We start from the raw sequence: 576,716 nt of genomic DNA on the forward strand, positions 1-576,716 counted from the left end.
ACAAAATCTGTGTAGTACTCTTTGGGAGACTTTCCAACCATTTTCCTTCATTAACTAGTTCTAACTCCCAGTCTTCTCCAGTCTCTGAACATACTGGGTTAGACCAGGGATACCTTACTCTGTTTGGTCCGCCAGGGAGATCAGTCACTTTAATTAGCCCGAGGGAGAGCTGAGTTTGGGTGGGCAAACTGGGATTCCTTCCCTAAGGGATCCTAGGAAAAGCCAAAAAGGAATTTCTCAAGATTGGAGTTTTTATGGGCTTCTTTGTTTTTCTGTAATGATTGTGATTTTATTACTTTTATCTTTTAAAGGTGTATACTCCTTATAAAACATTTATTGATGGAGAAGACCAAAGATGAAAATAGAGAATCATAAATCACCCAACACCTGGTCTCTGCTCTCCTGTCTGAGATGTTCTCACTCAGTCGGGATTCTGTGCCAAGGTTCACTCCACCCAGGCGTGGATGTAGCTAGCCACGTTCATGGAAGTTCCCGCAGTCTTGGCTCAGCCCCACAGTTCAGTGATGAGCCCTGGAAAAATGAGAAAGCCTGGTATATCCTTTGCTCACTGGATAATTCCGAGGTGGTAAGAGGAGGCCTTGGCTCCTGCTACTTTTCCTTCATCTTTTCCCTGGACTTAACCCTCCATCCCCATCTCTCTGCACTGGGGAAGATTGGTGAGCGTTTTTAGAAATGGAGCAAAACCACACCAGAATCTTCCATTCCCCTTCTCCGCAGCCTACCCCTTTGTGATGGCAGTGGCAGGAAGCGATACCTCTTTCTTTGTTTGGGTCTTGCTGATGATTTTTTTCCCTGGTTTTTATTATGTTTTATCCATTCTTTGAGGGAATAGAGAAGAGAGATATTCTATTTATTGAATTACTCAACCATCAAAAAAAAAAAAAAAAAGAAATCTTGGGGCACCCGGATGGCTCAGTCGAGTAAGCATCTGCCTCTGTCTGAAGGCGAGCACCGCCCGCAGCTACGTGGGAGTGACGCTGCTCTTCACGTTTTCAGCCTTGGGCGGCCTCCTGTCCGTCAGTGCCGTGGGAACATCCTCTTCGCCCTTCTGCTGGTTTCCATCTCCTGTCTCTGCCCTTTCTACCTATTCGCCTGCAGCTTTTCAAAGAAAACATTCATGGGCCTTGGGATGAGGCTGAAATCAAAGAAGACTTGTCCCGGTTTCTCAGCTAAGTTAGACTCCCATTCCGTTAGGAAGGCAGGCTGCTAGACTGGCCTCTCAGCTAGTGTAGGATTTGAAGGCAGAGTCCCATTCTGGAAGCAACGTACCGATGCGGGTCGGGGAGCGGAGATCAAAAGAAAAACCTGTCACCAAAGGCATGGGTGGTGAAGGTGCTTGTCCTTCTGTTATTTGGTGGATGACGAAGCTTCCTGGGTCATGATCCCGGGGTCCTGGAAACAAGCCCCACATCAGGCCCCTGCTCAGCAGGGAGCCTGCTTCTCCCTCTCTCTCTGCCTGCTGCTCCCCTGGCTTGTGTTCTCTTTCTCTATCAAATAAATAATTAAATAACTTAAAAAAAGAGAGATCTTGCCATTTGCAACAATGTGGATGGAAGGAGAGAATATTATCCTAAGCAAAATAAGTCAATCAGAGAAAGACAATTATCATATGATTTCACTCATATGTGGAATTTAAGAAACAAAACAAAGGAGTATAGGGCAAGAGAGGGAAATATAAAACAACATGAAATCAGAGAGGGAGACAGACCATAAAAGACTCTTAACCGGGAGCCTGGGTGGCTCAGTGGGTTAAGCCGCTGTCTTCGGCTCAGGTCATGATCTCAGGGTCCTGGGATCGAGTCCCACATGGGGCTCTCTGCTCGGCAGGGAGCCTGCTTCCCTCTCTCTCTCTCTCTCTGCCTGCCTCTCTGCCTACTTGTGATCTCTCTCTCTCGCTGTCAAATAAATAAATAAAATCTTTAAAAAAAAAAAAAAAGACTCTTAACCGTAAGAAACAAACTGAGGGTTGCTGAAGGAGAGGGGGATGAAGGGATGGGGTATCTGGATGACAGGCATTAAGAAGGCCCCATGATGTAACGAGCACTGGGTTTTATATACAGTTAATTAGTCACTGAACTCTACCTCTGAAATTAATAACTTACTATATGTTAATTGATTGAATTTAAATAAAATTAAATTTAATTTTAAAAAAAGAGAGATTCCTTGCACTGAATTCACTATTTTGAATTCCATATTTTGCAAGTTCAGGTTTTTAAGTCCCTGATGGACTGGTGGTGGCTCTCCAAAGTTCCAAGCAGGGAATCTCTTTCGTTGACTTCAGTCAACAGTCATGACCTCCCAATGCACACAGGGACAGGCATGAAGGAATGAAGTGCAAATTCCAGGAAGGACCTTTCAGAAGAGGGAGAGAGCCTTGGCGGTTGCATCCCCCATGGAAAACTGGTAGCCTTAATTCATACTGAATGTAGTTATATTTAATTGTTGAATATAATGCATTTCCTCCATTGCAATAAGTCATAGCTTGTCCTATTATTGCTATATTAAACTCTCTCTAAGAAGAAGACTTCAGAAGATTCTCTCATGGGGGTTGGAGCAATATTCAGATATAGAAAGTTCTAATAAAGGTTAAATCTTCAAATAAGATTTTTTAAAAATCACCTAATGATTTTCATCTATCCAAGTGTGAAGGGAGAGATAGAATAGAGTTATAATTCCAAGACCTCAGGAAGACTATCCAAAGGCAACCTCACTTGTCACTGGTGTCAGGTGGTCTCTGTGATGCCCTCCAAAATAGAACCATTCTAGGAACGTCCCTGACATCAGCTCTGATATTGATGAATCCTGAAACAAACGTTTATTTAGCAGCTACTATCTAACAGCTTCTATGTCAGGCAATGGAAATGCAAAGATGGAAAACACACGGCCTCTTTTCTTAGAAGATCATAGTCTTCTGGGGGAGGAAGTTGATACATAGCTAATTTCTAGTCACTGCAATACTGTAATATAATAGAGACATGAACGGATGCTGAGGGTATTATAAGCCTATGGATAAGTATGCATATCTTCACTTAAAAAATTATTCAAGAGAGATGTGATGTGAACTGTTCTCAGAGTGCCAGGCAGAGAAGAAGATGGGCAATTAAGACAAAGGACCTAGTGTGTTTGAAGGCATACAGGTGTCAAAAGCTGGCTTGGCCCCGAACTATGACAGGTTGAATGTAACTGGGCCATAAGGTTCATGTGTGATTAGGGGAACAGAGAGGAAGACAAGATTAGAATAAGCCTGGAAACAAACTAAAGAGTTTTGCCCACCATCCTCGAGAATCCGGAAGTCATCCTACCAAAAAGGAGAGGGAGTGGATGGGATCAAGCTTCCTTTTAGGACCTGACTTCTTGTGGCAGGGATAAAAAATGGCTGCAGTGGGGAGAGACCAGCAGTTAAAGGGTTAATTATGAGGCTCTTGCAGTTTTCCTGGCAACAGGAACACCAATTTGAGCTAGAGTAACTACAGTGGGGAGCGAAGGTTAAGGGACAGAATCAGAAGATGTTGCAATAAAAAAGTTTGGGTTTGATGAATATCCCAATGGGAATGGGGTTGAGTAAAGTAAGTTTTCCTTTTTTTTCCCCTTAAAACACAGGGTAGGAGGTGGCCATAGCTAAGGAAAGCTGAAGAAACTTGCAAGGGAGAAGCAGGCTCTAGAGAAAAGACAGTGAGCTCCATTCTGCAAAATGTTGGTAAACTTGGAGTATCTGTTGAATGATGCACAGTCGGGAGTTTGGTCTGTCTCAGGAGAGATGTGGCCTAGAGATCTGATTCTAGGAATCCTCATCCAACATACCGGGAAGAGTTGAAGACCTTTGGGTGACACCCTTCATTCGTTTCACAAATATTTTATCTATTTCCTAGGTGATGGGATGGCAAGAACATAAAAGAAGGAGGAAGAGATTACAAGGGTAAGATTTCAGAGTGTTCGTATTTAAGACACTGGATATTAAACTTCAACAAGTAAGAGAAATCAGCTAGGAGCTGGCTAAGCATCGAGGTTCTCAAGCCCCACCTTGGCGATCCTGGCGTTCTTAACTAGCACCCGGGTGATGAGGACGCAGGCAGTGCTCAGAGAAACACCATCTCAAAGGCTGGCCGGAGGAGTCACTCATGGAGACTGAGCACAGACAGAGGGAAGAGGAAAGCCAAATCATGAGGTCCCTTTAGGATCCAACCCAGACCCTTAAGCTACACAGTTGACATGGTGAGTCTAAAATATATGAAAATATTCACAGGGTTCATTTCCAGAACTCTCTGTCTTTTCCTTTTTACCCATTTGAACCTCAGCTTACCGAAGGATGAAGCCTTTTTCACACTCCCCTTTCCCTAGGTCTTCTGACTAGTTGTTCCTTTGAGGTTCTCTCCCTGGGCACCTTCCTGCCTCCGGACGTGTGGCCTGACTTCTAATCTGAGTTACATCTCTCCCCCTTGACCAGCACCTTTATTGACTGCTGGGCCGATAATGTCCCCTCTTAGGACAGCCCCGCCCCCTGCCACACTTGCAAAACACCCTGTGGGGTTCGTGTCAAGGATACGGTCAGGATCAGATACAGGAGGGGAAAAATCAGAGAAGGGACTTGAGAAGTTATTTTTCTAAATTTCCTACCAAAGTCAGGATTCTTTTTGACAATATCCCCCACCAGCGGTCATGCAGCATCTTCACGCCCATATCCAGTGGCACAGTCCGCCTATCCTGATGTTGACGGGGCTGCTTTCTTGTCGTGAGCCGATCGCTGTAACAACACCACTCACTGATCCAGTTCTGGCTTCTGTGTCCACACAGCAGACCTCACCCAAACCTATCAGACAGCCCTTAGATGTGAAAGCCTCCATTGTCTCTATTTCTGCTCCAGCTTGAACTTCCCTCGCAGCTTCAGCCGCTCTGTCGGTGATGTGCTACTGTCCAGCCTCTTGATGGTTCTGCTTGTTTTGTCTGGGAACAAAAGAACTCTTGATTTAGACGCTGTAGTAGTTTCCTAGCACTCCTATAACAAATGACCAAAAAAGCGGTGACTTAACACAAGATAAATTAGGGGCACCTGGGTGGCTCAGTCGGTTGAGTGTCTGCCTTCGGCTCAGGACATGATCCCAGGGTCCTAGGATCGAGCCCCGCATCGAGCCCCTTGCTCAGTGGGGGAGCCCGCTTCTCCCTCTGCCTGCCACTCCCCCCTGCTTGTGCTCTCTTTTTCTCTCTTTTCCCACCACCCCGACAAATAAATAAATAAAATCTTTAAAAAAGAAAAGATAAATTAGCTATCCTACATTTCTGGAGTTTAGGAGTGTAACCTGAATCCGGCAGGACTGAAATCAAGATGTCTGCACGTTCCTGCCTTTCTCCATCTTCAAAGTCTATCTTGTCTCCCTCTTTTACATGGACATTTGCAAGTATATTTAAGGCCCAACTGCATAATCCAGGATAATCTTCCCATCTCAAAATCCTTAGTGTAATCAGGGATACAAGGTCCGTTTTGCCAGAGAGGGCAACATTCTCAGGTTCTGGACATTAGCGCTGAGGTATCTTTGGGAGCCATTACTCAGCCAACCGCAGATACTTCAACCAACGCACTCTTAAGTCTGCTTTAATTTTGCATCAACCGAATTTTGCCATCAACCAACACACTCCCACTCTTCCTCACATCAACTGCTGTCATGCTGGGTCTCACTGGGTGGTCCTGAGGACTCTCCTCTCCCTGCAGGCACATGGTAGGGCTGCACTGCTCTCTCCCTCTAGCCCCAGGAGTAGTCACGTCTCTTTCTTGGTCAAGGTGATGTGAGATGACATGATGCTTCACTGCGAGCTTTAAGGGCTAATTGGATTTTTCTCTGTCACTGTGACCAGTGATGTTCTGATGATAACTTCTCCACCTGCCTGGATCCCAGAGTGAGGAAAATGCAAAGCAAAGTCCCCAGATGACCCACTGTGGACATATAAGGTGAATGAGAAATAAAACCTTATTGTCAAGTCCCTGGAATTCTGAGGGTGTGACTTGTTACGACCGCATAATCTAGCCTATCCTGACTAATACAAACTCTTCCTATAGATAAGTCTGTTTTCAAAATCTAAACAGGGAATTTCTTATTTTTTCCCCACTAAATTTCATCTTTTCTGTAGTAGCCAAGCCTTTGAGGCTTACATGATGCCTAGGAATCTTTCATATATTTTTATATATAAAAATATATAAATATATATATTTATTATTATATATTATATTAGTATATATGTATATGTGTGTATATATATACAAAGAAGAGCTTTTATGTCCATATTATATATATAATATATGGCTATATATGATATATAAAATATATGTCATATACGCATATGATTTCTAGGCATCATGAAAGTCTTGAAGGCTTGGCCACTACAAAAAAGATGAAATTTATATGTTAAATTATATTTAATTATTATTAAAATATGAAATATAATATATAATATATATAACATAGATATATGTGAGAGAGAGAGCCCAATCCCAGGGCCCTGGGATCATACCTTGAGCTGAAATCAAGAGTCAGCTGCTCAACCGACTGAACAACCCAGGTAGCCCTCAATGCCTAGGAATCATTTTTTCCCTAAGATTTATTTATTTATTTATTTAAGAGAGAGGGAGAGAGGGAGCCCCTAAGCAGGGGAAGCGGCAGGCAGAGGGAGAGGGAGAATCGGGCTTCCCAGTGACTGGGGAGCTTGATGCCAATGCCTAAGAATCTTGAAGCAATCATGCTTTACAGTGGATACTTGATTACTCTGAAATATGATCAACATTTCTGCTGTGTTTTTATCCAAATTACTGATTTGGGAAAAGTCTATGAGGACAAAGTCACGTGTATCAACCTGCAGAAAATGGCGTCATTTGAAAAGTCTCCCCAGATTCATGCTGATCGAAAGAAACTGATAATATAATCAATGCAGATGTGTTACCCTTCAGCCTGAGTCACAGGCCACAGACTTCTCAAAGTACTTAGGGTTGGCAGGATATTTCCATTATAAAATTCTGGTAACCTTTTAAAAAGTTAGTTTAGCGTGTCAGCTTTGCTCTTAGGGAATCCAAGCCAGCTTGTAGTGAACGACACATTCCTCACCAAGTGCTCCTGGACCATCTGATTAAATAAAGTCTCTAAAATTGTCCCGGGGTTCATGTAAATATCACTGGTTTGTATTTTCTTACAAGTATTGTAAGACCATTTCTTACTGTTTTGGGCAGCAAAGGGAAATTCTGTTCCATTCTGGTTCTTTCCATTGGCTTTAGTTTCCACTGGTTTAAGAATACAAAATCCTGGACAGGAACAAATGACACTGGGCTTGTCTTGCCTTATCATGTTTCCCTTCTGCTATCTTACCTTTAAGAGTTCAAATGTAGTGGGTATCCAAGCAGGAAATCAACCGTCCTTGTGAGGAGAAGGAGGAGCGGTTCACTCATGCTGAATCTTAATTCCCTATATTAGCTAACAAATTTTGGTATTTTTGTAGACACCCAAGGAGCAAGTGTGGCATACTTTGATGGGCTCTAGAATCAAAGTACCAGGGTTTCAATCCTGTCTTCACTGCTTACAGGTTTCCTGAGTTTGGCCAAATCGCTCATTCTCAAATCCTCGATTTCCTCATCTGAAAAATGATTTAATAATAAGACCTGCTTATAGTGTTATTGGAGGTGGAAGTTAGATATTCCAGGTAAATTACACAGAATAAGGTAAGTAAGTGCTTAATAAATGTGTTTCACACCGTGTAAGATATCCCCTGTACTAATGAGCATAGAGATAAATAATCAATACACTAATTTGCAATAGTACACAAGAAGGGAGCACCTGTTTCTTGCTAGACTATTATGTGATAAGAGAAATCATGACACATTAAGTAGTCCAGATGTTGCCTAGTGCTGGGGGAGACTGGCTGCAACCTTTTCTTCTTTTTGTAATTTGTGGTTGTATGCCTTTGTGATTCTTTGTCCCCGACAGATGGCATCGAGTCAGCATAACAGGTTTCAAAGACTAGACACATCTTGATTACATCCTGTAGTATCGCTTGGCTAGTTAACAGATAAGATATTAAACGTAGCAAATCATCAGAGAAATAGGGGAAATATCTCTGTTTTGTATCGTTTTCTCTCTCTAGGGAAAACAAGCTTTCTTTATTTTTTTTTAAAGATTTTATTTATTTATTTGACAGAGAGAGAGAGAGATCACAAGTAGGCAGAGAGACAGGCAGAGAGCAGGGGTAAGGGGGAAGCAGGCTCCCTGCTGAGCAGAGAGCCTGATGCGGGGCTCGATCCAACACCCTGAGATCATGACGTGAGCTGAAGGCAGAGGCTTAACCCACTGAGCCACCCAGACACCCCTATTTTTTTTTTTTAAGTTGTATTTATTTATCTGAGAGAAAGAGAACAGGGGCGGGGGAAGGAGTCTTAAGCAGACTCCGGACTGAGCACAGAACAGACTGGGGCTCCAACAGGGGCTCGAACTCACTACCCTGAGATCAGGACATAAGTGGGAACCAAGAGTCAGATGCTTAATGGATTGCACCACCCAGGCACCCCAGTAAGTTTTCCAAGTAAGGACTGATTTAGGATTTCAAAAAGAAGGGGGAGGGGAGAAAAAGGCAATAGTCGTTAATCCAAAATGTTTTATGTTATTTTCAGAGTAGCTTTTTTTTTTTTTTTTAAAGATTTTTATTTGTTTTTCAGAGAGAGCGAGAGAGCACAAGCAGGGAGAGAAGCAGGCAGAGGGAGAGGGAGAAGCAGGCTTCCTACTGAGCAAGGAGCCTGATGCAGGGCTGGATCCCAGGACCCGAGATCATGACCTGAGCAGAAGGCAGACGTTTAACTGAGCCCCGCCCCAACACCCCCCCCCCCCCCCGGCATCCCTCAGAGTAGCTTTTAAAGAAAACAAAGTTTTAAAATTTGCCAGAGGAGAGCAGGACTATTATTTCTAAGATCGCTATTACTTCAGACATTCGTTGGCTTACTCGAATTTCCATAAAATATTTATGTTAAAAAAATCTAAAAGGATGAGGCATGATAATTGAGTTTATTTTCATTTTATGGGTCAGTCAAAATAAAGCCTTCTTAAGCCTACATCAGACCATAAGACTGAAGTTTTACTGATTTTGGATGAAAAAAATTTTTTTTGCCTTTCATAACAACATCGATGACATAAAGCCTATCATTAATTCTTACTTTATTTCTATTAACTTGATTTGTGTGATGTGTGATATTGACTGACCCAGCCTTCGTCTGCCTCCCTCTCTCTCTGTCTCTCTAAGACAGGCTCTCTGTCATTCATTTGAGAACGGCGATGCTGAGACAGTGTATAATGAGAGCCTGAGTCTGCAGACTCTTTCCTCTGCGTACTTGTTTTCTGAAGTGCATTCCTTCACGGAATCATGGTCAGCTCCACCCTTCCTAAAATAATACCACGGCACGTCAAGATCTACCTCATCCCTCTCCCACTACCCTAATTGCACATGAACCCACTGTTGTAGAAGCTGAGAACAGGGGTCTTTCCGGGCTGGCGACGCCATTTATGGGGCCCGGTGCAAAATGGAAATGCATGACCCTTTGTTCAAAAATCCAGGAAAAAAGTGCCATTATAAGCACTGACTTGAAAAACTTTTTCCTGCTTCTGTGTTCTCTCTTAACCAATCATGGTAGTTTGGTTTGTTTTTTTTTTTAAGATTTTATTTATTTATTTGACAGAAATAGATCACAAATAGGCAGAGAGGCAGGCAGAGAGAGAGGGAATTTCATTGTCCATTCTTAGGTTGTGCAATGCCAGTTTTGAACGAAAAGATCAGTGTTTGAGTCATGCGACATCACTGAAATTCCACAATTCATATTTTATTGTTTGTGCACGTGTCATATGTATTTTGTTCTTACAAGAACGGTGGAAATGCTGCCTAAGACCACGTTGTTTTCCTTTCCCTTCTGGCTGCACACACGTTTTGTCCCCACCCTCTACCTTTGGTTTACTTATGAGTAAGGAAGGACAGAATGAAAAAGCAACAATGTATTGCACCATCTTTCCCTTTCCTTTTCGCTAGTCACTTTCAGCATGGATAGTTGGTGAATACCGGGAAGTAACATGACCAGGAAGGAATAGGATAGGGTTCCTTGGTGCTTTGTGTTTCTTAAAACCCCATCACTTTCATTCTGCATTCAAAGGAAGTTGACATTTGAGTGGAAGGGAGGCCACCTGGGGCTGTCAGCAACCCCCACACCCATTGGACTCAGTCATAGACGTGACACAATTACTCTGCACTTGCTTTGAGTCTCACTGGACACCTGAGGATCCCAGGTCCTCCAGGATTTTGTGCTCATAGGGCATTATGAACACTATATGCAAACAGGGCAGCAAGGAATGGCTGAGAACGCTCATACTGTGCATTCTTCCTCTGCTCAAATGCTCCATTGTCCAATCAGACTTCTCTCATAAAACCCAAGTTCAAAGATAAGGTTGCTAAGAACGTCAACTTGGTGGCAGCAGAGAATTAAACCAAGCATGGGGCCCTTCTGAGCATGGGACCCTTTCTAATGTGGGCTCTTCTGAGTATGGGGCCCTCTGTAATAGCATGGGTATCATGGCCAAGAAGCTGACCCAATATCTTATTATGTTGGAGCTCAGAGGCTGTTCATGTGTGACAGGTAGGCTGCAAACAGTAAGTGGGAAATATGGCAGATGCTGAAGGCTAACTACAGAATAACCATATAATATAGCAATTCCAATTAGAAGTCTATATCCAAAAGAATTGAAAGCAGAGACTCAAACAGATGTACACCAATGTTCATTGCAACATTACTCACAGTCGTCAAAAGGTAGAAACAACCCAAAGGTCCATTGACATATGAATGGATAAACAGAGGTGGTATATCCATACAATGAAATATTATTCGCTCATAAAAAGGAATAGATTTCTGGTATGTGCTGTAGCACAGAAAAAACTTTGAAAACATTATGTTAAATGAAGAAAAAAAAGAAAGGAGAAAGATAGAAGACAAACCAAGAAATGGACTAAGTGTAGAGAAGAGACTGTATGTGGGTGGAAATGGGTGGGGGATGGGTGAAATAGAGGATAAGGATGAAGGAGGGTGCTTGTCATAATGAGCACTGGGTGATACATGGAAGTGTCGAATCACTATATTGTAACTTGAAACTAATATAACACTGTGTGTTAACTAATAGAGTTTAAATAGAAACTTAAAGAAAAAAATTGTCTTACGACAAATAACATGGGATTTCATTCACATGAAACATGTAGAACAAGCAAATTCACAGACAGAAAACAGAATAGACGTTGTCAGGGGTTGGGGAATGGTGATTCGAGTTACTGCACAGTGGTTACAGAGTTTCTGTTCGGAGGGATGATAATATTTGGAAGTAGGTAATGGTGATGATCGTACAATGTTGGGAATGTACTTCATGGCATTGAATTATATACTTAAAATGGTTAAAATGGCAAATGTCACATGATATATATATTTTGCCAAATAAAACTTGTTTAAATAAATGAGTAGAAACAAAAAACAATCTGATTAAAAGATGGGCAAAGGGTGGCTCGCTGGGTGGCTCAGCTGGTTGGGCGGCCGACTCTTGATCTCAGCTCGAGTCTTGATCTCTGGGTTGTAGGTTGGGGCCCTGTGTTGGGCTCTGGGCTGGGCATGGAGCCCACTTAAAAAAGGGGGGGGCGCCTGGGTGGCTCAGTGTGTTAAGGCCTCTGCCTTCAGCTCAGGTCATGATCCCAGTGTCCTGGGATCGAGCCCCGCATCGGGCTTTCTGTTCTGCAGGGAGCCTGCTTCCTTTCCCCTCTCTCTGCCTGTCTCTCTGCCTTCCTGTGATCTCTGTCAAATAAATAAATAAAATCTTTAAAAAGGGGGGGGGGCAGAGGACCTGAATTGACACTTTTCCAAAGAAGACATACAAATGGCCAATGGATATATGAAAAGGTGCTAAGTCACTAACAATCAGGGAAATGCAAATCGAAACCACAAGATCTCCCCATATGCTTGTGAGAATGGCTATTATCGAAAAGGCAAGAGATGACAAGTCTTGGTGAGGAAATGGAGAAAAGGGAGTCCTGTGTATTGTTGGTGGGAATAAAAATCGGTGTAGCTGCTGTGAGCAGCAGTATGGAGCTTCCTCAAAAAGTTAAAAACAGAGCTGCCCTATGATCCAGCAATCCCACTTCTGAGTATTTATCCAAAGGAAATGAAATCACTATGAGGAAGGGATATCTGCACCCCCATGTTCATTATACCAATTATACCTAATTGTCCATCAATAGATGAATGGATGGAGAAGACGTCTCTCTCTCTCTCTCTCTCTCACACATACACACAATGGTATAAAAAACATGATGGCTATAGTTGCTAAGACTGTTTTATATAATTGAAATTTGCTAAAGTGTAGAACTTTAAATATCTCACCCAAAAAAAAAAAAATAGATAAATGTGAGGTGATGGATGTATTAATTAACCAAATGATGGGAATCTTTCACAGTGTGTTGAGTAAAGTAGATTACCCTTTCCATAATATAGGTGGGCTGTATCTAATTAGTTGAAGGCTTTCATAGAACAGAGCTTGACCTCCCTGAGAAATAAGGAATTCTGACAGCAGACCGCATTTAAATTCAGACAGCAGCTCTTTCCTGGTCCCGGCCTATCAGCTCACCCCGCAGATTTTGGAGTGGCCAAAATCATGTGAGATAATTTTAAAAAATAAGTCCGTGGGGGACACCTGGGTGTCCAGTCAATTAAGCCCCCAAGTCTTGATTTTGGCTCAAGTCATGATCTCAGGGTTGTGAGATGGGGCCCCAGGTTGGGCTCCATGCTCAGCGAGGACTCTGCTTGAGATTCTCTCTCTGGCTCTTCCTCTGCCCCTCCCCCCGCTCATGCCCCCTCTCCTTCTCTCTCTCTCAAATAAATATTTAAAATTTAAAAAGTAAAAAATTAATAAATAAAAATAACGCATGTGTCTGAACAGTGTGTTAGAGCATGTGCCTATCTATCCCAGAATGTAGAGAATGTACTCTAACGCCCCAGAATATACAGAAATGTGACACAGTAGACTTGGGCTGGAAAGCCTTAAGTGAATCCATTACATGGAAAATATCTCACAAAAGATGTACAAAGACTTATGACCATAGGAATACATTATCGCAATCCGTCCTGGGCCCCAGAAGACGCGGCAGCAGGAGAGGCCCTTGAGCGTCAGTTGGGTGAGCTCCTTGTTCAGCTCCCATGTGGTCCCATCTCCAAATCTGGAGGCTCTTTCTTCTTTGAAGCCCTCCTTCCTAGTCAGCCACCGTTCCTGTACGGTCCAGATACTGTGCATCTTCCCCTCTGAGCGCTGCAAAGACATCTCCCCAGTGGTGCTCCCCTCCTCCCTTTCTGCCCTCTTTCCCCTTCAACTGTGCCATTCCCATGAGCATCCAAACATAGGTGCCTTCTCCATCTTAAAATAAACCTCTTTTGTCTTTGCTCCCATCCCCAAGTACCTCTCCATTTCCCTGCTTCCCTTGATAATAAGACTCCCAGCAAGTCTGTGCTTGATGCTCTCCCGTCGTCTTCCACTGTCTCTTAGACCCATTCCAATCAGCCTGCTAGAAAATACAAGACATGGAGGACCCCAAGGGCCTTGGAGCCCCCACACCAGCCCCACACAGCTAACTTCCTTATTTCAACGAAAAGGAAAATAAGCTACGGATCAGATTTTCTGTTTTATTGTGAGTTCATATGCGGCCGATCTTCATCACTGGGAAGCCCGGGGATGTTGAGAAGAGAGTGAATTTTTACCCAGATTGGCCTTAAAAGGGCTTTGCCAATGCGTTTGCTTAAAATTAAATTTTCCCCTGGGTTTTCCTGAGCCACTCGCTAAGGCTGTCATAACAAAGTTCCTCAAGTTGGGTGGCTTAAACAATGGAAACTTCTTTTCTCATAATTCTGGAGGCTCAAAGTCGAAGATTGAGGTGTTGGAAAGGTTGGTTTCTCCCGAGGTCTCTCTCCTTGCCTCGCAGATGGCCACCTTCTGGCTGTGTCCTCGTGGGATGCTCTGAGCACACACACACTCCTGGTTTCTCTTTGCATGTCCCCATTTCTTCTTCTAATAGGACGCCAAGTCATCTTGAATTGGGGCCCACCTTAATGGCCTCATTTTAACTTAATAAGCCCTCTAAAGACTTACCTCCAGGTATGGTCACATTCCAAGGTACTGGAGGTTAGGATTTCAACATGGGATTTTCAGGGCTCACAATTCCACCTGCAACAGGTAGTACAAATTGAAAGTTTAAACCAGAATAAGAGCCGCTTGTGTTTATGAGTTCTCGGGAGAGTTTCCTTTTTTTTGCCCCACATCGAGGCCTAAATGGACACATTTTCTGGTCAGCGTCTTTGGCAACGGCTGGGGATTCTCAGTGCTGTGCGTTCCTGAGGGTGTCGCCCTTTGAGGATCCCTGCTTTTCACAAGAGCCTCTGCTGTGACTCACCAAGTTTCATCCTGCATTCCTCCTTGACATGGGGAATCACTTGGCTTTGCGGTTTTGCCTTTTCTTCCTCTGGGCCTTTGTGGATTCCCCTTACTTTGTTGTGGACAGATTTATGGATTTTTAAGAAGATACACTTTTGAGGGGGAATAATTTTAGGTTTACAGAAAAGTTGTAAAGGTAGTATGGAGAATCCCTTTCATTCTGTTGACATCTTAACCTTGGCACATTTGTCAAAATGAAGAAACCAACGTTGGTCCATTCCTGTTAACTAAACTTCAGACTTCATGCAAATTTTGCTGGCTTTTCCACAAATATCGCTTTTCTGTTCCAGGATCCCACAGTCTGCTTCCTTGGTTTGCAACACTTCTCAGTCTTTGCTTGTTTCTGATGACTTTGACAGTTGAAGGAATACTGGTCAAGCATTTTTATAGACTGTCCCTCAATTAGAATAGGCATGACTTTTTTTTTTTTAAGATTTTATTTATTTATTTGACAGAGAGAGATCACAAGTAGGCAGAGAGGCAGGCAGAGAGAGAGGAGGAAGCAGGCTCCCCATGGAGCAGAGAGCCTGATGCGGGGCTCGATCCCAGGACCCTGAGATCATGACCTGAGCCGAAGGCAGACGCTTAATCCACTGAGCCACCCAGGCGCCCCTAGACATGACTTTTAAAGGATGCCTAGTGTATCACACCCAGCATGATCCAAGTGTTTGTGGTGATACACGCTACTATTTTTTTTTAAAGATTTTATTTATTTGAGAGCAAGAGTGAGAGAGAAAGCATAAGTGGAATGGAAGGGGCAGAGGCAGAGGGAGAAGCTGAGCAGGGAGCCGGACAGGGAGTGCGATCCCAGAACCCTGGGATCTGGGATCATGACCTGAGTTGAAGGCAGTTGCTTAACCGACTGAGCCATCATGCTCTCCAATATGTGCTACTATTCAACACGTGCCAGAGGAGCAAGTCTCTACCCTCTGACTCTACAATCTATCTGCCCAATCAATGCACATATTATTTTTCCTCCTAACATTTGCCAGGGTTGGTTTTTCTTGCTTAATTCAGAGTGTCCTGTGACTAATTCACAAACCGTAATATATTTCCATGCCTCTTTCCCCACCACCCCCCAAAATGTTCTTTTCTGGCAACACTAAAGTCATTATAGTCTTCGTATATTGAGATTCCTGCAAAACCCCTCATGACCTTCCCCGTTTGCACCGTTCCCTGCATCCACTCAGTGCTGCAACCACGGATAATTTCATCTCCTGCCAGGTATTGTTTTCCGTCTCAGTTTCTCTTTGTTCTGGGCAGGGGTCAGGGCAGGGGGTTGGATGTGAGAAAGCAGAGGCAGAAGGTGTGGGAAAGCAGCTGAAGGGGTAGGATGGCTTCCAGTCAAAGGGAGTGGCGAGAGTCACCCCGGAGAAAACTGCGGCCGGCGTCCCACCCCAGGTGAGTGCCGTCCCTACTGTGAAAACACACACACATGGTAGCCAAGCTGGAGAGCTGGCCCTCCACCCTCTGCCCACTCCCTTCTAGGGGTGAGGGAAACTACAGATGAAAGGAATCTTGTCCTATTCATAGTCTAAAGAAACAGAAGGGGGGCGCCTGGGTGGCTCAGTGAGTTAAAGCTTCTGCCTTCCGCTCAGGTCATGATCTCGGGGTCCTGCATGGGCTCTCTGCTCAGCAGGGAGCCTGCTTCTCCCTCACCCCCTCTGCCTGTCTCTCTGCCTACTTTTGATCTGCCTACTTTTGGTCTGTCAAATAAATAAATAAAAATCTTAAAAAAAAAAAAAAAGGAAGAAACAGAAGGAAGATAACAGTTTCGAGTACCCCTGTGTATCAGGGGCTACATTATGGGTTTCTTATCTTACTCAGTCCTTAACAATCCTCATAAACAGGTGGCAGTTCCCCAGCTGCACACTAACCAGATGCAAGCACAAGTCGTAAAGCTTGCGAAGTCCGATGGTGGAACTGAGTTCTTTCTCTTTCTCTGAAGTCCACCGTCTTTCTAGGGCAGGACAGAAGAAGGAACATCCGTTTGAGAGATCTCCCGTTCCTGTGTGCCTCCGATCAACACTGAGAAGATGGGCATTCTCGCACTGAGCCTGGATTTCTTTCCGTATAAAACAAGTAGAACGAAACCTCCCTTGCAGAGTTGCTGGGAGCATCAAACAAAATGCAAGCAACGCACTGAAAGCAGCGCCCAGCACAGTAGCTCTTGTTAATACGCCTTGGTCCTTACTCTTTGCAGCAGGGCTAGCCGTACCGCAATTATCATCAGGCTTAGCCCGTTGACACACAAGTGTCTTCCCTAGCAATACCGTCACTCCTTCATTATCACCCCTTCAGTGACAGACGCGCTTCTGAGTGTTTGAGATACAGTAGGAAACAGACAAATCCCCCGTTGTCAGGGATCTGGTGTTCTAGACAGTCAACGGGTCGACCAGGGATCAGCAAATCTTTCCTGAAAGGGACAGCTCCGTGGGCCATAAGGTTTCAAAACCAGGCTCTGGGTCAGATCTGGCCCGTGGCTGGTGTCTGCAGACCGAATGTGTCAGTTCTTTTCCAAGAGTGATGGAGACTCTGAAGAAATCAGGGAGAGCAACGTCATACAGTACGACAGGTGGGTTGGCATTGAATTCTACGGGCAGATCCGATCCCACCTCGAGCTGAACCCTAAGTGAGGAGAGGGGGCAGCCTGGCAGAGGGAATGGCGGAGTGGAAGGTGAAGAGACATTGCTGGTAAAGGAAACACATGTGCAAAGGCCCGGGGCAGGTTCAAGCTCTGTGGCCGGCGTGCTGCAGGTGGCCGGCGTGCTGGTTAGGTAGGGCAGAGAGGCCAGAAGGCAGGACCTTGCAAGGCTAAAATTAAAACTAATAGATAAGTAAAATAAACAGAAAGAAGTCCCTTGCAGCTTTGAAGGGCAACAGTAAAGTGTTGATTTACACCTTAAGCGATCACTTTCCCTGCTGTGGAGCAGAGCAGTCATTTGTGACCCTGACTGTGCGGAGCGGGAAAGGGTTTGAAGAAGAAGGAGAGCAGTGGAGACCCCAGAAGACAGAACACCTGGGGTTTGCTTTGCTGTGAGGACCGTGGGGGAGTGACTGGAGGATGGTGTGCCTTCCTTGAGAGACTGAAAGGGGAGTTACTAGAACAGGTTGTCCGCTGGCCAGGAAGGTCTGCTAGGGGAGAAGGGAAGGAAAGATGGTCAGAGAGAACAAGGAGATGCTACGGCCTGGGGGGTGAGGGCAGTAAAGCTGAAAGTAGGACGGTGGCTTTCAGAGGGAAGCTGCCGGAGCCCCCATCTGTCTGTGCCTGTGATCTTAGTGAGAGTAGCTTCCCCAGTCTAGTTTTTCTGTATTTTCTTCTCTTGATGCCTTCCCTCTGGTACCCAACCTCCCGCTCACCCTGCGTTACCATGGATACACTGCCTCTCTTCACCCTGGCCCTTGCACCTGGTGGTGGGTAGTGGCCAGAATCCCTTCCCCACTTAGAGCTGCAATACTCTGGCTTTCCGATAACCACGAGTCACCCTAGTACAGTCAGCAGAGCAAGCGTGCACATTGCCCGATCTCCTGGTTACTAAGGAGCTCAGCCCGTAGGGGGTATTGACTTTGAAAATGCCCTCGTCCATCTTCCTATTCAGCTCAGGATCTCCTCTCTCCCGTACATCTTCCTTTATCTTCCTCCCGCATTCCAAAAACGATCTCACTCTCTTCTCGAGGGCTTCAGTTAATCTCATCTCTTGCGTGATGGTTTAACTACTGCTCGAGTCACCAGGATTCTTTCTCCTGCCTCCCACAAGCCTCTGCTTCCTCAGTACATCTCCCATGTTCACTGCTCAGCCAGACCCCAAAAGTTGCAATGTATGGCTTACAGAGTCCTGATCGCCGCCCCCCCAAAGCGGCAAGTGCAATAATTTATGAAATAGTAGATGTAAACAGGGGTGTGCTCATACTGGGTTGTGACAACAGAAGGGTAAATTGTAAAGAATTTTCTGGGCTGGTGGTTAAACACAGGCATTATTCACAATGAAGTCACATAAACTTGCAATTAAATGATATGAAAACCGTGAATGTAAATAAAATTAAAAATAATAAATTATATGAAAGCCCAAAATAGTAAATACTCAACACTTGTTGTTTCCAAATTATTCCAGCGCATTTTAACTATTACCCATGCCCTCGAGGTGGTTATGTCTCTTGTGTCCGCATGGTGGAAACACCAGCTGAGAAGGGGTCTCTTCTCAACTCCATGTTCCGTGAATCGTGGTGAGAGCTTGAAATCAGCCATGGTGGGAGCATTCACACCGTAGAAACTGACAAATGCCATGGTGTGATTCAGGGCCGTCTGCTGCCCTCCCCAGTCAGCTGTCAAACACTTGCTAGCATACCGCTGATTGTAAACCGGCTTAATACAAAGTGGTAGCAAACTCTCTGGGTCTGTCTCCTAGAACCACACGCACACACGCACACACGCATGCACGCATGCACGCATGCACGCACGCACACACTCTCTGCCCCAACCATTAGGGGCTCCCTTCACTGAAAATGCTCTTCATGCCTCTGGCTCCTTCCACGTGCCCTTGGCCGGGGATGTGCTTTCTGCTCTGCTTCCCCTAGAAGACTCCTGCTCATCCACTGAGCCCTGGGTCAAGTGCAGCTCTCTGCGAACTTTTTCCTGACTCCCTGTCTTAGTCGGCTAGCGCTGACATAACAAAATACCACAGACTGGGTGGCTTAAACAACAAAAACTGATTTGCTCACAATTCTAGAAGGTGTAAGTTCAAGATCAAGGTGTTGGCAGGTTTGGTTTCCCCTGAGGCCCCCGTCCTCGGCTTGCTGTGTCTTCTCCTGGATTTCCTCTGTGAATACATCCCTTGTGTCTCCTTGTGCTTCCAAATTTCCTCTTCTTATAAGGACACTGGTCCTATTGGATTAGGGCCCACTTTAAAGACCTCATTTTAATTTAATCATCTTTTGAAAGTCTTCATCTCCAAATACAGTCACACTGTAGGGTACTAGGAGCTAGGACAGCAGCATAGGAATTTTGGGGGACACAATTCAGCCATAATGTTCCTCAGGCTTTACTCTTTTTTTTTTAAGGTTTCCATTAAAATTTTGTGTATGCTTCTTACTATAAAAATTTTCGTAGTCATTTCAAGATTATCTTTTAGTGTCTCTCTGCAACTGGTCTACTGATTTCTTTAGAGATCCTGTCTTACTCATCTTTATATCTCCTAACACCTGACATCACAGATACACGATAAACATTTTTTTAATAATCAAAGAAAAAAAAGGAGTAAATGAAGTTCGGCTCTTACAGAGGAAAAGTGTATTTTATTTTTAAAATAAGGATAAATTTATGATCCTGGAGGTGTCACCAAAAAGTCAGAAAATATAGAACAGGGTCAAGAATAATTTTTTAATTGTCCATGTCCTTGTTATCTAGGGATAACATCTGTGAAGCGTATTTGTTTTTTTCTTGCAAAGCTCTCTGCACCATTAATTTTATCAGATGAGAAGAGCCAGGCAGCTGTTCCCTAGCATCTAATCTTTCCTACTTCCAAGTAATAGTTTGTCGCTGGGTCAAAAAACCCAGAATAAATATTATATTTCTCAGTATTCCCTGCAGCTGATGACTAAGTTCTGGCCAGTAGAATACACATAGGCGCGCAGGCAAACGTCGCGGAACCTGCCCTAAGGAACAGCGGACGAGCTCTGTGTTCCATCTATCTGCCAGTCACTGTCCCTCTCTGCTTCCTGCTGTCTGGAAAGCTCACGCTTTCTCACTGCAAGCCCGAGAGCCCACAGTGGACACTGCAGAGAGAGCTGGAAGGAGTCCGTGTCCCTGAAGACTTTATGGAACATCGCAGCCCTCCCGGCTTTGTTTATGAAAGAAAAGTAAACTTGTCTGCCTTAAACCACGGTCTGTTTTAAACTGTTGCACCATGCAGATAAAACGTGTTCTTGTGTTTCTTATTCATATTTCCACATCAATAAATATGGGTAGTGTGGTGGATTAAAAATGGCCCCAGGGGAGTATAGTCTGGTGGTCCCTCAAGAAAGTCAAACATGGGGTTACCATATGACCCAACAATCGCACTCTTAGATTAACTGAATTCTCCCAAAGAATTGAAAACAGACACACAGACTCACAGCAGCACCACTCACCTCAGCGAGAAAGTAGAAACAATGAAGACATCCATCCACTGGCAAATGAATCGACAAGAGGAGGTCGATCCTACAATGAAATATTATTCAGTCAGGAAAAGGAAAGAAGTCCCAGTAGTCATGTTACTGTGGACCGTCGTTGAAAACATGCTGATGAAAGAAGCCAGTCACAAAAGCTGTGTATGATGCCATTTATAGGAAATACCCAAGACAGGCAAAGCCATAGACACAGAAAGCGAATTGGTGGTTGCCGGTGGTTGGGGTAGACAGGAATCTGAGCAACCGATTAATGGGTATGAGGTTTCTTTTGGGGGTGATGAGAATATTCTGGCTAGGGAGATGGCCACACAACATTGTGACTGTGTTCAACGCCTCCAAGCACACTGTGAATGTATGAAATGCTATTGTGCACTTTACTTTTTTTTTTAAAGGATTTTATTTATTTACTTGAGAGAGACAGAGATATGAGAGAGAGCATGAGCGGGGAGGAGAAGGAGAAGTAGGCGGCCCCCTGCTAAGCAGGGAGCCTGATGCAGGGCTCGATTCCAGGATCCTGGGATCAGGACCTGAGCCCAAGGCAGGTGCTTAACAGACTGAGACATCCAGGCTCAGTCTATCGTGCAATTTGGCGCTATATAACTTCAACACACACACACACACACACACATACACACACACACACACACTCTCCTCCCCCAAAATGGCCACAAATTCTATGTTGCTTCTTCCACCCGGACTGATCTTAAGTCAGGTTCTGACCAATTGAACGTGGCTAAAGCAATGCCGTCTAACTTTTGTGCAAGTTGTCCAAAGGTCTTGCGAATTCTGCCCTCTCCACCACGGAATGCAGAGACCGCCACAGTGTGAAGAACGACCACGTGCAGAGAGCAGCCCAGCTGTTCAACCACCAGCCGCGCCCGCCCGGCCGCCAGCAGCCGCCAGAGAGCGCGCCGTTGACCGCCCTGGAAAGCAAGCCCAGGCCAGCCAAAGTCAAGCCCCAGCCTTGTGAGGAGGCTGAAGCCACTTGGGTCTAGGTAGCCGACAGAAGCCGACAGCTAACCCAGAGTGAGCTGCTCCGCACACTCGCCATAATTTACTCCACCAGTCTCCTGTGGCGAGGCACGATCGGGTGTCCGGGTGGCTAACTGCCGTAAACAACTCTGTCCTAGACATTCTTACACAATCCGTGCTCGGCGCTTATCTGATTTGTTTTCTAATACTCTCAGCAGCACTTGCCTTTACTAGAAACATTAGGGAAAAAAACATTCCAAACATATTCTTCGCTCATTAAAGAAGCAAGAGCAATAGGGGCCGTTTCAGGTGGGAAAACAGAGCTTTGCCACGTTGCCCAAAAGATGTGCATCAGATTGGCCTTGATGTAGCCCGTGAATCATACCCCCCACGTTTCTCACCGGAACGCCAGCCTTAGGGTGGTTTTTTGTGCCGTTCTTCAGGCCTGCCCTTAAGGTATATGAACCCCCGTGCATATATAAATAATCTGATTAAAGTCTGTATTACACAATTCATGAGCCCACGTGAGGTATAGTGAGTGATTCCCCCAAGAAGATCTAGAATACTGAGCCCTTCAGTATTGGTTTACTGCTGGGAATGTACACTGGGTCTTCTTAGGGTCCACGCACCAGCTCTCCTGCTGGGGGCCAGGGGTACGGCTGTCCTGTGTCTGAGGGGAGGGAAAGTCACTCAAGAATAGCTCATTAGTCTCACTCAGGAGGCCAATCCCTCACAGTCCTGTGAAAAACACATCGCATGGGCCAGCAGGAGAACCCAAGTGGCCGTCCTCCCTGCTACTGAAGTCCCGCCAGGGGCTCTGGAGGGACCCCGATAAATGCCTGGATGTCTGGATGACACCACGTGCATGGCAGAGGGTCAGAGAGTGCCCCAAAGGGGAGAAATGAGGACCAACCCCACATGGGACTGATCCGGGGCCACGGAGGCTCCTCTGGATGGCACAGCTGGCCCCAGACAGTGGCAGGCCCCAAAGGAGCACTTAGACCACCTGGAGAAAAGCACCCCCCACACAAGGCCCGACTCTCCTAGACGTGACACCCCTCCGAAGGCATTGGCACCTTGCAGATAACAAAACCCACTTGAGAGAATTTAAGCAAGAGGTTACTGAAGGCTCTTATAGAGCTGGCTGTACCATTGGAAGGGCAGGAGGCGTGGCCTTGAGATTTCCAGAAACGATTCTCAGACCCACGGCCTGGAATGGGCCTGCCGAGTCGGTCACCTACCCACCTCAGAAACGTGACGCTGCTCGGGCTAGGCTAGGCGGGCAATCCCTGCCCCATGCCCCCACCTGACCACCCAGACCCTCTGCCCTGGCTGTCCCCCACCCCCACCCCGGGTCGCCCACATAGACGCACCTCCCTGCTTCCCCAGGTGAGACCCTGAAGGGCTGCATCCACCTGGCGGAACCGCAGTCACCTGTGTGGGGCCGAAGAAGCTTGAAGACTGTGCACGGGGTGAGAGGGGTCGACAACGTGAACTCTCACCCTCGGCAGACCGATCGTCCTCAGGAAGATGGGGGGCAGCTCTGAGTGACAGAGACCTACTCAGGGAGGCCACTGGATTCTGGATTCCGTGAACAAAGAGAGGCGGGTCGGGGGAAGGAAGGGAGTGAGGAGAGTGAGGAAGGTTTGGTTCGGGCGCGGGAAGGAGGAGGAGCACCTGCCGGCAAGCAGGCGACACGTGTGTGGACATCCGTGGCTGGGACTTCTCAGAGCATGAGCCACGGACGCATTTCTGAAGAGGCTGTCACCGAAGATGGGCGCAGGGTGACGATGTGAGCAGGAGGGAGGGACATGTGCCGAGGATGGACCCTATTTCGGGATGGGGGGGCGGTGATTGGAGAAAAAGAGCCTGCCAAAGGGGCAGAGAAAGAAGCCAATGAGTTGGGGAAATTGGACAAAGGCAGTGTTATCAAAGCTAGGTGGGACGGGTTAGGTGGGACAGAATTTTCAGGGCCCACGGAAAAAGAGAAAAACAAAAGTCATTAAAGATTTTAAGACAACACAGCAGAGAATTAAATCAAGCCTGGGGCCCCCTTCTGAGCCGAGGGTCCTGGGCGCCCCACTCTACAGACCGCACACTCAGGACGCTGGCCCCAAAGCCGAGAAGTGGAAGAATTCCAGAGGAGGGGCTGTGTCCGGGGGGCGGGGGGTGACGTTTGAGAACAAGCTGTAGAATTTGATGATGTCAAGGTCACGGTGCTCTTCGAGAGCGTGGAATTGTGCGCACATCTATCGGACCATAAGGGGCTGTGGCGCTGATGGCTTGGAGACGAAGCGGAGACTGTGACAAGGTAGGGGTTTGAAGAGATGGCCCGTTTTCAAGGAGGATAGACACAGTCACATTCACTGGCTCGATTCACAGGAACAGGGAAAACTGCAAGAAGGGGGAGTTCATGAGGGCATGAGGTTTGGAAGTGGTAAACATGTGATTAACAGAGCGGGAGACAGGGGCAGCTCTGCAAAGTCAGCCTCCACATCCCTCTGTAACAATGAAAGACAGGGAGCAGGAAGATACCAAGAGATCAAGGAGAAAGGGCGCCGGCACAATCTCTAAATGAGCAGACTCTGCATCATCCCGGAGGGTTTCAAGGATTTGATTACATTTATCCCATTCAATAGAACCATGACCAAGCGCTTTAAATGGAAATGGATGGATTTTAGGAAAACCACTCTGAGTGTTTGCGTGGGACATCAATTTAGAAAGCGTTCCTGCTCTAGTCTGAGGAGATGGGATCTAGTTAGAATCCACTGTCCGTGGACTGTCCTGCTTCTGAGGAGGTAAATTATAGCTTAGCCCTTGTTTGTGGTGTGTAAGAAAAAAATGACTGCCAGCAGCTTAGATTTTTCTGAGTGTCTTATCCCTTGTGTTTTATTTCTGTTTATTCTTCTGTACTTGTTCAATTCTATCACAATGGAAAACATTTCACATATTTTTGCCGCAGATTTTATTCTTTCTACAGAAATCTTGCACAATCATTTTCCATTTCATATGAGAAAAAAAAAATTCCCTTCAGGATTTTTGAATCGCAAGTTATCAGAAGTAAACAAACCAACAAAACTCTTGTCTAAAAGTTTAAAGAACATTTAAAAAATGCCCTTCTGTTTTTTGTTGTTGTTGTTGTTCAAAAAGGAACACATTTGAATTTTTAAACACCCAAGACCACAAATCAACCGAAAGGACCACCACTGGTTAGTGGAGCATGAAAAACGGGATTTTAGAGTTGTGTCAGTTCTCAACTTCTAATTTGTGTGAAAGGACCTTCCTGAACTTTCCCTTTCCATACCTAGTAATTAAACCATTACTCTGACTGGAGCAATTAGAGGTGAGTTTTTTATAAGAACAGAAGTGATGGAAAAGATTCTACACGTGAAGACACAACCAGATTAGGAAGTGATATCAGCAACAGAACAACTACAAAAAGGACTCCATTGGAAATGACGAAGGAGCTTCAGACAACACACTTCAACTAAAAACAAACAAAAACACAGTGGAAAATAAAAACAGGAAGATTGTATTACCTCACTCACGCAGATACCTACATAATTCTCCCTTAGAGTGGAGACCTGCTCCCATCTGTCTTGGAGTTGTTTATCGTGGGCTACTCAGGTCATGATCTCAGGGTCCTGGGATCGAGCCCCGCATGGGGCTCTCTGCTCCGCGGGGAGCCTTCTTCCTCCTCTCTCTCTGCCTGCCTCTCTGCCTACTTGTGATCTCTCTCTCTCTCTGTCAAATAAATAAATAAAATCTTTAAAAAAAAAAAAAAAAAAAAAAAAAAAAAAAAAAAATAAGAGAACGTAACCTGAGGTGGGTTTTTCGGTTTGTTTGTTTGTTTGTTTGTTTTTGGTGTTTTATTTTGAAAACGAAAAGTTAGCATGGAGTCTTCGAGAAATAAGGATAATTGAGAAGGAACTTGGCTTCTGAGAAATGTGTCCATTCTGGCATTAACATTCCGTTGAGCCTCTGCCTGTCACTTCTTAGAGGGAGGAATTTACCCATTTTAGCCCAAAGGGCTTTGCCCAATGGGTAAGGCAGCTTCTTGAAAGGAAGCACATAACTTTTAAAAAATGGTAACGGGTTAGATATTCTTAGAAATCTATTGATTTAAAATGTTTCCCTTTCTCTGTCCAACTTTGTCTAAGCCCTTGTAAATTGAAGATCATCTTTTGAAACAAAGGATTCCACCACAAAGACTTGAAAGTTAGATCTATTGATAGATAAATCTAGACTAACTATAAAGTTAGTCCTATCCGGAACGGTTAAAATAACAGGCACTTGGTTGTTCAGCACAGTCTTACTGCTACAGTTCATCTTTGCACCTTTTGGAGAATGTGTGTTTATACAGAAAATCTGATGAATTCTGACAACGGAAAGCAGTGATTCTCAAACTCAGAATTGCCTACTTGGGTGCTTACTAAAATGTCGATGTATTTAGGCATCCAGTCCCCCCGCTCCCCCAGACTGAGTCGTACTTTTTTGTGTTTTTCTTTTTCTTAAACAACTGTTTCAGGAGATATTGATAAGGTGGTGTAAACTTTTTCAAGAAGTATAATTCAGGGGCGCCTAGGTGGCTCAGTTGGTTAAGCAACTGCCTTTGGCTCAGGTCATGATCCTGGAGTCCTGGGATCGAGTCCCACATCGGGCTCCCTGCTCAGCAGGAAGTTTGCTTCTCCCGATGATCTCTCTCTTCTCATGCTCTCTCTCTTTCATTGTCTCTCTCTACCTCTCAAATAAAGAAAATATTTTAAAAAAAGAAATATAATTCAATAAAATTCAACTTTTATGTATTGGACCTGGCTCACAATTCTTTACATGAGTCAAGGTGGGGGGTAATTATTAACTAAATCTTCTTAATCAACAGTGAAGTGACTTTAAAAAATTCATGGACTTTGTTTTTGAGCAGTTTTAGGATTACAGAAGGATTGAAGGGGAAGCATCCCCTCTCTGTCCCCCTCTCCCCAGTCGCCTCTAATATTCACATGTTATATTAGTGTGGTCCATTCGTGACGATGGATGAGCCAGTATTGGAAAGTGACTTTGAAATGACACGGCCAAGGACATACAGTACATTACTGACTGGGTGGTTGCTGGGAACCAAGCCACACCTGCACCCTCCTCGCCTGAACAAGCGGCCTGGTAATTTCTCCTGAGAGATGTTCTGTACAGATGAACACCATAATGACTGTAATTGTTTTGCCCCCCTCCACCTCCCACATCTGAGCACAGGTGGCTGCTTCGCTCATTTGACTAAGCACTTTGGCTGGTGCCTGTGTCCTGGCTCCATCTTCATTTTCCTTGCCACCGGGGACGCAAGCTTTAAGGGCTTCAGTATGTCCACCTGTGAACCAGGGCACACAAACACTAATTTATACTTTGACTCTTTCCAAAGGCAAGGGGGGGGGGGGTGGGTCTCAGGACATTTATGCCTGAGCACTGCTCTGAGGTTCAGGTTTCAAACATGCTTGGATTTTCCCAGAAGGATTAAAAAAGGATGCTTCATCCACTCATTCTGCAAGGCAGGCGGGGGATACACATTTTAAAGCTCAGTGTCCCCCTGTTGAGGAGCTTCTAGTCTCCCAACCAAAGAGAGGCAGGACACCAATAAAAAGATCCTTAAAACATACAGTTTCCTCAACAGTGTTAGGAATAAGGCACACCAGGTGGTTAGGTAGGGCTGGAAGCTGGATGAGTGGCCTGGCGTTTTGGGGAAAGCTTCCCCTAGAGGATGTGACTTTCTGATTTAAGCTTTAAGGATGAGTAGCAGTTGGCGAATCCCCTGGAGAGAGCCTCTCACAACACTTGGGGTGAAGAACCAGTCGTTTTTGTTTCCAATTTGCCGATACCAATAGTAGAACCCTGCTGTGCCGGGTATGACTCACTACCGAGTCTGACAACACCAAAACTGGTTTATACCCGGTTCAAAGAGTCCACCGATCATTCGCTTGGTGGTTGTGGCATTTTTTAAAACTGCTACGAAAGTTCCTGGACCTTTGCTCGCAGGTTTTCTACCTGTTACAGACAGGATCCAGTTTGCAGGCCAGCACAGGGCCACCCTTTGAGGGCACCTGGAGGTTTGTTGGAAACGTCCCCACTGAATTCCAGTCTGCATTTTAACAAGATCCCCGCGTGATTCCTGGGCACGCTCAAGTCTGAGGGCCTGCCCTAGAGGAAACTGTATCACGTGGGGCTGACCCTTCACCCATCTCACTCGCCTTTGCCTGCTTCCTTTAGATCGAGGAAAAGGGTTACATTTTTTACGGCAAAATTGGTCTTTCCTCTTCCAGGTTACAAAACTGCATTCTCCCGCTGCTAGGAAAACGTCTTTTAACCTGACTGCAAGAGAGAAACTCAACACGGGAAGGCAGCTTCCAGAAATTCTGAGGAGCCTCGGTTCCCCGCTTTGATCTGGCCCAACAGACGGGGCAGCTCGGCCGACCGCGCTTCCTTCCCCGGGGTCGCTCATCTGCCGATCTGCATTAATGAGATCCGTGTTGAGTCTGTTCCAGGGGCCGCTGAAGATCAAAGGCACAAAAGAATCCCCCAACCCCTCCTCCCCGGTGACTATTTAGTCTCAATCACCAGAGGGTAGAGTCTACTCCCCCGCCCACTCCTGGGTGGGGAGGCGGGGACCCGGGGAGGTGCAGCCCCAGCCTCGCCTTCCCCTCCCGCAACCCAGGCCGCGTTTGCCCCAGGCGGAGTGGGCGGGGCCGGCCCTGCGGAAGCGCGGGGCGGGGTTGGCTTTGGGCTGGGCTCCTGGAGGGGAGGGGCGAGGCGGCCGAGGTGGGAGGGCCGGCTGAGTGGGCGGGGCTCGGCTCCTGGCGGGGCGGGGCGGGGAGCGTGGGCGGGGCGAGCGCTCCTGTCTGCGAGTCTCGGAGCGGCGGTGAGCCGGCAGAGCCCAGGCGTCCGAAGCCTTACCGCGGTGGTGCTCGCGCGGGGAGAGCCACTCCGGGCTCGCTTTGTGGCCGCTGTCCCCCTGTCGCGGCCAGCGCCTCCGGCAGGAGCGCAGAGGGAGGGGGGCGCGCTCCCAAGACCCCCGCCGCCCTCCAGCCCGGGGGAAGAATGTGTCACCAGCTGTTCTCCGCTCGCGAAGTAAAGAAGTAAGAACTTGGAGGCAGGGAGACAAAGGCTGCAGTTGGGACGGATGAGTTAGAGACTTGGGTTTGGGCAAACAAAAGGTGCGAAAGACGAGAAGGGGGTAAGGCAATGGCAGCGGGGGAGCCCCGCGGGCTCGGGTTCCTGGGAGTCGCGCCGTGACACGCATGGTTTCCCCGGACCGTCTGCTGGGCTGACTTCCGCGAGCCGGACGCGGGACTCGGGCAAGTCGGGGAGCGCCCTGGAACAATGGACAACTTCTTCCCCGAGGTGAGTGCGCTCGCGCCGGCCACCCTGCCGGGACCTGGCCCCGGCGCCCCGGGAGGGATCTGCCCACCGCGCCGCGCGCTCGCCGGGGACCCTGCCCAAAGCCCGAGAGGGCGAAACTTTGCGGGAGTCGCCTGAAATCACCCCCCCCCCCCCGGGAGTCTCGGGATGAGTAAGCCGGGCAGGTTTTGTTTGGTCCCGCGCTCCGGGACGTAGCGAAGGTGAGCCTCCTTCCGCGTGGGTGGCTGGCTCGAGGGTGTCACCGCGGCGCCGCGGGCGAGGTGAGGCGCCGGGGCCCCACTGCCTGGGTGCGGGAAGCCCAGTAGCATGTTCAACGGGGACGTGCCTTTCTCCAAGAAAGTTCTGGTCTGGAATTTCCTTTGCAAAGCGTGCCGGCTTCCTGTGAGAGGGGCGCAAACCCTTGCAGAGGAGACGGCTGAGAAGTGCGAGAAGGCAGGCGAGGGTTTAATCATTCACTGCGTTCTCCGCCTGCGGGACCTTTGGAGTCCGGGTTGCAGCTCTCACCGAGATGTACTCGTTCGGGGTTTGAGATCGGTCCAGAGGGGGAGACCAAAAGATCATGTACTTGTGCTGACGGTCCTGGCCGGATTTTGAATTCGAATTTAAAGAAAGTCGTTTAGGGCAAACCATGATTATTTTTAAAGTTTAAACTGATGCCCCGTACAGGGTCATTGAGGGAGGAGGGGACACCACGGTTACGTGAAAACCCTTAACTTGAGAACCCCTTGTCCCCTCCTCCCTGGGATCCGGAGTTACAGTGGTTTCTTGGCGGCTTCTCCTTTCTTGGTTGTGTTTATTTAATAGATTCTGTTTAAGTTTGAGGTTTGAAGTGGCTCAGAGTAAACTTAGTTGACCTAAGGGAGCCTGATGTGACTTTCATTGAAAGCCAGGGGATGTTTTGTGAATCCAGGACCGTTTGGAATCTTCCAGCAAATTACACTGGTTAAGGTTTGCCTCTGTTGGTCAACTTGCTTTATCAGACTTAACTGGGTATAATCAAGTCATTCAAGTCATTCAGCCTACTGGATGCTTACTTACTGTATTCTCAGACAACTTTTTTTTTTTTTAAAGATTTTGTTTATTTGACAGACAGAAATCACAAGTAGGCAGAGAGGCAGGCACAGAGAGAGGGGGAGGTAGGCTCCCTGCCGAGCAGAGAGCTGGATGCAGGGCTCAATCCCAGGACCCTGGGATCATGACCTGAGCGGAAGGCAGAGGCTTTAACCCACTGAGCCACCCAGGTGCCCCTCAGACAACTGTTTTTAATGGCCAAAGTGATATATTCTTGGTCATAGTAATGTCCAATTTTTTTCAAGTTGTATCTCATATGTGATGCCCACATTTGCTGTGAGAGGAAGGGTGGAAAGGCATGAGTCATCGTATTTTTACTTTTAAAGAAATCTGTGGTTAAGACTATAGCTTTTTTTTTTTTTTTAACCTATAGACTTTTGTTTTCATGATTGAAAGAAAGCACCAGAACTTTTTCAGGAGTTGCAGGTTAACCAACTATGAGGGGCCAATGGGCTGTTTTAATTGCCTTCATCTGTGAGGAAACCTAGGCTCTGCCTGCTCGACACTAATTCATAACTTTTGTTTTGTTTTGTCTTATGGTTCCTTTGGGAAAGCTCTTAAGATATAGGATTTGTGTTCTGTTTGTTGGGGTTTCACTCCCGTTGAAGCCTGGCTGTGGACCTCGAAGGGAGTGGGGGTTGTGGCCTCCCCTTGGGGAGAACTCTGCCCCCTAGTGCAAGTTGGGGGAACTGCAGGATAACGTGCGTCCACTGTAACCTGCCCTCACCTTCTTAGCTTGGCATACTTTTTCCTTATACCATATTTTGTTCGGTGTAAGGAGACCTGGTTGTTGTATATTATTTCAGCGATTCGTATATAACATTGAAGTTGGGCTTTGGCGATCATCTACACCCCCTTCATTTCCTGGATGATGAATCTTAACCTAAAGACTTTCTGTCATTTGTCTAACCTTGGGGAGCTTATTACAGAATCCAGAGCCTTTTTTCTCTGTTGTTGGTGACTTGAGTACTTTTGGGAAATTTGCATTTATTTAAAGTTACGCTTTTAATCTTAAGTAGTATTTGTATTAGAATATTTCTAATCAATCTTCAAAGTTCCATTCCTGATTTTGAGTGGGAGGCCATCAAGGCCAGAGAGGCAACATTGTGCTGTGTTAATTGGAGACAAACTCTTAACCTAGGTCCTGTCTCTCTCTGTTAGTGTCTTGCAACAGACCATCCTTTTGTTAAATTTGGATAAATTATCCAGTAAGAAAATCATGGGATGGGGCGCCTGGGTGGCTCAGTGGGTTAAAGCCTCTGCCTTCGGCTCAGGTCACGATCCCGGGATGCTGGGATTGAGCCCCGCATCAGGCTCTCTGCTCTGCGGGGAGCCTGCTTCCTCCTCTCTCTCTGCCTGCGTCTCTGCCTAGTTGTGATTTCTCTCTGTCAAATAAATAAAATATAAAAGAAAAAAAAAAAAGAAAATCATGGGATGTCCTTAGAATAGAGACAGTAAGTGTGGCAGTGATATGTTTCCAAGGACAGCCAAACTGTAGGGACTCAGCAGAGTAGTGTCCTGGTAACTGGCGTCTTTGCTAACTTTTTTGTCCTTGTGATCTAGGCATAATGACTGGCTGCTTGTTGGACAACAGCTTGAAGCTAACACTAGCAATTGAAAAAAATAAAATAAACAAGATGTGGCGTGTCTTATCTTTATGTGCGTATGACCAGATAACAGAATGGGGACTTCTTGTGACTAGCAGCTGCTGTTTAGGGCTGGGCCAGGGTTTCTCAAACTGGGTGCCATTGACATTTTGGGTCACTTAATTCTTTGTTGGTGGGAGGCTGTCCTTTGCCATCCCGGGCCTCTGCCCACCAGGTGCAAGTAACGCCCCCAAGCTGTGACAACCAGAATGTCTGGCGACGTTGCCAAATGAGCCACAGGGAGCAGAATCACTCCCAGTTGAGAACCCCTGAGCTAGCTCGTGGAGCGTTGCCTCGTGGAATTAATTCCTCTGTGTGTTGTAAGCAGAGACGTCTTGCCTGCACTTGCCTGCTTTAAATAGCATCAGGCCTTTTCCTGCTGACCACTAAGATGCGTGGGAGGCTTGTGCCATCCGCTGATGGCTACTAACTTCCAGACGATCCCCAGGTTTGGAGAAGCTGAGTGCCCCACATCCCCCCCAACAGAGTTGCACTTCCTTCGCGACCTTACATTTTTATGGCTTCTCTCAATTAAATTGTGTGCATGCTTCTGGGAACACTTGTTTTTTTAGCCTTTGGAAGTAAGTTGTTAAATTTACTGTAGGCAGAAACGAAGTTGAGGTATGTCTATAACCAGCAGCAATTTTTTTTTTCTTTTTAAAGCAAACAGAAAGCCTCAACCAAGTGGCAAGACTGTTTTGCAAACATGTTGTTGTTATTTTGAAGTGGATGCTGTTTCCATGTCCCCGGGGCCAAGTACAGCACCCAGGGTCCTAGAGGGGCCAGTAAGCACCAGTTGAACACATAAATGAGCCTGACTTTTCTGTTTTCTATTTTAGGAATAGGTGTGGCCTACTGGCTGTTCAAACAAAAGATCTTTTGAGGATTATTAATGGAACTTACATGAATGCTTTGATTTTTCAGAATATGTAAAATGTACACCAGTATGAACCCAAATACAAATATAGAAACCAGGTTATTACCATCTTAAGATTTAAATTGCTCCTGAAGACATTTCAGCTGCACCTATTTCTCACGACCTGGTTCACCCTCCAGATGTTAGGTGGAATCCCCTGCCTTGTTTCCACTTAATTTGCCAAGGTGTCTTGGTTTAGGTGGTTAACCTGGAACTGTTCAAATATCTTTTTAAGCTGGAAGGAGTTCTGGAGCCTATGTTTCCTCCCCTTTCCATAGTACTTTCATTTTGTTTTATATCTTATTCCTTGTCTTGATTAAAAAAAGAAATAAGACTTATTTGGGGGTGCTCTTTCCCTCCTCCCCACATCATCTCTCAAGGACTTCCTTGTTCCACCAGTTCCTGAAGGTGACCCCTTTGACTGCTATGAAGTAGAATCAGACCGTTTGTTGGTATCTTCTGTTCTCACAGTGGCGTTACGGTGCCTTCCTTGCCTTTTCTGCACACTCTCTACAAATTTCTATTGTCAAATATTCATTTTTAGGCCCCTGCCTGTTTGGGGACAGCAGAGCCCCAAGGAGCAGCTGCAAGCAGGACACTTGTTGCCAGCAGGGAGCCCTGATCCCCCTGGCCTGGCAGGGAAGGGCTGCGCTCCCCAGATCATGTGGCCTGCTGTTCTCACCTCTCAAATCAGGCATAGACCAGCGCGGAGGGAGGAGAGAGCAGTGTTTGCTTCTCCAGCGCTGCTGGCTTTGAGGGGCGTCCCCTCTAAGGACCTGAGCCTTGAATGTACTCTTCTGTTAAAATTGGTAGGAAATAGGGTACGTTATTTTTTTTCCTTTTTTAAGTTTATTTTTTATTGAAGTAAAATTAACATATGGTGTTATTAGTTTCCGGTGCACAGTATAATTCAGCAATCTCCGTGCTCATTGTGATTAAGTGTACTCTGTATTCCCTTCTGTCTGTTAGGGATATCTTATTAATGGGTTTCAAAATTTTGCATTCAGAGTAACTATTACATAACATTTTCATGTCCTCGGCAGGGAACATTCAAGAATGAGCAACCAGTGACCTCTATGTTAAGCTTGACAATACTTCCCTGTGCCTGAATGCCCCTAGTTGGAGTGAAAAGGGTCTCATCCTTAAAAGTAGAAAAGATGTGGTTTTTGAAAACCTGGCTGTACCCCTCTCCCCTGCGGGATCTTGGCTTTTCTGACCTTCCTGGGCTTTATTTCTGTGGGCATAATCATATCAACCTTGCATGATTATTAGAATTTGAGATGAGATTTACTTGACACATGGAGCTTAGTTATAGAAACTAAGTAAGAGTGAGTGGCTCTTGATGGTGAATGGAATTCCAGTATTCAGTGGTGCCGAGAAACCTTGGCCTTCCAGCTGTTCCCCAGTATCATTTCTTTTCCTAGATTGCATTTATTTTCTCGCTTTCAACCTGTATACTTCTGGCACATTTTCCCTTTCCAGAGTTCTGTGTGCAGCATGTCCGTATTGCTAGTAAAATCAGGCTCACATTCCTTTGTCCGATTTTCCAGGCCCTCTGATCTTACAACTCTTTATTCTTTTTTCCCATGTGAGTTCTGCTCCTGAGGATCTCTTACTGGTCCTGCTCCACGCTTTTGTGTGCCCGTCCTCTCCGCTGATCGGATGTCCTGCCTGGCTACCTCCTTGCTTGAAACCATCCCTGACGGGTCTAGTTTACGATGACCCCTGCCTCTCTTTCTTCCCTCTGAACGTGGCTCCTCCTCTTTCTGTCCTGGTCTTGTTAGGAATTTACCCTGGTTAGCCAGAGCTTTACATATCTTTTTCTTTTTCCCCCTTCTCAAATGAATAAACAGAGTCTCAAGAGGTTGACTATCCCATTTACAAGTTTTCTCACCTCCTTTGCACAGAGAGGTCCTTAAGGAAGGGATCTTCTCCTTCTATAGCCTTTATTTTCCCCTGAAGTACAGATCTTTTTATGGTGGGAGGGGCGATGCTTTTAATGTTTTTTTCCTTGATTGTAGAGCATTTTATAATTCCTCGAGGTCAATAATCAATACCACTAAAGTTTACGGAGAGCTCTGTGTGCCAGGCACGTTCCTAAATACTTGATACTCAGTAGCTCCTTGGATGCATTTGACAGCTCTTGGATTAAGTTCTCATGAATGGAGAAAGTGAGACACGGAGAGGTTAAGAAAGTAGCCCAGTGCCCCGCAGTTAGAAAGTGATCATCAGGATTTGAGCGCACACTTGTGTCCCCAGATTCTCTGAACTCCTCACTGCCATTCTTGTCTGTCCTGTTGGTGTCATTTGCCTTACGCTTTTATCATTGCTTCTGGGCTCTTTGAAGTGCTGTATACAGTAGGTAGTTCATAAATGATCTTTGAGCTAAACTGCCTGAGAGCTTGGGGAAACACACACACTCCGGAAGCATTGAAACCTGGCGGGAAAATGTTCATCCTGCCATTCATTTTTATCTGGTTTGCTTTTTACTTTAGAAAGACCCACCTGCTGTGTCCTTGTGCAGTGTGGTTGGGAAAGCTGCTGGCCCGACGTCAGGACGATGGTAGGAAAGTTTGTGTAAGAAGATACTTAAAAAAAAAAAGAAGATACTTAAAAGACTCTCTTTTTGAGTTTCATTAGGACTCCTTCGTCTACCCAGTTCTGGCTCTCTCTTATTGCGGGGTTTCTCTTTGAGGTTTTCTGATGGAATGTTCGCTCTCAGTTCAAGATTCTGGCAGCCTCTCAGGGTTTCTCCTCGTTGGTTGTGTTTTACTTGTTAGCAGTTTGGTGCTCGTGGCATGATCACCCATAGCAGAGCTGAACATTTCTCAAAGAGCATTTCTAGATTAAAACATCTTGCTGCCTGACTGAGAGCTTTTTGGAAAATGTGTCCACCGGGTCTGGAGTATGAAACTTGAGTCCCCAGTTTAAATCTAGCGTCTCCTGTCATGTGACATCCTGTCACCTGACTCTGCCAGTTATGGGGGGGCGGTGGATGTAGGGTTGGGGAGGGAGGTGTTAGGGCTCTCTGTTGAAATTCAGCCTGAGTAAGCGGGGAACCCCTGGGCGTTGTAAATTTAATAACTCTACCTTCAGTATCTGTTCTTCAGGATTAAAATCGTCTCAGTATGGGATGCCTAGGTGGCTCAGTCGTTAAACATCTGCCTTTGGTTCAGGTCATGATCCTTGGGTCCTGGGATCGGCCCTACATCAGACTCTGCTCTGTGGGGCGCCTGCTTCTCCCTCTCCCAGTCCTCCTGCTTGTGTTCTCTGTCTCCGGTCTCTCTCTGTTGATTAAATAAATAAATACAATTAAAAAATATATATATATTTAAAAAACCGTCTCTATAAAAATATTTTCCATGCAGAATTTTTTTTAATGAGTTATTAGCAAAGAAAAGGTAGGCGAGGTTCAATTTTTGCATTTTGGGGTTGGCTTATCTTTACCGCTTGTTGGACATTTAGAGGTGAAGATAAAAGATTTAGAGGATGTTGCAGTAAAATATTAGCTTTTTTACTTGGCCTGTTACCCAACATAAGGTCTGAAAATAATTCCATAATTGTTTTAAATGTCTCTTTTCTTTTTTCTGGTCCATTAGTAACATATAAGCAGTGCTCGTTGACAGTGGTATGTGTTATGGAGAGAGGTGGTCTTATCTCCAAAAGCCTGTGTTTGTGAGGTCTGCTTTTTCTGTGTTTAAATTTAAAAGAAGTTTATCCGGAGCCCACATGCTCACGTGTGCAGCAACCATTCATCTTTGGTTTCACTGTCTTCTTAGATATTTAAATTGTGCTTTAAAAACTTTTGTTACACATAAATTTACTATGTCGTTACAGACCTAACTATGTCAAAGTAATGTACTATTTGCCACGTCATTCTTAAATCCATTTCTTCTTTCCTTAATCCTGCAAAGAATATGTACTAAATTTAGAAAATGACAGAAGCAAGAGACAAAAACTGCCTGGGTCTTACTTTTAATGTTTTGTTCTTTCCGTACCTCTGTATATATGTTTCTAGAAAAGCACACCTATACTATTTTCCTCTTAAGAGTTGATTGCGAAAAGCTCTAAGTGTCAAGAAACTTGCGTGTGTCATTTTCAAGGTCAGGGGCAAGACTACAAAGGCAGACCCTGTATCACATATCTAAATATTCAAAAGTTATAAATCAAGCTTACAGACTAGTACATAAAACGGCTTTGCCTACCTTGACACATAGACCTTTATTAGGACACAGTCAAAAACATTTGTGTAAGGCTATGGTTTTTATTGCTGAAAGTCAGCAGAATATCAAAGGTAAATGAAGATAATTATAGTTGCACATGTCTGGCCGTTCGTTTGATAGGCCAGTGATGTTTGCATGAGTAATAGACATATAGTCCATAATATATTTTCCATAAATCCATTTCTCTTGCCCGTATTTCAGCAAAATCACTAAATTATATGGTTATAGTCAAGATTTTCACGATTTATGTTTTATGGGCAGTGACACCAACGTAAAAGACCTTTCTTAAGTCCTAGTGGTTCTTTGATTTTTAATGAACTTCAGTTTGGAGAAGGCCTGCTCTGTAAGTCAAGACTGTAGTTACTGTCATTATCAATAAGAATCCGTATCGTAATGTTTTCCTTTTTTAAAAATACAGTATAATTAACATAGTGCTATTAATTTCAGGTATACAGTTTAATGATTCACCAACTATACATTACTCACTGCTCATCAAGATAAGTATACTCTTAATCCCCTTTATGCCACTCATATAGCAATATTTAAAGAAGAAGATTGCATATGATCATTGATTTTTTTTGCAGAAAGTACTAAATATTTTAATTATATAAATCATATTAATACTGTGAATTTTCAGTGTTGTTCCTAAAACTTTTCAATGCTGTGTACGTTATAAAGAAAACAATTCATTAAAAATCTGTTTTCAAATGGAACTATTCTTTAATGCATCTTGGCCACAAAATAATCTGTAGAAAAATGTGTTTGGGGTTAATGTGTGTGTGCGTGTGAGTCTTTTCCTTCCTAGTCTTACAATTTTTTTTTTTTTAAAGATTTATTTATTCGACAGAGAGAGACAGCGAGAGAGGGAACACAAACAGAGGAGCAGGAGAGGGAGAAGCAGGCTTCCCGCTGAGCAGAGAGCCCCACGCAGGGCTACATCCCAGGACCTGGGGTCAGGACCTGAGCAGAAGGCAGATGCGTAACAACAGCCACTCAGGCACCCCCATACAAATGTTTTTATTTCCTTAACTTGTATTACATATTTTCTTGAAATTTCAGGGTTTTTGTTTGTTTTTGTGTTTTGTGGTTTTTTTTTGTAAGGTTTTAGTTTTTTTGAGAGTGTGCACAAGGTAGGGGAGAGGCAGAAGGAGAGGGAGAAGCAGGCTCCCTAGTGAGCAGGGATCCCTATGCGGGGCTTTATCCTAGGACACTGGGATCATGACCTAAGCTGAAGGCAGATGCTTAACCGACTGAGACACCCAGGCACTCCTGAAAATAACATTTTCCACCAAAGTCCATGATTCATTCTTTGAGATAACTTTTTTTTTTTTTTTTTTTAATGGTCTTTGTGACGCACAGGCACACTCTGGAGTCTACAGCCCAAGGTAGGAGTCCTAGGTGTCTGAGTCCTCCTGACATATATCATCATTTATATGACCATTTTAGGTTGTTTCTAGTTGTTTGCTTTTCTAGAAAACAGCACACCAGTGTTCTTATACCTAGATCATGGTACGCTTGTCTGATTGTTTCTTGAGGATAAACTTGCCCGGGAGTAGAGATGTTTGATCAAAGAATTGGCACATTTTTAATTAGATGATTTAGCAGTGAAAGTTTTATGAGAGTTGTCCCTGCAGCTTAAGTACAACAGGCACAGCTGAGATGCGCCATCCTGATGTGTTTAGGACAGTAGGGATTTTGTGACTTCTAATTAGAATCTTAATGACACACATTATTTCACAAAGGAAGTTATCACATAATACTAGACTTGTGTCCACTGTCAGGTTCTCCTCTGAGCTGCAGAGGGGAGAGATGATCTCAGATGATTACAAGCAGGGCTGGTGATTCACATCAGGCCTCAGAAGATCCCTGTGTGGGTGCTGATGTTCATTTAAGTCACCAAAGTGCACAGGAGGGACCTGGCTTGACCTTGGGCTTTACATTCTGGGGGTGGGGGCGGTGGGGGGTGGGGTGGGGGTTAGCACTGGTCATTTGTTTAGGGAACTGGTCATGGATTTTTTCTTATAATTCTCATTCTTTTGTATTGTAAATATCCTTGTGTGTTAACCCCAGGCCATAACAGCGACAAGACAGAGGCGGTTCTAACTGTAGGGATTTAGGGAACCTACAAAACTGTGTGTGTGTGTTTTACTTGAAAGCTTTTTCTTATTTTTCACCCCCATGAAATCTTTTCCGTGGACTTTGAAGTGAGTGTTGAGTACAAGGTGAAATAACTACCCCTTTTAGAGTATATGCTGTTGTCATTTAATACAAGTTTGCATCTGCTTATTCCCACCCCCATTTCGTTCTTTAAATGATGGCAGCTAAGCCTTCTTGGGACGCTGAAAAATGCAACAGGATATTCCTGTCATCCCCCAGGATCTCAGCAGGACGGAATGGAAAGGGGATTTTTTTGATGTAAGCCAAGATGGCTAAGGCCATCGAGAGTGTCCTGAGTGGTGAGTTTGAGTCAGGCCTATGGTGGTGGCCACAGGGAGACAGTCTTCCAGGTGAAGGGTGTGGCGGGAGAAGCCAGGCCAGGCAGCGGTGGGCAGCTGTCACCCAAAGGCTTGTGACTCCACGAGGAGCTGTGCACTCAGGTCCTGAGACTCTGAATTCCACCGGACCGTCGGAGCGCAGAGATGGAAAAGCATCTCTGGGATTCTTGCCCTCGGCTGTCCTGGGTGTTTGGGAGGGAAGCCCAGTGAAGACAGCCCAGTGTGGAAGCAAGGGGAGTGTTTTCCCCAGTCATTTCTTATGGGTCAGGGGCTCCTTCTTCCTACTTCTTACTGCTTCTGGTCCCGTGCTTTGAAAACACAGTTTATTGGGCACAGGGGAAATGAAGAAAAGAGACCAATCCTCTGAAAAGGAACTCTTTAACTTTGTTAACCCCCAGGTGAGGGGCTCTTGATCCCGAGGGACTGGGCCATCTCTAGCTCTCCCAGCCCCAGCTGCCTTCGCAGCTCCCGCCGCTGTCCCTGCCAGCCCTCTGTGCCCTGCCTGTCCCCACCTTGGGTCCCTGACTTTGCTGCCTCTTTCCTTGTGTAGTTAAAATACGAGCGGAGAGTGCTTCCTGAGCCCTAGGGAGATGGTATTCTCCTCACCACCCGGCTTGGAGAGCAAAGAATTTCTTCACGTACAAATTTTCTTTATACCTCTGTTTTGTTTTGTTTTTGGAAAAATGCCCACTTGTTCTTGTTTTCTCCACGATGAATGTGTGTAGAGTATGACGAGTGTTTCCGCAACAAGTCGGTGAGCTGTGCTTATAAGTGTAAGAGACTTTTTTTGTTTAAACTGCTTTATATATTATATATGTGTAAGATAAATCTATGCGTATGCGTGCGCAGGTGCTTGTCTGTGTCACGTGCACACATGCGCACAAGGCTCGCTAGTGTAACGTGTGCACACAGGCACAGGGCACCTGCACACCGGTGACATGTGTGATCACACAGTGCACTCGTGTGTAACATGCATGTACACACATGTACACGATGCATGCCCATACACGAGTGCACAGTATGCATTCACCCATATATCTAACACACGTGTGTGCACACACGTGTGCATGTAAATGCAATCAAATACATACATGTGTTAGGTTTAGCATCGCAGTTCCAGACGGTGGGTCTGTCATGGCCATGCGTACGGGAAACAAAGTATCTCCCCATGGCTGTGCTGCCTAAGGGTTTGGTCTACATCAGGTAGGTGAATTGTTTGCTATTGAGAAGTTTTCAGTAGGCAGCATTTCTGAACTGCTTACAGTTTTCTATGAAGATAAAGTTTAGAAAAGCAGCCTGTGTACCTTTTCACATGTTACTTTCTCTGTTAGGATAGGGTCCTCAGAATACAGCTTCTTAACCAGAGGTCCTGGATTTCCTTAAGATTTTCACTGATCAGGGATTTTCTCAAAGCTGCCAAGTTCAAGGACACGAATTCTGGTGCATACTGTAAATTCTAGCACTAAGGTTTTCAGACCTTGAGAACCACTGAAATTTCGGGGTTTTTTTTGGTAACATAGCTTTTTTGGCTGTAACAAGTTCCTTCTTGCCTTTGGGCAGATCTGTTAGGTTGCTGTAGTTTAGGTTCTCAAACTATATTCACTTAAGATTCTCATTGAGAAGGCCAGTGCATCTTTTTTATAAATATTGACGGAATATATAAGTATGTGAATACATAATAAATAATAAAGATGTAATAAATAGAATAGAAAATGGAATCTCCTGTTGTTTTTCGAAATCTGTATCAGAAGAAAAACGTCTGCTAAAATGAACTCCTGGTTATATGTTCAGGACGAGATGCTTCCGTGTAATATCTTGGAGATGAAGCAAGCAAGTCAGGGCCTCCTGGTCCAAATTGTGGAGGGCAACTTGTGCATCTGTTTGTTCACCATAGGTTTTATTTTCCTGTATTGTATAATCATAAAAAAAAAAACTAAAGCACGAGTCATCAGTTCTAAAAGTGAAAATGGAGAGCAGACCTAGTTCTAGGTCGGCGGCTGATGGCGGACTGTAGGCAGTGTTAACAAAACGTGCCTCTGACATTGCAAAATCCCGGGGAGGTGGGAGGGCTCTCCATGGGAATGTAGCTCTGTCCTTATTCGCCTGTTATCTTTGTGAGATCAAGTAGATTCCTTTTCAGCTGGGGCACAGAGAACTAGGTGATTGTACCCAAGACCTACCACCAAACCATGGGTCAGAAATACAACTCAGGTTATGTCCTTCGAGTTTCTTAAAATCCTCCTGGACCCTTCAACCTCCCCCAGGTCCCTAAATGTGACTCTTTATAGTTGGCATGTGCACGAGAGCTCGGAAATAGGATTCCTTCAGAACAACAAGATGTTACTGTAAAACATTTGATGAAGTTGTTAGTGATTCCCTCTAGGAAAGCAGAATTGTGGCAACTTCTTTTAAAAGATGATACATCCTGTCTTTAGCACAGCCCAGTTTAGGACAAAATTTTCTTTAAAAAAAAAGAAAAAAAAAAGATGCCCTAACAGTGTTCTCTAACTCAAGTAAATAGTGTATTTGTCTAAGGAAGAAATATGATGTATACTTAGGATTTGACATAATGTGGGATTTTGGTAACGATTTGAATAAATGGAGCTTGGGGTGTGGCTAAGCCACAATACAATCTTTTCAGCCTCCGAGCCATCTGCTCTTTCTGTTATTCAGCTTAACTTGTGAAAATGTATTGATCACTTGATAGGGACTGTGCTAAATTCTTTACCTGGATTAATTCGTATAATCTGCCCAATACTCCTTTTTTTTTTGGGGGGGGGGAGCATGAGAGAGAGATCAAGCCTGAGGGTTGGGGGGGTTGCAGAGGGAGAGAGAGAGAGAAACTCAAGCAGGCTCCATGTTCAGCACGGAGCCTGATGCGGGACTCAATCTTATGACCCTGAGATCACAACCTGAGCTGAAATCAAGAGTCAGATGCTTAGCAGACTGAGTCCCCCAGGTGCCTCAAATCTGCCCAGAAATCCTATGCAGTTGGTATTGTCTCCTCTCTTATGTATAAGAACAGAGCCCCAGGCTCTCTGCTCAGCGGGGAGCCTGTTTCCCTTCCTCTCTCTCTGCCTGCCTCTCTGTCTACTTGTGATCTCTGTCTGTCAAATAAATAAATAAATAAATAAAAATCTTAAAAAAAAAAAAAGAACAGAGCCCCAGGGGCGCCTGGGTGGCTCAATGGGTTCCACCTCTGCTCAGGTCATGATCTCAGGATCCTGGGATAGAGCCCTGCATGGGGCTCTCTGCTCAGCAAGGAGCCTGCTTCCCCCTCTCTCTCTACCTGCCTCTCTGCCTACTTGTGATTTCTGTTTGTCAAATAAATAAATAAAATCTTTTTTAAAAAGAAAAAGAATAGAGCCCCAGAGAAGCCAAGTAATTTGCCCAAGTTCACACAGCTGGGAGTGATAGAGCTAGAATTTGGACCCCAAATACCGAGCTCTTTGGAAGTTGAATTCGTTTGGAGGTGACCTCAGTAGTTTATGTAGAAGGTGAAGATAGATATGCGTCAAAATCATGAGGGATGTGTATTTGCATCTCCCTAGAGAGCAGACCAGAGTCCTAAGATACAAGACCAAGAAGTACGTACTTTTGCCAGCGATTAGAATAAGGAATGGAAGCTCTCCTGTAAACGAAGCAGAAACACGGCCTTGGTCGTTCTCGGGATGGTACCCACTGAACGTTCCTCCCGAACGAGAGGTATTGCGGGCATTCTGTTGGGGAGAACGTTCAAGGACGAGTTCCTGTGCAATTTGTAGATTTCTGGGGAGATTTCCTACTGAAGACGGAGGTCATGCTGAATTTTCTGTCATTTTTCTTGGCTTTTGTGTGTTTCTGATAAACTCCAGATTCCCATGAAGTGATGTTGTGAGAAGGCTTGTTTGCTTTGGAATCGGCATGCGCTTTGCAGCTCTTGCTTGTCATGTGCTTTGCTGATGGCTTCTGTCTGCCCTGCAGCTCTGGCATTCAGCTGTCCCATCATGCTTTGGCATCTTCCTCCGCAGAGACGGATAAAAGTCCCATTTCATTTAAGTTTAGGGCTTAATCTTTTTATTTTCTTTTTATACTCTTTTTTTTAATCTTTTATTTTTTATTTTTTATAAACATATAATGTATTTTTATCCCCAGGGGTACAGGTCTGTGAATCGCCAGGTTTATACACTTCACAGCACTCACCATAGCACATACCCTCCCCAAATGTCCATAAGGGCTTAATTTTTTTTTATAAAGACATTTTTAGGTTCACAGCAAGTGATAAAAATGTTGTTTTTTTTTTTATTTTTAAAGATTTATTTATTTGACAGCACAAACAGGGGGAGTGGCAGGCAGAGGGAGAGGGAGAAGCAGTCTTCCCACGGAACAGGGAGCCCGATGTGGGGCTCGATCCTAGGTCCATGGGAACATGACCTGAGGGGAAGGCAGGCGCTTAACCGACTGAGCCACCCAGGCACCCCTCAAGTGATAATAATTTTAAGAAACCAGCATTTTGGAGAAAGGCCCTCCTCCTACTGATGTGACATGTTTACAGATAATTAATGGTTTACATTTAAGTGAACTGTGCAAAGCTGTAATTCAGTTAAGATGGTGATAGTTTGACTGCAAATGTTTTGTATTCCTAATAAATGTGGATTTTATAGTTTAAAAAGTGCTAGCACGAAAAAGAAAAAGCTAGCGCAGTGTAGCCAGAATGTTGCTAAGGGTTTGGTGGATCATTACCGGTGGGATTTGAATTTTATGTAGGGGAGTGGCTCTCAACTGGACAATTTTTCCTACCTAGAGACATTTTTCATTGTTACCACTGATCCACTGATGTGGGAAGGGTACTGCTGGACCTAGTGAGTGGAAGAGAGGGATCCTGCTGAATGTCCTGGGATGCTCAGGACAGCGCCCCACAACCTAGACTGATTCAGGCCCAATGTCAGTAGAGCAAAGACTGAGAAAACGTGATACAGAAGACTGACTTGATTCTGTAAAATTCCACCCTTTAGTATTTCAGTTTACTATTTTCTAAGTAAAATGATTACCGCTAACATAATTTTCTGTAAAATATTTTTTAGGGGTATGTGTGTGTGGCTGTGAATGAGGCCTTCATCTGATTTTTAAATTTAATATCCAAATTTATTAGAGTGAATTTATTGATGTTGTTAAATTTACTATAGTAAATTTGTTTAGTCATGTTAGACATCTAGATTTATGGTTATATTTATTCCACAATTGATTTTTCTGGCATTCATGAAAATAAAACATATTTATTATATGTCTGTACATTTATACAGTAGGCTATAAAGTTATTTTTTTCTAGGCTTTCTTAGCTGTGATATAATGTATTTTGTCCTAAAAGGCAAAGGGATAGACAGTAGGACAAGCTCCATGACAGAACACCAGGAGACCAACATGTACATTTGAGATGGAAGAGAGCCGGAGGGGCAGCATTAACGCTCTGCCCTCTGGACCTCTACCCACTTGATTCTTTTCGTTCATTACCAAGCACTTGCGTCACCGACGCTGTTAATACACGAGGCAGCCTCTTGCGAGGGGTAAGTGAACCTTTACCAACAAACTCCACACCCTCCTTTTCTGCTTCTCCCTATTTTGATGAGTAAGTACGTGATTTTTTCTTTTGGTTTAATTTTCACCTGGCATGTTGTTTTTTTCAGGCCAGGGCAATGAATTACTGAATGCTTGTTAAGGGCAGTTGAGTCAGCAGCCTAACCTTTAAAATAAATGGAAGAATACTTCTAAGTTCACACTGGACCTTCAGGCAGGACGGAAATTAAGTTGGGTTCATCTTAAAGTTCCTGGATTTAGGGGCACCTGGCTGGTTCAGTCAGGAGAACATGCAACCCTGGATCTCAGGGTCATGAGTTCAAGCCCCATGTGGCGTGGAACCTACTTTAAAAAAAAAAAAAACAAGTTGGTGCAGCCACTTTGGAGAACAGTGTGGAGATTCCTCAAGAAATTAAAAATAGAGCTTCCCTATGACCCTGCAATTGCACTGCTGGGTATTTACCCCAAAGATACAGATGTAGTGGGGTGCCTGGGTGGCTCAGTGGGTTAAAGCCTCTGCCTTCGGCTCAGGTCATGATCTCAGGGTCCTGGGATCGAGCCCCACATCGGGCTCTCTGCTCCGCGGGGAGCCTGCTTCCTTCTCTCTCTCTGCCTGCCTCTCTGCCTAGTTGTGATTTCTCTCTGTCAAATAAATAAAATTAAAAAAAAAAAAGATACATATGTAGTGAAAAGAAGAGCCATCTGTACCCCAATGTTTATAGCAGCAATGGCCACGGTTGCCAAACTGTGGAAAGAACCAAGATGCCCTTCAATGGACGAATGGATAAGGAAGATGTGGTACATATACACGATGGAGTATTATGCCTCCATCAGAAAGGATGAATACCCAACTTTTGTAGCAACATGGACGGACTGGAAGAGATTATGCTGAGCGAAATAAGTCAAGCAGAGAGAGTCAGGTATCATATGGTTTCACTTATTTGTGGAGCATAACAAATAACATGGAGGACATGGGGAGATGGAGAGGAGAGGGAGTTGAGGGAAACTGGAAGGGGAGATGAACCATGAGAGACTATGGACTCTGAAAAACAACCAGAGGGTTTTGAAGGGGCGAGGGGTGGGAGGTTGAGGAACCAGGTGGTGGGTAATAGGGAGGGCACGAACTGCATGGAGCGCTGGGTGTGGTGCAAAAACAATGAATACTGTTACGCTGGAAAAAAAAAAAAAGTAGTTCCTGGATTTAATCTGTGATATAGGCGTGAGTTGTTTTCTTAGGTTCTGCTTTGTTGAGGTGTGATTGGCATATAAAATTGTAAGTTATTTAAAGTGTACATCGGGTAGGCGTTCTTCCTATGGTCCTCCTCACCTTTTCTGCCCCACTAGGACCAAACAGAAAAATAATCTGGCTTTCTGTTGACTTTGCTTTTTAATGCGGAAAACACCATAAACAAGACCTCTTCTTCCATGAACTTTTAGTGTCCTGCATGTTTTTGTTTGTTGATTGGGGGCCATTTAAATAAAGAGACTCTCAGGAGTCCACGTGGGATAATTTAGTAGAACAAAAGTCTGTACCACTGTCCACGGATGCAAAGTTCATTTACTAAGTGGATCATTTGTTGGGCATTGACTGACCCTGATGTGGGATTAAGGACCCTGGACATACAGTTCATGACAGAAATCTGGGCTGAATAGGTTGGTAATGAGGCTTCAGTGATGACATTGTCATCAAGCCTTGGACCTACTCCTCAGGGGACAGGGCCATTCAGCTGGTGAGAGGAGTGTGCCAAGTACTTACTCCCCAGCTTGGTTTTTTCAGATGAATGATAAGAAACTTGAGTATGGTAGGGATTACTTTGCTTCAGAGATCACGGCTTGTTAGAGACCCACGTTGATGGAATTCCGCATGAGTCAGTTGTGGTCCCGGCATGCTGTGAGGCTGAGGCTGCTAAAGTTGGCCTCTGGCTGCCAGTGGGGTTCCCACTGCTGCCTTACCGTAGCCGTGATGTCAGGGTGGGGGGGTCATCAGAGGACACCGGCGAAGGACCGCTGATGCACCGATGCCCCTGAAAGCTACCTTGGATGTATCTGGAAGCTATAAACCCAGTAATAGGACATTTATGAGAGCTTATTGGGTGTCCTTTACAGTGCTAATCCCTTTACGTACATCATCTCATTGAATTTTCCGCTTGTTAGGAGCTATTGTGAGTCCGGACTACCATCGAACAACCTGTTGCTTAGAGAAGTGCGGTAACTCGTTAAGGCATGGGGTGAGTGCGTGGGGTTACCTCGTGTCTGGCTCCAGACACCGGTGCGCATTTCTTCCGAGTTGGCGTCCCCAGCTGACCACTGCCCTCCCGGCCAGGTGCATCACCAGTCTGGAAGGGCGGCTGTGGGCTTATCAGATGTTTGGGCTTTTCCTCGTGCCACGTGATCCCACCCTAGGCAGTGAGTATATTTCAAGGTTGTTCCCATGGTTTGTGGGTGCACTTGAGGGTGTGTTTTGTCTATTTGCCCTCGAATATAGGGCACATCTGGGCTACCCCCTCAATATTCACAAGTGAAACAAAGAGTGACCTGGCAGAGGTCGCAGGTCTACAGAATGAGCAGTGGCAGGATTAACAGTGATGGGCCACATAGCTTCCTTAGACGTCACAGGTGCCGGTGAGGAGATCCTCATGAGACATTATGATTTTGCTGGCCCCTCTCGAGTACCATAGATTTACTGATGTTGGATATCAGGTTCCCTCATGAGTGGGCGCTGTGTGTCTCAGGGCGGGGTTGTCTTCCAGAAGCAGTTCATGAAGCTTCCTGGGGAAGGTTGTCACAGGTCAGGATCCCAGGGAGCGGCTGCGTGGCCAGCAGCGGGGACCGCCAGAGCCCACATTGGCCGTCTCAGCCTGGCTGCCTTCTCTCTGGAATGTTAAGGTCCTCATCATCCTGTCGGGAGCACACAGAAGTTGTTGGTGTGCCTTAGTCTTTCCTGACCTTCTTCATTGCCCAAGTTCATGTTCCCCGGTGCCTGCTTCCCATGAGGAGCCCAGGCTAGCGCAGTGTGGGGTATTATTTCTCGCCTGAACTAACTGGAATGAGACAAGTCGTTGGCACTGAACTATAGAGAGTAAGCCACGTTATGGAGATGCTTTCTGGTGTTGTGTCCCACAGCTGCGCCCCCCCCCCCACCCGCCCCCACCCAGCATAGGTCAAAGCTTTGCTTTCCCTGATGAATCTGGAGCTCGGATTTTTGCTGGCTTCAGATTTGAACTTTAATACATTTGTCTCCTAGCTCTCATTTGTCTCATTCTGAGTCCAGATCTTGTGGTCCCCGGCCACACCTAAACTCCACGCTGCACACCTGCTCCTGCTTTGGCCGCTGGCGACTGCCCAGGGTGGCTCTTGCTTCTGTCCCTCGCTGGCCGCCTCCCCAGTCTCCGACCTGGTGCTCTCCTACGCTCTCGGCGATGACAGGTCTCCTTTTCCTCCTTCAGTATAAATTCAGTGCAATTCCTTAAAAGATAACTCCATGCACAGACCTTTGAAGAAGACAGTCTGATACGAGGGGTGAAACGTGCAGTTGATCGTGCAGTTTGGGGTTTCAGGTGGACATGCCGGGAGAAGCAAAAATCGCACCAGCAATTCATGGCCCAAAGGCCTGGGTTCCTGTCCACATTACCAAGTGTGCAGCTCCCTGCTTTATTGCTAGTCAGAGGGAAGTTGATTATTACTCAAGGTTTGGGTTTTTTAAATTAAGAAGCAAGAGTTTTAAGAGCATATTGATGGCTGCTTGATGGTTTTGTTTTTGTTTTTGTTTTTGAATTTTTAGCACCTTTCAGTTCTGAGTATGGAAACTTTTTTAATCGGGGAAAAAGCAACAGTTCTTGGTATTTGTGTTAGGATAGCAAAATAGAATGGAAGCACAGTGAGACATGTAGGCTCCTCCTTGGTGAACTTTATGAAAACCAGGGAGAAGACAGAATCAGTGTCATCTTTTTATTTTTTAAGAAATAAACAGAATTTTGCATTCTGGTGTTCAGTTGGCTGCTGTCCAGGAAGCGTGCCTATAGCTCAGGAATCATCCCAAACCAAACTAATGGAAAAAGTCTGACTTGCTGGCTGCTGAAATTCCGTACTGAGGCAGTGACATGGGTGTGTGCCTGTGTCTGTGTGCGTGTGCGCTCGCTCACTAGTGCTGGGGCGGGATGGAAGCCGAAATCCCCGGCAGCTAGAAATAGAACACTGACTTGGGTGGCTATAATTCATGCTTTTAAAACAAGGCTTTATTCTGCCATTTGGTCAGAATTAAGATATGATTCAATATGTTATGGCCAAGACTGGCCTAAAAATGAATGGATTTTCCTTTCGATTTGAGCCAAGTTTAATTAAAGAGCACTGCTTGACACCCATTAAATAATTGAAACGCTTCCCTTCAAGTTTACTTTGAAAATAATGCATTTTTAAAAAGCTAGATCGAGGTGCAGACTGACAGTTGCAAGTTCCGGTCCATAGGGATCAGCAGGTGAACAAGATGAGTGAAATGAGCCGTGTTGTGTGCATTAGGGAGTGGTGGGGACTGGTTAACCAGAGCTTACAAACCTGGGACAATCTAAGATTCCGTGTTGCTGGGCTTCCTAGTTTTATTTTCTTGTCTTTTGTTTTGTTTTGTTTTAAGATTTTACTCATTTATTTGTCAGAGAGAGCGAGAGGGAACACAAGCAGGGGGAGTGTGAGAGGGAGACGCAGGCTTCCCGCTGAGCAGGAAGCCCAATGTGGGGCTCTATCCCAGCACTCTGGGATCATGACCTGAGCCAGAGGCAGACGCTTAATGACTGAGCCACCCAGGCGCTCCTGGGCTTTCTCATTTTTAAAGAGAGGCCACATACGTAGATTCCTGTGAATTGTCCCAATTTGTAGAATGTTGGCAAGGAATGCAGAACATTTTGGTTTTACTGAGTAGGCCAAACAAAACTTGACTGGGGTTTCTACCCTCTAAGCAGTGAAGAAATGATGCTTCTTCACTTTGGAGCAGAGGAAGGGAACGGAATGGGCTATTTTCCTTCAGGCTAGTTTTAGCCTGCTTCCCCGAAATACGATGTTGTAAAACTGTTTTTGCATGGGTGGTATGTAGGTTAAATTTCTGCCTTGCCAGAATGGACCCCCATTTTATTCAGTCTTTTTGGCCCATTCTCTATGTTTTACTTGGCTAATCTAGGGGTGGAAGCTGGATAATCTTGTCTTTTAAAGGGGAGGAGGGTGGAGAAAAGTTTTACTTTGCAATTTTAGAAACCTACTTTGTTTTGCAGAGCTGTGAGGTGTGAAAGGTTGGATGCCATACTGGGATTCTGTCCTGTTTCTCTTGGTCACTTAATGTTCATTCAGCAAGACCGAATGCCTCCCTGTGAGTGTGACTTAGGGGGGAGGTCGTGGAAGCAGGCTGCTTGAGTCTAAATGCTGTGTCCTCCTGCTTGCGGGGTGGATGGCCTTGGGCAAGCTGCCAGACTCTTCCGTGTCTCACGCCTCCCATTTGTGAAATGAATTTGATGAGAACTCTGCGGTCTTAGCTTGGGCTGCTGAAGTCGAGTCCTGCAGACGGGCGGGGCTTAAGCAACACAGGTTTACTTTCTCGTAGTCTCGGAGGCTGGAAGTCCAAGGCGAGGGTGCCGGCCGATTGGGTTCCTGGCGGGGGCTCTTCTCTTGTCTTGCGGAGGGCGGCCTCCCAGTTGTGTCCGCACTCAGGGAAAGAGATCTCTGGTGTCTCTTCGTATAAGGACACTACTTCTGTTGGGTTAGAGCTGTACCCTTATCACTTAATTGAGCCCCCAAACGAAACCTGAACATTCTCCACTCCCCCCTTCCCCCGCCCTGGCAGTCTCCAGTGATCCATAGCAGTACGCACTCTGGGTGTTTCGTGTACACGGAAATGTGCCCTTCTGTGTCTGACGGCTTTCACTTGGCACGTTTTTGAGTTTGGTTGCATATGTCAGTCCTTCATTCTTCTTTATGGCTGAATAATATTTCAGTGTTGGCTCTGGTTTTATATACATGTGTGTCAAACATGTGGTATAAAAATGTCTCTTGATATATTTTACCTGTATAATGTCTATATTTGTATATGTTGATTTCTGTCCATCAAGAGGCTCTCATTTAGAGAGACTGGAATGGAGGTGTGTGTGTGTGTGTGTGTGTGTGTGTGTTTAAGATCTTATCTTTTTGAGTAACAGCTAGCAAATGCAGCAAGAGGGAGAGGGACAAGCAGACTCCCCACTGAGCAGGGAGCCCGATGCAGGGCTGATCCCAGGACCCTGAGATCGTGAGCTGAGCTGAAGGCAGACGTTTAAGGGACTGAGCCCCCCAGGCGGCCCTGGATGTATCCTGTTCTTAAATACAGAGTCACGGTAGCTTTAACAACTGTTCCTACTTCGTGCCCTCTGTTTTCAGTTTGTTGAACCAATGAACTTATTTCAAATGCTTTATCCATACCTTACTAGCCAGAGGTTAAAGCGTCTTTAGAAAACCTGTTGTTTCATTTCCAGGCGCCTGCAGTTCATCTCCCAATGGTCGGCTTGGTTTGCTCACTGTATTTTATATCGATTTTTATATTTTATATAAATGTTATATTGATTTCGTCATTTGCCTTAAATGTCTGCCAAGTGATGTGTATGTACAGATTTTCCACTTACAGCCACAAAAGAAGACCTTCAGAGGTGATTTTTTTTTTTGCTTTACTTTTAGGTGATTCATCAAGGATTTTTTGGTTCTTTTTCTAACGGGGGTAAAAATAAGGCTTATATTACATTTTTTAAGGAATATTTAAAGCTCAGAAAAGGGAGGTCATGTGGAGGTAGCTATATGCGTCCTCTTCTTGGCAGCTCACATGTGGAAATTCGAAAGCATTATTTCCCGTATTTTGTTTATAATAGTTATATTAAAAAACCAAACCTTGGATTTTTAGGTAGCCCAGTGTGGTGCCTACTTAAAAAAAAAAAAAAAAAAAAAAAAAAGCAAGCCTTACATATACTTTGCTCTTTTCCACACTGAAGTTTTCTATTCCGGGGAAATGTTTTTTAGAAGAGGGAGAGTAGATCTCCTTACATAAATGTTGTAACACAAAAGATCTTTTAATGTTGCCCGTGTAATCCTTTCAGGTGTGGTGGCAGCCATTGGGCCTTATCTGGGGACTGGTGAAATTGTCCTCTAGTTTTTCTTTTTCTTTTTTTTTTTTAATTTTTAAAAAGATTTTATTTATTTATTAGACAGAGATCACAAGTAGGCAGAGAGGCAGGCAGAGAGGGAGGAGGAAGCAGGTTCCCTGCCCAGCAGAGAGCCCAATGTGGGGCTCGATCCCGGGAACCTGGGATCATGACCTGAGCCGAAGGCAGAGGCTCTAACCCACTGAGCCACCCAGGCTCCCCTAGTTTTTCTTTTTTTAATAAAGCACTCTACAGGTGCCTGGGTGGCTCAGTGGGTTAAGCCTCTACCTTTGGCTCTGCTCATGATCCCAGAGTCCCGTGTTCGAGTCCCTGCTCAGGGAGTCTGCTGCTACCTCTGCCCCTCACCCCGTTTCTGCATGAGGCCTCTCTCTGACTCTCTCTCAAATAAATAATCTTCTTTTAAAAAAAAGCACTCTAAACGAAATGCCGTCACCAACGATCTGTCAACGACTGAGTGATGGGAAGTGGTTTGTTCGGCCCTCTGTCGCGTTTGATACTCTCTCCTCGGTTTCCCCACTTTTTGTTGTGCTCCCTGGGACCCCCACTCTTCTTCTGTTTCCTCTCTGGCCTTGTTCTGTCCCACACTCAAGAGAGTGTGGCATGACCATAGGAGCCTGCGCCCTGTGTGGACCTGTTTCCATTCTTGGCTCCACCATTGAGTGAGATACAGAGAGGCAAGCAAAGGGAAGCACAGCAAGTAACTTCTGTCAAGGGTCAGTCAGAGGTCCTGGGTTCTTGCACGTGGGTAGGATTTCTGTGCTTCTGCATGGTAGTCAAGGGGTGGGGAGGAGGAGGAGGGGGGCAGGGGTGGGGCAGCAGATGGCCCCGAGGAAGGACTGGCAGGATCCACAGTGGCGTGGCACCCCTTGGGTATGGGTGATGCGATTGTCAGATGTCAGCTTTCCACCCAGGGAGGGCAGAGACCCTTCAAGATCCGCGTCGGGGAGGAGGAAGTTTGGAGAGATGATGCTAAGGTTTTGACCATGCTGGCTTCTGTCATCCGTGCCTTGGAAGTGAATGATTTACAACTTCTCCCGGGTGGGATGCCAGTGGGCGGGTAACAGTGTTCTCTTCAGACCAGCGGCTCTCAGTGGGGATGGTTTCATATCCCAGGGGACTTTGGGTGAGGATTCCAGATCATTTGGGTTGTCGCAACGATAACCCCATGGGTGGGGGTTTGCAAGTGAGTAGAAGTTGGGGATGCTTCTAAATCCTGAGGTGTCCGGGACAGCCTTCACAACCAAGAATTACCTGGCCCCAGATGTTACCGTTGCTGATGTTGGAGTCCTTCCTGGAGTCAAGGAGGCACATTCCTTTAGTCCCGGGAGTGGCCCGCTAGTGCCAGGTTCCAGGCTGTAGTTGCTGGCGGGGCAGGGGGAGGACCGTTCTGGATCCTACCCTTAGTTGGTGGCCCTGGGGATGGAGAGCAGCTGCTCTGTCCTGCAGCAGGTGCTTTTGGGGCCCGTAACAGATACGAGACACAGGCTGGGTGTGTGAGACACACTATCGCTTTTGTGAAAATGCCAAGTAGAAAGGATTTCTGCGGCTTCTGATGGGGTCTGCAGCTGAGGAGGTGTCTGTCGTCATCTGTGGGTGCTTTCTTGCTTAATTTGCTCTGGAGGCTATGGAACAGGAAACTGGACTCCACAATGGTGGGCTTGTGCTGCTCCTTGGATATCACTCTGTTAACAAGCTGCCTTGACTCCGCACAGCACTCGCGCCGGACCCATCACTGTCCGTGTGTGGGTCAGGGCGCAGGATGGTATGTGTGGGAAGGCTCTCGCTGGCCCATGAGCACCTCTGAAATCTAAAATTAAATTTCTTCGTTCTACCCGTAGCAGGGAGTTTATTCTTTAAAGCAAACAAAAGATGATGGTTGGTGTCATTGGACTCCAGGGGGCCGTCACATATATTTGAAAGTGGGTTACTTCGAAGGTGACACTGTCTTTTGCTTTGGCAGCCCCTAGAAGCAGGACTTCCACTTTGTGACAGTTGTCTATCAACACATCTGCAGTGGGCTGCTTGCCCCGGGGGTGGTTAGGCTGTTCCTGCAACTCCGGGAAGGCTCTGAGTTAGGAGGGGCTCTCTGGGCTCTGGTTGCGGAGAGCCACTGGCCTTGGAGTGGGAGAACATTCCTTTATTGCCCTCCTGCCCGCTCTCCTATGGAGAGCAGTGGGACTCTGGCTCCGTGGGTAGCAACAGTTTGGTAGAAGACGGTTTCAAGGTCAGTAGCATGATGATTTATCCTCAGAAGACAGCAGTAAGCTTTGCAGAATGAGACCAGACAGATGTATGAGGTTGAGTCCACTGAATTCATTCTGGGAAGCATTTCCTTCAGAGCGTTTGGAAGCTGAGTTGTGTGTTGATTTGCTTAAAGACAGTCCTACCCATCTCTGGAAAAAGGGACTTAGGCTGCTGTCCACGGCCAGTGTGATTCATGGCCTCCTGTTTATCTGTGTCAGATATGGAAGCCTCCTCTGATAGAGTCTGGACTGTTCTCACGGATTTTGTGATTTGGTGCGGAATGAAACTCGACATTCTCAGCGCAGGCTCTGTGTTGCAAATACTTGGGCTCAAAGAACACTGGTCCTCCCTCCCCCTTCAGCACACAATTCCTTTTTGTATTTTTATCTCTTTTTGGGTAGTTCCTCTCTCTGCATTTGTTGATGGCTGTTTTCTGTATTTACTAGTTTCGTCTCTGATTAGATTAGACTCTTTGCAAGAAGGCGGTCTCTTTTTCAATTTCAGGCTGCCCCACGGTCCTCGCTGCCAGGCCCGGATTGGGCTGACTGGGCTACTTTACTAATGTTTATTCCCTTGGGGTCATCCCTTAACTGCTCTGTGGATCCGTGTTTATGGTTTGCATTTTGGAAAGTAGGAAACTGGGGCTCAGGAAAGGAGAGTGGGTAAGGCAGAAGTAGGTGGGTTCTGTGAGGATGCACTTGCCTGGGAGCCAATAATTTTATCATATAAATTACACATCAGCACTGGTTAAAAAAAGAAAGAAAAGAGAGGGGCCCCTGGGTGGCTCAGCCAGTTAAGTGTCTGCGTTTGGCTCAGGTCATGATCCCAGGGTTCTGGGGTTGAGTCCTGCACTGGGATCCTTGCTCAGCAGGGAGCCTGCTTCGTCCTCTGCCTACTGCTCTCTCTGCTTGTGCTCTCTCTCTCTCTTTCTCTCTGATAAATAAAATAAAATAAAATTTTAAAAACCTTTAAAAGAAAAAAGAGAAAAACCCCACCTGTTGTCCCACCTCTTAGCTCTGGAACTTAGGGCAAGTTCTTCACGCTGTGGCTGCTCTCACATCTGTTAAATGGGGCAGTATTGGTTGCTTGCTCACGGGGCTTAGAATTACACAAGTCGGTGCGCGTGAATAGCTTGGCGCTGTCATGCGTGTCTGCTGTTACTGTCCTTCTCCAGGCTTCCGTGGTGGGGGGCATCGGAGGCTGGTCTCCTGGATTCTGAAGCTCATGTCCTCATCACTGAGTTCTGTGTCCTTTTTGGCCCTGGCACCCTGCCTTGTCTGCCAACAGGGCTAAGTCAATATTTGTGGAATGAATGAATGCTTTTGGAATTTGGAGGGGGGGGTTGGGGTGGTGGTTCTCCGGGTAAAATGAATTTGCTAAGAGATGAGAACATACCTTGGATTTATGAAAGAAGTAGAACACCAGGTCACAGATGTGGAAAATCCTTTGGCTTTCCTTTGCCACCGCCAGAAGAGCAAACGACTTTTCAGATCAGTCGTTTTAAATGTGGAAAATACGGCTTCATGACACTCTGGCTCTGGAAGCTGCCTGGTGGTGGGAATTTCTAGTGTCCTTCCCGCTGTCTAGAAAACGAGTCTGGCCAGCACTGGGGGGTGGCATAGTAGGGCTGGAAAAAGAGCAGATCGGGTGCTGGGGTTCTGAGATAAGTAGCTCCTGAATGCTTATTGTAAGAAATTCCAGAAGGCCTGCGGTTTTGGTGCATGACCCAGGATGTGTGTGTTCAGGGTATAGCTACCACTTATAATATTGCTTTTCACAAATGTGAACCCCAAAATCTGTAATAGTCTTCATGCCTATTTAAATGCAGTAGAGGTAATCTTAGGGAAGGGAGTTGGGCACAAAAGGTCAAGGTCATTGTTAATAGGGCAGGGCTGAGAAAAGGTATATATTCTCTGGCAGAGCTTCAAGGTGAATGGAGTTGATGCTGAAGTCTGCCACGTTCTTGGGTCTTTGTTGGAAGGAGCCCTTCTGTCCTTCACCCTGCCTAGCAGAGGTGAGCCTCCTGCTAAGCAGCGAGGCCTGGCATTGCAACAGCTGCTTACCTATGAGCATACCTCGCTTTATTGAACTTTGCAGATACTGCATTTTTATTTTTATTTCTATTTTAACAGATTGAAGGTTTCTGGCAACCCTGTGTGGAGCAAATCTGTTTGCACCATTTTTCTAACAGCATTTGCTCACTCTGTCTCTGTGTCCCGTTTTGTAATTCTCATAGTATTTCAAACTTTTTCCAATATTATGCTTGTTGGGTGATCTGTGACCAGTGATTGTAACTTGCAACAAGTTCAGGTGATGGTTAGCTTTTTTTTTTTTTTTTTTAAGCAATGAAGCATTTTTATTTTATCTTTAAGTAGGCTCCATGACCAGTGTGGGGCTTGTTTTGACCCTGAGATCAAGGGTCATATGCTCTATGGACTGAGCCAGCCAGGCACCCCAGCAATAAAGTATTTTAAAATTAAGTTATATACATTAGTTTTTTTGGGGTTTTTTTAGATACAGTATCTCACACTCAACAGACTAGAGTGTATATAACTTTTATATGCACTGGGAAACCAAAAAAATTCATGTGACTTGTTTTACTAGAGTACTCTTTATTGTGGTGGTCTGGAACGGAACCCACAGTATCTCCTTCTGAGCTACGCCTGCACTGACTTTTTCCACCAGTGGACAGAAGTGCGGGGAGCAGAGGTGGCTGGGTTGGGGAGGCAGGCCAGGCCCTCCCACGGTGGGCCATGTCGATGCCCAGGCTAAAAGTGTGCATTGGTATTATTGGCAGAGCTGCCGGGAAAGACTCAGGACAGGCTGGGTGCGAATGAGCTCAGCCTGGCTGAGATCTGAGAAGAGTGCTGGGGAGGTTGGAGGAGAGGCAGGGGGCCAGGATGCACACGGTCCTTGGGCCTTGGGAGGGATTTTGTCCAAAGGAAACAAAGGCTTTAAGCAGGGAAGTGATAGGCATTTTGCAAGGATCTCTCAGACTTCTTGGTGGCACCTAGATTAAACAGAGACAGGGCTGGCTGTGGGGACTAGGGTAGAGACTGGGGTATGGGAAGGTGGTGAGAACAGATGGCCTCGGTGGGCTTTGTCCCCATATGTTGAAAAGACAGTTTGTTTCTCAGAGCTGCTTACCTCCCTGCTGGGTACTGGGGCAAATTTACAAGTTTTTTTGCAGTCTGTCTTCAGATCTCTACACACCAGGCTCCAGACTAGCTTTTACTGTTAGTCAAGTTCATTACACTTCTAACCTGTCGTCCCTGGGAACCCCTACTAACCACACGCGCCTTATGCAGCACTCATTGCATCTGTAAGACTCTCTTGTCTTTAAAAAAAAAAAAAAAAAGACTCTCTTGTTATATGAAAAATATCGGGTCATGGAAGGAGGAAAGGGCAGGTTTGGGTGAAAGTACATACTTTCTAACTGCTTGATGTAGAATTAATTGTCTAGCTTTATTTGTTTTAACTCCAAACCCCCAATAACTCAGATAATGAGTCGACATGTGCAATGAAGAGGTCAAGAATTTAGAAAACATTGCTTTTGAAATTGCTGTAGAGTTTTGTGTTAACAGTAAACAGATATGTTTTTCTTCCTTCCCTTTGGTTAAAAAAAAAAGTCACAGGGCAATTTATGTACCAAGTTTTCCAGAACTATTTTAATCATATACTGGGCGTGTAGACTTATCATTCTTAGAGCAATTTTATTTTATTACCCTCTTATTCAGAAGTAAAGAGAAAGACCCCTCAGCCTCTCTCCCCGGTAGTGTGTTATGCTGTGGGAGGTTGGGTTGGGACCAGTGACCTGACAGTGATTCCTACATACCTTTGCTGGTCGTCCCCGGGGAACATCTGTATGTTTGCTCCCTAGAATGAAAATAAGCAGAAGACCTTGCTTTCACGTCCGTGTATACACAGCACCGTCTGAGCTCACAAAAGGACGTCGCTAGATTCTAGATCTGTGTTGTGTGGCACTTTATTTTTATTTTTTTAAATTTTTAAGATTTTATTTATTTGAGAGAGCGAGAGTGCAAGCAAGGTGGGAGGCCACACGGAGACAATGGCTGGCTAAATGAGCCAGCAAGGAGCTCCTGACAGTTTTATCTCTGGAGCCCCTCTGAGCTGCTTGTGGTAATTCCTGCTTCTCTTACCCCCAAGGAGAGACGTGCAACTTCCTTGTGCCTTTGCTCTGGCGTCCCCAGGCCTCCTGCCGCCTGCAGGCAAGCTCTGCTTAGAACAATCTGCTTATCTCCCCACCGGTGATTGATGACAGCAAGAGGGCACACAGACTTGTAGGTCAGCTCTTTCTTCGAATAAAAAGAGCTCAAGGAGTTCTTGACACGAGTGGGGTCTGCAGAGTTACAGTGCCACTCTCCAAATGCCTGATAGTGTTGGGTGCGTTGCCCAGAGTGTTCTGACGGCCGTTCTGTCCAGGCTAGTTTTTTGTGATCTGCGGGGATTCTTTTTTTTTCCTGTTTATTTTTTTAAGATTTTATTTATTTATTGGAGAGAGCGCATGCATGTGTGAGAGCACAAGCAGGGGGAGCAGCTGGCAGAGGGAGAAGGAGAAGCAGGCTTCCTTCCCACTGAGCGGAGATCCTGCTGTGGGGCTCGATCCCAGGACCCTGAGATCGTGACCTGAGCCAGAGGCAGAGGCTTAACCCACTGAACCACTCAGGTGCCCTCCACTGGAGTTTTGTTTTCTTTTTCTTTCTTTTTTTTTTTTTTTTTTTTAGATTTTATTTATTTATTTTTGAGAGAGAGAGAGAGAGAATGAATTACTAGCAGGCAGAGGCAAGCAGAGGGAGAGGGAGAGGGAGAAGCAGGCTCCTGGGGCTCGATCCCGGGATGCTGGGATCATGACCAGAGCAGAAGGCTGACGCTTAACTGACTGAGCCACCCAGGTGCCCTCACTGGGATTTTTAAACTAAACTTCTCTTGGGAGCTCTTTCTGTGGCGTGAGGGGGTTTGAACCCGTTTGTGTCTGCCCCTCTAAATGTCACTAGATCTTGTAGCCAATGCCAGGATGTCTCCAGGGACCGCTGGCACTTCTCGCCTGGAAATCGGGGCACTGGAGATGAGTGGTTATTTCTCTAGATTTCCAGGGTCTGTTGACCATCGTCTGTGGCATTTTTCTGGAGAACAAAGCAGTTCGGATTGTACCACCTACGATGCTTTCCATTTGCGTGGTGTTCGCAAGAGAGGGCAGCACCTGGGCGTTCTGTAGAAGTCTGGAAGGAAGAGGAATCATTGCCATGTGAAAAGCTGAGTCGGGCTTAAACACGGATCTGCAGGATGTTTTGAGGGAAGCTGGTTTCACACACAAGTGGGGCACTTCGCCTGTATCTTGGATATGATTGAGGAGTATTTGTAGCGGTATCGCGGACTCCCTAAATAATGCTGATTAAGGACTTCTTTTTTAGGTGATGATCAGCAAGCCAGCCACGTAATAGGTACAGTATTGTGGCGGCTTCTAAAATAACTTTTAAGTGATGGTTTTTTTTTTAAAAAAATGGCTTTCAACTGATTTCAAAACAAACACTTGGATGGCCGAGAGCGTTAATGATTGAGTAAATAATTCCCGCAGGGGAGCAGGCTGGCTTGTGTAGTAAATTACTCAGGAACAACGCATTCAATTCCTGGATGGGATTTTATGTTCATAACTTCCTTCTTTCCTTCGTTCCCTCCGGTCTTCCTTTCTGGCTTGGCTTGGACCTGATGCTTTCCCCTCTAGGGGCAGCTCTTTGGATTATTGGTTTGAAACCCAGAGCTCCTTGAAGCTGATGTTCTTTCTCCTTTGCGTGGGGTTCCAAAGAGAGCCCCAGGGAGTTCAGACCAGATTTGAGGGTCATGGAATTGGTGAATTTGGGAGTGGGGAGGGAAGGAGCCCTCCTCCGCCTGGGTGAGTGTCTGGGTGAGCCTCTGGGAGGTCTCGTCCTCCCGAGGGCTGGCACAGTGAAGGGGCGCTTCCCCACCTCGACCGGGCCCAGAACCGTGGTGGGGCCTCCAAGGATTCCAGTGGTGCACATCCGGAGCTGGTCCTGGGGCGCTGTCCAGATTTACAGGCTCCCCTGGTGTTTGAATCTGCCGCAAAGTCAGGGATGAGAGCCTCGCTTCTACGCTGTTTTCTGTCTCACGAGAGTTTATTGGAAGTTCGCTTGGCCCCTGGCGTTGGTGGCATCTCATTCCACGAGCTGCTTTCCTGCCTGCCTTGCCTTCCTTCACGAGCTGGTGGAGTGGAGAACGGGCTCGCTTCTACAGAGGTGGGCAGCCAGGCCAGGAGGACTGCAGGAGGGGAGGCTGGGAGATGGGCTGGGGAGTCTTGGCGACCCTGCTTAACCCTCTGTCCTGTCCCAATCTCTTTTATGGGAGGACCTCCTCTGCAGGGGGTGGGGGGATGGCGGCGGGGGGGCTCACCGTGGTGGGGGGTTATTTCCTGTATGCCCTTGCTTCCAGCCAGGAGTCAGGCTTTTTACTGAGTGAGGTGAATGGGGAGAGGGCCTTCAGTGGTGGCTGCAGAGGCTTGGGGAAGGATGGAGTAGGATAGCGGGGTGACCGGACTGTGTTCCAGGAGATGTCCTCTGGTCTCCCGCCAGGAAGCTGCTCGTGGTGGTGAGCCTGTTCTCACCACCTGTCAGTGGAATGGAAAGGGGAATAGGGGGCCTTCGTTTTGGATCGGGGCCACTTTGGTCTAGACAGGGCCTGGCATCCAGGATTGGGAGAAAAGCTGACCAATGAAGAGCCAGGAGGAACTGAGAGGAACTTTCCTTTAGCTTCAGGACTGAGAGCTTTGTGTGACCTGCTCTGAGGGGACCCAGCCCCATGACTTTAGCCCACCCAGACCTGGCTTAGTCTACTCCTCCAGCCCGGTGGGGTCCGGCCCCTGTTTCTGCCTGCCCGTGGATTCCACTCAAGGAGATCCTGAGAACATCCAAGTTTTGAATGACCAAGTCTTTTGAACTGAGAGGGGATTAGAAGTAGATACCTCAAAATGACTTGGCCGCTGTCTTGTTTTGTTTCTTGTTTTTATAAGAACATAGCTGGAAAAGAGTCTGTTGCATTGTAAAACAATGTAATTTGGCCTACGTTTTATTGCGAAGCAGGGAGGCAGTTTTAGTCCTTCATGGTTTCTAGAGCTTGGTGGGGAGAGTCTTGAGACCTTATTTTTTTTTTCCTTGGGCCAGACAAAGGTGAATGCCTTCATTGTTCAGTTGCACAGAGCTGTTAATAGTTTATGGCCGGTGACTAAGTAGAGCGGGTTGGCCATTTTCCGTCGTTGCAGCTGGCACTTGGCTAATTTGCAGAAAATTGACCTTTCACCTTGGTTTCCACCTGCCCTAGGGGAGTCTGTCCAGTCCATCCCTTGTGTGAGGCCTGCTCCCTTTGTCAACTGCCCAGGTGCAGGCTCTGTGTATGTCTCCCCAGATGGGTCCTTGTGGCATCAAGCTCCAAGGACCTGCTTCTACTTTGTCGTGCCCCCCCCCCCGCCCCCCGCCCAGGACTACAAGCTTCTGGAAGTTAGGTTTGTCTGTTGCTAATCTTTGGACTGGGTCTCAGTCCCAAGCATAGCATCTTTGTCGCTCCCTCTGTCGGTGGCCGCTTCTGCTCTCCGTGGAGAATTCCTGATGATGTGCTCACCTTCGTTATCACCCAGTTTAAGCCTCGCAGAAACCTGGGGGCAGGTGGTCTTTCAGTAGCTGGGGAAACAGAGACCCATGGAGGTTAATTTGTCCCAAGCCACACGGCTCAGCTGTGGTGAAGCCAGGAGCCCCATTCAAGCAGTTTGCCGCCCTGGACTGCGCCATCCCTGGGAACCACGACACTCCAGTCCAGCCACGAGAGAAACCCCCAACCAGGGAGCATTCCACGACATCCCCGATGTGGACACCTCAAAGCTGTCAAGGCCATTAAACGAGGAAAGTCTGAGAGACGGTCACACACCAGGGAAAAAAACCGAAGAAGGCATGTCAACTAGAGAGACTGTCCTGGTTGGGATTCTGGACGGAAAAAGGACATGAAGGAGAAACTGGTGGAATTAACGAAGTGTGGAGCTTGACTTGAAGTTCCTTAGTTGCGACAGACGTGCCCTCGCGGTGTGAGAGGTCGGCAGTGGGGGGGACCTGGGCGAAGGATGTGTGGGGCCTCCTGTCATCTTTGCAACTTCTCCATAAAATCCGAACGTAGCCTGAAATTAAAAGTTTATTGAAAACAACAGCAGAGGGGCGCCTGGGTGGCTCAGTGGGTTAAAAGACTCTGCCTTTGGCTCAGGTTATGATCCCAGGGTCCTGGGTTCAAGCCCCACATCGGGTGCTCTGCTCTGTGGGGAGCCTGCTTCCTCCTCTCTCTGCCTACTTGTGATCTCTCTCTGTCAAATAAATAAATAAAATCTTTTAAAAAATTAAAAAAAAAAAGAGAAAACAGCAGGAACCACAAGCCCCACTGCTTTGCACAGCTGGTCTGCCGTGTCACGTTCCAGGTGCTTCTGTGTCCTCCCACCTTTTATTTAGATGAAATCTCCTAGATAGAACAAAACCGACATTTAGGTGATTTAGAAATGTTTCCATCCTCTTCAGCACTCCCCGCCATCACGTTCCTGGTGGGTGTAGCTTGTGTTTAGAAGTTACTTTTTAATGCCTCCCAACAGAAAAGCATCCACAGTTGTAGTTCTGGAGAAAAGGTTTGTTCACGTGGTTAGTTAAACTAGGCCTGTACGGTCTTGGATTCTCTAGCAAGGCATTCAGAGGGGAGCTGTCAGAGCCGTGGATGGCTAACAGCCATTCTGGACGTGACCGAGGTTGCCTGCCGCAAGACCCCGGAGGTAGATTTGGCCACGTTGTGTGGGAGAGCCCTGTGGCTCTGGAGACCTTGGCTGAGCCCGATCATGCCATCTCATGTGATCTCTTTGTGCTCCCACAGCAGGCAAGCCACGTGGCCCGTCATTTTGTGCAGAGAGCCCTCAGGTCCTTGACCTAGGAGTCCACACCTTCAAGCGGAGCCTCCGGTGCGGCCTCTAAGACCCCCTGCCGAAACCCTCAGCAGCGGTTCCCTTCTCTGTGAGCAGCCCGGGTCTTGCAGAAACCACTGTGCACTTACTGAGCATGGAGCAGGGCTCGGGGTGGGCTTGGGGATTGAGAGGGAATTAATTAATTCTTAGTCCTCATCTAGGGTGTCTGGCCCTGTTCCAGCTGCTGGAGACTGAACTGCGTAAAACTAATCCATTCCTGCCTTATTGTATCCTACATCAAATAGTCAAAACGCTGAAATAATGATGGTTTGGGGGATCTAAGGAAAGCATATCAAAACAACTGTGGTCATTTGCAGTGGCCTTCTGGCTGTCTTCTGAAAGTCGTGACATTTGTGTTACAAAAATAATAACTGAGACGTCTTTGCTTGGGAACCATGGAGACTCCAGGAAAAGCAGCATATGCTGAAAAGAGGACTTTCTTGATGTATGGAGTAAGGGAGGTCCTGGAAGGTGATAGCCCGTGGGATAGCAGGATCCAGGGAGGGAATGAACTCAGAGGTGAGTCTGTCTCCATTTCTCATTGGTTTCTCTTCCTCTCCTCTTTTGTTATTTGCAGTGTAATTCACATATCCTAAAATCCACCCTTTTGAAATACGCAACTCAGTGTTGTTTTTTTTTTTATATTCACTAATTACTAGTACATCAGTACATATTAATATGAGAATAGACTAATGGTTGCACAACCATCATTATCTGATTCTAGAAGGTTTTCGTCACTCCAAAACAAAACGACACAGAAAGCCCTACATCTACTAGCCGTCACTGCCTACACCCAGCCCTAGGCAGCCATCAGTCAGCTCTCTGTCTCCATGGATTTACCTTCGGGACATATCATAGAAATGGGATCAGACAATACATGGTCCTTTGTGGCTTCTTCTGCTTAGTGTAATGTTTTCAAGTCTCCCGCGTGTTGTAATGTGTATCAGTTCTTCATCCTTGTTATCACTGAGTAATATCCCTTTGCATGAATGTGCCACATTTTAGAAAAATCTGTTCATCAGTTGCTGGACTATGAGGGTTATTTCCACTTTCAGGCTCTTGTCAATACTGCTGCTACGAACATTCATATACAAGTGTTGATGTGCGGACATATATTTTCATCTCGCTTGGGTGGATACTGAAGGACGGAATTCCTGGGTCATCCAGTGACCCTTTTATGTTTACCCTTTTAACGAGCTGCTGGACTGTGTTCCGGGGGAGCTATGTCATTGTACCTTCTGACCAACAGTGTGTTGGCTCCTGGTTTCTCCACATTCTTGCCAACACGCGATCTGTCTTTTTGATTGGAACAGATTGTATTTTAGTGCCTTTTAATCCAGGAAGTATGGTTTTATGAAAAACATCAACTGCTTTTGGAATTTAATAAAATTCTGCAAAGGAATTAGTGTGTATGCCTCAGAAGTGAGAAATACCTGTTTTAAGTGTATTTACTTCCTATCGTGTTCTTGGTTCATTCGTTTTCAGGAAGTGATGACAAACTCCTGTTCCAAGTAAATTTGTGTTTTGTTTTATTTTCCCCTAAAAACAGATAGGATAATCTTAATGAAATCCGGTTCTGGCTACTATCAGTTTTTATTTGTAGGGTTTTTTTTTTTTTTTTTAATTCTGCTCAAGAATAGGAAGGAACAACAAACTCTAGGAGATAGGAGGTGAAAGATATCTGGTATTATATTCCATGAAGAGTACAAACATCTTGAGATGGCCTTCATTGCCCCTTCTGTTCTATATCCTACTGTATGCCCTAAAAAGAAGAAAGGAATGGAGTTTTACGTTCCTTAGGATTTCTCAGTGGTTTTTGAGAGTTCTCACCATCAGAGTTTTACTCATTTGATAAAATCTGTTGTCCTTTCTTCCATTTACCTATTGTCTTTCTTGCCTTGATCTCCTTATGTTAGGTAATTATTTCCTTTGGAAGAGATTGGAGGGGGAGGGTATTAGCAAAGAGGTACTTTATCCTGGATATATTGTAAGCTCTTTAGAGCAGCAACAGTTTTGGATCCTGTTGAATCTTTCATGGTTCCTGGTACCAAATGGGGGGCTCAAAAGATATTTGTAGGAGGAATGGGCTGGTGGGTGGTTGAATGGAGGGATGGTCTCCTGGGTGAAGTGATTTACAGATGAACGGGTGAATTTCATGTGTGTTGACGGATTTCTTAAGCCCTAGGTTGTCCTCTTTTCAACACATAAGTGTTGGCTATGTGATGATTGGTTAACTAATATAGATGGACCAGTTTGATTTTCGTTCCTTGGGTTCTCTGTGTTTGAGGTGATCTCAGCAACTTGGGGATGTCTTTGTTCTTTCAGTATTCCTTCTGGCTTATTTCTAGTCACTGTCGTTTACAAGAGTAACAAATGAGCTGTTTTAAGGAATTGTGAAGAAGGTAGCAAAAAAATTAGAATATAACACCGGGACTGAATTAGTTGGCAAGTTGGACCCCATAGCCAGGGAATAAACTCTTTACAGCAGCACACATCTCACAGCCTAACAAAGTTTGGGTTTGATTTTTGGATCAGGAGTGGGAGATGCCAATGAGTCTTTGTATCTTTACCAGTGAGCAAAGGTTAGTTTCTGGTTGGTGATGCTTTTTCTCATTTTCTTTCTTCTTTTTCTCCTTCTCTACCTTCTACCATTCATATGCTTTTCACGTGTTCCTCTGGAAGCTTTTCCTGTCCTTCCTCCTTGGAAACTGCCCTTCCAGGTAACTGATACGGGTAACAGAGTTTTACCCTCTGGGCAGGACAACAAGAAAAACTGTGAGTGCCTCATGAGGCTTTTTGGTGGCAGCGTTGAGCGAGGGGAGAATGGGGTCCTAACAAGTTCTCCAAAGACATGGGACGAACAGTCTCTGCACTTCATATAATGAATGCAGACAGGCCTCCGTTTGCAGCCAAATTGGTTTTTAGGGGTGTTTGAGTTGTTGGGGATGCTCCATGTCTGCCTGTGGAAATGGTATCATAGATGGTCCTTAAGCCCATAGACGAGGCCCAGAAATGATGTTAGTGAAGATGAGGATGACCGAGCTGAAAGCTACAAATCTATTGTAGCTACAAGTAGCTGGAAAGCATTTCTTATAAAAATATATAGTATTTCGGGGCGCCTGGGTGGCTCAGTGGGTTAAAGCATCTGCCTTCGGCTTGGGTCATGGTCCCGGCGTCCTGGGATCGAGCCCCGCATCGGGCTCTCTGCTCCACGGGGAGCCTGCTTCCTCCTCACTCTCTGCCTGCCTCTCTGCCTAGTTGTGATTTCTCTCTGTCGAATAAATAAAATATTTAAAAAATATATATATATAGTATTTCAGCAATACCATCGAGGATTCTAGAGGCCTGTCTAGGGAGCTATCTAACATGTCCAGCATCATCTTAGGGTGGGGGTGATTATGTCTGTGAGTCTAGAGTAGAATGTCCATAACATATTTTCCTCTGGAATCTAATGATGGCTTCAGCCCTGGTGGGCCAAGGACAGTTGTTGGGGTTTCCTATCCAGAAAACAAAAGGCATTGCTGTTCCACAACCAAAAGTAAAATGGCACAAGTTGCCACAGGTCTCCATCATCAGGGGCTCTAGGCTCATAGTTTCTCTCTTGAACTTCCCTTTTTAACTCCCCCCCCCCCACCCATCCCCCGCCTCGGTGGCTGGTGCAGGGTGGAGCTGTGGCCTTAGCACCTGGTTGAGTTCTGAATCCGTTGAGACCTGAGACTAAAACCACCCAGGGTCCCTTGAGAGTCTAAGGAGCCCCAGGACTGGTTGAAGGGTTCCTCTTTGGAATCTGATACAGTTGGTGAAAAATGAGGTGTCTCAGGTCTAATGCCCTGCCATCATGAGGTCAGGAAACGAGACTGAGATCACTCAGCCTTGTGGACCCCACAGTCTGCAGGCTGTGTGGCCAGGGGATGGAAAGACCACCCATGGGTGGGGGGGATGCTGAGAGTCACTGGTCCCCTGACCCTTCACTCTGTCCCAGGGCCCCTCCTGAGGAGTGGCCATCCCTGGAGGGGAGAAGTCTTGGGTTTCCCCTTCCCTGTTCGTTTTTGGGGAAAAATCTGCTGGGTCTCTCCCCAGCCAGCTGTCCTTCGTCCCACTGCTTGCGATCGTGCTGCAGTTTTCATGCTCACATTTCACATGGGTGTCTGCCTCTCTCTCCGTTCTTGTGCGCACCATTTCCAAATTCCTGACCAGTTTTGTGTTGGGGGTTTGTGAGCACTGGGGGGTTGAAATAGCTCCTGAGGGCCAAGAGCACCGTGGCCAGGTTTTGTCTGTACCATTCAGTCATCTGTGTAAAAACATGAAATGTCTGTTCTGATCCACTTTAAAAACATAGCAGACTGGACAGAGGGGTGGAAAAGGAGAGAGTCCCTCTCGCACCACCATCAGACTGTCTGCCTTCTTGAACTTCTTCCTTGTCAAACATTTTGAGTCCTAGAGCCACCCCCTCCCTTCTGTATGTACCTGGTTTAATGTCCCCAGAAATTAGATCTGCCCCAGGTATGCTTATCTGGGCCAATTCGACTCTGCAAAGTTGTAGAAATTTCTAGAAATTAAGCAATAGCATCTGCTTTTTGTTAACAGGGTCACTGACAGTGATTGGTTTTGGAAACTCTGATTTGGCTGTGACTCTAGAACGTTGTATGGCTCTGGCTCCGTGATTCTCAACTAAGACTGTCCTTTCACCCCCAAGAAATAATTACCTCAACCTAAAGGTCACTAATACCAGGTTGAGAAATCAGCTTTAGGACTTTACGTGTTGTAAAAGCCGTATCTTTTAAGTTGGATTTGAATAATAGGATTAGAAAAAAAAAATATGTTGAAAAGGTGTTTCTACTTCAACAGGGGGAAAAAAAAGACTATAAAAACAGAGATTTCATTTATATGTAGAAGCTAACCCCCACCCCCACCCCCAAAAACTTACACAGAGAACAGATTAGTGGTTTGCGAGGGGTGGGGAAGAGGTGGGAGAAGTAGGTAAAGGGGGTCAAAAGACAACAGATTTCCAGTTATAAATAAGTCCTGGGAATGTAATGTACAGCTCGGTGATCATAGTTAATACTGTAGTGTGTATCTGAAAGTTGTTAAGAGAGGAGATCTTAAAAGTTCTCATCACAAGAAAAAAATTGTAACTGTGTCGTGATGGTTATTAACTAGGCTTAGGTGATCATGTCGCAGTTCTGCAAATATTGAATCATGTGCACCTGACACTAAAATGTTATCTGTCAATTAACATCTCGATTTAAAAAAAAAATGGGGAAAAAGTGCTGTTTAAATCCTTGGTACTATAATATCCACATCCAGTTTCTGGAATTCAATAGGGTCAGGAACAGGGTCCCCCAGACCTTGCCCTGCAGCCCTCTGTATTAGATATTGTAGAAGATGCCAGGTTAAAAGTGATTGCAGGCAAAAGAGGAGAACTTTGCTTTGGCTGCTGAATTTATTACAGATGTAATTAATTTTAATCTTCCTTCTTTCCTTCCTTCCTTTCTTCTTTGAGTGAGCCTTTGTGTAGCTATGATGGGGCTTGAAATCATGACCTTGAGATCAAGAGTCCCATATTTACTGGCTGAGGCATCAAGGTATGCCTACTATAGATTTAAAGAGCCCTATAAATTTAGCCATTACAAACTTATTTGATCCCTTTCTCTTTAAAAAAAAAAAAAAAATCACATTTCCGAACAAATTGTGACATTATCACGTGGGTCATTAGAGACTCCTGAACCATGACTTACTAACACAGGCCAAGTAAGAGAAGTAGGTGTGGTTCTCCGTCTGAGATTGAGTTGTGTGTTTGGGTATAAAAAATGTTCTCCTTTCTGTGAATCTGTAATTAGAACATGCCACACGGAGTGGTATTTAAAGCATAGCATCGTCTCTCTTTAGCATTTTTTCCTTACCTTCTTTTTAAACTTAATTTTTTTTTCTTTCCTTCAAAGTTCAAAAGAGAAAATCATTTTTAAAATCAGAAGGGAAATACAGTACTTTTTAAAAAGTAGATTGAAATCTATGCTGGTGATTTTATCGTCTTTACCTTCAAGTAGGGATCAGCAGGCATTGTGTGGGAAGGGCCGGGAGGTAAAAATTTCAGGCGGTGTTGCTATGGTGGTAGGAAAGAGCCGGATGAAATTCCTGGCCCAGGGAGGAGGCACCACCGGTCCCCAGTGGGCTGGGGATATATGATTATCTCCCAGGGTGATGGGTCTAATAATTAAGCCCTGTGAGACCGTGGTACAATCTGTCACAGTCTCATCTTTCGATTAGTTTGGGCAAGTCTCCTGTGTGGTCTCAGCCCCTCACTGACATGAGTGGAGAGCAGGGACTCGAACTCAGCACAGATCTTCAGAGAAGTCAGCCCTTCCCCCTGAATGCTTGTGGGTGCGTGGGTCTGTGTATGTTTCTTGATTTCTCATCGCCCAGTTATAGAGACACAACTGGGTTTTTCCCATTACAGAATGGTTAAGAACGTGTATGTACAATTGAGAAGTATGTAGGTTTGGAAATCATTTTTTAAAAATGATTTGGAAGCATTCCATTGTATGGATTTATTACGTTTTGTCTCTATACCAGTTAGTGGTCATTTGAATGATTTTTAGTATTTTTTTTTTATAAACATATAATGTATTTTTATCCCCAGGGGTACAGGTCTGTGAATCACCAGATTTACACACTTCACAGCACTCACGATAGCACATACCCTCCCCAATGTCCATAACTCCCTCCCCCTCTCCCAACCCCACCTCCCCCCAGCAACCCCCAGTTTGTTTTGTGAGATTAAGAGTCATTTATGGTTTGTCTCCCTCCCAATCCCATCTTGTTTCATTTATTCTTCTCCTATCCCCCAACCCCCCATGTCGCATCTCCACGTCCTCATATCAGGGAGATCATATGATAGTTGTCTTTCTCCGATTGACTTACTTCACTAAGTATGATACCCTCTAGTTCCATCCACGTCGTCACAAATGGCAAGATTTCATTTCTTTTGATGGCTGCATGGTATTCCATTGTGTATATATACCACATCTTCTTTATCCATTCATCTGTTGATGGACATCTAGGTTCTTTCCATAGTTTGGCTATTGTAGACATTGCTGCTATAAACATTTGGGTACACGTGCCCCTTTGGATCACTACGTTTGTATCTTTAGGGTAAATACCCAGTAGTGCAATTGCTAGGTCATAGGGTAGTTCTATTTTCAACTGATTTTTAGTATTTTGCTACTAATAAGTAGCTCCAAATATTTGCATGCAAGACTTTTTTTTAAGGTTTTATTTATTTATTAGAGAGACAGCATGAGAGAGCTGGGTGTGGTGGCCAGAGGGAGAAGCAGTCTCCCCAGAGAACAGGGAGCCGTACCAAGACCCTGAAATCATGACCAGAACTGAAGGCAGAAGCTTAACGGACTGAGCCCCCCAGGCGTCCCTGCACGCAAGACTTGTTGAAACCTTTCTTCTGAGGAGGTAGATCTCTAGGAGTTGAATTGTGGGAACCCATGGTGAGATTGTGTTTAGCTTTTTAAGAAACTGCCAAACTGTTTTCTAAAGCTGCTGTACCGTTTTACATCCTTACCAACACGTGGTACAGTCAGTATTATTATTATTTTTTTCTACCCAGGAAATCATTTGTTGGTAGTGGAAAGTAGAACCCTATGAACCTCCCTTTCAGAAACAGGGAGGCAAGTAATAACCATCCCATCCTACAGGATTGCTCCAGATCAAAGGAGATGGGGGCTTTGGTGCAAGGACATTGTGGTGTAAAAATGTTACTGGTGATTACGTGCAGGAAAATTTTTAGCTGTTAAATTTCACACATACCCGGCTCAGAGATTAGGATGAAAACTTGCCCAAGTTTTCATAAAATGTGTATGTTATGATCAACCTTAGAAAGACATTTTAAAACTCAAATCGTGATCTTTCTCCATATGCTAGGTTTCCTGGATTGTGCATTAAATTATCAGCCTTATTTAACAATGACAGAATATAATGGCTTGCATATGGTGGGCAAATATTTCTTCCCCACACACACTTGGATGATCTGGTGGGTGTCTGCTTGTGACTTCGTTTTCAAATGCCTTTGGGCAGCCTCTTTTCTGGACCTGGGCACGTGTGTTCTATTCGAATAGAGTAGAGGCACATTTGGGGGCTCAGAGAAACCATCAAGAACAATCTGTAAAAATAGCCACTTCAATTTTACTCTGTAGTTCCGATTTCATGAAAATTGCCATTTAAGCTTTTTCGAGGAACAAAGGGAGTGTTTTGAATGCGTTTCCCTTCCTACCTGTGGAAGACAGTGGCTGTAGGCCTTGTCTTGTGGCCAGTGGGCTTGAAATTTCCAGTCCGGGTGGATCTCCTAGAACTCGCTTATCAGCATCTCTTCACACCTATTGAAAAAGACCTTTGGACGAAGGAAGTTGAATCGCTGTTTGATCCTGTAGGATTGTGTCAACAAAGGGTTTACCCCACCTTCAAGGACAGTAAAAAGTACCACAGCACAACTCAGGTCTGAGAAACTGAACACTGTGTAGCTTCTGGAAGTCGGGAGGTTTATGTTCATCCTCGCGACAATTTATATTAATTCAGCAATGTTTCATAATAAAATATTTGATTCTTACTAAGTAGGTGATTTTAAAAATGGGCAACCCATGAAATCCATTTTGATTACAAAAAAATAGTGCAGGTGATAGTCGTAGCAAACAATGCTTTGGACTTAGGATTTGGAGGACAGGACCACTGTGAGTTATTGTTTCATGATTTTACCCAGTGAGTAAAAGTTCTCACCTTATAGAACTTCGGAAGTTTCCATTTGAGTGTGTGCATACACATGTGTGTACGTGTGTGTGTCTGTAGGTATTTCAGAACTTTAAAATGTTGCAGTCTCTGATGTGTAAATTAAAAAGACGATAGAGGGGCGCCCGGGTGGCTCAGTGGGTTAAAGCCTCTGCCTTCAGCTCGGGTCATGATCCCAGGGTCTGGGGATCGAGCCCCGCATCGGGCTCTCTGCTCAGCAGCGAGCCTGCTTACTCCTCTCTCTCTGCCTGCCTCTCTGCCTACTTGTGATCTCTCTCTCTGTCAAATAAAGAAATAAAATCTTGAAAATAAAATAAAATAGACGATAGAGGGGCACCTGGGTGGCTCAGCGGATTAAAGCGTCTGCCTTCGGCTCAGGTCATGATCCCAGAGTCCTGGGATCGAGCCCCACATCTGGCTCTCTGCTTGGTGGGGAGCCTGCTTCTTCCATACTCTCTCTGCCTACTTGTGATCTCTGTCTGTAAAATAAATAAAATCTTTAAAATAAATAAATAAAAAAGATGATAGAAACAGGGTGTGTCTGGCTGGCTCAGTCCGTAGAGCATGCCAGTCTTGATCTCAGGGTCGTCAGTTCAAGCCCCACATGGGGTGTAGAGATCACTTCAATAAATAAAAATAGTTCAGGCACTTGGAAGTCTTTTTCTAGATCATTGCAATTAATGTAGTTTAGGGTGGAGTGATGTGTGACAGAACAGTGTTAGAGGATGGCGGAAGTGAATGTTCTTTTTGGAAGCAGCTGTGTGCTAAATAAATCCCACTGGCAGGCAGTTGGAGGAGAATTCTTGGTGTTCCCTGTGTCTCAGCCCGAGCTGCCCATCAGAGGGACAGGAGAGACTGCTGCAGGGGTGGGAACTCCCCTCTCTTGATGTTCTGTGTGTTCTTTAAATAAGGCAGGCTTTATAGAGATTTATAGAGAAATAGCTCGTAATCATTTTTGACGCTGTGTATGATTGGGAGGATTTCAACCCCTCTTTGGAGGTAAGGTTGAAGTATGAGTTAATACCTCGAGACTTGCGTAACAAGGAGAAAGGGAATGCCTGTGGGGAGGGCTTCTGTAGGGCTGTGGCAGGCGGTGCTGGGAGGGCCAGTCACAGGGAACAGGAGAGCTGGCCTCAAAGCCCCAAAGACTTGGACCAGACTCTGTTGATTTGGGATTCCGAGTAAGGTTCTAGATCCCGGCTGGCATAAACAAGGTCATCACTGGCAATAAGGGAGTCATTTTTAAGTCAGATTTTTAAAAATAATTTTTAAATAAGTACACCCAGTGTGGGACTCAAACTTAAAACTCCGGCATCAAGTTTCACCTGCTCTACTGACCGAGCCAGCCAAAGGGCCCCAAGTCAGATTTTTGTGTCTTTGAATTTTCCCTCCTGGCGAGGTAGAAGAGAACAGATGGTTGTATGTGTGGTCACTGGCCACTTAAAGTGACTTCTGGGTTATATATTTTTTAAAAGATTTATTTAATTGACAGAGAGCACAAGCAGGGGGAGCAGCAGGCAGAGGGAAAGGGGAAAGCAGGCTTCCCACTGAGCAAGGAGCCCGATGTGGGGCTTGATCCCAGGACCCTAAGACTGTGACCTGAGCTGAAGGCAGATGCTTAACCAACTGAGTCCCCCAGGTGCCCCTGTTGTTATATTTTAATGTGCATTGATTCGTTCATTTATTTTATGAATTACTTCAAGGAGACAAAGAGTATGAAGTGTGGAAAGAGCATGGGGTTAGGAATTGGAGGGAGCAGCTGTGTGATGGAAAGCAAGGACTTGGGCTCTGAGTTTCAGTTTCCTCCTGGAGGCGGGATTCCTAGCTTCCTGAGGGTTGGTATTAAATCCAGTGGCCTTGAGGCTCTTAGCTCGTGACTGTGACACATGGGCACGCCGTTATTGGAAGTTAGCTACTCTTTTTGCTACTGATAAACGTAATTTAAAGTAGCATAATGTGGGGGGAAGGGGCCCAGGTGGCTCAGCGGGTTAAGCATCCAACTCTTGATTTCAGCTTGGGTCTTGATCTCAGGGTTATAAGATTGAGCCCGGCAGTTGACTGGGAACTGGGCGTGGAGCCTGCCTAAGATTCTGTCTCCCTCTCCCTTTCGCCCGTCCTCCCCCAGTCGTCTCTCTCAAAAACAACAACCAAAAAAAAGAAAAAAAAAAACCCCAAAACTAAAATACTCCTATGAAAAATAACATAGCATAAAGTTACTTCTGTATTATTTACTTATGTATTACTTGTATATTTATTTATATTATTATATTATTAGTCTATATTATTTATCCCCCACCAACTCTTTAAGAGACTGGTAGGAGCCCCTTAAATGGCAAGTTAAATATACTCTAATCAATATATTTTATATATTTCGCTTAACATTTGAAATCAAAACAAATTAAGTAGACCAATAAAATGAGGTTGAAAGTTCTAGAAAAAGTTTTTCCATGCAGGTGCCATTTCCGGTGATAACTTAGGTATAGTATTTTCACATGAACACATTGTGTCATAAGGATGTGCCTGTTTGGGGTCCTTTTTGTTGGGGTTGATGAAGTGGACCAAATTAGTAATAACTTGATGAAAAATTAGTGCTTAATGTTGTGTTCCATCACATGGGCATACATCATACCGATAATTTGTTATAATTTCACCAGTAACACCCAGTGATTTCTTCAAACTTTTATCCCTTGTTCTTGGAAATGAGTGGTTTTCATGTTGTGAAATTAAAGAAGGAAGAAATTCATCATCGAAAGATAAATACTATGCTTGTTTCATTTGTCCAGTGGGGATATAAAAAATCGAAATAAAATCAACGCTGAAGACTAGGCTCCAGGTGAAAACAATAGGATCTGGAAGTTTCCGTCTTGGGCTATAGTCCTGAACACTGGCATGTGTTGGATGGTGTGGTGGAATCCTAGTAAAAGTTCTGATCTTTCCTAAAACTTTAGTCCCTCTCTTGGAGTGTTGATTTGACCGCTGGATTTGGTCCCAGTAGGAAGTCAGCAGACTGTTCGAATGCCATCCCGGTGGCCAGGCTCAGGGGGCTTGGAGCTGGCAAGGTGGGAGCCAGCAGATCCCAGTGAGTTTTCAACACTGGTGGAGCAATGTGGCGACCTGGTTAAACTTGTTTCTGGAACCCAACCGCCTGGAGTCAAGTTCTTCCCATCCTGTGATGCTGGGCGAGTTGCTCTGCCTTTAGGCCTTCAGGTTCTCCCTCTGGAAAGCTGAGTGATAGCAGTGCCTGTCTCAAGGGCCTTTCTGAGTGACATGAGATCATCCGCATAAACCACTTGGCATTTCCGCAACACAGGGCCTACTATTTTCCGGCCTCCTTTAACGTGTTCTCTGGTGGGACACTCAGTCACGCTTGTCTCTAGTGAAGGCTGTACCTGATGCTTTCTGAAGAGTCATTCTTGTCTGAGAAAAACATTTGCTTTTTAAAACGTTCTTGTTTTTTCTTAAAGGAATGTAGTAGTCAGTGGTTTTGAGAGTGGTGATTTGCCACGAAATGCAACCCAAGCTCCCAGTGAAATCTCCTTTGTTTTTGTTTACAGGGGACACGGGTCTGGCTGAGAGAAAATGGCCAGCATTTTCCAAGTACTGTCAATTCCTGTGCAGAGGGCGTCGTGGTCTTCCGGACAGACTATGGTCAGGTGAGCACACGTGGGCGGCTTCCCGACATCTGTGTTCTGCTTCCGAAGGTTGTTGTCCTGCAGGAGCACATGGGTGTTCGCTGCCCCCTTTCCCTCTCCCCCCACCCATACCTTCAGTGTTTTTTGCTAAGTGGGAAAAACCAAATCCTGGAAAGAATGTAGAACATACACCTTAAGTGTATGGGGGAGCTGTAATAAAACTCCCCAAACGGAACGTACAATGTGTTCCAACCGGGACAGGCCAGAAGAGCGCTCCACTTGGCTGGTTCCTGGGAATCTCGTTGAAGAAACAGACCTGCAGGGTGCAAGCAATTTGAGAAAAACTTCAGAATTATGGATATTTGTGTATTGGTTTCCTTATCGCTTTCCCTTAAAATTCTTGCATTTCCTACAATGTTGGAAATAGGGGTCTGCCGGTGGGAATGTAGGTGGTGGCGGTTCCTTTAAGAACAAGGTGGGCTACACCTCACCCGAGTTCCTTGTCCACCTTGTTCTTCAAAGGAAGAGGTTCCTTCAGGTGGGGGCATCAATCACTGCTTCGGGTGTCCTGTTCTTTAGTATCAGCGTAAACAAATACATGAATCCAGAAATTAGCTCATCAGTTGTATTTGGGCGATTGTAAAAGAAGGCTGGTGTCTCCATTTTATCAAGGAAACTAATTTTAATATTACCAACGGATCCCTTTTTCAGAGGCACATAGCAAAATTTAAGACCTAAGGAGAGAAGGAGGTCCTTTGCCAGTATTTAAAAACTCAGTATCTGATTCTGGTTTGCCAGTTTCATTGAGAACAAACCCTTCAGGGTCAGTGTCAAGTAATTTAAGGCAGATATGGGCTACGTGGTTATCAAGACCTCTTCACAGAGAGTCCACTTGGTGGTACCTTTCTCGTTTCGTGGCTTAATCAGCAGTGATGTTACTGGGCTGTGTTGCAAGTCCTCAGTTTCTCTGTCATCTGAGAGTCTTGAATAGTTGGTCAGCATTTGTCTGGTGCTGAAGACCTAGCTGGGTTTGGTTGACGGCGATTGCGGGGGATAGGGAGGGGGCAGATAGATCACGAATCTGATGGTCATTGCCAGCGGGGACTCAAACTGCTGCCCAGCCTGGTTTCCTTCTCATCAGATTCTCGGGCTGTACAGTATGATCTGTAAACTAAGGACAGGCTAAGTGACTTCTGTCCGGCTTAAGTGTGTACATTCCCATGCAGGGCTCGTCCATGTTCGTGGTCTTGCCATTATCCTGCCTGTTCTCCCTTCCCACTTGACCCGGATGAGAATCAGTTCCTTTTAGGTTCTGTGCGTACTTTTCAAGATGATGTAAAAAACAGAAAAGTGTGTATTTGATTAGTGCACCTGACTTGATGTAACTTTGTTCCTGGAAGTGGTGTAAAATAGATTGTTGGTGGAATTTTTTCTTCATTGACTTGTTTTTTAATTCCAAAGATAATTCTTTTTTTTTTTTTTAACTTTACCCGTCTACAAAAAAATTGTGGTAAAAACACTAAAACTAAACATAACCATTTATTTTTAAAGTGGTTTTTAAAAAAATTTTTATTTATTTGACAGATGACAAGTAGGCAGAGAGGCAAGCAGGAAGAGAGGGGGAAGCAGGCTCCGCACTGAGCAAGAGCCCAATGAAGGGCTCGATCCCAGGACCCTAAGATCATGATCTGAGCCAAAGGCAGACGCTTAATCCACTGAGCCACCCAGGCGCCCCATAAACGTAACCATTTTTAAGTGTACACTTAAGGGGCGCCTGGGTGGCTCAGTGGGTGAAAGCCTCTGCCTTCGGCTCAGGTCATGATCCTGGGGTCCTAGGATCGAGCCCCGTGTCGGGCTCTCTGCTCCACGGGGAGCCTGCTTCCTCCTCTCTCTCTGCCTGCCTCTCTGCCTACTTGTGATTTCTCTCTGTCAAATAAATAAAATATTTTTAAAAAAAAGTGTACACTTAAGTAGCCTTAGGTATGTTCATACTGTTGTTCAAGAGAGCTCTAGAATTTTGTCATCTTGCGGTACTGAAACTCTGTACCCACCAGCAATTCCCCGTCTTTCCTCCCACCAGTTCTTGGTAACCACCTTTCTACCCTCTGTCTCTGATTTTGATTACTTTAGATACTTCGTGTGAGAGGAGGGATCACACACACACACACACACACACACACACACACACACACACAGAGTATTTTGTCCGTTTTTTGGTGTGGTTGGCTTATGTTGCTCAACATGGTGTCCTTGGGGATCTAAGATGCTTTCTGTTCCCGTCTGAGTACGCTATTCAGCAGAAGCTAACATGGAAACTTTAGCCTTTTGATGCTGCTGTCCATGACACAGGGTCTGAATTCTGTACCATGTGAAGCCATTTTCAGTCCTAGCTAATGAACAGCTCAGTGGAGTGGGGCGGTCAGGCCAGTAGTCCTGTTCACTGCTGACGGTAGTTAGAGATCGTGGGCTTCGGAACAACTAATCCGGAATAGCATGCACTTAAATGTGAAAGCCACTCTCAGCTTTGACTTCTCATCCTCCGTCAGTCACCAAATACTTGGTCTTACGTTGTCCACTCTGTCATTCCCAAGTATAAAGGACTTGGAGATGTGTGTAGAAATTACAGGGTTTAAGCTGGAAGAGTGCGACAGGATGGAAGAATTGCGTTCCGACTTGCATCAAGAGGGGACGGTGGCCAGGGGACTCCAGTGTCTTTCTTTCCTGACGTCCTTCCTTTCCTCCCATCCCAAGTTCACTGTGATGTGGATTTGCAGGTGTATTCGCCCAGGGTTAGGAGAAGTTCATGAATGGGTTCTGGTCCCCAGGACGGGAACAGTGACTCTGTAACTGGGCAGGGACAGATTCTTCAAGGAATTAGGGTCCAAGATACAGAGCATGGCCTTGTCCTCATCACGCCTGTCTAGGGCAACTTTTCAAGGTATTGGCTACTTTTAACTCAGTTTATTAAAAGATGTGAAAAAAATCAGTGTGGGGGGGCGGATGGGGGAGGGAGAATGGAGAGTTATGTTGAATGTGTACAGAGTTTCACTTCAGGAACATTTCTGATGGTGGACAGTGGTGACAGTTGAGGGACAATGTCCTTGTGCTTTAATGCCACTGAATTGAACCCTTAAGTGGTTAAAGTGGCATTTTTTTTGGTTCTTTTGTACATTTTACCACAATAAAAAAAAAATCCATGTTTGAGGTAAAAGCTGTCAAATGGGTATTTTTCTGCATTTTTTAAAAAAACCATTCTGGTGACATTTTTGTTGGGGAAATGTGGCGTCAGAGAAACAAAAGCTAATGGAACTACTAGTCTGCCCTACTTGGGGGACTGTGGTCCCTTAGGTTATGTGACTCTCCTGGGAGTCCTGCTCAGCGGTAGATTCTGATTGGCAGGTCTGAGGTGGGGCCCGAGAGTCTGCATTTCACACAAGCTCCCCATGGCGGTGATGCTGCTGGTTTCCTGAACCACATCTGAGTAGCAAGGATTTAGAGGGCTTTCCTGAGAACCGCCTGGGGGTCGTGGTTGCCTACAGTGAGAGCCGGGAGTACTCTCAAGTCCTCTGTGTGGACCACTGGTCCCAGGGTTAGAGAGGAAGCAGAGAGAAGAGGAGGAGGGCTTTAGGTGAAGCTAGAACCCTTTTCGTTGACCTTCCAAAGCTCTTCCGTTCTCCTTGCTCGATGCCGTTCCTTCCTACAACCATTTGACCTTGAGCATGGCCAGGTTGGGTCTGACGGCAGCAAAATGATTCCCGAGTGAATCAAAAAACCATTTTGAAGTCCTTTTTAGTGTTGGAAGCTGAGCAGAGCCAGGCGTCTCTTAAAATCCTCAAGCGGGACCTCAGGGACCCTGGGTAGGCAGGAGATAATAGTGTGTTTTTTGAGAGAGCACTGAAGGGCACGTTCACTGATTTCATTCAGATGCTGAGAATTTTGCACATGTCCTCAGCTGTTTGGGGGAAGAGTGGGGTTTTTTGTTTGTTTTGTTTTGTTTTTTGGCCAGGGACGTAGCTTCACTGTTAACTTAAAATTCCATTTCACACTAAAAGTAAAACTACTGTGGGTTGGTCCAGGGAATAGAGAGGACCAAAATGTTCCCGTTTGATTTATAACTTACGCCCTACTCGCCGCGAAGTATTTGCAGATGGAGAAAGAAATGTGCAAGAGACGCGCTAGCACACTTGGTTGAAAACTGCGTAGCTGTGGCCTGCGGAGGACACAGCTGCAGGACCGTCCGTGCGTGCCCTGAAAGTCCGTTCGAGGCGCGCGTTGTTTTATCGCGCTTTGCTTTACTGAGCTTAAAGATACTGCCTTTTATTTGTTTTTTGCCTTTTTGCAGAGGGAAGGTTTGTGACAATCCTGCTTGAGCAAGACTGTTGGTGACATTTTTTTGCTTTCTTTGTGTCTCTGTGTCACATTTTGGTAATTCTTGCCATATTTAAAACTGTTGTATTTGTTATGGTGATCTGTGATCAGTGATTATGGCTCATTGAAAACTCAGATGATGGCTAGCATTCTTTTTTAAAGATTTTATTTATTCATTTGAGACAGAGATAGAGAGCATGAGCAGAGCGACAGGGAGAAGTAGGTTCCCTGCTTTGCTGGGAGCCTAACTGTGGGGCTCGATCCCCAGACCCAGAGATCATGACCTGAGCCCAACGGAGATGCTTAACCATCTGAGCCACCCATACCTGCCCTGAAGGCTAGCATTTTTTAGCAGTAAAGTATTTTTTTTAAGATTTTCTTTATTTCTTTATTTATTTGACAGAGAGAGAGAGATCACAAGTAGGCAGAGAGGCAGGCAGAGAGGGGGAAGCAGGCTCCCTGCTGAGCAGAGAGCCCGATATGGGGCTCGATCCCAGGACCCTGAGACCATGACCTGAGCCAAGGGCAGAGGCTTAACCTACTGAGCCATCCAGGTGCCCCAGCAATAAAGTATTTTTAATATATGCACATTGTTTTTTAGGCATTGTTGCACAGTTAGTAGCTAGAGTATAGTATAAACATAACTTCTATATGCACTGGGAAACCAAAACATTCATTCAAATCGCTTTATTGTGAGGGCCTGGAACCAAACCTGCAATTTTTCTGAGGTACGCCCGTCCATGTATTCTTTGACATTGAATGGCAGACAGTTTTAGAGAAGCACCATGGCTTTGCAGCTTGCGGGTACGGCTAGATTAGCTCTTACGGAAGTGTAAGAGTGAAGACAGCCTTGAACATCGATCTTTTCTGGAACACTCACGAGCTACATGGGCCATCACGATAGCACCCTTTAGGAACATTGTAAATTGAGTAATAAGTTCTAAATTAGATTTTTCACTTTGCAAGTGAGCTATTCTTTTCCGAGAAGAGGCTAATTTGATTGCTCTGAAACAGCTCACAGTGGTATCAATTTACCTAATTGTGTTTTAAGGGGTAGTTATTCAGTTTACCCCAGTAAACTTAATCAAGGCAATTACTCTAAGCAGTGATTCTGTGAGGTTTTTTGTTTGCATTGTCTCTGTATGGGGTCTTCAGAAATATTTTCCTGGCTGGGGATTTAATCACCCCAGTCTACAAGTAAATGCCCTCCTCCTTGCCCTTCCATCTTTATTGGCTTGCCACGAGTATGATTAGATTCGGGTTTATAGTTATTGTTCTCATTTGATTAATTCACAAAACGGTGGTTAGATGGCCGGGTTACTCTCAAGTCTACTCCACCCCACGGGAAAGTCAGATTTCCTCCAGCCAGACGGGGGACACACGGCCCGTTACGGAGGATCACTCCTCCCATTTCCAGCCATCCCAACCTTTTCTGTTTGACCTTCTAGGGTTGACTTGTTGGAATTAGTAATGTGGGCCCAATTTTGTGAAACTTAATGATGGATTTGTAGGGATTTTTGTTGTTGTTGCATTTCTTGGTCATTTTCTCATACTCACTATCCTGCCCAGCTGTTTTTTCTTCGCTGTTTTCCCTCCACTTTGCCAGGACGAGTGCGTTTTTGTGTCCCTGGCAGGGAGTATGCAGCCCGTGACGTTCATGGACCACATGCATCCACTCCTGGGTGCCAGGGGCATCTCCCTCAAGCCTGCTGAGGGCTGGGGAAGGGATGGTGGGGCAGCCCAACACCCGTGCCCCACACCTGTCAGGAGGTGGACAGCGGGACCTGCGTGATAGCACTTCCGGGGCCCACAGATTGGATCTGGCTGTTAATGCGAGGGGTGGGTCCGACATATTTTAACGGAATTGCACATTTCATCGGAAAGGAAGCTGACAGCCCAGTTGGCCCCCAAGAGCTCAGGAATGCCCTGGAGTTCAGCATTCCAAGCTTCGCACGCAAAGCCAGCTGTGGGCCCGGCAGCTGCACAGAGAGGTCTCACCGCCAGTCCCTTCTGTGTGCTTGGCGGTTGGTGTGCCCCCCCCCCCGGGGGGGGGGGTCAGCCCGGGACCCCTTGGGGCTGCTCACACGAGTGGTAGGTAGGGGAAGGGGGAGACCTGCGGAGAGACACTTAAATTGAGGAAGATGGGGACAGCATTCGTGTTGCAGAACTAGTGTCCCCAGGGCGCTGTGAGGCTCAGCCAAGCTGTGGGACAGCAGGACAGATGCTTTTCTAGACAGCTGGCCTGGACGTAATTCCACCCTATGTTGTTGTTGTTTAAAGTATATCGCCTTCTCATGTTTTTTTTAACTTTCTCATTAATGCACATATTTTGAGGAAATCTTATTCCTTTTGTGTTCAGAAGGAAGGAAGCATGGGTTAGTTCTATTTTTGCCCCTTGTAACCTCGCAGGACTCAAGTGTCCCTTGTATTGCAAAGGCTGCTTCCAACCCAGTGAACCTGTGGGTCCGTTGGAACCATATGAAATTGCCATCTCTCCCGGCTGAGAGGGTCGAATATCGGCAATTCCAAGTGGTTCGGCTCAAAAACGTGTTCTTCTATTTTAACTTTGATAAGTTTATCACTTCAAGATAGAATGAAAGATCGAGTTTTCCAGGTGGCTAACAGTAAAGTTTAGCAAAATGGGAGTGTTTCTGCAGTCCAGTCGAGGGCACAGCATATCCCTAAAACAATACACAGCCCTGGCTTGGGGAGTCCCACTGCCATCTTGATCCATGGCGCGCGCGCGCGCGTGTGTGTGTGTGTGTGTTAACAGACCCTTATATTTTGGGGTTTCCATTTTCCCCAAGTGTCTAAAGATTTTCTGTGATGGGTCTCTGCTGCGAATATCCAAATTTGAGTTGAAAGAAAAGAAGAATGGATATACATTTTTCTTTTTTGGAGTTTGAGTTTTCCTCTATTGTTGAGTGCGGGTGTTTATTGTAAATATACATAACATAAAATTGACCATTTTAACTATTTTTACATGTATAATTCAGTGGCATTAATTACGTTAGCAATGTGTGAAAACATCACCACTGTTTCCAAAACTTTTTTAATAACCCCCAAAACAGAAACTCCATACCCATTAAGCACTAACTCCCTGTGTAACTTATTTTTACTTTTTTTTTTTAAAGATTTTTTTTTTTAAGATTTTATTTATTTATTTGACAGAGAGAGAGAGCACAAGTAGGCAGAGAGGCCGGCAGAGAGAGAGAGGAGGAAGCAAGCTCCCTGCGGAGCAGAGAGCCCGATGCGGGGCTCGATCCCAGGACCCTGAGATCATGACCTGAGCCACCCAGGCGCCCCTAAAGATTTTTTTTTATTTGACAGGGATGGGGTGGGGGGAGAGAGCATGCACAAGGGGGCAGTCAGAGGGAGAGGGAGAAGCAGACTTCCCGCTGAGCAGGGAGCCCGATGTGGGACTTGATCCCAGGACCCTACGATCGTGGCCTGAGCTGAAGGCAGATGCTTAACAGACTGAGCCCCCCATGTAATTCCTTTTTAAACTACTCTCCTCTTGGGTACATTTTCTTGTGCTGCTTTTAGAAATAGGAGCACAGTAGAAATTCTGGTTTGTGTAACCTTTCTTACAGAATAGACGATGTCAGGAAAGAATGGCTGTAGACCTTGCGTCCAGGTTCCTAGGAGGGAGAATCTGAGGCTGACCACTCCTGAGTGTTGGCTGCAGCCAAGTGACATGTCTGTGAGCGTGAGTGGCGCTGCCTATCCTTTCCCTTCTCAAAGAGGAGGTGTCTGCAGAGCTGTCTACATTAGGGGAAAGAGGGACGCGCTGGTGACAAGTGACAGATAATTGTGAAAATCAGACGCATTGGCTTCTCTTGTTGAAACATCAGTCTGGGTCCATCTGTTATTCTTGGAAGTTGCTTTAATCAGGACAGTGCAGCTGTATTGAAAAGACGGCAGTGAGCTGGGAAACTCTTAAATTCTTTGTGTGTTTCCCACATTTTGCTGTTTCATCCTGGAAATACCCGTCTCTGAGATGGATATTAAACTCCAGCCTGTGGAGTTTCTTAGAAATCTGCGCTCCAGAGATAGAACACCACCGGACTTCCAGTCTTGTGCTGAAGACCAAGTAAAATGCAGTGTGTCCAAAGTACTTGGTTTTGAGTGAGAAAATATTTTTATGCTCTGAGAGCCACGTGAGTTTTACTCTCTAGACCTCTTCCAAGAATTTGGTTTGGCGTCTTGTGGCTCAAAGATGGAAAGTCAAATACTTCCATTAATTTTCACTCTGGGACTACAGGGGAAAAAAAAAGTCTGCTTGTTTATTAGTGCACCTAGCTCCCGTGTGAAAACATGTGTGCCTTTGCAAATCTGCATAGCTCTGTGTATTTTGAAATTTTACCCTTTGTTGTAAATTTAAGCATTTTGAAATCTAAGACTGTTAGCCCCTACATTTCCACATCTGCATTGAGGTGGGGATTTTACAGTAACAAACACGGTAGGACGCGTTGGTGTTCTGAGGAATGTGGGCTGTGTCAGGTGTTACGGGCCCTGCTTACTATGAGTGCAGACTGTTTCTGTGTTGTTACCTGCCATATTCCACCACCACCTGAAAAATCCATTGCTAAGACCTAAGAGATCCAGGCCTCTGGGACCTGCCTTCTTGTAGCTTTACATGAACCCAGCCCAAGTGGATTTAGAATCCAGCTTATTTCGGACTGTTTGAGACCACGGCTTTTCCCTCATCCCTTTGGGCTGAACAGCTGGGCCCTACCCCTGTTCGCCCCCCCCCCCAACCCCCCGGATAGGTAGACAGGTGGCTGGGGGATTGGGTGCTATTAGCAGTATTTATTGGCCCCTGTGAGGCTCTAGCTGAGCACAAATTCTCTCTCTCTCTGTAAAGGCTTTTGCAGGAGAATGTGTATCACCTCTGCCCTAGGTCATGACCTTCTTTGGCTTCCTGTCCTCCTTCCGGGGGCCAAATTGTTCACTTTTGCCTTTTCTCCTTTGCGGGTATCTCCTAGCTTTTGCCTTTTCATTCCTCCGGTTTGAGCCTCTTTTTCCCAACCTTTAGGCTTCGTCTGTTTATTTGTACCCAAGTCTGCCTCTGACCGGCCGGTCTCTCTGCTTGGATTCCAGCCTCCGCATCTCGGTGGCACACTCTGCTTGTGCCTCTGTGAGCCTGCGGTGTTTCCAGACCTTTCCTGCCACGCATGCACAGGCGGAACGAGAAGGGCGGAGGTTAGGTGCCATCGGTCCCATCGTTCCTTTCGATTTTGTGGGTCACTTAGCAAATTAGATGTCTCATCCCTGCAGATAAGCAGGATACTATCTTGCATTCTTGGTGCCCATGAATACTGAACTTAGCTGATTAATCCTGTGTGCTAAGCTCAGATCAGGTCACAATTTATGACCAGGAGAGGTAAATAGAAAACATTGAATCAAGACTAGATTTTTCTTGGGATGCCTCGGTGGCTCAGTTGGTTAAACGTCTGCCTTCAGCTCAGGTCATGATCCAAGCATCCTGGGATCGAGTCCCGTGTCAGGCTCCTTGCTCAGCGGGGAGCCTGCCTCTTCCTCTGCCTGCGGGTCTCCCTGCTTGGGCTCCCACTCTCTCTCTCTCTCTCTCTCTCTCACAAATAAATACATAAAATCTTCTTTAAAAAATAGATTATTTTGGAGGCTTAAAAAATACTATTTCTTTATTACAAGTATCATCTTATAAAAAATGAATGTGAAGATTTTATTTGGAAAGAAAATGATTTACAAATTAGCTACAGGAATTAGACATGGCACCATGTACTGTAATCAGTTAAAAAAAAAGCAGAGGCAATTTGTTAAAACAAATCCAGGTGGTTGTCTGTCTGTGACTGAGTTGCATTCCATTCCGAAAATTCATTTATAGCCCTGTTATTTGGAACGAGTTTTCCCAAGCAGTCCGTGATATACACAGGGAGCTAATCGCCTGTCCATGTACAAAGACCCAGTACCCACAGTACACCAAGACTTGGGGGGGATCCAGAAGCCCTCTGTTGGCGGATCCCGATTTTAAACGTGTTCGTATAGTTCCAACCCGGGATGCTGCTGTGGTGAGATGGGAGAATTGCATATTCCCATCATCGCCTCCCTGGTGAGTGGTGGGGGAAGGAGGCCCCCGTTCTAAACCAGATGCTCCTCATCAGGGTTGGCATATAGAGTGGGTAAAGGGGGGAGGAGGAGGTGTGCCCGGTGACCTCTCTCTACCAGGCGCCGCGCTGGTGCGTTCCCACTGATGCTCCCCTGTAATCCTACAGCTGCATTTGGGAGGCATGGTTAGCCCTACTGCAGTAAGGCAGAAGCCAAGCTGGGGTGGGATAACGAGTCCGCAAGCCCACACTTGATCAGTGATGACCGATGGAGTCGGGGCTTGGGGCCAGAGCAGACCGTCTTCCCACTTCTTGAGGAGGAATGCGAAGTAGGACAGGGGAGTCTTGGGATGGGGGTGTTCCCACCCGCCCCTCCTCGTCCTGGCTGTCTGCGGTGCTCGCTCCTCTCCGTGGGCAAGCCGGGATTGAGCGCACTTGCTGTCCTTATCATGACATTTGTGCTTTCCCTCGAAGTCACTGCTCAAGATCAGCGGGTTCTCCTGCCGCCTCCCCGACTCCCTCCCCCTTGGTGGTGGCCTCTATTTTGTTTTTTTGCTCTGGGGAAATAGAAGGGTTAAAAAAAATCACATTTTTAAATTTCCATGTTTCACTGTCTTGTGTTCACAATCTTGCTTTCCTGTTGCTGCTCCTGACCAGCCCTCCTCAACCCTGGTTGCCTCCGGGGATTCACGGGGAAGCCCATCCCCGGAGCCTAACTCTCTCCTTTTACGGAGCCCCTGTTCTTGATCTTTCCCTCTCTCTTGTCTCCTCCCACCCTCGCACGCTGGACACTCCCTTCGAGTGGGACTTTGGGGTTTAAATGTCCCAAACTCCCATGCAGTGCTTCTCCATGCATGGTTCTCCCATGAGTTGCTTTATAATCTTCAGGGCCCTTGTTAAGATGCAGGTTCCTGGGGACCTGGGTGGCTCAGCGGGTTAAGCCTCTGCCTTCAGCTCAGGTCATGATCCCAGGGTCCTGGGATTGAGCCCCGCATCAGGCTCTCTGCTCAGCAGGGAGCCTGGTTCCCCCTTGCTCTCTCTGTGCTGCTCTGCCTACTTGTGATCTCTCTCTCTGTGTCAAAGAAATAAATAAAATCTTAAAAAAAAAAAAAAAAGAATGCAGCTTCCTTGGCCGCACCCCGGAGCTGCTGAGTCCTCTTCTGGGAAGATGGCCCCGGGAATCTGTGTTTTAACAAGGTTCCCACCCGATCCTGTGGGCCTTGAAACGAGAGCACCGTTGACTCTGGGTGTATCGATCTGAGATAAATCGGAGAGTCCTCCTCCTTGTCTGACCTGGTCTCATTCGCTGCTTGCCCCCAACTGGGCTGCCCCCTGCCCTGTGGGGTTGGGGGCTCCAGCGTGGGGCCGGCCCTTCTGATGGCATGAATGTCAGGCTGGGGTCTTTCATTTTCCCCTTCTCCCTCTTGCACAACCCCTTTGGCTTCTGGGTCTGGAACAGAACCCTGTGTTTGGGGTCCTCTCTCTCGCCCTCAAGATACTGTGAAGGTTCTTTTTGCCCGTGGGGAGATCCCAGTGGTAAAGCAGCTTCCTGAAATCCGCTGATGAAGTTCGTGCACAGGGACCATCAATGATGATCTTAGTTGAACTGTATTTGTTTCTGAGGAAAACTGTACCTGTTTCTCTCTCAGGAGAGAGAGGGCAAGGCCCTGGAATTCAGAGCAAGGCCCTGGTTGGGGATGGGTAAAGGCATCTCCCTGGGAAGGAACTTGTTTCCCCATTTCTCCGGCACTGCGCCTGCCATCTGGAAAGACCCCACCTGGGCTGCATGGGAGCCCTAGAAGAGAAGAGGTCGGTAGATTCCAAGCAGCTGCCCCACATGGGGGAAGAAAGGGGGACTCTGGCCCAGGGGAGACCTATTCTAGTAACTTCCATGTCAGGATTTCCTGTTTCTTAAACCAGCCGTGAAAGCGCGAGCTTCCAGCTTGTATTTCAAACTGACTGCATTGGCCTGTTTAAAGGCAAGAGATCAGACCGAAGGGGCCCTTCTGAGAAATTCTGCCCGGCAGAGGGAGCACCCGTGGACTTTCTCAGGTAGTGGAAATGTTCGGTATGTTCTGTGTGGTTCACCAAGCCGCATGATGTTACTGTAGGCGAAGTAAACTTGAATTCTTAAAAATAACCCTCGTCAGTTTGAAGGCAGCTGTTGGCGTCAAAGGGGCTCGTGTCTCCCACACACCGCGGGCCTCGGAGCTGAGGGAGCGGCCTTCCTTGAGGCCACGGTGGCAAACCGCGCCTGCTGCCCGCACGTAGGAGGGCTTGACGCGTTTTTTTGTTGTTTTTTTTTTAATGTTTAGAAACCTCCAAAGAAGAGTATTTTATGACACCTGAAAAATGACCTGAAATTGAAATCGAGGGAAGTTGTGCTGGAATTTAAGCAGCCGCGCCCCTTCCCGGGCTCCTCATCTCAGACTGCCTTCCAGCTCCTGCGGCACGAGAGAAGGGCAGAGCGGTCTGAAGTCCTCACCCCCTGGCCCTTCACAGAAGTTTGCTGACCCTGATCTAAAGGATCGGTTTCCCCAGTTGCTTCTGATGGGATGTTTAGTGCTCAGCGGCCCTCTGGTGCTTTCCATTGGCTGTGCCCATCCGACTCACTTGGGGAGCTGGTTCCTGAGATTCCAGTCCTTCTTCCCCCCATCTGTCCCCTCCTCCCAACCCCCATGCCCCGGCGGGGCGGTGGTGGGGGCAGGAAGTGCGCCCAGGAATCTGGATTTGCAGCCAGCCAGCGGAAGGCCGTGCCCTGAACCCTGGGATCGATGAGTGGTTAAGCCTCCTCATTTTGTCGTCCCAGCAAGCTGGAAATGCCCTGCCCAGGAGGAATTAAAGTCATCAGTGACAAACCCCTATTTCCTGCTACCGGTAGGGCAGTGGCTCTTGGAACTGAACAGCCTCAGATGATCAGACCCTGCCCGCCCCCCCATCCCTCACAAGGGCTTCTTAAACCGCAGGATCCCGGGCCTCCATTGAGGGGTTCTGATTCCGCAGGGCTCAAGTGGAGCCTGAGAATGGGCATTTCTGACAGGCGCCCGGGTCCTGCTGATGCAGGTCTGGGAGCCACACCTTGAGAACTGGTTTGTAGGGCTTTGCTGGGCTGTGTGTGTGGATTGCTGTCTTTTATTTAAAATCGTGCTCTAAATAAAAGCATCTAACACACAGTCTTCTCCCCAAAATGTTCTTTAGAAACACAGATGGCCACTCACATAGTCCAAGTACTTTTTTTGACTGCTGCCGCCATACAGGACTACTTCTTGAGAGGTGTCTTGTTGGGAAAACAAGGCGTAGTCTGGCGATCTTAGTTTTAATACTAACACCTGTCAGTGGTTTAGTCTGTAACCAGCTAGGAGTGGAGGACCAGGGGGGTGGTTGCTTAATGGAGAGCCACTCCCAAACCACAGCAAAAATAAGAAAGCCTGTGTGTTGTGTGTTAATTATATCCCAAAACATTTCCAAGGAACGTCCACCCTTAGAAGTATTGCAACACATAAATTAGTTGATTGGGCTGAGACACAACTTTCAGAAGTTACTCTGCAAATTGGACATCTAATGCCTATTTTAACATTGAAGAACAGTTAAGTTGTTAACTCGCCCCTGGCTGTGCCAGGCCAGGGCACAGCCCTCCTTTTCTCAGTGAGGAGTCAGAGCCGGGGAAGGAAGGAGACTGGTTCTGTATTTAGCAGCTGTGGTTAGAACTCCTAAGCTTTTGAGAGCTAGCTCTGATTTACTGTGCTATCTTATCCCATTGCCCATGCCACCCTGGCAGAGAGAACTTTGTGCGGTGGACCAGGACTAGGGTAAGGCAAGGCTGGTGTGGAGGGTGCAGAATGTAAGGAAGCGTCCAGCCAGGGTCATGCTGCATTGGTAGGCCCCCCTCCCAACTAGCTGATTCTTAAATTATGTGTCCCGGCCACCTTCCTCTCCTTAGACCTGGCCCTGAACAGAGTCTAGGAGCTTAAGCGAGACTCCCTAGGACAAGAGGCCATCTGTAGACTCAAAGTCCCCTCTTCCTTTGCTTCGCTGAAATGATTCATTGAAGTGACTTCTGTTGAACAGTCCTACTTGGATATTTTTCATTTTCTTTGTCAATACATTTTAGGGAACTTGTTCAAGGTTAAATTGCTTCAGTGCACATTGCCGTGTGTGCGACGGTGGTGTGGAATATTTACATGAGTTTTTGAGGGGAAAAATGTCCCCAAAGGATCTCCTCGACGAAGACTTCATAGCAGGCTTGTGCAATCTCCCATAAAACTCGAGCATTTTATTTGCAAATGCAGCACATGGACTGTATTAGAAGTTCCAAGCACGATGGCTTCATTTCCGAGGTTCAAGCTGGTCTTTCATCTAGCTCTTGCTTGGGTATTCCAAATCGTTCTCCTAATAATTTTTAAATAATTTAGTGGAATTTTTAAGTGTTCCATGATGGGTAACCGAGTAGCCAGCCCTGGAGTATTCAAGTATTTTTGTCTTTTGGAATGACCTTCTGTTCTGAAATGTATCCACCTTCCTGCCGTGTCAGAGTTCACGGTGGCTTGCTCCAGGCATCTGCTTTCGTTCTTGCAAAGGCAGCTAATGACAGATGTTTACAGGGTGATGCTGAGAAACCTCTACTCCTGTGACAATGGGCTGGAACATATGCTGTCCCCAGTGTCAGGAAGCTTTTGTAACAAAGGACTCCAAAAGAGATCAGGCCACTGGGGAATGTTGCCAGCATGCCTTTGTCAAGGGCAAATCCTGTCCGAGTAACCTAATTTCCTTCCCTAAGCAGTGATAAACCAGGGAGATTAAAAAAGCAGATTTTCCAACTTTCGCATTTATTTTTTTCCCCCGATTTAAGAAATGTTCATAATTAAAAACTGGAGGGTTTTCATTTTAAAAATTTATTCTCCCTCCTCAACAACCCCCCCTCCCCACCTTCATTGAAAGGACTTGGTTAGTACATGGGCTTTGTCAGCATTTCCCGGTGGCCGCATGAGTGAGCGGAGATGGCAGCATCCGGATCCCCGTCTTTATTTTGGACATTCCTGTTTGAGACATTCTCTGCCACCGTATGGATATGTAAATGGCGTAGAGGAGCTACTTCCCGCCTTTTTGAGGGCGGTCCTGCTCCGGAAGTATTCATTATCGGCTCGTTGCTATCCTTGATGGAGATTCCAAGATAGTTTGCAGATGTTACTTGTAGCTGAAAGAGCAAAAGAGACTGTAGGCCCCTTTTAGCATTTGGGATAAGACGGGCTTAGTTAATGACTTTCGTAAGTTTGAGCTACAGTCTGAAATGAAAAGGCGTGCTTTCGCTTTTAGCAGCTGTATCGCGGTAAGACCCACATCCCAGACAATCCGCCCAAATCGGTGGCTTTTATGATATTCACAGAATTATGCAACCATCACCGCAGTCCATTTTGGAGCATTTTGGTTACCCTAAAAAGAAACCCTGTACCCCTTAACTGTCTCCCTTCTCCCCAAGCATTCCCACCCCGGGTCCCAACCCTAGGCAGCTGTTCCCCCATCACTATGGATAGGCCTCTTCTGGACGTCTTGTGGGAGGGGAATCCCACAGCATGTCATCTTCCGCGAGCGACTTCGTCCATTTCTCAGCACGGTGTTTTCACGGTCCGTCCGTGTTGTCGCGTGTACCAGCATCCCATTCCTTTTTATTGCTCCGTAATATTCCATCGTATGGCTATGTCACATTTTTACTTGAAAGTAATAGTCTCTTAAAGCGAAGTCGCAGAGAAAAATACAAAAGAGAAAGGACAGCTAGCCATATAAAGCCACTTTTTATGTGGCTTATAATGGGTCACACTTTTAATATTTCCAAACGGATGATATTTTGATGTGTAAGCTTGAGATCAGGATAATTAAGAGCAGTGACCTAGTTCTTATGTGCATTAAAAAAAAACCGGTTTAGACTTTCTCCTAGATTCTATTTCTAGCTATGGTCTCATCTCTGAAAATGTTACTCTTTTGCAAAGTTCTGGGAGGATTGCAAGATCATTAAGGCTTAGAGAAAGGGGTTCTACAGAAGCCGCCTGGGAAGTGGGTTATACAGCACGGAGGAGGCTCGGGGGTTAATTGAAGCAGATGGGATAGTTACATCGATAGTGCGGACTAGCTGTTCTCTCCCACTGGGAAGAAAGGATGTCAGCCCGGATGGGCGAGCTGGTAGCACAGGGAGGGACATCCTGACCTCAAGGACAGCTTGGAATGACAGCAGAGGGGCTGACCGACTTCGCCTTTAAGGATAAGTAGCGGGCCTCCCGTCTATGTGGAAAAGGAGGAGAGCTACAGATTTTAGAATTGAGGATTGCCAGGCATCATTTTCCTCCTGTCACTCTTAAGCAGGTGACAGATTGTTGTGAATATTTCCTTGTACAGGTGAGACTGTTGTCATCCTGACCCAAGGCACAGATGAGACTCACTGCAGATTGCCTTGACATTTGACAAGGTTGGAGAAGTGGAGCAATTTTTAAAGAGAGAAGCTGTAACTTGAAGACGTGACCTTCGATACTGAATGTGTTTTTTTTTCTGCAGTGGACTTTTGAGGTGGCCTCAGTGGTGTCTTGAACCATCTCCGCTTCATTTCGGAAGTCTTGCTCCCCCTACTGGTCCCCCCGGACACAGTTCCTTGGCTACTTTCTGGGACTGCCTGGCAAGGCTTTGGAGGGATTCCTGCAAGAGATGCCAAGGAGGTTCACACGGGGCATTTTACTTCAAGCACTTCTTGAGTGCTTTGGGGAAGGAGAGGACAGAGGGGATCATGTAGTATTGCCGGGTCGTTTTGTATGGGAGTAGACTTGGCCCTGGGTGCTTTGATCAAAGTCATCTGGGAGTGAAAACAGAAGCATGGGAAGCCTCATTTGGTTCTACATGGGAGGGTCCCAAGGGCCAGCTAGGACGGGCCTGGAGACCAACCCAAATGGACCAGAAGTGAGGCCAACTGGCCTGCCCTCTGGTGAGGGACTCCTGGCCACGAGTCACAAAACCTGTTAAAGAGGTTTGATTAATGTTCAGAAGCCAGAGTCATAAAGTGAGTTAATTTTGGGGTACTTGCTGCCCAATAAACCTTTGTGAATGAATGCGCTGAGGGTAGAACTGAAAATAAGACCCAGTGAAGTAGTCAGTGTACACATGCCAGGAGAGGAAAGCGGTTTCTGTACCTCCAGGATTAAGCCGATGTCCGTATCATTCACAGACAGCACGTGTGTGGCCTAGAATCTGTACTGTGTGCTGCTTGGTGACCTTTTTTAAGCCAGGCTTTTTTAATGGGGTTGGTTATTTAAGACATCGTTCTTATAGGGCTTGTTCACTGCATCTGTGTGTATGTCTCTGTCCCTCCGTCCGTCCTAGCCGCTGATAAGCAAATCTTTACTAATTTCGTCAACTGAATGAGCCAGTAATATCGTGTTTGTATATTGATACTTCTTTCTTTTCTACGTTGAGTTTATTTGGTGGGAGCCTCCCAATGCACCCAATTCAGCAAATAAAAGAGAAATCACGAGCACAATTTTGCAAATCTGAAGTCTCAGAAGGTCCCTACCTCCCATCGTCCCTGATGTGGGATGCTGCGCGAGCCTGGCGTTTATAGAATTCTCTGTGGTTTGTATTGGCTTGATCTCATTTTGATCCCACAGCAAGTCTGTAGCCCAGATTTCTGGTTTTTCTTTTTTAAAAAGTCACTTAAAAAGATCTGCTCATGACCACTTCTCTGTTGCAGAGACAGAAACGATTTTGGGGGGGGGGGGGCGCTCAGTACCTGGGTACCTGACTTCCCAGTATAAAAAAAGGTAGGTAGCTGAGGGTGAGATTCTGGGTTTAAGTACAGCTTTTTCTTTAAAAGTGTGAAACCACACCGAGGGGAAGAAAAAGTTCCCAGAAAGTAACAGGTTACGTTTTCATTCTCTCCTTGCAAGACTTCAAATTCAGAAATATAAAATCAACCCCAAGGTAGAAATAGTTTTTTGGCCTTTTTTTTTTTTAAAGATTTTATGTATTTATTTGAGAGACAGAGAATGAAAGAGAGCATGAGACGGGAGAAGGTCAGAGGGAGAAGCGGACTCCCCATAGAGCTGGGAGCCCGATGCAGGACTGGATCCCAGGACTCCGGGATCATGACCTGAACCAAAGGCAGTCACTCAACCAACTGAGCCACCCAGGTGCCCAGAAATAAAGTTTTCATATTGTCTACTGTTTTAGTTAAAAGCTATTTGACATGGCAGGAAAAACCCTGGATGAAGTATTTACTGTCCCCTCCCTCTCCCTGTCCCCCCCCCATGCCCCCTAGTTTTTTAGAGCTCATTTTAACGTATCAGAATTACGATCACATTGTGTTTCTCTGTACATGAGCTTTGCCTCATCTCTTTCTCCTTACCAATGTTCGTTATGGTTTTTATGCTCTTTAATAAACTGAGAATTTTATTTTGCTTTCTCAATTCTTTTTTTTTTTTTTTTTTAAGATTTTAAGTAATCTCTGCACTGAACGTAGGGCTTGAACTTACAACCCTGAGATCAAGAGTCCCCTGCCCTACTGACTGAGCCAGCCCCTCTAAAATTATTTAAAAAAAAAAAAAAAAAGTAAGCAGCTGGGAGTTGGAGTGTCAGATTTAATGTCAGGCCAGCATAAATAAGAAATCACTGAATGAATTGGTAGGGCTCTTGGATGAAAATGTCTTTCCTGTGATTGCTGGGCTCAGCAGAAGGACTAATGCTGCAAGGGATGGCTGTGTAAGACCAATTAATTTCTCACTTGCCTAAAAGCATTCCTCTTTGTCTTACAGAAATTCCAGGCCTAAAATTGCCATGAGGATCAGGCTTACTGAGTAAATAGTTTAGATATTCGTCTTCTCGGTTACTTTGTGTGGAGAAAAGTGTAAGCCATCTGGGCTCTTCGTCCTTTTATCTTGCTGGCTCCGAAAGACAGCAAATAGGGCTTTTGTTTGTAGGTTAAGGCAGATGTACGAGCCTGCTATCTTAATGTCTTTTGTATGGCTGGCATATATTTTAGCTGCTCTGAAATGTTGGGAAGATTTCAAACCAAGCTGGGGAAGAACAAAATAAGTTGGTGGGTTTTTTCCCTGCTAAGTTGACTCGTTCAGAGACTTTGAGAACAAGTGTCTTCTGAAATAAGGACATTTATTTAACAACGTTTGGAAGTTTTTCTAAATTCATTGTTAATTTGGGTTTCTATGTTGTTTCGTGTTGTTTTCTTTGCCAGATGTTTAACTTATGTCTGAATCCTGCAACTACGATTCGGTAGTTTCAGCATACGTGAGAGGAGAATGTCAGATCCTGAAATATTTCGCTGTGAATGTATTATGGAATAGTTTCCCCTTCCAACCACAAAACTGCAACAGTCTGTAAATGTATCCTCCTAATTAGTGTGACCTTTTTTGTTGCTGGTGTTGTTAACTTGTGTTTTTATAGTTTGTACTTTATTCTAGTGGCATAAAGACTATTGCCAGGGCAAATGTAGTCATAATGGACTTTTATGTGAATGATGCCTAAAAGCTGTCTTTTGAGTGTATTTTTGGTTACCTTTGGAAAAGCCATTATGTTTAAAAAAAAAAAAAAGGTGCGGCAGGGGGTACAATCCTGGGTGTCCGGCAGCCGGTTAGGCTCTAGCCATCGATAAATGCATGTAACGTGCAGATGACAGACTGAAGCTATTTTTCACTTATCAAAATGAAAGGAGAAAAATGCTTTTTAAAACAATTAATTCAGGTAGAGACTGTAAGCGCTGCTTGTCTAGGTCCTACTATTTTAATCTTCCTGAGTGATACTCATTTTTCTAAATGTAGTTGAAAAAACGCCTATGCCCAAAGGAATGCTGATGCCTAGGCACCGCTCCTTGGGAGCCCCGACCCGTGGCCTCTAGGACTTCAATTTAAGCAGTGTAACCAAGTGTGCCTGCTGTCTGCTGTAGTGGTGGTGATGATGCCGGTGTAGACACCAGCCTCCTGAGTTGTCGGTGGACAGACTGGTCCTTCTCTCTGTAGCTGGTAGGTATCAACTCCCGGCGTTGCAGTAATGGTAGGATCAGCTGCTAGGGTTTCCCAAAGACTTAACACTAGTCCTAAGTGATGCTGAGAGAAGTGGGGCGGGTAGGGGATTGGCCAAATCCAGTTTGCGAAAGGCTCCATTATTTTTCCAAAATTAAAAGCACACATTTAATCTTAAGCCCCGCAATCTAAAAAAAAAAAAAGTCTGACTACGTCATCATGCTTCCCAGACAGCAAAAGAAGCTGTTGGTCAAATGAACGCCCGTCACGAGGCCTTCATGTTGAGAAATGCTGACCCAAATGTGGGTTCTGTTTTTGTGGTTGCTACTTTCATTTCGGTGCTTATCAGCATTAATCAGCTGATAGCAACATTGTCTTTAGGGTCGGGGAGTCCTATACGAGTACGATTTGAGGGTTTTCCTATTTTTAAAAAAAATACTTTATGAAAAGCATGTTTGATTACTGTATGTCTCTTTCCGTGGCCTCTGATTTCCATGAGGGTGGACGCCGTGTTTCTTATGGTCCTCGGCGGCACCCCAGCACAGCCCAGAATATTGCCCCTAATATTGAGGGGATGAAGGAACGAAGACGGGCTTCTTCTAGGCTGTGTACATTTCAAATTCGACCAGACCTAAAGAGATTCAGTTACGGCTGTGTTGAGGGCAATGATTTACCTGAAGTAGTCTGGAGAGGTGTATCTCAGCGACTAAGTGTGACCCTCGTCACAAAGACAGCAGGGTCCCCCGCTATCACTGCCGCCGTCTGTGTAACTTTGGACAATGACATCGCATTAATCATCTGTTTTCTCACCCGCGACGTGGCGATGGTCCTACTTACCTTTCAGGGTTGGTTTGAGGAAAGGGGGAGGGCGCTCAGGGATGTGCTGACATCGTGTATACTTAGCGCCTGTCCTGTATTAGGAAGTGTATGATCTTCCCCGCCTTTCCATACCAGCTGGCTGATGAGGAAGCTCTTTTTGTCACCTGGCTTCTCTTCGTCCTGTCTTAGCTACTTTGACAGCAAAGAAGTGAGACGATGGAAGCTTTGGAAGATGAGGGTGAAACGTGCTCTTCCGTGATGACCAGAATCTAGAACTTGCTCATGGTAATGGACTCTCTGGAGCCAGGTGTTTGCTTTCATGCTTGGGTGTGGGAGGGAAGGAAGAAAAGGGATCTGGCAGGTTGATTCTAGAACATACAGTCTCACACCCAGGCATGACTGCCACCCTTCCGTGATTTCACGGTGGTTTTCAGTGTTGTGAAAAGCTTGGTGTGAACAAACCTCCATCCAAATCCTCTTTAGTCTTGTGACACTTAAAGATAGTAGTGTTATAATTAGTTCTCCAGTCTTGTGTTTCTGTTTGGCCTCGTTTTACTTCGAAAACACAATCAATGATACAACCACACACATGGCTAGCCGCAGTCATTCTGTTTCTGATGTTTCTCATCACGTGGCTGCTGTACCTGTAGGAGGGTGGTTCCTGACCTTGGGATCCCTGTGTCCCAAGATTCTGGACCAACATAGTTATCCCACCTTTTATATTGTCAGGTAAGGGCATTGGATAATTCTTGCCATTATTTTAATTTTAAAAGACAATTTTTTTAAGTGGGTTCCACCCTGGGTGTGAACACAGACGTGGGGCTCGAACTCATGACCCTGAGATCAAGACTTGAGCTGAAGTCAAGAGTCAGGCCTGACGATGATATCACACAGAGAGTAGGGAAGATGTAGAATAAAGGACAGCTGTTTAAAGGGGAAGAAATGAAGCTTTATGAAAAACTCGTTCCGTTGTCTTTGATTTCTCACTTGGCTACTGAAAATTAACAGCCCCAGTTAAGAATTTGGAAGTCCTGGGGCACCTGGTGGCTCATTCCATTGAACATCCGACTCTTGATCTCAGCTCAGGTCTTGATCTCAGAGTTGTAAGTTCAAGCCCCGCAGTGGGTTCCATACTAGATATGGAGCCTACTTAAAAAAAAAATTAAGAAAATTAAGGGAAAAAAATAAAGCAATTGGAAGTTCCTGCTACAGTTGAATTCAATGAGAGGAATCTTTTCCTGACAGAAAATGCAGTCCCTACTCCAGGCTTATAATTCTGGGACTTTGTCTTAGGGAAGAGGTTAGTACTGTAGTTCACATCTTAAAATTACTCTCATTCCTTTTGTTTAATGATAAGGTTTGATTATTTTTACACATCTAGTTAAGGCTTCAGTTACATGAGTGCCTGTGTGGCTCAGTCATTAAGCATCAGCCTTCAGCTCAGGTCATGATCCCAGGGTCCTGGGATTGACCCCCACATTGGGCTCCCTGCTCTGCAGGGGGCCTGCTTCTCCCTCTCTCATTCCCCCTGCTTGTGTTCCCTCTCTCGCCGTCTCTCTCTGTCAAATAAATAAATAAAATCTTTAAAAAAATTTAAAAAGGCTTCAGTTATATGTTTTGGTTGGATAATTAAGACCATATATTCAAAAAAAGGACTCCCCCTGCTTCAGATAAAATCTTGCTGGAGAGCTTGTAAACTGTGCAGACTACATAAGGAGGGGTAAGAACCCCCTCATTTCGTAACTGGGGTTTCTGTGAAACTCTGAGTTTTGAAGACCTTGATTTAAGAGCCATTGAGAATGATCTAGTTGAGGTAGCGCGTGTTCTTAATGTTGCTATGATTTTCACCTAATTTCACAGTTGCACTGACCTAGTTTTAAGAACAAAAATTAGAATACAAGATGGAACTTAGAATTAGCGGTTGACTGTAGGTTCTTTGGCTCTTCCGAAAAACTAGACATTTGGTTCTGGTAGGTTAATTTAGCAAAAAGATCAACTGAGTAAGTTTTCTTGCTTTGTTATTAAAATATTCCTCTTACATTAATTCCTTTCATAACTACGTATTTGTCCTTTTTGATCGCGAATCTAGAGAAAGTGAAGAGACAATTAGGCAAGTTTCTGGAAAAAGTGTAGTGGACCAGTCTTGGACCGTTGGGTGTCCTCTTTGTCTTCAGGAGTCACTGTTGTCTGTTCCACTTACCTCACTAAGGGGTGCTCTGAGAAACTCCACGGACGTGAAAGATCTGTGTGGGTGTGTGGTGGGGGCCAACAGCCGTGAAATCTGCCCCTTTGGGGAATTTTGTGAGGAACTCAGCGTCCAGCGGATCAACCTTGAGTTGGATGAGGAATTCGTTCAAAGAAGTGAATAAAATTGTTTGGAAGAAAATTTTCTTCTAGTAGTAGGATTTGAAGGACTCATTTGAAGGCTACACGGGGGAAACAGGATGGAAAAGGGAAGGTTTATTGAGGGGAGGAGGCCACGGGAGAAAAGGAGTGGACTCTGTGTGGGGACTAGGTTAGTGGCTGAATGGATGGGTGACTAGGGAAACCCGCTTTTCCTGTTGTGCCCGCTCTTTCCCTCTTGTGAGTCTGGGGTGTGTGTGTGTGTGTGTGTGTGTGTGTGTGTGTGTTTGGGATAAAGTATCATAAAGCACTATGGGTTTGTATTTGAAGCTCTTACGTAACCATGTAATTATTATTTATTGGTGTCCTCATTTAGCCTTCCCAGCCTAACTTGTACCAACCAGTTTTCAAGCTATTAACAGATTCAGAAGACGTATAAGCTTTCTGGTTGAGCATTAATGTCCTGTTTTTCATGTCAGTTTTTACCTTTTTTAAAAAGGAAACCTGTGATTTACCCATCGCTGTAAATTTGATATGTTCTACTAAAGCCCAGGTACTTAGTATGATGCAGTTTTAAAATACTCTTCCGTTTTAATTTTATTTTTAGCAATGGGCTGGCAAAGCTGCCTTAAAAATATTTAAGAAGCTAAAACCAAATTTTAAAACTTAGCTAGGGGAGTTTTAGAACCTTATGCAAAGAAATGCCACAACTTATTTTGAACCCAGAAAGCATCACTCTCCATACCTACTAACAAGGACTCTCTGGGTCCTAGTTTTCTCATTTATAAATTTAGGATTAGAATAGCGCCTTCCCAGAGGAAGGCTGATTGTCAGATAGAACACAGGTATCTTCCAGGTCACAAATAGAGAAGAATTGCCACGATTACGTGTGCATACGTGTGTATAGATATTTATGCACGTGTGTATGTAGATGTGCGTACGCAAGTGAAGAGCGTATTGGAAGGGGGTCATTGCCATAGCAGTTTAAAAGGCAGGGGTGGGGCGTGGAGCATGCTTCTAAGCTGGAGCATGTGGGAGGTTTTAGGACATGGGGAGATCGTGCGGAAACAGGCTGGCTGGGCATGGGTGTCCTGGCTGCCAGGGTGGCAGGGAAGGGCCTCGTGAATGTGGGGTCAAGGGCTCAGAGCTCGGAGCCCAAGGGGATGGGAGGAGGCGGGACAAGCAGAACCAGAATCCATAGCAGAATATTTCAGGGCAACAAGCCTTTGACAGTTTCTCCGATGAGCCAGAGGGCTGACTGCCAAATCGGACGGAGCATCTGTGCTTCTGGGTCGACTACACCTGTGTGTTGTAACTCCCTGTCCGATGCCCGTGACCACCTTGACACTGGGGAGGGTGAGGTGTTCGTGCAGCCCTTGGACAGATCAGGAAGGTTCCAAGAAGCAGACCTCTTTGTGTCTGGTCACATCCCTGAAGTGTCGGGACTGCTGCGAGGAAGGGATTTCCCTGGCGAACTTGACCTTCCGCTGCCTGGAGCCCTGCACCTTTATAGTATGGCATCTCTTAAAGGTGTTTTGAGGACCAGTTGCTCCGTCTGCCCCTTCCCTTGATGGGGTCTCTCCGCTCCTTCCATCAATGGTCTTCATTTCCATGCCAGGCATGGAGTCAGTAGGTGTTGAATAAAAGCTTTTGGCAAGAGTCAGACCAGCAGACATAAGCCCCCAACCCCATCGGAACACATAAGACATTGCATTTATTTAAACTACAATTGGTGTGGGGACATGTTTTCTGGAGCGTGCATGTATTTGTGAAGGCTTTCCCACACGAGGCCGTTTCTGTTTTATGCTGTGAAACCAAGGATATGCCCGCCACCTGACTTGCTGTTGGTTACGGAGTACACCGGTCCTGCTGCCGATGGTCCCCGGAAACGATAGTCCACGGCTACTGTGATTAACTGCCTTTGTGTGGTTACAGATACTGTTCCAGTCTCGGCAGGAAACGTCATGGCTGTGCCTACCCGTGGGCTAATACGTGCCACACCAGAGTAAAAAAACAAAACAACAAAACAAAAAAAACCTCCCCAGGCCCCGAGTATGGAATAATGAGGCCAGGACAAAGAGATCATGGCCTTTATTATTAGACACACTTACAAAAAAGTGTATTAACAAAAAACAGTTCGTAAGAAGAGTTGGCCTAGAAGTCAGCTTCCTCTGAAAAGTGCAAACAGAACGTGGCTTTGTTGAGGGTGGGTCTGAATTCGTGACTGGGGTCTCCGATCACGAGGGCTCCTGGTCTGTGGAGCTCATGAAACGTAGCCATCCTTTCCACCTTGGAGAAAGTGGAAAAAATAAAAATTGCTCAAATGAAGATTGATCTCTAGCCCTGCTGTTTCATGGTTGCCCAGGCATAATTTAAAAGGTACTTGCAGGGCACCTGGGTGCACAGTGTGTGAAGTGTCTACCTTTGACTCAGGTCATGATCCCAGAGTTGGAGATCGAGTCCCGCATCGGGCTCTCTGCTCAGTGGAGAGTCTGCTTCTCCCTCTGCCTTTCACCCCACTTGTGTGCCCTCTCTCGTTCTCGTTCTCCCTCTTGCTCTCTCAAATAAATAAAATCTAAAAAAAATAAAAAGTATTTGCCGAGGCAAATTTTGGTGTTAGTACAAAGTAAAGACATTTTAAGCTGTTTTTCTAAAATCTGAAAAAATCCGTCTGACTATTGAGTTCTAGCCTGCCTAATTAACAGAATCGTTTGTATTGTTAATAATTTGTTCTGATGTTTTGTACAGAAATATTGTCTCCATTTTAATAGGCTTAGCTCAACTCCCAAAATGATTACCTGTAATATCTCAATTCCTCTAATACACAGTGAAAAGACTTAAAACTGAATTCATTTGAAAATGTGCATTGTTCCCAAATAATACTTTTGTGGGGGGTCTGTCTGCAGGGTTACGTAAGCAGCTCCTACACATTTTAAGTCACTTCTTTTCTGTTTCTTAAGTAAAGATACACTACTCTTCCCTTTGTTCAATCTTTCTCCCCCATACATTGGTTTTAACTTACTTTGTAGCAGCCAATTTAAGTAAGGGTTTATATGCCGTTTTGTTGTCGTTGTACTGTGTTGGCAATTATAACATCTCCTCTGAAGATAAGCAGATTCCTGGTAGTAGTAAGTACTAGCCTCTAGCATTTTTCCCAAGGGCTTAGAGGAACATGAAATAATCGAGTGTCGCCAGTGAAACGTGAAGCAAGGCGTGTCCTAGGCCAGGTTGAACTCTCCTGTGTTAGGTTTTCTTTTTAATTGCCGTGTTGCTGTCTGTCCGTCGGAAACCTGGCCAGAGATTGTCAGACCTTGCTGCATTGTGTTCATCTTTTTTTTCACCTGGCCTCCCACACTCCTATTCTTCCTCCCTTATCCACTAAACTTGGAATCGAAATACACAAGAGTCTCTTACAATTGTAACCACATGGTTTGCGGAGTATAGGGCGTGGCAGAACCGTGGCTTTGACCCCTGGTCTTTCAGGTGATGTGGAGTGTGTGCTCTTTGGTGTTTTAACTACCTCAGCACTGAGTTGGTACCCAAGTCTCTCAATTCTTACAACTTTTCTGTTTCCTTGAAATGTACTCCTCAGTCTCCCAAGCACATAAATCCCTTGATTTCCTTCCTTGATGTTCTTCTTGATGTTCCTTGATGATTTCCTTCTTGATGTTCTTGATGTCTTCTTCCTTGATGTTCGTTTGTCGATATCCGGAAGATCCTTCCCTGCGTGCTGAGAGCCGCTCGAACTCAGATCCACATCCGTTCGTGCTGGCTGCCTTATGGACCCGCTTCCTGATTTCTCTTTCCCCACCCCGTCACACGTGGGTATGTAAGTGTCAGGAGTAATAATTGCACCTGTTAAGCGTGGCTGGTATCACACCAGGCTCATTCTAACCATTATCTTACCATCCTGTGAGCCTTCTGCTCCAGTTACCTTCTCTTAATCTCAGGCTCCCAGACTGTGCCTCAGATGCCGTCTGGTGGTTCCCAGTTGTCCTCTACACGGTGGTCATTGTAGCTGATCGCCACAGCCTAGTTTCCTGACTCCACCCAGACCTCTCCCCAGTCACAACCCTTGGGGGGCGGACTCAGGTGCTTCATCCATCCATTCTGCTGGTAGCTCTTCACACTGGGCCCCCACCAGGTCTAGCCTCGGCCTGGGACTTGTCCCGGGTCTTATGCACTGACCCAGGCCCCTTCTTCTGGTGCTGTGCCTGAGGCTCTGCAGATCTGCCTAGGTGTTCAGGGAAATTGCAGAACTCAGTTCAAAAAGCAAGGTAATGGGATGCCTGGCTGGCCTAGTCAGTGAAATGTGTGACTCCAGATCTCAGGGTTGTGAGTTCAAGCCCCATGTTGGGTGTAGAGATTACTTAAAAATCTTCCTTAAAAAAAATTGTTTTGGGGGCACCTGGGTGGTTCAGTGGGTTAAAGCCTCTGCCTTCGGCTCAGGTCATGATCTCAGGGTCCTGGGATTGAGGCCCGCATCGGGCTCTCTGCTCAGTGGGGAGCCTGCTTCCTCCTCTCTCTCTGCCTGCCTCTCTGCCTACTTGTGATCTCTGTCTGTCAAATAAATAAATAAAATATCTAAAAAATTATTTTTTAATTCCTCAACATTTTTTAAAAAGCAAGGTGGACAATTCTGTTTATGTTCGTAAGTCACAAAGACTGTGACACTATAACGCCTTGTGGGGCAATGAAGCAAATGACACTTCTTAGCTTCCTTGGGACACGCTGCAGCCCACCCAGGTACTCATGGGAAAGTAACTGTGTCACTTTTGGTCTAAAGTACTCGCTTATCAGTGTTTGTCTTCACGTTTTGGGGGAAGGATTTTTTTTTGCAAAAACTGCTGAGCACATTGCTGGTGCTATTTGCTCTCACAGTTACTGCTTTGGGCGTAGCGTGTTTTCTTAAAGAAGTCTGAATCCTGAACAGGGATTCTTAGTTTGGGCGTTAATTCAGAATGCTGTAATTCTCTGCAGGGTGTATAAGTTTCTGGAAGTTCTGATTCCGCTTTGTTTTTGCCTGAATCAATACTGTACTTGAGGGAGAAGTTGAACAAAGTGCTACACTGTTTGATTCATTAACATTATGGCCATCCTAGACAGGTGGGAAGGACCTTGCAGTAGAAAGTTCTATAGAAAGATCTATGGGCATATTTAATATTATTAATAAATAAATATATGGACGTATTTCTTCAGTTCTCAGCTAACTCCATTTAAGGACTTTGGAGGGCCTTATCTATTAAGGATTTATTATTAGTAGTGTGTCTACTAATTACAGGAAGATCTTTCTCGGTGTTAAAGAAAATATTCCTGCAGATTAGAGAAAATCTAGTCTCCCGTATCTTGCAAGCAAAGACATCGGATCTCTTGCGTGACAGTCTTTTGCCGGTCTTCACGTGGCAGATTTGTGGAAAGTAAGAAGACTGTTGGGGAGATCAGAAAGGAGGCCCATAGCAATGGGCCTCCCCTTGTGTTGTGAACACCCATTACTCTCTGCCACCTGTCACTTGATGTCAGGGGACTGTGCATTCAGAAGAGGAAGTGGTAGATGGTGCCCTGGCTTCATGCCCAGGCAACATCAGGACAGCGCCAACTTGCACAAATTCACCCTTGTATGAAATGCCGGCCTGAATTGTTATGAAACCTAATGCTCGTGACAGCTTCACTCTGCTAAAACGATTCTACTCTTTGGTTATTGTTCAGGAAATAGAATGTGTTGTTTTGAGACACCCCAACCCTCTGAAATAATGGTTAATAAGCGGATTTCAAGTAGAGACCTCTTGTGTCCGCTTTTTAATCGAAAGCATGGACTCTCCATGGAAGGAGCTCCCGTCGGCCACTTTTGCAGAAGCCCGTTGACCTTGACACCGGGAGTGGCAGATGCCGTTGAGCATTTGCTCTGAGGTGGGGGGCTAGCCAAGCGCTCGGTCTGACTTTGCTCATAGCAACTGCAGGAGGCAGGCCTCTTGTTTTCTGATTTCTGGACGTAGAAACTGAGGCCTTGTTCCCAAGGCCGTGCAGTCCTGGTCATTTGCGGCAAGGATGTGAGCTGGCATTTGAGCCGGGATCAGTGGGATGCCAGAGACGGTGATCCTAATTGTGGTGACGTGTCACAGGGACCGCATGTTGGGCAGGTGAAGCAAAGGATGACTGGTGACTTCTCAAGACTTTGGAGTTTCTCCACTTACACCCCCAGGCGTAGCTTTGTGTATTGGTATTTGCCTGGTTTGACCACATGGGAGATGCCCAGGCTCTGTGTAGCCTGGTGTCTTCCAGCCAGGGGCATTGTGGCATTCAGAAACGTGTGGGGTTCTGTCCTGTTGACACTGAGATTGAACCCAGATGCGTTTAGGGGTGAGGGTCTGGGCACTGAACACCTGCCCGGGAGTGGTACAGATCTGTCCTCTCTGTATGCCGCAAATGCACTTTACCTCGGACGGGGCACTCGGCTGAGGCCCCCGGGTCCATGATGCAGCTTTTTTCCACAAGTGGCATAAAGCCAGGAAGTGTTGGGCTGGTGGCATGATGGTGGACATGTCCCTGGAGAAGAGCAGCAGGGCAACAAGGCGAAGAGGGGAGGCCACACCCAGACTGCAGGGAACATAGGGACCGTGACCAGGCTGGTCCTGTTCGAGGGGGACGTGGGCATCGTCAGCCGGATCCTCTGAGCTCCCCCTCCACCCCTCCCCTGCTCCTGGCCTTCTTCCCCCCAGACTGCCTTGAGCTCAGCTTCACCTCTGTGGTCGGCTCTGGGCTTTGGTTTTTACAGGATGGGTCCACTTCATGGGCAGGCTGACCTTGTTCTAGAAATGCTGGTTTGGCCCCATTTCTGCCCTCGGCTCCACCGTGCCTCCCTGGTCCCTGCCTTTTAATCAGCAGACTGGGGGTCAGCAGGATGGCTGAGGGGACCCCAGTATTTGAGGGGGGCTCAGTGTGCATCCAGGGAGAGGCTCCCGTGCAGTGACTCCCTGGGCCACGAGCCTGGTTCAAGTATTTGTTAATTTAAAAAAAAAATCAGCTTTATTGAAATATAATTCACACCCCATGGAATTTACCCATTTAAAGTGCACAGTTCGGGGTGTTGAGTATATTCACAGAGTTGTGCGGTCATCACCATGGTCTGTTTTAGAACATTTTTATCACCTCAAACGGACACCTCAGACCTGTGAGCATTCGCTTCCCAGCCTCCCCTGTCCCAGAGCCTGGCCACCACTGATCAGCTTTCTGGCTCTGACTTTGCTTCTTCTGGACCTGGGGTATAAGGGGAGTCCTAGGACACGTGCCCTTCTCCGTCTGACCTCTTTGACTCGCTTTCGAGGTTCCCCTGTGTTGTTGCACATCTCAGTACCGTGTTCCTTCTCGTTCTGGAGGCTGTTCTGTGGTATACCGTGGAGGTGTGCCCCATGACCTTCTTCCGTTCCTCTGCTGATGGACATGTGGGTGGCTTCCACTTTGGGACTAACAGAAATCACGCTGCTGTGAACATTCGCACACGACCATTTGCGTGGACACAATTTCATTTCACTTGTATATATGCCCAAGGGTGGAATTACCATTCAAGGAGCGGTCAGGCTGTTTTCCGAAGCAGGTGCATCGTTTCACGTTCCCTCTGGCAGTGGAGGGATTAACTCCCATCCTCTTAATGGCAGCGTATCTAGCTGGCTATCAAGAGATGAAGACAGCATTAACAAATTGTGGGAAAACATGCAGAGTGATGAAAATCGTGTGGATTAAGGCATTCCTAATGCACATCTTGAGACGGAGTCGACAGCTTTGCTTTTGATGCAGCTCTCCGATGTCCACCAGGCGGGAGGTCGTCCCTTGGTTACTTTCCATCATGGTGCTCTTTTTCTTTTTTTTTTAAAGATTTTATTTATTTATTTGACAGAGATCACAAGTAGGGAGAGATGCAGGCAGAGAGAGAGAGAGAGGAGGAAGCAGGCTCCCTGCCAAGCAGAGAGCCCGATGCAGGGCTCCATCCCAGGAGCCTGGGATCATGACCTGAGCGAAAGGCAGAGGCTTTAACCCACTGAGCCCCCATCATGGTGCTCTTGATCCATTTCTGTCTGCTCCTGTCACATGCAGGCAGTTGGGAAGTTTCTGGTTTTGTCCTTCTCCGTGATCTTTGCCCTGGAAGGGAGGTGGAGGCAGAGCCCTGGTGGTGGCTGCTGCCTGAGGGCATGCAGGTGTGAGAGTGAGTGAAGGTAGGAGTGGGTGGGAGGCTTTAGTGTTGGGTCCGCATCCCGGAGGAGGCACTGTTGTCTGGTTGAGTGGTGACCACTTGGTGGTGAGAGAGACACTGTGGGGCCCCCTTGTCCTTTTTATACTGTGTTTTGACTCTCTAACATTCTAAAGTAGAAATTGGAAGAGATGCAAGCTTATTATAAAGATATCGATCTTCAGAAAGGAAGGCTCCCCAAACCCCCCTTTTGGGAAAGCTAAGGGGAGGAGGAGGATATTGACAAAAACATGGCCATGTTTATCCTCATGACCTCGGCTCTCAAGACTGAGATTTCAATCAGATTCCGTTAAGTTTCTAAACCTCAGGTGCTCTGGCTTTTGGATATTCAGTCCAGATTTCCTGTAGAAGATGTGCAGGGATTTTATTTCCTGTGAGTTCATAGGGACTTGCAGAGAAACAATTCCTTGTTGGCACTTTTCAGGGGAAAGACAAGCAGTGTTCTTGGGTTGCTCATGGTCCCCATATTAGCAAGAATATCTCAGTACATGGTATTTTCTCATTAAATATACTTTTTAAAAATGAGATCTTCGCCATCTTCACTTAGTGATCTATTATTTTTTTCCAGTCTGTTCTCTTTCGGGCCTTCTGCCTCTTTTTCATCCTTCCAGTATTTCCAGTAGAGTTTTCTGCCATTTCTAGAGATTTCCTTGGCAGGAGGTGGGGTTGGCATCTGGGGGCAGAGTGGGAGCTCATTATTCCGTGTTCTGATCTGTTGTGCTTTGCCTCTGGCATTTCCTTTCACCTGAGGGGTGTGTTATCTCCTAGTTCTTGTACCACAACTTTGAGTCAAGCAGATCTCTTGTGCCTTTGTGGATATTCAGCCACATTGACTTTTGGTTTCAATCTGGACTCATTCCGATTCTGTTTGTTCACTGAATTAAATAAATGCTTTGAGGTTGTGTCTCTTCTTACTTGACACTTGGAAATGAGTGGCCTGCAAAAATATGGTGCTTACAGCTAGGATCCATAAAAGTATTTTGACTCCGGTTTTCAACTCTGAGATGTACACAGATACTTGGCTCAAATATGCCTTTTTCATTTCACATAAGAGTAGCCAAGGAATTACTGTCATTCAGTTTAAGGCTGTTCCAAAGCAGCCAGTAAGTGCAAAACGTTGATTTATAGCTCAGCCTTGGGAGTTGGGTTGTCGATGACCGACGCGGGTGCTGATGATGTGATCTCAGCAGCGTGGAAGGACAGCTGGTGCTCATCTGTCGGCAAATGATCTGTAAGCAGCTACTGGTGCCAGACGTGAGGACTCAGAGGTTTCCGTGAGATGCAACCGAAGTCCTCGCAGATGAGTCCAGTATGAGGATAACGGCACGCTCCCGACCGCAGTGGTATGGTGATTCGGACCTGCCCTCCTTCCCACCGACCCACATGCAGCCCCAGAGCCTCATCGTGGTGCCCCAGGAAATCAGCACTTCCACTCTGGAGTGGAAAGTTCTGCCAGTCCTGGTTCCTCGGCAGGGATGAGACAGAGGAGATTACAGCCTGGTGTGGAGAGGGACGGGAGAGGTTCTGTCCAAGGTGCTGTGGGAAAGAAGGGTGCCCCGGCCAGGCTGGGCGTGGTGGGGGAGGCTTGGAAGAGGGGTGACGTGGAGGAGTGCAGGATGGACCCCGGGACTGTTCACTGAGTGTGGAACCCAGCGAGGTGGGAGAGGGGATGGGAAACTAGGTCCGCCCAATGTGGTTGGAGTCAGCATGGTGGGAGAAGTAGCCGGGGCCTCTCAGGAAAGCCGTTGCAGGAAAACCACAGTAAGATTATTCTTCATCCTAGAAGTGACCAGGAACAAACAGAATTCCAGTCAGCGCATGGTCTGGTCAGATGATGTCACTGGTAACAGTAACATGGCCAACAGTGAAATATTTGAGTCGCTTGCTCGGTACCAAGAGCTGTGCTAAATCCTTTCGGGGCATTATCTTGCACTGATCTCACCACGACTCTGAGGCGTGGGTATTATCATCCTTATTTTATAGATGATGAAGCTGAGGGCTACAGTGTAGAGTAACCGGAGTCGGGTAAGGTTGTTTGCGTTGGGAAACCAGAGTGGGTTCAAATCCATCAACGTCTACGCTGTTCAGACTTGAGCCGTATCCCCTAAAAGATCCTAGTTGATCCCAGTTTGGGAAACACCAGCCCAAGCAATCAGAATTTCATCTCTGAAAATGTCTTTCAAGGCAAAGTTATGACTGCCAAGAAAATTGACTTTAAAACTGGTGGGGAAAAAAAAATTAATCATTAAAATTAAAACTTGACATTAAAAAATGTTCCTTGGACTCCAATTTGAGAATGATTAGATTCCTGCCATGGGACACTGGGGGCAGACGAACTAATTAAGAGGAAGTTGGGGGAGTCTCGGATGAAAAATGTAGGTTTGGGGGGAGGAGGTGGAGAGCACATGGATTCTAGGCGATATTGCCCATCTAATTTAGGACTTGAAAGAAGATGTGGCCAGCACTGGGCAGGGATCTTAGACTCGAGTTTCAAGCTTGGGGAGCTGGTGATGGTGTCATTCCTGAGAAGGGGGAAGGGGATAGGCACAGGGTAAGATATGCAGGTCCGGTTTTGGTTTTGAGTGCGGAGGTGTGTGCATAAAGACGCTTTTGAAACACCAAGATAGTTTGGAATTACAGGAATCATGGCGATTCTATACCAGAGTTCAAGTTCATGCTGTCAGGGTCTAGGCTTCTGACTCAAAAGGAAGGGATCAGAAAGGAACAAGGATTAGAATTAGAACAAGGACCAGGAATAAGGAACCTCAGAAGGGAAAGCTGGTGAACCAGTTGTCTCACACGCATGGGGGGAGGAATTGAGGCCCCCGGGTATTTATCCCATCCATGCCTCGCTCTGTGGTCTCGCTCAGCTGAAACGTACCATGCTTAAATACAAGTGGATCAGAGGAGAAGCCCTTACTGCTTCTAATAGCTGGGGACTCTTGGGCGGAAGGGGGGTGCACTATGTCATGTTGTGGCCAGCCTCCCTGACTCCTGGCTCTCAGTGACCATGTGTGCCCTTAGGACAAGCCTAGGAGGAAGTGAAAGTGACCTACTTAACTGAAAATCTGCCTTGGCCTGTTGTTTTGGCTGCAGCCTCAGGAGACTGCAGAAAGTCGATGGGCCACAGAAATGTCGAGTCCACTAGATTGTTCCACTGAAATCTCATCAAAAGCCAAATCATACATACCTAGTCTCCCAGGGTGCGGGGGAAATGACAGCAGCGCCTCACTTTCCCTCCCGCCTGGCAGACTGAACATCTCAGTTGCATGGCACAGGGGGTTCAAACCATCTTTATATCAACGTTCTGCTACTTAAGCCTACCTGCTGAGTTTGCTGGATAACAGACACCCGAATACAGATCAAAGATTGATATTTTCTCTTTCGAAGACAAGCTGGTTTGTGGGATTAAGCCATTAAATTGTCTTCAGGTTTTCAGGGCCTCTGGGTACAAAACCAAAATAAGGCAAAGGGCTGGAGAGAGAGACAAGGCGTTAGTAATGGCTGACGGCGTGCGCCGGACACACGGATGATAGTCCCTCATTGGATTCCCAGGCAGGGGATGAAACAGTATGGCTCATTGTTTTGAGGATGAAGTCACAGCGGATCAGAGAGGTTAGGAAACCTGCGCAATGGCACACAGCACAGCTAGCACTGAATTCCTCGGGATTGTGGAAAAGCACACGTGTTAGAGTCAAACCTAAAGGGACCCCAGTTCAGAGATAGCCTTTTGAATTCATTCATTTACCCTCTCCAGTTCCCTCATTTGCCATTGGTGTCAGACTGCAAGCGCGATCCCGGGTATACAACAGTGACTTAAATGGCTCATCCTTCCAAGAGCTTAGCGATCTCCGAGAGATCAGAAACATAAATGGGGAATCTCCACCTGGGTGGCTAGAACAGAGGAAATTCCCTGGGTATGGTGGGCACTAGCCACGTAGAAGGGAAGAACAGATACAAAGGCAAGGCAGTGCAGGGGACCTGCTAAGTGGGGAGTGTCTGGGGCAGGGTGTGTGTACACGAGGGGCCCTGTGCCCTGCAGTGACACTTGGCCTCTGACCCAAAGGAGTTGGGGCCCACAGAAGCAGCTACGGTGGGGGCAGACATTTCTCTTCCTACTCATAAACAGTTCATGTCAAGCATGATACTGCAATTGTTTCTCTAGAGAAACAGAAGAAATCTCAGTACGAAACCCAGTTCAATGAGTCCAGCCTCTTAGAAACCCCATGGGAAAGCAATGCCTGAATCCCTTCTAGGAATCATCTCTACCAACACTGTTGTCCTTCAAATGGAGGGTTTCCTTCTGCCTGCCAGTGCACCAGCAACACCCCACCGAGAGTATCAGCAACGATGCACACAGCCCAGTGAGGATGGGAGGTCCTGGCAGGTTTGCCCCTGAGCAGTAGACCTTAACCACGGAGCACAAATCCGTCTGATGATACTGTGGAGTTTACAGGCCGACTGATGGGATTAAGAGTCTGAGAATCTAAAACACCAGGAAACTAATCTGTGGACAGTACATCTGCCCGTGGAGACGCAGAACCATACCACACAGCGAGCAATGTCAAGAGCAGCCAAGTCACTTGAATGGGCTGCTGCCCGCCCTTGAGGGAGGCCTGGGTGATACACCAGCCCTGACCTCTGCTGGTGGACGTCGGAGAAAAAAGTTACCTCTCAGAGCCGGCTGGTGCAGTCAGAAGGAAAGCCTAACACGCACACAGTAAAGAACATGCTGGTTTTTGCTAGTTAAGGAAATGAAGAGGAAAAGATCTTAAATTGGAATTTACAAGCAACATTCAGGAATTGTGATTTTTATAGAAGAATGATGTACATCTTTTAAATGTTAGACAATGTGACTTTTTTATTCATAAAAGAAGTTTTCGGGGGGCGCCTGGGTGGCTCAGTGGATTAAGCCGCTGCCTTCGGCTCAGGTCATGATCTCAGGGTCCTGGGATCGAGCCCCGCGTCGGGCTCTCTGCTCTGCAGGGAGCCTGCTTCCTCCTCTCTCTCTGCCTGCCTCTCTGCCTACTTGTGATCTCTCTCTCTGTCAAATAAATAAAATAAAATCTTTTAAAAAAAAAAAAAAGAAGTTTTCGGGAAAATCTGACGAAAGTCACACTCGTTGCTTCAGCTGTGCTAGGGGGCATCTTGCAAAGCTCTCCTGCACACATCACAGGATGTTCACGCCCCGTAAGCCAGTCTTTGCACCTTGAAGAGCTGAGTGTCAAGAAAAAGATCACTTGAGGCAAATATTTTTTTTCAAATATACTAAATTACGATAAATTTATACTGTGCATGTAGTAAAATCCTATGTTTTATTTTTGAAATGCGTGCACACAGAAACACACCAGTAACCACGTGCACAGATACACACTGGCAGCCATACTCCTGGGCATTCATTCTATCTAAATGAAAACTTAGGTTTGCACAAAAATGTACACACAAGTGTTCCTAGCCATGCTATGTATTTAAGGCAAAAGCTGGAAAAAGTGACTCCCAAAAGGTTACATGGGGTATGATCCCATTTACATCATATTCTTGAAATGACAAAATTAGAATGGAGGACAGGTTGGTGGTTGCCAGAAGTTAGGAAGGGAGTAGGGCTGAGACAGTATTGGGACTGGCTTTAAACAGGCCACATGCTGAGTCCCAGGGCTGATGGAACGGTTCTTATCTCAACTGTGTCCAGAGCCTCATTGTGCTATTGTGCCTGGTTTTGTGGGATGTTGTCACTGAGAAGAAGCAGATAAAGGGTATCTGGAATCATTCCGTATGACTGCTCACAAATGCATGCAGAGCTGTAATGACCTCAAAACAAAAAGTTTAATTACAAAAAAGTTTAAAAATGCATTCAGAAAATCTGAAAGAAAATATATCAGAACTCCAATAATGGATCACGAGCTTGTAGGTGTTTCGGACCTTCTTTATACTTTTCTATCTTTCCCATTTTCTCAAAGTTCAAAACATTTCTAACCTTAAAAAAAAAAAAAAACAGTCCAATCAAAATCACTATCAGTGAACATATCTGGATACGCTGAACTTACACTGAACTTATTCGATTCACTTTAAAAATGACTATGTAGAGCTACTTTCACAAAATCCCGGAAGCTGGTATTTGGTTTCCATGACTGCTCAGTGCAGCCACAGGGGAGGAAGCAGAAGCCTTCGCCTCGGTCATGGATCATAGTAGCCATCATGAATTCATGAGCCAATGAACGAATGAAGATGGAAATTCAATTGAGAGAGGCACCCCCGGAAATGAAGTTGAATCCAGAGAAAACCCAAACAAGGCCAGCCAGATTTGTGCAAAGGGGTCGAAATAGAAAGTGTACAACAGTTTTTCATCAAGTAACATACAGGTTCAGATGGTCCTAAAAACCATCGAACTAACTCTGCACCCCTCCCTTTTGCTCACTCCCTACTTCATCCATCTGGTCTCTGGGCTCGTGTCTAAAAATTCTGGGCTCATCTGTCTGTGCAAAGACGATTGGTGCATTTCCTTTTGGAGTGTTCTATGTTCTTCCTTGCACGATTCCCCCTTTGTAGGAATAGATACCTTGGCTTCAGCCTTCATTTGTGTCACTCCGACTTTTACCTGCATCATTTTGTTTAGTTTTCATGATGAGTCTGAGTTATTGTTATTAATATTCTTATTTTGCTAGTGGGAGAAAAAACAAATCACGGACCAGAGCAGGTGTAAGTACCTTGCCCATTTCCCCTAAGCTCTTAGAGACGTAGATCTAGGAAAAATGAATTCTGCCAGATCTGCCTCCAGTCCCCCAAGGCCATGTTTTGGTCATTACCCCACTCTACCTGTCCTTACACATTGTCCCCAATTTGAAACCCAGGAACGTTTATTCCATGCTTCTTGAGTCTATATGGTGGGCCAAGACTGGCTCTGGGGAGCAAGGTGGGCAAGCATCCTGCCCTCGACTTTTTGAACCATGGTTCGCAACCCATATTAGGTGTGAAGTCAGTTCAGAGGGTCACAGACAGCGTTTAAAAGAAACGGGATAGAAAATACCGAGATGCATCAGACAAGTATTTTTATGAAACTGTGTGTATGATAGTTGACAGGATAAAACATTTCTCTCTTTTTTTTAAAGATTTTATTTATTTATTTGACAGACAGAGATCACAGGCAGAGAGGCAGGCAGCGAGAGAGGGGAAGTAGGCTCCCTGCTGAGCAGAGAGCCCAACGCGGGGCTTGATTCCAGAACCCTGAGATCATGACCTGAACTGAAGGCAGAGGCTTAACCCACTGAGCCACCCAGGTGTCCGAGGATAAAACATTTCTAACTGTAGGTTGTGGTCAAATGAGATGAAAGAGACTGACCTGGGGTCCCAGAGTGGGGGACCCAGAGATGGTTTTTAAGCAAGAAAGATGACAGATTAGATAAACAATTACAGGCTATCCTAGGATCTAAGAAGACGGTACATGCAGCAAAATAAGGAAGAAACTGGCATGGTATCCTTCTCCGCACTGACATCTCCCGGAGAGTGTCACCTTGGGGCTGAGATCTCAAAGAGAAGCAATGCTTGTGGCCCAGACTTGGGACAGCTGCCCTGGGCAGGGTAGGAACAAAATAGAAAGAACTGGACCATCGTATCTGACCATAATACAGTACAAGTAGAAAATAGTAACACAGATAAAAGCTAACCCCAATGCCTAGACACCGTCCTCATCCTCACCACCATCACCCTCTTAATTCAGGTCAAATAAGGAAGAACAAAAACTAAATTGCAGAATATCATCATGCTGACCTTTCGTTAACCTCTCTTCAATGTTTTTCTTTGTTTCTAAATTTTTTTATATTTTGTGAAAGGTTTTGTTTTTAGGCATTGGCTCGTTCACATCATTTTTTTTTCCTCTAGTGTCTACGTAGACCTCTGGTTCATTGGTCTTTCTAGACCATTCTGTCTCAACATGGCGCTCTTGACATTTGGACTGAATAATTCTGTGATGTGTGCCAGCGTTTCTGGCCCTTCCAGACCTGATGCCAATAGCACCCTCCTCTTTCCCCTGGTTCTGATGACCCCGGGTCCAGGGAGCAGAGCAGGAGCACTGACCTGAGAACGTTCTAGCAGAAATTCTAGGATACAGTGAGAGAAGGTTGCCCAGATTGAGAGCACCCTCCATCCCATCTGTCCATCAGGGGAGGACAGGACACGGTCACTTTCTTTTTTCCTTTCTCTCCAATTGGAAAAGTTAAATGTTAGGACTGGGGCTTCTAACGACTTGTCATAAGAGAAATCTTGTGTTTATCTAAAACTGTTTGTTATAGGAACTCTTGCCTCCACGTGGTGGGAGTTTTCCTTGCAATATATATAGGTGCTGTCCTTTGCTAAGGGTAAACAGAAAAGTGGATTGACAGTGGTTCAGCTATTTTTTATTTAATTAATTGACTCCAAACCTTTTGAGCTCATGTAGAAGTGGACCCAGCATTAGACAGGCCTTCCAAGCCATTTTTCCAATACTGTTGATTGGTTTCCTTCGTTCTGCTCCCATGCTTAATCCAGTCCGTCTTGTGACCACTGGCTTGTATTTCTGTAACAGGAGCTGTTTGTTCGGAGGCTGCGATTTCTCTGAATTGGTTTCCTGTGTATTAATCTTACATATTTTCCTCCACTTCTTAACCTTACCACCTTTCTCCTAGTATATGCTCCGTTAAAGGAACTCCATCTTTTTTTCCTGAGTTGGGTTTTATGGAATATATTTTGTTACTGTATTTTGGCGGCTGTTCCCCCAAAAATTCCTGTAAAAAGAATTCCATTCTTTAAACCTAGAGTTTTCCTGCCATTTGGGATTAATTTTGTGTAACTAATATCGTGTTAATTGTTGCACATACCAATGACTTTTGATGCTTTGGGGGACTCTCCTTAAAGAATTCTTGAATAAGATTGTGGGTCTCTGTAATCCTTTGAAATCTTTCTAAATTAAATCAGGTGCTTATTCAACCACTACACATTAACACATTGAATGCAGGGGGCAGTTCCATCTCTTGCTTCTGTAGGGTCTCTGCTTCCATATGACCCGATCAGTGAGGCTGTCCTCGTATCTGGTATAAAGTAACCCCGCTTGGTACTTAGTCCCTTTACTCTCATTCATGGCTTCATAAACATTCATCAGCATCCGTGCTAGATATTTATTTGTGTATTTGATTGTATTTTCTTCCCCTTGTTGGAATGTGAGCTATATTTCCAATGCTTAGACCATGTCAGTAAATATTGGCGTGAATGAATGGATTTCCTTAGTTTATCAGATACGTACTTAGCACCTGCAGTACGCCATGCACCATTCTAGAGTTTTTACACATATTAACCCATTTCTGAAGGGACGGTTATCCTTACCTTCACAAACACATTTTCTCTACTATTCTACTTTTCTGGAGATGATTGTCTTTTGAACAGCTCCTGTCCTCTGTCTTGGCATAATGTTTCTGTCTTTTCTATTCATGGTCTCTTGCTTATGTAACTATTTCCTTCCATCATGATTCTGTCTCCTTGAGGACGTGGGAAGGATTGGTTCCTGTTCTATGGATTTGCCCACTCCCAGAATGGGCACGTGGCCATGTTTGACACACAGCACGCTCCTGAAAACCTGAAGTCAAGCGTACGAAGCTGGGGAACTCTGCAGTGTGTAGCCGTCCCCTTCGGTGCCGTGTGCCTAGCTCTGGACTTCAGTCCACACGTTGTCTTGTATTCCCAGTGCATTGAAAAAGACCAGTGTTTACATATGACATAAATATTTGTGTGTGTGTGTGTATGTATAATTTTTTAGTCTCTCAGTGTTGTAGGCTGTGCGCGATTATTTCCAAAAGTCAGAATCAATGTAAATACAGAGGACAATTCTAGTATTCTAGATTATGTCTGTCCTCAAATTCTGGAATTCTCCATATACTCAGGGACATTTAGTAGGAAGAGTTGTTTCCACGTTGGGAGGGACTTGATGATGATGAGTCTTGGGGAGGCCCTGAGCAGGAGACAGTCGGGGTGCCTTATCGCCTTTCCTACAAGAACCTTTCCCTGAGAGCCTGGGCAACCATTGCGCCCACTGTGTTGGCTGGAGTTTTGAGCAAGCAGTGTGAGAAGAGCCTCCCACTGTGTGCTAGGAGCAGGGAGGGAACGCAGGACTCGTCCCTGCACTCCTTGGCTGGCTGGGAGTTTGTGGGGCCAAACTTCTGCTTCCCCCCAACCCCCACAGTCACTGCAAATAGAAGATCCAAGTACCAGCCCAGGGCTTAGTGTTTTCAGAAAACCTGCTTGTGGCGCTTGGGTGGCTCAGTCAGTTAGGCATCTGCCCTTGGCTCAGGACGTGGTGTCAGGGTCCTGGGGCCGGGCCCTGCATTGGGCTCTCTGCTCAGCGGGACATCTGCTTCTCCCTCCTTCTCTGCCTTTCTCCTCTGCTCATGCGCTCTCTCTCTCTCTCTCTCAAGTGAATAAATAAAACATAAAAAAAGATAAAAACCTGCCTGGATTGGCATCATTGGCCTATAGCAAGCTGGGGAAGAACAGAGAGTTTTAGCTGCTCACTTCTGGAGATTTCCAGATTGCCCCAAGACAACTTCAATTCTTGGCCTAAATCTGTTTCTTTCATTTTCTTCCCCAGTGTTTGAGTTAGAACAGAATGTCAATGTCTTAAAAGTGCATCCACACTCTTGAATGTTCCTGCGCATTGTTTTCCTTCATTACTTGTTTCTTGACCGTGGTACCCCCCCACCCTGCACTCCCAGGCCTGTCCTACCCTTTGGGTCCTTATGGGGCAGGGTTGGCTGCCTCGCCAGGAGGCGGGGCTGGTGCATCTCCTGGTGGATGTCTGCACCCAGGGAGCAGCTGGGGAGCGTGGCCGGCCTTGAGAAGAGACGGTCCGCTGTCTGCCCTCGGGTTGAGCAGCTTCCCGAGACTGGTTTTGGCCAACTCGTGTGGTTCATGTGGCAGAAATGCCACTGCTGAAGTTTTATTTTTTCTCTAGAAAAATAAAACATGCCATTTTTCATGACTTCTCAAAACCATTGGATTGGTACTTTGGCTTCCCTTAGTGTGTCATTGTCTTTTGCAATAACATACTATTTGTTGCCATGTAGGCAAGTGGTCGATATTTAAAAACAGAATTCCCCAGTCAGGAAGTTCTACAGATACTGTTCCAGAAAGTCGTCGTGTGTATGCGCACATGGGAAGGACGTGTGTGTGTGTGAAGACTGTGCATTTTCCAGGTTCTTCAGGTCCTCGCTATATCTTCGTGTTCTTTAGAGATGAACGTTGGAAAAGTGTAAAATGAGTAATTATGGAGTAAACTCCGTCATCAAATGGTTTTGTTCTGTACATGAATTTGCATGCAAAGCTGGCCAAAATTTGCTTAACAGGTGCAGCTGACTTAGTATGGTGGTTCCTCTACCAAATCAGTAGCGACAAAAAAGCAGAGTAGATTTTAGAAATACATGCAGATTGAGTGATCAGTCTTAGCCGCATCTGAGTTCGTCATGTTCACCCTAACACACGTATGTGGTCCTCATCAGTGGTCTTTGGAACGTTAAGGAAGACAGGTGTCAAGCAAGCAAACTGATTTTATTTTAAATCCAAGAAGGGATTTAAGGATATTTTTAACATATTCCTGTGATGATGTGTTCCAGCCTTTGAACAGAGGCATTTGTGAACAACTAGGACTCTGTGGTGAATGGATGACCTGTTATGAAGAAGCTTTGAAATCTGTTGTATGATCCCGTGTGAGACATGACACAACGAAGCCAAACTGCTTTCTTAAAGTTTGGTTAGCCAGTTTCTAAACTGTTACCAATTTATAGCAATTGGAGAAATACGTGGGGAAGTGAACCGCAAATTTATGATTTTTGCGATTCCCGAGGGATGGCTAGTGCTTGAACTCGTGTCTTTGAGGAGTATTTGATTGCAGTCGTCAAATAATCGCTTCCTTTGAAAGTAGGTAAGTGGCACAGAGAAAATGAAGAAAATGTTCTCTGCAGTAACACTCTTTATTGGCCAGTTCAGGATTTTGTTGCTGAGATTGTACTTTAAGGTGGGAAATGTCTGGGAAGACTGTCCGCTGCTGATCTCTAAACGACTGAATTCATTCTGCCCATCAGGTGTTCACGTACAAGCAGAGCACAATTACACACCAGAAGGTGACCGCTATGCACCCCATGAATGAGGAGGGCGTGGATGACATGGCCACTTTGACGGAGCTCCACGGGGGGTCCATCATGCATAACTTATACCAGCGATATAGGAGAAATCAAATATATGTAAGTTCCACTTGAATTCTCTATAAAAATCCCTCAAGTCTGAGTGAATGTTAATGTTTGTTTTCAAAGGGTATTTCCTGCCTTTTGAGAACCTGTCCAGTTCACCTAAGTAAACCTATGTTTTCGGGAGTTTTGCCAAATTAGAAACGTGGCCCAATAAATCATGTTCGCATGTTTATTGGCTTGATTTTATTAGAGGGGATGACTTTCTATTGAAGGGCGATTTGACCTCTTCTGGTGAGTGCATTCCGTTTTGTTAAGTGTTCTGTTCTACAAAGAAGCCACCAGAACGGTTGTCTTCCTCAGTGAAGGATTGGGGAGAGGTGGTGGGGTGGAGAATGTGGATTTGCAAGTAATATTACCTTGACGTCCAGCTTTTGTCTCCTTCTCTTGATTTTTCTCCTTTTATGGACTTTCACATTTTTTTCTGGCTCTGGAGCCCCTCCAGGGGAATATTTGGATGCAGGGAACCAATCTTTCTTATTTGTAGGATTGCTATTTCGAAGGGAGACACGGCCATAAAAAGCAGGCATGAATATTTTTCTCTCAACTTTTGTGAAATAGGACTGTATCTGTTTTACAAGAGTAATATTTAGATATCACTTCAAAAAAATCATTTCTATAACACATAATTACTCTTTTTAAAAATATTTTATTTATTTGACAGAGAAATCACAAGTAGGCAGAGAGGCAGTCAGAGAGAGAGGAGGAAGCAGGCTCCCTGTGGAGCAGAGAGCCCTGTGCGGGGCTCTATCCCAGGACCCTGAGATCATGACCTGAGCCGAAGGCAGAGGTCTTAACCCACTGAGCCACCCAGGCACCCTATAATTACTTTTTTATATTAAAGTACATATATTAGTTTATCTGTCAAGATTGGCATGGAGATTTTATCTTTTTCATCCGTCTGTTCCTAAGTCCTTATAGTAAAGGGACCAAGTGCTTACGTATTTTTTTTTCTTGTCAAGTTCAAGTTTATAGGTTTGTTTTTTTTTTATTGCATTGGGAACTAATGAAATACTATACGTTGACTAACATAATTAAGAAAACCCAAAATTAAAATGAAAGTTAAAAAACTATTTTAATATTTTAAAAACCTCCTGTTCTGTTCAGTGATTTTTCTTCTTCAACAATGACACTTAATTTTGCCTGTACCTTGCTGATTTTGATGAGTGACGTCAGCCGTTACGGCAAGCTAGTAGGCGCTAACGGAAGCTCAAGGCCCGCTTAGTATTCTCGTCTCTCTGATTTATTTACCCTTGGACTGGAGAGGAGAGCCGGGAAAGGAGGAGGAATGAGTTACTTGCGGGTTTAACGCCTAATTTTCCTGTGCTTCTGATGTTGTAAAAGTGTCACTTTGGCCAGATTGACCTAATGTTTGCCTCATGTTGGTAAGCAACCCTGTGCAGAGAAATACAGTGGGATTCTAGCTCTCTGACTGGCTTAGCCTGCTCACACTGTCTCTAGATCACGGTATTTTCCGTATGTTCTTCAGGAAAGGTAACATTCACACGTGTTTACGAAGACGGGACTTTCTGTTCTGTGTTGTGCGCGTGCTGGGAGAACTCTGCTCAGTTCCAAGGTCAGAAATCTCCAGGGTGACCGTGGCCTCCCGCCTTCCCTAGCCACTACCTGCGCCCAGGTTGCTGTACCTGGGTACTGACTGTGATTTGACGCTGCCGCCGAACTGTGTTTACCTAGCAATTTCCGTGCTCGGTTTGTCAAGGACGGACTTTGTCTGTGCTTTTTCAATTTATTTTTTTATTATTTTTCTAAGATTTTATTTACTGGATGGAGGGAGGGAAACAAGCCAGGGGGAGAAGCAAAGGGAGAGAGAAAGGGAGACACAGACTCTCTGCTGAGCAGAGAGCCCGACGCAGGGCTCGATCCCAGGACCCTGAGATGGTGACCTGAGCTAAAGGAAGACGCCCAACTGACAGCCACCCAGGCACCCCCGACCTTGTCTTCCTTGAGCCAAGGACACGCCCAGGCACTTGGTAGTTGTGTGAGAAATGTTTGTAAAACACACACCATACATATTAGAGATAACATCCTAGTAGATGATGAAATCTGAAGCTAGATTTACAATTTTTTCGTGGGTATGTGTGTCTCATAGGGGGGTATTTCAGAAGTCACCCTCTTCTATCTTTAGGGGCAAGTTCTTATTCTACATTTAATAATCAGGGGAAAGTCAGTCCTTTAGAAGGAGGAAAAAACTATCCAGATGGTTTAAAAAGCAAAACCTTTTTAAAAGTTTTTCTCTCCCTCTTTTTGTGATGATGTTAAACCTGATAGCTAATTTGCCAAATAAAGCCTGTGAATAGGGTCTTAGTTTTTTGTTTTGTTTTTTTTTTCCCTAAAATGAAGATCTGAAAAAACACAGGACTTTTGTACCTCCAATTTGCAGGGCAATTCAGTTAATAATGCCCTTCTATGCCTGCCTTTTGAGACTTGGATAACTGTATTATCATAAAGCAGCCCCGCAATGTTCTTATCCTCGCTGAAGCTGTTGGCAGTGACTTCTAGGACTCCTCAGGCTGTGACCCATCGAGACCAAACCAGCACCTGTCGGAAACACCACGGTGTTCTGCCTTTTATCCTTGCTCTGAGCGATGCACATCTAGAGCTTTAAAAGAGAAGGAAATTACTTGTACCAGAAATGCTGCATTCGATTTCTCTGGCTGGCATAGACAACTGCCGTAACTGTAGCAACTGAAAATACCAGGTCGTGTCCTCTGGTTCTGTAGGTCACAGTCTGGCCTGAGTCTTGCCAGCCTCAAATCAGGGGTTGGGAAGGGCAGCGCTCCTTTCTGGAGGCTCTAGGGGATGATCTGTTTCCTGTTCCCGCTAGTCATAGGTGCAGTTACAGGACTGAGGTCCCCGTTTTCTTGCTGGCTGTCCGCTGAGGGCTATTCTTAGCTTCCACGGGTTCCCTTCCTTCCACCTTCAAAACTAGACCGAGTCTCTCTCATGTTTCCAATCTCTCCTTCCCTCCTTCTCATTTCTGTCTGCAGCCAAGACTTCTCTTGGCTTTTAGGAATCCCTGCGATCGGATAGGGCCCACCTTGACAATCTCCCTGTCTCAGCATTTCCAGCCTTAATCACATCCTCAAGGTGCATTCGGCCCGGACGTCCAGGGGCACGTTCTTCTGCCATAGATGGCCTCCTCTGAGGCGCGTTATGGAGGAGGAGTCCCCGTGGGTCTTCTCCCACACTCCGGATCTTGCATAATTTCCTTTGCTGGCTTTCTGGTCCGAGTTAGCAGGTTACACAGCTTGCTGATGAGAAGACCCATCTCCAGGTAGAAAGGGTCTCTGCCTTGTGCTAAAAGGACCATTAGCTTTTTTTCTGCTTAGGGAACCATCCTTCCTGCCTGAGAACTTTACCAGACTCCAGTAAGATATTTCTCCCAGCCATTACCATGCCCCATTAAAATGGGGGTAGACAGCTATAAAGAGAGAAAATGCTCAGAGTAGGCAAATCCACGTTGAGCATGCTTTTCTCCACTCGCCTCTGCTTGGGCTCTGTGTTCATAATTAAATCTTTGTGTCAGTTTTTTATTTTTCTGAAAGGTCAGATGTCATAACCCCCATATCTGACAGGACTGTTTTAAAGTCAAATGGCAAGTGAAAGCTTCTAGAACCTTTGTACCTTTCCCATATCTTAATCATCTGTATTACCAGGTGTTTGTTTATCAAGCTCCTGCCCAGAACTGGGTCCTTCAGGGCAGAAACTGAATGGACTTCTCTGTCAGTGTGGCGGTCTGCATGATCCTAGCCTTGCCACTGGTCCTTTTGGGATCGGACCCCTGGTTAGAGCAGTTCTACTCTTTACATAGTTGCCTTGCCCGAGTCCCTCCCTGTCTTCTGCCCTAATGCTGGATTCCTTTCCTGGAACTTTGGGTTCTGGAAAGTTCCAGAACTTTCCAGACGAGGCTCCGCCTCATCTTTCCCATCCTCTGGTGACTTCCCGGCACTATAGCTCCCAGCCTGGGACCTCATCCCACACTCCACCCTGAGCCTCTTTTCCATGGGCTTCCTGCCACAGGGGCTGTTCCTCGATGGCCTCTCCTTGGGAGAGGATCTGTTGAGGGTCCCCTGTTCCTCTCTCTCCTCCCACCACCCATGAGAATAGGTGAGGACAAGTACGTGCATCTGTTAAGTTCCTAAAGACTCAGGGAGAGCAGGGGCAGAGCATGTGTTTGTGGGACAAAAGGGAAGAGATAGGGAGAGGTAACCTGTAGGTGGGCTAGAAATCCCAAACTGGCGATGAAAAGCCAGGTGGAGGGGACGGGAGGAGCAATAATGACACTTGAGAGGGGAGATAAGGGTTGGTTAGAACAGAAGCGAAGGACATGGAGAGACACAGTTGGATTTAGTGTGATGGACTCACTGAATTGGGGGCAGTTGCTCTGCTCACGGAACTGCTGTGTGTGTTAGGGAATATTGAGCCAGTTGGACAGGACAGGAAGGCCGGGGTCAGGCGCCACTGCTCTAAGGGTGTCAACCAGGTGATCCTGTCCCCAGGAGACATGTGGTGCTTTCGGGAGGCATTTCTGGTCACCCGGCTAAGGCAGAGGATGCTTATGGTATCTAGTGGGCGGAGACCAAGGGAGGTGGTGACCTCCCACGGTGCCCAGAACAGCCCCCAGCAAAGCATTATGTGGACAGAGATGTCAGTAGTACCAAGGTTCAAAACCTCGTTTCGCTTACAGTCAGTCAGCAGCGTTTGGGCTGGGGCGTGTAGAAAGCACCCCGTCTTCATGAGAGGTTTTTGAAGAGAGAACTTACCCAAGGTAAAAACTTAAAGATGAGTGGATAGGGCAGTGGTGTGGTGTAGACTAGGGAGGGAGGGTTGGCGGAGAGAAACATTGCGAAAACGCCAGAGCGAAGAGGTGGACGCTTTAGCCCAAGGTGCAGGGGTGCGGAGTGAGGGAAGAGGGGGGTAGTATGGGGAGGAAGGGTTGGTTTTCATGACTCCCAGCCTTGTGAAGCTGCTGGCCGTGAAAACGTGGCCCCGGCAGTCCTGGCAGCTCCTCCGGGAGAGGAGAGTGGGGAAGACGAGTCGGTTTTGGACGCCGGTCTTACTGTAGTCTCTGGAGCCTGGATCACTTCAAATTGTTATGTCCCCAGCATCTAAACACAGTGTTGACAAGAGCCGACGAGGTTTCCCTTGTCCGGAACGTAAGCCCCGTGTCCGCCAAGCGGGCTCCGCGGTGTGGCAGTTTGGATTTCCGCCCAGTGGAAGAGAAGCACGGGGTGTCCATTACAGGGTTTGTCGCGCTTCGGGTCAATTGCACGGGGGAACCTCCTGTCCCAGCCTCTGAGGAGCCGTTCCAGACCACATCACGGAGAGAGCCGCAGGGAGCGCCAGAGCTTGTCTGCAATTAGGGCGCCGGGGATGGCTCCAGAGGGCCCCGTGCTCCGGTCCACCCAGCCCGCCGGGTCGTCTGTCGGTCTTCCCGAACCAGCAGTGCAGAGACCAGAATCAGACGAGCCCGTCTGAAGAAGCTGGGGCCGTGACAAAAGATAAAATGCGTGTGTCAGCACAGAAGAGCCCTCACAGTTCGTGTATTTTTAGGTCTTTCCAAAATCCCGTCCCTTTGGTGACGTGGCGGTCCACCCCGACTCCGCAGATGTGTTTGATGATGATCCTGAACTAACTCGGGAGCCTGCCGCTTTCTGTGAAGCGCATTGTGTTCACTGCAGCCGGCCAGAGACCTGTTGGCAGAGCCGGCAGGTGGAGGGGAGACCCTGGGCCGCCGACGGCCATTGGACCGGACGTGGGATGGACTTGACCATCTTAGACATGCGTGTCTAAATCTGCATCTCATTTCCTGGAGCTGAATTCTCCCCAAGCAGACTTGTTTTGGATTCATTTCCGTCCCTTCCCAAAGCTAGTGTCGAGTAACAGCGGCCTCTTACGGGGACCGGGATGGCCTGGAAACGGGATGGCGGGCGGCCTGGGCATGGGTCTCGGACCAGGAACAGCTGAAAGCAGTGCGGTTTGTCAGGGGCCTTTTTTCACATGAGATCGAGACCGGTGTTGCCAAGAGATGATTGTAACCATCTGTCTGACTCTGTGTATTTTTAAACTTCACCAAACATTCATGCTCTTGAGTGGCTACTCCCACTCAAGATCGGCACACGATGGCGGCAATTAGGAATGTTGCTTTTACAATTTCTTTTTTCTTCCTTTCCTGCCTCTCTTTCGGGTCTCCTTCTGGGTCAGATTCCTTCCAGCAAGGGGGGAGTTTTAATCAGAAATGTACCAAATTAAATGGAAATGTCACTTCTAAATTTCAGAGCTTGACTTCAGTAAGAACTTGACTTATCTGTTGTCATCTAGTTTTCGGCCAATGTAAATGCTTAATGTTTTTTTTTTTTTAATTGTTTAAAAATGTTTTAAACTTGTTTAGTTGGATAATGATGGCAAGCAGTTGTGTGTGTGTGTGTGTGTGTGTGTGTGTGTGTGAGTAGTAGTAGTAGTAGGTTTTTATGTAGTAGTAGTTTTTTTATGTAGAACATAGTGGACATAGAGCACTAGAACCCAGTTAAAACATGAATTTATTTGGTGGATTTGTCCTCAAATCACATGTCTCCCCCCCCCCCGCCCCCCAGCTGTCTACATGGATGCAGCCCTGCTTGTGTGCCGGGCTAAGTGCTAAACTCCAAGGATGCAAAATTACTCTTGTTCACAGTAATTGTTCCTTGAAAGATTAGATGAATGAAAGGCACCGCCCCTCCAAGACCTCACAGTTCACTGGGGAAGGACACAAGCAAGCCATTGACAATTGCTCAGGGTGACAGGGACTGTGATGAAAGTACTTGGGACGTAATGAGAAAGAAGGAAGGGGTCAGAGAGTGGTTGCCAGCGGAGGCACTGGTCGTGCTGAGTTGTGATAGGGGAATTTGACCAAGAGGGAGGCTGGCTCATTTCTAGCAGAAGATCAGCGTGTGCGAAGACATGAACTAGTGGGGGGGGGGGGGCATTTGTCCAACTGCAGGACATTCAAGATGCTGAAATGGGATATGCCGCTGTCTGGTAAGATGGTCAGGAGCAGGTGAGGAAGGGCTCGGTATGTAAGGGGATGAGTTTGAATATACTTGTGACGGCTGTATGGGACAGATTTAAACCTGAGTTCTGGGAGAACTCCCTCGGGCTGCAGGGTGATGCGTGAGTGCGGGGGCCATCCCCGTCTAGGACCAGCAAGCTAGATGGGAAATGATGGGGTTCCAAACCAGTCCGGGGAGAGTTTGAGTAGGAAGGCTACTGAGAGGAAGAAGGAAGGTGTTTGATAGGGTTTGGGGGCAAATAGGCGATGTCTACAGGATGACTCCCAGATGTCTGGATTAGCCATTTGGGCTGACCATGATGCTTTGGTCAAGATGCCACGGGAAATTGGAAGGGGAGATGGACCATGAGAGACTATGGACTCTGAAAAACAACCTGAGGGTTTTGAAGGGGTGAGTGGTGGGAGGTTGGGGAACCAGGTGGTGGGTAATAGGGAGGGCACGTATTGCATGGAGCACTGGGTGTGGTGCAAAAACGATGAATACTGTTACGCTGAAAATAAATAAATTTAAAAAAGAAAAGATGCCACAAAGTGAGGGGGGCCTGGGTGTGTCTGTCAGTGAAGCATCTGTTCTTGATTTCGGCTCAGGTTGTGACATTGAGCCCGTGTCAGGCTTTACGCTCCGCACGGAGTCAGCTTGATGTTCTCTCTCTCCCTGTGCCCCTCCCCCAACTCACATATGTGCACTCACTGTCTTTCGCTCTCGCTCTCTCAATAAATAAATAACAGCTTCAAAAAAAGCTTCTCACTAAGTGAGAAGAAATCGGTGCTTTGGGGAGCTCAGCCTTGCCCACGTGAGTCAGAGCTAAGGGCCATCGGAATGAAGGTGTCCATACCCCGCTGGGCGTGTGGATCTGTAATTTAAAACTGAAGCTCCATCCAGGAAAGAGGTATTGCTGTACGGAGCTGAGATGATCCAGAGGGTAGGAAAGGAGGGATTGGTGAATGAGAAATAAATATGGCTGATGATTCCCCCTTCTTAAGTTTTCGCTGGAGGAAAGTATGGCGCGGCCCGGATTTGAGCGGACTTTCCTAGTGCGTGTCAGTTGCACCTGTTTCCACGTCCAGCCACGTTCACGAGCCCGTGATGAAAAGCGGTTGTGGTTTTTATTTTCATTAACAAGAACAATAAATAACCCCTGATTTATGTCATTCTCTCATGCAGCCGTCATGTGGGGTGACGGAGGATGTGTGTTTATGATGGAACAGAATTCCTGATGCAGTGTTTCAGGGAAGGTAGCTCCAGGCTGAGGACCTCTTGGGTTCTGATGACCAGACCTTGTTGCGTAGACCACTCACTCCCGTGGTTGAATAGTGCCTTCCTAACCATGGCACGGAGCCCTCTGTATCTCAAAGCAGAGAGCATCTGAGGCCCCCGGGTCACTTTTAGTTTTCTGAGTTCGACCTGTTCCTTTGGGTTGGGGGGGGATGACCCACTAGGCATTACAGCCTGATGCCTTTTGAAAATCTAGAATTGGTAGACTTTGGATTGAAGAAATGCAGTGAGTGTCTTCCAACATTTTTTTAAGCAACATGTGCGACAGCTGTTTGCGATTATTAAAGCAGGCAAGGAAATGTATTTTTTGGTGAGTTATGTGGAACTTCTCTGACTAGAAAAATTTGTTATGTGCTTCAAAATAGAACATCCTCTCTGTTTCTGAAAAGCCATTCAGATGACCAAGCTCTCTATTCTGGTGGAATTTGAATCCGATATGAAGAGGCCGGTACCTGGTCCCGCCTCGATTTTGAGAACTTCATGTGTCCAGAGTCTGAAACTGCATGACGTCATCATGGCAGTTTCGGGAACAGCAGAAATATCTTTTTGTGGAGGGATAAATGGTACAACACATAACGAATATGTCTCACAGCTCTCGGAATTTCTTACCAAGTGATCTTTGCTTCCCTTGGTACTTAATGTACAACGAAGCTCTTCTTTGACCCCGTTCGCTTGCCAGCCGCCATTTTTACTTCTATTACATTGGAACTTGGCTAATTCAGTGACTCTCTTATCCGTTTGTTTTAACAGTACAGTAACCCATGCAGAGTGATATGTTTTAAGGTAGTGGGGGAAAGATAAGATGTCCTTGGCCATAATTATTTTTGCTAATAGACCTCTCGGATTTCACCCGATTTGCCCTCCGTTGAACAAGCTATATGGGACTTGTCATTGCCATGTCGTTTTACGCTTCTGCTTTATGGAGGTTCAAAAGTGCCACTTGGCATGAACATGGGCACCGACAATGAAAATCAGTAAGTAACTGAACCCCCCCCCCCCACCCCAGCTTCTGTAGGTGTTAGGAGAATAATCCGTTAGGACTCAGGCTGTTCTCTCACCCTTTGGGAGCCACTCAGACTGTCTTCTTAGATATCCCGGTTGAGTGACCCTGAAGACGATGGGACTTGTTGGAGGGCTCTAAGCGGGAGAGTTGTCATCTTTAGAGTCTCATAGGTCAAGCATGGAGCTTGGACTGAACACGCAAGTCCACTTGGGAAATCAGTGAGGAAGGCAGCTTTTATGAAAATCTGAGTGAGGCTGAGGTAGGAGTTGGAGGGGAAGGACATAGAGTCTAGAGTTCATTGTTAGTGGAACGAACATGCAAGACATAGAGTCATTGGCTCCCGGTGATGAGCTGGACAGAGTCTGAGATAATCCCTGTTCCGTTCATGGGTGAGCGGTGGAGAGGGCTACCACAGACCCCCAGTGGGCCTACCAGGAGCCCAGGTTGCGTCCTTGATCTCACTCAGCGGTGCTGTGACTGTAGGGGCAGCACTTAACCATGCCCTTGTCTGTCAGAGGAGGCTGAACAGTGGCCTTTGGCCCCCCCACATCTCAAGGTTGTGTTGGAGCAGGTGAGGGCTGTGAAGGTGTGTCTATGTGGGTGGGATTGTCCTCTGTGCCCTCCAATTATGAAATGTCAGAGAAAGTTGGTTTGGGAATATGCAGGCTTGTCATTTAAGATCTGGTGACAAGCCTTTTAAGTAATGGCTTAGGCCATTAGTGAGAAGGTGAAGTAGTAAAGCTCGTGCATTCATGCTTTAAGAGCCTAATTAACCTCTGGTACAAAATGGAGGTCTTATATTAGACAGGCATTTTTAAAATTAATTGATCATTAAATTTTACTTAAATTCTAGTTATAGAGAGGCATTTTTAATGCTAAATGAGACAAGGTTTCCTGTAATCTTAAAAAATAAAAATAAGGATGCCTGGGTAGTTAAGCATCTGACTCTTGGGTTTGGTTCTGGTCCTGGTCTCAGGGTGGTGAGATTGAGCCCGGTGGTGGGTTCTGCACACAGTGTGGAGTCTGCTTGGGGTTTTGTCTCTGTCTGCCCCTCCCACTCATGCTCTCCCCTTCTCTAAAATAAATAAAACTTTAAAAAATAATAATAAAATAGCTTTAAAAATTTTTAAAAAATGGGTTCTCTGTGTATATCGGACACACATTTTACATATTCTTTACTCTTTTTCTAAATTTTTTTTTTTAGATGTCCAATTATTGAGTTTAGTTCAGATTAAGCCTGGTTGATTGCTGTCCCCATGTTTGGGAGCCCATTTGTTGAATTTATTGTCATGTATTTATTAATATTTGAGCTCTCATTAGATTATTTTGTCCCTGAAAATCTAAATGCCTTTTGCCTTCCCCCTTACTAAACAGTCTATAATTTGTCACTGGAATATTTTTGTTTCTCAGTTTGGGTTAAAATTTGAAGGTACATGTCTGAAAATGGAGTGTGATGCTTCTTGTTATTTACTTTTAATTCTGTGCTTGTTTTCAGGTCTCTCCTTGATATTATAAAAAAGAGATTAATGTACTCTGTCAATACCAAACTTCAAAATATCAGGATCTTTTAAATTTTTTAAATGTGTAATTGTCACCAAATACATGCAAACTTTGTCATGTTAACCATTTTAAAGTGTATAGTTCAGGGGCGCCTGGGTGGCTCAGTGGGTTAAAGCCTCTGCCTTCAGCTTAGGTCATGATCCCAGGGTCCTGGGATCGAGCCCCCGCATCGGGCTCTCTGCTCAGCAGGGAGCCTGCTTCCCTTTCTCTCTCACTGCCTGCCTCTCTGCCTAGTTGTGATTTCTCTCTGTCAAAAAATAAAATATTTAAAAACAAAACCACATTCTGGTTCTTTAAAGTGTATAATTCAGTAGTGTTATGTACGTTCACATTGTTGTGAGCCTTTTAGAATTCTTAAATCTTCCAGAACTGGGTGGCTTATTTAGTTGAGCGTCTGATTCTTGGTTTCCGCCCAGATCATTATCTCATGGGTCATGGGATCGAGCCCCATGTCGGCGCTGAGTTCAGACAGGAGTCTGCTTGAAGAATCCCTCCCTTTGCCCCTTCCCCCACTCATGTGTGCATACTCTTATGTGCACGTGCCCTCGCTTTAAAAAAAAAAAATCTTAGAAAAAAAGAAAAATAAGTCCCCCATCCCCACTCATGGCAGCTGCCATTCCACTTGCTGTTTCTGTGAATTTGACTACTCTAGGTACATGATTTCAGTGGAATCATACAATATTTGTCCTTTGGGACCAATTTATTTCACTTAGCTTAATGTCTTTAAGGTTCATCCATGTGGTATGTGTCAGAATTTCCTTCCTTTTCAAGACTTAATAGTACTCCACAGTTTGTGTATACTGCATGTTATTTAGCCATTCTTCCTTTGATGGATACCTGGGTTGCTAACACCTTTTATCTATTGTGTAACTTTTTTTTTTTTTTTAAACCCTGGAGGGCGCTGGGTGGCTCAGTGGGTTAAGCCGCTGCCTTCTGCTCAGCTCATGATCTCAGGGTCCTGGGATCGAGCCCCGCATTGGGCTCTCTGCTCCGCGGGGAGCCTGCTTCCTCCTCTCTCTCTGCCTGCCTCTCTGCCTAGTTGTGATCTCTCTCTCTGTGTCAATAAAATAAATAAATTAAATCTTTAAATCTTTAAATAAATAAAATCTTTAAAAATAAAATCTTTAAAATCTTTAAAATAAAATCTTTAAAAAAATAAAATAAAATCTTTAAAAAAATAAAAATAAAACCCCTAGAGAGTATGAAGTTTAAAAAACCGTTCTTCACTCAGTAGGAATACAGCAAAGAAAATAAAGTGCTTGGAGAACATGGATTTAAGGAAAACCTTGAATAGATTCAAGACCCGTTATAAATATGTGTAGGTTAGCTCTCTCTGCTTAGAGTATTTAATATGGCCTGAACTGGAGGGATTTTCTCTTTTCTTAGATTATGTGTTTTATATGTTAGAAGCCTCTACCACAAAGTAGGAAGGACCCCAACAGGAATACCTGTATTCTTAGAGCCACGGTAGAATGTCACCATATACCACTAAGTGCTTGATCTTTTAAAATCTGGTGCAGCTATTTTAGGTTTAAGTGGTCTCTCTGCACCTGGCAGGAAGGCTCCTGAACATTACAGAGACAGAGGAATTCAACTCTTCATCTGGCTTAAAAATATGCAAGTGTTCAGGGGGTGTGAACGGTCACATAGTTAATTAAGGACAGGCATCTGCCAAAGTACCCTTTTTTTTTTTTAATATTTTATTTATTTGTTTGACAGACAGAGATCACAAGTAGGCAGACAGGCAGAGAAAGAGGAGGAAGCAGACTTCCTGCCAAGCAGAGAGCCCGACGAGGGGCTTGATACCAGGACCCTGGGATCCTGACCTGAGCTGAAGGCAGAGGCTTTAACCCACTGAGCCACCCAGGCACCCCCAAAGTGCTCTTATCTTAACCTTAAAGGTGAAAGTTTTAAGCAGTTGAAATGCAGATCGTTTTGAGTATAAGTCTTCATTTCATGCATTATGTGGCGTGTGCAATGCAAGGAGAGTAAAAGCCTGGCTTGGTATCTTCCTTTTAACTACACAGCAAAGTGATCTCTTACGTGCAGACTCGGCCAGCACCTTCGGCCATTTCTCCACCACCGCAGTCTCCGAAGGAGAAGCCTTCAGCCTTTTATTCCACGGAGATTTGGAGCCCCTCAAACAGTGCTATCTGGGGTGCGTGGGAAGGCTGAGAAGCTGCAGCATGGAGCCATCGCGAGCTCAGGGTCTGGCTTGGTGTTGGTGGAGACGAGAAGACCATGTCTGCCTCATTCAGTGTGGGCGTCATTGTTACAGGCTGAGAGACTGAATAAGACCAGAAATCCTTTAAAGCTAGATTAGGTACACTCACCTGGTTTTGAAAACACAAAGGCTCATGCTGTATGTTTCCAGAAGTTTTCCATCAAAATGGGGAAAATCAGGCTTTCTTGCATAAAGTGGTGAAAGTCTATTTTTAGTAATATTTACCCAGAACTTGTCATTTCTCAACAATGTATAATGAGGGACCACATGGGCTTCGTGGCAGTGGATGAGATTGAAAGGTGAGGAACGTTATTTTCAACATCTTGTTGGGGAAGTCAGACATGAAGGTCAATATTGTTTTAGGAAAAGCGTCCAACCACCAGAGCCATGGCGGCCCTTTGGCATGAATAGTGTCTTATAACTAAACCAACTTTGGATTTTTGTCTTTCACCGCAAATTATGTGCCTTTCGAGGTTCTTGGTGAAAGCATTCTCTTTCACTGTGTGCATGGTTTTCTTCTGTCTCGAAGTCAGGATGGTAACAATGGAGCAACCTGTCGATGTGTTGGAATGATCTTGAGCCAGAGACACCGTGGGGTCTCAGCCAATAGGCCAGAGACACCGTGGGGTCTCAGCCAACAGGCCAGCTCTGACTGCATGGCAGCGACTGGGCTCAACGGGGAAAAAGACCTCGTGATGCATTAGTGGGTCCACCAGGCACGACAGCCAGTTCTGCAGGGTGCCACTGTGCTGAACGTCTGGCTACCTCTAGAATCCCTGCCTTTGCCCCTTCCCCTACTCATGTGTGCACACTCTCATGGGGTAGGGACTGGGGAGGGGACACGTGCGTGCTGTTGGTAACTGCCACAGCCACCAAACACAATTGTTCTGAACCACTTTACAGCTGTTGCACTGTGTTGCAGAGTGTGATACAATTACTTAGAAAGAAGACCAGGCCTAAGATCATTTTGGATGTACCAGCTTCAACTTTGCTAACAAGCTTTTAATGCCCTTGAATTTCCTACCCCCTTCAAAAACCATGTCCTCCACACTTCCGGGATGAGTGATCTCTTAAGCCACGCTGTATGACCAGTGGGGTTGCCCAACCGGGATGGGGTAGCATGAGGTTTTGACCAAAATAATCACTTTCTAAGTAAAGCTCTTGTGGAAAGGTTATGCCACTCTTTATGAGTAAATCAATACTTTTTTTAAAAGAAAGGCTTATCTCCCCACATTTAAGAACAACCATACAAACATGTTATGACAACGTGTGCAGAATTTTTAAGACACAGGCTGGGCAGATCATTTTTTAAAATTTTGGGTTTTTTTTTTTTTGTTTGTTTTTAAATAAGCTCCATGCCCAATGTGGGGCTTGAACTCACAGCCCAGAGATCAAGAGTTGCAAGCTCTACTGACTGAGCCAACCAGGTGTTCCAAGGTATATCATTTTTTTAATAGTGTGTTAATAATGGGTTAATATCCTAATATAAATGATATTTAATTCTCAGCCCAATACCTTGTGACTTTTAAATTTTATTTGTAACTGAGAAAGAGAATTGCAGTGTGCCCACCTCGCTGTTTTAAGACGGGAGGCATTAAGTGTCCTTATTTCTGCCAAAGTAGGAAAAAAGTAAGACCATATTTCAACAGAAGAAAATGATTTTTTTTTGAGTTTTGATTATTTCCAGAATATAAATAATAGGGCAGCTGGCTGGCTCAGTCAGAAGAGCATGCCACTCTAGATCTTGGGGTCATGAGTTTGAGCCCCACGTTGGGTGTAGAAATTACTTAAAAATAAAAAAACTTTAAAAAAAATCCTTAAAAAAAAATCATACAGCTTCCAAAAGGTAGAAGCAGGTCTGACATTTTAGACAAAGTAGTGGAAGGGGCTAGACAGAGCCTCAGGCACTACCTGCCTGCCTGCTCCACCCCTGCAAAGAGCTGACATGAAGGAAGGCACCAGCACCTGTGGTCAGAGCATTGGTGGAAGATGAGTGTGTTCTCTGGGGAATCAGGTGGTTCTCTGTTTCCTTTAGAAGTAGGACATGCCTTCCCCAGAGGAAAAAGCAGTTTCCATCCTTCTTTATGGCCAGATCTTTCCCACAGTGCCCTGGTTGGCGAAAATGGACTTTCTGGCAAGCTGAGGTTTCCAAAGACCTGAACATTTACCCACTAATGCACTCTATCTTTTTCTTTTTTGAATGGAGGTGAACTTATCATAACAGAAGATTAACCATGTTAAAATATGCAATTCAGTGTATTTAGGACATTGTTATACGTAACATGTATGTAATGTAATGTTATACAGTCAGCCTCTTGTCTCGTTCCGAAGTATTTTCATCACTCCAAGTGGATACCCTATATCCACCCACCCACCCCCCATTTCTGCCTCCTCCCCCTGCCTGTGGTCACTACCCCAGCCTGTCTTTATGGGTTTACCTTTTCTGGATATGTATGGGAACTTAGGTGTCCGACTTCCTCACCTTGGTGTGATGTTGTCAGGCTTCATCCCCACAGTCGCATGCCTAGGTATTTTATTGCTTTGTGGGGCGGAATAATAGTCCATTGTATGGGTGCACCACACCTGGTTGACCCACCCATGGGGTAATTGACATCTGTGTGGTTTGACCTTTAGGCTGGTGTTGTTTTTAGTTCTTTTGGCTAAATATCTAGGAGCGGAGTCATTCGTCATGTGATAATAACTCTTATGTTTTTAACCTTTTTGGTTCAGATATTTCTAAAATGTAAACTTATGTTTGAAGCTTGTTTCACGGAGCATATGATACTTTGCTGGGCGTTCCTGGCCATCCCTGTGACTGTAAATGTGTACAGATTGTCACAATGTGGTACAGATGCTCTTGGGATGTTAGGACTCTTTGCCCTGCGTTGCTTGCTTTTCCTTTCCCTGTGCTGCATTGCTGTGCCTTGCCAAGGGATATGAGAAGCCTCTGCAGTTGGGTTGCTTGGGTTCACATCTCCCCTCTACCACTTCCTGGCCACGTGGGTGAACACGACATGTTCATGCCTGTTTCCGCCTCTGAAAAATCAAGCTAGTAGGATTGTGAAGCTCCTTAGGTTACTATGAATGTGCAAGGGCCAGGCCCCCCATGTCGATCAGCTCGGGGGGTCATAACAAAATATCACTGACTGGGTGGCTTAAACAGACAGTGATTTTCTCATAGTTCTGAAAGCCGGAGGTCCAAGGTCAAGGTATTGGCCAGGTTGACTTCTCCTGAGGGCCTCCTTCCTTGCCTTGCAAATGGCTGCCATCTTACTGTGTCCTCACATGGTTTCTATCTGTGCACACACATCTCTGGTGTTTCTTCCAGCTTCCATGTTTCTTCCTAAAAGGAGGGCAGTCAGATTGGATTAGGGCTTACCGGAAGAGCCTCACTTTAATGTAATCATCTTCTTAGAGGCCTCACCTCCAAATACAGTCCCATTCTGAGGTATTGGGGGTTCAAGCTTCAACACAGGAATTTTGGAGGGCCGAGTACAGCACTTGGCACAGCACGTAGGAATCATCAAAGGTGGTGGTGGTTACGGCAGCCCGCCTCCACCGCTGCAGTCTGCTGCCCCCGCTGTGTCTGAGGCTGGAAACCTGGTCCTCAAACTCTGTTCGCGTTTCCTGCAGAGGGCCAAGAGAACAAGTTTGGTCCCTACGGATGGGGCAGCAGGCGTTGTGTGTTAATAGGTGTAGCCTCTCTGCTTTGCTGCTCTGAAGAGTTTGCTTAATTTTTGGCCCAGATTTTGTTCCGGAAGGGGAAGATCGTCAGGCATCTCAGTTCCAAACCACTTCTGTGGCGTCCAGAATTTTCAAAATGGTCTTGATACTGTTTTAAAAGGTTAAAGATACATAACCTAAAATTTACCATTTTGACTGTTTTTAGGTGAACTGTCTAGTGTATCTGCAAGGTTGTGTAACTGTAACCCCAAATCTACCTCTAGAATCTTCTCACAATCTCTTTTTTTTTATTTGATAGAGAAATCACAAGTAGGCAGAGAGGCAGGCAGAGAAATAGAGGGAGAAGCAGGCTCCCTGCGGAGCAGAGAGCCCGATGTGGGGCTCGATCCCAGGACCCTGAGATCATGACCTGAGGCACAGGCAGAGGCTCAACCCACTGAGCCACCCAGGCGCCCCTGAATCATCTCGCCATCTTAAACAGAAGCTCTGAACCCATTAAACAGTAACTCTCCGTTCCTCCCCACCCCCCCACCCCCCCACCCCCCGCCCCTTGGTGTCGCTCACGTTCTCTCTTTAATCCTGCTCTTTCCTGAGAGCCGCCTGATGAGGAAGGAGCCGGGGCTGTGGATCGTCCTTTGTACCCAGCACGGGATGAGGAGGTCACCACGAACAGGGATTTGGGCCTGGGCTGCTTCCCCATCTTTCTGTGGTTACCTGTCCCTGCGAGTCCTCTTTGAAATGGCTCCATTTAGGGCGCCTGGGTGGCTCAGTGGTTTAGCCTCTGCCTTCGGCTCAGGTCATGATCCCAGGGTCCTGGGATCAAGCCCCACCTCGAGCTCTCTGCTCCGCAGGGAGCCTGCTTCCTCCTTTTTCTCTGTGCCTGCCTCTCTGACTACTTGTGATCTCTGTCAAATAAATAAATAAAATCTTAAAAAAAAAAACTATAAAAAAAAAAGAAATGGCTCCATTTATTTGGATAGAATGACAAGATTCTGTACCAAAAAGGTGGAGGAAAAGCATATGCAGAGGGGAGCCCTGTCTTTCCTCTTCAAGCAGGCCCAGGGGGCTTCTGTTAAAGCGGCGACAGGTGGGGCTGTGGGGAGGTGTGGCAGGCCCCTCCGCTTAGGATCGTGGAACAGCAGGAAGCTGAATCCAGCCTGGCGTGTCTCTGTCCCAGCGAGAGCGGAGATGACACGCCCTCATCCTGCACCTCACCCCCACCCCCGACCCCAGCCACCCACACCGCATGTAACCCGCCTCCTTCTGTGTCCCCGCCCCGTGTGCCTGCAGACGTACATTGGCTCCATCGTTGCCTCGGTGAACCCCTACAAGACCATCGCAGGGCTGTATGAGCGGGCCACCATGGAGCGCTACAGCAGGTGCCACCTGGGGGAGCTGCCCCCCCACGTCTTCGCCGTCGCCAACGAGTGCTACCGGTGCCTGTGGAAGCGCCACGACAACCAGTGTGTCCTCATCAGGTAACCGGGCCACTGCGAGGCCGGCAGAGGGCTGGGCAGGGGGCCACACGGGAAGCTGGGGTCAGGAGCCTACCCACTGCCCGCTGGACCAGCGGCGCCTTCTCAGGCAGCCCCAGGAATCGAAACCTGCTTAGAAGGTGAATGAGAAAAATGTGTAGTAGGTACCTGAGTTCCTCTAATGGGATTTCTGTTTCGAAGAGCTTGATAAGTCCGTCTTTCCAAAGGCCAGGCTCACGTAGACGAGCAAGACATGTCACATTTTTTGGCTCTTGGCCTCAGAATAATTCTTCCATTTTTCTTTTTCTTTTTTTAAATTTCCCTTAATTATTCTTTGGTTTATTGCATTGTGCATCGTCCTTCTATAGATTTAAGAAAATGTGCACCCATTCAGCCGCACATACACTGAAATTGGAAAGAAAATGTGTTGTTCTTTCAAATTTAAAATGTTATATATATATATGTATATATATACAAGTATATATTTATAATCATATATGTATGACTCTAGACTGTATATGGGCTAGAATCAGAAGGCATGTATATTTGAGCGAGAGATCTTTTTTCTCTAATTCAGTCTCTAATTCAGTAAGATTACGTAGAATTTCCCAAATTGGAGCATTTTAATGATTTTGAATTTAATTAAAATAAACTACCAGAAAGGGCACCTGGGTGGCTCAAGTTGGTTAAGCGTCTGACTCCTGATTGCAGATCAGGTCATGATCTCAGGGACCTGAGATGGAGCCCTGCGCCAGACTCCCTGCTCAGTGGAGAGCCTGCTTGGGATTCTCTCATTCTGCTTCTCCCCCAACTTATGTGTGCGTGCCGCCCTCTTCTCTCTCTCTCTCACTCTCTCTCTCTGTTAAAAAAAAGAAACTACCAGAAGACCCTCTATCAAAACATATTACTAGAAACTGTCTAAAGAAAGCAATGGAGTATATTTCTTTAAAGATATTTCTTTCATGGAGCACCTGGGTGGCTCAGTGGTTAAGCATCTGCCTCTCGAGTTTGGCTCAGGTTATGATCTCAGGGTCCTGGGATCGAGCCCCACAATCCGTGCAGAGTCTGTGTGAGAATCTTTCCCCCTCTCTGCCCTTCCCCCAGCTCATGCTCTCTCTTAAAAAAATTCAAAAATTCAAATTGGCCTCATCACTTACATTCTAGTGACACCACCAATTGGATCTTCTTAATTCTTTAGATCAGAATCATGTTCTAGTGGTGCTCAGCACCCATGGCTAGAACCCAGAGCCGATGTGCTGGGCCTCACTTTCCGTGACGTTTCCGTGGAGTGCCCGGACACTCCCCTCATTCCTGCCCACGGGCACGACTATCCCTGAACGCCGGTAGTGTTCTGCGATGGCTGGTGGGAAAGATTTTGACTTCTGTTATAGGTGACTTTCTAGTCCCAACTTGTGGCAAAATAATTACGTTATTTCAAGAGGAAAGGATGAGGCATTTTGGCTTTTGGTGGGATGATGAGTGAAACCCTCCTTTCCCCTCCGAATTTCTGATCCAGTGGATCAGGCGGAGGGCCGTATGTCCGCTTTAGACTGGAAGCCAGCCGACTGGCTAACATCGAAGCCCCCAGTTAGGCCAAAGCCTTTGACCGGGATGCAGCCAGGTCAGTGGTGGCCACGATCACAGCGGGAAACCAGTTCCCAGCTGGTGAGGGGCAGACCAGCCCTCTCCCCCGGTCACCTGTCCGGGAAGCCACCTCAGCTCCTGTGGCGGGGAAGGGACGGGGTGGAGGGACTGGCAGACATGCCAGACGATGGCCCTCACTGAAACCCTGGAGACAAGAGTCCCAGCCCCCCACCCCCCCAGCTGAGGACATTTGGGAAACACATAGTCATTTGAAGATGACTATGCTGATGGTTTCTAAAGGCTTGGTGTGTTTTGGACACGGTGCCAGGAACGTTTCCAACGTCATCTCATTCAGGCATCAACCTTCCGACAGCCCTTTGATGTATATGGCTGCTTGTTAGTATCTGTAGGAGCCATACACAGGAAAGTGACTTAGGGATTATATTCTTCTTACTGGAGGTTTTTGTCCATTACACTAGTGCATGGGTCCTTGCTTTTACAACAAATCAGAATTACATGAATAGAACAGCAGATGCTCGCCTTTTCCATTCTACCTCCCTCTCTGCCCCTCTTAGGGGAGGCGAGCATCTGAGCAGATACACTCTTTTGTTAATCGTTTGGATCGTACTAATGTCCAGAGCTGTGGAAATACCTTGGAGAGAGCAGCCATCCATTTAGTGAAGTAAATGAGTCATTATGACTTGTAATTCTTCAAAATGAACCTATTTAATAAATTTAAAAGGGGGGGGGGAAGTACTTTCAAGGGTCCCATTTCCAGTAAAGAAACTTGGCCTCATGTCTGGAAGCCCTGTGTGTAGACTGTTGCAGGGAATTTAACCAAAGCTCAGAGGTTAGAATGTAAGATCCCCATTTCGGCATACAGAATATAATTAAATAAGATTAACAGAAAGAAAGAAAAAGTGACGTATTTTTAAGAAGATCAGATTGTATTCCATACTTAGGTACCTAAATATTTGCCATTGATAATTGCTTGTGTTGCTTACGTTCAATGGGAAAAATGAGAGGATGTCTCATAGATCGCTCGCTAGACAGCGTAGCTTAGGAAGAAAGAGGAAAATCAAATGAGGTCATTGTGCATATGTGTGTGTGTATGTGTAATAAAACGGAAAGGGGTTGGCATTTTCATGCCAAAGACTGTGGTATTTAAAAATAAGGTGGGAGGTGGAGGGGGAGGGGATCCCAATAGAAAGCCCCCATTGTGTGACGGAGGAACTGTATTTACTGCTATATTTAGCTAAATTTAACTCAGGAAACAGAGTCTTTAAGAATACAGTTCTCATTAAAATGTGTCTTGTTTAATAAATCTCTCTGGCAGTTTTTGTTGTTGTTGTTGTTGTTGTTTTTAGTGGGGGTTGGGCTGTGGGAATTTAGAGAAAATTGAGTCTAAAAACGAACCGCGTAGGGGACTGTAGCTGGATTTCCACGGGCGTAATCTGCCCCCTAGTGGATTCAACGTGTTTTACGCCTGTGAAAACCTCTTAAAACCAGAATAGGCCTGTTTGGAATTAGATACAGAGGACTCCAGAGACCAGTTCCCCCCTCCCTTCACGAGCCTAGGTCACTTGGTCCAAGTCCCCAGCGCCTTGTGTAGCAAGCAGGGCCAGGTCTCTAGGTTTCTAGACCGAGCTTCTTGGGTTGGTCTCACTTTGAAGCTTGTCAGCTCTCCCACGCTCTCATTTTACCGTTTGGTGCACGTTTAAGCAAATGCTTATGCTATTACAGTTTCTAAAACATGCTGAAATCTTGAATTTTTTTTTTTTTCGTCTAACTAGCAAGATCAGCATTTGACCTTGGTTGATCTGGTGCATTTTACATTGACTTGGGCTCCTTGTACATTGATGGGGCAAGTGTGGTTATTACAGTCTGTTGGTACATAGGACCTTTTAAGATCTGTAGTGTGGGGACGCCTGGGTGGCTCAGTTGGTTAAGCAGCTGCCTTCGGCTCAGGTCATGATACCAGCGTCCTGGGATCGAGTCCCACATCAGGCTCCTTGCTCGGCAGGGAGCCTGCTTCTCCCTCTGCCTCTGCCTACCACTCTGTGTCACGTGCGCTCTCTCTCTAACAAATAAATAAATTTTAAAAAAAATCTTAAATAAATAAATAAAAGATCTGTGGTGTGAGTAAGACCTGTGTGGCTAATCCACTATGACATGAGTTGCCCAGGACCGTGTCTGGGAGAGGGCCAGCATTCAACAGCTGCCAGTCCAAGCACAGATACAGATACAGAGCAGCTGTGGATTTGGGACCTTTGCTTTGCTTGGCCTGTTTGGTTTTCCAAATTGGGATCGATTATCCACCTAATGGACAATTAGGTGTTCAGTCTCCTAGTTCTGAGACTGTGTTTATAAATCGAACTGGAAGAGTGGGCTAGACTTCAGCAGTTAAAAAAAATAATAGTAAAATCCAGTCGTTGCCGTTAGGAACTTCTTCTCTGATGGGAAGAAACTGATGTAACTGATTACCGTACAAGCCGTCACATGCTGTCATGGAACTAGGTCCGTGGCTGCTCAGAGGAGGTGGTAGTTGATCTCAGGAAGGAATTCAGACTGTGCTTCATAGAGGACGTGATGTGGGATTGTGAGCCAAAGAATGTGTAGGAATATGGCTGACATAGAGGGGAGGAAGGGCACAGAAGCATTTGCCAAAACATAGACATTTGGAAAAACAAGGGTCATTAGGATATGGAAGGTAGTCCCTGTCCTCTCCATGGAGCACCGTCACGCTGGGTCTCTCCCTGGTTCTCCGGGCCATCCGCATTCCTCCATGGTTCATCTCCCACCCAGCCTTCCCCTCTCAGGTCTGCAGAACTTAGACGCCTCCCCCTGCACCCGTCCCTAAGCCCCATCCCGCCGGTTTCTCCTCCAAGTTCCAAACGTGTGTCCGTGATGTTCCATCAGAGATGTCTCGTGAGCATCTCAAGGGTGACATGTCCTAGATTCATGCTGCGTTTCTCCCGGAAGTGTTTTCCTCCTCCGATGGTCTCATTCTCAGCAAGTAGGACTCTCCCTCCTACCAGCTCATAAGCCTGAGAGCAAGAAGCCCTTCTTGGAGCTAGAAGTCCTTCTCCTCTGTCTGCCGCACCCCACCACCAACCCCTGGCCCCCATGAAGGTAGAGTCCACACGGTAAAGCGTACTGACCTTATGTAGATGGCACAGTGGTTTGGGACAGACGTGCACGCCTGTGTCGTGATGCTCAGATCACCCACTGGGAAGCTCCCGGGCGTACCGGAGGCGTTCCTTCACCCGCCTGTTGTTTACCGCCCTCCTGACCAGGGCCAAGCTCACTCACTCTCTCTCTTCCTCACGCTGTCTTTCCTGCGGCCTCTCACTTCATGTCCCTGCGGTCCCGCCCCGCCCCCCGTCACTACCCTTCTGCCCTCACCTCTGTCCCCCTCCTCTTTCTATGCATTCACTCCATCCCCTACTCCACACAGAGTGATTCTTTAAAACCTTGAACCTGATCATGACACTCTCCTGCTTAAACATGGCCTTGTGACTTGGATTTTGCCTATGAAATCATCTCAGAACTTTTACTATGGGGAGCGTCTGGGTGGCTCAGTCGTTAAGCGTCTGCCTTCAGCTCAGGTCAGGATCCCAGGGTGCTGGGATCGAGCCCCGCATCGGGCTCCCTGCTCCGGAAAAGCCTGCTTCTCCCTCTCCCACTCCCCCTGCTGCATTCCCTCTCTCTCTGTGTCTCTCTGTGTCAAATAAACAAAATCTTAAAAATAAAAACAAAAAAAAAAAACCTTTTAATATGGCCTAGGAGGCCCCCTATCAGTGCGTTGGGTTATTTTCCTTTCTCTTTTTCATTATCATAGTTTGTTTTGTTTTGTTTTAACAGTCTAAGCTCATTTGGGTGCATCTCGGTGCACATGTGTTCTCCGTAGCCCATGTTTGTGTTCGCAGCCCTGTTGGCGCCAAGGTTTGGGACTAATTGCCGTGGGCTAATGAGAAAAATGTAGGACTGGATATGTAAGGGATGTGTTTGCTGCAAGTGAAGGTGAAATAACATCGTAATTGGTGCACGAGTTACTGCTCCACGGCGGCGAGAAGAAAGGAGGGAGGTGGAGTGAATGAGTCACCATGTAGCCCGTGGTGGAGGCCCGGCTCCTCGCACAAGCAGTGAGACCTTCCCAGCACAAAGAGCTCCTCAGCTTGAGCAAAATGACCTTAACCGGTGGGCTAATATCAGCCTTGTTAATTTGGATTTGGGGGTGTAAGTAGTGTGTCGTCTTAAGTTTAGCTTTATAGTTCTGTGGTGAGGATTGGCAAGGACACAGGTGCGTAGTTACACAGATCGTGGCTCTCGGTCAGAAGGGGGCTCTGTCGTAGTCTCCGTATCACCAAGCAGGTAACTCAGCGCTGACATTCTCTGCCGGGAGATGATGTCAGATCCCACGGCAGAAGGGATCCATCCTACAAGACTGCCCCCCAACCCCCACTTCAGACGCCAGTCACACATCCGAGTCGCCTTTGCTTCTGATGGCCATAGATTGGAGGTTCCAACCGACCCCCTTGCCACTTCGATGAATTTGCTAGAACTGAGTTCACAGAACTCAGGAAACCAGTTTACTTACTAGATTACTGGTTGATTGTAAGAGGATATAACTCAGGAAGAGCTGGGAGAGACGTACGGGGCAAGATATAGGGGAAGGGCCCTCAGCTTCCCTCTATGTATTCACCAGCCGGGAAGCTTTCTTAGCGGCACCTCGCACCCCATCCTCTGGATTTCTGTGTGGCTTCATTGCATAGGCATGATTGATTAAATCCTTGACTCTTCCTATGGAATTCAGTTTCCAGCCCCTCCCCACTCCCCCAAGGTCAGTGTGGGGGGAAGGAATTGAAAGTTCCAACCCTCTGATTCTGTGGTCGGTTCCCCCGGCAAGCAGCCCCTCACAGGGGCTTTCCAGAAGTCACTTCCTAACGTAACAAGTGATGTCTTTATTGCTGTCATCATTTAGGAAATAATGAGGGTGTTAGGAGCTCTATGTCAGAAAGGAAGATAAAGACCCAATACGTATTTCTTCTTATAAATAATCCGGATATCACACACCTATAACATGTGTATTATATGTTGCACCTGTCATTATAATGATGGGCAACTTGAAAACGTCTGGGGGTGTGATTCATGATCTTCCTCGCCATCCCACTCCCCTACTTAAAACAACTCATCCGGGGCTCCTGGAGGGTTCCGTCAGTTAAGGCACTGACTCTTGGTTTTGGCTCAGTCACAATCTCAGGGTCATGATCTCAGGGTCGTGAGGCCAATTCCTGCGCCAAGGTCTGCGCTCAGCGTGGAGTCGGCCTGGGATTCTCTCTCCCTCTGCCCCTCCCACTATGCACATGCGCTCTCGTGCATGCTCTCTCGAGAGAGTAAATAAAGATCAGAAATAAATAAAAGAACTAGTCCCATGCTTGGCTGGAGAACAGTGGCCTCTCTGTGAGACCCCAGCGTCCCTGCGTTATCGTGGACTTCTGCCGTGCAAGCTGCTTTTCCTTCCTCCAAGGAAAGAGTGAGGTCCTCCCGCTGAGCCTCCCTCCTCTCCCTTCAATTTTCACCCAGTTAGCTCCTGCGTGGGTTTTCACGTTTTGGTCTAAATGTCAGCCCCTCCCCTTCCCCAAAAAAGGTTTTTACTGAACCTTTACCCTCCATCTAAGTCATGAGTTCTCTTATCCCCCGGGATACCTGTGACTCTGAGATCTTTGTGCTTCTAGATCGCAGACTGTCCGTGCCATTGTACACATGAGTGCTTTTCCAGCCCTTAGAGCAGCCTGACACGTAGTAGGCTTACGGATGTTTAAGGAGGGAGGGGGTATCTGCTCTTTCTCCGATGCTTCCAAGATTACATTGGTTCGACCCTCAGTCAGTGGTTTTCGTGGGGAACATTAAAGACGCGGGCAGGATGTGAGGAGGAGGAGGGTGACAGAAAAGCATGCAGCCTGCAGAGACGTCTGTTACCTTGACATCTGGCAGATGTATGGGTTTTAACAAGGTGTGAGTTATTTAATTATCTTTGTTCTTTGCGTTGTTCGTGGAGCACTTCAACAGCACCATAATATATTAGTCCCCCCTTCTTACCCTCCCGGAGCAGTCCTGTCTGAATTGTGCGGAAACTGCTTTCAAGAGTAGTGGTTCTCGATCCTGGCTTCATAGGAGAATCCTCTGAATTAAATTCTACCCCTGTAGGCTCAGATCAGAGACATATTAGTCGATTTTAATGTGTGGCCAAGTTTGAGAACTGTTGCAGAGCACTATTCAAATCTGCGTCTTGTTTTTGTTTCAAGTTTTAATTCTGTATCAAAAACAGATGGATTTAAAGACTGTGCTTGGGGCTCCTGGGTCGCTCAGTTGATTTAAGCGTCTGCCTTCGGCTCAGGTCATGATCCCAGGGTCCTGGGATCGGCCTGCAGTGGGCTCCCTGCTCAGCAGGAAGCTGGCTTCCCCCTCCCCCACACTCAAACTCTCTCACTCTCTCTCTCTTTCTCAAATAAATAAAATCTTTATAAAAATGTAATCAACAATGAAGACAGGAACCAATTAAATAGCTAAAAACAATACAGCGGAATCTCAATTTAAGTTGATAATGGTTTTGAGCCTGGTACCTCCTTTGTCTGTTTAAAACGCAAAGATAAACTATAGCAGCGTGTCATAGTGACCCGTAATCTCAGAGTAAACAGCAAACCAATCCTATTTCTGAGATCTAGAAATTTTTAAAAACAGGAATTAAATAGGGGCGCCTGGGTGGCTCAGTCAGTTAAGCGTCTGCCTTTGGCTCAGGTCATGATCTCGGGGTGCTGGGATCGAGTCCCGTGGGGGGAGGTCCCTGCTCAGTGGAGAGTCTGCTTCTCCCTTTCCCTCTGTTGCTCCCCCTGCTTGTGCTGCTTCTCTCTCTTTCTCTCTCAAATAAATAAATAAATATTTTTTTAAAAGATGCTCAAAGACTGTATGATACAGCGAGAAAAAATGTAGCTGCAGGTTGCTGGAGATGGGTATCCATAGCTGATTAATGGCAGTGACGGTCCCAGATTTTCTTCTCCTCGACCAAGTCTTGCTGGTTTAGAGTCTGAACGGTATGTGCTCTGTGATCGTATCTTTGCCGTGCTCTGTTCATTAAGGTTGGATAATTGCTGTAACAAGCAGCCACCCAGGATCGCAGGGGCGGAACACAGCAATGCTTCTTGCTCATTTTGCAGCCCCACAGGGAAAGGCGAGAGACTTGACTTTATGCCACATGTCACTTTGCTCAGGGCTGGGCCTGACAGAGGGCGTCTAGCTGGCAGGCTCGGGAGAGACAGCCTAGCAGACCGTGGAGAGGGGGGTTCTACCCACCAGCCATGGAAGCTGTCTCCATCCATCCCTCTCGCTCTGTTGTTCAGCTGGCCGCGTTCAGTCCCCGTTACCGCTGGTGGCTGTCCTCACTGTAAGAGAGGTCAACACGTTTTCCACTTCCTTGTGCTGGAGGATAAAGAAGTGGGTTTGGGAAACGTTACCTTAGTTCTGTTTCACGTGTTTTAACCAGAGAATTTCGCCGTTTTAAGTTGATTGTCTTAACGTAATTGAATCAGTGATGACTGGCTAAGTGTATGTATTTTTTTAAATATCAAGAATTACTTAGGGCGCCTGGGTGCCTCAGTCATTAAGCATCTGCCTTCGTCTCAAGTCATGATCCCGGGCTTCTGGGACCCAGTCCTGTGTTGGGCTCCCCGCTCGGTGGGGAGTCTCCTCCCTCTACCCCCTCCCCTCTGCTTGTTCTCTCTCAAATAAAATAAAATGTTTTTTTTTAAGTTTGTTTAAATCTCTTCTTGTAGTTTTTCTTAGTTTCACTGCATCCTTGGCAAATGCCCCCTGTGCACGGAGCACTGGTGTAGGCAGTGATGTGAGGAAGACGGAGGGACGCGCTAAACCCTGTACTAGGAAGGTTCTGGTTACCGATAATAGAAAACCCAATCGAAGTTGTCCTGACTCGGATAACATCAGGCAGGGCGTTTCAGGTCTGTGGATTCAACCACTCCTGCAACACCTTCTCTGATTTTCTTGGCTTTTGCTTTATCATCTCAAGATAGGTGTCCGCGGCAAGGGGGATGTTTCTGCCTGGGGTCTCTTGTGTGTGCTCAAAGCTCCCCAGGAGCCCTTGGCTTGCTTGACATGAAGACTCGGGCTGTGGTCCTCACCCCTGCCCGTGGCCACTTACACCTTTTTCTTTTCCCTTTAAGTCTTACTTAGAGCACCTAGGTGTGAGCAGGGGGAGGGGCAGAGGAAGAGAGAGAATCTCGGGTGGACTCCTCACTGAGCACGGAGCCTGATGTGAGGCTCGATTTCATGATCCCGAAATCATGACCTGAGCCAAAATCAAGAGTTGGGTTCTTAACCCGCTGAGCCACCCAGGTGCCCCTGTTACTTACACCTTTAGTTAGAAGTTCCCTGCCTCCACAGTACCCAGCACGGTATCTTACACAAAACTGAGTTTCTCTTTCCAAACCTGTGATCTCCGCGCCTTCTTGTCCACGTCCTTGCTTGTCCAGGACAACGCCAGCTCTCCCGCGGGCTCCCGCGCTCCTTCCAGAACATCACCTCCAGAGCCATGTTCTTCCCAGGACACCTTGATGAGCTCAGTCTTCACCTTCGGTCTCCTGTGATTGCCTCTGAGCCATCACATCCCGTCCTCTCCTCTTTCCTTCCCCACCACCTCTGATCTCAGTGCCTCGCCTAACCGGAAGCCCGCCCCCTAGTGGTCTTCCCAAGCTCATCCAGCTCTTGTGCCCAGATCCCTCCCTTTCTCTTCGGGTGGCTCATGGTTGCGGGTTGTTAAGGGGCAACTTGAACCTGGTTTACTTCTCTCACTGGCCTCCCCTCCCCTGCATGGCTTTGTTCACTTTCCCTCAACCATCCCTGAAGTGGGATTGCTGCGGGATGTCAGACTTGGACCTGGTGTTATGTCCTGGACGTGGGTGCTTAGTGCCTCTCTCCAAGGATTAGTGTGGAATCACATGATTCTGTGTGCATCTAGGACCAATGGGGTCGTTCCCTTGTCTCCGCAGCCATGTTTACAAATCATTGCATTTTTAAGCATATTTGCCTGCTTTCAGTTTCCCAGAATGATGCTGTTTGCCGGCTCGTTTGCCTAACAAGTATTTACCAGGTGCCTATCAGCAGCGTGGCACCGTGGGGATGTGTGGATTCTCTAGCAGACAAAACAAGGAGCCCTGCCCATGCGGGCTGACCTCACGTGGAAGGCACAGCCATCCTTACCTTAGCTTAGTGAGGGGGGTTCTGTTGACCTCTGACCTCAGAGAGGCTTTCGTACTAGCAGAAAGGGTGTGGCCAGAAGAACCCGCTTTCACTGCCCTTTAACTTGACTCATGGGACAGGTATTTCGACCTCTGTTGTTCGACCTTTCAACTGTTGTTCTGTGGACCAATTGGAGTCACATTAGCCAAACTGTTTCTGTTTTTGTTTTGTTTTGTTTTGTTTTTAAGAATTTATTTATTTGAGAGCAAGCACAAGCAGGGGGAGTAGCAGAGGGAGAGGGAGAAGCAGGCTCCTCACTGAGCAGAGAGCTGGATGTGGGGCTTGATCCCACGACCCTGGGACCATGACCTGAGCTGAAAGCAGACGCCCAACCGACTGAGCCACCCAGCCGCCCCTCAAACTGGATTTTGTTTCTTTTCTTTTTTTTAATTTGAACAAGCTTGTGCATTTTGTTTTTCAGCGGTGAAAGTGGGGCAGGTAAAACCGAGAGCACCAAACTGATCCTCAAGTTCTTATCAGTCATCAGCCAACAGTCTTTGGAATTGTCCTTAAAGGAGAAGACGTCCTGTGTCGAACAAGCTATTCTCGAAAGCAGGTATTTCTTTCTTTATTGTGCTCCTTGTTTCCAACGAACAGGGTTCACTGTCCTCCCTGTGTGGCTCGTTGAAGGATGAGTTATAATTAGTTGGTCCATTTTCTCTTTTACAATTCCTGGAGGAAAAGTCCCAACATGGACATAGCAATTTCTAACATCCTGAGCGACCGTTCCTGATCCCCTCACCCCCGCCCCTTCCTGGGCCAGGTTTGAATTGGCGAGCGAGCGATTCTGAGGAATGTTCTGCAGCCTCCCCTTGCCGACGAGCCCTTGCCTCACTTTTCGGAGGGCTTGTTCTGAGCGGCAGTTTCAGCTGCTGTGTAGCCGAGGATTCAGCACAGAGATGAGGGGGGCCCCTGCTGGCCTTCTCGCCCTTTGGGGCCACCATGTTGGCAGGATGGCGGTTGTTAAAGCCTGTCACGGGACAGAAGATCAGTAATACGTCTGATGGCAGTGAGCCTCCGAACTTCAAAAGAGGGCTGCGCGGTGTGGTGTCATCCAAGTTTTTATTTTGAGTACGTATTTGCCCGATGTCTGAGTTGTGTCTTATAAGATTTTAGAGCCAGTAAAGTCCTTATAGATCTTGTTACTTAGAGTTTAGTCCAGAAGTCAGCAAACTACCCGTAACCTGTGGCCTGTTTTTGTTTAGGAGTCATACACTTTTTTTCAGTTGTCGTAAAATATGTATTACATGAAATTTATCATTTTTTTAAAATCTTATTTATTTGACAGAGATAACAAGTAGGCAGAGAGGCAGGTAGAGAGAGAAAGGGAAGCAGGCTCCCTGCTGAGCAGAGAGCCTGATGCGATGCGGGGTTTGATTCCAGGACCCTGGGATTATGACCTGAGCTGAAGGCAGAGGCCCAACCCACTGAGCTACCTAGGCGCCTCAAAATTTATAATTTTAAACGTTTTTTCAGCATACAGCTTCGTGGCATTAAGTACATTCACGCTGTTGTGCAACTGTTACAAACCACCCAACTTCAGAAGTTTGTCCTCTTCCTGCAGCCTGTTTTTGTAGATGAAGTTTTATTGGAACACAGATACATTTATTTATGTGTTGTTTACAGCTGCTTTTAAGCTACCATGGCAGAGAGAGCTGAGTGGTTGTAACAGAGACCCCGTGGCTGACAAAGCCTACAATATCTATTATCTGGTTCTTTATAGAAAAGTTTGCCACCCCCTGATCTAGTCTGACCTCGTCTTCCAGGTGGGGAATACCCAGAGAAATTACTTATGAGTTGCCCCAGGACAGACACCAAACGGGTGAAATTCCCAGGACTGGGACTCTTTCAGTTGCTGGAATCTAAGTGGGGTCGTCTTCTGTGCAATCCCTGACTTGTGGATATACGCCCGCGCTAGTTTGCACAAGGACAAGCCCTTGTGATTGCCTGAACTCAGTAGCTTCGTGAGCTGTAAGACCTCTCCTTCAAAATGGACATGCGCTATAGACCCATTTCAGCAAGCGCTTTGAAAATCTGGCTCTTCTGTAAATAAACGTAGTCACCATAGATCCTTTTGACTTCAGATTTTTCTTGCAATTGTATATTTTGACATTTGTGAGGAATGCTCTTGCTGTTTATAGATCTCCCCTAATTAACACTTGTTGCTATGCTCCCTTTTTCTTTTTTTAGTTAATATTTTTATTGAAATGTAATGGCATACAGTATCCGATTAGCTTCAGGTGTATGTCATAGGGATGAGCTATTTTGTGTCTTATGAAACGATCCCCACAGTAAGTGTAGTGACCGTCTATCAGCGTCCATAGTGATCACATTACTGATCACTTTCGCCTCTGCTGAAACTGACATGACGTATTACGTTTTATAACTGGAGGTTGTCTCCACGTCTTTCACAGCCCCATCATGGAAGCTTTCGGCAATGCCAAGACCGTGTACAACAACAACTCCAGTCGCTTTGGGAAGTTCGTTCAGCTGCACATCTGCCAGAAGGGAAATATTCAGGGCGGGAGAATTGTAGATTGTATCCTGTTTCATTCCAGTCTTGTCTTTAGTATTTGACTCTATAAGTACAAACTGCTCTCGGTTATTGTAAGAACAGATAATGGGAAACATTTCGGTTATTGCTTAATGTTACTGTGTTTCACCTAGTAGTTATTCTAGGAGATAACCATTTTTCTTCTGGAGAATTCTATCATGTTCGTCATCTGGAAAATTGGTTTCATCGTTGAGCATCAGGTGTTTGCTGTTTGAGGGCCATTCGGTCAAATAGTCTGGCACGTCCTGGGACACCTTGTGTCCTGTTCGAAGTCTGTGCTTTGTTGGCTCCTCTCGGCACTTGGAACAGGAACTGTCCAAGGAACAGGGATTTGCAATTATTTGGGTGCAAAGAATAGAGAATTAAAGCCTAATTGAGCATGTCATATCTTGGTTTTGTTCCTTGACTGGCCATTGCTTTTCACATGAAGATTTATTAGAAAAAGTAAGTAAACCTGATTTCATTTATATTTTCTTCTACAATAATAATTTTTGGAAATTACTGGTTTGTGTTAATGGAATGGAGGAAACGTCTCTGAGATGAAATCTGATTCACCCCCACAGAACCGAGTAGTAAGGCAAAACCCCGGGGAAAGGAATTATCACATATTCTATGCGCTGCTGGCAGGGCTGGAACATGAACAGAGAGGTAAGTGGGTGGGAAACCAGCAGAGCCATGTGGATTAGCCCCTTGCTTTCCCTTGGAAAGCCGCAGGTAAGACCTCTGCTTGGGCTTTGTTGGTATCGGTCAATTGAAACAAAACGTACGAGAATACCAAAAGATGCTGAGTCCCTGTTAGAGCCAAATGATGTAGAGGGAAAATCATCAGTAGAGAAATACGTTACATTTTTTTTTGGTTTTTAGGATCTTGGTACATTTCTCATTTATAGGATATTCATGAAAAAATGTTTGGAGCATATTGTAACTGTTTTACTTTGAAACCATACCCAAATCTAATTTCTAAGCATTTGATTTTTTTTTTTAAGATTTGATTTATTGGGGTGCCTGGATGGCTCAGTGGGTTAAAGCCTCTGCCTTCAGCTCAGGTCGTGATCCCAGGGTTCTGGGATCGGGCCCCACATCGGGTTCTCTGCTCAGCAGGGAGCCTGCTTCCCCCTCTCTATCTGCCTGCCTCTCTGCCTACTTGAGATCCCTGTCTGTCAAATAAATAAATAAAATCTTTAAAGAAAAAAAAGATTTGATTTATTTATTTGAGAGAGGGAGAAAGTGAGAGAAAGCATGAGAGGGGAGAAGGTCAGAGGGAGAAGCAGACTCCCCATGGAGCTGGGGGCCCGATACAGGACTTGATCCCGGGACTCTTGGATCATGACCTGAGCTGAAGGCAGTTGCTTAACCAACTGAGTCACCCAGGTGCCCATTTAAACATTGGATTTTTAAGGGAAAATAAAATAGGACCCTTATCAGTTAGTTTTTCAGGAACATTTTCTATCATGCCATCTAGTTTAATTAAACCCTTTATTTTTTTATTTATTGATTTTAGAGAGCATAATCAAGAGTTGGACTCTTAACTGACTGAGCCACCCAGGCACTCCTAATTAAATTCTGTTTTCTCTAAATGATGATTAAAAGAGAATTTTTTTTATAGGGGATCTTTATTTATATATTTTATTATTTTTTTTTATTTTTAAAGATTTTATTTATTTATTTGACAGAAAGAGACACAGCTACACAGGGAACTCAAGCAGGGGGAGTGGGAAAGGGAGAAGCAGGCTTCCCACCCTGGAGCAGGGAGCCTGATGCAGGGCTTGATCCCAGGAGCCTGGGATCATGACTTGACCCGAAGGCAGATGCCCAATGACTAAGCCACCCAGGGGCCCCATGCTTTTTGTTTTTGTTTTTAAGTTACAAAGTGGAGATTCTTTTGGAGTCTATCTTATCCTGACCAGTCAAATACTGATTTTGTGTTTTTCTCTGTCTTTTTGTAGAAGAATTTTATTTATCTGCGCCGGAAAACTACCACTACTTGAGTCAATCTGGATGTATAGAAGACAAGACAATCAATGACCAAGAATCCTTTAGGGAAGTGATTGTAAGTTCCTTTCTTCTTTTCCCTTTATTAAGAGTGACAACCCCTTAAAAAAAAAAAAAAGTGACATTTCCTTTCCTGTTTCAAAAAAATGTTTTTAATGAAAATAGAATTACATTTGTACCGCTGTATGAGAATAGGTATGTTTTTCTTGTTCCAAGTCATGATAAAGAATGTTCCAGACTGGAAAAGAATCCTCTTTCTTCAGAAGGCGGATGACTGTGGCATTCAGGAAAAATCAGTTGACTTGCAATAGTGTATTAGAAAAAATACGTCACAGGCTTGGTCCTGGAACATGCCAATCTTTCTTTTTTGAGATGATGATGATGATGATGATTTATAACAGTTTCTACAGCTAAAAACAAATCTGTCAACCATTAGGCCAGGTGACAGGATCTAGTCTGGTTTCCTGGCCTGATTCTGACAACCATTTCTGACCACGAGAACAGTAGTCTCCTTACAGCTCTGAGGTGTGGTTGCGTGTGGTCTCTTAGTTTTCTGATATCACGCAGACTTGGTTATAAGGTGACAACATTTAGGAAGCGTGGTCATCGAGCCTGATTAACTGCCCCACCTGACTGAGAATGGCCGGTAGGTTTTTGCCAGGGCAGTCTTCGCTCCTTCGCTAGAGTCATGAGTACCCCGGTTGGATACAGTGGATCTGGGGTTGATTCGTCACCGTAAATGCGGCGGACGTTGGCGGAGTGCTTGTTACATGGACTCAGATGGGCCCCCTCTCTCGTTGCTCTTAACAACCCTTTGAGGGTAGGAACTCTGGGTAGCTACACTCTACAGCTCAGAGAGATTGGCGTCCAGCCTAACCATTCACAGTACCAGATGGAACTGGTGTGGAAAGAGTCTAACTCCAAATTCCAGACTCTTACCCACTGCTGGTCCAACCCAGACACTTCTGTGAGGTGCTTATTCTCATAGTTGTCAGCAGTGCTCCAGTCCATATCCCCTTCTCTTCTTCCAGATTGTAAAAATGCCTTGTGGAATGAAATCAGGGTCTTTTTTTTTTTTTTTAAATATACGTCATTTTTCCACCTCTTATTGAAATGAAGAACAGGATTGGCTCTAATAGGATCCTCTTCCCCTTTGTCTCCCTTTTATTCTGTCATTTATAATGCAGAGGGGTTTCTCTTGCCACATCTCCTTCCTTGAAACTGTTAACAAAAAACCCCCAGCAGGGGCGCCTGGGTGGCTCAGTGGGTTAAAACCTCTGCCTTTGGCTCAGGTCATGATCTCAGGGTCTTGGGATAGAGCCCCTCATCAGGCTCTCTGCTCAGCAGGGATCCTGCTTCCTTCTCTCTCTGCCTGCCTCTCTGCCTACTTGTGATCTCCTTCTGTCAAATAAATAAATAAAATCTTTAAAAAAGAAAAAAAACCCCTGCTGACAGCACCTTTTGCTGTGTACCCTGGACAGCCTGAGAATTGGCCCAGAGAGTCGGATTTTAGGAAATGTTTAAGTATTTTAAATTACCTTTACCAATCTTGTTTTGCCCCTGGCTTCCTATCACTACACAGACTTTCCCTCTGCTTCAATTCATTTAGTATTATCTTTACTGTGTATTAGAATAAATATGAAAACTCATGTTTGATAAAAAAAGGCAAAGATGGGATTTTTTTTTCCTATTTTTTTTTCCCCCTTCTTTCTTGAAACTGGAGAACAATGCTTTGTGATAGAAGGACATTGTTTGTGACAGGAGACAGACTCCTAATTGTCCAAAAGGAGCAGGTCTCCTACTCATTAGCTCGTTGGCCACTAGGGTGCACTGGGCATTGGGTCCTCCCCTTGTCCTGAGAGCAGTGGTGAAGTTACTCTGTCTGCTTTCCTCTGCTTTCCCCTTGGCCATTTATTTTCTGATTCAGAATTATTTGTTCCTTTTGCTAACCTATGGGTAGACTTTTGGGGCTTGCCCTGCTTTCATTGATAGCTAGCTTTTACTATTAAGTTGAAAGAGTAGGTTTTGGCACTTAAATTCTGATCTTACATTGAAAAGGTATGGAGAGAGGAGGAAAATTTGTACATGAAATTGAGGTACATAAACAAGCTTACAAGTATTCCATTTATAGATTTTTAAATATTTGTGATGACTTTTTAGTGTAAACTTATTAGAAGTGGTAATGAAAACCTGGCTGCTCTGTATTAAAATCAGGAACGTGTAGTTTTTATTATTTAACCTTCTGGAAGTTCTAAGCAACACAGTCAGACAAGAAAAATGTGCACCTTTTCAGAAAGGAGGAAAAATACTTTTTTCTATAAAAAGTAATTTTCTCCCTTCATTTTTTTTTCTCCCTTTACCTTAACCTGCAAGTACCATAAATTGGGGAATGGCTTAAGTAATTTGTTATAGCCATAAAATTAGGTCTATTACTGCAAGCAAAACATATGCTCAAATATACTTAATTATATGGAAAAACTTGGTTATTTTATAATTGAGGGAGATAAGCTGCAACACTTGATAATCCTTTTATTAAAAAAAAGCGTTTTATGTATAACTTCGGATGTATGATGATTGATATAGTAATTATATGCAAAAAAAGGGTGGGACAAAAAATATACCAAAAAATGTTATCTCATGAGGCAGAATTCTAGGATTTTATCATTCTATGTTATATATTTACATCCTGTGTTATATATTACAGCTTTAATGACTATGTAACTATAATTACATTCCTAAAATCGTAATTTCTACAATCATAAGTATCCTATCAATACCAGCCAGCCCATTGTTCTGCCTAATGCGGTACTCTGTAACCAGGAGGGACACAGGAATGGTGAAAAGAGACACTGAACTCTTCAGGCCGAATTTGGTCTTTTGTATTCAACATGTTTGAGCAACGCCTCTGTGCCAGGCACTATTCTAGGCACCAAGGAAACTGTGGTAAATAAGCCACATATAATCCCAGTATTCTGCTGAAGAAGGAGAAAAGATGAACCATATTGTACTGTTGTGTTTTTTGTTTTATACATATATATATATATATATATATATATACACACACACACATATATACATATGTGTGTGTGTGTGTGTGTGTATTTTTTTTTTATTTGCCAGAGATCACAAGTAGGCAGAGAGGCAGACAGGACCCTGGGATCATGACCTGAGCTGTAGGCAGAGGCTTTAGCCCACTGAGCCACCCACGTGCCCCTGTACTGCTGTTTTTAATGTAACTTGTCTCTCGGTATTTTCCTCCAAAATCAAATACCACTTAAATTTGTGTCTTCATATTTCAGGTTTGTACAGCTTCTTTTCCCAGAGGTTTTGGGATCAAAGGAAGGGAAGGGACCACATTCCATTAAGGCTGGAGGGCGTTTGTTTGCAGAATATGTTGAAATGTTCATAGAAATTATTTCTGTGAATTATGTATGAAAATGTCATTTCTAGAGTTCATTTGTAGCTGCTAAAATGATCAACTACAGTGTTAGTATACTCTCATATTCTTCTTTTAAGAATTTGGCTTATTTTATTGAGAATTCACTTTACGCATTCTTAGAGTTCCTCTTTGCTACCACTTGATATTAAATGAGGGCCTGTTAAGTATGCTGGGCAGCTTTAGAGAACCTGTGTCTTCCTGGTGCAGACTCTGAGTTTATGCTGAATTTCATAGCCATGCTTTTATGCAACCTTTCAAGTTGCCCTAGAAATTGTTTGGTCAGGATGCAAGCTATTTCTTTCTTTTCTTTTTTTTTTTAATTTCTTTTCTCTTTATTTATTTATTTATTTTTTGGCCAGCTTTTAGAGATTTTATTTATTTATTTGACAGACAGAGATCACAAGTAGGCAGAGAGGCAGGCAGAGAGAGAGGAGGAAGCAGGCTCCCTGCTGAGCAGAGAGCCCGATGCGGGGCTCGATCCCAGGACCCTGGGATCATGACCTGAGCCGAAGGCAGAGGCTTTAACCCACTGAGCCACCCCGGCACCCCAGGACTCAAGCTATTTCAAGTCAATAGAGTTGCTGCATCTAACCCACCAGAATGGTGGCTGATGAAATGTGTGTGAAGTGACGGGAGTTCTGGGGTGATAATCTTTCAGATTCTCGGAATCCACAAGTGTTGAATGTTTACAGCATGCCTGGCTGTGGACCAGGACTGGGGTTTCTGGACCGTATCGGCCTTACTGGGTATGTCCGTGGGTTTTTAATGGAGTGAGCCCATGTGTATGTATGCATAAATTCATTCCACACGAGTCAGATTTTGTTCAGACTTAAAGGGCCGACTTTAAACTTCAATTTTGCCAAGCATGGAAACATCAGTCTCTTTCAGTGGTGGAGAACTTGGGAGCATAAACAAATTTTACATTATAAAATGACAGAATATTGCCTAATATCACACCGCACAAGGAATTATTATCAGACTGCTTACTTGCAATTCGCAATGCCCAGAATAGCTTCCCCTCCGCTGTTTCGGTGACAACATTTGTTCAAGATTTGTCCGTGGTCCCTTTGCCTTGAATGGCACCTTTACACCTCACAGCCAACTGCCTGAGACCCTAAGCAGATGTACCTTTTTGGAGTAAAGCACCTGAAATTTGCCCCTCTTTTCTACTACTTTCTAGTGCGATGAACCTGGCTTCCTTTGGTCCTTAACGGCTGGGACCAGATCACACATTTGTCATCCTTTTCCTTTCCCCCTGCCCACTCTCACTTTCCCAAACACCTTTTTCTTTCTTTTTTTTTTTTAATGCACCTAGTAAGGACTTTATTGAAAATATTTTAACTTTCTGCCAGTTTTATTATAACGAAATTGCTGTTGAGTGCTTCCGAACTATGGTGAGAATTCCCCACCATGTTTAAGTCTTGGAGCCATATCCTTGAGAAAATAACATAATGATAATAAGCTTTAAAGTGGCTACTCTGGCCGAAGGGGTGGAGATTGCAACTGGAGAGAGAGAGGCTCTTGGGGGCAGTTCCAGCACTCAAGCCCACGCTGCTGGCAACTGGGGCAGCCTTTAAATTACCCGATGTCTGATTAATGCAATTACTGCTTCTCACCACGCTCCTAATTCACTTACAGTTAGATCGACAGCAGTCAAATTTATCAACACAGTAAGCACATTTTATGTTTGCTTTCTTTCTCCATGTATGACTTTGGTGTGCTGTTTTAAGAACTTAGCCAAGAATATTTTCAGCAGGCCTTTTTTGATAGTTTTCATTTGATAGCTTGACATTTTCTGCCACTGCAAACTTCTTTCTTTTTTCTTGTTTTATTTTTCTTGTCTTACTAATTTCTTGTCTAATTTTTTCTTGTCTTATTGCAGTTTAGTGTTATATAAAAGTCCAGGTAGTTGACTTAAACAGTGAAGGATTCCATTTCTGTGATCATTCTGTGGTCTAAGAATTTTTATAAGTTAGTATTGAATACATCTTGTGGAAGGAAAACTTGAATTGTAGAGAGGGAAGGTATGGCCTTTTGCACAGCATAGGTGCTTTATAATTATTTTGCTGTTTGATTTGGTCCTTACTGCCATTTTAAGAATAAGAAATTAATCTGTTTTGTTTTGTGTTTTTAAGATTTTATTTATGGGGGCACCTGGGTGGCTCAGTGGGTTACACGTCTGCCTTCGGCTCAGATCATGATCTCAGGGTCCTGGGATCGAGCCCCACGTCAGTCTCTCTGCTCAGCAGGGAGCCTGCTTCCTCCTTTTTCTCTGTGCCTGCCTCTCTGCCTGCTTGTGATCTCTGTCAAATACATAAATAAAATCTTAAAAAAAAAAAGATTTTATTTATTTATTTGACACAGAGAGACAGAGAGGGAACACAAGCAGGGGGAGTGAGAGAGGGAAAAGCAGGGTCCCCACAGTTCCCACAGCAGGGAACCCGATGCAGGGCTCAATCCCAGGACTCTGGGATCATGACCTGAGCCAAAGGCAGACACTTAATGACTGAGACATCCAGGCACCCCTTATTCTGTATTTCTTAACTATCTTTTACTTTTAACTTTCAGAATAAGTAAATTCAAGGAATTATTTTTCCATGTTTTTTAATGGATAAGCACTTGACTAATAGTTCTTACTCTTTATGTCAATTTCTGTTTGCACCCATGAAATGAGTCTTCTCACCCCTGATTAAATAATTCATGGTGTTTTTATTATTTGTAATCAGATTTATTGAAATGCAGTGTATGTATAATAAAAGGCTACCAGTTGAAGTATATATCTTTTTTTTAATTTTTTTTTTTTAAGATTTTATTTATTTATTTGACAGAGAGAGATCACAAGTAGACAGAGAGGCAGGCAGAGAGGAGGGAGGGAAGCAGGCTCGCTGCTGAGCAGAGAGCCCGATGCGGGACTCGATCCCAGGACCCCGAGATCATGACCTGAGCCGAAGGCAGCAGCTTAACCCACTGAGCCACCCAGGCGCCCATGGATTTTGAATTTACTTACTTGTGTACCCACACCCACAATCAAAATAAAGGATTATTCTTTACTCCCAAAGTTCCTTTGGCCCTTCCCAGCCTCCCTACTCCTGGGAAACCACTGATCTGTTTTCAGGAATAAATCAATAGCTTTGTCTCTTCTAGAGGTTCTTGTGGGTGAAATCATATGGGGTATTCTCCTATCTAGCTCCTTTTACTCACCTACATCACACATAACACAGTTCTTTCCTTTTCTAGTGAGTCGTATTCCATTAGTAGGCAGTGATTTGTTTATCCATTGACCCATTAGTGTTGCAAAAATATTGTCAAAACATTAAAAGACATGAGGGAACATAACGTTTGTAATTTTTTCCAACACTAACAATGCAACTATTTTCAATGCAGTATATTTACTTCCCAGCCTGGTTTTCTTTATGGGGTACCTGGGTGGCTCATTTGGTAGAGCATCCAACTGTTGATCTCCAGGTTGTAAGTTCGAGTCCCACACTGAGTATAGAGATTACTTTAAAAAAAAATTACAAAAATAAAATTTTTAAAAAGTTAACTGATAAAGTGGTTTTATTTTTTTTTACATAATTTCGACACCCACCGTGGGGCTTGAATTCGTGACTCCAAGATTAAGAGTCCCATGCTTTAGCCAGACACCCCAACAATAACATAATTTTAAACTTTTTATATAAAGCTATCATAAATCATGTTTCTGGATGATCATAATTCCCTTTACAAAGTGTACACTATTCTAAGCTATTGAACTATTCTCAACTGTTGCTGTATTTGACTTGTCTGATTAGAATTAGTTAGAATTAGATTAGTTAGATTAGATTAGTTAGTTAGAATTAGATTAGTTAGATTAGTTAGAATTTTTTTCTTGACATGTTAATATAACACTGCAGTGAATATTTCATAGAATTTCCTTTTCTGTTTTTTCCTTGGAATAAATTTCCACCATGGAAGTTATGAAGATGATATAAGATAGCTTTTTTCTTTTTTAGAAAGTAATAACATTGGCTGGATAATAAGTTTGTGAACTTTAGGGTGATTGGGGCTGAATTTGAATCTTGGTTGTGCAGCCCTGTGAAAGTTACTGACCCTCTCTGAACATTGTACGTTTATGTACATACACGACCAACACAATACTGTCATGTAAGCTTGTTTTCCGAAAAGATTATAGTAACTTATGGCACCAATGACCAGTGCATTAATGTCCCAGTTTCTCCAGTTTTAGATTTCTCATTCACAAGTGTTTTGCTAATTTAAAAGAAGCGATCTCTGATTTTCTTTGTTTTACATGTTTGACTTCTAGGAAGGATTTGCATATGCTCCTATAAGAAATGCCCGTTTTATTTCTGTTGTTGGTGAATCTTTTATTATGGCCAAGCTGTTGCGCCTTCCCTTATAATTTTTAAATTATTTTGCTGCCTGTTGTTTCTGTCTTTCATTTCAATTTTGTTTTTTCCTTGTAAAGTTAAACTTTCCACATTTTAAATCCCCAGTTGTTTCCTTTTCCATGCTTCAGAGTGGCGCGCGGTTTCCTTCCTAACCCCCTGAAGTGATTGTCGTTGTTACGATTATTCCATTATGGGCCCACGTGCTCTTGGTAGGTCATTTTCATTGGTATTACCAACAATTCTGTCCTCAGTTGGGGGAAAGGGGTGCTTTTTTTCTTGACAAGGATATGGCTTCTAAATCATAATGGAAGGACACCTACAGAGTTCCTAATAGAGAATTTTATTCCTCTGACTTGGGTCCCTGCTGCGTTTCGTCATTAAGGAAAGGCCCCGAAATTTATACTGGAGCAGTCGCATGAAGCCTTCTCACTCTCATTATTGTGACTCTCTCCGGTAGTTCTCCTGTGGTGTCACTGGCTGGCTTGAACCTAGTACGGCAGGTGTCTCCCTTTATGTCATTGATTGGATGACCGTTCCTCATTCCACAGTTCTTCCGTAATATCGCCTTCTTTTATGGGTGCCTTTGCAAATCTTTATCATTTAGAAGTGACGGGTCATGAATCTGTTTCTTGTTTTCTTGCCTTTAGAACAATACCTAACAATTTGACTCAGTAACGGGTTTTTCGTTTTCTTTAATATGGAAGAAAAACAACAGAACTCAAAACCATCGCTTTTCTTTCAGACGGCAATGGAAGTGATGCAGTTCAGCAAAGAAGAAGTCCGGGAGGTTTTGAGGTTACTGGCTGGTGTGTTGCATCTTGGGAACATAGAATTTATCACCGCTGGTGGGGCCCAAGTGTCCTTCAAAACAGGTAAGATGGCCCTCCCTTCCTCCCTTCCTTGGCTTCTTCCTCATAGGGAACTTAGACCTAAAATATTTACTGTCTGGCCTTTCGCAGCTTTCTGAGCCTAGGCAGAGACCTAGAGAACTTTGTAACTGATGGGAACTGGCAGCTAAGAAAGGGTCCAAGCCTATGACAGATTACGGCAGGGGATGGTAGCCATGTTCTCATTCTGAGCAAGGGAGGAGGAAAATGGACCCAATAAAAGAAATACGAGCAATGAGGATTAGATGTAGAAAAATGTCAGGGGTCAGGGGTGTGGTGTTGTTTTCTTTCGCATAGTTCTTGACCGGTGACGTGGTGGCCTAGGGAAAACCATTCTTGAGCGGAAATGCTGTCCACAGTCCAGCTCTGTCACGGGCTAGTTCCTTGAGTTACGTATCCCCCAACGCTAGTGATTTCTCATCTATAAAGTGCCTCACTCATGTGTTGTCAAGACTAAAAATTCACGCGCACATCACCATGTCCGTTGTCCTTTTCCTGGTGATTTCTGTATTTATTTTTGGAACTTTCCCGATGGAAGCAGTGTGTAGGGCATGAAACCTTGGGGCATGGATACGGTCAAGTTTGAAATGGCTCGAGGCGAGGACAGTGCTGTAGGTCAGCAGTTCTCAGACATTTGGTCCCAGCCTCTGAATCATGTTGAAACCATAGAGAACTCCAAAGAGCTATTGTTTATGTGGGTCATGTCTGTTCATGTTACTGCTTTAGAAATCAACTGAGGTGTTGTTAAAAAAAAAAAAAAAAGCTAATTAATTTTGAAATAACCATAAAAAACCCATTGCATATTAAAATAATCCTGTTTTAGGGGGCTCCTGGGTGGCTCAGTGGGTTTGGCTTCTGCCTTCGGCTCAGGTCATGATTCCAGGGTCCTGGGATCGAGCCCCATATCGGGCTCTCTGCTCAGCAGGGAGTCTCCTTCCTCCTCTCTCTCTGCCTGCCTCTCTGCCTAGTTGTGATCTCTGTTGAATAAATGAATAAAGTCTTTTAAAAAATCCCATATTTTATTTAAAAGACTGTCTTCAAAACAAAAAAAATAATCTGTGAGAAGAGAGACATTGTGGGGCCCCGGGTGGTTCAGTCAGTTAAATGTCTCCCTTCAGCTTAGGTCATGATCTCAGGGTCCTGGGATCGAGCCCCGCATCGGGCTCCCTGCTCAGCGGGAGCCTCCTCTCCCTCTGCTGCTGTTTGTGCTCTCTCTCTTTCTCTCTCTCTCAAATAAATAAATAAAATCTTAAAAAAGGAGTGAGATTGTCTTACATTTTTGCTGACTTATGAAACATGAGATGTTGCGGAGGACAGCCGGATTCTCTTACCTGCTCTGCATTCCGATTGTGGAGAGAGCACATGTCATGTAACCACTAGAAAACTCCTGTGTCATGGTAAGGGAATGAGAGTAAAACAGCCAAGGACACCTTAATGTCACAGAAAACAGTTACGACCTCGCAAGCCCGTGGCAGGTCTTGGGTCGCCCCTGCCTCAGGGTCTCAGGACCACACTTGGTCCAACATCAGGTTCTCTGCTCCGAGCCTGAGACCCATTAAGGGAGGGAATGACTTACAACAGAATGTGGCTCTGTAAATTCTACCTGAGGGGTCGAGGAATGTTCTCTGTTTTACTGTATCGCTGTGCGGAGCTGGCTCTCGGGTCCTGGGGCCCGTTTCTTCTCGGCTCAGTGTCCCTTTGTTTTTTTCTTTCCCCTTGTCCTTTGTTTCCAGCCTTGGGCAGGTCTGCGGAGCTGCTGGGGCTGGACTCCGCGCAGCTCACGGACGCTCTGACACAGCGATCCATGTTCCTGAGAGGGGAGGAGATCCTGACGCCTCTCACCATCCAACAGGTGCGTGCCCTTGGCCTTCAGAGCGTGTTTTAGAGGACAGTCTTCCGTGTTCAGTTTCATGGCTTGGATTCAAATAAGTGCCTCCAGCAAACCACTCAAATGAGTTTGGTTCGTGATCAAGATAGAGCAGATCCCCCTGCCGAAGGGAGAAGACAGTTGTTCGTTTTCTCAGGCGTAGTGCAGCTGAGTTTCCCAGACGACTGGGTCTGGGGCGTGCGAGTCCCGACACGCTACTTTCTGTTCTTGGGGAGTGCGTTCGTTGTGTCTGTTTCCTCCTCCGTAAGACAGGGATGATTTTCATACCTAATTCTTGGATTCTTGTAAGGATAACAGTAAATATACACCAGTTACTTAAGTACTGAATAAATCAGGAGCTATTGTAATTTATTGTTGTTACTTGGGCAGAAGTACGTAGTTTTGCTTCTGCTCCTGCCTTGAACCAGTTCTATGTGCCAGCCCATCTAATGTCAGTGGGTACACATGCTAGCCATCCCGAGAAGAAAATTTTTCTGTGTACAAAGTAGATTATGAGGGATGCCCGGGTGGCACAGTCGGTTAAGCACCTACCTTCAGCTCAGGGCGTGATCCCAGAATCCCGGCATCGAGCCCCGTATCAGGCTCCCTGCTCAGTGGGGAGACGGCCTCTCCCTCTGCTCCTCACCCCGTTCGTGCTCTCTCTCTCTCTGTCCTCTCTCTTTCTCAAATAAATAAATAAATAAATTTTAAATAAATAAAAATATCTTTAAAAGTAGCTTATGCGAAGATGATCCTGAGAAAACTCGGGCCTTAATTGTTGCCTTAAACCTGGTAACATTCATAGCCATATGTATGCTGGTTCAGATGTTTTCCTGTAACTTGACATAAAGACTTGAGTTTGAAAGCCTGGTATTTAAAGGAGGTCCTAGTGGATCCTACTGTAAAGTGAGTGAGTGAGCTCCCTTCTTTAGACACCTGGGCTTTCCTAGACGGCACCGATCGACCCGGTATCAGGTGCACAGGTGTTGCTCATGTTCAGTGTGTGTGTCTTTGAGGGGCGCAGGGATGGACTTGCTGCCTGGTCCCCGGTCTTCTCTCCCACAGGCGGAAGACAGCCGGGACTCCTTGGCCATGGCACTTTACGCACGCTGCTTTGAGTGGGTGATTAAGAAGATTAACAGCAGGATCAAAGGCAAAGATGACTTTAAGTCCATTGGCATTCTTGACATCTTTGGATTCGAAAACTTTGAGGTACGCTTCGGAGGAGTGGGAGGCATGAATTCTTCTCTGTCACTTACTGGCTGATCGGGAATGAGTCTCTTCGAATAAATACTGATATATTTTTCTTCAGATTTTTTTTTTCTTTTCTTCACCTATATATATATTAGTAAGGGCACAAAAGATACTTGTTGAATGGTTTCCCGCTCTCCCCGCCCTTAGGTTAATCACTTCGAGCAGTTCAATATAAACTATGCAAATGAAAAACTTCAGGAATATTTCAACAAGCATATTTTTTCTCTGGAACAACTAGAATATAGCAGGTAAGCACTCATAGAATTCCGCTTCAAAAGTTTGTTTTTTTTTAAAATGAGCCACTGAATTAGATAGTTTTAAAGCTCTATTTTATTATAACTTAGCCCTTTTAAATCTTACTACAGGGAGGGATTGGTGTGGGAAGACATTGACTGGATAGACAATGGTGAATGCTTGGACCTAATTGAGAAGGTAACATTGTTGAAGCATTGTAGCAGTCCCAAGGGTGTCTCGCTGGGCTGATTCATATTTATGGGAACCAAATCGCTTGTGGGAACTTGCACATCAAAGATGTGAATGTTTAGAACACAATGGACCGTTTGGAAATATACATGCAAATGCACAAGGTTGAATTTAAATACTTGGCTTCCTTAAGCCTATTGTTTGGTTGAACTCCCTATTTCTATGGAACTGAAGTCGTTGGATGTCTTCCTAGTATCTTTCTGAATTTTTTTAAACCAAGAAATGCTCTGCCTTTTCCTTTAATGGACATTTGAGAGAGGGGGAAGGGGGCTGTGATATATTTTGGGGCATTCAACTTTTAATTCATTTCACTTCTTTTCTGTCTTCTAGAAACTTGGTCTCCTAGCCCTTATCAATGAAGAAAGCCATTTTCCTCAAGCCACAGACAGCACCTTATTGGAGAAGTTACACAATCAACATGCTGTATGTCTAAACTTGCCAATTCTTGATTATGGCTGAGTAGCAGATCTGTAGATCAGATCACACATAAGATATTTCAGTACTCTTGGCTCCACTGTGCTTCACACATGTAATTTTTTTTTCAGATTTTATTTATTTATTTGATAGACAGCGATCACAAGCAGCGGAGAGGCAGGCGGTGGGGTGGGGGTGGGGGGGAGCAGACTCCCCACCGAGCAGAGAGCCTGATGTAGGGCTCAATCCCAGGATCCTGAGATCATGACCTGAGCCGAGGGCAGGGGCTTAACCCACTGAGCTACCCAGGTGCCCCTGCACACATAATTTTTTCTCAAACCAAAGTCTTCCCCAGTCGCTGGAACTAAGTTGAAATAAGTTAAAGGCATAGACTTGGGGCTACTCGTCAGAACGTGCCCACATTTAGTTGATGAGTATAGAATTTAACCTCACTTCTGGGATGACAGACAAGACCCACATGGTTTTGATAAAGTGTGTCGCATGCTCTGACCTCAACCTCTGATGCGTGGTGGGTTTTTCAAATTGTTTTCACGATCTGCTGTAGTGAGTTCTCTCGGGAAGTCGGTGCAAATCAGTAAGTGAAATTAGGCATTTGTATTTGTTTCTTTATTAGAATAACCACTTTTACGTGAAGCCCAGAGTTGCGGTCAACTACTTCGGAGTGAAACACTATGCTGGAGAGGTAACTTCCTAATTAAGATCCTTAGCGATATTTGCCCGTTTGGTATTTAGAGAAACAGTAATTTCAGAAGCCGATCGTAAATGTGCCAAAATGACTTCTCTTCATGGGGCTGGCTCTTAGAGGAGATGCTATGACCTGAAGTTGTTCTTTTGATCAGTTGTACCATTTCTTGTTTATTTTTTGTAAAAACCAGGTGCAGTATGATGTTCGGGGCATCTTGGAGAAGAACCGAGACACTTTTAGAGATGATCTTCTCAACTTGCTAAGAGAAAGCCGGTACGTCAGTCTCCTCCCCAAGACATCCTTAGCAAGCAAAGTATTATATGTGCAAGTGCTTTTGATTTACAAATATAGAAAAAATTAATGTGGAAGCAACTTGGTTTATTATCTCCTTTCATGGGCAATATTTCATTAATAAAATGACCGAGATAAAGTAACGTGAGTAGCCGTGACGACCGTTCAGTGAGGTGTTCTAAGCACAGCGTGTGGGTCCATGAGTTAGAGAATATTAATCCTGGTGTGGAGATGAACCGATTCTTGGAGCCGTGGAGTGGCTTGCCCAAGAGCCCACAGCTAGTTTTTGATTTGCTCTGCTGGGCTCTAGAACCCAAGATCTTAACCAGGATGACCTCCTTTCTTCACAACAAGCTTAGAGCTCCGTGTCAAATTGGTTTCAGCCTTGGGTCTGTTGGACCCATCTGTCTCTTGTTTAAGGGATGTCAGAAAAAATAAACAAGTATTAACTCCACGAAGATGACAAACTCACACATTCATTCATGAATTGTAAATTCACACCATCACATCAGTAGCTGGTTAGTCTGTTTGTGAGGATTCAAGCAGGAGGCTGTGGGCGAGAGAAAGGAGGGGAATTAATGCTTGGGGTGAAGCTGTGGGTACTTGGTTCAGATCCGGCGTGAATCTGTAACAGAAACGAATTTTTATCATCCAAGGAAGGGAAGTAGCACCGTTACTAAAAACCCTAAGACTGTTAGGAATATAACTGTCGGTGGCGACCTGGTCACACGGACAGCTGTGAACTGGGGTGAAGGAAGCCCATCTCCAATGTCAGTTTAGCAGCTCAGAACTGCATGATAATGGAGATTTGTTTTAAGTCTCCCATAGGAAGATTCCCCATTTACAGAACCGTGAGCTGTTCTTACTTTTAGATGAGTTTTCGGATCTGTGAAAATGACAATATTCAGGGGCACCCCGCTGGCTCAGTTAGTAGAGCATGTGACTCTTGAACTCAGGGTCCTGAGTTCGAGCCCTCCGTTGAGGGTGGAGTTTACTTAAAAAAACAAAAGGTTAAAAAAATAATAACAGTGGTGATGTTTTAAAAATACCATAGCATGTTATCTATCAAAGCAATTTTGTAGTTGTCAGGTTTTAAATAATATATTTTAAAATGACCTTGACATTAAATAGAAGCCTTGGCTGTGGAAGGATCACGGGTGCGGAGGTCAGCAGGGTGGCGTTTGACTGGTCGCTTCTGTCGTCACGTAAAGGGGTTTTGTGCCTGGAGTGAAGAAGTTCCTGTTCCAGTCCAGGTTTCTCCCGGCAAAACCGTGAGAGGCTCGGACTGTTGCTGGCTCTGCTCTCTTTCACCTTTGACACCTGTGACATTTTATAAGAAACCAAGCTTTTCTCCAAAGTGCGCAGAGCACAGTTAGAGAACTTCAGAGGGAGAGCACGACATAGCAGCCTGGAACAAAAGCGAAAAAGCAATGGGGGCCAAGAGAGAAGGGGCAGAGCAACCTTGACCGTGCTGCGTTGGGAGGGAGGGGTGTGCAGATGCTGCCCAGCCTTCCCTGCTCTCGGGGCAGCCACCTGCCCCTCCCCCCGACTTCACAGCCCGTAGCTGGAGCATCTTCTATGCTAGAAAGATAAGAAGTTATCAAGAAGCCTTTTACTTTTTTTTTTTTTTTTTTAAGATTTCATTTATTTATTTGACAGATCACAAGTAGGCAGAGAGGCAGGCGGGAGGGGGGGGCGGGATGCAGGCTCCCTGCCAAGCAGAGAGCCCGATGCGAGGCTCAATCCCAGGACCCTGAGATTGTGACCTGAGCCGAAGGCAGCCGCTTAACCCACTGAGCCACCCAGGCCCCCCAATTTTTTATTAGTAGTGGCCATTTCATAGTACTTTTTAGCAATAACATAAATTCTAAAATTACCCTCATTTCTCAAATGAAAAATGAAGCTACGTCCAGCATCTTCCCAAGTCGCGTAGCTTGGAAGGGTCGGAGGCAGGACGAAAACGCTAGTGTGCTTCACGGCAGGTGAGCACTTTCCCCTTGTGAACCGGGTGGGCCTGCGAGACACTGTGTGAGATGTGCAGAAACATCTCCCTCCTCCAGGCAGAGACATCAAGGCTGCAAGGAACTTAGGTGGCCCTCGGGGAACACAGTGGTCCATCTCCCTGGGTCACTTCCATCCCCATCCGCTTCTCTTCTGCAAGACCCTAGTGGACACTTTTTTTTTTTCCCCCCAGTGTAAAGCTCTTTGGCAGTGGTTGCTTTGAAATTTTTGGAAGCTGCCCAGCTCTTCTTGGACTCCGTGGGTCACTTCCAGTGGGAACAGGCATGATAATGACTGTAATCCAGCACCTAGTAATTGGGCCGCTCACGGCCCTTCTGCTCTCTGCTCACACAGATTCGACTTCATCTATGACCTGTTCGAACACGTCTCAAGCCGCAATAACCAGGATACCTTAAAATGTGGAAGCAAACATCGACGACCCACAGTCAGCTCACAGTTCAAGGTTAGTCTCACTGCCGACTTCCATGAGTCCACGGTTGCTGTGGTGTTAGGAGCTGAAGGCAGGAACTGGGGGGATGTGAGGTCCATGGAAGTGTTTAGTTTTTGTTTTTTTTTCTCTTTTATGGCACCAGACAGTGCTTTCAAAATACACTGTTTCTGAGTCAGATGAAAACATGTAGACTTTTTTTTTTGTCTTGTTAAAAACAAATAACTTATTCTAAAAACAAATACTTATTCTAAGTTGAAGGAATGATTGGCCATGTGGGATCACTTTGATTTGTATTTAAAGGCTCCGATGAATATAGAGCATATTTCTTTCTGTGTCTGGATTTTTGTACTTTTCCCAGATACGTTGACAGTATCGTAGTTAGGAATAAGGACCAAGTGAGTCCTTGAGATCAGTGCCGTTACCTTGTGCAGAGACCCAGAATTCAGGGAAAATAAGGACCGTTCTTTTTGCATTTTAGATATTTGGCCATTTTGGGGTGCCTGAGTGGCTCAGTGGGTTAAGCTACTGCCTTTGGCTCAGGTCATGATCTCAGGGTCCTGGGTTCGAGCCCTGCATCAGGCTCTCTGCTCAGCAGGGAGCCTGCTTCCCCCTCTCTCTCTGCTCGCCTCTGCCTACTTGTGATCTCTCTCTCTCTCTCTCTCTGTGTCAAATAAAGAAATAGAATCTTTATAAATAAAAAATAAAAAAATAAATATTTGTCCATTTTAGAAAGTTTACAGGTAGAGCATACAAAGACCATTTTCCGAACTTAATTGTTCTATTTCAGCCCCAAGTAACAGATCTCAATATGAAGAGAAATGGAGGCTTGTCAGTCTATAGACATTTATTAAATCTGCCTTCAAAGGGTCTTTCATTTAGTTCTTCAGAGCAGGATGGCTCTGGTGGGGTTCTGCGTGACGTCTGCGTGTAGGGCAGCTGGTCAAGAGCCAGGGACACACCAGTGTTGCTGACGGTGCTGCATTGTGTGATATGACGGGCGGGTTTGCCCCAGGTAGATTATAATAAAAAATAGCTGCCACTTGCAGTGTATGTATTATGTGCCAGTCACCGGGCTCATTGCTTCCTTCACGTGGTCTTGTTCGTTTCTCCTGCGATCTTTTAAGTGTGTACTCTGGTCCCCATTTCACAGATGAGGAAACTGAGGTTTAGAGGGATGGAAACCCGTTCAGTCTCTCTGAGAACTGAAGCTAGGATCTGGGCTGAACCTGTCTGACTCTAAAACCTAGACTCTCCGCCTTCCGGTGGCATTGGTACGTCTCCTTCCTCCAGGGCGGCATCGCCTGGAGTTGCCTTGGAAGGCTTCGTGGTTATCTGGTCATACTGCTCTGGGAATCAAGGGAATGGCAGAGAGTGGGCAGGCCTTCCGGGTCGAGAGACCAGGCAGGAGAAAGGAGTCCTGAGACGGGAGCGTTGAGTCCTGTCGCTGGAAGACTGTGGCTAGAGGGGGCTAGCGGACAGGAAGTTCGTGTGGAGTTAAACCGGTACCAGAAGCCATGAAGGGCCATGTGTACGACGCCATTTTGTCATCTGTGAGAAATCCTAAAGCTTTTGAAGCAGAGAAGTAGTACCTCAGTGCAGCGCTGTAGAGACCTAGTGTCATCAGCAAGATCGGGAGAAAAAAAAAGAGCCAGAAATGGAGGGAAGACCAGTGGTTTAAAAGAGACCAAAAGACCCAACAGCTGCAACATGAGAACTTCATTTACATTCGGATTTCAAAGAAGCATTTTTAAAAAAAATTTATTCATTCGAGAGAGACCGAGTGCAGGGAGAGGGGCAGAGGGGGAGAATCCTTAAGCAGACTCTGGGCTGAGTACGGATCCTCACACAGGACTCGATCTCATGACCCTGAGATCAAGACCTGAGCTGAAACCCACGGTGGGATGCTTAACCAGCTGAGCCACCCAGGGGCCCCAGAGAATAGACCATTTAAAAACTATGAAATTTGAGACACTTGAAGATTTAATATGAAATCGGAGATAGTTGCTTCTTTTAATATTGGTATTAAGGAATTCCTGTTAAAGCTTTTTAGGATGATGATACGGTGGTTACATACGTGTTTGACAGTGTGTAGCCTTTGAGAACACATCCTGGTATCTTGAGTGATGAGCTAATATGCTGTCTGGGATTTGTTTTCCTATGAGGGGCATAGCATGCAGACGAGGAAACCAGATTAGCCATGAGCTGAAGCCGGGGAGGGGTGCTCATTACAAGCTCTGTCTGCTTTGGGAACTGTTAAAAATTCTTCACATCCACCACAACAAAAAAAAATCTTTAAAAAAAAAAAAAGGCAGTATTACAGAAGATTGATCTGCCTGGTGATTTGAGGGTCAGAGTTGAGAGATGGTGGAATGTTGGTAGAGACGGCCATTTTGATGGAAATAATGAATTGGGAGAAAACTGGGGGGTGGGGGGAGAGAACAGGTTTTCTGTGTGCAACATCTAAATAGCCTAGGGTTGCTTTTTTGCTGGTTAACATGATGTTTTTATTTTTGTTTTTAATGATACTATTTCAAGGAAGTGACCAATGAGCTGTGTGTACTGTGAAATCACTTCATGTCTACGAGTTGTAGGATCTTGGCTTTATTTTATAGTACAATGACAATGTTAAGAATAAAAATTCTTATTAATCCTGTGGTTTATATTGGGTTTTATTCCTGTTTCTGATCATTGCCTTGAATGATGAGAAATGGAAAGAAGGCATAGTAAGAGACTAAGTCAACATATACTTTTTCCTTTCTACTAGGACTCTCTGCATTCCTTAATGGCAACGCTAAGCTCCTCTAATCCTTTCTTTGTTCGATGTATCAAGCCAAACACGCAGAAGGTAAGATTTACAGCCGCGCTAGACTGAGGCTGGGTCTTTAAAGACACCGCCTCCTGGGGCACTTTCTCTAAAGTCCTTTAATCATTGATGGTTCGAAATGTATATGACAGTATATGACATTATTATAACCTAACATTAAATGGAAAAATTCCCTCTGTCTTTTGGGCCTGTTTGTCTGCTTCTGAAGGATGCTATTATGCTTTAGAGAAATCTAGTTTAAAAGGAAACGTTGTGAAGCTTTCACAATTGGTTTTTTGTTGTTGTTGTTTTTTGATTTTTTTGGTTTTTTTTTTGAGGATTTGGTTGAAATTCTTGGGCAGGCTTCAATTTGGAAGAGATAGTTGGTGTAAGTTTTGTGGTTGATTTCTTTTTTCATGTTACTTTCTTGTTAAACACGATGAAGAGTCTGTATTCTAAGTAGCAGCGCTGATTTTGAAGGGCCCTAACCCGGTGGTCAGGCATTTGAGAACCCCCGAAACGCTGCCATGGTCAGTTTTCATGGGTAGGCTCTGTGAGGTTAGCTTTTTAATGCCATAGCCGGATTAGAAACAATATGAGTGTTATGAGAAGCCATCTAAACAAAGAAAATTTAGTATTCAATGGCTGTAGTTGCTGAATCCAAGACTAAATGGGCACCCCGCCCTAAGATGTTGTTAAAAAGTGGAAATGATCTTGATTTGGGAAATACCAGCTCTTAGTAACCCCCCAAATAGAGAAATCACCCTCCCTTCTACAAGACAGAAAGATCATTGGTCCCTCATGTTGAAAAAGTTAGCACTATCCTCATAAGGCTTGAGCGAAGGAAGCCGACCTGAACTGTTCTCTCGTGAGACTTGCATTCTGATAACTTCTGACAACTTTGCTGATGCTAGATCTGACTTTTTATCTTGTTCACCTGTTGCCTGTGACTTTAATATTAGTGAGTCCTCATTTGTGGTTTAAAAATGTTTCTAAGAACCACAAAATTGAACTCTCTTTCTTTAACCAAGTTTGCTAGCTAACTCTGTTAAGTCTGCTAGCTTGCTGTGAGCCACGATGGTGGGGAATTTGGGATTTGTATGGCGTCAAGCGGCTGAGGCGGGTCCTTTGTGGAAGATCTGTGCCTCTGTTCTGGTAGCTTAAAAGAATAGCTCGTCTTTCCATTACTAATTTATATCCCGATGTCTTTGATAACCACAAACATGGCAGCGTACACAATATGTAGTTTGGGGACCCAATGTAGGAAATTATTAGTCAAAACCTGATAATATACCATGTCAGCTAGTCTATATTTTCCCTTTAGAACCTTAGGGGGCAGTATTTACAATACAAATGGACTTCACGCTTTGGGTCTATACTCATAAGAAAAGTTTGACCGGTTCCTCTTCCTCTCTTTACAGCAGTGTTAATAATACCATATTTCATCCTTCAGGCATGCCATTTTTTCCCAAAATTTAAGGGCCTGGGTATTGGGCTGCATTTTACAACTTCTGGCGAGCCGTAGTTTAACTGGGGCTCTTTTCCCGTCTTACGGATGTGTCACCTGTCATGCAGGTTATAGGCTTTGGTGTCTTCGATTCAGTGAAATGGGGACTCTCCACACCAGCACTACTGTAAGGATAGAAATTTTAATTTGAGAAACTCGGTGTCTCCCGTATTTGTTTTCTTTCTTGGATGACATGGAATTTTTCCTTTAAAGTGTAATCGCTTTTGAAATTAGGCCTGCTTGAAAACCCTTCAGCAGGCAGAATGTTGAAGAAATTACCTCTTTTTTGATGTTTATTTTTTCTGGCTGGGATTCGGCTGTGCCTAATTGCTTTGGTTTTTGCATTTAAAGAAATGAGCCAGCCCAACCTCCTATTTCCTCGGTATTGCTTACAGTCCCTCCGTCACCTGACCTGTGGCAGACGCTAATTACTGCTCACCAAGAGATGGGCCGTAGGAGACTCCGGAAAACCATGTTGGTACCATTTTAAACGCAACCAGAAAAGTAAAGGCTCAGACACTTGAAGCGACTTGTCTGAGGCTCAGATGTAGGTGTGGTATCAAGTGTGAAGATGCTAATTAGAATATGGAAGTAGTTAATTATGACTTGCTTAGCATTCCTTTGGTTCCATTGAAAATATCAGATGTTACTGGTGATGATGGTCTATGAAATGTGTGTAAGCAACCCTCCTTTGGAGGTTATTATGAGTTTTCTTTGGTCCAAAGATTGGTGCTTCTAGAAATTTCATGAGGAAAATCTTAACCTGCTGTCTCCCCGTAGACGGGAAGTATATTTCTGGTGCAAAGGGATGATATTGTCTCTTCTGCCTCAGACCCTTTACCAGTCATTTGTTCATCAGGGAACCTTGAAAGGATGTATTCAAGCTTATATGTATGTAGGTATATTGTGGATCATTCAGGAACATCGGTCATGGGTTTGGGCAGATTCTGGAAGGTTTATTTTTGAAAATTCTATGACCAGAGAGATAAAAACAGTGGCTTTAAAGTCTGTGGCCTGAGGAAGTGTGGCCTTAGAGAAAGTGAAGGAACTGCTTTGTGCTTTTAGGAGCATGTCCAGCATATCCAAGACTTCGGTGGTAGCTTGGCGAGTGTGAGCACACAGCCCAGTGGGCCCTGAGCTTGTAGGACAGACAGGCTGCCTCCCTTCCTTGACAAGTGTGAAGCTTGGAGTGGGTGCTTGGGCCTAAAGCATCTGGAAATCCTTTGTGGGGAATATTACAGGGTTTTTGTTATTTGGGATTTTTGTGTTTTGCTTTGAAAAGCAAGTGCAAGCAGGGAGATATAACTGAAATGCTAGAACATTATGTCAATTCAATTCAAATAATTGTGGACTTTTTTTTTAGGAACAACAGGTAGCTAACCTTAGGTGTTGTATAAAAGATATTCCACTAGTGTTGAAAAGTTCTGGTGCTAAGTTAGGAGGCAAATTTTAAAAAGCCTACTTCTTACTGTGATGGAATATTACTCAGCCATGAAAAAGGAATGGAATCTTGCCATTTGCAAAGACATGGATGGAGCTAGAAGGTATTATGTTAAATGAAATAAGTCAGAGAAAGACAAATACCATATGATTTCACTCATACGTGAAATTTAAGAAACAAAACAAACAAGCAAAGGGAAAAAAGAGAGGCAAACCACAAAACAGGCTCTTGGCTATGAAGAACAGACTGACAGTCACCAGAGGGGGGGGAGTGAGGGTATGGGGATTAAGGAGTTCACTTGTGATGAGCACCAGGGATATACTGTTGAATCACTATATTGTATACCTGAAAACCATTCTTACCCTGTGTGTTAACTGTGCTGGAATTAAAATAAAAACTTAAAAAAAAAAATCCTCCCTCTCCATCGGGGCTTGTGTGCAGTTAATTCTAGTTAATTCTTTGCCTGACACGGCACTACAGGCTGTAATCTTCCACTCGGCTTAGAATTTTGGAGTTTACAAAGGGCAGACTTCTCCATTAGACAATTTTTATTTTTTTTTATTTTTTTAATTTTTTTTTAAAGATTTTATTTATTAATTTTGACAGAGAGAGATCACAAGTAGGCAGAGAGGCAGGCAGAGAGAGTGAGAGGGAAGCAGGCTCCCTTCAGTGCAGAGAGCCCGACGTGGGACTCGATCCCAGGACCCTGAGATCATGACCTGAGCCGAAGGCAGCGGCTTAAACCACTGAGCCACCCAGGCGCCCCATAAGACAATTTTTGGATGGCAGTGTTGCCCGTTAGCTTCTTTCTGCTGTGATTTGTTGGCCCGTACTAGTTTCTGGCTCAAAGTGCCCCAACCAACACCAAGAGATTTCCCTAACAAAGGAAACCTGCTTTGCTTCTTGCAGAATTTCTCCCCAAGGGTGTCCTGTGGCCTGTGATCTCTCCCTTCTGTCCCCGCCTGGTGTTTTAGCAAATAAGTTGTAGTCTGAAAAGCCTGTTATTAACATTCCTCAGAAAAACCCTGAGGAAGTGCAGGACAGAATTAAAGAAGGGAGCGGACAGATAACCATCAGCAAAGCCTTCCGGGCTGTGAGGCCCTGGCTGACGCCAGTTCCCAGCCTCGAATGTGGGGAAGGCGAGGCTGTCCTCACCTGTCAGGAACGTGCCTGCTGACCCTCTTCACGGTACCTTCTGGAGGTTTGATGTGAGGAGCGCTCAGGTTCTAGGGGGAATCATCCTCCATTCCTGCAGCATCCTCTTCACGCGTTGAAGCCAGCAGAACAGTCTCCTCAGAGATTCTGTCAGCTTCCAGAAAGGCAGGACTTGGGTCTCCTGAATCACTTCCAGGCTGAGGGCTGCTGGAGGATGGCTTCTAGTGGAGATGATTGCTTGGGGGGGGGGGGGTTCTCTAAGGGAAGAGGGAAGAGTGAGGAGTGGGATGTGCCCAGGGGAGGCCCCAGAGGACGGAAATGGTGAGGTCTGTGAGGGGCGCTGCGGGCATAGTTGCTGGAAATTGGAATATCAGGCCGAGTACAGGGCTGGGATGGGGTTAGCCCCACCATGGTGGCCTTGCCTTGGAACCCCTTCTGTGAGCCCTGACACGCAGGGACCTATCAACCTTCTCACATGCCTGTCTTTGAAGACTTGAGAGGATGCCCGCGCTTTGCACTTAAATGAATCCTGATGACCTCTATCCCTGTCTGACGTGTTGCCTCCGTTCGTATCAGACGGGAGCCCTCACTTGGACGATACCCGAGGCAGGCTGCCAGCACACAGGAAGTGAGGGTGCTGTGCAGACACTACGACAACCTAAACCTTCTATTTCCAGAGGCCCCGTGATGCCATGAATGAATTAATGAACTGGTTGAATTTGTGTGATCCAGGTGCTGCCTGCCACTTGTTTTCTTGTTTTTTGTTTTTGGGTTTTTGGGGGGGTGGGGTGGGGCTCGAACTCAGGACCCTGAGATCAAGAGTCACATGCTCTACAGACTGAACCAGACAGGCAGTCCCCTCCCCCCATCCTTTTATTCTCTTTTAAAAAAGACCAAACATTACTTTTTTTTTTTTTAATATTTTATTTATTTGACAGAGAGAAATCACAACTAGGCAGAGAGGCAGGCAGAGAGAGAGGAGGAAGCAGGCTCCCTGTGGAGCAGAGAGCCCGATGTGGGGCTCGATCCCAGGACCCTGGGATCATGACCTGAGCCGAAGGCAGAGGCTTTAACCCACTGAGCCACCCAGGCGCCCCAAGACCAAACATTTCTTTAAAAAAGTCTGATGATTGGGGTGCCTAGGTGGCTCAGAGGGTTAAAGCCTCTGCCTTGGGCTCAGGTCATGATCTCAGGGTCCTGGGATCGAGCCCCGCATCGGGCTCTTTGCTCAGCCGGGAGCCTGCTTCCCTTCCTCTCTCTGCCTGCCTCTCTGCCTGCCAGTGACCTTTGTCTGTCAAATAATAAATGAGGTCTTAGAAAAAAAAAAAAAAAGGAAGTTCTTAAAAAGAAAAAAAAAGTTCTGATGATCATGTGGCTTAATTCCTACCTTGAATTTTTGTTCTGTTCTTCCTAAATCTTTTTCTCTTTCATTTTATTCTTCCTACTTGTCCTTAGCCTAACTGATCTTACTTGCGGCAACTTTTTGTTTTTAGTCATTGTTCTCTCTACCCTAATCCTATATTCTGAATAAAGTGTTCCTGAAATAAAGTGTTCCTGAAATAGGGACGATCTTAACCAGGTACAGCTTTGTAGGACCTACCTTGCCGTCTTTGCTGCCTAGCTCAGTGTCCAGGCCACGGTCTGTGCTCAGTAAATGGCGAATTGAATTGCTTATCCAAGTACATTGTGAGCTCACTCGCGGCATAGGAGTGCTTAACTTTACCAAGATAAGACTTAACTTGCTACTTTTTTAAAAAAATATTTATTTATTTATTTATTTGAGAGATGGAGATCAGAAGCAGGCAGAGAGAGGAGGAAGCAGGCTCCCCGTTGAGCAGAGAGCCCCATGGCTCTCTGGGATCATGACCTGAGCCCGTGGCAGCGGCTTTAACCCCCTGAGCCACACAGGTGCCCCTTAACTTGCTACTTTTTTAAAAAAGATTTTATCTTTAATAACCTCTGCACCCAATGTGGGGCTCTGATTTATAACCCCAAGATCAAGAGCCCGGGCCCCACAGACTGAGCCAGCCGGGCACCTGTGGACTTGCTATTTTGAATCCTGACCCCTACAGGTTTCATTCTAGTTAATTTATATGAGGCATGTTATTTGCTTCTGGATCCTCTTTGACTGATGTAGGTGGAAGTCACCCTGGAGATATACCAGGAGGTCAGTATTAGGGTGATATCCTCAATGTGATTCAGCCTTTCAAACATCAGGACACGATGCTAGACTATCTCGGGGCTCCTGTGGGCAATTGGTTTGGGAGAGTTTTGCTCACCTGAATATACGGACCGCCTTGCCTCGTGTTCATGTTTTTACTGTACTTCCGTGGGCGGCTGTTTGCCCAGGACCATGTTTACTAGGGCCTCCCCCACCTCCCACCCCAGGCTGCTCTCCCTCTGTGCACTCCCGGGATTACCTGCAGAACAGGGTCATTCCTTGGTGCCCTACACCAAGGTCACTGGTGGCTGTGCTCCGCTCCTGCCAGACACAGGGCATGAGGTCACTCTGTCCTCACAGATTCCAAGCCGGTTTAGGCTGGATCACAGGAAAAGCTTCCTAAGACTGTTGCCACCCCTTTTCCTTTTTGGGTTTAGTTTTAAATCACCTATCTTTGGCAGATTGTCCTAATTGCTCCTCTGTGTGTGTGTGTGTGTGTGTGTGTGTGTGTGTGTGTGTGTTGTTTTAATTTTCTTTACTCCTTGACACTGTTATGGAATGAACCCTTATTTTAATTTTTACAAAATTGGCTTTATCTTTTACTTCGTTAAAAGTAATCTCTACATCTAGTGTGGGGCTTGAATGCATGACCCCCGAGATCAAGAATGGGATGCTCTCCCGATTGAGCCAGCCAGGTGCCCCTAAAATTGACTTTATATTTTTAGAAAACTTTAAACTTACAGAAAATGTGAGCATATAGCATGGAGTTTCCATATCACTTTCCATCCCACTTAAACACACACACACACACACACACGTTTTCCCTCCTGTTAACCTTCTACATGACTATGTCACGTTTATTATAATTAATGAACCAGTATTCTAAGGTCCAAAATGAACATTAAAGCTAACTGTGTTGTGAGGCTCTGAGTTTTGACATGCACACGGTCAGGAAGTGTCAGAAAGTCCAATATTCCCAGTCTATTCCCAATACCATGAACGTTTTCTCAGGTAATATTCCCAAGAATAGGATTGCTCCTGATTGGCCAAAAGACAAAACACTGAGAATTAGGTCTCTGTTGTACAGGATAAAATGTGAAGGATACTGTTCTATGTGGAAAAAACGTGCAAAAACCACCTAAGAAAATGGGGGAGATGCTTTTTCTGCAGGGAGCAGGGGGGGAGCTCGGACATCTTAGAGCTCTGTCTCCATCATCAGGCCCTTTGACTCCTCTCCGCATTCAGCTGGTCTTACAGCCTTTGGAGATGGTTCCATTTCCGCCACATACTTCCTGGACAATGTGCCCTGGCATTGAGGAACTTTCCAGAATTCTTTCTGTCTTTCTGATTGCCCCACGTGTTACCTGCTCTCCTGTAACTAGAGCACCCATGGCTAACATCTTTGACTTTTGAGAACATCCCCTACAGATGCCTCATAAAAAGGCAGCCTTACCTCTTCAGGACATTTTAGTAAAGGAAGCATTAAAGCAACCATTCTTTGCCCTGAACAAAACAATCCCATTACACCCCTCCGGGGTCACTCGAATCCTGTTTACCATGTTGTCATGGCAACCATTCAGCGGCGCTATGCAAAGTCCGGGATAATAGGCACAAATGAAGCTCTGCTCCAGTAAAGAGTGTTGTTCTCAGGGTCGACTTTCCAAGGTCACCACTAAATTGCTCGATTTTGTCTCCTGGCTTTTTCTTTTTCAGTAATAGGCCCTCTTTGAAAATTGGTGGGAGGGGGGCTTCAAGTGTCTTCATACGTCTGTTGGGGCAGGGGAGGTGGTCAGTTCGCTCCTGCAGTTAAAACCGTCTCCAGCAACTGCTACCTCGCCAGCCTCCCTGGGCTGGCCTTCCTTTCAGTAGAATCAGGAATGAATTAAGCAGGCAGAGCCCAAGACGCCGCATAAAAGCCTGGGAACACCAGCGAGCTAAAGAAAGCCCGTTTTTGTGTCCCGGACTGCTAAAGATGCAGCCATTTACAGTGGACAGACACTGAAGGGGCACGAGGAACCCAAGGTAGGAGTCTTTCTCTTTTTTGAGCCACTTAAGAGTTTCACGGGCCCAGGAGCGATCTCAGTGGGGTAATATTTGGTGGGGAAGCGTTTTAAGCCTGGGAGAAACAGGCTTTCCCATCTCTCTGAGCATCAGAAAGGTTTTAATTTCTAAACAGGCAGTAAGTGTTGATTTGGATTGCACTCAGGAGTTCGAACTGCGAACACTTTGTCCGCACAAGGGACGTTATCAGAGCAGGCATCGATAACGGGGTATGTTCCTGGTAGAGAATTTGCTTTCTAGAGGAAAACTCGTTTTTAATGAGGTTAGAAGGGGACGTCGCTGGCGGTGGTTTCTTTTGTTTGAATGGGTCATCGGGAGGCATTTCGCTTTAAAAGTACACACTACAGACCTGTAGCTTTTCCTCGCTCCTCACTTTGGGTGAACGTTTTAAGAAACGTGTTGTAAACCGGTTTGTACACGAATGTGGGGATGGAGGGGGGTCTGGAGTCTCCTGGTCCTGTTGACTGTCTTATGCTGATTTGGCACAGGCGCACTGGAGCCGGGATTTCGCAGTCTGCCTAGAAACACCTGATGAGGCGCTGTTTGTTGAGATTCTCTTAGTCGCCCCAAAGTGTCCCCAAAGAAGAGTGACTGAAATGCTGATCTCTCCCTCCACCAGGCTCTACTGCGTTCAGTTGATTTCCATTCATTTGCTAAAAGTGCCCTTTAAGGGAGCAAGTTTTAAATGTGAAGGTGGTCTTTCATATGAAATTGACTTACATTTAAAAGAAGTGAATAATAATGCGGCTGACGGCTACTTAGCTAAATCTGCTTTCAGGGAAATAACATTTGCTGTGCTGGGTGAAAACCCTGTGTGTGAGGTTTCACCATCAGGTTTAACAATCTTAACCAGCCATGAATCTGACATGAAATGAATGACCTCCGTGAGGGAACGTGGATTGTTAGGCACCAGTGGGAAAAGTACCACCTACTTCTGCCTCTCTCAGACCGAGTTTCCGTACCCACATCTCAGTACGGAGATCCCCAGGTTCAGAATCCCACTGCCTCCCAGGCTGGCTTGAGTGACAGGAAACACTCCCTCCCCTCTTAAAGGGTACTTTAAGGGAAGACTCTGATTAGAGATCTGCGGGTTCTGCCCTGCTGGCTACGGACCTGGGAGGTACCAAACTGTGGGCAGGGGGTAAACATTGTCCCCTGTGCCCACCGCCACAGACAGTCAGGACCTCCTCTCCTCGGCTCCCCCGCTGTGCATTGCAACTTTGGCTATTGCTCCTGTACTTCTGGAAATAGCCACCAATCAGAGGAGCAGCCCCAGTCTGACATTTGAGCCAATCCCAGTCTCAGACTGTCTCTGTGTTTTATGCAAAGTGTGGGGTGATTGATTGATTGATTGGGGGGGTGGCTAACTTAAATGGCCTTGCCTTGACATTTTCACAAGCAGCCCCCTTAATGTGTGATTTCTGTGAGTGACTCTGTTCTAAAAAGCCAGCACTGCCCACCCAGCAACTTTACAGAGAGCCGGGTTCCCAAAGCGGTGACCCCCCTGGGTGACTCTGGAGCAAAGGGTCCTGGTTTGAACCCAAACCGGAGGGTAGTGGTGCTTGGGCTCAGAGACTAAGTCTCCCTGGGTCTCCTCACAGCCATGGAGGAGGCCCTCTGCCCCTCCTAGTGTCTTCAGCATTTTGCTGTATAGGCCTGTGACTCTGGGGTGTCCCCTTCGTCCTGCCTCAGGCTGGCTCTTTCCCTGATACACAGAAATGCTACAACCCAGTAACAATAATAAAACCACCACCACAGTTGGTAACTGGGTTTTGCCTCCACCCCTCCTCCATATAAAGGCAGGACTTACTGATTATAAAATAATTGGAAAATAAGCAAAATACAAATTCAAACTCTTTACATTCTATTTAGAGGCTGCTCTTAATTTTGTCACTTGTATCTTACAACGTTCCTGTGCTTTTTTTGCACGACTACAGAATTTTGTCGAGGACTATACTTTCAAGTAGGTTCTATTACTGGACTGTTCCCTTATTATAAACAATGATCCTGTATTATTCATGTGTATTTATACCTGAGCACATTCAAGGTTGTTTTATAAAGGGTAATTCATCACAGCACCCACACTGGCCATCCCCACGGCCCTATTGTTCATTAAGGCCAGCAGCGAACAGGAAGAATATTTTGCAACAGGTGTAACAATGGATTTATAGCCTTGAAAAGTAGCCCTTGGAAATCAGGAAGAAAATAACAAATGTGTTGCAGAAAAATGAGTAAAACACAGGAATGAGAAATTCACAAAAGGTGATATAGAAATGGGAAATAACCTGACAGCTTTGGTGGTATCATCAAAGAAATCAAACTTAAAAATCGATAATTTTGCCTGGGTGAAGACTGAACAACTGAATTTCTTAGTTTTGTGTTGCTTTTTAATAACCCTCCCAGGGCAGTCGTGGAAGAAACTCCTATTCATGTACACGGGGAGTTTAAATTGTGGCAGCTTTTCTGAAGAACGGGCTCCTCCTGTCGTCTTGATTGAATGTTTTCTTGCCTCTCCCGGGACTATAAGCCATCCATTTCTCTCCTTCGTGCTGTCAACGGTTCCTTCTCTCTGGATTCCATCTCCTCGCTCACACTTCTTTGGATTAAATATATGTAAATATTCTAATGTTTAATATAGAGATATATCCTTAAAAGGGAGGGGAAGTGGGAGTGACTAGGGCATGCTCCCCCCCTTCCAGCAGTATTTTCACTGCTGAACATTTCCAAGGAGAGCCCTTGCCCATTTTCTTCTAATGCTACGCCGTCCAGCCTGCCCTTGCCTCCCTTCTGCAGAAAGCTCCCAGATAGAGTTTTTCCTGCCCCGCCCTCCTCATCCTCTACCCTCACCCCCTAAGGCCTGTGACCTCGACAGCCACCCCGCCTTCCTGGCACCTGTCTGACTGGGCCTCCTCCCCTCCCCCTTGCTCTTGACTGGTTCCCGAGCTATAGGCACAGCCTTGGGTTCTGCCCTCCTCCTCACCTGCCCGCTCCCGCAGAAATGCTCCCTGTTCCCCTCCGGCTCTCAGCAAGGTGAGTACCTCTGCACTGTACTTTTTCCCAGCCCCAAACCCTCCTCTAAGCTTTGGCCAACTTGGCTAATGTTGTAATGTTATCACCCACGTTTTATTACCCCCCCCCCCCGCCCCCCGCCGGGGTCTCTAAAGTTTCTAGTTCTGGTCTGGTCTGCCTGCCCTGCATCACCTTTCAAATTGGAACGTGTTCAGAATTTCACATTCTTTACCTTCTACCTCCTTGTTTACCGGGTTTTTCTTACTGATCGGGTTCTAGCAGATTACCGCAGTGTTGGCGCCGTTGGCATTTTGAATGGGGTGATCCTTTGCTGTGGGGCCCCGTAGCACTACTGTAACAGCCCCCCTGCCTTCTCCCCGTTAGATGCCAGTAACAGCCCCCACGGGTCTCTCGACATTTCCAAACCTCCCCCAGCAGGCAGTGTTGCCCAGCTTGGCCACCAGTGGGTTATGGTGTCAGTGCCGATCATCTCTTGTTTTTCATCCCATTTTCCCTTTGCTCTCGGTAAAAGTGGCATCTGTGTACAACTTAATTTTTATTACTGCAATTGTTCGGGCTTTGAACCTTGAGTTTTACTATTGAATAGAGGGTGAAAAGAGAAAATGGCTTATCGTTTAACATGTTTCCAGATGTAGCGAGTCACTTGTTAACATGTTTTGTTTCCTAGTAAGTGAGACTAGAAAGTTTTAAGGGGGGGGGGGGCGGGGTGCCCTTAATATCAGTGCGGCTGGCAGGTGACGTCATTGTTCTGTGCTGCTGCCCACTTTCTCAGATGAATGGGTGGCCTAGTTTCAGCCACTCTGGAAGGATAAAACAGCTCATTAAAGTGTGCCCGATGCTTCATTTGTTGCTGTTTCACTTAAAAGGGAATACTGTTTCGCTTTGGAATTATACTGGGTTACACTCAAAATTGGCCTTTATGAAACGCAAGACAAGTGTCCCTGTTAAAAATATTGCGGCATCGCCCACCTTAGCCCCCTCCGCGGTTATAAGGTTATAATGAAATATTCACCCCCCAAACGAATGCTTTAGAAACCTTTAAGTAAAGCTTTTTAAAAAGTCTCTTTAGATACACGAGAAAATGAAGTTTGGAGATGCGTCCTCAAGTCAGGTAACAGACTTCTGCTTTTCGGCCAGAAAGTGTTGAAAGGATGAGGGTTTGGATGTGAAATCTGTTTAGCATACCTTGATACTGTTTCCCCCGGGACAGTTTAATTAAGGTTATTGCAATACAGAAGTAGAAGACTGAAACAAATTTGGGGAAGTCAAATTCCACAAGACTGTAAGGGCCGAGAGTAAAGCATCATTAGTATGTTCATTGCGGCTTGAGAAATTGCAGAAAGAAAATTCTCCTGGCTTCTTTTCCTCTCCTTCGCTGTTTTTCAGGGTTCGTATGCTTTAGTAGTAACTCTGAAACACTGGCCTATATATTTGATTCGTTGATGTCATTACATCAATTCCAGTAAAGCTTGGACTGTTGCATTTTTATCGGACCCCACTTGCAGCTCCTAGGGTTTTTTTCTCCCAGGTGCCATGTAAATTAGGGAACTGAGGTCCGTTGTGGAGGTGGGAGGGCAGTTTGGACCTTGCTGTGACGTTATATGGTTTGTATTTCTAGGATTCTAACACACTCGTCAGTCCTCTGAGCCGGGCATCAGAGGTGCAAAAAGGTACCCCCAAAACTGTAAAACACGATGTACCTGACCATCTCTTAAAGCAGTCATTGTCCATAGCCTGGTGGCATAGCAGATGGGCCACTTCTCCTCGGGAGCGCCTGCTGTCTGGGGCTGAGCTGGGGCTGGTTTACACACACTTGGGGCTCTGCCAGGGTCCGCGAGTGAAAGCCTTTCCCTTCTCATGCTCGATTAGAAAAAATGAACCACCATACAATGGTCACTTGTTCTCCGTGACTCACCTTGCCTACTCCAAGCACATCCACGCTCCTTGTTACAACCTGTTGACGTAGTTCTGTGATTGAGAAGGTGGTTTTGAGCTGTTGGAAGGGCCTTTAGCCCTCTGGCCTGGGTGCACGGGCTTTCGTTCTCTATTCTGGTCATTTGGGTGACCAGTCTCACAGACAGATTTCCCTCTGCCCGGTGCTGGGAGGACTGTAAGCCACAAAGGGGGGCAGTGCTGCGGGGGCATAAAGGGATAGACCCCCTTCCGTTGCATATTAACTCTTGAGGATTGGGCGCTAAAATCTAGGAAGCAGCGAAGACGTGAACGGATTGTGTCTGAATCCTTTCTGTTTCTGTTCATGATCCCTGACCAGCCTCAAATGCCAAAACACTGATGGGGGAACGGGGAGACGGACCCAGGAGCATTTGCGAAACGCTCTCTGGCCTCTATCATCGTCGTGGTTATAGTCCTATGATTTTCTTGCCTAAATCACAGAACTTTAACTCAAAACCTATCCTTTCCAGCCTAGTGACTAGCAGTGAACCAAACCCGGCCCGTTTTTCCACATATTCTGGAGCTAACGCTGCAAGGCTGTCATTGTTCTCAGAGAACAGGTTGATTTTTTTTTTTTTTTTTTTTTCTATTTGCTGGCGAGTAAGGCAGTCTGTCCTTTAGACAGTAAATGAGTGACAGGATGATAAAACGGGTTACTTCTTAAACATTATTGGATTACAGTAATTAATAAAGATGCACCAAGAGGCCGTGTATCTCGGTGGACTGAGTGAGGTTTTACAGAAAATGCTGTACTCGCTGTCACCAGCCACATGTCACTGGTCTTTTAAGTCATCTGTGTTCTCATGGTTGGAATAAGGATAGAAGTCACCCCTCTTTTTTTTTTTTAAGATTTTATTTATTTGCCAGAGACAGCGTGAATGCACAAGCAGGGAGAGTGGCAGGCAGAGGGAGAAGCAGGCTGTTCACTAAAGCAGGGAGCCCAACGCCGGACTCCATCGATTGTGACCAGAGCCAAAGGCAGACGCTTAACCGACAGAGCCACCCAGGTGTCCCAGAAGTCACCCTTTTTTAGGGTGGTTACAGGACTGACTGTGATCATGTCTACAGAACCCCCAGTTCAGACTGGCACTTGGTGGCCACTGATGATAATTATCCTGCTGGTCATTATGGAAGGAGGCGATGTGTATGTGTCTTGGCGGATCCCACCGATGGTGACTGTGTGGTGGTCCCAGCAAATCGAGGCGTTCATTTCCTCTCACTGAAGTTGACATTGTACCCTCAAATAGAATTTAAGGACCTGTGTTCATTTTTAGAATGGGTGTGGTGGTTATGGCCGAATGGATCCCCGAAGGAAGCGGATGGTGAGATCATTCTGAGGACAGGTGAAGAGAAAAAGAACACTTCATTGTCATGCCTGTCTTCTGTTCACTGTGTCTTTCTCGAATTTTGGAACATGTTTGTTCTGTCTCTATACATATTCCTTTTATTTATTTATTTTTTTACCATTTTGCTTAGGCAGTGGAAGAGTCTTCAACGTAAAACTCTTTCGTACTGATTCTCAGGCACCAGGGTCATGGAGAAACGTGCTGGGCTGCACGGCACCCATTGGGCTCTTGAACCGTGTGGGGGGCAGTGTGGCAGCAGGGGCGGCATCCGATGTGAGGCCTGGCTCTGGCTGCTGCAGGGCTCGCCGGGAGCCCTGTCGAGGCCCCAGGGATGGGAAGAACCTGGCCTTCGAGCATTGCCTGACCTCTCGTTTCCTAGCAACACCCAAGCGCTCAGTGGAGTATTTTGTGCTGTTCTTAATTTATACTTAGCAGATATTGGCTGTGTTTAGGGCTGGCTAATTTCCCATTATGACTTGCAGACAACCACTTTAATACATGAATAAGCAAGAGAAAGGACTCCTGGGAGGGAAGCTGTGCTCACCAGCACCCCCTTCTCACCAGGCCTTCATTTTCCTTCTAGAAAGTAGAATTTACCAAGGACTTGCAAAACACATGACCATTTCCCCACAGAGACAGGCTGCCCTGAAGAGTTTTCAAGTAAAATTCTTTTCTTTGACTTTTTTCGTGACATCCCCGCCCATAATCATGAATATTTATTAGTCCACTACAGCCATTATCAGAGCAGCCGCTCCTTCCTTAGCTGTGTTCTCTAGGCGAATGCGGAATGGCCCACTTTCTGTTCCTTCCCTACGGAAGCGAGGCGACGGGATGGGGTAATTCTCACTCCCCTTCCAGCCCTCAGCTAACAGGCATCTGATGAAAATCCTTCTCCTCCTAATAACTGATGTCTCTCCTTGGGGGCTCAGATCTTTCCCAGTCGCCATTTTTATTTTCATGCTTTTTAGAGCTGTTCAGACCCCTCCGTCCTGACTTGCCTTTGTAGCAGGTGTCTCGGAGCCCCCTTTTCCTCCGTATCCTCGCTTGAACTGACGAATGGTGAATGATCTTCATCTCTCAGTGGCTCAGAAGTCTTTTGACCCTGAAGTTCAACACCTGAAAGCAAGAGACCACCGGTCTGTTGTCTGTCCTCCTGATCATTATCTGTTGACCAATTTCTGCTCCCATGACAGTCTATCTTAGTACCAGCGGAGTTAGCACTACACTGTAAAAAAAAAAAAACTCGGGTCAAGCATTAGAGATGTCCGTCTGGCAGATTTTTCCAGGCTGTGGACATCGAAGCATGGAGGGCCACACTGGGCACGTGTCCCATCTGTTTTCGGGCTCAGCATCCTTGTAGCATTGGCATGACCTCGGTGACTGTGTAAGTGAGTCGGTCCGGTCCACGGCTACGTCAGCGGTTTCATGCCTGGCTGGTGCCTCCTTGCCAGCGTCTGCAAAGAGAGACAGCTGCCCTCCTAATGTGTATTTCTCCGCCTGATTTTTCAGAGCGAGTGTGAATAAAAGGGCATCTGACCTATTCAGTATGGTGGACGGAGCATTGGAAATAGAATGGTGATGAACAGTGAGATTGAGGTTTAGTTTAGCAAGATAAAGGGTTTAATTATATTCATTAGATAAAATGGCAGCAGATTATACCCAGGAGGGAGGCTGCTTTATGAGGATTTCCAGATGGATTAATGCTGCAGATCCAACATTCTGTCGTCTTTACTGGGGTCTGTGGATGATTTAGAACAAACCTATGGTCTCCCTCCTGCCCACCAACCCCCACCCATTTCTCTGTTTTTCTGAATCTCTTTTCTGAGTCACGGTAATTGACTCTCCAGATCTGATTTATAGATACAGATATGTCTTGAACTCCCAACCTCTGATTTTAAATTTGTATGACCTGTTTGGAATTTACATGCGCCCTGCCAGCCCACCTTCTTGTCCTTCCCCTGTTACCACTTTCTCTGAGGGGACTTGTTTCTTTCCCTCGCCCAGACCTCAGTCCCCTAGTTTCTCTTAATCTCCCCGTGGATTCACTCTGAAATTTCACCTTTTGTGCCAGTTGGATTCATTGATGGGCCTTAAATTTTTATTTTTTTTTTATTGGAACACAGTGTACATATTTTTAGAAGTGGTCAGATGGCAAGTAACCTGCTTTGAAAGATCTCTGCATGAGCCCAGACGTAAAAACAGCGGCCAGCGGCAGGGGGGAAAGCAGTTTGGTTATGAACTTGGGGCCTCGGTGAGGACCCTGGGCTCATTGACCTTTGTCCAGATTGCCAGCCTTGTCTTAGCTGATGCCCACATCATCCTCTCTGGTCCCATCATGTTGCTGGAGGATATCAAGAAATGTGGCCTGATTGGTTCTAGGACATGTTTGTGTCAGCCCAGGAGGAGGAGAGAGACCTCCCTGCCCTCAAAGCCTTCCCACATTCCTGAAACTGATGTCAGCCTTCCCACTCCAGCATATGGCCTCACCTTTTTTTTTCTTTTTTTTTTTTTTTTTTTAAAGATTTATTTATTTGACAGATAGAGATTACAAGTAGGCAGAGAGGCAGGCAGAGAGAGAGGAGGAAGCAGGCTCCCAGCTAAGCAGAGAGCCCGATGCGGGGCTCGATCCCAGCACCCCGGGATCATGACCTGAGCTGAAGGCAGAGGCTTTAACCCGCTGAGCCACCCAGGCGCCCCTGGCCTCACCTTTTAATCCCCCTGAGGACCAGACCAACAACATCTGTCACTAGCGAACTTGCCCGCCATCCAGCACAATGTCCCCTCCTCCCTTGCTCCCTCTACTGGGTTTTTGCCATGTGTTGAGTACAGTGTTCCCAGAACAACCCTGTCCCAGGCCTCTTGGCTATGTGGCTGCTTCAGATGAAGCCACCAATTCATGGTTCTCATTGTGGCCACAGGGCACTTGGTCCATGCGTTCTGTCTCTGATTCTGACTTCTCTGACCTAAATTTGAACGTGACCACAGCCCTGTCACGTCCCTCTGGCTTTAGCATCATATACCTGCTCACGTTGTTGGTGATGACCTCTGCTCTGCTGTACCTTCTGGATATTTTCGGAGTTTACCGTATTAACCACAGTAGCAGTTTCAGCTATACAGCAACCTTGTGTTTCCACCAGGGATCTGGATGTTTCTGGAGCCTAAGCCCATTCCCCACGGGTGCCCTTTCCTTCCCAGGGGTAATCCTTCCCTTCCTCCACAGGACCTCTTCCATCAAACCGCAGGTGGTACAAGTGGGTCAAACATACTTCGTACCCCTCAGTCTCCTTTGCAAAAAGCCTTGACTCTTAAGTGACGAGACACAGAATAACTTAACCGACAGTGACGTGTATAATTTATACGTATAAGTATCACGTTTAATAAACACGTGCTTAGAGCCCCGCAGTATTGGGTCTTCACATCAGTGTGTCTGCAGTTCTCTTTGTCCTTCCTCAAGGTTGCAAAATGGCTGCCATAGGGACAACCATCACATCTTCACAGAATGTCTTCATTCAATTAACAGCTAGTTTTTGAGTATCTTGTCCCTTTGGGATGCATCTCTGAATCATGCCAACGAAGATGTGGTCCTCTTAGAGTAAATATTAACCCGTGTAAGGAATCAGGGCAGGGCCAAAAGAGCAGCTCTCATTTTATTAGGAAGGAAAAATCTTCCCAGGAGCCCCTCAGTAGGTTTGCCCCATTCCACAGGAAGCTTGGGAGAGTGAATAGCTCTCACTCTCCCATGATGATGTCACCATCCAAGGTGGATGGGTTTGCCCAGTTGGCTTGGAACGATCTCAGTCCCAGGACAGCTGCCCTGAGGACAGTGGGAGTTCTGTTTGCACGGGAGGGTTGATGAGCCCCACCAGCGGATAAAACTTCACATGAGGAGTAGAGAAGATGAAGATGGAAAGATGGAAATAGACAAATATTTGTAACTTGTATACAGTTCATAGAACTTTTTGGGTTGTGATATCAGATTTTCTGAATGAACATTTAATACTTGTAACAGTTTTGAGGAAGGAGTTAGATAAATACACTTACTTTAAATTTTTTTAAAGACTTTATTTGAGGGGCGCCTGGGTGGCTCGGATGTCCTTGTCTGCCTTTGGCTCAGGTCATAATCCCAGGGTCCTGGGATCGAGCCCCACCCACATCGGGCTTATTGCTCCCCAGGAAGCCTGCTCCTCCCTCTCCCACTCCCCTTGCTTGTATTTCCTCTCTTGCTGTGTCTCTCTCTGTCAAATAAATTAAATCTTGGGGAAAAAAAGATTTGAACAAGAGAGAGAGCATGAGCAGGGGGAGGGACAGAGGAAGAAGCAGACTCCCCGCTGAGCAGGGAGCCTAACTCGGGAGAGGGGCTCCATCCCAGGACCTGGGGATCATGACCTGAGCGGAAGGAAGCCCCTTAGCAGACTGAACCACCCAGGCGCCCCGTATTTATTGAGCCTGATTGACGTTTAAACAACAAAAAGGGAATTATGCAAAATTAAAATTGTGTACACATGATTATCAGGAATTTCTTGAAGCATTACCCAACCTTGACTTTGGTATCTTGTAGAACAGCCCTTTTCACACTGTATGTGGCAAGAGAGCAGTCCTTTTTTATTGCCAGTTTGTCGTGGAGTGGGACGTTCAAGGGCGTGTCCGTGTCTTAGTGCTGTTGAAGGTCCCGAGCGCTTTGCTCCCACTTCTGGTGTCTGTCTCATCGTGGAGCGGCACCTGTCACCAGCCACACTTGGATGATGCTCTTCTGGTTCTTCTGTAAGGAAGAAGAGCGTGGAATCTACTTACAGGTCCTAGCGCTGAGCACCTAGGGTTTAGCAGCCACATCACCTTGGGCAAGTCATTCGAGTTGTACTGATTCACTTCTTTCATGTCTATAAGGAAATCCTGTTCCTAGCTTCTCCATTTGCCTTTATTTACACGGCACTGGGAGATTTGATCGAGGTGAAGAAGATCTTTAATGCGGAGTAGCCCGTATTTAAATATTAGACACCATTATTTGCTGTTTGGCATTTAAGTCAAGGAGAAAAGATTAGCTTTTTTCCCCAGTATTATGAATTAAATAGCAACTCTGTTTAAATAGCCCAGGGGTTCCCTTTTGCAGGAACATGCTGCTTTCTGTCTTCCCCACGTGAGGGGTGGAGGGCATCCACAGGAAAGCCCCAGGTACCTCGTCCCCCAGGAAGGCTCTGGCGTGCAGGCCTGAAAGCTGGGAACTTCCTGCGGGGTTTGCTGGGAATTCAGGGCCCAGAGGGAGGCAGGGCTGGGGGCGTCTGTGTCCAGTATGTGCAGGAAAGGAAGGAAGGAAACCCCTCACGCATGGCCGTGGAGGGGAACACAAGTCAGCAGCAGGTGCACGGGCAGGTTGTTAAAAGCAGGAAACCGGAAAGGAATAAGAATGGAAGAAAGAGTCTGTGGAGGAGGGCAGGCTTTTGCATTCTTGTAACGCAAGGAAGCGTTTGACCAAACGTTAAATACGTGTGGCTTTCGGGCCATTGGCGGGGTTTGGAAACAAGCACGTGACGTGAGCACAATGGTCGCTGAGACTCAAATGGGTAAAATGTCCCACGGACACAATTAAAGACAGAGTGCTTGTTCTGAACACCAGGGAGTTGGTCCTTAGCTGTAGCCTTTCCAGGCATCTACTTGCCAGGTTTGGGGAACAAATAGATGGGGGGTGCCCCCTTTCTGGCCTCTCCGGTCTAGCGTTATTACAGATCCCCCGCGGTGGTGCACTTTTCATTGTTTTTATAGATGCTAAAGACGCTGGGTTCAGTGACCTGTTAAAAATAAAGCCAGCTGAATGTCCTAGGAAGCTTCTGGAGTGCTGTTAGAAACTCCATATAAATTTATTAGGAAAAATGGAATCCACATGTTTTGTTTGAGAATTGTGTTGATATTTCGTACATTATTTGGAGTTCATGGAAATTCTTTATGTCTAATTTCTTTAGCAGCATTAGCCCCATGGGAACTACTTGGGGTGTCTTACGTTCTTTGCGTGTTTTTCATCTTTGAATAATGGATCATGTCTTCAGTGAAAAGTAATATGTTTTGATTTGGTCTCTGTGTAAGCTTTGTATTAGAAGAGTCTGACAGTTCATTTTACGTAAAGATGCGCTCCAAGTATCCAAGGCAAATAGAATTATAACGTTGACCTTGCTCCTCCATGTCAGGCTCAGCCTCCTTCGTCAGAGCAATGTTGTCCAGTGGAAATCAAGTAGGAGACCTGTATGTTATTTAAAATTGTTCCCATTGCTATGTGGAAGCGCAAAAAAAAATTTAGTTTCTGTAAAGTTAGTTTTAATAATATACTTTAACCCAATGTATCCGAAACGTTATTTCGACATGAACTAAATTTCAAAATTATTAATGAGGCATTCTACATTTCTTCTTGTATTGATCTTTTCGAAATCTGTTACATAATTCGCTGCAGACTTCAATTTAGTTTGCCCTCTCTGATGGCACGATTTACCTGGCTTTCGTTCCCTCCGGGGTCCGTTGGCATACTTATCCTGCCAACTGGCAAAATAGTCAATATTTCAGGCCTCGCCATTGTCTTCTGAAAGAATTCACCGGACAATGCGTGGCTGTGTTCCAAGAAAACTGTATTTACAAAACCAGGTGGTGAGCCAGATGTGGCTTGCAGGCTGATGTCGGCCAGCCCCTGCCCTAATGAAATGTACTGTCTCCTTGAAGTTTTACTCCTCAGAAGCTGACTTCTCATTTGGTGTGAAGTCTGCTACCAACACAGCTGTTGGGATGACTTTCATTCAAGAATATCCAGGGAAAATGTACCAGGAAACAAAGCCCATGGTTAAAGAATGAAAACTTTGGGACCACAGGAACTCCCCATCCCACCTCCTGAACTTGGCACCTTCTAGGGTAGACGGGGCGAGACAGGGGTTCGTGGTGCTGGCCTGGTCCTCACTGTGCCTGACTGTCTTGGAGCAGCTTTGTGACGCTTAAAAGTTACCCTCAGATTATGCATCTTTAACATGGGGGCGATGATGATTCCTACCTTACAGAGTTCGTAAAATTAAGGTGGGTACCTGGCTGCTCCGTCGGGAGAGCATGCAACTCTTTTTTTAAAGATTTTATTTTGTCAGCGAGAGAGAGCACAAGCAGGGGGAGCAGCTGGCACAAGGAGAAGCAGACTCCTCGCTGAGCAGGGAGCCAGAGGCGGGACTCAGTCCCAGGCCCCTGGGATCATGACCTGAGCCGAAGGCAGATGCTGCACCGACGAGCCCCCCAGGCATCCCAAGCATGCAACTCTTGATCACCGGGTTGTAAGTTGGAGTCCCAAGTTGGGTGTAGAGATTACTTCAAAATAAAAATCTTTAAAGGTTCAGTAAAAGGGGTGGCGCCTGCGTGGCTCAGTTGGTTAAGCCGCTGCCTTTGGCTCAGGTCATGATCCCAAGGTCCTGGGATCGAGCCCCACATCGGGCTCCCTGCTTGGCGGGGAGCCTGCTTCCCCTGCTCTCTCTGCCTGCCTCTCTGCCTACTTGTGATTTCTCTCTCTGCCAAATAAATAAATAAAATCTTTAAAAACAACAACAAAAACTCCTTATAGGAGTTTAAAAAAAAAGTTCAATAAAAGCTAGCTTTATAAAGTTAGTGTAAAGTCTGGCATGTGGCAAGTTCCTGGAATGTTAGCCTTCCTTGTTGCTGCTCCTTATTACGAGTATTACTGCTGAAGACGGTGTTACTACTGCTAATACTACTAGTATTACTGCTAGAAGTGCTTCACCTTGATCGGCTGCCCGCATACGGTCACAGCAGCCGCCCGCACAGGGTCACTTTGGACGTGGACTTGTTGACAAGGAGAGGCGCTCCTGCGCTCTGGGGATACTTGGGCAGAATCTGCAGGGATTCCGGTATTAGAAGTGGGGCCTGTCCTGGTAACTGGCATGCGATGGGGCTTCGGTCACTCATTCTTTGGACCTGTTGCCTGAAAACACCACGAGCTGCCTTGCCAGCCTCCCAGGCGGTTGAAATGAGCACATACCATGGGTTTAGAAGTTGTAAAGTGCTTCGCAAATGTTAGCTAGTAGCATTTCTTGAGTAGCTGGCTGTCTTTGCTTTATATCACACATTTAATTTGATCCTCATGGGCAGTTGGAAGGATTGAGAGGCCTGTAGAATGCTTAATCTGTTGGTGGAAACACAGCCCCGTTCAGTGAGTAGTAGCTGCTATCTTGATTAAATTTAAGACACAGCCTTTTATTATAATCCATCGCGGTAGATTTTATGTGTCCTTTGGTCTAGAAATGCTGTTAAGTGACCTTGTTATGTAGCGTGACACAGAAACTCCCACATTTACATGGTCTGACATGCTAGAAGGTAAAATTATGACACTCAGCATAGAAGACCGACAGAATTAAGTCACCGGAGTCTGATCGGTGATGACTTTCTCATTGATTAAAATGTCGAACTAACAGGGACACCATGTACAGTGGGAGCTGAGGGCATCCCGCGGGGTGATCTTGTCCTAGAACAAAGCCTCTCTCACACGAGGCATCTCTCTAACCCTGTTCCCTTAGAGGTCCAGGTTGGGCAGAGACGTGAGAGCGATCACCTTGCGGGTCTCCGTGCTCCTAACCACGGGCCGTCACAAGGACAGGACTGCATTCACCACAAAACAAAGGCACCCTTACGGGCCAGGATGGAGGTGTGGACAGGAAACGCTCTGGTGTGGGGACTCCGCTGTTCCACTTTTGAAATTTCCTTCCATTCAGTAAAATCTGAATAGAATACAGCCAAGAGTAGGAACCACCGAAACGTCCTCCCTAGGGAGCTGATGAAATGGAAAGAACGTGGGTCACTTGTGTGTCCTAACAGCGGTGCCTTTAGGTGAGAACAAAATGTAGGGCATATTTTCATTTGCCTTTTTTTTTTCTTTCAACAAAGCATGGGTGCATACCTGTGTGTGCTTGTAGGTGTGTGCAGAGGGCACAACAGTCGTGTGTTTGTACGTGCATAGAATATGTCCAGACGGAGACTCAGGAAGCTGGCCAGAGTGGTTTTCTGCAGGAGAGCTGTGCGATTTGCACCGTGTACATTCTCCGTGTTTCTGATTTAAAACAAAACAAAACAACCAACCTTTGGGTGCATTAGTCTGTCATTTAACCATAATTTAATGGAGAAATGAGACAACTTTTATTTCCCAATTTCTTTTAAGTCATCCTCTAACTTGATACAGCAAAGTTATGTCATTGTATTTTGTAGTAGAACCATTTCCTATAGAAACACATTCTGGTTAGGTCCTATAAGTGGTTAAAAAAGGGAATGGGATATTGAGCTATTTTTTGGGCATGTTCTCCAGAAACACGTTTTGAGGAATGCTTGGACCTTGTGGTTGGCATCCTTAAGAGAACCAGTTAAGCCAGCACCAGAACAGAGTTTCTCTGCTCCTGTTTTTTTGTTTGTTTGTTTTTTAAAGATTTTATTTTTTTATTTCACAGAGACATAGTGAGAGAAGGAACACAAGCAGGGAGAGTAGGGGAGGGAGAAGCAAGCTTCCTACAGATCGGAGAGCCCAATGCGGGGCTTGATCCCAGGACCCTGAGATCATGACCTGAGCCCAAGGCAGATGCTTAACGACTGAGCCACCCAGGTGCCCTCTACTCCTGTTTTCATAAAAGTGACCAAATCAGGTTGATCAGGTTGGATAGAATTTGTTAAGGTTTTCTTGCAATATTTGCACTCCGTAGTGAGAAACCTGGCTCCCACCATCCACCATCATTTATTTAATTGTAGAGCAGCGGCGGAATTGTGAACCTGTCATTCCCAGGGAAGAACTCTCTGAGCTGTAACGCAGTGCGCCTGTGCGGCAACCTTTGCCCTCAGTCTTACAAAGCCCATCTCCAAAGGTACTTACAAGGGCCCCGCCCTCAGTCCTTCGATAAGGTCCTTTCACACCTCTGTAATACATTGAGATTCTTTTATTACAATATATATCACTTCCTGGGACACTCCAAGGTTCACTCTTGTGCATTAAAATTCTCCGGATCTGGGCAGATGTATCATGGGGTGTATCCACTATCCCAGGATCCGACAGAACAGCTTCTCCAACCTAACATTTCCCTGTGCTTTACCTACTCATTCCCTCCCCGCCGAGTCCCTGGGAACCACTGCTGCTTCTGCAGTCTCTGCAGAATGCCATCTAATTGGAATCAGGGAGTAGACATATCTGCTCATTTCCGTCTGCTTCACAGTGTTTCAGTTCCCTCCAGGTTTGGGGGAACTTGGTATCTCTTTTTAAAAAGTCTTGACTGCTGTTCCGTTATACTGCTGTCCCACAGTTTCTCTGGCCGTTCACCTGCCGGATGACATCTTGATTGCTTCTGAATTTTGGCAGCTGTGAATGAAGCTATTGCGAACATTCAGCCTGCAGGTGTTTGTGCGTTCAGTTCGGTTGGCTAAATCCTTAGGAGCACGCTTGCTGGATCATAGAAAACGGTGTTTAGCTTTATGAGAAACTGTCTTCCAAGTTGACTCTAATTTTACGTCCAACCGACTACGAATAACCGTTCCTGTTGCTCCGTATCTTCGCCATCACTGGGTATTTTCGGTTTTCCGGGTTTAATCATTCTAGCAGGTGTGTGGTGGTGTCATTGTTTTAATCAGCAATTTCCTAAATGGAGTATCTTTCTATATGCTCGGTAGCCGTCTCTAAATCTTCTTTGGTGAAGTGTCCAGATCTTTTCCCTGCTTTTTACATCGGGTGGTGGTTTTCATATTGTTGTGTAGTAATCATCCCTATATTGGATACGGTATTTTTTCAGATAAATATTTTAAAAATATTTTCCCAGTGTGTTGCTTGTCTTTTATTGTCTTAACAGTGTCTTTCACAGAGAAGTTAATCAATTTTTCCTTTTATGAACGGTCTTTTGGTATTATTTCTAAGTCCTTGCCAAATAAGTACATTGGAAAAGGCTGTAAAGAGAACCACAGTTTTATTTATGCAACACCGTAGATTAAGTGTGTATGTATGTGGTATGTCAAGGAGGCAGTTTAGTGACAAATTCATAAAATTCATACCCTCCCCTGAGGGAATGTGTTGTCTAATGGGGACTTCACACGGGTATGTCTTACAGACACACATGCAAAAATACACGACATGAGAAGATGCAGGGTCGAGGTCACATCCTAAAGCAAGTACCTGTGTGCTACCAAGGGAAGGGGAGGTGACAGATGGCAGCAGTCAGATGCCTCAGCAGCAGATTTATGTATTGAAGAGGGTGTGTATGGGAGACCCCTAAAATGTCCATGAAACTCAACAGAGACAACGGGAGAACATCCAGGTGGTGAGGCTAGCTCCGGCTGAGGAAGACAGGAAGTGACAGCTTTAGTCCAGAAACATCTAGGGTTCTCTAGAATGTGAACAAGATGTCGAGTTGACCTAGCTGTGTGTTGACTGAAGGCAGACTGGAGCCATATGGCGGGGCCTTGAATGGGAAATGGGAGCCTTTGCCTTAGTTTGGTGTGGTGTGTGCTGGGAGCTGGTTAACCGGGGGACTACTCCTCAGAAGGATTCTGTAAGTGTGCATGCGTGCGTGTGTGTGTGTGTGTGTGTGTGTGTGTGTTCTCTGGCCCGGTTCCTCCTTTCCTGTTGAGCAGTGGGGGTTTGTGAGGCTCTGGATGAACGCAGCCGCTTCCCGGTATAATAGTCCAGCGTTTTCTCCTGAGGGTTGGTGACTGCGCTCGGCCGGGAAGGCTGTGGCGTGAAGCCTGTGCCCGGGGAGGGAGAAATTTCCATGCTCTCTGATCTGACCTCCAGGACTGACCACAGCGTTTGGCAGTCAATGTCACGGTGTTGCTTCCTGTTCCTCACCTGGGAAGGGGCGGGGAGTTGCCTCTTCTCTAGGGGAGCTTGGTTTCTGCCTCTGTGCTCAAAAGCGAAGTCAGCGAGCGGCAACAACTGTGTAAAGTGTTTAACTGCCCGGGAGTGAAATGACTGATGTAAGTACAAAGAACTTTTGTCGCTAGTTTAATGGGCTTTTGTTTAGTGCCCGTTCAAGGTCAGGAAAATTATATTGCCGGTTTAGTAACCACGCTTTTGAAAACTCTTCAAAGCACGATAAACTTGTGTTCAATATTTATGGACCGCTTTTGATAGTTTGATGTAGCCAACACAGCAAATAAAGATGGAGAGGTCTTGCATCTTTTTTTTTTTAATTAATTTTTTGGTTAATTAGTAAGGTGAGGACAGGCGTCCCATTGTAAGACTTTCTCAGTCATTTACAGGGCTGGGAATGATAGTTGATTAGTGTAACATAATTGACTTCGGATAAGCCTTTCTGGAACCTTGGATTTTTCTGCAGTCGAGGAAGGGTTATCAGAGGTGAGGTTAATGTTTAAAGGTGAATAGAGTAAAAGTATATCTGGTAATGGTAATACAAATACACCTAAGATAGTAAATCCTCTCTATTTAAGGTTAGTTGGGCCTTTCCCCTACTCTGTAATATTTACTTACCAAAATAAAGAATCATATAAGGGTTCCTTTTACTAAATAGATTGTTTTCTATTCCTTAGGATGGCAGGGACTAATCCAACATAATGTGGGCTATGAGATAAGTCCCTCAGTTGCAAACCTCATATGTGTGTAAATAAAGGCGACGATATTTCACATAGAGAAACTAGGTCAGGATTCATTAAAAAAAAAAGGAAAAAATAGAACTCTTTAATTTTAGAATGTTACACTACTCACTTTGAGAAACAGTCTACCAGAGGGGTGGGAAATTAAGTCTTATAAGATAGAAAATCAATTTTTTTTTTTCTATTAAGCTACTAAGGACAGTAAGGAGGGCACTTGTTGGTATAACGCTCAGATCGCATGTTTGGTTTGGCTTTGCTTTGGTTTGGTCAGGCCTATGCTTTGCTGCCATGTTATTTTCTAAGCAGATTAGAGCCAATCTCCAATCTGGACCCAAATGTTTATTGGGTCCAAATAGGGACAGGTGCATTTCATGCTCTTACCTGGAGGTTGCTCTCAGTCTAAGGAAGGAACTTGGAGTTTCCTGTCTATAAGATGGAATCATCTGTCCTAACCCCCTGCCAGATCAGAGTAGAGAAGTACCTTCTCCCTGAAGTCCTGACTGCCCCCCCCATACCCAGTGGGCCTCTGCATGGCAAGCCAGGTTCCCACTCTTTCTGAGTTCTCAGGGCTCCTCGCCTGGTTCCTGAGACATTTCTCAAATGCTGAGGAGCACGAGAACTTTGAGGTCCATCGATAATGAACTCGCTCTGTTTTCTTCTGTAAGCATGGATTGAATGTCCTCGTACTGTAGACAGGGGGCGATTTCCAGATTCGCTGACATCTTTATTATCTTTATGCAGTATTTATGAAATTATGAAAGGCTAGGTAGCGTTCGGGGTAATCAGATTCATTAATGCATAAATGCATTTATTTCTGTCTCCGGTTGTGAAGAGCCTCCCTTGTCCTCTTGCCCTTTATTTAGATTTGTGTATCGGCACCTCTCTTGCCCTTTATTTAGATTTGAAGCCGCAGAAGGTAGGGCTGGCTTATAACTGGATTTTGGGGTAGGTCTTAGCATGTTCTGTTAATCACTCATTTGTGTCTGGGCATTCTGAAATCTTACTTTTTAAGGTCATAGGGGAAAATAGTTTTCCCAATTATCATCATCATCATCATCATCATTATTTGTAGAATTGACTTTCCTGAAACAAATACATTCAGTCCTCTCTCCAGGAAGACTCTCCCTCACATCCATTGCTGCTTGTCCATTTTATTTTTCAAATTTTTATTTATTTACGTTTTAAGACTTACATATGTATTTTAGAGGGAGCGAGCACGTGCAGGAGGGGCAGAGAGAGGGAGAGAATCTCAAGCAGACTCCGTGCTGAGCACAGAGCCCGACCCAGGGCTGGATCCAACCACCCAAGATAAGACCTGACCTGAAACCAAGAGTGGGACGCTTAACCGACTGCGCCACCCGGGCGCCCTTCTGCTTATCCATTTAAAGCCTCCATGTCTTGTGTGGCTTTTAAAAGACTTTAAAAAACCGGCTTTGTTGAGATAGAATTCACATACCTACAGTTGACCCATCTGAAGTGTACAGTTTGGTGGGTTTTTATATATTCATGGATAATGTGCTCCCATCACTGCTGGCCATTTTAGAACTTTCTCATCAGCTCACAAAGAAACCCCCTCCTGTTGGCCTGCTCCCCGCCCCCCACAAACACACCTACCCCCACTGCTTCCACCAGCCCTAGGTGGCCACGACTCAGTGTCTGCGCATTCCCTTTCTGGACATTTCATGCGGATGGAATTCTATAATATGCACATGATTTTTTGTGACGGGCTTCTTCCACTTAGTGTGATGTTCTAAGGGTTCATGTAGCGTGTTTTAGTGTTTTGTTCCTTTTCAGGACCAAATACTCCATTGTGTGAATAGATAGGCTCGATTTTGTTTATCCATTCCTTTGGGTTTTTTGTTTTGTTTTCTTTTTTTTTTTTAAAGTAATCTACACGGGGGTGCCTGCATGGCTCAGTGAGTTAAAGCCTCTGCCTTCAGCTCAGGTCATGATCCCAGGGTCCTGGGATCGAGCCCCACATCGGGCTCTCTGCTCGGCGGGGAGCTTGCTTCCCCCTCCCTCTCTGCCTGCTTGTGATCTCTGTCTGTCAAATAAGTAAATAAAATCTTTTAAAAAATAAAAAATAAAAAAATAAAGTAATCTACACCCGCTGTGGGACTCAAACTCACGACCCCGAGATCAAGAGTCACATGCTCTACCGACTGAGCCAGCTGGGCACCCCTAAGCCCTCATTTGTTGGTGGCCATTTAGCTAATTTCTACTTTAAAGTATCTTTCTTGTAGCTTCCTCACACTTGATCGTCCTCCTTCTCTTTCCCTTCCCTCTATTCCGTACAGGGCCACTAGAATCCACTCAATATCTGGGTTTTTACCTTGTAAAAAAAAGTCATTTATTAAATATCTTCAAAGACATATAGCCAAGTAGAAGAATAATCGTATTGTATATACGTGATTATTTTCTTCATTCAGTGCAGCTTAATTTTTCATTCCCTTTTATTCCTAGCAACCTTGCTTCCCAGCGTCCACAACAATACCCCATTCCCAGAAAGGACCGAGCATGAGTGCTCCTGTGCTTTTCCGCACATGTGTACCTGGACTTAGACAGGAGGACCTCAGAGGTACTGCGGGTTTGGTTGCAGACCTCTGCAGTGAAGTGAATGTTGCAAAAAGCAAGCCAGATGACGGTTTTGGTTTCCCAGGACCTATAACATCAGACTTCCGTTATTCTGTAGTGCTCAAGTGTGTAGTAGTGTTATGTCTTGAAAAAAGTTTACAGACTTAATTTAATCTGAGCTTACAGCAAGTCACAATCACTGGTCCCAGTGAAGAAGTTGGAAATATTCCAAGAATCATCCAAATGTGACACAGAGACAAAGGGAGCAAATGCTGCTGGGAAGATGGTGTGACAGACTTGACTCAGCTCTGCCGCAAACCTTCAGTCTGTGAGAAACACGGGGTCTGTGAAGCATGATTAAACGACGTATGCCTGTATCTTCATGCACATATAATAAATAGGGCATTGGGGCGCCTGGGTGGCTCAGTGGGTTAAAGCCTCTGCCTTTCGCTCAGGTCATGATCCCAGGGTCCTGGGATCGAGCCCCACATCGGGCTCTCTGCTTGGCAGGGAGCCTGCTTCCTCCTCTATCTCTTTCTGCCTGCCTCTCTCCCTACTTGTGATCTCTATCTGTCAAATAAATAAAATCTTTAATAAATAAATAAATAAATAGGGCAGGGTTTTGGGGGGTTTTGGTGATTTTTTGTTGTTGTTGTTCCTTTGGGGTTTTTTGCCGAGGTCATTGTTTTACAAAATGAGACTGTTTTGCATACTTTCCGGCATCGTTTCTCAGCTTGGCAAAGGCCTGGCAGTCTTCTGGTACGCCTCTCACGTGCTCTTGGTCTTAATGGCTGCATAATATTTCAGGATGTGCCCGATTATCAGAATACCCCTGGCCCTTTGTCGGGTCTTGTTTCCCGTTTCGACGCTGCCAACAAAGGGATCTTTGTACACCTCAGGTCTGGCCGCATTTATCTCTCACCCTAAGCCTCGGTTGGCTCCTTATCTTGAAAACAGTTGCCATCAAAGTTGGACACAGGAAGCACAGCCACCCGGGTCCCCCGCGCCCCATTCTGTCGCACACTAACCACGGGACGCGCCGGGTTCTCGTTCTGCCTCATCGCTGTGTGGCGTTCTCCGGAGAAGGGCCATTCCCCTGCAGCGGTGAACCGGTGCTACAGCCCAGACGCTAGCTCAGACCCGGGTTCAAATTATGTGTCTCCCCTACGTCCTCATACTTGGCTTTCTTCTGCATTCCTGAGGAGCTTAATTTTAGTGTTTGATATGGTTTTATATGCGGCTTTCTGCTATGTAAGGAATGAGGGTTGTTGGTACACCTGCCACCCTTCTTTTTTTTTTATTAATTTTTTTTTAAGATTTTATCTATTTATTCGACAGAGAGAGATCACAAGTAGGCAGAAAGGCAGACAGAGAGAGGAGGAAGCAGGCTCCCCACCAAGGAGAGAGACCGATGTGGGGCTCGATCCCAGGACCCTGGGATCATGACCTGAACCGAAGGCAGAGGCTTTAACCCTCTGAGCCACCCAGGTGCCCCTCACCTGCCACCCTTCTCATGGAAGGGCTCTGGGAAACAGAATGCAGCCCCTGTGGGGCTATGCTTGTGGGGGCAGGGGCCTGACAGAAATCTCTGGATCTTCCTCTCAGTGTCGCTGCGATTCGAACCGCTCTTTAAAAAATTAAATGTTGGGCTCCCTGCTCAGCGGGGAGTCTGCTTCTCTCTCTACCCTGCCTTCCCCCTGCCCTCCGCTCATGCCCTCTCTCTGTCTCTCTCAAATAAATACATTTCAAAATCTTTTAAAAAATAAATAAATAATTAAATGTTAAAAAAGCAATTAAGGGGAGCCTGAAAAGATGAGTGCTTGCCCAGGAGTCGGGGGAGGTAGAAATGAGTAGGCGGAGCCCAGAGGATTTTTAGAGCAGCGGAACTACTCTGTACGATCCTCTAACTAAGGAGGGATGTATGTCCTTGTGCATCAGAACCCTTCGCTGCGCAGCAGGGAGCCCTGTAAAGTGTGAGCTCCGGGTGCTGGTGATGGGCCGGTGTGGGTTCATCAGTTGTAATAAAGGCAGCATCCTGGTGGGGGTCGTTGAGTAAAGGAAAAAAAAATCTAGCTCTCCTTTTTTTAGTCTTCAAGCATGAACCATGAACCCTTGCACATAGTCGGCGTTTAAAGCCCAGACTGTTTTATAGCTGTACTTGCAAAGTCCATGATCCCTGCTGCTATCAGAACTTGAGGCAGCCTCCGTCAGAGCAAACTCCGGCCCTGGAAGACTCGTTCCCAGTGAAGACTTGGGCGCTGGGGAAGTTTGGGCAGGAAAACGCCTGTAAGCTTTGACGTGGCCAGCCCCCACCTGGGTCATCTTTGAACATTAAATTCACCAGGGAAGGAAGTAGAAATTAAAAAGAGAAGCACTGATGGAAATACAGGCTTAGCCCCCTCCCCAACCTCCTGAGTGCTGTGTGGGTTGCCCATGGCGACAATCTGCCTCTAGATCCCCCCTTCCTGGTTAAATTACTAGGAAGGGCCAGAAACACAATCACAGTGTGAGCCTGGAAGGAGGGGCCACTCCTGGTGACTCCCTCCCTCCCTGCCTCCCTCCCCCAGCTGTATGAAATCCTACAACCACACCACCCTAATTAGCCCGAGAATGGAAGGGGTTGTCTTGGCAACCGAGCACTTTTTAAAGCACAGGAATGGTGTTCATTATTGTTCAGTGTCTTTAGCTGTGGCAGAAAGGTCAGTGTGGCAGGCGTTTTCCATATGAATTTTGGCCCCAGAGCCAAGCCGAAGGTGGAATGTTCCTTAGGGAGGCTGAAGATGGTGAGTGCGGCTGAACTTTTTTCGGATGGAGGGGGGGGGTCCCTTTCATAATATTTTTTAGGACATTCTAGGAACTGGTGCCAAAGTAAGGAATCATGGTGACGTTGTTAAATAAGGATTGGAAGAAAAGACGTACGGAAAAACAGGGTGGTTCAGGAATGGGGAGAGATTAAGAAAAGTCTTTGAGCATCCAGTGATGGAATATTAAATTAGCTGGTGTCTGATTATGAAATTAACAAAGTTGAGTAAGCCTGATGCTTTATTCTGTGTGTGTTTTACGTTCGCTCCGTGCTAGTCTTTGTGGATGACTGCTGCCCAGATGATAGTCCAGATAGATAATAGAACAGAAGCATGTTAACCAAATACCTCTAGAACCGTTGCCTCTCTCCATTTTTTTATAACAGAAAGATAAGGCATAAGAGTAACCGAGGCTGATTTTTCATATTTTTATGTTTTTCTTACTTTTCCAGGGATATTTAAATAATCAAGACTAAAAACCGAGAAGCCACACTTTTTTGGACATTTGCCCTAATTTATTGGCTGTACTCGGGTAGAATACTGCTGAGTAAAGACAAGTTGACCACATTGTTTGTAGAAGGAATTAAATTAAATATAAGAGAGGTCAGCCTGCAGGAGATGATGGCAGGCTGTTCCCTCACAAGCTGTAGGAGAGATTGGCAGAACACTCTTCGGATTTATTCTTTGCTAGTTTGGGGAGCCTGCGGGAGAACATGGCTTTAAGCCTAAATTTGTGTTAATGGCCGTGCTTATAAGGACTGCAAATTTAAGCCACTTTTTTTTTTCTTTTTACACTTTTTAACAGTGACCTTCCATTCTCTTGTGCTCCTTTTCAGTCATTTTATTCACAGTTGTGTAGGATAAAGTACAAATTAGTTCAAGGGAATGGAAGTTTGGATTGAAAAACAAATCATTGCCCAAAAAGCCACAAGTGGGAAGCAGCCACTTTTGGGCTTTCCCCCGAAAGACCATTGTCCTGTCCACACTGCCAGATTGTTTGGCAATGGCGTGGATAAGAGAACACGTTTCAGGACATGAAGTTTTGGTTTGGTGTTTTTTGTTTTTTGTTTTGGTCTTTGGTTTGGATTTTCTGGGATTCATTTACCTAGGGATCACCGTGTAGAGCTTTCAACACACAGGGGATTTGACTAGATACTGAGAAAACTAGAACTCTGTATTTTTGTCCCTTTTCCTCCACTGGTGTGCTTTCTCTCCCCCCACTCCCCAGCCCAACCTCACGCACCCCTCCCTCTGTCCCTCCTTGGGTCCCTCTATTCTGTGATCAGAAACATGCCTTTCAGTTCCTGGAAATGGAAGTTCAAAAAGTAAATAAAGTGATATTAGATGACACTTTTTAGGTTCTTTGGAAAACAGTATGTTAAAAATGGCAGTATGTTTATGGTCCTCGTTAAAACAGTCAGAAATGGGAACGTGGAGATTAATACCAGGCATTATTGGTCTCTTTTAAGATCTGACGATGGCGTTGTGGTTATATTAAGAAGTGGTATTGATAGTATTTACCGACGAGGCAATATGAAGTCTGGGACTTCAGGAAAATTTAAGGGCAGGGACGAAGGGCTCGGGGATGGCTGCTGAAGCCCAGTGATGGGTTCCAGGGGGCGAATCGGGGCACGGGGGGTGCGGGGTGTCCTTGTTCCCTTTATCTTTTCACCATTTCTCACGTTCCAGATGCCAGAGCAGTTCGACCAGGCAGTCGTGCTGAATCAGCTGCGGTATTCCGGGATGCTGGAGACGGTGAGGATCCGGAAGGCAGGCTACGCAGTCCGGAGACCCTTCCAGGATTTCTACAAAAGGCAAGGCGGGGCGGCATAGATCCGCTTTCTTTTCACAGCAGCTGGGGAAAGAGGGATTGTAGCAAAAGGTGATGTGGGGCGTCTTTCCGCGGCAGGTATAAGGTGCTGATGCGGAACGCAGCTGTGCCCGAGGACATCAGGGGGAAGTGCACCGCCCTGCTGCAGCTCTACGACGCCTCCCACAGCGAGTGGCAGCTGGGCAAGACCAAGGTAAGATTTCAGACAGAGGGCATTCGTCTGGTGGGGGCACCTGGGGGGCTCAGTCGGTGGAGCGTCTGCCTTCTGCTCAGGTCATGATCCTGGGGTCCTAGGATGGAGCCCCGTGGTGGGCTCCCTGCTCAGTAGGGAGCCTGCTTCCCCCTCTCCCCCTGCCTGCCCCTCCCCACCCACTCATTCTCTCTCTCTCTGTCTCTCAAATAAATAAATAAAATCTTAAAGAAAAAAAAAATTCATCCCATCAAACTCCTGAGAGATGTTGGGGCAGGTGTCCTGTGCGACTGCTAACAAATGATTTTTGAACTTGGGGGCCGATATGGTGCCATGCCCACCGTAGTCTTTTGTCCTCAAGACAGTTAATATTGTATCTGAAGCCCTTGACTTGTCAGGAACTCTGTTTTCTGAAACCTGGGGCCCGGGGTGTGCGTGCATGTGTGTGTCTGTGTGTTTTCCTGCAGACAGTCAGCACATTTGGGCTGATGGGCAGTTCAGTTCCAGGAAGTGCCAGGCAGCCTCTGACTTCAGAGAAGTGAGAGCCCAGACCCTTCTCTGACTGTTGGTAATCTGAATGCTGAATGCTGTCCCTGCCCCGCTGGGAGCTGTCATGCAAGAGACCGGCCAACACTCTGAGATCTCGTAGGCTGACGAAAATCCAGTCTAGAAAACTGAGCGAAGGTCATGTTTGGAACATGCTGGTGTGGCTGAGATGAGGCCTGGATCCCGTTTATTCCAGACAGGAGCTGAGGGGCGGACAGTTTAGCCTCAACAGCAAAAGTTAGCCATCACATTGGTCATGTGAGCTGTCCTCCTTGTATGGAGAACTGCCAGAATCTTCCCTTGCCGTTCGCTCTTGTTTTCTTCCCTCCACTCCGGGCCTCGTCACACAGGAAGACAGAAATTTGACTTGGCACAGAAAGGCAGGCAGCTGAGGGGTTGACTGTTGAGTGTTTGGAGGGACTCGAAAGTAAGAGGCAGTCCTCATGCCTCCTCCTCCCAGTAGCAATGCAGCATCCGAAAAGTATTTTAAAGTTTCCACTCCTATTGCATTGTTTTTAACCAGAGAATTTCTTTCTTAAAAAAACGGGGAAGGGGCGCCTGGGTGGCTCAGTGGGTTGAAGCCTCTGCCTTCAGCTCAGGGCATGATCTCAGGGTCCTGGGGTCGAGGCCCGCATCAGGCTCTCTGCTCAGTGGGGAGCCTGCTTCCCTTCCTCTCTCTCTCTGCCTGCCTCCCTGCCTACTTGTGATCTGTGTCTATCAAATAAATAAAATCTAAAAAAAAAAAAAATTGTTTAAAACATGGGGGCGAAAAGGAGCCCCTGGGTGGCTCAGTCTGTTGACTGTCCAACTCTTGATTTTGGCTCAGGTTATCATCTCAGGGTCATGATTAAGCCCCGTGTTGGGGGGGCTCAACTCAGCCCTGAGTGTGGAGGCTGCTTAATGTCTCCTGATCCTGGGGTCCTGGGATCGAGCCCCACATCGGGCTCCCCGCTCTGTGGGGCGCCTGCTTCTCCCTGTCCCACCCCCCCTGCCATCTTGGTGTTGCCTGTTGACTTTCTACGATCACCCAGGGGATAGTGTAGAGTTCATTGCTCATTCTTCTACATAGTGTACGGAGTAGGAGCTCAGGCAATGCCTGGTGAGCGCTGAACAAACTATAAGGGATGGAACGAGGATATCACTCATTTAGTCCCTCAGGGAAACTTTCTAAAGACAGTTCAAATGGAACTCTTGACAATACAGTGTCACCTGCTCTGACTTTATCATCAAAAAGATACTGCGTTCTCTCTCAGTTGAAACCCTCCTCCTATCCCGCTGCCTTATACAGTAGAGTAACACCAAAGATCGTGACGTCTCAGACAATACTGGTCTCTTCTTCGAGCTGTCAGGAACCAATCCAACTTCACATACAATTACAATTACATTATGGAAATGAGGTCCAAGCAAGGCTTGAACCCAGGCATAGCACAGGGGACACATAATGACATTGCCCTGCAGCTTACCATGTTCCTGGGAGAGAAGACCTCCACATGCCACCACCACGTGTCCGCTCCTCTAGGAATAAAAACGCTGCTTCTCCAAGAGAGACCTCACTGTGGACTGAAATGTCAGGGACGCGTTCAAGATGAGGACATCTTTAAAGAGGAGTTAAACTTTAATCGGTGACCAGCTAGAGGTAGAAGTAGGATGGAAACTTGAGAGTTGACAGAAACATTGGGAAGAAACTGTAAACATCAGAGCATTTGAGTCGTGTCCGCTAAATAGCTCTGACCTTGACCACTGTTGGACTTAGTCATGCACTAGTGTGTTTTTGGGTCAGTGTTGCTGCCAGAAGTTGTTTGCATTTAAAGCCTTGACAACTAATGAACATCTGAATCTTCTGGTAGAGAAATTCCCACCACACACGACAGGGAAACGTGGACAGTGTTGTCGTCGGCGAATTAAACGCGTCTGAATTAGTTGGCTCACATAAAAACACATTGAGTTCTTGGAAGGCAAGAACTCCTATCTTCTGGGGAAGCATTCCTAGAGAAGCCAGAAATCCTGCCTGAACCTCCGGTGAACAGCCCGTCCAGAACATTCCCCTGCGTGTCCCCGCTGTGAGGTTGAGTTGAGGGTGACCTGGTTTTGACTCTTCCCGCTGCTCTGGGACTCTGATACATTTCATTTTTCTGACCAAGTGGACTCTGTTGCCAGACATTTTCCCCTCTGTTCTGTGGCCACAAAGCCTGCAAGAGGTACTGCTTATAAAGACATCTTCCTAGAATAATCCTTGGGCCCTTGAGCTATTGGGATAAGGATGAAAAAAGGTCAGATGAAACTGTTCATACTATATGTTGAGTTGCGTTCCCCGGGGCACTGCCTTGAGTGGGCACTGCCCTTTGTTGAGCTGCTTGATGGCACCCGCTCAGGGCAGCACTTCCCGTCACAGTCGCTGGGCTGTGCTGGCTCCATCTTGGCCACGTCCCAGGAAGATGGGGTTATGGCCGCTGCTCAGTGCTGGACTGGGAGAACTGACGTGGCTTTCCGTGTTTCCTTGCATGAATTCAGGGTGGATGTTCTTAAGCTTGGACGGGTCTCTAAGAGTATTCTGCTCTATTGGTTTGCCCCGTGGGTTAGTGGAAGAGCATCTAGAGAATGATGGGGAAGTAAATTTACTAGGCGGGGCAGAGAGCTCTTTGGGATGGGCATGAAACTTAACACTAAAGCAGGTATTTCTCTGATTCTGATTCAAACGGAGACATTCTGCAGACTTCCAGGAAGGTGAGACACGCTCTTCCCTTCATAAAGCTGTTTGCTCGTGAGAACTGGCATTTTGTTTCGTGAAAGCCCCACCACCATTGTGCTTCCCCAAGACGTGACTTTTGTCCTTTTAAATACTCACCAGAGCTACCACATTAGAATAAGATCTTTAATGCTGATAAAAGCCTCAAAGAAGTTTAAATACTTCTTGAAAGTCTAGTCTTGATGAAAACTGCTTCAGAGATTCCTAGTTCTGAAACTTTATTATTTTCAAATAAATAAGCTTTATACTTGCCTCTTAAAATAAATAAATTTATTTATTTATTTATTTATTTATTTATTTTGGCCAAAGAGGCATCATGCATCAATAGAGCCTGTAATGGCAACTATAGGAAAAGGGTTGTATGAAAAACTTTTCTAGGAGAATTATTTGTGGTAGAGTTTGCAAGTGCTCGTGAACCTGGGGCACAAGGAGGTAAACCTTCTGTGAGTCACCTGGTGGTAGGATTCTTTATTTGCTTTTTTTTGCCCAAATTGTCTTGGAAGAGACAGAGCAGAGTGTTTGGGAAACTGTGCTGCTAAGAAAACATAACGCATCATTATTGGCCAGAATGACTCACACAAGCATAATCAGAGCATCATGAGTGAGCGAGAATGTCAGCCTCCCGCCCACCACCCCCGAAATGCGTCCAGGCTGACCGTTCATAGAAAAGCATGAAAATATTTGGCACTAGTTTTTCTAGGAAATAGTTCAGAATTTCTCATGCAGGCAGTAAATCTGAAATTACAAAATTAAAAGCTGCCTTGATTGAGGGAAGGTCTTAATGTTTTCACATCCTTTCAAATACTGGGAATTCTGATACAGAGTGCCAATTAGCAAAGACAGTTCTCCTTATTTAGTAAGCATAGGATTGAGGTGCCTGGTCCCAGAAATAGGCCAGCAAATAGCTATGATCTGTTTTGCCCCAATTCTGGTATTCTTGTGAGGGTCAAACTGAGATGGAGCAAAAATGGTTCAATTCTCATTTTAAACTCCGTTTTCAGAAATACTTTTTTTTTTTTTTTTAAGATTTTCTTTATCTATTAGAGAGCATGAGCCGGGGAGGGTGTGTGGGGGCTGGGGTGGTGGGAGACAGAGGAAGAGGAAAAAGCCAACTCCCCTCTGAGCAGGAAAGCCTGCCCCATCTGCTGCGCTCCATCCCAGGGATCATGACCTCAGCTGGAGGCAGGCACTTCACTGACTGAGTCACAGGTGCCCTCAGAATTACATTCTGAATGTCAGGTTTTTTTTTTAATGTGCATTAAAGTTTTTGAGACCAAGATACCGTGATCGTAATGACTTCTCAGTCATGCAGAGTTTCCATGCACTATTAAAGTAACATAAAATCCAAAGTTCTTGGATTTTTTTCCTCCTCCCTCCCTTTCCTTCTTTCCTTTCATAATATAGGGCGTCTCTCTGTTCGTTGTGACTTACACTTTATGTGGGACTAGTGCTGGTCCGTAAAGTATTTGTCCCACTTAAGTGACTGTAAACTTTGATGGCAACTTCATGGTCCTCTGTGCCTGTTGGATCTAATAACAACAACAACAAAAAAGGCAGGGGGGACTTGTGTTTTCTATATCTTTGCTTTTTCTTCCTAGCAATATATTTTTACTGTATTTTTCAAATGTCTTAGGACATGACAGATAGAAAGTTTAAAAAACAAAGCGGCGCTCCCCAACAGGGAGCTAGAGAATCACTGTTCTAGAACACATAACTGTGTTTGGATCACATTTGCGGAGAGAGAAGCATGGCCTCCAGAAGCTGTCTCTGACTCAGAGAACCTCCTGTTACCAGCCACGTTCTTGGCTTCTGATGCCTCCCTTTCCCTCGGCCAGGTCTTCCTTCGAGAGTCCCTGGAGCAGAAACTGGAGAAGCAGCGGGAGGAGGAAGTTACGAGGGCGGCCATGGTGATCCGGGCCCACATCTTGGGCTACTTGGCACGGTAAGAAGCACGCCGAGGGACCTCCATCAGACCTGGACGGAGGTCAGGACCAGGCTGTGGAGAGTCTCAGGGCAGCGCTCCTGACTAGCGATGCCAGATGCCCAGTGGGCTTGACCCAGGCAGAACGTAGGCAAGAGGCCTCCTGATGTCTCCATTAGAGCAGTGACAGGACTTAAGTTGTTGACCCAGTTCCTCTGCGTCACGTATTGAAGCCAGGCAGCCTGGCTGTTGACTTGGCTGTTGGCCCGTCGGGTCCACAGAGGGCTCCCGTCTCCCGTGTTTCCCAGTGAGGCGGCTTCTCGCCGTGTGCGCTGGAGCTCTGTCCGTCTCTGTGGACCCGCCTGCTGCGAGAAATCGTTCCATTTTCTGAACTACAGGACTATTGTGCTGTGGCCTTTTTTTCTCCCCCCCTCGTGAGGACGGGAGACTGCAGCAAATCTTTTTTGGTGCTGTTTACAGTCCAGCCCTTCCCAGGACTCTTCCAAGTCAGCATTAAGGGTTATGGGCTTACTTAGTTTCAGCCAAGATAATGATAAGGTTCTTGCTTTAGTTTTGTGTGTTCTTATGCTTTTGTTTTCCTTCCGTTTTGTTTTGTTCACAGCGGCCTCCTGTCCGCTCCCGTCGCTATAATGAGACGTTCAAAACTTGGCCCTTTTCTTTGTCTTGTAGCATTAATGGAAACTCATTGAAGAGCTCAGAGCCTCATTCCCTCAAAAGCTATCCTGCTCTGCTTTTGTTTTCATTTTCAGAAAGCAATACAGAAAGGTCCTGGACTGCGTGGTGATCATACAGAGGAACTACAGAGCATTCCTTCTGAGGAGGAGATTTCTGCACCTGAAGAAAGCCGCCGTGGTTTTCCAGAAGCGACTCCGAGGTCAGATTGCTCGGAGAATTTACAGGCAGCTGCTGGCGGAGAAACGGGAGGAGGAAGAAAAGAGGAAACGGGAGGAAGAGGAGCAGAGGAAACGGGAGGAAGAGGAGAGGTACACTAGCTTTCCTGCTCCGATGAGGCAGAAGGACACCTTGTGAGTTACAAGGTCAATTTCCATTCTTGCAGCAAGAATTCCCAGTGGATGCTGCAGAACCTGCTGTTTGAAACATGACCTCTTGGTGGCTTGGACGTAAAATTCCTTGGATATAAAATTCCGAGTTCTGGGCATTTTAATTCATGCACAGAATACGTAATTGACCGGAAGTAGAGGGGCCACTCTTTAACCTTGTTAAGTTGTATTTAGCAAAGTTTTCTTTAAAAAGGTAGCTCTCCCTTGTAAACGTGCTTCTGGGATAGTGTGTGTATGTGTGTGTGTGTGTGTGTGTGTGTGTGTGTGTGTGTTTCATTGCTTGTGGTTGTTTTCACCTTCTTTTTCCTCTATGTTTTTAGAGAAAGGGAGAGGGTACGAAGAGAGGCTGAGCTCCGCGCCCAACAGGTAAAGGATGCCCTTGACCCCATGCCATCTCATTTTCCCCTTCCCTTCCCACTTCAAACACCCAGGTGGAAGGATTCAAAAGGAAAACAAAGTATAAAGATACAAGAAGAAAGATTTTAAAGGCGATGTCGCTGATGCAGCCTGTTACTGCTGAGTAAAACTGTGAATGTGTAAGGTTTAAATGTGAACCGGGATAGCAGCCTCTCTGTAAAGCCGCGTGACCGCTGTGTTAGTTCACCTGCCCTAACATAGTACCACTCAGCCTGCGGGGATTAAACATGAAAGTGTTGTTTTACGATTCTGGAGGCTAGACCCCCAGGGTGATGGTATTAGCTGATTCACTTTCCTTCCAGGCCTCTCTCCTTAGCTTGGACGTGGCCACTTTCTCACTGTTTCCTCCCATGGTCTTGCCTTTGTGTGCATGCCTCCCTGGTGTGTGTGTGTGTATGTGTGTCCCGATCTCCTCGACCTGCCAGGACTTGGCAGATGGGGTTACAGCCCACCTCGTGGTCTTACTCTAACGTAACCCCTTCTTTAAGAGCCCTGTTTCCAAAGAACACATTCTGTGTTTCCAGAGATGGGGCTTCAGTATCAGTTCCGAGGACGGGGCACACAGTTCAGCCCATAGAGAGCACATCTCCGCGCGGTTCTTCATTGGGAAGAAGCAGCGATGCTCGTCCTGGTGGTGGTTGCTGACCTCTCCCTTCCTCTCCTGCCCAGGAGGAAGCCGCCAGGAAGCAGCGAGAGCTGGACGCCTTGCAGAAGAGTCAGCGGGAAGCGGAACTGCGCCGGGACCTGGAGAAGCAGAAGGAAAACAAGCAGGTGGAGGAGATCCTCCGCCTGGAGAAGGAGATCGAGGACCTGCAGCGCATGAAGGAGCGGCAGGAGCTGTCCCTGACCGAGGCGTCACTGCAGAAGCTGCAGCAGCTGCGGGACGAGGAGCTCAGGAGGCTGGAGGACGAGGCGTGCAGGGCGGCGCAGGAGTTCCTGGAGTCGCTCAACTTCGACGAGATCGACGAGTGCGTCCGCAACATCGAGCGCTCGCTGTCGGTGGGCAGCGAGGTGGCGGCCGAGCTCGGGGAGCCGGCGGAGGGCGCGGGCGCCGAGAAGCCCAGCTTCAACTTCAGCCAACCCTACCCGGAGGAGGAGGTGGACGAGGGCTTCGAGGCCGACGACGACGCCTTCAAGGATTCACCCAACCCCAGCGAGCACGGCCACTCGGACCAGCGAACGAGCGGCATCCGCACGAGCGACGAGTCGTCGGAGGAGGACCCCTACATGAACGACACGGTGGTGCCCACGAGCCCCAGCGCGGACAGCACGGTGCTCCTGGCCCCGTCGGAGCGCGGCTCGTCCCCCGGGGAGCCCACCTACTGCGTGCCCCAGAGCGGCGGCGGCCTCCCCTCCCCGGACGGCGACTACGACTACGACCAGGACGACTATGAGGACGGCGCCATCACCTCGGGCAGCAGCGTGACCTTCTCCAACTCGTACGGCAGCCAGTGGTCCCCGGACTACCGCTGCTCCGTGGGGACCTACAACAGCTCCGGGGCGTACCGCTTCAGCTCCGAAGGGGCGCAGTCCTCCGTGAGTGCGCCCCGCACGGCGGGGGGGACGGGGGAGGGACCTTGTCTGTGATCTGTGCCCCGGGGCAGTCGAGATTTCAGACTCAGGTCTTGAAGAGGATCCTAAACCCCTTTCCTGGCCAAAAGCAATCGGTTAGTAAATGGAGCCTTGGTGTGCACACAGAGCCCAGAATCACCTAAGAAAACGGGCTCTGTATATGGAAACTCAAGCCCTATCTGTCATAGCTTCCCAGCAGGTAGGGAATTAAGGCCCGCCCTAAATTAGAACTAGAAGGGCCAAGGGCACACCGGAGAAGGGAGAACCAACATTCCGGAGGCCTCACCGTCTCCTCCCCAGCGTGTTCTACCTGCGTCTGCCCTCCTTGATGCCTTACCAGACGCGCTCTCCAGCCCATGGGTTTATTTATAGTTGACTTTTATTTTTCCCATTGGCTGTGCATTAAATATCCCCTTGATTTTCTGAGACTTGAAGGTATTTTTATCATAGTGTTTTTTTTTTAAAGATTTTATTTATTTATTTGACAGACAGAGATCACAAGTAGGCAGAGAGGCAGGCAGAGAGAGAGGAGGAAGCAGGCTCCCTGCGGAGCAGAGAGCCCGATGTGGGGCTCGATCCCAGGACCCTGAGATCATGACCCGAGCCGAAGGCAGCGGCTTAATCCACTGAGCCACCCAGGCACCCCTATCATAGTGATTTAAAGGAAATTAACTCTTGGATGGTTTGGTTAAAATTCTACCCTTGAACAGCCGTGTTTTTAGCACAGCCTTTGGAAAAATAAGTGTGTCTCACGGGGTATCCAGTCAATGGATCATTTGACCTCACGGGTCAGTATTTTGTCATTCTTGACCACCCCGTGTTGTGAATGGTATGAATTCTCCTGTTGCTTCTGTCAGATTTATTTTTTTCAGTGTTGACAGATGCTGGGCATTTTTTTGCTTTTCCTGTTTGGCTCACGGTTGGCTCTCTCCCTCTTGTCCAGTTTGAAGACAGCGAAGAGGACTTTGATTCCAGGTTTGATACAGACGACGAGCTTTCCTACCGGCGCGACTCCGTGTACAGCTGTGTCACCCTGCCTTACTTCCACAGCTTTCTCTACATGAAAGGTAGGACCCGTGTCCCCAGGGCCCCTGGCGGGGGGAGGTAGAGTGATGGACTGCCGAGGTTTGGTGTTCACCGAGGCTGATTGAGGGAGACCGGGAAGGACCCTCTCCATGGCTCACGTGGTGTTAGTTCCTCTGAGGTGAATGGGGGACGCCATGGGTGAGGAGATCATACCAGGAAGAACGCTGCTCAGGCTCTCGCAGCGTTAGGACAGGGGACGTAGCCACTGTCACTGTCTTCAGGCCCTGTCTCCTCTCTGGCCACCCCATCTCATTTCTGTGCTCTGTTCCTTCTTCCTACACCTCCTCCTCCCCTCCCCCAAACACACTTTTCCTTTCCTTTCCTTTCCTTTCCTTTCCTTTCCTTTCCTTTCCTTTCTCTCTCTCACACACATGCTTCTGCTGCAGTCGGTGTAGCCTGTTGTGATGGTAAGCTGCACTGTTCCCTCCACGGGAGCGTTAGAGAACCTACAAGGGTTTCCTCCACATCGGAGAAAAGTAACGATCTGAGCCAGGGGTGCACTTGCCTTGGCTGCTTATGACACCTGCTGTCTACCCTGCCTTCCTGACGAGGATTTGGGTTGTGTATTTCGACAGCTATTAAACTTTGACTGTCTTTCATTGGCCCTTAATATTTAAGGGCGTCAAAGCATGCTCCTTTTAGAAAGGAACTTAATTAAGACCTTGTGGTCTTGCCTCATTCGTGTCCTCAATTCCGACTTCTATTTTATTTTTTAAGTTTTTTTATTTGGCTGGGTTGGGGGGGAGTGGAGTGTAAGAATCTGAAGCAGGCTCCATGCTCAGCGCAGAGCCCGATGTGGGGCTCGATCTCACAATCCTGAGATCATGACCTGAGCCGAATCAAGAGTCAGACACTTTAACCGACTGAGCCTCCCAGGCGCTCCTCAACTCTGACTTCTAAATCGGTGACGAGGACCATGAAAAGCCACTGTCGTCACCAGGTTTTGGCAGGAGTTTCCCATGGATCTCTGAAAGAACGGTCTGTCTGGTTTCTCGCACGGCTCCAGGGTACATGAGGGAGCGGGTCCAGATCTGGGGGATGGGCAGGGATAACCAGAACCATCGTCTGCTGCTGATGCCCTCCACTCTGCCCCTTCTGCTTTCCTTCCCCTTCCCCATGGTTCTGTCACAGGTTTGTCTTCCTGACTCTTCCTCGCTTTCTTTTCCGCCGCCATCTCTCCTCATTGGCTTTGCCTTTCCTTCTCTTTCCGTCCATGAAAAAGTTTTCATTCTGTGTTCCCTTTCCCTGTGTCTTCCGTGCTTTGACTTTGCTTCTCTCTCCTACTGGCATATTTATCTTTTCTCATAGCACTTGTCCTCCTTAATTGTTTTCCTATTCTTCTTCACTTACATTCTTACATTTTTCTTTTCATTTTTATTTGATTTCTTTTTTTTTTTTTTTTTTTTTCTTTTTTGACTGTTGCCCCAGCGCCTACCCGCTATGTTCAACATCAGTCTAGCTGCAAGTATCCGGTCACTGGTTTGTCAAGGTCTGCTGTTCTCAAGCCCAGATCCCCAAGGTGCTCAGGGAAACCCCGCCAGGTTTTAGGGGAGACCTTCCTATTACCTGAAGTCACTGGTTGCTGGAAATTCTTATAGGAGTGCTGGAATGAAAAAGATGGAAAAATTCGAACTGAGTAATCAAGGGTTCACTAGACTACTCAGAAAAAGCAAAATTTAGTCACAAATTGGGACTTAACCTAAGAACCATCCAATCAGAGCATTTTAAAATTTTTGTCATGCATGTCTCAGAATAAATATAAGGTTTTTTTTTTCTTTTAAAGATTTTATTTATTTATTTGACAGACAGAGATCACAAGTAGGCAGAGAGGCAGGCAGAGAGAGAGAGGAGGAAGCAGGCTCCCTGCGGAGCAGAGAGCCCGATGTGTGTCTTGATCCCAGGACCCTGGGATCATGACCTAAGCTGAAGGCAGAGGCTTTAACCGACTGAGCCAGGCGCCCCTAAGCTTTTTATTAGTAGTATTTCCCCCACCCCTAACTTAATTCTAGTTCTCTATGTTAGCTTTAGAAGTCCCTATAAGTCACTCTGATAACGTCATTGATTTATTACATAATTATCTGATTAAAACAAATAAGATTACAAAAAATATGTATTCAGAGCATTAAAATCTTAAGATTGAAGCATGCAGAGCCCAAGGAGGTAAACAAGTGAGTTTTCGGCAAACTCCTCTGAATGAAACAAGTGATTGTGTGAATGCATCACCTTCTAATCTTTGACGCATCATCATTTAATCTTTAATAAAGTATTTATAAAGTTGTGACCAAACATGTCGTAGAAACCAATGATAAAATATAACCACCAGATTATATTTTATGAGCATAAATGCATTTTCAGCAGCCCAATAGTCTCCTTAAAGGACTTGCAGTTTGGAAATTAATAGCTTTGATCAGATTCTCTAAATGATGATGTATGAAGGGAGCACCCAGAACTGGAGACGGATAGCGGGGGGTGAGTCCCATTCTTAACCTAAGAGCAACAGAGTGAAAAATCTCCGGATGATGACTGTGGCGATGACGGGTGTAATCTGTATCTTCGAAACAACCGTGAATAACCTTGATCATGTAAAACCGTGTTTTTAATCGACATAGAACTAACATGCAGTGTTATCTTAGTTTCAAGTGTACGACATCATGAATTAGTACTTGCACACGGTGCTCGGTGCCCACCACCAGAAGCCTCATACGATGGCATTAACCTTTATTACCTGAGACAGTAAGATCATAGAATGACTTTGTACTGCAGTTTCCTCTGGGCTTGTTTTGAGAAACCCAGATTACTACGGGTAGCCCTTGGCAAGTTTGTAGTTTGTTAGGAAACCTCCCTGGAGTGTGGCGTGGTCCTGGACTTCTCAGCCAAGAGAGCAGACAGTGCTTTATTTAGGTTTAAGAAGGGGCATGGGGTGGGTGCCGGGGTGGGGACAGCGTCTGGGTGGCTCAGTCAGTTAAGCGTCTGCCTTCCGCTCAGATCATGATCCCAGGTCCTAGGATCTAAGCCCCCATCAGGATCTAAGCCCCCATCCGGCTCCCTGCTCAGTGGGGAATCTGTTTTCTCCCTCGCCCTCTCCCCCTACACTCTCTCTCCCTCCCAGAGAAAGAAGGGGCATCGGTGTGTCCAATGAAAGCAAGTGCCTTTGCACGCCAGACCCCAGATAGTGTTGTCGTTGCCTCATTTGTTTCAGTGTGAGGTTTAGATCTACAGTCACTGAAGCGATCGTTGAAGAAATTAATCTGAGAAGGTCTGTTTTCAAGTTATCTCGAATCTGGAGAAGAGAAGAGAGCGTTTCCTTCTTCCAGGACCCGTGTTCACCTGTGCCTTGTTTTTAGGACTGGCTGATCAAAACAAGTAACTCATCTCGTTACAATAAGTGACTGAAGTAGATGCCTTGTGCCTTAGTGCACTCGTTAAGAGATTTTTTTGCTTGGTGGTGGTTACAATGTCATCTGTGACCGTCCTTGGGAAATCTAGAACCCTAAGATAGTTCTCTGCCAGAAAAATGTTAGAAGAATTTTTAAAGATTTTATTTTGAAGTAATCTGTACATGCAACATGGGACCTGCACACCCAACCCCGAGATCAGGGGTCACATGCTGTACCAACTGAGCCAGCCAGGTGCCCCCTTAGAACTATTTTTTATCTTGTAAAAGATATAGGTATATCCTTGTTTTACTTCTCTTTCTAAAAAAGTTTTCTACTAAATAAATGACAGCTAATTCTCATTTTTAAGGCCCAGTCACAATTCAGTTGCTTCATGTTCTAAATCTTAACACTTTTTACATATAAACGATTTTCAGATATTTCTTTTGAAAAAAAAGTGTTTACCCAAAAAAGCCCAATTTTATCTTCCTATGGAAATTTTAAGCCACTCCTCCCCATTGACCAAATAAGGAAGAAGGAATGTGTATAAACTTTGACACCATTTTATACTAATTTCTCCTCTCTGGGGCGTTTGGAGATAAGCAGGATCCATGCCCTCCGAAATGGTTCAGGCCCCGTGGCTCTCGACTCATCCCAGGGCTACAGGGTCGGCGCATGGTCTGTGTTTCTGTCAGCGCCTCCCCAGGATTGCTCAGCTGAGTAGGAGCTACTTTGGAGACCAGAAAGGGACAGCATTGCTGTGCAATCTGACCAAGCCCGGGTGGCGTCTCCCCGCTGCCCCCTGAACACAAGCCAGCAGGCGTCATGCTTTGTCGAGGGGTGTCTGCGGGGGGGCGGGGGGTGGTGGGACAAAGTAAAGAGGACAGGCTGAACCTTAAGAGCCTCCGGCGCTAGGGTCCCGCAGCGTGACTGACTGTTCTCAAACCCCTTCCTCCCCGATCTTGGGGGACAGGTGGCTTAATGAACTCCTGGAAGCGCCGCTGGTGCGTCCTCAAGGACGAGACCTTCCTGTGGTTCCGCTCCAAGCAGGAGGCCCTCAAGCAAGGCTGGCTGCACAAAAAAGGCGGCGGCTCCTCCACGCTGTCCCGGAGGAACTGGAAGAAGCGCTGGTTCGTCCTCCGCCAGTCCAAGCTCATGTATTTTGAAAACGACAGCGAGGACAAGCTCAAAGGCACCTTGGAAGTCCGGACGGCCAAGTATGTTGACGACCCTGGAGGGGTCCCATTGGGTGGTGCTCTGGGGCTGCTGGGTCGTTCATCTCAATGCCTCCAAAGGCACCTGGCCCGCGGTCTTTGAAGCAGTGGCTCGTAGTAGGTGTCGAGTGCGTCCGGGTCATTCACGCGAGCCGATCAAATTGTTAGGGGGCCTGGGCAAGGCCTTTGTGAACCGTTCACTTCTCGCGGTCGCGTTCAGACCCGTGGCTCTCGGTCAGGTGCCCGCTGGTCCTGGTGGGGGTGCGATTGTTGTATGCAGGGACCGCGAATCTTCAACAGTGAGTCAAGAACCTTTTTCTCCTTTATTGGTCAGCACACCACAGCGGATGGCTAAGGGGAAACCAGACTGCCCATCTGGAGGTGTTGGGGTTTTTTTAGTTTTTGAGGTGTTGTTGACAGACAGCATGTAAGTTTCAGATGGACGGAGGAGTGACTCCGCCTTTGGGTGCCTGGCAAAGTGATCACTGCAGGGAGTCCAGTTAACATCCGGCCCCACAAACGGTTAACAGATGTGTTTTCTGGTGATGAGAGCTTTTAAGATCAACTCTCAGCACTTTCCAAATCGGCGACACTGTATTCTTAACTAATTCTTTCATGCAGTACATGATGGTCCCGGGACTTATTTTGTAACTGGAAGATTATAACTGTTGACTACCTTCATTTTCTTTTAACTTTTTGAATATCCTACACCTTAGAGATGTTTTTCGAAAAGAATCGTTTATTTTTTACCCACGTAGGATATTCCAGCCATCGTTCCCAGCAATGAGAGGAACAGAACCGGGCTTTGAATCCAACACACCCCCTTTTTCTGCCACCCTTTTATAGAACCAAAGCACTGGACTATTGAGGACCTTTATTTGGGTTCAACATTAAGGTTTGCAGGAAATTGTTGGACTTAGCAGCAGCTGGGTATCTTGATGCTACGCATTAAAGGTTTGGGGATAACCTGTGGCCATGACTCCACTCAAAACCAAGCAGTCACCATATTTAGAAAATGGGTAAAATAAGCTTTGAGACAGGAGATGAACTCCTGAAGTCACGAGACCTGAAAATGGCATGTTGTTTCTAATCAGCATCGACAACATCTACTTTTGTAGAACATGATTTATTAGGAAGTGTGGGAGGTTAAACAAGGAGGGTGTTCTAGGCATTTAATTTTAAGGGCAAATAATGAAATCCGGATAGCAGAGTATTGGGCTTCTCCGGGCTGCCCCTCGGGTTTGCCAGGAGCCCCTGCTCCATCCAGCACAGGCATGGGTGTGGGGGGCAGTAAGACTAAATCCTGCAAGAAATCTACAGAGCATGACACAGCTTCTGCCTCTCGCCCCGCAGAAGGCTCACCCACAACTGCCAGGAAGCTGGTAGGAGGAGGGCAGAGAGGGACTTTCCCTGGTGGAAATGAATATATAGTCCTCGTGCACCTTGCTCTGTGCTGCTCTGTGTGCCCTCTTCTCCAGGTGCTTTGAGAAAATTACAGTTTTTAAGGAGACCTTAGCTCTGCCTTGGCCATTTCTGTCTTGTTCCGCAGAGGGAGGGCAAGGAGTTGTAAGGGTTCCACCACATTAAGATTTTTTATTGACATTAATTAAAAGTATCCACTCTATTTTGAAATGTTTTGTTACAGAAAATTTCAGTCCTATGCAGAAGTAGGCGGAAGAATACAACAAAATCACGTATTCATTCCTCGACTTTCCACTTGACTTTCTTGACTCCACTTGACTTTCCACTTGACGCCGCGGCGGGTGTTTCAACGCTAATCCCACCCACACTGCTCCCCCTACAGGCCATATTCTGTAAAGCAAGGTCCTGACATCAGAATTTTACCTCCAAATATTTTAATATACACATAGCGCTTAAGACTCTTAATATAGAATCACATTATAATAAATAAATAACATGAACTTCTCAATCATCCGAACTCCAGTCATTGTTCAAATTTCCCCAGTTGTCTTGTCCATGGAGGTGAAAGTGCTCTTGTTAAGGCTTATAGTTTCTCCTCCAGCAACAGATCTCCCGAGTCTCTCGTAATTTATACAACAATACACAACCCCATCATTTTCTTCACGCACTCGCTGTCATTGAAGATGCTGCCGCATTTATCCTACAGAGTTCCCAGATTCTGTGCATCGTGACCCTGACAATATCATCACTCCCTCTCCAGGGAAGCCGTTTACAAGTGCAAGTCCCTGGGCCCCACCCCGGAGGAAACAGCCCCCACCCGCCACCCTGCTTCCAGCTAGATCACCATCTCCCCTCTCATTTTACACACAAGGTCGCCGAGTTCCAGAGAGGCAGAGTGGCCAGTCCAGGGTAATGTGGTCTAGACAGTTTCCCTGGAGTCCTGCTCAGGGAACACCATGACCCGAAGCTTGGCCCATTCCTGCCCATCTGTCACCTCTTGCTTCCTGCTCAGAAAGGGACTGCTCTAGGAATTCTCACCATCTTGAGGTTTTTTGTTTTTTGTTTTTTTAAGATTTTATTTATTTATTCGACAGAGAGATCACAAGTAGGCAGAGAGGCAGGCAGAGAGAGAGGAAGGGAAGCAGACTCCCCAGTGAGCAGAGAGCCCGATGCGGGGCTCAATCCCAGGATCCTGAGATCATGACCTGAGCCAAAGGCAGAGGCTTTAACCCACTGAGCCACCCAGGTGCCCCTCACCATCTTGAGTTTTAAAAATATTGTATCTCGTCTCAGGGATTCTAGTTCTAAGATACTTATTTTTTCTAACCAGTTAGACTGTGTAGTTGTGCAGCTGTAAAAGGCACATTGAACTGTGAAGAGTCACACTACTTTAGTCGGCAGAGCAAAGCTGGCTTTTCCCCAAGACCCTTCTTCATCAACCATTGGACCCTCTCTGGCTCCATGCCAGCATCTGCTTCTGTTTTCCCCTCATCGTGTTAATCTGGGCCTCCGATTTTACACCTCTAGTGTTGTTTAGGGCATGTTGAGATGAGAGCAAGATGCTGTTGAGATCCAGAGACACCCAAACCCTGCTCTTCACCCCAGCGGAAATAATGTGTCCATACGAGGTGGAGAATGTCACAGGTGTCAACCGAGGCCTTAAGCTGTGGTGGGAGGCCATGAGGAACTGGGGAAGAGCTCAAGCCATGCTCGTCACCTTGTAGGGGTTCTCCCGTTGTAGCGTAATGAGCTGAGGGTGCAGGCCAGGTGGGGGGCGGCTGCCCCAAGCCTTCCAGGGCCCTAGCGGGGGCAGGCATTGGGTGGGCGGAGTGCGGAGAGAGACTCCCTCGAATAGTCTGGAAACACCTATCCGGGCCTGAGCCTTCCTCTCTCTGAAAGCAGAGAGGAGCCCGGCCAGCCTTCCCCCAACGCCGACCCCCAGCCTGAGGCCATAGGGATCTTCATCATTAAAAAAAAAAAAAAAGGCAAGGCCAAAGTGGGTGTTTGATCTTTTGGTTACAGTTTCCAGCTCCGTCATCAGTTCGGTGAAGTGGCTTTTCCTGCTCACTCTTAAGGATTCTGTGGTCCTGATTTGTATTTGCTGCTGTTGCTGCTTTTGCAGAGAGATCATCGATAACACCAGCAAAGAGAATGGGATCGACATCATCATGGCCGATAGGACCTTCCACCTGATCGCCGAGTCCCCAGAAGATGCCAGGTGAGGCACAGCCGTTGGCTGCCCGCAGACGACATCCTCGCTCCCGCCGAGGCCTGGCCGCCACCCAACCGGCTCTGAAGAGACTGCACCTGATTGTCTAGTTGGGCTTTTCTGTTAAGACGGGTGAAGAACCGAGTCATGAGATGGACGTACTCGTCCCCTGGGGAACCTGTCACAGGGCTCAGGTGTCCAAGAACCACACAAGGACCAGGATTTCCAGCTTTGAATGCCACTAGACAGACTCCTTGTTATCTTGGCTCCGGCTTTTGTTGTCCCCAGCACTGTATGTAAATCATGCAACCACACAGAGCCGAAAGCCCACCTTCTGGAAGCTTCTGAGCATAGCTTGTGTTTGCTTCACATAGAGTAGCCCATTTAATTCTCACAGCTGCCCTACAAGGTTAATAGCGTTGTTACCGTTATCACTGTGACCTGCATTTTACAGAGTAGGAGACTCAGACGTGACAAAGAGGAGTATCATTGGTAAAGTCACAAAAGCTCAGTTTCACTGAACGGAGGCATTACGATTCTTACATTTCTTAAGGAGCTTAATTTTTTGACTGAGCTCAAAGGACAGTGGGGTCAGTGTCCATTGGCTCGATCGAGTGGTCTCACATTCCCGGACCCCAGGGTCCCATCCTCGTGCTGGGGAGATGTGGGAAAACAGGGGAGCTGCTGTCTGCCCCCCGGGGTGATAGATCACACAGCCACACACTGGATGAGGCAGGGCAAAGCATCTGTTTCTCCTGCTGCTTTAGGAGCCACAGGGCTGTGTTGGGAGGTATCTGTCTTCTCCTCTGAGCACGGCCGGAGAGCATCTTTGGCCTAGATCCTTTATTTCTGACCTCTGAAGTCATTTAGATCTTGCAATGAATTCTCAGTGCCTTTCAGAGCTACCCCTCTGCCCTTTGGATGTCCGAGTCCATAGAGCGCCATGGGAGCAGCTTTAAGGGCAAAGAAAATAATTCTTCCCATGGGAACAAACTAAAACCATGCTTGCATCCATAAATTATGACGCAGACTGGAAAAACAAGCAAACCTAGAATTACAGCCCTGTCATTCCATCTGGGACTCCTAGAGACTGCCCGTGGTTGTTTGTGGTCTGTGGAATGCCCACGGCTTTCCAGCTGAATTACAGGCCCGGCGTTCCAGAGCCATCCTCTCTGTTTTAGGCCATAATGAACTTGCTAAATTTAACATTGGGGGCTTTTTTTTTTTTTTTTTTTTTTCCCAAGTAGGCTCCACGCTGAGGCCTGTGTGGGGTTTGAACTCCTGACCCTGAGATTAAGACCTGAGCTGATGAGATCAAGTACTGGATGCTTAACCAACTGAACCATCCAGGGGCCCCAACATTTGCAGTAATTTAACTGAGAACTTCTTCCCTTGGCCAGTGACATGTTTTTAAAAACATGTTTTTAAAAATTCCTTTTCAGGTCGGGCTAAATCTGACTCAGGAGGAGAAATTTGTCAATTTAAGGGTGTCACCTGAATAGAATGAGAGCCCAGCAAATTTTATTTGTGTGCGTGTGTGTGTGTGTGTGATCCCATGTGGCCTACGTCTTGAATGTGTGGTTTTCAATGTTGGATTTGGGAAACATTTTTGAGCTTCATAAAGCAGTGGCTTAAGTCTTGACTTTGAGTTAATTAGAATTGATGAAACAAATTTATATTGAGATGTTTCCCGTTTCCCTGGGACTCTGTATACACTGCGTATTTTCTTTTTTTTTTTTATTTTTTTTAAAGATTTTTATTTATTTATTTGACAGAGATCACAAGTAGGCAGAGAGGCAGGCAGAGAGAGAGAGAGGAGGAGGAAGCAGGCTCCCTGCCGAGCAGAGAGCCCGATGCGGGACTCGATCCCAGGACCCCGAGATCATGACCTGAGCCGAAGTTCAGAGGCTTTAACCCACTGAGCCACCCAGGCGCCCTACACTGCGTATTTTCAAGCTCTTGGTCACATTTTTCTCCTTTAGGAATCACGGGAGACAGATTTTAGTGCTTTGCTATAGATACATGACTTGCGCTTCTATATAGGTACACATTTTTGGCTTAAGTATCCCGTCATAGACACCAAGTACTCTTATCGGGAGCGTATCTATATGTCTTGCCAGCCGCTGCAGGAGAGGACTGTCCCTGGCATCTCACGTTTGGCACCTCCTGCCTTTTAGAGTTGTTTGATCAGTGTTGGATTGGATGGATGGACGGATAGACACATGTGGCTATTTGTGGTCATTTTGCTCAAGCCTGTATTGTGTTCCTAGTTCCATGATAACTTTTGTTCAGCTTGACTTTTCTGGGGTTGACCTGTTTTCCTTTGTCGTCTGATTCTAATGAGGCTGCAGATGAGAAAACTCATTTGGGTTGAGAATAGAAGAGTTCTCGGGTCAAAATAGCATTCCACTTTCTACTCAGGCAATCGTTTTCTATTTGCAGCTCTCCTATGGGTTTATTCTTACTTAGGTAGAAATCCTATCAGGTGGTCAGACACCCCATCCTGGAAGTGCGTAGGGAAGACTGACCTCAGTGGACATCCTGAGATGGTACTCCAACATCATTGGCCTTCTTACCTTGGAATTGACTTTTTTTTTTTTTAAGATTTTATTTATTTATTTGAGAGAAAGTAAAAACTAGAGATCACAGAGCTCTGGAGAGGGAGAAGGAGACTCGCCACTGAGCCCAGAGCCAGATGTCGGACTCCACCTCAGAACCCTGGGGTCATGACCCCAGCCAGAGCCAGTCACTTTACCGACTGAGCCATGGAGGCACCCCTATTTTTAAAGAAAGAAAAGGCGCTTGAATATTCCCTAGGTTATAGATAATACCTTCAATAAAGGTCCTTGATATATAAGTGTTTGGGGTGGAACTGAGGATTTCATTATCCTCATTATTCAGTGTCCCGAAGTCTGGGGCAGCTGGAGGAGAGGGTCTCCCGTTGATCTGAAACTGCAACGGCCGTAGCTAAAGGCATTGCCTGTTTCTTCGACCTTTGCCCATCGGTAGCATGAAAACCACATTTACCCCGTGAGGAGTGTCGGCAGATTAAAAACGAAATTGCTAAAGGAAATGTCATTTTCACAGAGAATGCGGAGAAGGGCATCGGTCACCGCGGTGCCCATCCAGCAGCTAGCCCCTCCTTGACAGTCTCTCTGTCCTTCCCACAGCCAGTGGTTCAGTGTGCTGAGTCAGGTCCACGCGTCCACCGACCAGGAGATCCGGGAGATGCACGACGAGCAGGCGAACCCGCAAAACGCTGTGGTGCGTGGGCGTCGTGGGGCGGAGGGAGATGCCCCCAGGGAGGCGAGAGGCCCGGGAATTCCTAGACAACCTTAAGTAAAAGTGTAACAATTAAAGGAATGTTTTAAAAATCATGCAGAAAAACAATTAGTAGAAAACGATCATAAGTAGTAATAGATTCCAGTCCTCCCGCTTTAAACCATTAAAAGGACCAAAAAGAAAATTCCGAGTTACATGAAATCCTGGAAGGACATCCTACCTTCCTTCAAAGGACTTCAGGAATTCCGACTCGTGTTCTTCCGATCTTCATCTATCCTGGACGCATACAGAACCATACGGTCGTATTTTAGAAATCAAGTTTTCTTTTCTTCTAAGAACAACGAAAGATCAAAGTCTCTTAGTGGGGTCTAAGTCTAAATTTAGGGATGGATCCTAGTGTAAGTCAGAAAATTTGTACTGTTGAGAGAAGTTTGAAATACTTTCCAAAGTATTCTAAAAACAGACAAAGATTAATTTATATTTTTTTTTAATGAGAGAGCTGTAGATTCTGCCCTGTCTAGAGGCGGTCCTCACCACCAGAAAGGGGACCTTTCTTAGATAACTATTATTTTACAGTTAACGCAGAAAGGAGAAGTGTGTGTTTGCTTTTTAGCAAACACAAAGGTGTTTATTTGCTTTAGAGAGCCATAACCTGAAGGAGGTCATGGTCATGTGTGTTTTACTGATATGATTCTCTTCCCCCGATTTTTGCTCCTTTCCAGGGCACGTTGGATGTGGGGCTGATTGATTCCGTATGCGCCTCCGACAGCCCCGATCGGTAAGTTGGGATGCGACTCTCAGCAGAAGGAATTAGTAATCTGCAGTCTCCCCCAGCCCTCTCTGCCTCTGGGCCATTGTCTTTCCTGGGCCATGAAATGATTCAGGGCTGCGTGTTGACACCTGCTCAGTCCCAGGCGGCTTTCTTCATGGCCAGTTTTACATTATCCAGAAGTCTTGCTCTCTGGGTGTCTTTGGGATGCTGGGGGAGACCATGGAAGCCCCATTTAAACACTCAGTTACACACACACACACACACACACACACACACACACACACGAGGAATATTCTTCATTTGGATACAGGGGTTGACCCAGGATTCCCAGAGGAAGAAAATGCCTGCTTAGCAAAACAGTATCCCAGCATAGAGAAGGGTGTCTTCCCCTTTCTAAACTTAATACTGAACTCAAGTAGGATTTTGATTGCAGTTTATGTGTAGAGTATTAATAAATTAAACCACAAAGATTTTTCCTTGACATTTCCACCTTATCTGTGCCCTTAAGATGGCATGTTTTGGTTTTGTTTTCTGAAGGCAAATCATCTTTGTGGATGCCCCTGGGAGTCTGTACCATTGACCTTTGTCTGTATTTATCTATTTTTCTTTGCTGCTGTTTGAATCCTGAGTAGGAATCAAAATCGGCTTCTGCGTCCAGGAGCAAAGCTTTAGAAAGTGAACAGAAATGTATTCCATTTGACAACAAAAATGGTGCCCACTGGGCAGCATTCCCTGGAGTCTCCATCTGCCCCTTGACAGAGGCTCTTCTGAACCATAGACCCATGGTTTCTAGGATCACCCTACACCATCCTACACCTGGCTCGGGACCTTACCAAGTGTGTCCTGTCAGTAGCCCAGATTTTATTCTGAGGGTCAAGTTCCCACCTTGTCTACATCTGTCTCCTTCCGAACCCCTTCACTCCAGCAGGCTGGGCACATGAGGATCTGTGCGTAGAACTTTCCATCGCTGCGTAGGCCCTTCTCTCCATCAATTTCCCTCCTTTCTCCCTTACCAACTCTAGAAAAATCTTTTATTTTTAAAGAGCTACTGTAAACATTTGAAAACTTGCAAGAAATTATTTAGTCCCTAGCATAGGTGGTTACATGCAGGGATTAGTAGGAGCAAGTGCCTCGGAGAGACATGGGCCATTGCCAGACAGATGAGGGAGACAGTAAATTTCCATTATTATGTTATCTCTGACTGAGAAGTGAGGCTTTGTTCGATTGCTTTGAACACATGGACCCAGGTGGCTTTTTGTAGCCGGCATAATCGAGTGTGTAAGGTGTCCTGTTTACACCTATTTACTGATCTTCTTTTATTATTGGTGTCTGACATTTCATTACCGACCCACAGAAATATCATCCGAGGCAATACCCGGGACAGAAAGAAATTTACTTTGGAGAAGCATTAAAAAAAAAGAAAAAAAAAAATTCCCCCACCGTCACCTTATTTAGCTTTCCCCGAACCAAGTGTCATCTGGAAAGTTTTGCATGAAGCAATCTTTCCCTTTCCCCGGGCCTTCCGAATGTGTGGCTCCAAGTTTAAAGGTTAATGAGGCATAAAATAAATCCTGCAGAAATGAGCAAGAGTTGCCTTAGCCTAAACTACAAAAGGCACTGCAGTTTCCAATCCCTGTGACCGCCCGCCAGGAAAAAGGCATTTGGTCTTGGTTCAAACAGGTGATGCTGCCGGCGGGGCTAAGTCTCTGCTTCCTTCCTGCCCTGTCGCCCAGACCCAATTCGTTTGTGATCATCACGGCCAACCGGGTGCTCCACTGTAACGCGGATACCCCAGAGGAGATGCATCACTGGATCACGCTGCTGCAGAGATCCAAGGGGGACACCAGAGTGGAGGGCCAGGAGTTCATTGTGAGAGGTGATTGCTACCGCCGCTCGGCTTGGTCGGGGGCGGGGGGGGGGCTCTGTCTCCCTTTGCCTAGGTACTGCCGCGTTTCCCACGGGGGCGGCTTTTCTGAGGAGTTCTGACTCTGGAGTTGCTTTTAAAAAAATCACGTAAGGGGGCACCTGGGTGGCTCAGTCGTTAAGCATCTGCCTTCGGTTCAGACCATGATCCCAGGGTCCTGGGATCGAGTCCCGCATTGGGCTCCCTGCTCGGCAGGAAGCCTGCTTCTCCCTCTCCCACTCCCCCTGCTCGTGTTCCCTCTCTCCCTGTGTCTCTCTCTCTCTCAAATAAATAAGTAAAAATCTTTATAAAGAAAATGATTAAAAAAAAAAACAAAACACGTAAGTCATGGTCGTGACCCTTTCCAGCCCATAAGAAGAAATGGGAGCTATCTGGAAGCATCCTGCAGATGAGAACCCGGTACTGGGGTTTCTCTTGATAGTTTCTAATTGACATTTTCATCTTTCTTTCCAGGGTGGTTGCACAAAGAAGTAAAAAACAGTCCGAAGATGTCTTCACTGAAACTCAAAAAACGGTGGTTTGTGCTCACCCACAATTCCTTGGATTACTACAAGAGCTCCGAGAAGAACGCTCTGAAGTTGGGCACGTTGGTCCTTAATAGCCTCTGCTCAGTGGTACCTCCCGACGAGAAGATCTTCAAAGAGACAGGTAACAGAGCCACCTGCCCGGGCGAGCCTGGCTCTGCTCAGACCCAGGGAATTGATCTGCTAAAGCCAGCTGTGGTTAGCTCTATGGACACCTAGTGTTGAAACCGTAGTAAAGGGATGCCTGGGTGGCTCAGTCAGTAAGCGTCTGCCTTCAGCTCAGGTCATGATCCCAGCGTCCTGGGATTGAGTCCCACATTGGGCTCCCTGCTCAGCGGGAAGTCTGCTTCTCCCTCTCTCACTCCCCCTGCTTGTGTTCCCTCTCTCGCTGCCTCTCTCTCTGTCAAGTGAATTAATAAAATCTTTCAAAAACAAAAAACAAAAAGCCATAGTTAAGAGGTCCTGCTTACGTGAGTTACACAAATGTTCTTAGGACGATCACACAAAAACAAAGATTCCCCTGTGGTGAGCTCGCTTTTCCTGTGCTGTGTTTTTCATCTTTTCTATCTCTGTGCCATGAGACTCCTAACACAGCCCAAGAAGGCTAAGTCCTGACTTAAGCCCTGAGCTTATGAACCTCGTAGATTAAAAAGCAGTCATGTTAGCCTAGTTTTGTTCTCATCGGTATTATGAAAATTTTTCTAGATTGGGTTCTATTGCTGGTTGTGATTTTATGCTTTTTTAAGATTTTTAAAATTTATTTGATAGAGAAAGAGAGCACATAAGCAGGGGGGAGGGACAGAGGGAGAGGGAGAAGCAGGTTTTCCATGGAGCGAGAGCCCAGTGTGGGGCTTGATCCCAGGACCCTGAGATCATGCCTGAGCTCAAGGCAGACACTTAACTGACTAAACCACCCAGGCGCCCGATTTTTGTTTTTAGTACAGATCCTCTGTTCCAAAGGACCTCTTGTTTCTGGACACACAGACGGCTTGCTTGGCAAAAGTGCTTTCTTCTCAAGGCAGAGTCTACGGAAAGGAAACACAGGAAGGGATAAGGAGTGTCAGGGAGGGAGGGAAGCGTTTTCACTCTGGTTCCAGAGCCTTGAAAGCAACTTAGTTTATGCCTGTTTCTTTCAGAACAAACGTTGCCATTTACTTACTTATTTATCTTTTAATTTATTTGAGACTGAGAGCCAGTGCACAAGCAGGCGGGGCGACAGGGAGAGGGAGAAGCAGGCTCCCCGCTGAGCAGGGAGCCCGACATGGGGCTGGATCCCAGGACCCGAGCCCAAGGCAGACGCTTCACCCACTGAGCTGCCCAGACGCTCCTGTTACCACTGATGTATTTAATCCTGGGTTTTATCGTTTTGTGTTTGTCTTCCCCTCTCCACCGTAAGCTCCCCCAGTCAATCGGCAGATACGTGGGTTGCCTGGCACACTTGGGAACTCAGCGAGCGCTGCTGGGTTGACTGGGGGGCTGCTGGCTTGCTGGGCGGTGGGGGCGTGGGCCCTCCGTTGGGGGTAGGGAATGACGCCACTGCGCATGTGCTCCGCTGCAGGCTACTGGAACGTCACCGTGTACGGTCGCAAGCACTGCTACCGGCTCTATACTAAGCTGCTCAACGAGGCCACCAGGTGGTCCAGCGCCATCCAGAATGTGACGGACACCAAGGCCCCGATCGACACGCCCACCCAGCAGCTGATCCAGGACATCAAGGTAAGGGGGGGACCGAGCTTACTGGGGTGGGTCACCGTCGCTCGTAGAACCCCCCTTGGAACATCAAGATGTCCGTCAAGCTCCATTTTTATTCCATCATCAGAACTAACCTGCAGTTAATTTTCTTTTGGAAGATCGTGGCTTTTAGAAATCTAAATGTGAGCACTTAAATGAAATTTGACACTAAAAGTACTTTGTGTCCAGGGGTGTGGCAGGTGTGGCTGCCCAAGCAAACCCAGATGCCGGGCTGTGCACACGCAGGGAGGATGGTCTGTGGTTTGGGGGTGGAGGGTTCCCCATCTGAGGGACCTGGCGTGATCTGTGTGGGGATGACCTGCTGCCACAGGTCACCCCTCAGCCCCGGGGTTGGGACCTTCTAGGAGCAACACAGTAATTCTCTTACTGAGAGTTACTGGAGCACACGGGGGATTCACCAGCAGCCTGGGTTGGTCTAGAAAACTTGGAACCTTTATTAAGCACCTCCAAACTCACAAGAACTTCCAAGTCTCTGGACCAACACTGACCTTATTAAATCGTAATTTCCTTTTTATAAAGATGAACCGCTCAGGGAGGATACACTGAACGAATAATTACATGGTAGCCATGCACAGAGATTGCCACACTCATTTCTCAGGAGTGGAAACAGAGACATGGAATATTCTGGCTGCGTTGGTCACACAGCTGGTCAGTCCCTGATGCAGAACCAGGTCAAGCAGATTGTTTTTACTGCTCTTTCTCTAAGTTATCCACCAGATAGACTCCTGATACCAAGGAAAGGCTGGAACAGTGACAGAAAAGATTTGAGAATGATCACAAGACAGGTGTTTACCGATCTGCATCAAAGGAAATGAGCTCCTCAAACCCAGGAGGCAAGCTCAGACTTCGCAGAGGTGGGAGAGGGTCTGATATGTCTGTAAGATATCATTTCCCACTGAATTCAAGTCTGCCTCTGCATTCTAAAGTAGTATGTGTTTCTGGGTATTTGGAGCTAAATTCCACCAAGTCCATTATTCTCCAAGACTGCAAATTCCATGAAACTCAGGATGCTCAATGGTAGCAATTTCATTTCTGGCATTTAAAAATATATATATATATTTCTGGGGCACCTGGGTGGCTCAGTGGGTTAAGCCTCTGCCTTCGGCTCAGGTCATGATCTCAGGGTCCTGGGATTGAGCCCCATATTGGGCTCTCTGCTCAGCAGGGAGCCTGCTTCCTCCTCTCTCTCTCTGCCTGCCTCTCTGCCTACTTGTGATCTCTGTCTGTCAAATAAATAAATAAAATCTTTAAAATATATATATATATTTCTGAAGCTTTTGTTTTGAGAAAAGAGTGAAAAATCATCAGCTGAACTTTCTCTTCAAAGCTGTGTTTTATCTATTCTTATATCTCTAGTTTGAAAGCTGTCATTAAAAAGAGTAATAGAATTTTCCAAATATGAAACAGCCCTCTTTAAAAAATTAGGTTGCCCTAATTAAGTCCATACAAAGTTGTTGAAATAATTAAAGTTTTTTCCCCCTGGCTTTCAGTTGGGTATTATTAAAAAAGTTTCATAGTGGAAATTACCACGATAGAATGATTCATTGCCTGTCCTCCAACTTTTCTGTTTATCTAATATTCTAAAAGGAACTTTGCCTTTTTCGAATCCCAAATTAACATTTTAGGAGCATAAGTACAGGATGAATTTCTACAAAGAGATCTCTTAAATTTTAGGAAAGAGAAGGCAGGCATGTTGAAGAATAGTCTGTCTAATAACATATCAACATGTGTCATTTTCAGTTAAAATACTAAGGATCAATTAAAGAACAAAACAATGTATTCTTTTTAAAAAAAACATTTTATTAAAAACAATGAATACTGTTACGCTGAAAAAAATAAATAAAATGGGGAAAAAAAAACATTTTATTTATTTATTTGACAGAGATCACAAGTAGTCAGAGAGAGGGAAGCAGGCCCCCCACTGAGCAGAGAGCCCGATGCAGGACTTGATCCAAGTGTCTGATGGCTAAATAGCAAAAGAACTTTACTTTTTTGAAGTATGTATAGTTTCCAGGGAAAATATTTTTAGTAATATGGGAAAATACATACACATGAAATGAAGAGAATGAGTTGTGACAAAAATGCATATTGGTGATTTGTCTTCAAACGCAGATTGTGGGTGTCATCATGCTTGATATCTTTTTTTTTGAGATTTATTTGAGCGAGAGAGTGCAGAGGCAGAGGGAGTAGGAGAAGCGACCTCCCCACTGAATATGGAGCCATACTCTGGGGTCAGGCTCACAACCCTGAGATCACGAACTGAGCTGAAACCAAGAGATGGATGCTTAACCTACTGAGAAATGCAGGCGCCCTGAAACTATTGCTATTTTTTTTAAGTAGGCTCCATGCCCAGCATTTAACCCAATGCGAGGCTTGAACTCACGACCCCGAGATCGAGACCTGAACTGAGATCAAGAGTAGGATGCTTAAGCAACCACCTCGGTGCCCCCATGCTTGAAATTAGTGATGCTAGATTGTCTAGCGTCTCCCGATGCTTTAGACTCTGGAAAACTTTCACGTGTGGGAGAATACAGATTGCTGAGACACCTGGGTGGCTCAGTCGGTTAAGCTCCTACTCTCTTGATCTCAGCTCAGATCATGGTCCTCAGGGCTGTGAGATCGAGCCCCAATGTTGGCTCCTCTCTGGGCATGGAGTCAGCTTGAGAGGCTATCCCTCCGACCCTCCCCACCTGCTCGTGCTCTCTCTAAAAAATACATAATTTAAAAAAGAAAGAATACAGAGGCTTTTGTTCTTGCACACACGTGTGTTTTGGGTAAGCTTGCTTGCTTTAGCGGGTTCTCTGTTTTCAAGGAGAACTGCCTGAACTCCGACGTGGTGGAGCAGATTTACAAGCGGAACCCCATCCTCCGCCACACGCACCACCCCCTGCACTCGCCGCTGCTGCCCCTGCCCTACGGAGACATCAACCTGAACCGTGAGTGCCCCGGTCCCACCCGCGCTCCGCGGCCCGACACTGTTCTGTCCTCCCTGGTCGTTCCTTGGGTCTTCCCCATCAGCACATGGTGTCTGTGGTGACGTAAGCTTCGTTGAACTAAAAGAACAGTTGTCAAGGGGGTCAGGAAATGCCCACCCTCCCTCTGAACTCAGAGTTGCCCGAATTTACTAGAGAACCAGATCCCCAAAGTCTTGCGTGACAAAGCAACAGGCCAACTTTTTAAGCAAGTGTTTTATAGAGGGAAGGAGTTCGGTTATAGAACAAAACAGCATAACTTGCCCACCTCTGTGTTCTGACAGCGTCGTTCGCCTGATTCAAAGGTTTAGGGTTGTGGCGAGCTCCGTGTCACAAAGCCACCGTCTGTCTCCATCCCTTCCCCGTGTGTGTGTGTGTGTGTACGTGTGTACGCGCTGCTCAGATTCTAGCGTGTCCAGACCCCCCGTGTAAAGACGTGTGTGTGTCCTGCTTCTCCTAGTGCTCAAAGACAAAGGCTACACCACCCTTCAGGATGAAGCCATCAAGATCTTCAATTCCCTGCAGCAGCTGGAGTCCATGTCTGACCCCATCCCCATAATCCAGGGCATCCTGCAGACGGGCCACGACCTGCGCCCGCTGCGGGACGAGCTGTACTGCCAGCTCATCAAGCAGACCACCAAAGTGCCCCACCCGGGCAGCGTGGGCAACCTGTGCAGCTGGCAGATCCTGACGTGTCTGAGCTGCACCTTCTTGCCCAGCCGGGGGATCCTCAAGTACCTCCGCTTCCATCTGAGGAGGTAGGCGACGGCTGGGCCGTGCGGTCGCGCAGGGGCTGCGCCAGGTTGCGGCTCGGAGGAGGACATCTGGTGTGGGCCTGCGCGCGGGTCCCTTGAACGAGCCCCACAAGGCTGCGGCAGGGACCAGGTCCCTTTCAGCGTGGTGTCCTAACGTCCGAGATGTGGAGTCCATTTAATTACTGCCACCTGCGTAAATGGAGGGGGGAGGCCTGGGTACTGGGATCTGGATCAAACAAGTAGAGAGATTCTGACTCGGACTCTGATGAGCCACGGAAAAACGGTTTTCATCCCACAGTACAAGAAGGGACTCTGGGCAGCGCGGCAGAGGTGAGCTGGCAAAAGCTGCTCCCCGCCCAGCGCTGGCTCTCTGGGACCTTTTTTTATCATTATTATTTGAATTTAAACAAAACCTGCACAGAAAGTGGCCGGTGTTTGCTCTGCACCACGCGGGGTCCCCTCGGGGGGAGTCCTTTGCCCTCCGAGTGCTGAAAGCAGCCCGGCTCCCAGACGCCAGCCAGCCTCAGTCTAGCAATTAACAGTGAAGTGTTTGTCTCCTAGGATACGGGAACAGTTTCCAGGAACCGAGATGGAAAAATACTCCCTTTTCATTTATGAATCTCTCAAGAAAACCAAATGCAGGGAGTTCGTGCCTTCCCGGGACGAAATCGACGCTCTGATCCATAGGCAGGAAATGACGTCCACGGTGTACTGCCACGGGGGAGGCTCCTGCAAGATCACCATCAACTCCCACACCACGGCCGGGGAGGTGAGGGAGAAGCCCCTGCCTGACGCCTCACTGCCGGGGCCCAGAAGTCAGGAGGGCTGATCACAGTTAGGTGGGCTACCGCGTGGCTGTGTTGTGCATAGCGCAGCAGGTGTGACCTACAACCAAACTCACGTATAAAGAGATAAAAATACGTATCAAAGATGAGTAGCGACACAAAAATTAAGCAGGTGCATATCCAGTAGAGAATGTGTGCCTGACTCAGGGGTGCCCGCCAGGACGTGGGCTGACCGCAGCATCTCTGCCATAAGGGGTCTCTGTTTGGTGTATGAGTATCTACAGTGATGGGTCGATTTTTTTTGAAATTGAAATTTAGCATTCTAAAACCATTGGCTAAAAGAAGTAGGGGGATCCAGAAAAGCTTCTGGCATGGAAAGAAGAAACATCAGTGGAACCCATTGTTTCTTGGAAGTTGATGAATGTATCAGACCAAAGAGAGGGCTTCCGTTTTCGTGGGCCTCTCCTGCTGGTATGGGTTTGCAGGAACTTTGTCCGGCATCTGTCTCTACCAGTGGGCAAAATGCTCTGTGCTCTTTTTTTTTTTTTTTTTTTTTTTTACAAAGGCAAGAGAAACCTGATATGTGGAGAACAGTGGAAAAAGAGCACTCTGGAAATTCTGGGTGACCACACATGACGGTGTTAGTGGGGGAGCTCCCTGGACCCTCACATGCCAGTGGCTTCCTCGGGGCTCTGGTGAAGCCACACTCCAGAACCAGAAGCTGAAGACCTTGGGGTGTCTCTTGCAGGTGGTGGAGAAGCTGATCAGAGGCCTGGCCATGGAGGACAGCAGGAACATGTTTGCCTTGTTTGAGTACAACGGAAGCGTCGATAAAGCCATTGAAAGCCGAACCATTGTAGCAGATGTGTTAGCAAAGTTCGAGAAGTAAGTTCCTTCTCCCTGGGGTGCCAGCAGATGAAATAAATTAAGAGCAAAGCTGAGGATGGCTTTCGGCTTCAGTTTTCAGCTCTCAGTGTGCATTTGAGTTCCTGTTCTTTTACTCGTGTGGAAGCACATTTAATTTCTCCTCTCTCCCTGCTGCCTGTTTTTCTTGATTCCTAGGTAAAGCCCCGGTCTCCGAGAAGGTTCAGCTCACCATTTTTCTTTTACCCCATTTGCTCAGTCCCCTATTCTACGCACTGTCTTGGAATTTCCTGATTCTAGGCCTTTCACTTGTCACTGGCTGCAAAAGAGGCCAGCAGACACATGCAAACTCATACACTCTCAGACTGCATTTATATCTCTCAGACCTGTAATGTTTGATCTAGGACTTTCTTATCCCTTAAGTAGCACAAAAGATACGATGGAGGCTGTGTTTATACTGAACAGGAATATTTGTGCCAATTTTTGTAAATATTGTCCTTTATTTGAGGGGTAGTAAAGGGAATGAAGATAGAGCCTTTGTTTCTTTTCTATGCATGGAGCTTAACGTTGAGCCAGTACTAATTTGGGGTCCGCAGAAAATCCTTGTTAGCACAGTGTAATTGAAGGCTGCCCGTTTGTTGTCTTAAAGTGAAACCAAAATGAAAGCATGATTTTCACTTCTGGCTAAATACAGTTGTTAGGGAATGAGTCATCTAAAGTCAACCCCGTGTGGCACCAAAGGGCCATTTGTCCTTTTGCTTTCTGAACCTCCCTTGCCTTCTGTCTGTAGGCTGGCTGCCACGTCAGAGGTGGGGGACTTGCCCTGGAAATTCTACTTCAAACTTTACTGCTTCCTGGATACAGACAACGTGCCGAAAGACAGCGTGGAATTTGCATTTATGTTTGAACAGGTAGAAGGAACTTTCAGAAACAGGTTCCTCTGCGGGGGAGGGGGGAGCACGCATGAAACCTAGTCACACTCTTCCTGAGTCTGCGGTTGGTCTGGAGGGGCGTGAGGCCTGGTGGTTTCCCAGCATGCCCAGGGCAGCCGCTCCTTCCTGGGGCTCTGGAATGAAACCACGACACATGCTGCGTGAGGTCCTGTGCCAAGACCTGTTCTAGCTGGGAGGAGAGAGATCTTCAGGGATGAAATACGTGTTAGATGCCGCCTGTGCTAGGGAGAGATTTTAAGCAGCAGGAGGGCGTTGGGAGCAGCTGTCCGGGAAGGTAACACTGGAGGGAAATGGTGGCGGATTTCAGGTCGCGCACCCCTAACACTGCCGCCTGCCTCCTTCAGGCGCACGAAGCGGTTCTCCGCGGCCACTACCCAGCCCCCGAAGAGAACCTGCAGGTCCTCGCTGCCCTGCGGCTCCAGTACCTGCAGGGGGACTACTCGCTGCACGCGTCCGTGCCCCCCCTCGAGGACGTGTACTCGCTGCAGAGGCTGAAGGCCCGCATCAGCCAGTCCACCAAAAGCTTCACCCCGTGTGAGCGGCTGGAGAAGAGGCGGACGAGCTTCCTGGAGGGGACGCTGAGGCGCAGCTTCCGGACAGGGTCCGTCGTCCGGCAGAAGGCGGAGGAGGAGCAGATGCTGGACATGTGGGTCAAGGAGGAGGTGTCCTCGGCTCGGGCCAATATCATTGACAAGTGGAAGAAACTGCAGGGAATGGGCCAGGAGCAGGCCATGGCCAAGTACATGGCCTTGATCAAGGAGTGGCCAGGCTACGGGTCCACGCTCTTCGACGTGGAGGTGAGGACTGACGGCTGCTTCTCTGATTGGCCCAAAAGCACACGTGAGTGTGGCTGTGGCCGAGTACACGGGGCTGGGGCCTTTGCTGGCCTCCAGCAAGGCTGGTTGGAGCCTCTGCTCTCTCGCCCCCTTTTGTTAGAGTAACACCCCCCCACACTTCACCATTAACACACCCTCTCATTGACCCGTTCTCCTCCCTTGTAGTAAATGCTTTCACAGTGTGAGCAGGGAATGGAAAATTAAGGGGTCACCTCTTCTTAAGTACCTTATGTTCTTTCATACAGAAGCTACAGCTAGATTAAATCAAATAGGGCTCGTAAAAACCAGCATTTAAAATTTTTAAAAAAATGTTTAGAATTATGTACATGAAATTAGAAACTTTGGATACAGTTGACCCTTGAACAGTGCGGTTGAAAATCCGTGAATGACTTTTGACTTCCTAAAATGTAACTACGAATAGTCTGCTATTGACTGAAAGCTTGACCAGTAACATGTGAGAGTCGACTAACACATATTTTGCACATTAGATAGTACATACGTACATACATACTGTATTCGTACACTAGAGCTAGAGAAAAAAATGTTGAGAAAATCCTAAGGGAAATACATTACAGCCGCTACTGTATTTAAAAAAAAAAAAAAAAAAAATCCACATGTAAGTGGACCCGTGCAGTTCAGACTCGTTTTCAGGGGTCAACTAGGATTTTACATTTGTTTTTTTCCCCATGAATATCTTTGCAGGGAAGAATTTGTTTCACAAATGGAATTTAGCCATCAGCGGTAACCCATACTAATTCATACCTTTTTTTTTTAAGTATACCATTTATTTGTTTATTGTTAAAGATTTTATTTAGTCACCTATCAGAACAGCAGGGGGAGCAACAGGCAGAGGGAGAAACAGACTCCTCACCAAGCAGGCATCCCCATGTGGGACTCGATCCCAGGACCCTAGAACCTGGGACTATGACCTGAACTGAAGGCAGACACTTAACAGACTGAGCTGCCCTGGTGCCCCTTAAGTAACCCATTTACTGAAGGGAAATCCTACCAGTGCTGTAGATCAAGGCCTGGCGATCTGTGTGCCGCTTTTACACAATGTACTGGAACGCGGCAATATTCCTTCCTGCCTCCGCCTCTGGCTGCTTCCGCACTAACGTGGCCACATTGGGTAGCTGTGGCAGAGCCCCTGTGGCTCGCAACACCTAAAATATTGACTCCATGTCCCTTCACGGGTAAGTTTGCCACCCCCTGGTCTAGATAAGCTTTCAGTTTTCTACTCACAATCCCATTCAGCATGTTTGGTATCTGATGACTTCTGAGTGAGGCTCTATAAAAAAGTCTAAGTATTGATTATGTATTCCATCTCCTCATGGCTTTTCATCGCTGTGTCTGGTTGCTTGGTTGGTCCAGTGAGGCTTGTCTTCAAGAGTAAATCAGATGTTTTGTCCGACACCTCCTGCCCCTCTCGGTGTCACTCACGTACATCCCTCCTGTTCCCACCGGCTTCTCATGCCTGACTCGGGGTTCTTGTTCCCCCCACACCAATCGATGCAGGGAAGCCTGTCACTAAGCCAGTGACATTCCTTTTAGCTCCGGGCACACCAGAGGTCACTGCTGCAACCTTCTGTCTAAAATCCAGTTTTTCAAGAGTTGCCCAACTGCTCAGCACAGAGTGATTTGGAGAACTTCCCTCTGATCTTAGATTTTGCGTTGGAGGAAGAGTGATCCGAATAAGGATGGGACGCAGAGATAGGGATAGGAGACTGGCTCCGGGCTGCTGGGTTTGCTGGGGGAGCCGCTGTCGGCTGTTGTCGGGAGCCATCAACAGGTGGGGTCAGAGCACAACGTCAGGATTCAGAGTGGTTTTCCGAACGCCCAGGATGGGTCCTCCAGTCAGAAACCAGTCAGGCCTCCAAGGAGAGACCACACATCCTATTTCAGTTGCCCGGGCACAGGCTGGTCTTGGATGCCTACCGTGGTCTGCCCAAAATGCTTGCCTCAGCCTCTCCCGCGTCCTCGGGTGTTTGCTACTTGATGATCTCTCGTCCACAGTGCAAGGAAGGCGGCTTCCCCCAGGACCTGTGGTTGGGCGTCAGTGCCGATGCCGTGTCGGTCTACAAGCGCGGGGAGGGCAGACCCCTGGAAGTGTTCCAGTACGAGCACATCCTCTCTTTCGGGGCGCCGCTGGCAAACACGTACAAAATCGTGGTCGACGAGAGGGAGCTGCTCTTTGAAACCAGTGAGGTAAGAGGCAAGCCAAGGAAATCATTTGTGACCTTGACGAGAGAGAAACGATGCCCCATTTCCTGATGCCTTTGAGTGATTTTGACTCTTTTGCTTTAAAATATATGAAAACACAGCACGGCCATCCCTCCCCAGCTGTAGGTTCCCCGAGGGCCAAAATCGAACCCTCCCATATTTCTTCTGTACCTTTGCAGCTGAGAGATTTGGTTCCATTCTACTGGCGGGTCTTACCCGTGGAGGAAAGGAAATAATGTAAATGTCCAAAATATATATAGTTCGGCGAGGAAGCCTTGTGCCCATCAGCAGATGATGACGGCAAGAATCACAGCTGGAGGGAGCCAGGGCCATGACTGCCCTGGGCGTAGCTAATTCTGGCTCACAAAATCACCCCCCAAAAAAGCCTCTAAATGTGTGTGCCATCTGCTCCAAAGCTTAAAATGTCATCATCATCATGATAAATGGAGAAGCCTGCTGAGGCCACCCCGTATGACGCTGCTAGCATGCAAGGGTGGAAAGTGGAAATGAGTGACCCACCAGCTTAGCTGTTGGTGTCGTCACGTAGGGGCATCCCAGAGGCCGGGAGCAGCAGGCTCTCGGAGGCTGCGGGGTAGGAGGTGGACTAGGCTCAGGGGAGGGGAGCAGGGACATGGAAGCGGTGGGACCTTTGACCGGAGGGTTCCAGGCCCCCAGCTGCCAGGTTTGGATGACTCCAGTGGATAGAGTGATGGCGCCAACTGATGGGTGGGACGAAGAGGGAGGAGAGACGAGGGTAACAAGGCAGTTGGGACGCCTTGAGAGGGACACATGCCAGCCTGAGGGACAGGCCCAAGGGGGCGGCAGTGCCTGCGACCCGGGAAGGGGCTAATGCAAGGTCACCGCCAGCCACCACGTCTCGCCCCCAGCCCAGCCGCGCTGTGTCCTGCAGCTGCGTCCTGGGGCCGGGACGACACTGTGATGAGCCAGGGTTTACCAGCCGGCTCGTGGGCGCGGTTGTTCGCCAGGATTGTAATCAGGGGAAGTTATCCCAGCCCTCAAGACACCCACAGTGTCCTTGAGTGGTGTTTTTTTGTTTTGAATGTGTAACATCTGCCAAGTGTCCATCAGGCAGAATTGTGGTTTTCGTGCGAAAGAACCACACAGTGCGACCCACCCTATTCGGAGAAGCCAGGCTTCCCCTGCCCACCGGCCGGGAGGAAGAGGGAAAAGCTGCAGAAGGTCGGGCTGGGGACCGAACCCAAGCCGACACCGGCGCGGGGCCCCCTGGGGACTGACCGGGCGGCCCTCCCCGCGCCCCTTGTACCTCCGCCACAGGTGGTGGACGTGGCCAAGCTCATGAAGGCCTACATCAGCATGATCGTGAAGAAACGCTACAGCACGTCGCGCTCCGTGAGCAGCCAGGGCAGCTCCAGGTGAAGGCGCCAGGGACCCGACGTGTCTTCAGCAGCCGCGCGTGACACCCTCTGGCCTCGGCCGTGCCCGCACTGTGCAGAGCCCGGCGGAGCTGCCCCCGCCTTCTGGAAGCCCCTGGCCGGAGGGAGGCGTCTCCGAGGGGCCCTCGCCCTCTCCACTTCCGTGATCCTGTATTAAGCTGTCAACCGTAGCAGTCGGCCCTGTTTGGAAAGCTTTACTACTCTTAGATGACGCATGCCTTAAAAAAGAGAGGACACCCCCCCCGCCCCCACCAAAGCAGCCAGAAGTGCCTTAACGTGTGGACCCAACACTAACTGACCTTAACTGTGCTACTGAAGGGAGCTGCCCCCGCCCCCCGGGGAGACTCCCAGAGCTTGGGGGGGGCGGCGTTCATCCACCCATTCTGCACTAACCTCCCAGCCTGATTGCCCTGCTTCCAGGGAAGGTGAGGGAGCAGGGAGGGGGGACCGAGGGAGCGCAAGGGGACAGGATATTTTAGTCGGAGCGCTGCTGGCAGCCTTCCTCGCGGACGGAGATTAACTTCTTTGTTTCATCTTTCAAGTCTCTGAGCTTGCCCGTGCATGCCTGTGTTCATAAACTCATCACTTTAATCACTGTCTCATGAGCATTAAAAGCAAAGGGAAAAAAGGATGTGCAATGGTGTAAACAGTCTGTGTGTATATTTTAATCGTTCAGAGTTCTCGTCTTCAGTCGTTACTTTATGAGATGGTTTTATTAACAGACCAGAAGCCTGGGCGGTCTGTCTTTGCTGTATTTCAGAAACCATGTTTTGACTCCGTTTTGTTTTATTACTTGTAGCAAAGTCTGCACTCTGTGTCTGCTGTTATAAACAGATATGCGGCCCATCCAGATAATGGTTTCTATAAACCAGTCCGACTCTGATGCTGTTTTTAGAACTATATGAAGGCATTTTGGAGTCTTTAGTTTCTAAAAGATTTAAGTTAAAAAAAATTTTTTTTCTTTGAGGGTGAGTTCGTATCACTGCAGGTAGTGACCACATGACCACGTTGGGTATGGCGGAAAGAAATTTCATTCCCCAGGGGTGTGACGCGAGAGCAAATCTTGAAAGGACCCTGACTGACGCTTTAAGAAAATACACTTTATCCCAGATTATAGTGGTAGTCCGACAAGGTGCCTGTAAATAAATCAGTGTTTATGACCAGAAGAAAAATAATCTGGTCCTGGACTTTTATTTTTATATGGAAAAGTTGTAAAGACTTAGGCCAACTGAGTCTGCCCACAAAGAAAAAAAAAATTGCCTTACCTCTCGGGGACAGCCCTGCGAAACTCTTTGTTGGCTCAAAGAGGGTCTGACAATAAAAGATACTAGCTATCTTGCAGTGTGTTTTCTTGAGCAGGGGGACCTGAAATACATTGTGGGATTGGGGTTTTCTTGTTGGTTTGGTTTTAATGCTTTTGGTCTCAGTGCCTAAGCTGCATGTTTCCTAAGTTGACCAACAGGTCTTAAAGCGGACGTGGAGACCTCTGGACCGCTCTTCTAGACATGCAGCATGACTCCAAGGAAGCAGAGAAGGTAAAAGCAAGGATTCCGTGAAATCCAAAAATCTAAGGCCTCGAAATGCGCATTTATGTCAAGTGGTCTTGTAGCCCCAGAACCTGCCTATTCGTGAAATCACGATGTTACAGCCCACCTGCTTGCAGCCGTGCTCTAGGCTGTCCAGCCACTGACTCACCCAGAGAACCAGCTCGGGACACGGGGTCTCACCTGGTCCCCTCAGCCAGACCTGCGACATGAGCAGCACCAGTCCCCCAGATGTCCCTTTCTCTTCCCACTGAAGCCCCCCGCTGCCTGTGTCCAGAGGGCTGCCCTCCCCCCCTCCACGGGGACTGGAAGTACCCTAAAGGTAGCTGCACACCTGTGGCCAGAGGTGCTCAGAGGGAAGCTGGCAGAAGGGCCTCTTCCACTGCTCACCTCTCGGGATGCCCTCTGTGACTTGCTGTACCCCAGAAGGCCGCCTCTCTCCCCAGTTCCATAAGCAGCAGCAGACCAGGTGAGGCGCAGGGCTTCACCTGAGGCATTACAGCAGCACCAAAGCCAGAACCTCGGTCTCTCTACACATAAGCCCTTACATGCCCACAGCTGTGTTCTCTCTTAATGTTTTACTTGGAAATAATAAAGGTTCAGAGGAAGGAGCAATAGTATGTACAAGGAGATCCCCGATACCCTTCACCTGGTTTCCCCTTCAGTAACATTTTGCAAAACCATAGAACAGCACATACTGTCCATCGCACTGAGGATCTTGCTTCCCCATGTTACAGTCCCCAGTTTCGAGGTCATTGCTTTAAGCATTTTTTTTTTTTAAAGATTTTATTTATTTATTTGACAGAGAGATATCACAAGTAGGTAGAGACGCAGGCAGAGAGAGAGGCAGAGAGAGAGGAGGAAGCAGGCTCCCCGCGGAGCAGAGAGCCCGATGCGGGGCTCGATCCCAGGACCCTGAGATCATGACCCGAGCCGAAGGCAGCGGCTTAATCCACTGAGCCACCCAGGCGCCCCGCTTTAAGCTTTTCTTATCTGCTATTTTGAAATAGCTCTTGGATTTCCTTCCCTCCCCGCATTTCCTCACCAACACAGACTGGCTCAGCGTCACCTCTCACTTCTCTTGACCCATCAGCCTGTTGACGAAAGCCTCTCCAGGTCAGAAACACCGTCTTCCCTTTACACGCCCCCGGCAATCCAGCCTCATGCCTGCCCAGAGCAGGCAGAGATGGGACTGGGATGGCCGGGAGGTGGCGGGGAGGACTCGAGGGGAAGGGGTGATGGATCTTGAGCTGGTCTTGCAACATGGCGGAGGGGAACAGATTTCTCCTAGGGGAGGGTCCTGGAAGTGGCAGGAGCGCGGGTGTGGAGCAGGTGTTAGGGCAAAGGTCAGAGTTCACTCCAAGGCTCCCCTGTCCTAGCCCCTTTGGCCTCTGCGCTTCACCACGTCTGGTGCACCCCCCCGTCCATATGTGCTGTTGACAACCCAGACACATGGAAGGATCTTTATAAAATCTGAATCCAACTGCATCCTTCTACAAAAAGCTCTTCCTCTAACTTTGTCCAACCGAAACATCGACCTCTACCATAGCGCCGTGTCCTGCATCCCGCCCCCCTCTAACCTTGTCTCATGCCACTCTGCCCCAACTCAGCACAGATCTTGGCTGTCGTTCCATCCCCATTTTACCAGCTCCCAACTTAGGGTGTTCTGCGCAGCAGTGAGAAAACAGACTCTGATGTTTTCCCGGGGAGACCTAGTGTCTGTCCTCAAGAAGACTCGAGCTGTAATTCCCAGTACCTGGAGCTCTGGCGGGGATATGCTGATGCGTGTTTATCAGTGGCCTCTCTGGGGGCAGGGGAACAGCCCTGCTGTGTAGTGTTGACTGATTTTCACCGTGTCCGTATTTCCAGCAGGGCTAATTTTGAGCTCCAAGGTGACGTCACTGAATGTGGAGTTGGATGGGAAACATGGTTGGCTCCCGAAAGTTTGGTCCTGCACACCACACAGAAAGGACATAGCGATAAACAATTTCTCAATAAGAAATTTGTATCCTATTCATAAGAAACGTCTGAAGGAAGTAAAAGAGATTCTTAGAAAGCTTTAAGCACGTGTGTGGGGGAAAGTTACTGTGGGAAAAGTAAAGACGTTTGCAAAGTATATAATCTCCTATCTTTAGTTTTCCCAGAGATTTCTTTTCCAAGTAATATCAGGATTACAGCTGATTAAAAGTGAGACACCAACAGGGTCTCCTACTCTTGAGGCATGCAGATATTTGCTTGGTGGGAATTAGCTGGCAGGCCAGGGTTGTCGTCATTCCCTCATGACCTGCCACAAAAAGAAAATGAGTAATTCCGGTAACTGATCTCTTGGGGGAACTGTTCTCCACCATAAGTTTACTTACTGAGTTGACATTGAGGAAATGTAATAGGCCTCTTGATTAGAAATAAGAGAGCCCCAATGATCAATATCAACCATGACATAATTTAGTTGACTTTAATTTACTAAATTCTTGTTTGGATTGAAAACACACACACACATACACACACACACACACACACACACACACTACCTCAGTGGGATCTGCAAATGAAATAGAATCGTCTTAAATTGCTTAGAGCCTACTTGGGGGTAAAAGATAGAAATATATGAAATCAGTTCACTGCAACAGCAATAGGAATTGGGCCATCTGCAAATGTGTTGAAGGGGTCCAGAAAACAAGAGGGCAAGGGCGAGTTTTCAAAGGCGAATGTGGTAGGGTTAGAGGGGAGGTGGGGGGATCACTGGGTGACAGGCATTAAGGAGGGTACTTGATACAATGAGCACGGGTATTACATGCAACTGATGAATCACTTTTCTCCTTGACCATCTCTCTCGGATGTGACCAGTGGTGTTACTTACCACTTGCTCAGAACATGTCAGGCTTGGTGCGAGATGCATTCCCATCACCCTGTCCTTGTGTCCTCCCAGGAGCTAAGGACCCATTTGTACATTAAGGATATAGAGATGTAGAAAACAAATTCTTTAACTTGCTCTAATAGCTTGGCTGTGTAACAAGTAACTCCAGAATTCAGTGGCTAAAACAGCCAAGTATTTACTTAGGTCGTGAGCCTAGAGGTGATCTGTTGGAGCTGGGCATCTCGTTCACGACTAAGTTCAGCTGTATCCAGGTCAGCTTTGTTGATCTTGCGCTGGCTTTCTCATCTGTCTGGAGCCTCAGATGAGACGGCTGAGCTCTGCTCCATGTGATTTCTCGTTCTCCAGTTAACTAGCCTTGGCTGAGTCATAGCATTTGGCAAGGTCTTGCAAAAACTAGTAGGTACAGGCGAGGCCTCTCAAGGCTCAGGTCCAAAATTGTCCCATTGGTAAGTCCGCCATATTCTACAGGCCAAAGCCAGACCAATTCCAGACCAGAGCCAAGAGGTGGGGGAAAAGACTTCATATCTTGATGAAAGTTGCTGCAAAGTGACTCAAGAGGTTGGAGAATTGTGGCCTTTTTGTGATGAACCATGCTTGGCGGAAAATGACAGAACTACAGTGGACAGAGACTTCAGACCCACGTTTGAGTGAAACTGTGCTCTTCTCACAAAGCTGTCCTCAAATCCAACCACTTTCTCTATTTCCTTTTACATGGCCACACCCCCGGCTTACCATCGTTTACCATCGCCCCATTGCACACTCCTAACGCCAACAGACACAGATGCCCACCTTTGTCCCTTTCCCGGTGTCCCCACAGCATCTATCTTTGCCAGAAGTGATCTTTCTCCCCATTCATCTCTCTTCATCTCTGACAACCTGGTTTCGATTTTAATCTCTGCAAAGCTGCCTGCGGCAGAGACTTCGACCCACCCCCTAGCGATCTCTCCTTTTCGCTTCTGTCCTTTCTTCCCTTTTGCCTTTTATCATAGAATTCCCTTCTACCCAAGCTTGTGGTGGGTGCTAAGTTACAGAATCCATTCCCCAGCCTCCCCTGCAACTTTGTGTGGTGATTTTAAAAAATGTTACAACAGGGGCACCTGGGTGGCTCAGTTGGCGAAGCGTCTGCTTTTGGCTCAGGTCATGATCCCAGGATCTGGGGATCAAGCCCCAAGTCAGGCTCCCTACTTGGTGGGGAGCCTGATTCTGCCTCTCCCTCTGCTGCTCCCCCTGCTTGGGCTCTCTCTCAGATAAAATCTTTTTTAAAAGTTACCACTTCTTGATAACCCCTAAGAAGAAGGTGAAGTCTCATCCCCATGAACGGAGCCAGCCATGGTGACTGCACTGCTACGCAATAGAATGTGGTGGAAGGGATACCATAGTTGTAAGGCCGGGTCCTATGACACACACAGGGACACACACCTTCGGAGCTCTGAGCTGTCATGACGCAGATCTCACCAGCCTGAAGCCACCGTGCAGAAAGGGCTAGGTAAAGAAGCCACGCTGAGCTAGCCAAGCCCCACAGGTACAGTCCCCCAACTGGTTTGTCTTCTCAGCCTCAACACGAGGGTGCGTCTTCAGATTACTCCAGCCACTGGCTTGATGCAAAATCCACTCCCTCCCTCTCCAGACCCGTCAAAGCCTTGCTAAGGCATCTTGAAGCCCAGGATCTTGTCACGTAGATTAAGTTCTGGTGTGACTGCGGCTCTTGGGTATGGGTCAGCTCATTAACACGGACTGCAAGTTCTGTGTGCTGGGGAGACAAGTTTCCTGTCCTCCGGAAGCTAACTGCTGCCGAGAAGGTCATTCACAGAGGGGAAAACCAGAGGGGGACGCAGCAGTCACAAGTCTGTGGCATTTGTGGAAAAAGGAGGATGACTCAGGATATCTCCAGGAACCCAGGGGGAAGGATTTCCTGCTAGTGGGACAGAGTCCCAGTCACGGGACGGGCGTCATGGGCTCAGCTGGATTTCAGAACTATGTAAAGGACAGATGTCAATCGTGGGCCAGGGGAACGACTGGGGTGGATTTAAACATATCCACAAATTTCATCGACAGTCCTCCCATGAAAAGGTGGAGTCTGATTCTCCTCCCCTCCGAACAGCTAGAGTGTGATGAGAGGATTACCATGGGGCTCCCCAAGCTAGGTCATGCAGGGGACACCAGAGCATTGGTGAGGCTCTCGGGACATGTGCTTTTGGAGCCCTGTGGCCACCGTGCCCGAGAGAAGGTATGGAGAAGCTAGGTAGAGACAGATGCCAGAAGGGTCTCAGCTGGGCCAACCCCCAGCTCTGAGTCTCTCCAACATCAAGCATGAGCCATCGGAATGGTGAGCGTGCGGATCATTCCAGCCCACCGCCTGCAAGGCGACTCGGCTGACACCAAAGGGACAGAGCTCATGAGCTTCCCGCCCTGCCAGTGAGCCAGAAAAACGAATACCAGTATGAGGAATGGATGAGATTTAAACCTGTCCCTATTGGGGCACCTGGGTGGCTCAGTCACGTACGCATCTGCCTTCGGTTCAGGGGACAGAGGCCCTCATGGCATCGGGCTCCCTGCTGCGCGGGGTCGGCTTCTCCTCCTTCCCCTCCCCCGCCCGTGCTTGCTCTCGCTCATGCCTGCTCTCTCTAAACTAAATAAAATCTTGACGAAGAAAAACCATCCCTATTTCCAGGTCATGTGATGAAGCACTTAGTTTAACAAATGATCATGTTGGATTTCCTATTAGAATTCATCCTATTAGAATTACTTAATTAGAATCAAGGTCACTAGATAAACAGCAAATGCATTTCCATATAGCCACAGCAGCCCAAAAATATGTCCTGCAATGTTACCAGAAACATTTAATATCTAAGAAAAAAGATCAAGAAGTATTGTGTCCTCTGACGCCAAAGCTCGGGACATCTCCTTCATGCTACACTCCGAGCTGATACGTAAATTGATCTGCAAAAGCATCTGAAATAAGGTGAAGCAGAAGGCACGAGAATACAAGTATCAGCTAATCGTTAAAAACAAAACCATGCTGGCCATACAGGGAAATGGTCTTATGACCCAGTTTATTTCTCATACAGGTGAGGAAGCTAAAAGACTCATAACTTTCAGTTTCACGGTCCTTTCTCTTAAACGAAGCTGAACTTAAAACACTGAAGAAATCTACTTCTAAAATAAATACATCCCTCCGCGACAAAGTGAACGCGTTCCATTTCTTGGTTATTGGAGAGCTCCTGCTTGCAAGGTTCGTTCTGTATTTTAAACCATCTGGCCTTTCTGCTGCTTGGGAGAAACATGAATTTTTTAAAAGTAAATTTCTGCAGCCCTTCAACCAGAACATGCTACCTGGAATCACCCATGTGAGAAGCACGGCGACCACAAACTGATGCCTGCCATTAAGGCCACTTCTCCTTCCCCTGGGTCTGCACAAACGACTGTCATCCAGGCCTCAGCTTAAATGTCACCTCTCCAGAAAGGCTTTTCCTCACGACCAAATGCAAAATAGCTGGTCTTCGCTGCATCCCCATGTTCTAAGCAGCGCTCAGTAGTATTTCTTGTCTAGTTTCTTCTTCCTCAATTAGGAGGTAATCTCGGGGGCATCTGGGTAGCTCAGTCAGTTAAACATTTGACTCTTGATTTCAGCTCAGATCATGATCTCAGGGTCATAAGATCGAGCCCCGTGTCAGGCTCCGTGCTGAGCGTGGAGCCTCCTTGGGAATTCTCTCTCTCTGGCACCCCCCCCCCACTCATGTAATAAACAAACAAATAAAATAAAATCTAAAAAAAAAGGTAGTCTCTGTGAGAACAGAAGTCTTTTTGTATTTGTCACTCTTAACCAGACCATGTCTGAATATGGTGGATACACAGTAATTCTTTTTTTTTTTTTTTTAAGATTTATTTTAGAGAGCATGTGCAAGTGTGGGGAGGGGCAGAGGTCAGAGGGGGAGTCCTCAAGCAGACTCCCCACAGAGCACGGAGCCTGATGCCAGACTGGATCCCAGGAACCTGAGATCATGACCTGAACTAAAACCAAGAGTCAGTTGCTTAACCGACTGAGCCACCCGGATGCCCCTCAGCAATTAATTCTTAATCAGGTGGAAGTGTATAAATTGTAACTTTCAATGTGGGGGCCACCCCAGCCGAGACTCCCCAGAAACGAGAGCCCAGGGCAGAGGTTAACCGCCAGTGCTGTGGGAAGTGCAACGCCAGGGCAGAGAGGACAGGGAACGAGGCAGAGAAGGATGGGAAGCGACGCAAAGTCATGTACTGCCATGCGGGCCACAGCTTCCCGTGAGCCATCAGGAGACTCCGCAGCTGCTCAGCAGGAGTGTGGCCATGAGGGATGTCTCTGCACAGGTTGTAGAGGGAAATCCTGCCTCAGAACCTCCTTCCAAGAGAAGGAAGAAAAGGCATTTCCTGGGTTGGTCCTGTCTCTTGTTGCCCCATGTGGGGAGTCCGTCCCCTCCCATTTCCCTGTCATCTGGCACCTTTCAAAGCCACGTGGAAGCCACACCCCATGCTGTGGCAGGCTGAAAGACGGCCACACCCTAATCGCTAGGACCTGTGTCGCCTTGCATGACAAAAGAAACCCTGCAGATGTGATTACACAGAGGATTTTGAGATTATCCCCGTGGGACCAGTGTAATCATAAGTCCTTATAAGATGGAGGCATGAGATCGGAGTCAGTGGTAGAAGATGTGACGGAAGTCAGAGGTTGCAGTGGTGTTGAGAAGGGGCCATAGGCCAAGGCGTGCAGGCCACCTCCAGGAGCCAGGAGATGCATGGACTGGATTCTCCCTTGGAACCTTCGGGAGCAACCAGCCCTGCTGATGCCTTGGTCTTAGCCCTGTGAGTCTCACTTCACACTGCTGGCCTCCTGAACTGTAAAAAAATAAACTTACATTGTTGTAAACTACTGAGTTAGTGGTAACTTGTTACAGCAACAACAGGAAGTGGATACACACACAAACAGATAGACAAGGGGAGCGTTTCCTCCAACTCTGTAGTGGGAGGGTGGAGAGACCGCCAAGATGAGCAAGGCCAGAGAACCTGAGGTACACAAGATGTATCCAATACAAGGATCTCCATGACTACTTATATTAAGAAGCTAAGGACAGAGAAATTGTGTTGTATTAACATTGTCTTTTATTATACTTCATTCTCAGTTGTGAATAACTACCCAGCTCTGAAAAACAGCCTCACAGATGACTTTTTTTTTTAAGATTTTTTTTTAAGATTTTATTTATTTATTTGAGAGAGACACAGCACACGTGGGGAGGGGCAGAAGGAGAGAGAGCCTCTCAAGCAGGCGCCACGCTCAGCACAGAGCCCAACATGGGGCCCAGGCTTACGACCTTGAGATCATGACTGGAGACGAAATCTAGAGTCAGACACTTAACCCACTGAGCCTCAGTTGCTCCTCAATTACCCACCATTATCAAAGATGACTTCGTGCTTCCTGGTGGGTGGAACGTTAGAAGGGTGCTGGATCCGCTCCTGTGGGTATCCTGACAGGGGCTCTGCCTTCTTCAACATTTATCTTCCAAGGTTGCCGTAAGCCCAAACAAAGTGGCAGATAGGGAGCAGCTGACTGGATAAGAATGTTCACCTTTTAATCTCCTCAGCTGGAAGTGATGTCCCATGGCGTCACTTCTATGGGGCGGGGAATGCTGGGAAATGCAGCTCCAGGCTGGACAACTACCTTTCCAGTTACGCTCTGTACTACGAAAGTGGAGAATGAAACTCTAGTGGACCACTGGCTGTCCCTTGGGCCAAGCAGTATTCATGTGGACTCTTTCCCCCCAATATGGAAGGCTCTTCTCCCAGTCAAAAAGGAATATTCAAGGAAAATAACTCAAAACCGTGTTAGTTACTGCACCCCTGGGGGCAAACCAGATCAGTAGCCAACAAGAGAGGGCGCAATCTGTACAACTGAAAGAGGTCAAGGATCGATGACCAGGAGGCTGAGGGCTCACTGCCCCCAAGTCCTTGCCTGGTGTCCAAGTCCACTGGTTGAAGGCAAGACCGTGTCTCCAGCCTCCTGCAACACCACACAAGTATACATGGCCCTGATCTCCCAGTCCTTCACCAAAGGGTAACTGAACTCTGAGGAATACCCAAGCATTTGGTTGACCGTTGAACAAGGTCTCAGTAGACCCCAATACCTAGGGACACGAATCATCATCAGGTCCCTCTTTTAGGGTCCAGGAATATTGGGGCTAGGTCATAAACAGACACTTGGTCCAGATCAACTCACAATGGGCCCACTAGGTCTGTAGCCCCATCTGGAGGTCATTTTCCTGGACCGCAAATGTATACTGGAACTAGACACTCTTGGTAGTTGAACAACCTCACCTTGGTTCCTTGGCTTAGGGTAAGAATACCGTAGTGTAGACATCGAGGAGAATGCTCTGAAATGAATGCCCTCAATAAAAAAGATAGTGAATCAAAACTGGTATGACATCCCGGGAGGAATGGCAAGAATTAGTGTCGGCAAAGTCCACCAGGTAGTGGTCCCAGTTGCAGCTGCCATGCCAAATCCCATCTTGTTACTGGTTCGGAAGAGCTTGGTCTTAGCACACACTCTATACCACATCACATTCATTCTTCCTCAGAATCCAATTTTTTCCAGTAAACGCAAATCAGAATGTTTAATTTTGTCTGAAGATATACAGGATATGTAGGATGAGATTTATTTCTCCAAAGAGAGTTACGTAATTAAAGCTTAATAAATATTACCTATAACAATAGGGCTGTCTGGGTGGCTCAGTTGGTTAAGTGTCTGACTCTTGATTTCAGTGTAAGTCATGATCTCAGGCTCCTGAGATCGAGCCCCACGTTGGGCTCCCCATTCAGCTGGGAGTCTACTTCTTGTCCCGTCTTTTCCCTCTGTCCCTCCTCCTGCCCCTGCTTGTGCTCATGTTCACATGCATGCGTGCTCTCTCTCTCAAATAAATAAATAAATCTTACATAAATATTACCTATAATAAGAAATTATTCATTTAGTACCTATTTGGCAAACTCAGTAACTTGGACCACGGTGAAGCATCTGTAAAGAAGCAATACATGGCTTCGTGTGAGTAAGTAGCAATGGCTAAGTCCATGCAAGCTCTGCCAACTCTGCTTCTGCTCGAAGACGCTCTGAGGAGCTTCCTTTCCCTTTCACCACTGCGACAGGTGCCTTCCTCTCCCCCACCCCCAGCCTGTGCTCTCTGCAGCTCACAATCCGTCATCTGCAAACCACCCATAATTACCGTCTCTTCTTTACGTTCCACCATTCAGCTCTAACTCAGACCTGGAGTGTCCCCTGCAAGTGTCCCCTCTCAAGTGAGGACAGTTTGGTCCCCAGCCCTGTACCACTAGACCTACTACGCAGTAACTGTGCCCTTGGTACTGGTCTAGAAACACCATTTCTCTTCTTTCCTTGATGACATCCCCAAGATCTTTAGCGCAATGCTATCGGACCATACCATCCACACTCCTTCCTCCTCCAAGTATCCCACTGAGTTTCTTGGCACCATCATTCTGCAGACTTCCTCCACATAAACAATCCATCCAGGGCCCTGGCTTCTTGCTTCTTCGACCTCATGTTCTCTTCCCCTTCAATACTCTAACCTCCACTGACTCCTTTCTACCTCTTTTCAGCATTCTCCTGCCAGGAGCACTTCTCACTGGGGCCTCCCAACCATGAGGCCACCATTTCCTTCAATACCATCACTCCACTCGTGCCTTCACTCTCCTTCTCCCCCAGACTAGAATCTCTGGTCCATCACTCAAATCATTCAATTACAGACACCCTCAACTTCTTCCCCATCTCTTCCTCTTCTCCGCTTGTCCTGAAAAACTTCATCCACAATAAACCCAATTCTCTAGGTCTGTATTTGAGCAGCTGAATGTTGCTGGAGAAACTCCCAAACATGCTGACTCTCACTTTACGCTTATGAGCACGATTTTCAGAGGCCAGCCTGTCACATCCTCCCTTCCCTAGCAAACTGTCTCCCATGTTCCAAGGCCACTATCTCAAAATTCCTCTCTTTTGAAACTTCCTATCACTATTCTTCCCATCCCCCAACTTCTTATTTCATTGTGAAAACCCAAGGAGAAGCAGAAAACACTGCAGCTTCTACCATATCTTCCAATTTATCCCATGGATTCTTTTGGTTTTTGTGTCATTTAGATGCTGACCTTCTCTCCCCTGCTCATGGTTTTTATATTTGGTTTCCTACTTGTCTGCACATGGACCTATATTAGGCATATAAAGCACAGTATGTTCAAGAGAGGAGTTTTCTCCCTAGAATTTTCTCTCCCAAAAGCGTCCCTATCTCTACAGGTGTTAGATGTCATCTATAATTCTCCTCTGTCCCAACAGCTTACATCTGATCGATCAGCAATTCCTGTGGGCTGGCTGTCCCAGATGTATTCCAAATCCAATCATTTCTCCTAGCTTCACGCTTGTCTCTTCACCAGTGACCAATCTTTATGAGATGAAAACCGAGTAAATTGTCACACAACATCTTCATTGATTTTCTACCATCTTTTAGAACAAAATCTCGACCTTGCATGGTCTGCTGTGCCCTTTGTGATGCCTCACTGCCTTCCTCTCCTCTCTCACCTGATCTCCCTTCACCCTGCTCTTCTCACTTGAGCCTTCTTATACCTTGGGTGGGTCCAGCTAGTTCTGGCTTCATGGTCCTCACCAACACTTGCCATCCCCTTTGTCTGGCATGCCCTCGCCTCCAGAAATCCACATGAGTGGCAGCCTTCCTTCATTTAAGTCTGCTCAAAAGTCACTTCTCTCACCTCCCTGTCTCTTGCAAAGCACTTCCCCTTATCATTCCGTTCCCTTTTCCTTTGCTGTGCCCTGTGTTAGATTGTTATGTTAACCGTCTTCATTCTCTTGTGCTGTTGCCTCTTCTGTGACTCTGGGCTTAGCCAGGTGACTTGCTTTGGCCACCAGGACATTCGAAAATGTGATCCAAGCAGAGGCTTGTTAAGTGTTTGCATGTTAGGGGACGCCTTCATGGAACTCCAGCTGCCAAGTGAATTCGTGTGAAGCCTGCTTGCCCAAGAGGCCACATGGAGGACAACTGAGACACATCTGCCGACGGCCCCAGCCAGTGGCCATCCAGCATCTTCTAATTGGTGGCAAATGCGTAAGTGAAGCCAGCAACGCCATGTGGATCTGAGACGTGCGGTTCCAGCTGATCTTTCCCCAACTGTCCATCCGTGGAACATGAGCAGATCAAAGTTGTTTTAGGCCAGCAAGCTTGGGGATGGTTTGCTATCTACAGCAGGCAATAACACACATCCTAACCTAGAATGTTATGTATATAAGCCTGTTTGCTCACTGTCTGCCAAGCCTTCCGAAATGAAAGCTCTATGAGGATAGGAGCATTACCTTCAGTACGCTGCGGTCCTCCAGACTAGAACAGTCTAGCCACAGAGACACACAGAGGACAGGTGTTGTTGAAGGAGCAGTCTCTTGAGGAGGGGTTGCATCTGGTCCTCTGGCTTCCACCAACACCTCCAAATACGGCCCATGAAAAAGATCTGTCTCCATGGGGCTTGGGTGGCTCTTCCAGGAGAGCATATGACTCTTGATCTCAGGGTTGTAAGTTCAAACCCCACACTGGGTGTAGAGATTATTAAAAATAACATCTTAAAAAAAAAGAAAGATTGATCTCCTGTCTTCAAATTGACCGCTAGACATCACCAACGGAAATTCAGCACCTTCTAAATCGATGGAGGGTTTTTCCTCTCCAAATTCGTCCTCAGCTTTTCTCTTCTATTTCATATTTTAGTAATGGCACAATGGTGATGACAATTTTAGTGTCAACTTGGCTAGGGCGTGGTGCCCATTTATTTATTTATTTGTCAAACACCTGTCTAGATGTTGCTGTAAAGTTATTTTTTAGATGTGATTCACATTTAATCAGTAGACTGAGAAAAGCACATTACTCTCCATAATGTGGGTGAGCCTCACCCAATCAGTTGAAGGCTTTAACAGAAAAGACCAAAGTCCCTTGAGCATAAAGGAATTCTGTCTCCAGACTGCCTGCAGACTCCAGACTACAACATTAACTCCTGTCAGAATTTCCAGCCTCAAGTCTACTGGGGATGTTTGGGACTTGCCTGTGCACACAATTGTGGGAGCCAATTCTTTAAATCCCTCCTCCCCAGCTACACAACACACATGCGCACCTACACACACACACACACACACACACACACACAAAACCATTGGTTTTATTTCTCTAGAGAACCCTGATACTGGGCTTATCTTTGACCATCTCTTCTCCCTCATTTCCCAACAGCCATTTGGTCACCCAAGCCTGACAGGTACAGTGTATGGAATGCCTCCTGTGGTTACTCTATCTCTGCCCCCATGTCCCTTGTCTTGGTTTAGACTCTCAGCACCTCTCACCCGGACTATTATAAAAGCCTGCTAACCGGTCTGCCTCATCTCCTTCCCATCAGCCTGCTGTTCACCCCCAGAGCTACCTGTCTGAGAATCTGATCATGACTTCACCTCCAGAGCCTCCAATCACCAACAGAATATGGTGCAAACTCAATGTAACACGAAAGCTTTTTATCAACAAGCTCAAATTCTATTCCCAGCTCCATATCTCTCACTCATCTCTAAAGCCACTAAATTCCAGCTATATTTTGCACCTGTGGGTCCCCAAATGTGTCCTGTTCATATTTTCATGCTTTTGCACATTTTAAGATTTCTTTTTATTTAGGGAGAGAGAGAGAGAGAGAGAGAGAGTGTGTGGGTGTGTGTGTGTGAAGGGGCAGAGGGAGGAGAGACAGCATCTTAAGCAGGCCCCCTGCTGAGTGCAGCTTGATCTCATGGGGCTTGTAAGATCTTGTGGGGCTTGATCTCATGACCCTGAGATCACCACCTGAGCTAAAAGCAAGAACTGGATGCTTCACTGACTGAAGCACCCAGGCGCCCTGCATTTGCACACCGAATTCTATCTACTTGGAATGCCTACCGATTTGTCTTGAAAACATCCCAACCTGCTCTTTAAGTTCTAACTCAGATTTACTGTTTATTCTTAAGCTGTCCCTGGATGCTTGTCATAATATTTAGACAATGATAATGATTTTTCATTAGGTCTTATTGTCTTGAAATTAATGTATGTGTTTGTATTTCTCAAAGACAAGAAAGGATGTCTTTGATGGGAGGGACTGTGTATAATAATGGATACTATAGATAGTAATAGTAATAATAATAATTAGAACCTTTGTCCTGGTCTTCCGTTTAGCTCATAAGAGCCACTCAAAAAATGTTTGCTGTGTCGATTATTGTGTTAGATTTTAAGCCCTTTGAAGGCAGAATCCATATTGTTGTTCATCTTTCTATTATTCATGATGCTTCTCATATGATCCTGTACACAGTACAAGGGCCAAGTACACAGTAGTGTGTACATAGTATACAGACTTAGTACCTAGTACATAGGTTCTTGTGCAATATAAGATTGAATTTTAAAAAAAGCTTCAGTTCTCTGGAGACAACAACTATTTCATTTCCTGTTGCTACACTATGTCCCTCACCCCTGGATTCCCACACTTTGGCTCGTCACAGAGATTTTAAGTCAAGCAAGACTTTGTGGAAAGGAGAAATCACTGAAGGTCACAGTCATGGGGAAAAGGAAACAGAAGAGGACTGTCCTTTTTAAAAATAACTTTAAGAACTTTCTCTATTTCTTGTTTTCTCAGTCTTCTAAAAAACATTTTTTTCTTTTGACAATTTTCAAAGCCACAAGTTGAAAGAGCAGTACAATGAACAGCCGGATACCCCTCACACAGACTCACCAACATCTTGCCACACCTGTTTCCCTCCACTCTCTCTATACACACAGAACACTTCCTTTTGCTGAGACCAAATGGCTGCGGTCCTGGCATGTCACCCCTAAACACTGCATGCGGCATCACTCAGAAGGAAGACCTTCTCTTACATCATCCTAACACCAGTATCAGAGCTTAGAAGAGCAGTATTAATCCAACCAATCATCTAGCATAGACTCTGGACTCAAATTTCCCTCATTTTCCCTCCAAATGTCCTTGATAGTGTTTTGTTTTGTTTTGTTTTTTTGATCCAGAATCCCATCAAATTTCACGCATTGCTTTGGCTGTTATACCTCTCTTCCTCAAAGTGTTCCTGTCTTTTTTTTAATTAAGATTTTATTTATTTATTTGACAGACAGAGATCACAAGTAGGCAGAGAGGCAGGCAGAGAGAGAGGAAGGGAAGCAGGCTCCCCACTGAGCAGAGAGCCCGATGCGGGGCTTGATCCCAGGACCCTGGGATCATGACCAGAGCCAAAGGCAGAGGCTTTAACCCACTGAGCCACCCAGGTGCCCCTCCTGTCTTCTTGATATCAAACACTTGAAGATCTAGGTCAACTGACCTATAGAATGTAGGACACAGTTTTGTTAGGATTTGATTCGGGCCAAATGTTTCCAGCAAGTTCTGTTGTGTTCCTCCCACAGCATCAGGTCAGGGACCCATAAGGTCAGACGGTCCCACTGCTGGAGATGCCAAGTATGAGGAGATGCCAATACGGTGGTGATCTCTCCAAGGCAAAGACACACGTTATAATTAATAACTAAGCTGTAGATCATGTAAGTACTTCTCCCTTAGTCTTTTTCCCAGTGGTTCAGTGATGACTATTGCCTGAACCACTGATTGAGAGTTAACAAAATGGTACTTCACTAAATCTAGGGTCTGTACTTCTTAACTCATCTCTTGCAAAGCAGAGCTTCTTACCTACCCCTTTTGAGTATCATTATGGAGTAATGAATTTTTTTTTTTGAACTCAATATAATCATTTAGCAGGATTTAAATTTTTGATCCTCAAAGTTTCCCAGATTTGGTAAGTGGGATCCCATTCAAAGCAGCCTTCTCTGTCCGTTTGACATAGGATTTATTATTTTAAAAAATATTTTATTTATTTGACAGAGAGAAATCACAACTAGACAGAGAGAGAGGAGGAAGCAGGTTCCCTGCTGAGCAGAGAGCCTGTCATGGAGCTCGATCCCAGGACCCTGGGATCATGACCCGAGCCGAAGGCAGAGGCTTTAACCCACTGAGCCACCCAGGCGCCCCTTGACATAGGATTTAAATAGTCTTTGAACATGTCTTCCTTTCTGGCACACAGTGGATCCTAACTCAGACCTAGTATCAGCGCATTCTCCAAGGAGCCTCAGCTCTTTTCTGATAGGAAGTACAAAACAACACCTAGTCTGTAAGTGAGCTCACTGCCATGGGGTGTCATGGATTCTAGGCTCTTTCTGTGGAATAGCTAGAAAATCACATCATCAACTCATATTTCTTGATAGATCCAATTCAGGTCTTCTCCTTCTCTGTTCTTTGACTTTCACTGAAAAGCCTCATTAGTTTCAAGGACGAGTAACACAGTCCTAGGCGATCTGGACTTGAAAGAGAAGGGGGTACAAGGCTGCTCTGGTCCAGACAGGCACCAAGTGATGGAGCCTGAGCAGGCGTGGCAGCGCTGAGACTGGAGAACAAGGTATATGGACATGGGAGCATTGAAGAGGAAGCGTTCTCAGCGACGATTGAAAGACTGGAGATGGATGGGTGAGTCCATATAATTATTCAGCCAAATCAAGACAATTTTGAGAAAGAAAGCAAAGTGGTATTAATACCCTTGCTAGTCAGCAGGCGTAAACCGGACCGGGCATGGGCTAACCTGACATATGGTTATTTCAACAGAGGGAATAAAGGAAAGACCAGAATCAAGACTTACTCTAGTATTTCCTGTCTCGGGGGCTATGGGTGACTGCAGTTAACAAGGCATTTGTAAATGCTATTTCCGGTTCCAGGGTGGTGGTAGGTGGGTGGTGGGCCTGTCTTTGTGAGCTCTACCTGTCCTTCCCAACAAGGCTTATGAGGAATCAGACACAGTGAAGGTATAGGCTTAAATGACAAGGCGTGGGACCAGGTGCTCTCTGGAACCCACTGGGGTGGACATTACTTGTTTTTGTTTTTAATTTGAGAGAGAGAGTGAGCGAGACAGCCAAGCTGGGGGAAGAAGCAGAGGGAGAAGCAGACTCCCCTCTGAACAGAAAGCCCAATCCCAGTATCCTGGGATCACGAGCCTAAGACAGATGCTTAACTGACTGAGCCACCCAGGCACCCCTGGGGTGAACATTCCAGGAAAGGGAGCCTCTCCCCTCCAACTCCATCACCTCCCTTCCTTATAGGGCAAGACCAAGAACCACCTCATCCGTAGGAGAGTGAACAGTCTATAGGTATATTAGATGCTAGCAGGTGGCCGAGGTTCTTTGAGAAATCCAGCTGCCCAGCACCAGGGGAATGTGAGGGTCCATCGGAATCTGGCTTTGGAAGCAGAGGCCAGTGAGCCTGTGGGACCCTGAGTTGACATGTATCTTCTCCCTGGAGAAAGGAGAAAGGCCTTTGGTCCCAGCCAGGCCCTTGTCCAGGCAATTCAGAGTATGCCTCCAAAGCTACTTTGGGGGTAGTTCTGGTTTAGGGCAGGGGAAGGGGGCAGGAGAGTGCAAATGGGGTACAGAGAAACCATCAAGTTTCAATGAACTGGTCTGCAAGCAAATATACTAAACTCCGAACTGTATTAAATATAATTTTAGATTCCTTTGATGGTTCAGAAAGCACATGAGTCTTGTAAAGCTTCAGGGTCCCCAGAAACAGCCCTGGCTGTGCAGTAAACGCCCAGCTGTGCCCACTCCTCCATGGTCTAAAGGATACAGGTGACACGGCCCGCCTGTGTGTTCTCAGTGCAGCCTGGGCCACTGTCCCAGCCTCCAGGTTTTGTGCCTGATTTCTAATGAACTAAAATTAGTAACAGGTGACAAGCCAAAAACACATTTTGAAGGGATGTCTGTAGGATGTGACTCTCCTAGCTCTTTCATTACATTCCACGAATCTAATTTTAGCTTAGAGAATGCCCCCTGGGGACTGCAGGCCTGATTTGCAGCCTGGGTTTAAAGTCAATCACTCCGCAGGTTTGCTTTGATAATGGACGACGTCGAGCTGGTGTGCTGGGACCTCAGGGGACTGGGGTTTTGAGTCTACTATTTTCTTGGTAAGAACAACAGAAAGAAACCCACGATCTTCCAGAACTCTCCATCGCTCACAGGACTTACCCTAAACTTGGAGAACTGGTCCTCAAAACTCCCCTCCATCTGATCTGTTTATGCGAAAGTCTCAACATATGCTCTGTCCCACGCAGGTGACCCGCTCTGGCAGGTGCCTCTGAACTCCTCTTGTACTTTCTTTTCCCGCTGATCATTCTCTCTGCCTGGCTCTACCTCTTGGTCAGGACCCCTGCTGCTCCCTGAGCTACAGACGCTCTACCTGGGCCAGATGAACCTCCTCCTCTTTTTCCTCCTCCTCCTCTGCTCCTCACCTTACTGAATGATAAGGAAGAAGTTTCTTCCAGTGGTTCTGCCAGGATTTATTTAGTCCACTGTCCAGAGACAGCTTTCCAGAACACAAACAGGGGAGGGGGGTTGGAAGCAAGATGGCGGGGGAGCAGGAGACCCAGATATCATCCGGTCCCAGGAGGCCAGCTAGATGGTTATCACACCCTTCTGAACACCTACAAACTCAACAGGAGACAGAAGAAGAGCAGCAATTCTAGGAACAGAAAAGTGACCACTTTCTGGAAGGTAGGACGTGCGGAGAAGTGAATCCGAGGTGAAGGGAAGAAAGACCGCAGGGGAAGAGGCCGGCTCCCGGCAAATGGCAGAGCAGCAGAGCACAAAATCAGAACTTTTAGAAGTCTGCTCCACTGAGGGACGTCGCTCCAGAGGCTAAGTGGGGGATCAAGCCCTCAGCAGGGACAGTGTGGCCTCAGGACCCATGGGGTCACAGGAAGACCGGGATGTCTGAGTGTGGCAGAGTCTCCAGGTATCAGAGAGCGGAGACTGGTTGCAGAGAAGGAACCGAGGAGGGGGAGTCTCAGCTCGGGGTTACTTAAACCATGATCCGAGGCACAGTCGGGCCACTGCTCTTCGGGTAAGGAACTCACAGTGGCAGGTCCAGGGAGACCCCTTCCTTCCTCCTCCAGGAGGAGCGGCATGGGTGTGGACTGCAGGAATCTGCTGGGATTGGAGACTCCAAATGGGCCCATGCGCCAGAGATAGAAACATATGGTCATAGGTGGGGGAGCACGGCCAGAGACCAGGGAGACGGGAGTGACTGACTGCTTTTCTCTGAGGGCGTACTTAGGAGTGGGGCCCTGAGCTCCCAGCTCCTCCAGGCCACAGATTGGGAGTCCGCCATTTTCATTCCCATCCTCTAAAGCTTTACAGAAGGCATTCAGGGAACAAAAGCTCCCAAGAGTGAACCTGAGCAGCTTACTTAGCCCAGCCCCTGGCAAGAGCGGTACAATTCCAACTCATGCAAAACATTTGAGAATCACTACAACAGCATCCCCTGTCCCCACCCCCCCGCAGAAAATCAGCAAGAACATCCAGCCAAGACCAAGTTCACCAATCAATAAGAACTGTGGAACTCCAGAGCTAAGGGAAAGCAACACGTAGAATTCATGGCTTTTCCCCCACAATTCTTGGTCTTCCAAAGTTAAATTTTTTTAATTTTTTTTCTTACTCTATTTTTAAAATTTTTCCTGTGATCAATGTGATACATTGATAAAAGAAAGTACGAGAACCATATGATTCTCTCAATAGATGCTAAAAAGCATTTGACAAAGTACAGCATCCTTTCTTGATCAAAACTCTTCATGGTGTAGGAATAGAGGGCACATACCTCAATATCAAAGCCATCTATGGTCAACTAATCTTTGAGAAAGCAGGAAAGAATGTCCAATGGAAAAAGACAGTCTCTTCAACAAATGGTGTTGGGAAAATTGGACAACCATATGCAGAAGAATGAAACTGGACTGTTTCCTATACCAATAGACTCAAAATGGATGAAAGACCTCAATGTGAGACAGGAATCAATCAAAATCCTTGAGGAGAACATAGACACCAACCTCTTTGACCTCAGCCACAGCAACTTCTTCCTAGAAACATCACCAAAGGCAAGGGAAGCAAGGGCAAAAATGAACTATTGGGGCTTCCTCAAGGTAAAATGCTTTTGCATAGCTAAGGAAACAGTCAACAAAACCAAAAGATAACCGACAGAATGGGAGAAGATATTTGCAAATGACATAACAGAAAAAGAGTTAGTATCTAAAACCTATAAAGAACTTATCAAACTCAATACCCAAAGAACAAATAATCCAATCAAGAAATGGGCAGAAGACATGAACAGACATTTCTGCAAAGAAGACATGCAAATGGCCAACAGACACATGAAAAAGTGTTCCACATCACTCGGCATCAGGGAAATACCAATCAAAACCACAGTGAGATACCACCTCACACCAGTCAGAATGGCTAAAATTAACTGGTCAGGAAACGACAGGTGTTGGCAAGGATGTGGAGAAAGGGGAACCCTCCTACACTGTTGGTAGGAATGCAAGCTGGTGCAGCCACTCTGGGAAACAGCATGGAGGTTCCTCAAAAAGTCAAAAATAGGGGGCGCCTGGGTGGCTCAGTGGGTTAAAGCCTCTGCCTTCGGCTCAGGTCATGATCCCAGGGTCCTGGGATCGAGCCCCACATCGGGCTCTCTGCTCCGCAGGGAGCCTGCTTCCTTCTCTCTCTCTGCCTGCCTCTCTGCCTACTTGTGATCTCTCTCTGTCAAATAAATAAAATCTTTAAAAAAAAAAAAAAAAAAGTCGAAAATAGAGCTACCCTATGACCCAGCAATTGCACTACTGGGTATTTACCCTAAAGATACAAACGTAGTGTTCCAAAGGGGCACGGCACCTGAATGTTTACAGCAACAATGTCCACAATAGCCAAACTATGGAAAGAACTTAGATGTCCAACGACAGATGAATGGATAAAGATGTGGTGTGTATATATACAATGGAATACTATGCAGCCATCATAAAAACCAAGATCTTGACGTTTGCAACAATGTGGATAGAACTAGAATTAGCATAATACTTATGCTAAGCAAAATAAGTCAATCAGAAAAAGACAATTATCATATGATCTCACTGATATAATTTGAAAAGCAGGGTGGGGGGTTGTCGGGGGCAGGGAGGGAAAAAAATGAAACAAAATGGGACCAGAGAGGGAGACAAACCAGGAGAGGCTCTTAATCTCAGGAAACAAACTGAGGGTTGCTGGAGGGGTGGAAGGGAGGGAGAGGGTGCCCAGGTGATGGACACTGGGGAGGTTATGTGCTATGGTGAGTGCTGTGAAGTGTGTAAGCCTGATGATTCACAGACCTGTACCCCCGGGGCAAATAATATATGTTAATAAAAGAAATAAAAATAAATAAAACTACAAAGCAAGCCATTTCACCTTCCTACTGAAAGCCCACCAATGACCCCAAAGCACAGACTCCTTAGCAGCGCCCAGGAGGAGGCCCTTTTGAGCAACCACCAGCTCATCCCACTCTGGGCTCAAGCTCAGAGCAGCTCATGGCTTTCCCCCTGGGCCAGGCTGGCTCCCTGCCTGCCTTCAGGCTGTGCATATACCACAGCCCTCCCCTCCCTTCCCGTGATCACCTTCTTCAGGTTCCCTTGCCCATGACCTAGAGCCAGGAGGGAAATAAGCAGCCTTGTTTGTCTTCTTGTAAGCCCACAACCAGCCTTTAATGAATGTTTAATGATCAATAAATGAAGAAACAAGGAATGCATGATACAAAATTGCAATGAGGTAGAACCAGGACCACGGTGGGTGGGGGAGGGGGGTGGGAGGGATACAAGAAGAGGTTGCAGACCAGGATGGAGGTTCACAACTTTGGCAGCTTCCCAGGTGAAATCTGAACACCTCCCTCCACCATCCCCCCAACAGGGAGGGCAAGGAGAGACTGAAGGAGGAGGCAGGCCACTCCAGAGTGGTAGGTGGCAAGCTGAATAAGCAAGGGAACTTACAGACAGGGCTTGTCTTGGGCAAGATATCCAGACCAGCTCGCCAGAATCTTAAGTTTGTACAGAGGCGATAAGCAACAATACTTGACTCTCTCAAGACTGCATCCTTGAAACAGCTCCCCCTGTGGGAACCACAGCTACAAAACAGACATTCCAAGAACAGGGGAAGCGGTAAGGAGCCTCCAGTTGTCCAGGTCCCTCTTAAGGGTCAACCGGCAGTCATGTGCTCTCGATGATTTCCCCCAACATAGGACCAGAGCTGGCGTGTGGACTTGGGTGTGACCGCTAGCCTAGTAGAAGATAATGTCCTGCTGTCATCCTTGCGGACTGTGTGTCATGCGCATGGGATACATGAATAGTAACTTTTCAGGATATATTATTGTTGTCATATGACCTCAGTTCTCTTTAACCATTCTGAAGCCTTAAAAACCTCTTTTGTGGAATAGCAGGGCTGATCCCTAAACTAGGTGGCCCAACTGGTGTATGGATGGCCACCATCTTGGTGTGCGAGGTTGTTCATCTCAAGAAAGCACCACCCTGACAGGATGCTTGTCAAATGGAGATGATTCTAGTTTGGACATTCCAATTCTTAAAAGCACAACAGTCAGCTCTAAGGAGAGATACCCAATTCCTTCTACAAGTTGGGCCTTGGAAACTGGGTCCGAGCTTCTTTTCCATTTCCTGCATGATGCTATTGTGGTGTGACGTTCCCGTTAATCTGGGCTTGGAGATAATGGTCTAGTTCTCCTGGCTCAGTAGTAAGGAAATGCAAGAAAATTAGAAATAAGGAATAGAGGATATGGTGAGAATGAGAAGGTAAAATGACTTTGACAAAATTATCAACACTAAAACCTCTACGTGCGGGACTAACGTGTGTGCACGGCTCTCTCATGTGGGAGTCACGGATATACTGTAGGCTTTTTTTTTTTAAGATGTTTTATTTATTTATTTGACAGAGAGAGAGATCACAAGTGGGCAGAGAGGCAGGGAGGAAGCAGGCTCCCAGCCGAGGAGAGAGCCCGATGCGGGGCTCCATCCCTGGATTCTGAGATCATGGCCTGAGCCGAAGGCAGAGGCTCAACACACTGAGCCACCCAGGTGCCCCCTACTGTAGGCTTCTAATAGAAAACCTTTTAAGGAAAATAAAAGCACTATTGGGCATTTCCATCTCATTCTAAGGCTTAGCTCAATGTTGTCTATGTGGCCTTCTGGAGTGAGATTTAATTATTCGCCATTTTTCTCTCCTATTACAAGCTTACTAGCGACTGTTGGAAGAGAAAGGTGAGCAGACTCACATAGCTATGGGTAGCGATAAAAGACAAGAGATAATCTCTCTCTTTTTTTTTTTTTTTTTAAAGATTTTATTTATTAATTTTGACAGAGAGAGATCACAAGCAGGCAGAGAGGCAGGCAGAGAGAGTGAGAGGGAAGCAGGCTCCCTCCAGTGCAGAGAGCCCGACGTGGGACTCGATCCCAGGACCCTGAGATCATGACCTGAGCCGAAGGCAGCGGCTCAAACCACTGAGCCACCCAGGCGCCCGATAATCTCTCTTAAGTAGAGATAAAACGTGTTGCAAACCGTATTTGGGAACTGAAGTTTAGCTTTTATGGTTCTTCTTGTCTATACCCCTTCCTACTTCCATAGATCCTGATGACAATAATTAGAATTTGGGGGAGAGAAAGGAACATGAAGAATCTTGCAACCATATTACTGGAAGCACATTCACACTGGTGTGGACAATGGGAATGACCTGGTTCCTCATCTCCTCTGCCCCGCATTCTCCAGTCCAGCTGCAGAATCTAGTGAAAATGGTAGACTTTCGCACCCCTAGGGGCTGTATCCAAACCTAAACCAAGTCCAGATGACACAGTAAAGCCCCTTATAGCTTTCAGAAGCTTCTGCAGTAGGGCCCTACAGAGGGAACCAACATCTGGGAAAAGAGTCTATATTTTACAGAAAAAAAATACCTGAATTGTTTCCACGTGCTTTTCCATTGCCTCCCTGGCCACTTTCTATGCGGTGGTCAGATTCTCCTCAGGGGTATGTCGCACATGCTAGAGACCAGGCCCTGCCTTCAGGAACCCCACCCCCCACCCCCGCAAACCCAGAACTTTCTACCGCTAGTGGATCATTCAAGGCCTTGGGGGTCTGCGGCAAATGCCCACAAGGAACTGCGCATGCCCAAGTGTAAGTCCACACCCATCTCGTTGCTCTCCCAACAGAAATTATTGCCGCTCCTCCAAACCACCACTTTACCTCCCTCCTCACAATTCAGGCCAGATGCCATCCTTACCAAATGCCTCCTGAAACCTGACTCTTCCACTCTCCCTAATTTGGGTGATTTAAATTAAGACTTTTGGCACAGATCAATTATTTCCATGACAGCGATTATCACGTTGTCATTAGCCCCTCCTTGGGCTGTGAGCTTCCTGTGGGTGGAAGCCATATCCACTGGGCTTAGCAAAGCTCTTTGGGCTCATAGTAGGTGTGCAAGAAACCTTCCGGTGAACTCTAGGAATATAGTCCATACGGCCAAGTGCACACGTCTGCAATGCACACATCAATGAATTTTCAAATATGTGTACACTGAGGCATAAACCCTTAATGACCACCCAGGTGAGCATTACAGAGCATTCCCCAGAGGCTCCCTTGAAACAACAGGCTTTAATTGCTCTGGGAATGAGCCCCATCCAGCTCGTGAAAGCCGAAAGCCGGCCCGTTGCCAGTACGAAATCCAAGAGGCTTGCAGGAGCCCGAATTCATTGCAGGTAGAATGCTCGGGGTGGGGGCAGGGGCATTTTGCTCCAGAGGAAAGTTAAGAACGGGATTAAAGGCTACAACGTTTTTTAAAAATGCAAACAATGAAAAGTGAGCACAGCAATTATCCTTCTTCCCTCCCCCTCACGCTCATCCAGAAACACGAGGGCCAGGGAGGCCCGGTGTGGGCGGGCTCAGGATTCCCTGCCACCCCCTCACGGTCGCCTTACCCACGTCCTGATGGCTGTTGGCACTCGGAGACCAGAGTGACTCAGAAGTAACCATGGTCAAGGCTTGCCAACGCTTACTCGCCACACGCAGAGCGTCGGGTCTCCGCAGGGACCGGGCTCCTCGGCTCGCGCTCACCTGCACCTCCCGCAGCCCAGCGCGCACGGGGGAGCTGCCGCCTCTGCCCGCAGGTCGGCGAGGGGAAGCGCCCTCCCCCACCGCAGCGGCCTGACGCTCCTTAATTGACCCAGACGTTTTTTTCCCTTCGTTTCTCAATCCAGCGTTTAGAGCATCACGTTACTCGCAGAGGACGGAAGACCTCTGCTGCGGTGGCCCAGGCGGCCCCCGAAACCCGCTGCCAGCGGGAGGGGCGTCCGCTACCGCCGCACCGGCGAGCGGGGCCCCCGACCGCGGAAAGTGAAGATGCGCGGTTGACCGGGCCCGGGCCCGAGCGAGGCCACCGAGGGGGCGCGCGCTCCCCGGGACGCCGCCCAGCCCCTCGGCGCCCAGCGCCCCGCCCCTGCGCGAACTTGGCCGCACCCACTTCCCCCGGGAGGCGCCCCCGCCGCCGCCGCCGGGGCTGACGTCACAAGGCACCCAGCCGCCAGCGCCCCGCTGTGCGCGCCCCGCGCGAGGACCCGCCGCCCTCTCGGCGCCGACACCCAGGCGCGCCGCGCGCGTGCCCGTCTCCGCCTGCAAGCGCGGCTGAAGATGGCGAGCCCGGCGCCTCCCGAGGACGCCGCCGAGGGATGCCCGGCTCCGGCGGTCGGGGAGCAGGCGCTGCGGCCGCGGCCGCCGCCCAGGACTCCCCCCGAGGAGCAGGGCGAGGAAGCGCAGGAGGAAGGGGCGGTGGCGCCCGGCGCTGCGCGGCAGGTGGAGGAGGAGGCCGCTGGCGGGGTGGCCGCCGCCGTGACCTGGCTGCTGGGGGAGCCCGTGCTGTGGCTGGGCTGCCGCGCGGACGAGCTCCTGAGCTGGAAGAGGCCGCTGCGCAGCCTGCTCGGCTTCGTCGCGGCCAACCTGCTGTTCTGGTGAGAGCTCGGGGTGGGTGGGGACGCCCAGGAGGGCAGGTGACCTTGGGGCGCTCAGGAGCGGGCGGAGGGCGCGCCCCGGGCCCGGTGTGGGGGGTGCATCCCGAACCCCGCAGAGGAAGTGTCTGCCCTGCCCCACTTTCTGGGCCACCTTTCTCGAACAGGTAGACGCACACTTCAACTTTCCTCCAGAAGCACTTCCCAGTAAACGGTTGTCATCCTCCGTGAGCGTCTCCAGCGTGGCGTGGGAGGTGGTCGACTGACCCGCGTGCACCTGTACATACAGGTGTGCCCAGCGCGGTTGGAAACTTCGGCTTTTGCTTTCGAAAACTCACAGGTCTTGTCCTGCTGGCCCAAATCGTGCCAGTACAGGCGTGCTTGTACTTGTGTTCGCTCTTGCACCCTGAGCAGGCATCTGGACCAGCTTAGGTACATGCTTAAGACTGCGCCGCCTTCATCAGCCACCTGAGATGGGCACTGAATGATTTGTTTTTCCATTCCCTGGAGGGTTTGGTTTACAGTCTTTACTCCCTGATGAGAAAACAGGAGGCAAACAGGTGGATAATGTACATGGCCCCGCCGCCCCGCCTCCCCTCCCCCAGGTGTGTGCACAGTGTTGGAAACAGTCACACTTTCAGGTGAAGTACAAAATAGAATCTACAGGAATGTTCTCTGAGAAGCCCCTGATCAACAGGTTCGTCTCTCCAAAAAAAGCCCTTCACCAGTAAGGGCAGGGAAGGTGGCTGGCTCCTTCGCGGAAGGTCCTGTGCCCTGTCTTCTGTTGGAGGGTGGAGAAAAGGCTTTGTTTGCAACTGTGTCCTGGTAATAAGCATGATCAGCACAGTGCAAAATAAGTAGGGGACAGGCAGGAGATACCTTGTTACAGGACATAGACTTAGTAACCTTAAAGTTAGGAAGTAAGAAAGTTAACAAAACATGCACAGATTGCCATTTTCTAGGCTACCTGGAGCAACTTAAAAATTTTTCTGCTGATTTGTGCTTGTCGTGATTTCTCTTAAAGTGAGCTGTATCTTTTCAGGGTCACTGAATGTGAATTTATTTTGGATATTTTAGCTGTACGTGTTTCTCGTGTTTACTCCAAATTTCTTTATCCTGTTCTGAAGTTATATGAGCCCTCAAATAAGGAGGATATATTGCATTGTGCTAGATCAAGCCACAGTCCAATAATTTTAGGACTGTGTTTCCCTCATTTTACTTATGAGGGACATGTTTTTAAGATTCTCTTAATTTTAAATTGTATTTATTTACTTAAACAGTTAATAGCCTCAGAGTTCAAACATTTAAAGGTTAAAAAAAAAAAGGTACACATTTCAGAGATCTACCTCCCATGCCTCTCTCTGGCCACCCAGTTTTCTCCCAGAGGCAACTAATTTTACCAGTTTCTTCTGTATTGTTCCAAACTGTGCATATTTTTTAAAATAGGCAATATTCTGTACAAACTGTGGGATACTGTTTGAGGTATTCCTCTTTTTGTATGTTTTGGCAATCACTTATTTTTCAACTGCATAGAATTCTATCATAAAGATGTCACAAATTATTTAACCTTTCTCCTACTGGTGGATTAAGATAGTTTCCAAACTTCTGGTATTTCAGTGTTCTAGCTGATGGCCTTGGACATGCATTATTTTGCGTATTTGAAAGCATGTCTATAGGACAGTTTCCCAGAAGTGAAATTATTGGGTCCAAAAGAATGTGTATTTTTTTCTAAGAGTTATTTATTTGAGAGAGAGATGGAGCTTGTGGGAGCAGGGGAAAGGGCAGAGGGAGAGGGAGAGAAAGAATCCCCTAGAGACCCCCCGCTGAGCAGGGAGCCTTCATCCCTAGCTCAATCCCAAGACCCCGAGATCATGACCTGAGCTGAAATCAGGAGTTGGATGCTTAACCGACTGAGCCACCCATGTGTCCCTGTGCACATGTAATTTTGATGAATATCATTATAGAATTTCCGTGGAGTTCTATAAGTTTATGCTCCAGCCAGAGCCAGCAATGTGTGTGACTGCCTGTTTCTCTATACCCTTGCCAACAGTGTTTTACCAAACTTTGTGATCTTGCATGTCAGGTAGGTGAAAAAAGGTTTCCCAATTTGGTTTTAATTTGCATTTCTCTAGGTTTGGGCATTTTTTCTTATGTTCAAGAACCATTATAATTATCTTTTCTTTGCATTATCTGTTTATAAATAACTTTGTCCATATTTTTAGTTGTGCCAGTGGGCTTTTTTCCTGTTGATTTGTCAGAACTCTTTATATTAACAATGTTAGCCTGATTTCTATAATGTAAATTACAAATCATTTTTCTATGATGCATATTAAATAGCATCAATTAAAAAGAATGATTTTTGCATAAAGTAATTGAAAGGCATATTTGGTATTATTTTGGAGTGATGTCTTCCATCCATTTTATAAAACTGTTTTCTTTTTATTTTAAGTAAGCTCTGTTCCCAGTGTAGGGCTTGAACTCATGACCCTGAGATCAAGAGTCACACACTCTACTGACTGAGCCAGGAGGGCACCCCCATCCTCTCTCTTTTTTTTTTTTTTTTTTTAGTTTGATGGAGAGGCAAACAATGGTCAGGCATTCAGTCCAGTTATAGCTTTCTGCTTCTCTGTTTTATTTCTTCTCCTCTTTGCAGTATCTACATTCCATGCATGTATTTTCTTTGGCAGAAAGATGAGCCCCAGTTTTAAAATTCTGAAATACTTATTAGTTGTGATTTCTGATCCATTTATTAATTTCATTAAAATGTTGGCGTTCTGTCTCCTTCTCTTGCTTTTGGGGTTAAAATGATTTTCAAGGTCATCATTTTCTTTAAATAGTGTGCTTCTTATCAAGTGATCTTAAATTATGTGACACTCTAGCAATCTATGTCCTAGGGACTCTAAAATTCTGTATTTTTTATGAGAAAAAAAGATCAGTGTCAGAAATATGAGAAACCCAAATCTTGTCTTAGGCAAAAAATGATTTTTTTTCTTTAATTGGCATTATTGCATTTTTGTGGAAATTAATTTTCTAAACCTTTTTTTGAATGATTTAGTACCTGATCCTTGCAGTAGCTTTCAAGATTTTGAGTTGGGGTTCAAAAGCTCTAACATTTTTCAGCTGTCCTTTATCCGCAAGATTTTAGGGCCATGCAAATAGAAGCCCAAAATCTGAGACATGGCCATAACATGGGATAACACAAGGCTGCATGAAGCAGGTGTGGTGGAAGAAACAGAGAAAGCATCATTCGATGATGGAGTCTTGGGGGAGTGACAGCATGGTGGTTGGAAGAGATTGTGGGGTCTTCCTGAGATGACCATGACTGAATAAGACCTGGAGGGACAGGAATGGTTTGGGTAGATCTCATATAAGGTCAACAGCATTCCAGCCCTAAGACATTGTTCTTTTATTTTGATCGATATACTGAACAGGTGCAATTAGGTGATGGTTGGTAGAGAAAAGTGGGGAGGTGAGACTGGCTAGGTATTTTGGACACATCTTTGGGGGCAGTGTGGTCATCTTGAATGTCAGACCGTGTGTTTGGATTTGTTCTTTTAATAGGCAATGGGAACAAAAAAAGTGTCAGTGTCCATGAATCTTTTAATGGATAAGTAAACTGTAATACATGCATTCCTACCTTAAAACACTATATCACAGTGAGGGTACCTGGGTGGCTCAGTCGGTTGAGTTTCTGCCTTTGGCTCAGGTCACAATCTCAGGGTCCTGGGATCGAACCCCTCATGTGGCTGTCTGCTAAGTGGGGAACCTGCTTCTCTCTCTCTCTCCCTCTGCCCATCCCCCAGATGGTGCTCTCTCTCCCTCTATCCCTCTCAAATAAATAAAATTTTTAAAAAAATACTATATCACAGTGAAAATAAACAGCTGTACGCAACAATGAATTTTACAAATGTAGATGAATTTTACAAACATAACTTTGGGCAAAAAAAGCACACAGTATGTGTAGAATTATCCAGTTTTTAAAAAAGTTTTCGCATGCATTAAACTAAACAGTATTGATCAGGGCTATACACATAGGAGATTCGAAACACAGTCTTTTCTTCCTTTCTCTCTCTTTTTTTTTCTTTTTAAAGAGAGGACAAATAGGGCGGGGGGAGGGGTAGAGGGAGAAGGAGAGAGAGAATCCTAAGCAAGCTGCATGTTCAGTATATAGCCACATGGACTTCATTCCCAAGACCCTGAGATCATGACCTGAGCTGAAATCAAGAGTTGGACCCTTAACTACCTGGGTGCCCCTAGAAAGACCTTCTTATCCCTAAAATCAAGGAAGTGTTTATCTCTGGGAGGAGTGAGAAGGTATGACCACAGAGAGGCACATAGAAAGTTCTGGGGTATAGGCAGTGTTCTATTTTTTGGCTCTGGTGGTAGTTACATGACATTCAAGTTCTGATTATTTTAAAACTCTGTGTGTCTGTGTGTGTGTGTGTGTTCTTATCTATGATATATTTTATGAAAAATGCTGGAATACTAAATAATACTTAAAAAAATGGCGTTGACTCACAGGTCCAAAGAGTTTGATAAAACACAGACCACAGATAGTGCCTGTCTCAAACAGCAGGATTTCTACAACATGAAATAGGTTGAGCAACGACCCAACAGTCTTAGGACTGTGTCTTTCTCATCTTACCAACAAAGAACATGTTTTTAAAAATTCTTTTTCTTATTTTTAAGTTTTGCTTATTTTAAGAAATTGCTAATACCGCCTCACAGTTCAAAAGTTTAAAAGTACAAAAGGGTAAACAGCTTGAAGAACTCTTTCCCACGCCTGTCCCTGTTTCCTCTCAGAGGCAATCAGGGACACCACTTTTAAGCACAACATAAACTAGGATGGACCCAATGAAGCAGAAAACACTATTTTTGTTTTTAAGGGATTAACTTGGCGTATACTGTCAACAAAATGCACATACTTCACATGTACTGCCTGATGTACCGGCTCGTGTAACCATACAGCAGTCAAGATCTAGAACATTCCCATCACTCCCAAAGATTTCTCCGAGTCCCTTCCCTGTCAGTCCCCACCCCTGGGGATTGTCTGCCCTACATCTCTATAGATTTGTCTTCCCTAAGTTTCATGTAAATTACAGCATATAGTGTCTTTGGTGTCTGGCTTTGTTTACTCAGGTTGAAGTTGGTGTTTTGTTTTGTTTTTTTAATTTTTAAAATGTATTTGACAGAGAGATCACAAGTAGGCAGAGAGGCAGGCAGAAAGAAGGGGGAAGCAGGCAGCAGGCTCCCCACTGAGCAGAGAGCCTGATTCCGGGCTGGATCCTAGGACCCTGGGATCATGACCTGAGCTGGAGGCGGTAGCTTAACCCACTGAGCCATCCAGGTGCCCCCTGCAGGAAGTTTTGAGATTCTTCCCTGTCGTGTATATCCATTATTTGTTCTTTTTAAAAAATTAACATCTAATGTATGTATTTGTTTCGGGGGTACATGTCTGTGATTCATCAGTCTTACCCATTTCACAGCACTCACCAAAGCACATACCCTCCCCAGTGTCCATCACCCAGCCCTCCCACCCCTCACTCCCCCAGCAACCCTCAGTTTGTTTCCTGAGATTGAGCATTTCTTACGGTTTGTCTCCTCTCTGGTTTCATCTTGTTTCATTTTTCCCTCCCTTCCCCTACGATCCTCTGCCTTGTTTCTCAAATTCCTCATACCCGTGAGATCGTATCTGTTCCTTTTCATTGTTGCCTAGTATGCCATTTAAGGGATATGCCGCAATTTATCCATTTGCTAGGTGATGTCCATTTGGCTTCTTTTCAGGGTTGGCTATCATGAATAAAATCACTAAAAACTTGAGGTGCAGATCTCTGTGTGAAATGTCTGTTTGTGGTGAGAGTAGTGGCAAGCTCTGAGCTGTGTTTCATCTGGCCATGTGGCCATTGCCTCCAATAAGGCAAGCGATGGAGCCAAATGCCGGTCGTCTTGGTCTCCATGCTGGTCAGAGTACTGAGATTGAATGCCTTACAGCGCATCTACCCTCTTGGGTCTGACTGCCCCTGCGGCCTGGAAAGCCACTCCAGCGTGATCCAGTTTTGAACCCACAGTTGGAGACTGCGGCCTACAGAACAGTCTTTGCATGGGCTGTTTCCTTCACGCCATGTGGCATTGCTTGACGGCATTACCAGCCATTTACGTAAATAGGAAAACCACAAGAAAGTGGTTTGCTTGGGGTGAAGACACAAGGGTATACCTGGCAAGAGACCTGTAGGATTTGCCTTCTGTGTATTCCCAGGCGGGGCATCCGTGCGGTCTGCGCTGCCCAGGACCTTCCGGGAGTCCTTGCAGCACTGGGTTTGGAAGGTTGCAAAGTCCAATGCCCATTTGGTTTCAAGAGCCCCTGGTATACGGTCATTGAGGGGTTCTTCCGGTTTGCATTGGAGTAGTGGCCTCCAAAGAGTGGTCTCTAATCAGCATGGTCAAGGGCAGCCCCTGGGAACTTGTTAGAGACAAAGATCATGGGCTCCACTCCACACCTACTGAACCAGGAGCCCTGGAGGTGGGACCAAAGCATGTGAATTTTTTCCAGCTCCCTGGGTGACGCGACCCACAAGTTTGAGAACCACTGTGTTTGATCCCACTTTCTGGGATCACAAGCCCTCTTCTCCATAAGGCAGCATTTCCACCGGTAACAACCAAATAGTAAATATTTTCTTTACAATGGGTTAAGCCCATCTCTTGATTATCTTTGCCGCTGCCCAAGATCCACACCCCCCTTCCTGGACAACCCTTTATTTCAAGATGCATTCTCCTCTTCTCCTGCTGAGTCCTTTTCTCCCAGCTGAGAACTCCTGGGCTTCTTCCCTCACTGTTTTCCAGACTCTTCCGGACATGCTTCAGCTAATCTGTATTCCTCCTGAATGCAGCATTCCTGAGATGATCTGACCGGTGTGTTCTTCCCCCCCTCCCCCTCCTCCTGGACAGCATTCACATAACCTGAGATTTGATAATCACTGTCTTTGATAGCCGCTTTTATTGACAGTTGTTAGACTCTTATTTTATAGATATTTAAAGCTCTCTCTATATGTATATGTGTGTATGTATATATAGGCCTTGGCCCATATATATATATATATATATATATATATATATATATATATATGTATATATATATATATATATATATGTAAAATTATAATTTGGCAAACTATACTAAAATTACCAAGGACATTCATAGTACTGTATATAAATCTTACAGCAACTCAGTAAGGCAGGTATTGTTCCCTTTTTATGCAAGAGGAAACTGAGGCTTGCAGGAGTTTAATTGAATTATCAAAGGGTGACTTTGACATGTACCATTCACCAGAATATTTGCAGTGATGGAAATATTCTACATTTGTACTGCATGGTAGCCTCTGTGACTATTAAGCACATGAAATGTGGTTAGTCTGACTCAGAGACTGTATTTTAAATTTTATTTAAGGTTAAACTTAAATAACCACATGTGGCTAGCAGCTGCCATATTGAGTACCACCGTCCTAGACCATAGTCACAGGGCTGGGTCATGAAACCATGCCCTCTCTCCACAAATTTAGTGTTGTTTTGGTTTTTTTATTTTACTGTGTCATCTAAAGAGAAAATAGATTACAGGAGCCAATGATTAGGGCTTACATTTTGCAGCATTACAGTATTATAGTTAATGATCTGTTGGAAGAATGCTGCTTCTGCATTAGGAGGGATTTTTTTTTTTCTTTAACTTGATAGCCGGTCTAGTCCATGTTCCTCACTTATCTCTGCTCCAGCTCGGCAATCCGCTGTGGTTGAACATCTGCTCCAGACAGACGTGGTACCGGCTTACCGGGTATACCAGAAGTCCCAGTCTGTGTTTGTCTCTGAGGACTTATACTCTGGTTTACGAGGTATGGCTGGTTCGGTGAATTGATTGAAACACTACACCACAATTCCGAATTGTATGCCACAGTCCCCAGAGCCTTACAGTTTTGGAATAGTGGAGATCAGGAGAGTTGAAATAGTTAATGAAAGCTCTGTGTGGATTATCGATCGTACAGACCTAAAAGAGAAGAGATAATTGTAAAAGTAAAGATTAACGAAGAGGGACAAAGCCAGAAATAAATGGGGGGTAAGCACCGGCTGTTGCCAGCATGGGGAGACTCACCTGCCTCACCCTGAGGGTGCGTTCTCGTTCTGGGAAACGTGGAATATAAGTTATTATTCTTGGATCTGAAACATTGTAAGATATTCCAGAGGTTTGGTGAACCGAGGTGGACCCGAGGATATTCCCTCAGTCTGAATAGGGTGGGGTAGTTCAGAAAAGTCTTGCCAAACAGAAAGGCTTTAGTTCATTGGAAATAGTCATGAACTTTTTTGTGCTCAGCATTTAGCAGACATTTCTTGAGCGGTGGTCTCATGTGCCTGTTCTTAGACACAATGGCTCTTTCATGAGTTCCCATGGAAGGCTGGTCTCTGAGACCTCAGTATCTTAGCACCAAGAACTTCTAGTTGAGGACCTCAAAGACAAGGCTGTTTTTACTAGAAGAATGCTCCTCCTCAAAACCATCAGCGTTTCCTCTCTCGTAACTCCAAAGCTCTTCCTTAGTGATTGTGCACAATTTTATGATTATGCTGTTTGGATAACAACTTTACCTCAGCTTCTTTTTCCTACTCCTTTTTTTCCTTTTTATCCTGTTGTGCATGACTGTTTTTAAATTGCTGGATGGATTCAAATGAGTACAAATAAATGAGGTGTATCCTTATTACTAGCTGCTGGGATTACAGTGATGACTAAGACACATTCTGACTCCTGGGGAGAGAAAGGGATTAGTAAGCAAATAATGCTAATGCAAGGTTATGCTGTGCCCACCAAATTATCACACATGGGCCCAGAAGAAGCAACAGAATTTCCTTAGGTAACAAACAAGGGCGTATGGGGACGGGGCAGGAGGCGGGGGATCGGTATGCAAAAAGTCAAAGAGAGCTAATACACGTCGAGTCATGGCTGTGTACTAGATACTCAGTTAATTCGTGGAAGCTTGAACAGTAGTACTCATTCATGCTCACTTCTGCAGACGGATGAAGAGACGGAAAGAAAAGGAGGAGGGGAGAGGATGAGACCAGAAAAGAAGGGAGGGGAAGAGCTGGTTTATGTGCTTTGGGGGATACCCAGAGGTGAGATTGGAGAGAGAAATGCCGGGACCGGTTTATGAAGGGCTTACTATCGGGCCATGCCAAGGAGTTGGGACGACATCAACAAAGCAGTTTCTATCTCTCCCCCTAATATAAATAGCATCATGTAAGACCCTTTCTTCTGAAACCTCCACTCAAAAAATCAACAAATATTTACTGACGCTGTTTAGGCGCTGGAGATAGAATGGTGGACCCGGAACGTGTATGTAGGCTCTCTCTTTTCATGGAGCTCGCATTCCAGTGGTGAAAATGGCCAGAGAAAGACGACAAACAAATACAGAAAAGGCTAGAAGCAGCTGGAGGCTCTGGAGGAAACAAGCAGGGACAGGGGACAGGGAGGGACACGGAGGCGCTGCTTTGCTGAAGTGGTCGTTGCTGGCGTCTCAGGGAGTGACCTTGAACCGACACCTGAAGGACGAGCTGGGGAGCGGTCCAGTCCGCTCCCTCTGTGGTGGAATGTGCCCGAGGAGATGGCGTGTGCGGAGGCCCTGAGTGCGGTGGGCTTGGGTGTGAACAGCATAGCGAGGAGTGTGCGGCTGCAAACTGGGCGAGCAAGGGGCACACCGTGGGTTTCTCCCAGAAGTCCACACAGCAGCCGAGCCATATTCTGCTGTTGGCCTTTCCTCGGCCCCCCTGGATGAAGGAGGTGAGTGAGAGCCTGGGACCAGAGACCAGTTAGAGCCTCACAGGAGCTCGGGGTGGTGAACAGAGGCAGTGGGGGTGGGGAAGAGGCCATGGCTTCGGGGGGAAGGAAAAATCTGGAGGAAAAACCGGGAGGATCGAGTGACTTGGGGGGTGGGAAGAAAGAGGCGGAGGTTCTGCAGGGAGGGGCCGCGACTAACCCGCAGGAGAGTCCCTGAGACTCACCAGGTTGAGGCCGTAGAGAAGAAGGGTGACCTGTCCAGTCTTGGGAGGTTGAACAGGATGTGCCTGTGGGCCACGCAGTGACGTTGTCCGAGTAAATCCCCACAGGCCAAGCCCCACGGGCTGGTGCTCGGGGACAGTTGGCTGCAGTAGGGGGTTGGGTCTTTGGGGGTGCAGGTGTGGGCAGGCGGGAAATCCTGGGGGAGCACTGACTGGGTCACAACAGGAGGACCTGGAGGACAGGGTTGAGGAAACTGCCATCACCAAGATGGGTGCCCCCAAAGAACCCGTTCACAGGAGCGCTGGAGCAAGGTGGGTCCCAGAGGGAGGCCCAGGGAGAGGCCAGGTCAGCCAACTCTCTAGGGCGTCAGCGAGCATTCCCCGTGCAAGGGCTCCTTCCTGGCCCTGGTGGGAGCCGCGTCTGCAGGGGCCTGGCCGTCGAGTCGCAGCAGAAGGGACGGCTTCTCACTTCCGTCCTCCTGGCCACCTCACGATTTGGCCGGCTCCCGACTTGGCCAAGAGAATTTGAGCAGTTTCCAAAATTCATACTCTCTAGCCCATTGAGATAACCTACTTGAATGTCAGAAGGTGCCTTTTAAAGCTGTTGCTGTTCGCCTCCCTGTAGAGTCCTACCCCTGTCCCCTCCGTGCCATTGTCCCGGTGCTGTGAGACCTCCGGGTGGGTCCTCCGGAGGACACTGGGACCTGGGCGGGAGGCTGGTGGCGGTGGGGAGGAAAGGTTGAGGACATGGGGCAGGAGAAGCGACACAGGGATTCTGGGGAGGATGCCGGGGGCTGGCCGGAGAAGGACTCCTCATCCTCAGATACGTGAGGACAAGGTGGGGGGGAGGTGGGCCTGTCCCGGAGGGGGCTGGGAGCCCTGTGTGGCAGTGGAAGGAGGAGGAAGGTCTGTTGAAGGCACTGATGGCCGGTGAGGCTGGCTACAGCCTTCTCGGAGAAGGAGAGCAGGAAATCACAGATAACTGCGGGGAAAACTCTCAGATGCGTTGCTTTCTTGGCATTATTTATGTTTAGCTATTTCTTCAACAAATCCATTTTTATCAAATTCCTGTATTTTCATCTTTGCCCTCATAGACCCATTTTTTTTTTCAAGGTATTAGTTTAACAGTCAGTATTTTGAGGGGCAGTTCCCATTTGTTTAAAGAAGTAAGCTCAGATGTGTCCATGGTATCCATATATCATGACAGACATGCTTTTTAGAAGCATACAATGCTTCACTATTATCAAAGATCCTTCTGGAACATTCTCTGGAGTGCTTTTTGTTCTCTGCAGATTTCCATGCATTTGGAAAGGAAATCTTTCTGTGTGGGAATGATGGGGACAGTGCCTGAGTGGGGCACCATGGGCCCATGGGTGTTGGCCACTTGCCTGGTCTAGATGGAAGGGATCTTAGAACCAGGGAAAGAGCAGGAACCACCCACCGGCCAGCTAGCTGACTGAAGCTTCCCAATGGAAGGTTAAGCAGAAAGCTCACTCTTGCGGTGGCCTCCCAGGTTCACTGGGTTTCTAGATAAACTGATCTGGCTACTGTGTAACAAGGCAGGTTTCACCAGACAGAGCTGGGTGCCCGGCTCTGTGCATGGGTGCATGATTTCACATCATGGTGCCTGCATAGGTCATCAATTTTAACAACCATTTACCGGACGCTGCTGGGCACTTGGTGTACTTACTATCTTACTGAATTCTCCTCTGACCCAGCATGGGATCAGAGGCCCCTGTTGCAAGAGGGATACCAATGCTCAGGGCCTTTACGTGACTTGCCCCAAGGTGAAAGCATGGGGCAGAGCTGCCATTCCAACCAGGCTTCTGGTATGTTCTTCCCTCAATAAGTTAGACTCTTCTGCAAGGGGGGATTACTGTATAAAATGAGACATGATTTTATACAGCTTATTGCGTCTGTTTTCTAGGACAAAGTTAATTCTCCAGTGAAAATATCAGCTGCCTCCCACATAGCTGGGGATGTCTGCTTTAGGGAAAGAAGTGAATTTCTTTTTCCCAGTAAAATTTCAGCACCAACCACCGCCCTCACCCTCCGCTCCACTCTGCCACCTCGGTGTTCCCATTTTAAGCATGAATGACCCAGACTGCATGGGCATTGGTCCAAGATGTCCAATGGTCCAGCGTGGTCCTCTTTCAGGTCCCCTTGGGGTGGGCCCTCCTGACTCGGGTAGCTCTTTCTCCACAGGTCAAATGTCCAGTGGACTCCTGCCTGTTCTCAGACGGCTGCACCCCTGTGTACTCAGGGATGGGCATCTTGTGTCTAGCTTAGTGTTTGGGAAATGACATCTTTAAGGACACTCTGCTGCATCCCGGCTGGGGTTGGGCTCACGCTGGCGGCAGTGCCTTTATTGAAGGGACACAGGAAGAGGTCAGGAGAGCCCAGATCACCCTGCTTCTCCTGTGGCCCATGTGCAAAGCCATCATGCTCTGCAGCTGTTTGGGGCCCCAGGGCCACGCCTTCTGTGGCTTGAGGCTCTCACGTGGAGTACCCCCCCCCCCCCCCCCCCGCCGGCCCAGGGCTTCCTGTTAATTTCAGTTGTCGATCTGCCTCTATCTTCCACCGTGCCTTGTGCCATTTGAAGGTATTTTATTTCTTTGTGTGTGTTCTGATTCTTAGAAACTTAGGAGAACTTTGTTGACTACGACCTGGGTCAAAGAAAAAACCCTACAGTTAGAGAATACGTAGTAAATGATATTGAGAATCCTGCACGTGAAATGCAATCACTGTCTTTCTTTGTGTACACACAAACAGGCTTTCTCTCTCAGGTCAATTCATTCCACCAGACTTTTAATAAAAACAGGGTCTCCCGCCCTGCCTCTTCCCAGGTCCCAGTCTTGGTTCTCAAAGCAACTATTGTTATTTTTCTGATTTTTAGGTTCGTTTTTAGGCTTTTCTAAATAATATCTTTATAATGCCATTCCTTTTTTTTCTTTTTTGAGAATTACAAACAATTTCTTGAAATTTTTTTGAGGTATAATTGGCATATAATGTCAAACAACTAGTTTCAGATAATCAACATGAAGATTTTATATAGGTATATATCTCAAAATAATCACCACAGTATGTCTAATGACCGTCTGTCACCAGACTTAGTTACAAGTTGGTTTTTTTTTTAATGCCATTTCTTGACTTAGCTATCCGAGATACTGTTTTTTCCCTCCCATCCCGACCCACATATACACCTTCCCTCCTCCATCCACTCACTGATGTCATCATTTGGGGTTCAGTCACTGACTGTGTAAGCATGTAAGGACCTATTTAGAAACTGTCCCTGCTCCCCTTCCCCCAGGGGATTTCCTTGGAGACAAGTCCCGGAAACCAGCTCCAGGTAACAAAGCGCAGATACAAGAGTGGGTCAGGCCAGGTGGAGACATCCGATCAGTGGGGGGATGCATACTGTCTCCCTGGTTACCAAGGAGTAGGGACCCCCGCCCTTTGGGAGCCTTTTTGGCACCAATCCTAGTCAAGGTGTCATAAGCTGGTTCTAATGTCTACTAGGGTAAATTGTAATTCAGTTGGTCACCTAGCATCACTGTGGAGTTTCCTGTGTGTGCTACATTTTCATTAGCCACCTGTGCGTGGCCAGGCCCAACCGCATGGCCTTTGCTCTTAAAAGCTAGTCTGTGAAAGAGAGAAGGGTCGCCCTCTCTTTTAAGAGGTGCGGCCCCGAACGTTCGGTTAGATTCTTGGTGCTTGGCGCGAAATAAAGCTTTGCTTGACCTTCGCTTTATATCAGTCTCATTCCTTTAATCACGGACCCATTATTGGGGCATAAGAAGCGTTGGTCATACAGGAGGTAAGGAGAATGCCCCATTTGCAGTTCCTTCCTGGTCTAACTTTATTTTGCTGTCACTCTTAGCATGTTTTTTCTATTTGATCTTTTTAACTCTCCAACATTTCTAGAAAACTCCCTTCAATAAAGGGCAGACATGTTAGGCTGACCCTTCAGTCTCTCTCCTTTTTACCTCTCCCTTGGAGCCATCCCTGCTGGAGCAACACCCCGCTGTTTCCAGTCTACTCTCCTTGTCTCCTGGGTCTCCTGTCCCCATACGACCGCCACACTGTCACCCACTCCTCCCCGCCTATGGTAGAACCTCCGTTGCTGGATCCATGCTGGCAACGGGGTCAGGAGAAATTTAGCAACCTGAATGGGGGAGCTCCCATTTCTCCTTGAGAATTTTCATGGTAACTTAAGATTTTCTTTTTTTTTAAGATTTTATTTATTTATTTGACAGAGAGTGGGAGAAAGAGCATGAGAGCACAAGCAGGGGGAGAGGGCAAGGGAGAAGCAGATTCCCCACTGAGCAGGGAGCCTGATGCAGGGCTCGATCCCAGGACCCTGGGATCATGACCTGAACCGAAGGCAGACGCTTAACCAACTGAGCCTCCCAGGCGCCCCAATGGTAGCTTAAGATTTTCTGATGTTAATTTGAGTTCATTTGTCTTCATTCTGTTAGTAGACTGTTTCTTGGTGAACTCTTCATCATTGAGAGAGCACATTCCCTAGCTTTGAGAACGTACAAGGAAGGCCATGTTTTGAGAACTTGCGTGCAGAAAACATCTTGACCCGCCCTTCCAGCTGATTGCCAGTTTGGCTCGGGTTGAGCTCTGGGTTGGGAATAATTTCCCCTTAAAATTTGAAGCATGGCCCGCACTGTCTGCTTGCTTGTGCCCAGTGTTGCTTTTGAGCAGACGAATGACTTTCCAAAGCCTCATCTCTTATAGATGATCTCGAGTTGGTCTGGCTATTGATTTGTGATTTCTGGTGTTTAGGTAAGCAGGGAACGGATCACGTTACTCATGCTTTAGGTCTTTAGTGCGAGCTTAAAGCAGTTCTGTTGTTGTTGTTGTTTTGGCTTTGGTGCCTTAAGGACCCAGTTTTTTCTTGCAGCATAAAAGCTGTGTGTGACTTTCGTAGTCTGTTCTCGAGGTGGGTGGAGTTGAACACAAGGCTTCTGTGTGCATCCCAGGGGTGTTCACTCAGGAAACAGCTTGAGTGGGGCTCCCCAGAGTTGTTGAGGGAGGCTTTCCTGGCTGGATGCTGTAGGCTTTGCTGAGTCGAACCTGGGGGGCTGGGCGTCAGGCCTGGCACGTGGCCTGGCTTTGCATGAGCACAGGGGATCCTAGAAGGGGTTGTGCTGAAAGCAATCAAAAGGCAGAGCGAATGTGTGCCCTGACCTTGTCAGCACAATGCTCAAAACAAATGCTTTAACTTGTCACGGACAGGATGCGCTGAGTCGAGAGAGCGCCGATGCTATCTGTGTTTTCAATTTGGGTTGGAGCTTAAGGCTATGTAGGTGCCGATGTCTGCTTGCCAGCTTCCCAGAGGCCACCCTGGCACTTTTTGCTTGTGTCTCGCTGGGCTGTGTAGCACCGAAAGCAGCGTGCATTCAGAGCAACAGATTTCAGCCAAAGAATGAGTGGAACAAATCTGTCGGAATCATCCAGGACCCCGAGTTCCCCGGTTCTTTGGAAGTACTAACCCATGCTCAGTATTTAAAAGAAGCTGCTTCCATCTGTGATCATGCTGAGCTATCTCTGACCTAGGAAACCACGTCATTTATTTTGTTAGTTGCTAAATAAAGCCTTTCCAAAGAAGACACCTGTGTGATGACAGGTAGAGGATCTCTGCTCTAATTTAATCACCTGGTCATCCAGATGAAGAAACTGAGTCCCAAGGCTCCCCAGTGAGCTGGTGGGAGCATGACCCGTATGAGAGCCTCCTGACCCCTTTGTCTCAAAACCGCATGCCCCTGACTGCTGAAAGATGAGCATCATGAAACGACGAAGCGAAAATAAAATGCTCCCAACTGCCGGAATCACCGACGGTAGTTTGCAGGGGGAGATTTTACTCTGTTGATCCAACCACATCTTTGGGGGCTTGAGAATGTGGAGTGAGTGAATTGACCGACCTCCCACGATCTGCCAGGACCCTCAAAAGCTCCCAGCAGTCTCCTCGGGCGTTGGCTTCAGACTTCACACTCCTTTCCTCCCCACCATCAAGTGAACCAGAGTTAGTGAAAAGTCACTCTTGGCCAAAGGAGACTTTCTCTCGCTCTCTGTAGTAGTGGCTCGCGTTTGACTACGTCTCCTTGAAACAAGATGCCCAACGTCCAACTCATGCAGTACAGCCTTCTGTCAAATGATGAGGCTAAGTCCATCCTGGAACACCTTTTGTAAGAATTCTTGTCACTTAGAAACTCATTTGCCATTCAAAGGAGAAACATTTTTATGTGCCTGAATTACAAATGGATACTTGTTTTTACTAGAACAATAACAAGACCTGTCAAAATAGACAAGAGTTGCTTTCATAGTTACCACATCATAGTTATCAAACACAACTCAAGGGCTTTTGTTGTTGCTAATAAAATCTCTAAAAGAACTGCTGACCTTTTCTCCTCAAGCTCTTCTCTTCATTCACAGAAAGCAGGCATGCACTCAATGTCTTAAAAAACTGAAGGTTTCTTGGGAAATAAAAGCAAAATGTAAAAGTAAAAACCAATGTTGTCCTTTAGAACAGCATGAAGGGAGGGGCGCCTGGGTGGCTCAGTGGGTTAAGCGGCTGCCTTCGGCTCAGGTCATGATCTCAGGGTCCTGGGATTGAGTCCCTCATGGGGCTCCCTGCTCAGCGGTGAGCCTGCTTCTCCCTTTGCCTCCCCACCAACCCCTGCTCATGCGTGGGCTCTCTCTCTGACAAATAAATAAATAATATCTTTTTTAAAAATCTCGTTAAAGAAAAAAAGAACAGCATGATTTACGGATTGTGGGATTCCACCATGAGCCAGAAAGTGATCATTCATCTGGGGCTCTGTTGCTCATATGTGCATAAAATCCAAATCTATCTTTGTGTGTGGAAGGAGGGACGTTATAAGAAACTGTTTCTGCAGTTGAGTTCCTGTACCTTGAATGGGTATATCCTGGGGTTCTGACTGTAGGATGGAAACCCTATTTCATCTACAAATTCATCTTTTTAGGAATGCATATTTTCTTGGACTGCCTTTTGAATTTAACTTCCAAATGCACTCACAGTAAATTCAAAACAATTTCACTGATGTGTGTAACATCAAAAAGTTTTAGTGGGAGACTTTCAACAGTTTATTACTATAGTTTATGAGAAAATGGTGTGGTAAATTTTCAACTTTCTTAAAAATTATATCTTAATAGTTAAAGATCTTTAACAACAAAGTTCTGTCTTCAGCTCAAATCTTGTTTATTAGGATAGATATTAAAATATAAACCAGTGGAAATGGAAAATATGATTTAAAATTTGCTTTTTTGAAATCCACTAGTATTAGTGAACACCAGCTTTCCTGTATCAAAATGGATATTGATCATTTCCATTAAAATTTTTCACTTTAAATAAAACCACTAAATATAGCTGAAAAGCTGACATGGTTGTATATGTATATTTTTAAAGATTTTATTTATTTATTTGAGAGAGAGCATGAGCAAGGAGAAGGTCAGAGAGAGAAGCAGACTCCCCGTAGAGCTGGGAGCCCGATGCAGGACTCGATCCCGGGACCCAGGATCATGACCTGAGCCGAAGGCAGTCGTCCAACCAACTGAGCCACCCAGGTGTCCCGGTTATATATTTTTTTAAGATTTATTTAATTTAGGGAGAGAGTAAGCACAGTGGGGGGAGAGGTAGAGGGAGAAAATCTCAAGCAGACTCTGCTGAACACAGAACCCAATGTGGGACTTGATCCCAGGACCCTGAGATCATGACCTGCGCTAAAATCAAGAATTGGACGTTTAACCGACTGAGCCACCCAGATGTCCCCACGTTTATATGTTAATGTCATGTATGATCAAGACACTGGATTCCGTATATGTGCCAGCTCTCAGCTCTGTTGCTGCCCATGAATCTCTGCTGTGTCCGGGGTTTACCTGGTGCAGGCAGGTGCGTGTCTTATGAGCCCGTGGTTGACACGTACCTATGGCATTCAAGAGCATGGCTGTTGGCGAAAGAACCATTCTTGGGCTATAGGCCCTGGAATGTCAGTGCTGATCTCTGGCTTCTAGTTGGAACTCCCAGCTGCCTGGTAAGAAGCCCGGACCTATATCGGGCATTGGCATGGCTTTCATTGTAAGTATGTCTGTCTGGGCTCGAGGGAAGCACATCTGCCTCCACCCCCACTGTTCTGGAGGTGAGGATGTTGGCCAGGACACCGTTCTCTTTGTCCTCGTTGACCTGACCGACCACACCGTTGCAACAGGCCTTGGCAGAGTGGCGTGTTAGGACTGCCGTACTGACTTCCAATAGGTTGTGAGAAGCCTGCTTGGTCTTCCCTTAAAGAAATAACAATTGATCTAAGTAGAGATCCAGGGGCCGTCCATATTATTGGTTGCTCCCCCCAAAAGTCTTCAAAAACTGTCCAGAAATTTTGATGCTTCCCATACCATTTTTTTTTTTAGTTGTTACTAGCAGGAGAGTGTGCTCTTGGAAATTTATGATTAATGATTATGTCAATTAAACACCTGATTACTTAATTAGGATAATTGGCTTATTTATTAAGCAAATATTGAATGAGCAACAATGCAAGAAAAATACTGAGTACCTGCTGTCAGCCAGGGAATGATCTCGCGCTGGAGCGTCACCAGTGAGCTGGAGAGGTGAGCCCTTCTCTTATGCGACCTACGGGTTGGTGTCTGGAAGGGCAGACGGTAAACAAATGAACAAGCAAGTAAATACACGAGTAGAAATCAAGATGAGTACTACAAACGGAAAAGGCCACCCTGGAAGAGCCAGGAGTGGACTAACTTGATTGCGGGCTGCCAAGGAGACGACTGACTTTTCAGCACCATTTTGACTGAATGTGACCGCGGTCCACAGGGTGATGTCTTGATTCATTCTTGTGCCCTTGCCAGGCTTCTGAAAACAAACACCTTTTGCTAAAGAACTTCTGTCCTGGGGCGCCTGGGTGGCTCAGTGGGTTAAAGCCTCTGCCTTGGGCTCAGGTCATGATCTCAGGGTCCTGGGATCAAGCCCCGCATCGGGCTCTCTGCTCCGCGGGGAGCCTGCTTCCTCCTCTCTCTCTGCCAGCCTCTCTGCCTAGTTGTGATTTCTCTCTGTCAAATAAATAAAATATTAAAAAAAAAAAAAGAACTTCTGTCCTCCTGGATCAGAATAGCCAGGTCCTCTGGGGGCATGGCCGATTGGAAGTTCTGAGGTCGCCGAGCACACGGTTGAGGGTTGTTTTATGAAGATGGTTATTGACTCACAGAGGGCATCTCTGTCCTTGCAGGCAGTTTCCCCTCCCATTCAGGGCTCCTCCGACTGAAATGCGAGCTCGTGGTTGACACGTAGACTGTGCTCTGCTCCGGGTCGCAGGCTTGCCGACTCTGTTTGTGGTTGGACGACGGTGTTTCCTGTGACTGCTCATGTTTAACATCAAGTGTTACAAACACAGACACTATGTTGCTCACTGGGGGGAGCTTAATGAGAGAATGTCACCTTATCACATATTGTTTTATTTTTTTCCCCCACATTGTTTTTCACAGGGACCAGCAGTCTTGTTTGGAGAGTTGCTGTGGCCCTGGGAATCTCAGGTGGAATTATCAGGAGAGACATATGTTTTCCATTAGAGCTTGGTGAGGGCTGTGCTGAGGGTTTGTCTCTCTTGTTTAATTAGAGAAGGTTGTTAGGGTTGTCTCTACCACTGTGTACTGCCCACGTGTGCACACCGAGGGGCCAAGGAATGGGCACGTCTGCCAAGGGAGCACCTTCTAGGTCACCCGTGTGAGTTTTTAAATGGAATGTGTTGGAGGAGATGGTGCCTTTAACCCCACCCATCACTGTTCCTCTTGTTCTTCCTCTTTTATAGCTCCCTTTTGGTAAAGAGTGAAAAGCATTAAAAACAAAGAGACATACCCAGAAGCTCACTTTTAACCAGTTGGGATGGCTCAGTTCATTATTGCTGTTTGGTTCATTGTGGTGGCATTTGGGCTCTCACAGTGGGCTTGGCGTGGTCATCTGTGATGTCCACTGCCTTGACTCACCTGCTGTGTTGTACTGATGGATTCTTTCCACATTAAGAAGCTATGGAGGGGCGCCTGAGTGGCTCAGTGGGTTAAAGCCTCTGCCTTCAGCTCAGGTCATGATCCCGGGGTCCTGGGATCGGGCTCTCTGCTCGGCGGGAGCCTGCTTCCCCCTCTGTCTCTGCCTGCCTCTCTGCCTACTTGTGATCTCTGTCAAATAAATAAATAAAATCTTTAAAAAAAAAAAGCTATGGAAAGGTTTGCTGTGTTAGTTGTCTTCTCTTACGTGGGTAAAAAGGGGGTGCCCTAATGATGACGTATTAAGTTCTTACAATAGGCTAGTAGGGTCTGATCAAGATTCCTTTGTCTCAAAAGGGATTGGTTGGAACTAGGGAGGCAGAGCCCCGGCAGGGCTTCCTGTGAGGACCGGGAGGAGAGGGTACAAGAGATGGGCTGGAGAATCAGGCCAACCTACAGAACAGAACCATGGCAGGTGGGGGCCACATGGAGGCATAGGGTTGAAGTCCCACTATGTGCGCCCTTGAGTTTTTGGAGTAAAGGAGATGGAGAAATAAAAGGACCGATTGCACCTGTGGTAATGTCATCAGTCTCAGAACTGCAGAGTGCCTGGGTTCCTTCTGGGACTGCGGACAGGTTCATGTACTTTGGGGTGGGCTCTTGAATGGAATGTGGACATGAGCTGATGAGTGGTTGACCATAACTGAATGGACATTTGTGGTTTTTTCTTTTTTTTTAAATGTTATGTTTGTATGTCTGTATGTAATGTCTGTATGTAATCTCTATACCCAACATGGGGTTCAAGCTCGTGACCCCAAGATCAAGAGTCCTGTGTTCTTCCATCTGAGCCAGCCAGATGCCCCTGAATGGTAATTCAAAAAGCAGGAGCTGAAATGAAGATTGTTCTTTCATCTCTTCTCTCTGGAATCTTCTGGTGCTTTAGATCAGTTAATCAAAGTGAGATGCCAAGGGACTTTACCAATAGCATGTAAATAGAATTTGCGAACAGGAGTCAGTAAGACCCAATTCCTTCACTCATAGGCTGCATGGTGTTACACACATTACTCCAGCCTTCTCTACTTACGAATATATAGCCGTGTGTCTTACTTCATCGGGTTGTTGAGGAACATAAAACGATATGCAGAAGTGAAAATATTCAGCACGTGATAGGTTCCCGTTACGTATCTGTTCATTTCTTAGGTGCGCCCATAAAGGTTCACTGAACTGGTTAGTGTGTGTCCCACTCACTTAAGAGCTATTCTTAGAAGCGTCTTCGGCACCTACCTGCCCTATACCTGTACCCAGTATATGCATTTATTTATCTAAGAAGGAGGAAGCCCCAGACTTCAGCGTGAGATTTGGATCAGTATGTGGACAGCCTCTGTGTTTAGAGTTTGTGGATTCAGAGAGTGTTTGAATGGGAAACACCTCCAGAGATCTTCCCTTCTTCCCTCTTAATCCCCCAGACCTACATTGCAGTGCATGACTTCGGTCGGATCTCTTTTCTTCTTCTAGCTCCTTCCTGTGGCTGAATCTGGTAGTTAGTATGTAGCTTGCTGGTAACTCAGCTGGAGTGGGCGGCAGAGACCCACTCACCCACGTGCTTGAGAGCCGGCTTCTACTCAGAGTCACGGACCCCCTGGGGTAGGTGCACAGCCAGATGCATTGGCAGATATTATACACTAGGTGGAGCTAAAGAACCCATTGCGTCTCCCCTCCTTCCCCTGCACCCCGCCCCCTATCCCCACCCCAGGGATGCTCCTTGTTTGATTTGCTCAGGGCCTTTTTCATAATCCCAAAGCCAGAGGAGAGCAGGCCTGATTCCACTTTGCCTTGACCTCACATGAATTTGGTTCCTCTCCAGCCGTGCCTTTGGCTTCTCCCATTCCCTGGGCTCAAGAACACAAACTCCCTGCTGCTCCCTACCACTGCCCTCGTGTTTCATCACCAGGCCTTGCTGACCTGGGCACATTCCTTGAATTCATGGGATTATCACTGCCCTTTTCTACTAGAGGCAGCCTAGCTCCCTCCTCTACTGCCTGTGCTCCTCTGATGGCCAGGAACCAACGTTTCCCCGTCTAATCTCCCCATAGAAAGTCTCTCATGTCTTTTTTTTTTCCTTCATTTTTCTCTCTGCCTTCTAATTCACTTTTTTTGGCCATTACAACTAAAGAAATACTTCTCTAGGAGAAAAGGCTTCTGAGTTTTATTTAGTCTCTGATTTGTTATTAATAGAGTCATTACTTCACTTCATGATTACCCTCTTTCTTTCCAAATTATTTAAAACTATATATTTTATTGACTTTGAAGAAACATCTCTCCCTTTCCTCAGCGTACACGCATCTTTAAACCGATCTGAAGTTGAAATGTATCTTCATCTGACAATTCTGAGAACCATGATTATTTCCCAGCTTTTTCTTTTTTCCTTAATGATGCATAATTTAAGGTCCTAAAGCATCTTCAGACACTGTTTTTCCATGATCTGTATAAAAGGCCAGGAAAAATGAAAGCCAAGTTTCGTTGAGATTCAGAATTTTTATAATATTAGGGAAGACAGTTACCAGCATGCCTAACTCTGGAGAAGAGACAGAATTATCTTCCAGCAAGATGGAATGATCTGGACTTTGAATAATGTTGGGTAAATCATTATGTCTCATGAGGCCCTTCTTGGACGATTTGAGCTACAATAATATTGCATAAAGCCAACACACATAAAGGACTCTCCAGGCAAAGTCTATGGTTATACATATTTCAGTAAAGGAAAACAGAACCAGCCTTTTGGATCTCTAGCTCCAAAGAGTTGTAAAGCAAATATTACTACAGATTAATTCCCACCTTGTCACCTTGGAGAGTTCCAGTGCTTTTATCCCTAGATTTCCTGTCCTTGAAGACAAAAAATTTGTATTTTTGCTGTCGACATCATTCATTTCCTAAGACAAAGTGGGTTTTGCTATACCCGGAAGTGAGGGTTAGAGTTTCACATGAGGGATACACTGAATATTATCCTTTTTGTTCATAACCAGAGAAGTCTATTTTAGAGGCTTATTTGTTTTACAGAGGAGGGGGCAGAGGGCAAGAGAGAGAGAGAATCTCCAGTGAACTCCCCACTGAGCCCAGAGCCCAATGAGTCTCATGACCCCAGGTCAGACCTGAGCTGAAACCGCGAGTCGGACACTTAACCAGTCGCACCACCCAGGTGGCCCCAGAACCAGGGAAGATTTTTGTTTGTTTTGTGAGTTTTCCTTTTATTTGCTTTATGACCAGTTGAGCTCGTTGAGCCTTTTAATTTGGCCTTGAACACTCATGAAGAAATGGAAAATTCAGTTAGCTTTTCCTTGTTGAATGGATACACAACTAGTAAAGCAAAAAAAAAATTTTTTTTTTTTTTTAGGGATTTGTAGTTAGCTATGAGTAGTGCCCACAGAACCACAGAAAGTGGCTCTGATACCTTTGCCTCCTTCGCCATCACACTGTCCACGGAGCCCAGGGCCTGTCCCGCCCTCCACCAGCCTGACCATTGTGCTGGGATTTCCCCCACTGCCGAGGCTGAGCGGGCTCCTGCATGCATGGGGGGGTGCTTCAGGCCATAAAGGGACGAGGGAAAGTGGTGTTCCAGAACAATCTATGCACAGAAAGCTAAAATGATGGGCTGCCTGAGAGTCTTGGATAGCACGATGTCACCTAGCAAAGAGCAGCGAGTGCGCACTAACTGGACGGTAGTCAGAGCCCATCATTTGATAGGAAATATTCTATTTAAAGTTCGTAGGCATAATTTAGATCCCATAGCCTCTTCTGCCTTTTTTTTTTTTTAACCAATAGGCCCTTTACAGTCTTCTAGGTTTTCTCCGGATCTCTAGCTGTTGTCCTTACACTCTCCTTGATCTCCGAACATATGGACTGACTCTTATTTCTGAGCTGACCCAGATAGCTAAGTAGAGACCAGTCCTACAAGTAGAACTGGTAAAACACCCCAAGGTCAAGTGGGCTATGGCAATAGGTTATTTGATAACCAGGTGAAAATTTAAAATAATATTGCCGAATCAGAGAATAAAAGGCAGAAGTGTAGGAAAAATTAGAAAACAGTAAGAAAAATGCACGTAGCAAGAAAACAGCAAGAAAAAACAATCTGGGCAACCAAAAAATGAATCAGAAGTGATGCTGTGTGAGCCTGGCTGGCAATCCCACATGGGTGCCGACAGTCACAAGCTGAACGTGAGTCACGGGGCTGTGTGGGCTTTCTGTAAAGCCGTCATCACACTGAGGTGTAGGAATCGGATACAGTTTGCTGAAGGAAAAATGCACTGTGTAATTTGAAAGTTTACCTTTCCAAAACAGCTAAACCATATAGTATGTCTTTATGAAGAAAATGGGGTATGGGGTGCCTGGGTAGCTTAATTGGTTATGCGTCTGCCTTTGGCCCAAGTCATGGTCCTGGGTCCTGAACCTGCATGGGGTCCCTGCGTCTCCCTCTCCCCCTGGTTCCCACTCCCCTTGCTGGTGCCCTCTCTCTGTCACATGAATAAAATCCTGGGGGCGCCTGGGTGGCTCAGTGGATTAAAGCCTCTGCCTTCGGCTCAGGTCATTATCCTGGGATTCTGGGATCGAGCCCCGCATCGGGCTCTCTGCTCGGTGGGGAGCCTGCTTCCTCCTATCTCTCTGCCTTGTGGTCTGTCAAATAAATGAATAAAATCTTAAAAAAAAAAAGAATAAATAAAATCTTTTAAAAAACCGAATGGGGTTATTATCATATAAATACAATTGTATATATTTATAATATTTACATATATAAATTTATATTTTATAGTATTTATAATTTATATTTATATATATGCACATACACACAGATATATATGTATATATATATAGTATAGAATTGTCATTTGCAATGTTTACTTATCATGATATGTCTATATATATTGTAGTTGTAATATATAATGTTTGCTTGCCTTGGTTTCCAAAATCCAGAATATCCCTTATCAGATAGAAACTATATCCCAGGGGCGCCTGGGTGGCTCAGTGAATTAAGCCGCTGCCTTCTGCTCAGGTCATGATCTCAGGGTCCTGGGATTGAGCCCCGCATCGGGCTCTCTGCTCCGCAGGGAGCCTGCTTCCTCCTCTCTCTCTGCCTGCCTCTCTGCCTACTTGTGATCTCTCTCTCTCTGTCAAATAAATGAATAAAATCTTTAAAAAAAAAAAAAAAAGAAACTATATCCCATGTCAGCTAAAGGAAATACCTGTATCAGGCATGATATTTTAATTTTAATAAGATTAAGGTTTTCCCCCCTGTTTATTAGATATACAAAAGCCCATCAATCTATAGAAAGATGTTTCTGATAGCCAGAGACTTAGAGATCAGTGGTGATTTCTCCATTCTGGGATCCACGGATGTCCTCACAGGTCCTTAGGCTAATTTGGATAAAGGCAAGTATTGGTGGCCTTTTTTATTGAATTAAAATTATTTTAAGGAGTTCCTTTCGGCCGGAACCGCCATCTTCCAGTAATTTGCCAAAATGACTAACACAAAGGGAAAGAGGAGGGGTACCCGTTACATATTCTCTAGGCCTTTTAGAAAACATGGAGTTGTTCCTTTGGCCACATACATGCGAATCTACAAGAAAGGTGATATTGTGGACATCAAGGGAATGGGCACTGTTCAAAAGGAGGGAATGCCCCACAAATGTTACCATGGCAAAACTGGGAGAGTCTACAGTGTTACTCAGCATGCTGTTGGCATTGTTGTAAACAAACAAGTTAAGGGCAAGATTCTTGCCCAGAGAATTAATGTGCGCATTGAGCATATTAAACATTCAAAGAGCCGAGATAGCTTCCTGAAGCGTGTAAAGGAAAATGATCAGAAAAAGAAGGAAGCCAAAGAGAAAGGTGCAAGTGTCAGCCTGCTCCACCCAGAGAAGCACATTTTGTGAGAACCAATGGAAAGGAGCCCGAACTGCTGGAACCCATTCCCTATGAATTCATGGCATGATAAATATAAAGAAAAGACCTCAAAACTGTTAAAAAAATTATTTTAAGGAGAAAAAAGCCTTTATTGGTTGGCTTTGGGGACCCCCCCCAAGATATGGTGAGGTAGAACTGGTTAAATGGGCGAGTGGCCCATATGGTCACACGGAGCCTGGTGTCAGAACGCCCCACACGTGGGGATTGCTGCCTTGCAGTTCTGTATTCTTTGGTCTTTGAATGTGCATTTTGTAAGTGAAGTCCAAACGGAGAGTGGAACAAGCGTTGGGGGTGTGGAGCTTCAGCTCGTGGTGAGGGGTTCTCAGCACCCTCTGCTGCCACTTGTCGGCCATCCTGCCCAGCTTCTCCCCCTTCCCCACCCAGCTGCTCTGCAGAACTGCCCAGGATCCTCTGTCCAGGGAAGTGGACAGGTTGTATCAGTAGCGGGAGGCTTGTGTTCCACTGGGACCATCTGCCCCTTATGCGAAGGCCTGAACACAAGTGTGAAGAGGGTCCTCATCAGGCATGCGCTCCACGGCCTCAAGATAAGGTGGTCACTGCCCTTGCCCCAGCTGGGAATGCCACAGTCTGTTTAGGGGCGACCGGTCATGGGCACTGCACCCACCCTAGATCCAGGTCCCAAATATGCCCTGGAGTAGAGGTTGAAATATCTTGGGGACCCATTTGTCATGGGTCGGGTTTACAGACTCGTGGCAAGGGGGTATTGACTTCTCCATGCCCAGCCTTTTCACCTTGCACTGGACCTGGAAAATGATATACCCCCCGAGTAAGACTCTTCAAAGTCTGTACTCTGTCACTCTGCTTCTCATGATTTCTTGGGCATCCTGCATTTTGACCACAGCCCATCTCTTAATTCTTGCCCCAGAGCACTCAGGAATCCTCTGGTCACCTCTGATCTTTGCCTTAAGACTCCACTACGGGAGATGTGCTTACCACATGTGAATTCTGGAAATGAGCAGAGCAGCGGGGTCACCCTGGGGCTCGGATCGAGCTGTGCCCTGTGATACTCTTTGGCAGGTTCTTATGGTCTTTAGTCCTGCAACTGAGAACCGTTTCATACCTCAAAGTAATTCTCAGCATCGGTCAAGCAGATCGACACTTACAACACCTAGACTTTAGGAATGTGTCAGGTTTCAGCAACATGTTTAAGAAAATCTCTGATTATATCTTTGTGGAAAAGATAGAATAATGTGGACGACAATGTGGGAGCCGACTGCTCTATCATATTCGTAAAGTGCTGATGGATAAATCTAGGTCCCCTTGGGGAGCAGTCACTAACAGGGAGTGACAGGACACCAGCTCTCATGGTAACTTGGATCAGTAGAGTGGATGAGGACCAGTGACCGCAGGTAGCAGACGTGTGCGAGCTCTGAAGCTGGACAAGAAAACAAATGGCATGGATGATACCATTAAGGTCCGTAGTTTTGAATGCTGGGCGGTGTCAGACAAGGACAAATCTAATAGGACATGTTTCGGGTCAAAAGTTGCATCTGAAAAACAGAATCCATGGAGGTTTTAACTGCCTGTAAATCCAAAATAAGCTGGCATGCTGATGGACCTGTTCAAAAAACAAACAAAAAACCCCCCAAAAAACAAAAAAAGAGGCTGTTCTCAAAGAATTGAAAACTTGTGACCACAATAGCAATTTTATCACAATTGTCTTAAGTAGGAAGCCAACGAGATGTCCTTCAGTAGGTGAATGAATCAACAGTGTCCATCAAACAACAGAATATCTTTCAGTCATAAAAAGAAATGAACTGGGGCGCCTGGGTGGCTCCCAGTGGGTTAAGTGTCTGCTTTTGGCTCAGGTCATGATCCCAGGGTTCTGGGCACGAGCCCCGTGTTGGACTCCCTGCTCAGTGTGGAGTCTGCTTCTCCCTCTCCCTCTTACCCTCCCTCTGCTTGTGCTCTCTCTCTCTGTCTCTCTCAAATAAATACATAAAATCTTAAAAAAAAAGAGAGAAAGAAATTTGTACCAAAGGACTCAGGATCCTGCCAAAACAAGCTCCCAGCCAAGACGGCACACTTGAGGGTCGGTAGGGATCACACTGCCGTGCGCTGAAGTCCGTCAAATATGTTCATAATAAGACCAAAGAAAGGAATGAAGAAAACCAACTTAGTTCCCTTTAAAGGATACTAAGGCACTGCTTAGTCATTATGACTTTGACCGCTGGCAAATAGAATCGAGTATTAATCCCGCCCTCTCGCGATGTCCGTCTCTCAGGGTACCAAACATCAGCAGGGGGATTTCCTCTTGATAGATCTTTAAAGATCTCCGCTCTGTTTAGCTCTGATCCAGCTAATACCTGAAGCAGGAATGAAGGGCGCTCACACTTGTTTATCTCCTGAGGAACAGAAAGTCAGGTAGTCCTCAGGGGCTGCTGATGTCACAGAAATAGAGACACCAGACACCCAGACGGTACGTGTCACCTGACAGAAACGCACGCCACCGCCTATCATGTACTTGGAACTTTGAACCTAAATCCGACCAAGTCCCTCGATCTACCTACCAGTTTTTATAGTCTGCTCAAGGCATGGAGGAAAATGTTCAACTAAAGCACCGGATTCCATGACTGATTCTCAACCTCTGGAAAATTTTACTGAACAATGAGTCTGTTTCTTCCACAAAGAACTTCAAGCAAGAGAGAGAGAAAGAGAGAGAGCAGGAGACCTATAAATTACAGGAAGCTCCAAACTCACAGCATCAGTTTCAGTGCATGACTCCTTCCCATCTTGTTTTGGTCCACGTGTGTATGTGCACGTGTGTACCGAAGGTGACTGGGTAATGTGCGTGCTGTTGGGATATCTGATGGCATTAAGGAATTAAAACAATTTTAAATTTTTAAATAAAAATTTATTTTTATTTAAATTTAAATAAAATTTAAAATTTTAAAATTTTAAATTTTATTAAAAATATTTATATTTTTATATATTATATATATAATATATTTATATATTATATTTTATTTATATTAAAAATATTTATATTTTAATATTTTAAATAAAATATTTTTAAAAAATTTTGGAAACTACAAGGTCAGTGTCAGTTGGGGAGAACTGAGCGAGCCTGGCACCCACGGACAACAGCAAACAGTGATCTTAGCCTGATAGGAGGAAGTGAGCAAGAAGAAAACAAACACCACAAAACACCCTTAGTTAATGCAAACCTATATGAGGTCAAAGAATAGAGTGAGCTGCAATCCTGGAGCAGAAGACGAATTATTATTACTAACAGGCATAGATGTTGGCATTAGGGGTTTTCTGGTGTGTCTGCTCCTTCCCTCTGTGCTTCTTATTCACTGTTTATTTCCTTTTGGTAGTGCAGTGCCTGGCCCAATGTAGACACTTTCCAAAGAAGTGGTCATTGAATGTAAATACTAATAATTAGAACACCTTTTCAGAGGATCTGGGGGAGGAACCTGGAGTCTGGAAATTTGCATTTTAACAAGCTTTCCAGGCAGCAGCCTGTGGCTGTGGCCGACCAGGGTTGAAGAAACGTGGTCTTGTTCTACCTGCATTTTCCTGACCCAGGTCACACGCAGCTAATACTAGAACCAGAGCTGGACCTGGGTTGCCACCAGCGTCTCCCATGCACCACTTCTCACCAAACACATCGCACAACCTTCTAATAGGTCCTGACCGCCACGCTTCCTCACTGGCCCACCTCGGCCTCTCAGTTGCCTTCAGGCGTTTTTCTTAACCGTCCGCCATTCCATTTTCCTACCCTATACCTTTGGCTTTCTCTCTATTGCTGGTGACATTGAGAACAAATGCCCTAGCCCATCATTCAGGGCCTGCCACAGTGTGCTCCTGGCCTGTCCCCTCAACACCTTCTCTCTCTGCCAAATCTCTCCTTGACCCACCCCACCTCCTTCTGCTGGGGCACCCCAGAGCACTCCGTGTGCCCCAGGCGCACCTTCCCCTTCTCTAACTCTGATCTTCTGTACATGTTGTATTCTCCACCTGGAACAGCCTCTGTTTTACTCCGAATTACATCCATCCTGCTGGGCCAAGTTAAAGGGCCACGTCCATGAAATCTTCCCTCATTAGTGAGTGAACGATCCCCCTTCTTTGCTTCTCTTTGCTCTTTGCTCATGTTTTATTAGAGTACGTAAGGCTCATTGTCTTGGATTTTGTTAGCTTGGCGGGTGTTCCTCTCTGATGAGGAAATAAGTTCCTGGAAGTCAGGATTCTTTCTTTGTAGTATGTGTTTTTCTCTATAAAGCTTACAGTGCCTTGCAACTAGTTTTAAATGACATATATGTTAAGTCAGTGTTTCTGTGATTATATCGAAATTAATATTAATGGGCAGTTTGGCCAATTAACCTGTATAGAACAGGCTTCACCCTCTGCACGAAGCCTCAGAGCTGGTGACTGAATAGCCGTTCCATTTCTTTATTGGCCCAATTATAAAAGCGAACTGCCGTGTTTGTGTGCTGTTCATGATAAAGAGTTCTTTGTTTCCCTTTGGGGCCAGATAGACCAGTCGTGATCTTAAGGAAGAGGCGAGCACCTTGGATCCTTAATTGCTGCTTTTGAGATCCTGGACGAAGGCGGGTAGTCGTTAAGTAAATGAATGTGGCGTAAAGCAGAACACAGAGGACACAAAGTGAGGGGCATCTGCGGTAGCTTCTCTGCATGTCGGAAAACCCTGCAGCTCTGCCTTTCTGGGGCCTCCTGATTCGGTTGCAAGTCAGTTCCATCCCCGTCTGCTCGCAGAGTGATCACTGGGCCACACCCCGCAGAGCAAATCCTCTGCCCAAATTAGAGGTTAGAGCAGAAAGCCTGGCACAAAAGCGGACGTGGCTCAAGCACTTTTTGTTTTGCTGACTTGGATGCCCGTGAAATCACTTTGATGTGGTCTCATTGGAGTGATTCTGAAAACTGAAATTGGGATTGTTGTTTCTATGGGGAAACTAAACCTAATTGTTTTTTTCTTCATTCGAGAGAGGGCGTGTGAAGGAGAATGGGAGAGTCGGACCAGTGGCAGGGGAGAAGCAGACTCCCTGCTGAGCAGGGAGCCTGACCAGGAGGGAGGGTTGTGGTGGGGCATGGGGCATCGGGCAGGGCTGGGAGCCGTGCAGGGATGATCCCAGGAGTCTGGGATCAGGACCCCAGCCGAAGGCAGATGCATAACCGACTGAGCCACCCAGGCACTCTTGCAGTAAACGTAATTTCTAAAAAAGGATAAAAATCCTCCAATTGAAATAATGATTTGTCTGTTTTGGCTGTTATAGGTTCCTTGCGCTGACGCCGTGGAGAGTGTATCACCTGATTTCTGTCATGATACTTGGGCGTGTTATCATGCAAATAATAAAGGATATGGTTTTGTCTAGAGCTCGAGGTAAGAAAGCTGAGAATTCATTTTTACAGGAAGTAATTTTCTGGACCCTGAACGTCTGATCTTTGTGTAGGCATGTTAACCAAGTAGTTTTAAAAGGGAATGAAGTAACAGGTTATGTAGGCACTGACTTTGATATTATTGTTTATTGAATATTCATTTATTTGGTAAATATTTATTGCTTGTTAATTATTTACCTGATGTTGTCTCTAGTCATGGCTATTGCTCCTGGGCGAAAGGCTTGTGTGTGCTGGTTTCTCTGGCTCTAAGCACTTCTTAAATATCATTTTGATGTGTGAGTAGGCTGCAGCGAGGATAACAATGAAATATTTATTACAACCCACATGACGAAACTTGGACCACTGGAAGATGGCCTCATTTATGTAAAAACTTTCTGTGCCTCAGTGGAGAAAGAACAATTCAGGGCTTACTAGTTGGGGCTCAGTCAGTAGAGGTATGACTCTTGATCTCAGGGTCATGAGTTCAAGCCCAGTGTTGGGGGTAGAAATGACTTAGAAACAAAAGCCAAAGAACAAGTAATAGTTATGTACATTTTAACAAATGAGTTCACAATGGTGAACAATGAACTAATTTTCAACATTGTTTAGAGGTGAGAAATTGAATAACTTTTGAAATCTGCTTCAGGTGTTTTCTGAGTAATTTGTATTATAAATCAGAGTCAAGCTTTTCCGCACTTGGAGAGGCCTCTTCTATCGACGTTTGAGTCAGTTTTCATGAACGAGCAAAATTGCCTCCTTGGAATAATTGAGTGATAAGATAGATTCGATCAAAAACAGGGAAGAGGAGGAAGTTACAGTGAGACATTTGATTTCATTAAGTGTAACCCCCACATGGAACCATAATGTTGTGTGGGGCCCACAGGGGGTCTTCCCCAAGTTCGTGCCCTGGCAGGGACCCCGGGGCCTGTCTCGCCGGAAGCACCTCGTTCTCCCTAAGGCCAGCCCTGAGGCCGCGGACAGAAGCTGTGACTGACTTACCATCCTTGTGTTCTACAGTGAGCTTGAGCTCTGGTTTTTCTTTTAAGTCTTTACAGTTTTTAGAGCAAATCATATGCAAACCATTTTTAAGAAAGATGGTTTTACATCGCTGCGTTTCAAGGTTTGAAGGGAATTTCTTCATTCCAGTGATCTGGGAAGGTGACCAAAAAACTTGTTAATTTGAAGAATTTATGTGAGGAAGTCAGTCTCCTGGAAGGGGGCAGCACGAAACGGGAGGTTTGGTTAGGAGACCAATGCGTTTGTGTGCAGTGACTGCTTTTCATGAATCTCTAGATGAAGATCGTGCTCTTGGACGCGTTGTTCCCTCTGTCCCCTCCCCTGTCCCCCCCCCCCCCCATTTTCTGTTTCAGAGAACGGTCACCCAGCTCCGTAACTTTTATTTTTAAGATTTATTGATTTGAGAGAAAGAGAGACAGAGAGAGAATGCGAGTGGGTTGTGAGGGAGGTAGAGGGAGAGGGGAAAATCCTCCAGTAGCCTCCCCACTGAGCGTGGATCCCAATGCGGGGCTCGATCCCAGGATCCTGAGATCATGACTTGAGCCAAAATCAAGAGTCAGATGCTTAACAGACTGAGCCACCCCGGCACCCCACCCACTCCCCTACTCTTAACCCTATCAGGCACCTGCCCCGCTGTTTTCCATTCACCACAGATGTAGTAAGGCTGCCTGGAGGGGGAGCCTCTCACGCCGTGGGGTTTTGCCCGGGGCCGGTCCAATCCACGCGTGGCGATGCCCTGGTTCCGCCCTGAGTCCTGATGAATAGAGGAGAGCCCGTTTTTCTCCACTAGACTTTGTCACGTTTTCACCCTCCAGGGCCTTCCCCAGGGGAATCCTAGAAGAAAAGGACTGCTCAAAAGTTCTGCCAGCAGCCATTGTCAATGAGCATCTCAGTGGCGTCCGTGCTGCATCAAACTGGGTCCCATCTGGGCACACGTTGCAAGGAGAAGGCAAGCATGGAAAGCGAGGGCAGAGCTGGAAAACTTTGCCGCTGCTCTCTTCTCGCTCCTGGCTGCTCACACAGAGTTCGTTCTCAGCCTTGCCTCGTTGGCTTGATGTTCTTGGGAACATGGGACTTCCATGTTCCTAAAGGGCGGGACCCCTCTGCTTACAAAGGGTCAGTCCTTTACCAGACTAAGCTGGGAGAGTTGGGAGAATACGAGCCCAAAGGGTCTAGTCCTTGAGCTCATTCACGCCACTTCCCAGCCACAGAGGACACCTGTCATGGGCCGTGTCAGTGTCCTGGGGCTACGGTAACAAATCCTCATCAGCGTGTGGCTCAGAACAACAGAAGTCTCGTCTGTCACTCTTCTGGAAGCCCATCGTGCAAAATCAGTGCCATGGGGCCAAAATCAAGGCGCTGGCAGGGCTGTGTCCCTTCCCGAGGCTCTAGGGAAGCTTTCCTTGCCTCTCCCAGCCTCGGGCGGTTGTCGCCTCATCAGTCCACTCCCTGGTTCGGTGCTCACGGCCCCTCTCCTCTCCTGTCCTCACCAGACCTCCCTCCGCCTCCCTCTCGCAGGGATACTTGTGATCGCATTTGGGGCCTACCTGGATGACCCAGGACAGTCCTCCCATCTCCTGATCCTTGACTGAATCCCACATGGTACCTCACTTTTTCCATAGAAAACAGGATTTTGCAGGGTTCCGGGCAGAAAGGCCCACAAGTCACTCAGTCACCTTATCCCGTGAAATGGCAGAGACCGACAACCCACAACCACACAGTTGTGTGAGGGCCGCCCTTAGAGCATGGAACGGAAGTGACTCAGGCGCTGTGACCGTCTGCGCGGTTCAGCGCTGGTGCAGAGCCTGAACGGCGGGGGTAATGCGGGTTTGCTCGCTCCTCGGGCAGTCCGTGTGGGGCGCCTTTCTGTGCGCAGCCCGCCTCAGTGCAGAGCTTCTAGTGCCTTCCGGACACACCCCCCGCCTCCCTGGCCCAGGGAGCGCTCACGCCCCATCCTGCAGGGCCGTCCTGTGGCCTGGCCAAGCTTTCCGTCAGGGTTTTAATGGGGTGGCCTTGCTCTGAGGACAGCATTGCTCCTGCCCCAAGAGACCAGGAGAACCGGGATTTGGGGCCGTGCTTTCCCGGCGCCTGGGGCTGAAGGAACAGGGGCTGCCCAGGCCTCCTTCGGTGGAGTCGTTGCAGACAAAGGCCCATTTGAGCCCCGCGCGGAGCTGGCGGTAGCCGCCTCTGCAGACTTGCCAGCCCAGGACCCCGCTGTGCGGAATCCTAGGACCCCGAGATCACAACCTGAGCCAAAGGCAGGCACTTCACCGACTGAGCCCCCGAGGCGCCCCCCGCATCGTAATCGTTAATGCCATCTCAGATGCTTCCTAGGACGTAGGTGAGCCCAAGAGTGGCGATCCCTTCAGGTGCATTAGTCTTTGTGGAACCTACCAGAAGCAGGGTGAGCAGCCTTCAGCTGCGGTGGCTTTCTTGCTCCGTCTTCCTGGTGCCTGCCTTGAGGGCTTGCTTCCTCTTCCTCCAGGCCCTGGGGAACTTCTCTGCAGCCCTAGGCTGGTCCTCAATCGCCTCCCCCTTCTCTCTCATTACGGAAGAGCCCGGAACTTCCGCCACTGGCTCCCTTTAATATCCTATTCGGGTACCACCCTGTGCGGCGGGAGGAGGGCTCAGCGGGTCCCCACGCGGCCACCTGTGGAGCGTTTCCATCTCTGTCTCTTCATCCCTTCCTCCCGTGAAACCTGCACTGCCCGTTTAAGCCCTGTCCTGCCAGCCCCATGCTCCCAGGGAACCTGCTCGCAGCTTTCAGTGCAGACACCCCACAGTGTTATCTGCTTTCTCACTCTTGGAGCCAGTGTTCGCTGAGAAATGTCCTATGACATGGGGTGGGTTGTTCATGCTTGACTTTATCCCACTCTCCAACGTCAGCTCGAGGCCTCACGATTCTTTTGAATTGTTTAGTGCTTTGTTTGACATGTCATCTAACCCCAAATATATGCCATCTAACCCCAAAAGCTTACAGGGATCGTAAAAAATGAGACTCTTTTAAAAAGGTGTCATAGAGGAACATGATTCTAATTGGGTGACTGTAACTGAGCGACAGATTCACCCCTGGGCTTACTGGCAGCCAAGGCAAAAAGGGAAGCTAGACCAACTGAACAATTCTTCTAATAGTCTGATGAAAGAACACAAACAATTTTGAAAAACACTTTTTTTTTGGTCCTGGGACTCAATTTTAGGAATTTATTGCATAGATCTTTGCTAGGGGATGGTGCAGAACAAAATGGACACCATCGTGGGCCTTCATTTCGTGGGAAAATGCGGAAACCACCTGGAGGCCATTTCTAGTACTGCACCTCATTAAGGCAGACAGCTGGGGCTGTGATACTAAGATACAGCGCGATGAAGAAAGCAAGCCAGCCAAGAAAGCAGATGCTTTACCTAAGTATACATTTTTTTTTCTCTTGATTTCATTTGAGCCTAGATGTAAGCTCGAAATCCCTAAAGAATGAATAGATAAAAATCTCCTGTCTCAGGTAGCAGTTGTCTTAGTTCTTTTGTCTGTACCGTTTTAAAGCCCACCTGAAATGCTGCCTTGGTTATTGGTGCTTCCCTGAGCAGCGTGATTTTCTGTCTTCCCTGAACTCTCATGGTTTGGGCTCTTTGGGTAGTTCCTACACCACCTGCCCCAGTTCACGTGGACCTGAGAGTTTGCCAGGAGTGCCCTGCTGACCAGTTGAGTCCCCGAGGCAGGACCATGTGTGATGTAGGGCCCTGTCTTTGACGGCACCTCTCCGGGTGTTTTGCATGTAACAGGATCTCAAATATTCATGGACTAATCACTTGCATTATCTATGGTGCCAAAGGTATCCACTGAATGGTCTGATAGTTCCTAGCATTTAAATAGCTCAGCTTTTTTTTTTTTTTAGATTTTATTTATGAGAGAGAGCGAGCGCACAAACACGAGCGTGGGGGAGAGGCAGAAGGAAAGGGAAAGGAGACCCATGCAGGACTCGATCCCAGGACCCTGGGATCATGACCTGAGATGAAGGCAGATGTTTAACCGACTGAGCCACCCAGCCACCCCTAAGCATTTCATGTTAAATAGCTCGGAATATTTCTAAGTTGAGAAATGCCTCAAGAGAAAAACACCTCCGTTAATGTCTTGCTTTTGGTCTGTCCTTGTTACAGGTGCACAGTTGTGGAGAAGCCTCAGCGAAAGGTAAGGAACTTGTTTTTTTTCTCAGTGTTATCACCTAAGAGGAAGGTAGGTGACTGAGCTTCCAAGACGTCCAATGGATTCAAATCCATCAATTCGTTCTCTCCTTTAAAATTGACTTTATGTTTTAGAACAGTTGAGATTTATAGAGAAATCGAGAGTACAGAGTTTCCATATACAGAGACTACATCCCCTACCTTTCTTCTCTTCATGTAGTAATGTTACATTACCACCGTACGTTGTCGTCATTAATGAGCCCGTAATCAATATCTTCTTATTAGCTGAAATCCATGCTATGTACAGATTTCCCTAGTTTTCGCCTCATGTCCTTTTTGGTTCTAGGATCCCATCCAGGATTCCACAGTGCATTTCATAGACTTACCTTCTTGGGCTCCTTGAGTTTTCTTATTTTTGTTGACGTTGACAGTTTGGAGGAGTACTGGTCAGACATACTGTAGGGCCCTTTGAGAATCGCGTGCGGTGGTGGGTTTGGGTAAAGTGCGCTGTCATCACACCGCATCCAGGGTACTTCCCATTGATGCGATTTATCACTTACGGTGTTCACCTTGACCACCCGGCCAGAGTAATGTTTGTCGCGTTTCACCAAGTTGGTTCTTTTAAGCAGGGGAATCTGCTTGGCAAATCAAATTAAGACCAGAAGGCTGTGGATAAGTACAGGATCAGAAAAGTTAAAAATAGAGCTATCCTATGACCCAGCGATTGCACTACTGGGGATTTACCCCAAAGACATAGATGTAGTGAAAAGAAGGGCCATGTGCACCCCAGTGTTCATAGCAGCAATGGCCACAATAGCCGAACTGTGGAAGGAGCTGAGATGTCCTTCAACAGACGAATGGATACAGAAGATATGGTCCATATACACAATGGAATATTGTGCCTCCATCAGAAAGGACGAACACCCAACTTTTGTATCAACAGGAATGGGACTGGAGGAGATTATGCTGAGTGAAATAAGTCCAACAGGGAAAGACAAATAGCATATGGTTTCACTTATATGTGGAGCATAAGGAATAGCACAGAGGACTTTAGGAGAAGGGAGGGGAAAATGAAGCGGGCGGGAATCAGAGTGGGAGATGAACCATGAAAGACTGTGGACTCTGGGAATCAAACTGAGGGTTTAGAGGGAGGGTGGTGGGGGGATGGATGAGCCCGGTGGTGGGTATTGAGGACATGTATTACATGGTGCACTTGGTGTTATATGCCAACAATGAGTCATGGAACACAACATCAATAACTAATGATGTACTGTATGGTGACTAATGTAACATAATAATAAAAGAACAGAATTAGAGAGAATGATTTGAAATTGGCTAATGATGATGCCCCTGTGGCATGTAGCCTCCTCTAGGCACAAACCACCCCTGGCTGGCCTGGCTGGCAGTACGGGGTTTGGGTTCGAGTCCTGCCCACCGCAGACACACCAGATCTCCTTGGGTGTGTGTCTAAGCCTCCTGGGCAAATGAAGAAATTGAGCTTGCTCCTTAATTTTGGTTAGGGGGACGATGTGACCCAGGGATCTAGTATAATTTCAAGGGAATTTTAAAAGGCACTTTGTGATTTACTGGTACTTATTTTGACTGGTGAAGGAAGCAACTGCCTGCTTTTTCCAGAGTCCTTGCTGCCCAAGCCCTTCTAACACAAGTTGCCTGTTTAGAAGCTGTTTGGGTGTTTGATAATCATTTGGAAAAAATAAAATAGTGAGCAGGACCTAGCAGCTCACTTTGCCAACACTGGGTTTGGTCAGGGAGTGAGTAGCTCTGTATAATAAGGCTTTTTTAAGATTATAATATTTCACCACTTTGGTAAAGTGCTCATGTGCCTCCGGAGAAGGCATTATAATGGAAATAACCTTTTTTTTTTTTTTTTTTTAAGATGTATTTATCTCAGTGAGAGAGAGAGGGGCAGAGAGTGTGCGCAGGACGGCGGGGGAGGGGCAGGCAGAAGGCAGGGAGAGAAAACTCCAGCAGACTCCTGCTGAGTGAGGAGCCTAGTGCAGGGCTCAGTTTCACAACCCTAAGATTACAACCTGAGCCAACACCAAGAGTCAGTCACATAACCAACTGCGCCACACAGGTGCTCTGGAAGTAACCTGTCATTTTAAGGGAGGGTCTCATTCACTTCACAATTACCTAGATATGTATTCAGGTTCATCCTGGTCCCTGTCCCATAGGGTACCTTTCACTCTTGGCCTCAGTTCTTCTCATCTGCTGAGGAGGTGAGAGAGAGAATCATTTCAAATATCCTCTCCAGCCCTTAAAAAGTCTGTAATGCAATTTGAGGTATTAGTGTGTTTGAGGTATTGTGATTCATAATAAGAATATAGATTTGGCCTTTGTTCCCAAGTTTGAGAGTCACTAAAACTGTTGCAATTTCCTAATTGTCGAGAGAAAGTTGTCTTTTGTTGTGTTAATGAGGTGGCCTTTCTACTGCACCAAAGGACAGGAGCTGGCTGGCAGGGAAACCAACCTTGTGGTTGGAGAGTTGGAACTTTCAGTCCTGCTCCCCTTCTCTGGGGAAGGGAGAGGGGCTGGAGGTTGAATCAATCACCAATGGCCAATAATTTAATCGAGTGTGCCTGTGGAATGAAGCTTCCATAAAAACCCAAAAGGACAGAGTTTGGAGAGCTTCCAGGTGGTTGGACATGCGATCTGTGTGGGAGCAGCATGCTGAGGGAGGGCACAGAAGCTCCCCACTCTGTCCCTTCACCTTGTCCTATGCTTCTCTTCTTGCTGGGTGTTTCTGATGTAGGAAACATCTTTTGTAAAAAACCTGTAATCTAGTAAGTACAATGTTTGAGTTCTGGGAGCTGCTGGAGCCAATGAATGGAACACAAGGGAGGGGATTATTGGAACCTCCAATCCAGCAGCAGGTTGGTCAGAAGCACAGGTGATACAAGACCAGTGCTCTAACCCCTGAGCTATGGAGCCAGAAGCACAGGTGATAGCTGGGTTGCACTTGGCATCTGAAGTGGGGGAGGGGACACTCTTGTGTGCCAGAACCTTAACCTGTGGGCTCTGACACTATCTTCGTCCAGATAGATAATGTCAAAATCAAGTTGAGTTGTAGAACGCTCAGCTGGTGACCTAGAAGATCTAGGTGGTGTGGAGAAAGTCCCCCTCCTGCCTGCCGCCCCCACCCACCCATGTCGGAATTGGGATCAGAACCTAGCTGGTGATTAAAAGTGGGATCAAAGAATCATTCCTGTTTCTTTCCTTTAATTGTCTCATTACATTTTTGTTTGATCAGTGACTGTTTAAAAGGGATTTAATCTGCTGTAGAAAGGATACTTTCTGGTATTTTTCTCACTGCTTTTTTTTTCCTCCCAGATTTTTATTTAAATTCTAGCTAGTTAACATTTAGTGTGATATTGGTTTCAGGAGTAGAATGTAGGGATTTTTCACTTGAATATAAGTGCTCATCAATGGGCGCCTGGGTGGCTCAGTGGGTTAAGCCGCTGCCTTCGGCTCAGGTCATGATCTCGGGATCCTGGGATCGAGTCCCGCATAGGGCTCTCTGCTCAGCAGGGAGCCTGCTTCCCTCTCTCTCTGCCTGCCTATCTACTTGTGATCTCTCTCTGTCAAATAAATAAATAAAATCTTTAAAAAAAAAAAACAAAAAACTAGTGCCCTGGGGCGCCTGGGTGGCTCAGTGGGTTAAAGCCTCTGCCTTCGGCTCAGGTCATGATCCCAGGGTCCTGGGATCAAGCCCCATATCAGGATCTCTGCTCCGCAGGGAGCCTGCTTCCTCCTCTCTCTCTGCATGCCTCTCCGCCTAGTTGTGATTTCTCTCTGTCAAATAAATAAAATATTAAAAAAAAAACAAAAAACAACTAGTGCCCTAGAGACCCATCATCCATCTAGCCCATCCCCCACCCACCTCCCTTAACTCCATAGTTAGGAGTCTCTTATGGTTTGCCTCCCTTTCTTTTTTTATTCCCCCTCCCATGTTCATCTATTTTATTCCTTAAATCCCACATTTGAGTGAGATCAGGATACCTGTCTTTCTCTGATTGCCTTATTTCACTTAACATAATACTCTCTAGCTCCATCCATGTCATTGCCAATGGCAAATTTTCATTCTTTCTGATGGCTGAGTTCCCGCAGTTTCTCCTGTGTAATTGTATTCTGTTCTCTCTTCATCACAGAGTTGTGAAATGACAATAGTTATTCCTCTAATTTCTTTGATTCGGTGTGTTGCTTACGGTGATTCTTGGTGTCTGGTACGGGGCAGTGCTTGTGTTTTTCATACTGACAAGTTCAAAACCACTTTATTTGAAGGACAAAATACAGTGTTGTCAGAGAGGAGCTTCTGAGGCAGAAAGGTGCTGTCTTGCTCATGTGAGCGTTGTCGGATTTGGGTCTATCCGCTTCCATGGCTGGTTTGCCCTGTCTCAATCTCAGAATGAGCCAGGCCTTCTCTCTGTGGGGCTTTAATTGCCTCATTTAAAGATCATTATGTTCACTGTAAAAAGGTGAAGCAAATAATGGACCACTCTGTCTTCGTAATGCCATTGGAAAGCTTTTAAATTAAAAAGGAGCTCCTTGCCAAGAGAACCCTGTGCGCTTTTGGTGGGAATGTAAATTGGTGTGGTCACTATGCAAAACAGGATGGAGGTTCCTAAAAACTTAAAAATAGAACTGCCCCATGATCCAGCCATCCCACTGCTGGGTATGCAGCCGAAGGAAAGGACATCACGGCCCCAAACAGATGCCTGCCCCAGATATCCTGCAGCATTATTCACAACAGCCAAGACATGGAAGGAGTTTCCGAAGGTTGGACAAATGGATACATAGGTATTTCCCTCAACATTTAGCACGAAGACGGTGCTGTACATTATGTGTGTAGTTTCTCCGGGCATTTAAAGGCTATTTGTAAAGTTCACGTGGGTTTTACTGGCAAATAACAATAAAGCCAGCATCTAATTTGTGATGTCGTTAGTAATAGAAGTTGGGTAATTTTTTTTTAAGATTTTATTTATTTATTTGACAGAGATCACAAGTAGGCAGAGAGGCAGGCAGAGAGAGAGAAAGGGAAGCAGGATCCCTGCTGAGCAGAGAGCCCAATGCAGGGCTGGATCCCAGGATCCTGAGACCATGACCTGAGCCGAAGGCAGAGGCTTTAACCTACTGAGCCACCCAGGTGCCCCAAAGTTGGGTAATTTTAACCAAACGCTACTCATATATCTGTTTTTGTATGTGGAAAGTTGATTTTGTGAAACTGTGGTTCACAGTGGGTAAGTTCTGAGAAGGGCTTATGCTCGACCTATTTCTTTAATAAACAATAAGTCACTAACTCTACGACCTGGACAGGGTGTATCCAGAGCAGGCTATCAGCTGAGCCAAATTACCATCTCTTAGGGCTCATTCCGATTATTGAAATGCAATCTGACCCTTAGTGTCCTAAGAGCTTTTTATTTCTGCACGTGACTGTGGCAGCTGAGTAAAATCCTGTGTTAACAAAGGAGACATTGTGCACACTGCCTTTTAAAAACAGAAAATTGTTTTCATTTTGACCAGGTTTTCCTAAATAAATTAGACAGAAATAACTTCACTTGCATCTATCCTGATCATTCAAAATTTCTTTACAGACCTCTTTAATAGTTGGGTACGTTATAGCCTGATGAGCTAGTCTCCTCAAAATTCTCATCAAAAATCTTGTTTTATCGTTCAGTGCCAATTTATAGAAAACATTGGTGTTTTTTTCATGGCAGTGAAAGAGTTTGGAAATTATGGCTGAGATCACTGGGGTTTTCTTTTTTTTTTTTTTTTTTTAAATATTTTATTTATTTGACAGAGAGAAATTACAACTAGGCAGAGAGGCAGGCAGAGAGAGAGGAGGAAGCAGGCTCCCTGAAGAGCAGAGAGCCCGATGTGAGGCTCGATCCCAGGACCCTGGGATCACGACCTGAGCCGAAGGCAGAGGCTTTAACCCACTGAGCCACCCAGGCGCCCCCACTGGGGTTTTCGAACCGGTATCCATCCCTGGGATCTCGACGCCTCTAGCAGAGGGCCCTTCACGGGAATCGGGAGTGGCTTTCCAGTGATTCGGGAGGACGTTACATCTATTTTGCCTTACCTGGAGTTGACTTCGGAGACATAGCAGAGAATTAACAGTCAGCGTTTCTGGTTTGAACAGAAAGCCAGCAGGGATTAGCAAGAGTTGTGAGCTTTTTGCCTCTATTTTGGTCCAATGGTGGGGGGTGTTCACCTGCTCTCAGGAGAAATAGCTGTGTGATCCCACTTTGTGGGACAAAATGCCCTTCTGCCTTGCCAGCTTCCTGATAACTGCCAGTCAGAGCATTCTAGCTGGTTCTATTTTTTTTTTTTTTTCCAGGGGAAAAGGAGCCAAGAATCTCTGGTTGTAAAACCCGAGTCCTGAGCTTGCCCTGGCTTGTATGCCCAGAACAAACGGAACATTTAAGTAGGGGCTGTGTAATTAATTAAATCCTTGAGCATGACATTATGTCTCTGTTCAAAGCGAAAAGTCATCTAGCATTTGCTAAATTGTCTCCTCTGAGGAATAGAATTTGGTGCAAAAACTGCGCTTTCAGTATTTATGAATCATCCTTACTCATCAAAATTACATTGACCCGGTGAATTACTAAGTAAAAAGCCTTGCATTGTCACATGGTATCTTAAAAAAGTATTTTCTCTGCTGCTAGGCACAGCAATGATTTTTGACTTGTGCAATGAAACAAGTCCATTTTACAGTTTGAGCATTTTTGAATGTGTGCTAAAGTCATCTTGTGACGTGTGTTTCGTAACCTTGCCCTTGTCCCTTTCTCGTAAGGCATTATATTTGAAACCTGGATTTTTTTTTTCAATTTAATTTCAGGCAGAACTTATAGACAGGGGGATCCACATCTCCCTGAGTTTTAAAAGAAAATTTTGCTGTGAAGGATACTTTTGTTTGAATTAAGTGGGGAAAAAATTGATTTATTTCTAGAAAAAAATATTCCCTTAAAATCAGAATTTGCTGAATTTTAGGATAAGTGTATCTGAACTTGAGTAAGTCTTTGGCTGAAGATGTCTGCGCTGGCCTGGGAGCGAAACACTATTGAGATATCTGCCCTGCCAAAATAAAAATCCAAACAGGCTTTTATTCCTTTTTTTCCCCCCCAAAATAATAATTGAGCATTATTCTGCAGTCCTGTATTGCACAATGGAGAGTCAAAGCCCCTTTCTTCCCCTCTGTCGGGAAAGAACAGCCCCATTCAGTGACTGATGGATGGCCAGCTCTCAGCCAGAGCTGCTGAGACTTGGTCTGAAAGTTTCTCTGAGTTCTTCATCCAGATTCCAATCTGTTGTTTTCATTTTTTAAAGTTGTGTTTTGAAAATCAGACCAGTTTTAAGACCAGAATGGAGCAAAGGACTCTAAGCAGTTTTTAAAGCTAGTGTGGACAATGATGCAGAGAAACCTACGGCTTCTATTTTTGCCATGAGTGGTGCACCTACACAGAAAATTATTGACGGGTTTTTGAAAATGCCTCCTGCTAGACATTTAGGGGCTGTCTTTGTGTCTTGGGAGTCTGTCAAACTGAAGCGCAGCCCATGTCCAGAATGTGAATTCAAGAGAAAAATCTTGTCTTGAAATTGACGTGGATCCTTCAACCCAAGGATACATTTCCTGAAGCATTAAAAATCAAACCAAACAGGAAATGCATTTCATGGCCCACTGGCTTCATTGACAAGGGCAATCAATGGTTAGACCTGTTTCTGGCTGCATATTCCTTTCATGAGTAACATAGTCTCCTTATACCCAAGCAGATTTATTGAGTCAAAACATGGACTGAAAACCAGGGGTCAAGCTGTCTGGGTTTGGGAACAGTAGCCCTTAGGTGAGCCCTACATGACTTAAAACTCAATGCTCTTTAAGTGAAAAGCCCTCAGTATTATGTTTTACTATAATGTATTATTTTTTGCATTTGATAGTTTTTGACAATCCTTTAAATTAATGTGACTCCATAACAGTCTCATTTAATGTGAGTTCCATCATCCCCATTTAAAAAATTATTTAGACTCCTTTATCTTTGCATAATTAAAAGTATATGTTCACCGCCATTTCCCATGGCAGAGCCTTGAGTCCCTATAGCCCCTTGATAACACATGAAAACTCTGACTCTGATCATTTTCACCCACGGTTCAGTTTCTCTTAACCCCACCCTCATTAGCTTTGATTAGGTTGTAGATCCTGCCTGAGTTACTGAGGATTTGAAAATGTGGTTCGTTTATAAATGTATTAAACTAAGCTGGACTAATTAATGTTACCTAATAGCATTCTTGCTTCATTAGATTAAAAAAAAACAAACAAACAGAGAAAGAATGATTAGTGAGTAATATTTCTCATAACTTTCCCTGGCCTATGTCATGATTATTTGAATATAAATTAAGACTTCCAAGATAGCTGGAAGTTTCTGTCTGCCTCTATTTCTCTTTGTTTCTTTACTTTTTTTTTAACAATTTGAATTTTATTTTATATTTTTTAAAGATTTTATTTATTTGACAGACAAAGATCACAAGTAGGCAGAGAGGCAGAGAGAGAGGAGGAGGAAGCAGGCTCCCTGACAAGCAGAGAGCCCGATGTGGGGCTCGATCCCAGGACCCTGAGATCATGACCTGAGCTGAAAGCAGAAGATTTAACCCACTGAGCCACCCAGGTGCCCCCTCTTTACTTTTTTCTTCCCTACCTCTGTGTCTCTATCTCTTGATCTCTCTCTGCCTCTCTTTTTGTCTCTTCTCTGCTTTGGTCTTTTTTTTCCTCTCTGTTTCTTTTTTTCTATCTCTTCCTCTTTGTCTATTTCTTTCCTGACCATTCCCAAATATGGTTATTTATAGTCCTTTTCAGCTAGATACCCACCCCGATTTTAAAAGTGATACATGCTATTGAAAACTGAAAATATAGGAAACATATAAAGAAGAAAACCTAAATCCCTTATAAATCCATCACCCAGAAATTAAACTCACTCTGTTTTACTTGTTTTCTTCCAGTCTTTTCATAAAATTATATATGTCTGTTTGTCCATCATCCATCCTTTCGACGAACATTTACTGAGTGCCTTTATTTGCCAGTATTTCTAGGCATTTGTGGAAGAAAACACCGCAAACTGTCATGTGCTAGTGAGTGAGTCAGAAAATAAATTGCTACCCCACATAATGTTACATGGTGAACCATGTTCAAGGAAACTAAAGTAGAAGAGGGATGAAGGGGTGTAAGGGTGGGCAGGAGGGCCAGGTTGTAATAATTCAGGCAAGCGAAGACTTGACTGAGGATTTTGAGCAAAGCCTAGGAGGTGAGGTTGTGAATCGTATCTGGTTAAAGAGCTTCTAGGGCAGAGGGAACGAGTGCAAAGGTCCTGAGGTAGGAGCTGTATGGGAGGGTGATTGTATTTTTATACCAGTTAAGTTGTTTTTAACGCAACCATAGTAACTGGAGTAAATGGAATATTATGCAGTTTATTAGGATCGTATTATAAAAGAGTATTTAGCAACCTGAAAATTTACCTTTTATTGCTAATTGTCTTAAAAAAAACCCCAAAACTATAGGGTTAAATAGGTGCGGAAGGTACCATGTGAGACGTCATAATTATATGCTGATACACGTGTGGTATTGCCGTGCGAGGGGACTCCAGGAGGTTTTAATTTTCTTGATTTTGTTTACCCATATTACATTTCTCTTTCTGGAGTGAACATGGCAGCTGTTATCAGGCAGGGAGACCGCGAAGGGGGGAGCGCCCCATCAGGCGGCATGAGGTGTGTGACACACGCGAGTCCGCGGGCAACGTGGCTCCCAGTGCCTGATGGTTCCGACTCCGGAGCTGCCGGCCAGAGACCGGGCTCTGGTCACGAGGGGAGAGACTGGCAGGCCCGTCTTTGGAAACAAAGGTCAGGGCCGATGTCCAGAGAAGCAGCTGGGCTCTGTGGAAGGATGGAGCCTCAGAAACAAGCCAGCGACAGGATGGAGTGGGGCGGGGGTGGGGTGAACTCGGCCAAGTGCCTCTTGACATTTAGTCTCCTACGATTGGGGTGGAAAAAAGTATGAATGCATTAGTAAGTAATACATGAAAATCATTCATTTCCAAGGTCAGGTGGTGTCCGAGGGGTGGGATAAAATTCTCGAATTCTTCCTTTCTGAGGCCCTGCCACAGGCCCACAGTTGGGCCTCCACACACAGGGGAAGGGACTAACTACGTCTTCTCATGTCTGAAGCGTGCTCCAGGAGTTTGCACTTCAGTAAAATTGGGAAACTCATCAGATCACCCAGACTAGGATTCATATCTCTATCCTTATGCTCCAAACTATAGACTTTCGGCACTTCAGACAGGAATGGAGCTGAGAAGACCTTGTGTTCTCTTCTGAACAACCCACCCCTGGGTTGGTGGCCTGTCTGTCTGACTGTCCATCAATTAGTTATTAATCTATCAATCTACTAACTTACGCATATTCCGTAATTATACTTTAATGATAATATTTGATATTCGGAACAATATAACATCCATGTAAGTTGTAGACATTATAATACCATGAATACACATGAGCCTTTCCCTGAGACAGGACTGATGCTGCTCTCTCTCCCTTACCTTCCTCTCTTGCTGCCTCCTCGTGCCAAAGGCAAGAATGACCCCAAATTTTGTGGTCTTCATTCCATTGCTTAAAAAAGTGATATATCATGTATGTGTGTGTGTGTGTATATATATACTGAAATTACATAGACACCTGTTCCTAAGTTTTTTTTTTGAGTCTATAGAAATGATACCATATTTATGTCATCTTCTAGAGCTAACATCTTGACACTAAATGTTTTTCAAACAGAATAATCCATGTTGCTGTGTATAGCTGTGGTTCGTTCTGGGTTGTTGCTGCATAACATCCCACCATAAGACTATACCACAGTTTCTTTAATATGTTGTCTTTTCACTGGACTTCAGGCATTTTCTTTTACCAGACTGCCCACTGCTTCCTTGAGTTTCTGAGCTTACTACACGGCACTACTAAAAATCACAAAAAGAAAAAAGGCAAATGCCCAACACCTAAAGTGAATAGTTTCTCAGGCCAGAACACTGCATGTTTGCAAGCATGTAAAATCTGTTCCAAAACTTGGGCCCAGCCCTAGTGTAGAACAGTTCTTGCCACGCGGCACTGTTGTCATGCTGGCTGCCACTAGAGGGCGTGGGAGGGCGGGGATCGCCCTTTGTCCCGAAAGCTAAGACTAACAGAGCTGCTGGTGAAACGTGGCCGCGTGGCTGCCGTGTTTTACGTACTTGCACATTTCAGCGCAAAAACATTTGCTTCCAGTTACAGGAAGAAAATGCAGTGAAAGGTTATGTCTGTCTGTGTACACCTTACCCGTGGATAGGCACACTTGTTCATGGTTTCTGCTCCTCCTGCGTTAAAATATAAGGGTAGAGTCCTGACAAAGATGCATCCCTGGGGATGGGACAGACTGGGTGGGGAGGACATTCACATGCAAACCAGCCCCAGTGACTGGGAGCTCACCACCCTTTTACTGCGGGTTTCTGAAGTCTCACGACATCTGCATGATCCTTACTGTGTGTTCTCCAGAGTCTCAACCTCCCTCACTCGTCCTTGACTTAGAACTCTCTCCCCAAATGCATTGATGTCCATCCCCTAATGCCCAGAACTTGTGGGTGACTGTGTGCCTTACACAGCGAAGGGGACTTTGCAGATATGATTAAGTTAAGCTGTTGGCTTTGAGGACAGAGCCCAGCACCATGAGTCAAGGAATGCAGGCCGCCTCTGGAAGGTAGAAAAGGCCAGGGAACAGATTCTCCCCTGGAGCTTCTAGAAAGAATGTGGCCCAACAGACCCACTTGAGAGTCTGATCACCAGAACTTGAGGCTGATAAATGTGTGGTTTTCCTCCACCAAATTCGGTGATTCATGACAGTGGCAATAGGAAACCGTGTTCCTTCTCTGTGAAAGAACCACCTTTGTTTAGAAAACGAGGGTGCATTTACCAACTTACATCTCCATCCACTAAAGAAACGCAGCGTGACCCCAATTTGTGGGAAGAAACAAGGAGGCTTGAGGTACCAGCCAGAGTGGTCGAGTGGACAAGGCACCATACAGGACAGGGAGCCCAGAATGTTCCTACTGGGCAAGTAGGAATAAGAGCTTGGAAAGGTCACACGAGGTCAAGATGGCCAGGAAGGGTCTTGAAGATACCAGGCCTAGAGGTCAGGGGCAAAGAGTGTTTCAAGGAGGAGACTGTACCTGGTGCTCTAAGGGCACCAAGGAAGGCCACTGGATTGTGTAAAAATAGGAGTGTTTGTGGAGAACTTTATGAATAGTTCCCCATGCTTTTGTTTATACATGTGCAGAAGGCAGAGACTTTTTGGAGTGAAAAACCAAATTAAGGGGCTTATGGATAAAACAAGGGTTGAGAAAATGGAGGTGGGTAGTGTGAACCACACATGTGAAAATATTGGCAGTGGTTGTGTGGAGAGAAATGAATCCGTGAAGAGGGAAAGCCACAGTTTGTTTTTTGTTAATTTTTTTTTTTAAATTGTGGTAGAAGAGCCATAATTCACCATGAGTGACCTTCTGCACCTTCCCAGTAGCTGGCAGCCATCACCGCTATTGGGTTCCAGAATATTTTCTCACCCGAAAAGGAAGCCCTGTCCCCCCTTCCCTCTAGCTCCTGGCAAACCATGAATCTGCTTTCCATCTTCATGGATTTGCCTTCTTCTAGATATTTCCCACAAATCATACAATACACGGCCGCCTTGTGTCTGGCTAGTCTCACGGAGCATCATGTTTTTAAGGCTCATCTATTCCATATTGGGTGTTAGCACTTCATTTCCTTTCTAGGGCTGAAAAATATTCCATTGTTTGGATATATCACATTTCGCTTCTCTGGTCAGCTGTGGATGGACATTTAGGTTGGTTCTGCCTTTGGACTATGGTGACCGGTGAGCAGCTTGGTTTCTCTTGTTTGCTTTTGTTTTCAGGACAGGGAGGCACGCCCTGTGGGGGAAGGAGAGGTCTGTAGCCGGGCACGACTGATTTCGTCCAGCAGACGGCACCTTGGACCAACCGCCTGGTTGCTGGGGGCCAGTCTGCACTGTCCTGAGGCGGCAGGATCCTGTTGGAGGAGCGAGGGGAACCTGGGCAAGGCGTGGGCTTTGCTCATCGTCCACAAATCCTATGGGAAAATGGAAGGTAGCATGAGGAAAGTGGGCACAGGCCAGAAGAGTGTGTCCTTCACTTGTCATTTTAGTCAGGCTCCCTTTCTCATTTGTTTTTTAAAGGGGAAAAAGCATGCAGGAAGGAGGGAAATGGGGGGCATGTTATTATTTAGAGGTATCTGGTGAAAGGAGACAAAAATGCGTGATACAGTATCCGTCTTGGGTGGATTGCATTGCCTGTGTGCTATTTATTAGTTTTTTTTTTTTTTTTTTTTTGAAGGCTATTCTTACTTGTGCCTGTTTTTAATACCTGAACAACTGGGAGAGAGAACTTATAATCCTGTAGTCATTTGGCTTGTATTCTTAGAGTATTTTTAAACGCTAACTTTCAGAGCCATCTAATGTCATTTAAAATACAAGAAGGGCTTCCAGTAGTCATTTCTCCTGATCTGTAGGTTTTAGATTGTGAATAGTGTTTTTACTTTCACTGAAAACACTTCCCCGCCACAACCCCAGATCTCTTTCCTGATGTTTGCCTAAATTTTTCTGGTCAGTTGTCATTAGCTTTATTAAAATGAGCGCTGATATTTTCAGTCATGACTTCAGAGTCATCTGCTATGGAGAGAAAACTGTCTGAATTCCAAAGCTTATTAAGCTGAACACACTCAAGTCAGAAATGGATGTGTATTTTGAATAAATTGCACATTTAAATCCTTTTTTTTTTTTTTCCAGAGACTAGATTCAAATGAAATCATCTTGCTTTAAAGGGATTTTGTGGCTGCAGCAGGCTGGGAATGTGTAATAAAGATTCAGTAAATTGAGAAAATTTTTAAATGAAGACTCAGTAATTAAAAGAAAAGAAACTTGTGTTTCTGTTTGTTTTATTTTTTAAAAATATTTTATTTATTTATTCATGAGAGACAGAGAGGGCAGAGGCAGAGGGAGAAGCAGACTCCCCACTGAGCAGGGAGCCCAATGTAGGACTTGATCCCAGGACCCCTGGGATCATGACCTGAGCCGAAGGCAGGCGCTTAACTGACTGAGCCACTCAAGCTCCCTGAAACTTGTATTTTTAAATTGAGAAATTGATCTGAAACTGATTTGAGGTCAAAACAAGAGTGTCCTAATCTAGGTCCTCATGAAACTGGAATAGAAAAGCCGGCTCTTCTCCATAGTCTTGCTTACATATAGCTAGGTGATTGAGTTGGACCATTTGTACTTGCCTAATGGAAGTGGGGAAGGGATCTTGGTTTGAAGAATTTGTTTGTGCTCTTTGTGGAGGACACATGGGAAATAAATTAGGGATTGACTTAGAAGGTTGGCTTTGTTCCTTGTTCAAGGCACAAGAGTCCTCAACAGTGAAAGACAATATGGCTGGTAACTTTTCTCATGCTGGTTAGACTATGGGATTGATAATAGCAAGAAGATATTTAGCTAAAACCTTGAAGAAAATTCTTTCTTTTGGTACTTCCCAACTGATTTCTGGAATAAGAAAAGCTGTTCTCAGCTAAGTAAGTGCTTTTGAGAAGTAGAGAGAGGCAGGGAAAAGTTGACACTGTTCCTCTTACCAAAGCTGAGGCTCTCATCGATGTTGCGTCTACGCCTTTGTCTGAGCTCACCACCTAGACTTTGTGCGAACACTTAGCCCAAGATTCTCTCTGTGCCCCGTCCCTCATTTTGCCCTTTTAAACTTAATAATGGGGGGAAATAGAGGGAATTCACTGATTGATACGATTCATATGAATGCAGATTTAGAGAACAGGGTGAAGCTATAGGCAGTCCAAGCCTGGAAAATATCTTTATGAAACAAAATCATAATGATAAGCTGTCCAGCACTCTGAGTTCTCAGTCCAGAGGGATTATTGCTAGTAGCTTTTGGTTAAATAGTTCTAACACCTCATGACCCTCCTTTTTAGATACAAAGAAAAAGTGTTCCATTTCATGTTCTTTTTTGGGTACTCTTTCCTGTCTGTTACCATTGTGTTCTGGGACTCCTGAATTACTTGTTATTTTGAGGGATGTTGTGAATACTTGGGTGTGGGTCATGGGTCATGAGCTTTTTCAGGCACATGCTGCCTTCGCTCCTATTTTGAGACCTTTGGAAGATGACTTGACAGCCACGATCATGGGTCTGACATTGTGGTAAGGTCTGAGAAGAAGTGGGAGTCAAATGGCTAGGTCACCTAACATCAAGACAGTGTCAAGAGCAAAGTCATTAACCAATCCTGATTACCCTCCCCTCTCCCAGCCCTCCAGTCTGATAGATCCTGGCTCCTTTTCCGTGTTACACAGAATTAGAAAATGCAGACAAAATATAAAAGTGGATCTATATAAAATATTGTTGGTCAAAAAGACTGTAATACAGTGTTCTCAAGATCTTTTAAACTTTTTTTTTTAATCAGCAGTTCACATGAAGCTAAACAGAAAAGGACTGATAACGAATATGTCATGATTCTCCGATTGCCGTACTTTTCTCTTTCCGGAGCAGGGACCTATCGTGGTCACGTATGGCTGTGTAATAAGCATACAGATCTCAGGGGCGCACAGTTAGCATTTGTTTCTTGTTCATGTGTCTGTAGACCAGCTGGGGTTCATCTGGTTTGGGCTGGACGTGGCTCCAGGCTTTGGGTGTATCTAGGCCTCCTCCTCAGCCTTTCGGCCTTGTTGGGTTAGAGGCTATCCAAGGCAAATTGTTCTTAGGGACAAAGACTGTAGAAACCTAAAAGGGCAAACCCAATCATTCATGCACATTTCAGGCTTCTCCCTGTTAATCTCCAGTTGGCCAAAGGAAGTCCCATGACCAACTCCAAAGCCAAAAAGGGGAAAATACATCCAGTCTCTACAGGCCGTGACAAGGGTGTGGACATGTAACACTACTACAGGGAGTGAAGAAGTCCTACTACAGGGAGTGACTCATAATTTGGTCTGGCATTATAGTTTTTTAATTTTCATATTAACCATATGTTCCAAATATTTTTTGATGTTGTGTATTTTTTTCATTTATAGGATAAAAACTTTTAAGTCCGGTTTCCCTATTTATTTCTGAAGATAGCTACTTTAACCACCTTTTCTTAACCCTTAGTATTTATAGGAACTTCTTGGATTTTTGACCATAATTATTAGTTTTACCCAGCACAAGTTTTGAGGAATTTACTCAGTTCCTTATTACTCTTCTATCTTTCCAAACCAGAACCATTTTACCCACTAATAATTGGAGGATATGAAATTATTGGCAAATTTAACATTGTGGTGGTACGTATGTGTGTGTGTGTGTTCATATATTCAGAGCTGAAGGGATTTTTTGGTTTTATTTTAGAGAAAGCGACCAAGCACATCCCTGTGTAAGTGGGTTGGGGAGGGACAGGGGAGAAAAAGAGAGAGAATCTTAAGCAGTCTCACACTCAGTGCAGAACCCAACATGGGACTCGATCTCACAACCCTGAGATCATGACCTGAGCTGAAACAGGTCAGTGGGACAATTAACCAACTGACCCACCCAGATGCTCCTAGAGCTGAAGGGCTTTCTAAAAGCTACTGTAATTATAGACCTACTAACCACTGAACATATTATATATCTTTATATTTACAGAAGGGTCTCATTACACATACTGAAAGGAGAACTTAGAAGAACCAGACACATTCTTTAACAAAATCATCCACCTATCTGGAGCCTAAATTAATGTTGCTAAAACAGGAGTTACTGTTTGAGGATCATAAGTTCCCATCGTCGGTAACACACTCATGGTTATTCAGCAAAGTTAATGAGAGAAGCGGCTGTGGGCTAAGCTCTGTGAGCGGAAGACAGTGAAGGTAGACTGTATTAAAAATGTCTATGTATTTGGAAGAAACCAGATTCCCCTGTTACCTGGTCAGGAGTTCATTAGCCAGCTATGCTTTCTTGCCATAAAATATCTTTTATCCCGGGCCTGACTCTGAAATGTTTCACTTGAACTTCTTGTGATATTTGTAAAGGAAAGAAACACTTGACCAATGTCAGTTTTTTGGTTGTGAATAGAGAAAGGGAGGTGAGAGTTCCCATGGTCACCCTGTAGCGAGGTCTCTAAGAGAGCCTTGCTTTTTTGGATCCCTGCTTCAACTTTGGGGTCCCTTTCCCTGTCAGAGTCTCGAGTATGAGTCAATGGCTCCATTTTTCCAAGACGCCTGCTGCGTGGAAGGCACTCTGCTGGACATCTAGCACAGGACCGCCATTTATGTCGGGGTTTCATTGTATTTCCCTTGATGTTGGAACAAAGGAGAAGGTCTCAAATGCCGGGGAGGTGGTAGAAATAATAAGAGGCTTGTACATTGTCAGGCATGGTCAAAGCTGTGTCAATTCACTTTTCAAATAATTCCTAAGAGATTCCATAGCTGTTTGTTCTACATAACGAGAGCCTGTGGGCAGCAGGATAGAAAGAGCTGGGGGTATTACATCATCAGATAGTGTTTTCATTGGTGCATCATGCCTTAAGAGGAGGAAGTCCTCGATTATATTTAGTTTGATTCTGTTTTGCTCATTGAAATGATAATCTTAAGACAATGTAGGAAACAGAGGCAGGATATTTGAAGGCCATCAGATTTTTTGTGCTCACACTGATTATATTTCAAACCTGGGGTCTAGTGTTTGCAAGTATATCAGCATCTATGTTTTCCAATCAGCTGTACTAATAGGTATCTCTCACATTTAAATCATAGAAGGATCATGGAGGTAATGTGTTGAACCTAACACATATAACTCTTTCCAAAGGTTGAGTATTTCTTTTTGTTAGAGAAGATTTATTTATTTTAGAGAAGACAGGGGTTGGAGGAGGGCAGAAGGAGAGATTTGTGCAATGAAAAAAACACAAATACCAAAGGAACTTTTCTTTTTAGTCTTTTGTTTTGTTTTACCTTAGGATTTTGGTCATTGAATCTCATAGCTTGGTTTTCCATGACCTGTGAAGACTAGACTCGTTCTGCTTCTCTCATTACAGGATACAGGTTTTAGCACCCCACCCATGTGATATGTTTTGTCCTAACCCAGCAGTGCATCTGGTCCAGGACCTTCGCCTTGGCCCCCTGCAGGGCCTGTGCTCCAGATGACCCTGGGGTGGCATTATGGATGGGGAAAACCACGAGTCTCTCATTTACCTGTCTTTCCAAGGAAGCTTCTGTGGTCACGACAAACAGAAACCCCTCCATCTAGCGTTAATAAGGGAGTTCTTCTTCTTTGGACTCAGAGTATCCCATGGAAACTAGAACCAAGAAATGCAAGGAAGCAGAGGCTAGAAAGTAACCAGGAACAGAAGCTGCTTGGAGTGCGGTGAAGGTAGTTGAGGAAGTGGGAGGGGCCTGGATGATGGTGCTGATGACCCATTAATAACCATCATCTACTAGTGCTCAGTATTGCTGGGCACAGTGCTGGATGCTTTCCGTGTTACCCAATTTATCTTCATGACAGTGGACGAGGCGGGAAGTCGTAGCCCCATTTACGAGACAAGGACACCAAAACCTGGGTAAATCACTTGACCAAAGTGGAGGAAAACTTTCCATGCCCATCCCTCCCCAGAGCCAGGCTGAATTCCACATCCTTCTCCATCCTCTGTCAACCAGCTTTGATTTCCTTTTCTAGAACATGATCTTGTAAACAGTACATTGGCAAAGAGAGGGACAGTTAGAATTTAAAGTAAGAATTTAAAATGTTTCATCACATGCCCATAATGAGGAAGCAAACAGGACTTTGGTGTCCCCACGCTGCAAGGCTATGAGGTCAGAGCCCTAACTCAGTGTAATGGGAGGGACGGTCTCCATGTTGGAGTGACAAGCTGTGCTTTTACGACTGCAAGGTGTTTCTCTTCTCTTGTTAAAAGTTTACTTTTAATATCACTAAAGCTAGCTTTCATTACAAAAGTGAAGCTGTACTTTTAGTAAAAATATGTTCATCTCTGCAAGCTGGTGCTGCCACTCTGGAAAACAGCATGGAGGTTCCTCAAAAAGTTGAAAATAGAGCTACACTACGACCCAGCGATCGCACTACTGGGTATTTACCCTGAAGATACAAATGTAGTGATCCAAAGGGGCATGTGCACCCAAATGTTTATAGCAGCAATGTCTACAATAGTCAAACTATGGAAAGAACCTAGATGTCCATCAACAGATGAATGGGTAAAGAAGAGGTGGTATATATATGAAATGGAATATTATGCAGCCATCAAAAAATGAAATCATTCCATTTGCGATGACATGGATGGAACTAGAGGGTATTATGCCTAGCGAAATAAGTCAGTCAGAGAAAGACAACTGTCATATGATCTCCCTGATATGAGGAAGTGGAGATGCAACGTGGAGGGTTTGGGGAGTAGGAGAAGAATAAATGAAACAAGATGGGATTGGGAGGGAGACAAACCATAAGAGACTCTTAATCTCACAAAACAAACTGGGGGTTGCCGGGGGGAGGGGGGTCGGGAGAAGGGGGTGGGGTTATGGACATTAGGGAGGGTATGTGCTATCCTGAGTGCTGTGAAGTGTGTAAACCTGGCGATTCACAGACCTGTACCCCTGGGGCTAATAATACATTATATGTTAATGAAAAAAAAATATGTTCATCTCTGTCATATCAACTAATTTTTTTCTCTGGCATTGAGTTCCTCCTTACATGGAAAAGAATTAAGTCTTAGAAGAGGATGTGGCACCAGTGGAAGAAATGTTGGATTTTGAACACACCAGCTCAACTTTTTTTCTTTTTTAATTTTATTTGACAGACAGAGATCTCAAGTAGTTGGAGAGGCAGGGAGAGAGAGCAAGAGGAGGAAGCAGGCCCCCTGCTGAGCAGAGAGCCCGATGTGGGGCTTGATCCCAGGACCCTGGGACCATGACCCGAGCCGAAGGCAGAGGCTTAACCCACTGAGCCACCCAGGCACCCCCACACCAGCTCATCTTATAGGCCTGTGTCCTCACTGGCTAATCAAAGTGCGTAGGCTTGCTTTACAGCTGGGCTAATCAAGGCCTGGTGATAACTCAGTAGAACAGAGTCGAGTCCAGAAATCAGACTCACACAGATATGACAACTAATTTTCAACAAAGGTTCAGAGGCAGTTCAGCACAGAGAAATGGCTTTTTAACAGGTAGTGTAGAAAATTTGAATATCCATATGCAAAAATATAAACTTAGATGCATGCCTTGCATCATATATAAAAATTAACTCCAAGGGCATTTAAACAGGCCCCAATGTAAACTTACAATGTATAAAGTTTCTAGAAGAGAACACAGGAGAAATTCTTCATAACCCCAAGTTAAGGAAAGATTTCTGGGATACAAGACTATAGACATCATCCATAAATGAAAAATTTAACAAATTGGACTTGGACATTGGTCTGTAGCCGATCATATTGAGGGAATGAAAAGTCAAGGCACAGATTGGAAGAAAATACTTGCAAACCACGTATCTGAAAAGATCTGTATCCAGAGCATATAAAGAACTCTTAAAAATAAGAAAAAAAAGCATCCCAAGTTTTAAAAGTCCAAAGGATTTGAACAGATACTTCCAACAAAGATAAACACATAAAAAGATGCCCACCATCGTTCGTTGTTAGAATCACAACTTACAGCCACAATGGGATACCACTACACTTAACTGGAATGGCCAGAATTTAAAAAGACCGTTCCAGGTGTTGTGAAGATGTAGAGCCCTATGAACTTTTCTATTCTTCGGGTGGAAATTATGTCAGATGCTTTAAACTGTTTGCTAAAACAGATGGGCACAGGTTCTTGAAAAGGTAAACCTACACCTCCCATGTGATTGGGCCTTTTCCTCCTAGGTATTCACCCAAGAGAAAGGAGAGCATGTGTCCATACAAAGTCTTGTGCAAGAATGTTCATAGGAGCTTTATTGGGAGGAGCTAAAAACTCCCATCATCCGGTGCATAGATAAGTAAATTGTCGTGTATCCACAAAATGGATCACTGCTCTGTAATAAAAAGGACTGAGTTATCGCTCTGTTAGCAAGTGAAACAACCTGGATGAATCTCGAATTAATTAGGCAGAATTAAAGAAACCGGACAAAAAAGAGGAATGCTGTATGACTCCATCTGTATAAAAATCTTAAAATGCAAACGAATGGGTTGTCATGGGAAACAAATCAGTCCTTACCTTGGAAGGGACGGGGTGGTGCTGGGAAGGGCGGGAAGGATGGACTCAGAAGGGCACCGGGAAATTTGAGAAGCCCGATGGCATTCTTCATTATGGTGATTTTGGTGATGGTTTCATGGGTATATCCATATGGCAAAAGTTATCAAATTAAGCATTTTAAATATGCAGTTGATTTTATGTCAGTTACACATCAGTAAAGCTAGTTAAAAGCCAGCAGGGTTGGGGGGGGGGCTGCCTGGGTCGCTCTGTGGGTTAAAGCCTCTGCCTTCACCTCAGGTCCTGATCTCAGGGTCCTGGAATCGAGCCCTGTATGGAGCTCTCTGCTCAGCAGGAAGCCTGCTTCCTCCTCTCTCTGCCTACCTCTCTGCCTACTTGTGATCTCTGTCTGTCAAATAAATAAATAAAATCTTAAAAAAAAAAAAAAAGAAGAAGAAGCCCCAGGAATTGCATTGTTTTCTGCAAGATAATTCTAGAACTTGTTCTGACACCCTTCTCTGTTGCTGATCTGTTCCTTTCATGTGTGCTGTGCAGCATGTATTTCCTTCAGTTGAAATAATTAAAAGGTCCTTCGGCTTTCAGGAATATCGTATTGCTCCTTTTAGAAAAACTCATTTTAGCAGGACACAGTACAAAGGTAGACAAGTGTGGATCTGACTTTGGAGCTGAGTTTATTTATGGGGTGGTTTTTGGCCTTCTTGTCTGTATGTCATAAAAACAAACCAAAGAGGACTGGGTGTTTGGGACAACAGGTTCCACCGACTCTAAGACGAAGGTCTCCCACTCCTGTCTTTCCTGAAAGACAGAAAGCCGGCTTTCTGTCTTTCACAAGCCCCGTCATATGCTACTGTGTATGGAGAGGAGCAAAATGAAATATGCACGTGCTTGAACACCCTGCCTCACCCCCCCACTGGAAAGCTTTCAAGTAGGAGGAGTCAGGTAGGGTGTTTTTCTTGTGTTTTCCTAGTACCTCTTACTAATCCGGTAGTGACAGCAGAGTGGTGGCCCTGGGCTGGGTTGGGTTTCAAAGAAGGTGCTGGGGCAGGTGCGCCGGTAGGTGTTTTCAGGTGGGCGCTGGCCATGGTCTGTGTCTTGCTTCTGATGGTTGTTTCCAGGTTGTAAACAACTGTTCAAACTCACCAGATTTTGTGCTTTAAAAATGCATACAGATTATTCTCTGTAAATTACCTTGATAAAGTTGTTATTTTAGAAACTCTGTACATTTCTGCCTTCAAGTCTCTGCCCACAGCTTCAGAAACTAGCGGCCCTGGCGTAATAAACTAATCCTATCGTTACCTCCCTGAATCATCTCTTCTTAGGAAAGGAAGAATAATACCTTATAGTTGCTGTTTCAGCCATAGACCTATAGATTCGTTTTTATCCTTAAACTTGGATACTGTTTCTTTGTATCTGTGTTTCTAAGGGCAAAGTCAAGGTGAAATGGAGGCAGTTTGTTTTAGCCAATGAGCTACACAAGAGTGTGATTACTGGTCCTGTCTCTTCAAACGTGCTAGCTCTAGGGCAGGGCAAGGACCAGGATGGTGGTCTATCCTGGGCTCTCTCAAGCCCAGTGATGCCACATAATAAGTACTCATTTACTTATGACTTGACTGAGTTGATATCCCCCCTTTAGTTCTGAATCATCCGAGTTAGACAGCCCTCTGCTCCCGATCCCCTCACTAAACCCAGGGGCCTCTCTGGCTCCGTGGAATATGGACGACCTGATAGCTTACCAGCACCCGTGGCTTGTCCAAAACAGTGGACAGCCGTCCCTCTTGTCCCTATCCTTTGCATATAATCATCAGTTAGTCCAAATTATTTACTAGCAAACCTAAATCTTTCCCAGATCTGATCTTCCAAGAGTGAAGGAGTGATTTGTTCACCTGTATGTGTGTGACTTTCCCGAAAGGATCGGAACCAAAGGGTTTCAGCTTCTCAGTGTTTAAGATCCTTTCTATAATAATTGAGTTCGTGGTAGAAGTAAATGCACTATTTAGCCCTGTGCTTTGGCGTGACAGAAACATTAATCCTGAGCTCGGAGCCAGGCCTCATCAGCTCTGTCCTGTTTAGCAGGTACACTCTGTCCTCTCAAGTTTGATCAATTATTGACTTCGTAAATGACTCTGCTCAATAAACAAGCATAATGAGGTAATTGACTTGCTCCTAAGAAATGTACAGGTGCTAAAATGCCTCGGTCAGACAGCGATCGTTGTCATAGGAAATAAAACTGTGTTGGTAATTCAGTTGGGAGATCCAGGCCGGACTGAGAAAGCTGTTCACTTTGGATCCCTAGATCCCCATTTAAAAAGGATCCCAAAGAACCATTTTTTGTAAATTTACTCCCAGCATATCTGTCCTAACCAGTGAAGCAGTCAAGAATATAAATTATAATGCATTTAACATCTTAAAAAATCATTTGAATGATCTTCCCTTGGGCAGAATTCTTACCTATTCATTTAAAAGTACCCTACACATTTTCTACCCTGAGCAAACATTACTTTAAAAAGAAAAGTTATTTTAAAACATGCCATTCAGTTCAGGCATATTTGATAAGTGCAGAATCTGATACCAGTAATTACTTGACATCTGAATGTCTGGTGAACAAAATACTCATTAAATTTTGACAGTTACTCAAAACACGTTCAAGGCAACGAAGTGATGGGACCTGCGTTTAATGATAGTGAAGGGACACAACAGGACACAGGTACTGGGACGGGTGGCTTTTTTTGGTGGTTGTTGGGAGGGGACCAGGGGGCCCGGGGACAGGGCAGCAAGCAGGAGGCTCTTTATGTGGGGACCTGCCGGCAGGAGGAGGCAAGGCCAAGCGCTGTAGGACCAGGAGCTGCCTTTTGACCTTTCCTGTCTGGCTCGCTAAGTCCCCACCCGAGATTACGAAACATGTTCTGGAAATTATTTCCAGAGGGCACACATCTCTTTGGTGACAGCTTATTTCTGGATTCCTGGTGCAGATGCCTGCCTCTGATGACATTCAGGGGTATGTTTCGTGGCCCATCATCTGATTAGTCACCGAATGCTGAGGACTCTCCCGGCTGGCTTGGGGTCAGAGCACGTGAGCGCAGGAGCAAAGAAACGTGTTGAATTCCCCAGGGCTCCTTCTAACACACCCAGCCTTCAGGTCTGGTGTCCCCCTTTATGGATGTCTGCAGCCTTGTGGAAGTGAAATGCTGGGGCCCTTCCCAGAGCAGTGACCTTTTGGCGGAGTTCTCTGAGTCTCCTTGTGGTGGAATTTCAAGCTTTCTGCCTAAAGAGGTGATTTCAGTCACCTCTGAAAAATCTTGGAGTACAAAATGAGCCTGTAACAGATTCTTACAAATAGTCCCTAGCTTTGCTTTGAAGAAGGGTGCTTTTGCTCCGTTTTCGGTTCTGGAGTGAGGAGCTGAGAGGCGGGGCAACCTGGTTAGACAGAGTGGAACTCACACCTTTCTCTACCTTACTGTGCTCACCTGTAAAATGGGTATAAAACAGAGTCTTGGGGAGGCTTGAATGAACACGGGATGTCCAGCATTTGGCCCAGAATGGCACCCCGTGTGGTTCGTCTGCGGTTACTCTGTCACTGATTATCTTCATCTTCTGGGAGAAGTGAAAAACTCTGATTCATAGCCACTTGCGTGCTCAGAGCAGGACTCCCTGAGGGGGCCGGGATGCCCACTAACCCCCCAGCTGCCCAGAGCAGTCACCTCCCAGATGCCCCAAACCTGGTGGTTTGGTCTTCAGGGTCAGAGCCAGGTGCCATCTGCTGGGTTTTAGGTAAGGCATGCGGGGTTCTACTGGAGTTTCTGAGTCTGCTCCAAAGCCGGGGGCTGCACAGCGTGACATCAGTGTGGACATCATATCCTGATTTGGGGCCTTGCTTGCACTCTGTGTCCGACATCACACCCATCAGTAGAACAGAGGGAACGAGCTGATCCTGTGCTCTTTCCTGAGAACATACCGGCGTCTACTGGGGAGCTGAATTCCTCTCTATCTGGGGATATGCTGAGGGCTGGGGATTCCTGTGCTTTATCCAAAGCCTGACGCTTGGTCCAAAAGCAGCGGCCCCTGCCTGCAGTCTGAGCGAGCCTTCCCAGGAAGGGGTGCCCCCTCTCCTTGGCCTGAGCAGGTGAAAGGCAGGGCCATGCGAATGCACTTGGCTGCAGGCCGGAGCCCCCCATTCTGCAGCTCCCTGCACTGACCCCCATCCGTGCCTCGCACCATCCTTTCTGCTTAAAGAAATGCAGCCTTTGTTTGAGCTGCGATCCTAACCACACACCACGCACAGCTCATGCCCATGCCCCGCGTCGTAGCTGCTGCAGATGTTAGCAGCTGGCAGCTGTGCTGAGGAGGCCCGGACGCCCCAGCCTGGCAGCTTCAGGCAGAGGAGAAGAGGCATTTCCAGAACAGGCTCCGAGGCTCGCTGCCTGTGCTTCAGCCAGCTCTGTTAGCAGATACCCAGCCCTGGGCACGTCACGAAACTTCCAAGCCTCATTTCCTCACTTTTAATATGTGGGAAATGCTATTTCAGCTGGGTGTCATGGGGAGGGTTAAAATATGGGAAGACCTGCAGGTGCCTGGCCCCCCGGTAAGGGCTCAGGGAGAAAGAGTGGTCTTGCGTGGGTCCGGCTGTCTGAGGCCAGCTGGTCAGTCCTGCTCAGGATGTACCCTCACGCTCTAAGGGACAAGACATGTGGAGTGAGACGGGCCTGGGGCTGGTCAGGCGAAGAGTAGGGAAGGATCCAGAAGGGCAGTCAGTTGAGATCAGGCCTTTTGCCACTTTGGACTACCGTGAAGTACAAAGTCGAACCCCCTTTCGGACCACGGATATGCTCTCCCCTGCTCCGAGGGCTCATCTTGGGTGACCCCCAGGCAAATCCTATTTAGAAAATATCCTTTTCGTCTGCCAGAATGCTCTCCCAAAATAAGAGTCTGAGATGAGCTCAGAAGCCCATAGTTACGAGAGAGTCCAACTCTCATTTGTGTAAAACACCATCTCCGGCGTCCTTCTTTGGTCTGGCACCTTCCGTGCTGTGCACGGATCTGCGGGCTTCTGGCCGATGGCTGTCGAACCCCGTGGCGATCGGCGTGTATTCCACGCAGCGTACCCTGATGCGTTTCCCATGGGGATGAGGGTAAAAGGACGTGAAGTGGGACACGTGTGTCCTGAGACCTGGGCATCTTGGTGGCGCCTCGGGAGAGAAGCTGAATGTGTCGGGGTGTTGGGGAGCCCAGTCCCGGGGATGAGCCACTTGGGGATTTTCGGTTTTGTGAGTTGATCTCTTGTGCTCCGCATCTTTGTCACCCTAGTCGCCACCGTGAGTAATCAGAGTCTTCATGGTTGCAGGCGAAAGGAGTGAGTTTGGGTTCTGTCAACACTGTCCGGGGCATTTTGTGAGAGCTTCTCTGTGAGGGGACGAGGGGCTCCCTGATGTCAAGGCCACCCCTGGGAAGAGACAGGTTTCTTTTTGAAAGCGGGCCTGCAAACGTCCATCCATCCCAGCACTTGGATGGTCTGTTTTGAGCAAGAGAAGTGAAGCGAGTGGGCGGGAGTGGGGGGAGGAGCCAAGGGGATTTGTGGGACGCCCATGAATGCCGCAGGACGCCCTTGAATGCCGAAGTGACGTGTTGAATCCGTTACACAGGGCAGCGAGCACTTCGTCAACCCTGGAGCGGTGTGCGCTCAGAAACGACAGGCAGGGCGCTTCCTCTCTGCACTCGGAATCCCTGAGATCAAGCAGAGCATTCAGATCCTGTAAGGATGGATGCTGATTGTACATTTGCATGCATTTGAGGGAGAGAGCGAGAAAGAACCAACACTCTGGGCTCTCTAGTTTAAATGCTCCCTCCTTAGGACGCAGCCTCTCCTACCCTCTAACAGAATGGGTCTTTAGAGGCTCACTTGATTAATGTCCAGCTTTTCTAACACCCGGGGAGCTCCATGAAGCAGAGACCACGCCTCCTTTTCCACTCCTGTGTGCCCAGGGCCTAGCACAGTGCCTGGCCCTTAGTAAGTGCTCAGTAAAAATGCTTGGTTTCACGAATGAGTGATCTGTCTCCCTGCAAGAGACCATCATTTCCAGAAGAAAGATGATAGCAGACGACATTGCCTTTCGGACGTTGGGCAGGGATCTTTTCTTGAGGTAGCCATCTCCGGTATGGAGTATAATTCTGAGGGGAGGCTTCTACTCTTAGCGAGTTAATACGATGGAGTGTCTGAGTCTTGTGTGAAAAGAGACTTGTAAAAACTCAGAAGAGGGGAAGGCGAGCTGGCTGGAACTGAAGTGTGAATGCTGCTCTGAGTACAGAAATACCCGGGCAACCCCTTCTGATTCATTCACACATTATCACATGATTGCCTTGGCCTCGATAAGGTTGGCTGGGATCAGCAGGGTAATCTCTCCTCTCCACCCACTCTATACATCATCGCTCTCCAGCAGGCCTGGCCTGGCGTCGAGCGGCCTGCACTCCAGATGATAACCTTGGGGAGCATCGATCCTTATGGCTTCAAACCAGCAGGTCGCTGGTGTCTCGGTTCTTCAAGTGTGTGTAGACAGAAAAAAACCTGGTATCGAAGTTTCAGCTACTCTGAATGTACTCTGATGCTCATTTCTTATTGTTGCTGTTGCTATCGATAAAATGTTCTTTATTGCAAATCAGGAGGTGTGGGGAAACTATGTCCTTCTCTTTGGCGGCCCAGACCTTTTTGAAGGACTTTCCTATGAAGGGGAATTTTCTGCCTTGGGACACCCTGCCTTCCCACAGCGGAAGCTGGAGCTCGCTTTCTCAGGCTTCCCTGAAGCTAGGGGGTAACCGTGTCACCCAGTTCCACCAGCCAGATGCATGGATGCCATTTTGAATTATGAAACTGGTTTAAACTGGCTTGAAGAAGTCCATTCTGGTGAGGGTGGCAGTCAATACACACCTTCTGCAAGGTTGCAGGGGTGAGGTTCTAGAGAGCCAGGGGTTCTGTGGGCTGCCCAGCTGCATCCACTTGTATTTCTGATGGAGCAGTTCTGTGGTGAGATTTCGGTGGCATTTGTGACCTGGTTTTCTGGCCCTTCTAGAGACTCCCTGAGCTACCCTTTTGTGAATTCCTTCTCTGTTCCAACCAGTGAGATTAAGTCAGGCTTACTTGACACCAGGAACCCTGAATGATTCTATGGGTCATTCATGTCCTGGACCCATACGGGTACAAAATATCATCATAATCACCTTGGGGCTCCCTGTTGGACCTCTGCCCATTGCCATACGGTTTTCCTTCCTTCCTGAGCGTCAGTCAAGAAAGGCTTAGACCTAGGGACATCTAGGTTGGTCTGCCTTTGTGTTTGTTCCTCCCCAGTTGAAATTAGGCGTTGGTCCTGGGAGCTGGGGAGGAATGGGGTAATGGTCATACTGTTGGGTTAAACAGTTAAGAGAACCTTGGACTTCTGGTGTTCCTCTTGTCAACCGCTAAAGTATGCATTTCAGGCTTTTGCAAATTCCCTTCACCTCTAAAGTCTTCAGTCCAGGATGAGTGTCTTTCTAAAACTTCACCTTTTTCCAGATCTTTCCAAAGTGCCACATGCAGTGATTCAGATGACATATTGTATACATTCATGTTTCTGTTTCTGTTGGGATTTGCTGTTAATTTTGTGGGATGAAATGATTCTAAATTATCTACCTTTGATAGATAGATGTTTTAAATTTTAAATTTAAATTTAAATAAATTTAAATTTGTTGTTTTAAATTTTACCATAGTCTTTTCTATGAGCTACGCTCTTTGAGCTTGAATATTTTATAAAACAAAGACCCTGACGAACAGGGAACAGGGAACAGGGAACCCCTCTTGCTTACTCAAGGCTGACTTAACTGCGGTCGCTCCAGCAGCATGAAGAGAATTCGTGCAGTTACCTTCGTGTTCAGGCAATTTGCATGAGTTTCTTGAGAAACATGCAGATCGCACAGGTACACTTTGTAAAATTTTTTAAATTAAAAAAAAATTATTTATGTATTTATTTGAGAGTGAGAGTGCAAATCAGAGGAGGAGCAGAGCAGGAAGAAGAAGGGGGAAAGAATCTCAGACTCCAAGCTGAGCACAGAGCCTGACCTGGGGCTTGATCTCATGACCCCAAGGGCCTGGCCTTCTGGGGCTGGGAGGACCATCTCAAGTGATGTCTGGGCAAGGGAGGGAGTACCCAGCATGGCCCTCGGCAGGCAGGGTGAGCTACCTTGGGCTGGTGCTTGGACTTGACTGAGGGTGGTTGAAACAGAGGCTGACGATGAACTTGACCCCCATGCAGGATAAACACCAGAGGGGGCAGTGCCTGTGCCCCCGAAGGACACCTAAGCTTAAGTTCCACTCCCTACCTGGTGACACCTCCATGTGGACCGACAGAATGGGCTGTGATGCAGTTAAGGGCACGAAAAATAATTTGCTCAAGTAGCCACAATAGCGGGGGACTCATCAAGACACTTGTGCTCCTGGGTCCGGCTTGCTGGGCAACATTGCTGCCAAATAGCCGTCAGGTGTCTTCGGTGGGATGGCGAGGCGATTAAATCAGACGTTGATCCATGAAAGGAATGTTTCTGGTTTGTTAAATTACCACACTGACAGCAAGGGTCACTGGTTTGATTTGCACCCGGTATGATAAGAGGCTAATTATACAGCAGGGTGACCCACGGGACAGGGGACGATCTCAGTCATAGCAACACAATATTTATCCGGACAGCAGACAGTCAAGCTGCTAATTCAAGATGCAATCTTTTCCAGGGACTCAGCCAATGCAATAAAAAACAACTTTCTCCATTCCTCACCCAGGCACCCGCTGGTTCTCGGAAATACAACCACAGGTTACTTCTTGTCAGCTCCCAATGCAAAACCTATTTACTGGTAATTTTTTAATAAGTATTTTTATTTGAAATAATCACCATTTTAAAAGTCTGATCAGTGACAAGGCACCAAAACACAGAATCCCAGAAACCTTTGCTTTGCTCTGTGTACTATAAAAAATTAAAAAATAACAACAGAATTTCAGACTGTATTTCTTTTAATTTGGAGATTTTATCTGATTACAAAAGGAATGCATACATGGGAGAAGTTTTGAAAATACACAAAAGAAAGCAGACCAAAGAGAAGAATCCTAGAGATGATCATTAGTAATACTGGGATAGTAGTTCCTTCCAGATGGTTTTTCTTTAATCGGTTATAGACAGATACATATTCTTTTATAACTCGCAGGGATGTGCCTGTGTATAAAATACAGGAGTTGACTGGCACTCATTCTCATACACTGTCTGTGTTACAACGGGGAGTTGAGTAGCTCTGAAGAGACCATATGGCCCACAAACCCAAAAATATGAATTATCTGGCCAATGACAAAAAGGTTTTTCAACCCATGTACTATGTCAGGCATCCTGTGGCCATTAGGTGTTCTTCAGAATTGTGTGTTCCAGTGAGTAGATGGAAGTTTTCCTTGTTTCCACGTGTCCCTTATTCCTGATGGATACATTCAGTCCATCAGTAAACCCACTTGGCTCCATGTCTAGGATGTGTCCTAGACACCCCGTCCCCCCACTATCTCCTTGAACCTGCACCAGCTCTCGTTTCTCACTGGCCCCCTCTCCTCCCTCAATCCCCACGAGCGGGTCTGCACACACCAGCCAGAGCCCGCTGTTCCCGTGACTTCCCGTCCCACCCAGAGTGCAGCATGTGCGAACACCGGGGGACCTCGGGTGTGATGCTGCCTAGCTGCCAGGATCCCACAAAGTTTTTGTGGGTCAGTTTGGGGCTCCTGGGTGGCTCAGGTGGTTGGATATCTGCCTTTGGCTCGGGTCATGATCCCAGGGTCCTGAGGTTGAGCCCCACTTGGGACTCCCTGCTCAGTAGGGAGTCTGCTTCTCCCTCTCCCTCCCCCTCCCCCTACTCACACACATGTGTGGACATATGCGTTCTCTCTCTGTCAATAAAATCTTAGAAAAGATTTCTACTCATACTAATTGTAACCACTGTGAAATCACTGTTTGCTAATTTGGTTATGTTCATCATATAAAATCACATCTTATTTACATCTCCTGTTAGCTTGAACGTGCTGCTTTTCCTGTTCTCCCTTCATGTCCATTTTATTGAAACTAGGGCCCCTTTCAGAGTAACGCATTTGCAGAACAAGTTGTCTTCACTACTAGGCTGTGATGGAGCACTTTAAAAAATCGGTCACTGGAAATTGTACCAACCAAGCTATAAACAACTATTTGGATCAGTCTTTTTTTTTTTTTTTAATTTTGTCTTTTTCTCCCAGTCTTTTTTTTTTTTTGGACAGAGAGACACAGCAAGAGAGGGAACACAAACAGGGCCAGAGGGAGAGGGAGAAGAAGGCTTCCCACGAAGCAGGGCGCTCAATGCGGGGCTCGATCCCAGGACCCTGGGATCATGACCTGAGCTGAAGGCAGATGCTTAAACAACTGAGCCACCCAGGCGCCCCTCCCCCAGTCTTACTGAGCTAGAACTGAGCTATAACATTGTATAAGTTGAAGACGTGTAACATAATGGTTAAATATATGTATTTTTGCAAAATGATGACCACAGTAAGATTAGTTAGTACCTATTACCTCTTGAATTTTTCTTCCCTGGGATGAGAACTTTCAAAATCTCCTCTCTACACAAGTTTTTATAGTCATTATGCTGTGCATTCTGTCCCCAGGACTTATTTGTCCTGTGACTGGAAATTTGCTTACCTTGACCACCTTCACCCAATCTCTCCACACCCGTACCTCCAGCAACCACCCATCTGTCCATCAGTCTTTACCACGAGACCAGTTACTATATCACTTTTTGAATAAACTTCTTTCTAGAAATGTTTTAATTCCAGTATAGTTAGCATACAGTGTTAGAGATTAGTTGCAGGGGCACAATTAGTGATTCAGCACTTCCGTATGACACCCTGTGCCCTCCTTCATCCCCACCACCTAGTTACCTAGTTTACCCATCCCCCACCCCTTTCCAAATCAATTTCTGAAAGACATATTTACAAGAACACTTAGCCCTTTGTGAGGTCACATCCCCCCTGCAAATAATTATGAAACCTGATAAATGCCTTTTTCTTTCTCTTTAATTATACTGTTACTTGGTATTTTTTTTCTTTTTCTTTTTTTTTTTTTTTTAACCAATTCTATCGGGTAACCTCTATGACAACTACAAGCTTCCCAAACTAGCACTGACGGAGGTCATTTCTGCCATTCTTCTTCCCTGAGCACTTCTCTGTTCACAATAGAAAAATTGAATATACAGCCCTAGTATATGACAGATTTGGTTAGAGCGCAGTCATGTGACCAAGTCCTCTTTTTCAGGGATAATTTCAAGTAAAACCAAGCAAAGAATGTTTTAAAGGGATGACTGTGACCCTGTGGGGGACCCTGAGGGGTACCGCCGGGTCCCTCTTTGGGAACGAACCCTGATTAATACCCCTCCTAGGAGGAGCCTTGCCCTTGTGTCCAGGGTTTGTAAACAGTGACAAGCCTGGGAACAACTGTTTCTCATTTTGGTGAGACTCCCTGTCCATCTCCTCACTTGGGGACAGTGGCGCTTTCATGGGGGAAAGGGGACCCATCATCCTGGAAAACACATGTACATCGTGTCCCCTCTCACACATCTCTCCGCAGCCGGTGCTTCCTGTCTGTTGCGGCTTCAGACACGGTGTGTCCCAGGCTCTTCACTTGCATTTAGGACTTGAGGGGATCTTACATTTTAACTTGCTCGTGATGGGCCTGGAAGCTGGATCAGGAGGAATCTTACCCGAGTCATTACCTCCCACAGTGTCCCGTACGACTCGTGGTTTCATTGTCTCACAAAGCCAAGTTTGCTATAAACAATTCGCACTGGTTATAAATAAGCGGATTGAAAGCAGCATCTGGTCGTGTGACTCCACTGTGGAAATGGACGGTGGACCGTGTGTGTGGCGTTGCCATGGTTTGATGCTAAAAGTAGGCGCAGGTAAAGAAGCCAAGTCTCTTGTTTCTATTTTGAAACCGTGAACTTCCTCTCGTACTCAAAATAGGAAAGAAACATGGAAGGTAAGGACAAACGGAACACGTGGAGGGGCAGCCTGATGTTGATTTTGATCCTGGAAGTTTTACCCGCGTAAGGAAAGAAAATGGCAGGTTGTTCCCAGCTTTCACGAGAACCCAGTGGAAGTAGCTCTCACGTGTGCTCAGTTCCCCTCCAGGAGGCCGCTCGCGCCAAGAAGGAGCATTCACTACGCCCGGTCTTGAATATGTCGTTGGAGGTGGGTGCACAGGCTTGTGTTACCCTGGGTCGGGCCCGCTCCGCCTGCTGGGTTCAGTCCTGGTGTCTCCTCTTGGCTGGTGCTGGTGCTGAGTGGGAAGGAGGCAAGATAACCTTGCAGGGGCCTGGGCCCGCTGTGGATGGCCCCGGGCTCTGTGGGAGAGTGCGGGCCAAGGTGGGGCAGGTTGGGTGGAGTGGTGCCAAGAGGGCAGTGAGGTGGCCTCTTCAGGTCTCCGAAGGGGTGGAAAGAGGTGTCATTTGGAAAGGGCAGGTGGGCAGACACCAGTTTGCAACCAGAACGACTAGATCAACAAGGTCAGTAACATGAGGCTGGACTGTAACCCAAATGACAAGTCCTTATGGGGCCGGCTGAGTCTTCAGCGCTACAAATGATTGAAGAAATAAGTGAATGGGCGAGGGGACCTCATCTGCTTGAGGGAGGCATTCCAAATCCTATAGTCACTACTTCCTCATTCAGGAGGTAGAGCTGTGTCCCTGTGCGTCACTCCCTCCCCCGTGAATGGGCGCGGGACCCAGACTTGCTTTCAGACGGCGGCTTGCCAGGGAGAAACAATACCCTTAGAATGGAGAGGGCTGGCAAACGCTGCCTCTTCCAAGTGAGCAAGTTCTCATCACCAGGGAGCGGTCATGTGGACGTCATGAACCCCGACACGCTGTGAGGAGAAGGGCCTTCACCTCCATGACCTTTTTCTCTAAACTCTGCAACCTCAGTCTGACTGTGAGAAAAGCATCAGACAAATCCGAATGGAGGGGCGTTCTCTGGAACACTTGGTCCCTCCAAGATCCTCCTCGGAACTGCGAAGGTGGGGGAAACCAAGGAGAGTCTGAGCAGGTCTCGGACCACAGGAGGCTAAGACGATAGGACAGGAAGGAACATGGTGCCTCAGACGGGATCCCGGAAGAGGAAAAGGAGGTGGCCGGGCTGGGAATGGGTGAGATTCAGATGAAGTCTGGAGTTCCGTTCCTAGTGATGTCGCAGTGCTAGGGTTTAGTTGTGACAAATTATACTGGGGTCATAACAGTTGTTCACCCAGGGCCACTAGGTGGGGGAGAGAGTGTATGGGCGCTCTCTGTACCATCTTTGTCCCTCTTCTACGAATCTAAAATTCTTCCACAACTTAAAATGTATTAAAATGAGACAAGTTGGTATATGCTTATGGGAGACAAGCTCTGGATGCTGGAAGAAACCCCCCATGAGGAGTCCCGGAGACAGAAAGTCAGGGATGAACGCCATCAGAGCCTCACTGGGCCCGGCTTCCCTTCCGAGGTCCTGTACAGTCACTTTTGGGTTTGTCTGTTTTTAAAGCTCATTGCTTTGCTAGTCACGGACAGGGCTCTCCTTGTGCCCTGAGAGACATGAGGTCACTACAGGATGCCTTAAAGTTGCTGTGAGCAGATAGTTTGGAACTGGGCAGTGGCCGGAAGAGCCATTTCCAAGAGCCCAGGCTTATCCTCTCTCTGACAGCGGCAGAGGCACTAGCGAAGACGCCGTCCCCTTCAGTTATCGGAGCAATCTGCCCCCCGCGAGAAGCGAGAAGCGGTAAGGAGGTCTCTTAGGGCCCTCCTCTCCCCCACTTATCAAGACCAGCAGATGTTCAGCTTTTCTTGCTGCATCTGCCTCAAAAAGAGCTGGTTCCTCTTCACGAATGCCTAAAGGCTGTAGGATACTGGCCCAGGAGCACAGTTCCCCAAAACCCACTGCCTGGAGGAGACGTTCTTTCATTGTCTGAGATGGCTCATGCCTCAGGCTGGGTCAGCAGGTGGAACTCCCCCAGGCAAGGCCACAGGAGTGCCAGGTGGCACATGGCGAGAAGGGACAAGGAGGCTTTCTGGTCACCCAGCCCATAACCTCTAAGCCAATTTGGAAATAATGATTAACTATTATAGGACTGTTCTGCTGAGAAGTCATCATTTCAGGTTGGCTTCTCCACAAAGTACTGGGTGAATGTATGGCCAGGAAGCATCTTATCGGTTGCTATTTAAGGAATGAAAAATGAGTTTTCACACTGACATAAGCCAAATGTGATAAGGAAGATCAACGTATAACAAAAGTCTTTACACAACCCGTAGTTAAACTGCTTATGATTGCTCGGTCTAGCATTATGTGTTTAAGCTCAAGAGAGGATGTCGGTTTTGAGCCGTGCGCACTCTTGGAGAATCCCCCCGATCCTTGCCTCCCACACAGACCTCTGTCTCTGCAACTTGTGGCCTTAGAAATTTTCCATTTCCTGATGTTTGCTAAGAGCGGTGGAACCTGCCAGGGTTCTTTCTCTCCTTGGCTGTTTGTTCTAAGTTTCTTGGAACCAGAGAGGTTCTGTTGAGGACCTTCACCCCTGTAATACACGTGTAGACGTAGAAGAGAGCTTTGGGGAGGAAATGGAGCGAGACTAGGCAGGACCGGTGTGTTCTGCGGAGGGACGCTTGACCCAATGAGAAAATTTGGCTTTGATTTTTACCAGAGTGTATATTCCTCTGAGAGTTTTAGAAAAGTTTTCTTTCTTTCCCTCTCCCTCCCTCCCTCCCTTCGCTCCTTCCTTTCCTTCCTTCCTTCTTTTTTTTCTGTAAGGGAGGTTGAGGATGGATGGGACAAAGCAGAGAGAAAGAAATCAGCTCAATACAGAGATATGTGAACTGTTTTAAGGAGAGGAGCGGGGAAGTAAGGAGAGAAAGCAGTGGCCGGTGACCACTAGGCCCTCGGAGAGGGCATCCCGTGCCGAAGTTTGCAGAGACTGTGTGTAGCGCAGTGAAGCAGGTGTCGAGAGGCACAGGACACAACCCCAAACCAAGCCAGTGCCGAAGGGTGAGGTGGCGCAGGAGGTCCCAGAATCTTCTTCTTGGGGCTTCCTTGAGCCACGGCCAGACACCTCTTCTTCCTCCTGTCGTGTTTCCCGAGGCTACTCCTGTACCCGGTTCCCGCCACTTCCTGCTTTTCTCCCCCATCTGCCCTTTAACCCTTCCTGTTATGAACCCGCTGACTACTTAAAAGGGTTATTTGCCGTGTTCACACTTTGCTTCTTGGATCCCAGTGGTCCCTAACCCCTACATATCACAGTATGAAAATCAACAACCGACAGAGAACCCTTGAACAGTGTAAGTGTTAGGGGCGCCAATCCCCCACACAGCTGATAATTCCAGGTACAACTTTCAACTCCTCAGAAACCTCATTCACAGCCTGCTGTGGACAGAGCCTTACTGATAACATGAACGGGTGATTAACAGTATCTTGTATGTTGTATGTATTAGATGCTCCATTCTTACCATGGAGTGCTAGAGAAGAGAAAATGTTCTTAAGCAAATCATAAGGGATGCCTGGGTGGCCTAGGTGGTTAGGTGTCCGACTCTTGGCTTCAGTGCGCATTGTGATCTCCAGGTCATGGGATGTAGCCCCGCTTCGGGCTCTGCGCTGAGTGCGGAGTCTGCGTAAGATTCCCTCTCAACCTTGCCCTCTATCCCTCCCGCCACTTGCACTGTCTCTCCAAAAAAAGAAATCATAACAGAAAATACATTGACAGTCCTGTACTCTATCAGGAAAAAAAATCACATATAAGTGGACCCCTGTTTCTCAAGGGTCAACGGTATATGCAAAGAAACGTATTTGATCAGAAAGTTGGGACATCATATGCCCCATAGACCCAGCTGGCACGGGACACAACTGCTGGAGGCTCTTGAGTCTTGACGGTGTTCCCTATTAGCCCTTCTGCCCCCCAGCTTCTCTCCACTCCTGGACCCCCTTCCCCCTCCTGCCACTGGTTGACTCTTCTCCCAGATTGTTCTCTTTCCACCCCTGCCCTTTGCGGCTCCCCCAGGCCGGCTGGCTTCTCTAGCATCCCTGGGGCAGCTGCACCCTGTCACATCTAAATCGCACTTTCTAGATGGCTTTGCTTCAGCATATCGCTTGGGAATGGGGCACAATTCCACCCACGGCAGGAGCAGATGGCGGGTGTAGCGTGGACCGGATTGGAAAGGTGTGAGCAGCACTCGCTGGCCAACCTGAGTGTCCGTGGCAAAGTTGGGTCCTGTTGGGGTCCCTACTGAGACCAGAACAGATTATGTGACAATCCAGCACAAATTAACAAAATGGAAGGTCCGACAAATAGGGGTAAGAAATGGTGAGGTATTGGGTCCTGCAGTTGGCGGCCTGAGCAGGTGCACCGTGAACACGAAGGGGTCTGTTACTAATCATACCAGGATACGAGGTGCATCTGGGAACTGTCCTAGGCTGGGAAATCAGTTGACTACAGTGATAAGCCCAGAAAAGGGTGAAGGTCAAGGAGAGAGCTGGATTGCAGGGACTTCAGGGGCTCCATGCCTTGGTTTTGGATAATTTTTGGCTATTTTTGGATGAAGAGAAATTTGAAGAAAACGCTCTGTGTGCTAAGCTTAAAAAAAGTAAAAAGATAAAATGGGTAACTGGGTTGATTCTGTTCTCATTATTATGAAAAGACACTGAGGAAAAAGGTTCCCACTTTCTCTTCTGGGCTGGGCTGTCCAGAGGATCTAGGTCACAGTTTTTCCACTGTATCTTGAGCAACCTTCGATTTTCAAGGACTCAATTCAAGGGTTGTCTTTGAGGGGGAATGGAGGAGTTTCAGTGCCCTGTCCTCCCCCCATTTAAACCCAAGTAACTCTTCTTGGTGGTTGTATCTTTTATATACTAAAGTTTGTTTATAGCATTTGGAGGAAAAAAAGTTTTTATTGCTCTGAAAGTCACCGATCTAGGACAAATCTCAGTATGATTCCACCAACCAGAAAGCAAGAGAGAGGGTCTTTCTCATGACTGTATACTTGTGATTGTTCATTGCTGAGTGGTATGATTGACACCACAGACACACAGGGTCACTTGAGCCTTTGATTTTTCCCCCCCCTTTTTTTTTTTAAATCTAAGGGGAAAAAGTGTTGTTGTTTTTTTTTTTTTTTTTGCTTTATTCTAAAAATATATTGGCTTTGAGCAGCAAACATTCTCTGTTGATAACACTGGAGGTCTCTGGTGGGAGAAGAGGAAAGTAGGGAAAGGGAATTCTAACACTTCTGAGTCAGTGGTTGAACGGAAGACCCATGTGGGTTTTCTTTTCCTCCGTCTTTCAACCAATACCTCTCTGCTACCAAAGAGTGAACGGCTCCAAGACAGAGACTGTTGCTGGTCTCGCTTGAGAGAAAATCCTGAAGCCTGAGAGGTCTGCTGGGATGTGTTTCAGAAGGCTTTGTTTCCCAGGTGAAAGAGCAAGGATTTTTTTTTTCTTGGATTTTTTGTTTGTTTTTTTAAAGATATTTTTAGAAATATCCCCCTTCTATTTAAAAGTCAAATTTTTCTTCTTTGTATTTAAGAACAATTCTTTTCTTGTAAGAGTAACTTGTATGTACTTGTTACTGAAAAATAGAAAATACAGATGGGCCAAAAGAATAAAATGAAAAATACTCATTATTCCCTTAAGCCACGGAAGAAAACCACGATTAGCACCTCAGTGTAGATCCTTTTCATTGTTTTTCCTTCTTCTTCCTCACCCTCCCCTCCTTGTCTTCTTAGTTTCCCTTTCTTCATAAATGTCTTTCCAGGTATTTTCATCAATAGATAAATGTATGTTTTTACATAAATGGGCCTATACACCTTTTCTGTTCTCTCTTTTTTAGCTCGCCGTACTGTGGAAAGATTTTAATAACACTCCCATCCTTTTTAGCAGCAGCATGGAATCTCATTGCACCAAAATTCAATCAATCCTTTATTGATAGGCCTCTAGGTTTTTTGGTTTTTTGTGTGTGTTTTTTTGTTTTGCAGTTATAAGCATCTCTACATTTAAAATTTGTGTATGATTTACAAGGCACACAAAATATTTACAAATAACATGACATGACATTCAAAATTCAAGTTCAGGGTGTACAGGTGGCTCTGTAGGTTTTGGCTTCGGTCACAACCTCGAGGTTGTGAGATCCAGCCCCGTGTCGGGCTCTGGACTCAGCATGCAGTCAGCTTGGGATTGTTTCTGTCCCTCAGCTCGTGAGGCACATACTCCCTCTCTCTCCCTAAAATAAGTAAATCTTTTTAAAAAATGTAAAATAGATGCTTATAACTTAGAATCACACAATATATTTACAGGGCCTATCTGGCTCGGAGTATTTGATCACATGATCACATAAAGCATTTGGTTGCCCTTAGCCTAGGCAGCAGAGGAGACCAGACTGAACTAAGAGGAAAAACAGAGTGAGCACAGAATGTCAGGGTGGCTTTCAAACATAGCTCAGTGTGTTGAGGCTGATGGTGAGTCTTCTCTGTGCGTAAGGGAGAGGGAAGAGAGAATACAGCTCCCCTTGCTCTGCCCCTGTTGACCACTTGGAATAATTCTTCACTTACGTAACTCACATGCACTAGTAACATCACCTAAAAATACTAGTTTGTTCTGGTCTAGGAGCTTGCTCTACCAGGCTTTGTACTGTTACTGAGAAACGGTCATGAACAGGAAAGTTTGTTGCCCGCTCTGGGAGGGAGGGATTCAGATACCAGATAGGTAAACAGAGAGTAGGATGAGATGTTGCTAAATTTTATGGAGAGAATGCATCAGAATAGTGGAGCTGAGAATGATACAAGGGATTACTTTTCTAAAAAAGGAAAGAAATGGAGAAGAAACACAAAATCTTCAGGGAGGGGCGGGTTGCAGAGAAGGTGGGTCCTTTCTGGATTTGTTCTTTGGAGATATGTGTGGGACTTCCAGGATTTAAAAGATAAACCAAGGCACGTTATATATAAATTTTTAAGAGTATACGTGCGCAAAAATCAGTTGGACTCAAGTGGCACCAAGCTGAAAGTGATTAGGAGCACTTCCCAGACAGGAGTTGGGAGAAGGCTTTGGTAGAGACTATGTGGAAACAAAGCCAGGCAATTATTGGATTGGCTGTAGCTCAAGTGGTTGCCTTATTTGGGAAAGCCTATTGGGTGCTCAGGATTGGTCATCCTTAGGTTAACCTCGAGGCATTTATAGACTTATATTTTGGTTTGCTAATGCAGAATGCTAAAGCCTGAGAACCTTCTTGATCTCAATGGCCTCCTTGCTTCACACAGCATAGGTTAATTAAGATAGTTAGTACTCAGTGGTGTGGGATACATTTTGAACAAGTGGCTCAGAATGGATAGGGATGAAGTGGCTGATTTGTAGCATTTGCCAATTCCCATGGTGTAAAGTCTCCCACCATGGCTGGCTAAAACGATCTTCTTCGTATCACTGAACAGGAGAAGGAAGATATAGGGAGAGTTGCCGTGAGCTAGTTAGAGGCAGCTTCCATGCACCACAGCTGGTAGGTGGTAGGACCTATGGCCTGGAGTTCTGGAGTGTGCCCAGCAGGGGATGTAGGTTTGGGCATAGAGGTGGAGGTTAAAGTCAGGGAAAAGAGAGATTTCCTCGGGGGATCGTATATCATGGAAGGGGAGGGTGGGCAACGTTGGAACGCTAGGACTGTGCTCACAAAGCAGGGGTCCCCGCCAGCAGCAGCAGCAGCATCTGGGAGCAGATCATGGCTCGTCCCTGGTCTGCAGAATTAGAATGGCCAAGAGTGGGAAAGACCTGCCCTCAAGATCACCCGTGTTGGAAGCCAGTTAGAAGAGGGGCACCTAGAGAGACCAAGAGGGAATGTTGAGAGAAGCTGGAGCTTCTCTCCAGAAGTAGAGAAGCTTCTCTCCCTCTCACATAGAAAGTGGAGTCTTTGAGATGGGTGTGGGGACAGCATCAGGACAGCAGTGCCAAGGTCAGGGTAGGGGCAGAAGGTAGATTGTAACTGGTGAGGACTGATGATCACAGACCACTGGTTAGGACCTTCAGCTGTTAAGAGCAGAAGACAGCTCAGTAACTAGAAGAAGATATGTGGTCAGTGATACAGTTTCTGGAAGAGGCCTGGATGTACTTATGACTGAAGGAAAGAGTAGAATTCAGGAGGGTCCTGAACCAGCAAGAAGGAGACGGGATGGGGCACCTGGGTGGCTCAGTTAGTTAAGCATCTGCCTTTGGCTCAGATAGTGATCCTGGTCCTGGGATTGAGTCCCACGTAGCATCACGCTCCCTGCTCATCGGAGAGGCTGCTTTCCCTCTGCTCCACCCCCTGCTCTCTCTCTCCCAAATAAAATATAAAATCTTAAAAAAAAAAAAAAAGAGACAGGATAATTGGTGGCACAAATTGGAGAAGCAAGGAGCGGAGGGAATCAAGAACTCGGGACACAGACTGGCCTTGGAGAAGTCAGTTAAGGGATCTTATTCTTGTCTTCAGAGGCTAGAGGGAGGAGGGATGGAGAAGATATTAGCAACTAAATGCTTCATGGACTTCTCTAGTACTGTCCTATCCATTGTCTTTTATAACTCCCTAACCCTTTTCCTTTTTGATTAAAAGCAATTCTGGGGGCTCCTGGGTGGCTCAGTTGGTTGAGCATCTGACTTCTGATTTCAGCTCAGATCATGATCTCAGGGTCGTGAGATTGAGCCCCGTGTCTGGCTCCATGCTGGGTATAGAGTCTGCCTAAGATTCTGTCCCTCTCTCCCTGTCTCTCTGCCCCACTCCCCCCCCCCCCCCAAAATTCTGGAAATGTTTCTGAAACAGTTGGTAAGATTATGTTAACCAGTGTGCTCTCACAGTAGTTTTTGTTTTATGTCTAACTTAAACCCATCTTGGCAGAGAAGTAGAGAATTAAGCTCTGGAGCTGTATGGACCACCAGAAATATAATGCAAGCTACATATATAAATTAAAATTTCTAGAAGCCATGTTAAATAAAAAACAAGTGAAATTAATTTTAATATTTTATTCACATGCCCAAAATATTATCATTTCAACATTGTAGTCAATATGAAAATCAGTAATGAGATGTTTTACATTCTTTTCTTTTCTACTGAGTCTTCAGACTATGCCCCAACCACACTTCCTGGTCTCAGTGGCTGCCATATTGGATGGTGTGGCTCTGGAGGGTCCACAGAGTTTGTAGCACTGAGTGCTGAGAGAAGAAATCAAAACGTGTCTATTCTTAGGAGGTGACAAGGACTCTGTCTTTGATCAAATTCTAGTCAGCCTCCTCTGAGCTCTTTTGCAGCTAGGCTATATATATCCTTGGGTATGTTCTCAAGAACCCAGTTTTGGGTTTTTGGGTTTTTGTTGTTGTTGTTGTTATTGTTGTTTTTGTATTTTCTTAAGTTTTTATTTAAGTAATCTCTATACACAATGCAGGGCTCAACCTCACAACCCTGAGATCAATAGTCACCTGTGTCTCTGACCAAGGAGCCAGGTGCTCCCTCAAGAACTCAGTTTTAGTAAGAATCCTGTCAGGTCATTTTAGCAAGGATCCCTCCCCCTTGATATCTGATGACCCTTCATCTCTGACCAAATTCCTCATCTCCCAACACCTCAAGGTAATAGCCCATCAGCCTGGCCTGACTTCAGCAAGAATTCTATTAGGCCAACTTAGCAAATAATTACCCTTAGTAATTTTCTGTCCACTGAGGACTCCCCACTTCTGCACCCATACCCACAACTTGGCCGTTCATACTAATACTGCCCTGTAACCTCCAAGAGAGGGAGAGTCCCTCCTATTAGCTCTGATAGAAAGTTCCAGAGCCTCAGTCAAAGCTGTTACAGAAGAGTGGGGAGAAAATACTCAGACCAATGATTTTGTGGAAAAGGAGCATCAGGAAAAGTAGACAATTAGCTTTAATATGGCAATGATTTTCTAGCTCGCATACTATATGATTAAACTGTAAAAAAAAGTTTAATGTATATTTCTAAAAATGCATGCATATTTTGGAAGAGTATGGATACAAGAAAACTTGAACTATGGAAGTGTCTGGCCACAGGAGCTTTTGCCAGAAAGTGTGGGCTCTGCTGTCTCTTCATGTGCAGGAGTGACAAGGACACTGTGCACTGCAGTCTGTCCCAGTCTGTCCAGAATGGGTCACCTAACTTTGTGGGCTCCCTTTTCCAGCATCTGAGAATGTTGGAAAGCTTCTGGGGTCCTCTAGGTCTCTCCCATGTGTGTGTGCTGTGAACCTTACATTCAGGATGTCCAGTGGATTTCAGGTCAGCAGTGACAGGGAACCGTTGTAACTCCAACACAGCCCCTCGCTCCCCCTCACCCCCACAGAGCTGAAGGTGTCCCGGATGCCAAGAAACCACCCACCGTGTCAGCTACAAAGTTTCACGGTTTTTGTTACCTGTGCCATCCTTGTTTCCCCTCCTTGTTTTTGTGAATTTCAGAAATTAACACAAATATACTTGAAGAGGGAATCCATGGTTGGAAAAGATCGTTTAAAAATTCATGAAGAGGGGCGCCTGGGTGGCTCAGTGGGTTAAACCACTGCCTTCGGCTCAGGTCATGATCTCAGGGTCCTGGGATCGAGTCCCGCATCGGGCTCTCTGCTCATCGGGGAGCCTGCTTCCCTCTCTCTCTCTCTCTGCCTGCCTCTCTGCCTTGTTGTGATTTCTCTCTGTCAAATAAATAAATAAAATCTTTAAAAAAAAAAAAAATTCATGAAGAAGGGGCGCCTGGGTGGCTCAGTCGTTAAGCCTCTGCCTCTGCCTTCGGCTCAGGTCATGATCCCAGGGTCCTGGGATTGAGCCCTGCTTCGGGCTCCCTGCTCGGCTGGAAGTCGGCTTCTCCCTCTCCCACTACCCCTGCCTGTGTTCCCTCTCACTGTCTATCTCTCTCTCTGTCAAATAAATAAATAAAACCTTTTTTAAAAATAAAAAAATAAAAATGCATGAAGGAGTGCTTAATTGGAAATATTTTAATAAATATTTCATGGTAGTAACGAGCAATTCATCTGTTACAACACTAAAGACGTAACTGTCCTCTAACACCCAGAGGCAGATTTCAGGAACATACTTAGTTCTTTTCTAAACAGCAACTTCAGTTTGGCAACAGCTGAGCTCAGATATTCAAAAAAAATGGTAAAACAGACGTTTAGGGGAACAAAAGGTAAAATTAACGGGATCAAATTGTTAAAATGGAAAGTTAGATCCTAGTGTGCTTTTCGTTGTTGATAACTTTGAATGAAAGTACTGAAATAGTCTCACTGATGGTGTTTTCAGTGTTTGAACTTGTCAGTTCTTAAACCTGGAATTTCTCACAAAGCTGCGCGTCGCTTTGGGTCTGAAAGGCACCTGCACAGGCCGATCTTCAGGACTTTGCTAGGACTGTTTGCCTTCAAGGTCAACAGTATTTGAGTTATGTGTTTGAGTACCTGCACCGACTTAATCTTAGACTTTGAAGTCTAGAACTTTAGATCTTGTGTGAGGGATTAAAAATAGTCAGAATTGTGGCACAAAATATCAGAATATCCAAAAGAGAGCCAGTTTACCTGTTATCCATTTCAACTTTCCAATTCTTTGATGTTCTACAAATTACACATGTAAATGTAAAATGTACAGTAAATATGTATTGCTATATAGTGACGATGGAAAGCAGGCATTTTTTACAAGAAAAGCCTATTATTGCTTAATAATTAGATCCTGCTTACTGGTTTATCTAATGTTCCCAATCAGGAAAAAAAAAATGATTTCAACTTTTCATACAAAGCTTTTAGGGTCAATATTTCTCCTAGCCATTTTTTTTTTTTTTAAATGAGGAGAGAGCTATACTTTATTTATTTAATTATTTATTTTACTGAGCTATGATTGACATAACATATTTCAGGTATACAACGGATGATTTGATATTCATACGTAGCAGGAAATGGATGACCACGATCAGTCTAGTTAGCATCGGTCAGCACACACAGTTACAGTTTTTTTCTTGTGATGGGAACTTGTACTTACTTATTTTATAACTGCAAGTTTGTACCTTTTGACCAACCAGGTCCAACTTTTTTTTTTTTTAAGATTGTATTTATTCATTTGAGAGAGAGACAGAGAGAAAGGGAGGGCAGGAACGGGGCGGGGGGAGGCGAGGGAGATGCAGACTCACTGCTGAGCAAAGACGCCCCCCCCCCAATGTGGGGCTTGATCTCAGGACTCTGGGATCACACCTGGACAGAAGGCAGATGCCTAACTGACTGAGCCACCCAGGTGCCCCCCCAACATTTTCTTCCACCCTCTTTGGAAGCAAGAAAACATGAGGTCATTTTTGTCCTGCTCTTAGAAACTGTGACCAGTGAGGGTCCTTGGTGACTGATTACTCCTACAGGGTCATGAGCCAAGCTATAAAAATATCTCAGGCACACAGCCTGGCCACGCGCCAATGTCAGGCTGCTCCCCGATGACAGAGGGAAGTCTGTGGGAGAAGTCCCGTTGCCCAAAGGCATGCATGGACTCCTCCGTGTGCAAACTCATTCTGAGTTGAGAAATCTAGATGGCCCAAAGGAATATTTTCTTGCAAAACAGCGTGTCCCTCAAAACACGGTGTTTCCTTGGTGGTGTTTTTCTTTTCAGTAAAAGATCTTTTGCCGAGTGCCTAAGCCTTCTCAGAACAAACAAGGCTCTCGGCTCTGGCACAGCCCATTTCACTCTCCGCCCCCGACCTCCTCCTGTGAGTTGGAGATCTGATAGCCCAGCCTGAAGTTTGAGGCTCCCTGTGGTCACACCACCCTTTGATGGGTGCCTCGTCGTGCCAGGAAAAAAAGAAAAAAAAAAAAAAGGGAAAGACAAAGAGTGGGCAGGTCTAGGTGAAGTCAGCCCAGTAAAGGTTCATAGCTGGGTGGTGACACCTTCTCACACCGCTCAAGAGAAAATGCTTGTTCCCAGCGGCTGTCACGGTACTGGGAGTAAGAGGTGACCTGTTTATTTTTAGAAGGGGACAGTCATCATAGCCCGGCACTTAGCTTCATTCAAGGCGAGCAGGTGCTTTGGAAGTTTGTAAACACCTACTTTCTGAGCAAGGGAGGAGAGCTTCTTTCCAAAGAGGAAGGGACTCGACGACTGGGGATCTTCCCCCCGATACTTGCTGGTGAGAGGAGAGGAAGACTTCCTAGCTCGCAAGTCTGCAGCCCCTGCCGCTCGGTCAGTGTTTTTACAGGGCAGAAATGCCTGAAGCTGACGACTTTGGACCAGGCCCAAGGTAATTGCGAGTTATATTTATTTTTTCTCGAGTCTCTTTTATTTGCTAGTTGTCTTTTTGAAAAACATTATCACTAACTTCGAAAGTAGTTTAAAATTAAAATGAGGAGGAATGCCATCCCTCATGCTCAGGACATGGAATTTTCTTGAGCGCGAAGAGAGGAGCATAAAATTCACTTAGAAACACTTAGAAACATAACCTAGTAAGTGTTTTTCTTGAACAAGGAAGGGGATGGCCTGAATTTTTACAGACGCGTTTCCCCTTCTGTACCACACAGGAATTTACTTGAATTTTGTGGTGTTTGATTTTTAACTTGACAGGACAGTTGTTGGAAATCTAAGCTCGTGACTATTTTGTAAAATGTTAGAACATTCCTAGTGGTTAAACAGGAGGCCAATATATCAATTTTGACCTAACTACACTTTTTTTCTGCCGCAGTCCTTATCTTTGGCGATGGGATCTGTTGGCCCTCACATGCGGTACATTAATTGTATCAGTGTTTTTGATAACACTGAGCTCTAAGAAGGGGGAGGGAGCCAGGAAGAGAAGCAGGCAGTTACTCCTGCTAACATGGGCCTAGTGTGCCCATGTTAGCAGGGAAAAGTCTCCATGTCTGGTCCCATGGCTGTGTGCACAGAAGTGGTATGAATCAGTTTCACTGGAATTCTAAGTAGGGACATTGAGATTCGGATATGAAAAAGAAAGAGAGCTCTGGGAAAAGGGGGGAGTGGTGCCTGGGCTCGGTCGGTTGAGTGTCCAACTCTTGATTTCAGCTCAGGTTACGATTTCGGGTCTTGGGATTGAGCCCCTTGTGGGGCTCCATGCTCAGTGGGGAGTCTGCTTGGGATTCTCTCTGTCTCCCTCTGTCCCTCCCCACCCCCATGAGCCCACACGCATGCTTGCTCACTCTCTCAAATCAGTTTCTAAGATTTCTTAAAAAAAAAAAAAGAGAGAGAGAAAAGGGGTTAAATGATAGTCTTATTGTCAGAAAAAGTAGAAACTGTTAACTCTTTAAAGAAGAGGAATGTCCAGATATTTTATTGTCCTTCTATTAAAGATAAGTATCCGTTAAAGCCATAGCATAGGGAATATCAATGGTATTGTCATACCATATGACAATGGTATTGTCATAGTGCTGTGTGGTGACAGATGGCAGCTATGCCTGTAACACATGGGCTTGTACAATCACTGTGTCACACACCTGAAGCTGCTGTAACATTGGTGTCAGTCACACGCCCTCCAAAAAAGAAAAAGAGATACACATCCCTTTCCAGCCATGAGTGTGTGTGTGTGTGTGTGTGTGTGTGTGGTTGACTATAATCAGTTGCACTCCTCTCCTTAAAGGATTCTTTGTAGGTTTTGAGTCTTTATTTCTTCTGGATTCCTTCCCGGTACATTAAAGGGGACATTCAGTTGACATTTGATTTAATAAGGAAACACCTTTCTATATAAAATGAGACATTAAATCAAATACTTGAAGATGACGTATATAAAAGTGTCTAGATTTGGGATGACATGGACTGACCAGTTACGAAAACATTTTCAGAGAAATGTTGCCAGTCTAGGTTTGAGATGTTGGGTTGGTCTACTGATACTGTGTTTCTACTGGAACATTTCTGAGAGCAGTACTTTCTCTTTGTGTCTCTGTGTCCTGGCATTCCTGCCAACTCTCTGCATAGAATTTCACACAGGGTAAAAACTTTTAATAAATACTTGTTGAATGTATTTCTAAAACATTTTAGCCCCTGCAGTAACTATCTAGGGAGCCTGATCATCTTAGAAACCAAAAGGAGAGATGTGGCAGAAATGTAGTAAAGATGACTTTAATGAAATGTAACATTATCACAGTTAAATTAAATAGTAAGCAATTTTTGATGATTACAAATATGTTGAATTAACTGTTTTAGATGTGAAGTGAACAAACATAAGATCTGTTTCTCAGACTGTTTTACTGGTTCCAAAGGATAAACAGACAGGAAGAAGACTGTAAGTATATATAATACACATATATCTAACAATAGCTTTTATCAAGGACTAAAAATATATTTGCCACATATGGGAAACTCCCTCTCACTCCTCTGAAGTGGTGGACCCCTGCCCCCTTCTTGTTTTGATGAGGTAAATGCCAGCATTTAACAGTTGATGGTTTTCTATACAATATACTTTGTTTTGCCTCTTTCTTTTCCCCCTTATCTGTGCAGAAAGTTAAAAAGGGCACCCTGAACAGGGGAACATTTAGAGCGAGACCAGAAATAAAACATTACACTTGCAAGGGAATTTTACTCTTGCTAAATCTGAGATTGGACGCCATTGGATAACTTCTCTGCCGCCATGTCTGAAAGAGAACTGGTTATAGGCTTGGGTCTGCTGACCCAACTGGTTCTTAGCGCTCACATTTAGCAGGTTCTGGTTGAATTTCACATTCAGGCTTCTCCATGTTACTTTAGTCCCATTTTGCAATTTGGTGACCTGAATTGCTCTGGAACAGACAGGGAGCTAACTCCAAATTTAGTCTTGGAAATCAGTAGAAACCAAATGCTATGAAGCTGTAGACACCGGGGGCCCAGGGGCTGCCAGGCTCCGTGTTATAGTCACCAGATGGATGACCGTGAGCACAACTGCCCGGGAGGGGAGCGGGCAGAGGAGAGACCCTCCTCCTCCTCGCTGTTTATGTCGTTGCCAGAAATAGACGCCCTTGGTGAGAACGTCCACAGACTCCGTGCCACTGTCAAGGTCAGGAGCTGAGGGGAGAGGGTGTGAAGGATGGCATTCTACAGCAGGGGAATGAAGGCACAAACCCAAGCAGGAAGCCCAGAGAGCCTGGGGAGAAGGAAAAACATGGGGGCGGTAACCAAGGAGAGAGACGGGATCAGGAAATGAGAGGAAAATTACCCACAGGCCAGAGGCTGGCTCCGCATGGTCCCCTGCCGCACCTCAGCCCCCACCAGCTGCCAGGCAGGGGCTGGACCCTAGGCTACCGCGACTAAGCTCTGCCCGTGTCCTGTCGTGCAAGCACATCCACAGGAGATCCTGCTGTCCGCACACTCACTGGGTCCCTCTGTGTGTGTTTATCAAGTGTGGCAGGGAAGCCACGTGCTGTGCCCCGGGCAACAGGGTGATGGGCTGTACCCCTGTTTTCTTGGGTCATACTGTCCGAGCAGGGGAGACAGACACTTCACAAGTTGAAGAATAAGGAAATAATTATTTTATTTTTTATTTTTAAATAATTTTTTGATGTGTTCAGTAATCCATGAGTTGCATATAACACCAATATCTTGGATAATATGGGCTAAAACTAGTAAGGCGGAATGCATGGCGGGTGTGATAGGAAGGCGTCTCCGAGGAGGTGTCCTTGGGCCGAGATTTGAAGGAGCCAGCCACGTGGGGGTGTGGGGAGAGCGCAGTGGGGGAAGTGGATCCGGCATGGGCGTAGACCCCGAGAGGGGCACACAGTGATGCCCAGGAACCGAGAGGCAGGGATGGAGGGCAGTGCACGGGAGGGAGGCTGAGGCTCCCAGGGTTAGAGTCCAGGGTAGGAGGCTGGTTATTACTCAGAGGTGAGAATTCCTTAGAGGGTTTGAAGCAAGGGGCTAGGGGTACAGGACCCCCATGTATTTCAGAGACATTATGAGGTAAAGTGCTTCTGTGGATTGGCCTGAGAACCCCAGAGTCATTTATAACGTCTCATGGGAGCATGGATTCTCCAGTGTAAAAATGCTAACTTTTGGCACATAGCAAGTTCATAAGGTGGAATTCAGCTGGGTAGGTAATTCAGAAATCATTATAAATTAGACATCCAGAGGATCCAAGGCTGCGGGTTGGTATGTTGGAAGCTACTGACAGCACTGTTGATGAGAGAGTAGCTTGTGATCCCCGTCAGGTGACAGATTACTGGGTCCCCCACGTGGTGCTACAGACCCGTATCAGGTGCTTGGACTTCCTGTTGGAGGCCTTACATCCCACAGAAAGATAGCAACTTCCGACAGAGAGTCTGACGCAGCAGGGTGGGCTCTGAGTGTGCGACAGGTTCTGCTATCGTTTTGTCTGGACAAGGGTCTCATAAGTCCCCAGTGAGGAAGGGTGATTGGTGTCTTGCTAACCACAGGACAGGGAAAGGGCGCTGACAGGATGCCGCCTTGCAAATTTCAGGTAGCGGTGGTTTTCAGATTGTGCAGAATCCTCTGCTTATGTTTTACCCAGCTCTAACACGTCACTGATAAAAGCAATATCATCGGAAGAATGGTGTGCATTGTTAGCGATTCAGAAACAGCGCTTTGGCTGCTAGTACAGGACCCTGAAAAGCGTTATAATTTGACGCGTCATGCTGTGCAGTCAAGACTTAAAAATTTGGTTGAAGGCGGCCACCGGGGCTCTAGAAGTCTCAGCGTCATAGAAGTTTTGCTTGCTCGTGGACTGTACTGTCCTGTTCTGGAGTGGTCCACACAGCCATGAGGCGAAGGAGCTGCTCTTTGAAGGCAGGCAGTGGACAGTGCGCAGTGAGACTCAGAGTTCGATGGTGGCCGGACGCTTGGCACACAAGGAGGAAGGACAGAGTAGCTGGGAGTGCGTGAGAGGAGGAGGAAGGAGCACCTCTTGCTGGCAATTGCTGTGATGGTAAATGTTTAACAGCCAGCTCTCTAGGGGAAGGGAAGCTCTGATTTTTAGCTTTTTTTTTTTTTTTAAGATTTATTTGAGAGAGAGAGACAGAGAGAGAGAGCAGGAGGTGGGAGGGGCAGAGGGAGAGGAAGAAAGAGTCTTAGGCAGACTCCAAGCTGAGCGTGGAGCCCGATGTGGGGCTTGATCTCACGGACCCTGAGATCAGAAACTGAGCAAGACCGAGAGTCGGACCCTTAACTGATGGCGCCATCCCGGCGCCCTGATCCTTAGCATTCATTGATGCCTTTTCAGGCCACCCATGTGAAGTCCCCGAAAGTGGAGCTGGGGAAAGATGCAGAATTGGTCTCGCACACCGGTGGGGGTCAACACCAGCACACAGAGTGACTGTGGTCGGAGGTAGGAGTTAGTGTGGATTTTCCTGGTGCTGCTGCCTCTTCATTCACATTCCCCAGGGCATGCCAGGCCTTCAGGAAAGGTTTGTGGAAGGAATTTGTGATTCATTTCTCTTCCACCCTCCAGCATAGTCGTGGAAAATGTCTGTCGGCCACAGAACATGTTTACCACTTTTGAGATCCTGCTTTGAGCCAGCTGGGCTAATATTTGAAATTGATTAAGAACACGGAGAACAATATAGTCTGTCCTTGTTGCAAGCGAGCTGGTTTTGTGTGAGATCCCTTAACCACCGGATAACCGCCAGCACGCTTCTCCACACCTCGCAGGACCCCCAAGCTTCCGCTAATCAAGCTCCTGGTAAAGACAGGGTGACAGATCTTTGCCATCGCTAACATGTGACAGAGGTCTCTTGGGTTTCAAATGTCAGAGAAGGGCGGCAGCTGCTGTCTTGGGACACAGAGAGGTGTCAAGAGGGCAAGCCCATTGCATCAGCTTCCCTTACTCCTACGCTTTTGTCCCCTCATGAGCAAGTCTGTGCCAAGGGCCACTCGGTTGTCTTGTTGCCTTTCTTCACTGTGTAAATCTGGGTCCCATCGAAGGTATGTTGAGTACAAAGGGCTTGCTGAGGGGAAATCTCGTATGCAGTGTTGTTTTCCATGAAATGTTACAAATTTCATTGGGGGAAATGAAAACAGCATGGAAGAGAAAGGAATGTGAAGAAGAAAGGATCATCTGTAATGTTATGACCTTAAAAGAAAAATCCTGTTATGTTTTGTCTTCTAGTGCTTTGGACAGATTTTCTTGGCAGAATTCCAGTAACTGTATATGATATATACAACTTTGTCTGTGTATATATAAATATATATATAATTTTGTGTATATGTATTATATATGTTACATATAATATATATAATTTTGTGTTATATACATAAAATTGTATATATCATATACAATTATTGTAATTCTGTCAAGAAAATCTGTATATATACAGCCTATATATATATATAGGCTCATGAGCATTTTCCTAATGGCATATAAACACCTTGGAAGCAATTTTGAATGCCTTCAAAATAGTCTCATCTTTGGATTTCTCCCACATCTATTATTGCTATATAATTGAACATTGTTTTACTGTGTAAATGTGGGATATACCGCTGTAGTTTTTCTGATTTGGGGAATGATTGATCAAAGGGTGTGAAATACGAGCTTCCAGTTTCCTGAGAACTGGGCCCAGAGTCATTTCCACCATGTCCTGTTGGTCAAGCCACCAAGAAATCTAGATTTCAAGAGAGAAGAAAATGGACCTCCTTTTTCTTGGGAAGAATATCAAAGAATTTGGGGGCTTTGTTTTAAAACCTCCATAAAGAGGAAAAAAATGTTTACTTAATCTATGTTTTTATAAAATGTTTATCAATTATCATTTGAGAAGATATCCTTGGTGAAACTTTTAATCTAGCTCCCATTCCTGCCCTTAACAGAATCACAGACCAATGGCATCTTTTCCTAACAGAGGAACACTCCAATGCTCTAGTTTCTTGATGAATATGCTTACTTGTATAGCAGAATCTCCCAATCAAAGCTCCCATTTTTAGGCATAAACACTTCACTATTTTAACCATCCTGTAGAGTGACTACAGGCAAGGTCTTGGAATTTTGCCAAGCTTTCTTCAGTCCTGGCCACAGGTGCCAACCTCACCATTTACTAGCTCTGAGACCTTGGGCAAGTTTCTTAACCTCTCAGTAAAATGGGGATGATAATATTTATAGGTTTGTTTTATAGATCAGCTATGGTAATCCGCACTAAATATTTAGTGACTCACTCACAGTTAAGTCTTCAGAAAGTAGTTAATAACAATAACGCTTAGCTCAAGTTAAACATTGCCTGGAGCAGCACAAAACTCTCACTTTGGAGTAAAAACACCTCAAGCAGGTGTGGTCCACTCCTTGTGAATACCCTGATTGCAGTCGTGACCTGCGTGGATGGTACGCAGTGGGCCATCCGCTCTCTCCAGGTGGTGGCCCCGGCCCGGGGAGATGCAGAATTGCCCGCTGCTTCCCGGCTGGTCTGGTCTAGGTGGTGTGTGTGTTCTTCCTGTTTGGAATAGGGCCATGGGGGTTGTGTGTTTGGGTCACAGTGTTCTGACCCTTCCTGGGATTGCTTTGGCCCGAGTGAGCATAGGTATTATGCTGTACACCAGGGTGGAGTGAAAGTATGTACCTGTTTTGGGGAAGCGAGGATGTCTGCTCAACCCTTCTGTCAGTGAGCAGAGTATCCACAAGAGGAAGGTCAAGTTTAAGACATGCACATATCTCTTGTCCAAGTGGTTTGTTCTAATCCCGTGAGCACGGTGAATCTTGTAAATGATCATATTTCCATCTCTGATTTAGCCAATTGGAGGTAAAATTACAGCTCATCTCTAACTAAAGTATCTGGGGCCCTCTGGAATGCGTTTCCATATGTTCTTCTGTCCCTGGGTCTTTTAGTCCCATTCTCTTGTAGCCCCATTGGGTACCACAGTACCCGGCTGAGAGAACCTGTGGGGAGCTGGAGTCTGTCCCTGGCTCAGCCCCCAAGCTGTGTACCCTGGTGTGGGGCTGCCTCTCTTGGGCAAAGGTGCACCATTTTGTTCAAATGCATCTCTTATTTCTCTATGTACTTAAAAAAAAAAAGATTTTATTTATTTATTTGACAGAGAGAGAGATAGGGAGAGAGGGAACACAAGCAGGGGGAGCAGGAGAGGGAGAAGTAGGCTTCCCACCAAGCAGAGAGCCCAAAGCGGGGCTCGATCCCAGCACTCCAGGATCATGACCTGAGCCGAAGGCAGACGCTTAATCACTGAGTCACCCAGGTGCCCCTATACTTTTTTTTTAAGATTTTCAAAATTTATTTATTTATCTATTTAGAGAGAGGGGGAAAATGTGAGTGGGGGGAGGGGCAGAGGGAGAGAGAATCTCAAGCAGACTCCACCCTGAACGTGGAGCCCGACATGGGGCTCGATCTCACCACTGTGAGATCATGACCTGAGCCGAAATCAAGAGTCAGACGCTCAACCGACTGAGCCCCCCAGGCGCCCCTTCTGTGTACTTTTACAAATGACCTCAAGTCCTTGTGCACGAGAGTGAGATACAGCAGTTATGAAGAGAGTCGCCTCTGCCCCCGCAAACGCCACAGATACACACACAGGAAGAAACAGAACGTCAAGGGTTCCGTCCACCTCATTTTTAACTTGGACCCGGAGCAGAAGCTCTTCCGGAGGAGGCTAGTTAAGGGATGGAGACCGGGTGGAGGAAACACAGTGCCTCAGTTTTGTGTCTGAGAAAAGAGGGCATCAGCTGGCAGGGCTTAAAGCAAGGTTGCTCTGAAAAACCAGTAATTTTCTTCGGCAAACTTCTCTTTCAACTAAAATCCAGGGCTTTCAGTTTGTTTCTGAGGCCGACTGGGCACTGGCAGCCCGGGAAGAATGTGTGACAGGAACGCGCCCACACTCAGGAGGAAGGCCGTCCAGGTGGATGTGAACGCGCGCCATGTTTCCTTTTTCCCAGCCGTTCTTGCGAAACCCCCTGTGAACTGCAAGTGGGAAAATATGGCGGCATATTGGCTTCTGGCCCTTTGGCCAGAGTCGTGTTGCTTGATTCCGTGTCTTGCGTGAGTGAGTTGGAATCGGGCACGACAGTTCTACCCCTGCTCTGCCTTTCCCTGAACGTTTCCTACTTCTCTCTCCTCCACTCGCCCTCAAATCCCTGGGCTCCCCGAGGACCTTCACAGGGTGAGCGGCCTGCTGTCTCTCTGAGTCCCTGGGCATGGGGACGCGTGACAATCCACCCAGGTCACAAAGTGTTCTGATGCTGAAGTTGGGAAACAGTGAGGTAAAGAGTGTCCCAGATGTCCCTGGAAGAAAGCACACGTTGGGGGCGGTCAGGAGGACAGGTGTGTGGCCGTGCCTCACATGGGCGAGCTAATCCTCTCATCAGGGAGACAGATGAAGTGACAGTCTTGGAAGGAGCCTCCTAGGAGCCTTCCAAGCCGAGCCAAACTCTCTGCCCTCCTCCAGCCTCATTTTCGCCAGGTGGGCCGGCCCTGGGCCTGGTTAGCACCCACTGGGTTAATGCCACCAAGGGCTCTGAAGGATGTTGCTCTGTGGCTGTTACCTGTCTTTGGGGAGGAACCGCCAGACTGTGAATTCTTTGCCTTCGGGTGGGGGACGGGGGGTGGGGGTTGCTGTTGTAAGTGCCTCGTCGGGGAAGAGGTTAGGCAAAGACTCGAACCCCCAACGTCCCTTCTCCCTGGTAACTGATTCGGGAAGGGTTGCTGTGTCTCAAGCGTGGGGACTGGTGCTCCGAGCTGGGTCTCCACCCACACTGGTGGTGCCTAAGGAGTGGCACATAGTGATGGCCAGTGTGAGGTGACCTCCCGGCTAGCTGTAAACAGAGCAAGTGGCTGTGTGCAGACCCTGCCCTGGGACTCAGGAGGTGACCTCTCAGTGGACATGTTTTAAAGAAAAACTCGTCTATCAGTAGAGCATCTTCAAATTATGCCTATAAAAATGATACCTATGGGGCGCCTGGGCGGCTCAGTCAGTGAAGCGTCTGCCATTGGCTCAGGTCATGATCCCAGGGTCCTGGGATCGAGCCTCCCGTTGGGCTCCCTGTTCAGCGGGGAGCCTGCTTCTCTGTCTGCCTCCGCCCCCTCCCCACTTGTGCGTTCCCCCTCTCTCTGTCTCTGTCTCTCTCTCTCGTGTGCACGCTCTCTCAAATCTTAAAAAAATTATACCTCTAAACTCCACTTTTCAATAAGGTGAGGGGATTGCAAATGAGGTTATATTTTTTGGAAATTCCTCGTTTCTACTTCCCAGAGCATATATATTCCTACACAGAAATCCCAGATTATGTGGCATATGTATGTCTAAACGTGGCTCCCTTTTTCTAAAAAGTGAACAGAATGTTTCCGGAGTAGCTTGTAGCCTAAGTGGCAGATAACTTTCCTTCCAGAGTAATTAAGCTGAACATGAATTAAATAGTCATAGTTTGCCCATTCTGAAATATTTTGAAAACTTCCCTTCAGAAGCATATTTGTTTGTGCTAAGGAAGACTTTGAGATGCAGATTTCATTATACAAGGAACACACATGCAGATAGAGAATAATCCTAGGAGGAGTCTCTTGCTGAAACAAGAAGAGATCTGCTTAGTAAACTAAGACACAGCAAACATTGGCACCGACAATAAGAGGAGGAACTGGTAATTCCATTTCGGGCACAGCAGAGGGAAACATGCATCGCTGTTGTGTTGCATGAGGCTAGTGTTGAGAGTTTGATGGCAAATGGCTTTGTTCTCTCGTGCCAGCCCCAATAAACCAGAAACGGCGCCCGGAGCTCTGAGAAGGATTGTGAGTCCTTGTCGAGAAGGTTCTGGAAAGAGTGTTACAACACATCATTGTGGTCTGCCGTGCTCGGGAAGGGTGGAGCGGTTGTGTGAGTGATGGACTTGGAAAGACTCAAACAGCCTCAAGGCTAATGATGGCACCTTGGCTATTTCCTTTCTGTTAGTTCTTGGTGCTCTAAAGCTTGAGACCTTAGCAGCTTTCCCCGGGAAGAATCTGAGGGTAAGATGCCTGTTGGCCGAAACCTGGATAAATTTCTAGAGCAAGGTCTATTTTGAGATCAGAAGGCAAACTTTCTTACTGTAATCCTTTCGGTCAAATCCGGCGTATGTAACAGCTTCACCGGTCATACGATAAGGAATTGCGTGCTTGGATTTCCTGTTTTATTAGCAGTAAGGCTGTCTTTCATCTGACCACTGTCCAGTGGATTGGAGCCAGCAAGACCTGGGTTTTGATCCTGGCGCTGCCAGCTCTTGGCTGTGTCGGCTTTCTAATATGGAAAATGCGAGCATTTTACCTGCTTTATCAGATTGAAGTGAGGATTAGTGATAATGTAATAAAACTCCTAATGCATTTCCTAGCATTCGGTACATGTACAATACACGGGGATGGGGGGCGGTGCAGGTGTTCGTAAAGCAGAAGTTCTTGGGCTGGTTCCCAGTTAGCTGGCCGAGTTAATCAGCAGCTCCCATCACTGAGGCGTAGCCACATGGCCTGGACCCGTGATGCCCAGAACCCAGCAGACCCAGCAGACCAATGCAGCTAAGACACAGCATTGCCTCTGCAGCCTGTGTGTGCAGGTCAGACGTTTTCAGAGCACAGCCTTGCTCTTTCATTTGCATATTGCTTCTGGCTGTGCCCCTGCTGTAGTGACGAGTTGCTATCTGGCCCTTTACAGAAGATGTCTCCCCTGGTCTGTATCCGGCCAAGTCAGCCTGCCTGTTCTCTGTTCTCTCCAGGCGCATGGTGGTTGCTACGGTGATGGCAACATTCTAATGACAAATTATGTAAATGGATGAAATAAGAGATCAAAGGGGTGTCTTTGTGGGAGATTCTGCTGGTTCGAAAACACTCAGTTTCCCTTCCTCTGGGAACAGCGTCCCTGCTGGTGGAGCATGACCGCCAGTCACAGCGGTTCATTTCCTGGGCTCTCTTGCAGCGGTGCATGGCCCCTGAGTCTGGTCCAGCCGGCAGGAGGTGGATGGAAGCTTCGTATGCCTCTCATGGGCATGACCTGTAGGAAAGCAGTGCTCTCTGCTTCCCTTTCCCCTTCCTGCTGGCTACCATGTGGATGGTCACATGGATGGCGCGGTGGGAGCAGCGGTAACTGCCTTAACCCATGCAGTGAAATGCAATGTGGAAAGTATCTGAGCCAAAAAATACAAAGAGCTTAGTTCTACTACGTTATGGAGATCACGTGTCAGCCCCAGGCCCCTGGGCCTTGCTGTGCAGGAGGGAGAAATGAAGTGCTCGTTTAAACCACTATCACATTTGACATAAAAGTTCACCTAGTCTGCCTAGGTAGAGCTTATATCCTGAGACAGCTGTTTACCTCTGTGAAAACTAAGTTGAATGCATTGGAGAGAGCAAGGGAAGTCGCTCATGGTGCTTTAGAAAAAAGTGGACAAACAACTTGAAATTAGGTTGGCGAGGGATGAGCATAAAAATTGAGAACGATCCTTTATGTGAGACGTTTGATTTGTCATTAAATTCCTGCTCCTCTTTCAAGAAGTGTAACTAGAAATCATGGCTAGTAACTGGGGGTGTGTTTTATGCCAGAACACCGGTCTTGGTTCCAAGCCTGAAGTTAATTGGCAATGCCGTAGCCCGCCCGGCGCATATAGGTAAGCTCATATTTACTGGATTGAGTGGACTGTCCCAAGAGTGTCCCTAGCCAGCGTTCGGGTTGTACCTGGAGTCCAAGATCAGTCATACCACCTTCTCATTAATATGGTTTAGAATTAATAGATGATTTATGCCATCCTAGAGAAGAGGAGGAAGATGTTACCTAATCCTTAAAGAGCAGTTTAAAAGTGACCACTGTTATTGCAAAAAATAAGGATGGGATAAGATAGCCCTTTTATTTATTTTTTTTAAGATTTTATTTATTTGTCTGACAGAGAGATAGAGCATAAGTAGGCAGAGCATCAGGCGGAAGGAGAGGGAGAAGCAGGCCCTCTGCAGGGAGCAGGATGCCGGGACTTGATCCCAGGACCCCGAGATTGTGACCTGAGCCAAAGGCAGATGCTTAACTGACTGAGCCACCCAGGTGCCCCAAGATAGCCCTTTTAAAGCCCGTGATACAAATCTGAGAAGGGAAGATTGAAGCACTCCCAGGTCATTAGGCCCTGACCTGGGGAGACGTGCCTTTACATCCTCTCCCCACCTTGGGATCCCAGCAACATGTTTCCAATGAAATAGATCATAGGTTCCTCCTTGGACCAAACACAGAATTTCTAGTTGTGTGTTTTACTGACTCTACAACAGCAGGTGAAGGCTGCCACGTGACGGAGCCTGCAGAAGGCCAGGCTGGTGGGGTGTCTGAGCGCCCAGAAATCAGCAACCCCTTGTAAAGGAAGGGCAGAATTCTTTACATGACTTTCAGTTTCTCCATGGCAAGACCATACGCATTTCACATACCCTCCCCGCCTCAGAAGTGGAAGTAGACTGGGCCTTCTTGGCTGATTAGACCTGTTGCTGGGAATGCCTTTTGGCCCGGGATCTAGCACTTGGACTTGAGTACCAGACGTGGCCCTGATAGCCACTGTCTGTCAAAGATTCTCTTTCCCATCAATATCCCCAGGGTTTTTTTTAAGGGATATCGTCAGCTTTAAAGAGTCCTCTCTCAAGTTAGTAAGAATTTCTAGGCATGTTCTTGACATGAGAACATAGATATTATTTATTGAACAGCAGGAGAGGACTTACTCAGGGTTTCTGTAGAGTCAGCTTTGCGCCTAACCTGGGAATGGACAGATCTCTTGCAGAGTCTAAAATCCTGGAGCAGAAGGTGTTGACTATCCCATCCAGGAGCACTCCACTTCATGCCCATGGACTCTCTGATTTCCTGAAGTATTCCAAAGCTGGGCATGGTCCCAAAAGGGATCCCAAGAAACCCGAGCTCCTTCTGTGAAGGAGTCAGGCCTCCGAGTAGCCTCCCCGGGACTTCTGTGTACACCATGCCACTGGTCTGCGTATCGTTATAACCCATCCATTCTTTAGGCATAATTTGTTAAAAAAAAAAAAAAGTTAATTTCATTTGCCCTTCTGATTCTGAAGAGTTGATTCCTAACTGAGTTCACAGAGTCAACTCATTCCTGGCCTTGCTGGCTGTATATTCAAAGTAAGCTTAATTTTTAGGTGAACCGAATCATACACTTAGTCTGAGGTGTGTGCTGGCTACGCTGTGTAGACGCATCACTCAGACCGTGCTGGACCTGGATAATTTTGTTAAAGGTGACATAGTTTCAAAAGCACAAGGCCTTTTTTGTATATAACACAAGGAATAATGGCATGTATCTTTCTTTAAAAACAACTAGTTTTTATAGAAGCCAACATTTTGATGAGCCATTTTTTCCATTTCTTGAAAATGCATTATGGTAACACAAGCTAGAAAATAAAGAGAAGAAACGTGCGTGATAGGTTCGATTCTGATGAAAATATAGGAAGCATAGATTATCTTCCAAGGCAATGGTTAAAGGTTATATGTCCGTCTGTGTCTTCCATTGCGTATTTATTTAAAATAGTGTTTGTGTAGTTCATAGTAACCAGTGATTTTCTTGGGCCATCTGGCTTTGTTGGCTCCATTTTGGCTGCTGTGGTCAGGTCCCTGAGGACTCATTACTTCTATGGCTCTCACGTAAGGTTATGAGCTCCAGGTAGGTCAGGATGAAATGTTTAACCACCACTTAATTGATCCACTTTGCTGGGTGGAGACAACCTTTGGAATGTCCAGGCCCAGTTACTTGCGATTTCCTGGTAGTTCGGTCCTTGTCGTCTGGATAGTTCTCCAGTAGGAACAGCAAATGCCTGAGCTTGACCAAAGAGCACTTCATCTTGCTAAAGGATCTTACCAAGTCTGCTTCACAAACCTAACTTGGGCAGAAAATGGACGACGACTAAAAAAGAACATGAAATCATAATAAACTATGCGACACACTTTGCTGACCAGCACATCCAGTGAACAGGACCCGGAGTGAGTAAGGGGCACCGATAGAACATCCTGCCAGAGGGACGTGTGCTAGGTGTGAACGATGCGTCACTTTGCCGGGACATCTGTCGGAGTGAAGATGACATCCTAGAAATGGCGAGAATATCGGGCAAGCCGCTGATCTCCAGCATGCCGGCTTGGCCGCCACCCCACACAGGAAGCACACGTGGCAGCCGCCGGCTCTCCTGCACACCCTGACAGAAGCGTGGACTGTGGAGGCAGGGGGGAATGTCTGCAACAGGTGGAAATGGAGGAGGACAGAGAAGATGGGTGCGCCTCTCGCCAGCATCGTCAGGCTCAGCCTGGATCACTCACATCGCATTTATGTGCGCCAAGTTACATGAGAGAACGCTAATTTTTAAAAAATAAAGTTTCCTGGGGTGCCTGGGTGGCTCAGTGGGTTAAAGCCTCTGCCTTCGGCTCAGGTCATGATCCCAGGGTCCTGGGATCGAGCCCCGCATCGGGCTCTCTGCTCCGCGGGGAGCCTGCTTCCTCCTCTCTCTCTGCCTGCCGCTCTGCCTACTTGTGATCTATGTCAAATAAATAAATAACATCTTAAACAAAAAATAAAAAATAAAAGTTTCCTGAGGAAATCAGTAATGTGAACGAAAACAAAGTGTGCGAGGGACTCCTTAAATCTTTCTACATAAAATACACGAAGATTATTATCTAACGACTGTTCGTTAGGAAGTCTTCACAGGGCACCTCCTTTTCGGCTTGTTATTTGCCAAATTCCCGTTGCTGTGACATGCATGTGAAGAAGTGGGGGAAATGACTTCCTGTGAAAAGGTCTCTCTTAAACCAGACAGGCGGGATTAATTCATTTTTATATTTCGTTTTCCTAGAGCACCTATCAGTAGATCTAACTGTTGACATTCGTCCTCACTCTGTGCTGTTAGCCACTGCCCGCCCTCCCGAGGCAAAGACACCTCCCGAGAAACACCTCCCAAAAACACCGTATCCACTTCTGGCTTCTCTCTCACACACCCTTCTGCCTCACAGATATTCTTTCCAGATCCCACAGCACGTCAGGAATGTCACCTACATCATTCTCTTCCTTTCTTTCTTTTTTTAAACATTTATTTATTTTAGAGAGAGCACGGTTGCAGGAGGGGCAGAGGGAGAGACAGAGAAGCTGACCTCCCCGCCCCCCCGCGGAGCAAAGAGCGCGATGTGGGGCTCGATCTCAGGACCCTGAAATCATGACCTGAGCTGAAATCAAGAGTCAGATGCTTAACTGACTGAGCCACCCAGGCTCCTCTGTCCTCCTAGCTTGTGCCCTCCACACTCCCAGATACATGCCTGTCTTCCTTGCGTGCTGTTGTGGAGGACTGAGTCATACTCATTTACTGTGAATGGTAGTCATACAAAAGCTTGGTCTCAGAATCTGCTTTTTTTTTTTTTTTTAGCAAGCATTAAGACATCATAATGAGGGGTGCCTGGGTGGCTCAGTCGTTAAGCGTCTGCCTTTGGCTCAGGTCATGATCCCAGGGTCCTGGGATCGAGCTCCACATTGGGCTCCCTGCTCAGCACGGAGAGTCTGCTTCTCCCTCTCCCACTCCCCCTGCCTGTGTTCCCTCTCTCACTGTGTTTCCCTCTGTCAAATAAATAAATAAATCTTAAAAAAAAAAAAGGACATCATAATGAGATTCTTGTATTTTCTGTGACTAATAAGAAAGATCCCCTGGTAAGGGAGTGTTCCTTTAAAAGCCACTGATGTCCTTCATTGACCGGCTTATATATGTGCAGGAGAGAAGTATTCTTTAAAAGGACTGAGGTGGGAACGTGGCCTATAATTTAACAGTCCACAGTCCAGCACCTGAATGAGTATCTCAGTGACAGATAGACACTCCAGTTTCCCACTCCAGGATATGCCCGTTATCACAAAAAATTCCCCAAGCAAACATTCATTTTAATTGGCTTTCATAATACGAGCACTTGGGAGAAACTTGGTCATTCAGCCTGTCCAGCTTGTATCTGTGTATTTAGGCCCAGTGCAATGGGTAGGTCTCTAGAAAACAAAATTAGGAACTGTGTTGTTAATAACAATGTTTGCACTGTAATATCTCCTTTAGGCTTGTCCCAGAGATTTCGGTTTCCTATAACTAGGCCACAGGTGAAAGGAACAGGGAAGGGACATTTGCTCTTGACTCCAATTAGAGCGAATCCTGGATTGTACTTTGTTGGAAATGGTGATTCCCAAGTAGAATGCACAGGAAGGCTTAGATCCGAATTAGCAAACTTGCCTCTCGGTCACAATTTCTGTTTCCCTTGCGGAATGTTTCTTGACTCTCAGATGTGATTCATCCTTTAGGGATAAAGTCAAAACCTTTTCTGCCCTCAAGGATCATGACGGAAGCCCATCTTGGCATTCCCAAAGAAAGCGCGTTTCATCTCCTGCCTGTCTCGAGTAGGTGCTTGTTCCCAGCTAGTAACGGAATTTAAATTGTTCAGGCCCGGACTGCCCAAAGTCTGCTTGTTGAAAAGCTAACAAAATTGAAGATACTGAAAAATAATGTCTAACTGGCCTGTGTTCATGGAAATCCGAATACCACAAGAAGTGGCATGATGGCGGTTGAGGGCCAACCTTCTGGATGTTCTCGGTGGACTGGACGTGCTGATGGTCTCCACCCCGGGGAAGAGAGAGTGCGCAGACTGAGCTGGAAGGGGAAAGGAATAATTTCACGCAACAACTGACACCTGATTCCTTTGAAACTTGGTATAAAAAGAGAGCCCCAAATAGAACACCAAGTTGTCCGGGGAAGGCGAGGCTCCGCTTCTCAGGCCAGCGGGACCTGAGCTCAGGGGGCGCCTCCTGGTCTCTGGCCCCGGGAGGACGTTCTCACGTAGCTCATCAGTCCGCAGAAGGGAAGGTTTCAAGTTGAGTGCTATGTAATTTCTTAATGTCGTGTTTGCTTATTTAATCCCTCGGCTGACACATCTTATTTGCTTTGTCATGGTCCTAATTCTGTGAGTGTTTGTGCAGAGGAACAGATCTCTGTTTTTATTTTGTTTCTCTGCTGACACACCCTCATGCAAACACGTGTGCCCGCCGAGCAGCGCCTTATGTATCCACAGGATTAAGAAAAATTCTAACACATTGCACTAAGAAATATTAAAATCTGTAACTGGATATTGACTGACCTTTCTAAGAAAAATTCGACAGGAATGAACATCAACAGATGTTCTCTCCCAGCAGAGAGCATGAGACCGTTAGTCACTCGCTGAGAATGAAAAGCTGCAGAGGGCTCCAAGCCCAGGCGTATTTATAGGGGTGATGGTTGAAGGAGCTGTGTGTCACGGTTGCTAGGGGACAGCTTAGGTTATAACCGATCCCTTTTTTAAAAGTATGGGGTGTGGACATAGTTAACTTTCTGAAAACCATTGTTTCGTTTCTATTTCCAACTCCTAAAAATAAAAATAAAAACCAATAGTGTGACCTAAGTTATATTCTCTGGGGGTAGGGGTTGTGTGACGGACTCCTAAACGTCTTTGGAAATGAGTATTGTAATATGGGTTCCTGGAGATATGGAAAATCTAAAAAGTGATCAGAAGTGTGCGTGCACGTGTGTGTCTGGGTGCTTCAGAGGAAACAGTATCTGATAATGTTTTCCAGTGAATTCCAGTTGCCCGGCAGAAACAAAAAGTGACTCCTTTTCTCTGTCCCAGGTGAAGGTGGGATATTCGTTGATCTTTGCATTCTGGCCCATTCGACTAGATGGCGCCCCAATCCTGCCTCCGTGGGTATCACAAATGCTCTTGCGTCCTGTGAGGGTCATGTCTGCAGAAGGTGCTTGCAGATTCGGGGATACCCAGGGAGAAGTCAAACATCGGGACCCAAGTTTTGCCAGAAGGAATTCCACACCAAATACTGATTTCCAGTTCAGAATGCTTCTTGGAATGAATGAGACATATTTACCCTACTCACCCGATTTTGAAGGCAGTTTAATTCTGTATTTGCAAGGAAAAAAAAAAGTTGAAACTATTCCATATAAATGAAAATGGGTCTCCAAATTGTCAGGGCCCTTTGTCTGTTATTTTGTATATGTTTACATGTCTAAAGGAATCCATGCTGATTATTGCTCGTCTATAATGTACAGAAACATTCAGATAAGTCTACAAAAATGCACGGTCACGAATACCCCCGGCTAACTCCTTCTGATATTTTCTTCCTTTAATATTCTTTATTGCTCACGCTTCCTCAGTGTTTTATTGCCTCATAGATGTCAGGCTGTGTCTGCTGCTAAAGACAGAGCCGTGCCCTTGAATTCCTTTACGGAATTTAAAGTCTAACGGGGAAGTCAAGATGGCAGACATACATTAACGACAACTGATCATTGCTACCAAAGAAAATGAGGAGATGCCCTGGCTGTCAGCAACAGCTCCTCCTCACCCTGCTTTCTCTTGGGCAAACTGGAGGGACTCCAGTCCCTGCTTGCAGGTGTGGTGCTGATGGGGGGCGGGGCGGGGCGGGGGTGCCCCGGGAGGGCTCAGTGAGAAAACGCACAGAGTGTCTGGCGCTGGAAGGCTCAGCCCGCGGGAACCACGGTCCTGTCATTGCCACACGCTGTTGCATCCCTTTGTGGAGCCTGCCTTCGAAACGGCTGAGGTCATGGAGCTGGAGGACAGGCTTCTGAACTCCTCGGTCCTCCGTTTCATCTGGGAACCAGAGCTGCTTTTTGGAACTTTTGTGCCTGTAGCTTGGCGTGTAGGGATTCGTAATCCTTCCCTTGTTAGGGCTCCGCTTCCCTGCTCAGCTCGGACGTGACCCCCACGTTCCAGTCCAGTCTTCTTCCTGGTCTCACCGCATGTCCCGAGCCTTCTCAGTCCCGTGGGGCATAGCCTGGTCCATTGGGGATTAGTTCTGTGACCTTGAGGCGGGTAGTTCATGTGCGCAGGCCTCGATTTCCTCTTCTGGAAGACAGGCCCGATAAATCGTGCCTCGCACATAGGTGGGCCGTAAGGACTGAACAGGACCACAGGTTTACAGCAAATGGAACAGCGCCCCACCCCTGCTAAGTGTTAGCGATGACTCTTACTTCACATTCCAGTTACCCCCTTGACGTGAATTATCCATCAACTGCCTTGATGGGAATTATTCATTCTTTCCATTTTACTAAACATTGTCTCCTGAATAAAACTATATCATACTTGGGTGCGTGGGTGGCTTAGTGGGTTGAGTGTCTACCTTCAGCTTGGGTGGTGATCCCGGGGTTCTGGGATCAGTCCTGCATTAGGGTCTCTGCTCAGTGGGGAGTCTGCATCTCCCTCTGCCCCTCCCTCTGCTTGTGTCACTCGCTCGTTCTCTCTTTCCCTCTCGAAAAAATAAACCAAAAATCTTTAAAAAACTATGTCATATTGAGCTCAATAATCTTAATCCATAACTCTTTTTAAATAGCTGTTTCTGCCTCATAATTTAAAACATATTCTACTTCTCCACTGCCCCCTACTGAAAAACTTTATGTTGGGTTGGAAATGCCGGAAGCCAAACTGAAACCAGCTTAAGCACAAGGGAGTGGGTTTCCACAAAGGGGTGTCCATGGATGGCGTCTAAAGCTCCAGAAGTAGGCAAAAGGATTGGAGCTTGGATATATTTTTAAAAATCTATCTATAGATATTTTTCTGGTTTAGAAAAATTACTTTCAGTTATAAAAAATACCTTTTGACTTCAGTTCCCGAGTATATGCTAAAAAGATCTGTTGTCCTGTAAAGCGTAGGATAATGTCAAGGAAGTCTTGGCTTCTCCTTGCATATCCAATCTCCAGCTTTAAGTTCTCTTTTTTCCCCAATAGCCATAGACACAAGTACATGTCATTTTATAAAGGTGAATTTCACATATCATGAGAGTGTGTATGTGTGTGTGTGTGCAATTGTTTGGGGTCACATGTCAACTTTCATGGACTGTTGGAAGCATCATGGGAAGCCTGGAGCCAGGAAGGGAGCCCGACGGCAGGTTCTCTGTACTCAACGCGGGTTTGTTGAGACGAGCGGAAGGGAAATGGTACAGAGAAAGGTTATCTGTGCTCTGCCGAGATTCATTTGTGCAGCCTGATATTTTCTGGTGCTCAAAGACTTTGGGCAAGAGAGAGGAAGCAGGCTGTGACACAGACTCTTACTGAATGACAGTCTATTTTTAAAGAGCACGGAGTGTCCCCATTTCTCAGTCTTACAGAACCCCCTAACGGAGGAGACCGCTGTGCTGCTTTCAGAAACTAAAGTGCCCTCAGATTTCATCTCTGTGGCCGCTAAACTGCACAGAGAGAAATTTGACTTTAAATATAAAATTTAGACATGATTTAGGAATGTGTTTTTTTTTTTTAAGGAATAAAAAGTACACAATCATTTAAAAGCCAGATGCAAAGTAACATAAAATCATTCAGACCCCAGTCTGAACATGTGAATTACTTGGTTCTTAACAGAACTCCCCACTCTGTGTTCCTACAATGACACAGTGAGATTGCTTTAAATCAGTTTAATCCTTTTGGAGCTTGCTTTTAAGGCTTTCATGATCAGAGCAGCATTTAGTTGAGGACTAATTATTCTGCTACTGAGGCAAAACCCTTCTGAGAATTCTATCCAATGTCTGTGAATTCTGAGATTTTCCATTCTGGTCGGTGAGACTGGGCATCATTCCCAGCCCTACGTGAGCACAGAGCTCTGCTCCCTGTCACTCCTTCTGTTGGCTTGTTCTTGGCCTCCGGGTCCCTCAGGCACCTTGACTGTGGCCCTCGGCTGAAGACCCAGATCCCCGCATGTGGCAGGGGGTCTCTCTGCAGGCCTGACTGCCTCACACTCCATCCATCTCTAGCCTGTTTGGTCTTCTGTTTGGACCCCGGGTTCTGTCTCCTCAGCTCCAGCCATCCCTGGGATGCACCGGGTTGCCCTTCCCTACTTTGTGGCCTGGAAACTTGAGGACAATCACAGAACTCACCACCTTGCAGAGATCAACGTCCTTTCTTTGGGCCCAGGATCCCGAAAATTGTTGTTTCCTATATCTTGTCTTCCTTCCGTTCCTTCCATTGCTTCTTTCCTTCCCTCCATTTCTTCTTTCCTTCCTTCCATTCCTTTCCTTTCCTTTCCTTCCCCTTCCTTCCTTCCTTCCACTGTTGTTTCAGATGAGAGGGCACATTGGATCCCCCGTATATCATCTTGCCTAAAGCCAAGTCTCCTCTTGTCTCTGTTTTTGAACCAGGAATTCTGTGTAACTTCCTCATGGGGTATTTCTTGCTGTGGCTCTTTGGGTAAGAAATACTTGCCTCAGAATCACCTGGGATGGTCATTAAAGATGCAGATTTCTGAGCTTTCCCCCAGGCCTGCTCCATCAGAATCTCTGGATTGAGGTCCAGGAGGCCACTATTTAAATAGTGCCCTGGGGGGTTCACACACACTCAATTTGGGAAGTGCCTAAAGGGGTTCATTTGGCCAGAGCCCCTAATGTGTAGGCTTGAATGTATTCTACTAGGGACATGGAGGCAGAAAGAAGGGATGTTGGTTTCCTGCTCCCCTAGGAAGCGTCAGCTCCTTCTGTGATGAAATGGGGCCGCTTGTCTAAGGAGCCCTCCTCCTCGTTTTTACTCTCCTTGGACTGTCTGTCACAGGCAGGTAACAGCATAAATCAAATCCCTCAGCTGCTGAGAAAGCACTTCATCCGGCTCAAGGTTCTTTGGTAAATAATTGCTTACCTTGACTGTAAAGAGTGTCCTTTGCTGAAAATCTGTACCTTAGTTTTTGTTCAGAAGAAGATGGTGACAAAATGGAATTGGCCAAGGCCTTAGTTTTGAGAGCTTTTTCGGAAGGCACTGCATGTCTGCAGATCCTTGGGCAAAGCCTGTTTGAAAGCCCCGAAGGGGCAGGGAGTTGTGAACTTGAATTGGGTTCACCGAGAATGTGGGAAGCTGGGGATAACAGTCATGAGGGAGGGACTCTTAACTGGTCCTTATCTTGTGGCTGGAGTGTGCGGAGGTTCATTCCTTAACAAGGGCAGGAGTGACAGAGAACGCTGGAACCAGGGAGGGGGTGAGGTGTAGGGAACAAAGACCCTTACTGGGAAATGCATGTTCTCTCTGAAACTAAAGAGAAAAGAGATGAACCATGGATTATTATACTGAAGCCATTGGTAATTTTCTCCCTCCCTTAATTTTGGTTAAGAACTCAGTAAAGCAGGATGCCTGGGTGGTTCAGTCATTAAGCGTCTGCCTTCAGCTCAGGTCATGATCCCAGGGTCCTGGGATCGAACCCCACATTGGGTTCCCTGCTCAGCGGAAAGCCTGCTTCTCCCTCTCCCACTCCCCCTGCTTGTGTTCCCTCTCTCGCTGTGTCTCTCTGTTAAATGAATAAATAAATTCTTAAAAAAAAAAAAAGTTTAAAAAAAAACTCAGGAAAGCTTCAAACTGTTTTTAAGCCTCCTTTTCTCGTTACATTGCATGTTGATCAGAGCCAAGGATGGTGGGAAGACCGCCACACGCCGCGTAAAAGATCTGTCTCCCCAGCATCATCTGATACTCACAGGAGATCCTTTCTCTGGTTATGTGTTTGTTCCCCAGACGAGGCTCTCCAGGAAAACCTAGAGTTTCATGATGGAGCAACTCTGTGTGTGTGTGTGTGTGTGTGTGTGTGTGTGACCTGTATTAAAACATCTCCCCGCCACCAAGCGAGAATCTTAGTTTCCGCTGAGTGTTTGGATTCTGCACGCAAAGCGCCCTTCCGTTCCTGGAAAGTGCGGGTCCTCACTGATGCCTTGTTGGTACTGGGCAGTCACAGCTCAACCCTCCGGACTCTGTCAAGCAGTGAGAAGGAACATGGAGTGTTCTTCCTTGTCCTAAATTATATGTAGACTTTCAAAAGGAGCTTACTGGATTTATCCATTCTTTGAAGAAGGCACATGTTTTAAAACAGAGTGACTGGAAACCAGGAGTCTTGGCTTCGGGTCTTGGCTCTGCCCTGAACTAGCTCAGAAAACTTGGGTTTCACTTTCTTCATCCACAAAATAAGCCTGAAAAGTTCACTTCAAATGCCTTATTTCGTTCTGAACTATTCAAGTATATTAGATATTATTCAATTATATGTTATGTACCTATGTTCCCTGAGTAGAAATGTGGTAACGGGATATACATTAATGGTAGACGGTATACGATGGAAGACTGTAGAAATGTATGTTCCCGTGGGGCTTGGAATTATTTGGTCAACAGTTTAAAACTATTATGAGACTCCCAGAGAGCGATTTTTCTAGATCCATGTTTAATGTGATTTTTTAAGATGTATTTATTTATTAGAGAGAGAGAGAGCATGCATGTACACACGTGTGACAGATGATTGGGGGTGCAGAGAGAGAGGCAGAGAGTCTCAAGCTGATGCATGCTGAGCATAGGGTTTGTCACGGGGCTTGAACTCATGACCCTGAGATCATGACCTGAGCTGACACCCAAGAGTCTGATGCTTAACCGACTTTGCCACCCAGGGCCCCAGATCCGTGTTTCATTTAAAGTTAGAGTGGGATCTCTTGTTTTGAATTTTGAATTTTTTTTTTTTTAGCTGTACATAGTTCCTTTAAATTTTATTCAGCACAAACTAAACATTTTTTCTCAAACATTTACTATGTTTTTAAACATTTACTATTCTTTCCAAAACCCCCATCTGGTTAGATAGTATTTTCACATTTTATACGATGGAGTCCTCATTTCTGTTGGTGATTATAACAATAATTCAAATATCAGTTAGACTTACTCAGGTTATTGTGTTAATATAAGTAACCACGGAATTTTTTGCCCCAAGATACTATTATATGACAGCCTTTTCCAAAGGGGAGGAATTTAATATAAATAAGAGTGTCCTTGTAGGCTATGGAAATATTTCCTGTTGAATGTTCTTTTGTTTCTTCTTTCCACCAAGAGGTGGTATCTGTAGGCAGGAGAGGAACAATGCTACAGGTTTTCAGTTTGTGCTGGTTGCAAATAACAACAGGAAACATACTGAGTATAATGTGAGACACAAAGGGGAAGCTGGATAACTTTTTATTGAATAAATGAATAAGGATGGATGGGTTTCTTATCCACTTTGAATCCTACTATGAAAATAGGTAAGATCCTTAAATGTAAAACAAAAATTTTAGTTAATTCATTGTGATATGTATTAAGCACCTTAAATCATGAAGACTTCACCATGACATTATCTCTATAGAGATAACTTAGTTAATTTTAGATAACTTAGTATTAGACTAGACTCCTTTCTGATTTTAGATTATTTACTTACTAGAATAGTAAATATGTATACAAATGTTGTTTCATAGCTGAGATTTAGGGATCCCAAAGGTGGTATTGGAACAAGGTTTCAGCACTTATAAAGTACGGCTTACTCAGAAACTGTTTCATAGCTTTAGCTAGCAGAAATATTGTTTGCTTCACAAGCAAACTGAGGCAAAAACTTAAGTAACGTGTATGTATAGAATGTGAACTAAGATATACTCATGTGAGAATGTTATTAAATAAAACATGATTATACATTTAGCTATCAAGAAATTTTTATTTTTTAATTTTTTAAAAAGATCTTATTTATTCAAGAGACAGCAAGAGAGAGAATGAGCAGGGGGAGGGGCAGATGAAGGGGAGAAGCAGGCTCCCCGCTGAGCAGGGAGCCCCACGTGAGTCTCAATCCCAAAGCCTCGGGATCATGACCTGAGCTGAAGGCAGATGCTTAACTGACTGAGCCACTCAGGTGCCCCTCAGCAAATTTTTAAATAAAGGCCGTGTGTGTGTGTGTGTGTGTGTGTGTGTGTATCTTTAAGAACAGTAATAAGTCAATTTCCATGTATCCATCATCTAAGTTAAGAAATATAACATGACCAACACTCGAGAAGCCTCACTGTGACATGCCTCGTGGTCTCATTCCCTACATACCCCCCACGCCATCCCTGCCTTCGGATAACACTTTTCCTGAATCTTGGGTTGTTATTGTTGTTGTTTTAAATCATTTCCTTGCTTACATAATCTGTTGGCTTAACATTGACTCTGAGCTTTATAAAAAGGAAATCATAGTATATGTATTCTGTGACTTTTTTTCTCTCAATATGATTCTGAGAGTCATATACAAACACGGAGTTCATTCATTTCCACTGCTATTTCATCCTTCATTGCCTAAACGCAACTCACTTTATCTGTTCATTATCCTGGTGAAAATACTCTTAAATTTGTTTCAAAATATGAAACGTTCATTTATTCCACTTGAATCGTGAAAAGAATGATCAACGACTCCATAATAAGTTTTTCATTGACTTTTGCCAGAACTGTGTTTGCCAGACCGTTTAACCACATCTTAAATACTACTCAATATGCACAGAAAGCAGAAATTAAAATCTGTATTACTGTCAACTGTGTGGTCCCAGTAAATGGAACAGTGGCCTGGCCTGTCCTAGCCAGTTTGCAGTAGGTGGTTCTTAGTAAGGACGCCACAGAGTACCTGGGTGTCTCAGTCGGTTAAGTGTCTGCCTTTGGCTCAGGTCATGGACCTGGGGTCCTGGGATCAAGCCCCATGTGGGGCTCCCTGCTCAGCGGGAAGCCTGCTTATCCCTCTCCCTCTGCCCCCCCCCACTTGAGTTCTCTCTCCCTCAAATAAATAAAATCTTTAAAAAGGAGGCCACAGTTTAATAATGTTATTATTTCCTTTGTCACTTACAGTTTTTGCCCTCCTGTACAAAATCTTCTCCCATTAAGCGGACCTATTGGCAAGATTTTGTTACAGAGAGTGGCTTCCTATCCATGAGCTTAGTGTTTCCTTTAATAGGTCTGGAATAGTTCATAAAGTATGCAAAGCTAATGCTAAATTTGGTCACCAATGAAAACAGGCTGGCTCAGTGACTCAAGAGAGGGGTAGAGTTAATGGATACATAAACCACTCCCGACAGCTAAACAACCCCAAAGTTCATTTCTTAAAGATCGGAGATCTTTCAGATCTGTGTCTAACTCACAGAACAGAATCAGCCTGGAGAACTGGCAGCATAGAGACTCTCTGGCAGAGCCTTGCTTGACTCTGACAGAATAAAGATGAAAGAAAATGAATTTTTTCTCTTTTTTTAATGCTTTTGCATTCATTTAAATATAACTTAAATTTATATTTTAAAAAAGGAAATTGAATTATCTAATCTACAAATTGTCTTAGTGTTCAAGGTATATTAAAAAGAAATAGCGGCACCTGGGCAGCAGAGTTGGTTAAGCATCCGACTTGGTTTCGGCGCAGGTTGTGATCTCAGGGTCATGGCATCAAGACCCATGTCAAGTCCCACGACGGGCTCCATGCGCGGCGTGGAGTCTGCTTGGGATTCTCTCTCTCCCTTTCCCTTTGCCCTTCCCCCCTGCCCCCACACGGTCTCTCAAATCAATGAAAATTTGTAGATTAGATAATTAAATTTCCTTTTTTCATATAATTTTAAGTTATATTTAAATCCTTAAAAAAAATAGAATCCACATATACACAGTCTCTGGGGAGTTGAGCATCTAAGGACCAAAGAAGATTTGATTGGTCATAGGATGACTGGATTTGAATCCAGAGATCATCTTACTCTGATTGCCTTGCAATTATAGCTTGGGTGATAGTTCACTAATGATCTTTGTCTTCTACTGGAAACATTCATTTATTGCTGTGTCCTTAGTTCTATGGCAGTGCCTTCCACATGGCAGATACTAACAATTATCTATTAAATGAATGAATTTGAGGGCCCTTGGCAGATCTTGTTTGAACTGGTATATTTTTGTGATGAATTGGTATTGCAAGAGTGGGATTTGAACTCAGTATCACTGTGATTTTAGGGGAATGCCCTGTGTTTGCGTGTCTTCTTCCTGGAGAGATGCTTACTGGTTTTAACTTACGGAGGTTCCTGTGGGAAAATGAGGGCAGGGACACAGCACACATGCATGACGCAGGCATCACACTCAACACATTCTATGATGATGGTTGGGAAAAGGTACAGTAGAAAAATACAAGGTATTTTGAGACCCCACTGAGTTTAACAGTTTCCTATTGAGTTGACAGACTATAAAACATATTGAGAAGGCATTGTCATTGATGATGATGATGATGATGACGACGATTAGAAGATCAATGTCAAGGTTTCTCAAAAAGCACTGTGGTTTCCCTGTCCTTAAGGTTTCAAACATTTCTAACAAGTCCCTCCTGGCCCGGTGTGATTAGGTCCTGTCCCACCTTCTGAGCTTCATGTAGCATCCCTCGTCTGGCTGACATTGTCTCTGCTGGAGCCACAATGTGGGGCTCTAGAGAATAGTGCCGGCAGCTCCTTCTGGCTCCAGGCCCTCTGCATATGTTGGACACCATTCTACTTGGGACTCTTCCAAGCCCTTGGGATAGACTCTGCTCATCCAGATTTTGGCATAAAAGTAACTTCTTCGGAGATGTCTCAAAGCCCTCTCCCTATACTTCACTTTCAACCCTTCCTTCATTGTAATTTGCGGTGAGCTGTTTAGCTTGTATCTCTTCTCTTGGCATGGGAACTTCATTAGGAAGGTGTCTGGCTTATTTACCTCTGACTTCTCCCCCCTCCCTCTTTTTTTTTCTTTTTATTAACATATAATGTATTATTTGCTTCAGGGGTACAGGTCTGTGAATCATCAGTCTAACACAATTCACAGCACTCACATACCCTATACCCTCCCCAATGTCCATCACCTGGCCACCCCATCCCTCCCCTCCCACCCCCCAGCAACCCTCAGTTTGTTTCCTGGGTTACCTCTGAATTCACAGGGCTTTTCCAGAGAGTGTGGCCAAGAGCAGGTGCTTGGTGAACACTTGCTGAAGCAAGGAACGTTGAATGAATCATCAAAAGTACAGCTAAAATTTTTTGTTTTCTTTTTCTCTCTTTAGCTGGGAAGTTATCAATTCCAAACCAGATGAAAGACCCAGGTTCAGCCACTGTATTGCAGAATCATGGATGAATTTCAGCATATTTCTTCAAGAAATGTCTCTTTTTAAACAGCAGAGCCCTGGCAAGGCAAGTTTTCCAACATAGGAGAATGTATGTGTTTTATAATGTGCAGTCAATTGGAAGTGGATGAATTAAAACCTATTTTATCAGCCTCTAAGGGTTTTCCAACCCTGGATAAAACATACAAGGAGCACATGTCATAAAAGCTGATATTAGCGAGGTTCAGAAATGTGAGTGTCGGGGCGCCTGGATGGCTCAGTGAGTTAAGCCTCTACCTCCCGCTCAGATCATGGTCTCAGGGTCCTGGGATTGAGCCCCACATCAGGCTCTCTGCTCAGCAGGGAGCCTGCTTCCCCCCACTGCCTCTCTGGCTGCTTGTGATCTCTGCCTATCAAATAAGTTAAAAAAAAAAAAAAAAAGAAAAAAGAAATGTGAGTGTCTAGTTAGCACTAGAAAATCCTCAAACTTGCATTTCAAGATCAGATTGGTTTTCTATTTGATACATACTTATCTAATTCATTAGCAAAAACGGTGACTGGTCTTGATATCAGCCAGACCAAGGAGAAAAAATACCTTATGAAGAATCTCAGTTTAAAACCAGGCGCATACGTGCAGAGAACAAACTGATGGTGGCCGGAGAGAAGAAGGGCAGGGCAATGGGCGGAACGGGTGGAAGGGATTCAGAGGCACAGACTTCCAGTTATGAACATCACCACCATGCTGGGCACCAGAAATTCATACTGTGTTATACGTCAGCGCTACTTTAGTTTAAATAAATAAGTCATAGGGATGTAAAGTGCAGCATAGGGAGTGTGGTCAGTAATGCCGTATTAAGTACATAGGTGACAGTAACTAGACCTGTCGTCATCCGTGATGTATGTAAATGTTGAGTCGCTGTGTCAGACACTGGAAACTCAGAGCATTGTACGTCAATTACAACTCAATAAAAAAAAAATTCCGTTTCTATTATTTAGGCTGGTTCTGAAGTCAAAGGGAGATGAACATCCAGCCCTTCGAGGGTGTTTTCAGGGGTAAGAGAGTCAGTGTAAAAAGCAGAGATTCTTACATGATTTATCTAGTAAAGAAAACCTTGGCAAAGACGCTCATTGTCTTTATAAAAATGGAATGAGTATTTTTCCAGTTAAGATGAAAACCCCTGAGGAGAAGGGTCGCGAGTGGTTTGGAAGGGTTTGCACGGTGCCCCCCACCATGGAGTACTTGGATGGGCAGAGGCGGCCTCGGCTGTGATCATGAGAACATGGGGGTAAGGGCAGAGCCGCCACCAGACCCTTCCCCTTCCAGTGTTGCGTTCAAGTTCCTTGAACCTCCACCTGTACTTGGAAGATCCTAGGAATGGCCACACTGAAAATCGCTCTGGTTGTACCATGATGGGTGACCTCTTACCTCCAGTAGCACTGAATAACAGAACTGTGCTCGCACACATTTTGAGCATATTAAAGTGGCGACCTTTTATATATGTGAATTTTTTTTAATCCCCGAAGGTAGTTCTTAGCATGGCTATCCATATGGTGGGGAAGGAGAGTTGCATTTTTGATGCCTGTTTTAGTGAAATGATTAAGTACATTTTTAGAAGATTCTGAACTTTAAACTTCTTTGTTACAAATTTAGTGGATAAACGAAATCTTTGTGAAACTGAGTTCTGGACATGGTAATGCTTTCCCACACTTAATCTTTCAACACTTATGGTCTTTCCTCTTCTATTTTGCTATTCAAACTGCGTATTCTTCAAGGGCCTCTGCTGTTTCAGAAACAGCTCTTGATTTTGTTCCGTAAGTTCATCTGTTCTCCTTTTGACTAGTTAACTTATTAACCCTGTGCCAAAGAATGGAAAATCAAGGTTAATCTGGCAGTGTTAATCAGTTACTGATCAGAGTTATGGGTTCTTATCCTCATATGTCTTTTTAAAATTCCCTTAATGAATTTTCTTTGCTTGCCAATACCACAATTTAAAGATACATCAAGAGAAGAAAGTTTATCTTAAAGACTAAGGTGTGGAAAACAAGTGAAGGTTTTACGGGAGTTTTTTGTCATGATGTTTAAATTTCTTAAAACAACCAAGATTTTGGGGGGCATAACTAACAGAAGGAGAATAAACACATTTCACTGTAGAAATTTCATTTCATTCCCAATTGGTTCCTAAGTGACCTAGAAGTGGGGTCAATTTGAGGGATTGCTATGGTTCGAAAGGAGGATGATGATGGCCAGTGGATTCATCCCAGCAGCTTATCAGCTGTGCAAATTGCCATTCTGTTTATATAAATGCCTCTTATTTCTGCTTTGCTGTGTTTATGAATTTTGATGGGTTTATGGAAGTAGTGTGAACTTGCAAGTTTATGAACCAGGCTACATTCTTTTCAGTGACTGATCCTGAGTAAAAGAAGTTTCTGGGGCCATACTAGTCTTCAGTTCTCTTGCATCTGGCAGAAATATAGCCACAGGCATGATTAATGGGAGATGTTCTCTGTGCTAGAAATTAGCTTCTGGAACCTCAAAATGATTATTATTAAGTGTTAAAGTGGACTAAGTCTGGCTGAACATAGCAGTCATTAGGCAGACCCAAGTACAAAAGAACAGTGTTTGAAAAACTTTTGCCATAACGGGATAGACCACATACAGACATAATTGTCTCTGTATCCCGTGCCTGAAAATGTCTTGGAGTTATGTTTAACTGTCACATGTTGTTTCTGTTATTTCTAGTTTTGCCTCCTGGTCTGCAGTGTGTGCACATTTTTTACAATCTTGGGAAGTTATATTCCTGGAGTTATACTCAGCTATCTACTGCGTGAGTACGGTAGAACATTTGGCGAATTTATGTAATGCATATGGTATCATTTAATGGTCAACAAGGCCTTCCATAGTTTGGAAGAGGAGGGATGAGTCCTTAACTATAAAGCACACTGATTATCCTTTAATTTCCTGCTGTACAAAGTTTCTCCTTTTCCTAGAGACATGTTTATATTTTAAAGTTGGAGGAATGGCTGCCAAAAGGCAGGGTTGGTTATATTTGATTTTAAATTATGTCATTAAAACTATAAGTAAGTTATATTTCCTGCCCCCCCCAACACACTAATCCCTTTGCCCTTGTGTATGCCCTGTGGCTCAAAAAATAATTAAAACCACAAAGTGATACCATTACATCCCCACCAGAATGGCTAAAATTGAAAATACCCTAGCAAGTATTAGCAAGGATACAGAGCAACCGGACATTCTCACATACTGTTGGTGGGTAGGTAGAATGGGAAAAACACTTTGGATAACTGTTTGGCAGTTTCTTAAAAACTATATATGATCCAGCTATTTCACAGCTAGATATTTACCCAAGGGAAATGAAAGTATATATCTACACAAAGACTTGTATGCAAATCTTCACAGCAATTTATTTGTAGCAGCCAAAAACAGAACACAATCCATCTGCCCATCCATAGACGTACCAGTCAGCAAACTGTGGTATATCCATGCAATGACTACTCAGCACGAAAAAAATTGATGTATGCAACAGTCTGGATAAATCTCCAAATAAGTCGATTGTGTGGGAAAAGCCAGGTTAAAAAAAAGAACATATACTGTCTGATTCCATACATACCTCATTCAAATTCATCTTTAGCTAATAGAACAACACACAAATGGTTGCCGAGGGATGAGGTGGGTGGGGCAGGGAAAGACAAGAGAGAAGGATTAATAGGAAGATGGGGAAGATCTAGGGGGTGATGGATATGTTCACTATCTTCATCGTGGTAATAGTCTCTTAGTTGTAAGTATATGTCAGAACTTACCAAATTGTATACTTTAAATATGTGCAATTTATCGTATATTAAATATAACTTCAAAATCTGTTTTAAAAAAAAGTATGCTTCTCCTGAAAAATATGGTGTGGTGCTGCCACCTTGAGATGGGACGGGCACTCCCCACTGAACTGACTCCTGTATTTCCCCCTTTTTCTTAGACCAGCTTTTCCAATGCACATATACTTCCTTGACTTCTAGTCAGATTTGAGCTTGCAACTCCTATTTAAAAGGTAAATGGGCACATCTTCTAACCACAATAAAGAAGCAAATTCTAGGGAATACAATACATTCACTAGGTCGGTCTTCGTTTCTTTCTGTATTCCAAATGCATAACACTCACAGCCGATGATCCAAGCACAAACCCATTTTCCCAGACGGAACTCAGGGAGAGTATCAGCCCTTGATCTGCCTTGTTTAGGAAGCAAGGGAGAAGACAGCCCGGGGATGCTCTGCTATAGGCCAGGCATTGTTCAGATGGTTTGCACTCACCCCATTTATTCTTAACAAAACCCCAAGAGATAATATTGTCATCCCAGTATTACTGATGAGAGGCTAATATATAATAACTTTCCTATAGCAAAATGGCTTATTCAACAAATTAGTAGAAAGGCAGCCTTTAACCCAGGACTGTTGTCAAGAAAGCACGCAATCTTTTTCAGTGTTGAGGGTGAAAGAACGAAAGGGAGAAAGTTGATTTAATAGCAAGTCTCTAAAAACAGTGACTCTAAGCTTGGCGCCCGCACATATGTGCATGCGTGTGCGTGCGTGTGCGTTTGTAGGGGAAGACGTTTTCATTACAGGAGGGAGAATAGAAATTATGAACGTATTTCACAGAGGCATTCTCTAAGAAAAACACTGTATTTGTCTTACTGACTAAACCATTTTTGTGCGATACTCAGAGTAGCCTTTGAAAGGACCGTCATCTACCGACACGCTCTTCCTTCTTACGTTTCAGTGCTGTGTGCATTTTTGTGTCCCCTGTTGAAGTGTAATGATATTGGACAAAAAATATACAGCAAAATCAAGTCAGGTCTGCTGAAGCTAGATTTTGGAATTGGAGAATATATTAATCAGAAGAAACGTAAGAGATCTGGTAAGTAAAGTTTGAATTTTAGATTCCATGTGTGGAATGAGACGTCAGCTGGCTGTTGATTACAAAATCACTTTGAATATGTCTCAAAGTGCTTTTAGCATTTGATTATATATTATTACAGAAACTCATGCCCCCAAAGTAATGTAGCCTTTGCCTATTAGGCGTCTGTGATTTTCTCAAACATAAAAGAAATTGATTTTTTAATCCAAATTGTCAGGGGAAGGGGAAAAGGATTTAATAATTCTATATTTGCTATTTATGATTTCCTTTGTTTCAGTTATTTTATTTTAGGGTGGACAATTGCAAATAAAAAAGCCATGCTATGGCTAAGAGTGTGGGAGCCACATAAGAGGGGATTGAGAGAATCAAGGGGAGGAAAAGAAAACAGGAAAAACCAAAGTGATCACTTTTCACTATTTAACTTGGCCTATGACCTTATGGGTTCTCAAATTATAGCGAGCATCAGAGTCTCCTGGAGGGATTATTAAGGCATAGAGTCCTGGGCCCTACTCCAGAGTTTCTGACTCAGCTGATGTAGGGTAAGGCCTGAGAATCTGCATTTCTAAAAAAGTTCCCATCACTGGCTCTGCTGCTGCTGGGTCATCCCTACGGGAATCACTGATCTGGACCATTTTCCTTGAAAATCGAACACTTGCAGATACGTGAAGCTTGTTGGGTGCACACGTTGAATTAAATGGAAGCACTGGAGACTGAGGATTGTGGGGTCAGGATATCCCTGTGGGATGGATAAAATACACTATGTCTAAGCTGGCCAGGACACTGAAGGCCTCTAAATTTTTTCTCAACAGAAGCAGATAAAGAAAAAAGTCACAAAGATGACAGTGAATTAGACCTTTCCGCTCTTTGTCCTAAGGTATTTTTTTGTTTGGTTTTTCCATTTGTTCCCGTGTGGTTAGACTGTAAATTTACTTACATGCCCTGCGGCTGAATGATTTGCCTCATGGGCTCCTCTTACTTCTCTTAAGATGACTGAACAATTTCAAAAGGAGAATTACTCATCTGGTTTTTATTATCCTGATATTTGGGGGGTTCGAATGGAGTGTTCAAAAAGATTTCTGTCAGAAGTTTCAAACGTGTCACTGCTCTCTATGCTAACACAGATCAGCCTCACGGTGGCGGCCAAAGAGTTGTCTGTGTCTGACACGGACGTATCCGAGGTCTCCTGGACTGACAATGGGACCTTCAACCTGTCAGAAGGATACACTCCACAGACAGACACTTCGGACGGTATGTTCACACTTCTACGTACTCTTCTTCTGACGTATGTATTATGACCACATAGAAAAGATACGTGACATGACTCAGATGAACCTTGACAACATTATGCCGAGTGAAAGAAGCCAAACACACAAGTCCACACATTGTATCAGGCCATTTATATGAAACGCCAGAAGAGGCAAATCCATTTGGACAGAAAGTAGATTAGTGGCTGCTTGGGGCTGGGGGAAGAGGAATGGTGGTGAGTGACTGGTCATTAGTATGAGTTTTTGTCATGATGAAATTAGATATTGGCGGTGGTTGTAAGACTTTGTGACTGTCCTAAAAACCACTGAGTTGTACACTATAAAAGGGCAGATTTTATGATATATGAATCCTATCTCAAAAGCTATTACTTTTTTGTTTTTTTTTTAAGGTTTTATTTATTTATTTGACACAGAGAGAGAGAGAGAGAGATCACAAGTAGGCAGAGAAGCAGGCAGAGAGAGAGGGGGAAGCAGGCTCCCCGCTGAGTGGAGAACCCGATGTGGGGCTCGATCCCAGGACCCTGAGATCATGACCTGAGCCAAAGGCAGCGGCTTAACCCACTGAGCCACCCAGGTGCCCCAAGCTATTACTTTTGTAAAGGTATGAGAAAAAGATCTAAGCCAGTCAAGTACTAATCTGCCTTTGTTTTAATAACAAATAATTGACAGTGAAAACAGTTTCTGAAATGTCTGCTGGCAAATATCCATTGCTTCTGGCAACGATGGAAGGAGCAGTAGAGATGCTCATCCACACGCCCACGGCTAGTCCTTATGAAAAACAACTGACGTGCAGAGACCAGCTCAAGCCTAAAGCTGACTCCACTCATGTTTTTCTTCAAAGTTAGTTTAAAAAAAAACTTCCTTTTTTTCATAATTAGGATAAATACAATTTGAAATAGACAGTCTTGCGCAGTAACTTAACATTTGCTAGTGTCATTGGACTATTTCAAGTCATTTTAGCCATATACTGAAAATATGAGATTATAATGGAAGATTATGAATTGTTTTTATGTGTTTTTAAAAGCGAGAACACACTTTCTTTTCCTAGAGGAAGGAGAGAGGCTGTGCAATGTTTGAAAAAAGACAGGCCTGGATATGGGGACACCCAAGTGTAGTCTTGCTTTTGTCATTAGATAACTGTGTGACCTTGAACAGGTAACATGATTTCTGTGGACCTCAATTTCCTCACCTTTAAAGTGTGTTAGAATATTCATGGGGCAACATTCATAGAACATTCATGATGGCTCCGTTGGTGGAGCCTGTGACTCTTGATCAAGGGCTCGTGAGTTCAAGCCCCACCTTGGGCTTGGAGCCTACTTCAAAAAAACACTCCAACTGTACAAGCCCAACATCAAGATAAAGATAGCAAACCCTTTGTTCTTAAGCATTACACAACAAAAGGGGCAGCAATAACCCAACCCACATAGAAGGCTTTAATTAAATTGAAGACTTCAAGTCACTGTTGTAAAGAGTTAACTGTTATACTGAAAAATTTTCTATGGAAAGTGAAAAGCAATAAAATCGCTGTCTACCTACTAACCTGACATTGTTTTCAAATGTCCCAAATCTAAAAGTATTCCTGTATGTATTCTGGACACAAGTTTGGTAAACAGGACATGGCCATTTTCAGTGATATTTATGGAAAGCCAAATGCTTCCATAAGCTCTTAAGCTGAATATGGGGGAGAAGGAGCAATACTTTCTTTTAGTGCATTGCTTTAAACTAGCATGAGTTACAGATGCTGGCAAACAGATCTCCATGGATAAATAATGCTGAGGCAGGATAATACTCACCATTTGTTTTACCAGAAACCTCCATGAAACCATGAAAACCTCCAGTTGAAATTTTTTTTTTTTTAAGTCTGTGATCATGCATACCCACATTGGCTTAAAGTTAACACCCTCCCTGGGGAGGATGAAACTTTTGTTTATAATGAACATTTAAACTTCAGTACACTTATACAATGGAATATTAGTCAGCCATAAAAAGAGTGAAATCTTGTCATTTGCAATGATGTGGAGGGAACTAGAGAGTATTAGGCCAAGCAAAATAAGTCAGAGGAAGAGAAACACCATATGATTTCATTCCTATGTGGAATTTAAGAAACAAGACAAGCAAAGGGAAAAGAGAGAGGCAAACCAAGAAACAGACTCTTTAAAATAGTGGCAGACCCATGGGAGGGGAGGTGGTTGGGGTCCGAATAGGTGATAGGGATTAAGGAGAGACCTTGCGGGGAGCCTGGGTGGCTCAGTGGGTTAAAACCTCTGCCTTCCGCTCGGGTCATGATCTCAGGGTCCTGGGATCGAGTCCCACATCGGGCTCTCTGCTCCACGGGGAGCCTGCTTCCTCTTCTCTCTCTGCCGGCCTCTCTGCCTACTTGTGATCTCTCTGTCAAAGAAAGAAATAAAATCTTCTTAAAAAAAAAAAAAAAGGAGCGCACTGGTGTTGTATGGAACTGTTTTTACTATATTATATACCTGAAATTAATACACTGTGTGTTAATTCGCTAGGATTTAAATAACAACTTAAAAAAAACAAGTCAAGCCTCAAGCTAACGTTAGGTTGAATATTAAGTCATTACAGAAAGTCTTTGGTACTTAAGAGGAAAACTAAAGTAGCAGGTACATGCGGTATTTGTGTATTTGTAGAGTGGTAGTGTCCCAGATTTGAAAGGGATCTGGTATGTGGTTAAGTTGATTTAAGCTGAACCAGGAGGCTAGATCAATGTCAATTTTGCCTGGAGGGTTCGGATTAAAATCCGATTATCGTTGGGGCATGTGGGTGACTCAGTCAGTAAATCGATCCCCGCACTGGGATCCCTGCTCAGTGGGGAGCCTGCTTCTCCCTCTCCCTCTGGTGCTCCCCCTGCTCGTGCTCTCTGTGTCAAATAAATAAATAAAATCTCTTAAAAAATAAAAATAAAATAAAATTAGATTATCGTTTAGGTAGTTCTTTTGATTCAAATTCATCGTGGTGCTCAAGCATGCACTTGTGTTACACATTCCACAGATCTTGACCGACCCAGCGAAGAAGTTTTCTCTCGAGACCTTTCCGATTTTCCATCTGTAGAAAACGGCACGGGAACAAATGATGAAGATGAATTCAGCCTTGGCTTGCCCACTGAGCAAAGGAGAAAAAAGGAGCAGGTGAACAGCGGTCTCAGAGCGAGCAGAGAGAGGCAGTCAGCAGCTGGTCTCACCCTTCCTTTGAGCAGTGACCAAACCTTTCACTTGATGCGCAACCTGGCTGGGGACGCCATTACGGCCGCGGTGACAGCAGCCATCAAAGAGCAGTTAGAGGGCGCGCAGCAAGCACTTTCTCAGGCTGCCCCCAGCCTGGCTGACGACACAGACACTGAAGAAGGGGATGACTTTGAACTACTTGACCAGTCAGAGCTTGATCAAATTGAGAGTGAATTGGGACTTTCACAAGACCAAGAAGCAGAATCACAGCAAAATAAGAAGTCTTCCGGCTTCCTTTCAAATCTACTTGGAGGCCATTAGTCTGGGAATCAACTTGTTCAACACAGCACAGATGAAACTACCAAAAAATTTCAAACAAGCAAAAAAAAAAAAAAAAGAAGAAGAAAAGGAAAAAAAATTTTTTTGAACTGTGCGCTTTACTGATTACTTCAGATTTTTTTCTTATTTTCCCTTCTGCAGTGAGTTAATTGGATATCTATCAGCTGATACTAATATTTCCTATAGTTATTTTTATGTAATAAGCATGGAAATGAACTTTATATGCATAAATATACATACCGTGTTGTCGGAGATGAATATTAGAGGTTTTTAATGCAAAAACAAATTATTGCGATCCTCCTATAAGTATTCTTATTTTTTCTTTACAATTAATTTTTCAAGCATGCAAAACCAGTTTATTGTAACTCACTGAAATATTAACAATTAGTTGTGAATATAAGCAGTATCGGCTCCTTTGTTACTGATACTTGGAAACAGTTAAAAAATGTTGGTGATTCTGATGTAAAAAAAAACCAAATTATAAAAGTATCTTTAGTTGAAGGACTTGGGAAATATTATCAAAATTAATTTCCTAGGAAAAATTTTAAAAATATATTTAACTACTTTGGATAAGCTGATACATTTCCATGTTATTTCTGCAGTTATAGACTTAGGCTTACCTATAGTAAATGGCATGCTCCATGGACTGCCAGCTCTGGTCTTGGCAATGGGTGGTATCAACCCATAGAAAGCAAGTAATTCTATATCAAATAGACAGTGGTTTTTGATGTAAACAGAGACTGGGCTGTGTTTGTTGTTCAATTGTCCTATATTTGTAATAGAGATGTTGCAAAGTTGGCTCTCTTCTGCCTGCTCAGACCTAAGTTAAACCCTCGTCTTTCATATTATGTCATGCAAAAGTCTCTTCAAGTTGTGAAACTAGTTCCTGGTATGTTCTAGGAGTGATGTTGTCATCAGCAGTAGAGAAACAGTAACTGTTTTCGTAGTCTGTATAATCTCCAACAGGAGAGAAATTTGCTTGGCTTTAAGGTGTATTTATTTGCTACTGAAGTCGAAATATGTAATCTGTTTCTACTGGGAAGTTAGAACGTATTTTTCCTTTATTTTAAACTTTTTAGATCACTTTCAAATAACCAAATTTGACTTAGGCTTTTAACAAAGGATTTAGCAGAAATCAAGCTAATTGTGTTTTTGTGATAGAAACTTAATAGTGTTGAGGGACCATGTCAGCCAACTACCAACAATCCCTTCAATCTTCAGGTACAGCTGGCATTTCTACAGATGCGTGCAGACATCTGAGACCCTCAGAAAGGAAGGATAATCCAAGAATATAGGAAATCTGTGGTCCCTTCCCTTCATTTTATTCCTTTCCTTGTATTTCTAAAGACTATAGGTAATCTGATGTTTTAATGTAGCATCTCTTATTTATTTTTTCTTTCTGAGGTATTAAAATATCTAGACTGAATTTTGCCAAATGTTTAAAGGGAGAAACGTTATTGAGGACTTTGAACACTTGCTTTTTGTGATTGACTATGCTTCTATGTCATTAGTGCCTCATGACTGTTTGATGTCCTTTATTGATACAAAGTGAGCCTGTGCCTTCATTATCTTGCCCATTTTGGTACAAAAACCTGGTGTTAGATCTACGAACTGTGTGGGTTAGGGAGGAATATACCCGAATCCTGTTCAATACAAGTTTCTGGACATAAAGAAAAATACAGTCACATATTTATAAAACAGTTGTCGCCAGGATTTTTTTTTTTAATGTGTATATTTCTGCATTTAAAAAATGTTCTTGGCCATGAAGTCAAAAAGTTTACAGGTCATTTCAATTTTTTTCATTGAGGGGAAAACAAGAAGTTGATCCTAGTAACTAAAGAATGTGTTAAAATTCACTGGACAAGCTTACAAAAAGATGAAAGGGTGGGTGATACGAACAAGAAAACTAGTATCAGATAATATAAACTATACATTAAAAGTGGTTTGGGGATGGCAAGGTTGTTAGGGTAGAAAATGTGTTACTGCACTATGGAGAAGACATACGAGCTCTCTATGGATAGTAGCATTATAACCACACATGTACTTCAATATTTATTCAAGAACGTACGTCATTACAGATTACATTATGCAATAACAGTACTCAAGTCAGGCAAACAGGGATGCTGAGGATGGGGTGTGTGTGTGTGTGTGTGTGTGTGTGTGTGTGTGTGTGTGAATGTGTGTTGGTGGATGTACTGTATTTAATCCTATTTCTGGTTTTAAGATACAGTAACAATAAACCCCGATGACTTATCCAGTACAGAGGAGGGACTCTTCATCCCATGAGAATTTATGCATTCATTAAAGTGTGAAACATGGATTTTTTTAATTGTAAAGGAGGTAGAAAATATTTTGCTCTCTTCCTATAGAAAATGCTGAGCGAAACAAGACAAGGGGAACAGCATATACTGATCATGCATTTTGACCTGGAACAATAAAACAGAGCTCAAGAAGTTCAAGCTTGCTTTGGAAGGTCAATCCAGGCTTAAAACGGCGTTTATGTTTTCATTCTGAATCATTATTGCTTTTTTCTTACCCTAAAAATCTTCAAAAGTCATTTTTTAAAAACCAGCCCCATGCGTAGAATATTAGGAAAACAAATATTTATAAGGCTTTGCAATTGGCAAACATCTTCAGCACATTTAGGCATCTTTTGTATTTGAAATAAGTGCAACTTTTTTCCTCTAAAAAATAGTAAAATCCAGTATACTACTGATTTTAGGCAAGAAGCAAATGTAAGCAAATTCTTATATTTGAGAAGAAAATAAGCATTTTCCTTTTCTGTTTATAATTTAGGTTGATGTAGTTCTTTGCACTGCTCCAGCTATGTTAGTTACAAGATAGGAAATTATTCTGAAAACCCTTCTTAAACGACCGTTGTCCCAGGTCATTCGTATCATGGTGAAGTTAGAAAGTCTCAGAACTATATTTTTGTGTATTCCCCCACTTCCACTGCAGCATTTAAGTTAGGATGGGATGTCATAAACATGAGTTCTAGTGCTGGTGTTAGTATTATGGTCCCCTAAGATACAATGTTACAGTCACATAACATCCCCAAGCCTATCACTTCAGTTTCCCCAAACATAAAATTAGGAAGCTAATTATTCTCTCACACAGGGATGTTTTTAGAGAGAATGGAAAAAAAGTGTCTGAAGCACTTTCAGGAGGAAAAAGGCTATACATAGCCAAGACAGTGATCTTTCCCCCCATCTGTGTTTCAGCTAAGACATCTTTTCAAACATTAAAACAAAGTTAATCAAAAAGTACCTGCTTATAAGAAAACTCTAAAGTTACTTCAGTGGAACTAGCGTTATATTGGTTTCATAACCCAATAATGCTGTGGAATAAAAAGATGAAAGTGTTGCAAAAATATCTATTTTTTAAGTTGACTCTGGACCCTGTGTGAGGTTCTACACTAGCCATTTTTAATGGATCTAACACTGGCTGGAAGACTGCAAGTTAATCACATAAAATCTGGACCTGTGTCCTTCACCTGTGACGTTAATTATAGCACCTGCACCTCAGAGTGTGTAATTAAACGTCTAAGACTGTAGTTGGCAAACTATGGCCTATGGGCCAAATCTGGCCTGCACTCTGTATGGAATAGCAGCTAAGAACGATTTTCTAAAATTTTTAACTAGTTGGAAAAAAATCAGAATAGTTCACAACACGTGTAAAATATATGAAATTCAAAATTCACCCATAAAGAAAGGTTTGGTAGAACATAGCCACACTCATTTATGTACTGTCTATGGCTGTTTTTATGTGAAAAAGTTGAATGGTTGTGGAGACCATAAGCCTTTAAGGCCTAAAATATTTAATATCTTGCTCTTTATAGAAAAAGTTTGCCAACCATTAATCTAATACATCAAAAAAATTTACAGTAGAATCATATGTAATTCTCCTGACCCTACAATTAAGTAGTAGTAAGACTGCTTTTCAGAAGGACGGGGTTAAATAAATTATGCACAGTCACATAGCGAGTAAGGGGGAAAGCCAGTTTGTCCCGAAACCTATTCTCTTTCCAGTATGTCACATTATCTCTTTTTGTTTTTTAAATATATTAAGAATGACCATAATTTTAAATAGTTCAGAATTTTACTAAATGTTAAAGACTGAATTTATTTTATTTTTCTTTTTTTCAGAGAATCCAGAAACAGGCCAATCTGTTCTATTTTCAATGCTGTGAAGCCAGGTTTTCTCAATTCTTTGAGAATATCTCAATTCTTTCTTAATTTAAGAACAGAAAACTCTGCATATCTAGATGCCCAAAGACCAAGAGGTAGTAACATGTTTTAAAATTGTTTATTGAAAATCGTATTCTTTACTGGACTTTTTTTATGAACACAGGATTCATAGAAGTTGTAAACCATTTAATAAATGTTTTTATATTCTTTATTACCACCCAAAAGTTAATCCCAACCAACCCTTTTAAGTTTTCCTTTTAAAAACCATGTTGCTACTGCAATACGGTGTGTAAAAAGTAGTAAGCCTGCCACAAGAGACTGTTGTATATCAATACCAGTCTCTCAACTGACTTGAGGATGAGCTGATTTCCTCTTAAATTTTCTAGTAATCAAAAATCAACATCCCAACATCTTTCAGGATAGAAAAGGAACCATATCTTCATGGAGACTATCACTTTTACAGTGTGTAACATAACTTCAGTAGTTTGAAAATCATGCGAACTACCTTAAGGGCTATGTCACCATATCCAGAAAAGAAATCAATTTTTAATATTTTCAAATCTAAATTTTTTTACATGGGCAGTCTCAGTGTCAATTCCTCAGTAAAATGATTCACTTGGTAAGAAAAAATGTGTACAGCATTGCCAGCAGAGATCAGACACATTGAGATCATACTCTGAATGTAATGCAGAGAAGTTTAGCACAAGGTCCCTTGGTCAGTCATCTTGCATTCACCAAGGAGTTATTGGCTACAGACATGCTCCTTTTTTTCCTGTCCATTCCGGATTGCTGCTGGATCTCAAGGACCACTTCTATTCCTTATGCCCACATAAACTGAAACTCTTTTTTGAGTTTCTACTGTTTACCAAATGAAGAATGAACAACAAAGTACTTCAACCCTTTACCCAATACCTTAATCCTCTCATCTTATTTCGTCTTTACTTGTATCCTATGCTTCACCACAAACTAGACTTTTCTTCCTAAATCTGCCCCTTAGTTTCCTCACTCCCCCGTATGTCTTCTACCTTCTACCTCCCTCCTTCACTTGCAGATAAAAGTCTGCCCTCTTCTCCCTCTTTCACCACCACCCAGCTCCTTAATGAAAACTTTTCTGATCTACTTGGATAATATTTCTCTATTCTAAATGCCCACTATGTCTTTATATTTTGTTGTACGTGACCCAGTCTTTAATGTGTTTGTTGTGTATTTCTTACCATCCCTATCAAATTATAAGAAATTCCTTGAGGGTAGGGATGTCTTAATTTAGAGCTAATAGAATATTTCAAAGGATAGTGTGATGTTACAATTTGTAATAAAAATACACTTGGTCTTTGTCCATTCCTGGCACAGAGCTCACAAAAAAAGTGTTGAGAGGATAACAGTGCTCTGGGTTATGTTAATAAAGTGACTTTTGGAAAGCCCGTAGATGACCTACTGATGAGAGCTGGCTGCCATGAGAACCAACCATGTGATTAGAGGGTTGCAGTTTTCAGTCCTATCCCCTCACACCTCTGGAGAGGAGAAAGGAGCTGGAGGTTGAGTTCAATCATCAAAGATTTAATCAATCATGCCTATGCAATGAAACTACCATAAAACCTCAAAAGGATGGGGTTCGGAGAGCTTTTAGGTGAGTCAATCAGAACAATTCCCTGTGCCAGGTGGGTGGTGAACCCCCAAACTCCATGGGGACAGAAGCTCCTGTGTTTAGGGCCCTTCTGGGCCTCACCCTAGTATCTCTTTCTCTGGCTGCTCATCTGTATCCTTTAATATCATTTGTAATAAACCAGTAAATAATCTAGTAAATAAATAAATAATAAATAGTAAATAAATAGTTTTCCTGAGTTCCATGAGCTACTCTAGCAAATAAATCAAACCAGAGGGGGTTGACCAGCTTATAGTCAGTTGGTCAGAAGCACAGGAAACAACCTGGACCTGCTCTTGGCATCTGAACTGGGGTCAATCTTGTGGGACAGAGCCCTTACCCTGTGGGATCTGACGCTGTCTCCAGGTAGACAGTGTTAGAGTTGAGCTGACTTGTAGGACTCCCAGCTGGTGTCTGAGAATTGCTTGGTGGTGTGGAAAGAACACACATATTGGAGATTGGTAGTATGGGGAAGAGGTAATGGGAGATACTGAAAGCTAGGCAAAGGACTTTCAACTTGGCATTCTCTGGGCAACAGACAACCATTCTTGAACATAAAGAGTGACCTATGAGGAAAAATGGCTTAGGAAAATTAACCTGATGATCTGTACATAATGTAGTGCAGACCAAGAAGACAGAAGAAGGCTATTTAGAAGACTAAGAGGAAGAGCAGTACACTGGAAAGTATGGAGGAAACAGTGGCCCTGGGAAGAGGAAAAGTAAAGAGAGTTTTGAACTTTGAAGGGTTCAAAGATGCCAACATGGGAGGGTCATGAAAATGGATTGAAGGAGGTAGGGAGGAAATAGCCACGAAGAATGAACAGATGCTAAAAATACCATAAAAGAATAAGAAAAAAGTAAAACCAAAATTTCTTTATATAGCCATCTTTTGTTTTACTTTTTAGAGACGCTTGAAAATATACATTGTTTTTGCTTATCCCCACTGATGACTAGTAGTAGGTACATTTCTTAAAGTGGGTATTTCTGCAGAGGGCTTAGCTATTTTGGATTCTGGTCACCTCAAAACTAAATTTTCTGGAATAAAAATCATCATCGGACAACTTCTGCAGTAAAAAATTCTTTTCAAATACTGACTGATTTATGTGCCAGCAATGTCCTGCACTGGAGTACAGAACAATGAAAGGAATCTGATTTGCCCAGGGTGGCTGGGTTTCCTGGGATACAGGACTTCAAGGGTTAAAACTGGGACATCAGTGACAAACAACAAATGCTAGCGGTAGCCAATCTCCCATAATGTTCCTCAGACACCCAACTCATGCCCCTATGTAGTCCCCTCCCACATTAAATAGGTCTGACCCTTATACATAACAGCACATTGTAGAAATGACTGTGACTTCCATGGCTAGGTCATAAAAGACACAGTGGCTTTCACTTTGCTCCTTCTGGGAAAGCCAACTGCCATGTTCTGAGGACAATTACGTGGCTCTATGGAACAGCCCACTTGGTGAGGAACCAAATCTCTTGCCATGAGCATGTCAGTGAGCCATCTTCCAAACGATCCTCTAGCCAGTCGAACCTTCACACGACTTGAGTCCTGGTCCTCGTGTTACTGCAACTTCTTGAGACACTGAGCCACTCAAATTCCTGACTCAGCGGAAGTGAGATACTCCACGCTTCTTGTTTTATGCGGCTAGATTTGGGGGTAATGTGATATGGAGCAATAGAGCAAAGTTATGCCTAGTAAAGATTTAAGAGTTGGATGTAGGCAGTATTTTTGATAAGAGGGCCATACCTCTTATAAAAAATATAATTATTTTTGATATAATTTTATATTATGATATAATATAATTTTGATATTATTTTTGATATAATTATAGGCCCTTCTTATAATGGGATTTGGGCAGAAATCTTAAAAGTAAGGGAGCAAGCCAGCAAAAGAAGTTTCAAACAGAGGAAGATTTCTAAGACTTAACTAGCAACGACAGATGCTTCCTTGGCCTTGTTTAAAGGAATCAAAAGGGTCTGAAATGTGACAAAAATGTGACTGAAGTTGGGTGAGCAGACTGGGGAAGGGGTGTGGCAGGAGATCACAGGTAGGTGTAGGGGTGAAGGCTGATCATTCAGAACCTTCTACGATGAAGAATAAGTATCTCTGTCTGTTCCTGCTGCTTGAACAAAATACCACAGACCGGGTGGCTTATAAGCAACAAAATAATGTCTCACACTTCTGGAGGCTGGAAGGCCAAGGTCAGCGCGCCAGCATGCCCTGGTGAGGGCCCCTCCTCCTACGCACAGACTTCTCATTATAACCTCCGCTGGGCGGGGGGCATCCTCTTTTAGAAGAGCGCTAATCTCACCATGGGATCCCTGTCTTCAGCCCTAACCGCCTCCCACACGCCCCACGTGCGCATTGGGTTTTTAACAGATGACTGAAGGCGGGGGGGAGACACACACATTCAGACCAAAAGAATTAAGGCGGATCTGGGGAAGCCACTGGAGGCTTGTGAACAACAAGAGCAACGGGACTTGACCTACATATTTTAAAAAAAAAGCCTCTGTGTTCTTGGGTGCTACGGGCCGCTTGGATTCTAGGCACGCGAAGTTCGATTCCTGACCGGGGTTGACAGGTTGGGCTAGGCCGTGCAGATGAGCCCAAGCGCTGCCTGAAATCCAACACTCACGCTTCCTCCACCACGTAGTCGACCGCGCACCGGAAATGTGCGCTTCTCGCGTGACACACACCGAAGTCCCAAGATCAGGTACCAACACGCGAGCGAAAAATTTCTCATTATCTTCTGGACTGATACGTTCCAATGACAGTATCTGTATACGTTGGGTTGGATAAAACATGTGTCTTCCCTCTTTCTTCTTGCGTTTTTGAAAACGGGGCTGCTGCGCGACTGAGAAGAAGCTCTGGGGCCCGGATTACTGTCTCCGGCCAGCGGCGTGGCCGGACTCCCGGCCGCCAACTTTTCATCCAAGCGTGTCGCGTGCGCCCCCCGCTGGAAGGGCTGCCCCGCAGAGACCGAGGCTCTGGCCCGGCCTCGCCGGCCTTCCTGCGAATTCCCGCCGCGCCCCGCCCGAGGCCCCTCTTCCCCGCGACTCCGGCCGGCCCTGGCTCTCGCCACACCCGTTCACGAGGCTGCCGGAGCTCAGGGCTAGGTTCTCGGAGAGGCCCCGACCATCGCCTGGTCACCGGATCCCTCCTCCGGGGCCTCCTTCTCCCGCGGAGCCGTCCCCTTCCACGCGTCACCCCACTCCGCAAAACCACCTGGGGCAGTAACCTGGCGGGCGCTGCGCCAAGCAACACCTTCCCCCAAGGACCCAATCAACACCCTCCTCCGGCTGGTCCAATCAAAACCCACCTCAGGCTGGTCCGGTCAACACCCCCCTTAGGCTGGTCCAATCAACACCCGCCTCGGGCTGACCCAGTCAACGCCCATCTCATGCCCCCTCTGATCAACACCCACCTCAGCACAGCTCAGTCAACACCCACTTCAGGCCGACTGGGCGGGGCCTGGTTAGCCACAGGCCTTCCTCGGCCTTCCGGGACCGGCGGGGGAAGCCGCCACAGATCGAGAGGCGGGACTTCCTGTCCAGCTGAGCATAACTTCCCTAGTGTGCCGGAAGTTCTCGCAGATCCAGCCTGGAAGGCGGCGTCCGGTGTGATTTTTGTTGGGCTTTGAGGCGAGTAGAAGTTTGAGCTTCTGGTGGCGTTAAGACTGTCGTCGCTAGAATTTTGCCCCGGCCGCCTCTTATTTCGGCCCTGGCGATGGCGACGTACACTTGCATTACCTGCCGGGTGGCGTTCGGCGACGCGGACGTGCAGCGGGCCCACTACAAGACGGATTGGCACCGCTACAACCTGAAGCGCAAGGTGGCCGACATGGCCCCGGTCACGGCCGAGGGTTTCCAGGAGCGGGTGCGGGCTCAGCGGGCCGTGACGGAGCAGGAGAGCAAGGGCACGGCCACCTACTGCACCGTCTGCAGTAAGAAGTTTGCTTCTTTCAACGCCTACGAAAACCACCTCAAGTCCCGGCGGCACGTGGAGCTGGAGAAGAAGGCCGTGCGCGCCGTGAATCGGAGAGTGGAGATGATGAACGAAAAGAACTTGGAGAAAGGGCTGGGCGTGGACAGCGTGGACAAGGATGCCATGAACGCGGCCATCCAGCAGGCCATCAAGGCCCAGCCGTCCCTGTCGCCCAAGAAGGCCCCCGCGGCGCCGGAGGAGGAGTCACCCAGGAGTCCCGCGGCGCTGGCTCGTGCGGGACGTGGGGCTCACGAGCGGGACCCGGCCGAGAAGCCTCCCCGGCTCCAGTGGTTTGAGCAGCAGGCGAAGAAGTTTACAAAGCAGCAGCAGCAGGAGGAGGAGGAGAGTGAGGAGGACCTGGATGAAGAAGGTAATGGCCTCCCCTTAGGTTCCAGATGTGTACTCGAAGTTGGAGGGGAGGAGGCGCCCGTTTTTAAGTGAAGATGGCGAGTGCGGGCCGTTTTCGGTACTTTCTGAAGTGACTAGTCTGGCCCTCGTTCCCACGGGGAATTTTGTCTGCTTAGTTAACTGTTGTAGATCCAGGGCCCAAAACCCAACGTGGGGCGAGGGCGGGGAGGAATAGGTTCTTTCTTATAGTTACAGAAGGAATCTGTTTTCTGTTTTGAAAGAGAAGGCCTTTGACATACACATGGGAGAGTACATGTTACCGCTCACACCGACCTACGTAGGATTTGTGATTCTGCTGAGTTTCTAGTTTCCACGGCTTTGCACTTACTTTAATTGGTTAAAACACTAAGTGACGGCTTCAGAATGAGCCAGCTGACCTGAAATGTGGAGCTGGAGCCAGCAACTGAGCCTCCTTGATTTTATGAGCTATTTATTCTTTCCTACCTTCTTCCTACATCCAGTTATACTGACTGTGTTCATATAGGCTTAGGAAAGGCCAAGACTCCCTCAAGTTTACTGTATGCAGGAAAAGGAAGAATCAGGAAACTTTGAGCGGTACAAACTCGTCTGTGTAAATGGACCAGCTAAAATTGAGATCTTAAAAGAGGGTTTGTCTTTAGATGTAACTGGCATTCTGTCCCCCTAGATAAAAGACTGTACCATCTCCTGTTTGTGAATCTGCAGTTTCTTCAGTTGCAGTTACCACTCTCTTAAACTAACTGTTTTTCAAATCTCTGGCTTGAAGAGTGGGAAGATATTAATTCTGAAGAGGAGCTGGAATATGAGGATGCTGACACCGTGGACCAAGCAGAGGAACCGGATGCAGAGGGGGAGGAGGCTGGGAGAGGCCCCTTAATTGGTGCCATCCCCATAACAGACTGCTTATTTTGTCCCCATCATTCAAGCTCTCTTGTGAAGAATGTGGCTCATATGACTAAAGTCCACAGCTTCTTTATTCCTGATATAGAATATCTTTCAGATCTTAAGGGGCTGATTAGATATTTGGGTAAGTACAATAGTTTTCCTTTTAATGAGGAAATACCACATTACTGGGGACAAGTTTTAAGGGAACATTCGTTTTTCATTTCCCGTCAATCTTTGATTTAATTATGTGCTTATTTTGTAAAGATCAAAAACTTAATGCATGTTTTTTGAATTGTGGTGATTGTGAGCTTTAATCTGGCTGCAGATTACTTTTTGTCCTCGAATTATTTTTTCAGGAGAGAAAGTTGGTGTTGGGAAGATTTGCTTGTGGTGCAATGAGAAAGGGAAATCCTTCTACTCCACGGAAGCCGTACAGGCACACATGAATGACAAAAGCCACTGTAAGCTCTTCGCAGATGGCGATGCTGCTTTGGAATTTGCAGATTTCTATGACTTTAGGTAAGTCTGTAGTTTGTAATGTGAAGCAAAGCGAGGTCAGAATATTTGCATTGAATTGCTACTAGATGTAGGCAGCCTGACACGTGTCCAGCACAGTACAATATATGCTTTATAACTTTTGTAACACTTCTGTGTGGGTAATTGTTCCCTCTCATTTTGTGGATAAGAAACAGACTATGGGAGTTGAGCACACACATTTAATAAAAGATATGATAAAGAGACAGTCTCAGGGCCACACTGAAGTTTGTCTGACTTCAAAACTTGTGTTTCTTTTTTTGTGGTTTAAATGGTTAGGCGCTCAGCTTTGCCTAACCTTGTGAACAGAGGGAGGAAATTAGATTTCATGTCTTGGTTTCCCTAAGAGTCCTTGAATCACAAGCTGTCTCCCAAGGGAATTGAGGTGGTTGCTGATCTCAGCCAGTCCCAGGCATTTGATGGTGACGTTATCCCATAGGTGGTTCACCCTTAACTAGAAAGTTGGATAATTCGTCCATGATGCAAGGAATCTGTGCCAGGCACTTTTGAACAGCTAACTCCTAGTATCGTGATATCTTCGACCTAGCACAGGTCAAAAGTATATATTTGTGTAGCACACAAGCATTTGTGTAATTACTATGCCAAGTATGCATAATCTCCAGATTCATGTGTTCAGAAAAGTCCTAGTCTTTTAAATCCTTTTGCATGTTCCTCCTGATTTCTCATTCTTCTTTTGCAATGAGGAAAAGTTTTTCGTTTCAGCCATTTTGGTGTCTGGGTTGTGGCTTTAATTTGCATTTCCCTCATGATAATTAATGTAGTTGAAAACATTTTTATGTAATTGGTCATTTGGATATCTCTTGTGAAGTGTTTGATCACTTTTGTCTGTTTCTTTGCTGGGATTGGGTTATCTGTCTTACTGTTAACATTTCAATGTGTAATTCTCCAGTTATTTTCTGTGTAGCATTGAGAACATTTCTAGGAACATAGAGATTCTACTAGAATTGCACTGTCCAACATGGCAAATGCTTGGTGTATTCATGCGGCTATGTAAGTTAGCTAGAAATTAAGTTTAAAATTTAAAAATTCAGCACTTTAGTGGTATTACCTAAATTTCAGAGCTCAGTGCTTAAAAGCACATATGACTAGTAGCTCCTCTATTGGACACACAAGCATAGAAAGTTTCTATGATCACAGAATTCTGTTGGACGGCACTGTTCTAGAACTTGTTTTTAGAATGGTTAAATTGAGGAGTGCTGCATTTCCAGCTCCACATTCTCCTCCACTTCCTACCTGGCAACCCTCTTAGGGAGAAACAAATAGGTGAAAGAGTTTAGTTATAGGTCATTTGCTCAGTCTTTTTCCTTTTTTTAAAGCACAATTTTATGTTAACAGCAAATTTGAGCAGGTTACAGAGATTTCCCATGTCTCCCACATCCATACTTGCATGACCTCCCTCATTATGGACATCCCTCACTAGTGGTATATTTGTTGGAATCGATGAACTTGGATTAACACCCCATTATCACCAAGTGCATGGTTTGTTAGGGTTCACTGTTAGCGTTGCGCATTTAGTAGGTTTGGACAAATGCATAATGACGTGTCTACCGTTACAGTCTCATACAGAGTAGTGTCACTGCCCTGAAAGTCGTATGGAGTCCACCTGTTCTTCTCTCCTTGTCTTTTCAGACTGGCTTCTTTCACTTACTAATAGGCATTGAAGTTTTTTCCGTGTCTTATCATGGCTTGATGGTTCATTTCTTTTGAGTACTGAATTCTGTTTCATTGTCCAGATACACCACAGTTGACCCACTCACCTCCTGAAGGATGTTTTGGTGGCTTCCAGGATTGGCAGTTATGGATAAAGCTGCAGGTTTATGCAGGTTTATGGATAAAGTGTGCAGGTTTTTGTGTTGACATGTTTTTAGCTTCTTTAGATGAATACCGAACAACCCAATTGCTGTATCCTGTGATAAAAGTATGTTTGGTTTTCAAGAATGCCCAGCTGTCTTGCAAAACACTTGTACTGTTTTGTGGCCCATCTGTCTTGCAAAATGCCTGCACCATCCACCAAAATGCATGTTGGCCATTTTAAGATTTTATTTATTTATTTGACAGAGAGAGAGATCACAAGTAGGCAGAGAGGCAGGCAGAGAGAGAGGAGGAAGGAGGCTCCCTGCTGAGCAGAGAGCCCGATGTGGGGCTCGATCCCAGGTCCTTGAGATCATGACCTGAGCCTAAGGCAGCGGCTTAATCTACTGAGCCACCCAGGCGCCCTGCATATTGACCATTTTAATAAGTATGTGGTGTTATCACATTTGATTTTGCATTTTCCTGATGACATGATATGAAGCATCTTTTTACATGTTTATTTACAATCTGTATATCTTAGTGAGGTGCCCAGTAAGGTCTTTGCCCCATTTTAAGATCTGGTTTATATTCTTACTGAGTTTTAAGAGTTTTTGTGTATTTTGAAAATGGTCCTTTATCAGATGTGCCTTCTGCAAATATTTTTTCCCAGTCTATGGCTTCTGTTTTACACTTGATCTTAGCCAAGGGCCGAGAAATAATATGGCTTCTGTTTCAATTCTCTGACATTGTTCTTCCCAGAGCAAAAGTGTTTTCATTTTAATGAAGTCCAGCTTATCAATTATTCCTTTCATGGATCGTGCCTTTGGTGGTATATGTAAAAAGTCCTCACCAAGCCCACAAGTCATCTAGATTTTCTCCCGTGTTATATTCTAGGCATTCTTCTAGTTTCGCATTTTACACGTAGGTCTGTGATGCATCCTGAATTTATAGGTCACTTGCTTATTTTTATTACAGAGGGTGTTACCAAGTTGGTCTTTGTCTAAACCTTTCAGCTTGTCATCCCTGCAGCTGTTTTTTGATAACTAGTGGGTTTACCATTCTGCAAATACAGTTTGTCTTTTAGTTAAATTTGAGGTATTAGTCTTTTTGTTAATGCCTTTCTTCATGCCACTGTTACAGGAGTAGCTATCCGGATTACAAGGAAGGGGAGTGCCCTGATGAAACCGAGTTGTGCTCGGAAAGGCTGTTAGGCTATGATGATGAAACCATGGAGCTGATTCTACCTTCAGGTAAGTGTATTTGTCAAAGATAAATAGCTGAATGCCAGTGAGATGATTAGAGAGGCGTGTTCTATCAGTCTTCTTCCGTTCTGAGGGAGGTGGCTAAACTTTAAATTTTATGTTCCCAGATACACAGTTAACTCTGAAGGTTGCCACTTAGCTCTGTGTTAACTGTTCTGTTGAAATTAAATCAGTGTCTTTGCTTACTTCTCTTATGATTCCAAATGCTTTATCCGTCATTTCCTTTCAAATACATAGACATTTCCGTTTGGCTCTTTATTATTATTTATTATTTTTATTGCCTTGTTTAGATTTTGTAAATCATGTCCCTACTCTTTTTTTTTTTAATTATTTTTATTAACATATAGCGTATTATTTGCCCGAGGGGTACAGGTCTGTGAATCATCAGGCTTACACACTTCACGGCACTCACCATAGCACACACCCTCCCCAGTGTCCGTAACCCGACTACCCTACCCCTACCACCACACCCCCCAGCAACCCTCAGTTTGTTTTGTGAGCTTAAGAGTCTCTTATGGTTTGTCTCCCTCTCAATCCCATCTTGTTTCATTTTTTCCTTCCCTACCCCATAAACCCCTGCCCTTCCTTTCAAATTCCTCATATCAGAGAGGTCATATGATACTTGTCTTTGATTGACTTATTTCATTCAGCGTAATACCCTCTAGTTCCAGCCACATCGTCGCAAATGGCAAGATTTCATTTCTTTTAATGGCTGCATAGTATTCCCTTGTATATATGTACTGTCTGTTGATGGACATCTGATTCTTTCCATAGTTTGGCTGTTGTGGACATTGCTGCTATAAACATTCGGGTGCACGTGCATGGCCCTACTCTTATTCTTCTCATTGATTCCTGTTTCCTCATGTTGCTCAGACTTCCAGCTGGTAGTCTGTCCCAGAAGTATCTGTTTGACAGTATGCGGTTGCCTATCTGTATTCTAATTATGGTAGGGTGGCTTGGAGTTTGAATTATGCCTGCTACTTTAGGGAACATTTAACTGATGTGGGAATTTATCCCAGGTATGATAAGGTGGGGGGAAAAAACATGAATATGAGAAGCACCCCATATTGTTTACAGTGTTATGATGAGCTAATAAGAATGAGAGAAGCTACAGAAGACATCTATGAGAAGGAAAGGGAATGGAACAGTAAAGATAGTAAGATCCTAACAGTAAGTGATATTTACTGAGCAGTTAACATGGTAGCTGGGTATACTGTTTTATCTTTACAAGCCTGTGGGTTAGATTCCATGTCCTTATTTGACCTGTGAGTCAGCTGCAACTTAGATAGGTTGAATAACTGACCCAAGAGCATAGTCAGTGAATCCTTTTTCTCCACTTCCCTACCCTGCCTTTGGAGATTTGCAGCCATGTTGGGGGTGGGAGTAGCTATCCTGCTCATGGAAATGACTGTTACGAGGAAGCTGTCTTATATTACTGCTTTTCATGTAGAATATCACTGCTTAGATACAGACAGCCCTCTTTAACTTGGAATAATTACCTTTTACGGCTAAGGGCAGCTTTAAAGTATGACAGTAGAAGGAAAGGGCAGACAGAAACTCTCTTGAAGATAAATTCTCCTTACATTGACGATAAAGGTAGCAGACACAGTAGCGTGACCTGTGCCAGACACGTAGCAAAACAGGCCTAAATATATCACAGAAAACCTCTTGTAATCTTCCTCTGGTGACAATACCAATACATTACGGCAGAAAAGAGCTTTGCATTGCCTTCAGCGTGTTCTGTGCTAAAATGTGCACGACAATGAGCATAACCTATTTAAGAAATGCAGTGTATTGGGGAGAACCTTTCATCTAAACATAAAACTTTTGTAACTTAGGAGGTTTTGTTTGTTTGTTTTTGCGTGTGTATGTAGAAAACACATTTTCCTAGGATTTCCTAGGATTATTGAGTTTTCTTTTTTTTTTTTAAGATTTTATTTATTTGTTTGACAGAAATCATAAGTAGGCAGAGAGACAGGCAGGGAGAGAGGGGGAAGCAGGCTCCCCGCTCAGCAGAGAGCCTGATGTGGGGCTCGATCCCAGGACCCTGAGACCATGACCTGAGCTGAAGGCTGAGGCTTAACCCTCTGAGCCACCCAGGGGCCCCAGGTTATTGAGTTTTCTAAGATTAGCCAAGGCCCCAGATGGGCATCTTGTTGGGATACTCTCTTCCTCTTCCACATCAGAACAGTTACTAAGTGCGAATCCTGAGCTTTTGCGTATTTTTTTGGTCTTCTCTTTAACACTTGTCTGTGTCACCATTACCGACATATGTCCATCTCCAGTCCCGTTTCCCCTCCATCACTGAGTGTTCTTCCTAAAACACGCCAGTCTCTTGTCTTTTTCCTCTGGAATTCCTCCAGGGGGAGCCATTGCTTTTCCGGTAGGTTAGTTTCAGCAGCTTGTCTCCCGCACCACCGTCCCCCCACCTTGCTATTCCTTTACCTGTCCCTGGCAGTTTCCCTCCTCTGGCACTTTGCATGGCTGGTGCCTCTCTGTCTTACTGCTGCTCCTCTTTTAAGACTTGGGTTCACTCTTCCATCAGCTTTTTCAACTCAGCTCCTGCCCCCCTGAGTGTGGAGCGTCTCCTCTGCTCCCGGGACACTTGAGTATCTGTGGTAACATTCCTCTCCTTCTCTCCTTTGTAATAGTTGGCTCGCTTGCCTGTCTTCCCGCATTACTTTTCAGAAAAAGATTGCTTCTTTCATCTCAGCACAGGGTCTCAGGCACACAAGAGCCAGCTAAATGTGTGTTGACTGAGTGATTGAGAAGTTGGAGGTGACTTTAAAAGGAAAGCAAGGTTGATCCCCTTGGGTCTGCCACAGATTAGGAGGAGCAGAGCAGAAGAAACCACTGTGCGCTAAGAAGGGGCCCCAGGGACTTGGAATCATTGGCCTGAAGCACTGGGGAGCAGTTTGCTTGTCTCTCCATCTTCATGCAGTCGAAGGAGAAAGTGGCAGGAGACTAATTTGAAGGTCTAATTTCCGTGGTTTTTAAAGCCTGGGTTTCCTTGCTAACTGCTGCTGGTCCACCTACTGAGTCACATTATTTTAAAATATTAGATAATAAACCTCAGGACAACTCTTTTATATTAGATTTGGAAGTAGTGAAGAATGGTAAGGAGTTTGGTATTACTCTGAAATACTGTACTTTTAGACAGACTCAGGAAAGACCTAACCAGCAGCCACATACTACCTTTCCCCACAGGTTCTTTTTTTTTTTTTTTTTTTTTTTAAGATTTTTTATTTATTTATTTGACAGCGCGCGCGAGAGAGAGATCACAAGTAGGCAGAGAGGCAGGCAGAGAGAGAGAGAGAGGGAAGCAGGCTCCCTGCCGAGCAGAGAGCCCGATGCGGGACTCGATCCCAGGACCCTGAGATCATGACCTGAGCCGAAGGCAGCGGCTTAACCCACTGAGCCACCCAGGCGCCCCGTCCCCACAGGTTCTTAACCAGACCATACACCATACACTTTTTTTTTTTTCTGTGAGTGTGTGCATTTTCCTGGGAGAGGCCATGGTGATTAAAGTCAGCTGTGTGGGGTGCCTCAGTTCAGTGTCTGCCTTTGGCTCGGGTCATGGTCTCCGTGTCCTGGGATTGAGAGCCCCAAATTGGACTCCCTGCTCAGTGGGGTGTTTGCTTCTGCCTCTGCCTCTGTCCCTCCCCCTGCTCGTGAGTGCATATGCACCCTGTTTGTCTCTCAAAAAGAAAAAATAAATCTTTAAAGTCACCTGTGTGTGCCATGCATTTTTATTTTTTTATTATTTTTTTTCCTTTTTGGGCTGTGTGGGTAAGTACATTTTTTCTGGGGGAAATGCTGTAGTTTTTCACCTCTGACCTGGAGAAGATTAAGAGCCACTAATAATATCTAAGTACACGACCTTCATTCACTACCTTCACGGGTCTTCACAGATGATTGACTGCTGAAACCTTTATAGAATTTGTTTAAATAATAACAGAAAATAGCTTTCTTCGTGAATCAAAGACTGCTAGTGTTCTGACATTTCTTCCAGCTGTACTGATACCTCTTTTTTTATATCACCCATACTTCTATCATCTTATCTGAAAAACTAGTCATCTTTCAGTCAATCTTGATTATGATGAGACATGATTATTTCTAGTCATTGGTTTTCTCTTACGTCTCAGTACTGGTTTGGGAGGTTTTCTAATGAACCAGGAGTTTGGGAGATCTACGAATAAGCACTGTAAATATGGAGTGGTCTTACAGTGGTGTATTCAGTCACCTGCTTACGGCTCTGAGCAAATTTACCTTTCAGAAACCTTTTCAGTTATACTCAGTCCCTTGACTGTGTTAGCACCGATGTCGGCATGAAACTAATTTGAGAAGGATTCTCATGAGAGCTTGGTGACATTTAATCAACCACACTTAGTAGGGTCTGCTTTCAAACTGGTTTCAAAAGCAATAGTTGTGATGTGTTAAATTTAGTTATTTCAGATCAAATAGGTGATCCCAGAGCCAGTGACAAAGAGCATCCGGTAGAGGGCACTGTGAGCCTTCCTTTGAAGGCTCAGTTCCTTGAGTTCACTTTTCGTGCTCTGCAGCTCCTGTGGAGTAAGTTGGTGTGAAAGACACATCCAGTTAGCTGCTGAGTAGCCGGATGGAACTGGTGGTGGATCCACGAGAATGTATAATTAGTCTTTGGAAAATTACAGTTGGAGATCATTGCTTTTCCACTGCATAATAGCTTCGATTATAAGGCTGTTTATTAGGTAAGAGTGGACAGTTTTTAAGAAGGAGCCAACATTTCACATGTGGTTATTGCTATGTTGAAAGGTAGATGGACAGATTGTGGCTCTACATAACTAAGACATACCCCATGTGTTATTTATTGGGCGGTCACATTGTGTTCTAAAAATAATTTTCCTTGAGGAGGGCCTTCAAGTTGGGCTGTGCAAGCATGTTATTCTTGGGGCTTACTGTTAGGGGCTCACTGTCATTGACACAGGGCAGGGCAGAGGTAGCTCTCAGCAGTCTGTGTGTTCAGTTCCCTTGCTGGCTGTAGAAACCTTGACATTGGGTAATGAAACCTTTTCAAGGATTTTCCTCAATAATACATATGTCCAAAGCTGCTTAAGACTATAAATACATCAGTTTCCTTTGTCCTAATGATCAGCATTATCATGTAATGATTTTGAGCATTGCAAGCCTGGAGCATCCTGACCTATTATTATAAATAGAAAATGATACCAACTGTGCTAGGGTTTCCTGCCACAGCAGCCTTCATTTAAGTTTGAGTCTGTATCTGTCAGCTGCTGCTTACTCATTTCTTGTGGTCTAGGAGCTTTGTTAACTCTTACGCTGCCAGAAGAATCAGATTCAAGGAAACAGGTTTCATCCATATTGTATCCAAAAACCAAATCATCCTTGAATTGAAAGGGGGTTTTTTTGGTCGTCTCTTACATCCTGTCACAAAAACCAGTCAACTGAAAGTAATTCCTTTCCCATGTCTGTGTAGCAAGCAAACCATTTCCTGGGTAGCTTGCCCCAGGTATAAGGTCCTAAAATAACCTGATAACAGAATTTTTTTCTTGTAAATGAAAGGTCTAGATCCTAGAAGCAAAACATCTGCAGTATTTATAGTCTCCCGTTTATGGTCTTTCTACACAAAAGATTCTGAAAGAAACGGTTTTATATATGTAAGTGTAAAACCTTCCCAGAAGCCATACACGTGGTTCTGTCTAGCCATAGTTCCTGTACTCATGCTCAGTGGAAATAGCTGTTTCACACCCGGTGTGTAGATGCTGTTGTTGAATGGCTACATGTTTATGTCTCTCTGGGAAGGTATTTGATTGATATTCTTGTGAGAGAATCGTATTTAGTGTTGTATTTCGATTACTCTCGGGTAATGCTGAGACCACTGTGCCAGGAGCGCCTGGTGAGAGCCGCTGCTCTGACAGAGCCTGGAGTTCAGTCGTCGCTGAAACCTGCCCGCTTCCCCTCCACCTGCTGCAAAGCTGAGGCTCTGCACAGTCTGCCTGTAAGGGGCTGGGTAGTCCGTAGTAATTCATTTCTGAAAGCATGATTGACTTGCATAGTTCTGCCAGATCCTTCTAGATAAGCAAAAGCTGTAGAGGGAATTCAGCTTGATCATCCTTTAAAATTCTAGCTCAACCAGGTGACCTCCATCCTGTAGAAGACAGCAGGGCAGGGTTTCTCAGTGTAGTGACCTTTTAGGCCAGGTAATTCTTTGTTGTGGAGGACTGTCCTGTGCATTGTAGGATGTTTAGTGATATCCTTGATCTCTAGCCACTATTTGCTGGTAGTGCCCCTCCAGGTGTAGTACCAAAAATGTCTCCAGTCGGTGTCAAATGTCCCTGGAGGAAAGAATGATCCCTGGAGGAAAGAATGAGAACCACCACTGCAAAGAGTTTAAGCAAAAGAAAGGTGGGTTGGTTTTTTACTTAGATCCAGACTGTGACTTTTAGATTTTAAGCATCAGGGTTATAGTGTACTTTATCTTTGTGTTTAAAAAAATAAAAACAAAAACAAAAAAACAGGTAATATCTCCTTCCTTGGGCCTATTATCCACATTAGTCGGTGTTGCTGTGTGAATTTCTAGAGAGGCATATTGGATATAAGTAAGTACAAGATTCTGAGTATTTAATGTAACAGTGACTGCCATTCTCTTTTTTAAAAAACCCCTCTGCGTTTTGATTTTCTGTGTTTCATTTTTTACTATGCTACTTCATCTTTTTTTTCTTTTCAGCAGGTAGAGCACTGTTTCTTCTGGCATATATCCAATTTCCAGCTAGATCCCCTTAAGAGTCTGATTGGGAAAGTCCTTGCTCTGTAGCTGCAGCTTGAAAAATTACCCAATTCAGCATTTCCATCTTGCTTTTTTGAAAAACAGGTGCCAGACTGGGTCACCGTTCGTTGATGAGATACTACAAACAGCGATTTGGCTTGTCAAGAGCTGTGGCCATTGCTAAGAATCGGAAGGCCGTGGGCCGGATACTGCAACAGTACAGGGCCCTGGGATGGACAGGCAGCACAGGTGTGTTGATACCTACAGCCGTGGACCAGCCCAGGAACTCGTAATACAAGACAGGGTTTGGGCAAAGTCCTTTCCATTTATGTTGTCCTTAGGGATCCTCCCTAGAGGAAACTTAATTTCTTGGCCCTGGGGGCTTTCATTACTACTAGATACATTTATGGCAATAAGCCCAAAGCTCCATTACTTACAAACCTCATATTCCTGGCACAGTAATTTTCTAAAATGGCGTATAGATGATAGTGCAGAAATAAGTACCGAGTTGTCAGCAACAGTTGGAATTAACTAGTGTCCTTGTGGCAAATAGCTTGAGCTATGGGGTCAGACATGACTGACTTGATACACAAAGTGGTGCTTAAATGACGAGTGTGAGTAATTCAAGGCACCTAAGCCTCTGTTTCCTCATTTATAAGATTGAGATAATAATAGGACCCGCCTGGCAGAGTTGTGCAGGTTGACTGTTCTAATGCATGTATGATCCAGTACATGGATATAATAAAGGCTGTCACTCCTTGTAGTTTTCCTGTAGAAATGTAATAAGAGTTGGAGGAATAAAACAGGCCCTTGAAATTGCTAAGCTCTGAAACCTCATCAGTATCAAATTATTTACATCTGTTCTGATGTGTCTGCTCGGTGCAGCTCGGTCCTGAGGTCTTCGGGGAGAGTGCGGGTCTGCTAGAGGACAGTGAAGCAGACAGGGAGAGCCCCTCCGGGTGTCACGGAAAGGCCTGGACAGATAAAATCCATGTTCAGTGCCGCTGTGTTTATATATAACCACGTGGCTGCCTTCTCCGGCTGCCCAGGAGCTGAGAAACCACTTAAATCTAGCGGACGCTGACTTTGTCTTGCTCTCGTCAGGGGCTATAGTGTCTGACTCAATTTATGGTCTCCGCCTCTCACTGTCACCTTTGATCAATGGAGAGTTACCTTTGGGGCTTATAGACCCGTCCAGGTGAGGCTCCTCCCCGAGCAGTGTGTTTTAGTACAGGCTGTTGTGCGCAGTTCCGGGGGCACATGGCCCCCACGCCGGTGCCCCGGAGACGTCAGGTTAGCAGCTCTTTCTTACATCTAAGAACCCAGAGACCCCCCCGCCCCCAACCAGCCTTGAGGCTCTCTGTAAAGATTGGGTTTTTTCTGATCACCAACAACAAACCTTTGCCTCACTGCTTGTCCCTTTCGCCGCCACAGGAGCGGCACTTGTGCGCGAGCGGGATATGCAGTATGTCCAGAGGATGAAATCCAAGTGGCTGCTGAAGACGGGGATGAAGAACAACGCCACCAAGCAGATGCACTTCCGGCCGCAAGTGAGATTCTGAGGGTCGGCCACGGATCGCGTGACCCGCCTCTGGCCCCGGTGTCCTCGCCTGAGGACCAGTGGGAGCTGGATTGTGGGACAGACCCTTTTCGCTGCTCCCTCTCCTTGTACTTTATCTGTTCTGACCTAAGAATAAAAGTCAGAATCTCGGTGGCTTTTCAGTGTCATTTCTGCCCAGGGTTTAAAGGTTATGTTTTCCCAACGTGAGTGCTGGGCCTGCTGGGCTCTGGGACCCAAACTGCCGGCCCGCACGTGTGTCATTGCCGCAGCTTCTGACTGATTTCTGGCTGTCAGAATCACCTGGGAAACTCGGGCGTGACCTGTCCGCCCTGAACTTGGTTGAACCTTGCCCTGTCACCGGGACCTCCATGAGGGGGTCGGAAGCTACGGAGGAAGTTGCGTGTCACTCATCTGAGTGTTGTGGCTCCTGAGGTGGCACGAGTCACTTTCACTGAGTCCAGGCAAAGGCAGGCAGCATGCGGTAGGCTTGCTGGAAGGTTCTGTATTTCTAAACGTGACCACGCAAAGCACGACAGCGCTGTGCGTTCCGACTCCGTTTCCGGTGCTGCCTTTCCTTGAGCAGTTAGCCGAGTAAGAAAATCAATGTAAAATGCTTAGATCTCATTTTAGAAATAAAACCTGACCTCAGGCTCAACGTGAAGAGCGTTCCGTTTAGGTGGCGTGGGCAGGAGAGACCGTCGTATGTGGGAAATTTAAACCCGAAGCTCAAACCCCTTGAGCTATGAGACTTTGGAAAAGTGACTTGGTTTCTTAAATCTGTGAAATGAGATGTTTGTTACCCCACAAGTGGCTGTGGGGTTAAACAAGTCTGCCGAAGTAAGTGTTCGGGTTCTCCCTTCTAGAGAACACTGCTCCAAGGAGGAAGGCTGACGTTCTAGTGGGAGCAGTGGTCTTTCCGGGGTGGGCGCTGGGAGAACGTGCCCGCCCTCACCGGCTCCGCACGGGCCCTTGCAGACACAGGTCTTTTTCTGTAAACTTCGGATGCAGAGTCGAATTCTATTTCCTCAGTACACAGGTTCACTCTCACTAACGGGAGGACTCCCTGGTTTTAATTTTGCTCCTCTAGCCTGTTTTCTAACATTCTGCTCACACAGGTCCTCATTCTCTTGTGTTTGAATCTATTATCCTGGGAAAAAGATGTCATTGTTCACATGGGGTAGGTTTTTAAGTTCTGCCTCACTGAGTGTGTGTGACACTGTGTGCTAAAGCTTCTGTCAGTTGTTTCTCATTCAACATTTTGTCACCACGATACGCTGAGATCGTGACCGCTCACACCTGCGGTCTCCAAGCCCCGTTTACCACACCAACCCAGCACTGTGTACCTCGTTTGTATACATACCCTTTTAACTTCGAAGTGTTTTACCTCTGGAGAGTAATGAGGACAGTATGTTTGCAGACCAACAAAATACTCTCCATTTATTTATTTCCTTCTAGACTTCAGGAGATAACCTTAGTTCTGTTTTGGTTTGCAGAGTAATTCTGTATCACTTCTATCCACATCATGATTTTATAAAATGCAGTTTATTTGCCATTGGGAAGGAGGGCAAAGAAATTTAAACATCACCCATACATAGTTAAAAAACCTTTTTTTTTTTCACTGAGGACTTTTTTTCCTTAAGATTTTATTTATTTATTTGTCAGAGAGAGAGAGAGAGAGAGAGCGCACAAGCAGGCAGAGAGGCAGGCAGAGGCAGAGAGAGAAGCAGGCTTCCCGCTGAGCAAGGAGCCCCATGCGGGACTCAATCCTAGCACCCTAGGATTATGACCTGAGCCAACGGCAGCTGCTTAACCTACTGAGCCCCCCAGGTGCCCCTACATTGAGGACTTTGACTTTTACTTTCTTAGCAACTTTCAAATATGCGGTACAGTATCATTGACTATATTCACCATGCTGTATGTCCCATCCCACGACTTAAAACTGAAAGTTTCTACTCTGACCCCTTTGCGCATGCATTTCCTTTTGATTAAATCCTGAATGAATCCAGATGAACCCAAAAGTAAATCTTCGTGAAGTTAGATTCCTATAGCTATTTTCCCTCAACGCATTACCTTTAAGTCAGTTGTCTGAACAGCGGGCACCAGGATAATCCTATCAAAGCTCTTCATGAGAACGAAGGGGCGCTGACTGCCGTGGCTGGCTGACCGGGACCTGGGCTCTCCTCCCAGGAGTTCTCCCGGGACCAGACGTCCCCGCCGAGAGGATTTGTGTCTTTAGCTTGAGACCTCAAGCCTGGGATCAAAAGTGAGAGAGCCTAACCCTGTTCTCTCTCTGTGCAGGTAACCCAAGCCCTTGGCAGCTTTGCTGACTGCACTTCCTCTCTGCAAACGAGCCACGGGCCTGATGTATTCTTTCTGCTTTGCCAAGTGTGAATTTGTGTTTCATGGAGAACAAAGTGCTTTTGTGCGCCATTTTGCTTCTCGGCTGTGAGGCGTAGGTAGCGTTGGGGAGACCCAGAAGGAAACCAGAGATGGTCATTTCTGGTACAGCATTCTTAATACTGCAACACTATCAGAATCCTCAGCAACTTCCATCCTAGGGAGCACACTCTGGGGGCTGTACCCATTTATGCACGTGTTAAATTTGCAGCAAGCCATGGAAAGAATCTTGTTCTAAATCTAGAAATACATAGAATTTAATGTTACACATATGATACGTGCATTTATAAAATAACTCACATGCATGAAAGAAAATCCCACCTTTTCTTTCCTAGAATGTGAGCAAATTTTGCCCCCAACCAATTTTGGTTATTTGTGGATTCTTAATTACGCTGCTCTGGTCCACCTTAGTTCTTTCTAAACTGTTAAGATCCCATTGGATATTTTTTGGAATTCACAATATTTCATTTGGAGGAGACCGAATAAGAGATGTATACTAACTCTAAACGCGCAGACACTTTTGCAAGAGTCCCCGCTGGTAGTCCCGGCGAAATCGTAAGGCACTTTGAAGAATACACGTTACTCATTTAGACTTATTTGCAACTGGTAACATTAATGATGACACTGAACTTGACAGAGTTCAGGAAGATTTGATTAGCTTGTTAATGCTGCAAACATTTGAACTTTCGAATATAATTATTGATCATTTGTGGGCCAGGCGGTTATTCCCAAATCTGTTTTCCTCCTTCCCAGCCAGACACTGCTTCCCAACCTCCCGTGAGGCAAGGCATGGTGGTGTGGCTGAATTTGGGCCAACAGATGTGAGCCGAGGGGAATGGACGAGAGCGAAGTTCAGATCATCTCCAACTGTGAGACAAGCTGCATTTTTAGACTCTGCCCCTTTTTCCTCTCACCAACTGGAAGTTGGAAGTGGATTGGGCCACTGTCTCCCATGCAGAAGGGGCTAACACCTTAGGGGACGGCAGACCGCCGGTATGGAAAGAAACCCGGGTCACAAAATGACATCATGGAGAAGACCTGCCGAGCACACCCATGCAGGCTGGACTGTAAGGTGAAAGAAATTTGAAGGCCGTGTGCTGGGAAATTTCTATGGTAGGAGTTTATCCCAGCATCGAACCCCATGATAAAGCTAATGTGAGGGGACATGATGCAAATTCATTGAAGCTGCAATTAGCAGTAGCTGTTTCTTTTCTTTCTTTCTTTCTTTTTTAAGATTTTATTTATTTGAGAGAGAACATGAGCGGTGGGAAGTGGCAGAGGGAAAGGGAGAAGCAGGCTTCCTGCTGAGCATGGAGCCCAAAGTGGGGCTCGATCCCAGGACCCGAGATCGTAACCTGAGCCAAAGGCAGAGGCTTAACCAACCAAGCCACCCAGGCGCCCCTAGCAGTTGCTATTTCTTATCCTCTCTGTTCTCAACCTGAGGTGAGCTAACTTCTCTTATGCGTGGTTGGGTTGGGAGACAGGGAAAGGGTGCCTCAAGGTCGTTTGGAATTTTGTTCATTGATATTTTAATATGTTGATTGATATTCTTTTGGAGACAGTTCAGACTGAAAACACATGTTTTAGTTGGCAACTTGACAACACGCCTGCTAATTGCTTGACTCTCCTCCCAGGCGGAGGTGGGGTCTACCTTCCCTGTCCTTGAAGCGGGGGTGGCCTTAGTGACTTGCTCATAACCAAGAGAAATGCAGCAGGAGTGACATTGCTGACTTCCGAGAAGCGCGGGAAAATGAAACCCAGCTCCCACCTTGCTTCCTTGGACACCTGACCGTCTAAGATTTCCCACTTCCCCAGGAGGTCACGCTCTAGGAAAGCCCGGGCTGCATGGAGAAGTGACTGTCTGCGCTCTGGTTGACGGTCCCAGCTGAGGTCCCAGTCAGCAGCCAGCACCAACCGCCAGCGTCCGAGGGCTCCGTCCGGCACACCCAGTCCAGTCGCGTCCTCAGACCACCGCAGTACCCACTGACAGCTGACGGCAACCATCTGGGAGATGCCAAGCCAAACCTACCCTGAGACCTCCCAAAATTCGTGCCCCACAGGAACCATAAACATAAGAAAATCGTCGTCTTGCACCCCTCTGTCGACCCAGCAGTGGTAACTGGAGCGCCTCTCCATTACGCTGTCACACGTTCTACATGACTTTGGATGTCCCCTTACCACTGACAGGAGTTTTCCTGTCCGTATGGCTTTAAGGGCAAGGAATTAATGATACCCATTGGATAACCCAATCTTTACAACTCCCATAAGAAGTAAATACAGGGGCACCTGGGTAGCCCAGTGGGTTAAAGCCTCTGCTTTTGGCTCAGGTCATGATCCTAGGGTCCTGGGAACGAGCCCTACATCAGGCTCTCTGCTCAGCTGGGAGTCTGCTTCCCCCTCTCTCTCTGTCTGCCTCTCTGCCTGCTTGTGATCTCTGTCTGCCAAATAAATAAATAAAATCTTAAAAAAAAAAAAAGAAGTAAATACAATGATTAGTTCCATTTTACAGGTGAGGAATCTCATGTGGTAGCCCAAGGTCGGGCTGCTCTTAATCTCTCAGTTTTTGCTGCTGAAAAACGAAAGCCGTTTTGAATCATAGAATTTTACACTTTGGAGACGCACTGAACTGACTTCAGTAAACCCCACCGTCTCTTCCCTCCCTCTTATGTGCTAGAACCTGGCTGCTCAGGAGAGTCTAATGGTGGCTCGTCCGGGGTACACGTTCGTCATGGAAAGAGCATGGAAAAGCCCGCTTCTCCACATTGTGTGTTGGTCCCTCTACTACTCCGCAAAGTCAAACTTTATCAGCTCCTTCAAAATACCTTATAATATTAAAAAGAAAAAAAACTTCTAATTCAAACTATTTGCAGAGTAAACGATGCGTTTTTTTAGAGGAAAACAATAAATCTGTATTAATGTGTGCGTAAAACTATATTAAAAGCATTAAAACGATCCCAAAACATCAACTCCGTGTTTCTTCCATCCAAGTACTAACCAGGCCCGACCCTGCTTAGCTTCCGAGATCAGACGAGATCGGGCGCGTTCAGGGTGGTATGGCCGTAGACCAACTCCGTGTTTCTTAAAGAAATCTACAATTTTGGTTGCATTGACTAAGACCTCTAAATCCTAGATTCAAGGCATTTGTTACAATTTATTTTTCCTCATGCTTTATTATTACTCACCACATTCAGAACTGGTAGCGTTTTCACCTGGGGTAATGCATCTCGGGCGAGTTGCCCTGCTCCAGATTACCCATTTTCTAAACCTCACATCAGCATATCTGGAAAATAGGTTCTATTTATAAAAATGAGGGATTTCAGTTTTTCTGAAGATTTTTATAATGCCTAGTGCCAGAGGATGAAAACATTAACAGTAAGTGGAAACTGTTGTAACATTTATGCTTGAAACATACAAAATGGCTCCCTTACAAAACGGCTTTCCTATTTCCAATTGAAGTGAGTGAAACTTATTCGGTTAATTGGGTAGTATAGTCCTTTTAGTCATCTTATATAAGTTGAGGGAGTTTTTCCTGGAAATAAACACGAAAATATGTAAAAATTCAGTAGGTATAAAAGCTAAAAACGAAGGAGGAACTTACTAAGTGCCAGGTTTTGTTGTACGACTTTAAGTCGTATGAATTTTCTTCGTCCTCACAACAATGTGGTCTCTGAAACAGGAAATATCCCCATCTTCCTGGTAGAAAACTGAGGCACAAAGGAGTCTCCCCTGGCTACTAAGTGGCAAAGTTGGCGTATTTAATCCAGGTGGTAAGCCTCCAGAGTCTCTTAATCACTACACTGGCAGTTCTTAAATCTTTTGGTCTCAGAACCCATGTTTACTTTTTTCCAAGTATGGACTACTTGGTAGAGCTTTTGGTTTTATTGGTTACGTCTATCGATACGTCCTGTATTAGAAATTAAGACAGACTTTCAAATGTTTATCAATTTATTTTAAAATAATAAAATCATTGCATATTAACATGACCACATTTTTATGGAAAATAACTGTGCTTTGTTGAAGGAACCATAGTGAAAATGGTGGACTTATTTTACATTTTTGCTCAGTTGGTTAAGCATCTGACTCTTGATTCCAGCTCAGGTCACGATCTCAGAGTCATGAGATCGAGCCCTGTGTTTGGCTCCAAACTCAGTAGAGAGACTGCCTGAGATTCTCTCCTTCTCCCTCTTCCCCTTTCCCCACTCGCACTTGCACGCCGTCTCTCCCTCTCTCTCTCAAATAAAAAGAAAAATTTTTTTAAATCTTTCAGTTTGGGGGTACCTAGGTAGCTCTGTGGGTTAAGCCTCCGCCTTCGGCTCAGGTCATGATCCCAGGGTCCTGAGATCGAGCCTTGCATCGGGCTCTCTGCTCAGCAGGGAGCCTGCTTCCTCCACCACCCGCCTGCCCCTGCCTGCCTCTCTGCCTACTTGTGATCTCCGTCTGTTAAGTAAATAAATAAAACCTTTTAAAAAAAAAAAATCTTTCCGTTTTCAAAGCTCTCAGGATTTGGAGATTGCAGGTAAGGCATTGTGGGCCTTACCAAGTGCTACTGCACCCAGACCAAGCTCGGGACTGTGTCTGTGCAATTTCATTTCATTCTCTGAGCTTCATGGGCAAGAAACAGACATCTCAGGATCTAGAAACATCTTTGATGCATTATGCATTTCAACCAGCTTTACAGGATCCCCGGATTGGAGCAATGGCCTCTCACATTCTATGGCCAAATGATGTTGTATTTGGGTGGGGGGAAGGGGGGTTAGACGGGTGAAGTGTGTGTGTGTGTTTGAAAACGAGCAGATCAGCATCACAGGTCTCATTTTCTTTATTTCTTTTAAACAAATATCTTAGTGAATGTGCAGAAAGTTCATGTTTGGTCTGTTGAAAATCCCCCTAGCCAGGAACCTAATTTCCTGAAGAACAAAGATAAGGTGAGGTGATACATTTTGGATATCAATAAAATCCATTGCCCGTTACACTGATAGAGCTAGAAACTGAAAACACAGTCACGTGTGAAAATCTGTACACAAGGCCCCAAAGTGACTTTTCATGTTCATCACCTCCAACATACAGAATCTCACAGAGAGCGGGTGAACTTCTGAAGAATTTACCAGAATTTGAAATTACACGAGTCTACGATGAGACTTGAGGATCTTGAGAAACCATTTCCATCACTGGCTTTTGTGGGATTTATAATAATTTGTAGCTTCAAAGATAAAAAAAAATTTTTTTTTCATGATTTTTTTTTCTGCCTCTCCCTGTATTAGTAATCGGAGTTCAGTGGGAAACGTCTTACGTTTATTTGGACATCCATACATAACTCACACATTCGTAGGCCCTTTATTTTGTTGATTCCAACTGAAATACATATATATTTTTAAATTCTAGATGTCTTTAAGTTTGCCACTGTCATTAATTCAGAATCCTGCTATGAAAATGTCCCCTCTCTGGCCCGGCCACAAAACAGAAAATGTCAAAGGCAGGGAAGTACAAAGATCGCCTTTTTGTACTACCGACTTCAGTTAAGTCGTTAGGACTGCTGCAGTGACTTAGGAAGATGTGATCTTTCTCTTTCGTTTCTTCATCTTCCGTTCCTCCCTCCTTCCCTCCCTCCCTTCCTCCCTTCCTTCCTGTTGTTTTACCGGTGAAAAGCGGATTTTAATGTTTGTATAGACAGTAAACCATTACTACTTTTCCACTTTCATGATCTAGAATTCCTTCAGGAAAAACGCTGACAATCATAACAAGTAACTTGACGTAGGGCTTCTCTAAGATCCCTAATAACTAGCGCGTGATGGTCAAAACAGAGCCCAGGGTGCCTCTCTGATCTCGGTACCAGGGACGCAGGAGCCCAGCAGGCTCTGGGACTGGGTGCCGTGCGGGGCAGCCCAGATCCCCGCCCCAGGACAGAGCCCCCCACTGTCCCGCTGCCAGGAGTGCTGTCCTTGGAGGTCTCACCGGAAGTCGTCTTTAAAAATGGCCCTTAGGGGAAGGACGCTGCCCTGCCATAGCCACATCGTCTGTGCACCCAGGGGCTCACCCCTCTGGCTTGGTGATGATGACTCCGCTGGCTTCCCCAGCCCCAGCAGGCTCCATGGGATGGCTCGAGGCCTTTACTGTATTGGAGGTCAGCTTCTCCCTTCTTGGACCTTCTTTTCTCTTACTTCCTTAGAGGTAGAGATCCTGAGAGCATGCCGCAGTGAAAGCCTCGCAGGGAGATCTCCATCGGGGTTTGTGTTCCAGAGAAGTGTAACGAACTACCGGCACCAGGAATGGCCCAAGGAAGGAGATGCCTCGCTGGGTCACCAGCTGGCCCGCTGTCTGACTTTCCCCAGACTGTTGGGAGGGCAGGCCTCGGGGGCGCAGGATCTGGGTATCTGAGAGGTATAAGGGAGGGGGCAGTTGCAAGTACCGTGGACTTGGATGTTGGTTGCTCATGCATGGAAGCAAATTAGAGAAAGGCAGAGAAACGCTGGCATGATGTATCACCAATTTAAGGCTACATGTGAGAGCCAAAGGGCCTTTTGTATTTTATAAAGACTCATCTTCCACAGCCAGAGGCAGAAAAAAAGCCACGATCAAGCCTAGGATTTAATTACTAGGCCAGCACAGCTCCAGAGAAGATGGCATTCTCAAACCCCCCAAGTCTGCTTTGTCAAGGTTGGGGCTCTGGCTGGGAAGGGATGAAGTGCTGAGACTTGGAATACAGACATCTGGGTCCGTGCACTAAAAATCTCAGATCCCCAACTGCCCCTGAACCTTTGAGCCCACTCCTCCCTCTGCAAAGCTGGTGCCACCCCCTTGCTTGAAGATGATACAGAAGCCTCTGCCTTGTGCAAGACAGCGTGCTCCCAGCTCAGGGCGTACCATCCCTGGACACCAGACCAGTAACAACAATAAGGATCAGCAACTACAACCTATAGGCCGGATCTAGCTCACAATCTGCTGTTGTAAATAAAGTTTTATTGAAACACAGCCATGCCCATTCCATTACATATTGCCTATGGCTGCTTTCGTGCTGCGGTGGGGGAGTTGAATAAGTTGCGACAGAGTCTGCGCGGCTCACAAAACCTAAATTTTTTTTTTTTAAAGATTTTATTTATTTATTTGACAGAGAGAGATCACAAGTAGGCAGAGAGGCAGGCAGAGAGAGAGGAGGAAGCAGGCTCCCTGCTGAGCAGAGAGCCCGATGCGGGACTCGATCCCAGCACCCCGAGATCATGACCTGAGCCGAAGGCAGCAGCTTAACCCACTGAGCCACCCAGGAGCCCCCTAAAATATTTTTCATTGGCTCTTCACCTGAATAGTTTGCTGACCTCTGAACTGGAGTCAAGCCACAGAAAGACCTAGCAGGGAGGGGGCCAGTCCTGATAAAGGAAGAAAGGGAAAATCACCAAAGATGTGGAACCTAGCCAACGAGTACTAGCAAGAGTGGAAGAGTATTTACAGGAATAAATTCTGAAGAATTTAAGGATTCAGGGGGATAGAATATATAGTTAGATAATGGACAGGGTACCCGCAGGAGAACACTCTCCTCTGAGATACAGGATTTAACACTCTCTCGGTTGGCTCTTAGAAACTTGGGGAGGCAGGCACCTCGCTACGTGGTGCTGCTTTGGCAGCCAGTGGAGAAAAAGATCAAAAGGCTCAAAGAAATGGGCATGATAGAGGGGATATACTCTGTAAAATTAGAAAATGTACCAGGTCACTAAGTTCTTGGAGTCATCCAGAGGGCACATGACTTACCAGAGCTGTAAGGAATGGTCTGGTGAGTGGGGTAAGCGTCATGGAGAAACTCAGTGGAGACTGTCCTCTATGGGGCGGGACTGAAATGATTAAAAAATGGCATTATAGATCTAGGTTCCCAAAAAGCAATGGGATGATTGACAGAGCCCAGGTGGCAAAACTTGAACATCAGGAGCAAGGAGGATGCCATTGTAATGTGTGGCAAGAGGCTCTTGGCCATGGAGTACAATGGAGATGATGGATAGAATGTGGTGTTCTTAGGGGCAAGACAGAGGGGTAGCTAACAAGGGTAATGCTAATAAACACCCTGCTGAAAAGTAAAGACAAGTTTCCAGACCTGAGCCAGTCCTTTGACCCAGAACCTGTTGTCTGAAGATAAGGCTGTTTTGAGGATGGATTCCTCTATACCATGGCAGATGCCTATGTTAATAATTTCCCTAGCTTTCACCCAGAGGGATCTGTGCCCATTGCCTGGAGTAAGTATTGTGGGGAGGCAGGGGGTAATGGGGGAAGGCAATTCCAGATATTTCAAGGACCCTTGGGCATGGCAACCTCCAATGATATTCAAGCATTTTTATACTTCATCAGGGCCCTTTGCCAAAGTGGGGACTTTGGGAGGTAAGTAATAAGAAATCCAAGCCCAGTCTAGTTCACAGTGGGTTCTTTGGCTCCATAGATCTCCTGTGTGATTGTTCAATCTCTGAATCTACCCTAGAAATGAATGTCTTTAGTAACTGAGAGAATCTCCTTAATGGTCCCTCAGTTTATAGAGTACTGAAGAAAGCCACTTCACTAGAAGAAAGCCACATGGAGGCTTCTGAAACTTCCTCACTATGATCAATAAAGTAAATAAAAACCAATATGACATCTTCAACACTGCAAGAGTAGTGGTCTCCATCATGTCCTCATTTAGTTCACCATTCTTCCTGGTTCAAAACCAGGGATCCTGGTTATTGAGAGTGGACCATCATAAAGTCAACTCATTACCCAATGCGTCAATTCCCACTACTGAACATCCAGACTCATAGCAACAGAAACCAACACCGAGGCCCAATAGAAAATGACAATGACGTATCTTGACGGAAATTGGCACATACTCAAGAAATGACTTGCCCTTTCCCACCCACAGGGACTCCACCAGTACCACCATCTATCAGCTTATGAGACCAGCTGATGAACTGACATGCGGTCCTGCCTAATGTTACCCTGGGCCAAGATCCTATTTTATAGCAGAAGAAGAACTACGGTGGGCCCATGTCCTTTGTTGATGCAAAAGCTTTATAATTTAGTGTGCTACCAACAGTTTATTTGTGCTTTTGTTTGCTTGCCTGAGAGGATGTATCTAGAAAAATGTTTCTATGGGCTGATGTCAAAGAAATTACCACCTATGTTTGCTTCTGGGAGATTTATGGTTTCACATTTATTTATTTATTTATTATTTTTTTTAAAGATTTTATTTATTTGATATATAGAGAGAGATCACAAGTAGGCAGAGAGGCAGGCAGAGAGAGAGGGGGAAGCAGGCTCCCTGCTGAGCAGAGAGCCCAATGTGGGGCTTGATCCCAGGACCCTGAGATCACAACCCGAGCCGAAGGCAGAGGCTTAACCCACTGAGCCACCCAGGCGCCCCGATGGTTTCACATTTAGATCTTTAATCAATTCTGAGTTTGTTTTTGTGTGTGGTTTGGTAGAAGAAAGTGGTCAAGTTTCACTCTTTTGCATGTAGCTGTCCAGTTTTCCCAGCACCATTTGTTAATGAGACTGCCTTTTTCCTATATATATTATCACCTCATAGGTTAATTGACCATATAACTATGGATTTATTTCTGGGCACTATATTTTGTTCTACTGATCTAAGTGTCAATTTTGTGCTGGTACCATACTATTTTGTTTAATTAAAAACTGTGCAGAGGACCTTAGTAGACAAAGACGACATATAGATGCCCAACAACCACATGAAAAGATGCTCAACATCACTCACCATCAGGGAAATGCAAATTAAAACTTCAGTGAGATATCACTTTACACCTGTCAGAGTGGCTAGAATCAAAAAGATGAGAAATAGCAAGTATTGGTGAGAATACGGTGCACTGTTGGTGGAAATGCAAGTTGGCGCAGCCACTGTGGAAAACACTATGGAGGTTTCTCAAAAAATTAAAAACAGGAATACCTCATAATCTAGTAATTCCACTACAGGGTATTTACCCAAAGAAAACAAAAACACTTATTCAAGAAGATACATGCACCTTTATCTTTACTGCAGCATTATTTCCAATAGCCAAGCTATGGAAACAATCCAAGTGTCCATCAACAGATGAAGGATAAAGAATATGTGATACATATGCAAAGGAATATTACTCGGGCATAAAAAGTACGAGATCGTGCTATTTGCAACAACAATGATGGGCTTAGGGGGTATGAGGCTTAGGGGGGTAAGTCAGACAAAAGAAGACAAATACCACATGATTTTACTCATGTATGGAATCTAAAAATCTAAGTGAATAAACAAGCAAAGATAGAAAGAGATAAACAACAAAATTACAAAAAAGGAGACTCTTAAATACAGAGAACAAATGGGCGGTTGCCAGAGGGGAGGTAGAGGGAGGGGCAGGGGGGGTGAAAGAGATAAAGGGGATTAAGAGGTACAAAATTCCTGTTATACAAAATAAATAAGTCATAGAGATGAAAACTATAGCATAGGGAATAAGGTCAGTAAGATCGTAATAACATTGTTTGGTGAGAGATGGTCACTACACTTATGGTGGTGAGCGCTGAGTAATTGTATGGAAGTGTTGAATTATTAGTCGTACACCTGAAACTAATATAACACTGTATGTTAATTAAACTTCAATTTTTAAAAGCTACTAATCAATTATCCTTTCAATCAAGGTACACTAAAATGAAATAGTCACACATAACAATTTGACAAAATATGTCATTAATAAAGTGATTTTTTCAGAAAAAAAAATGACACCAGTGATTAAGAGTAAATAATTTTTCCCTTACAAATTGAAAATTAAAATATTTAGTGGTTTCATTCAGTGGAAAACACTTCGCTGAACACAAAGGGCTTTGTGTAGAAGGCATCTCTGCATAGAATCTTTCCTTCAGTGAGCTTTTGGTGTTTCAATTATTTATTTTTTAATCAGGTTATAATCCGTTGTTTGGATAGATGTTTCTGAAGTATTTTTAAAATGTACTATGTTTTTAAAATTAGATCTCCATCTGTCATTATACGGAATGTGTGTGGGCAGATGGTGAATGGACTTATTTTTAACCCCTGAATGCTATTAGCTTGCTTAACTGTGTCCAGGGAAAGAAGGGCCATTAGGTGTGGTCCTTTCCTCCTATTCAAAATGCATTTTGCTCCACTTTGTGATCCCTAGCATCAGATCTTAGAAACAAACAAATCATTACTTAAACCTCTTTAGAGAGGATCACTGACAACTGGTCTGCAGAACATACATTCTCTTTCCATCTCCAAAGTATTTTTTTGCAAAAAGGAAGACATGTTCACAGAATATATCACAGATCTTTTAATTCACTGAATTTCTTTCTTAAGCTGAAGAGCTTTGATGTTCTTTCTATTTAAATTAGTGATAGTGCTAGGTGCCGAAAGAACACGGAAAGTGATTAATCTCTTCATTTCTACATGTTTTGATCATCCTCTTAACCATCATTTTTAAAATGCTTAAATTTTATCAGTAGGGAATTTTACAAATTTACATGATGGTATCAAGCATTGTTTAATGTTTAATGAACTTTAATTTACCCATTGCTCAGCTTCCACAATTATCAACAGGTCATAAATCTCACTTTGTTTACCTCTGTCTGTCTACTTCTGTCCCATCCCTGGACAGGCAAACATGCATGTATGGACACACACACACACACACACACACACACACACACACACACACAATTTCTTCCTGGAGTACTTGAAGAAACACCAAACATTGTGTCATTTTCCTCATAAAGTACTTTATAGGCATTTAAACAGTAAGGCTTATTTAAAAAAATAACCACCTGAGTATGGTCATACTCCACTATAACAACATCCTAAATATTCTAATACCCAACCTGTATTCAAATTTCCCCAGCTGTCTCAAAGTCATTCTCTTACAGTGGCCTATTCAAATACTAAGAAACAATAAAGTCCATAAACTGCACAATCACCATCTTTCTTTTTTATTTTTATTTTTTTAAGATTTTATTATTATTATTTTTTAATTTGACAGACCGAGATCACAAGTAGGCAGAGAGGCAGACAGAGAGAGGGAGGAGGAAGTAGGCTCCCTGCCAAGCAGAGAGCCCGATGCGGGGCTCGTTCCCAGGACCCTGAAATCATGACCTGAGCTGAAGGCAGAGGCTTTAACCCACTGAGCCACCATCACCCAGGTGCCCCAATCACCATCTTTCTTAAGGGTTTAGTCTACATAATCCCATCTCCCCTCTCAGGTCTTTGCATTTCTTAGAAAAATCAAATGATTGATCTTTTATATTCCATATTCCAGAATTGCACAATTGTTTCTCCGTGATGTTTTTAACTTGTTCCTGTCTCCATACTTCCTATAAACTGGTAATTCTGCCCGAGACTTGATTTGATTAAAGTTCAAATTGGGGGTGGGGGGAGGCTATAATATTTCTTTACTCTGTGAACTTCCCATGGGATCATAGCATGAACTCAGGATGCCCAGTGGTCTCCTGGTCAGTAAAGCCCGTCCTCAGTCCAGATGATGTCAGCACGCTCTGTCCTCCACCTGTTCACTGATGGTTTAGCATTTACCAGCTACCATTGCCAGTGTTTCATTAAGGCTTGAAATGGCAATTTTCTTACTGTCATTCCTCCTGCATTAGTGAGACGCAGTTCTTCTATACACAAGGATATACACAAGTCGTCTCATCAATTATTTGGCTGCCCTAAATACAGTGTATATAGGAAAGGCTGGACAAATTCTTGATTCTTTCCATGTATTTATCAATTAACAGAGTAATGAACCAGGACTATCATAGCCTCCATGGCAATGAGTAAGTCTTTTAGAAAGTATCATTATGAACTCATGAATTTCTATGTATTTGGTATTTAACTGAACATGATTATTCTTTCTGATAGTCATACTGGGTCATTCTGGTTCATGGGATCCCATTCAAGTTAGCTTTCTTTTGACGTGACCCATTTGGTCTTTGACAGTTTCTTGCTTTTCTGCATTTCAAGATGTCCCAGGCTTATTTAGTACGTTTCAGATTCCATATAGATCCCAAAAGGTGATTTACTGGGATGAGAGGAGTTAACTGTTTTTTAAAAATATTTATTTATTTTAGAGAAAGAAAGAGAAAGAGGGAGGGGCGGAAGGAGAGAGAATCTGAAGCAGACTCCAGGCAGAGCGCAGAGCCTGACACAGAGCTCAATCTGAGGACCCTGAGATCACGACCTGAGCCAAAACTAAGAGACGGCTACTCAACTGACCACCCAGGCCTTCACTATTTTGAAGGTGTTTTGACATAGCGGGAAGGTGTTTTGGAGCTGGGTAAGTCAAGGCTAGAGTCCTAGCTCCATTACTTACTAGTTCTGGACTCTTAAAAAGGCCTTATCTCACAAAATGAGGATAAGAGAGCCTCTGTAAGGAGGGAGTTACAATAATATAGAAAATTATTTTTGTCATAATGTTAAGTGGAAAAGGCAGGACTCACACTTCTCTACACAATGCAGAGAGAAACTGCTGGGATCAGGTATGCTAATGTGGAATGGTGGGATCTTTTGATGGTGGGAATACAAGTTAAGAGTCTCTTCTCTATGTCTCATACTATACTTTCCCACATAACCTAGAATGGGAAGAAATAAGATAACTTTATTTAAAGAAAGATAAGCTTCTACCGCAAATCCTATCGTCTTGATTAAAATTCATCGGGGATGTGATTCATTGCATACTCTTTTTATATCTCTCACGGTCAATTTAATCTACTTGTCCTTTAACAGAATTTAATGCAAATTGTATAATGAAGAAAAATATTGATGTAACTATACTCTGCCATCTGCTTCCTTTCTCTATGCCATGTCGTATTGATTTCAATAGACCGGGTCAAAGCTGAGTGTTTCCTGCTTTCAAGGATGACCTCGGAAGTCCTCACACTATTTTGCCTTCTTGCTCCCAGGGGAGAGCCTCTCATTTCTGGATTGGCAGCTGAAGGCAGAGCAGTAAAAACAGGAAGCAAACGAAAATCTCCATCTGACATGCTTATAAATCAATTTTCCTATGAGACAGAATGGTTGGTATGGGCGCTCACTGAAAATAGTCTTATTGATCAGAAACCTAAACCAGTCGGTTTTTTATTCACCTGAGGATTCAGACTGATTCAGGTTGACTTGTAAAACATGAATCCCTCTGTAATCCTTTTAAACTATGACAAATAATAACAACTTCTGTGGAAGGTATCTGCAGAGGTTTCTAATCTAGGATTCAATCTGATTTTCAGGAATGAGATTTTGATGTTGGGAGTCAAGGGTCCTAATTTCCTCTTTTAAAATGTGCGGTGACATTCTATAGACGTTTGGGGTCTAAGGGAGGGTGATAATCCCAGATAACATTTTCCCTCCTATTTTTCTTCTATTTAAATATATCTTATTGCAAAGTTTAAGTTTGAAAGAGTGGAGGATATGTCCTCCATTGCGGAAACTTGACAAGGGTGGCCTGCCCGATCAATTCTGAACAATGAATTTCCTCTGGTACATCTTCAGGTGGCCGTGTCAAAAGCGACACATAAAATAAAGTGTCCTGGTAATTGCAGACAACTGGTAACTTTTTTTTTTTTTTCCACTTTCCTTTCTTATTTCTCCCCAGTGATGAGCAGATCTGGCTGCTGATTTACAGATGAGCTGAACCCAAGCATTTAGCATCAGGACGCTTGTCCCTAAAAGGGCTGCTTCATTCAACAGCACATCTTTAATGAACATTGTTCCTGGTGTGGGTTCTCTGTTGAGGGTTAGAAATACATTGGTGGTGAAGACAGTGCTACTACAGCTTCGCTGCTGGACCATATGTACACATCCCAGTAAATAAGAGATTAGCAGAGGACATTCCCAGTGTAAGTGTGATGTGTGATGACAGGAAGCCATCCCTGTGGACAGTGTATCAGTCAGGGTTCTCCAGAGAAACACAACCAACAGCATCTCTCTCTCTCTCTCATTTTAAGGAATTAGCCCATGCAGTTGTGGGCAGCTGGGGACAGGTAAGCTGGAGACCTGTGGAAGAGTCTCTAACCTGAAGGCAGTTCTGAGGCAGAGTTTCCTCCTTCTTGGGGCATCTCAATCTTTGTCTCTTAAGGCCTTCAACTGATTGAGTGAGCCTCACCTGGCTCATTCCCACGACACAAACTCAAGATTCAAAAGGGTATATAGTGAAAGTAAATATTCCCCTCACTCCGGACTTCAAGCCACCTTAAGTCCTTCCCCAAAGGCAGTACCTATACCCAGACTCTTGATTTCCTTGTAGAGATGGTCTACATGTATATGAGCAAATGAATATAGACGCTTTTTAAAAATATACCAATGATAGCTCATTGCTTTCTTCCAGGTAACAAAATATCTTGGAGATTTAAAATCAGTTGAATTAAGTTGAAGCTGCCTTATGTTTCGCCGTAGAATATTCTGTTGTACAAATATACCATAATTTACTTAGTCCCTCATCTAGATTGTTTCCAGTCCTATGTAGTGAAGACTTGGTTGTAAATATCGGTGTACACACATTTCCTCTGCCCTTCTTTCTTTTAAAGGATTTTATTTATTTATTTATTTATTGAGAGAGTGTGAGCAAGTGGGGGGTGGGGCTGCGGGAGAGAGAGAATCTCAAGCAGACTCTGTGCTGAGTGAGAAGCCCAACGTAGGGCTCAATCTCATGACCCTAAGATCATGACTTGAGCCAAAATCAAGAGTCAGAGGCTTAACCGGCTGAGCCCCCCTCGTACAACCCCCTCCCACCTTTCTTTAAGAAAAATTCCTAGAGATAGAATTAGTAGGTCAAAGGGCATGTGTATTTGGAATATTGACATATTAGCAAATTATCCTTCATAGAGGACATGCCAGTTAACCTACAACTGGTCATTTTCAGCTCCAACTTACAAATGTATAATCACGGTATCACGTGAGATGTTTTCATATCACACGTGTGATACCAAGGTATTACATTGGCTGATCCATTCTCCTTTTCTCTCATTCCCCTGTGGCCAAGGCTGTGGTTTGAAGAATGGGAACCAAGTAAAGGCTACTCGCCAATGAAGATGGCCAGCCCAGAGCCTTACCTAGTAAGTACTATTTGCTTTGATCAAGTACCAGAGTACTGGTCTCCTCTTGGTGACTTGCCCAAGGTCACATGGTTCTTAGGTGTCAGGAGCACACGTTGAACTCTCATTCGAGTTCTTGTTCAACTCCCGACTTCCTGCAACCCTCAGGGGCAGACATTTGTGACCATGTCTGAGCTAATTCATCTACATCGTTGACTTTGAGTTGGTCCTGTGCAATTTTTGCACCCTGCCTGGTACCTAGTGAGCTCTCAAGGAATATTCTGGTGCTTTCAGGGGTGTGGCACAGGTGGTTGGTTGGGGGGAACTGCAGGGACTTGGAGGAGTTGGGAGTCGCTGGGACTGGAGATGAAGCACTAGAGACGACTCGTGTGACCATCCCCCCCGCCCCTAACCCTCCCACCCCGGGTCTTTCCAGCCGTGGAATCCAGGCAGTTCCAGCTTGGGAGCTGCCTTGGAGTCCTGGGGGCAGATGAGCGTTTCTCTTAATTGAGCAAGAGCTAATGAGAGCTGTATTTCTTTGAATCTGCCCATTGAATGAGAACAAACACTAATTACCGCTGGGCTGGAAAGGCAAGATACAATTTACCCAATGAGAGGGCATCTTCCCCCAACCGTTAGGAAACTGTGCAGAGGACCCCTGGCTCTCCGGGGTGCTCGGCTGTCGCTGGCTGCAGTGGTAAATAGAGTGAAGGCCCCATAAACCCGGAGCCGCGGGGGAAGCAATTAAACGGGGAGCTGCCCCTGCAGCCGAGTTCCCGCAGTTGCCGGGGTCGCAGCTTTCAAGGCTCAGCGACTCGCACGACGACAGGGAAATGATCATGTGCTGCTTCTCTGCGGACACGAAGCCGGCCGCGGTGGGGGAGCTGGTCTCTCCTGAGTGGGGTGGGATTCTGGGCGCTGTGGCACCTGTTCCCCCGGGAGGGGCGGGGCTGGCTCTGGCCCCGCCCCGCGGCCCCGCCGGCCCCCTCGCGGCGGGCTGATGGGAGGCAGTTAGGGCCATTGCACACCCGCAGGGAAATCTCGGCTCCGGGGGAAGCAACAGGTGCTTGACTTTTCTTTTTCATAATGAATGCGACCTTCCATTTCACACGTTACAGCCCCCATTCCACCAAATGCCCACTTTTCCTACTCCACTTTGGGAGCCCAGAGAGAATTCTGCGTCTTCGGGGCTCCGCGAAGTTGGTGGTTATCCTGAATGTGTGTTTCTGAGATGCTGAAGTCAGCTCGGCTTATAATAAAAGCGTAAGCGCCTTCATTTTATGCTGGAAAGTTGCGTTACCCGAGGACTGTGGCGTTGGTCCCTCATGAAGGACAAGACTGGGGAAGGTCTAGGCGTTAAGGTTAATGGGTGTGTGGGGACCCACAAAGCGGAGGGTGCCCCCGCGGTCCATCTCGCCCACCCCCGCTCCATGACAGATCCAAACGGACGTCAGCCCGCACTCACGGACGCGCCTGTCGAGGAACCTAACCCACCCGGCCAGTCGTCCAGCTCCCGCGGCAGGTGCTCTCCTCACCCTGGGCAGGAGGACCCGCCAGCGGAAACCGCCGACCTCCCAACCGATCGCGCCGTTTCCTCTTCTAATGCCCTACACGCCCGCTCTTGCCCCAGATCCTCTGGGAACTGCGCTCCCCTGCCTGTCAGGCATGTACTCCCCATCTACAGTTGCTTTCCCTTGAATAAAGAGCATCAAACGGATTACTAAGTTGTCTCCGTTTTGTCATTTGGTAGCACAGAAAAAGAGCAAAGGACAGGACAAGCGTTTCTCTACCTTCTTTTTGACCATTTCCTGCAGGAGCCGGGAACCTCAGTGAGCCGGAGCACCCCCAGGCACCTGCTCGAGTCTGCGTGTGTGGCCCGGGCGTGTGTGGGCGTGGGCGCCTCCTCGGGTCCGCTGTCTGCTCTGCAATCCCGGTCGGGGGGCCACTGCGGTCCCTGGTCCGAGGCTTCTGTCAGATCCCGCTTTGCTTCCGTGCTCTGGCTTTCTGGGAGGGCTGGGGCCCATTGTCCTGGGACCTACAGTCCTCAGAAACGTGGTTGCCTGTGTAGCTGCCGCAGGTTTCTCTGTGGTGAAGAGTTTGATGATCCCAGTTAGAATCTGGGCCAGGGGCACCTGGGTGGCTCAGTGGGTTGAGGCCGCTGCCTTCGGTTCAGGTCATGATCTCAGGGTCCTGGGATCGAGCCCCACATCCGGCTCTCTGCTCCGCGGGGAGCCTGCTTCCCCCTCTGTCTCTCTCTGCCTGCCTCTCTGCCTAGTTGTGATTTCTCTCTGTCAAATAAATAAAATATTAAAAAAAAAAAAAAAGAATCTGGGCGCCACCCGTTCCTGTGTGTCTTTGGGGGAACTTCTTACCCTCTCTGTGACCTGGTTTCTGCATCTTGGCTCTATGCATTGTAAGGGTACCTGCCTCACAGGATTGTTGTGGAAGTTAAAAGGGACCAAGTAAGGTAAATAGAATGGTGGCTTTCGGGTAAGGAGCACGCCAGCCCCTGAACATGGCGACCTTATCTGTCTGTCCAGGGGCTCACCCCCTGTCTGGTTGGGACAGCAGTAGGGTCGGCAGTTTGGGGGAGGGGGCGCTGCCATGTTGCCCTTTACCTCTTGCCTTTACACTAGCAATTTCCCTCTCCTCATTCTGGTACCAAAAAATGTAAAAGGCCCCAAGTATATCAACAGAGGAATTGGATGCCTTCTGGGGTCCCTGCTCTGCAAACTGCAGGTGTGAACCCAATCTGGCCTCACTAGGCCCCTGAGAGCAACCCCTGGATTGTTCGGGAGAGTCCTCTGGAGGCCTATTGTGTGCACTCTGGTGGCCCTTCCGGGCCTGCTGGCCTGTCTTGTCACCTAAAGGCCATTGGTGTAGCTCATTTGCCATGATCACCTAAATGGCTCCCAAGCTTTGGGTAAAGACAGGCACTTACAAATGTTCTTATCCCCAAGTTACTTTTCTGCCAGACATTGGCAGGCCGAGCCCGATAGTGGTCGGCTGTGCCTCCTAAAGACTTTCCCTTGCACAGAAACTGCACACCTGCTTCGAGGGGTTCCCCTCCGTGTTGGATGCTGGGGCCACCCTCTCGGGGACAGGCCCTCCTCCCAACTTCCCTCTTGTCGCAGAGAACTGTGGGAAAATGTGTTCTCTCCAAGCTCCTGGCTGGGCCTTCGCAACTCCCCCACCCCGCTCAGCTGGGGCCTTTTCCAGTCCTCCTGGGGTCGGTGGGGAAGATGGATGTGATTTATTTGCCATTATAAATGATGTGGGAAACAAAGGCAAAAGAAAAATTAAATTTCCTTACTGCCTACAGCCCACTGACAAGTCCTTGAAACAGGCAGAGTGACCTTCCCCGGGGAGCTCAGCTGCCTCGATGAAGACACTTTGCTAAGAGCAAAAGGCAATCTTGGCCAACCCCCAGGATCCCATGAGTCTACTTTAAACATATAGAAATTCCTTTGGAAACTTCCTTTATCTCTAACCCCCAAGATACATGTTGGTAATCATCCCTAAGCATATGACCCACTGATACACATTTGAAGGGTCTCACGACTAAGGTTTTATTAGATGGTAATAAATGACCTTTTTCCAACAATAACTAGACCCCCTCAAGGTCCTGAAAACCTTGTTTCCAAATTCCACAGACTTAGACTATCCCTAACCCTTTCCCAACATGAAAGTATATAATGGGCCACTCTTCATGACCCCAGTGCACACCTTTCTGCCCACGGGTCCTGTCCCAGTGCTTTAATAAAACCACCTTTTTGCACCGAAGACATCTCCAGAATTCTTTCTTGGCCGACAGCTCCGAACCCCAACATCAATAAGTATAATTATTTTTCCATGGTATCAATTATAATTTACCTTTTTACTAAGCAAGTGTGATTCTTATTCCCTCCTTTTTCATCTCCAAATGACTATTTTAACTCCTCTTTCATCTTTCCCTTTAACTTATAATTGCTTGCCTTAGCCTTTTTAAAACCAGCTTTATTGAGTTACAATTGATAAAGAACTGCACATATTTAATGAGGACAATTTGATGAGCTTGGACACATGCGAGCACCCTTGATACACCATCAGCACAATGAGGGTAACAGACACAGCGGGCACCTCCCAGAGTTTCCCGGGTGCCCCCTCCCCCAACACACAACTTTTATATGCGGTAAGAAAATTAATTTTTTTAATTGTAGGGCTCCCTCTCCTTTTACATTAAAATGTTTGTTGAGCATTCATTTGCTAATATTGGCACTTTTAGTATTATTAGAGAAAATAAACAGGTATATTACAAATGTTGGAATTTTTTGAGCACAAATCTACCTGAATCAGGCAGTACCCAAAGAAAAGTCAGGAGCGCCTCACCCAGGAAGCAGGGAGAAATCTTTAGAGAGAAAGGGTGGCGGCTCAATAAGGAAATGACTGATTGGCCACAGCTGAAACCCTGGCGGGCTGCTGGGGACTGCAGTCTCTGGGTTTGGATTCGGGAACCCCGAGGCACTTCTGGGCTTGCCATTTGGTTTGCTTAGGTGTGTGTGGGGGGGCACCGTAGCACGACAGCCCATCGGACCAAGGGCCTCCTGGTTTAATTAACACAACAGTTGTCAGTTGTTTGAGACTCCAAATACAAATGGCCAATAATTTCATGATCTACACTTCTTTTAAACAATGAAAATACTGGGACACCTGGATGGCTCAAGCCTCTGCTTTTGGCTCAGGTCATGATCTCAGGGTCCTCGGATAGAGCCCCGCATCGGGCTCTCTGCTAGGCGGGAAGCCTTCTTCCCACCCCTCTCTGCCTACTCGTGACCTCTCCCCTTGTCAAATAAATAAAATCTTAAAAAAAAAAAAATGAAAATACTTTAAAAAAAAAGTTCACGGGGCTCCTGGGTGGCGCAGTCAATTAAGCTTCCTACTCTTGATTTCCGCTCCAGTTGTGATTAGGGTGGTGAGATGGGTCGCTGGCAGGGCACCATGGTGGCTACAGCGGGCTTGAGCTTCTCCCTCTCTCCCTCTCCCTCTGCCCCTCCCCCCACAGGCGCTCAGGTGCTCCCTCTCTGTGGGGGAGGGGGGTGTTCTTACTAAAAGAGCACAACGTTCAATTTAAGGGGGTGAATCCCACAGTTTGGGAACAATGATTTGAGGTAAAAACCCCACTCCCTACCTGTTTTTCAGTTTCTCTCTTTCAATCTTTCTCTGCCCCCCCCCCCCCCACACACTTATACACACGACTGGTTTTTTTCCACGGGAAACCAGGGTATATGACGTAGGGATAAAAACATTTGGGAGGGCCCCCTCACTGGCAACAGACTCCTGCAGAATCCACGTGGTCACCCTGAACCCTACTTTCCTCATCTTTAAAATGAAGAAATTCAACTTCTTTTCTAAGGTCACTTCCTTATATCCCACAACCCCTGGATCTGGAGGAGCCCAATTTATTGTGGTGATTAACCCAACAAAGGTGAGTGCTTATTTGCATACAAATAGAATGCTAATCACAAAATGCAGAGAAAGCTCATCAGAATCAAGATGGGCTGTCAAGACTCCATCCTTCCGGAGGTGCCCAGACAGGCCAGCCAGGGTCAGAGAAATTAAATTTAGCTTGAGCCATGGAGCGCTCTCGGTTATCGGCGGCTCCAGGCGCTCTGAATGGCGTCTGGCTCCCAAGTGCTCAGCGTGGGGGGGCCTTATCGCTCCCGTCCTGGAATTTGGAATCATTTTCTAGCAGCGCAGACAGATTAGAAATAACAACTGGGCATGACGGACAGTGGCTGGAAGTCGGCCACCCAGTGACGTTTATTGCTTGCAGAAAAGGTCTGGGCAGAGCCAAAGTCAGGAGGCTGAGGCAGTGACTCAGGATCACTACCAGATTATCACAGTCACTTAAGGAATATTCCTTTGACTTCTCTGCCCCTGAGTTTTAGTATTCGTTTTGCAAACAGTTACCATTTGATGTCTTCTTATCTCGCGGTGTTGCAACAAGAACACAACAGTGTCGGTGTTGTATGTCGTGGCCACGGCCAGTTGGAATGTTGTGAGTCCAATCCATATAAATGGTCAATTTTCAGGCAACTACTTTCGGCGTTCATTATGTGCGGATACTGTGGATGGGGAGAGCCAACATTAAGTACTTCCTGAGTGGCAGCATTGTTAGAGGGGCTTTAAATAAATCAATTTATGGTTTAAGTGTTTTGCATATATCAATTTAGTTAATTCTTACAACCTACAAGATAGGTATTTCATGACTGCCATTTAAGAGATTAGAAAATGAAGGTCAAGTAAGTTGCCCAAGGTCACAGCTAGGACGTGGCCAAGCTGAAGCTCCCAACTCCCTCTAGAAACTGCGCACTTTTATTTTTTTTTAAAGGTTTGTTTATTTTAGAGCACAATGTGAGGCTCAATCTCATGACCCTGAGCTGAAACCAAGACGCTTAAGCGACTGAGCCACCCAACTACCCCTAGAAATTGCCCTCTTAACTACGATGTTATAGACCCTTCAATCATCATCATGAACCTTATTTAGAAATAAGTGTAATCTCTTAGGTGACATATTTCATTAATTTGAGATAATATTATAATTTTTGAGGTGTATTTTAATTAGTACTATATACCACATTCCCACATCTTTAAAATCCATTCCTGGATATAATTGAAGGATACATATCATTATATTGAAAGGAATTACTGTAATTAACTTGAACTATATTTTGACATATGCAAATCTTGGAGGCAGAGTACCGTGAGGAGGGGAAGGTGGACTTGAGGGATTAGTGAGAAGAAGCCCAGAATCGTGGCATCCATGAATCGCTTGGACTGCCCCATTACACATCGATTAGATGAGACATAAGCTTGCTTTGCCCAGTGTTTTCACTTCTAAAGTAGAAATCATGTCTCTTCTTGACCAATGCAGGGGATGTTGTAAAGACAGGTGGCTATTGGAAAGTGATTTAAGCACACTGAAAGAAAAGAGCTGCCTGAATTCCGGAGGGTCGCATGGAAAAATAGTCGGGGTGATGTTTATCACAACGCCTGGCACATTCGGCTGTGACATCTATTGTGGGAGGCTGGGAGTAGGAGCAAGTGAGAATTTTTCTGTAGGTCCCAGATCCGAAGACAGGGCAAGCAGTCAGCCCTAATGGGGCAGGTGACTCGGGGGAGGGAGGTAGGACCATCATGAACTTGCTCTCTATTTACCACGAGCATCTGGATGGAGATTGATGATCTGGCCAAACCTTCCATCTGAATTGGGTCTGGTTCCATTACAACAAGTCATACATCTTTTGGGGTCAGGTAGTGGCACAACTTAGGATATTTCCATCACATTCTGACCTGTTTGTCATTTGCAGTGAGAAGTAAATGACCCAGAAACACCAGGAAAGGGATCTGTAAATGGATTTCCTCCCCAGACCAATTAGGAAATAATCCCCAACAAAGCATGTTGTAATGTATCATTAATGGCCGTCTTGCCGTCTTTACGCTCCATAAATGACAACTGTCCCTAAACGAGCACTGACCAAGTACCAAGCACTAGAAACCGGAGCTGGACTAGGTGAGATGAATAGAGAACTCATCTGGGGCACAAAATTTGATGGGGCATCTAAAAACTCAGTAATCAAGATAAGTAATATTCATAGGTAATATTAAAAAAAAAAACACCAAATCAGCAGACTCTGTTCCTCCTTTTATTGTCAATAAAGCTTTAGCATCTGACTGATGCCTGTAAGTGCTTTTCATAATCAGCGCTCTTCTTTTTAGTCTATCACCATACTTTAACTCCCCTTCTTAGTCGAGCTTGTCTTAACAAAGGAGCATAGACCCGGTGCCTTAAAGAGCAGACATTTATTTCTCACAGGTCTGGAGGCTAGAAGTCCAAGATCAAGGTGCCCATATGGTCAGGGGCTTGTGAGGACTCTCTTCCTGCTTTTAGGTGGCTTCCCTCTTGCTGTGTCCTCACATGGGAGAGAGAGAGAGAAGGGGATGGAGGAGAAAGAGAGCACTAGAGGGAGGGAGAGAGAAAGATTAGGAACTCTGCTCTTTCTTTCTCTTCTTCTAAGGACACTAATCCCATCATTGGGGGCTCACCCTCTTGACCTCATCTGCACCTCATCACCACCTAGATAAAGACTCCACCTCCCCAAAAACCATCATGTAGGAGGCTGGGGTTTCAACACATGAATTTGTGTCAGGAGGTATAAGGGATTTACTATAATCCCTTTCCCCCTTCTCTGCCTCTTTTTCTATGTCTTGTGTGAAAACATGGGCACAGGGATGTTAAATTACTGGCCCAAGTTCACACAGTAAATAAGCGATGGAACCAAGATTTGAACCCAGTACCCTGCGCCCAGAGCCTGCGCTTTTATCCTCTCTTCCTATACTGCCCCTAAAGCAAAAGGATGATCTTTTCCCAAGAGAAGTCTTGCTCCACCTACAGGCAGAGCAGAGTAATGATTTGGGGGACAGTAGAAATCTCCCCTTGTCTGGATTTCCTGCATGCAGATCTAGAAGCCACCCCCACCCCCCACAAATCAAAAGTAGCCACTGGGATGTGGGAGGAGAGTATGGGGACCGCTTCTTGACTGGGACTCGATTAGCATCGCCTTTAGGGTGACAGTGATTAGGTGAGCTGTCAGGCCCGAAAGTCATGGTAGAGAGGAGGTAAGTCTTGATGAGGTGTAAAGATTCGAGAAGAATCAGGGCACAGCATTCAGCCCCAAGCAGGTGCAGGAACGGACGTCCCCAGGGACGGAGGGGCAGGGGAGCGTGGGGTGCAGAGGGGCCCCTTCTCCTCTCCACAGAGTAAGCTTAGCAGTTGGCAGGATCAGCAAATGCTGCAGTGTCTTGCCTAATGTTCACTGGGGTGTCAGCAACCCTTATGGTTTCTAATTCCTGTTCCGCCTGCATTTGCTGGCGCCCTCTTTGTGAATAATCCCCGTTTCCTCTCACTGCTGACACAGAACATGCCCAACGTTGTTATATGGCGTTTGGAAAGGCCCATGCGGTCCAGAGGGCCTTGTCCAAGGTCACGCCACGATCCACAGCTAGGATTTGGACTCAAGCCCAGATTCTGACTTCTCAGCCCCTGCTTCAGCCATTACGGGCTGACATTCCTTGTTAATTCTCCTTATCCACAAATTTGCGGGCTTCATGAGCTCCAGAGTGAAAATAATTTCTGTGGTCGTTGGTGCCATCATTCCCTTTGGTTGGTTCAACTACCCTCTATGGAAACCCGGGCGAACGTCAGAGATCCCTCCGTATACTCGGTGCTCTCCGCCCTGCTAACCAGACATTGAGCTGTGAGTCTAGACACACACCCATTTCTCCTCCTTTCACTTTGGCCTTGCTATGGACGGAATGTTTGTGTCCCTCCAAAATTCACCTGTTGAAATCCTTAACCCTAATGTGATGGTAGTAGGTAGGGAATTGGGGAAGTGATTAGGGAATGAAGGTGGAGTCCTCATGAATGGGGCTCGTGCTTTTGTAAGAAGAGACAGGAGAGAACTCGCTTCCCCTCTCTGTCCTCCGCAAGAAGAGGCCATCGACAAAGACGGAAGAGGCTTCTCATCAGAACCAGACCACACAGGCACCCTGATCTGGGGCGTCCCAGCCTCCATACTTGTGAGAAATAAATTGATGTTGCTTAAGCTACCAGTCTATGGTATTTTTGTTAGAGCGCCCTTGCTGAACAGGACAGGCCTTTGAAGAATTTGTGGTTGGATGTGGTGCAGGCACTTAAGTATATAATGCCTTCCAGGCTTCTCCTCGTGCCTAGAAAGATGCAAAATGCCTTTGATGTCCTTAAATAATGACCAAAAGTGGTCACACCCAAGTATCTAGACTTTTGCCTCTGAGGTATGCCTAGGTATGTGAAGACAGTAATTTCCAGAGTAGTACTAAGAGGGATCATCCAAGGTTCAGGCGGGAAGAATCTTTCCATCCTCCTCCCGACCCAGGCCTGAGCCCCTGGAACAGAAAACATTGGCTGTTTATTCAAGGGCTGCGCCATCCCTACCTCTGCCCCAGGGCTTCTCCCTTCCTGGTAGATCCCGCTTCTTGCCCTAGAATACACATGCCAGATGTGCCACTAGATTCTCCTGAAGACTCCCTTGGAGCTAGTCCTGGCTAATGGAACCTAAGAGAAAAGGATGTGACATGAATGTGTATGTGTGTGTGTGGGGGGGTGGGATCTTAAGAAAAGGCTGATTCCTGAATAAAAGAGATTCTGGAAGGAAGCACCAGTGTTTTTTGCTGAAGGCTATCATGACTGTATATGATGCCTGGATCACTGGCCGCCATCTTGCAGCCCCGAGGGTAAACATTACAGCATTGGGAGTGTGGAGTGAGAAGATGGGAGAGTGTTGGGTGTTACCGCTGAGTTATTGCCCCAAGTGGGGAGTCACCCTTTTTCTAGTCTTTCTACTTCTTAAAAAAATGTATTAATTTTTTTGAGAAAGAGAGAGAGCTCACATGTATGTAGGGGAGCGGGGCAGGGGAGAGCGAGGGAGAGAATCTCAAGCAGACGCCATGCTGAGCACAGAGCCTAACGCAGGGCACGATTTTAAGACCCTGAGATCTTGACCTGAGCCACAACCAAGAGTCGGACACTCAACCAACTGTGACCCCAGGTGTCCCTGAGCTACTTCTAACTGAAGACATGGGATCTGCTGCTGAAAAGCTCCTACCACACTCTTGCCCCTGGCATACTTGTTCTTCTTGGAACTGTGCATAAGGCAGCTCCCCCCTCACAAACATGACATAGTTTCCAGGCTTATTTCTTTAGGCACCAGTCTTAGGAACGGCGTATGTATAGACACACACTCACACACACACACATACACACACACTTGCACACACAAACACATATTATGATGCCTTGACTCACTTCCTGTCCATTCTGTGTGTGTGTGTGTGTGTGTGAGAGAGAGAGAGAGAGAGAGAGAGAGAGAGAGATGTATTTTAAGGGCCCAGGGAATACTGCTGAAAGGAAAGAAGTACACAAATGTACAGTGACAGTGACGGCGGGCGCTGAGTCACAGACGGTCTGGGTAATGAATGAGCCGGTCCTCAGCTATGTGGGCGGTGGCAGGTCGTCTCTACTCAAGGATTGCTCATGCTTTTCCTGAGACTCCTGCCAAGGAGGAATTTGTATCCCATTGACTCAGCACTAGCAGGAAAATTCAAGACCGGCTGGATTTGCTTCTCAGGCTACAGATGCCCCAGCAGCGGGCTCCTTGTGAGGGACGGGAGGCATTTAGGCTGGGGTCAGGAAAGGGAAAGGACTGCTCTGAATTTACGTGGCTAATTGGAAGTATTGCACCATTTGGGGCCAAGGGGCAAAGCAGGACAGGAGCCATGTCTTCCCAGAGTAAGAGCCAAGCATGAACCAAAGTTAGCAAAGCAGATCTCCAAGGTCCAGGGGAAACAATATGTAAGAGGCTAGACTTGGCTTGGCTTGGCTACCGAGAAGTAGGGCTTGGAAGAATTAGTGCAGAGGATGGGAGCAGGTATGAGGCCGTGCTGTGGGAGGAGAAGGACTCAGTCCACTGGAGGGGGAGGAAAACCACACAGCAGGGTTTCTAGTTACTTGTCACCTAAAGCCATGGCCACAGAGAGCAGGGCTCTCGGTCAGGGCTCCTCACAGGGAAACAGAACTTGAACGAGGAGCGAACTTGAACGTGTCCCCGTGGTATGAGGTATGTGCTGATGCCTCGATTTTACACCCGAGAGAACCTGAGGCACAGAGGGGATCTGCCCAAGGTCATGCCTCCAGGAAGGGTTGGAACTGGGACGCAGGCCCAGGTTTTTCTTGTCTGTTACTGACTGTGGCAGTGTGACTTCAAGGAAGGAGGAACGTGCCGTTTGCTGTGGACTTGAGAAGCCTCTGTCCTTGGGTTCAAGAAGGAGGAGGCAAACCACTGTGGCTGGCGTTCTTTCTAGAGTTTACCAGCCAACAGGAAAGACTATGTTCCTCCTGTTGTCTACAGTAGATATTTTGGGCAGCAATGCATTAGGCCTTAAATTAAAATAGCAATTAAAATATTATGCAAAGCGCTCCTTTATTTATAACATACTAATTTATTGTAAAGCAGTTTACTTTCTTCTTTGTTGAGTTTAATGAGTTTCTTTCAGAAGCACTGTAAAAGCAGGCTCGCAGAGAGGAGGCTGTGTTGCTTTTTAAATAAGCAATGTAGCTGTCCCCAGATGTTATGAAGATTGATGACTGATGCATTTTAATGCAGATAATTTATTAGATAGTAGGGTTTCTCCCCCTCTAAATTTCCAGTAGGAGGAAATCACTGAGTTTTTCCATTTTAAATTAAAGGCTTTCTTCAGTTGGTTTTTCAGTAAGTCTTAAAATGGATGATCAAATTCAATTATGTAACAAACACACTTAGGAGGAAGCCCACTGTGGATGCTTCTCCCTCAAACTTTCGTGTCTGGATCCCAACAACAGTTTTGAGAACGAGGACCGAGTATGACCCACACGTACCCTAACCAGTATGCTGAGTAGAGCAGTATCCGCATATAGGAAGCGCTCCATAAACGTTTGCTGGATAAATGAATGTCATATGCTGTTTTTTTTTTTAAGGTTTTATTTATTTATTTGAGACACAGAGCGTGCATGCACACAAGCACGGGGTCGGGGGGGGGGTGTGGAAGGGGAGGAACAGAGGGAGAAGGAGAAGCAAAGGGAGAGGGAGAAGCAGGAGAAGCAGACTCCTCGCCGAGCAAGGATCCCGACTTGGGGACTCAGTCCCAGCGCCCTGAGATCATGACCTGAGCTGGGGGCAGACACTTAACCAACTGAGCCCCCCAGGGGTCCCTCATATGCTGCTGTTTCACTGGAAACACTAAGTCAAAGATTTCCCCTGCTGAGTCCACACGTTGTAAGCTTGCTTACCAGCGATGGACTGCTCTACAGGCTTCACACTTCATGTCTCTGTTCTCTTCCAGTGACCAGGAACAGGGCAAGGTGCTCCATCAAACTTGGACTCAGGTCTCTGTGCTCAGCAGGTGTGGCGGACTCCTGTGCCTGCTTGGGTTAAGAATGAATACACCCAGCTGTGTCCCTGTTGTCCTTGCCGAAGGGAGCTTGACATGGTTCCATCCTAGCAATAGCGAGGGCTTGGCTCTTGGTTTAGCTTCACTGAGGCAGCCGGTGGAAAATTTCAGGGTGGCCAAGAGCTCTAAGCTGACCCAGGTCGCGCTCCCACAGCAGCTCTTCTTAAACTCTTCTATCTGATGGGAAAGAAACGTAACTTTAAGAGGAATTGTCTCTGGGAGAGACGGGGACACAGATCCCAATGCGACTTGTGGAAAGAAAAACATTTCCTTCAAGTCTCTTGTTTTAATCTCAAAACTACATGCAAATTTGCACTATAAACCATAATGGGCCTATTTGTTATAATAAAATTTTTAAAAAGTAAGCAAAGCAGAAGCTTCCTGAGCATTTTTGGTTAAAATTGAATTGAGTGTGATTTGTGGAAAAGTAGCCCGAGTTGGAAAGAGCTGACATTGAATATCGGATTTGGAACCCATTAACGTCCGTCTCTGACTTGGTTTACAGCATTTTGAAAACCTAGACTCGCGTAAAATTGATGTGTGCATCTTCTCACCAGGTTACGTCTGAGGAATCACTAACAACAGATGCGTAGGCCGCAGGTACGGAGCTGGCATTGAGGTCACATTTTCCGTCATCGTTTGTCCAACCTTGGGTAAGTGTCCCTTGCTGAGAGGGTTAAGCCACTTGTGTTGTGTGAGAGTTGATTTTCTATGTTAACTTGCCTAGGCCATGGGATCCAGATGTTTCTTCAAATGTTAGTCTAGATATTTATGGGAATTTTTTTTTTTTTGAAGAGACTAACATTTAAATTGGTGGACTCCACGATACCATTGGCAATGGATGGGTCTCAAGCAATTAGCTGAAGACACTGTTCCTGGGGGAATAGGGAATTCTAGTGGCAGGCTGCCCTCAGAAGCAAACTAACTCTTCCCCGGGTCTCCAGCCTGTCTGCCTACCGCCTAGATTTTGGATATGTCAGCCTCCACTACTGAGTGAGTGAATTTCTCAAAAATCTCTTTTTTTTTCTCTCTCTCCTCCTGCCCACCAACACACACACACACACGCACACGCATGCACACACATCCTGTGGGTTTTGTTTCTCTGGAGACCTCTGACTCATACCAGTCACGTGGTGGGCTGAAAGGGTAACTGATTTGTTGGTCATCAAGAAAAGAGTCATCAAGGACTTTTTTTCAGAGAGGAAAATGGCCGACAATGCTATTCCTCATTAATGCTGGAGTGTTCAACTCACGTACCTGAACCAAGTCACACAAGTTCTGCCCCCTCAGTCATTATGGACTCCTTGTCCAGTTTGCAGACCCCATCTTCATCGCAGCTTTTCCTTGGATTAGATGTTTGAGAGAAGTCCTTCCAGACGACCTACTAAGAAAGCCAAAGAAGACACACTGAGTTAATTTAATGAATCCAATTTTTTACCTTTTGTAAAGATGCCTTTTGTTTTCACCTCAAGAGGAAAAGCTATCCGTTCACCCCTGGCTTCCTAAGTTCCAATCTATACCTCCTAGTGTGACAACCATCTGGGTTTGCCTGGGACCGGGGTTTTCTGGAGTATGAGATTTTTAGTACTGGAACCCGGAGTGCCTCATGCAAACTGAAACTTAATCCAGTTTATATCTCTTTGTCATAGACCATGCTCTCAAAACCTTTCTTTTTCATGACAAATCAGTCTGAAATAATGAATCTCCAAGTCAACAATATTTGCTCTTTTTTGGCCGCTCCACTGAAAGCAGAAGAAAACTGATGAGGCAGGCTGCCCCTTAAGGTGGTCTTGGGGACAGAGGAACTAGCTGCTGGCCCTCAGGATGCACGAGGGCGTGCCCACATTTTCACCGCTCAGATGAGTCTCCGGCTCTCATATCCCATTACTGTGTTTTTCTAGTTGACAAAGCATTAGTGATGATTCACTTTTTCCTGTGACTATGTAATAAGAAGTATCAAGAACTAAGTTTTTCTCAAGTGACTTAAGTGAGCTCTTGCACACTCAGAAATCAGACAGATCCTTCATCCAAGCGGGCTAGCACAGGCACATCTGCATAATTCATTCCCTCCCCAGGATGTTTCTCAAGACAATAATCACCTCAGCCAGGCCCCTGGTAATGCGCAAGAACCATAGGACTAAAGCACTCTCAGCATACTACAGTGTTTTGATCCAGCCTCATGGAAAACACAATGTATTTTCCAATATGGAACACTGAGATTCTTCCCGTTTTGCCTATGATGTCACAACACATTTGGAGGGCAACATTTCAAAGGTTTCCTCAAATTGCTGGTAAAATCAGTGTCCCTGGAAATGTGTGATGGACTTAAGGAGGTTGGGGAAGCATTTTGGGGAGACCTCAAGGACAATGGCCTTTGCTCTCTGTCCCATTATCGTCAAGATTAGGGATGGGATGAACCAGAACATTTTTTGAACTGAGATTCAAAACTGACTGTATTTGTGGCCAAGATTCATGAAGTGGGTCTGTGTATTACATTAGTGGGTCCAGTTAATTAAAGGGGTAAAGGCTAGAGAGACAACAGAAGATTAACTCTATTGGCGGTTGGTCTCCATAAACATAACAAAGATTTCAAATAGTCACGATTGCAACCAATGGAATTAATTGATTGCTTGGACTGTAGACTGTAGGGTTCTTGTTTACACGTCTTTGTATGCCCCTCAGCTCCTCACCCCGTGTACAGGAAGGTGATCGATAATACCAGTGGATGGGCTACCAACAGCTTTAATCTGTACAAATTAATGAAAAGAAATGTGAGGTCTGTTGCCACAGTTCCTCTGTGTTCGCTGTATGCACCTGAGAGAGGGAAGATCTTGTGATATCAACATCCTGGAAACATGTCTCCAGGAACACAGAGGTTATCTTACCGCTCAGGCTGTTCTTTGACAAAATAAAACCATAGCAAAGATTCATTTAATTAGCAAACTGTAAAGAAGAAAAACTTCGCTGATGGAGAGAGTGAATAATAGTAATCTGGAAGAGGTAACAGGGGAGGGAAATGAAACCAAGACAATGTCCCTTGGGGGAAGGAGGTACGTTTCTGCCATCAAGGCAAGGCCGGAGAGCCGATAGGACCTGGGAGGAACAGAGAGTAGGAGTCCGGTGAAAAACCAGTGTTTTAAGCAATGATTTCACTTATTACAGTGTGGGTGTGAGAGAGTGGGAAGCAATTTAGGAAATGTAGACAGAGGTCTTCAATCACTTGGAAATATTCTATTTAGTTGAACCTTGACCGTTTAAGGTAGTATAATTTGTTAAATAATAAATATAATAAATAAATATAAATCATAAGATTTATTATAGGTACTTTCTTGTGATATATTTTGTAATTCTGAAATATTTTAAGATTCTACATTGAAATATCCACCCAATATTAATTAAGCTTTTTTTAAAAAGATTTTTTATTTGTTTATTTGACAGACAGAGATTACAAGTAGGCAAAGAGGCAGGCAGAGAGAGTGGAGTGGGGGGAGAAGACTCCCTGCTGAGCAGAGAGCCCAATGTGGGGCTCAATCCCAGGACCCTGCGATCATGACCTAAGCCACCCAGGTGCCCCATTAATTGAGTTTTTTTATCCACAATATAATGTGAGCACATGATATGTATGAGGCACTGAGCTACTGGTTTGGAGAATAGTCATTGTCTTCTGTCAAAACCTAGTGATGGAATTCTGGTCACTGAGAATCTGGGTTCTGCTTGTAAAATGGGATTTTCTTGGGATGTAATAGCATCCAAATATAGGAGTGGGGTGTGGTTCCTTGAGTTAAACTTTGGCCCAGATGAAAGCTTTCCTTTATTCACTGTGATTGCCTGGAGTGCCTAGCATTGCCTCGTATACAGTAGGTGCTTAATATTTACTGAAGAAGGGGAGGGAGAGGGAGGAGGTTGAGCAGCACACCTATTGGGAAATCACAGCAGCTGGGGATCCCTCTGTCCTGGTGTCCTTTCTTGTTTCTTGTTTGCCTTCTTGTTTCCTTACTCTTGACATCAGCAAGAGCCTCTTTCTTCCCTCTTAGCTCTCTGGGGCTAACCATGCCTGCAGAAAGGACAGGGACCTTCTTTTGAGAGAACCAGCAGTACAGAGCCTTTTCCCCTTTTCCTCTCTGTCCTTATGCAATATTTTCTTTTCAAAATCCTCTGCTATCCTCCATCTTCCTGTGCATTTAAGTTTTCTCAGTGTGTTCAGTCCCTGTCTTCTTTCTTAGGGTGTTGTAACTAATAGAACAACTTAGAAATCAGTCAGACAGTGCCCATGTTTGACAAATAACAGGTATGGGCTTCATCTTAACAGTTCCTTAAACCCAATTATGAACTTGGACTTCCTGGTTCATATTTGAATACATTTAATTCCAGTATTCAAGGTGCTTTTGAGTTTTGTTGCTGAAACAGATATCTGCTCCTTGAGTAGGGTGACCTAGCCACTAAATCGGTATTAGATTACACACATTACATTGCAGGTTAAGTCACGTGTCCTCGAATCAGTCTGGTGGTGACGTACTTCTGATGTGAAACAGGTTAGAAATATTGAAGCTTTTCCAGCCACTTGGAAAATATGTTTATGATCCAGTAGGCTTTTGGACTTCACGTTCCCATCAGCTCGTTTTTTTCCTTGTATCTGTAGCCAAGTAAGAAATAACTTAAGCAAGAAATTTCGAGGGCATGGTTTTATCTCTAACGAGCTACACTCTGACTCAGAAAGGGGCAGTTGTAAATAGATTCATTTTAGGGTTCCGGACCAAATTAATTTCCCCTACGCACAACACCAAGAAATTTTTGGATATCAGCAAGGTGTCCAAGAATCCAACTGAATTTTGATAATATCTCCCCACAGACAGCATTAGATTCCACAGGTTAAAGGCTCAATCCTTCAAGACTCCTCCCCTGACCCCTCCCACTTCAGGCACCAGTCACAAGCCGGAGCTGTTACCCGTGCTTCTGGCCAAACAGTTACAGATCAGAGGTTCCAATAACCTCCTTAGGTTTGACTAATTTGTTAGAGTGACTTGAAGAACTCAGGGACACACTTGCTTACATTTACCCATTTATTAAAGGATAGAATAAAGGCTGTGAATCAACAGCCAGATGAAGAGACTCTCAGGGAGAAGGATGGGGAAAGGACAGAGGCTTCATTGCTCTCTCCAGGGCACCACAGTCCCCACATCTCCATGTGTTCACCAATCTGAAAGCTCTCCAACTGCATCCTTTTGGGGTTTTTTTTAGCTGATTTTTTTTTTTTTTAAGATTTTACTTATTTATTCGTCAGAGAGAGAGAGAGGGAGAGAGAGCGTGAGTGAGCACAGGCAGACAGAGTGGCAGGCAGAGGGAGAGGGAGAAGCAGGCTCCCCGCCAAGCAAGGAGCCTGATGTGGGACTCGATTCCAGGATGCTGGGATCATGACCTGAGCCGAAGGCAGCCGCTTAACCAACTGAGCCACCCAAGCGTCCCTCCTTTTGAGGTTTTATGGAAGCTTCATTGCATCATCATGGTTGACTAAGTCACGGACCATAGGTGACTGATCCAACCATCAGCCTTTCTCCCCTCCCAGGAAAGTTCCAACCCTGTAGTCATTTGGTTGGTTCCCCTGGCAACAAGCCCCCATGCTTAGGTGGGATCCAAAAGTCACCTTGTTAACAAAGGACACCTGTATTACTCTGAACACTTAGGAAATTCCAAGGGTTTTAGGAGCCGTGAGCCCAAGAACTGTGGAGAAGACCAAACACAGATCTCTTATAAATCACAATATCTCAAGTTTAAGTTTATTTGACCTGTTCTAAACACTTGGCTTATTTGAGAACACATTTCAACACTTAAAAGTCCTTTTCTTTCCTCCTTTCTTGAATGGATGGCCATTTTCCTCTCTTTTCTACTTTGTTCAAATAGTGAAATTGGCAAGACACGTTTATTTGCATGAAATCCAATTGCTTTACTGATGGGCCCTGCCACCTGCTACCTTCAATAAAAGAAGTTTCCATGGCATGTGCACTGAAGACATCACTGTCGTTCTTTCTTTTTAGTAATTTTATTACCACAGTGTGTGTTTTCTTAAATTAATAATTAAAATATTTATGGAATTCTTACTATGTGCCAGATACTATAGTAGGGGTTTTATATATTTTTAATTCAATTTTGATACATGCATATTTATTTGATCTTCAAAAATATCCTGCCATGTATTCTTTACCTTGTTGAGGGAATGAAACAGAAACTCAGAGAGTTGGAATAACTTGCCCAAGGTCACGTTCCTGTGAAGTACTCAAACTGGTATTCAAACTTAGTCTCTGAATCCACAGCCTCTGCTCATTATTCACCAGGCTGGTGCCAAGTTCACAGTCTCCTCATTCATTTGGCTCTAGTTCCCGGTCTGATCTCAAAGCAAGTCAGTCCTCAGTCATACCATGTCATACCATGGAGCCAGGTTAGGCAGACATAAGCGAAGACCATTTAAGGAGAACGGCCACAGCAATAGTTAAGACTCTACACGTAGCGGGCGCCTGGGTGGCTCAGTGGGTTAAGACTCTACACGTAGCATTTTGCTACGCACTGATGTGTCTTTTCACCATTCAGTGACATGCATGCAGGGGGCTGGGCAAACATAAAAATAAAAATAAAAGAAGTTTTCAGAAACATTAAGACAAACTTTTAACTCGTGATAGATAAAGGGAATAAGAACTTTTAAAATTGTCAAACCATTTCCTGTGCCCATCTCAATGTAGGGCATTGCAGGGAGGGCCACCATTCTAAGAATGAAGTCCAGTCCTGTTTCGTGGGTATCGAAACCCAGCTCTAAAAAAACAACTTGACTCTGGGGACGTACGTCAGAGATCCGGTAGTGATCTTTAAACAGGAACCCACTGCTGCTCTAGAATATTCATTTTCTTCCTGACCACTCTCAGTTAATAGAGTGAAAGTTAAAAGCATCAAACTCATGCAAAAGCTTTTATGAAAATGAATGTATCTAAGAAATGGATCTTTTAAAAAATCCGAGAGTTGATGCACACTAATAATATTAGCTTCAATTATATTTAGCCTTTTTCAAATAAAGCCCTTGCAAGTAGGTCAGAGAGGACAGCTTCCATTTCTGATTCTCTCCCCACCAAAACCGCCCTCTATGCAGAATGACTCATGGCTTAGTCTGTGGCCATGAGTTCAGCAAACAGCAAGTTCAAGGGATCAACAAAAGACCAGAAGGAAGGTGGTACCTCCCCTCTTTTCTTCCTGAAGGGCTAACGCAAAGGTCTCCCAAGACAGGCTGAAATGGGTCAGGATGTTGAATTCTCTCTATCTGGCAAATGTCCTTCCTTTATACTTACTGTCTTCCTCTCCCAGATGTCATTCAATTAAATAAAAATAAATGTTAGTGCCATTAGGAGGCTGAGATAACTCCATGGCGCATACTAATTCACCCGGGTCTGTCTGCCGTGTATTTTCAAATGCCAAGCCCAGCTCGTTTTGTTTCTGGATCTCTAGAAACACTATTTATAACGTGACTTGTCACCCCATTGGAGACACTTTCTGTAAGTGATAATGAACCTTGCCGTGTTTCTACAGGAGGCTATGTCTTAGTAAATCACAGCCTTTCCTTTGCATACCATTAGCGTTATCAAGCTAAGCCTAGGATACCAGCAGCCTGGGTGGGAAAAGCAGAAAATCAGCTTGCAGATGTCTGATAACTAACCACAGAGACTTCCTAGTTTTGTTTTGTTTTCCTCTAGAATGAATCACTTGTCAGAGGAAATTACGTTGATAACTTTCATGCAGTTACACTGACAGCAAATTAACACTCCCAGTCACTGTATGCATTAATTTGTAGTGTTGTAAGTCTCCTTCCCCACTGTTCCTTAATATCCGTCTGAGCAATAACAGTTTCCATCATTGGGCAGAAACAATAGGGAGGCCTCGCTCACCCATCTGGAAATTGACACTTTTATTTCCCCGTTTTCCATTTCTGTTCCCATCCTGAGATGGTTCGTTGCAATGTCTCATAGCTGTTTATGACATTCCTAATGATTACAACATAATGATTCCGTATTGATTCAACATGGTTTCCCTGGGGTTGTCAGAGGTGGATGGGAGGCAAGTAGAAATCCTCGCTGCTAACAACCGGTAGGCCTGTAGCAATCTACCTATCTTGGAAGGCAAAGGGAGGATACAGAGTAGCAGTTTTACATCCTACATACAGAGTAACCTGTTCATTTTCTAAAAAGAATCAGCAGTCAATTGAGTAAAACAACTGGTTTGATGAATCGTAAAGTTTGCCTCAGCTAATCCAATCAACCGGATCTGCAAATCACCAAGCTTATTATCCTTTATGTAACCACAAAGTCAAGACGTTTTTTCAGTGATGTCTTTATCATTTTGGTTTTATGTACAAATCAAAATGACAGTTACTTTGACAATTGTAAACTCAATTAACAGCTTGGCAAATGAAATCCTGTCTTTTCAGCTGATCTATTCATAAATCTGCAATCAGCACTTGGCCAGTAATCATATGTACGTAAAACCAAACTGTACCATCCAGAATATTCCTAGTTAACTCAAACTCCAGCCCTTAGCGCCCCTGCCCTCCCATCATGACTCCGTGTAGGAAGAAGGCAAGGCTATTTAAAAAATATTTTTAGATTCTTAACATACTTGAAAAACCTCATAGCAGGAAATGTTATTTTGGGGAATTTAATATCACATTAGCTAACTTGGAAGAGAGAGAAGGTTTTTGTTTTTATTTTTGTCTCTTAATTTTGTGGAGCTTGGGCCTTTGTGAGAAAAAGTCAACAAAGCCCGGCACATCCCTAATGAATTAACATACTGAATTAAACTAAGTTATAATTTAACAACATACAGAAAATAACTCACAGACTAGGGAGTTGGTTCCATTTCTAAGAGACAATTTATTATACATTTCTGGGGCAATCCTCTTGGGGGTTGGGTGGCTATGAACTAGGACAATGAAACAAAGAATTCAGTTGCTTGATGTCATAAATACAGAAATTATGATCATTTGGTTAAGAAACAGGGCTGAGGTTTATCTTCACATGTTAATCACAAGGTATGTGACTAAGATAGGAAACAATATGAAATTGTTTAAGTTGCTAAAATTAAACATTTTTAAAAAGATTTTATTTATTTATTTGAGAGAGAGAGAGAGAGAGAGCATGAGCAGAGGGAGGGGCAGGAGATGGGGAGAGAGAATCCCAAGCAGGCTCTACACCCAGCATGGGGCACCACACAGGGCTCTATCCCATGACCCTGAGGTCACAACGTGAGCTGAAATCAGGAGTCCAGCTGCTTAGCCGACTACATTTTGGTTCAGAATTCTACTCTGGTCTAGGATGGAGTGTAACGGAGCCCAGCAGCTGTGTTTTAGGTTGACTTCCCTGAAATTTGGGCTCTGCTGCACATAGTCTGTCTACAAGGCTGGAGGAGGGATTATGGGGAAACTCCCTGTGCAAATCAGTTGCCAAGTGATCCCTTCCCCATCCTTGCAACAAGTGTCTAGGTTTTCCACGATCCCCTTAGACCATCTGCTTCTCAGTTGTTCGCACATATTAGTGCTGAAATCCCTCCGCCAAACATGCTTATTTATCACTGCCTCATAACCCGCATGAAATTTCTCAGGTCATTGCCAGGCCTCAGAGCACCTCTCTTGTCTTCACTCCCTGCCCCATGCAGGCAAATTAACCAGCTGCTGCCCTTGCCTCTGGCCTGCCTCCTTTGAAACCACGCTTTTATTCTCGCTGTCTCCACTTCCTATCGAATAGTGAGTTTTTTCCGACAGCCCTTAAAAAATGTATATCCAACCCCATACCACTCCAAGTAAAGAGGTTGGGGCAGCGAAAGAAAGGAAGTAGGGGTCAGAAGTGATCATCTCAATTCAGTGAATTATTGCCCGACACCTAAAATAGCATAAATTCCTCTGCTCTTATCTGGTGTAATGGTCTGGATGAGGCTCAATGAATTACCTGAAGCCCTCAAAGTATGGTTTATCCACATGTTGGCCAGAAACGTGACATCGTTGTCCCTCATAATGGAGGATGGCACTTTTCTCCTAGTTGGGAAGCAACGTGAGTTATCCATAGTTCATATCTAAAGTCAGACCCAAAATTATGGTCAGAATAATGTTGTGTTCTCACTGAACAAAACTTATTGTTTTAAATAATAAATATAGGGGCACCTGGGTGGCTCAGTGGGTTAAAGTCTCTGCCTTTGGCTCGGGTCATGGTCTCAGGGTCCTGGGATGGAGCCCTGCATCGGGCTCTCTGCTTAGCGGGGGGCCTTCTCCCTCTCTCTCTGCCTGCCTCTCTGCCTACTTGTGATCTCTCTCTGTCAAATAAATAAATAAATAATCTTTAAAAAATGATAAACATACACAGTTAAGTGCACTGACTAAAAGCATCCTTGCTTTGATTTCGGTTCTGGAGCATGGAGTGAGTGGTCAGGAAAAATGTTAATCACTATTATTACTTTGCATTTATAGATTGATTTTGTCCTCACTACTATGCTATGACATGGATTCAATATCATCCCATTGAGCAGCTAGGTCAGTCTAAAAATTTTTTTAAATTAGTTAACATTTCAAATAATTTAAATTCTTTTAAAATTTTCTTAATATTTTAAAATTACATCTTTGCTACTTTAAATTGCAATTTAGTTGGCATGTAATAGTATATTAATATATTATTAATTATTAACAATCAATATAATTAACATCATATTAATTATATTATAATTAATATATTACATATTAATTATATAATAACGTGATTAATATATTATGATTATATATGATATAATTAATATATTATTAATTATATTAAATCACCACGTGATTTGCCATTTATATACACTACACAGTGTTCACCGTAATGAGTGAAGTCAACATCTGTCACCAGACGGAGTTATTACAATGCTATTGACCATACTCCTTATGTTGTACTTTTCATTACTGTGACTTATTATCTTAATACATGGACGTTTGTGCCTCTTTATCCCCTTCAGCTATTTTGCCCATCCCCCCTCAGGCACCCTCACCTGCCCTTCCTTTGGCAACCACCAATTTTTTTCTCTGTATTTATAAGTCAGATATATTAACTTTCTAGTTTATTAAATATGAAGTGTAATATTTTTTTACTTGAAATTTTATTTAAAAATCTTCTGGGAGGCACATCTTCTTTCTTCCTTTGCTACACACTTTGTTCCAGGGACCGAAATCTTATTTTGTGATGTGAGGATTTTGTTTTATGGTTTGTGACCAAGGTGAGTTTCTGAGCATTCCGTCGAAGCCTGCAGTTATGTTGTTGCAGATGAGAGAGACTGAGTCAACCCAAGGGCGTAACATTTCTGGTCATTGCCTCTTTCTCACAAGATGAATGAGTTCATATAGATACGTGTATGGTTAATTGATGCTGTTGGTAGGTTAACTCCAATTTGAGGATTTTTGTATGATCTAAAAACACAGTGATGTTGAGATTTAGTTCTATAAATTATTGCATCGTTTTCTTGGCCATTTTCTTTTGCCAACAAAAAAATTCCTGTACTCCCAGGAAAGGACTATTCCGTAGCAATAGTAATGAGTAGCCACCAAAATTTCAACTGCTTCATAAAGGAAGGCAAGAGAGGGGCACCTGAGTGGCTCAGTGGGTTAAGCGTCGAGATGCCTTCGGCTCAGATCATGATCTTAGGGTCCTGTGATGGACTCCTCTTCGGGGTCCCCGCTCAGCAGGGAATCTGCTTCTCCCTCTCACCCTGTCCCTCCCCTCACTTGTGTGCATGCCCACTTGTGCGTGCACTCTCTCTCCCTATCAAATAAATAAATAAAATAAAAAATAAAAAAGAGAATTCTGTAGACATGGAGCTATTAGAACTAGTTTGAGACCTATTTAATCAATCAGCAGCTGACCCCAGGGGATGTGTCTCTGAAAGCCAGCAATCAGCCTTAGCCTTTCACTTTGGAAAGTCAGCCAACAGGGACCACTGGGTTTGTTCCAGTGACCAGACCTCTGAAAGTGAATCCGTCACCAAGTAACTAGTAACTAAGTAACTAAGTTAGTTACTTTTTTAATTTTTTAGTTAAATTTTTTATTTTTTATTTTAGTTAGTAACTAAGTAACTAGATTTCTCCAGCTGATGGCACCCAACTCCTGCCTCCAATACCCCCCACTCCTGATGTCCACACTTATTGAATACCCTCCATCAGATCAGGTATCTACTTTTCTCAGAGACTGTGCCCATCCGCTGTAACTGTCCATTATTTAAGGAAGTAATAAATTCAGCTTTGTGGTTTGTTGCAGTTGTTTAAGATTTGACACTTTATTGCTTCCTCATAACACTAAATTATTGACTTGTTTCAAGACCATTGGGCTGTCCTATGTCCCTTTGTGGCGGACCATGTGGAGCAAATGAGAACTTGACCTTCTTAACTCCTGTAATCCAACAGTCTTCCTTCTTGATTGATCATCTCAAGCCTAGGGTGTAAGTAAATGGTTTATCTTCCCTGAGGCATGATACTGGACCATAGCTTGTCCAATTGTCATATCGTGGCAGTTTAGATCCTCAGAGAGACCTCTCCCAGGATGGCAAACCCAAGAATGCTGTATCAAAACTCAATCTCTCACATCTTTAATAATGCATGGTAAAGGAGAAGGGAAAGAATTTCTCAGGGTCTTTCTAGAAACCTTGTTGAAAGTACACACCCAAAGAGCAACATAGTGCTGGAGCCAGCGTGTGCCCTGGGGGTTTCTGATGAAGTTTCGTGCCGTTTCCTGGGTTTTAATGGGACCAATGCCCAGGAGCAGGACACATAGCCTGAGCCCCAAACAGGGAAAGGGGGTCAAGTAGGAGTTCTTGCATACATCTGAAGGAGAAGAAATTTTCCCTGCTGATGAAGATGTTGGAAACACATCCTTTCCCAAGCTTGGCTTTCAATGAATTGGAGGAAATTTCCAACCACAAGCCTGCTATCACAACAGTTGAGGAGCAAATCCCTTCTGAGCTTTGGCATGGAAACTATAGAGTAGTGTTGATTTGGTAGTGCCCAAAGAGTCTGACAGATGCAAACACAGATGCTCTCTAGATCAACAATTTAAACTATGGCCTTGAGAAGTCCCTTAGGTAAACTTCCAAGAGCATGAGTTCATAATTAAAAAAAAAAATTAAGCAAGAACTGTCCACCATAAACAAAACCTGGCAGTAACAAACAGCACAGAATCACATTTGCAAAGCCATTAGCTGTGAAGATGGTCAGAAGCAGAATGTGAAACCAGTATGGTTGATGTTTTAATAAAAGAGAGGACTGGGAATAGAATGCAGAAATAAAAGATCAAAATTTACCAGGTAGATTTGAAAGAACCAAAGAGAAACACTTGATGTGAAAACTACAATAAGGATGCTCAGAGACAGTGTGGAAGGTGTGTCTCTACCAGAAAGAACACCACGTCTCCCAGGGTACGCCTCTGTGGCTGGCTTTTCCTCAGGTAAAAAGGGAAAATCAGGGAAGTTGATACCAAAGGAAAGGTTCAGTGTCTTGTGGTACCTGAGGTGATCCGATTTTTTACTTCTGTTTCGTAGTCTGGCTTTTGATCTGCCTGAGAGAGAAGATGAAGTAAGAGGACACAGTACATCACCACTGTGACTGATGAGATGGTTTCAGAGAATGGGGCTTTTATCTGTGAGCAAGTCGACCTCCATTTTGAAGTCAGAACTTCGAAACGAGGCAGACAATAACACCAGTCACTCGGTGGGGCTAGGACAAAACGGAACTCACCCTCTTGGGGGCACTCCCAAGAAAGGAATAGAAGAAGGAGCAGAAAAATATCTTACTCCCAAACCACCAAGATAAGTCCCAGAGCCCTTGCCCCGAGGCACAGTGAATGCCAGGGTGATGAAAGGCAGAGTGCGTCCTAAGGATGTTGCCTCTGCAAGAAAGCAACTTTAGGAGTGGAAGAAGATGAGCTTTCGGCCCTGCCGCCCGTTCAAGGTGTGGTCATTCCCCATGTAGGAGGAGATTAGCAGGCTTTCCGAAGAGACCTCCAGATGCTGCTCCCAATACCAACCACTGTCTTTTGGGCACCCTCTTGGATTTCCTGTGCCCTACAGATTTTGCTCTCAGAACCCTCTAGAATGAGTTAGAGAGATGTATTAATAAACTGAAAGGCAAGGCTACTCTGAACCCCAGGCTGAACATGTAATCCTTCCATTCCCATTCCAAATGATCTTCAGCTACGTTGTCCTGTTCAGCTCATTCTGATGTCTCTAACTCAGAGATTTTGAGATGAAGTTCAAGGGCAACATTGCTAAGGAGGGATAATAATACAGTACAACAGCGTAGCTCCCCCATGTCTAACTCCAAACCCTCTCCTATTCTAACCTTCCCAGCGGGAAATTAGAGTCCAAAGATTAAATCCCCTTGCGGGTTAAAGTTCAAATTAACTTAATTAAAATTAAAGTTAATTAACTTTAATTAACATTTAATAAATGAATTAAGTTTGAATTAACATCTGGAAGTCAACTTCTGTTTTCTGGGAGAGTCAAAAATTGAAAGGTATTAGAGTTCACTCATCTCTCAATTTCTTATTCTGGCTGTTTTAGCCACAGGGTTCTTATTGCCTAGGTCAGTGGTTTTCAAATTCCTTAGCTCGGTGTCCTTTTAACAATTGTCGAGAACACGGAAGTATTTATCAAAGTTAATTATATTAGAAAGTAAAACAGACATTTAAATATACCTATGAATTCATTTAAACATAACAAAATAAACATTACTATTTGACATAGCGAACATATATTTATTAAAAAACAACTATTTTCTAAAACAAAAATATAGTGGAAAAAAGTGGCATTTTTTTTACATGTTTGCAGATTTTTTTAATGTTGGGTTTAATAGGAGACATCTGGGTTCTTATAGCCACTTCTGCATTCAATCTGTTGCAATATGTTCTTTTGGTTGAGAAATCTGGGAAAACTCCAGCCTGATACAGATACACAGTTGGAAACAACAGGTGTATTTTTCATACCTGTTTTGGATAATTGTGGAGATTTCTTCTTTGGTATAAAACTAATACTTGGCAAGTGTTGTTTTCTTAAAGGTCAGTTTCAGTGTGGAATCTGAAACCCTATTCTTGTACTTTTCATACTTTGTTACATTAAAATCCATTGGAATATCTTGAATTTTGAAAGGATCTTTTTTTTTTTAACCCATGTGTAATTTTGTTGAAATCATACTTTGGTCATTTGGAAAATATTGGTTCATCAAATTAGCCAGATCTCCTGAATGTTGACATGTTTCATTATTCAATATCAAAAAATCATATTTGTGGGGTGCCTGGCTGGCTCAGTTGAAGGGAGCCTGTGGCTCTTGATCTTGGGGTCAAGAGTTCAAGTCCCATGTTGGATGTAGAGGTTATTTAAGATAAATAAGTGAACTTTTTAAAAAATCACATTTCTTAGTATTACCACTATCTCATCAGAGAAATCAGTAAGTATTAGGAAGCTGTCACGCTCATGGTGGTGGATGGCACATTTTTAAAAATACGTATTTTTGCTGATAGCTTAACTTTTATTATTGGTGACCATTTTGTCAGCTGTTTACCTTGAATTGACAGGCTCTTTGCTCATTTTTAATGATTGGTGCCCAACAACCAAGTTGGAATAACCATAATAATTCTTTTCAATAAAAAAAGATGTTCATAAAAAAAGGGGGGGGCTATGGACCCCTGGGTGGCTCAGTCGGTTAAGCGTCTGACTCTTGATTTGGGCTCGGGTCATGATCTCAGGGTCCTGAGATAGAGCTCTGCTTTGGCTCCGCGCTCAGAGCAGAGTCGGCTTGGGATTCTGCCTCATCCTCTGACCCTCCCCTCCTCCTCAAATAAATAAATAAATAAATAAGTCTTTAAAAAAAAAAAAAGGCCAGTTCAGCTCTGAATTCAAGGAATGGTACTTCTGCTTGTCCGCTAGACAACCTCGTATTTGGTACCTAGCAAAAGAATTCAATGTGGCTTTTCCATTTTATCCAATGGAATATTAAAAGGATGTGTACTCAAGGGGATGGGATTTAATACAGTTAATCATTTTTACAGTTTTGCCAAGGACATTCTTTTTCTTTTTCTTTCTTTCTTTCTTTCTTTTTTTTTTTTAAGGAAAGAGAGTGAGCAAGTAAGGAGGGTTGGGGAAGGAAGAGTCCTAAGCAGGCTCCGTGCCCTGCACAGAGCCCAGCGTGGGGCTCAATCTCACAAAACTGAGATCATGACCTGAGCCGAAATCAAGAGTTGGATGCTTAACTGACTGAGCTACCCTGGCAGCCCCTTGCCAAGGATGTTCTTAAGGGAACGTGGCCTTCCAGCGTCTTTCGTGAGCGTGGGGTCGGGAGGAACTTCACGCGCACTGGCAGGGTTGGGTGGCCCGCCTGCTGGGGGCCGGCAGTCTCTGCGCCCCTGCTTCCGCCTCCACAGTGCATGTGTCAGCAAATGACAACGGCAAATCCCATCTTACCCTAACAAAGAAACTAGTTTCGAGAAAAGAAAAGAAATGACCATCATTTTGCCCCGGCAGACCCCTGAAAGCATTGTGGGCATCCTGGGAGATGCCTGAGCTGTATCTACCTGGAATGGGCATCGGTCCTTTTAAGCTTCAGGACTGGTGCTAGTTCAGTGAAAATGCCCAAGTGCCTTTCTTCTGCAAGAGTTTAAAGGGTTCATAGCACACACAGGTGTCACAGCCCCAACCCCACACACACAAAACTTAGAAAATGGGCTGGTCCTTGACTCCAAGGATATCTCTTCCCGGCAAAACCAGGTTTCTAGAACCGAGGGAAGTAGTTTGCCCCCGGAAACAGCAGAGAACCAGACAAACCTGGGAGGTTTCACTGGCTTCCCTCTTCTCTAGACAATGCTGATTGTCTGAAATCCATGAGACTTGAACTTAAGTTGGATGGGGACGAAATCCTCCCAACAAGGGCACGTCTAGAAGGAAAATCCACAGAGGCATATCTGCATAAGAGTGGCATTTGAGGCATGGCGGCTTTCTTGCAACGTTTAGAGGTTTGCAGTGTTGTAACTCCCATCACCAGTAGTTGACAATTCTGCTTTTGCCAACCCACAGATCCCTAACCTGTGGAGCTACATTTCCTATTCGCTTTGCCTGCCGGTGCTTGGTGTCAACAATTTAAATCTTGAACTGCGCTCAGTGTTTTGCCATGCAAATGGGATTCTCTAGCACAGTCATTTAAAACAGCAAATAGGGGTGCCTTAGTGTCTCAGTCGTTAAGCAGCTGCCTTCGGCTCAGGTCATGATCCCAGGGTCTTGGGATGGAGCCCTGCATTGGGCTCCCTGCTCGGCAAAAGCCTGCTTCTCCCTCTCCCATTCCCCCTGCTTGTGTTCCCTCTCTTGCTGTCTCTCTCTGTCAAATAAATAAATAAAACCTTAAAAAAATAAAATAAAACAGTAAATAGGGTCTGCCCTCTAATGTCTAGGATGCTCTTTTCTCTATGGCTGGATTGCTGCCTTGGCTGCGCCTCCTTAGGTGAGGCTGCGCCAGTAGAGGTCAAGGACAAGCAGTAGCGCTTGTACCCGAGAGTCCCTCCCCTGCTAATGGCCCACACCTTTGCCAAGGCCGGCAGCGCTGGCATTGACTTACAAAGCTCCCATGAGGCACATCTATAGAGAGCTTCTGTGTGGCTCCTGTTTGGCCGAGATGCCTTGTGCTTTTCGGCGGCTGTGGTGCCCTGAGCCTCCCCTTGCTGAGGCCTGTGGGCCTTATCAGCTTCTGGCCTCGTACAAGCAACAGTGCCTGTCAGTGGCCTGTGGACGAAGCTGAAATACGCTGCAGGGACATCGTCACAAGGTCGAATAAGCTGCCCAGCCTGGAGTACTTAAAATCCAACTGCATGATTGCGTTAACCATTGTGTAGAAGCTTCTACACACTTCTGAGGTCAAAATGCCCGCTCCTGAGCTACAATCAGAGGCTCAAAGCCAGCTCTTGGACTCCGTCATTCTACAGATATTTTACTCCTCCCAAATTCTACTCTTTGTCTTTTTCCTAGGAGAAGTGACTTATGGTGCCGGATTTTGGTACATTTGAGGTTATATCCCCCCCCAACTGCAAGTCCTCGTGCCTTTGGCCACAGGAGCTGGGGCTACTTCTAAAAGATTTACGGTGTAAGGAGCAGAGGAGATCGGCATTCTTCGCAGAGGAGGCAGGGAAGGGAGAGGAAGGGGAGAGAAGAGAAAAGCATGCCTCTCCTTCCCAACTAAACCATCGCATTGAGATGCTCCATTCTCCCGAGGAAGAAGTCAGGGACAGAGAGGCCTGGAGTGTTTAATGGGGTTCCCTTCTTTTGATGGAAAACACCAGGCCAGGGGCAAAGGTATGACCTTGCAAGCAACATCTTACCTCCACTCCTGACTCGCTATTTGCTGTTACTACTTTAATTTCTATAAGCTACAAGCTTCTGGTTTTTAAAACGGAGATGGCAATACCTGCAGGGAACGATCATTACACGCATTAGGGAGAGCATGTGTAAAGCCAGTCCGGGTGTACACAGCTGGCCCAGAGAGGAGAGAAATATGCACACTAGATCCATTACAGGCCAAGGGTATGATAAATGCAACAATAAGGGAGGAATCAAGTGCTCTAAAGACCCAAATGAAATAAAATTTCACTCTAACACGAGCGTGGTGGGTGGATGATTTCAGGAGAGGGATGGCTCTGGAGTTGAGTTTTAAGATTTCACGAGAGTCTCTCCATCGTTCAGTTCATTTGATGAACACGTTGTCTTGATCATTCCCCCTCTTAGAGGCCTTAGGAGAGCAGAGATATTAATGTGAATCGTGGGAGTCCTGAATCTGTCAATCCAGATGGAGAACCACACACACACTCACACACACACACACACACGTACACACACATGGTACAGACACAAAAGAAATCCACAGTCACATCTGCAAGCAGAGCGGTGACCAGCCTCCGTGCTTCATTTGGGCAGAGGATGCAGGAAGGACACGTCTGGAAGTGCTCATCTGAGATACTTTCCCAGAAACTGGAAGTGTTCTTGATAAAAATAAAGAAGAAAGAGACAGGAGAATGGGAGCAGTGTTCGAAAGCAAGGTTATTTAAGATCTGGGTGCAAGAGAGCAAAGCTGTTAGTGTGATTAGGATAAAGAAGGCTTATTGGAACAGACTCCTTTCGAGGGGTTTGCCTGGGAGAGATACCTGAGTTGGGCTGAAGAATTCCCAGGGGGAATCAGAGGGCAGGAAGAAGCCTGCAGTTTAGGAACAAGCCATTCCCTACATCCCGGTAGCCAGGCGCTTCTGGTCAGGATTTTCCTTCTTATATCTTGGATATCCAAGATAGAAGATCATGAACGTTTAATCACAAATGTTAAGTCCATTTAGAAACTCTGCCAATGATGCAAGACCCATTTCACTTGCAGTTAGAAAGAGACCATGATGTAATGTTCCAATAACACGTCATCTATGTTGGAGCACGAGCATGTTCTAAAGTGGGTGGACTGAAGCTGGAAAATCAGTTGTACTTTATAATCTACAATTATGCCCATTTTGTGAGTATTTCAGTTTGTATAGAGAAGTTCAATGAAAGGAATTTGTAATTTCCTGGCCTACTTCATGCATGGAAAGAGCGTTAATGGCCTCCAATGTTTTGGCTTCAGGCGGGCTCCTTGTCTGAAGGAAAGTAAATTGAGTGGCCTTAGCTCAGCGAGCTGCGGACTGAGGTCTGTGCCACACACAGGGAAGCTGGTGGCCACGGACGGGTCCGTGGTCTGTGGAGTGGAGAGCGCATCCCAGCCCAGAGATCAGCCTCTCCCCTCTGCTTGGCAGGGCTCTCCAGCAGAGAGCCCGCATCCCTGAACAGTGCTGTCGGGTTATTGACCATCATAAACTTAGTCTCACCGAAGCACGGATGAATAGATTAGCATCTTGAAGGTACAGAACAGGAGAAGGAAGTAGAGAGGAGGGCAGGCTCAGAAGCATGCTCTTAGTGTGCAGTGGTTTGGATAATGCAAATGTTGAATCAGAGCTTCCCAGGCCTGAAGAGAATACGCGTCTTTCACACGCTGATTTCGCTGACCCGGGGATCTGGGAAGTAGGGGCTTGGGAATGATTTCTGCCAGGTTTTTGTTTGTTTGCTTGTTTGTTTGTTTTATCATTCTCTTTTGCAATGAAAAGGGAAATTTACAGAGCATTGACTAGGGTGTAAGTTACCTCCTGGGACCTTAGAACACAGCCAGGCCCAGGCTCCTTTGGCGGCGTGGTTTTGTGCTCTTGTCCTTCCTGGTCTTCTGGACATTCTGTACCGTAGACTCTTAGGTGCTACACCAGAGTCTTTGCATTTTTGTTCCCCAACAACAGCCGAGGCCTGGGAGGATTTCATTACTCAGCCCCAGCCGCAGCGCCTCCAGACTGGCCTGGGCGGTTCTTGTAAGGACAGCACGGAAGCTGCTAGACTCTTTCTCTCACGCTGCAGGAGATACTACGTTTCTGTTGGGCTTTCTAAACGCTACCTGATTAACTCAAGACAGTGCTGTGGCCACCTCCAAGGGTGTCCTACTGAAGTCCAAAATATGCTAGAAAAAGCACATTGCTCCGTCTTTCATTAAACAGCGCATTAGGGGGCGCCTGGGTGGCTCAGTGGATTGGGCCGCTGCCTTCGGCTCGGGTCATGGTCTCAGGGTCCTGGGATCGAGCCCCGCATCGGGCTCTCTGTTCCGCGGGGAGCCTGCTTCCTCCTCTCTCTCTGCCTGCCTCTCTGCCTAGTTGTGATCTCTCTCTCTGTCAAATAAATAAATAAATAAATAAAATCTTAAAAAAAAAAAATAAACGGCGCATTAGGAACATGTTCATCCTAACTCTGGTTTGACTACAGATCGATCTGTTTAATTATCTTCTCTTTATCCCTATTTCCCCATTATACCTCCTGCCCCTCACCCCCCATCCCTCCATCAAATGGCGGACATTCTGCCATCTGAGAGATAACAAGTTGATAGGAATTTGGCTAATTGGGTGTCTGGGGCAGCCTCATTTCTATACACTGCTTTTCGCTCATGTGAGAAATTATACCGCGAAGCCAACTGGCAATTAAAGTGACCACACAGTCCTGCAGATGACATCGTGTTCTGGTTTTTCTGTTAGGCAGACATGTAACCAGAGCTCCCAAGGGGACAGCCAAGTCAGTTTGGCCCAATTCTTCCCCTAGTGGTCTAGGGGCTGCAGTCAGAGTAATTGCTGTCCCAGCTCTGGGGCTGGGACATTGAGATGCTCCATTCAGGATGGAGCAGAGCCTTGCATGAGGACCATTGTCAACAGGTGCAATCAGGAAGGGCTTCCAGCAAGAGGCACGGAATGTGGGCAAACAGAGTTGCTGATCCTGCAAATCCTCATGTCGTCGGGTGCCTTTGCTGGATGCGGTACCACGGGCTCCTTTGCCCCTGTGGGCAGAGGGCCAGCCTGACAGATGGTGAGGCGGGCCGGCAGCTGCCCAGAGAAGGAGAAAGGAGCTGGAGAGGTGCACCGGGAAAGGGCAGGCTGTGCGGCTTCAGTGAACGAAACTGTTCTTCAATCCGAGCTCCGTGGCGGAGGCTGGAGGAGGCCCCGTGAAAGTAGCTTATCAGTAACCAGACATGTTAATAGAGAGGCTGGAGGCATTCTGATTCAGCACTTTGAGCTTGCTTCGTTCCAAGAGCTGGCAGGCACTGCCGTAAAATGATTCTGACTTCATCCTGACTCTCGTCTTCGTAGGGGGTGGGGAGTCGGGCCTGGGGCGCTGGGCATGAACGAATCAGGTGAATGTGAATGAAAGCCTATCTCAGAACAGGTGGCTAGCTGAGAGGGACATCAGCCCTACTCTGCGTCACGCGTTGTCCCCGGGGGAGAAAACTGGGGAGTGCAGGCTGAGGGTAGGTGTGTGTCTTTGAGGCTAAGTGCTGCCGAGGGGCTCATGTTTGCATCCGAGGGGCTCATGTTTGCATCGGCGTCCAGGCACAGAGAAAGAGATGGAAGCTGACAGGCATCCCTCAGAACCAGCCCGTGCTGTCAGGTTTGGTTTCTGTCGCCGGGGAGAGTCGTTCCAGACAGCAAACTAGCGCCCACCCTCTCTCTGTGACCTTCCCTTGCCCGTCTGGCTTTGGGAAAGTCTCAGACCTTCTTTACTTGCCCTGAATCACTACTTCGGAAAGTGGGGGGGCCCTTGGCACTTACCATTGGGTTCTTGGTCTCTGGGGCCTCAGCCAAAAGTCAGATAGAGTTTTCTTCTAACATTTGATCATATACTTCCTCCCTCGGCAGGGCAGTGGCGGAATATGGTTAGGGAAACGTGCCTTAGGGATTTACTGTCCGTTAAAACATATTCACTAGGCACTTAACATATATGCAAGAATATACCAGCGGCTGAAATAGGAATCAGAGATGCATGTCAATTAACCAATTAGTTAGAAAAATATATATTAGAAACCTACTGTGGGCCAGGCACTGTGCCGAGCATTGGGGATACAGCAATTTTTAAAAAAAGGTCAACATTCTTGCTCTCATGGAGCTTACACTGTAGAGGGAGGAGGCTCGAAATCAACAAAAGAAATTGATCAAGTAACAGGAGCTGGGCAGGGGGATCTGGGCTTTCCCCCCAACAGCACCGAGCCCCAACCCTGGCCCCACTGCTGAAGTACTGTGTGACATGGGGCAAAGCACTAAATATATCCCTGTACCTCAAGTTCCTCGTCGGCAGACTGGAACCATTGGGGATCCCCCCCCCTTGCGTTGTTGCTGGGAGGGTTGGATAAGATAGCGTTTGTAAGACTCTCAGAACGAGGCCACATATAGGGAGCCCCCTAGAAGGGTTTGCTCTCCTGGTGTCTGTGTTGGGTGTCCAGAGTGACTGCATCTGAAAGGCACAGGGAGGGGCGGGCTAGGTTCTGTTTCTCAGGGGATGCTCGGGGAAGGTCTCAGTGAGAGGGCGACAGGGCGATAGGGCAAGCTGGAGCAAAGACCTGAGGAGGAGAGGGAGGGAAGTGTGAGGCCCCCCGGGGGAAGAGTCTGCCAGGCGAAGGAAGCTGCCAGGGCAAAGGTCCTGCCCCCCCCCCACCCCGGGAGTCAGGATTATTAAAAAGGAAACCAGCCAGAGGCTGATGTGGCTGCAGTGAGGGAAAGGGCATGGGACAGTGGAGAGGGTGGTGGAGAACGGTCCCCTCGGGCCCTGCAGGTCACCGTGAAAGACCCCCTGGCCTCCATAAGCTGATCGTTTTCTTGGCAAAGGTGACCATCTGGAGGTGATCGTTGACAACAGTTGTGGGGTTTAGAGTCCTCTGGAATGTAATTAAAAATTGCTCCTCCATGTGTTTAACATTTGGTTTACTATTCTGTGACAGATGGGGTAAGTCCTTGAGTTTTCTACTGGGTATATATATATATATATGTATATTTTTTTTCTTTTGTGAGCAAACGATCATTTAACATCAATAAAGGGTAAAAAATGAAAGGAAAACTTAACTCAAGATTCTGCCACCTTAGCAAGATTTTACCATATTTTATCCTGGAAGCTTTTAAATAGAAGGGGGTAGGGACACCTGGGTTGCTCAGGGGGTTGGGGCCTCTGCCTTCGGCTCGGGTCATGATCCCGAGGTCCTGAGATGGAGCCCCGCGTCGGGCTCTCTGCTCTCTGCTCGGCGGGGAGCCTGCTTCCTTGTCTCCCTCTGCCTGCTTCCCTGCCTACTTGTGATTTCTGTCTGTCAAATAAATAAATAAAATCTTAAAAAAAAATAGAATGATATCTCCTTACGAGGTTGCTGATAATGGGATAAATGCCTTTTGACAATGAAGCGGGGGAGGTACATCCTGGCAACCAAGCCCCTTCTGGGGAGGTCCGGCTCCGGCTCCGGAGGCTGGGGGCCCTTGTGTGGCAAGACAAGCAAGGTGTGCAGTCGGGATTCAGGAATAGATCGTGTGGCACACGAGGAAGGTCCCATGGCAGCCACGTTCCCAGGAGAGAGGGCAAGCCACCAAAGGGGAAAAAAGCCACCATAAGGAGGGGAAACCTGGGGATCCCTATTTCCTGGAAGAGCAAAGCGGGATTGTGAGTGTTCACCAAACACTGTCTCTTTACTCCCTTGTTGATGTAACACGGATGGAGAGACTGCTGGGCCCCAGTGTGTGTGTGGGGGGGGGAGCTACTCAGGATAGAGGGCTTTAAGCCCCACAGGCCACCAAGGGCCCGTTCAACAGAGCTGTGGGACATTGCCGTGTATAGATCCATCCCCCTGAGGGCTCCTCCAAATCCTAGGGTGCGGGGGGGGGGGGGGCTGACTCTGCATGACATTGGAATACCTCCAAGGCTTATTTAGTTGAGACCTGGGAAGTCCCATTAAATGATGATTAAAGGTGACCCACACCATCTGTGCCTGACACACAGAAGATGCTCCGTACCAGGGAAGTCCGCATTCTTCCATCCATGTTCTGCTTCTTATATTGTATATTATTTTTAAACAGAGTTTATTTATTTATTTGACAGAGATCACAAGTAGGCAGAGAGGCAGGCAGAGAGAGAGGGGGAAACAGATTCCTCCCTGAGCAGAGAGCCCGATGCGGGGCTCGATCCCAGGACCCTGAGATCATGACCAGAGCCAAAGGCAGAGGCTTTAACCCACTGAGCCACCCAAGTGCCCCTGCTTCTTATATTTTAAATTAGAGAGAAACCTATGCCATTGCCAAGGTACTCATTGACTGTGAGGGGCAATTCACAGCAACAGGTAGCTATTTGCCGGAGCTGCGCCCTCTATGGGGCAGGGACAGGCATTTCATCAGATGGGTATCTAATTTGTGAGGACGATGAAGTGTTCCCTCCTCAGTATAACTGAAGGCTAGGTTAAGTGACAAAAGGAAAGTTTCCCCTATGGGGGAACCAAGAATTTGTGATCATGTGATCATACAATCACATGATGAGGATAAGCATCACACAATGATATGATCACATAGTCCAGGTGGGTTTCAGGGTGGAGGACAGGTTTTGAAGATAGGAATAGGATTTCAACAGATGGGAAGAGAGGGATGTCCATTCCAGGTGAAGGGACAGGCAGACCCAAAAGGAAGGTGTGGCCCCTCTCAGGAGACTGTCCGGGGGATGGTAGGGTGGGTGAGAAGAAGGGAGGAAATCCCGGGGGTCTTGCTGGAGAAAAGGGGGAAGGTTGAACTGAATTTAATGGCCACTGGGAAACCATGGTTGTTTTTTGAGAAGAGAAAGTTAGGTAAATTCAGATGACTCCAGAAAATAACCAGAGAACAGAATTGCATGTGTGGTGTAGACTAATGTAGGGAGGCACAAGACGCAGGAAAAACTGTTTAGAAACCATTTGTGAGCATGAAAACTAACACTCTGCGGGGTATCCACTCAGTACCAGGTTCATCTGTCCTTGCTGATGGGTCAAGTAATTCAGTTGAGGTTGCAAAGCTGGCAAAGGGCACTTCTGGGATGACGGGCCATGGCAGCCTCATTTCTAGAAGCTGCAAGGACATCTGCCCTGTGTTGCTATTGGTAGAAGAAATGATGACCTGAAGTCAGGGGCAACAGAAGAGACAGCAGGCAGGGCAAGGACTGGAGAAAATGCACGATGTTGACGCTTCATGACCTCACAAACAAACACCCAAAGGAAGACAGGAGAAGCCCAGGAGAACGCCAAGGTTTCAGTTATTGCCAACTGGGAAATAATGGATCTATAACAGAAACAAGGACATCACAAAAACCCGAACTGGGCAAAGATATTGGACCTGTAGAGTTTAAGAAACTAAGCAGTATTTCTTACCTCTGGGAGCAATTGGAATCCCCGGAGTTGTTAAAAAAAAAAAATTGGGTGCAGTCCACCTGGGTGTCTCAGTCAGTTAGGTGACAGATTTTGGCTCAGGTCACGATCCCAGGGTTCTGGGATGGAGCCCCATGTGGGGCTCCCTGCTCAGCTGGAAGTCTGACTCTCCTTCTCCCTCTGCTGTGTCCCCTGCTTGGGTTTCTCTCTCAAATGAATAACTAAAACCTTTTTGAAAATTGGGTGCATGGACTCCAGGCAGACTGTTAACTCAGATTCTCTTGGATGGAGAAAGCACACTGGGATTTTGTAAAAGCTACAGGTGATCCCAACGTGCCCTCAGGGCTGAGAAACCCTTCACTGGAAGAAAACCCAGGCTCTGATGCCCCCAAGAAATTTAAGAGCCGGAGAGAATTATCTCAGGAGCATGTACAGAGGTGAGAATTGAAGTCATGGTATGGGACAAGAGCACTTAGGGAGAGTAAATAAGAAATTTTAAAAAGGCTGCTATAGTCTCAGAGAAAATTGGGGCAAACAGTCCAACTGGATCTTCAGAAATCCTTCACCAGTTATGGGGAAACAACTCAAAACTTGTGCTGTATTCACAAGGGAAAAAAGCAAGAAATGCAGGACTGAGATTAGGAAATCCGAATCTTACAGTTGAGACTGTCAGGTGGTGTGCTCCCAACCACGCATTCATTCAACAAGTCGTTACTGAGCACTTGTTACATGCCAGGTGTTAACCTAGGGACTGGGACTAGAGCAGTGAACAAAACTGGAAATCCTTGCCTTCCTTGAGCCCACGTTTTATTTAAGAGATTGGACTAGATTAGCTCTCAGATTTCTTCTTGCATGTCAAGCGTGGGGGACGTGGGGGCGCCCGACTGGCTCCGTCGGAAAAGCATACGATGCTTGATCTTTGGGTCGTGAGTTTGAGCCCCGTGTTAGTTGGGTCCAGAAATTATTTAAAAACCAAAAAAATGAGTAGGGAAGTGTAAACCTCCAGCATGCAGAGAAGTAGCGATGATAATAGAGATAATGGGGAGTAGCGATGATAATAGAGATAATGGGAAGTAGCGATGATAATAGAGATAATGGGGACTAACATAACTATCTGGATGTCTTCTTCTAGATTCGTTCTCCCCCTCTCCAATTGCTCTGGGCCCTGGTAGGTGATCCGAGTGGGATGCCTCAGTCTCTTGTCCTCTGGCTTCTAGATGACTTTGAGCAGGAGGGGTGGGGGCCTTGCAAGAGACTGGAGAGTGGGAGAAGAGGGAGGTCCAGCCAGTTACTGCTTCAGCTCTCTCCCTGCGAAGTCACCACGGATTTGCTGTGTGGCTCCACTGAAGGCTACCGGCCTAGCAGGTGGTCACGGTTGTTTCCTATCAGGAATCCTGTAACCACTTCTTCCCCTTGCCCAGTTAAGTCCTAGAGGGATACAACACTGTCCCTTGTTGATTTCCCTACAGGCCCTTCCCTGCGGACTTGGGGCCCATCTTTGCAAACCCAGGCTTGCTCAAGTCCATCTCACCAGTCTGGGCGTGCCATTTGTTTCTTGTGCTTCCATATGAGTTTTGATAAAATGCTCTCTGGTGGCTTTAGAGCTCATGGATGGCCAATCCACCTTTTTTTTTTTTTAAAGATTTTTATGTATTTATTTAAGAGAGAGCGGGAGTGCACATGTGTGCACTTGCAACTGGGGGGAGGAGCAGAGAAAGAGGGACAAGCAGACCCCCTGCTGACAACAGAGCCTGACCCGGGGCTCAGTCCCAGGACCTGAGATCAAGATCGGAGCCAAAATCAAGAGACGGGGGCATCCTCCCTCCCCCGTCCCACTCCCATGCCTCCCAGTCCAATTTGTAAAACTACTATTATGTAGAATTTTTTCACCAGTTGATATGGCTTTCACTTTATTTACTTTATTTATTTACTGGGTCTTTGTGTATGGCAGTTAGAAAGTTCTCCTAATACTCTGGCTTTGCCACTGGGAATCTGTTTCAGTTCCAAACCTGGGTGTACTTAAAATCAGTTAATTCTTCTCTTTCTTATGCTCAATTGTAGAATTGGATTTTTGGGAGTCCCTGACTTGACTCTCCCTGGGGAAAAACAATCAAAGGTAAAAGCAATATCCTGGGGCTTGGTGGTGGTAAGAGGAACAAGAACCCTTAATTCAGAAGAGAGGGACATCCGTCCCTAAGTACAACAGAGAGGAACTTTTGGTCTTCTCTTTGTGCAACTCAAACGTGGCCATACATCAGAAGCACTTAGTACATGAGCTCCCCTCGCCCCCCACCAGAGATTCTGGTGTAATTGGTCTGGGGGTTTGACTGAGCAACTCTCCAGCGACATTCCCTGAGCGACGCCTAATGGGAAGTCAAGACCCACTGCCTTGGCTGTAGGGCCCTTAAACACTGCTAAGTTCCCAAAGTAACCATCGTTGTTCCACTTTTTGCTTACGTTTCTTCGTGCAATTCATTTCAATGCGTCCTCCCCCTTGGAAGTCTTTCCTGATTTCCTTGGCCGGGGCCTCTCCTTTGCCATTACAGCACTGTCTTCTTCGTGCGGAATGGGTCTGTAGATGTGTCTATATCCAGATAGTGCATATTCATCCCTTGAAAAAAAATATTTATAGTTTTGCTTGGCAGCATCCCTTCCCCCTTTCTATTTGGGGAGAATCCCCACTGCGTGAGTCTGATGAAGCCCCATAGGCAGATACTCACTGGGTTGGACTTGGAACTTTTAATCTTGACAGACTCACCGGAAGGCAGTGAGGTTCTTTCGCTGTCCGGGGTGGTGGCAGGGATAGCGACCCTCCAGCGGTGTCCTGGGGCATGCTGTCCCCACGAGTGTCCCAACCAGAGTGCTTGTCAACATGCTTTCGGCAGTGGCAGCGTCTCTTGATCCCAGCGTCAGTGTCCAGCTATTCTGGTGACAGTTTTTTTTTCTTTAATGATTTTATTTATTTGACACACAGAGAGAGAGACAGCCAGAGAGGGAGCACAAGCAGGGAGAGTGCGAGAGGGAGAAGCAGGCTTCCCCCAGAGCAGGGAGCCCGACACGGGGCTCGATCCCAGGACCCTGGGATCATATGACTTGAGCTGAAGGACTGAGGCACCCAGGACCCCCTCTGGTGATACTTTTTGTGCCATTCAGTAACCTTTTCAAAAATATCTATTTTTTTTTCTAAAAATAGCCAGAGTGATTTCTTTCATTGGCAACCAAGAACACTAACCAATATTCTACCCTATTAGAATTATCAGCTTCTCAAGGTATGGACCACATCTCCATCCTTTACTGCCCCAAGATCTGGTAACTGATACATTCACAAGACATGTTGAACATTTGAACAATGAACAAATGAACAAGTTTCATAACCCTCTAAGAAGCCAATTGTGAGAACTCCTATATATCAGATACCCTGTTTCCCAATGATTTATAATATACTTTTCATCTTACAACATGCCATCCTGTCATACAGGATATATTAATTAGACTGTCAACATGATTTTTGTGAATGCAGTCTTTAATCTTTTTAAAAGTGCTGAAGAAAAAAAAAATCTTTGGAGTCTGCTGTCATCTACCCATAGACCAAGCCACGTTTTCCCAGGTGAGATGTACGAAGTCAGATGCAAATCCTTATCAGAGCCAAAGGGACACTCACTCTCCTGCTCCCCGCCTCCGGACTGCCCTCTCTCATTTTCTCCACCCCCATCCCCCTCACCTGCCCCTCATCCCCCACTGACTTTGACAGATTGCTGACTTCACAGCGGCCACAGCAGAGTCCCAGACTCCTGGCTCCCCGAAGGCACCACATCCTGCTAGACTGCACGCTCATTACAGGACATGCTGAGTCGAGACATGTACCATCAACATCACGTTTCCTCTTACACCCACGAGACCCACAGCGCACATCATCTCAACGAGAAGTTCTTAGACGGGAACAAGGGGAAGCAGAGAGAGTAAATGCATGGCGATCGCTCCCTGATCTTCATTGTGTTTCTCTGTTTCTACTAGACAGTGCCGACCTCTGTTTTCTCTCTCTCTCTCTCTCTCTCTCTTTCCCTACTGCCTTCCAGCTCCGTTTCTGATGGGGGGGAAATAGCAATTAGTGGGGAGAACTGAGGAAACAGGAGCGGTGTGTGGGACGGGGTGGGCAGGGTGGAGAGAGAGCGATCAAGATGAAAAATGGCAAGAAGGAAATAAAAGCAAAGCCTACACATGAGGTTAAACCTTTTTGACACCCAGGGAAAGGCCGCACGTCTGCCAGGATCTGTAGTCGAGAAACGAAGGAGCAACTGGAAGAATCTTTATTTCTTTTCTTTTCTTTCCCAGGGAACTCCCCGATGAGCAGTCAAGCCGTAACTCTTACATTCCACTTGATTTTCTTCTCATCTTCCTCCAGTCCCGAACAAGTGGACCGAGGACTTGTGTACATTATTACACTGGCCACCAGTGAGATCTTACCCTTCCATTGTAAGCACTGGTCTTCACTTAATGCTTAAAGGAGACTTCTCAAACCCTCATTTCAAGAAGCAGCTGGATTGCACTGGGAGAAAAAGAATGACTCCTACTCTTAAATCTTGATGTAAAAAACGACAAACCATTAGAACCAACAGGCCATAAAATCACTTCATTCAACCCTTCCCTTCACAGAGGAAGAGATGAGGCACAGACGTTTTGAGTACACAGCTGTTTGACAGAGGAGCTCAGAATAGAGACTTTTCTACTGAGTCATGATAAGAGCGGAGAGGAGCCTTTAGTCAAAGAGGAAGAGAAGATGATTAGGTTGGGGAAGCTCGTGTTAATAATTTATTCTGTATTTGTGTTGTTCGGAATTTGAAGATGCTTTTTGTTAAATTATTCATGGTGGAAGAAGGTAAAGAAAACATCAGATGCCGTAGTGCATCTGGTCTGACCCTTTGGGGAAGATCCTTTTCCGTGGCCCAGCGTAGTGCAATGAAATCAGTCCATCAAGGGTCTTTGAATACATCCACTGAGCACCTTCCGCAGACATCCCGAAACACTCAGGAAAATAAAGACAGCATCTGCCTCAAGGGACTATTAGACACCCTTTTGCATAATGAGCCTGAAGAAATGTCTGCTTCTTGAATTAGGTGAGAAGTCTGCCAGGTGAACCCAGAAACACTGGGTTTCTGCAAGTCCCAAAAGCAGGAGGCTGTGCCTCCCTGGGTAAGAGGGACCTTGATGGAGACGAGATAGAAAATCATTTCTGATTGGGCACCTTGGTGGCTCAGTGGGTTAAAGCCTCTGCCTTTGACTCAGGTCATGATCCCAGGGTCCTGGGATCGAGCCCTGTATCGGGCTCTCTGCTCCGCAGGGAGCCTGCTTCCTCCTCTCTCTCTGCCTGCCTCTCTGCCTACTTGTGATCTCTCTCTGTCAAGTAAATAAAATATTTTTTAAAAAAAGGAAATCATTTCTGGTGACTGGACTGTTTCAAATAGCTCGTACACTTCCATCTCATTAACAGAGCTTACAGAAAGTTTTGATGAACAAAGAGGGAGCGAAGGTGCGAATTATGGAGTGAAAGCTGGTGACCCCTTTCCGGGAACAGAAGACACATTTCCTAGCATATGAGGTAAAACGATCTGACAGGTTAGACACAAGTTTCCTCTTCTTTTTGTTCTAAGGGCTTCAGTCATAGAAGATTGTGGACTCTATTTGAGACTGAAACAGTCAACCTCAAGTTCTGTCTGATTTAACTCGTGTATGTGGCCTTTCCACTACTTGGCCAAGGTTAACAATTGACTACAGGGCTGTGTGTTAGGAACACGGACTACTACAATCTTGAAAACAAGTTATAAGTCTTTTAAGAAACAGAAATTTTTATAAAAGAGTGGAATTTGATTTAACATGGGTAGCTGGCCAGGCATTGTATCTAAAGTCATGATGTGAATATAGATTTTTCTTCCTGACTTTTATGAGATTTACTTTACAGTTTGCCGAAACTAAAGGAAAGAATTCCAGGACACTGTTTGTGGATTTCTGCTTAAGTCGATACCCAAGGTTCTGGAATAAAAGAATGGAACAAAATCTTGGGGTTGAGTGAATTGTAAATACATAATATATATTTAGAAATGAATAGACAGACACATGTCTCTATATAATAATATCACTAAGCTAGCAGAGTTTCTTTCTTTAAAATGGAAAATAGGCAGCGGTGGGGGTACACGGTTGGTAGTGCAATTTCTGAAACTGAGCTATAATTATCTTTTATTTGTAGTTCTGCACAACAAATAGAAGTAGTAATTCAGCGAGTTTGCTTTGGTCTCTGTGTCCACCCTACCTCCCATTGTACCTGACCCTCCTCCCTCATTGCCCCAACCCAATCAATGAATTTGTGAATGTTGAGTTGGAATTCAGCCAGGAATATCTGAAGATGCCGTCTCACACTGCCTGAATCTATAAGGAGGAAATTATTCAGACGATTGATGCTCCTTAGGGCAGAACATTAAATTGATCCTTTGGCAAGGAATAGCTCATGTAACTTAACACAGCAATTACCATAAACACCAATGTGATTATTAACCAGAAGGGAGACTTACCTATTTCTCAAAACTAGACAAGAAGCAGTTCTGTGTATATTTTTGTGTAGTTGTTATGTTCAATATGTGTGTATCTTGACTTGCTCAAACCAACCATGACATAAATTACACTAATGAAAATGCTTTGTCAAGCACACACTGGGTTTGATGAAACACTTCCGTTATAAGACTTTGTTTTCAAGTACGTACTTTTCAGGTAAAGTTATCTTCCAGACTGACATTTCTTTTTTGCTTTTTCCTGGCTGAGTGGAATTCTTTTTTCAACAATACAATTTGTTTTCAACAAAACAATACAAAGTTGTATTGTATTCTCTTCTGCAACATGTCTGCATTTTAATGGTTTAAACTTGTGGGAAGTGTATTTTCAACGATCACTTTCAGGTTTGGAACCTAACATATTTGTAAATACTTTCTCTCCCAGTGTGGCATTTCTTGCAATTAGTTTGTTTATTCATACTTTTATCTGTTCCCTCCTTCAGTAGGTATTTGAGTGCCTTGTGCCAGACTCAGTGTCTAAGCACTGGGTCTTCATTAGGAAGCCCAACAGACACAGTCCCAGGTAATGATACAGACAAAATTAAAGCCCTGAGTCGGGCTCCACGCTCGGTGGGGAGTCTGTTTCTCCCTCTCTCTCTGCTCCCCCGAGCCATGCTCACTCTCTCACTCACATGAATAAAGGAAATCTTAAAAAAAAAAAAAAAAAAGAAAAAAGAAAAATTAAAAAGATGGGGCATGTGGGTGACCCAGTTGGTTAAGCATCTGGCTCTTGGCCTCAGCTCAGGTCTTGATCTCAGGGTCATGAGTTCAAGACCTATGCTGGACTCCATGCTGGGTGTGGAGCCTACTTAAAAAAAAAAAAAAAAGAATAATTCAACAGGTAAGTGAGGTGTTAGGGAAGAGTGCCATTTTAGAGTAGTCAGCGCAGACTTCCCTGGGGATGTAACACTTGAACAGAGACCAGAATGAAGTAAGAATGAGCCAAGCAATGTCTGAGGGGAGAAGGCTCCAGGCAGACAACATGAGAAAGACCTTGAAGAGAGAACATGGTGGGTATTTCTACATAAAATGTACAGGGTCTCTTCTTTACCTCTTGAAAATGTCTTCTTTCAAAAATAACTCTGGGGGCGCCTGGGTGGCTCAGTGGTTTAAGCCTCTGCCTTCGGCTCAGGTCGTGATCTCAGGGTCCTGGGATCGAGCCCCACGTCGGGCTCTCTGCTCAGTGGGGAGCCTGTTTCTCCCTCTCTCTCTGCCTGCCTCTCTGCCTACCTGTGACCTCTCTCTCTGTTAAATAAATGAATAAAATATTTAAAAAAAACTCTGAATTATTGGCCTTGTGGGATTCAATTGCTCCCTGATTTTGAATAGAATGCTTGTTTCACTAACCATTCATTCTAGTAAATCTGGCCGCTGTACATACGATGCAAGAAACAGATATTCTGAATTTAGAGAAAGAACATTGGCATGAGCTTGCCCTGGCAGGGCTGGTAACCAAAACAAAGAGATGAATAATTAAAGGCTATGTGACAATGATTGCAGGAGGTTTTTGAAAATGTTTCATATGAAAATAATTAAAATAACACTTTCTTCCAATCATCATAGAGCATTTAAAGATCTGGCTGTGAAAATCTTTGCTGGGTTTGGGGAAAGACAATTCTCTCCCCTCCCCTCACACCCCACCCGTACCCCAATAATAAATGAGTTAGTTGTTCATTTTACTCCATGGATTTCCATGTGTGAAATAAATAGAAGACACTCAGAATTCTACGGGCTTTTATTGGCTCTCGGTAGATACACCATAGGGAAGAATGCTTGATGATTCAGATTATTTCTATCCAGGAGACCAAGTTCATATGATGGGACAGCTGGCAGTGATGTGACCAAGTCAAGCTGTTGGGTTTGTCAGATCCTACCTACTCTCTGGTCACATCTGCAGCTGTTGCACCAGTCGAACTGTAGTTCTCTTGGGGTCCTTACTTGGGTCCCCTTTCCCATCACAACAGTCACTTCTCCCCCTTCCCTAAAGACCTTAGCTCCTGACTCACACCCACCACTATGACTCCAGGCTCCATTCTTGGAGATATCAGTGTCCATGGAGCTCCCAGTTCCTTGACTTTCAGGAGCTAATGATCTCATCCTCCTGTATTTCAGACCCCCGTCCTTCCTTGTCCTTCACTTATAAACACTGTGTTGCTCCCACATCCTACCTTTGTAATGCGTTCCCTCTAGTACCCTGGTCCCAACAACCAAACAACTCTGCTGTCTGTAAGGGTTCTACCATCTTTTCACTATAGCTTACTTTCCTCATGTCCAAATTTTGCTCCTTCACTTCCAGGACCAATCATTAAAATCATTCCTTCTAAAATTTTTGGCTCCCTTGTCCCTCTCTACATTACCAGAATTTCCTTGTCTTCCCTGAACACAGCTGGAGCTATGTGGATGGGTGGCCCTCTAGATGCATGTTTGCTAACATCAAGCAGTGAAAGTATGCTTGTTGGCAATCAGGCTCTTCCCTAGATCATCCACCCTCCTGCTCTCTAGGTGATAATCTCAACTTTCCTCCTCTCTTCTTGGACTTCCACATCTCAGCTGATGACCTTCCTGAACTTCCCTGGAAAGACTGAAGTACTCAAAGGAGAACCACCATAATTTTCATCACATCCCATCTCCGTGTGTGTGTGTGTGCCCATGTAATCTTATTTCTCTTCTCCCATATGGATGACCCAACTCTCTGTGACTATCTCATCCACTTGTGTATACTTGTGGACATTGTTCCAGCAATTTTATGCTATCTCTAATACATCAGCCATTCCCCCCCCCCAGTCTACTGGGACATAATCATCAGCATACAATAGGCAACTCCTATTTCTCCATTCCTAGAAAAAGGAAAAAATAAACCTCTTGAGCCTATTTCACCTTCCAGCTATTGCTCATTTCTCTCATCTATAGAAAAAAGTTCTGGGGAGGGGAGACACCTGGGTGTCTCAGTCAGTTAATTGTCCAAGTCCTTGATTTGGTCCACATTGTGACCTCATGGGTTGTGGGACTGAGCCCTGCTGCAGACTCCACCATGGGCAGGGAGTCTGCTTGAAGGTTCTTTCCCTCTGCTCCTCTCCCTGCATGTGTTCTCTCTCTCTCTCAAAATAAATAAATAAATCTTAAAAAAACAAAAATAAAACCAAAAACCAACAAAAAACAACTTCTTGGAAGTGTGGCCTATATACTCCTTCTCCAATTTTTCTCCACCAATTGAATGGATTTCATCCAGGTTCCCATCCCTATGAAGGCACCAAAATTACTCTTACCAAAGTCATTGCTAACATCAACATGGCCAAGTCCGCTGGTCTTTTCCGTGGTGGTTATCTACCTCAACTGTCAACATTTGATACCGTTACTTTCTCTCTCCTCTTGAATCACTTGACTTCCAGGACCCTCCATTTGCCTGGGTTCCTACTTCTCAGGCTCCTTTTAAAATTCTTTTTTATGTCCCATCTTCAGTCTTGAAATTCCCTCAGATGCCTCTCAATTTGTCTAACAGTTTGATACGGGTGGGTTTCATCGCTCCTGGACTGAACAGCACAACTCTACAGGGGATGTGCTATGATTAGCATCATGATTAAGCAGGATCTGTGGTCTGAGTCAGATTGCTTGTGTGTGGACTTCAATCATTCCCCCAACCCACATACACACATGCACACGTCCTAGCTGTTTTCTCACTCCAAGTCAGCTAGAAGTAAAGTTGGTACCTACTTCATGCGGATGTTTTTAGGATTAATAGCAACAATGTAAGCAAGGGAGTTAACACATAGTAAAAACTCAATAAACATTATCTATTAAAAATATGGCCGAAATGGTGAAACGGCAAGTTTTTCAATCTCTCAAACCACTGGAGCTTCAAGTAAGACCTAGTAAACAATACACCGTGCGTACTCTTACATTCTACAGTAATAAAACAATTCCAACACAAACCCTTACTGGAATTAATGCAATGAGTACCACTTCTGATAAGAACCTGGTTGAGGTGATTAAATATTAAAAGTAGATTGCCAACACTACTGAAAACCCCAAATGCAAATGTGGATAAACATAAATGCTGTGAAAGATTGTTCTACCAACCTGAAAGACCCTCACAGCCCTGACGACTTGCCATTCCCTGAATTGCAACAGGAGAAACTCCAGCTTCTCACAGGACCACTTGTTGTGGGTGCCGGTGGGTGCTGTTCACAACTGAGCCAGCTAGAAGAACATATCCCAAGGAATATTTTGCCAAAGAGCACGTCTGCGGTATCTGTGGGACATCCATAGTCGAATAAAAGTTTGAAAAATTCTGGATTAAGATTGCTTTTAGATGGCAGGACTTCCCCAAACCTCTTCTATTCTCATCTGATTAATCTTCATAAAGAGATCTTCTTTTAGGTCTCCAAACCTATAAAGATTTCATCTTTCTTAAAATCTTAAAATCTTTGTATTGTGTTCTGCATAACACTTTTTGGGATAGAGAATACCACAATTACCTTCTGTCTGATTTGCTTTGCCGTTTTCTCTTTGGGGCTTAACCTAGTATGTGACACATGATAGTGTTTAATATACATTTGTTAAAGGTACAAGATATAAGCAAATGTTTTCCAATCTTTAAAGACGTATGTTGAGCAATACATTTTTCACAACCATTCATGGTGTAATCATTGATCTTGAATAGTCATGATACAGGCAACTCCTTTTGTCCTAAATCTAAGCTAATCATTATAAACCTATCCCTGCAGGAAGATGCAGAATTTGAAGGTAGGGAAAAAGAGAATTTAGTAACCAATTTGTGTTTTAAAACAATGTTTCTGGATATTATTATCACTTTAAATAAGTGGCTTTGAAAAAGTGTGTATTTCATTCCTCAGAGGTTTACGTTGCATGGCCGTGAAGCATGTCAGTCACTCATTCATTCAGCAAATCAGCCCCTGCTCTGTGCCAAGCCCTATTTCAAGAACTGGTAATAAAGTAAACAAATTTAAAAGTGCATCAGTTACAGACTGAGACAAATACTGTTAAGGCAACAAGAAAGAAATGAAGCAGAAGAGAACTGGGGTGGAGGAGGGGGGTTGGGTGAGCAGGAAACCATCCAGGTACAAGAGAAAACACAGGGACAAGGACAGGGACAGACCTCAGGCTGAACAAGCCATGAAGATAAAATAACAGTCTGAACATCACACCCCAGTCTGGAAGCTCCTGGAGACTCAAGGAGTGACTCGAGGGGGATGCGCAGGCACCGTTGCATGGAAGTGGCCAGAACCTGGGATCAGCTGAGATGCGTGTAGCCAAGGAACAGCCACTCCATGCCGAGATAGAAGATGCGCAAGAAAGAGATGGTGTCGGACAAATAACTCCGTATTGGCCTCTGCGCACTGCCCCTGGGTTGTTCATGTCTTCACAGGGGCCTGAGTGGTGTTAGCTCAATAGTCGATCAGCCCCAAACTCAATATTTTACACATTCAATTGTTTTAAACATATGCCAAATAAGCAAAAATTTTTGCCATTTGGGGCCTGGCTGGTTTGTACACTTTATGAAGCTCCCCAACATGTAGCCATGTATAAGATGTGCCCTGGGGCTGTAAAGACGCGGAGTGATCACTGCTACACTTTGGGAGCTCTCTGACCCTTGCTCACCTGCTGCGTGATGTCACTTAGAGGTGTAGGGCCGCCTCTGTGACCCCCCTCTCCCCTGGGAGCTACCTTGACCTTCTCTTCTTCTGGACGGTGGCCCCAATGTTATAGCCTCTGGACAGTCTTATGCTGGGAGGGACTCCTCTAAGAAGTCAGTCCCTCAAAGTAGCACCCAAATGAAGCTTGTGCACGCTACTGCCACCTTGTGGTCATGTCGTTTGCCTTGATCAGCCCTGAAGTCCCTCTCATTCTGAGCGGGTGGGATCACCAGTCACAGCAGCTCTGGTCCAGCTGTGGGAGGAGGCCTCTTTCTTTTGTAGAGAATAGAGTCAAGGCAAATGGAGAGACCTTGAACCAGAGAAATAAAGGGGCTTATTCCCTCTCACATGCTATATTTGTGGAAAGGCTGGAGAATAATCTCTATTTCTGAAAATAATTGTCCACTTCCAATTTTTAGGGGCATGCTTGGTCACTATGGAAAAATCTACAACCCATGTATATATAGAAATAGGTCTTAAACTTTCAAATCTCATGTAATAAACCTTTTCTATATCATGAAGTGCTCAACTGTTTGCCATAATTGGGAAATGTCGTCACTCATCCAGCTTCCAGTCTCAAGCAAATGTGCAAGGTGTGAACACAGCTGCATTACACTTTGTGTTTATTGTAAACTCTGGTCCATTCTCGTATTTTGTAAGATGTAACAGTTCACACTTCTAACCTAATGGCATGAGAATAGTTTAATCTTCTGGGAGCAAGAGGTACACTGTCTACAGTGTTCCAAATATAAAGCAACTTCAACAAAATTGATTTTTTGGCATTGCATCTTGGAGAAAGAGAGTTGGCTATCAAGCTTAAAGGCAAGACACAGGGCATGTCTCTGTCCTAACCAGATTTTCCACTTAGAGCCCTATGAATACACTTGAATCATTATAAGAGTTTCACTTGTGTGGAATAAGACAAAAACTGTGTTTGAAAGAGGGCAGAGCAGAGTAAAATATTCGGTTGAGTGAAGAAGTATGAAAGTCCAAGCCATGAACTGTTCAGCCTGGTGCCTGTGTATTGGATGAAGGCAGAGTAACAGAAGAGACCCTCAGTATTGCTCTCCATCCTTTTTGTGTCTCTGGCCAATCCCTTCTTCCCACTGTTACCATCCTCGAACCCCCACTCCACCTCTCTGGACCCCTCAGGGGACGATGTGACGATGGGATGGGGGCACCTGGGTGGTTCAGTGGGTTAAGCATCCCACTTTTGATTTTGGCTGGGGTCATGATCTCTGGGTTATGGGACTAACCCTATGTCAACAGCTTTGCACTCACTGGGGAGTCTGCTTAGGATTCTCTCCCTCTGCCCTACCCCTCCTCAAGTGCATGCGCTCCTGCTCTGTCTAGAACAAAACAAAGCACAAAAAGAAGATGGAGTATTTGACAAATATTTTACATCCCCTTTCTCTTCCAGCTAGCATTAGACCTGACTCCTGTCTCCGAGGAACAGAGTTCCACGGTTCTCTGAAATACCAACATCTCCGCGTGGGTGACCGATTCACACTGCCCCCCTTTGGTTGGACCATCTGCAATATCCCTCTGTCTCTCTCCCCTGCTGCCTATAAAACTGTTGCCGATTGAAAAACTTAAAAGAATTTTTTACTCTCCCTTGTTTTCAAGTTACTATCCTGCTTCTTTGCTTTCTTTTGAGACCAGCCTCCATCAAAGAATATTCCACTCCCAAACCCCTTTCTACATCCCATTTATTCGTCAGCCTATTCCAGGCCATCCTCTAACCTCATCCTCCCCCAAATGTTTGAGAAGGTTATCACTCGGGTCCCTCTCTCCCACCCATATCTTAAGAGGCAGGAAATGTCGCTTGAAAATTCTTTTGAAATTGGGGACAATCTGGTAAAACTGGGCTAACATTGCCACAATGCGACTGCTGGCCTGAACAGCGGCTGGCCCATCTGGAGGTAACGTCACCGTCCCGAGCCTTTAGACGTGAGCTTGCCACCTGCTCTGTTTTCCCGACTCCTGCGCCTCCAGAAGGGCTGCGGGCAGCACCTGGCCCGTGTTGGGTGGTATTTGTTTGCTCGCTGTCCGCCAAGCATCAGGAGTTCCCCAGACGCACACTGCGACATGTTTTGGGATCCAGAACTTACTGGGATGTACTTAAGAAGTAAACTTAATCATAATAGCTTACCCCAAACCTGCCTTTTTATGGCTGGCCACGGACAAGGGACTGTGCAGCGGTCTGGAACTGACGCAGCTCTGCCACTTCAGAACGTTGTCAGGGTTCTGGAGTCAGTCAGCCTTTCTCAGGAGTCGCTCAAGACTCCTGACCTCGGACAGGGCTCTCTTCCGCCCCAAAGTGTGCCAGCAGCGCTCCGAGCCTGGGGCTTTCTTTCCTTGTGCACCTGTATCACTGTCTTATCTAATCTAATGCCACCCCCAAACTAGCAAAAAAAAAACAACAAAAAAAAACTAGTAGGTGGGTGTATGCATGTTTATGTGTATGTCTGTGTACATACACACATATAAAACCGTGTACTTTGTATGTATATGCATAGACCACATAAAATGTATCATTTGTATATATCTATATGACTTATAATATGCAAATTTATGTCTATATGTAACACATAACATATTTCTATGAGTTATAATTTTTATGTGCATAATATATAATTTCTTTTGTTATGACTGTGGATATATCAGTATCTATATCTATATATAAAATGATAGACGCACTAGGTGTTAGTATGTCTATGATCTAGCTCCATCAACTGGTTGTTTCAAAACTATAATATACAGACTGATTCCGTTTTTCAATGTTACTTTTAAAAAAATAGAGCTTCATGTTTTTGGTACAAAACTTTGAAAAGGAAATAAGGAAAAAGAACAAAATTCATAAAAAAGCTTTTGATGTTTTGATGTGAGTACTGTAATTTATATAATATAAAAAGTCATTGATTATGAGCTATACCACTAAGAAAGATTTAAAAAAAAAAACAAGATGGGGAATTTAATAAGATAATAGGAACCCCTCTCCTCAGCTCACATGTGAATCTGGGACACAGAAGATACAACACGCCATGTAGAAAGAAGCAGAAAGAAATTTTAATTCTGAACTTAGTGCTGGGGGAAGGAAGGAAGAAAAAAATCCTCCCTTGATAATTTGAATTACAAGCTGTTACATATATGCAGGCTTGTGGTTTGAAGTCACAACTCCCGTGTGGTTTAAAACTCCTAAAGAAGAGAATTTAATTCAATTTAACAACTGGCAGAATCAATTCCAAATTCTCCCTGGAAGAATCCTGTCGGCAATTGTAAGACACAATTGATTTTAAGGTGCAGGCAGGTTGTAAGAGAAGAGTGTATCACAGAATAGATAAAATCATTTATCCTGAATATATATATTTATGAATTTTTTCTTAAAAAATGAGATCATATCCTGTATGCTTTTTCTATCCAGTTGGTTAGGGCAAGAGCTTTAGAGTCAGACAAACCTGTATTCAAACCACAGCTTTTCTACTTAATGGCTCTGTAAGTTCCTAATCTAAGCACTAAGCTTTAGCCAGGAATTTAACCCAAGTATTTAAGTGAGAAAGTACTTCTACAAAGTACATTACTCCTTCTTTTTCTTTTTAAGATTTTATTTTTTTATTTAAGACAGAGAGTGAGAACAAGCAGGGAGGGGAAGAGGGAGAGGGAGAAGTAGGTTCCCAGCTGAGCAGAAAGCCCGATGTGGGGCTCGATCCAGAAACCCTGAGATCATGACCTGAGCCAAAGGCAGAGGCTTAACCAACTGAGCCATCCAGATGTCCCCCTCTCCCTTTCTTTTTCCTCCCTCCCCCCTTTCTTTCTTGTAGACCCCATGCCCAATGTGGGGCTTGAACTCACAGCCCTGAAAGCAAGTTGCATCCTGCACCAGCTGAGCCAGCCAGACACCCAAGACTTTATTTCTTTAGAGAGGTTTGAGGTTCACAGCAAAATTGAGAGTAAGGTGTAGAGCTTGTCAATATATGCCCTGCCCCCCACATGCATCACCTTCCCGTCATCAACACCCCTACCACAGTGGGACATTTGTTACAACTGATGACCCTACACTGACACATGGTCATCACTTAGAGTCCATAGTTTACATTAGGGTTCACTGTTGGTGTTGTGCATTCTGTGGGTTTGGACAAATGTATGCTGTATCTGTCTTTATAGTGTTCATCATTGTAGTGTCATACACAATAGTTTCACTGTCCTAAAAATTCTGTGGGTTCCACCAATCCTTCCTTCCTTCTCTTTTCAGACTGGCTTCTTTCACTTATGCATTTAAGTTTCCTCATGTCTTTTCCTGGCTTGGTGGTTCATTTCTTTTTAGCATTGAATAATATTCTGTTGTCTGGATGTACTACTTACCTACTTAACAATATTCTGGTGGCTTCCAAGTTTGGGCAATTATGAATAAAGCTGCTATAAACATCCATGTGGACATAGGTAAATACAAAGCAGCAGAATTGCTAGATCCTGTGGTAAGAGCATGTTTGGTTTTGCAAGACACTGCCAAACTGTCTTCCAAAATGGCTGCACCATTTTGAATTCCCATCAGCAAGGAAGGAGAGTACCTGTTGCTCCACAACCTCATCAACATTTGATGTCATTAGTGTTCTGCATTTTGGCCATTCTAATAGATATGTAGTCCTATCTCATTGTTTCAACAGCTCACTTTTTATTTATTTATTTATTTACTTTTTTGGCCAAAATCCAGGAATGAATAACTGCTCACTTTTTAAGTACTCTATTTTAAATTATCTTTGTCGTCAGATACTTGCCTGGTCTGCTTTTAAGACTGCTTCTCATTTCATTCTAACATGACCCCAGACTTCCTAATTTGGTCCTTTATTTGACTTCTTAGACACTTTCTCTCCAGCTTCTTCCAGACTCAGAGGCTACATTAACTACCTTCAAAATGTCTTTGTGGGAGTCTGTCTGATGCTTTCTTTTATTTTCAAATCTTTGTTTTTATCCTTCTTGGTTATCTTCCCACCATTCCTCTCTACTAGACAGGAATCCACTTCTGGTTACGTGTGACCTTCTTCTTTGCAGCTGGAGCTCCTTTAACAAGAGAATCTTAAATGGAGCTTTGTAACCTCCAGTGGCTCTATTTGGGAAGGAGAATGCATTTTCACTGAGTCCAGGTCATGAATCATGAGTCAAGCTCTGTAAGAGATTCTGATGTTCACATTACCATGAATGGGGAGCAGGCTGCCCGCTGTAGCAACAATGGCCCAAATCCCATTATGATTTATGAGATCACCATACTTCTCCAACTTGCTGATGCTGCAAGCTACCAAATTTCAAAGAAAATGCTAATTTTACAATTAAAATAATAAATTACATGAGAAATGAAACTAACGTCACAGGTAGTTCAATGGACATATCAACACTGATTAAAATGGTCAAACAAGAGACACAGGTGACAATTGCTTGAAGAATGGTGGAACAAGGCTCACAAAATTTCAAGCACTGTAGGGTAACACAACAGTGAACGAAGTAGCAGAGAGCATCAAGTGACCCTGAGGCAATGTCTTTTGCTAATTAATGGATGTCGTAGCAGCATAAGGAAAAGGTCCTGCCACAGGAAAGGCAAACAAGGTCAGCATATCATGAAGAGATAATACCATACTTTAAACACTATGACATGCAGTTTGGTTGAGTGAATCCAACCGAAACAGTCCCACAATAGAAACTGAGAACAATGTTTAAAAGCATTTGCCATGACATAGGATAAGCAGGCATATTTGTTTTGTTTTTGTTTTTGTTTTAAGATTTTGTTTTTAAGTAATCTCTATACCCACCATGGCGGCTCGAACTCACAACCCCAAGATCAGGAGTTGAATGCTCCACTGACTGAGACAGCCAGGTACCCCTGTATTCATTTTTTTATGCTGGGATAACAAATTACTGCAAATTTAGTCGTTTAGAACAACAACCCTGTATTGATTCACAGTTTATTAACTCACAGAAGTTTTGGTGGATTTGGCTGGTGTCTCTGCTCCAGGATCCCACAAGGCTAAAATCAAGGTTAGCAATATAAAGAGCTTTGTGTTTTGTTTTGTTCTCTGGAGGCTCTGGAGAAGAATCTACTTCCAAGCTCATTCAGGTTGTTCACAGAATCAAGTTCCTTCTAATTGTTGGACTGAGGACCCCGTTTCCTTGCTGGCTTCTGTCCACTTTACGTGGCCTCCTCCATCTTCCGCCACCAATGGCATGAAGAGTCCTTCTAAGCTACAACTCTCTCTAACTTATCCTACCTCAGTGTCATGCCAGCAGCAGGAGAATTTCTCTACTCTTAAGACATAATATGATGACATTAGGTCCACCCAGGTGGTGTCCCCTGTTTGAGGTGACATGTGCCACATAACACAACACAATCACAGGTGTGCTGGTTCCACTAATGCACAGGTTTGGGGAATTAAAGTATGGAATCTTGGGGTCCTTCCTGGAAATTCTGCCTTTCGCGGTGGGTTGGTAAAAACACAGAGGAAGCTCCAGCCTTATGGACACAGAAATTAGGAACTTCTATAAAAACACATTCATGGAGAGATTTTGTTGTTGGGCTTCTATTTGAAGAGTAGTTCTGATTACATGATGGTTTCAGTTCAAACTTCTCCCTTATTTTAGCATTTTTGAGTTCTTCCCACCCCCCTCCCTCGCTGCCCTAAGTAATTAGTCACCGGACTTTATAGCCAAATATTTTTAAAAAGTTTTTTCAAAAAGATTTTATTTATTTATTTATTTATTTGACATAGAGAGATAGATCATAAGTAGGCAGAGCGGTGGGGGGAGGGGGAAGCAGGCTCCCTGCTGAGCAGAGAGCCCAATGTGGGGCTCGATCCAAGGACCCTGAAATCATGACCTGAGCTGAAGGCAGAAGCTTAAACCACTGAGCCACCCAGGCTCCCTAGACAAATATTTTTTATGTCAAGGTAATTATGAACTCAAAAGAGAAGTAGCTAAGCTTTTAATGATACAAATTTTATAGGTAATAAAGGCTAGGAAAGAATACACATACATGCAGTGACTGTTTTAATGAGTTATGCCTTTATACTGTTTTGGTTTGGGGATAACATCTCCTTATGAGGTAGCATGACCTACTAGAGGTTTCTTTGATGTCAACTTTTGTAGAGGTCAGATTAGGAATTAGGTCTGAGGACTGTTTGAATCCATGTAATGTTGTGACTAGGGCTAATTCTGTAACTATGGGATTTATTATTTACCCTTTCTGAAGTAACTTTGGAAAATGTCAAATAATGAAATCTTGTCTCTCACCTGCCTTTATCTCTTGTCATAAATACTCTTTAATATTCCCCCCCTCGTCTCGTACTTCTCCTGACATATTATATATTTATTTCTTTGCTGTGTATATCTCTCTTGACCACCGCCCCCCAACTAGAATGTCTGTCTGTGAAGGCTGAACCTCTGTGTTGCTGCTTCTATTATCCCTGTGCCCAAACGGTGCCTGACACATACAGTAAGTACCGCACATGATGTGCAGAATGAAAGAAATACATAAAAATTAGGAGGGACCTCAGTTTCCTAGACATAGTTCAAGCAAATGAGACTATCTGTCTTTCTTTAATTAGAAGCTATTATTAGGAAAGATGAGATATTTCAGATGATTTTTTTTTAAGATTTTTTATTTATTTTATTTATTTGACACACAGAGAGAGAGATCACAAGTAGGCAGAGAGGCAGGCAGAGAGAGAGAGAGAGAGGGAAGCAGGCTCCCTGCCGAGCAGAGAGCCCAATGTGGGACTTGATCCCAGGATCCCTGAGATCATGACCTGAGCCGAAGGCAGTGGCCCAACCCACTGAGCCACCCAGGCGCCCCCAGATGATTTAAATGTGAAACGTAGATGTATGTAAAGTTTGACTCTTGGTGAGAAAGAAGAGAATCACCTCTTGGAAAGAGTTTGGGAAAAGAGGCAGGTGGGATTGCGGGGAATTGTGACTTCAAGCCAAGTTGTGGTGCAGACAGAGGTAGGTATCCTTTGGCCACAAGGACTCATGAGCTATGCCAGTTTTTGTGACCCAGAGATATCATTGAGCATCAGAATTAAGGGGACTCTAGAATCAGCTTGGATTCGAATGCAGAATGTGGAGTCTCGAGCAGTTCATCAAGGATGCTTGTGGTTTTCCCAACCTAGCACCGGCTTCCGAAGCAGTCTGTGCTCACAGGTCTCTGCTCCAGGAGATTGTTCTGTTTCTGTCTCTCTCTCCAATGTGGGCAGGAGGGGGGTGAAGTGGGGCTGTGAGTCCTATGACCTGACTCATCCAGCAGATTTAAAAAGAGGTTTTTTTGTTTTTTTTTTTGTAGAGAAAGACTTTTGGATATTCCGGTTCATTCAGCTTTTTACTTCTCATCAGGATGGTATAGCAACTGTAGCAATTTCTAATCCCTTCACATGCTAATGTAGAAGCCCAAAGTCCTCCAAAGTTATTTTTTATTTTGCTAATTATAGTTCAACATTACTGCTAATTTGCCCCTCTAATGCTGTTTATTGTATGTTACGATTTTTAAAAAGATTGTTCCGAGTCCATAGACTTCATGATAATGCCAAGGGGATCCATGGCACGCACAAAAAGTTAAAAAAACCCTGATCTAAATGGGTAGGGAACAAGAAAAACTTGGTGTTTTGTTCCATGTTGTTGGGCAGTCAGGCCTTCCAAGTCTGGTAGACTTTCACGGAGTTCTAGGGCAGCAGGTGAGAATCACACAAAGCAGCTTCTCAAAGTAAATTAATCTTGCGGTTTTGTGCAAGAACTGAGCCCAAGTTTGCTAGCCAGGCAACAAAGTTTCAGAATAAAGAGTAGAACGGATCACTGGCCCTTCCCGCTGAAACCACTGGGAGAATCACATAGACTCTCACTGGAGAATTGTCTCAGATCCAGTATGTTTTTTGGTAACAAGATTTTATTTATTTATTTGACAGAGAGAGATCACAAGCAGGCAGGGAGGCAGGCAGAGAAAGAGGGAGAAGCAGGCTCTCTGCCAAGCAGAGAGCCAAATGCAGGGCTGGATCCCAAGACGCTGAGATCATGACCTGAGCCCAAGACAGAGGCTTAACCCACTGAGCCACCCAGATGCCCCTCCAGTGTGTTTTTTAAAGCAGTTTAGAAAAACCTCATTGCCAGAAAAGCCTTCAGTTACGTTTCTGGCCAGTCTCTCTTTCCCAGCAGCTGCTCCCAGCTAATGGAGAAATGGGCATCTCCGTGCTGACGGGGATCTGGGGAGACAGGAGATGGAGAACTGCAGACACCGTGTTCTCACCGCCAGAATCTCATTTTTTGCGACGATGCCGGCTGCTCCCGTGGGCAAACCTGACCACGCGCTGCCCTGGAATGGCTCTATTCGGTCTTGGCAGAACCCAGGAAGGTGTTGCTTTCCAGAAAGGCCAGGACAAATTAAACATCCAGAGGAGAAGAACGTGTGTTGACAAAATGGCCTGGGCCCTTTTTCAAAGTAAAAACTGAAGCTGTGCTTTTGGAGGATATGGGCGTGGATCACTGAAAGTAGGTTTAGTTTGCATGGAAAAAAGTACTAAGAGGCCACTCTCCGTTTCTTGCTTCAGCTCCTCTATTTCTAAAAAGACACAGAGAAGGATACAATCTGGGAGAATGGCTTAGTTCCTACCCACCCCCAATGACACGCGTTATGCAGCAGAAAGGACTGGATCCTTTGTCAAAAAGAAGACACCAAAGACTTCCATGTCTTCATTCCAAATTATCTTCTCCTAATACAGCTGTGTCGAACAAGAATTTGGGGGTTTGATTTTGTCCCTTAATCATCTTTCATGATCTTTCAGCTCTTCTTTCCGACTTACCAAACCCTGACTGTTCATCTAGAATTTCATGGCAGGCAGAGCCCCCGAGTTCCCAATCGTTCTCAGATCTAGCCCATTCCCACTCCATAATAAAAAAAAATTTCATAAGTGAAACTGCATGTGTTCTAGAAGAAAGAAGAGAAAAACTGAGGAGCTGAAATTTATGCAGGACAAAGGATTTGTACCTAGGATTGAGTTTCAGCTTAAGTACCTTAGTTGAGGAAAGAAAGACCAAACAGTTGTGATGAACACAGAGGAACGCTTCAGTCAATTAGTCTACTCCCCACCTCTGAAACTGTGGCTGAGGAGTAGACACTGAAGGGAAAGGCACAGAGTTTTGAGAACTCATCAGCTTTGTTTTCCTCTTGCCTACATAAGGGTATTCTACTTACTGTTATTAGTTGGGGGGAAAGGCCATATAAAATTATTTTTTGATACTCTGATAAGTATATTTATGGAGCACATTTATTTTCAAAATTTTTGGAAGAGTAAGAGGATCATATGGAAGAAAGGGGGGATTTATATGCAATAAATCTGCAGATTGTTTTTAAAAAATGGAGCCAGAATAAAGAAAGAATGCTGTCTACACTGTGGGCGTAACATACCTCACCCTGATTTCATCAGGATTTCTTTACCTGGTGTCCATATACGTTTGTATTTAGGGAGGCTGCAAACGGATGGGAAAAATTGTATTCTTGGTTTGTTTTTTGTTTTTTTTTTTTGAAATTTTCACTGAAATCGAGTACTTCCTTCAATTGTGAATATAGGTTTTATTACACTGTCAAAGGGATTCATGCACGGCACTACACACAAAAAGAATGTTAAAACTTCTTGAATAGCAGTACTTTCACCAATAAATGGGAAAATAAAAATTTCTCATATTTGAACTGAAATATCAGTGCTTTCAACTAGTAAACATACAAATCTGGTAAGAAAGGCTTTAGAGCAAAGGACGCTGATAATATTACCCACCACATTCTAAATCTATATCATCTATGACTGCTATTTTCAGCTCAATTCTATCTGGTTTTCTGAGTACAAGAAACAGATATTATCAAGGTTCTGGGGGCGATGGTAATTGCAAAAGCTTCCAGTGTTTTGAAGCTGCTAGGCACATGGTAACTATAATAAAAGGAATGAGTGATACTTTTTCTTTATTGAGAGATAAGAAGCAGTTATTTGATAGCTTACTTGGACTCTGTGTGTAGTGGGGGAGCCTAGGTCCTCATAGTATTTATGGCTTTCTTACATTATTTTATAGACCCAATTTTTTGAGCGTCCACCTCGTACAAGGCATGAAGCCAAAGTAAAGGAGGTAGAGTTTTTGGGTCCTTGGAGACACCCTCATTCACTCATCCACACAAAACTAATATACTCTTCCTGGTGATCTCATGTAACTCTAACCAGGTAAGTTCATTTCTACCTCTCCAGCTTCCACATCCAATTCTCCAGGTCACTAGGGCCAATGGACAGAAGACAATAGAGAGATTGTCACAAACTCATTCATTGTAGACCACAAATGAAAGCTTGTTTCCCAATACTGGTGTTTTAGAAGTATCATTTGGATATTCGGTATATGCTGCTTGGGAATTTCAAGACTTACCAGGTTTGAGCCAAGTTGACTCATCTGATTTGTATTCCTTATTCAAAGCAAATATAATTGATGAGACAATATTGGACATTTCAGTTGAAATGCTGAGTCTCCCCATTTATTGCTGAGGCAGGTACTTTAATTTTCAAAATATGTTATAAAAATGGACTCTTTTGAGTGTCAGTTTGACTCTAACAACATTATAAGAATAACCAGCTGAGGCAATAGGAAACTATGGTCAAATGCCATTTAAGTCTTACGGAAAGAAAGCTACTTTCATGCCTGTTTGTCAGCAAATGGAATATATTTTAAAAATAGTTTTTCAGGTATTTGTCACTTAGCATCTTTCATCCAGGTGAAGATGTACATCTCTGCCCAATTCCATGGGGAAGATCTCCAAGTGTTGGTCCTCACAGTCTTTCTCAAACCAAGAGGTAGAACCAACAGTATAGGACTCATTTCGGTGCTGAACTAATTCTTAGGCTAGTAGTTCTTAAATGTGTCTGAACTTCAGGACACTAATCTACCAAACCCCAGTTTCCTCATCTGTAAAATAGGCATAATAATAACAGCATCTACTTCACAGGATTGTTAAGGGTATCAAATGAGATAATTCAGGTAAAATGCTTAGCAGAATATCTTGTCCACAGTGGCACCAAATACATGCTTATCACATGTATTATTGTCATACTGTTATTATGCACTCCCAAAATAAAGCCATCGACATGTGCTACACCAACTTCCCAGTCTCTTCTCCATCTGTAAATTTATTTTCTCTGTCTCATCCTTGCCTTAGTCAGTTTGTCCCAGAAAGAGGTCAACTTCCTCTTGATAAGATTCCATTCTCCATCCATATACTTGGCCTTATTTTTTCACATCACTTTCTAGATCTTCAATCCCTTCCTAGCTTTGGCTTTTTTCCTTAAGTCTATAAACATGGCCAGACTAATTCTAATCTGAAGACCCCTTCTGACCCTAGAACCTGTACAAACCCTCTCAACTGCCCTATCCATCTCCTATAGTCATACAAATGTCTTAAACCTTTGGACATACAATCGCCATGTCTTAACCATTTCCAGTCCCCCACTTTGAACGCTGAGCACGCTATTTGTTTCTAACCTTTGAGTTTTTGTGCAAGTTCTTCTCTTGGTTGGAAATTCCGGACCTCATTTCTTCATCTGGATATCTTTTCTTCATGTGGATATCTTCATATTCTTCATATGGATAGCTTCTCCTTACCATAAAAGTAAGGGGTTTTTTCTCAGGGGTTACATCATCAAGAAGTACGCCCTGACTCTCAAAGGCAGTGGTCATCAGATCCTCTTGTGTGAACCTGTGGTTCCATCTCTCTCTGGTACAGCACTTACCTGTGTATCATAAGCATCTGTGCCCCTCAAAAAATGCTTGCTAGACTGAGGTGACATCAAATACTATGTTGAAGGACTAACTTTCACAAAATCTTTTTTTAGGATATTAGATCAAGTAAACAATGAAATAAATGAAAAGTAAAACTTCTCTATTTCCTCTCTCAGAGAAAATAGCCATCAGCTAACTATGAAAATCTTTAGCTGAGAAATATTAATATAAGTTCATTTTGTTAATTTGCTCATCATTAATGAGCTTCAGTTCTTATATATGTCAATGGATGAATTGCTAAATGGATGGATGGAGTAGATAAACAGTCTAGAAAGCAAGAGACCTGAGTTAGATCTAGTCAACCATGTGAATCAACTCTGTGATCTTAGAGAATGCATTAATTTCTCCATACTAATAGCTCTTTCTCAATTTCACCATCAATAAATATGAAAATAGTAGGCTTTGCCCTGTCTATATGACAGAGCTGTTAGGAGGCTAAATGAGACAATGTATGTCAGACCTCTGTATAAATATCAGCTCAGTTCTTGATCTCAGGGTCATGAGTTCAAGCCCCACACTGGTCTCCAAACTAGGCATGATGCATACTTAAATTTAAAAAATAAATAGTTCAGTTGTACATAATAAAATGACACTGTTATTAATAAAGACACAATTGTTATTCCCAAATAATTTATAGTCTAATAATTTAAAGATTATTTATTTATTTGACAGACACAGATCACAAGTATGCAGAGAGACAGGCAGAGAGAGAGGGGGAAGCAGGCTCCCTGTTGAGCAGAGAGCCCAATGTGGGGCTCGATCCCAGGACTCTGGGATCATGACCTGAGCCGAAGGCAGAGGCTTTAACCCACTGAGCCACTCAGGCGCTCCTCTAATAATTTAAATTGGCTTAATTCTTTCCATTGAATGAATCATACAATGAAATCATACAAAGACTTGCCATTAATCTCTGTGTTTATGTTAATAGTTATTAATATAAATTATAATTAATTAATAATATTTATATTTATTAATAAGCATCGGTATCTGTTTATATTAATGTTTCCAAGGTCATTTAAGTCCAACTAGAGTTATCTAGGGCTACAGATTTTTTTCCAGGCCCAAATCCTTGTTTTTTTAATTTAGCTATAAATAAATACCTTGAACACTTTATTACATGTTTCAAGCCTTTCAACTTAGGTTAAAATTAAACTTAAGACTCAATTTACAGTTGTAAATGACTGTTTTTATCTCATTTTTTGCTCAGAATTTTCAGCTGAAGTTCCTTGGTGAGTGTGGTGGATACGGTTGCCGCCTAGCTAACAGCTTTCTCCCTCCCTTCTTCCACCAGGTTTATGGAATACCAATGACAGCAGTGATTTACTAGCCTCTTTCCCAGGAGATGAATCTCAGTTGCTCTGAGCCAGTCACAACAACCTCATTCCTCTTTGTCAATGATTGGTTTACAGGTTGGCATGTGACCCAAATCTGGTTCATGAATCTAAGAAGTCTGTTGCGCCGGAATGAAGGATGTTCTGAGAAAGATTTTCTTCTCAGATAAAAAGAAATAGATATTCAAAAAGAAACCTTCTTTCTTCCAGCTTTTAGGTATTGTTTTGAGAGGACGTGTTGGTTGGCACTCTGGCCAGCTGTCTTCAGACCATGGAGAAAAAGTCAGGAGACTTACAGAAAAAGGGACATGCATAAACTTCTTTTTTTTTTAATGATCTTATTTATTTATTTGACAGATAGAGATCACAAGTAGGGAGAGAGGCTGGCAGAGAGAGAGAGGAGGAAGCAGGCTCCCTGCCAAGCAGAGAGCCCGATGCGGGGCTCGATCCCAGGACCCTGGGATCATGACCTGAGCGAAAGGCAGAGGCTTTAACCCACTGAGCCACCCAGGCGCCCCATGCATAAACTTCTGAATTAACTAACCCTGGAACTGATTACTCACCGTTAGAAGAGCGAAAAAGACAGGCCAAAGTATGAAACATGATACTTTCAACAAGAATGTAAGAGAGGGGTGCCTGGGTGGCTCAGTGAGTTAAGCCTCTGCCTTCAGCTCAGGTCATGATCTCAGGGTCCTGGGATCGAGCCCCTCATGGGGCTCTGTGCTCAGCAGGGAGCCTACTTCCTCCTGTCTCTCTACCAGCCTCTCTGCCTACTTGTGATCTCTCTCTCTCTGTCAAATAAATAAATAAAATCTTAAAAAAAAAAAAGAATGTAAGAGAGACCAAAAATAGGTAGACTTGAATAGCACTTTGCATAGAACATATGCAAACCATTGAATAATATATGATCTAGTGGTCAGCATCATTGGTCTTCAGGAAAATGCAAGTTAAACCACGATATCGCACTGCATACCCACCAGAACTCGCACAGTAAAAAAGACCGACAGACTAAGAGGTGGTAGAGATAGGAGGACACTAGGATTCTTGGATTGTTGTTGGAAGGGTAAAGTGGTACACGTATTCTGGGAAACTCTTCGACAATATCTAGTAAAAGGACTTATCCATCCAGATGAACCAGCAATTCTACTCCTCGGTACCAGGCAAGAGAAATGTGGACGTGTGTTTACCAAGAATACTCAGAGCAGTACTCTTTTGAATACCCTCAAACTGGACACAGCCCAAATATTCATCAGTTACAATGGATACATGTAATATGGTATATTCATATAATCAGATACTAAAGGACACTGTAAATAGGGGCGCCTGGGTGGCTCAGTCCACAAGCAGCTTGACTCCCGCTCAGGTCTTGATCTCAGGGCTATGGGATCAGCCCCACATGGGACTCCTGCTCAGTGCACGATCTGCTTGTTTCTCTCTTTCCCTGTCCCTCTGCACACCACCACCCCTCAAATAAAATCTTAAAAAAAAAAAAATAAAGAACAATATAAATGTGTAAACTACTGCTACCCACAACATAAATGTTTTTTGTTTGTTTGTTTGTTGTTGTTGTTGTTGTTGTTTTAAGATTTATCAATTTTATGCAGAGGGAGAGGGCAAGAGAAACTCAAGCAGACTCCCACTGAGCCCGGAGCCTGGACACGGGGCTCATCTCCCCACCCTGAGATCAGGACCTCAGGGGAAACCAACAGTTGGGACTGCGCCACCGAGGTGCCCGAATATAAATACATTTCATAATTTTGAGCAAAGGAAGCAGGCATACTCTATGATTCCGCCTGCCTTAAGTTCAAAAACAAGCAAAACTTAATTTCCAGTCTTAGAAGTCGAGGCAGTGACGGGAAAGGGGGGCGGATTTTTCCGCCGGTGGCGATGTTCTGCTTCTTGATGACGGGTTTCGTTACCTGTTCTATTTGCTTTCTGTATGAATGTTAATTGAGTTATACGTTAACCTCTGTAGAGAGCTGGCCCTGGAACAACACAGGTCTGAGCTGCATGGGCCCCACTCTACACTCGGTTTCTGGTTTGGGGTTTTTTGCTGCACAAGCTTTATTGTTTATATTTGGTCCAGGGCTTGGGGGAGGGGCTCCGGGGTGGCTAGAAAGCTGGGGAGCAGCTGCAGGGAGAGGCTCCCGCAGGGGCCCTGAGACCAGGGGGATGCCAGAGGGGCCCCTCAAGGGCCGCTGGGCTCCAGGGGGCTCTGGAGGCTCCGGGTCGCGCTGGAGGAGGAGCCCCTACCCCAGAGAGGGCCACCGCCCGCCCGCGGGTGGCCGACCTGCGCAGGTGCCCCATGAGCTCGCCCTTGGCTTATGCATTTCACCTGCTGCTCCAGGAAGTCGCTCCCCCGGAAGTCCTAGCGGCAGGTGTGCGGCCGCAGAACCCGGGCCACGAGGCTCCAAAAAGGTCTGGTTCAGGCTCTTTGCCAGAATCATGGTGGCTTCCATGGACCAGGGGTTTAGCCCGTGCGTCGTGGAGCAGCTTCCGCGCCGCCTGGAAGACTGCCTGGCGCCCTGCTGGGTTTGCACCTTCAGGAGCTGCTGGGGGCCGGGCCAGGGATCTCGTCTTGGGGGACCCGTGGAAGAAGTGGCGCGCGGGTCAGAGCCACAGCCTCCCGGGAGGCAGGAAGCCCAAAGAGAGGTGAGTGCAGGAGGCCCGGATGCCTGGTGACCGGGCGGCGGGCAGCAGCTCCTGTGGAATGGGTCTGAGCGATCTGGGAGGTCCTGGCTGGGGGGCAGGGTGGAGGGGGGGGGGGCGTAAGGAGCTAAGCTCAAAATAAGGTGTTGGCTGGTCCCCGGGGGCAGAGGGTGGCTGAGAAGACAGTTGTGAAGGTTGCAACTGGAAAAGAGGTTGGAGGGCGGCCTGAGGCTGGAAGGAGGGCCACATTTGGGTTTGTTTCTTCCAAATGTTGTTGAAAGAAGGGACAGGTCTGGGGGCGCCTGGGTGGCTCAGTGGGTTAAAGCCTCTGCCTTCGGCTCAGGTCATAATCTCAGGGTCCTGGGATCGAGCCCGCATGGGGCTCTCTGCTCAGCGGGGACCCTGCTTCCTCCTCTCTCTCTCTGCCTGCCTCTCTGCCTACTTGTGATCTCTCTCTCTGTGTCAGATAGATAGATAGTTAGATAAATAAATAAATGAATAAATAAATAAATAAATGGACAGGTCTGCTGGATTGCTGGGGACACTGCCCATCGGCTTTCTTTTTTTACAGTACAGGACTGGAAATGTCTTTTCTTTTCCTTACCACTTTCTTAATAACATTTTCTTTTCTCTGGTTACTTTATTGCAAGAAAATGGTATAAGTGCATATAACATACAGAATATGTGTTAATTCACTGTGTTACAGTAAGGCTTTGGGGGAACATTAGGCTATTAGTCATTAAGTTTGGGGCGAATTTAAAGTTATACTTGGATTTTCTACAGTGAGAGGGTTAGCATTCTTAACCACTATGTTGTTCAAGAATCAGCTGTACTTTTTGCAGATATATGTTTGCGTCAATAAAAAGGCTAATTGAAAGAGAAGAAAAATAAGGCAAGAAGAAATAAAAAGGAACAGAAGTTAGAGGAAGAGTGTAGAGGGAAAATCATTTCCAAATGTTGTGGGGGCTCAGCAGTATTGCCCAGGGCTCCTGCAAGACTTTTGTGGGTTAAATTCTTCTCCAGCGTCTTCAATCTAGACTTTGACTGTCCCTTGCTGTTCTTGAAAGTAAAAAGTAACTTGATTTTCTCTGAAAAAATTAGGATTCACTGTTTGGAGCTACTCATCTGCCAGAAGTAGTCAGATCCTTGTGATTCTGATTCTTGAATCATTTCATAGTTATGAATCCATTTCTATTTCTGCGTAGCACATAATCTTAGATGCATAAATTTTATTTGTACTACTTAGACTAATATACTGGCGAAGTCCATGCATTTTCCGAGTATATAAAGAAATATGATGCGGTGTGTAAGATCAGTATGGAATTTAAGTAAAGACTTAATAATTTTTAAATTTTTTATTTACTTTTATTTATTTTTTTAAGATTTTATTTATTTATTTGACAGAGATCACAACTAGGCAGAGAGGCAGAGAGAGAGGGAAGCAGGCTCCCCTCTGAGCAGAGAGCCTGATGTGGGGCTCGATCCCAAGATCCTGAGATCATGACTTGATCATGACTTGAGCCCAAGGCAGAGGCTTAATCCACTGAGCCACCCAGGTGCCCCAATAGTTTTTTACATTGTTGCCAGACCTTGATGGTTTGCTTCTCTGTAGAACTCCTCCCACTTTAGCCCCTAGTCCGTATTGTTGAACAGTAAATTCTATTCTGCCTTGGATTGCTGGCAGGTTTTGTTTGTTTTATTTTTCCCTCCCCATATGCCAGTTTTGGTCTCCTGAATAGACCACAAGTCATTTGCAGGTAGGATCCCTGTCTTGTAATCTTTTAAAATTTTCTCTTACCTTTGGGTTTTATTCATAGTAAATATTCAATTTTTACTGAGTAATTGCTGGTCACTGTCATGCTTAGGTTTAATAAGGAGAGACTATGCTCATGGGCGATTGGCAGGGAATTTTTCTCGGCAGCACTGAAGGATAGAATGGGCATTCTCCTGTTTATGGTGTTGTAGGAACTCAAAGAAATGGACTCGCAACATCATGACAGTCTCTATCAGTCCTATGGCCTATGCCTGTGACAAATATAACTGGCAAATTAATGTTTGCCTTACCCAGTACCAAACAACTCAGTTGACTTTTTTTTTTTTTAAACAGAATTGACTAAATTACCCAATTGTTTTGTCTTTGAGTAGACAGAGCGTGGGACTTTATTGGTGAAACCATATTTCATGCTCAGGCTCTGCAACAGCTGTAGTCCACCGAATTGAAATAGCTTAATGAGGTATTGATTTTGCTGCTCAGCATGATCTGAAATAACCACCAAAATTCTGGGAGGCCACATCATAAGGTGGGGGGGGGGGGAGAAAGGTGAAATTCTAATGAATACACTAGATGAGTTGCTGTCAACTTGATTATTTGAATTGGAGGCTTTAGAATTAGAGAAATGAATTATTTAATTGGAGATGAGAAATATGAGTTCATTTTGCTCGTTTGAAATTTGGAATTGGAACTGAATCACATGCACTTCAGGAAACATAAAAGTTGAAAGAAAAAACAAACAAAAAACAACCCTAGCTCAGAGATAAATTATAGTGGTAAGTTATTTTTCAAGCCAATTTTCAGTTGTTCAAACTGGAAGAAATGGAGAAAGGCTTAGAGTGGAAATAAGACTCTAGGGAAAGGAAATAAAGGAACTGTTCCTTTTGCATGTTTCCTAAATACTCCCTGGAGGCTCTTAATGAGCTGCATTATTGCGTTTTGGCTCTGGAGTTGGATGGAGCTCTGCCATAAATTAGCAAGATGGAGAGAATTTGAATGAGGGTACTGCACAGACAGGCATACAGGAAACCTCGTCCTCATATTCCATTTGACTAGATTCTGATTCTGTGGATAAATGGTTGCCATCCTGAGGGCCATCTCAAAGTTACTCAACTTTGCAAAGAACTTTCTAGAATCATGGGGTCAACTGCTCTGCTAAATTTATATTGACCGGACACATTGTCCTAAGCCACTTCCATATCCTCTTCCCAGTTGTCCCATCTCCTTTCATTAAGAAAACACATTGATTATTTGTCTGAATGAAATAAATTTGGTGTTCCCCCAAGAACAGGGAGTGCTTCTATTACAAAACAGATAGGAACCAGAAAGGATGGGGTGCCTGGGTGGCTCAGTCAGTTAATCATCTGCTTTCGGCTCAGGTCCTTATCCCAGGGTCCTGAGATCAAGTCCTGCCTGGGGTTCCTTGCTCAGTGGGGAGCCTTCTTTTCCCTCTGCCCCTCCTCCTGCTCATGCTCAATCTCTTTCTCCCTCTCTCTCACAAAAATAAATCTTAAAAAATATTAAAAAACAAGAAAGGATGGCACAGTCTACCAGAAGAGGAAATGGTCCTGAAGCAAAGCAGAAGAGTTTAGGCGAGGGGGTGGTCATAAGGAAGAATGACCAGTGAATTGCATATGGCGAGGCTGCCTTGGTCAAGGAAATCATTGGGAAGAAAATCAGCAGCCTCCTACTAAGAAGGGCCTTGCAGGGCCCTTAAACTCTCCGATGCTTTCTTAAATTTAAATTTGATTTGGCTTCTTGACTTCAGGTAGATTCCTTTAAAGTAGTGGTTCTCAGCTTGGGACAAGGGTGATTTTTGCCTCCCAGGGGATGTTTGGAGATGTCTGGAGACATTTAGTTGTCACAGCTGGGGAGGCACTATCGGCATCTAGTGAGTCAAGGCCAGGGATATTGATAAACATTTCCGACTGCACAGGATGGTGCCCTTCCCCCCTTTTGCTTCTCACAACAAAGATTGATCCGGCCCCAAATGTCCAGAATGACAAGGTTGAGAATTCCTGAAAGAAGGGACTGATTTTTATGGTCATGGAAGAAGGAGGATCTAATAAAAAATCAGGAAGGACTTCAGTTCTGCTGAGTAAAGGAGAGAAATACCAGCCAGGAGAGGCAAAGACACGACAAGATGATTTAACGCTCCTGTCAGGTGTGTGGAGTTCCATGATTGTGACGTCTGGACTGAGTGGCTTTGGCTACTTGCCCAGAGCCTCGGGGTTGTAACTGATTTGCATATAATGATGTGTTTACATAAAATGTAGTTATAATAAATACAAGCAACAGTGGGTGGCTTTTCTTTAATGTATCTTCTCCATTGCCAGATAATGATCATTTATTAGGCATCTGCTGGGCCTTGGTGCTGTGTTCAGTGTATATTTTTTAAAGGTACTCACATTTTGTTTCCTTTGTTTTAAAACAGCAGCCTACATCAGCTATCCCCAGGAGGATAATTTAATTGTTCCAGAAATAGAAGGATCTTCTTCTGAGTCCCTCGCTTTTCCACATGTAGAATAAGTTAGTACAGAGGAAATACAGCTCTGGGGTGGGAAGAATTTCAGGGTTCTTGTGCACTTGAAATATTAACAATCCTAAGGAGCTTAAAAGGATTTGTATGTCACAGCCTTAAACAGTGTTGTTCTAGGTCTGTTTCTGGGGTCTCAAATGAGAAGTTGGCTCTGAGGAGCTCTGAAGCCTCGTTCCACTAAGGGTCTAGGATTCTGTTCTTCTCTGCCAGCCAGTTAGCAGTGAGGCATTTGGGTCTTGCGCTCATCTGGTGAGGGTGCAGGGTTTCTAACCTTGGGTTTCAAGGGCCTCCGGAAGCTGGTAAGACTTTTGAATATGTGCATTTACCTGGGGTGAATTTCCATATTTATATGATAATCTAAATAGTCCGTGATTCTAAAAAAATTCAGATCTCCCGCAGAGGATGTAAAGCTAATAGAATTCACGTATTAATAGAGGGGACTCTATCTCCTGGCCCAAAACCTCACCACCTGACCCTGGGATGGACACAGAGGCACAAGAGAAAACAACACATGGTCGATCGGGGGCGGGTCGGGGGGCATGGCCTCTACTCCACACAGGGATCACAACTAGTGAAGAGCTGCTAGGAAATCCCACCCGTCAGAGCCGCGTGTGGGATTTTGGAGGACCAATAAATGACACTCAGCTTTCTCTCCAGATTGTGGAGCCAGTAGAGAGACAGGCTAGAGAAGACAGACAGATGGGGAGTAAAAAGAGAGTTGGCTGTGTTATTGATTAAGCTGATGGGAAAACACAGCTTTGCATTTGGACCAAATGGGCTTTGTAGTACTCCCCCCGAATTCAGAAGACTTCTCGCAGCTGCCCCAGGCCCAGTCCGTCAGAGCAGGTGAGGTCCTGTCCTTTGGCTGAGAGAACATCCGATGTGCAGAAGGCCATGGTCTCTCTGAAGGGGCTGGGCCTGGCGTTGCTCAGCTTTCTCTCCGGACATCACCAACCTGATACATCTCTCCTCCCCAGAAGAGCAATGAACAAAGGCGAGAGAGCAGCTTTCCCCGATAACTTTCCCTTCTGGGGGTTTAGGAGGCCTATTATCTGCTCTCTTTAGAACATCGGATGTTAGGAATACATTTTTCCCCCCAATTTTAAGTGCGTCTCGGAATCAATGGCAGATTGAATTACAGTCGTGGTGGGGAGGTATGGTAAGTGACTTATTTTTAAAAATGGACATAAAAGCCCTTCAAGGCCATAGAAAACAGGACTCGAATTGGTCAGAGAGTTTTCGGAGAGACTGCCCAGTATCTCCTGAGGCCAACGGATGAGTTAGACATTGTCAGGTGGAGCTAAAATCTCCCAGAGGAAGTGCTTCAGAGCACGAGCCAGGCGAGCGGCCACACAGGGAGGTCCTTTACCTGCACCATATGGACCGAAGATGTGGCACATTCTGGGAGAGACTTTTCCTCACCTCACCTGCCTCGGCTCCCCAGAGAAAGTTTTCTGACTTTCTAGCCAACATTCTCTGAGCTTTAAATGCTTTCAAGTTGTCACTGTTCTGGAATAATAGCAGCAGCTGTCTCTTGGGTAAGGTCAAGACAACACCTTTATGGGGGAGGCGGCTGTTCTCAAGGGGTTTCTGGGTTCCTCAACTGTGGGGTGACCCCATGCCCCAGTTCATCTCATGGATCTCAGTTTATACCTGATGTCTCAGTATAATGATTAAATGTACTCCCATTCACCCTCAAGAGTGTCTTAATTTGGCAGATAAATTATATGTTCACTCTATTTTTCTTTAATATTTAGTTTTTGCCTTTTTAGAAAAGGAGTGGATTTATTGCTACTTGTGTAATTAAAACTCATTTTTATAGAAGACAATGTCATGATTTCTGCCTTTAAGGAGACCCAATTGATGATGATAATAAATCAGGCATTGATAATGGTGCTTTGCATAAGGATTACAGAAGCTTTTTTTTTTTTTAAGATTACTTATTTATTTATTTGACAGAGATCACAGGTAGGCAGAGAGGGAGGCAGACAGAGAGGAAGGGAAGCAGGCTCCCTGCTGAGCAGAGAGCCCAACGTGGGACTCTATCCCAGGACCCTGGGATCATGACCTGAGCCGAAGGCAGAGGCTTTAACCCACTGAGCCACCCAGGCGCCCCGGATTACAGAAGCTTTAACAAATTTATTTAAAAGGTTAAATGGTAGGGGGTCCATTTATTTTGAGTAGATGGATGACTGGGTGAAGCTAGAGTGATAGGAACAGCAGGCATCAATATATTAATTACACATAAATTAGCAACATCATCTCACACCTTTGTGTAGTTTTGTTCCTACCTCACCTGGTACCTCTATTGTGTGAAACCTCTTTCTTTCTTGCCCTTTTCTCAGTGGCCAGTGATACTTGAAATCGTGTTGATCTTTCAAAGAGTTAGCATTCCTTCCCTACTTCTAATTCATACTTTCTTTCGCCTCCAGTTGGAACTCTTTATTTTTCCAGTCTCCATCAAGATGCTAGTTTTTGTACACATTATTGTATAAAGCAAAATAAAACTGGTAAGTGGGTGAACATCCTTGGTCTCAAAACAAACTCCTGGGGGGCATGATGTCTTCTGTTTGGGGTGGAGTCATTGACACCCTCTTTGTACATGACCCTCCACAAAGATATTCTCTACCATGTTGTGAAACCCAGCCTGTCGTCTGTCCCTCCCTTTCCCCTTCCCTCCCTCCCACCATCCCTTCCTTCCTTCTTTCACTTCCCTCCCTTCACCCTTCCTTCCCTCTCTCTTTCCATCTCTCCCTCCTTTCTCTCCCTTCCCTCCCTTCCTCCCTCCTCCCTTTCTCACTTCCTCCCTTCCATGCTTGCATGGAGCCCAACATGGGGCTTGAACTCACAACCCTGAAATCAAGACCTGAGCTGAGATTAAGAGTTGGATTCTTGGGGCACCTGTGTGGCTCAGTTGGTTAAGTGACTGCCTTCAGCTCAGGTCATGATCCCAGGGTCCTGGGATCAAGTCCCACATGGGGAGCCTGCTTTTCCCTCTCACTCTGCTGCTCTCTCTACTTGTGCTCTTTCTCACTCTCTCTCAAATAAATAAACACAATCTCGGGGCACCTGGGTGGCTCAGTGGGTTAAAGCCTCTGCCTTCAGCTCAGGTTGTGATTCCAGGGTCCTGGAATTGAGCCCCACATCAGGCTCTCTGCTCAGCAGGGAGCCTGCTTCCCTTCCTCTCTCTCTCTGCCTGCCTCTCTGCCTACTTGTGATCTCTGTCTGTCAAATAAATAAATAAAATCTTTAAATAAATAATAAGTAAATACAATCTTAAAAAAGAGAGAGAGAGAAAGAGAGATGTTTAACTGACTGAGCCACCCAGGTACTGTGTATCTCCATTTATTAATGGCTCCGTCATGTAGAAGAGAATGGAGAGCCTATATAAAGCAAGGTGGGTTGCGTCTCTCTTCCTTCCCTTCCAAAGCTCACTGTCGTGGGGGAAGATTTGTGTGGTGGAATTGTCAGTATCTGGATCCACACTCGTGATTGTGTCCCTGACTGAGAGCTAACCCGTAGGGCCCATTGCTTGTTAAACTAGGGAAATGTTTCTGAAGCATTTGACAGATAGCTAGTTCCAAAGGCTCCCTCTAAGTTATCCTGCCCCCAGTTTCCTTGACTTTCCCCTCAGGTACTGCTGACTGTCCCCAGATCCAGCAAATAAAGGTCAACACCTGGCATAGCAACGATCTACTGGCATCTTGCTCCAACCCATTCTGATTAGCTGGTCGCCCTGCCCTGTTAGGTTGTGGACTGCCACCTCTGGTTGTTCTCTGGGACCTCTTCTTTGAGGTGCTTACACATGAATTTGGTATGACATTCTGTAATCTTAAAAATGGAAATCAAATTAGTACTTTGGAGTTGAGTTTAGTTGTTTCCCCGTTGTGTGTGTGTGTGTGTGTGCACGCACATGCACGCTCGTGGGCAAATGTGTGTGTGGGGATGTGTGAGCATGTGCGCATCATAATGGACCTGACTCATCTTCTGTTTTTTAGGGTGTCTCCAATTAACATTTCTGCTCAAAAATTGGGCTTTTTTGTTCTCATAGAAGACACCTTTTAGAGGTATTCTCTTCAAACAAACTATGGAAATTTCTGTGAGTACCTGACAGATGGTCATCCAGTTTTTGGAGAACTCTCTCTAATGGAGAGTTCACTCCCCCAGACGTCATTTTCCCCTCTGAAATAAATTACATAGGGTGATCTACATCCCCAGTTCTCAGAAATGTTCTTTATCCCAAAGAGCCATATTGGGTAGTAGACCAAGGGATCATCACTTTGTGTAAAAGGTTTCTCTGGATAATCTTCCCTTCATCATAGTCTCCATACGTATATTCCTAAACACTTTATAACATTTGAGAAATGTCACAAACCTAAAGAAACCACATGATCTTGATTCCTATCTTTTGGCTCAGAAATATGCTTTGTACGTTTAGGTAATCAATTGTTTCTATCAAAGAAATAAATGCATGAAAAATGAAGGACCCCTGGCAATTTTTTTTTTTTTTTTTAGCCTTTATAGAAAATTCCCCCAGGACAGAAACTGCATGCATCTGATTGGCCTGTTTCAGTATTTAATCATAGCAAAGATCAAGCGTACCCCCTTATGCCCAGATGAAATCTCTGTACCTTTAATTAAAGCTAATTTCTTCTTCTTTGCTACTCTGGGTGGGTTTCCTTTGTCTGGCTCTGTTCCCAGATCATCCTTCTTGTTGACAGGCAGAGGGAGGAGGAAGAAAGACCAAATGTGTATTATAGGAGTCTGCTATTCTAGAGAACTCTATTACAAAATTTGCCACCCCATATAGTGAAGGGGAACATTTTCCTTCATCATCCTAGTTATCTGATGATGTTAAAAAAGTTTAAAAAAAATGCTGTCCACTTTGCTTTGGCAAGTGAGGCCAGTTCATGCGTCAGCTTCCGATGCGCAGAGAGAAGGAAGAGGCTGTCACTGTAAACATGGGGAGGGCACAGCAGTTTTTTCTTTCTTTCTTTTTTTTTTTTAGAAAACCTATTCATTACAACCTATGCTCAAATGTAAAAGTAAGAATTACATATTTTGCCTCTTGAGCTTGACCTTCTAACTTCTAATTAGGCCAATTAACCTATCCTCACTGACTTTGCCAGAGTGTGATCAGGAAGTCACAGAAAGAAGCTGTGTCATGAGACTTCGTTCTAGGACTTTAGTTCTGGTTATGTACAGAAACGTATTAATGATCCTTTTTTTTTTTAAGATTTATTTATTTGAGAGAGAGAGAGCGAGAGACAGAGAATGCAGAAGCAGGGGGAGCAGCAGAGGGAGAGGGAGGAGCCAGCTTCATCCCAGGACCCTGGGATCATGACCTGAGCTGCAGGTAGACACTTAACCAGCTGAGCCACTCAAGCACCCCTCAATGATCCTTTAATAACAAAACTCATGACTTTATTTGACTTTTAGTTTCCATGCTCTTAAAACGATACTAAATTTGAAAGAGACTTTAGGAGCTTATAGTTTAATCTCCTTTGCAGCAGAGGAAATTATTGCTCATGCATTGACCATAAGCAAATATTTTTCCTTAAAGGATTGAGCCCTGAGGAGCAGTACCAAACAACATTGAACAACAATCTTTACCTCTTTGGAAAAATCTGGATCATCTCCCGACACCCCACTGCGAGGGTGCCCATCAGTGGGTAATATGTAGAAAGGGGGATACAGTGACTACAGTGTCCCTGGCTTGGTGAATGTGTCCTTTAGAATGGTCACACTTTTAAAAATTAATTTTGTGATTATGGAATAATGTCTTGATATCTGAGTTATGAGGGAGAGAGTCCTGGGAAAATAACACATGTGGATTATTCTCCTGATGTAAAATAATAATTAAGTCATCACCAGTCTGATTTTTAAATGTTTCCTATAATTTTGGTTGTTTTGAGGTCTTTTTTTTTTTTTTTTTAAATAAAGCTCTGTGTAGGCTTAAATTTCCTTACTGGATTCTTTTGAACAAACATATGCTGAGTGTCTATCTTTCATTTATTTATTCAACAAGAATGTATTTGGTGTTTGTTATTATCTGTACTGTTCAAGGTGCTGAGGATATAGTAGAAATAAAAGAAATTCCTACACTCATGAAGCTTTTGGTCTCATTACAAATACAGAGGAATAAGATGAGTCCTGTCTTTGCTTCCCTGAGCAGGAAAGACAAAATCTTAATTGAGTGCTATAATTAGTATGATGAATATTCATTACAGGGGTAACAGAAGGTATAGAGTACCTAATGACTGATTACCTAAATATGTACAGAAAACAGGACAGTGAAACCAAGTTCTTGGGTCAAGGGAGGTTCTGCAAGAAGGGGAGAGAGACGTTTAAGCTGGTTTCTGAAGGGTGAGTAGGAGTTCAATGATCTGGGGAAGTGGGGGCGAGAATGATTTATCAGAGGGAACAACATGTGTGAGACAGAACTGAGAAAGAAAGGCACATTTGTAAGACTGGAATGACCTAGAGCAGAGATTATGTGGGAATGTGTCGGGGGGAAGGTATGAAATGAGGTCCCGTTGTTGAGGACTTTGCAAACCATCTTAAGGAAACTGTACTGTATTTGAAGGGCAGTGTGGGAGTCACTGTGGGTTTTAAAGCATATTGCTTTTATTGAAGGGTCCCTCTTACAGCAATATGGGTAAGAGAATGGAAGGACAAACCCTGGATGAAAGGAGTGACCAGGCAGTTGACCTAATTTAGGTAGGAGATGCTGGAAAAGGGGATGGAATGAAATGTAGGGATTTGAGTAACACTTCGGACGTAGAATGATGAGAGACATGAGTGAGAGCCATTGACGTGAATGGTCATATATGCTTAAGAAGAACCATTCAAGCGTGGCTTCTCAAATTTTGGTTCTGGATTCAGAGAGCTACAGATCTGATCGCCAGACCCTAGACCTGTATAATTTCCTATCTCTCTGTTTCTCTTCCTTTATTTGAGGATGCCTCTGTATGTGTGTCCAGCCAGCCATCTTTTCCAAGCCTTCATATGAAGGAGAGCCTCCATGTTACAAATGAATCTGTGTTCCAGTGAGAATTGTTCTATATAAAGTCATCATGCCCCCTAGCTAGGTTTTAAGGGCAGACTGACCATCGTCTGAATTCTGTTCAACACTATTCAACAGCTAGACAGAAACTCTAGAATGACTATTGTCAGAACTAGCTAAGGCGCTGTCTACCGGCTGACATTAACTTCCTCAGCTGTTCCACTCAAAAAGCAGATCTGAGATCCCGTTTTCCTTTTCTGAATTGACTGTTGTTTGAGGCTGATTGCACATTACCCGTTGCTTTTGTCTTGTGAAAACTCAATATTATCTACTCCCCCTCTGAGTCAGAAGGGGAATCATTTGGATTAATATTTTATTATTTTAAAATGCCTCCAAGATGCTGTCTGATTCATTCTCATAACAATTTTGGGAGACAGGAAGGAAGCAGGTAAAAGCACACTTCACACAGTTTTTACTTAATGGCAAATTTAGTGCTGTTTGGTCGTAGATGAAAAATGGAGAAATTATTCATGTGGAGTCTAATTTAAGATCATCATTCTTGGTGACATTTATGACTTGCTTCTGGCAGGAATTTTGTTTGTTGCAGTAATATGAGGAATGCTCTGTGCTTTGTGTTTGAAGGTGACACCACTCTCCCTCCATTAGTTGTGCATGTGCTTGAGATGTTTTTCTAATGGAAAGGACAGATTTTCATTAAGCCCTTTGCACTTTCTCTTGACAGTGTGACAACTGACACACATTTCTGGTGCCTGACTTGGGACAGGTATGGTAGTCCCAACCACCAGCAGAGAAAAACAAATTGCCTGCCTGGGGATTTGAACTTCTGCCACCAGCCTCATTAGCAGTGTCCTAACCACTGAAGGTAGCCACGGGCATGCAATTACAGCACAGCATGAATCAAACCTGGTCCAGGCCCTGAAATTTAACCTTTGACTATATCCATTAGCCTTGACACATCTCCATGAAAGAATGGGGCCTTCCTCTCGAGGCATATACTCCAACGTGGTTTGTTGTTATCTTTCAAAGAGATTTATCTCTCAAATTTAATAAAGATAGCATTAGTGAATCTTGAGATAAAATTTAGTGTTTCTGTAATACTAGGTATTTATTTTTGAGTGATATTTATAAATACGGTCATTCATCTGTGACGTTGTTTTCAGTAGGCACTCTGTCATAGTAAGGGCGTGCTTGAACCACATCTGAATTTATATCTGTCCACAAGTGGGAGAGAATAGCATTTCAGAATTGGAGTACGGGGCACCTGGGTGGCTCAGTGGGTTAAAGCTTCTGCTTTCGGCTCGGGTCATGGTCTCGGGGTCCTGGGAGCGAGCCCCGCCTCGGGTTCTCTGCTCAGCAGGGAGCCTGCTTCCTCCTCTCTCTCTGCCTGCCTCTCTGACTACCTGTGATCTCTGTCTATCAAATAAATAATTTTTAAAAATCTTAAAAAAAAATAATTGGAGTACAGATGTCAGAACACCATCCAAAATGAGAGCCTCATAGAAATTCTAGAGTGGACAGAGAGCCATGAAGGCATCATGTAAGGAAAAGAAAAAAAAATGCAGATTCGTTGCAGTCAACATATTTTTTCAAAGTATTTTGAGAATGAAGCTCTTAAACACATTGTAATTATTAATGATTGCAAACCAGTGACAGTTACATTGATATAAAACCACTCAAGGGGGACATCTGAGTGGCTCAGTCAGTTAGGCATGTGCCTTCGGCTCAGGTCATGATCCCAGGGTCCTGGTATTGAGTCCTACATCGGGCTCCCTGCTCAGCGGGGAGTCTGCTTCTCCCTCTCCCTCTGTCTGCTGCTCCCCCTTCTTGTGCACACTCTCTCTTTTTTACAAATAAATAAAATCTTAAAAAATTTACTCCAGAAAGGGAAGATGCTATGAACATGGATGTTATGTTTATAAACTGTGTTTATTTGCTTGGGCTGAAAGAACAAGATACCATAGAATGGGTGGCTTATGCAACTGATGTATTTCTCCTTGTTTTGGAGGCTAGGGAGTCCAAGACCAAGGTTGGACCTACGAATTTGGTTCCTGGTGAGGTTCTCTTCCTGGCTTGCAGACCACTGTCTTCTTGCTGTGTTTGCACATGGTGGAGAGAGAAAGATGCTCTGGTCTCGTCCTCTTCTAGGGACACTCATCCTGTTGTGGGTTCCTCATGACTTCATCTAAACATAGGCTCCACCTCCAAATACTCTCACTTTGGGTGCTGGGGTTTCCACATATGGCTGTGAGAGGACATGAACATTCAGTCATAACAAAAGCTGAAAAGAACTTGACTCTTTGGACTGGCAAATAAATTCCTTTGTCTCCCTCACTTCCCTCACTCAGCCAGCCTTCAAGTCCTGCTGATTCTGCCATCCGCGTCTTCCTTAAATCCAAACCTCACGCGAGGGCACCGGCGTGCTGATCCAGACATTCTCATTTCTCAAGTGCACAGTACCGGTATCTCCCACCTGTCTGCTCTCTCTGATCCTGCCTGCCTTTAATCTCTTTTTCCAAATTGGTAACACGGAAAAGAGAGCCTGTCACTCACTTGCTTTAGTTCTTTCCAAGGATTGCCGCTACTCTTAGGATGACTGACTGCTATATTCCCCAGCACCAATAACAATGCCTGCACATAATAAGTGCTCAATAAATAGAAGTATGTGTACCTAATAGTAATACCTAGTAAGTCCTCTCTGTCTTTCTCTATACATATATGTATGTATACTGATATGTGTATAGATAGAAAATAAGTGGGATTTTTTTTTTAAAGATTTTGTTTATTTACTTGACAGACAGATCACAAGTAGGCAGAGAGGCAGGCAGAGAGAGGAAGGGAAGCTGGCTCCCTGCTGTGCAGAGAGCCCAATGCGGGGCTTGATCCCAGGGCCTTGGGATCCTGACCTGAGCCAAAGGCAGGGGCTTTAACCCACTGAACCACCCAGGTGCCCAGAAAATGAGTTTTTTAAAAGACTATTTGTTTAAGAGCAGTTTTAGGTTCACAGCGATGTTAAGAGGATGGTACAGAGACTTCCCATATATCCTTTGCCCCCACACATGCATGGCATCCTCCATTATCAGTATTTCCCACCAGAGTGGTACACTTCTTAGAACTGCTAAACCTACATTGATACATCATAATCACCCGAAGTCCATAGTTTACATAAGGGCTCATTCTTGGTATGATACATTCTATGGATTATACAAAAGTATAATGAGATGTATCCATTATTGTAGTATTATGTGGGGTATTTTCATTGCTCTAAAATTCCTTTGTACTCTGCCTATTTGTCGCGCCTCCAACCACCTCACCCTAACCCTTGGGAGCCACTAATCTTTTTGCAGTCTCCATAGTTTTGCTTTTTTCCAGAATGTTATATAATTGAAATCATATCATATGTAGCTGGTTCAGACTGGCTTCTTTTATTTAGAAAATGCATCTAAGTTTCCTCCATGTCTTCATGGCTTGATAGCTCATATCTCCTTGGTGCTGAATAATATTCCGTCGTCTGGATATACCACAGCTTATTTATACATTCACCTACTGAAGGATGTTCTGGTTGCTTCCACGTTTCAGCAATTATAAAGCTGCTATAAACATCCATGTGTAGGTTTTGTATGGACATAAATTTCCAGCTTCTCTGGGTAAATACCAAGCAACACAAGTACTGGAAACTGCCACACTGTCTTGCAAAGTGGCTGTACCATTTTGCATTCTCACCAGCAAAGAAGGAGAATTCCTGTTGCTCTACATTTTCACCAGCGTTTGGTTTTCAAAATGCTTCAGATTTTGGACATTCTTTTTTGTTTGTTTGTTTAAGATTTTACTTATTTATTCATCAGAGAGAGAGAGAGAGTGAAACAACACAAACAGGGAGAGCAGCAGGCAGAGGGAGAAACAGACTCCCTGCTGAGCGGGGAGCCTGATGCAGGACTCAATCCCAGGACCCTGGGACCATGACCTGAGCTGAAGGCAGACACTTAGCCGACTGAGCAACCCAGGCGCCCCTAGATTTGGGGCATTCTAATAAATGTACAGTGGTCAATAAACGTTTTATGAATGAACCTCACCTGCATCCTGGGACTGGTATGACACCACTGAAAAGCTGATGTTTTTGTGTATATTTTGTGATGAATATACATTACTTATGTCTAGAATCAAAATACAGATGTCACCCCTTTGAAAGCACCAACCATCAAGGGACTAGCCTGCCATTTCTCTGCTCCACGCCTGTGGCTCATCAGTGGTCTGTCTTTAGAGAACAGGAAGCCACACATGTCTTGGCCACCAATTTTTTTAATGATTTTTTTTTCTCTTTTAATGATTTCACAGTAACTTGCCTCAGTGGGAAGAAAACAACTGATGGCAATTATTTTTCAAAAAAGACTGCGTTTAACTTTGTCTAATGGAAACTTAGCTGCATTTTTGCCTTTATACCAAAAGTTGAAATTATTGAAAAGCCTGCTGACTTAGAAAAGTACCAGTCCAGTTTCATGTTGAAATGTTTATGCCATGAGTTCATCAATATGAAAAGAGGAAAGGCTAACCACATGCTTTTGAATCCATCAACAATTCAAGGAATAGTTAAATGTTTAAAATGTTTTGTAAGGTTCAGTTTTCCAAGATCTGTATTCATGATCTATAAAATTGGGAAGTAAATTGAAGTAGTTGTCTACAAAAGAGTATCAAATAAGCTTTCAACAAAGGTTCACCAAATTTTTAGAAGTTTAGATCCTTTTATTATTATGTGTGTACTTCATAGGAATAATAATTTAAATAACTACTAACTGCATCTCTGTTTTCAATTTATTGTTACCTTTACATGCATAAGTATAATTTCAACCTTATGCTATTTCCATGAGTCACATGTAATCACTTTAATCTGGCAGAAAAGGGAACTAAGGATCAGAATGGTTCAGTGGCTTGTCTGAGAGAACAAAGGATGAGATAGTAATGGGGTACGATGTTTCCTGTGAATGTGTCTTGGACTCCAGTTAATGACTTTCCAGTGAGCGGTGTCAATTATTGCTGTTTAAATGTTATTTTGCTGCATCTGATATTCCTGGAAATAAGTTTGCTGTCAGGGAAGATTTCTCAAAGAGTAGTCTACATTTGGGGTGCCAGGGTGGCTCAGTCGGTTAATCCAGACTCTTGCTTTAGGGTGAGGTCCTGATCTCATGGCTCATGGCTGATGGGATCAAGCCCTGAGTTGGGCTTCATGCTCAGCTGGAGTCTGCTTGAATATTCTCTGCCTCTGCCTCTCCCCCCGCTTGCGAGTGCATGCTCTCTCTCTCTCTCTCAAATAAATAAATCTTTAAAAAGAAAAAAAAAAAAGAGTACATTCAGTTATTTCCATTTGTTCCTATTTCCACTCTTCAGTTTCTACTTCAGTGTTCTCACTAATCCCTCTGATCTGGAATATTTGGGTTATATGCTCTCTCCTATGCTATAAATTTAAAAAGAGAGAGAGAGAGAGAGAGAAGAGGCTGTGTGCCTTTACTGCTGTGGATCAAAGTGTAGGCACTCAACCAAAGCCTGCAGGAAGAAGCAACCAGTAAACAGATGAACAGGCTATGACAGGCCTTTGCGTCTGAAGATTCCCCCAGACGCTCCCTGTACTGATAGAAGTTTGTCTGAGAGGCGCTAATACAGATTGGAAACTCTTACTTCGCACACCAGCCTGGGCCCAGACAGGGCCAGGGGTGCTGCTGGACATCTCAGCAGAGGTAGCACTGAAGGAGAAAAGAAGAAAGGGAACCAAATGTTAAAAGGAAGGAGTTGGAAAATAGGAGAAACAAAGGGGAGAGAAAGCTGGGAAGGAAGAGACGAAGAATCCTGAGGAAGAGGTGGGGGCCCAGGGAACCGTGATTAGAGGCTCCGGAGTTCTCAGCAACAAGGGGGAGTGGATTATCCTGTTGTCCACCCTCGCTGTTCCCTGTGTCAGGACCCTTACACCCCCGTGCCCTGCACAAGTCCCCACTGGGAACCCTGAGTTCACCTCCCCCCCAGGGTGAGGCCTCCACAGCCCCAAGGAGACGTGCACACCTGGAGCCCTGCCCTGGGTCCCGGGGTCCTGGAGTGCCGCCCAGTTGGCCCCCAGGTGCCTCCAAGGCCTTCACAGACCTCCCCATCCATTGCCTCAGGACAGACACCTGGGCAGCGGAGTTGACCCTTAGGTGCAAGGTATGCTCTGAGTGGGGTCTCAACTAAAGTGCTACCCCTGGGTCCTGAAGGCCATTGTCCAGGCCCTGGACAGGCAGAGTGGGTCTAGAGTGGCCCTGAGGCGTCAACATATTGACAGAAGAGAGGAGTTGTAGGATGACCCAACTTCGTTCTAACTCCAAGATCCCTACTGAATCTCACCTAGGCCTAGATGTAACTGGCTCTTCTGTATGGCTTCAGATTCTGCTTTTTCTTACCGAGTTGGAAAACAGTAAGCATTACACATAAAATCTTTTAAAACCCAATCACACCTACTCCCAGCACCCACAATTAACCCTATCAACACTTTGGCATCTTTGCTTCTAGTCTTTTTTTTTTTTTTGCTGTATAGATACGAAACACAGTGATGCTCGTTCTATATGAATATATGAACATCTCCTTGTAAATTTTTAAGTATAATTTCAAACTTAAAGAAAAGTTGGAAGAATAGCACAAAGAATGCCTCCATGTCTTCTACCCAGATAAACTGCTCGCCCACAATTTGCTTCCTTTGCTCTATTTTTCTTTTTCTTTTCCTTCCTCCCTCCCTCCCCTCTTTCTTTGCAACATTTTCTTCACAGTGATTTTTCTGAAACATCAGAGACTAAGTTTTAGTATTTCGTTTATTCCAAAATATTTCATATGTGTTCGCTACAAACAAGTACATTCCAGGGATCACAATCAAGAACTTGAACATTGATACAACACTGTTATTTTAGTTACAGCCCAAAGTTGTTCGATTGTCCCAATAATGTCATTCTAGCTATTTTGGGGTTTGGCTCAGAATCCTGTCCAGGATCAGGCATTGTGCCTAGCTGTCATGTCTCTTTAGTCAGTTCCTTAGCTTCCTTTGTCTTCCATGACCTTGACATCGTTGAAGGGTATAGGCCAGTTATTTTGTAGAATGTTCCTTAACTTGGCTTTTTCTGACACTTCTCTGTGATTGGATTCAGTGTGTTTATTTTTGGCAGGAACATAAGAGATGTGGTGTTGGTTATTTCCCAGAACATTGTAGTAGACAGTTCGGAACCCTCCAGCAAGGTTCCTCTGACTATCCTGATTCCTATTCCTGACTCTTCCATCTCCCATATCCCCTACCCCAAGTTGGATATAACTACTCTTAAGCATGCATCCTCCCATCCTTTAAAAATGTATTTACAAATCTGTATGTGTATTAAGAGACAATCTGTACTGTCAATTTTATACTTTTGTAGCTCTACAAGTAGCTATACATAGAAGACGTTTGTAATGTCTTTGAACTCCATCCTTGATGATGCTTATGGACCTACGTGATTCCTTTCACCACTCAGGTTCTTCAAACTAATGTGGGCCAGGGAATTTCCCCAGGTGGCTGTAAAGCGGATTCCACAAGATCATTTCTGTCTTGTTCACTACCATGTCCCCGGTACAGGGCCTTTTTATCACGTGTGCTCAACAAATTTGGTTGAATGGACTGAGAGATCTCCAGGGTTAGAGGAATCTTCCAAGCCGACTCCAGGGCAATTTTCCATTCCTGGTTCAATCAGCACCTGGAGAGCTTACCGATCCCCCAAATTGTGATGTCAGCTCCTGGATCAGAAAGTTCTGATGCACAAAACCTCACCTTTCTACAAGTTTTCTTAAAAATTTGTTTTTGAATTCACGTTAAGAGAGAGGAGCTAGTAATCAAGATTAATGTTAGCCATACTTTCTTACTATCATAAAAGAACATTATTAGTATTTGAGAACAGCAACTCTCCATATATTGAGGCTATTAAAACTTCAACACAAAGCTCTTTCAGGATGTTTTAATGATCAGTGAATGACTTAATGAATGTTGAGCTGCAGGCTATTAACCCTGACTCTGACCTCTATTAGCTATGAATTAAGGCAGAAATGTAGGCTGCTCGGAAGGGATCCAAATAAATGTGGGGCATAATTAAGCTTCAGCGGGTCCCTGGATTTTTGCATTTCCCATCATGACCTGTGTAATTGCCCAAAGAGTTGATCACTCTGAATCTTAAAAACATAAAACTTCTTATTCTTTGATTCTGAGTTTGTATATGGATGACATGGTGCGCATTTTTTGTTCTCACTTTGAAGAGTAGTAGGAAAAAAAGAGAGACTTGAGTGTAAGTAAAATTGATGATAGAGGAAGGCAACTGGCATGCTTTTGACCATGTAATACAATTGTCTGGGGGAAATGGTTTAGTATTCATGTTTTCACCAAAAGAGACTTCTGTAATTGGCCAAGTGCAAACACGCAAAATTTTACTCTCTTGCAAGAAGCAAGCGAAGCCCATTTCTTCTAATCAATAGGATATCTGATTAGGTGGTAGATTATATAACTCTGGTATATCAAATTCAGTATTCTTTGAATATTTATGAAGCATAAGGAATTCAGTTGGTCAATATTTTTACTCTGTAAGATTTTACATTTGTTTTTTGATTTGTAGCTTTTGGACAAAGCAAAAATCACTCCTAAAGGTGATGATTTGAAGACAGATTTTCCTGTTGTATAAGCCAAATTGGCTCAAAATCGATTTCGTTCTTTTTAGTTAGGTTTTCTGGCATAGAACTTTAAAATTCTGGAGGCTTTTAATTCCATTTTTCATTAGAAAGGAAGAAAGATAATAAGGAAAGGGGGAAGATAGAATGGAAAGGAGAAAGAAAATAGACCTTTTCATAAAATTAATTTCTCCTTCGAAGAGCTATGTGGAGGCACAGAGGATCCCCCAAGTCCCCCTGAATGACAGATGTGAAAAGTTATGTGCCTGGTTCATTGATAGTGATCAAAGGAGTCTCGAACTAGAAATAGGGAGCCCTACAACCTAATGGCTGTTGACATATGACAATACCTAACTCTTGGACTTAAACTCCAATGTGGATCCCTTATAAAAATTCATGCTAAGGGATTCTTTATTATGCCTAGAGACTCCATTTCTCCTCTGGTCCTATCAGGAAGGAGAAGGATCCTTCCCCCCCCCCCCCCTCCAAATATATGTCATCTGACAGTGGTCCTTGAAGAAGCAAAAGAGGAGAGAGATGGAATATATGCATATTTGTATGTATACTTACATATCCTACAAGTATTTCAAACCTGGGATAGAGGCTGAATTAATTAATGACAATACCAGCCTTTTTAAAGACTGTGAAAGTGTAGGTTTATTCTTCTTGAGGAGGCAGGATCACTCCACTATGTTCAACTCCATTAAATCAGGCAGAATAATGGCTCCCTGAAGAGATCAGCATTCTGGAACCTGTGAATACATTACCTCATTGGGAAAAAGGGATTTTTGCAGGTGTGATTAAGAGAAGGATCTTAAGACAGAGAGGTTATCTTTGATGCTCCAGGTGGACTGTGGAATCACAGGATTCTTTTTTTTTTAAATTTTTTTATTTATTTCTTATTTTTTATAAACATATAATGTATTTTTATCCCCAGGGGTACAGGTCTGTGAATCGCCAGGTTTGCACACTTCACAGCACTCACCATAGCACATACCCTTCCCAATGTCCACAACCCCCCTCCCCCCAGCAACCCTCAGTTTGTTTTGTGAAATTAAGAGCCACTTATGATTTGTCTCCCTTCCAATCCCATCTTGTTTCATTTATTCTTCTCCTATCCCCCTAACCCCCATGTTGCATCTCCACGTCCTCATATCAGGGAGATCATATGATAGTTGTCTTTCTCTGATTGACTAATTTCACTAAGCATGATACCCTCTAGTTCCATCCACGTCGTCAACAAATGGCAAGATTTCATTTCTTTTGATGGCTGCATAGTATTCCATTGTGTATATATACCACCTTTTCTTTATCCATTCATCTGTTGATGGACATCTAGGTTCCTTCCATAGTTTGGCTATTGTAGACATTGCTGCTATAAACATTTGAGTGCACGTGCCCCTTCGGATCACTATGTTTGTATCTTTAGGGTAAATACCCAGTAGTGCAATTGCTGGGTCATAGGGTAGTTCTATTTTCAACATTTTGAGGAACCTGCATGCTGTTTTCCAGAGTGGTTGACCAGCTTGCATTCCCACCAACAGTGTAGGAGGGTTCCCCTTTCTCTGCATCCTCGCCAGCATCTGTCATTTCCTGACTTGTTAATTTTAGCCATTCTGACTGGTGTGAGGTGATATCTCATTGTGATTTTGATTTGTATTTCCCTGATGCCGAGTGACGTGGAGCACTTTTTCATGTGTCTGTTGGCCATCTGGATGTCTTCTTTGCAGAAATGTCTGTTCATGTCCTGTGCCCATTTCTTGATTGGATTGTTTGTTCTTTGGGTGTTGAGTTTGCTAAGTTCCTTATAGATTTTGGACACTAGCCCTTTATCTGATATGTCGTTTGCAAATATCTTCTCCCATTCTGTCAGTTGTCTTTTGGTTTTGTTAACCATTTCCTTTGCTGTGCAAAAGCTTTTGATCTTGACGAAGTCCCAATAGTTCATTTTTGCCCTTGCTTCCCTTGCCTTTGGCGTTGTTCCTAGGAAGATGTTGCTGCGGCTGAGGTCGAAAAGATTGCTGCCTGCATTCTCCTCAAGGATTTTGATGGATTCCTTTCTCACATTGAGGTCCTTCACCCATTTTGAGTCTATTTTCGTGTGTGGTGTAAGGAAGTGGTCCAATTTCATTTTTCTGCATGTGGCTGTCCAATTTTCCCAGCACCATTTATTGAAGAGGCTGTCTTTTTTCCATTGGACATTCTTTCCTGCTTTGTCGAAGATTAGTTGACCATAGAGTTGAGGGTCTATTTCTGGGAATCACAGGATTCTTAAAAGATTGAAAAAGGAAGCAGAAGAGATGGAGGAAAAGTGACAAGAGAAGCAGGGACCAGAGTCGGGAGAAGGATTTGAGGAGTCTATGCTGCTGAGTTTGAAGATGGGGGGAAGTGCCACAAGCCAAAAAATGTATGCCATCTCTAGAAGCTAGACAACGCGTGGATTCTTCCTGAGAGACTCTAGAGGAATATAGTTCTGTTGACAGCTTGATTGTAGCCCGCTAAGACCCATTTTGGACCTCTGATCTCTAGACCTGTAGGATAAAAAGTCTGTATTGTCTGAAGTTACTGAGTTTGTGGTAATCTGTTGTAGCGACAGGAGAGACCTAAAGCACCGATGCACTGATTTCCAGAAGAGAGTGTCTAATGTTCTCTAGTGCAGCCCTGACTCTGAAGGTCTTGGGTTCTAGATGGCACCATTACAGGATGGTGGAGACTCTGGATGCCCAAGGCTCTGAGTCACCACATTACTACGTAGACTGGTAGCAGACTCTGCTCGGATGAGAACTCAACTCTCTTCTGATAAGACCTAGAGATTTTAGGGCTGGTTGCACTTGGTAACCTCGCCTTTCCCCAAGCTCTGCCTGGTAATCTCAGATCTTCACAGTTGAGGCTAGATGGGTGGTGTGCTAATAAGTGCTTAACAGCCAGTTCTCAGAAAAAAAGAAAAAAGAAAAAAACAGCCCTGATTTGTAATGTGGCTGATTTCCATGGTGGAGATATTCCCGCTATGGCTAACTTCAAGCTCCTTGTGATTTCACTGAATGAAAAGCCCTACGCACAATCAGCTTTTGTGACTGTGTCAACTTCGCCCAGCCCACTCCTGGGTGAACATTGACTGGATCGAAAAAAAGGGGCAGAGTTTGCCTCTTTTGTAGATGTAACAGTAGCATATCTATAGAGGACACATGGCCTGTTTGTGGTAACAATAAATTGCAAATGCTCTATTTAGTAATATTTTGTATTAAGACTGTCAAGCCAGGAATTAGAAGATTGAAATCATACATGGTAAATGAAGGCTAGCACTTAAATTTTAAGATCCATTTGGTATACCCAATCGTGACAAATCATTTGGCAAATTATCTTGTGAATTTTGGTTTTAAATGATAGCTATATATCTTATTTTTGTGGAAAGAGCAAGTTGCTGCTATAGTAAAATAAAGGAAAATGAAAACAGGACATTTTGGACTCTTTTTGTACAAAGACTAAATTAAATGAACTTTCATACATTTGTTTTATTAGTCAGTCATTATTATTACCTATGTAAATATTTAGGAGTATATAAATGTCAACCTGGGAGTTTAGCTAAGTTAAATTATAGTTTAAATAACTATCATTTTTACACAATGTTTTTTATGACTCAATGTCACAAATTATGTGTTCCTATAAAAAGAATCTGCTTAAATTATCTGGGAAAATATTTCAAGTGTCATTTTTAAAAAATATTCTTAATATCAAATAATAGTATGATTTTCTTGTGTTAATTTAAATGTATTTTTGTAAAGCCCTTCATGAAATTTGGGACTTCAAACCAATTAACTGTTTAAAAAGTGAATAGTTTATAGTTTTCTTAACTCTCCTAAGGAGGGGTGCCTGGGTGGCTCAGTTGGCTAAGGGTTCAGTTCTTGATTTCAACTTAGGTCTTGATCTTAGGGTTGTGAGGTTGAGCCCCAGCATGGACTCCATGCTCCGTGCAGAGTCTGCTTGAGATTCTAGAGTCTCTCTCTTTCTCCCTCTCTCTCTCTGTCCCTTTCCCCTGCTCATGCACTCTCTCTCTCTCTCTAAATAAATAAGTAAAATATTTAAAAATAAAATCTTCTAAGGACTTAAGAGCCAACATACAACTGCCTGTGATAAGAGATAGTTAAGTACCATGAGGTAATTATGACTGGATGAATTATTAAACATATTCATTTTAAAAGTAGAAACTTGTGTTTAACAAAGGAGTGAAAAAAACCCCAGAGACTAAAAATGGAGGGGGGAGGATAAATGTATATTGACACAAAGAACAGAAAAGACAACACTTGGCAATTTTGCCTAGAATGAAGGAGCCATGAGGTGGGCTTCCCTGTCTGAATCAAAGCCTCTGACCCTGTCTTTGAGGTGAATGGGTCCCGTCACCCAGACTCCCCAGAAGAGTTGCTCTCTGTCTGTGCTGTCTGTTGTCAGCGTGAGGAAGGGGAAAGTTGTCGGCTTTCTGCTTTTTCTGTGCCCTCAGTCTAGAGTGCCGCCTCCTTCTCTAATGTCTGTTAGTATGCCGGTCGCCTGTAGAAGATGCTGGAAACGTCCATCACTGGTCCAGATGTTAGAAAATACTTATTCTGCTTAGAAGCCCAGCGAAGACTGTGGCCAGGCCTCATTCTTAAGCTCTGTCTTTGTTTTCATTTCTATCAATTGGTCAGTCTCCTCCGAAGATCTTTCACACGCTGCCCTGCTTCTCAGTCAGTCCTTGACGCTGTGGACACGTGTGTGTGAGTAGTGGGTGCGCACACACACACTCATGTCCACCTGCTGATGCAAGGCGTGCGTACACGCACGTGTGCATATACAGAACTGTGCATGTGTGTGCACACGTGCACACACACACAAGATCGGGAGACTGGCAGCCCGCACACGCATGTACACATGCGCACACAATTGGTAGCCTTGAATCATTGAATTACTTGGGGCCTTTCCAGACAGCCACTTGGCAATACTCTCCCCTTGCTTTTGTACTTCACGGCTTGGCACACAGAAACAGAGTGGGGCAGGTGATGGAAAGAGCACCATCACGTATGTGCTCTTCCGCTGCAGTCCCTACTGCTATCAAAGCCATCCTGCAAAGCAGGTGCACATTGGTGCAGGGCTGTGATGACAAAGAGAGACGCTTATCCTCCCCACTGGGAGTCATTTATGAAGATTCAGGTTGATTTTATTTATACGGAAGAAATGCGGCCTGGGGGAATATATCCTGCTAATTGTACATGCATCCGTAGGATAGCAGTAGTGCACGCGTGTGCAAAGGTGACAGGACTCATTTACGTCAAAGGTAAGATTAGGGTTTTGGAACAGAGTGATCCAGCTGCTACATGATTCAGACAGGCGGGAAAGTCCAGTGGGTCCCTCCAAGACAAATTTAAGGACTTCTAAAATACTTTTCTTTCCACATTTGGATTATTCTATTAGACCACTAAGAACATCTATTTATTCCATAGGTCACATTGTAAAAGGAATGGGTGACACCCTTGTGGATTGACAATGCTTTAAATGTTCACATCATCTAGAATCAGGAGAGGCAGGGAAATGTTGAAATTTTGGGGGGAAAAAAAGTAGCCAAGTTCTGGGCAGAGAGCCAAAGCGGTCAGGTGCAAAATCTATAGCAAATCGAATAGTTGGATTGTGTTTGAGCCTGTGTTTCTGGAAAACAGAGCGTGAGACAAAGTTCACAGTGTGCAGATATTTGATTTAGCATTGTGATTCCACGAAGCAGGAATGCAGGATGTAGGGAATGAAACAAAGAAGGAAAGGAAGACTATACCAAGAAGCATTATTGAGTTGGCCAGTCCTCTGTGTAGCCAGTGGTCCATCCTGCCGGAACTGCTGAGGAGCCTCATGAAATGTATCTCAGAAGGGCCTATGTGAAGTCTCAGTCATTTGAGCTTCCGACTCTTAGTTTTGGCTCAGATCATGATCTCAGGGTCATGAGATCGAGCCTCCTCAGGCCACATGCTCACAGGGGAATCTCCTTGAAGATTCTCTCCCTCTGACTTCCCCCCACACGTGTGAGTGCTTGCCTGTGTGTGTACACACGCTCTCTCTCTCTCTTTCTCTCGGTGTCTCTGGAATGAAGAGATAAAGCTTTGGGGGAAAAAAGATGACTACATAAGAGAAAAGGAGGAAGAATTTTTCATTGACTCCAGTTTACCATTTGTTAAGGGTAGCTTCGTGGATGGAAAGTTTTGTGCACAGGTCGAAACAAGGTGCTGAGATTGAACTTGCCTGAAGCTACTAGAAACATGGGCAGAACGGGTAGCTGAGCAAAGGCTAGAATGAGGCAGTGCCGAGTGGATGCACAAGAACTATCTGATACAGATTGATAATCGTAGTCAGTTTCCGCTCAGTGTGCCGCAGTAACAGATAGCCCTGAAATCTCTTAAACAACAGCAGTTTATTTCTTGGGCTTTCAGACTGAAGGAGAAGCTTCTATTTGGGACATTCCATGCTCATGGCAGAGGGAAGAGAGCAGAAGCATATGATGACTTTTAAGACATTGACTCTGACATGATTCGTATCACTTCTCTTCATGCTCTATTGGCCAAAGCAAGCCATAAGGCAAGTCATAGGGCAAGTAGCACAGACTGGAAAGTAAACTCCCCAGTGAAGCATTACGAGTCACATGGCAACAGGCAGGATTGTCCCTGCTCTCACAAAGAGGACAGAGAGTGAGCGGGAGCAATAATATACTCTGACACAAGGGATTTTCCCATAAGAAATGTTTACAGGAAGGCCTGTGAGACTTCTTATTACTCCCCCAGTGGTCAGCTAAATAATGAGTGTAACTAACATAATTATTACAAAGCATTGGTAATACGTGACAAAGTACTGCATTCACAGATTTGAGAAGCCCTCTTCCCGGAGCCCGACACATGTGATAAGAGAGAATGAACAAAAACTGAGTTCACATCCAGGTTCATCAAAGACACGGACACCAGTGTTGCTGCCAAGATAAAGTCTTCCCATTCCCATCCATGTATCTCACAATAAGATGACATTGGCCATGTTAAAAACACACACACACACACACACACACACACACACATTCCCTTACACTTCTCTTTTTCTCTTAGACCCGAGGACTGAAAATAGAAACATCTGACTTGAACTTCACAAAGGTGGTAAATATCCACAGGAGCTCTCGAGTGCTTGGAGATGTCCTGTCTCCTGCTCTCAGACCTTCTATTTTCACCATGCCGGTGCATAAGTAAAATTCAGTTCAAATTTCAGAATGAGTGACTACCATTGAGATCTCATCCCGTGGCTTCTGCCCCATATATGTAAGATGCTTAAGGAAATCTTACGGAAAACTGCCTTCTTTGTAGAGAAGAGATTTTAATTTTTTTAAAAAGATTTTATTTATTTATTTGACAGACAGAGATCGCAGGTAAGCAGAGAGGCAGGCAGAGAGAGAGGAAGGGAAGCAGAGGCCCCAACCCACTGAGCCACCCAGGCACCCCGAGATTTTAATTTTTAATTGGCTTGCTGTCTTAGTCTATTTAGGCTGCAATAACAAAATAGCAGAGATTGATGGCTCATACACAACAGAAATTAATTTCTCATGATTTCAGAGGCTGGAAGTCCAAGATCAGGATATGGACATGGTCATGTTCTGGTGAGAGCTCTCTCCTGGTTCATAGCTGGCACCTTCTCACTGTGTCCTCACATGCTAGAAGGGGTAAGGGATCTCTATGGAGCCTCTTTTATAAGAGGACGAATTCTATCAGGAACTAATCAATTTTCATAGACCCTACCTCCTAATACAATCAACTTTGAGGGTTAGGATTTCAACATGTAAATTTGGGGAGACACAGCCATTCAAACCATTGCACATGCTTATTTCCTCCCAAGTTGAAGTTTTCCAACCAACTTGTGGTTTTGGCTGCCTCTTAGGTTTTAAGGCACACACCTTCAAGGCAGATACAGTGTTACTTTTATAGCTTGACTGAGGTGCAATGAGTATACAAAAGGCAGCACATAATTAATGTGTACAATTTGGTGAGTTCGAACATCTGTATGTACTCATGTTGCTGTCATCACAGTCTGGGGAATAAACATACTCATCACCTTCAAAGGGCAGACTTAGGATCACTTGTCTCTTTCTTGCCAAAAACTCTTGTAACCATTTTCTCATTAAAAAGCGAGGGCTTGGAACTCCAGTTCTCCCTGACCAATTATTCCACTATCAAAATACGTCTGGACAGCTGCGGTGCAGATACAGGAATTCTAAATGGCATAGCCATCTAAAAGTAACTGTTTAAATAAAGTGAGAGGCTAAAAACCATTTAGGAGAATAAAATGTTGTTTTCTCTGCAATTACTGTAATAAACCCTAACAGTGAAAACTGTCATTGAAACCAAGCTTCAGGGATTATCATGACCTCTGGAATGTAGCCTTTAATTTCTAAAAAGCTTTTTGTCATACTAACTGGTCGTCATTTGTAACAATATTTAAATTAATGTCTCTCATATTATTTTGTTTTTAAAAATTTTAAAGATTTATTTGTTTATTTGAGAGAGAGAGAGAGCGAGCATGTGCAAGTGTGGGGAGGGAGAGAGGGATAGAATCTCAAGCAGATCTCCCCCCAAGTGTGAAGCCTGCTGAGGGGCTCACTCTCATGACCCATGAGATCACGACCTGAGCCAAAATCAGGGGTTGGCTGCTTAGCCAACTGAGCCACCCAGGCATCTCTTAATGTCTGCATTTTTAGCAGACATATAAATAGATTTGCTTCACTTTCCAGAAAAGCTTTGTAATTTACTTACTCCGCCTCCATGCATAAAGGATAAGTATAGTGATGACTCCTTATGGTCAGACAACTCAAATAACTTGCTGATTACTGTCGCATAACTGGGAAGGGCCTTTGGTGTTGTCCTAATGAGGTAGGATAAGATAAATAATAGATAAATAATGTAAGAGGAACCATAAGTAAGGGCCAAAACGGTCTTAGAGGTAACAAGGTGAAGTAGTAATAAGGACTTGATACCGGTAAAGGCTGTGGGGGATAGAGGGAGGTTGGCTGCAGCTGGGTTTATTCTGGGGACACGTAGAGACATTTATCCCTGTCAAATGCCTCTCCTTTTATATGATCAGTGGGATTGTATAAGGACCCAACATCCTATGACGTGTTTTGGTTCTGGTTGAATGTGACATGTATAAAGAATAATAAGGCTGACTTGTCCTTGTGATTTAGGGAAGGAGGGCAGAATGACTGTCGTAACCACTTTTAGTTACATTTGACAGAGCATTTGGCCCTGTAGCTGGTCAGTCTGCTGAATATGAGGGCATGTTTTTCTTTGTCCTCATAAAAGTAATTGTTCAAAGTGCAAAGATTTAATACCAAATTATGCATGGATTTCAATAAACTCAAAATAAATTATTAGACATATCAATTAAAGTCTCTAGGGATAAAATAATGTTACGATCAGGAATTAATTTTTTCCCCTGTCATATTTGTTTTTAAAAGGCAGAGGAGTACCCCAGTAGCAATTAATCCACCTACCACCCTGATCTTGGTTTTTTAATAATATTCTCAAATCAAAGGAACCAGAGCTTTGGAGAAATGACTTATTCTAGGACTGAGGCAGGAAATGGAAAACATCAGTCTAAAGTATTTAATAGCATGAGAAAGTAAGGAAGTACCCCTCTCCTCTCCAAACCCCACGGTGATAGAGTCTATCAAAGAAGCACAAGAGCTAACTTAAAAATTTCCCAATAGCCAAAACGGGAACAATTTGAGCAGTAAAATAAATAAAGTAGTGCTGGGTTATAATCTGAAGAATACATAAGTATCCCTATGTCCATACCCATATAAATAAGGGAGTAAATTAACAAATGCAAGAGAAGAGACACATCTGTGCAGAAGAATTCGAAAATATGTTTATAGATACTCTGAACTGCAGAGGGAGAGTGCAATTCCCCATTCCTCGGGTGTGGGCTGCAAATAGTGAATTCATTCAAGTATGGAAAGGAAGAGGAAGAAAAGAATGAATTTGCAGTGAGAAATCTGACACACACTGCCTTAGCGAGGTGGTCAAGGTCCATATCAACAGTCATAAATCAAGTTGATGGGATATACCCATGGTATGATGTAATGAAAATGGCACGTTAGCCTCCGTGGTCTTCCTCCCCATAACTTATAACCCCAGTCTTATCATGAAAAAAATCACATTCCAGTAGTGAATCATTCTACAAAATACCTGACTGTTTTCTCAAAACTGTCAATGTTGTCAAAAATCTGAGAAATGGTCAAGCCAAGAGGAGTCTAAAGAGACGTGATGGCTAAATGTACTATAATGTCCTGGATAGGATCCTGGGAGAGAGGAAGGACATGAGGTTAAAACTAGGGAAATCTGAATAAACTATTGACGTTAGTTAATGTTAATAAGAATGTGTCAATATTGGCTCATTAGTTACAATAAATGTACCATACTTATTTGCAGGTGACATGATACTATATATAGAAAACCCAAAAGACCACCCAAAAACTACAGGAACTGATAGATAGATTCAGTAAAACTGCAGGATGCAAAATCAATGTGCAGAAATCTGTTGCATTTCCATATACTAATAATGAAGCAGCAGGAAGAGAAATTAAGAAAACAATCCCATTTATAATTACACCAAAAATAATAAGATACCTAGGAGTAAACCTAACCAAAGAGGTAAAAGACCTGTACTCTGAAAATTAAAATATTGATGAAAGAAATTAAAGATAACACAAAGAAAAGGAAAGACACTTCATGTTCATGGATTGGAAAAATAAGTGTTGATAAAATGTGTATACTGCCCAAAGCCAAATACAGATTTAATGCAATCCCTATTAAAATACCAAGAGCATTTTTTCACAGACCTAGAACAAACAGTACTAAAATTTATATGAAACCGCAAAAGACCATGAATAGCCAAAGCAGTCTTGAAAAAAGAAAGCAAAGCAAAACTGGAGGTATCACAATTCTATACTTCAAATTCTATTACAAAGCTGTAGTCATCAAAACAGTATGGTACTGTTACAAAAGTAGACACGGAGATCAGTAGAACAGAATGGAAAGCCCAGAAATAAACCCACAACTATATGGTCAATATTCAACAAAGCAGGGAAAAAATATCTAATGGGAAAAGGACAGTGTCTTCAACAAATGGTGTTGGGAAAATTGGATAGCTTTATGCTGAAGAATGAAACTAGACCACTTTCTTACAGCATATACAAAAATAAACTCAAAATGGGTTAAAGACATAAATGTGAGTCTTGAAACAATAAAAACTGTAGAAGAGAGCACAGGCAGGGATGTCTCTGACATTAGCCAGCCATAGCAACATTTTTCTAAATATGTCTCGTGAGGCAAGGGAAACAAAAGCAAAAATAAACTGTTGGGACTTCATCAAAGTAAAAAACTTCTGCACAGCAAAGGAAACGATCCACAAAACTAAAACACAACCTAAGGAATGGGTGAGTATAATACTAAGCGAAATGTCAGACAGAGAAATACAAAGACCGTATGATTTCACTTACATGTGGAATTTAAAAAACAAACAAATAAGCAAACCAGAAACAGACTTATAAATATAGAGAACAAACTGGTGGTTGCTAGAAGAGAAGGGGGTGAGGAGATGGGCAAAATAGGTGAAGGTGATTAAGAGGTACAAACTTCTAGTTACAAAGTAGGTAAGTAATAGAAATAAAGAGTAGAACATAGGGTTAGTCAATAACATTGTAATAATGTATGATGACAGACAGTTACAACACTTACGGTAGTAAGCACTGTATAATGTAGAGACTTGCTGAATCACTATGTTGTACACCTGAAACCAATGTAACATTGTGTGTCAACTATATTTAAATAGTAAAAAACTTTTAAAAATAGTATCAAGGGGGGCGCCTGGGTGGCTCAGTGGGTTAAGCCGCTGCCTTCAGCTCAGGTCATGATCTCAGGGTCCTGGGATGGAGTCCCGCATCGGTCTCTCTGCTCAGCAGCGAGCCTGCTTCTCTCTCTCTCTCTGCCTGCCTCTCTGTCTACTTGTGATCTCTCTCTGTCAAATAAATAAATAAAATTAAAAAAAAATAGTATCAAGGGCAAAATTTAAAGGGATGCCAACGTAAGTCATATTTCACTGAAATATTTTTCTTTTCTTTCTCTTTTTTAAAGATTGTATTTATTTATTTGAGAGTGAGAAAGAGAGAACAGATGGTGAGGGTCAGAGGGAGAAGCAGACTCTCTACTGAGCAGGAATCCCGAGACAGGACTCCATCCTGGGACTGGGGGATCATGACCCCAGCCGAAGGTAGAGACTCAACAGACTGAGCCAACCAGGTGTCCCTGAAAGAGTTTTCAAAAACAAAATATATGTAAAAAACCCATAATAAATCAAATAGCAAAATTTTATTTTTTATTTTTTAAATTTTAATTCCAGTGTAGTTAACATACAGTGTTGTTATTAGTTTCAGGTATTCAATATAGTGATTCAGCACTTCCATACAACACCCTGTACTCATCACGACAATACACTCTTTAATCCCATCACTATTTCACCCTTCCCCACCCCCACCTCCCCTCTGGTAACCAACAGTTTGTTCTCAGTTAAGCCTCTGTTTCTTGGTTTGTCTTTCTTTTTCTATCACTTTTCCCCCTTTGCTCGTTTGTTCTCTTTCTTAAATTCCAAATATGAGTGAGATCATATGGTATTTGTCTTTCTCTGACTTATTTCACTTAACTTCACACTCTCTAGCTCCATCTATGTTCTTGCAAATGGCAAGATTTCACTTTTTTATGGCTAAACAGAATTCCATTATTCCATTATATATACACATGTATCTATCTATATACTTCTTTATCCATTCATCTTCACATATGAAAAATTTTTAAATATTTTATTTATTTTAGAGTGAGAGCAAGCATAAGGAGGGGAGGGGCAGTGGAAGAGGGAGAAGCCCACTCCCTGTTGAGTGAGGAGCCTGACATGGAGCTCAGTTTCAGGAGCTTGAAATCCTGACCTGAGGTGAAGTCAGATGCCCAACTGATTACGCCATCCAGATGCCCCCACATATCACAAGTTGGTTGTTTTTTTTTTTTTAATGATTTTTTTATTTATTTGACAGAGAGAGAACAAGCGTAAACAGGGCAATGGGGCAGAGGAAGAGGGAGAAACATACTTCCCACTGAGCAGGGAGCTCAATGCAGGGTTCCATCCCAAGATCCTCTCATCATGACCTAAGCCGAAGGCAGATGCTTAACTGACTAAGCCACCCAGGTGCCCCCACATATCACAGTTTTGTTAAAAAGACAGAATAATGGGTTGTGAGGCAAAAGGTAAAATCAGTAAATTAAATCAGATATTGATCCTATCTTCATTTAAGTTTTTGACATTTGTCCATCATGGATTTTTTTAGTATTCATTTGATTTTTAAAGGATATTGCTGTAAAACATTATCTTCTTGAGTACTTTGTTTCTGGTGCTTCTCAATTTTGTGCTCAAACCTCACCCAAGCCTCAGTCTAGGATGTCTGTCTTAGATTTCATCTTCGTCCTCTTTTCCTTTGTCCCTCTGCTCCAGCCGCAATGGCTACCTTATATTCCCTAGAACAGACTAGACAAGTTCCTACGTTCCGGCTTCTGCATTGGAATCCCCTCTTCCTGAAATGTACCAGAAAAGTACATAGCTTGGTTTCTCAGCTCTTCTCAGCCCTTTGTACAAACCACACTTGTTCTGAAAGGTCTACCCTGGCAACTGCACTAAATTTAAAATCTGTTTTCGCCCTTCTACAGCTTCCAATTTTCCTTTTTTGGCCCTGTCTTTATTTTTTTATCTATTTTTTTAAAGATTTTTTAATTTATTATTTGACAGAGAGAGAGACACACAGTGAGAGAGGGAACACAAGCAGGGGGAGTGCAGAGGAAGAAGCAGGCTTCCCGCTGAGCAGGGAGCCTGATGCGGGGCTCTATCCAAGTACCCTGGGATTATGACCTGAGCTGAAGGCAGATGCTTAAGGACTGAGCCACCCAGGTGCCCCTTTAACCCTGTCTTTAAAAGAAAAAATCTCCATTGCACTTCTCATTTCCTTTACCAGATAGTTTTCTGAAGGCAGAGGGGTGTGTGTTGTGTGTGTGTGTGTGTGTGTGTGCGTGTGTGTGTGTGTGTGTGTGTGTGTGTGTGTGTGTGTTTATTTTGGTCACTGCCCAGGGCATAATTGTTCAGCAAACATTTGTTGAATAATGAGTGGTTTAACCACTCCAAGATCCACTGAGAGGCTTTGGAAGGGTCACTGATTCATTTGACTCAGATAGACATCAACTGTATAGTGTTTAAGAAGTAGAATAGACTCAGTCCGAAAGGCTAATTGAATTAAGGAAAGTTTCTGCAAAATGGTATTGGACATGGTCACTGACTTTTTTTTAATATTGAAAATCTGCATTTATTCCACTCTTCTTCAAGAGTAGGAGACTCCCAAAATGACTTGGAAAACTATGCCAAAACCTATATTATAAAGTTCTAAAAATTACACTTAACTACTAGTAAGTGAGGAAAATGTTGATGTATTTTGTGGCTGTTGCGGTCCTTTGTCCTTGATGTTGCAGAATTTATCTGGCAAGGGCAGAGTAACCCATACTGTAGTCTGAAATTTGAAAGTCTCTGATTCTGTTGACTCAAAAACTGAAGTATTTCACTGATCGTCTTTGTATTTCCCCCCCAAAATGAATATTTCAAACAATTAGAAATAGGTGTTATAATATAGTGAACACTCATATTTTCACCAGATTGTCAAATTTTACTGTTTTTCCCTGCTGGCTCAAATTTTCCTTTTCTTTTTTCCCCTAAGAAATAAAACCTGATAGATAGGCTAGATAATATATACCTCCTCTTTCCCATGGTCCTTCCTCCCTCTCCAGTTAAGTACTCTCCTAAATTTGTTGTTTATCATTCACATGCAAGTTTTTATACTTTCATTAATATGTATGTATCCATAAACAATTTACAGTTGCCTTGCAGATTTTAAAACCTTATGTAAATTTCATCCCTCTGTATATATCCATCTAAAACATTTTTTTCTGCTGTTAAAAATTATGTTTTTTTTTTTTTAAAGATTTTATTTATTTATTTGACAGACAGAGATCACAAGCAGGCAGAGAGGCAGGCAGAGAGAGAGAGGGAGCAGGATAGAAGCAGGCTCCCCGCTGAGCAGAGAGCCCGATGCGGGACCCGATCCCAGGACCCTGGGACCATGACCTGAGCCGAAGGCAGCGGCCCAACCCACCGAGCCACCCAGGCGCCCCTAAAAATTATGTTTTTAAGATTCATCTATGTTGATACATGTAGCTTTGCCTGTGATAGTATTACACCCTAGAAATATGCCTGCCCACCATTATAAACAACGTTGTACATATCATTCATTTTATTTATCTCCTTGGGTATACAGCTGGTCACTTTCTAGGATTGCTGACTGGGAATAGGTGTGTGTTTCTACAACTTTACTGAAAGTTGAGTGGTTGTTATTCAAAGTAATTATGCTGGGGTGCCTGGCTCATTCGGCTAAGCCTTTGACTCTTGATTTCGGCTTAGGTCATGATCTCAGGGTCGTGAAATTGATGACCAACTCCATACTGGGTGTGAAGCCTGCTTAAGATTCTCTCTTCCTCTCCCTCTGCACCTTCACCCATCCCCCCTCCACTGCTCGCTTGCTTGCTCTCTCTAAAAATAAGAGTAGTTATAGCAGTTATGGACATTTTCCATTAAGATCATGGCATATTTTATGGGAATCTGTTTTTTTGTACATAAATGATATCACCTAATCTAACCATTCATCTCAAACTCCATTGTTATTTCTAAGGGACTTCTAATTTTATCCAGGAAGCTCATCCATACTCAAAAGTTAAGTTTCTATCACTACTGAAAATTTTCTAGAGAATTAACATAGGATTTAAAAGTAATTTCATGAAAGGAGCCCTAAAATATTTTAAGCAGTCATATTAACACTGGAATGATCTGCAGGACTGTCTCTCATGTTAATGTGTAAAGGTGTTGTTTATTTAAAAAAAAGTTTTTAATAGACATATTAGTAGAGAAAGATATAAAAAAAAAAGCTTGGAACAGAAGAATGATGAATATGTTATAATCAGCTTAATCAGCGTTACCTGCAGGTCCTTCTGTCCACCCAGTGATCATGAACCTGGAAAGGGGAAGAAGAGGATTCATGCTGTTCCCGGCAGAGGCTGGGTTCCCGGAAGCTTCCAGCAGGGCTCTCTCAAAGCCTCTCTGGTTGCCCATGCACCAATGCTTGAGGTGGAGAGAGGGAGCGGGAGGGAAAACCCTGTACCACTGCCTTTTGGCAACTTTTATTATATTGCTATACTCTAAAGTAAACCTTAGCCCCTCCTTTTCTGCTCCTGTTGTTCTGTGATTATATCACTTTTCCCTTCTTTTCATATTCCCTTCTGTCCTCAAAGTGAAAGATACCAGACATAGGATGGTAGGTCGGGGCACACTAGAATGAAAATCTGTATCTACACTCATGCTTGGGTGAAGCTGGGGAAGGATAGGTAGTGGAGTTTTCTTTGCCCCAATTTCTGCCCCTACCCCCCAGCCAGCACTGAAACATTTCTTGTGTCCTTTTAATGGTTCTGCTTTATATGCCCCAAAGCGTTTTTGGGTGAAATGGTGGCTCATGGTCTCCAGGTCTCCCCTTGCCACCTACAAGAGTATATTTTATTTCCTTTTGTGCCTTTCTGCAGTGGGGAGAAAACCTGGTTAGACAGCTGATAGGAAAAAAAAAATCTTCTAAGTAATTTGTCCATAACATTAAAGCCCTATTAGTGAACAACATCATTTTGGCAAAAAAGGCACCACTTTAATTCAAGAGAACATAGTCCAGCTGTCAACCGACAACTGCTTCCATTTCCCAACCAGTAAGTCAGATTCAGGAGGTCATTTGGTAGAAAATGGCTTTATCACTACCAACCTTAATGCCACTGCTATGGCTGTGTTCTGCTCTCCCACTCTAAAGTACAAACAGGACTTTCTAAAAATGCTTGGGTAGATGGAGGCTAATATTTTTTAGAACTTTAATAGAATTCCTGAACTTTCTTTTCTCAAGGTAATAAGGGACTTGGCCTCAGTGGAATAGCCATTTGGGAAAAGGCATATGCAGTGTTCCAACACTACAGACACTAATGGGGAGAAATGGGGTGAATTAAGGGATTTATCTTCATGTGTTCTGGTGGTTGAAACAATGTTGTGCAATTTCTATGTCACTTAGATCATGTCTACTGGAGTAGGGAAATGGCTTTAAGTGACTTCCTGAACTTTCCTCTGTACAAATAGATTAGGGGAGGTCCTGAGAAACTTCACACACCTGGACTTGAGAAGTGGTTGGGTTCATTCAAAAGACATTTATTAACTGCTGGTGACATGCCTTCGTGTCATGGGTGGGCTTAGAATGTATCTCTGAAACCCTAGTCCCTTTTCCCAGTAAGCTTCTTGCCAAATGTATTAGTTTTGTCGTGCTGCGGTAACAAATTAGCACAAACCAGTTGGTTTAGAACAAAAGAAATTTATTCTTTCACAGCTCAGGAGGCCAGAAGTCCAAGATCATGATGTCAGTAGGGTTGGTTCTTCCTGGAATAGCTGAGGGACAACTGGTTCTTGCCTCTCTCCTAGGGGGTTGCCAACAGTCCTCAGTGTTCCTTAGGTAGTAGACATAGTGTCTGGGTTTAGATTTAATCTCTGGCTGTATTCCGATCTCAGCCTCCATCTCCACATCGCCTTCTTCTCTTTGTGTCTCTCCTCTTCTTGTAAGAATACCAATCTCTGGATTTAGGGTCCACCTAAATTTCTACATGATTGACATCCATCACTCTTTGAACTGCTTGTGTTCATGGTAAGAACTCAGAGATGCCCAACACAGAGTGACATCACCTCTGTTACCCCCGTGAGTGCTGAGAGACAGAGCCCAAGAGAGAGCTGAGAGCTGACAGCTGAACCAGATCACCTATATACTTTATGTGAGCATCAGGTCTAACTGTCCATCCTTTCCAAGTCACTAGAGATGCAAGTTTTCCAGGTTATCCAGCCTTACCAGGACACTATTTCCCATATTTCCCCATACCTCCCCAAATCCAACCAGTCACACAGTTCTCTGAATCTTCCACCCACTGGCAATAATGAACTTTCTGCCATTAGCAAAATCCTGTATCTTTAACAGCTCTTCTCTGTACAAACTTTGATCTTTGTGATCCAACTAAAACTCACTCCCTAAGGACTCTGATTTCCTTGTAAACCCTTCATATGGTGCTGTTTTTCTTATACACACTGTGTACCACTAGACCTGGAGATGGGGTAGAAAATTTTTGTTCCTTTTGGCTACTTATAGACACTGTCTCTTCTCCTCCCCCTCAGAAATCTCCAAACTGCTTGTCAGAACCCACCACCTACTAATGTTCCTGTTGGTGGTCAGCAACCAACATCATCACCTCATCATTCATTGAGGTCTTTATTCCCTGGTTATGGTCTTTCTCTCCAGCAATTGGCATCTCACTGCCTTTACCTTCCTTCCAGACATCTTTCCTCAGCCCCACCATGATCACTCTAGAACAGTGGAGTCCAATGAAAATAAAATCTGTGCCAAAAATGTGAACTAATTTTAAATATTACTGTAGCCACATTATAAAAGTTAAAAAGTGAAATTAATTTTCTTGATAAACTTTATTGACCCAATATTCAAAATACTATCATTTCAGTATATGATAAACATAAAAATATTAATGATATGCTTTATGTTTTTATACTGAGTCATTGAGACTTAATGTGTATTTTATGTTTGCAGCATATTTCAATTTGAATGAGCCATCAAATATCAGTCCTTAGTGGCCACACATGGCTGGGGCTACCATATATAGCTCACTCAGCACTAGAGAATGGTTATACTCCAGGTTTTGTCAGAACTAGTAACTGAGACACCACCACCCTCCTGATCTTGAGGGTCCCCTACCCTGATACCGCCTCCTCACTTCCTGAGTCATTGACCCTAGAACTCCAAGTCCAAGAACTCTTCTACTCTAAGAGCTCTAATCAACTGACTTACCTCTTCTTTACTGTCCCTTACCTAATATCCATACTTTCCTTCTTATGCAGCTTAACTACTACATTCTACCCACTGCAGTGACTCCCTTACAAATACCCTCAATCCTTCGCTCCCTCCTTTGTGCTTAACTAGTAAAACACCAACACTAGTTAAGCTTGGCTCTTGACACCTGTTCCACACCTGCACCAGGACAGCTGACTGTGTCTGCAGAAAACACATGACCACAAGAATCTCAAGTGGGGCCTCGGAAATATGCTGTATTTCCTTAACCAGTGAAGTCTCTCGTTCTCTGAGACAACTGTTTTAACCTTTTCGCATCTCTTCCCAGGCTGATTATCCCACTCCACATTTCACTTAGAGAACAAAAGCAAAAGCAGAGGAGAACAATCTCATTTTGTTCCAGCAAATCTGTCAACAGTGCCTAAAGCAGGCCATTCTGTCTGTTGTCCCTTTGACATAATGGAGGGCATGTGCTTTGTCTTGGGCCCACCTCTCCTCCTGCGCTTGGATCCTAGCCTAGCTCACCAGTCAAGGCCTTTGCTCCTATGCCTATTGGCTCCCTCTCCTCCATCATTGGTTGCTACCTCTACAAAGGCACACATCTCATCCTTAAACAAAAAGGCTACAGTATATCACAAGTTATCAAAAAAAGTTCCCTCTTGATTTCCAGTCTCCTCCAAGAACTGCCCCACTTATCTGTTCACCTTTAAGCAAACTCTTTGCAGGAGTTGCCTATCTTTTCCATCCCCAGTTTTTTGCTTCTAATTTTCTTTTTAATCCCCTCTATTTAGGCTTTTGTCCTATTCCCTCTCCCCACCCCCTGAAAGTTCTCTTGTCAAGGTCATTGTTGACTTTCATCTTGCCGGATCCAATATAAATTTCTCAGTACTCATTTTATTTCAATTTCAGCACATTCAACACAGATGCTCTATACTTCTTAAAACACTTTGCCTTCTATGACTCAATTTCTTGTTTTCCATTTACCTCATTGGCTTCTTCCCTTTCACTCTCTTGATGAGTTTATTATCTTTCCCCTTCTCTTCATGTTGGAATGTCCCACAGCTTATTTCTCAAAATTCTTCCCTGTAACTGATCTCATCTCATCAAATCTCATAGCTTTAAATAACCCTACATGATGATCTACCCAACATTTTTTCCTCTTTCACCGTTCTGTCTCTTTAGCTCCAGAGACTCTTATAATCAGCTACAGGCCTTCACATGATCTCAAATGTAGCATTTCCAACTCACAATTGATTCCACCTCCCCCAAACCACTCTTCCTCAGTTATTCATGTCAGAAATCTAAGATTTGAGTCCTGATTCTTTATTTTCCTCCATATGCTATTTTTCATCTATCAGCAAGGCCTGGATGGTTTATTTTAAAAATACATATGATTCTAATCCCAATTCTTACCACTTCTCCCTCTAGTACCCTAGTCCAAGGCACCATGGTCTCTCTGCTCCAGACTCATAACTTCCACAGAGTGAACCATTCAAATGTAAGTCAGTATACTTCCAACTGATTCCATGGCTTTCTGTCACACATAGCACAAAATCCAGACACCTTGATATGCCTTAAAACCCCTACATGATCTGGCCCCTGCCCACCCCAGTGATCTCACTGCCTGCCATCTTTTCTTATTCCCATCTTTCTACAATGGCCTTATGGTCGATCTCTGCAAACACCATGATCATTTCTGGCCCAGGCGTTTGTGCTTTTTAGTCCTTCCCACTGGAACACTCTTTTAAAAGGGCTTTAAAGAGCTTGTTCTTACAAGTTTATTCAGTCTTTTCTCCAGTGTCCACACTTAGAAGTATAAACACCACCGCCACCATCACTAAAACATATCTAGGACTTAAACCTAGTTTACACGATGCCCCCAAATAAATAAACAAACATAAATAAATAGAATCTCAAAAAAAAAAAAAAAAAAACCCAAACTCCTCTTACCATCTGTGATATGGTTTTCCTCAGTCTCCAATTCCAGAGGATGTCAGTCAATGTGTGAGAAGCTTAGGAGAAAAGAAGGAACTTCAATATTAATTGATGAGAAGAAGAAGGAAGAGAGGGCCTTAGACTCTGCTTAATGTCTAAACATCCCTCCTGCCCAGAAGCATTTTGGCACGTATGGTTGTTTTACTGGGAAGATAGATTCAATTTTTCTTTTTAATAGCTCTATTAGTTGGGATTTCTGTTTAAATGCAAATACTCAGATTTGGCTCAGATCCAAAACAGCAATGTCTTAGACAAGAGAGTTTATTTCCTTTCATTTAGAAGTCTGGGATGGTATCACGACTCTGCTCTGCAAAGTCTCTAGAGGCCCAGGCTCCTTCTGTCTTGTTGATCTGCCATCCCTAGAATACCCACTGGCCACTCCCAGTTGGCTCCCCTCCAACACGGAAGAAGGAGGGGAGAAGGGAGAGCAAACCGCTTGCCGTTAAGGTACTAATCCAAAAGCGGCACACGTTATCTCTACCGGTACACCGTTGGCCAGAATCTGGTTATGTGAACGTGCCTAGCTAGCTATGTGGGAGATGGATAAGTTTGTTTAGGATGTATCATACACTGGCTGCAAATCAGGGTTCTTCTTCTTACAGTACAAGGGGTTGAAATGCTGTTAGGTAATGATGAGAAACTTAAATAATACACATTTGGTAAAAATAAATAATCACATAAGAAATTATAGAATGACTGCATTGCAGTGAGCTATCATGTGTACATGTATATGTGCGTATTTGTGTATGTGTACAAATATTTGTGTGCATATGAGAGGGAGAGAGAAACTCTTGAAAGTTTGGTAAGCTCTCCCCAAAGAGGAGTTCAAGGAGGTTTGGGAAACATCATGGAGTAAGTTTGTAACTTCCCAAGGCAATGACTTTAGAGAAGGCATCAATAGGTTGAGTTCTTAACGCCTGCTGTGTTTTTACTTCATACAAATGCATGAGGATGAACCTCTTACTCTGTGTGTTAGGAACATGACATGATTTATACCTGCATAACCAGATATGTGGCATAACAAAGAACTTTTTAATTTCCTCATTAGAATAAGTAATCATGACTGCAAACAGCTATCAGTATGATTATAGGGTTTAGTAATACCTATGGATGATGCCAGTCTGATTTTAGGTGTAACGGTCGCTCCCTCCTTCTCCCCCTTTAGCTTCGCCTCGACTGCTGTTAAATGCTATCCTTTTAATCAGTCTTGATTGCTTCTCCTTGCTTTGAGACTTGCTTAGAGACTCCTCAGAGGCACATTGTTTCATGGAAGACAGCTGTTCTTTCCTAGCTCACACTGACTGCGGTTATATATAGTGACGATAATAATTGTCAGCACATACGCACACAGCACATGGGGACCCACTGATGAAAATTAGTGTTTTGTGCATATGTAGTGCTTTCCTTTGATTGCATTTACAAACATCCAGCCTCACTTCTCTCCTCCAGCTGCTGCAGTGTACCTCCTTAGCTCACAGAGGGGTCAAAAGTTGCCCCCTCAACCTCCAAGGCTGCAGTACAACTTTATAATACCACTCTCACTGTTTAGGTTTTCCCTTGCAGGTCCTATTTTGATTAAAAAAAAAAAAGATTCAGATCTCCAGGCTTTTAATTCTTTGAATAAAGCTTTTATTTGTTACATGTAAAGCAATTTCTCGATAAACTCCACTTACAAAACTGCAATGTATGTGAAATTGATACATTTGTAACATTTGGCTCTATTTTCACTTTCCACGAGGCACCAATGACTATTAAAAAATGGTTTAAAAATATTGATTACTCTTAGGAAGAAAAGTAGAACTAGATCCTTCTTCATGTGTTTGATAATACCTCTTTCTTTGTTTAAAATACCAACCCAGGTTTCTTCACTGATCATCTAGAATTTAAAATAAGCAATTCCTAAAAATGAAGACCATCTATTTGAAATAACAAACAGTGACATTACAAAGCACCCCCTATGTACCAGGTGTTTGTGGGGTCAGCCTAATCAGATCTCATATGCACAGTGACAAAGGTCTCCTCTCACTGCCAGATGGGACATCTCTAAAACATAAAATATGGTCATTCACCACACCGGCCTTTCAATAACAATCTATTTTGCAGTTGGTAGTTGTATTAAAAGTCATGATAACTACACTTGGGTGCATACCCTTCAGGGTCTCTGGTTTTTATTGGCTTTTAGATCTTCATATTAAGTGTTTTTTTCATCATAGTTTTGCATATCCTCATGTCAACTTTTCACTGTCATGGAAAATCCCATTATTTTTTGTTTGTTTCTTTTCTTTCATGTAACACATCACAGCATTGTCATTACCACAATTTTCTTCACACTTTATTGCAGGAGTATAAATTTCCCTACATTCCCTTTGAATTGCGTTGGGACCGTAGCAGAGTGAACTAGATGGTTTTCCCCAAAAGAGAGACCCCTGGGAGAGGGCACACCATGTCTGAGGTCACGGATCACCCCAGTGACCACACTTTATGTGGTACCCAAGACCGATGCGGTGAGTAATTACGGAGGAAGTGGCTCCTCCCATTCAGAGCCTCCTGGCTTTTCTTGCAGGCTGACTTGCCTCTTGCTGTGTCTGGCCTTTCTTGGTGGTGGTTTTCTGTGGGTGCAGCACATGACAGACTGCACTGAGCAAGGCTTCTGCTCTGGGCTCTATCTCTTCCTGTGTCAGTTTTGATACCCTCTCTGAGCCTATGTACTTACATTTACAAAGGGTGGTGCAATGGAAATAACTTGAGAGTTGGCTGACTTGTGTTCTAATTTGGGTTTTGTCTATTACTGACTGTGTGACCTTGAGTGGTTTACCTCCTCTCAGGGATTTGGGCACAATGCATGAAGTCACACATTGGAAGGGTCTGCCTTGTATCAGAGGTTTATAGTTCTCTGTCTTCTTGTTCTACTGGCCTCCCACCATTTTTGTGAGAGTCTGGTGAGATAAAATGAGAGAGCACACTTTGAATATTGCCTGAGAGTGTTCATGTGGTTTTCAGTTGTGGAATGCATAAGCAGAAGGTACATTTAAATTAGATAACCATTATTGATGACAATGGTTAAATTGAGAACATGCACATCCCTCGCCTATCTCAGTGACTTTGAAAGTGATTCCCATGTGGGTCAAGTCCTCATGGTATTTTCTGTTTTTTAATCTCTTAAATACTGTGTGAATTTCATAGTCTGAAATTAAACTTGAGGAGCTCAAAATTATGCCATGCTATCCAGCTTCAATTGCAGATGTGAAGGGTTCCAAATGATCCCTGTACACAAAGGATACAAATGATGCGTTTACACAACCAATAAAATGGAAGCCAATTAGAGCTTATTAGTTTCTGCCAAGGAGCTCGTTCAGTGTGCTGTTGTGCTGGCTGGACTCCACTCCCCAGGCCCCTCAAATTTACTCTCTAGTCTTCTTTGTCCTGCTCTTTGCCCTGGCTGGCTGGTACCACGGATGGAATCCTGGAAACCTGGAGCCCCCTCACCCTTCCAGTTGAGTTGGCCATAGAGAAGTCCTGGCGGGGGCTTGGAGGGTGGCGGGAGAGAGAGGTCAGACTATCTCTGACTCGATTCCTCATTAGCCTGTCTCTCTCGGAGCCAGTTCCTTCAATGCCCAGAGCGCTGGTCTCTCTTCCAAAGCTCCAAATCTCACTGGGCTTCTTTAATACCAGTTCATGTCCTTGCTCCTCCAGTTTTAGGACTGAAAAATCTTCTAACCTTTGCTGTTCTTTTGGGCCCCACTATCTGTTGTTTTTTCCCTTAATCCTTCACCTAACTCTGTGAGGCATCTCTCCTTTAAAACCTCCATCTTTGAATCATCCAGGATGAATCCTGTTTCCTGCTGGACCCTGGTCTTTACTTTTGAGGGCCCTCAGTTCATCAGGAGTCTACACAATGGATACCGAGACTCTGCTTTCTCAGACCCTGTACCATGTCAGATCATGAAAAAGATTCACCTGTGGGCTATATCTGATAATTATGTTCCTGCCAGAAATGTCTTCAGTCAACTAGCTTTATATGTTCATCTCAATTTGGGGGTGAGGGTGACATTGAAACATAAGTCCAAACATGAGAAACATTTTGTCTTCTCTAAAATTAAGTGAGTGTCCAAAGTCATTCATTCAGATAAGACTCTACATGATAAAGTTCACCTTAAGAAAGTTTTTTTTGTCTCAATAATTATTAATTATCTAATTTCTCTATAAACTCCCCCGCAATTAATTTAGGCAGTAGTCAGGATATAAATTACACAAAATAAAATGATGTTAATATTACTTTTATTACATGTTGAAGTCAAGGGTCTTTTGGTGCATAGCCATACTGGGAAAGGATTGCCTCCTCTCTGCCTTAGTGGACCCTCTCGTTCTTAGTGCTGTGACAGTAGGGACTCAAATGATAAAATAGTAAGAAAAATTGATGGAAATAAATATCTGTACAATACTGAACTCAGCACAGTATGGAGAATTTTTCTATGTTAAAGAAAAGAGGGAAAAGAAATATGGATGCACAGACTTTTTAAGAAAATTGAGAAGGAAAGTATAAAAGAAAAAAACGTTTTATATATGAAGGGAAGGTAGAATTTTGCAAGAGCTCATAATGAAGGCTAACTGGCTTCCCAACCTTTTGAAAAGGAGGATTAGAAAAAAAGTATTTAATGACCTAAGGCATCATGGAGAGGTTAAAGATCCATGGGGAAGACTTGTTAATTAACAAAAGACAGACTATTGGTAATTTTAAAAGGCTAGAAATTAAGATTAAAATTTAGAGGGAAGAGGGTAAAAATATGTGGCAAAAAAATCAGAATACTAATATAGAGTGGTTGAAGTACTTTAGAAATATTCCCGTTAAGGTGGGGGGGGGGAACCTTCAGAGAAAAACAAATATGTTAATAAATGAGATAAAATTCTCTGACTTTTGCAGATGGCTTGAAGAAATCAATAATTCAAGGTTTTTTACATATATATAAAATATATATATACATATATATAAAAATCTCTTGAGTGGGCTGCCACTAAAAGGAATTATTGTTACCAACTGTTACCATCTCAAATAAACCATCTGTAGGGTCAATGAAGAGAGTACCCCAAGTGGTCTTTCCCTAAAAAAAAAATTCAAAATGTTACACAGTAAATACGCATTAAAAATTGTAATCTTCTGTGATGGGTTGAATTGTGTCCCCTAAAGAAATATGATGAAGTCCTAAACGCTGGTACCTATAGATTTGCCTCTGGTATCTGATGGAAATGGGATTTTTGTAGATGTAATTGAGTTAGGATGAAGGCATAGGGTAGGTCTTTAGTCCAGTGTGACTGGTATCCCTTTGAATAGAGGGAAATTTGGGCACAGGCACAGATACCCAGGGGGACACATGAGGACAGAGGCAGAGACTGGAATCACGTAGCTGAGAGTCAAGGAATGACAGAGAATGGCAGAAGCTTAGTATAGAGCAGGGGGACCAACCCAGAATCTCAGAACTGAGAGAGAGAACATTTCTATTGTTATAAGCCATCCAGTCGGTGATAGTTTGTTATGGCAGCCCTAGGGAATGAACACAAGTTCCATCTTCTTTCTCTTGTCCTTCATGATGGTGAAGTACAGAAGGAGACGTCCCTCATGGGTATAGGCATCCTTTATAGAGAACTCGTGAACAGTAATGTAGTTCAACTAACAGCTGGCCTGTGCTTTGTTACCACCATGGGTCACCAATTTAAAACCACATCAGTGACCATTAATTAGTCCTTCCCCCATACGTGGTGTTGGTGTAAGATCTAAGCATTTGCTGCAATTATTGTTGAATTTTAACAATACATATTAAGTTTCCAGTTAGCACACTGAAGTTCTGTGTCTTTTAATGACAGATGTTTTCTACACAGAAGTTAAGTTGGAGAATGCACAGTTACATTGTCAGCCGCATCACAGATAGACCTGGCTACTCATGTTCCTTTCAGAATGGCGCTTCGGAATTGCTTGAGCTCTGGGTTTGTTTCTTCCCCCCTCGATGCTAGATACTCCTGTGTTTAAAGAGCAGATTCAAAGTAAACAGTGAGAGCACTCTGCCTTCCTGATGTGACCACTTGGAGTTTTCATTGGTGTCTAAGTTTTTTCAACAGAAAAATTGAAAAGCTGCGAGAAAGGAAAGCAAAGACATGGATGGTATTGTGGTTTCTGAAATTTATTCCATAATAAGATTTTTATGATTCTTGACCAAACTTATTCTTGAATTTAAGATTCTTTCTAACTACTTGTAGGCCTGTGGCTTGATGTGTAGGTCATCTAAAATAAAAGTGTGATTCAATCCACTGTGATGGAGACTGGGCGGACGAAACTCATTATGTCGTGTATTGAACATGAGTGTATGAGGATCGATGTTGATGAAATCACTGACAAATTTGCAAGGACTTGAAAACAGAGGCTGTTACACTATTACCCATTACTGTAATAAATCAATATATATGCATCAATCTTTTGATCTTTTTAAATATACATATATTCTGTAATAAAAAGTACTAATCCATTATTGCATTAGTTTCCTACCACAAACTGCGATTTATTTTCTCATAGTTCTGAGGGTCAGAAAACTGAAATCAAGGTGTTGGCAGAGTTGGTTGTTTTTGGAGGCTCTGAGGCAGAATGTATTTCACGCGTCTCTCCTAGATTCTTGTGGCTGTATGTACTCTCCCTTCTCTGCCTCTGCCTTCTGATAAGGGTTCTCCCCTGCATCTGTGTTTTCCTTCTCCTCTTTTTTCTATTTAAATATTTATTTGAGAGAGAGAGAGAGAGTGCTGGCGCACACACACAAGCCAGGGAGAGGGGATGAAGGAGAGAGGGAGAAGCAGGCACCCCGCTGAGCAGAGAGCCTGACGGGACTTGATCCCAGGATCCTGAGATCATGACCTGTGCCAAAGTCAGATGTTTCACTGACTGAGCCACCCAGACAGCCCTTTCTCCTGTTTTTATAAGGGAACTTATCATTGGGTATACGGATCACCCAGTTAACTTTGAGCTCTTCCACTTAATTACATCTTCAAAGACCCTGGTACCAGGGGTTAGGACCTGGACATATCTTTGGGGGAACCACAATTCATCCTAATACAGGGAACTTTTTCCTGTTTTGTACTGCAATATTTATTTTATATTTTAATCTTTTAATATTTTTGGCATGATTTTATATGTAAAGTTTCATAAAAGAAAATTTTCACTGTCTCTATTTCTTTTGTGGCCACTATTATTATTAATTTCACTTTATGAGTATTACTCAAAGTACTAAAAATGATTATGATTTATGGAGGAAAGTGGCATTAAAAACTATCCACTCCAAGTGTGAAATAGCTAGATATGGATTGTTTCTGGGCTGAGTTCTCCAAGTTACACAAAGTGGAGTAGAGGCTGGAAAGAGAAAAGAGGGAGAAGAATCTGAGAACTCATCAGGATGGTGATCTCATCGTGTACAGCTTAATAGCATGAACTTTGGAGTTTGACCATTGGGATTCATCACTCCAGCCTGTTGCCCTTACACTGATATTTGACCTTAGCATGACTTCACCAAATGCAGAGACTTTTCAGAAGAGGATCCAGGAAGGGAAACTCACAATCAGTTTTCACTTGATGTGCATGTAAGGGTGCAAATGGAGGAACCGGTGGTCCCTGCAGAGCCTGCAAGGCTCAAGCAGATCCAGGCAGCTCAGGCAGAAGGGCGGTGGCGGAGTGGCTCCGGACTCAGATGGTAACACACCAGCACAGGGACCAGGAGAGAAGGAGCCGTCCACACCGTGCTAACTTCAGTGTCTATTCTTTTATCTGTAATGGAAAAATGGAAGATGAAAGAAGATGAATGAGCCACCCAATTAGTAGGTCATGACATACCAGTGCTAAATGGACCTTTAGAGATGATTCATCCAAGCTCCTTCATTTTCGAAGAGAAATGTGAAGTTCACAGAGGTTAAATGTATCATCTGAGACAACTCATGGTGCTGGTGCGGAAGTCACCATTCCACAAGGCAGGAAGATTGTGCGTAGCTCCCTTAGTAAGCTGTCATCACCTGCCGCGGAGACTCATTTGAGTGGTGTCCTATGCGTTTGTACAGAATAACGCACCAAGCAAATACACCCATGCAAGTATTACAATTACAGCCCCAAATTTATTACAGGAAGAAAATAAAAATAAAGTGAAAAAAATTAAAAACCGAATCAAATAATACACTTTGCTCAGAAATACTTACCTTGTGTAAATTTAGTCTCAGATATGTTAAATGACAACCACTTAGAAATGCATTACAGAATTCCTTTAATAAAATGTAAAATCCAGAGTTAATAGCTATATATATATTTTAATGACACACATTTATTGCTGCGCATAATTCATTGCATACATTAAGTATGAAATTTCCTGTGGGCAATAATAAATGTGATTTATAAGTCACAAATTTGTGTGAAGTCTATTTCTTATTCTCTTGAGGACAGCTCCCAAAACCATAAAAAAATTATAAAAAGTCTAAAACAATTGGAGATTTGTTTGTGGAATCATCTTTGTTTCAGTTCATTCTACAATATATTTTAAAATACAACTAGCCTATTTATATTCCTATATAAAATTATAAAGAAATTAAAAGATCCAACCTTAAGAATTTCTTCTTTTTAATCACTCAAGGATCATACTGATTTTTTCAAGATTTTGAGTAAATAATTTTCTTGTTATTTAAAAATTAAAAATGAACTTTTACTACTAAAAATTAGTGAATATAAATTGTAAAAAGATTTCTAAGATAAGAATTAAAAAATGAAAACACAAGGCAACCTATTGAATGGAAGAAAGTATTCTCAAATGATATTTCCTGATAAGGAGTTAATATCCAAAATGTAAAGAAATTACACCAGAAAAAAACAAATAATCTCCTTAAAAATGGTCAGAGGACCTGAATAGACATTTTTCCAAAGAAGGCAGACAGATGGCCAACAGACACATGAAAAGATGCTCAACATCACTCATCATCAGGGAAATACAAATCCAAACCACAATTAGATATCACCTCACACCTGTCAGGATAGCTAATATAAAAAATAACAAGTGTTTGCAAGGATGTGGAGAAAAAGGAGCCTTCATGCGCTGTTGGTTGTAATGTAAATTGGTGCAGCCATTGTAGAAAACATTGTGGAGGTTCCTCAAAAACTTAAAAAGAAGAACACCGATTTCTACCACAAGTGTTCTATAGTTTTCAGAGTACAGATCTTTCCCTTCTTTGGTTAGGTTTATTCCTAGGTCGCTTATGGTTTTTTGGTGCAATGGCAAATGGGCTCCATTCCTTGATTTCTTTTTCTGCTGCTTTCTTATTGCTATATAGAACTGTAACAGGGCTCTGCACATTGATTTTATACACTTCAACTTTGCAGAATTCATGTATCAGTTCTAGCATTGCTTGGGTGGAGTCTTTTGGGGTTTCTACATAGAGTATCATGTCGTCTGCAAATAGGGAAAGTGATTTCTTCCTTGCCAGTTTTGGTGCCTTTTATTTCTTTTTGTTGTCTGATTGCTGGGGCTGAGACTTCCAGTTCTACGTTAAATAGTAATGGTGATGGTGACATCCTCGTCTCGTTCCTGTTGTACAGTGTTGTACACTGCTAAAATGGCTGTACCACCTAAAGCAATCTACACATTTAAAGCAATCCCTGCCAAAATACCACCAGCACTTTTCACAGAGCTAGAACAAACAATCCAAAAATTTGTATGGAACCACAAAAGACCCCAGATGGCCAAACCAATTCTGACAAAGAAAAACAAACCTGGAGGCATCACAATTCCAGATCTCAAACTATATAACAAAACAGTAGGCATCAATGGGAGCCTGGGTGGCTCAGTGGGTTAAAGCCTCTGCCTTCGGCTCAGGTCATGATCCCAGGGTCCTGGGATCGAGTCCCGCATCGGGCTCTCTGGTCAGCAGGGAGCCTGCTTCCCCCTCTCTCTCTGCCTGCCTCTCTGCCTACTTGTGATCTCTGTCAAATAAATAAATAAAATCTTTAAAAAAAAAAAAACAAAAAACAAAAAAACGGTAGGCATCAAGACAATAATGGCACTGGCACAAAAACAGACACACACAGGTCAATTGAACCAAATAGAGAACCCAGAAATGGACCCACAACTATATGGTCAACTAATCTTTGACAAAGCAGTTAAGAATATCTAATGGAAAAAAGACGATCTCTTCAACAAATGGTGTTGGGAAAACTGGACAGCAACATACAAAAGAACTGGACCACTTTCTTAAGCCATACGTAAAAATCAATACAAAATGGATGAAAGACCTAAATGTGAGACAGGAATCCATCAAAATCTTAGAGGAGCACACAGGCAGCCACCTCTATGAACTTGGCTAAAGCAATTTTTTACTAGACAGGTCACTGGAGGCAAGGGTTTAAAAAAAAGCAGAAATAAACTATTGGGACATAAAAATAAAAAGCTTCTGCACAGCAGAGGAAATCTTCAACAAAACTAAAAGGCAACTTCATAATGGGAGAAGATATTTACACATGGCGTATTTGATAAAGGGCTAATATCCAAAATCCGTAAAGAACTTATCACACTCAACACCCAAAAACAAATAATCCAGTTAAGAAATGGGCAGAAAACATGAATAGACACTTTTCTAAGGAAGACATCCAGAAGACTAACAGATATATGAAAAAATACTCAGGATCAATCATCATCAGGGAAATACAAATCCAAACCACAACGAGATACCACCTCACACCTGTCAGAATTGCTAAAATTAACAATACACGAAACAACAGGTGTTGGCAAGGCTGCAGAGAAAGAGGAGCCCTCTTGCATTGTTGGTGGGAATGCAAACTGGTACAGGCATTCTGGAGAACAGTATGGAGGATCCTCAAAAAAAAAAAAAAGTTAAAAATAGAGCTACCTTATGATCCAGCAATTGCACTACTAGGTATTTACCCAAAGGAAACAAAAATACAGATTCAAAGGGGTACATGCACTCCGAAGTTTATAATAGCATTATCAACAATAGCCAAACTCTGGAGAGAGCCCAAATGTCTGTCAACTGATGAATAAAGAAGATGTGGTATATATAAACACTGAAATACTATTCAGCCATCATAAGTCATAAGTCAGTCGGAGAAAGAAAAATACCATATGACCTCACTCAATTGCGGAATTTAAGATGGGGCGCCTGGGTGGCTCAGTGGGTTAAAGCCTCTGCCTTCGGCTCAGGTCATGATCCCAGAGTCCTGGGGCTCTCTGCTTTGCAGGTAGTCTGCTTCCTTCTCTTTCTCTGCCTGCCTCTCTGCCTACTTGTGATCTGTGTCAAATAAATAAAATATTAAAAAAGAAAAAAGAAACAAAACAGATAAACATATAGGAAGGGGATAAAGAAAAAAAGGAGAGAGGGAAACAAACCAGAAGAGCCTCTAAATGATAGAGAACAAACTGAGGGTTGATGGAGGGTGGTGGGTGGGAGATGGGCTGGGCGGGTGATGGGTATTAAAGAGGGCACTTGTGATGAGCACTGGGTGTTGTATATAAGTGATGATTCACTGAATTCTACTCCAGAAACCAATGTTGCTCTGTATGTTAACTAACTCAAATTTAAATTAAAAAATCAAAACAGGGGCACCTGGGTGGCTCAGTGGGTTAAGCCTCTGCCTTTGGCTCAGGTCATGATCTCAGGGTCCTAGGATCGAGCCCCGCATCGGGCTCTCTGCTCAGCAGGGAGCCTGCTTCCCCCTGTCTCTCTGCCTACTTATGATCTCTCTCTCTCTCTGTAGCAAATGAATAAAATCTTAAAAAAAAAAAAATCAAAACAAAAAAACAAAACAAAAAAGAATGCCTTATGATCCAGGAATTCCCCTACTGAGTATTTATCCAGAGAAAAGAAATACACTAATTTGAAATGATATATGCCCCCGTATGCTTATTATAGCATTATTTACAATAGCCAAGATATGGAAGCAACCCAAGTATCCGTTAATATATATATGGATAAAGAAGTGTGTGAGTGTGTGTGTGTTAACACTGAACACTTTACACACTGGAATCTTACTCAGCCAGAGAAATAAGTCAGTCAGAGAAAGAAATACCATATGATTTCACTTGTATGTGGAATTTAAGAAACAACACAAACGAACAAAGAAACAAACAAAAACCAAACTTTTAGTGTAGAGAGAAACTGATGGTTATCAGAGGAGAAGGGGGTGAGGGGATGGGTGAACTAGAAGATGGGGATTAAGAGTACATTTATCATGGTGAGCCATGAGTAATGTATAGAATGGTGGAATCACTCTGTCATACATCTGAATCTAATATAACACTGTATGTTAATTATACTGGAATTTAAAAAAGGAGATGTGGTATAAATATACAATGGAATGTTACTCAGCCACAAAAAATGATAAGATCTTGCCATTTGCAACAACATGGATGGACCTAGGGGGTATTATGCTAAGTGAAATAAGTCAGATAGAGAAAGAAAAATATCAAATGATTTCACTCATATATGGAATCTAAAAGTCAAATGAATGAACAAACAAACAAAAGCGGAAACAGACTCATAAATACAAAGAATAAACTGGTGGTTACCAATGGGAAGTGGAGTCGGGGGATGGGCAAAAATGAGTGGAGGGAAGTGGGAAATACAGTTGTCTAGTTTTGGAATGAGTAAATGGGATGAATGTCAATGGTATTGTGCTAGCCTTGTATGGAGACAGACAGTAGCTACACTTGTGAGCACAGTGTGACATACAGAATTATTGAGTCACTGGGCTGGACACCTAAAACTAATGTACCATTGTGTACATTATGCTTCAATAAAAAAAGAAAAAAGATTAAAATACTATATTCCCAACACTAGTAGCACTTTATTGAACATAGCTGTAGATTTTTATACATGTACATTTTTAAACAAATGAAATAATATATATAATGTGTAGTGAGTGATTTATTTTTCTCAGTTAACATTTTCTATTTTTCCATGTAAATGAAACTATCCCAACAAGTATCCAAATTGTATTAAATTGGCCCAATTATAACCAAATGTCTTTACAGCAGGTTTGTCCCGAGAAGAATCTCAATCAGGACTATCCGTTGAATCCTTTTGTTATAGTAAGTCTGAAATCTAGAACAAGGGCTGCTGGCCAAATTCATTAGGCTGCTGGTTTTTGTAAATAAAGTTTTATGGGAACACAGACATTCATTTATTTAGGTGTTGCCCATGGCTGCTTTCATTCTGTAAAGGAAGAGTTGTGACAGAGGCCATGTAGCCCACAAAGCCTAAAATATTTCTACTTGGCTCTTTTCAAAAAAGATTCACTCACTCTCAATCTAGAATAGAAGTTTTCTTCTTCTTCTTCTTTTTTTTAAATTACACTGAATTGTTGATGTGGTTGGGCCTGTTTTCACACTTTCTGGATTTATCTGGTTGCTTCTTACAGTATCTTAGCTTATTCTTCCGACTGGATATTTTTTTCCCATTTCATTATAATAATGTCAATTACTGTCATGTCAGTATGACCAGGCTTTCATATAGATTAAAAGGACACATTAAGTGAAATGAATGAAGGGAATTCTCTGATCCTGCCAAATTTTTCTTTTCCTTTTTTTTCCTGAAATTCCTTTAACTGGGGATAAGTCCTTTCATTTTATCAATGGGGAAAAAAAGGCTACAATGAAAATATCTTAGAAGAAAGTATAATGGAGGAGCAGCACAGCCAATGACTGGATTTTAAGGCAGGGGATGAGAGGAGGAGGGAAGATAAAGCACTATTGGAAACCCAGTTGTACTAAGGTGTGAGTGACTGACAAGGTCCAGGCTTATGAGAAATAGAGCCATAAGGCATGCAGAAGGGTTTTGTGCTCCTGAAAGGGTAGAGGGAAGGAAAACCATAAAGAAGAGGAAATTGAAATTTCAAGGACAAACTATGCTAAAATTTTGTCTGGAACCAATTCAGAGTAGTAAGCATTGCAAGGGTAAGATAGTGTATCCAACCATTTCAAACTCAATGATGTTTCCATCTTCTTTGTTGAGGTATCACATGGTCATACAGAGGCATCTGGAAGGCCTAGTTCTGTTCTGATTACATTTCTGTAACATTGTTATCTATAAATTCCAAGTATCCTCTAGGGGCCTAACCCTATCCTTTTACATGTAATATTCAGTATCAGTCAATGAGTTACAACAGAATAATTTGAAATCTAACAACACAATACCTTGAAAACGGTCATAAGGCTTGACACAATATAGCTTTTTAAGTATTAGATAATTCTTCTGTGATCATTGATTATAGCATGTTAATTGACTTCTGCCCAAAGACCAGTTGATTAAGCGAAGCTGAGTTCGATGAACTTCCCACAGCAAAGGAGATCATCACCTTATCTTAAAGGCAGGAAGTTAGAGAAGGATTCCTTTTAAAAGGATTTTGAGGTCTGGACCAAGTGTTTAAGATGGGTCTTTCAAAGCAGGACCTGGGTTGGTCTGGGGAACATGGGAAAGCAAAGCTCTGATGAACAAGCTCTTTGAATAGGTGAACAAATCTTTGTTCTGACAGGAGAGTTGTTTGCCCAGAAGAACAAACTGTTTGCCTTGATAAATTGGCTTGCAAGGATTTCCTGAAGCAAATGGTGAAGTTAATTATTGGTTTCCAGTCTTATCTTCCAGGGCATGAATTACCTGGGACAATCAGGTCATATTCTTATAGGTGGTCTCGCTTTTCAGTCCTAATGGCTGAGTTATGTTGATGCAGATGGTCTCATGCCTTGAGAACTTTGTGGAAATTAAAAGAAAACTAGGACATAAAGTTATTGCCTTAATGGGGCCTTAATTATTTTTATATATTAATTAGAGATACTTGTTTTGTTATACTGCAGTTATATTGGAAATTTTCGTATTTGCTTTCAATGAATACCTAATTATTTTGGTCATTTATTTTGAGTCACCCAATTATTTATAAGAACAAATATTAAAAGTATGGTCTTAAACATACTGGACCTTTTCCCTTAGTGATAATTGTAGCTGCTTAGACAATTTTTTAAAGTTAAAAGACTGTGTCAAAGCTAACATGCTAGTTAATGGTGTCTGAAGTGTTGTTTCTAATAAAATGTGAGGAAGGAATCCATGTGTTTGAATAGATATGAAAGAACAATTTTGCCATTTAAAATGAGTTCTTGAGATATTTGATATAAAAAAAGAGTCAGTATTTCATTTATACTTCCCCTTACATTTAACAGATATTTACTGGGCTTCTACCATTTGCAAGTCACCATATAAGGTCTCTAGGGAATTCAAAGTTGAATTTTTCCAAGACCCTGACCTCCAGGAGCTGGTAATTTAATAAGATGGATGGCAGAGAAAAGTATAAGTGAGGGAGATTTTATGCAAATCAAGAGGAGTCATATAACATATTTCCAAATGATAGTATTAAAGCCTATTTTTTTTTAAAAAAAATTAAAAACATGATTCTTATGCAAATATAGAATGAAATGAGTCGGAGTTTTATTAACTCATTAGGGAGGGAGCCATTAAAATGATAAAACTGGCCCAAAAATCATTTTGAGGAACTGGATATTTATCGGCACTTTGAGAAAAGAATGTTAAAATGTGATGGGTAGGTTAGATGCAAAGTTAGTTAATGTCCTAGGGGGCAGGAAAATCATAACCTTGAGGATTGTTTTCTTCCAGAATAAAATTGACAAGTAAACATGCAATTTCACACAGTCTAAGGTCTTAATTAATAGTAAATAACAAATTCGAACGCAGATATTCCCTGAGATGATTAGATAATCTTTATAGGAGCCTATTATACATGACACTGAAAGTAGTGTTTTCATATGGGAATTCCCAAGGGATGTTATTCTAAATCCTGAATCCAAGAAAATTCAGTTGAGAAAATAGCAAACAGGAAACGTATTAAAATTCTCCTATGAAAATTAAACCTTATCAATGTAGAGACATTATTGGCTCAAAAGAATCCGTGGACACCAAGGAGAAAGCAGGGGCCATGATTGATCGTACACAGAGTAACAGGTTAAGTTCAATGTTTCTAGGAATGTTTCTAGGTAAAATTTTAGACAATTTTTCTTAACAGACAAAACACTCTTAGAGAAAGCTGTGGACAAGGAATCATTTAAACATGGGAAAACACAGATGGGGTGTGGGTAGGAGGAAAGAGGGGCTTTCTAAGCAAAGGGAACTCTGTGAACAGAAGCAGAACGTTTGGAAAGTGAAAGGAATCTATAAAACCTATAAACAAGGGAAGATGAAGATTGGACCAGATGGTAGAAGGTCTTGAGGTTCCAAGATGGGATTTGAGTGTTATTCTGTGAGCAGAGTAGTTATGTGATTATAGATGGGCTTTATGTACATAGTGAAGGCAGTAGATTGGTGGAAAGAAGGTGAGGGAAGCCAGGTGGAAGGAGCCATGACACTGAAGTCAGGCAGATGGTTTAGGGCATTGTCACACTATAGGTCAGATCCAATGCTGGCCTTGCTGTTTTAGCCGCAGTAGGTGTGGAGAACAAGGGGAAAAGGCTACTATCTTGGTAGTAGATTCCAAAAGGCAGGTCAAAGGCTTGGATGTGTGTATTAGGAGATAGGGAGGGGCTGATAAGAATGCGAGAAGACTTAAAATGTAAGTGTGAGATGAGGAAATACTCATATAGGAAACCTGGAGAAAGTACTTCTGCTTTGCCATTAAAATGGCTTATGATGACGATTATCTTGCCAATAAATCTGAATATTTATCAAAAGGAGTTTCTGTAAATCATCTCATTTGAAAAAATTTTGTTTCTGTGTCAACGTTATGGAAAAATTTAAGCAAAATTTTTTCCAAAATATATTTTGTCTTTTGCAAGAGAAGGTCATTTAGACAATAACCAACATACTGTGGGGTCAGTTGGCTTTGGAAATAAGCCAATCTAGATAGCAAGGGTCTAGATAGGACCTCAATTGAGTACCCTGAACTTGGGTTCTGTTGAGTCTGTGTCTTCGTCAGTATCTCCTGGCCATTGGCATTATGAATGGACAGTGAGAAAAACAAAGGAAAGAGTTTTGGAGGCCAGAAGAGAATGGGTTGAAGGGAGGGAGTGTCTCAGCAGAATAATCCCCCTCACCCCACCTTTCTCTTAGAAGAAAGAGAACAAACTCTATCTATGAGAATATGGAACATTAAAATCAATACTAACACTATTGACTCATGAATTCATTCAGTCCTGTATAATTAATTCTTATTCTGAGTACCTTGGATTAGCCATCTACTTTCATGAAGTTTCCTGCATCAGCACTAAAGAGATGCCAGGATATCCTGATTCAGATAATTTTGTCTTCGTTTTTCTAAGCTATAAAATGGCTATATTTTTTCTTTTTTTTAAGAATTTATTTATTTATTTGACAGAGAAAGAGACAGAGAGGGAACACAAACAGGGAACAGGGGCAGTGGGAGAGTGAGAAGCAGGCTTCCTGCAGATCAGGGACCCAGACGCAGGGCTCCATCGCATGGGATCATGACCTGAGCTGAAGGCAGATGCTTAATGACTGAGCCACACAGGTGCCCCTAGAATGGCTATACTTTTGGGATGTGTTGATATATATGTTGTGGCATGTGTGTCTTCGGCATGTGTGTGTGTATATCTAATGTTTAGTTACTTTGTTTCTGTATTTTATTTTACATAGAAACTATCTTGATATCCAAAGATTCTCCATTAATTAACTTAGTTTACTTGTAGTCTAGGATGTAAAATTAAGCACCTTAGAGATTATTTTCAAGCTGATATACTATAAAACATAATTTCTGTTAAAAAAAGTTAGAATCGTGTTTCAGTTTAGTTGAACACATGATTTTATGTTTTTTTACATTCCTAAACATTCTATAGATGTCAGTTATCTATCTGATCAGTAAACTGATATAAATCATTTAAGAAATCAGATTAACTAGGCTCTTAAAAAAAAATTGAAAAACAATCCTGTTTGTGTTATGTGACTCACTGATAGCATGCCACACTGATACCATCAAGGAAATACATATTTGGTGTTATTTTTTAAGTCAAAATTATTCAATAAGTCTGGCTTATCCAAGGATTTATGTTAAATATGAGAACCTGAATTGCTTTTTAAAAGAAGCTTCTGAGCCTGTGGTTCCTTTTCTTTTGTTTTGTTTTACTTGAAAGTCTAGCAAAGTAAAAATATCAGAAACTCAGTTTCTTTATTTTCTGGAAATTTTGGCAAATAATTTATATAAGTACATACTTATTTCTTTTTCTTTTCTTTTTTTTTTTATTTGCCAGACAGAGATCACAAGTAGGCAGAGAGGCAGGGAGAGAGAGAGAGGAAGGGAAGCAGGCTCCCTGCTGAGCAGAGAGCCTGATGCCGGGCTTGATCCCAGGACCCCGAGATCATGATCTGAGCAGAAGGCAGAGGCTTTAACCCACTGAGCCACCCAGGCGCCCCAAGTACATACTTATTTCTATAAGCCAATCAGACAGGAGTTGTTTAAGAGGTGTTATAATCTAGTAGTAACCCCTTGTGGTAGGAGAATATTTCACAGAGGTGGAGGCCTTTTTCAGGGATAGACACACAGGTATCCAAAGAGCAGGTAGTTCTAGGTCTCACAGGTCGGACTGAACACTGACATACGGCGCCTCATCTTTCTAGCTCTAAAAGAACTATCCCTCAGCTGAGATTGCATAGAGGGCAAGAGAACAAGATAAGACTAACAAACTGGATGCTCTGCTGTCCTTACCAACGCAACCAACACAGCTCAGCAAATGGTCAAACCATGAAACCAGACTCCCATCCATCATCCTCCCAATGCTGCTGCTGCTAACCTGTCAGCCATGTACAGACTCATAAGCACTTGAACCAAGAGTTTGTAGCTTCCCACACAAAGCAATACCAGGACCAAATCTGACGAAGATCCAAAAGCAAGAGGAAGGACTCAGCATCAAGTTAAAGAGTAAAAGAGAAGAAACAGAGTGAGCAAAAGTAAAAGTTATAGTGTCCTAGAGAATCCCTCTGGGGGCCTAGAAAAGATAAGCCCGTGAGAAACACTTTCTGGACAACACGGTTTAATTTGTTCTGGCACAGAGTCTACTTGGACATGCTTGACCATCTCTAAAGAAAGTCTGATTTTTGGATAGTTAAAAATATTATTCTCGTTCAAATACAGAAAAAAAGCGCATGTCAAAGATTTTATTCTTGTTAATTAATGAAGGAACTGGCAGGATCACAAGACTGAAAAATTACTTCATGCTACAGAGATTTATATAATCAGAAAGTCAGAGCAATGCAGAAATAAATTTTCTAATGGAAACAAAATTGGTTAGTGTCTTAGGGGACACTATAAGTATAATAATTGGAGTTATTTTTTCTACTGGGCTGAAATCTACCAGCAAACTTTAAACTTTATAAGGTTTCTGCTTTAATCAAATATAGTTAACAGTGAAGTCTCATACAGGTGCATTTGTCTAAATAATTGATTATGACATGTGGGATCTTGAAGGCTTTGAGTAGAGTTTGGATTTTTCCCAAAGTGCAGTGTTTTCAGCAGAGTGATGATGGTGGCTTGGATTAGGCAATTGGCGAGGGAAACTGAGAATGCTCTGTGGATTTGAGATATATTTGAAGGAGGAAGATATCCAGGATGATTATCAGATTACTGGCATGACAAGCTGGGGGTGTTTGTAAGCGCCTGGGTGGCTCAGTCAGTAAAGCCGCTGCCTTCAGCTAAGGTCATGATCCCAGGGTCCTGGGACGGAGCCCCGTGTTGGGCCCCCTGCTCAGTGGGGAGCCTGCTTCTGCCTCTCCCCTCGGCTTGACGCTCTGCCTACTTGTGCTCTCTCTATTTCTCTGTCTAATAAATAAAAACTTAAAAAAGAAACCTGGGGGTATTCAGGTGGCCTTTACTGAGACACAGAGAACTAGAGAGATGAGTGGGTCTGGGAAGCACCAGGATAGCGATGTCTGTGAGATAACTAGAGGTCAGTGTAAGTAGACAGGTGGGTGTTGGGTCTGGGGCTCAGCAGTGGGGGGTAAAGGAAACTGCAGGAAACAGAGGTGGAGGCACCTTGCCGAGAGCTCTGATCCCCAAACCTCACGCGCTTACGGAAACTCTAACAAGTTTTAGGAAATATGTATCTCTGTCATGGTTTTATGTTAATAACCTTTCACATCATAATCTTAAGTAATTTCTGCATCTCTCTCTCTCTCTGCATTCTTTTGGGTTCTGTACCCAGTCTTAGCATGTGGAGGGGATAAGGGTTTCTCCACACTAACATGCAATTCCCAGACACCAGCAGGGTGTCCTACAATTCAACTCAATTCTGACACCATTTACCCAGATATAGCAGTGAATCCCACAGGTTAGGGGCTCAGTCCTACAAGAACCCTTTCTTGTCCCGACCTCCACTTCAGATGCCAATCCCAAGCCCAGATATTATCTGTGCTTCTGACCAACTGGCTAGAAATCAGGGTTCCCACGACCCCCTCCTTTGGTTCATTTAATATGCTAGAGCAGCTCACAGGAACCAGAGAAACATTTTCCTTACAGATAACTAGTTTATTCTATAAAGATATAACTCAGAAACAGCCAGATGCACAAGATGCATGGCAAAAAGCTATGTGGAAAAGGGCTTGGAGCTTCTGTGCCCTCTCAGAGTGTGACATTCTCTCTAAAGCTCCATGTGTCCACCAACCCAGAAGCTCTTTGAATCCTGTCCTTCTGGGTTCTTATGGAGGCCTCCTTACATGAACATGATTGACTAAGTCATTGGCCATTGGTGATTGAACTCAATCTGTTATTTCTCTCCTCTCCCTGGAGATGAGTGTTGGGTAGGTGGGACTGAAATTTCCAACTCTCTGTGCACATGATTCTCCTGGCAATCCGTACCCATCCTTAGATGGGGTCTAAAAGCTACCTCATTGATATAAAGGCACCTCTGTCACTCTCTCACTTAGGAAAAACTGAGTTTTGGGAACTGTAAATGGTGATGAATACCAAATAGAGGTTTCTTATTATAAACCACAATATTATAGGCATATTGTCATTTTTGAAATATTAAGATGAAACCATTGCATGTTCTTTAAAATATACTTAGTGGAATCAGCATGCAATCATAATTTGATATTCAGCAATTCACTTTAAATCATGAACAAGTTGGAAATTTTATGCTGTTCTTTCCCCCATATAATCTTATATTCATTTGATTTCTTCAGCCAGATTTTATCATAATATATCTTTATGTTCCACAACCTTTTTTTTGAGCAGTCTTTGCATAAAATGTAGACATTGAAATGAAATTTTAAAATGTCCTGTGACCATAAACTGTGTAGTCTTAAATATTTTTCTTCTGCATTGATTTCTTTTTACTATTAACACTTGCATACAATAGGTCAAAATAACATAATGCATTATAAAATCCAATAAATAATTGTTAAACATACAAAAGTTACTGCAAATGTATCTGTTAATGAGATAGATGGTGGGATTTTTTTTCTCAAGTAATTTAAGTATCCACGGTTCAGTATTTTTTTGTGAGAATGAGACAGAGTTCTGTATCAATACTTTTCCCATTTTTTACTTTCATTAATATAATCCCTGAGAAAGCTTTTCACAGACATAAGACAAGAATGGAAGGACTTTTTTCTAACCATACCACTAAATTCTTTAAATGCCTTCTGAGTTATATAGTAAAAATCAGATTGTTTATATCAAACATCCTTACAAATAACCTACTGCTTGACAAAGGGATCGGTTTTGCTCTCAGTTGTGTTGAATTAAGAATTGGAAAAGGATCTTCCACCCAGTTCCTGCACAATTCACTTTCTCAACACCTAAGCCGCCATTTTGAACCACCCCTTTGTTTGGTGTTGTGGGGCGGGTGTCACACCTAAGACAATGAAGTTAAAGCTTCCAGAACCTTCACTTGTACCTGCCCTAGCAAGTGCTGGGAGTTAGGAGCCTTGCTACTGGAAGTGTCAAGTTTGTGGCTGGATCATATTAGTATCACCTGGCCATGCCCTTGGAATTGTCAAATATGTAGACCTCGGAGTCCATCCAGACACCACCAAATCAGGTTCTACACTTGACCAAGTTCCCCAGAATTCCTAGGTTCTTTGAGGTTTGAGAAACACTGCTGCTGGGTACTCCAGGTTAGGAAGATAAACCAAGTTGCCATCAGTTAGCATTTCTGGCAAACTCTCTAAAGAGATCTCAAAAGAAAAAAGGACCTGGACCCCTGAGTCTGTAGTAGTTGGTGTGTTTTCTTTGCTCATTTGAAATGAATATTCACTTTCATATTTAATTTTATGTTTGTAGTTTTTTCCTTAAAAGGAACTCCCAACACCATGTAACCTTCAGTGCTTACAAAACCTGCTTGTGTCCTGGCCAGGGGTGGGCATTGAGAACAGAGAGTGGAGGGGAAGGGGAGGAAAGGTGCACAGGGAGAGTAAGCTTAATGGGGAAAAATACCAAGTCTAAGTGTCAGTGATGAGGGCCTCCTTGAGATTAGTGATCTGACCTTTTTTTTAAAGCAGCTCCTGGTGATAGACAGGGAGAAGGTGTGTGGGTGTCTTTTTCCTGCATAGGTTTGTGGGGTAGATTCAAGAGATGGAGGAGGGGGACGAGAAGAGGGAAGTTTCTTCTCTCTCGTTTTATCCTCATGACTCCCTTATGACATGTAAGGGCAACTATGTGATCACAAATTTAGAGTTGAAGCTGAGCTTTGGGTCAAGTACTTTTCTAAAATCTGTGTTGTCCTTGACCCTGTTTATCCTACTGCTCGCTGCAGCTTAACCATTTGTTCCGTGGAGAGACAAACTGACCCCCTTAGCCCAGAGGGGAGAGTTGGTCTTTGGCATGGTCTCCCTGAAGGAAGAGTTGCTCCTGTACCGAAGTTCAACCGGGCCTAACCACAGGTTGTACCTCCTCCCAGCATGTCCGGGCTCAGGTGAGTACCATGCCATGGGCAATGCAGCCGGCTGCTCTGGCCACTGCCCAGCAGGGCCAGCGGACATCACCAGGTGTGTGTGGGAGTCAGTGTCCCAGGGGGCGAATTGGGAGATGAGACACAGGAAAACTGACGGCTCTCCCCTGCTAGATGGTCCTGAGGCTCACGGCCTCTACATGGACCCTCTGGATGGCATCCTGTGCTGGGAACCAGTTGTGTCTTTGTTAGCAGCTGTCGTTGGCTCAGTAGCCTATGTACTACCTTCAATTTGTTTTCTGTTTTTCTCTCTCATTCTGAAGGCCTTGGGGTTGTACCTCCTAAGGAAGGCCCAGCACACAGCTCTATCTCAGCTTTTGCTTCTTGAAAGTATGCTGGACCAGGAGACACTTATCCGGGAGGCAGCAGAGTCAACCATAGAAGTTGCCTCATTTTTCAGTGTTTGCTCTGTGCCAGGCACTGAGCTAAGTTCTAGGGTAAGTAAAGTAAGTAAAACAAGAAATATGTGACCCCTTTCTTCCGGGGATGGGGTATAAATTCAGCCTCTCCATCTCCTGGTCCCATGTTCTTTCTGGACGTTACACCATAGTGATTGCAATGGACAATTCATCTCTACAAAATGGATGGAGGTCCACCTGTGCGGCTCAGTCAGATAAGCATTTGACTCTTGGTTTCGGCTCAGGTCATGATCTCAGGACGCTGGGATAGAGCCCTGTGTGGGACTCTGCACTCAGCCAGAAGTCTGCTTGAGAGTCTCTCTCTCTTCCCCCACCGCCTCTCCCCCGACTCACACACATGTGCTCATGTACACATGCTCTGTCTCTTAAAAAAAAAAAAAAAGAAAAGAAAAGAAAAGAAAGGGATGGAAACTCACCAGATGTCTTCTACTGCAGAAAGCTAAATCCCTCCTGTCACACTGCTCAGAATTCATCAATTTTGTTTTCTGAGTGGGTCTTATGTGAAAGTATAGCTTGCTCTTTCTGTGTAAATAAAATAGAAAGAGAAGCAAAATAATGTATCCCACAAAAGTAATTTACCTCAAATGTTATGCTTTTCATTTACTCTACTGAATCCGGCACACCTCGCGGTAGTCTAGGTTATCAGCCATTCTAACAATGAATGCGCATCCAGCCTTCTCATTCCCTTGTCTCCTACATAAACGTCATTATTCATACTTCGTTCATTCATTCACTTATTCGTGCCCAGTGAGAGGGTTGTAGCACTGAATTTAGCAAAATAAAATACTGACCTCTGGTACAATGTTAGCTTTTGGTGAAGAAACAGCCGCCTGCTTTGACCCATGAAGTTGAACATTTGGGAAGATCGAAAGTTGGCAGTGTATGTGTCATAGGGATCCTCATTTTATACAGGAGGAAATCGAGTCCCTGGGAGGGTAAGGGGATGCTCCAGCATTAGTGAGTGATAGAGCTGAGACTTAAGCATAACCATGCACTCTTACCACCATGATGTTTGGAAACTATTTCCTTTATCAGAAAAAGCAATTTCTATTTTGAATTCAGGTTTCATCCACCTACTGCAATCCTCTCTTAAGTGTGAACAACTGGGATGAAGCCTGCTTCCCAAAGAAAGGGCCATAAACTTGGAGTTAAATATTTATGATAGAGCATTCCTATTTGCAACTGCCACATAAGAATTTGGGAACAGCTGCAGAGTAAGGCCGTAGCCGCCTCCCCCACTTCAGTGGCAAAGACAAAATTATCTCTACTAAATTTTCTAGGTAATTTCTCCTGCTTTACATTTTGTCCAGATTAAAAATGTCCAGAACACCCTACATGTAATTTTGCAGAATTGACAATATTTAATGATACTAACATCTTGGTAATCATTACTTTGAAAATGTGCACCTAACTGCCTGGCCTGAATAAGGGAAAATGTTTCCCTCATCAGACCATTTAGTGGATTTTAAAGTGGATTGATCCACTGGGAAAGAGTTTATATGAGATTGTTCTGGGGTTGTTTTTCCCCTTTAAGTTAATTTTTTGAAATTTTCTGCATAAGAATAATGAAATGAACTGCAATGAGATTAATTTAGTATAATGCTTTCTATAATTAAATCCCAACTTAAGTTCAGTACGGCAAATGTGAGTAAGCATCTAAATTAAATCTGTTTTAACTAGGCTCTAATAGTCTAGTAGAAAATCTATGCTTGAACCAAGAACTCAGGTATTATACTAAATGGACATCTCTCCTATATCAAATTATAAAATGGAAATCTATCGTAAAATTTTGACAAAGATCTAAATACTTTGCCCCCTTATATTTTGAACATATTCTCTCCCTGCCCCCTAAAATCTTATGTATTTGCTATTTTAGCTTGAAAATTTGGAGAAATGGCTCCATGGTTAAATGTGGAGTAGTTAATATAGCCCTACCTTTTGAGTTAAGGGATTTAAGTTCTAGTCCCAATTCTACAACAAAACCTCTCTTGACAAAAATCACGTCATCTCGGGTTCATTATCTGTCAAATAAGAGATTAAGCTTATGAAAAAATATCCATGTTTCTTGCCCCGCTCAGGGACTTTAATGAATAACAGTCTTTGCTCTAGTATTTAAATGTGCATTTCGCCCTCACTGTGATTTGTATCATCACATATTTGGAGATACTGACTCAAGTATATGAGAAATAATATTATTCAAGGAAATAATTTTATAGATACTCCTATCTAGTAATCAATAGTGGTTCTTGAAATCACTCAAAGTCAATCAGATTTTAAACCCTTCAGGAACATCATATTCTCAAATTATGCTAATACATCTCTTTCCAGGAGACATTTTCTAAATGAAAGGAAATTTTAAGTGTATATAATCATTTCCAATTAGTGAAGAAAGACATCAGGACTCCTGTGGTTTACAACACTCAAGTGAAATGTTTCGTTGGATAAATTGTTTGTTTGGAGTATATAGTCAGGACATGGTTTCCTACGTGAAGGTGTTCAGTCAAAGATTTTGCAATCAAAGATTCCCAGTAGCATATACCTCCCTGTCAAAACATGATATAAATATTACATTTGGTCATTTAACAATTACATGAATTATAATGCATGAGTTTTCTTAAAAAAAAAAAAAAAAGATTATTTATTTCAGAGAGAGAGAGCGCATGCCCGCAAGAGAGAGAATGAAAGGGAGGGGCAAAAGGAGAGTGAGAGAGAAATTCTCAAGCAGATTCCATACTAAGCACAGAGCCTGATGCAGGGCTTCATCCCAGGACCTCAAGATCATGACTGAGCCGAAACCAAGATCCCGCTGCTCAACCGACTGAGCCACCCAGGCGTTCCAGGATGCATGTTTATATTCTAATTTTACAGAAGGAAAAACTGACCTTCAGAGAGGTTAAGCACCTTGGTCAGTTTTGCACAGCTCTTCTGCTGAGACCTAAATCCAAGCCTTTCATTCAGTTACTCTGTTCACTACATCACAGTTTCTTTTGAGTTGTCTAAAAGGAGAAAGCAATTATACATGGAAGGTAAGAAATGTCACTTGAAGTGGATAAAGAAGATAACAAAACAAAAGCAAACGGCTCAAGGAGTCCCAGAAGAATTTGAAAAGGCTGTATTCAAATAATTTCTCTCATGTATAATTGCTTCTCTGTCCCTTGTTAGAGATGGAATTTAATTGTTGAAAAGATTGGTTGAAAAAAATAGTTTCCATAAGGAATGCTAGGCTTGATCTTGGGAATGGTAGTTTATAAAAACTCAACCTTTTGAGGGAAATACTTATTCGTGTCTTGAATATTGGGCAAAAGACAACATACCAGTGGGGCTGGTGGTTCTTGATGAAGGCTTAAGGGGCAATTGAATAAAACCTGAATAGCAAATAATTTGATTCAAACTTATGTAGATTACAGTAGAGAGTTGCTAGATATTTAATTTTCTATTCCAAGTCAGAAAAATTATCAATAACTGATTGCAGAACAAATATAGTCTGTTGTATTAAAATTTCTCCAGATAAGAAAAATAACTTTCTTTGTATGAATAAGTGGTCATAATACTTGGCCCATTTGAATCATTAGTGAACTGATTATTTAAAAAGAAATGCAAAGACTCCATTTCTTTGTTCTACTATTTTGCCTTTGGAAATGTATTTTTGGAATTGCTAACTCTGTATTTAAGTATAGAAAATGTTAACAGAGGTATACTGTGAAAGACTGTGATCCTCAATCTGGAAGGCCATGGGGGTTATTCAAACGGGCAGGCACTATGGAGAGCTGCCATAGTGGGAAGGCCACGGGCCTTGATGTCAGAAGACCTCAGTGTGAGGACCACTTCTTACATTACTTATTAATTTTATTTAATGAATTTTAAAATATTTGATTGATTTGATTAATCTAAGCTCTGTAACATTTGACTTTCAGTCCTTATCCAGGGGTAGTGCATGTGAGCTGCAGCTCATACAATTTGGGGGTGGGACCCTTTTGAGATAAAGAATATAAAGAGATCTTACCTTTGCAAATATGAGAAAACCGTCCGACCAAAAGAACACAAGGCAAGTGTCAACAGCTTCATAGTAAATCCGTTCTGTCTTTCACCATCAGAGCATTGATGTGTCATGTTGACGAGTGGGTATATACTTGCATTATAGGCTTAGAGAACTTTGTGCAGTATCACTATGACAACAGAAGAAGGGAAGGGTGAGGTGCTGTGAGCGGTATTTGTAGGGGAGAGGAGTCTATTGTAAAAGTCCAGGACTGAAGGAGAACTGATCTTTGACAAACGTGTGATGTCTCCATCATTAGCACATATACATTGAACGTTTTCCCCTAAGATTTTATAATCTAGAGAAAATCACCGACAGCCAGCTTTTTTATTGTTATTCATATAGTTTCCTTTGTTCCTAAAAGAAGTCATCTTTGAAATTACTGTCAGAAGTTAGGAACGTAGAAGTTGGATCTGGAATAAGGAAGGGCTTTGCTTACATAGAACTGATATATTCAAAATATAAAATGAAAATCCCACTTTGGCCCTTTTTATATCATGTCCTTTTCTATATCCTTGTGATCTCATCTATTCATGTGGCTTCAATGGCCCCATATGTCTTTTTTCTCGTTTCATATATGGCATGGTTGCACAGTGAAATCATGGGCCCATCACACCCAAATACCGGTCTCCAGTCTTCTTTCCTGAGTGCAGGATATATACATATGCATACTAGACACCCACATTTAATCTCAAACCTCAGGAGTTCACAAGGGTAAGCCTAGTAGCCATCCAGTCTCCTACCAGGATCCCACCATCTATCCACCATCTAAACAGGAGGCCTTGGATTCAGCTAGACTCCTTCCTCTTCTTCCCCTGACATCTGATCAGTCATTCGGTCCTATGGATTCTGCTCCTGTATTGATGTCACCTTCCCTGTCTTTCCACTGTCTCTAGTTTGCACTCGGCCCTCATTGTCTTGCACTGAACTATTGCAGTATTGGGGAACAGGTCTACCCGTCTTCCTATGCACGGTTAGAATATTCTTTCTACAGTGCAGAATTGGCATGCTCGCAATCCTTCAAAAGCTTCCTACTTTTGAAGATAAAATCCTCAAGAGTATATCCTATTCAGGATGTGGCCTCTGGCTTACCACTCTTATTGCTCTTTGGTCCAATACGAAAGAACCTCTTCGAGTTCTTTAACGTGTCAGCTTTCTCATTTTTGTGCCTTGGGCCATGCCGCCTTCCCAGGCTTCTTTGCCTGCTTCCTCTCTTTATAACACGTGTCCATCCTACAAGGCTCAACACAAGCATTACCTTTTCACAGAAGCTTCCTTGGCTTTCCCCAACTTCCAGGCTGAGTTGGGTGCCTCTTTGCTGGGAAATAGAGAAAAGAAAGTAGAAGCAGCCAGTTTAGATAACTCATATGAAAGAGAGCAGAAAAATGAAGCAGTAACTAGGGGGAAGTACCTTCAGCTCTGCATAGGACAATTGTGACCGAGCACAGCAAATGCCATCTGAGCTCTCCAACCTGGCTTTAGTACTGCCCAGCTCAGGAAAGAATCACAAAAAGTGGTGCTTTTGAATTCGATTTCTTGTTCTCATTTAGTTTTATTTCCTCAATCCAATTTTTAAGATTTTTTTATGGTAGTTATACCATTTAGACATTGAACCAATTTCTAGAACTAGTGGTACTCTTAATAATCAAAAAGTAAAGACGAAAACCATATTTTGAGCTCTAACAGGTCTTCCAAAATTGATATTTCTTCTTCAGTTGTTTGATAGAATCCATGAGTGACACCATCTGGGCCTGGAGTCTTCTTTGGGAAGGTTTTTGAATAAAAATATGTATCTTTAATTATTGCCATGCTATTCAGATTTTCTGTTACCTCTTATGTCAGTTTCAGTAATTTGTGACTTTCAAGAACTTTACCGTTTGATCTAAATTGTTAGAGTTATTGATATAAAGTGGTGCATATACTTTATTATTCCTTTAATGTCTGTAGATCATTACTGATATCCTCTCTTCCATCTTGTTACTGGTAATTTGTGTTTTCTTTGTTCTTACCTTGATCGGTCTAAATAATGTGTTTTCCCAGACTCTCAGAGTGAAAGCACTCACTGTTGATTTTAATCCTTTCCTCTTTTTGAAATAAGCTAGTAGGAATATATAATTCCCCCCAAACACTGCATCCCATAAATTTAGAAATGTGGTATTTTCACTATCATTCATTTAAGAATATTTTCTACTTCTTCCCTGACCCAGGCCTTACGATGTAGGTTCCTTAATTTTCAAATCTTTGGAGATTTTCTGATATCTATTTTTAAATCATTTTATAATTACTTTGCTGTCAGAGAATATACCCTGTGTGGTTCCAGTACTTTAGATTTATTGTAGCTTCTTTATGGCCCAGCATATGGCCTATATTGCTAGATGCTCCATGATCACCTGGGGGGGAAAAACGTATATTCTGCTGGTCCAGCGAGCTGATAACATAGTTTAAATCTACTACATCCACACAGAGCATTTTGTATACTTACTCTGTTTACTCCTGAGAAAGAAGTATTGAACTCTAACACATTCTCCCTTCTGTTCCATCAGGTTCTCCATTGTGTATATAGAATTTCCGTGTTTAGGGGTATACACATTTATGATTTTAATGGCATCTTGATAAAGCAATCGTGTTTCTATTACAAAGTGCCCCTACTTATCTCTGATAATATTTTTTGTCTTGAAGTTAATTTGTCTAATATTAGCATAGCAGCTCAACATTCTTACAATGAACATTTGAGTGGAATATATTTTTTCATCTTTTCTCTCCTATAAGCAGCCATATATTTTTAAAAATCCAGTCCAATAATCATGCTTTAACTAGAGTCAGTCCCATTTAATGTAATTATAATAAATATGATTGTGTTTAATATGTCATCTTGTATTTGCTCTTTTTTTTTTTTTTTGGTCTCATTATATCTTTGTTATTTTTCCCTCTCTTCCCACTTTCTTTTGGAGCAAGTTTTCTTTAGGATTCTGTTTTATGTCCTCTACAGGTCTTTGAGCTTTGCCTCTTTTATTGAGTTTTTTAACCTAGTTGCCCTTCAGTTTGCCATGCATCCTTGACATGTCACGGTCTACAGAAATATAAATAAATATATTATATATAAAACATATTATGTATACAAGTATACATACACTTATAATAGTAAACTTCCATCTTTCTGGAATTAAGCAATAAGAAAATAATCAGGAGTGCTGAACTGGCTCAGTCAGAAGGGAATGCAACTCTTGATCTTGGGGTTCATGAGCTTGAGCCCCATGTTGGGTATTGAGATTACTAAAAATAAACTTTTTTTAAAAAGAAAGTAATCATTTGTATTTATTTACATATTTTTTTTTAAAATTCTCCATTCCTTTGTGTAGACTGAATTTCTATCTAATATTGTTTTCTTTTAGTCTGAAGAACTTCCTTAATGTAGCTTATAGTTCTTATCTGTTGGTTGCAAATTCTTTTGGCATTCATTTGTCTAAAAATTTTTTTATTTTTCCTTCATTTTTAAAAGATATTTTCATAAGATTTTAGAGTTTGTTTTTCCTTTTAGTACTTTAAATATGCCAATGTAATGTCATTTGGCTTGCCAGGTTTCTAGGAGTCATTCTCAAATTTTTTTTCTTGACTTCTTTTAAGATTTCCTCTTTATCACTTTATATATTTTAGAAAACGATCTTTCCCAAAAATATATACTTACTAAGCATTCAAAGAATGAGATTCATCCCATGTTTCTAACAGTGAACTATCTCACTTTATACTGACCGACTTCTTTTAGTTCTGCTTCACATTTTGCTGCTGCTTCACAATGTCTAGCAATTTTTTTTAAGATTATTTATTTATTTATTTGACAGAGAGAGATCACAAGTAGGCAGAGAGGCAGGCAGAGAGAGTGAGAGGGAAGCAGGCTTCCCGCCCAGCAGAGAGCCCGACGTGGGACTTGATCCCAGGACCCTGAGATCATGACTTGAGCCGAAGGCAGCGGCCCAAACCACTGAGCCACTCAGGCATCCCTGACTAGCAATTTTTTATTATATGCTAGATACTATGGATGCTGTGTTGCTGGATAGCTGGCTTTTATATTCTTTCTTAATAGAATACTGAGTTTTATTCTAGCAGATAGTTAATTAAGCCTGACACTTTCACGAATTATTGTTAAGATGTGTTAGGATAACTTTAGAGTAGCTTTTGCTGTGGAACTAGATTAGCATGACTTTTCCTGGGTCTCTGTTGAATGTCAGGGTCATTTTCTGAGGTGTGTCCATTCTGACTGAGGGACTCAAATCTCTCCCAGCCTGGGTGAGTTCTAGTAGTTGCTCAGCTCAGATGTCCTTGGTAATTGTTCTTTCTTCAGTACTTGGCTTTGCCCCGTCTTCTAGATTCTTGCTGCATGTGTACACACTTTTGTACTGGGCCAAAGACCAAGGGGAACCATACGCAGGATTCTGGAGTTTCTTTCCTGCATGGCTCTCTTGGCTGCACTCCCGCACCACCGTTTCCAGCCATCCCAGTAGCCCAGAGCTATGATATCTGTTTACTCAGCCCAGTGAGACTGCTGCACTACCTTTGGCTCCTCCCCCGCTCTACCATTTGCAGAGTGCCTCCAGGCAGAAAGCTGGTATGACTGTGATGTTCATCTTGTGTTTCTTTTTCTCAGGGATCATAGATCTATGTTGTCTAAGTCTAACGTCTCAAAATAATCATTTCCTGTATTTTGTCCAGCTTTATATTGTCTCTGGTGAGAAGGTTAGTCTGTTCACAAGTTATTTTGTGATGGTCACAAGCAGAAGACCTCTAACATGTTTTGAAATATACCTTGTGAAGTTATACCTCAGCCAATTTTGCAAGTTTTAAAAATTCATTTGTCTTATGAATATTACATGAAGAAGGGTTTTTTGTTTTGTTTTGTTTTGTTTTCTATTTTGGGTATATTGGTTAGACTTTCCAACGTCCTGAGAAGTAAAATTTTCACTGTATAAACTTTGGGTAACTTCCCATGGGTTGCTGTTTCAAAATTGAAAAGGCAAAAATACAAAAGTAATCAAAATCCTACAAGAAATTTTAAACTTTGGACATCCCAAGTGCAGTTCTAGTGCCGTTCTACAAAAAGCAGAGGGAGATGTATTTTTTGAGTTTAGAATGGTTGCCAGGTTTCAAAGGGCACTAACCTCCCAGAAATATTGAGTCTTGTTCTGATTCTGTCACTTCATAATTATGTGATATGTGACAAAGGTGACAGTTTCCTCATCTGAAAATTTATCCGGTTTATTGACCTCGTGAGATTAACAAGTGGTTTGGATGCAGTTGAATAGATCAGAAAGGACATTGCTCCTCGTACTTTGAGAAACATAAGGCAAATTTATGAGTAAAGATGATAATTTCAAGTGTGAAACTTTCCAAGTAAGAAGAATGTCAATAATGGGATAAAAATAAGAACTTCCTTAGAAGCATAACCTACAAATTTTTTATTTATAATAAAGTAATTGAAAATCAATTTTCTTTTTTTGTTTTTATTTATAAAAACCTATAAACAAACTAACTGTATTTTAGTTAACATACCATGCAGTATTGTTTCAGGTGTACAATATAGTGATTCAACACTTCCATACAACACCTGCTTCTCATCAGGACAAGTGCCCTTCTTAATCCCCATCACCTGTTTCACCCACGTCCCTGCCCACCTCCCCTCTGGTAGCCATCAGTTTGTTCTCTATTAAGTTAACGCTGTTTCTTGGTTTGCTTGTTTCTTTTTTTCCCTTGCTCATTTCCGTTGTTGTTGTTTCTTAAATTCCACATATGAGTGAAATCATGTTGTATTTGTCTTTTTCTGACTGACTCACCTTGCTTAGCATACTACTCTCTAGCTCTATGTCATTCTTTTTTATGGCTAAGTGATTTTCCAGTGTGTGTGTGTGTGTGTGTGTGTCTGTCTGTCTGTCTACACCACATCTTATTTATCTGTTCATCAGTCAGTGAAAACCAGTGCTGCTTCCGTGATTTGACCTCTGTCGATAATGCTGCTTTAAACATCAGGGAACATGTAGCCCTTTGAATTGGCATTTTTGTATTCCTTGGGTAAATACCTAGTCATGCCATTGCTGGATCATAGGGCAGTTCTATTTTTACCTT

At 44.9% G+C, this 576,716-nt stretch overlaps 3 protein-coding genes, 1 long non-coding RNA gene and 1 pseudogene across 9 annotated transcripts; 4 read left to right on the plus strand and 1 right to left on the minus strand.

Annotated features, from left to right (window-relative positions):
* The first annotated feature begins 28,543 nt into the window (after positions 1-28,543).
* MYO10 (myosin X) lies at positions 28,544-245,296 on the plus strand. Of its 2 annotated transcripts, none has more exons than XM_045999501.1 (41): positions 28,544-29,057; positions 75,747-75,845; positions 119,791-119,949; positions 138,059-138,246; positions 149,561-149,695; positions 151,554-151,678; positions 152,124-152,137; positions 152,257-152,341; positions 153,640-153,743; positions 162,255-162,384; positions 164,133-164,251; positions 165,332-165,478; positions 165,668-165,768; positions 165,886-165,952; positions 166,334-166,426; positions 167,052-167,120; positions 167,314-167,396; positions 169,770-169,878; positions 172,631-172,711; positions 206,988-207,112; positions 207,208-207,322; positions 212,447-212,553; positions 213,303-213,536; positions 213,935-213,980; positions 214,701-215,567; positions 216,547-216,670; positions 221,037-221,280; positions 224,822-224,917; positions 228,079-228,172; positions 228,913-228,968; positions 230,696-230,838; positions 231,340-231,534; positions 232,969-233,126; positions 235,978-236,098; positions 236,595-236,892; positions 237,451-237,658; positions 238,423-238,559; positions 239,329-239,449; positions 239,836-240,288; positions 242,341-242,532; positions 243,844-245,296. In XM_045999501.1, exons 1-41 carry the CDS (start codon positions 29,037-29,039, stop codon positions 243,943-243,945), a joined length of 6,165 nt encoding a protein of 2,054 aa, XP_045855457.1. In that variant the 5' UTR covers positions 28,544-29,036; the 3' UTR covers positions 243,946-245,296. The 2 variants fall into 2 exon arrangements, with proteins under 2 accessions (XP_045855457.1, XP_045855456.1); XM_045999500.1 differs by having other exon boundaries at positions 28,545-29,057; positions 235,975-236,098.
* Positions 228,107-270,782, minus strand: LOC123938266. The gene is made up of 4 exons (XR_006817699.1): positions 270,319-270,782; positions 247,263-247,457; positions 228,411-228,521; positions 228,107-228,242 (listed from the first exon to the last, which is right to left on the minus strand). It is a non-coding gene; the product is annotated as an uncharacterized LOC123938266 (long non-coding RNA).
* Positions 270,783-270,978: 196 nt separating this feature from the next.
* Positions 270,979-392,926, plus strand: RETREG1 (reticulophagy regulator 1). 5 transcript variants are annotated; one of them, XM_045999502.1, is made up of 9 exons: positions 270,979-271,344; positions 302,601-302,707; positions 307,870-307,900; positions 382,927-383,053; positions 385,706-385,790; positions 387,749-387,886; positions 388,696-388,760; positions 389,008-389,134; positions 392,161-392,926. In XM_045999502.1, exons 1-9 carry the CDS (start codon positions 271,028-271,030, stop codon positions 392,652-392,654), a joined length of 1,491 nt encoding a protein of 496 aa, XP_045855458.1. In that variant the 5' UTR covers positions 270,979-271,027; the 3' UTR covers positions 392,655-392,926. The 5 variants fall into 5 exon arrangements, with proteins under 5 accessions (XP_045855458.1, XP_045855461.1, XP_045855459.1 ...); XM_045999505.1 differs by lacking the exon at positions 270,979-271,344 and adding an exon at positions 301,859-301,916; XM_045999503.1 differs by lacking the exon at positions 270,979-271,344 and adding an exon at positions 301,930-302,055.
* Positions 296,872-297,379, plus strand: LOC123938265 (annotated as a pseudogene).
* A 9,158-nt stretch (positions 392,927-402,084) lies between the features above and the next one.
* ZNF622 (zinc finger protein 622) lies at positions 402,085-415,854 on the plus strand. Its single transcript, XM_046000700.1, has 6 exons — positions 402,085-402,862; positions 403,646-403,906; positions 404,121-404,283; positions 407,251-407,360; positions 414,244-414,387; positions 415,573-415,854. Exons 1-6 carry the CDS (start codon positions 402,235-402,237, stop codon positions 415,698-415,700), a joined length of 1,434 nt encoding a protein of 477 aa, XP_045856656.1. The 5' UTR covers positions 402,085-402,234; the 3' UTR covers positions 415,701-415,854.
* Positions 415,855-576,716: the final 160,862 nt, after the last annotated feature.

The sequence above is a fragment of the Meles meles genome, chromosome 3 (assembly GCF_922984935.1).
Source record: "Meles meles chromosome 3, mMelMel3.1 paternal haplotype, whole genome shotgun sequence".
Classification (NCBI taxonomy): Eukaryota; Metazoa; Chordata; class Mammalia; order Carnivora; family Mustelidae; genus Meles; species Meles meles.

What these genes read in the sequence shown, in the direction of transcription:
- MYO10 (XM_045999500.1), top strand. Translation starts at nt 29,037, where the DNA reads ATGGACAACTTCTTCCCCGAG. An exon ending in ATAGGAGAAATCAAATATAT is followed by an intron (nt 119,950 to 138,058) that starts GTAAGTTCCACT and finishes GTGTGCCTGCAG; the next exon opens with ACGTACATTGGCTCCATCGT. An exon ending in CCAGGAGTTCATTGTGAGAG is followed by an intron (nt 230,839 to 231,339) that starts GTGATTGCTACC and finishes CTTTCTTTCCAG; the next exon opens with GGTGGTTGCACAAAGAAGTA.
- RETREG1 (XM_045999502.1), top strand. Translation starts at nt 271,028, where the DNA reads ATGGCGAGCCCGGCGCCTCCCGAGGACGCCGCCGAGGGATGCCCGGCT. An exon ending in AACAGCAGAGCCCTGGCAAG is followed by an intron (nt 383,054 to 385,705) that starts GCAAGTTTTCCA and finishes TGTTATTTCTAG; the next exon opens with TTTTGCCTCCTGGTCTGCAG. An exon ending in TTTCCGCTCTTTGTCCTAAG is followed by an intron (nt 388,761 to 389,007) that starts GTATTTTTTTGT and finishes ATGCTAACACAG; the next exon opens with ATCAGCCTCACGGTGGCGGC.
- ZNF622 (XM_046000700.1), top strand. Translation starts at nt 402,235, where the DNA reads ATGGCGACGTACACTTGCATTACCTGCCGGGTGGCGTTCGGCGACGCG. An exon ending in GGAGCTGATTCTACCTTCAG is followed by an intron (nt 407,361 to 414,243) that starts GTAAGTGTATTT and finishes TTTGAAAAACAG; the next exon opens with GTGCCAGACTGGGTCACCGT. An exon ending in GGGATGGACAGGCAGCACAG is followed by an intron (nt 414,388 to 415,572) that starts GTGTGTTGATAC and finishes TCGCCGCCACAG; the next exon opens with GAGCGGCACTTGTGCGCGAG.